Genomic DNA, 538,892 nt, shown 5'->3' with positions numbered 1-538,892 from the left:
TTTCTTACTCGATTTTTTCGGCAAAAAAACCCAGAAATACATTCTGGAAACGAATTAAGTTTTTTCGGTTATGAATCAAATATTCCAATATGTCACTATAAGTTGATTTTTGTCGTTTCTAACTCAATTTTATCGGCAAAAAACCCAGAATTACATTCTAGTAATCGAATTCAGTATTTTTCTGGTTATGCTTCAAAATCTTCCAACTTGTCACAAGAAAATTGAAATTTGTCGTTTCTAACTTGATTTTAGCAATCAAATTTGGTCTTTTTTCGTTTGTGCTTCAAAAATTTCCAATTCATCACTAGAAATTGAATTTTGTCGTTTCTTACTCGATTTTTTCGGCAAAAAACCCAGAAATACATTCTGGCAAACGAATTAATTTTTTTCGGTTATGAATCAAATATTTCCAATTTGTCACTAGAAGTTGATTTTTATCGTTTCTAACTCAATTTTACCGACAAAAAACCCAGAATTACATTCTAGCAATCGAATTCAGTATTTTTCTGGTTATGCTTCAAAATCTTCGAACTTATCACAAGAAATTAATTTTTGTCGTTTCTAACTCGATTTTTCGGCCAAAACCCAGAATCACATTCTGGCAATCGAATTTAGTTTATTTCGGTTATGAATCAAATATTTTCAATTTGTCACTAGAAGTTGATTTTTGTCGTTTCTAACTCAATTTTACCGACAAAAAACCCAGAATTACATTCTAGCAATCGAATTCAGTATTTTTTTCTGGTTATGCTTCAAAATCTTCGAACTTATCACAAGAAATTAATTTTTGTCGTTTCTAACTCGATTTTTCGGCCAAAAAACCCAGAATCACATTCTGGCAATCTAATTTAGTTTATTTCGGTTATGAATCTAATATTTTCAGTTTGTCACTAGAAGTTGATTTTTGTCGTTTCTAACTCGATTTTAGCAATCAAATTCGGTCTTTTTTCGGTTGTGCTTCAAAATTTCCAATCATCACTAGAAATTGAATTTTTGTCGTTTCTTACTCGATTTTTTCGGCAAAAAACCCAGAAATACATTCTGGCAAACGAAATAGTTTTTTTTTCGGTTGTGAATCAAATATTTTCAATTTGTCACTAGAAGTTGATTTTTGTCGTTTCTAACACGATTTTAGCAATCAAATTCGTCTTGTTTCGGTTGTGCTTCAAAAATTTCCAATTCATCACTAGAAATTGAATTTTGTCGTTTCTTACTCAATTTTTTCGGCCAAAAACCCAGAATCACATTCTGGCAATCGAATTTAGTTTTATTTCGTTTATGAATCAAATATTTTCAATTCGTCACTAGAAGTTGATTTTTGTCGTTTCTAACTCGATTTTAGCAATCAAATTCGGTCTTTTTTCGGTTGTGCTTCAAAAATTTCCAATTCATCACTAGAAATTGAATTTTGTCGTTTCTTACTCGATTTTTTCGGCAAAATACCCAGAAATACATTCTGGCAAACGAAATAAGTTTTTTTTCGTTATGAATCAAATATTTCCAATATGTCACTAGAAGTTGATTTTTGTCGTTTCTAACTCAATTTTACCGACAAAAAACCCAGAATTACATTCTAGCAATCGAATTCAGTATTTTTCTGGTTATGCTTCAAAATCTTCGAACTTATCACAAGAAATTAATTTTTGTCGTTTCTAACTCGATTTTTCGGCCAAAATCCCAGAATCACATTCTGGCAATCGAATTTAGTTTATTTCGGTTATGAATCAAATATTTTCAATTCGTCACTAGAAGTTGATTTTTGTCGTTTCTAACTCGATTTTAGCAATCAAATTCGGTCTTTTTTCCGGTTGTGCTTCAAAAATTTCCAATTCATCACTAGAAATTGAATTTCGTCGTTTCTTACTCGATTTTTTCGGCAAAAAACCCAGAAATACATTCTGGCAAACGAATTAAGTTTTTTTCGGTTATGAATCAAATATTTCCAATATGTCACTATAAGTTGATTTTTGTCGTTTCTAACTCAATTTTATCGGCAAAAAACCCAGAATTACATTCTAGCAATCGAATTCAGTATTTTTCTGGTTATGCTTCAAAATCTTCCAACTTGTCACAAGAAATTAAATTTTGTCGTTTCTAACTTGATTTTAGCAATCAAATTTGGGTCTTTTTTCGTTTGTGCTTCAAAAATTTCCAATTCATCACTAGAAATTGAATTTTGTCGTTTCTTACTCTCGATTTTTTTCGGCAAAAAACCCAGAAATACATTCTGGCAAACGAATTAAGTTTTTTCGGTTATGAATCAAATATTTCCAATTTGTCACTAGAAGTTGATTTTTATCGTTTCTAACTCAACTCAATTTAACGACAAAAAACCCAGAATTACATTCTAGCAATCGAATTCAGTATTTTTCTGGTTATGCTTCAAAATCTTCGAACTTATCACAAGAAATTAATTTTGTCGTTTCTCAACTCGATTTTTCGGCAAAAAACCCAGAATCACATTCTGGCAATCGAATTTAGTTTATTTCGGGTATGAATCAAATATTTTCAATTTGTCGCTAGAAGTTGATTTTTGTCGTTTCTAACTCAATTTTACCGACAGAAAACCCAGAATTACATTCTAGCAATCGAATTCAGTATTTTTCTGGTTATGCTTCAAAATCTTCGAACTTATCACAAGAAATTAATTTTTGTCGTTTCTAACTCGATTTTTCGGCCAAAAACCCAGAATCACATTCTGGCAATCTAATTTAGTTTATTTCGGTTATGAATCAAATATTTTCAGTTTGTCACTAGAAGTTGATTTTTGTCGTTTCTAACTCGATTTTAGTAATCAAATTCGGTCTTTTTTCGGTTGTGCTTCAAAAATTTCCAATTCATCACTAGAAATTGAATTTTGTCGTTTCTTACTCGATTTTTTCGGCAAAAAACCCAGAAATACATTCTGGCAAACGAAATAAGTTTTTTTCGGTTGTGAATCAAATATTTTCAATTTGTCACTAGAAGTTGATTTTTGTCGTTTCTAACACGATTTTAGCAATCAAATTCGGTCTTGTTTCGGTTGTGCTTCAAAAATTTCCAATTCATCACTAGAAATTGAATTTTGTCGTTTCTTACTCAATTTTTTTCGGCCAAAAACCCAGAATCACATTCTGGCAATCGAATTTAGTTTATTTCGGTTATGAATCAAATATTTTCAATTCGTCACTAGAAGTTGATTTTTGTCGTTTCTAACTCGATTTTAGCAATCAAATTCGGTCTTTTTTCGTTGTTGCTGCTTCAAAATTTCCAATTCATCACTAGAAATTGAATTTCGTCGTTTCTTACTCGATTTTTTCGGCAAAATACCCAGAAATACATTCTGGCAAACGAAATAAGTTTTTTTCGGTTATGAATCAAATATTTCCAATATGTCACTAGAAGTTGATTTTTGTCGTTTCTAACTCAATTTTTACCGACAAAAAACCCAGAATTACATTCTAGCAATCGAATTCAGTATTTTTCTGGTTATGCTTCAAAATCTTCGAACTTATCACAAGAAATTAATTTTTGTCGTTTCTAACTCGATTTTTCGGCCAAAATCCAGAATCACATTCTGGCAATCGAATTTAGTTTATTTCGTTATGAATCAAATATTTTCAATTCGTCACTAGAAGTTGATTTTTGTCGTTTCTAACTCGATTTTAGCAATCAAATTCGGTCTTTTTCCGGTTGTGCTTCAAAAATTTCCAATTCATCACTAGAAATTGAATTTCGTCGTTTCTTACTCTTACTGATTTTTTCGGCAAAAAACCCAGAATACATTCTGGCAAACGAATTAAGTTTTTTTTCGGTTATGAATCAAATATTTCCAATATGTCACTATAAGTTGATTTTTGTCGTTTCTAACTCAATTTTATCGGCAAAAAACCAAGATTACATTCTAGCAATCGAATTCAGTATTTTTCTGGTTATGCTTCAAAATCTTCCAACTTGTCACAAGAAATTGAATTTTGTCGTTTCTAACTTGATTTTAGCAATCAAATTTGGTCTTTTTTTCGTTTGTGCTTCAAAATTTCCAATTCATCACTAGAAATTGAATTTTGTCGTTTCTTACTCGATTTTTTCGGCAAAAAACCCAGAAATACATTCTGGCAAACGAATTAAGTTTTTTTCGGTTATGAATCAAATATTTCCAATTTGTCACTAGAAGTTGATTTTTATCGTTTCTAACTCAATTTTACCGACAAAAAACCCAGAATTACATTCTAGCAATCGAATTCAGTATTTTTCTGGTTATGCTTCAAAATCTTCGAACTTATCACAAGAAATTAATTTTGTCGTTTCTAACTCGATTTTTCGGCCAAAAACCCAGAATCACATTCTGGCAATCGAATTTAGTTTATTTCGGTTATGAATCAAATATTTTCAATTTGTCACTAGAAGTTGATTTTTGTCGTTTCTAACTCAATTTTATCGGCAAAAAACCCAGAATTACATTCTAGCAATCGAATTCAGTATTTTTCTGGTTATGCTTCAAAATCTCCAACTTGTCACAAGAAATTGAATTTTGTCGTTTCTAACTTGATTTTTCGGCAAAAAACCCAGAATTACATTCTGGCAATCGAATTTAGTTTATTTCGGTTATGAATCAAATATTTTCAATTTGTCACTAGAAGTTGATTTTTGTCGTTTCTAACTCGATTTTAGCAATCAAATTCGGTCTTTTTTTGGTTGTGCTTCAAAAATTCCCAATTCATCACTAGAAATTGAATTTTGTCGTTTCTTACTCGATTTTTTCGGCCAAAAACCCAGAATCACATTCTGGCAATCGAATTTAGTTTATTTCGGTTATGAATCAAATATTTTCAATTGTCACTAGAAGTTGATTTTTGTCGTTTCTAACTCGATTTTAGCAATCAAATTCGGTCTTTTTTCGGTTGTGCTTCAAAAATTTCCAATTCATCACTAGAAATTGGATTTTTTCGTTTCTTACTCGATTTTTCGGCCAAAAACCCAGAATCACATTCTGGCAATCGAATTTAGTTTATTTCGGTAATGAATCAAATATTTCAATTTGTCACTAGAAGTTGATTTTTGTCGTTTTCTAACTCGATTTTAGCAATCAAATTCGGTCTTTTTTCGGTTGTGCTTCAAAAATTTCCATTCATGACTAGAAATTGAATTTTGTCGTTTCTTACTCGATTTTTTCTCTGTCAAAAACCCAGAATCACTTTCTGGCAATCGAATTCAGTATTTTTCTGGTTATGCTTCAAAATCTTCCAACTTGTCACAAGAAATTGAATTCTTTCGTTTCTAACTTGATTTTAGCAATCAAATTTGGTCTTTTTTCGGTTGTGCTTCAAATTTTCCAACTCATCACTAGAAATTGAATTTAGTCGTTTCTTACTCGATTTTTTCGGCAAAAAACCCGAAATACATTCTGGCAAACGAATTTAGTATTTTTCTGGTTATGCTTCAAAATCATCGAACTTATCACAAGAAATTAATTTTTGTCGTTTCTAACTCGATTTTTCGGCCAAAAACCCAGAATCACATTCTGGCAATCGAATTTAGTTTATTTCGGTTATGAATCAAATATTTTCAATTTGTCACTAGAAGTTGATTTTTTGTCGTTTCTAACTCGATTTTAGCAATCAAATTCGGTCTTTTTTCGGTTGTGCTTCAAAAATTTCCAATTCATCACTAGAAATTGAATTTTGTCGTTTCTTACTCGATTTTTTCGGCCAAAAACCCAGAATCACATTTTGGCAATCGAATTTAGTTTATTTCGGTTATGAATCAAATATTTTCAATTTGTCACTAGAAGTTGATTTTTGTCGTTTCTAACTCAATTTTAGCATCAAACTCGGTGTTTTTTCGGTGTGCTTCGAAAATTTCCAATTCATCACTAGACATTGAATTTTGTCGTTTCTTATTCGATTTTTTCGGCCAAAACCCAGAAATACATTCTGGCAAACGAATTAAGTTTTTTTCGGTTGAATCAAATATTCCAATATGTCACTAGAAGTTGATTTTTGTCGTTTCTAACTCAATTTTATCGGCAAAAAACCCAGAATTACATTTTAGCAATCGAATTCAGTATTTTTCTGGTTATGCTTCAAAATCTTCCAACTTGTCACAAGAAATTGAATTTTGTCGTTTCTAACTTGATTTTTTTCGGCAAAAAACCCAGAATTACATTCTGGCAATCGAATTAAGTTTTTTTCGGTTATGAATCAAATATTCTAGTATTTTTTAGGTTGTGAATAAAAAATTTCCAACTTGCCACTGGAAGTTAATTTTTGTCGTTTTCGAATCAATTTTTCCGGCAGAAAAACCCAGAATTACATTCTAGCAATCGAATTCAGTATTTTTTCGGTAATGCTCCAAAATCTTCCAACTTGTCACTAGAAATTAATTTTTGTCGTTTCTCACTCGATTTTTCCGGCAAAAAACCCATAATTACATTCTAGGAATCGAATTCAGTATTTTTGATTATGCTTCGAAATCTTCCAACTCGTCACTAGAAATTGAATTTTGTCGTCTAACTCAATTTTTTCACCTAGAATATATTCTGGCAATCAAATTTAGTAGTTTTTCGGATGTGAATAAAAAATTTCCAATTTGTCACAAGAAATTGATTTAAGTCGTTTCTAAGCCGAATTTCCCAGCAAAAACCCAGAATTACATTAGCAATCGAATTCAGTGTTTTTTGGTTATGCTTCGAAAATCTTCCAACTTGTCACTAGAAATTAAATTTTGTCGTTTCTAACTCAATTTTTTCGGCAAAACACCCAGAATATATTCTGGCAATCGAATTTAGTAGTTTTTCGGATATGAATAAAAAAATTTCAATTTGTCACAAGAAATTGATTTAAAGTCGTTTCTAACTCGAATTTCCCGGCAAAAAACCCAGAATTACATTCTAGGAATCGAACTCAGAATTTTTTCGATTGGCTTCAAAAGTTTTCAATTTGTCACTAGAAGTTTGATTTTTGTCATTTCTAACTCGATTTAGCAATCTAATTCGGTATTTTTTCTGTTATGCTTCAAAAATTTTCAATTCGTCACTAGAATTGAATGTTGTTGTTTCTAACTCGATTTCTCCAGCAAAAAACCCAGAAATATTCCTAGCAATCGAATTCAGTGTTTTTTCAGTTATGCTTCAAAAATTCCCAACTTGTCACTAGAAATTGAATTTTGCCGTTTCTAACTCAATTTTTTCGGCAAAACACCAAAATGCATTCTGACAATCGAATTTAGAAGTTTTTCGGATATGAATGAAAGAATTCCAATTTGTCACAAGAAATTGTGACGTATCTAACTCTGATTTTCCGGCAAAAAACCCAGAATTACATACTAGCCATCGAATTCAGTATTTTTTTCGCTTATGCTTCAAAAATTTCCTAGTTGTCACTTTAAGTAGCAATCTAGTTCATTATTTCTTTGGTTATGAATTAAACATTTCTTTGTCACTAGAAATAGATTTTTTCGTTTCTAACTCGATATTTTCCGGCAAAAAAAACAGAATTACATTCTAAGAATCGAATATGGTATATTTTCGGTATGAATAAAAAATCTCCAACTTGTCACTCCAATACCAGACAGCGCAGTTTCGACCCGCCAGAGGTCTCATCAGTGGTACTAGACCGTTCAATAATGCAAAGCTCGAAGTCGTTTTGTCCTAAGGCGGACAAAATTTTGAAAAGTTAGTGGCGATGTGTGATGACATATCTCAGAATCGTGCTATTCTGTTTATTTCTGTTCCGAGTCATTCTGTATTCTGTGACATTTTGTGTGCCTAACTTTCACAACAAAGATGGAGTACTGACTATGGTTTTTCTTCTTCTAGCATATTACGAGTTCTAACGCCTGGTACCAATATGTGCTATATGATGCTATATGATGTTTTCCAATGCTTTTATAGTATAACTGAATGTTATAAGTTCGTAGCCAACATTTATATTCATAAAATTGCTAACCACAATTATATAAAACTGAAAAAGTCAACTCAACCTTTAGGAGGCACAGGGAGTTGGCAACAAGATCTAAGCCTTAACTCACACAACTATATTAATGAATGGTTGTGGGCCACTTTTCATGCAGTTTTGAATTTACACGAGCCTCCCCTCATTCTCCCCACTCTTTGAGAAAAAGGTCCGTTATTCATGCGATTTGAAAAACGCCCAGCTACCAATAAATCGGTCCCTATATACTGCCAAAAAGGAATATATATATATATATATTGTATATATATATATATATATATATATATATATATATATGTAACGTGAGGTAATGATCGTCATAAATGTAACTCCTAACTATTTTCAAGGTAATATTTATATATATATATATATATTATATATTATATATATATATATATATATATATATATATATATATGTAACGTGAGGTAATGATCGTCATAAATGTAACTCCTAACTATTTTCAAGGTAATATTGTATTGCACTAACTCACCTATAGTTTAGAAGAAATCGCCATTTTGAAACATTTGAGAGTGTTGCCAGGTACTAATTTCATAGGTTACGTATAAAAATATCTTCGATACGTTCAGAAATCGAACATTCGTTATATGGTGAGGGAATGATTTTATTTGGCGGGACATATTTAAAATCGAATTATCTTTTTTATAAATTCGTCGTTGTAGAATGAAACTTTTGACATAGAATAACACACATCTCTCAAATTTATTTGAAATACTTCATTAATAAGAAATTTTGATTCATTTCAGTTGAACAGGCATTTTAGTAATATTTTTGTACTAAGGGACAAGGTGAGGGAATGTAACAAAGTGGCCACATCTTTTTTTTTTCAAGTGGCAATATTCTCTTTTAAACAAAAGTAGTATTAGACAGCATGAATTAAATGAAAAAAAGACTTGCGTAGTTGAAGCATATGATTCGGCACCAATGACTCGGGAATCAAATTTCGCAATTTGATGAGAAATACCCAAATACTCATCATTCGCAGTTACTTTCAATATCTTACGTTGGTGTAGAGGCTAAGGACAATGTCTACCGCGCAGACGATCCAGGTTCGAATCTCATAACTATAAACTTTTTTTAATTAAAATTACGTGACTGGAATGAGACAAAGGGCCGAGGGGTGATGCGGAGTCCCAAGGAGACCGAGTTCCATGCTTGAATCGCTACGATACTCGTTCCATCCTGCGTTCCATGACGTCACACCTTTCTCTCTTCCACTCACTGAAGTTTCTCTCTGAAATACTTACCAGCGACGCATGGCCTTGAAGTATGCTCGTATCGGTGTTGTTCATCTACTGGTTTGAATTTCCCGCTGTATGGGCGGTAGCTTCTGATTGATTGACTGAATGACATTAAAAGTGGAGGTGGTCTGAAGGCTAAGGCTCAGTTTACACATAATGAACGTCTGGCAGAGACGAGACGCTGACTTTTGCCACTTCCGTGTGAAGTGGGCCTGAGGTCCAAAAAACGCCAGAATGAAACGCCATAAGAAAATAGATGGGATTTTGCGCTGGAATTCTCCTAGCCTAATTACTATCTAGTATAACATCTTGATTGTTGATTGCAATTCTAATTTCATCCGAATTCCTGAATAGCGGTGATCCATAGGACTCATATGTGTGCTCATGTAAACTTATGAGAGAATGATCGAGCACTGGTTCATCGAACATATTCAACTTTTCACTGTTTGTTTCGAGCACCATTGTTATTTTATCACTTTCAATCCAATCGATTTCAAAAATTTTAAGATCACTTACAGACAGAGCATTATGTGCTAACTGTTTAGCATACACTTTGGAATGAGCTTTTTTTATGCACAATTTTTCGTTTTATGCACACTTTTCTTTTTAATGGTGCAGCTCGTTTTGGTTTGGGATTTTGTCTATTATAAATGAAAACCATAACAATAGTTATTCGATTTTCTTCAATTCCAAAATAATGAAAATCTCTTCTTCACTTCCAAAATCGATAAGGTTATTTTTTCATCCAAAATACGCACTGTAATGTTGTGAATCAATTGACGACCTTCTGGACTGACAGGCATATATATAATACTGTGTGGTTCTTTAGTAAGATTGTATCCAGGTTCAACATTAATATTGAATGAGAAAAGAATGTGGGATTCTTCACCATTTATATATGAACCAGATATTATATTGCAATCTAAGCGGATAAGTCTCACAATTGTAATGTTTATTGGTTGAGGATTCATGTATCTGATTTGGTGGAAATATGCCATGAGCGAACACCATCATCTCTGCTATAGAATTTTGATGTGTCAGATCAATTTCATATTTGGATCGCATTTCACATTTGAATGTATTATTATTGACGTGTAGATAGAAAATATCATCTGCAACGATATCAATTGGTTTTTTATCATGAAACAACCTGAAAATTTGTTTCTGTATGACGGCATTGATCTCTTCTTCTATTTCGTAAGCACTACATGGAATTTCAATTGTATACTTTTGGAGTTTCGATGAGTTGTCATTACTGATTCTGAAACTCATTAAATTATTGACTTCAGTTATATTATTGATTGTATGCATCCATAGAATCCCAAAAGGCTTCCTCTTCGTTGTGGGTTTTTTCTCTCGCACAACACTTTCTGATTGTTTCTTTTCTTTGAAGTCAGTGACAATCAATGAAGATGCATTAGTAACCTTCCTCTTGATTGTTCTAGATTTCTTATCAACAGCAAGAGGAAGGGTAGATGAAGGGTGTTTGAGTGGTGATAATTGCGAAACGATTGGATTTTCAACAACAATTTGCTCATTTGGTTCCAGCACATCTGCAAAGTTAACGAAGTCGTTAATATCAAAATCATTTATCGAATCTTGACTCGATAAATGTAGTACTGGAATATTTTCAAAATCAGTGTGATCGATATCAACAAGTGGTGAACCATCTTCAGCAATCAACAGCTACTATAGAGCTCATGATAATGATCTGAGGAATGATTTGTGATAACAATAGAATGTGAATAGGAAAGGTGATGATATTACTGATACTTCACCTGGCGCATGCGCTCTTTCACTAAACTGTTCACGCATGTGACGATCTTTGTTATTTAAGAGGAACACTTTGTGTTGAATGCATTTTTTAAAATGAGAAAAAATAAAACAAATAAATTCAAAAAAAAATTATTAACAACAGAGGACAATAATGATAATAAAAATCAAAAGTGTTAATGTGTCTCTGTTGATGTGGAACGTTCTTTGATTCTCCTCCTCAATATTTGTTGTTCATGTGTCAGACACCAACATTGAAAGAAATGAATTCTTCTATTGGGGTAGAGTTGACCAACCTTCTCACATAAATCCCAAGTACTTCTACATGTAGTGCATACATGATTCCAACAATTCATAGGGTCATGAATGTAGTTATTTCTGCTACTTACTGTACCTAGATGCTTTGTCCATGGATTGTACTTGTATGTAAAAAGTGATAACGAAAATGTGTGAAAAGAAAATAAAAGCCAGTCTATCTCCAGCTGTTGTTTCTATTCAAGGAACCTTAACATGGCGCAATCGGTAATTGAAAGTAGTATTTCATAGTAATATTAGTGAATAATATAACAGTTCTGATATGAGTGACTTCAGAGGAATGGCTCCCATGGATTTTTCGGGAAATATCTCCGAAAACTGGAAATTATAGAGACAAAAATTTGAAAATTATTTAGTTGCCTCGAAAATGGGAAAAAAGGATGAAAAAATTCAAATAGCCCAACTTCTCCATTACATAGGTGAGGAAAGTTTTGTTATTTACAATACCTTCGCATTTGAAAATGACACCGAAAAAAACAAAATAAAACTGTACTGGCAATGTTCGAGAAACATTTTTTGCCGAAAAAAAATCTTTCCTACGAACGTTATAAATTTTTTACGCGCAAGCAAATGTCTAACGAAACAATGGAACAATTTGTGACGGATCTCAAGACTAAAGCACGTTCTTGCGAGTTTGGCGACTTGAAGGAAAGCCTAATTAAAGCCATTTTCACCTGTGGACTACAAGACCAGAGTCTTCGAGAAAAATTACTGCAAGACGACGAGATGGATTTAGAAAAAGCCGTGAAATTCTGTATATCAGTCGAGAATTCGAAACAACAGTCTAATATCATTGCACAGGACAACAAGGACAAACAAAGGACAACAAGAGTGCGGACACATCAACAGACAAAATGGACCATACCGAGGAAAGAGAGTTTGCTATCGGTGTGGAAGATTTCATGGAAGAAACCAGTGTGCGGCATACGGTAAAAAGTGTAGTGAGTGCGGCTACTTGAATCATTTCGCAAAAATGTGCTTACAAAAAAATGTGAATATGGTGGAAGGAGACAATGATGAAGGTAGTGAAAATGGAAATTGTCTATTCATAGGGTCTGTAGATTGTAAAAGGTACAAGCCTCATGAATCATGGTTTGCATCTCTGTCAATAAATAATGTATTAATCGAATTCAAACTAGACAAAGATAAATTAAATACTATTAATTTCAACCCTGAATTGATAATGATGAACGAAATTCATTTGAAATCATATACAAATAATACTTTACCAATTCTTGGAAAATGTGTTTTGGATTGTCAATACAAAAATAAATCTTATAAATTGCAATTTTTTGTAGTTGAAATGGGTTATCAATGCATTCTTGGTTTAGAAACGTGTGGAAATGAATTTGTTGAAACGCATTGATGTTGTAAATAGTCAGGATCACATATCTGCACAAAACCCATACACAGATTTTTTAACAAATTATAAAGATAGATTCACTGGTTTGGGTTGTCTTAAAGAAAAATATCACATTACCTTAAATGAAAATGCGATACCAGTTGTCCATCCTCCTAGAAAAATTCCAATTCCGATTCTCAAAAAATTTCAGGAAACTTAGTTGATTTAGAAAAACGAAAGATTATTAAAAAAGTTGAGGGTCCTACAGATTGGGTTAATTCAGTAGTTATTGTAAGAAAAAACAATGGTTCATTACGTATTTGCTTAGATCCAGCTGACTTAAACCGTGCAATAAAGCGTGAATATTTTCAACTACCTACTATCGATCAAATTGTTTTCAAAAATGTCTGGCTCTTGTATTTTCAGTACATTAGATGCCAATAATGGGTTTTGGCAAATTCAGTTGGATGAAGCAAGTTCAAAACTTTGTACCTTCAGTACACCCTTTGGAAGATTTTGTTTTTAAGGCTTCCTTATGGAATTCGATCAGCTCCAGAAGTGCATGTGCAGACGCGCATGTGCAGATCCGAACGATTGATGACAAAAAGTTATGTTGTTGATGACAAAAAGTTATGTTGGTGTTGTTTTCGTTTTTACTCCATTAGAAACAACAATGGAGGGTGGTATATCATATCAACACCCACAACACCGTTTCTATGATAAAATTAGAACAGAATTGGTGCGATGCTTGCGAGAGACCTCTAACAAACTTCACCCGAGTGTCGACATGCATAATATGCAATAATGTCAAACCTGTTACAGAATAACACCTATTGGTCAAAAAAAATAACAGCCCTTTTCAGGGCTACATTATTCACACAAACAGTAGTAGTAGTATTCACAAATTATAACTTTGACTAAAAAAAAAATCGAAATTGGGAATTTGTTATTCATTGAATATCTGTGCATTATATGACAAATTACTACTTTGACTGAAAAGTCGAAGTTGGGAATTTGCTAGTCATTGAATATTTGTGCATATGATGAGTACTACTTCAACTGGAAGTTGAAGTTGGCAATTTGTCAATCATTGAATGTATATGCATATAATGATGAGTACTACAGAGTGGGATGATGATACTTTTACATACATTTTGTTCGAGACTATAATAACCTAATGTTAACAATGGTATGAACCTGTTTCTATTTGAAAGTATAATGATAGTTCTGAAAAGAGCTGTTTTTGTTTCAGTCTTCAATTGTAGCCCTGAAAAAGGCTGTTTTTTTTATTAATCCATGCAATGGTATGGACTGACGCTCCTCATCATTAGAAACAATAATGATGGTGTCGTCATCTGAATCATCTGTATCTGATGATATACTAATCATCTGAATCAGATGATATACTAATGACATCGTCCGCATAATCATCTAGATCGTCTAAGTGGTCAACACCCATCTACTTCCTCTAGCATACCTTCTTCTATACGTTCTGGGAAATCATCAGGAAGATCATAGATGCGTTGCAGAAATTGAGGGAAGGTTGTACTGAAATGATTGGACGTTGAATCTATTTCAGGTACGTGGATGGGTCCTGTACTCGACATAGAATACTCTGGTACACTCATCGGTTCGGTTGTGGAAGAATGATGTAGAACTGGAATTGATGCTATATTGGAAAAATAAAATGGAGGGGGTGAAGTGTAAATGTAGAACAATTCAGGTGTGAAATTCGAAAGCACCAAAAATGACGATCTTCATGAAACTCTGAGTGATTATTATGAGAAACTCTGAGTGATTATTATGAAAAAAACTAATAAGAGGGGGAGGAAGACACTGCCCCAGCCTTGCAGTGCCTCGTCTACACCAACCAAAAAGTGTGTACTCCGTGGAAGGAAAGGAAAGGGTGGGAGAAACGAGGAAACGATAACATATCGTCATCTGAATTGAGGACTTCATCAATCAGGATGGGAGATGGTAGAGGACTATCCTTGATGAGGATTGGGGAGGTGGAGGTCTATCCTCGACTTCCTCGGACTCATCTTCATTGTCATCAGTGTCTCCGGGCAGTGGGTCATCCCAATCGGGATCCCGCCAATCGTTGGGATCCGGATAGGCGCCATCAGAAAGACCCGCTTCGTCGATTCCGGTAACATGGTGCACCTGCAGTCTATAATCATACGGTATGTCATCATCATACTCCATCCTATTAGGTGCCGTCGTGGAGTGAACGAAACGCTGTTGGATGGACATATAGTAAGGTGTTTGAGGCTCCGGGACACTATATGGCTCAATAGTTGAATCTGGTTCCATCATGATGGTAGCTGATCAACTGAATATTCCTGCACGTGGTCTTGATTTCAATCAGGTTGGAGCCTGGCTCCCTTACCCTTTGAACTGATGTTTGCCGGAAGGACAATTCCATCAGATAATTCCTACTTTATACTTTTTGAAAGGGAGTGTGGGAGGAGTGGAGAGGAGTGGGAATTAAGTGGGGATGAATTGCAAAATGACATAAGCAATATTCAATGAAAGAGATAATTGAATGAATAAAATACAATATGAATTATATGAAATATATTTGTTGATTTCATTATGAAACATGTCTTTTTTTTTATTTTTTTCTCAAGAGATCATTTACAAGAGATTAAAGAACACAAAAATTGTTGTGAAATATTTGTTTAGAAGAGCTTGGAATTGAAATTAAAATAATAATAATAATAATAAGACGAAGTGAAGAACAATGCTCCAACCATCGCATTGTTCAATGTGTACCAAACCAAAACGATGTACACCCTTTATTTCAATTCTTTTTTTTTCCTAAAATTACAAATATATATTTAAAACTACCAAAATTAAATATTCCTAAACTAACCTAAAACTAATCTTTTATTTACACTTAATCTACGGAAAAGTCACAATAAATGTCACTAACTTCTTATATGTCTCTATCGAAGAGGTCTTTGGTTTACACCTTTCCTCCAGAGATGCATACTTCCGATCTAGTTCGGCCATTCCTTTTTCTAATTCCCTCCGTCGGTTAACAATTTCAGCCTTTTGGCGGTTCATGTTAACCAACGCGGCCTCACTTGATCGGGAAGCATGTTCTGCTTTCTTACATCTCTGTAGGAAACCGCTCAACAGTTGACTGACCTCTCCGATAGGCTGTCGCACTTGTGGCATCAACACTTGGGGATTCGCCGGTGTTGCTGGCAGCGGTGATAGCGGCACCGCCAACGGGATCAATACGATGCACTCCTCCGGAGAAGGCGCCCTCGGTATTTCCACTGCTGCTGCGGGCGGCGTGGAGGGTCTCAAGCTCTTACGAGCGGTCGTCCAACTATCTGCATAAGGATTAGTCCTGTTGCAAGCAACTCGGTACTTTTTAATAGGACCGGCCCTAGCTGCAGGTTGTCGACAGACCTTCTTCACAACCCTGTCCTCCTACCTAAGTCAGGACTGAGAGATCGCCCCCTACTGCTCGAAGTTGCGGCCTTCTCCAGATTGACCCTCAGATAGGTGGGTGGTCACCGGGGGGGATGGGGCGTGGCCCTAACGGGCCTGGATATCCTGGATACCCCAGTCCATCTGACGACTTGAGTCGTCATCAATGAAACTTCTCATCTGATGAATGTTAAGTTTCGTAAGTAGATACTTTAACTTAGTTAAATCACCTTGTAGGTGTAGGGCAATTCATCCAGTTGAAACCAGAGTAGTGATTCAATAAAGTTCGGGGTTGTTAATTAAGGTTTCAGTGATAATACAGTCTACAACACTGGTTATACCTCCTGTATTGATAGTCTATAAACAATGAAATTCTGATCCTCACTATCCCTATTGAAATAAAGTAAATTAGACAAATTACATTTATGGTACCAGGAAATAAGGATTTTCGGAGTAAAGTTCAGAAGTAAACTTTCACCAACACAATTTGTATATGTTCATTATCAGTTGTATCGCCAACAGCATATGCAGGAATAACTTCTGTGAAGAATCCTGCACTGACACCAGTCTGATATAATCCAACGCCCTTCGTGGTATTAGCCAGGGGAGTAGTTGTTTTCTGATAGGTGTCAGTCCATAAACCTACTGTGTAGGGAGATGAGACTGACCTGAACGAATTGTTCTTAGATAATTTAAAATTCCATACATGTTGAGCTCTCCTAAGATATCTGATATATGTTCACAATTGAGTTTATCGTAAAATTGATTTTTGGTTGGAAGTCTTGGATGATTCAGTTTGTCGATGTCATCAACAAAACTATAGGGAAATACACCTTTCTCATTAACTTGAAATTTTCAATTTGTGGGAAATGTTGCGCATCTCGATACACTGATCAGATGTTAAATTTGCTCCTAAATTCTCCAAAGAACTAGGCATGAATCTGAAACTATCAATGAATCTCATTTTCAAATAATTCTTCACCCTACCATCTTTATCCGTATAGGAGTGTGTATAGAGATGTTTTGTGAAAGATATATATTCTCATTAGTTTGGGGGATGACATCCACTTTATCTTTGTTTTTATACAATTCCTTTATGAATACGTGACAATCATATCCACTCAGATTGTGAAAAATAATAGGAATGAAATTTGGTAATTTAAAATTAAAAATTACATGATGAATGAGCAGCAGGAGACCTTTTTTTCCTGTGAGATGACAATGATCCCTCACTTTAACTTCGCCATCATTGAATTGCCACAATTTGTGGCAGAAGCAAACTGTGTTTCTTCCTCAGGAGTTTGTGCATCCATAGGAATAGGAAACCTGAGATGATTTTCATAAATATTTTTCAAATCATCTTCAATTTTACTGACAAATTTCTGGGCTGCATCCACTCTCCTATACGATACAAATTTTGACAAATCATCATTGTATGAACGTTTAATCAAATAAGCAAATGAATACCTAACTCATGTTTGAATGTCTTGTCGAGTACGAGTATTCAGGATTTGGCTTAGTGGTTTGAATCGGCTTGAGTACTGATTCAAAATCGGCATACACTACAAATGGTACATTCATTTATTTCTCAAAGTTTTCAAACATTAGTATATTTTCGGGCACTATTTTCCCATATTTATTGACTTTGAAATTGTTTGATGGTGTTGTAGTACTCAAGTGATTACAATCGTTTATCTTATGATGTAATAGTAATTGCTCATTAGAAAAATATAATAAACATCCATCACAAAAATATTTCTTATGTTCATGAACCGATAATTGGCTTGAAACTAATCTTAAAAGATCTTTGATCCAACAATATTTATTTATTTATTTATTTATTCTAAATTCGGGACACATACAGGTAAAAGAACCCAAACAAGTATCCACTAAAATACAGATTGTGCTAACTAAACTGGCGTTCAACAGGTAAATGATCTAAATGCTTAATTTAAAACATAAATTATTAAAAATTGAATATTTTTCTTATGTTACTTTTATACATTTGTAAGGACATGGAGAAAACGTTCAAATTGGAACAGAATCTGTTGAATGAGTCTGTTATTCTATTTATTGGAGAGTTTTTCCCCACATTGGTGTTATATGTGGAAGTAGCTAATAAATATTTATTCCTTATAATGACTATTACCGAAATCATGATAAGTAACAAATTGACATGTCTCCTAAGTCTTCTCTGAGAGTAACGTAATGGTCCAATTATTTCATACATTATTTTACCCTTCTCGAATTTACTTTCTAAACCGTACACATTACCAGAAATATCATTCTTGTCCTCAAATTTCACAATATCCTTCAAATTTGCCGGAAAATTCATACCTGTTACATCTATGACAGTATTGAAATGTGGATATGATGAAACTTCTGACGTTCTATCGATTGCAGGATGTAGTTGAAGTGATAGCCCATGCAAAACAATGCTGATCTTCATTACGAACATTAAAACATACACAACTTGCAGTTAAGATTTTCACTTCGTTAGGGTTCATCATTAATAAAGAAAAAAATATTCTCATACCAGTACAAGAAATACAATTTCTTGGTTTATTTTCAGTAGTATCAGAATGACAATCGGGTTACCCGAAGAAAAAGTGGAAAGGTGTTCGAATATGATAAAACTATGCTTAAGTAAACATTTTTCTTCCATTTGTTTTTTTTATAGTTAATTTACCAATTAACTTAAAAAACCCCATTTCAATCTGTCGAGCAATAAAATATACCATACATAATATATACTAGAAAGAAACAAATTTCAAGCATTAAAAATAACAAATGGGAATTTCGACGAGGAAATGAACATATCAAGTTCAAGCAAGAAAGAATTGAAATGGTGCTTATCTATCCCCAGTAATTGTGAAAATGATCTAGGTCAGAAAAATTACGACATGACGATATTCACGGATGCCTCTAGTCAGGGGGTACTGTCTGTGATGACAGAACCGCTCGAGGGGCTTGGACCGATATCGAGAGAAATTATTGCATCAATTACTCAGAACTATTAGCCGCATACCATGGGCTCAAGTCGTTTACTGGAAGTGGACCGATTACCACGTGTTACTGAGAATAGATAACACAACGGCTTTGACATATATAAACCGCATGGGTGGAATACTGTTTCCGCACCTGAACGAAATAACACAAAAAATTTGGAATTGGTGTGAGAACAGAAATACGATGATATTTGTTTGTTGAGGTATGAAACCTCAACTCTAAAAAAAACAGGTTATCAGATAGAAAATCATAGATTGATCAAGGAATTATACAAACATTTTTTGAAAGATTCGGTACTCCCAACATTGACCTATTTGCTTCTCACCTGAATAAAAAATGTGAGAAATTTGTTTTCTCGCACCAAGACCCCGAATCGGAATATACAAGATCTTTCACTTCAAACTGGAAGAATTATCAATTTTATGCCTTTCCACCTTTCTCTATCCTAACTAGAAAAGCTTAAAATTTCAAATTTCATGGTAATCGAACCTGCCAAACTTTAACTCCTCTCTCCTTCCAGGACACCCCACCCACTATGAAAAAACAGCGTATTTATTAAAAAGAGTACCAGAAAAAGAGACAGGATCGATTCTTGCTTCTCTCAGTCCGACCACTCCGAAACAGTATAAACACCACGTATTTCAAATGATGGAAATTTTGTAGAGGGGTTGATGTTTTTGATACTTGTGAAAATAAAATTATTCAATTCTTACAAACTGAATTTGATACAGAAGCCTCGTACGCCGCCCGTAATACTCATAAGTCAGCTCTCTGTACGCTACTCAATTTTGAATCGAAAGTTATTTCTAGATATCTCAAAGGAATTTCAGGTCTCGACTCACATTTCCAAAGTACAACGTAACCTGGGATCCAAATCCAGTTTTGGCCTACTCAAATACATTATCACCTTTAGAATCGTTAACTTTAAAAAAACCAAACAATAAAGTTAGTTATACTGCTAGGCTCTTGCTACAGCACAACGCCTACAAACATTATAAAAAATAAAAATTTCAAATATTTTCAGATTCGATGTTCGAATAGAAATAAGAATAACCGATATCCTAAAAACATCGGCCCCGAACAAAGTTCAACCGATACTCATATTGCCATATTTTCTTTTAAAAGTCACATCTTTGCGTGGCTTCGGTAATGGATTATTATATGAAAACAACAAATAACCTTACAAGCAATTCGGATCAGCTATTGATAACAATTAAAACACTGCACCATCCAGCAAAAACTCAAACCATCAGTAGGTGGATTAAAAGTGGCCTCAATCAAAGTGGTGTGGATACATCAATGTTTACAGGCCACAGCACTCGACATGCTTATGCTTTCAAAAAAGGGGTGAACATAGAAACCATAAGAAAAGCCACTGGATGATCAATTCACTTTACTATTTATTATGTGTACTATATATGGCATACTTGATTGTCATTACTAATTATTACTTGTTCAAGTGTTTTTGAATAAACTGTTGAACTACACTTGTGCCTTATATCACTAAATTAAACCTTAGTTTAAACATCTACCTTTGTGATCTCGAGGACGTCGCTATCGAAGTATAATAATTAGAGATTAAACGACTTACCTCAGGAAGTTCAATTCTCAATTATACGAGATAGCCACGTCCGAAGAGATCACAACCCACCCTCCTCGAATACTTAATATTAACCCCTATATGTACCTATCTAAAATATCACCTATCAAAAAACTATAATGAATCAAAACAGGCCTCGGATAGCATTCAATGGGTGATACTGATAAGTTTTTGCACGACTTTAAACATTACGCACAGGATCGGGCTGACGCGAACAACTACCTTTGTTTGAAGGTGATTGACAATGTTTCGTGATGAATTTCACTAGTTCGGACTTCCATTGTCTACTATATAAAATGATTTGAAATCCCTGAAACAAGTAAAAAAGAATAATTAAAAAAGAGAATAGTTGAAAATAACAATTATATTAAGCAACAATAAACCTGAAATGAAATGATAGTGAAATAACCACAAGTAAAAATATAATAATTGAATAAATAAAAATTAAAGGAATGCAAAAAAGAAAATAATAAAAAATAAAGTGTCGAGATTCCAAGTCACGTTAGTTCACGACGTTTCGATTGTTGGTATCTACAATCGTCTACAGTCATCACCCGAAGACGATTGTAGATACCAACAATCGAAACGTCGTGAACTAACGTGACTTGGAATCTCGACACTTTTTTGCATTCCTTTAATTTTTATTTATTCAATTATTATATTTTTACTTGTAGGTTATTTCACTATCATTTCATTTCAGGTTTATTGTTGCTTAATATAATTGTTATTTTCAACTATTCTCTTTTTTAATTATTCTTTTTTACTTGTTTCAGGGATTTCAAATCATTTTATATAGTAGACAATGGAAGTCCGAACTAGTGAAATTTAACTACCTTTGTGATCTCTTCGGACGTGGCTATCTCGTATAATTGAGAATTAAACTTCCTTGGGTAAGTCGTTTAATCTCTAATTCCATGAGTATCTATTGAATCATCCACCAGTGAGAATCGGTAAAAAACCAAACGTGAATGAAATATTGCCAGAAACTGAGTTGAGCGTTCGTACCTGAAGAGAAAAACGAATTAAAATCGAGGGAAGTACACATTTTTTACTTACGACTTGAAAAAAAAAACAATAACAATGCTATTACTACAAATATAAATCCCGGTTCGATTGGATAAAAAAATAGGTGGTGTTTTTAGCAGACTGTAAATAATAAGGTTACTGAGACTTTATATATTAGAAATAATATCACTGCATTGTACTTTCATGACATACCTTAGTGAGTTGAGCTATACAGATGTGTCCGGCAGATTTTTAGACACTGGTCAGAGAAGCGGTAAGTTCCTCGTTTCGTGGTACCACGCACGCACGCCCGATACTCGAAGGTACTCGTGTCAATATAAATACATACAGTGTGATACAAAATAAATGATTTTAAATGAGAATGGAACACCTAGTTCTCGATATTTTAGTGAAAATTTCATGAACGCACATCGATTATTAACAGATATATCCAAAAAATTATTGGAAAATGACAGATTATTTTCATCAGACATTTTCCTAGGGCACTTCAAATTAATTTGGGTCGTGACACCTCGACTGAATGGACTGCCGTACAGCTTCAAATCTCTGCGGATGGCTTCATTCCGCACGAACCACGGAGCATTCACCAGCATCCTGATTAGTTTATTTTGCAACCTTTGACTCTATCGCCTGAGTTTTTCCTGGATTCACCCGAATCTTCCTCTCCAGGTACCAGCGTTCGAGGTCGTCCAATTCACGTTGCATGTAGACGACCGCCAACCCTCGACCCACGAATGAAACGAGGAGAACCGTATCATCGGCGTATAGGGAAACCTCCAAGTGATCGAACCTCGGAAGGTCGCTCACGTAAAGGGTGTACAGTAGTGGAGACAGCACAGCTCCTTGAACTCCAGCTTGGATTTCCCTGACAGGAGACAGGGTTCCTTCAACTCGGACCTGAAATGTTCTGCCTTTCAGAAAGGACCTAATACACCGGATCAGGCTCCGAGGCAGGTCGAAATCGAGCATTTGTGTAGTAAGCCTTCGTGCCATACTCGGTCGAAGGCTTTCGAAATGTCCAGGAGGACGAGAAGGACTGTCTTCCTATTGTTTAGCTCTGAGATGGAATTTTCGACCAGTCTCAGGGCCTGCAACTCGGTGGAGTGTGCCCTCCTAAAGCCGAATAGTCTTCAACTTCTTCGGTCAACCTTTGCAGCACAACACTTTCAGCCAGCTTAGCCGTTGAGCAAAGCAGACTAATCGGACGATGATTCTGGGAAACAGCGGGTTCTGGCCCTGTTTCGGATTCATGACAATCACTGCATGCTTCCATCTTCGGGGGAAGTATCCGAGGGCGATTGAGCTGTTTATTATTTTCAATAGATATCTGATAAAGTTCTCCGGGAGCTGCCTCAAAAACCTATTGTTGATTGAATCAATTCCCGGAGCCTTCTTGGGTTTGGAAGCCCTAATGTACCCCCTCAGTTCTTCCTCCGAAGCTGGACGGATCACGTCGTCATCATTTTCCCTGAGGATTTGCTGAACTCGCTGCTCCAGCCGGATAACAAATAACGTTAAGCTGCAAAGGCCAACGCCTTCTCGACGTGGGAGTAGCAGATATCGCGCTGTCCGTGAAGAGGAGAGGGAGCGGTTTTCCTTTTCCCCAGCCTGCGGGTGACTCGCCATAGCTCATCATCCCCAAGTTTGAGAGATTCCAAACACTCGCTCCACCTCTCGTTTCTGTAGTCAGTGATGGCCTGTTTAACTTGGTTGGCTCCTGCTAGCCGCAGCCTTGTCTCCAGGATAGAGAGTTCGCTGATAAACTCGTCTGAGACGATTTCTCTCCCGGATAAGGTTCTTTATCCTGGGAGGAAACTCATTATAGCTTCGCAGAGGACACTCCGTCCTGGTTGTGGCTGCGCGGAAAGCGTTGTTCACAGACAATTCGAAATTCTCCACTGCCGCATCGAGACCGTTGCGAGTTTGAAGCGCCTCACGGTCCGTACGTGTCTCCACTAGATGAGTCTTGAAGGCTTCCCAATCCATGGATGATCTCATGCGATAGTTCTGGGCAGGGGATTCATCACCTAGCATCAGGATGACTGGATTATGATCTGAGTCTAGTTCCGACAAAGTGTACAAAATCGAGTTTTTTGTTTGAAATGTTATTGGCATTCCAAAAAACGACCTTAAGAGAACTAGGCAATGTTGGTTGTCTAGCCATTAACAGGTTCCAGTTAGCATGCTGGTGTTCACCGTAAACATCTTTTCGAGTACGGGAAACTGGACGAACAGTTTCTTCATCTGGTCCAGAGTGGAACAGTTGTCACTAACCTTCGAAGAGCGAGGACTATTGGACGCTTCGGTCGGCTTGGCGGAGGTGTTGCCGCTCCTGCATAACCCATCCCCGGGCGCGTGCCAGATGCTCCGGCAGGACGTCTCCCAGGTGTTTGTGTATTACTGGGGGCATTTGCAGCCACCTCGGTCCTCCTGCGAACCTTAGGGAACTCAGGACAACTTCGGTAGTTCGCAGTATGCACCCCCTTGCAGTTGTTGCATTTAGGAAGTTCTGCTCTAGGTTTCTTGCATTCACCTGAAAGGTGTCTGCCGGTGCACTTGATGCAGATGGGAATGGGGCATAGCCAAAGAAACTGCTTGTTTCTTTGGCTATGCCCAACCGCTGACATCGATGACACTGCCCTACCAGTGTCTTCTGGTGTTGAGGCTCAATCTTAACTTTGACGTTAAGGAGTTCCCGTTCGTCATAAATGTGTTTCTGGTTTTGGCTCACTTGAACCAAAACCAGAGAAAGTGGACGATTTCCGCGCATCATCCTGGAGACGGATGATGGCTGGAAACCCTTCACCTCCAAGGCATCCTCGATGTCTGCGGTCTCCAGATGTTCTGGGACTCCTCTGAAGACAGCTCTGAGTTGCCTGTCTTCAGGTAAGGTGTACGTGTGGTAAAGGATTTTTTCCCTCAGCAGGAGTTTGGACATATTTCTATAGTCCTCGATCGTAGAAGGCTGAACCTTGATGTCGTCGGCCAGGTTCACCGCTTTTGAAAAATTGACCTTATGAAACGTGGCAAGTTTGGTGAATTGAACCCACTTGTCCTTCTGGCGAACGACAATCGGAGGAACGAACGCGTGTTCCGACTCAGAAGCACTGTTTCCAGCTTCATCTCGAAGCTTTGTCTTTTTAGCTACTCTTTTGGGCTTCGTGCCGGTGTTTTAATTAATCGGAGCAGCTGGCTTGGAAGGAAGAGGAGGAAACTCCTCTGAAAGGCGGCGTTTTTTGTTGGCCGGTTCTTGTGGCTTGATCATATCTACTTTTTTGTAATCTGATTGAGCAGAGGGGGTGGTGTTAACAGAAGTATCTTTGGGGGATACTTTCCGTGGCAGGCGCTCGAGAAGCTTCTTGACCCCTGGTGGAGGGCCAGAGGACTTCCGAACTACCGCCCTGGGGCTGCCCCTTAGCAGCTCTGATGGACTCAGGCCCAAGCGGTCAAGTAATGAACTCATAAGTAATTACTTCACCCCTGTCCCTGGCCATCAGGCTGTCGAGCAATTCCTTCATACTGCTATCAAATAACTCACACCCTTTGATATCCCAAGGGCCAGCGATGATATAATGAACAGTCTGGCGAATTGATAAATTAGAACGTACTCACCAGAAGCCTGGAAGGTCCTTACGCACAATAACCAACGCACTCACTAGCACAAGAGATTTACTAGTGGTTAACGGCTGATCATCAACCAGAAACAATCGTTTTTGTGGAAAATTTCTTCGAAATTTGCACAGCGAAAAATAATCGACTAGTCAACTTGACTAGTCGACGGAAGCTACTGAAGCGAAAAGGTGGAGGCGAGGCTTCGGGTGATTACCATCACCGCGCCGGAGGTCTTAGTGGGGGGTGAGTATCGTGAAATTAGGGGTTTCCAGGCAGATGGAAGTCTTCGACTGTCATCCATCACGGTTTGTTCAGGCAGAAAGGTCGCTTTTCGATTTCGATGGTTTCGCGGATTATTTGAGCTTGTAGTGTTTTCGCTGTGGCGATGGTCTTAGTGTTCACAAAGTCTATGTTGTGTCCTGACTCTTGATAATGTTTTGATAGGGCTGAGGATGACATTCGAACAGCAAGTTGATGTTCGTATACTCTACTTGTCACAGGTCTATTTGTCTGGCCTACATCACAATCGGAGCATGGAATTTCATATATACCCTGGGATTCATTGATAATTTTTTCCTTGGGAGAACGAAGGAATGTGGAAATTTGATTGTTGACGGTGAATATCGTTTTTATGTCCTGTATTTTGAGTATTCGGCCAATTTTATCAGTTACACCTTTAATGATAAGAAATCCAAGTATAATTCTCCGGTTAGAGATGTTTCAAAAAAGTGGGGCCAATAATTTTATTACCAAGAACACCAAGTCATACGTTAACACCATATTTCTCTTGAAAATTGGTAACTCTATGTAAATATTTATTTTCTTGTCGCCAATGATAATGTATATTCTTGTTGAATCATCCGTTATTGATGAAAGTCATCACACCACATTTTTTTTTTACAAATTTCATTATCTTGGCCAAATTTTCTAATGTTTCTCCTGTTGAAGTCCGTAAAACGTAAATGATGAACTTTCCTGACTCGATAAGGCTTGAATTTATTCTTCTTCAAAATTTTCCGTACAGACGTAGTGGATATGGCCAAATTATGAGCAATCTCCCTCAGATATGCTTCCTTGTTCTTATTTTTTTTTATTTTCCATGAATCCTAAACCAAATTAATGTCAGTTTATCATTATTGTGAATCTTCTTTGAACTCACCTAAAACGCCGATTTCATTATCGCCACCACATTCAGTAACCGTACATTTTCTTTCGAAGGGTTTTTCAAAAGATCCATATGTAAGAAAAGCAGATATAATAATCGTAAAAATATATTTTACCCAAAGATACATCAATTCATAATTGAACTTAACGAATAAACCATCACCCGTTTTCCAATCTGGATATAAACAATTAAATGAATAACATTGCTCTCGCCTGCCTCGCTCGAGTTGACTGACTAATTCCCATCTAATCTCTCGGTTCCCGCATTTTTTCGGGTACCGCGTTTTTTTTTTTTCGCCCATGTCGACAGTGGTTTCTTACACATAATTCCGTAAAGTATTTTCGATTCGTTGAACATATCTATGATTATGTTGTCGTTCAGGATACAATTCCTGATACATTGCCAGAGATTTGGTAGCATTCCTCAAACATCTCGAATATACAAAAAGCATATCCACTTTTTCTTCATTGGAAAAATTCATGTTTCTCCCTCAAAATCGCTCAACGATTTGAATAACTTTTTTGTGTGTGACAATTAACTTGACATTCACATTCATGTATTTCAAAGCTTACTTCAAAAAAAAATTAACGCTTATCATGTTTCTCGTGAAAATCTTCTATGACTTTTTCAATACAGTACCTACCTATTTTTATTAGTTAATTCTTGTTGATATCCTCATTTTCTGGGTAGCTACTAATTTTCAAAAAACATTTGGAAATTATGAATGGCTTGGTATTGATACAAAGATTATTGGTCCCTCATTTTCAAGACGACCCTAACAGAAATTTAGTTGGATTTCAGTGAATACAAATATTTTAATTGAAGGGGTTATTTTTTTTTATTTATTTATAATCTCAATGAACGACATTATCGACAGGAGAACTCTGGATTTCAGTAACATTCGGAAATTCGAGCTCTTGATAAAAAATGATAGTGATGATGTGGTTTCGAGAAGAAACGTCGGGAAATATAGATGTTGTGATATATCAACGAATTTGTAATTATAATGACTATGAAAATGTTTAAAACAATATACAGGTCCGTATTTAAAAAACATATATTGATGATGGAATTCAATGAACAAAAAGATGCATTGAAAAATGAGTTCACCCAGATTATAAAGCATATGAAATAAAGCAAAATGTTTTTTGTCATTTTTTGATATTATTGAATATGGAGGCGGTAGAGGAAAAAAATAAAATCTGTCATTTTCAGTTTTTTGCAAATATCTCACAAACGGTTTGCGGTTTGCCCACCTTCCTATGAGTGCTTTGTCCAATAACCTTTTTCCATTTATATATATATATATATATATATATATATATATATATATATATATATATATATATATATATATACATAGATATAGATTATTGTCGAGTGTGTATGATATACATCAAAAGGGGGAAATTCGTGGACAGAACACTCAAGAAATATGGAGGCAAACCGCGGACACGTGTTTCTGGCTATTGGCCTCATCAGCGCGGTGCAGCCAATTGCAAAGATGTACAACAACTGGTTACCAAAAATGTTGGTGACACCGTGCATATGTGATGGTTTTTCATTTTTGGTAACCAGTTGTTGTACATCTTTGCAATTGGCTGCACCGCGCTGATGAGGCCAATAGCCAGAAACACGTGTCCGCGGTTTGCCTCCATATTTCTTGAGTGTTCTGTCCACGAATTTCCCCCTTTTGATGTATATATATATATATATATATATATATATATATATATATATATATATATATATATATATATATATATATAATATATATATATATATATATATATATATATAATATATATATATATATATATATATATATATATATATACAGAGATATAGATATTATTGAGTGTGTATGATATAAATCAAAAGGAGGAAATTCGTGGACATGACACTCAAAAAATATGGAGGCAAACCGCGGACACGTGTTTCTGGCTATTGGCCTCATCAGCGCGGTGCAGCCAATTGCAAAGGTGGACAACAACTGGTTACCAAGAATGAAAAAAAAAAAACATCACATATGCACGGTGTCATCAACAGGAGCCAACCACACATTTGTGGTTTCAATTAGAAGACCCAGCATTCCCAGGCATCATCTAACATCACCACGTAGGCAGCTATAGCTACCTGCGTGACTTCCGGGTCCAGGATATAGATACAGAGATATAGATATTATTGAGTGTGTATGATATAAATCAAAAGGAGGAAATTCGTGGACATGACACTCAAAAAATATGGAGGCAAACCGCGGACACGTGTTTCTGGCTATTGGCCTGATGATGACACCGTGCATATGTGATGTTTTTTTTTTTCATTCTTGGTAACCAGTTGTTGTCCACCTTTGCAATTGGCTGCACCGCGCTGATGAGGCCAATAGCCAGAAACACGTGTCCGCGGTTTGCCTCCATATTTTTTGAGTGTCATGTCCACGAATTTCCTCCTTTTGATTTATATCATACACACTCAATAATATCTATATCTCTGTATCTATATCCTGGACCCGGAAGTCACGCAGGTAGCTATAGCTGCCTACGTGGTGATGTTAGATGATGCCTGGGAATGCTGGGTCTTCTAATTGAAACCACAAATGTGTGGTTGGCTCCTGTTGATGACACCGTGCATATGTGATGTTTTTTTTTTCATTCTTGGTAACCAGTTGTTGTCCACCTTTGCAATTGGCTGCACCGCGCTGATGAGGCCAATAGCCAGAAACACGTGTCCGCGGTTTGCCTCCATATTTTTTGAGTGTCATGTCCACGAATTTCCTCCTTTTGATTTATATCATACACACTCAATAATATCTATATCTCTGTATCTATATCCTGGACCCGGAAGTCACGCAGGTAGCTATAGCTGCCTACGTGGTGATGTTAGATGATGCCTGGGAATGCTGGGTCTTCTAATTGAAACCACAAATGTGTGGTTGGCTCCTGTTGATGACACCGTGCATATGTGATGTTTTTTTTTTCATTCTTGGTAACCAGTTGTTGTCCACCTTTGCAATTGGCTGCACCGCGCTGATGAGGCCAATAGCCAGAAACACGTGTCCGCGGTTTGCCTCCATATTTTTTGAGTGTCATGTCCACGAATTTCCTCCTTTTGATTTATATCATACACACTCAATAATATCTATATCTCTGTATCTATATCCTGGACCCGGAAGTCACGCAGGTAGCTATAGCTGCCTACGTGGTGATGTTAGATGATGCCTGGGAATGCTGGGTCTTCTAATTGAAACCACAAATGTGTGGTTGGCTCCTGTTGATGACACCGTGCATATGTGATGTTTTTTTTTTCATTCTTGGTAACCAGTTGTTGTCCACCTTTGCAATTGGCTGCACCGCGCTGATGAGGCCAATAGCCAGAAACACGTGTCCGCGGTTTGCCTCCATATTTTTTGAGTGTCATGTCCACGAATTTCCTCCTTTTGATTTATATCATACACACTCAATAATATCTATATCTCTGTATCTATATCCTGGACCCGGAAGTCACGCAGGTAGCTATAGCTGCCTACGTGGTGATGTTAGATGATGCCTGGGAATGCTGGGTCTTCTAATTGAAACCACAAATGTGTGGTTGGCTCCTGTTGATGACACCGTGCATATGTGATGTTTTTTTTTTTCATTCTTGGTAACCAGTTGTTGTCCACCTTTGCAATTGGCTGCACCGCGCTGATGAGGCCAATAGCCAGAAACACGTGTCCGCGGTTTGCCTCCATATTTTTTGAGTGTCATGTCCACGAATTTCCTCCTTTTGATATATATATATATATATATATATATATATATATATATATATATATATATATATATATAATAATATATATATATATATATATATATATATATATATATATATATATATATATATATATATATATATATATATATATATATCTTAAAAATGCAACTCAGAAATATTGAATTTTTCTACGAGAGACTAATAATATCGATCAATAATAAAACTGAATTGGAAAAGGACCAGATCATTCTGAATGATTCGTTTAATCAAGCTAAATATTGCCTAACCACTACAAAAACTAAATTGAGTAATATAATTTCAAGTAATCGCAAAAAACGCGGACTAATTAATGGTCTAGGCATAGCAAGTAAATGGCTTTTTGGAACGTTAGATCATGATGACGAAATTAAATACGATTCACAAATTGAAACACTATTTGAAAATCAAAATTCTCTCAATCATCAAATTAAACTACAGACTTCTCTTAATCAAAAACTGATCAAAAACTACAATGAAACCATAACCGAACTTCACGATAATCAAATCCTATTGAGAGATGAACTCAACCAACTAAGAGAAGAGCTCAGTAACCGAACTAATAATCTATATTCTTATTTTGCATCCTTGGGGCCTTTAGCCAAATAATAGAAAATTGCCAAAGTTTGATAACATTTCTTGACAATTTAGAAAATGCAATCATGTTTGCCAACTTAGGTTATCTCCATCCTTCAGTAATTCCACTTAACGATTTAGTAAGTGCTATCGAACACATGGCCAATATCTATGGTCATAAAAAGATCCTCAAAACTCAAAATGCATACCTTCATTACCAGCTGGCAGGAACTCAAGTAAAAATTGAGAAATACAAAATTATTTTTGCAATACATATACCAATTTGCCTAGAAGACGACTTCCGAACCTATAATCTTATTAGTTTACCATACCAAAATACAATCATCACCCCCTATAAACCTTTCCTCATACTCGGTACCGAATATCACCAGTTTGAAGATAAACCATGCCCTCAAATAGATGGTGTGTTCCTGTGCCAACATCATGACGAAACTATAATCGACACCTGTATTATTGCTCTGATGAAGGACAAAAAACCCAATTGCCTGACGAATGAAGCCATTCTGAATCACCCCATAATAGAAGAAATCAATGACCGATTTCTCCTAATCCTGCCATCCAGTGAATCCGTTATAGCCCAAGCGGATTGCGAGAAAAGAAGTGTACACAGAATCGAAACAAATACTCTTCTGAAAATTCCAGAAGGTTGCAGTGTCGTTGTGAAAAACTTCACCTATAGAAACGAAGAAGAAACTATTTTGGGAAACCCACTTATTCTTCCCAAACTGAGATGGAATATGGCTTCCAAATCTAATGGTGACCAACACGAAAATAAGCCATTGATACTGAAGTCAATCAATTTCCAATCCATACGAGAACTTCAAACAGAAGCCAAGCTACTCCAAACGCCATACCTTAACCAATCAATACACCCAGCAATTTGGAATATACCCGGTGTAACTATATGCGTTCTACTCCTTACCGGATTCGCCATACTTTGGTTTTGGATGAAAAAGAAAAATGGCCATCGCAATACCAACCGACAGAAGGACCCTAAAGAAAACAACCCTTTATCCGTATTGTTTTCTCCTGGGGAGGGAGGAGTTATGTGAAGAGATTTTGCAGACTATCCAAGGAAATGCAGTGCTTGCAGATTCCCACCCCGGATCCAGAAGCGATTATCATCGTAACTTTTTACTCATTCATTTTGCAGATCTCGATGTGAGAAGTTCTCTAGAAATTTATATTGTAATTTTGAATAAAATAAATTGTTTTTAAAAACGGTTTTCGACTTCAAAGTTACTTAACTCGCGTAAAGTTTGACCAGTAAAAAGTTTTCTTTCACATTTTTTCTCAACTTCGGTGGTGGTATGTAAGTCGATATAGTTACAAATAGTGTTTAAAACATGAATACAATTTGAATAAAACTGCTGCGGGGTTTCATTGCCTTGTCTCATATGCATTAAAGTTTGATTGAGAGAATTTAGGTCTCTCTGATCTCCAAAATTTGATAATAATGTTTCTCGAATTTCCAACCAAGTTTTAGCATTATAAATATTTACTGCTTCTAGAGCCGCACCCGTGAGTTTTGAAAATATAGTGTTCACAATCAATAAATTTTGAGGTGCATTAGCATTGGTATTATCAAAATATATTGCTGATAGTTCTTCAACTGTTTTTATAAATCTAACCAGACTAGTTGGATTCCCGTCATATTCAGGGATGGTCCTCAAAAGATCAGAACTAATCGTGGGAACAATCACAGCGTCAGGCATACTGAGAGCTGCAAGTCTATTTACTAATAAATCTATAGTAGAATCTATTTTGAAAAAATTCAAAATAAAATTTCAAAAATTTCAAAAAATTTTTTAATTTTCAATGCAAACTACTATAAATGTTAAATACTTGTATCGATATTAAGTATGATATCAAATTCAATTCATATATTTGACAATATTGGTATCGTATTGGAATTATTGATTTATTTTTATTGAATATTGGATAAGGAGGATGTTTATAGGAACTCTGAAGTTTCAGAGGAGTCTGACATACATAAATGAAGTGTACTTACAATAAAATCAAAAAACGCTTAGCCATCGTTTCCCGAGGCGATGCTCTCTGGCCGGCTATGCTGATAAGAAGTTTTCTTAGGAATTGTAGCTGAGTGTCAGCAGAATCCGGGGTCAGTGACAACGTAATTTGCTATAAGCTTGATAATTCCACTGCTACCTAAATCCAAATTCTAAAAAAAAAATAATGTTTCTAGAAGAAGCGACTTTATTGAGAAAACTTGACGATTTAAATATAGGGACATGATATATCATCTTGAAGCATTTTTCACCATCTTTCAATTTACCGAGTAATATACAGGGGGTTTCATTTGAAAAAATGAACTTTTGACTACTTTTATGCACAATGGAAATAATAGTAATTTTAGCACGCCCTGTATGATATGGAGTCGATTTCTTGATGTTATTTGAATATTTCGAGTTTTTCCAAACTATCATCAAAATATCAACTTTTCATGAATTGAGAGTACTGATGTACTTAATTTCAATTAAGGCTATGTTTTGGACCATATTTAGCACAATTTATTTTTTATCTCGAAAACAGATAGAGATAGGTATAGGACATCATCAACAAAAAAGTATTAAAATTTCAGAGTGATTCCAAAAATGTATCAATATACGGGGTGTTCTATTTAAAAAAATAAAGTTGCTACGACTTTTTGATGGAAGTGGCAACGCCGCAATGCTGAAAATATTTTAGATCGATAGAACAGGTAAGGAAATGTGAGAGGTGAAATTTTCAGAAAAATCATGCTTTGCGTTTTCCAGAAACGTCTAACCTACCATCGATCGTGATTCACGCTGTATATATGTGGTAAAATGGATTAACAGGGTCTCTCAGTCAAAAAATCAAAAATCAAACTCTGCTTTACTTTGCCAAGCTTTTGCTTCTAATGGGAAGCTTCTTTAGGGCCTATAATTTAATGATTTTTGGATATTTTCGCCTTTGAATAACATTACAAATCATACTTAAAGTAAAAATGAGTGAAAAACAATAAATTGAAGATATACATTAACGTAGAAGTTAACATGTATACGCTTTTTTTGTGGGTTTGACAAATGTCATACCTTCACATAAATGTCATTTTTCAATGGGTATGATGATTTGATGATGTTTTACTGTAAAGAAAGAGTTATTGATTGATACATCTTTTATTATTATTATGTTTTTGATGTAGTTCTAGTAAATTACTATATATACTGCTGAGATTATCAATGTCAGTTTTCTTATTCATACAATCAGAAGACTTACTAGTTTCCACCATTTCAAGAAGAAGGCGTTTGGAAATATTTTTTTCTGTATGTAAAAATTTGATATTAGAGTAATTTGGGTTATGACCTGTTTTTATAGTGTTGTGCTAATGCACATGATTTTTTATTGAGCTTTATATCACTTTTATGTGAAGTTACTCTATCATTAAGAATTCTAGATGTTGTTCCAATATAATTCAAGTTACAATTGTTACAAGGAATGTTATAAATCACATTTGACTTTTTTGTTGTATCAGTTTTATCTTTTAATATAGTATTCAAATTCTTTATAGTTTTAATATTTTTTTGGCATATTTTGATATTTTGTTCATTATGAAAAAGTTTTATGATATTTGAAGATACATTTCCAAGGTTTATAAGAAATATTGATAGGTGAACTATCATTACATTTCTGTTAATTACATCAGAATTTGTATTACTGCCATTATTGAAAATTATATTATTGAGAAGTTTTCTGGGATAAGAATTATCGATCAATATGTCTCTGAGAAGTCTGAGATTTTTTTGCTTGAGGGAAGGGTGTACTAATTTTTCTATTCTTTTTTTCAAACAGGGTATTGAATAAATTTCACTGATTTTGTAGTTATTTAGACAACCAAGTGTTGCCTATCCTTGGACTTGGCTGCACCATACTGATGATGGGCCAAAAGCCCGAAACACGTGTCTATGGTTTGCCACTTTTTAGAGTGCTATGACCTTCTGTATTCATATCAAGACACTCGAAAATCTTCATATCTGTATTATTTCCTGGACCCGGATGTCACGCAGGTAGCTATAGCTGCCTCCGTGGTGATGTTAGTAGTATTCTTGTAAACACAAGATCTATTAACTGAAATCACAAATGTGCGGCTGGCTTCTGCCGATGACTCCGTGCATTTGTAGTTATTCAGACAACCAAGTGTTGCCTATCCTTGCACTTGGCTGCACCATACTGATGATGGGCCAAAAGCCCGAAACACGTGTCTATGGTTTGCCACTTTTTAGAGTGCTATGTCCGATAAATCACCTTCTGTATTCATATCAAGACACTCGAAAATCTTCATGTCTATATATATATATATATATATATATATATATATATATAATATATTAAGTGGATAATCTTAGATGACGATGTCATCTGTGCAATACCTTAAATCTAATGAAATTCTTGATGTTGTCAATAGATGTGATAAAAAGTTTCACTTCACTATAGATATAGAAAATAATCAGACCCTTCCTTTTCTTGATACAAGAGTTATTCGTAAAACTGATAATTCCTTGATTACAGATTGGTATGTCCAACCTACTAATTCAGGAAGATATATCAATTACTATTCCTTTCACAAAAAATCAGTGAAATTTATTCAATACCCTGTTTGAAAAAAAGAATAGAAAAATTAGTACACCCTTCCCTCAAGCAAAAAAATCTCAGACTTCTCAGAGACATATTGATCGATAATTCTTATCCCAGAAAACTTCTTAATAATATAATTTTCAATAATGGCAGTAATACAAATTCTGATGTAATTAACAGAAATGTAATGATAGTTCACCTATCAATATTTCTTATAAACCTTGGAAATGTATCTTCAAATATCATAAAACTTTTTCATAATGAACAAAATATCAAAATATGCCAAAAAAATATTAAAACTATAAAGAATTGGAATACTATATTAAAAGATAAAACTGATACAACAAAAAAGTCAAATGTGATTTATAACATTCCTTGTAACAATTGTAACTTGAATTATATTGGAACAACATCTAGAATTCTTAATGATAGAGTAACTTCACATAAAAGTGATATAGAGCTCAATAAAAAATCATGTGCATTAGCACAACACTATAAAAACAGGTCATAACCCAAATTACTCTAATATCAAATTTTTACATACAGAAAAAAATATTTCCAAACGCCTTCTTCTTGAAATGGTGGAAACTAGTAAGTCTTCTGATTGTATGAATAAGAAAACTGACATTGATAATCTCAGCAGTATATATAGTAATTTACTAGAACTACATCAAAAACATAATAATAATAAAAGATGTATCAATCAATAACTCTTTCTTTACAGTAAAACATCATCAAATCATCATACCCATTGAAAAATGACATTTATGTGAAGGTATGACATTTGTCAAACCCACAAAAAAAGCGTATACATGTTAACTTCTACGTTAATGTATATCTTCAATTTATTGTTTTTCACTCATTTTTACTTTAAGTATGATTTGTAATGTTATTCAAAGGCGAAAATATCCAAAAATCATTAAATTATAGGCCCTAAAGAAGCTTCCCATTAGAAGCAAAAGCTTGGCAAAGTAAAGCAGAGTTTGATTTTTGATTTTTTGACTGAGAGACCCTGTTAATCCATTTTACCACATATATACAGCGTGAATCACGATCGATGGTAGGTTAGACGTTTCTGGAAAACGCAAAGCATGATTTTTCTGAAAATTTCACCTCTTACATTTCCTTACCTGTTCTATCGATCTAAAATATTTTCAGCATTGCGGCGTTGCCACTTCCATCAAAAAGTCGTAGCAACTTTATTTTTTTAAATAGAACACCCCGTATATTGATACATTTTTGGAATCACTCTGAAATTTTAATACTTTTTTGTTGATGATGTCCTATACCTATCTCTATCTGTTTTCGAGATAAAAAATAAATTGTGCTAAATATGGTCCAAAACATAGCCTTAATTGAAATTAAGTACATCAGTACTCTCAATTCATGAAAAGTTGATATTTTGATGATAGTTTGGAAAAACTCGAAATATTCAAATAACATCAAGAAATCGACTTCATATCATACAGGGCGTGCTAAAATTACTATTATTTCCATTGTGCATAAAAGTAGTCAAAAGTTCATTTTTTCAAATGAAACCCCCTGTATATTACTCGGTAAATTGAAAGATGGTGAAAAATGCTTCAAGATGATATATCATGTCCCTATATTTAAATCGTCAAGTTTTCTCAATAAAGTCGCTTCTTCTAGAAACATTATTTTTTTTTAGAATTTGGATTTAGGTAGCAGTGGAATTATCAAGCTTATAGCAAATTACGTTGTCACTGACCCCGGATTCTGCTGACACTCAGCTACAATTCCTAGGAAAGCTTCTTATCAGCGTAGCCGGCCAGAGAGCATCGCCTCGGGAAACGACCTTTCGTATTCAGTCTGATTTTATACATGTACTGTTAAACATCGTTTTTAATAATTTTTATGTATTGAATAAAAAATCATTTTTTAAAAGACTTTTCGGTTTTTGGAAAACATAAGTGGCGCAGTCGGTAGGATTTTGAAAGTGAAAAGGTTCATCGTGAAATTGTTCGCTTCAGTTTTTACTGTTTGTTCAAAGTCGCGAACGTACGCATCCATCGTGGAAACGACGTTCATAGACAATAAGTTGGAATCGAAAAGCCTTCAAATGAGTAGCAGTCCATAGCCGAGATGCAGATGGCTAAGCGTTTTTTGATTTTATTGTAAGTACACTTCATTTATGTATGTCAGACTCCTCTGAAACTTCAGAGTTCCTATAAACATCCTCCTTATCCAATATTCAATAAAAATAAATCAATAATTCCAATACGATACCAATATTGTCAAATATATGAATTGAATTTGATATCATACCTAATATCGATACAAGTATTTAACATTTATAGTAGTTTGCATTGAAAATTAAAAAATTTTTTGAAATTTTTGAAATTTTATTTTGAATTTTTTCAAAATAGATTCTACTATAGATTTATTAGTAAATAGACTTGCAGCTCTCAGTATGCCTGACGCTGTGATTGTTCCCACGATTAGTTCTGATCTTTTGAGGACCATCCCTGAATATGACGGGAATCCAACTGGTCTGGTTAGATTTATAAAAACAGTTGAAGAACTATCAGTAATATATTTTGATAATACCAATGCTAATGCACCTCAAAATTTATTGATTGTGAACACTATATTTTCAAAACTCACGGGTGCGGCTCTAGAAGCAGTAAATATTAATAATGCTAAAACTTGGTTGGAAATTCGAGAAACATTATTATCAAATTTTGGAGATCAGAGAGACCTAAATTCTCTCAATCAAACTTTAATGCATATGAGACAAGGCAATGAAACCCCGCAGCAGTTTTATTCAAATTGTATTCATGTTTTAAACACTATTTGTAACTATATCGACTTACATACCACCACCGAAGTTGAGAAAAAATGTGAAAGAAAACTTTTTACTGGTCAAACTTTACGCGAGTTAAGTAACTTTGAAGTCGAAAACCGTTTTTAAAAACAATTTATTTTATTCAAAATTACAATATAAATTTCTAGAGAACTTCTCACATCGAGATCTGCAAAATGAATGAGTAAAAAGTTACGATGATAATCGTTTCTGGATCCGGGGTGGGAATCTGCAAGCACTGCATTTCCTTGGATAGTCTGCAAAATCTCTTCACATAACTCCTCCCTCCTCAGGAGAAAACAATACGGATAAAGGGTTGTTTTCTTTAGGGTCCTTCTGTCGGTTGGTATTGCGATGGCCATTTTTCTTTTTCATCCAAAACCAAAGTATGGCGAATCCGGTAAGGAGTAGAACGCATATAGTTACACCGGGTATATTCCAAATTGCTGGGTGTATTAATTGGTTAAGGTATGGCGTTTGGAGTAGCTTGGCTTCTGTTTGAAGTTCTCGTATGGATTGGAAATTGATTGACTTCAGTATCAATGGCTTATTTTCGTGTTGGTCACCATTAGATCTGGAAGCCATATTCCATCTCAGTTTGGGAAGAATAAGTGGGTTTCCCAAAATAGTTTCTTCTTCGTTTCTATAGGTGAAGTTTTTCACAACGACACTGCAACCTTCTGGAATTTTCAGAAGAGTATTTGTTTCGATTCTGTGTACACTTCTTTTCTCGCAATCCGCTTGGGCTATAACGGATTCACTGGATGGCAGGATTAGGAGAAATCGGTCATTGATTTCTTCTATTATGGGGTGATTCAGAATGGCTTCATTCGTCAGGCAATTGGGTTTTTTGTCCTTCATCAGAGCAATAATACAGGTGTCGATTATAGTTTCGTCATGATGTTGGCACAGGAACACACCATCTATTTGAGGGCATGGTTTATCTTCAAACTGGTGATATTCGGTACCGAGTATGAGGAAAGGTTTATAGGGGGTGATGATTGTATTTTGGTATGGTAAACTAATAAGATTATAGGTTCGGAAGTCGTCTTCTAGGCAAATTGGTATATGTATTGCAAAAATAATTTTGTATTTCTCAATTTTTACTTGAGTTCCTGCCAGCTGGTAATAAAGGTATGCATTTTGAGTTTTGAGGATCTTTTTATGACCATAGATATTGGCCATGTGTTCGATAGCACTTACTAAATCGTTAAGTGGAATTACTGAAGGATGGAGATAACCTAAGTTGGCAAACATGATTGCATTTTCTAAATTGTCAAGAAATGTTATCAAACTTTGGCAATTTTCTATTATTTGGCTAAAGGCCCCCAAGGATGCAAAATAAGAATATAGATTATTAGTTCGGTTACTGAGCTCTTCTCTTAGTTGGTTGAGTTCATCTCTCAATAGGATTTGATTATCGTGAAGTTCGGTTATGGTTTCATTGTAGTTTTTGATCAGTTTTTGATTAAGAGAAGTCTGTAGTTTAATTTGATGATTGAGAGAATTTTGATTTTCAAATAGTGTTTCAATTTGTGAATCGTATTTAATTTCGTCATCATGATCTAACGTTCCAAAAAGCCATTTACTTGCTATGCCTAGACCATTAATTAGTCTGCGTTTTTTGCGATTACTTGAAATTATATTACTCAATTTAGTTTTTGTAGTGGTTAGGAAATATTTAGCTTGATTAAACGAATCATTCAGAATGATCTGGTCCTTTTCCAATTCAGTTTTATTATTGATCGATATTATTAGTCTCTCGTAGAAAAATTCAATATTTCTGAGTTGCATTTTTAAGAGAGGGGTTTCAATATAATGTAAAAATGTATATTTTGTTTGAATGATTCTTGATTTTCCGAGTTCTAATGGTAAGAGTGGAGTGTCGAGTTGTTGAATTTCAATTTCTTGGCTGGTTATTACCTGGGTCATCATGAGAAGTCGAAGGAATACTATTAGGATCGGTGTGGTCCGTTCTGTCATCCTGTAAAGAACGTCGAGAGTGAATAGGTGGTTTTCTTATTTTCGATTTATGAATTATTGCTCCTGTTGTTGTTTTAATTTTGAGTCCTAAGTCTTTAGAAACTCGTTTTTTAATGAGTCTAGGTTTGGCTTTGTTACGAGCAGCTTCGCGATTTTGCACAAATACATCTTGATTTTCTATGAACTCTACAGGGTCTTCGCGAGTCTCGTTTCTTTTATTGATGACACGTTCTTTATTATTTTGACAACGTTTCTGGATGTTCTCGTAAAGGGTAACCAACCTACTTTTCCTGTCATTTATGAAGTTATTGATTATGTGTTCGTCCGTTAAGTCAAAAGGGTCTAGTGATTTTGTATTACCCAAGACTACATCGTAAGGGGAGTATTTTGTCACGGAATGGATTGACGAATTGTACCCTATAATCGCTAGTTGGACTAGTTGTTTTATGGGTGTGTTGGGATGTTGTAGTTTCAGGACGCGAGTATTTTCAAGAAGAGATAGGTGAAATCTTTCAACGGGGCTATTACTGTTCGAATTGCGTGGGGTAGTAACATGAAGTTGAATTTTGTGAAGTTTGCAAAATTCCATAAAGAGTTCTGATTTGAATTCGGTTCCACTATCACAAGTAATGGAACATGGTACGCCAAAATGAGTGATGAAAAGGTATAGTTCTTCTATTACGTTCACGGTGTTGACGCTATTTAAGATGTATGCTTGTCCGTACTTAGAGAAGGAATCGAAGATTGTTAGAAATTTCGTCTGTAGAATCTGAAATACATCAATATGTATCATTTCGAAGGGTTTAGTGGGTGTGAGAGTGATGGAGTATTTTATTTTCGGAGGGTGTCTATCATATTTGGCTTGTTGGCAGATATCACAAGCATTTATATACCGGATGATATCCGTTTTCATATTCGGCCAATAATATTTATTTCTTAATGCTTGGAATGTTTCGTTTATGCCGCGGTGACAAGATTTACTCTCATGGTGGTATTTCAAATTTCTTTTTATCTCATCTGAGTTTGTTAGGTCTTTGACGAATTTCTTTGAAATAACCAAATGATAGGAATGATTTTTAAATGTATTTTGAAGTGTTCTTACAAGCGTTGTAATAAAATGTTCGATTGATTCTTTGACATAAATACAGAATAATTTTTTCGGGTCAATATAATTTTTGAAGGTGTCAATAATTTCTTTCTCGAGGTTTTTGGTGAAGTTTAATGTCAATCGAGATTTTGAAATGAAAGGTTTGCTTTTTATCATGTAGAAAGCTTTAGAATCGATCTTTCTTATTATTATTTGATTATTATATGAATTTGTGACACTTTCTGTATACGGTATTTCAAGAACAGGATTCTCTGCATTTGAACGGACCGTTTCGTCAGTGGTAATCTCCTGCTCAACGGGGTTTTTGGGGATCTCTTGTATTTCTTCGTTGTTTGGTCTCTCGTCTAAGGGTTGACTATTAGTATTGTTCTCGATTGGTGGTGGAATTTCATTCGGGTCTATTCCTAATAAAGCATCCCGTATATAATTTTCAATTTCTTCATCGATGTCACCTGGATTGCAAATAATGGATTCGTTCTCAATAGCATTTATTTCAACACGTGAAAGAGCATCAGCATTTGTGTTTTGTTTGCCACTTTTATAATGGATGTCATAATCGTACTCTTCCAACTTGAGCCTCCAGCGAATAAGTTTTGAATTAGGATCTTTAAGACTAAACAACCATTTGAGTGGTTTATGGTCGCTTATAATGTTGAATTTCCTTCCAAATAGGTATGGGCGGAAGTATTTCGCAGCCCAAACAATAGCTAAAAGTTCCTTTTCAATTGTGCTGTAATTTATCTCAGATGGGTTGAGTGTTCTTGAGGCGTAAGCTATTGGTAGGTCGTTTCCGATTTTTCCTTGGCTTAAGACTGCTCCAATTGCGAAGTTTGATGCGTCGGTCGTAAGATTAAATGGTTTGGAAAAATCTGGGTATTGAAGTATTGGGTTATTAGTCAAGATATTTTTGCAAAGTTCGAAAGTTTCCAAAAATTCAGGATTGTGTTCGATTTTTTCACCTTTTTTCAAACATTTTGTGAATGGTTTAGTGATTTTGGCAAAGTTTTTGATAAATCTCCTGTAGTAGCCTAAAAGTCCGAGAAAGGATTTAATTTCTTTTGCAGTTTTTGGCAAGGGGAATTTTTTTATGACTTGTATTTTCTTCGGATTCGGTTTTATTCCATTTGGAGTGATTACATGTCCAAGGAGTTCCACATCCTTGCGGAGAAATTCAGATTTATCGAGCTGAATCTTCAGTTTGGTTTCTTTGAGACGTTGGAATACTAGTTTGAGGTTTGCGATATGTTCTTCGAGGCTGGAACTGAAAATAATAATGTCGTCCATGTAAACTAAGCAGACTTTTCCTTGAAGATTTCTTAGGACGTCATCCATCACACGTTGAAATGTAGATGGGGCGTTCCTCAAACCAAAAGGCATGCGCAGATACTCGTAGTGACCTTGCTCAACGCTGAAAGCAGTTTTCGAAACTGAGTTGGGGTCCATTTCAATCTGGTGGAAGCCAGATGCCAAATCTAGTGTGGAAAAATATTGGCAACGTCCAAGTTTGTCCAGAATGTCATTAATGTTAGGTAAGGGATACCGGTCTTCAATAGTTTTTTCATTCACTTTCCTGTAGTCTACCACAATTCGCCACTTTTGTTTACCACTTGCGTCTGTCTTCTTCGGAACTACCCAAATTGGACTACTCCATGGGCTCTGACTGGGTCGTATTATTCCGTCTTCCAGCATTTTCGAAAGTTGCTTCTGCACCTCTTCTTTATGAATAAAGGGGTACCGATATGATTTCGAATGGACCGGGACTTCGTCCGTTGTTTTAATTTCATGTTTGACTTGATTTGTAAAGGAAAGTTTCTCATTGCTTTTATGAAAAATATCAGTGTATTCTTTACATAGCCTAATAATTGCTTGTTTCTCTTCTAAATTCAAGTGATCGACCCTAATTAGATGTTCTATATTTTGTTTTAAAGTGATTTTTGAATTTTCAGGCAAAAAATTTTCAACGTGAAAAAATTCAAATTTTTCTTTGAGACACCCTGTTGAAGGAATTACTTCAATAGGTGTTTTTATTACTACGGTAACTCGTGTATCAGTGTTGTTTATAATTTCTGTCTTTGCAAATCCGTGTTTCGCAGTAGATAAGGTTTCCGGTAAATAAAGAGTGTCAAGTTTCATCTCGGGTATAATGACATCGCCCTCATAGAAATTAACAGGAATTTTAATAGCCGCGATTTCATGTGAATCCACTGAGATTGTGAAATGTTGTCTATTCAACTTATAAAAAATTGGAATGCATAGATTTTCATTAACAAGTAGGTTTCTTTTAAAATCAATAGAAAATTTTAAATTTCGAATATCGTTAAGGCCAAGTAACCCATCAAATTGATTATGAAATTGAAATAATATGAAATTTATTTTATCGGAAGATTTAAATTCAGGAAAGGCCGGTATTTCGACTCTAAATAAGGATTCTTTCTCACCGATAGCTGTTTTGATTTTCGTTGGATTTTGGTATATAAATTCTGGAAAATATTTTTCTGCAATGGCTGGATTTAATATAGAGTTCATACTACCGGTGTCTATTAGTAATTTGATAGGCGGATTTTTAATTTCAATGAACGGTAGGTCGGTTGAGTGGGCATCCGAGAAAATCTCGTTTATACAGGAGATCGGTTTGAGATGTTGACCAAAAATTTTCATCCGGGTTCGGTTGAGAGGGTTCAGTATCTTTTTCTTCGATATTATCGTAGTGTGTTGGGTATTCGTAATCATAGCATTCGGTATTACCGAAGTATATATTTTCGTTTTGGGCAATTTGATTAGTTTCGTCAAAATAGTCATCATTTTCGGGTGAGGTTTCTTTACTGTCAATTTGGTAAAGTTCCTCAGATTGGAAATTTTGAGGACCCGTGGGTCTAAATTGATTAAATTTGGGAATGTTGGAAGTTTTATATGTATTCCTTGAAGTTGTTGACATTGGTTCTGGATTATAATTCGGAACGTGTCCGGTGGGCTTAAATACATTTCTGGGGGGACCGAATACTTGTCTATTTGTCGGATACTTTGTGACAGTGGGTCTAGGTTGGATCGGTATGGGTTTACTAGGAAATCTGTTTGGGTTATTTTGAAAATTCTGAAAACTAGGTGGAATTTGGTGGTTAGGGACTGTCTGCGTGTATCGCTGTATTGGGGGGTTTGATTGATTCGATTGGAATGTTCGAGAATATTGCTGTGTATTGAAAATGGGGTTTTGCAAATAGGTTGTTTGCTGTCTAGGACGATTTGGGGTATTTTTCGGTAAATTGTTTTGGTTACTGAGTTGTCTAAAATTATTTTGTGCATAGAAAAAGTTTTCTTCTTCTATCATATAACTAATAGCAGTTTCAATACTGTCCGGATTTTTAAATCTAACTGTTTGTTGTAAGGGAGCCGGGAGATTTCTTATAAGAGTTCTCAATGACATAACTTGATATTGTCGCCTATAAATAATTTTTGTTGCTTCATCCATTTCTTGAATGCTATAAGAATTTATTCTTTGAATCAAATGACTACGAAGAACTTGTAGTCTTTTTGCAAAATCTAATGGTTGTTCGTTTTTGAAAGGTCTGGCTACAAGAAGGTCTTGTTCTAAACACTCCAAACTTCTCTTATCTCCAAAACATTGAATGAGCGCCTCTTTAATTAAGGCCCAGTTATTTAACTCTATTCTACTTTCTACTAAGAGATTGGCTCTACAAATTAATTTTGATTGAATGACCTTCAGTAAATATTGCTTGAAAATAGGATCTGTTGAATTTGAATAAGTAGAATTTAGAAAATCACAATTTGAAATGAACTGACTTAATCCGTTTTGATTGCCATCGTATGGCATAATCATATCTACATATAATCTAAGCATACTAACGTTAATTTGTTCTGTGTTTCCGTTAGGCATTGTTTCTTCTAAAACCACAGTAGTATTGAAGTTATTTATTAAATTTTCAATTTCTGAATCAAGATTCATCAAAATTTTACGTTATTATTCAATGTAATATCCTATTCAGGATTGGATTTGAGAATCAAGAAAAAATACTTATATATTTTGCCTAAATCTAATGTTTTCCTATTCAGGGAAATGAGTAAAAAAGGAACTCGGTACTTACTTGTACTTCAGAGCTGCTTTTTTGATGTGATCCTTCTGCTTCCTCGTGTGAACTCCAGAGGTAGGTAGTAAACGCCAAAGAGTTGAAACTCACGTTCAATTTTCGGAATCGGACCCGATGCCGTGAACTTCGCGAAAACGAACTGCGAAATAATCCTACAGCGACTGCGCCAGTTAAGTAACTTTGAAGTCGAAAACCGTTTTTAAAAACAATTTATTTTATTCAAAATTACAATATAAATTTCTAGAGAACTTCTCACATCGAGATCTGCAAAATGAATGAGTAAAAAGTTACGATGATAATCGTTTCTGGATCCGGGGTGGGAATCTGCAAGCACTGCATTTCCTTGGATAGTCTGCAAAATCTCTTCACATAACTCGCGTTTTCCTGGTAGGTTTAAAAGAACCATATGGTGGAGTAAGGGCTCGTAATCCTCAGTCACTACCACATGCTTTGACAATTCTCAATGACGAAATGAACATTTTGAATTTACAAAGAAACTTCTTCCCAAAACCTCAAGTAAACAACTCTCGCCCTAATCACAATCAACAAAGTCGACCTCCAAATCTTACGTATCAACAACCCCACACTAGTTTCAATACACCGAGACCTACTTTTTCTTCACCAAATTTTCATCAGCCAAAAGGCAATGTACAACGCCCCACATTTCCAAGTCAACCTATACCTATAAGGCCGATCAACCGGCCCCCTCAAAGATTTTTCACGAACTCTCAAGTATTCGGGAGACCTCAAAATGTTTGGAAAAATCCTCCAAACAGACCAAATACAAATAATATTCGACCTACCTCTATGAGTGGCATATCACATGGCACAACTCTCAGACAACAAACTCGTCCAAACACCTTCCAGAATAATAATCAGAATAGAAATTTCATTTCGGAAGAACTCTTCCATACTGAACAAAGTTCTGTCCCTGTCGTCGACTACTCTGATTCAACCCCAGACGAAATTGATGAGAATAACGCTAGTTATCAACCAGACGAATACGTATATGATGAAGAAAATTTTGATCCAGAAAATTTTCTAGAGGCCCAGGGTCAAGAAGACCACACTTAATTATTGAAACAAATAACATCGAAGAAAGGCAGCTCACTTTCATTGAAATAAAACAACCTCCTCTAAAATTGTTAATCGATACAGGTTCGACACGTTCATTTTTAGATCCAGTAATTGCTAATCGATACTTCAAAGATTTTATTCTTGAGGAACCTTTTTCGGTATCGACTTGTTTCAATACTTCAAATTATAATTCGTATCTCATAATTCCGGCTTTTGAAGAACTAAAAACAAATGAGAAAATAAAATTTTTCCTATATAGATTTCACAATATATTCGATAGCCTATTGGGAATCGATAATTTGAAATTTTTAAAAAGCCGATTAGATCTTATTAATAGTAAAATAATAACCCCTGAATCGACCATAACTATAAAATATTTTACATCGAACCCAACTCTCTTGTTCCAAAAAATTATTCCAAAAAATTCCAAAATTTCCGCACAAATTCCTGTTGACTGTCCAGACGGTTATATTATGATACCCAAACAAGAAATCTTGTCATGCCTGATTCCGGAAACGTTAACTGTAGCATACAAAGGAAAAGCATCTGTTGAAATTTTAAATCCAACGGAAAACGACACCAAATTAACCATGCTATACCCGGTTAAAACCGTATCCCTTAAAAACGATAATACATATCAGCTTCCAGAGTTCCCCACCATAAGCGAACATGACTGGAAAAATAACTTTGAAATTCACTTCTCTGAAAACTTACAGGGTGTACCTAAATGTGACATTCAAAACATAATACGGACAGACCACCTTAATTCTGAAGAGAAACGTCAATTACTAACACTGTGTAGACAATTTTCAGACATCTTCTACAGAGAAGGTGAACCATTAACTGCGACAACTGAAATAAAACACGAAATAAAAACTAAGGATGAAATTCCGGTTTATACGAAGTCATACCGTTATCCTTTCATTCATAAACAGGAAGTTCAATCCCAAATTCGTAAAATGTTCGACCAGAATATAATACGACCCAGCAAGTCCCCTTGGTCGTCTCCTATTTGGATAGTGCCCAAAAAGGAAGATGCATCTGGGAAGAAAAAATGGCGAATAGTCATCGATTATCGTAAACTCAATGAGAAGACGATCGATGACAAGTATCCAATTCCTAACATCACAGATGTTTTGGATAAACTAGGCAAGTCTATGTACTTCACAACACTTGATTTGGCATCTGGCTTTCACCAGATTCAAATGAATCCCTCTGACATTGAGAAGACAGCCTTCAATATTGAAGGAGGTCACTACGAGCACCTGAGGATGCCAATGGGCCTCAAGAACAGTCCAGCAACGTTTCAGCGCTGTATGGATAACATCCTCAGAGATTACGTTAACAAAATTTGTCTAGTTTACCTAGATGATATTATCGTGTTCTCAACATCGCTCCAGGAGCACATAGACAACCTCTCTAAAATATTTAAATGCTTGAAGAAAGCAAACTTTAAAGTTCAGATGGATAAATCAGAATTTCTTAAAAAGGAAACCGCCTATCTGGGACACGTCATAACGACCGATGGGATAAAACCCAACCCCAGCAAAATATCGGCTATACAGAAATTTCCTATCCCAACTACAACAAAACAAATAAAAGCGTTCTTAGGACTTCTCGGGTATTACCGCAGATTTATAAAAGATTTCGCCAAATTGACGAAACCTCTCACAATGTGCCTGAAGAAAGGTGCAGAGCCACCAATCGAAACGGCCGAGCGCTCCATGCGCATGCTGACAGACATGAATATCTCGTGCTGAGACCAGATGAACCTACGTTCTATCGCGGGCAGTATAGGCCTGACGTACTGGACATCGCGCTTCTCAGAAACGTCTCTCTGACCAGCGAAATTTACGTTCAGTCGGAACTGGACTCCGATCATAATCCAGTAATCCTGGTATTGGGTGATGAACTTCCTTCCCCTAATTATTGCATGAAATATAAGACGGATTGGGATGTCTTCATAGCTCAGCTCGGAGAGATGCGCGCCCCTCCTGAGGGTCTCCGCTCTCCCAACGAACTCGACGCGGCAGTTCACCGCTTCGAGACCTCTGTGAATGATGCTTTTCGGACGGTCACCTCCAGTGAGGAGTGTCCGCAGAAGAGCTATAATGAGTTTCCCCCTCGTATCAAAGCCTTGATACGAGAGAGAAACCGCCTGAGAAGGCTCTATCAGCGAACACTCTTCCCAGGAGACAAAACAGCGGCAAACAGGATGGCCAATCAAGTAAAACAGGCCATCATTGATTACCGAAATGACAGGTGGGAGGAGCTGTTGGAATCCATTGATCCTGGGAGTGACGAGCTTTGGCGAATCACTCACAGACTCAAGGGAAAGAAGACTGCTCCCTCACCCATTCACGGAGAGCGCGGAGTATGCTACTCCCCCGCCGACAAAGCGTTGGCTTTTGCTGACACGATGGAACGTCAGTTTCAACTTAACGTTGACGACAATGACGACATCGACCGCGATATTCTGCTCGAAGATCGGGTTCACCGCATCCTCAGGGAGGATGACGATGATGTCATTCGTCCGGCTTCTGTGGAAGAATTAAAGGGCTACATCAAGGCTGCAAAAGACAAGAAAGCCCCGGGAGTTGACTCAATAACTAACAAGTTATTGAAGAAGCTCCCGGAAAACTGCGTCGAGAGCCTATTGAACATCATCAACAGCTCTCTGGCTCTAAGATACTTCCCCAGAAGGTGGAAACATGCGGTCGTCGTCATGCTCCCAAAACAGGGGCAGAACCGGCTCTTCCCGCAGAATTATCGCCCGATTAGTCTGCTCTCGTCGGTGGCTAAGCTGGCTGAAAGAGTCGTACTTCAAAGGCTCAACGAAGAAGTTGAGGACCGGAATGTTCTGCCTGATGAGCAATTCGGCTTCAGGAGAGAACATTCCACTGAGTTGCAGGCTCTGAGACTGGTCGAAAATACCATTGCGGAGCTAAATAGGAATAAAAAAGTTCATCTAGTCCTACTAGACATTTCGAAGGCCTTCGACCGCGTTTGGCATGAAGGCCTTCTTCACAAATTAATCGTGTTCGACCTGCCTCGGGGCCTGATCCGGTGGATTGGGTCTTTCCTGAAAGACAGAACATTTCAGGTTAGAGTAGAGGGCTCTCTGTCTGACAACAGAGAGATCCTCGCTGGAGTGCTACAGGGGGCCGTGCTCTCTCCCACGCTCTATTCCCTTTATACCAGCGATCTTCCGAGGTCCGAGCATGTAAAGGCATCTCTCTACGCCGATGACACGGCTCTCCTCTCATCTTCCATGGGTCGGGAGCTCGGGATCGTCTATATGCAACGTGCATTGGGCGACCTCGAGCGCTGGTACCTCGAGTGGAAGATCCGAGTGAATCCGGAAAAAACTCAGGCAATAACCATGGGAAGAACGATAGCTTCTCCGGCCATGAAAGTGAGAATCTCTGGAAGGGAGATTGATTGGCAAGCGCGGGTCAAGTACCTAGGTCTTCTTATAGACCGTAGGCTCACCTGGAACCCGCACCTGTTAAGCGTGAATGCAGAGATCCAGGGTCGGGTGGCAAGCCTGTACCCTTTGATAAATAGAAAATCCAAGTTAAGCCTAAAGAATAAAATCACGATCTATAACATGATGTTCAAGTCTGTCATCATGTATGCTTCAGGCGTTTGGGGACAAGCGGCTCCGACTAACATCTCCATCTTGGAGACTTTACAAAATAAAATTCTACGGATGATTGTGAATGCTCCGTGGTTCGTGCGGAATGAAGCCATCCGCAGAGATTTGAAGCTGCCTTCCATTCAGCAGTCCATCCAGTCGAGGAATCGGCGAGTTTTAGATTACGCTGAAACTTACGAAAATCCTTTAGTCAGGGAAGCTATAGATTACGCTGTAGACGACCCCTCCCGATATAGAAGGCCCCGACATTCTGTCGAATAAGGCCCCTATGTCTTCCGTTAACGGATGAATAATATCTTCATCCATCTCACCCCAGCCAGGTAGGGGTATACAACGAAGGGCGGTATGGATGTCTGAGGACTTTCATGCCACCATTAAACACCAGTCATGACCCGTGTGTCTTTCTGACAAACACCAGTTGAAAGGGGAAGGGAGCCAGGCTTCAACCCGAGAATGTCATATATGTGAGAAACCTTTTGCCGAAAAAGACATCAGAGATCACTGTCACTTTTCAGGTCTGTTTAGGGGATTTAGTCATCAAGCTTGCAATTTATCGTTCAAGAAGCTCTTTATCGTACCCATTACATTCCACAATTTGAGTGGATATGATAGTCATTTCATTATAAGAGAGGTAGCAAAAAAAGGAAGTGTGAGCATACTTCCCATCAACACCTTTCACCCAATACGATAATGAAACTAACATTAAATTCAGATTTATAGATTCTTATCGTTTTATGGGAGCCAATCTCGATGAATTAGTTTCCACACTGGATGTTAAGAATTTGAAAATATTGAAGAAGGAATTTGCAGAATTGGACGATGAGAAGTTTGAGCTTCTCACTAAGAAAGGCGTATTCCCATACGATTATGTGGACGGTGTGGAAAAACTTCTCGACACTGAGTTACCATCGAAAAAACATTTTTATAATTTAAACGATTGTGACATTGATGATGCAAAGTATGCTTGCTCATGCTCAACGCGTTTGGCATCTATTCGATATCAAAACTTTGGGGGAATACAGCGATGTATACATGCGAACTGATATGTTGCTGTTGGCAGACGTTTTTGAAAACTTTCGCGAAATTGACTTAAAAACATATGGGCTGGACCCTGCATGGTATTATACTATGCCAGGGTACACGTGGGATTGTATGTTGAAATATACAGGTTGTAAATTGCAAATTTTAAAAGACGTCGATATGGTTATGTTTGTGGAAAAGGGTATAAGGGGTGGAATTTCGGTTTGCTGTAATAGATATTCGGAAGCCAATAACAAGTATATGCCAACATATGATCCAACGAAACCATCCAAATACATAATGTATTTCGATGTAAATAACTTGTATGGGTGGGCAATGTCACAATTTTTGCCATATGGAGGCTTCGAATGGGTCGATACGAATATTGATGTATCTCAAATTCTCGATGACAATCCAGAAGGATATATTTTACAAGTCGATTTGGAGTACCCTGAGGGACTTCACGATTTACACAAAGATTTTCCATTTTGCCCCGAGCACCGCGCTCCACCAAATTCCAAATTGACAAAATTGATGCCAACTCTGTATAATAAAACAGAGTATACGTTACACTATAGAAATTTGAAACAGGCCCTCGAGCATGGATTGAAATTAACTAAAATTCATAAAGTTTTGAAATTTAAACAATCTGCATGGCTGCGTCCCTATATTGAGTTGAATACTCGATTGAGGACTGCAGCCAATACGTCTTTCGAAAATTCAAATTAGCCAACAACGCGATCTTCGGGAAAACGATGGAAAACATTCGGTTGCACCGAATAGTGAAATTAGTGTCCTCTCACGAGGGCAGATTTGGCGCCAAAAATCTCATTTCTAGCCCTCGATTTCATAATCGTACAATTTTCGATTCAAACTTGATGGCTATCGAATTGAAAAAGGCCGAACTTATATTTAATGAATCGATGTATGTGGGCATGTCAATTTTGGATTTGTCAAAAACATGTATGTTTCAATTTCATTACGAATTCATGTTACCTATTATGAGCATGGAAAAATGCAAGTTACTGTATACAGATACAGACAGTTTCATTCATGAGCTATCGTGTGACGATGGGTATGAAGATATTATCAAAAAACACATTTCAAAATTTGACACTTCTGATTATTCGAGAGATAACGAGTACAACATCCCCCTTGCAAATAAAAAAGTACCCGGACTCATGAAAGATGAAGCAAACGGCAAAATCATCACGCATTTCGCAGGAAAGCGTTCAAAAATGTACACCTACAAAGTGCAGGATGGTAAAGTTGTTAAAAAGGCAAAGGGAGTGAAATATGGCGTTGTTAAAAATAAATTGAGCTTTGAAGATTACGTACTTAGATTGCTTGAAGAATTTCAAGCAGAAGAATATCACACAATGCACAATAAGATCATTTGCTCATAACGTTTTCAGTATAGAGCAGACAAAAATAGCCCTTAGTCCGTATGACGACAAACGTCATCTAATCCCCAAATCATTCGATACATTACCTTGGAGGGCATTATAGTTTGAAATAAGTTTTTTAATTGCAGATCACAAACATCTTGCGCACGTCAACATGAATTTGGAACAACTCTGCATTTTCACCATTACCTCTACAATTGACAGAAAAGTAATTCAAAATTATGTCAAATATTAGGAGAAAATTTCTCAAGCTTTATCAATATGCGATAATCTACAATCAGAAAACACCATTTTTTACTGTATTTCAACAATCCATTATATGTAGTTTTTCATTGAATCATTTTTATAATTCAAATATATATAGTTTTTATTGTATCATTTTCATAATTCAAATATGTATAGTTTTTCAATGTTGTATTTTAAGGAGGGTATTTTGAATAAAGAATAAAAAAAAAACAAAATCATTTTTTGTGTTTTATTAAAATATTTTCGTACAATATAAAGTTTTTTTTTTTGGAAAATGTGATTATGTTTACAATTGAGGTGAGCCACCAGGGCAGGTGGGTGTTGAGCGAAAATGAGGTAAATATCATTTTCATCTATTACATAAATCATACACTAGTTTTTGTTTATAATAAAATGAATATTCACGTAAAGCATTAGCCAACATACTATCTAAAGATGAGGTTTGACAAAAACCTTCGATAATTTCTTCCAAAGTCAAATTAGTTTTATTTTCACGTAACCATGATTGAATATTTTTGAAAACACCTCGATAATAGTCACAAAAGTTTATGGCATCCAGCATAGCGATACGATCAGACAGCACCCCCATATGGATGTTTAGGACATCGTTTACATCTTGTTGAAATAGCTCCATGTTCGTCGTATCCTTGGAAATGAAAACTTGTTTGGTATTACTTTCGATGTACTGTGTGACGTAAATGTAATCCCCGCAACGTCTTGTGATTGGATCAAATTCGTATACGTAGGCATCGATTTGTGAATCAAAGAAATTTTCCTTCACTTGTTGCAGGATATCAATTAGGGTCGCCCATTCATAAGTTGTTAAATTGATGGAACGAACGGAGAATTGTTGCTTCAGTATGATGCATGGACTAAAGTCTCTGGATGGACTTAGACCGCATCGAATTTCATAAGATGACATGGGGAATGTCATCAATAGCAATTGGTGTTCGTTTCGAGCAGCTATTTCGTACTGCCCCAACGCTCTATCGATTTCACTTAGAGTTTCATTGTAATCTTCACAATCACTGTCACACATTACTTCAACTTCACTACCATAACCACTGTCGAGAGACATTTTGTTCAAACTGAATATCCATCGGTGTTTGCATGCACTCTTATAGCTTCAGATCACATGATCAATTTCGAATATTTTGTGTTTGCGTTGAACATTCAAATATTTTTTCACAAAAGGCCCCCCTTCCAAAACAATGTGAGTGTGCTTGTTTTCCATAAGATTCTATACAAAATCAACGTTTTCGATCCAACTGTTATGTTTGTTATCCAAACCCAACCATTTGACGTAAAGTTTTTTACCTTTCCTCTTTAGAACTTTTTCAACGACAGTTTTTTGTAATTCTTCCCCATAGAAAGCACCCCTAATAGGTACACCCTGCATATATTCTAGCATAAAGGTGGCGGAATTTGTAATATTGACTTTGATGATTTTGAATAATTCCGTAGTCCAATTGGGTGTGTAACCCTTGTCGAAAACGTGTTTTGCCTTACTGATGCGCACAACATCGCCGACTTTGAATTTTCTCGGTCCAGCTATTTTCAGATGGGTGTATATCGATTTGAGAATTTGTTTTTCGTTGGTTTTGTTGATTTTCGAGGGTTGTATGCCCGTCTTTGAGTGTCGCGTATCATTGTAAGATTTTGTGATTTCAGGCAAGACATTCAACCACTTGTAGGTGCCATTCAAACTGAAATATTTGAAAAGTGTTTCTTCCAACATCCTAATGGTATGTTCAGCCATAGAAGCCTTAGTGATGCTGTACGTATTGTAGTGATTTATTCCGTGTTTTTTCATCAAAGTTTGAAACTTATTATTGTAAAATTCTGTCCCCTGATCGGTTTGTAGATTTTTTGGACAACGTTTCGTATGTTCCAAAATATCCGAAAACGTTGGTAATTTCTTCGCCCGTTTTCGCTTTTAGCGGTCGAGTCCACACGAATTTCGAAAAACAATCGATGACGACTAGAATGAGTTTGAAATTTCGATTTTGGTGAGCGAACGATCTCATCTCGGCCAAGTCCATCTGCCATAAATCATCCAGTCCCTTGATAATGGTACGACATCGAGGAAATTTTTTTCTAATTGGTTTATGCAGTTCACGGACAAGTTGAATCTTGTCTTTGGAGGCCATAACTGTGCATAATGTTGGGAAACAATTCAATTTATTACATTGGAGTTAGGTTTCGTCGATTTTTTGTTTCTTCCTTTCTTTTTGTTGATGGCCAGCTCCAAAGTTTTGACATTCAGACCTAATGTAGATATTTGCAATTCGACGTTTGATCTGAATTCTTTCAATTCTCTATCCATTTTCTCGGTCAAAATGTCATTTTTCTGCATAGACTGCAAAATTTTGGCATTCTTTTCGTGAACCAAACTGGTGAGTTCTTTCAATCCCTTTGATAAATCATTGGCGATACGTTCGATATCTATTTCATATTGACGATTGAATTTTTCATGCAACCTTTGGAATTGTTCCGTAGCATGTTGAGTCGTTTGCAAAATGTCGGCGTTAACTGTTTAAATTTTTTTATCGAATTCAATATTCGACTTATTAACTTCATTCTTGATGAGTGTGTTGATGTCATTTTCCAAATGTTGCATATCACTGCGCATTATTTTCGTGAGCTCAATCATTTTCCAATCACAGTTGGTCATATTTCTTTTTATGGAAGTAGTGAGTTTTTTTTCAACTTCATCCACGTACTCTTTGTTGACTGCATCTGATGCGTTCGTAGGTCTTTTCACATTACACAATGTCACCGTCAGGTGTATGTAGCAAGCCACTGACTACTGTTGGTGTTGTAGGATGCTTTCGTTTCCTATTCGAGCTACGCTCAAACTTGTCGATAGTCATAATGAAAATGCGACACACACACATATGACTGTAGTAATATTTGTTTTTCGCAACTCAAATGACCGCATTGAAATTTTGTGAAATATTTCATTCGATAATCGCGGCGTAAATGTACGTTTTATCGCGCTAAATTTTTGACATTTTTTCGAAGCGATTTTCATGTCATTTGTGCATCATTTTCCGTGACGCATTACAATGCAAATCATATGGGTTTTTAGAAGAAATAAGGGTTTTAAAAATGCATTTTTTTCGATGCGATTCAAATGACAAAACTGTCTCATTTAACGCATCGAAATTTTGCAAAATTTTCAATGCGTTTTTCGAGACAAAAATGAATGTTTTATCACATTATGTTTTCATTTAAAAAAAAATACATCTCATATTGAATTGTTTATTATTGAATAATTTTGGCTTCTCTGAGTTCATTGAATATAGCTGTAATTTCGTTGTCGTGAGAAAAAGAATTTCCAGCTTTTTTCGAAGCTATAAGCAGCTTCAATCTATCGCATAACTCGTTCGGATCATCCCAATACACATACTCGAAGGGCTTCTCATTATACAGTGTGACCCATTCAAAATGGAACCACCCCTGTAGAATGTGCATTTTTCAATCAATCTCAATTTTTTTTATTGAAATATTAAGCATGAAAAACTGTATCTTGACACTAACTTTTACAATTTTAGTTTCATTTCCAAGGCACTCTATGGTTTTTTTTGTTTGTCAAAAACGGCAAAAGTTTATTAGGCAATTTTTGTTTTCAAATTTGACTACACCACTGGATTCGTAGTCGTTATAAATTAAAACTGTCAAATTTTCAATAAAAAATATTTGTTAACAACGAAGTTACAACAACTTCAATTTTGGAAACAAAGTATTTTTTTGTAATTTTTATTCAGATTATAGACATATTTGAGATCTGACAACACTGTCATCACCAAGTAGAACACCAGTGAATTTGTACAGTGAAAATCCGAAGTCAACAGCTCAATGCGTTTTATAGTTATAACTCCTGAAAATATGGTAATGTGAGAGATTTGTGGTGCAAGCGTTTTGTAATAAAAATCTGACTACGCCACTGGATTTGTGGATAATATTCCCTTAAAATCATTCATTTGAGTGTAGGTTACGAGAAGTGAAAATTAAAATAAAAATTGAATAATTGAATAACAGAAAATTAAAAGTTCATTTTCAAGTTACGCAGTAGTAGACCAAGTTCAGAATCTCATGTCATGGGATCTCCCAATTGCGCTTTTACCAAATCTTGATAGAATCTTGAAGTATTAATGGTCATACTTGTAAGCTTTTTGGAAGTTTCCCAATAATAAATAATAGTACTTTTGTAACAGCGCACCTGGAAAATCACATTTTATGAGATTCTGAACTTACTCTACCTTCTTCTATAGCTGATGAAAACAAAATGTATACAAACAAGTTTCAAAGTATTTATTCAACAATTAATTGCCATTAAGAAAAAACTGATACTAAAATAAACATTGATTTAAAACTAAACATTCAAATTTTTGTGGCTTCTACCAAACCTCCATTAAGTTCAATACATTTATCGTATCTCTTCCGAATATTGTTTACACTATTTCTTATTTGTTGAACTGTAATTTCGGCACAAGCTTGTCGTATCCTTTGCATGAGTTCAGCTCGATTCGTTGGTCTTGTTCTGTATACTTTTTGTGTCAGAATACCCCACAGAAAAAAGTCTAATATTGTTAGATCAGGCGATCTAGGTGGCCATTCAATTAAGTCACTACCTCGTCCTATCCAATGATTTGGAAACTGGTTATTTAGTCACTCTTTAACAATCCTCGAATTGTGCACGGAACAGCCGTCGAGCTGAAAATATAAATTTACTTGTTCCGCAAGAGGCATTTCATCTATTTCGTCCGATAATTGGTTATTTAGAAATTCCAAAAAATTTTGCCCGTTTATGTTTCCATCAAAAAAATATGGACCTATTATTCTATTTTGTACTATACCACACCAAACGTTAACTTTTTCGGAATATTGACTTTTACAATTTATGATCCAGTGCGGATTTTCCGTAGCCCAATACCGAGCATTTTGCGATGAAACTACCCCATTGGTGCTGAAAGAAGCTTCATCACTAAACATTATGCAGTTTAAAAAATTTCTTGTATTCAGGTACTCGTCTTGTGCCCTCAAACAAAATTCCATACGTTTCACTTCATCACCTGCCTTTAAAGAGTGAAGAAATTTAGGTTTAAATGCTCTCATTTTGTTTTGTTTAAGACATCGTCGAATAGTCTCTCTCGGTAAGTTTAAATCCAAACTGGCGACTCGTAAACTTCTGTTTGGGTGGTTTCTAAAATAATCTAAAACAGCACCTTCGTTTAAATTTCTTCTTCGGTGATTATTTTTTAAAATATGTTTGCTGACTGCACCGGTTTCTTTAAATGTTTTGTTAATTTTACTGACGGTGCTTCTGTCAATGGGAAGTCGATTTGGATGTCTGTGATTAAATATCCTAGCTGCTTCTCTTTCACTATGATTATTGTCCCCAGAAATTCTCACAATTTCAATTCTTTCTTCTAATGATAATTGCAAAGCCATTATTAAATGCACGTAACTAACAACAATTATTTTATTTATGATTAACTGTCAAAATCACAGCCTACTGTTGATTTATTATAAAACCTTTGCATAATGAGTTCAGCTTCCTCAAATTATTGATATCTCCTCTAAAAGATTGTTTTAGCTGAGTTATGAAGAATTTACAGGGAACAATTTTTGTCCTGCTCTCTGTTTTATTATTGAATAAATGATTTCCATGCTTTAAATCAATTTGATTTTAGCGGCTATGCGGAAGAATGTACTAAGTACTGCATAACTTGAAAATGAATTTTTAATTTTCTGTTATTCTAGAATACACTTCTCGTAACCTACACTCAAATGAATGATTTTAAGGGAATATTATCCACAAATCCAGTGGCGTAGTCAGATTTTTATTACAAAACGCTTGCACCACAAATCTCTCACATTACCATATTTTCAGGAGTTATAACTGTAGAACGCATTGAGCTGTTGACTTCGGATTTTCACTGTACAAATTCACTGGTGTTCTACTTGGTGATGACAGTGTTGTCAGATCTCAAATATGTCTATAATCTGAATAAAAATTACAAACAAATACTTTGTTTCCAAAATTGAAGTTGTTGTAACTTCGTTGTTAACAAATATTTTTTAATGAAAATTTGACAGTTTTGATTTATAACGACTACGAATCCAGTGGTGTAGTCAAATTTGAAAACAAAAATTGCCTAATAAACTTTTGCCGTTTTTGACAAACAAAAAAAACCATAGAGTGCCTTGGAAATGAAACTAAATTTATGAAAGTTAGTGTCAAGATACAGTTTTTCATGCTTAATATTTCAATAAAAAAAATTGAGATTGATTGAAAAATGCACATTCTACAGGGGTGGTTCCATTTTAAATGGGTCACACTGTATATCCAACGATGCGTGTCGAGTGCAATATTCGAACCAACTTCTTCATTGCTCGCTAGATTATCGTAACCCTTACCAAGTGTTTGAGTACGGAACATGGGTCTAATTATATCGGACCATTTCCATTTTTGAGTTCCCTTCATGGATCCTCTGGCATTCAGGTGGGCTTGCGTTATCTCTAAAAGACGTTTATAAGAGGCTCGATCCTCTTTATTATAGTCTCCAGGTTCATCGAGGAAAATTAAATTATAGTTATAATCCTGGAGTTCCTTTGAAAGAGAGTCCTTCAGTTGTGATATTTCCTCGTTTATCAAAGTCAATGTACTTTCTACCATGGATCCATTTTGAAGAGGACTCGTCATAAACTGGTCCATATATTTTATCAATCGAATCGTCTTTAGCCCAATGTTGCATAACATATTTGTGCGATTTGGGCGGATATTGCTCCAGATACTCAAACATACTCTCTTCTGAAATATTTTCCATTGATGGTGGTGGTGAAGGTGACTCGTGGAATACCTCATCATAATCCTTTCCCGTTTCAGCAACATCTTCAAGTGGTAAGAATTGTGTTTCTTCAAATGCTCGAGATTGATCGAACGGCTCCTTCTTCATTTCCTCTTTCTCTTTCTTCTTACTGATACCACTACGTTGTCTCAAATGGTTTACTACCGATTTTTTAGAGATTTCAGCTATATCTTTCAGTGGTTTCGATATAGGTTGAAAAAACTTTTGCAACGACTCATCCTCTTCAGACTTTCCCAATTTCAGAGCTAGATACTTTTTTCTTATACTTTTTGAATTTTCGTTAATTTTGTTCTTGCGTACAACATCAACTTCTTTACTGAGCGGTTTCATATTGACAAATAACGTTTCCATCTCTATTCACATACACTTATGTATTTGTCGAAGCCTTTTCGATATCGCCCCTTATTCAAATCACATTCCTTGACAATGATAAAAGTTCCATACTTGTCGCGCCAACATTCGGCACACATTCTCTTGAATTCATCGAAAGACATGTCTGGAGATACGTGTTCATCGAATACATGTTTCAAATTCATTTCGTCTTGCTTAAACAATACAAGCATGTTGCAATTGTCGCGTATCAATTGTTTGGGAATCCTGGAATACGTCTGACACAGATAGATGGCATCAATGTCCTTATGTCGGCACATGGAATAATATTCGCGAATTTTCTGCTGACCATCGCAGGCTACATCATCGAATATGAATATGGAATTTTGTTTAGCCGCCTCTGGACTGAGAATTTCTTCGTTGTCTCGAAATGGGAAATAACCGACTCCTTTGGTTTTTTCCAATATCTCTCGAAGCAACTGATACTTGGGTTGATACAATGACTTTGAGTACACGTAGACATTTTCAAATTTGGCTCCATTCGGATGAAATAATATCGATAATGCTGTGTTGGTTTTTCCACACCCTGACGGACCACATATGATGGCGCGAAACGAATTTGGCAACAACTTGCCATGTTTATTTCGATACTTGACGCCATCATCCAAATAGTCCAAATTGTCAATGGGTAATGTATTGTCTTGCGGAACGACTTCCATGTTCTGATCGATGATCGGTAGATTCACTTCAATATGTAGCGTGCACATTGACGTCATCCATCATTCCAAATGTTGACTTATCACGGAGAAGGTATCGTCAATACGCTAATCAATAAGTTACCATTTGAATTACACTTACCTGGCTATCAGTATTGCGGTCCTGGTACGAAACTACAAGAAAGTCTTGCACGAGGTGATCCTGGTATTAATCCACTAGACTGGGCTTGTAAACAACACGACTTGGCATATTCGCAAGATACGTCTCTTGAAGCTAGACATCGAGCTGATAAAGCTCTCGAAGGAAAGGCGTGGCAACGAGTGAAATCTAAAGACGCAACACTTGGCGAGAAGGCGAGCAATCTATTCGTCACCGGAGTAATGAAGTCCAAACGGAAATTAGGAATGGGTGTGAAATCATTTTGACGCAGCATTTTGCAAAATATAATCAAAAACTGGAAGCCTACGACGAACGACGTGAAAAAATCTGCGGCATCGGCTCTAAAGGCGGCAAAAATGGCCGTCCATAAAGCTGGAGGACGTAAGAAGATACGTATACCGCGAGTTATTCCATTCGAAGCAAAATCTGGAGGGATCCTACCACTAATACCCATATTTGCAGGCCTTTCAGCTTTGGGTTCGTTGGTAGGTGGAGCGAGCGCCATCGCAAAAACAGTGATAGATGCAAAAAATGCCAAAAAGAAACTCGAAGAAGATCAACGCCACAATAAAGCTATGGAACATTTGGGTTCCGGTTTGTACTTGCGCAAAACACCTCGGGGATTTGGTCTGTTTCTAAAAAAACAACATCAACGCAAAGGACGAGGCCTCTACTTGCGAAAGCAACAAAAAAACTCCTGTTGAAGCTACCCCATAGAGCATTATATGATTCGGAAATTCAAAAGTGTGTCCATCAATTGAAAATACCACATTTTCGTGGAGTCTTTATGCGTGATGCGTTGCCAACTTGTGGTCCTTGGCCGCGAGAATGTGCTGTATTGAACTTGGATTCTCGATTGAATAAAGGCACTCATTGGGTAGCTTACATTAAAAACGGCAATGCTGTACAATATTTTGATAGTTTCGGTAATCTCAAACCTCCGATGGAATTGGTGCGATATTTTGGAAGGGGTATAACGATTACATATAACAATGATTGGTATCAAAATTTTGACCAGAGTAATTGCAGACATCTGTGCCTTCACTTTCTACTTCATAATGTCTGCAAAAATGGTTAGAGGAATACGGGATTTAACCGATGCTGAATTGAAAACTCTATCGATTGACTATTTGATTGAGAATGCTGAACCTTGGGAATTATTGGATGTTTGGCATGCATTACCAAAGGACTACCAACATCGATTCGCTTTGCAGATTCGTTTACCATGTTTCATCCATTATCGACATGAGGTGGTGTCATCGCTACAAAATGCAATGTATTATGGTCCTGTTAGCTCACAAAGAGACTGTTATTATTGTAGGAATAAATGATTCAAAATATTGGTGTTGTTGTTGTTGTTTTCATTTCATTATTTAGGGTATGTACATGTGGGAAATGTATCAGTCATGTCTATGATATTAACTCTAACGAGTCGTTCTTCGATACTTTCCATCGATTTCAATCCACCCATTCGATTGGATTCCGATTCAGAATACAGTTTGGCTTTGCTCAGTTTCCATTCATACAACAGTATACCGAACATTGAAGAAGGCACGAAATTCTATTATTACGAAAACGGCGACAAAACTAAACAGAAAAATATCGATATCCCTTCTGGATCTTACGAAATTGGTGACATTGAAGCTTTAATAAGCAAATATATTGTGTCTAAAACGTACAAGGAAAATCCCCAGGAATTTTTTTATCTGAAACCGAACGATAATACGCTGAAAAGCGAAATATTTTGTTTGAAACACTCGATTGATTTCCGACCTGCAAATAGCTTGGCTCACATACTGGGCTTTTCATCTACTCTTCTCAAACCCAACTTGCATTACGTATCCGATCTACCTGTGGATATCGTTAAAGTACGCACCATACACATAGATAGCAACATTACGTTTGGAGCCTTCTACAACGACACACCATCTCATACGATATACGAATTTGCCGTCGACGTTGATCCTGGTTACGCAATTGACGAAACACCCAATCATCTCATTTATCTACCCATTTCTCATACGAACGAAATAAACAACATTACATTGCGAGTTCTCGACCAAAATTCTAGGCTCGTTGATTTCAGAAACGAAGAAATAATAGTTCGTTTGGAATTGAAGCGAAAATATGGTGTTAACTATCTATAAGAATAACTCATCACCCAATTCCACGTCAGTCTTCACCAAGACCTTCAAACAGCGTCAACAACTGTCAACGGTGAATAAATTATTTTTGGAATCTCTTGGCTATCATGTTGTCCAATCAAGTGTTCAACATTTTCCGAAAACCGCCAAACGATGAATCCATACAAAAAGTAGAATGGCGGACCTACTACCCGTAAGTCAAATCTTTTCGCAACAATGATGTTATTGAAATCAACATTAACCAATCCGATGCCTATGATGCTTTGTACGATAGCCTGCTATTCATCAGCGGAAAAGTTGAGAGAATTAAAGGAGATGGTCGGGTGACCTTCGTAAACAATGCTGGTGGTTTCATGTTTCAATCTGCTACCTATGAGCAAAATGGTAAAGAATTGGAAGCAGTTCGTGAAGTTGGAATTGTTAGTACTGTCAGAGGCTATCTCACCTACACCGATGAAGATATCAAACACTTGGCTATCTCAGGATGGAAATACCCCAACAGCTTCGGCATCATTCAAACTACATCTTTAACGTTCAACATACTTATACCTATCAGACATTTCTTGAATATTTTCAATGATTATCAATGTGTTTCCTATGGTAAACACACCATCCGATTAGTATGAGCTGGAGATGATAGCAACTGTTTCAAAATAGATGAGACTGCTGGTACAGTAGCATTAAAGACGGAAGTTAAGCTGAACATTGAAAATATCGAACTGAAAGTCAAACGAATCTTCCCTCATGATCAAATCAAATTGCAACTTTTGAAAGCTATCCAAGCCGACACTCCAATTCTTATACCGTTCAGAAAATGGAAACTCCATATGCTGCCTGCTCTCACACAAGGTGCAAAAAATGAAATATGGGCCGTCAAGACTTCTTCGTTTCTCGAAAGCCCTCGCTATGTGATTGTATGTTTCCAAAAAGATCGCGATTACACGCGATCAACAATGATCCAACGCAATTCAACCATATAAATATCACCAATATAACGTTGACTCTGAACGGTGAAAATTACCCCAAAGAAAAAATGCATCTGAATTTTGGGAAAATGAATTTCTTGCAAGCATATTTCAACTACGCACAATTCGGTCTTACCTATAAAATGGCTAATCAACATCAACACCGCTGACTTTGTACAAAAAACTCTCTTTGTCATCGATTGCTCTAGAAGGGATGAAAGCATCAAAAGTTCCAGTGTTGATGTAAAACTTGAAATCGAAGCATCCGAGGGATTTCCACAAAATACACGAGTATATTGTATCATTGTGCACGACACTGTCATTGAACACCTCCCACTCAGCGAAATTATCAAGAAATGGAACTGAACATGTGATTTTGCTGCAGTATCATCGAGCAAAAATTCCATCCTAAGGAGATAGCTATTATTGCCAAACATACCATTTTCCTGTTTGAGTAAAGAAGATCGTCGTACCGCCTGTTACTTGGAGCGAAACGTTCACGGATTGAGGTATTCCTCTGGTTTTGTGGAATACAATCAATTGGATGCCATCCTCTTGAAAAATCTACAAGGTATCGATAACGTTTATGTGCGAGGTCATCAAAAACGTGACTATCTAGCAGCAAAATTTCACGAGTTGGATATACCTACACACGTCGTGAATTTGGAGGACTATGATAATACGACATGGATGGTTCCCACATTCGACAATAACAACAACGAAGGTGTCTCACCTTGTATGCATCACATTCACAACCGAACCAAATATAATTGCAGTCTCCGAAACGCAGATATTCTATACAAATGGCTTTGTGATATGTTACCAAAATGAAAATGTATAATAAATGTCTATTCGAAATGTTTTATTTATTTTTTCTACCTAACCTCAACACCTGATTATGGTGACAACGTTTTAAAATCTCTCCAAACCCCCAATGCCTCGTTTGTTCGTTGCCCCTCACTCCCTCACTCCCTCACTCCCCCACTCCCCCATTTCCCAACTAACACGAAAAAACGCATCTGACGTATTTTGAAATGTCATTGCTGAACACCCCCATAGCCTCATTTTCCAACGTTTCACTCCATTGGGATCGCACGCTAAAACGTTAGGCCCCTTCCGCACCTGACATGTTTTTTCCTAAATGAGACACCCTGTACACATTGAAGAATCACATGTCAAAACCATAGAGCCTTGTTGAACTTTTTTTTTGAATGACGTATTTTGAGACACCCTGTACATAGTGACGTCATGGTTTTTCTTCAATCCGATTTTTCGTTCATTATTATTATTATACCATTATTTTTCGCGTCGACGTACACCCCGTACATGTTTTTTCTTAAACGAGACACCCTGTATGACAAACATGTTATTTTCTTTAATGTCTGTGGCCATGTTTTTTCTTTAATCCGATTTTTCGTTCATTATTATTATATCATTTCTTCACGCGCTGACGTATTTGAAACACCCCGTACATGTTTTTTTCTTAAACGATGAGACACCCTGTATGACAAACATGTTATTTTTGTAATTCCACCGCGTTCTTATCTATCAAATGGCTTTATTCGATGCTCATTCCATCCTTCGATGCGTCGATCACGTCGCACACGTCTCTTTTCCACTCACTACCGAAGTACGCTGTGTCCCAGAAGCTGTATACTATCTACTATAGTCTTCAAAAGCAGGAGGTAATCACTTAGGGTGGGATTGTTGTTCAGAGCTGTTGCCGCTGAATCAGCTAAAAATTCTTTCAATAATTTCAAGTCACTGGCCAGTGGAACGAGTGTTACTTTATTCCATTTATTCATATTGAGGTCACTGGCAGCCTGGCTGGAAACCTCATACTGCCACTGGGAATCAATAACTTGGATTAACGTTGTCAAATCTGCCTCTGCTTCAGCAGACAGAACTGTTTCGGAAACTTGCTTTCTTTTCAAAGCAAATACTATTGCTATTTCGGCGCACTGTTTTAAATATGTGCCTATATTCATTGCATATGTTGGTGACTCGAATTTGTCCTTTTCTACATTGTACTTTGCTACTACTTTTGTTGCATTTACTAAAGAATCAAAATATTTAGGTTTCAAGGCATCAAAAAGACATTTAATATTTGGCTCAATTTTTTTTATTTCGATGAGCAAGCGAGCGATCTCTCTCATTTTTCTAGATGCTACATTGATGAAATGTTTTTCTCTGTGAACTTTGATGTATCTGGCTCCATACGCACAAATAAGTCTATCTCTCTTGGCAATAAGAGAAATTTCATCAGCTCTCATTCTTGGAAAAACAATATTTTTGAGATGTGCGTCTATTCTCAAGTTAGCTAATAAAATATTTTGTGCAGCTCCTTGGTGATTTCTATTCTTTGAATTACTACATTTATTTCTGTGCCGCCATAATAATTTTGAAACCAAGGCAATTGTCACAAGGCAGAAGATCTTTGGCTGAATGCAAACTTTGAACTGGCTTACAGATAACGTTGTTATTTGCAAAGTTTCCCCTTTTTCTTAAAAGGTCTAGTAGTAATTTTCTCTCTTTACTACCAGTAGGTTTGGACATAATTTTTTGAACATCGAATTCAGACGAATGGTTGCGTGTTACATGTCTAGCAAAGTTGAGCACTGAAGTCTCACAACAAAAACAGAAATCAGTTTTCTTTTTTCCTTTCTGAACTTCACCATTCTGTCTATAAATACCAAAATCATCGGAAACTTTTTGAACTGTCTCAGCACCTGAAGTTAAGTGTCTGTGTTTCCAGGTTGAATATTAGTTAATTCCACCTACAAAAGAAAAAAAAAATATTTTATCAAAATAAAGATGCAGTGGGTTTCCGAGTACATATTATTTTTCAGCATGCTCTGTTCGCCAACTCACCAAGTTTTTTCATTAAAACTTGTTCCAAGATCTTCAACAACCTCGTCTGATTCGTTTTCAGAATCCGAGAGTTCTGAAGCAGTTTCTGGAATGTATTCACTGCCATCACTTGAGACTTCAACATTTTCAAAGTCATGTGTCTCTACAATGGTAGATGTTACTTCAGGAAGACTTGGCTTCTCTCGACTCTGCTGCTCATTTATAAACTTTTCTTTCACAAACAGTTTTTTTCTCGTATTTTGAAGTCTCGTCTTATAGACTTTTGTAGTGGAGGAAACAACATATATTTGGTCTTGAACTTTTATCTCAGGAGATGGAAAATGATCATTGATCGTTAAGTCTTCATTACTCAGTAATTCATTTTATCCTAAAAAATTTCATGCATGTAAAAGTATCCAACAGATGGGGATCAACAGTGTTTATGTGATTTTTGACCTCGCATTCAACTACTTACTTTGAATAAATAGATCTCGTTCATGTTCACTTGTGCCTTTTTTTTTCATAATCGGGAATGTTCAGGAAATCAATGCAATCAGTATCTTTTTTTGTTTAAAGCATTTAATGAAATTTTTGCTTTTCTGTCCATATCTGAAAAAAAAACCATCTTAATTGTCACATTATTGAAAAATTGTCGTGTTTTTACTGAAATTGTGTTAAAATGAATATACTGGGTGACAACGAAATCATTGTACATGGCGCCATTCATTCGTTTATGAAGGAAGACATTTGAAATTCGGAATAATAAAGGTATGGTTCATCGAAGCCGATATTTTTATAGGGTTAACTGGAAATGAAACCAAGTCAAGAATTTTTAATAAAACCCTGTATATATTTCCGTTCATTTAATCAGACATAAAATTCTCTTTTCAAATGGCAGTGATATGCCGTGATATATAGATATATTGTCAAACAGCTGGATGTAGAGCGACACTAACGACGAAGTTTGCTTAGTTTTCAAATCAAAATTTAAAAATTAAAATTTTTGACTCATTCAGGTAGGTACTTTCAATATTTTTTTTAAATGTCATTTTTCACATCTTTCTTGCCGAAAATCTAAATAGAAAGTGCTATTTTTTAATCTACGAAATAGTGTGTACTGGTACACTATAAAAAATTGACGAAGATACTATTCTGTTATTTTTTCAGTGCCAATGAAAAGCTTTGACACTTTCACTTTTTTACTGGGACATAAAAATGAACAGCTTACAATGTTTGACATTTTTTTGTAGTATCTATAAGAGGTAAACTTCGATGTCAATGCTCAAAAAATACCATTTCCTATTTCGATCTTCGAGATGAATGATTAATAGCATTAAACAAAATTAATAAAAATTACATGAGTTACTGAAAAGTATTATTTAAAAATTATTAGATATATTATATAGATCACGTTATAGCACTACCATATAAAATTTTGAGAATATGGCTCCTACGCCGCCATTCTGAATAGAAATTACCACTTGAAAAAAAATATACAGGTTTCTATTTAAAATTCTTGACTTGGTTTCATTTCCGGTTAACCCTGTATATATTTTCAAGAGTTTTATTATTGAAAATATCGGCTTCGAAGAACTATACTTCAATACCGGAATTCAAATTTTTTACTTCATAAACAATTGAACGGTACCTTGTCCAATGATTTCGTTGTCACCCGGTATATCATCCTTCAAAAAGTTGCCATATATGAAAAAAAAATTATTGATATTTCTGAACAACGGACGTTTAGTTGAATTCGTAAATTATATCACGAATTTAGAATAAAATTGACTGATACCCATCCAAAACGTACTCCAAAGCATTTTTTTAAATATTTTCTAACCAGTGGCGGCTCGTGGTATTTGAAAATGGTGAGGCACAGTTAAATTTTTTTTTTAGCAAAGTTAGAATTTAAAGTTAGTCTAGTGGTCACTCTACTTCGTCAGTTGTGTAATACCATTTGTAAAAAAAATTATAACATTAAATTGAAAAAAATTAAAATTGTTTATAAAGCTAGGGCTATGTTATCGAACAATTTGTTCCTATAGAAATATTTATTACGCAACTGTCCAGCAAGAACCAACGTGGAGGTGTAGAGCATTCTTGCCATGGAAGGGAAGGGAAGGGCGGAAGGGATGGGATTGAGAGAAATAGAGGAAAAGGGATTGGTGAAAAGATAAAGATATTAAGTAAATAAATATAGATTCTGAAATAAACTTAACAAAAATTTTAAACAAATTATAAAATAAACTAAAAAAATCAACTCTGCGTAAAATAAGGAGTTTATTCTAAAAATGTGAAAAAATATTAACTAGGTAAGTAGGTGTAGACCATTCTTGCCATGGAAGGGAAGGGCGGAAAGGATGGGATTGAAAGAAATAGAGGAAAAGGGATTGGTGAAAAGATAAAGAGATATTAAATAATAAATATAGATTCTTGAATAAACTTGAAACAAATTATAAATAAAATAAAAAATCAACCCTGCGTAAAATAAGGAGTTGTGAAAAAATGTGAAAAAATATTAACCATAAAAGAAAAACGTGCGTCCAAAAAATTAAAATTTTTTATAAATTAAAGGGATTCTGCGATTTTTCTGTTCAGCAAAATGATCTATCACTTCGTCTATAAAAACGTTTTCATCGAGTGATTTTATAAAACCTTTTTCAATTGATATCTTTGCCATATTACTAAGTCGCGCCTGGCCAGTAGTATTTCTAACATAATTCTTAATTCTTTTTAGCGCGGAGAAACTTCTTTCTGTTGACACTGTTGTCACTGGCAAAACAACAGCAATACATAATAATTATTAGGTCATTTCCGTATAAAACAATTAATTCGCTTTTTAGTTGGTCTATATCAAAAATATTATACTGCGCCGTCAAGCTTTTTAAAAGCCCATTGGGAAATTCTTTCGCAAACATAGAAAATTTCGAAACATCCAGTAAATCAAAAAAAATTAATTTTTCAATGTCGCAAAATCTAACCTCTATTTGATTGGCTATAATGTCGAAAATTTCAAAAAAAATGCCTTAACTGTTGTTTTTTATCTGCCATTTCAACTCCCTTACGACGTTTTGATTGTATAGCGCCGATGTCCAGTTTTTTATAAATTGAATCAAAATAGGTAAGTACTGTTAGTCCTAAATTCACGAATTTTAGTTAGAGTAGTTTGCAGTAAATTTCTTGCTTTAACAACATCTGTTTGCCTATTTTGTAAAATAGAAAACACGATATCAGTTTGGTGGAAAATTATTGTAAATGTTTCTAAAAAAAATATGTTTTGCGGATCCTCTAAAAAAGCTTTCAAACCTACGGCTTCTCTAATTGATGTTTGATCAAAATCACGACTATTAATAATAAAATTAAAAGTTTCAATTAATTTATCTTTATTGTTGTTAACTGTCAAAACTGCGCGTGAAGTAAAATTCCAACGAGTTGCTACATTAGTAGGTATACGATTTCCCCCAATTTGTTCCAACACTTGAGTACGCTTTGTCGATTTAGAAAAATATGATGAAAAACCAGACAGGGTTGAGAAAAATACTTTAACCTGATGAATTGAACTGCAAGCATTACTTAAAATTAAATTGAATACATGTGCATAGCAATGAGTAAATAATGCTTGAGGTGCTATAGATTTAATTTTCGTCTGTAAACCATTTACTTCTCCCGACATTACAGAAGCCCCGTCATATGTTTGAGCCACTAATTTCGAACGCAAGTCAAATTTCTCGAATTTGGTTGATAAAAATTCAAATAAATCTTGGGCAGAACGCCCAGAACTTACATCATAAAATCCCATGAACCGTTCAACAGGTTGATCATTTACAACGTAACGAAAAATTACGGATAACTGTGAATGACAGCTAATGTCGGTTGTTTCATCAACTTGCCAAGAAAAAAAAAAGAATTTAAAATTTCGTCTTCAATTTTCTTATTTACAACAAAAGCAATTGAATCAATTAATTCGTTTTGAATAGTTTTGGATGTCCCAGAAAAAACCGATCTATTATCATTATCATGTTTTAAAAATGTTTTTAAATTTGTGTCATATTTGCTAAGAAGAATAACTAGCTCTTTAAAATTAACGCGATTTAATGATTCATTAGATTCATCATGCCCCTTAAAAGGTAACTCTTGCCTACAGAGATGTAATGTAATATCTATCAGACTTTTCAAAATTTGTCGATTCTCTTTAACCCTGGCATTATAATTTTCAATTTCCGTTTTACGCGCATTATCTATAGCTGTGGCGATATTTTGCCTTTGTTATCTCATGAGAGTAAGCTTGCAATTCGAAGAAATATGTTGGGTACTTTTATTGTGTAGTAAAAGACCACGAGACAAGTTTTTTAAATCGCTATAACCACATTTTGACCAAACTTTGTAGCTATTATTTGTTGCAAACAGAATACACGGCCAGCAAAATAATTTGTTTAACGTTACACTACCAGTAAGCCACTCGTACTTTTCATACCAAGTATTTTGAAAGCTCCGATTTGTTGATTTCCCCACCCCACCGAACCGATAGTAACAAGACGTTTACTTAAATCTGGACAAGGTCGCTTCACTTCTTTAACTATGTATAATTTATAATTTATCGTCATAGCAATGACTTGAAAAATTCTGCTCATTTACTAAAATATTAACAAGATCACAAGTATTGCGAATGTTTACATTTATCTGGGGAAGTTGTGACGCTGTGCTAGGTCCCGCTAAATCCATTTTTCGGTAATAAGTAATGTTGTAATGTAATATTTTAGAAAAACCACCGAGATTCACTGCTCACCGAACCGAAAACTATCTATTATAATAAAAAAGTGTGCAATGTCACTGTGCACTTTTAACCCTCAACTCAAACTCAACCTGTTAATCTAAAAATAGCATTACTAGCATTAGACGCCCCCTCCCCGAAAGACAATCGTCAGTTTTCGTTAATTTTCGTGTCGCTTACGAGGCTTGCCTCTGAAAACGAAGTTTTTACGCACATTTTAAAGCTATTTATAGATTCGGCTGTGTCAGACAGAACAATTGTAATACGCTAGACAAAGAAACGCAGAGGCAATCCTCTATCTATATACCACCTAAAGGAGAAATGAGATGGATGATATTTATAGTGAAACGCGATAATTGAAGGCGGACGGCGGCAGGACCGTATTTTACTAATTTAATAATAATTCTAATTGATATAATAATGAATGCAAATAGTAAAATAATATAAATTTGTGATTTATTTAATTTGCAAATTATTGGTGAGGCACTGCCTCATAGGAGAAGCCGCCACTGTTTCCAACCTGTAACGCCTTGCAATACGTTTTCGATAAGCCACCCTGTATATGACATCCCTTTTCCGGAATGAAAAAGAAACGGTTGACGAACCTTTATTATAAGGTGTTATTTTCCGAAAGAAAGGTGTGAGGTTTCTAGGAATCGCATAGTTTGCATTAGTACCAACTCAGTGGAGATCCATACTTTACAGATACAACAAACGAATAGGAAGTAAACATTATTGTGTCTGAATTTCTTATTTGTTTTACAACTTACCGGAAATTGGAAGATGCATCAAATAACACTCACTTCACTCCACAATTGATTGTCAACGAATGATCACGATTTTCAAAAGACGGACGCTACCTACAATTCCTATCCAGTGTTGCCTTTTCTTCAGAAATTCAAAGACGCTTGGAAATCTCCGGACTGAAAGTAATATATTATACGTTTCAGTGAATATCCGACAAATGCTCCTTGCGCCGCTGGCGGTGAACCTGATGAACTAGTAATATACAATAGTATTCGAAAAGTTTGTAGAACCATCAAGAACGCGTCCAAAAAATTTTAATGTTTGTGAACTACTCTGATGCTCTTCGTTGAGGTGTAACTGTAACAGTTACACCTCTCGAAGCGAAGCAGTAACTCGTCTTGATAATGCCATCTGAGATGATGGCGAAACGTCGACTATCGAATAGTACACAACGGATGAACACCCGGAAAAACAACACATCATATTCTACCATCCGTGAAAACCTACATTGTAATATATATATATATATATATATATATATATATATATATATATATATATATATATATATATTGTTGTTTCCTGATTTCGGCAAACAAGTGTTTCCCATCTTTACACTTGGCTGCACCGCGCTGATGAGGCCAATAGCCAGAAACACGTGTCCGCGGTTTGCCCTCCTTTTTTGAGTGTTGTGTCCACAAATTGTTTAATTTTTTATTTATATCATGCACACTCGATAAAATCTCTATTTGTATTTATCCTGGACCCGGATGTCACGCAGGTAGCTGACCTTTGCCCCTTCCGTGTGAAGTAGGCCTGAGATCCAAAAAACGCCAGAATGAAGCGCTGGAATTCTCCTAGCCTAATTACTCTAGATATTGCCGAGAGCTTCATTTACATAGAAGGAAAATTCGCCCCCAAAGACGTAGCGAAAACATGCTATCCTCGAATTATGCAATTGCATTTCTCTTTGATGAAATTCCTTACGAAATGGGTGGTGAAAGTGGCTGTTGTTAGAAAACCCGGGATAACATCTATAATGAAAACCATGATATCATTTGGACAATTAGATGCTAACACATTATTGACATCTGGCTGGGAACATTCACAATTAAAACAAGATATCTTGGATACAAACAGTCATGCAATTCCATCTGAATTCAGCCATGGTACAGCTGAACGTAGAATTGTTTTATGAACGCCAATTGTTTTATGCTGGGCTTGTACAGTTCACAAAATGCAGGGTAGTACGGTTGATCACGCTGTTGTATACTTGGGTTCAAAGTTGTTCGCTGCCGGCCAAGCGTACGTGGCGTAAGGCATCAATAGACGGCCTGATAGAAGAATTAGACTGTTCGAAATTAACTGGGACTCGCCAGTGTAATAATGACGCCACCAATGTTGTTCGCTACCGGCCAAAGAGTATACGTGTCTTTAAGTAGAGTCACATCAATAGACCTTTTCATTACAATTTTTTTTATGCGCATGAGTCAGCATCAGCCATCTTTTTCGTACTGTTTTTTGTAAACAACCATGTTAAAGAGCCCGCAACTCATGTTTTAAAAATTGAAGTTTATCAATTGTAAAAAAAGTGAACAAAAATAAAGTAGTAAGTCAAAATAATCAGAAAAAAAATTTTTATACTCCATTATGATTATGTTATCTGTACTTAAAGGAACAACAAAACGGTTTTGTTATGGAGTGTGTAAAAGTGATACACAATACAAATCATTCAAAATAACACATACTATTTTATAAATTTTCCAAAACCTTGTCTTCAATATCGCAAAAAAAAATAATCAAATCATCAAGCGTATTACATATTAAAGTATGTGCAAACTGTGCGAAATGTGAATTATGGGTGAAAAAATGTGGAAGGAGTGACCGAGGCTTTAAATCTATTGATGATGTTACCAAGGATACTTATATTACATATTACATTTCATTGGAGAAAGTGGTTCAACTGAACAAAACCCTGATCCGTTAAGCTATCAGGAATTTCAACATACGTACATTATTCCTTATAGCATTTTTGACTGTAAATTTCATATATATTATGTTGTATTAAATATTTCCCTCTGATAAAAATTACTAAACAAATTCAATTCACTATTTACATATTTGTCTAATTAATAAATGTCATATGTACAGCCTCAAAATTAATGGCTTGATTTATTAATTGGTTCCAATACTTTTGTCTACTGAAATATATTTTCAATTACATCAAACGAATTGACATTATTAATGAGAATAAAACTGTAAATACAATTTTTTATATGTTTTTAGATAGCGTATGTTCAGTTAATCGCCCAGACTCACCGGACTGGTAACTACTTTTCACTTTATGGTTAGCACCAACGAACGTTTTTTACGGGACAACTTTATTCTATCAACTGTCACTTTGATTTGATTTGGCGTGTTGACTTGATTTGTACTTATACAAGATTCTTGGATTACCTCAATTTTTATTTTAATGGATATCAGAGCAATGTTTTTTTGGAACGAATTACTCACTGACAGTGATAGTTCAAGTAGCGAAGAGGATGGGTTGCGAGCTCGAGGTATCATGATAATGTTTTGAGTATCATTAAATTCATTTGAATTTGGAGAATATTACAATGGTAATGTTTTACAGTGTCCTGACCTAGAGTCCAAAATTTCATGGAGGAAGTAGTGGATTTTTTGTTGAAAAGTCAATGTTTACATTTTCTGAGTTTAAAAAACAAGGAAGATTTGCAATCATATCATTGGTAATGATTTCTGACAATTAGTGTCCTACCAAAAGTTCGGTTTCGGTCGAGTTTCGGCAAAATAAAGGGTTTTGGTTTCGGCGGCAAACCTGCCGAAACTACGACCGAAACCGAAACTGCATTCGGGAGTTCACGCGCTGTGATCGGTCATGTTCGGCTGGTTAAAATTCATACAAGTGATATTAGTTAACAACTCAAATAAATAATTTTGTTTAATATTTTTGAAAACCCATCATATTCAAAAGAAGGATCAAAATCTACTCAAATAAACACCTCACCTATTTTAAGTTTTTTTAAGGTACAATTAATATTTTTTCTTAAATAAGAGTTTTTTCATGTTGATTATCAATAAGTAAAAATGTCGAAGACTGCATAACGTAGTGATTTAAAGATAAAAAAATAGAGACTAACTGATTAAAATAACCTTTTCTTTATTTTTCCCTCAAAACATAATCCTTGTAAGGAAGTTTCGTTTCGGTTTCGGCCGAAACCGAGACCATTGCCGAAATTCGTTTTCGGTTTCGGTCGTAAAAACCAGTTTCGGTCGGACACTACTGACAATTTTCCAATTTCGACATTGCAGTGTCCACAAAACAGAATCTGATCTTCCTGAAAACAATAATGAAAATTGAAACCTATTTTATTACAACGCATATTCAGTGACACCCGAAAACAAAAAAAAAACAAATTAATTTCGGTTTCAAGAATCAAATATCTTCATCAAAGGTTCCAGTAATTATCTCGCTAATGTTCCCTCATTTGATGATACTGAATCGGGAAATTATGAAACAATATCGTCTGATGTTGACTACTTTAAAAAAAATATGAATACATAAACCCCTCTATTTGTTTTTGAATACTATAGATATCCGAAACACTCCCGTACAAATATAATGAAAAATAAAACACATTAATTTCCATTGTGCTTTCAGAAAAATAATTATAAAATAGGGTTAATTCAAACTTTCAAACAGCAAACAGCCACCAAAAAAATAAAAAAATGGCAAGTGACAAACAACTCACCGGACTTACCAATCTCTAAACATCGGTCGTTTCGGTGACAGATAATCAACCAAACTACCAGTTTTTCAGGAATATGACATTTACGGGACACGAAATAACCAACCAAAGTAACCAAGTTGATTTACGAAACATATTCAAATGCTGATACCTAACCTCTAAATCAGTTCACTTTTTTTCTTTTTGCGGGGCAATTGAAAGGGCAAGTGGAAGAAGGGGTCAAGTAACATTTTCCGAAAATATTTCATTTTGTTGTGGAAGAAGGGGTTATGACCATATATAACTTGCCCCGTAAGGAGCTATGTGCACATAACCCCTTCTTACATTAGGCAATAATACGTTTCAGTGCCATGTGCGGAGTATTAAGTGTATGTGTATCAAAAATATCATCTTTACCTGCTAGTGGCCAGTCTGTACGTTACGTACATGTCACTGAGTAACATTCGGCCGAAGTACTCGTACAATCGAATCGATATTGAAATGTCTCGGGCACAAAGAATGCTGCAAAAAGCGCTAGAATCGTATGATAAAGAGAATAATGTTGATAGGGAATCTGGTTTTACTCCATTCAGGGAATGCAATGATGAAAAACATGATACAAGAGATGGTAAGTTGTACCTATTTTCCTCGTGATATAAAAATAATATGGTACGATTGAAAATAATATTATAATTTTTGATAACGTTTACAGGAAAAGAAAAAGATATAGCTTCGTCTCAGACATTGTCTACGAAACAAGATTATAATATGCAGTTCTTAGCGGGACCAAGTGGTGGTAAGTGCATAAACTATTTCGTAGTCAACTTTATACATGTTTGGTTTTGCAGTCAGTTGAATCAATGAAAGAATTTTTTACGTTTGGTTTTATTATTTGCAAAAGCATCCTCAGAATTTCTATTTTCTGAAATAATATTTTTTGAATAAATTATTATAAAAGTTCGAAGTCACGATTGAAATAAACATTTACTCTTATCATTTTTCATCAACAGTCCATTCAACTGATGACAGGGTACATATTCTTTATTTCACTATCTATTTATACGAATGATATTTCATTATGAGTGAATAAATGGATAAATATTAAAAATTAGTGAATAAGTGTATGGAGTGTCTTAAGATAAGATGTAAAACTCTTTCTTTATTTAAATTGAGTAATTTGAAATCAAGTTGATATAAATAGGGCCGTAACTACGTCAGATTAGATCAGTTTTATTGTATTTTGATATCTCAAACCAAAAAATAAACCAGAATCGGTTCTATAGTATACTTATCGATGATTTTCAATTTTAGTTTTTTCCGAAGCTCACGATGACTACCAGTCTAGTAGTAGCGACTACCAACCAAACTCATCCGAATCAGGAAGTAATTCTGATGAAGATCTCGATCAACCAAGTCGGCTGAAACCAGAAAGTAAAAATACACGGACAGAATCAGAAGCGGAAGATGATATGAATATAACAATGGATCCTGCTTTTGTTATTGATGGTAAGGAAATACGGAACAGTGAACAGGGTATAACTACTAGAGGTACAAAAAGAGTCAAAACATTTCCTATAAAACCAAAAAATTCAAAGATACGAACCAAAAACCCAGATTCGTGGAAAAGACATGCGGCGAAACTCTGCAGAGACAAGGGACAGAGTTATATTTCAAGTAAAGGAAATATTATAGCTCCAAAAACCATTCGCTCAGGCTGTTTATGCACTGAAAAATGCAGACTGAAATGCAGTACCAAATTCAACGCCGACAAACGGAAATCAATACTAGATGATTTTTATAATCACTCAAAAAATGTCTTATTATTTAGATGTATTACTCCTAAGACAGTTGCTCGTGAACGTAAAAATGCTGTGAAGCATAAGTCTCATTCATATAGGTACTCACTGGTTTTGGATATTCAGAAAATTTATGTTTGTAAAGAGGCCTTCTGTGCATTATATCAAATCAGCCGTAAAAAAGTCGACATTATCAAGAGTAAACTAAAAACTGAACAATCATCTACATCCCCAGATAAACGGGGTCGACATATGAACAGACCACACAAAATAAGTGAGGCTGTAGAGCAAGCCATTATCTCGCATATTAATAAATTTCCCACAGAACAATCACATTATTCCCGTAACAGTAATCCACATAAAAGATATCTGGCCCCAAATATGAACATGTCACTCATGTATAGATTATACATTGAAGACTGTAAGGAACAGAACAGGCCATAAAATTTTTTGAAAAAAAATCAACATACTCACGAATTTTCTCCACTAAGTTTAATCTGTCGTTCAGCAGTCCGAAAAGTGATACATGCAGCAAATGCGACTCTGGAAAATCAACTGAAGAACATAAAGATAATGTGAAATTGGGTTTTGACTTAATGTCCAAGGACCGTGAAAGGACATTGAAATGAATGCTACATAACGGTCGACCTGCAGCAGACAATGCCTTTGCCCAAAATCACCACTTCAAAGGCTTTCTACTTACGACAAATCTGTTTTTATAATTTGGGCATCCACTGCATCACCACTGAAGGCCACCAATCGATAATGCAAACCTGGACCGAAGATGTAGCCAGTAGGGGTGGTGCGGAAGTTGTAAGCAGCTTATGGAATTTTGCGCAGACTTGCGAGAATGTGAAAACAAGGAGAAAACTGACAGTGTGGTCAGACTCCTGCTCTGGTCAAAACAAGAATTTCCACATGATTTGCTTACATCAGTTGCTATTATTGAAAGGTATTTTTGAAGTTATCGATCATAAATTTCCCGAAGGGAGCCACACTTATCTAGACTCCGACAGAGATTTTGGCCGGATTGAGAAAGTTCTCAGAAGACATAGTACTATAGTCACCCCTGACCAGTACAGACGAATAATCAAATCTGCATGCACAAAACAGTCGGTTGTTAATGATATGGAGCAATATTGTGGATAGTTTACCAAATAAAATGGGCTTGTTTAATAAAAAGAAAAACCTGTTGGATGAGAAAGTTCCATTTAGGGATGGTATGAAATGGATACGTATTGAGGAGTTCGGCAGCTACCTCTACAAAGAATCCTACGATGAGTATACGCCCTTTAAAAAAGTTTCCCTTTTTAAAAATAACCCTCCTAAAAACTATTCGCCTCCTACAGAATTTGAATTCACCAGAATTCATAACAAAACAGGAAATATTTCTGAGAAAAAAATTCAGAATATTCGGGAGCAGTTACCTTTTATCTCAGAAGAACATAGGGGGTTCTATGAAAATATTATTGATGAAGAAATCGACACCTCAAAGCAACAAAGACGGCGTGCCACGTAAATCTAATGATTCATTTCAACTTCATCATTTTTTATGTGTTCCTATATTTTTTAAGTTTCGGAGATTTTTTATTTACGAGAACTTCGTTGAGATTCTTAGAGATTGTATGATTATTTTAGATTATTGTTGTTATTAAACACTTTCTACATTTTTTTATTTCACCTAGTCCCTTCATGCCAGGAATGGAAAAAGGGGTTGTGTACGTATGAAATGAGATTTTTATCAAAAAATGGTATAATAGCAAGAAGCTTTAAATCCTGGAAAAAGAAGCACAGTGTAGTCTTTACTATTACACAAATCAAATTATAAAACTATCTCCAATTAAAAAATGCCAGAAAGTTTTACTAAAACCGAAATATCTCATAAAGTCATATTTGTAACATAACTCCTTCTTCCACTTGCCCCTTCAATAATGAGCCTCAACTGAATTATCAACAAGAGAAAGATGATTTTTTCCAATAATTTGTTTGTTTCTAGAGATAATATTCCTTGCCCAGCCATTGTTGATTAAAACAGTACGAATGTTTTGAATTACCGCCAGTTCAATATGACAGCTACGCTTGCGCTCGTCTTATGATGAAAAGGCCTATAGAAGACCTCCTGATAGAAGAATTAAACTGTTAACTGGGACTCGACCATGTAATAATGACGCCATCAATGAAATGTATAAATAGACTAAGAAATATAACAAGCTAATTCTTCTATAAGGTATAACCTACTTCTATAGAATATAGTTTATATACTAATAATAGTTTTCCCCGTTCCTTAAGTGTTTCTCTTGAAGGACTGCGTTTTATAGATGGGCTTTCGTATTGACCGATAACTATCAATTGAAACTAAAAAATATAAAATAAAATAATGATAAAAAAAACTCTTAAAACAAACTTTTATTTGAGTGCCATAAAAAGATCAAAACAAAATTTCAAATCACATTAACCACATTCATTTATGACTTTACAGAATTGAAATTATAATAAAAGCTTGTCGCGATGCCTAGAAGAAATCTACATATTCAGTCAGATAAAATTTAAATTAAGAAACATTCTGACAGATGATTTAATGTGATTTAAAATTTCATTTAAATTTCATCTGACTGAATATGCAGAGATTTCTTTTAGGCATCGCGACAAGTTTTTATTATAATTTCAATTCTGTAAAGTCATAAATTATAGTAAATGTGATTCAAAATTTTATTTTGATCTTTTTAGGGCACTTAAATGAAAGCTTGTTTTAAAAGTTTTTTCTTCATTAATTTTTTTCATTATAAACCCAACAGTACATAAAACAAATGTCAAAGTTGTCAACTTTACCACTCGCACAGGTTGCCAAGTGATTAGGCAAATTTTACAGATGATTTCAGATGAATTTCCTCTTTTTTTCAGCCATTTATTCACCAATTTATCGCTGTTTTTTTTCGTATTGGTACATTAGTTTCGAAATAACGTTGTTCTGCATATATTCATCAGTTTTTCAAATATTTTCATTTCCAACGTATTTTCCTTCTCTGCCAACCCGATAAATGATATGCAGGAAGGGTAAAGAGATTTCGAAACTGAGGAGTTGGCCATGTACGTGAATTGCAAATTTAAATGATCGTGTAAAACAATTGCTATTCAGTTTTGACAGTTCGTGGCAGTTCGTCAATATGAATTCGGTAAAAATTTATAAAATTTATGATAATTGTTATATAATCATTTAATTTAACTACTTTAATGCTGTGAATTGTAACATCATCTTGATGACACTACTACTACTAGTCTGTCGTCAACCTCGGTCTGTCCGTTGTTCGTCAACCTAGGTGTGTTCGTTGTCATAGTTCTTATAACATCCCTTTTTTTACAGAACTGCTAAAGCTGATTGGAATTCAATTTCTGAGACTTGATTATTTTTCTGCCTTCTTTAGATATTTTATCTTTCATTAAAAATTTCATCTCAGAATCTGAATCACTTGTAGAGGTGCTACTAGATTCGTTGCTTGTGTTTTTATTGTTTTTGTCATTATGAACACTTTCACTGTCTATCTCTTCACATTCACTTGGTTCTATTATTCTATTAGTATCGTTCACCTCGCCAAGTATTTTATCTAGTACATTTTCTACAGATCTGCTCTTGATTAACATTTTCGTTTACAATATTCATGTTTTCCCCTCCTAATTCATTATCTAATACATTATCTATAGTATCTCCTATCTCTTGATTAACATTTTTCAAGTTTTCCCTTACTAAGTCTTCCTCATTTTCTATATCTATATAATAATACTTCTATCCTTCAGGTTTTCCTTCAGGTAAGATAACATTTGGACTGGCAGGGGGGTAGTTAATTATAGAATTGTTTGTGTTTAACTCAATAAACCTTCTATTACGGACTAGGACTGAAACATTTTCCATTTTAACTCTGTATGTTCTTTTCATAACTTTTTCCAGCACCGTACAAGGTAACCAATCACTGTAAGCTTTTTTTGTATGTATACATTAGTGTTATTTTTCAATGGACTATGTATTTTAACACCTTTGATAATTATATTGTTGAGTCATTTTCTCTGCTTTATTTTTCAAGACTTTATTATATATATCTATTATGACGCTTGGCTTTAATTCATTGGTTTTTTGCAAGGAATTACACACCTCAACTTTTGTGACATTAAAATCTCCGCTGGAGAATAATTATTATCGATTTGCATATTTCTATACAAGAGTAACGCTAGGTATATATCTTTTTTGTCTTCTAATACTTTATTGAAAATGTTTTTTGACGAATCCATTGACCGGAAGTGAAAACATGAAGTGGTCGTTTTTCATAGATTCGAAACCTTCTCACCCCAAGGAATCCAAATATATCATATGTTTCAGTATACAATGATTTTTTCATTTTCATTGTCAATAAATTCTGCGTTTTGTTCATAACCCAACATCTTTTAATTCCAAGTTTGTTCAATGACTTTTTTTGAATTTGCAATTCTTTCTATTCTATTTCATATTAGGCGTTGGATATTATATTTTTTATGTCATCTTTGTTTTTTCTCTTTCACTCTGTATTCGTTTCCATTCCATTTGATGTATTGCACGTTTAGATTCAACTATCATTAACGAAGATGGCTGGCTTAGTCCCTTTCTGACATGTTGCGCCATCTTTGTTTTCTCTTTGTCGATGAATTCTGCATTTGTATCCTTCCATTTGACGTGCTGTACGCGACGATCCGATCATTATTAGTGAATATACAACTTAGTGCCCTTCTGACAGTTGCGCTATTATTTTTTGTAATATCTCATTAATTTCTACAAATCATCACACACGCCACCACCTCTCCCACGCTGACTACGTCACTTTCAAAATTCCAATATTTTATCGCTATTATTAAATATTATTATTCGATCCTCATTCTTCAATTCAATTTCATCTAACACAATCAATCGAGTGATATTTGATTCCTCCATTTTGATTGACTGACCGACACTACTCTGTAACATAAGTTAGGTTGAGTGTTCACAAGGTTCCGTTCAGGAGTCTGAAAATTCGAAAAATGAATCTTCATATGACAAAGCATGGACTTTATCATTTCCTGATGATGTTTACTTGGTGAGCGGAATGCGTTGAATGATAAATGACTGTCATATTGAAACACGAAAAACGGTTACGACAATAACGATGAAACAATAACGAATAAACGCACGCAAAACGGTCGAAAACTCACGCACAACGGTCGAAAACACACGCAAACGATCGAAAATGCACGGAAAACGGTCCAAAACGCACGCAAAACAAACTAAACGCTTTAAAAAAACTGCCGGACTCCGAAGGAGGAAGACAATATTCAAAAAAACGAAAAAAATGATCGAATGCGGATTTTTATTAAAAAAAACAGGTTTTTTCAGAATTATTTGGTTGATTTTCAATGCACGAATGATATTCGGTAGAAAATTTGAAGAATGTACAATGAATTTGCATTATTTAATGTCCCTTTTAATAATAATAATAATTCGTCTTTATTATTTCCAATATTACTTAATTGACAGTTTAATACAAATTTTTTTTCTTTGAAGGTGGTTGACAATGTTTCGTGGTGTTTTTCATCAGTTCGGACTTTCATTGTCAAATATAATATGAATTGATTTGAAAACCCTGAAAAAACAATAAAAAAAATTAATAAGATCAACAAAAAACTGAAATTACAAAGAACTAACATACAAGTAACAACCAATTCAATCAATTAATCAATTTATATTATAGTAGACAATGGAAGTCCGAACTGATGAGATACACATTTTTTTATTACAGAAAACTTTTAGTTTCCCTTTTAGGGAAAGTTCAGTTTATTTTCATCTAAGGGCGATGAAAATAACCTGTTCTTTCACTTAACCTTGACAGTGGTTAATGTGACAGTAATTATTAAATTATATGCAACATATAATTTTAGTCGTATTTAGGAGGAACAAATTTGCTTCAATAAAGATGGTGATGATTTTGAATAAGAGTGAAATTCTTGGCACGTTTTGGTTATGTTGATCTTCGTTATCAACATCGCCTTCAGAACTGAAACCTGCAAGTGATTTTTTCAGACGTCTACAATTTATTTATTGAAGAAAATATTTTCTCTACTAGAGCATTTTTACCAGGTAGACATAAAATATATTCAATAAAAATACAAAAATTTTCATGTTGCAGATTGTTGGTGCGAAAGCGTTTGAATACCACCCAACGAGTTTCTGTATGAACTTTTAAATTATTCCAGTCTGTAATTTTTTCTGGAGTGACGTAGTTTACAATTAATGAAAATTCGTTAAATACTTCTGTTTCTTCAGTACTGTCAATATATCCCTTTGCAATCAATACATCCAATGCTTCCGGTACATCTTCCCACGCAGGTACTTTTTTTAAATCTGCCCAATAAAATATCTCCATTTCTTCAATTCAATTTTATCTAACACAATCAATCGAGTGATATTTGATTCCTCCATTTTGATTGACTGACCGACACCACTCTGTAACATAAGTTAGGTTGAGTGTCCACAAGGTTCCATTCAGGAGTCTGAAAATTCGAAAAATGAATCTTCATATGACAAAGCATGGACTTTATCATTTCCTGATGATGTTTACTTGGTGAGCGGAATGCGTTGAATGATAAATGACTGTCATATTGAAACACGAAAAACGGTTACGACAATAACGATGAAACAATAACGAATAAACGCACGCTAAACGGTCGAAAACTCACGCACAACGGTCGAAAACACACGCAAACGATCGAAACCGCACGGAAAACGGTCCAAAACGCACGCAAAACACACTGAACGCTTTAAAAAAACTGCCGGACTCCGAAGGAGGAAGACAATATTCAAAAAAACGAAAAAAATGATCGAATGCGGATTTTTATTAAAAAAAACAGGTTTTTTTCAGAATTATTTGGTTGATTTTCAATGCACGAATGATATTCGGTAGAAAATTTGAAGAATGTACAATGAATTTGCATTATTTAATGTCACTTCTGACTTCTGAAAAAAAAAACAACCACAAAAAATATTCGGCGTTGGTGGTATTACTAAACTGACCATTTTTTTTTGAAACTCAAAACGGGACGTCCATATATAACATACCTATGTATGTATGTATGGTCCATACAATATGGACCATACTCCATGGACTCATTAAAGCACCTTTTAATAATAATAATAATTCGTCTTTATTATTTCCAATATTACTTAATTGACAGTTTAATACAAATTTTTTTTCTTTGAAGGTGGTTGACAATGTTTCGTGGTGTTTTTCATCAGTTCGGACTTTCATTGTCAAATATAATATAAATTGATTTGAAAACCCTGAAAAAACAATAAAAAAAATTAATAAGATCAACAAAAAACTGAAATTACAAAGAACTAACATACAAGTAACAACCAATTCAATCAATTAATCAATTTATATTATAGTAGACAATGGAAGTCCGAACTGATGAGATACACATTTTTTTATTACAGAAAACTTTTAGTTTCCCTTTTAGGGAAAGTTCAGTTTATTTTCATCTAAGGGCGATGAAAATAACCTGTTCTTTCACTTAACCTTGACAGTGGTTAATGTGACAGTAATTATTAAATTATATGCAACATATAATTTTAGTCGTATTTAGGAGGAACAAATTTGCTTCAATAAAGATGGTGATGATTTTGAATAAGAGTGAAATTCTTGGCACGTTTTGGTTATGTTGACCTTCGTTATCAACATCGCCTTCAGAACTGAAACCTGCAAGTGATTTTTTCAGACGTCTACAATTTATTTATTGAAGAAAATATTTTCTCTACTAGAGCATTTGTACCAGGTAGACATAAAATATATTCAATTAAAATACAAAAATTTTCATGTTGCAGATTGTTGGTGCGAAAGCGTTTGAATACCACCCAACGAGTTTCTGTATGAACTTTTAAATTATTCCAGTCAGTAATTTTTTCTGGAGTGACGTAGTTTACAATTAATGAAAATTCGTTAAATACTTCTGTTTCTTCAGTACTGTCAATATATCCCTTTGCAATCAATACATCCAATGCTTTCGGTACATCTTCCCACGCAGGTACTTTTTTTAAATCTGCCCAATAAAATATCTCCATTTCTCTAGTAAGAAAGTTAGTCCATTTTTCCAAATATTCACGACATGTTTTATAAAATTCTGTAGCTGTTCTTTTCACAAAATCTTCATAAATATAATCTTTCAGTTTTATGATTGAATTACGAACACTAAATGGAAGAAACTGATTGGTTTTCTGTCTGAATCAAATTCTGAATGAGTTGATTGATTTCTTCTACAGCGTCAATTGCCGATACAGTTTGACTTTCAACCTTCAAAACAGCTTGGCGAAAACTTGCTGACTGAGCGTGAAAAAAAAACAAACCCATAATTCAGATGACTTCATTTTTTTTTATTTGTAAAAATTATAAAAACAACCACGAGCATAAAAATACAAAAAAAAAAATGTTTTTCCATTATTATTAAAAGGTGAAACGGTTTCTCACATTGCATATAATAGTCAACAGCTACTCAAACAAATCTGATTTTGTAGGTAATTTTACTTTTCCGAACGACGTGCAGAAAAGACTGCGCACGCTCATTAAAATCAAATCAAGAGTTATTCCTCAATACGATAAAGAAATTTTCTTTCTGCCAAACACTACGATAAATCTATTGTAATATACAGGACGTTTCTTTTATCATGTGGTAACATTGTTATATTCTAAACCGTAACAGATACGAAGACTATTAAATGTGAAAAAGTGTAACTGTCATCGAAAATAATGCAATGGTCGTAGAAAATTTACGGGATTTCCCGAGTTATACGGGAAAAACCAAAAATGCTGTTTTTCGTTTTTTTCAAATGGAATTATTGTTACGGAGAATATCGAAAAATGGGAAAGAAAAATGCTATGACGATGTAGTAATTAATGCAAATACCAAAAATTTTATCCTTTATGTATCCCGAGACAAAAAATCTAAAGGAGTAAGATCTGGAGATCGAGCTGGTCAGTTAATTGGTCCATTCTTTCCAATCCATTTTCTTGGTAATATTTAATCTAAATGTTTCGTTACTATTGCTGCATTATCGAGGAGCGCCGTCCTGTTGAAAATATTGTATTTCATGGCGGATATTCAGTGGTAATTAATTCATCTGAGTAGCCATCGAATTCATTGAATAAAAAAGAAGATACACTTCACTATTCAAATGATTATCGTGAAAGAAGGGGCCAAGGATGTTTTTTGTTCCCACAATTCCCAACCAAATATTTATTCCGAACATTTCTTTGAAATTGGTTTCCCTAAGTAAATGTTCATTTGTATTATTCCACCTAAGATGGATATTTCTGTTAAGCCAACCATTGTTGGTGAATTTTGATTCCTCCGTACATATTATATTTTTACAAATATTTCCAACTTCCCTATTTCTACGTCTTAACCACTTCGCAAATCGTACTATCCTTCCGTAATCCCTTTCAATGAGGTGATGAACTTTACAATTACATTTGTTCTTTTTCAAAATAGTTCTGGTGGATTTTACAGAAATCCTCATTTCGTGGGCAATTTCTCGTAAAGAACAATCTTGATTAGCACAATTTTTGTAACTGTCCAATCCTAAATTACCCATAACAATTATTTTATTAATTCCACATTTTCTTATTTTCTTTCTGTCAAATGCACCATAGTCCCTCAAATTTCTTTCCAATCGGAATTTGGATGTTCGGAATAGGACGATTCGGGTATAGCTCAACATACATATTCCTTGTCAAAAGAGGATTTCTATTTGATTTTGCATAAATAAATACCTCATCAGTCCTTTCATAAGTTCAATACATCTTTGATGAGTTCATAAACGTATGAAAGTTCTCAACTGATATCAACAACGCAATCATTTTGTCTGCCATAGAAACCAAGCAAAGCCTACGCTTCCAAGATGTCAATGAATTGAGATGCTTTTGATCAAACTAAATTATATAACAATATAATTTTGACCAAAACTGATTTTTTCATTACCTCAGGATTGAGAATCATAAAAATATTACGAATTATAATTGATTAGGGAGAAATAAGCCTTGAAAGAAGGATTACGGCAATACAAAAATTTCCAAAACGCAAAAGTACGAATATTCATTGTGTCCTGTCGAATTTATTGGGTTGTCTGAATTATATTTGGGAGAAATAGAAACAATTTACAAAAGAAATAACGACAGGACCGTAATTTAAAATTTTTGTCACTGATGATGCTATAAAAATACCAAATGTTATATCGTCACAGTACATTTCGAATACAATAACATTTAAATTTTCTATTTTTTGATATTCTACGAAATAACAATTCCATTCGAAAAAAACGAAAAACAGAATTTTTGGTTTTCCCCGTATAACTCTCTAAATGTATTAAGGATAATTTATAAAAAAATAACTGAACAAGTTCACTTCAAGTGGCATCGATTTGTAAATCTCAGTTGATGTGACATCAAAGGGGTAATAATATTGATTTGAACTTGGGGTAAAATTATGTTCCGTTTCAAATTGAAAACTTTTCTGAAGGCAATCGTGAGAAAATGTGATAAATATCAATCTATTCTACATCAAAATGGCATGTGTGTGGACTCTATGCATTTGTTCAGATACCTCACTATGAATTTGTTTGGACACCTCACAAACCCCCTCACAAATTGTTGAAAATTCAGATCTTAAATTTTCATTGGATAGTTCCAACGTGCAAGAATTCATTTTCTGAACTCTCATTCCTTATCACTTGTATTTTATTAGTTTGATTCATGTTGAACCATGTGAATGAAATTTCATTCTATATCCTCAAAATGGAATTCACTTTGGGTAATTTCATAGCTTATTATTTTACAATCATCTTGGGAATGAGATTTCATTTTCATAAACAATTTGTTTTTACATTGCTAGAAATAATACAATGGTCCACATATATCGTCTTTTTTTTAGGGTGTGTATGAACTATGGCTTATTGGAATGTGATTTATTTTTGTTGAAAACTCTTCTTGTGAATTTTGAATGCATGAAAATCTATATACAAAACAACTCAATTTATTGAACGCAATGATTTGACAATAAGCAAAACTAAAATTGTTTCAAAAGCCTACTAAGGGAAAATTTCATTTCTATTTGATCAATAACAATTATTTTCTTCCCGACATACTGCTTTAGTCTTGTGATATTCAAAATCATTAAATTTTATATCATGTTCAATACAAATCGGTAGAACGAAAATTTTTTGAATAGTCATGAATATAGGTCAATGCATTAGTCTTGTGATATTCAAAATCATTAATTTTTATATCATGTTCAATACAAATCGGTAGAACGAAAATTTTTTGAATAGTCATGAATATAGGTCAATGTTTTAGTTTTCAAAAAAGTTATTTGTGTTAGTGTGTAACTTAATTATTGATAAAAAAAAATCAAACTGAATTATTGATCAAAATAAAATCAAACTGATGAAAAGTCTATTTAAAAAATGGAATATGAGTGTAATAAGAATAAAGAGAAACACGTTTATTCAATTATTTTCATATTAACATCCATACATTGATATTCCGAATCAATTTAATAATGAAATGAAAAAGCTAAATTAACTTTGCAACAATAAAGACGAATTCCTGGAGGTGTATTTATTTTTTTCTGATAATCAATGGGGGTATTTTTCGGGCAAGTCTCTATTCATCAAATTATGAAGTTTGAATAGTTTCCTTCGAATCGATATAGCGAAAAAAATTTGAAATATGATAATTTATCAGAATGGGCTGGAATTAGTGTCAAGTCACATATTCTCCGAACCTATTGGTCATCATTCGGAAAAAAAGACATTAGTAAGGATTGTGGATAATACCATAATTTCAAAAGGCTAGGATGAATAGAAACGTTACGTTCACTATATAAATAGTGGTATTTGGTTTCAATAATATAACCATGAAGAAATAGAAAATGATGTTCTTGAGAAAGTTAACAATAGAAGTATAAACTTTTTTCATTAACGGTTAAATTGTAAATTTACCCATCATAAATAAATAGTAATAACGTGATAGTTTACAATTTTACACATAGAGTTATGAACAAAATGAACATTTCGAGATTACAAATCGACCCATAGGTCATAAATGATAATTCAAAAAAATTGTAGAATCCTTAAAATCAAGTGAAAATACTGAGACGTTTGAACAGCATTATTTTCTGGGCAAGATGTGACATCAAAAATTATGAAATTTGAATCAATAGAGCGAAAGATTCGAATTAATTAAAAAAAAAACTGTAAAAAAAAGTTGAAATGACAGTAGAGTCCCAATTTCGGCATTAGTCTTGTAATGTTTGAAATCACGAAATTTTTATATTACGTTCAATACAAATCGATAGAACGGAAGTCTTTTGAATAGTTATGAAACTATATGTCAATGTTTACAGAAAAATATAATATTTCGGATTATTTTGTAAGTGAATTATTGATCAGAAAAAATGGTGTTTTCTAGACAGGATTATAACATTGAAGTCTTAAGTTTGTAAGTAATTGTTGATTAGAAAAAATCATGTTTCATGCGAATCGATAGAGCAAGAGATTCAAAAAAAAAATTACAAAAATCGAAATGACAGTAGTCCCAATTTCGGTATTAGTCTTACGATGTTTGAAATCACAAAATTTTATATTACATATATGATCCAGAAGATATCATTATTAGTTTCGCTGATGACACAGCCGTACTATATCGCGCTGATACTTGGAAAGAATTGAAAGACAAGGTTGAAGGAGATTTCATAAAAGTTGTCAGTCGGTTTAAGAGTAGGTTGCTGATAATTCAAAAAAAACTCACTTTGTAACTTTCACTCATTTCAACAATAACTTGCCAAAATTATACTTCGTTGGAATTTCATAATGGCAATGACACGATGACTGTAAATATGAAAGAACATATAAAATATCTTGTCATAATGATAGATAAAAATGTAAAGTGGAATGAGCACGTAGAATATGTTGCGAATAAAATAAGATCTCTACTGAACAAATTTAGGTTTTTCAAAAACATTCTTGATAAAGCACATCATGAACATTATATTTCAACCTAGTGCAGTCCCATATCAACTATGGAATAATTTTATGGGGGAGTATTACTGATAATCATCTCAGGGTTATCAGTGTCACTCAAAAATTGCTTATCAAAATTATTTTCAATAGAGATTATACCTATCCGTCTGAAACACTTTTAGCAGAATCGAAATTTCATACATGTAGACTACTTTCTGAGAAAATCATAGAATCATAGAAAATATCAGTATCATATCAGTATCATAGAAAATATGGAACAAATTTATTGACTGTGGATCATTCCGCACAATACCGGATTTACTTAAGAAAAAAAAACCTCAAAAATTTCTAAAGTATACACATCGCGAAGTCAAAGATATCTCACATACTTGTGCTCTATTACCTATGCAGAAGTTCCATTTAAAATAAAGTGACAACAAATTAAAAAAAGAATTGAAATTATGGCTATCTAATATAACAATGAATGAGATACATGAAATATTAGAAAGGCAAAAAATGAAGTAGTGATACAGAGAGAAAAAGCACGTGTTCTCACAAGTAAGTAAATATTTACAAGCGTAAATGAAAATTATTTCACAATTCATCATCTACACCTGCTCTATACGTTTGTTGTACTTTTATTCATAATAGAACCTTGGGTATATCAATATAGTGAAAACCGTTTTCTTGTCACCCGTACAGATTTCGATAAAAAAAATGTTGCAAAAATCAGACTTTTAACCCCTTGTAGAATTGGAACCAGATGATTTACGTGCAAACAATCGAACAAGTCTTATAGAATCATGGGTAGATTTTACCAAAATCGCTTGTGAGTGGAAATGCATATACATCCTCTTTTATGAAAAGGAGGAAACAAGTTCGCACCTAGGAGCGTTTGGAAATGTTATTTTTGTACTGTTGTTTTTAATGTTATAATGAATCAGTTATGTAAGATTTATGTTATAATATATGGGTAGATTGACGTAGTGATAACAATTTTCTTGTCACCCTAGCAGATTTCGAAAAAAAGAATGTTGATATCATTTTTTGAGATTCCTTGTAGAAATGGAATCAGAAGATGTGCGTTCATGAAAATCACACAACTCTTATAGACCGTTTTCTTGACACCCATACAGATTTCGATAAAAAAATGGTTGCAACAATTAGACTAACTTTTCAAAACCCCTTGTAGAATTGGAACCAGATGATTTGCGTGCATGAAAATCAGACAAGTTTCATGGAATCATGGGTAGATTGACGTAGTAATAACAATTTTCTTGTCACCCAAACAGATTAAAAAAAATTGTTGAAACAATTAGACTCATTTTTTGAAATTTCATGAAAATCACACAACTCTTATAGAATCTTGGGTGGATCAACATAGTGAAAACCGTGTTCTTGTCACCCATACAGATTTCCTTTGGAAAAGATGCTAAATATTAGTAGATTATTTTGTATTTCTTCAACCTCAATGTGAATTCGTACCTGTAATTCCTGTTCGTTATTTCATTCACATATATAGATACGCTTTTTGATGTAATCCTAAGTAAATTTAGATCCGGGGATATCGGAGGAGGATGACTAATTGTGCTGAAGCCCTTTCTGACTAAAACCAGATAATTCTGGTTTGAAGGTATTTCTTGCAAGACTGGCGGGACATTTTGCAAAAATCATAAAAACAGTTGTCCACCTAATCTTCAGATATACTCTTCATAAATAAATAATGAACTGTTGCTGGAAGCAATTATTCTTTACTATCCATGAGTTTTCTACTGTCAATAGTGAAAATTGTATGTGTTGAACGACAAGTGAACGATTGAGCTGATTACCGCCGATCTTCTTAATTTCATAACATTATCTGGGAATATATTTTGATATATGCTATTTAAAATCATATTGATAATTATTGAGTTTTTGAATTGCTTATTTATTCTATATTTTCTCACTAAAATATGGAGGTTATATGAAATGTTTAATTGAAATAATCTGTGAACATTTTATTCTGAGTATCACATTTATCTTGCTGAAACCAAAGAAAAGTACTGGTATTAAAAGTAAACCTTTTTATGAAAGTCGAGTCAATAAGATCAATTAGGCAATACTGAGGAAATATGATATATTGTAAAAGTTGTCTCCTCTGAATAGTGACTTTGAAAATATATCTTTGGCATCATTGTCATGAATTTTTGTTTGTCATAAATCAAAATTTTGATACTCCACACACCTTTGAATAAAAATGACAGAAAAATCCGCAAACAGACAGTTTGCGAATTTTTTCCTTATTCCTCTGTTTATTTTGAATTCATAGGGCCTGAGCTAGAAGACAGGTCTATGGAACCGGAAGACAGGTCTCAAAAAAAGTCTGCATATCGGTATGTAGTTAATAGTTCTGAGAGCAACAGCTGTGTGGTCTTTGTATATCATCTATGATATGAAATGGCTCTTTTCGGGACATTCTTTGCTTGAAAATGTTGAAATATATATACGATATATAAATATCAAATCAGTTATAAGGAGACCTTCATTGAATAAAGATATTTTTCCTTGTGGAATTTCAAGACGGTTTGAAATACATATATACCAATATTTGTTAAAATTGAATCGTGAACAAAAATTTGTTGAAGCAGTTATGTTCAATTTATATAGATTGAAATAGATATTTTCGTCATTTGAACCACATTAGATTCAGGTTCGTAATGGTTACGATTGAAGATATATCTAATTTCAGTTAAATCGGATAGTAAATAAAAAATGTGTCTGTCATTCTGTATTTTTTTAAACACTAAATTATATTACACCCCCAAATAATTGCACGTGTGATTCTGTTCAATCGATTGGACAACTTTTTTTCATTCAGTTTTGCGCTGTACTAACACCTTTTGGGATTAGTCTTTACACCTGACTCCAAATTTTATATTTGACTAGATACACACGTCGTACCTATATCTCCCGACTGAACCAAAATATAGATATATAGATATAGGTATATCCGGGTATATTAGTGAAAAATTATCTAACAATATCGCAACCAATATAATTAGATTATTATTTTCAACACAAAATAAGTATACAGATGAATTTTCAGATGCCCTAATTTACAAATGTCATGTACCCTAACGTTGCTTAACCGATTTTAGTGTCGAAAAAATATTGAGAATTGAAAAAATACAAACAAAATTCATGTAGTTGGGATTGATTGACTTAAAAAAATATGCTTTCGCTTTCTTTGCCTCTTTATGTGAAAAAATATTGCATTTACCCATTTCTGTTCTTAAATATTTTACTTAGAATTTCCAGTTTTCTTAATACTCAAAACTTTTTTTCACGATTTCTTTTGAGAAACCTATCCTGATTTACAATGAAATATTTGAATAACAATCTTACTTCTAGGATAATTCCAAAATAAATTTCACATTTGCCAATTTGCCACAACACTTTTTTATGCCATAGGTCTGTAATGGATGTAGCATAGATATAGTTTCATGAAATTCTCAAGTTGTATTTTGTTTTTTGGAAAATCTTAGAATTTCTCAGAACAATTTTTATAATTTCTTTTTCTTTGGCTTCTTTCAGCTTCAGCTTCCTTGTATATTCGACCTATCACGTGGTGTTAAGCTATACCTGGATAATCAATTTCACTTATAAAAACAGCATTTGACTCGAATGAATAGAATAGAATAGAATAGTTTATTGGCTACGTGATACATTTGAACAAATATTTGTAGCAAGTCAAAACACAAAAATTTATAAATATGACGTCATATATACAAATAAAACCATCAAACAGAACAGTGTACATAATAATGAAAACAATCAATCAACTAATGTTAAAAATGAGAACAATTGTTACTCACTCAAAGTCTATATTGTATAACATGTATTCATCTGTAGAATAAAAACAGTGATTCAAAAAAAAATGATTTCAGTTTTTGCTTGAAACAGTAGAAACTGAGTTGTTTTATGTGACATGGTAACTTATTATAGAATTTCAAATTCAATGAATTATTTTGTGAGGTGCTCAGTCTGAATCTCTCAGTTCTTATCAGATTTCCTGATCTTGTAGAATATTCATGTTGATGCGATTGTAAAATGTATTTTGATTTACTTTTATAAATTTCAATCAATGTTTCATATACAAAAGCTGTAGGAAGCGGCATTATTTTGAGATGAATAAAAAGTGGGCGACAATGATCTTTAAAGTTGGCATTAGATATTAGACGTATAACTCTTTTTTGCAATATAATTTTTTTTTGAAATGACAAGAATCCCCCCACAACACTATGCCATATACCATGTGACTATGGAAGAGTCCGAAGTACGAAGATTCGACCGCTCTGATACCGGCGAAATCCTTCAGTCTACGAATCATAAATATTGCACTTGATAATTTCTTGGCCAGTTTGTCAACATGACATGACCAATTCAATCTGTCGTCTATATGAACCCCCAGTAGCTTAACACTTTTACCCGAAGTTAAATACGTATTTGTGGAAATTATAAGATTTTGATTTTCAGCCTCATTAAGGAGAAGTCTATTTGAAACAAACCAGTTACTTGCAGATTTCATGGTGGCGTTGGCAAAAACACTCAAATCATTAACACTACCGTGACAGTCCACCAAAGTAGTATCATCCGCAAAAAGAAAACATTTTTTAGGAAGTATGTGGTAGTATAGGTCATTTATATATTTTCTTCGATTGACGACTTGTTAATTTTGTGGAAATTCATGTATACCATCAAATGGTATAATAGCCGAATGATTCGGGTGATGACTGGTCATCACCCGAAGACGATTGTAGATACCAACAATCGAAACGTCGTGAACTAACGTGACTTGAAATCTCTACACTTTATTTTTATTATTTTCTTTTTACATTCCTTTAATTTTTATTTATTCAATTATTATATTTTTACTTGTAGGTTATTTCACTATTATTTCATTTCAGGTTTATTGTTGCTTAATATAATTGTTATTTTCAACTATTCTTTTTTTAATTATTCTTTTTTACTTGTTTCAGGGATTTCAAATCATTTTATATAGTAGACAATGGAAGTCCGAACTAGTGAGATACACACTGTGATATATTGTGCAAATAGGATTCAAAGAACTTAAGAGACAGTCCGCGGATACCATAATAGGAAAGTTTCTTAGGCAGAGTATCATGCGAAACACAATTAAATGCCTTCGATAGAACGCACAACGTTATGAATGAATGTTTGCCCTCCTCAAAACCTATCACTATACTGGATATGATATTCAAAAGAGCATCGATTGTGGACTTACCCTTTCTATACGCAAATTGTCCAGGGCAGAAAAGAGAATAAGCTTCTAAGTATGATATTAATCTGCTTTTGACAATTACCTCGATAACTTTTCAAAGTATAGGTATTATTGAAATAGATCGAAAGTTGTCGATAATATGAGGGTCTCCTTTTTTAAAAAAGGTAGGACTACAGATTTTTTTAATATTGCAGGAAAAAACCCATGAGAAAAACACTCATTTATCAATAGGGATAATGGATACGCCATCATATTGGCAATACTTTTGATGATTCTGCTATTAAGCTCAAAATAGTCCGAACAATTGGAATTCTTGAGAGACTGGATACTTTCCATTTCTTCCCTCGGGGTCGTGGGGAACAATACGAAGGAGTTAACTGGTGTTTTAAGATTTTTCAAGAAATCTGTCGCTTCATAATTTACTTCAGGAAGAGATGAAATGAGATAATCTGCATGTCAACAAAATAATCATTGAAGTCGTTCTCCGAATGCGGTGTATCAACCTTCTTTGAAGGTCTCCTATTACATTCATAATTGATGATCCTCCAAGTATCTCTACTGATATTTGGAGAACATGACAAAAAACGTTCATACGATTCTCATTTTGCCAGTTGTATAGACTTTTTGTAATCTTTGCGTAATGTTTTGAAGATTTTTTTCGGTTACCAAATCTTTCCTAACGTTTTGGACAACCCTGATGTTTGAGAGGATTTTCCTCTTATAGCGCAATTCATCACCGAACCAACTGACTGGAGGTCTTTGATCGCGATGATGTCTCGCCCTCCTCAAAGGAAACATCTTGACCACATAGCCATTCAAAACCTCCACAAGAAGTTCACCCAAAGCATCCGGAGAACGATTCGTGTTTTCGAAAATACTCCAGTCGAAACATTCAAGGGCGCCCTTAAATGTGTCTATAGCTGAAAAAGAAATAAATCTTCTATAAATTGCGTCTTTTTTTATGTAACTGTAAATTCACTCAGCATGTATTGTCCCAAGTGATCCGATAGACAGGGTTCAAGAGCACCCGTTACAAAAAGGTCATCAGGAATATTAGTTATGATATTATCTATGCAGGTAGTAGTGTCTAGGGAAATTCTTGTGGGTTCTTTGATTGTGACAGTCAAATCAAAAGATTCGAATAAATTTGTTAGTTCAGAACAATAACGTGTTGTTGATAAAAAATTTATATTGAAATCACCGAGAAGTATCACTTTACTTTTTTTCTTCAGTATCTTTTGTAGACAAGCATCGAATGTATTCATAAAACTATCAAAATTTCCATTACAAGATCTATACAAACTAATGTATTTATATCTATGTTTTCTGCTACCATTTGTAGAAAGCATGCGAAATTTGAACTCCTTCTGATTTGAATATTGTGCTGCACAGCGAAATCTCTCGAAAACAAGTAGATGATCTGTATACAATAATTCACTCCAAGCTTTTAGTTTTTTCAGTTTTGAGAATTGAGTATCAGAAAAATTGCGTAAAAAGGTCAAAGATCATCAACAACCTAACCATCGCGTTAAAAGTTCAAGTATATTCTTTTCTTGAAGTATATTTCACTATCCTTTTAGAAACAATTTATTCAACTAAACAAACTTCTGAGATGGGATTTTTTTTTCAAATAAGGTGAATAATACTAATTGGGGTACGATGGACTCTTTTGTGTTAACAAATATTATCAATTAATTTTGGTTGTGGTTGTTTTGTTATTGATGTGGTTTAGGTATTAATAAACTAGTATCAACTAGTTTCATTTCAATAGTCTTACAATCCGCCCAGTTGCACTCACGGTCAGGCCCAAAGACCGAGAGAGGGGCCAAGATCACTTTTATGATAGCTCCCCTTCGCCGTGTCTTTGACTCGCTACAGGTACCACATCATGAATGATAGAACAGCGGTGTCGTTGGGGGCACTTTTTTACAGTATATAAGCTATACCCTTTATACCAAATATTGATCTCATAGAAGTGAGCCAAGAATACATTTTTGAGAAAATTTCAACATGAAATAACCCCGAAACTAAAAAATACTAATACTACGATACGATACTGAAAAATTGTATTATAAATTGAAAATCTCATGGTTCTTACAAAAATTTTGTAATTTTCTTAATCAATATAATATTACGGGAATTAATATTCATTATATATTATATATATTTATAAAATATTAAAGATATGGAGAGCAACATCTATTTATTTATTTTCATTGAACGGGTTCAACTCTATTTACAAATTTCATAATACATATTTTGAGAAACAATTTTTGAAAAAGCAATATACAGTACTTTTCTTTATTGTTCCCCCACCTTTTATTTTTTGAACGGGTCAACTAAAAAAATCGAAACTTGGGATAATGAAATTGTTGCATGAATACTATGTTTTGGAGTAAAATTGACAGATGAAAATTTCAAGATGGTGAATACATCGACGTTTAACTTTATAATTTGAGGAAGTAAGCTGATTTAAGTTCAGTTCAGTTCGAAATGGTTGCTTCGAACTTCTTGACATAAGAACAGCCTATCCGATATCTCACGCCGAACTTTTTCGAGCAGTAACGTTGATATTTTTACAAATATTTATTATTCTCTGTCGTATATCCAATACATTTTTCCATCAACTGCCAGCTTAGATATTAAAAATAACTTAACAAGAATGTATGACAGAAACGAATACTACAAAAAACTAAAACTTTTCTCACAAACTGGAACTGAGGGATGAATTCCGAAAATATTGAATTTTTTCCAAATATGTTCGAATATAAGGACCTTTTCTGTAGGTTATATGCATTTTCTCATTTAATCAATAGTTCAGGAATTTCTTGCAAAATACTGGAAAATAGTCCAATGGTTTCTCAACATAGTCATTGATTTTCATAATAAAAACCACTTTATGATGAATCTACTATCTGGTCTGAGTTCCGTCTTTATAATAACAAAACTGGTTTGGATTCAAGAAGTTTTAAACAAATTGAAAGTATAAAATTAAAAGCTATATATAATCTTTGACATTCGTTAATGACGAAGGGTAGTCTCCACAGCTAAAATAAGGGATAATGCATCTCCAAAAATTATTTTTCGGGAATATATGAGAGATTCTACCTTATGAGTGCATTCGTGAAAATGATTGGAAAATGATATATATATATATATATATATATATATATATATATATATATATATATATATATATATATATATATAAAATGTAACAAATAGTGGACATAACACTCCAAAAAGGGGGGCAAACCGCGGACACGTGCTTCTGGCTATTGGCCTCATCAGCGCGGTGCAGCTAAGTGTATATATATATATATATATATATATATATATATATATATATATATATATATATATATATATATATATATAAATCTAGAAAGGTTAATGCAGTCAAGCTACTGGAAAATAATTCCATGAAAATCAAAAAATAAATAGATAAGTACTCTTTGATCATTCCCATATTGATTTCAATTTAAGAGCCACCGGTATACAGCTGTTTCAGCCTATTGGGCATCGTCAGTACCGGGCAGGCGGTCCTCGATTGAAGACAAAATGAGAAAAAACCAAGAAAGTACTTGATAAAAATAGCTGCGTAAACGCAAGCGAAACATAAGTGGAACCACCTATTGGTGTGACACCCAAGTCAACTTGCCAAGTTTTTATGTCAGTGTTGGTGGTTTGACCAATCAACCGACAACTGCGGTAGCAGAAATTTGGGAAGCTTGCGTTTACGCAGCTATTTTTATCAAGTACTTTCTTGGTTTTTTCTCATTTGGTCTTCAATCGAGGACCGCCTGCCCGGTACTGACGATGCCCAATAGGCTGAAACAGCTGTATACCGGTGGCTCTTAAATTGAAATCAATATTGGAATGATCAAAGAGTACTTATCTATTTATTTTTTGATTTTCATGGAATTATTTTCCAGCAGCTTGACTGCATTAACCTTTCTAGATTTCATATCATTTCTAGAAACATGTGGATTCGTTTTCCGATGGCATTTCAGGTTAGCTTCCCAAATTTCTGCTACCGCAGTTGTCGGTTGATTGGTCAAACCACCAACACTGACATAAAAACTTGGCAAGTTGACTTGAACCAATAGGTGGTTCCACTTATGTTTCGCTTGCGTTTACGCAGCTATTTTTATCAAGTACTTTCTTGGTTTTTTCTCATTTTGTCTTCAATCGAGGACCGAGGGAATGATCAAAGAGTACTTTTCTATCTACTAGCACTCCTCAAACTGAACTGGTCATCCTGTTGTCTGTCTCTTTATACGGTCAGAGTGTCTTAACTCAGGTATTTCAGGTATTTTAGGTAAATTTGATGTTCTGCATCAGGTACTCTTCTTCGTGTTAGATCTTTTTTAGGAATGTGTATGGTTTTGTTTAATATATTGAATGTGAGATCTTGTTGTGTTTTGATTTGTACTTGTTCCTCGATAAGTGATTTATGACTGTTGAATTTATGGATGTTCAAGTTTTCCCAAATGTCCATGCGGTTTCCCTTGTTGATTTGTTTTATCAGTTTTATGTTCTCTGGTGGGGGGAAATTATGTTTGTTTTATATGGCGTGTGTTGCAAGGTTTGATTTATATACTGTTGGATTTATGTATGCCTTTTTGTGCTCATTGTCCTTTGGATCAGTTTTTTCTTGGTTTGGCCGATATAGAATTTGTTGCAGTCCGATCATTGTATACTGTATATTCCGTTTTGGTCTTTGTCTTCTTCTTTTCCATAGTTGTTTATTTTTTGTGTTATCTTCGTGTTCGGCTTGTATGTGATGTTGATGTTCAGTGGTTTGAAGATGTTTGTTAGTTTTTTGGTTTGGTGTCCTACGTACGTAAATGCTGTCCATCGTTGTGTTGTTTTGTCTGTTGCGGTGGCTTGATCCTTGTTCTGTATTTTTTGTTTGATTCTGTTTTCTAGTTTATCTATTGTCTTTTGGGTGTATCCGTTTTCGTTCGCTATTTGGTATATGTTTTTCCGTTCTTTGTTTCGGGCTTCATTGCTGAGTGGTATCCTTAACATTCTATATATGAATGCGTTATAGGCAGCCATTTTGTGTGATGGTGGATGGTTTGAACTTGCGGGTATGATGGAGCTTGTTTGTGTAGGAATACTCACCGCAGTTGACCGAGTGTTCGAACGAATATATGAGCAGAGAGGGTCGAAGAGAGGAGTCGCTGGATGTAAAGAGAACCTGATCATCGATAGATGTGTAACGCAGGACTCGATACAATATAAGCGTAACCTCTCTATGGCCTTACCGTAAGGCATTTGATACAATTTCGCATGAGCTCATCTTGCATTTGCTCAGATGCCTTGCGGTACCCGACAACATAGTGAGATGCATTGAACAACTGACACCACTTTGGCGAACTCGCTTCACCATAACATCTGGTCAAGCAAGAGTTGAAACAGGGTGGGTCACTTTCAGAAGGGGTGTATTTCAGGGTGATTTCCTCGGCCCCCTTCTATTCTGCATCTCACTATTGCCATTATCCGTTGCGCTCAGAAAGACTCGAGGGTATAACTGTGGCACCCCCGGAAACCGGAGGCACAAGGTCACCCATCTGTTTTATATGGATGATCTTAAACTTTATGCCTCTGGAGAGAAGGATCTCCATCAGTCCTTGAGGGTGGAGGAAGAGTACACGCATGCTATCGGTATGAAATTCGGGATAGACAAATGTGCAATGGTTCATCTCAAAAGAGGACGATGCGGGGACTACGGAGAGGATGTGCAGCTCGTAGATGGAAGCATCCTACACCATCTGGATGCCGGAGAGACGTATACTTACCGGATGCCGGAGAGACGTATACTTACCTCGGGGTGGAACAACGCCACTCACAAGAGGTAACTGCAGTGAAAAACTCTCTCCGCGGCAAGTATCATCACAAACTTCGACAGATCTGGTCATCGGAACTGTCGGGGAAGAAAAAAGTAGCTGCAACAAATATGCTTGCCGTTCCAATCTTACTCTACTCCTTTGGAGTAGTGAAGTGGACTCGGGAGGAGCTGTATCAACTCGACGTAAGGACCCGAAAAATGATGCATCTCTATAGGAGTTTGCATCCCAAATCGTCCGTTCCACGGTTGTACTTCCCCCGACAACAGGGAGGTCGTAGACTTTTGAGTTTGGAGTGTCTACATGACATAATGGTACTGGATACAGCCTGTAAAGTCGTCAGGAGTTCGGATCCCCTTCTCTGCATGGTCCGTGACCATGAGAGAGCAGGAATTGGAGCATTTCTCCTTAGGGCAGCTGCTCGAGCAGCTGATGAACTCGGTATAGTTTTCGACTCTGAACGAGGTGACTACAACTCTGTCACCGAGTTGGAACCCGTTCAGCAACAAGCTCAGATAAAAGCCGCAGAGATCACCTTACTTCTGCGGAGACACAGGGATAAGCCAATGCATGGGGTCTTCTTCAATAACATTGAAGACCTTGGCTTATCAAAGCGCCTGACGTTCGCTTTTCTCAGGTCGAGTGGGCTGAAGTCGGAAACTGAGGGGTTCATCATGACTTGCCAGGATGGTGTCTTTAACACCTTAGTCTACCGCAGTCGCGTGATGGGTATAGAGGTTCCTGACACAAGGTGCAGGGCCTGCTGCGAGGCGCCTGAGACCCTAATGCACTTGCTATCATTATGTCCAGCATATGCGGTCTTGGCCTATATCCATCGACATAACGCGGCCCTAAGAGTGCTATATTACCATCTACGGCACTCTTACGGTATTGACGAGACACCGGTGTTGCCCTACGCTCCGGGGGATATTGAATCCGTTGTGGGGAACGAGAAGTGCCGAATTTATTGGAACTACTCGTTCCCCACCCTCAGGCTCATACAAGCTAATAAGCCTGATGTAGTCCTGGCGAGACGAATATCGTCAGAAAAGAGGAGGAAAAACGGATAAAATATCGAGATTTTCTCTTCGAACTCCGCAGACTCTATCCAGATCACTCTGTCAAGATGGTCGTTTTGATTGTTGGAGTCCTTGGTGGAATGATGTCTTCTCTACTTTCGAATCTAAAAATCATACCGGCTTGCCGCACTAAGGCAGAAATATTAGCCGCACAGATGCAGATCACTTACCCCACGGTGTGGGGAGTGGTCATTGGTTGATTATGCTGGCGCGCCCTCCCGAATGTATCGGGGCTTCGGGGGATAGGGCCTGACCAGCGCACACTTCGGTAAAAAATATAATAATAATAATAATAACAATAATAAATTTTGAATTTTACATCATTCCTAAATAATAACAGGTAGTTTATCATGCCCTTTTCGTTTTTTCATCACAGATGTTAATTTAATTTTATCTGACATTTCTTTCTAACCTATATCGGTTATCAGTTTTTCGTATTTTGATGCGTTTCAATGTAAGAATGTTAATATTTGAATTTCCCACTCTTATTTGCTTGTTTTCGGTCAAAGCTGTGGGTTTCAATATATGTACAGGGTGTCCTTGCTGTATTTTTGTATCTGAATTCCTTCGTGGTTTTTTTAAAATTCCCATACACTGTTGTATTTCGAGTCTTTTCATAACAAATACCTCAAGTATTAGATATATTTTTTTTATAAACAAAAAATATAGCTCATACTTTCAATTATGATTATGATTATGACATGTTTCTATTTTTACGTTTGTTTATATAAATAAATATCATTTATGTTGAAAATTCCTCTTATTCTTTCTTCAATTAAATATTTTAATTTATAGCTATTCACATTATTTTCACTGACAATTTCATAAGGACCTTCAAATATTGGAAGTAGCTTTGCACATATTTTTTTTTAAATCAGTTACTCTATTTGCCCTTATCAAAACCAATTGACCTTTTTCAAAGATTACATTTTTATGTGTTTTCTTTTTATCCATACTTTTCTCACTCCAGGATGACCATTATGTTCATGTAAATACTTCAATATATTATAAGCTAATTCATTACTAATTACATATAGTTCCTGATCCTTTATAATCTTTATCCAAATACCATTGGCTTTTTTACATTCAATTATATCTTTTGCTTCTAATTTATTTTGATCTTCTATAATTTTATTCATTGAAAATATTCCCTGTTGGTCAATTAATATATTTACCCCAATTTGTAAATTTATTTCTCTTTTTACTTTGCCATCTGATCTTGTTAATGCATGTATTATTATATTATCTCTACTTTATATGTTTATTCTCAAGATCATACTCTTGTAAAAGTAATGCACCTCTATGTTTACTATTATTGTAATATTTTAAATGTATGTTTATATTAGATAAGTTATTTATTTATTTTACTAAGAATTTTGTTAATTTGTAATTCATACCTCATTATTATTACTCTGTACCTCATTCGTAACGTGTGTCCGTTGCATATTGTTTAGCTGTCTGATTTCTTCTACGCTTCTACTTCTCCTATGTCTGTACATATCATCATTTCTTTCGTCATCGTAATCCCTATTGTCTCTGTAATTTTGTCTGTCTGTACTATTAGCTCTGTGCCTGTATGTATTATTATTGTTGTTTCTATTATTATTGTTATTATATCTGTTATTATTATTGTTATAGTATTTGTTATCACCGTAGTGTGCGCTGGTCAGGCCCTATCCCCCGAAGCCCCGATACATTCGAGAGGGCGCGCCAGCATTATCAACCAATGACCACTCCCAACACCGTGGGGTAAGTGATCATTGGGTCCGAGAATCATGTGCCCTGAGCAAGCGCAGTGAGCCAAGAATGACAGCCTTCTGCATCTGTGCGTCTAAGATTTCTGCCTTAGTGCGGCAAGCCGGTATAATTTTAAGATTCGAGAGTAGAGAGGACATCATTCCACCGAGGACTCCAATAATCAGAACAACCATCTTGACAGAGTGATCTGGATAGAGTCTGCGGAGTTCGAAGAGAAAATCTCGATATTTTATCCGTTTTTCCTCCTCTTTTCTGATGATATTCGTCTCGCCAGGAGCTGAAAACTCCACGACAAATATCGTTTCGGTCTGGTGGTCGAGGAGGACTACATCAGGCTTATTAGCTTGTATGAGCCTGAGGGTGGGGAACGAATAGTTCCAATAAATTTGTTATTTTGTTCCAATAAATTTGTTATTATTATTATTGTACCTTTTTTGTCCATATCTGTTATAATTATTGTTATTTTCTCTGTTATAGTTATTTCTATTTGCATTATTATTATTGTTATTATTAAAATTCATATTATTGTGTCTATTATTATTTTGTGTTCTATTATTGTAATATCTGTCATTTATATAATTATTATTATCATTTCTGTTACTATTCTGTCTCCTATATGATTGGTTGTATTGATTCCGATTATTATAATTATTATTGCTTTCTCTATTAGCATATACCTGTCTATTATTATTTTGATTGACCCTATTTTGAAAATTATTGTAATTGATTCTCCTTCTTTCCTGTGTCATCAAAAATTGACATAGACTATCCATATTTTTAAAATTGTACAGCATCATAATCTCCTCTAAATTATTATCAAAATGTTGGATTATTAAATTGACTATATATTCTGTGAAATTGCAATTTAAATACTGTGATGCACTATATATTTTCATGACATATTTGTGGTAAGATGTTCCTCTATTGGAATTGAATTTTCCCCCTAACAATTCATCTTTTATTAACTTTTGTTGGGAAGGTCCCCAGAAATAGCTCAAAAATGTATTTGAAAATTTATTAAAATTGGTCAATTCTTTCTCTTTATTGGTGAACCACAATAATGCTTCTTCCTGCAATTGATTTCTAATTACTTCTTTCATTTCTTTAAATGACAAATTTTCATATTTACTTTTTATGAATTCTATGAAAGGTACTGGATGTTGTCTTTGAATGTTTCCATTAAATATTAATTTATTTTCATTACCTATAGCTATAATTGGTCTTATCGATTCTTCTCTATTACTTAGGTTTCTCTCCGTTTGTTTTATTTTATTGTTAATATCAATTACTTTTTCATTTATGTTATTTTCATTCTCTTCTCTCCTTGTATTTACTTCTTGTACCAATCCTTCTTCTACAATAGTTATTCTTCCATGTACCTGATCAATGTATTCTTCACTTTCTTTTCTGTGATCTTCCACCTCCTGTGAATTTTTTTCGACCTTTTCTTCAATAGTCATTTTATATTCTGCTAATTCTTGTTTCAAATTATTATGGTTTATTTTAATTTCTGTTTCTAACTTCTTTACATTATTTGTTTGTTCATCAATTTTTTCAAATAACTTCTTCATCTCTTCATTCGTTTTTCTTTCCAATTTTTCCATATCTTCTTTTCTCATTCTTGTTGATAGTTGATGAACTATAAAAAAGTTATAACAAAAGCATTAGCATTTACGACAACATTATAAATTTGATCATTACCGATTGATCACCAGTTTGTCAATTCTGCTCGAATTAAAATTCTTAATAAAGTACCTAATATTCCTGCTCATACTCCAAAAATAAAATATAAAGTTTCAATATTTTTATAAGTCGAGAATAACCATTTGTTCGGTGGAATGGCTGAGAATAAGCAATAAATTGTAAATTTATTTACATGGTGGAATGGCTGAGAATAAGCAATAAATTGTGAATTCATTCACGAAATAAAAATGTATGCCAGTCTTATAGTTAAAAATGATTTTAAATTGCAAATTTGAAGGTGAAATCAATTTTTAAAGATTAGATAAAAATCAACTTTGAAAGTTGAAAGTTTGTACTACCTCGAATAATCCAACTAAAGTAAATCTATTTAATAAAATAATTCAAAAATTGAATTTTGAGGAGCTAATCAAATTGATTCATTTCTGAAAAAAAATAACATTGAGGAAGTTATTCGAATATATAAGAACATAGGAATTAATGTAAAAGTAATTAGAATGAAAGTTACTAAAACAAAATTATTTTCAATTAAACTATCAGTGATCAGTCATTTAGGTAAAAATCCTAGAAAAGGGGGTAAACATCCCAAATAAAAAAAATTAGAATAAAAAATAACTTTCTTTATTTATACTGAATTATTGAATAAACTAATTGTTTTAAAAACAAAATTTGCGAAATTTGAAATATATAAAAATAATGTCTATTAAAATTAGAGAGTAAATACCGAAATACCGAAATCAAATTATTTTCATACATAAAATTCTTGCTAATATTCGAGCTATATGATTAATAGAGGAATAAACTAAAATTTTTCGTAATCTAATTTGATTTAATCCTAAAATTCCTCTATAGCAGAAATAAAAACAAAAAAATGAATTGTATTAAGATTATACGTTAAAATAACTATGGGACTTAATTTTTGCTAAGTTAATAGAGTAATAATGCTATTTTTGCTATTCCAATTTTCAATAGAAGGGCTGAATTCAATATTAAATTTATGAAAAAAATTGAAATTTCTGAAAATAAATTCATTTAAATTATTTAATATCAAAATTGAAAACAAAACAACTACAGATGCCAATCTTTGTGTGATACAATATTTTATTGCTAATTCAGGGGGGTATAATCTTTGCGAGGATTTCTATAAGGAAATAATTGAAAGAAAATTAATTTCCAAACCAATCCATATTTCAAATCAAGAATTTGAAGAAATAGCAGGGCACCAAAAATTAAAAAGGAAAAAAAATTATAATCTAAATATATTTATAATTATAAAGAAAAGGGGTAAAACCTTTATAAATGGGGTATGGACCCAGAAGCTTAATTAGCTTATCTTTATACATTTTAGTATTCAATGTTCACACATTTTTGATATTTGTTAAATGGGTAATGCCATTAAATGTAATTTACGAGAGTGTGGTGGTGGGCAATTTCACACATGATTGATTCTATAAAAATTATCCTTTTGTCAGGTATCGCGCATTTTTGGCTAATTTATTATATTAGAGAAACTCTATGAGGGGGATTTTCCCCTATGTTTTCTTATACTTTTTCTTATAACTCATACCAAGGCCTTTATTAGAAAAAGCTTTTGTAATTTTTTTATGAACTTTTGCTGCATAGTTTTTTCTGGTAGTTTATGTTTATTTTCATAGGAATTTTCCAGTAAAAATTTTTTATCAGAAAAAGTCCTAAGAAAAAAAATACAAAAAAATGCAAAAAATTACATTACACAAAGTTATCGGAACTATATTCAATATTAAAGTAGGTACTAAAAATTAAAAATAATATAATCATTAGTATATAAATAAAATTATGTATAATTAACAAAATATAATAAATTATTAATAAATATAATTTTTATATAATACCATAAAATTATTCAAAAAAAAAGTTTCTTTTATCCTTAATATACCAAAAAAATTTTATATAATTTAAGAATAAAAATCATATAAATTGAATTATTGCCAATGATAATTTATTGGTAAAATTATTAAAAATTCAATTTTGAAAGTTTTAGGTACTGAATTTGTTAAAAAACGAGTGATAAAAAAAATATATTGAAAAAAAAATTAATAAAAAAATTACAGGAAAAAGTATCAAAAATAAATTATATAAGTTATAAAAATAAAAAATTGAAAGCAAAAAGTACGCAAAAAAAAAAGAAAAGGGGATTGGAAATTATTCATAAATTCAAAAAATATACTACAAAATATTTATTGATATCTGATTATTACATCAGTATATTCACAATTACATTCTACACTCAAAATTTTGCTGCTATTAAAGTTTTTTAAATATTTATACCTCATACTGGTGAATATAAACGAGTAATTCAACCAAGTCTTCAGGTAACTCAGAGAACTGAACCTTAACATTAGGAAACTCTGTCAAGTATGATGCTAACATATCCAGAGATGAATTCATAAAGCGGAATGAATCGATGAATAGAAACTGCACTGGAGTATCATCCACATGTTTCGTGAAGGAAATGTACTTTTCTTTAGTGATGGGTAGCAGGTCAATCGTACCCCTCATTCTAGATGCAATATCTGTGACGATAAAATGTGCATCACAGCCAATCAAATTGTGAAAGACTACAGGAACTACATGACTAGATCGTGAACTTGGGTGTGAATATAAATAAATTCACACCGCAGCTGGGGTCATCATTCATAGACCTTCCACCTCAATTTTGCTGAAAAATTCTTGCATAAATGTGAAAAACAATGATGAGGCTTGCTTTGCATGGGCTGTTACCTCAGCACTCTATCCTATGCAGAAACTTGCTGATGCTACTTCATCATATCCTCATTATTCTGAAGCATTGAAACTTGGAGGAATTAATTTCCCAATGACTATTAGACAAATTCCGAGATTTGAAAAACTGAATATTTCTATCAATGTTTACATTCTTCAAAAGAAATGTGAAACGTTCATTACCTTACCTATACATACCTCACAAAGGAAAAGAAAGCTAGACATGTGAACTTACTGCTGATCCAAGATAATCATGATGAATCTGAAACTCCAGTTCGTTATCACTACGTATGGATAAAGAACCTATCGAGGCTCTTATCGAAACAGTTTAGTAAGAGACATGGTCAAAAGTACTTTTGTGATCGCTGCCTACATTATTTTCGATCCCAAGATAAACTAGAGAAACATACTGAGGATTGTCAGAGAATCAATGAAACAGCCATCAAGATGCCTGAGGAGGGTAAAAACATTCTCAAGTTCAAAAAACATAAAAATAAAGAAAGGGCCTCTTTCGTCTTATACGCCGAGTTAGAAAATCCGTTTTGAAGCCTACTCATCAGTAGGATCATCATCCAAAAAAACCTCAACATCATATTCCGGCAGCTGTGGGTTACTACTTGAAGTGCTCATACGATGACACTCTATTCTTCTATAGGGCATACCGTGGAGAATTGTTTGCAATGGTTTGCTGATGAGATGGGTCAACTAGCTGAAGATATGGCTACAGTGTTTTGGTGTCCATGCGACATCCATATGACATGTAGAGCAAGAAGTTGAGTTTCGAAGAGCTACACACAGATATTACATCTATAATGAGGGGTACGATCGACCTGCTACCCATCACTAAAGAAAAGTACATTTTCTTCACGAAACATGTGGATGATACTCCAGTGCAGTTTCGATTCATCGATTAACTCCGCTTTATGAATTCATCTCTGGATATGTTAGCATCATAATTGACAGAGTTTCCTAATGTTAAGGTTCAGTTCTCTGAGTTACCTGAAGACTTGGTTAAATTACTTACTGAGAAGGGGGTCATGCCTTATCATCATATTGATTCTTTCGATAGATTTGATGAAGCTTGCTTGCCCCCTATTGACTTGTCTACAACAAATTAGAATCTAAGCCCTGCCCCCGCAGACTATATCACGAGCCCAGAATGTGTGGAAGAGTTTCGGTTGTCAAACTTTGGGACAATATGTGAATTTATATATGAAAACCGATATCCTTCTCCTCGCTGACGTATTCGAACAATTTCGTGCAAGCTGCCCAGGACTCATAATCTGGACCCTGCCCATTACTATACGCTACCGGCCTTACGTGGGATGCAATGCTCAAATATACTAAAGCTGAATTGGAACTACTGACAGATCTTGACATGTTACTATTTGTTGAAGTTGAAGAGATTCGAGGTGAACTTAGCAAAGTTTGTTCGAAGAAAAGAGCTCATGCGAACAATAAATATCTATTTGTTGAAGTTGAAGGGATTCGAGGTGGACTTAGCAAAGTTTGTTGGAACAATAAATATTTGAGCAATTATGACTCTTCAAATCCTGACACATACCTCATGTATTTCGACGTAAACAACCAGTATGGGTGGGCGATGTCTCAGTATTTATTTATTGAGTGGTGCGATACCAATATTGACGTTTCATCAATATTCGATGAGAGCAACGTAGGATATAGGTTTGAAGTTGATCTGGAGTACCTATCCTAAACATCTACATGTTTCACATAAAGACTTGCCATATTGCCCTGAACATATAAATCCAAAAACAAAAAAGAACTCCATTTCGATAAAAGAGCTCACCAAATTGATGGCTACTTTCCAATACAAACAAAATATGTGATTCATTATCGCGTCATCACGAAAATTCATCGAGTACTTCAATTCAATCAATCACCATGGTTGAAGTCCTATATTGATTTGAATACTGAGTTGCGAAAAAGGGCTACGATTAGGGTTTGAAATAAAACCTCTTCAAGCTAATGAACAACGCAGTATTCGGGAAAAAGATATTCAACACTGACTTCATTAATTTCGAGTATGTCAATATTCATATCACCAATGATTAATTTAGAGTCAGCATATTGGTTGTCCATCCTAAGGTAAGTTTCCAGCGAACTATCGAAAGCAAGAGGGCATGAAGACGGTGACCTGTATACCGTTTAGATTTTAAATATTTTACCAGTTACTTCAAAGCTAATTTCAACTGCTTTTGTTTTGTTTGAATCTATTATACTGAGATTTGCAGAAAGACATTGTTGTATATACAACTGCTCCATCTGCCCTATTCAAGTCACCTTCGGAGTAAATCATGTCATATTCAGGAATGTTGTATAATTCTGTAATATGCAATTTCCACGATTCAGTTAGAACAATTACATCAAATTTAGTATTTAAATCCATTAACATGATTTGTAATTCATCAAAGTTTTTTTGTGAACTCCGTATGTTGTGAAATATATCTCTCTCCAGAAAGTAAGACAACGGTTTTACTGGGTTAATTGTCAAGCCGACGTCAAGGACTGGTGCAGAAAGTGTGCTGTATGCGCTGCCAGAACTTCAGTGATTTATTTGATCGACAAATTGGAGCAGTTCGTGAACACTTAGTTAAGATACACAAGAAAAAAAATGTTGTACCGAAAGCAGTTACACCAAGATCAGTTTTTATAGCCTTACAAGAACACGTGAGGCCAAACTGGATCGTTTAGTTGCAGGAGATATGCTGGAACCCGCCAATACAACTATTACACCTATTGAATGGTCAACACCTATAGTTTTGGCAATCAATTCGAATGGAAGCATTCGCATTCGTGGGGATTTTTGATTACAATAAATCCATATATGAAAAAAATGTTTACCCTCTTTTGGGTTTCGAAGATATAATGTCAAAACTCAGCGGAGGCCGATACTTTTCCAACATCGATCTGAAGGATGCATATTGTTGGAACTTCGGTTTAGGGGGTGACTCAGGGGTAACCTTTTGAGGGAAATACCATGAGGGAAACACCAGAATACTTAGATACTAGATTTATTGCCTACGAGTTGTACACAGGGGTCCTTCCCCAATCAGGTCTTACTAACAACTGTCTTATTATAATAATAATAATGTTTATTTGCATAATAAAATAAAATATTACAAAACCAATATAACACATGCAAAAAAAAATAAACAGAAAAATCACAGAAGCAGTTCAAACTGCTTGTTCGTGATATAATGACATCCGGGTAAAGTCATATTTGGGTTTTTTGATAAGTCACATGTTGGGTAAATTTCACACTTCAGTAAATAACATAATCAGGAGGTACTTTTTTCATTTTTGTAATGAATCGTTCAACGGACGGGCAACAACTGACTTTTATTCTATATAGTTTTTACATCTAGCAGATAACAGATGTCGCTACTTGTTATATTTTGTTATACATTTCAACATCCCCACTTAACAAAATAAAAGATGCATATGTTTAACAATATATCTACGACATATTATTTTTATCAAATAAACCAAACATTCCTAAAAAATTATAATGTTTCATTTTACATAAACCCTTAGTGAGTAGATCTGCGGGCATTTCTGCAGTCGATAAATATTTAATTTTTACAATTTCATTAGCGACTTTCTCTCTACAAAAATGGTACCGCACATCTATACGTTTGGACCTCTTATGGTGGACAGGATTTGCTAACAGCTTATGGGCAGACTGATTACCATTAAATATTGGTATAGGATAAGTTACATTAGTTAATTCGAATAATAAATTTCGCAAATACACAGCCTCTTTACAACATTCTGAAATGCCCATATATTCAGCCTCCGTACTAGACAGAGCAACAGTAACTTGTATCTTAGTTTCCCAAGAGATTGCACAATTTGACAGCCTGAAGAAATATCCTGTATATGATCTCCTATCAATTACATTACTGGCCCAATCTGCATCTACAAAAGCTTCTAACTGATTATTACCACTAGCTGAAAAATTCAAACACATAGATTTAGTTTTCTTTAAGTATTTTAGAATCCTCTTTGCATAGGCCCAATGTTCTTTAGTATAACAATTGTTGAATTGGCTTAGAAAATTTACAGAAAATACAATGTCAGGACGTGTGAGAACAGCTATATACATAAGCGAACCAATCAGTTTCTGATAAGGTAAATTTTTGTCACAATTCTCACTTTCTGTTAAATTCAGTTTAGTTTCAATTGGTGTATCTGCAAACTTACAATCAGAAATATTAAACTTTAACAATAATTCATCAATGTATTTTTTTTGATTTAAAGTTATAGTACCATTCTCTTTATCCATTGCTACATTCATACCTAAACAACTTTTAACACATCCCAAATCCTTAATTTTGAATTTGGATGACAAATTTTCTTTTAACAAATTTGTTTCTTTTTGATTATTTGAAAATACAAAAAAATCATCAACATACAATGCAATAATGATCTTTACATTTTTATCAATTTTTGTGAATAAACATGGTTCTAGTTCACATTTTTTATAACCTAAGGATTGCAAGAAATCATCAACTCTCTTATACCATGCCCTTGATGATTGTTTTAGGCCATAAATAGAACGTTTTAAAAGCAAAACCTTGTTCATATTATCATCACTAACCTGAAAACATGGTGGTTTTGTCATATACACATTTTCATTCAAGAAACCATTTTGAATTGCAGTATCTACATCTAAGTGACAAATATCTAAATGAAGCTGAACTGCTAAAGCGAATAACAATCTCAAACTAGAATGCCTAACTACAGGTGAAAAACATTCATCAAAATCAATGCCCGGCTTTTGGGTGAAGCCCTTAGCAACTAGCCTGGCTCTATACCTGACATCATTATCATTGTCAATTTTTCGCTTAAATACCCGTCTGCATGGTACAACAGTGCAACTGTGAGAAACGTCTACTAACTCCCAAGCATCATTATCTTCAAATGATTTAAATTCACTTTGTATAGCTAATTTCCACTGTTCACTTTCTGGTCCATTCAATGCTTCATCTAGAGATATTTCACATGCACTGGTTTCATTGCTTTGACCTTCACACACAACACCAAAACCGTAACGATCAGGCAGCTTGCGTAGACGCTGCAGGTTTCTCCACCGGCAACATGGGAGAGAGCCCTGGCTGAGTCGAAAGCTGTGGTCTGGTTGGCACAGGCTCCGCAGGTTCAGTCGCTAGCATGTCTTCGTTGTCCTCAAAACCCTGTTCCTCCTCCTGATCTTGCTCTGTTTTTGGTGTGCTTCATGTTCCCCACTTCTTGGGTACATTCTTCTCTCTCTTCTTTCATAGAAAAAATATCATCAGTGTCCTCACTAATATCAATGTGTATCACTTCCTGCTGCTGGTCAATCCCCTCCTCAATCACAACAATATCCCTTGCTATTGTTACTTTGTTATTTTTGGGATTGTATACTCGGTAACCTTTTACATTGTTTGAGTAACCAACAAGAATACACTCAGTTGCTTTTCTGTCCAAGTTTAATCGTTTTTCTTTTGGTATGTGTACCATAGCCTTACTTCCAAAGATGCGTAGATTACTGACATCTGGCTTAGCTCCGGTCCATATCTCTATAGGTGTCTTTTCAATCCTGATGCGATTGACCTGTTGCGCAGATAAACTGCAATGTTTACTGCTTCTGCCCAAAAAGGTTTAGCTAATCCTGCATCGAATAACAAACATCTCGCTTTTTCTACGACTGTACGATTGTACCTTTCGCAGAGACCATTCTGTTCCGGTGTGTATGGGCAAGTTTTTTGACCATACACACCAGCAGAACCGAAAATTAGACATTTTTAAAAATAAAAAGAGAATATTTGCTCAGTTATCGTTGCAAAATTTTGAACAAGACGTTATCAAACTGCTCAAGGATTTTCTTGATCCAAAATATACGTACGCAATATATTTGCCAGACGAAAATATGATACCCCGATTTTGTGAAATAATTAAAAATACATTCAAAACACCCTCGTATGAATTTGTTAGATGTACAAATGTGCTAAAAGACGTTATTCGGACTGACGATCAACAATTAACAATACAAAAATATCACGAAGGCAAAACAAACCATAGTCGAAACGGAAAAACGAATTAGAGAAACTCATTATTGGCCAAAATCAGGAATCGATACCCGCGCATACATTAACAACTGTATGTCAACCTAATAAATATGACCGTAATCCCCCCAAACAAGTTTTCCAAGTGAGTCCAACGCCAACTAAGCCATTCGAAACAGTTTTTATGGACACATCTCAAGTAAAAAATTAAGAATTCTTGACTATCGTTGACGCTTTCTCCAAATTTGGACAAGCGTACCCCCTTCTCAACCTTAGCGCTGTTGAAGTTGCTAATAATTTACTCATTTATATTAATCATCATGGTGTTCATGAATCATTCAGCTCAGATAACGGAACTGAACTAAAAAATGAACTTATCCAAGAATTCGCAAAAACCCACAACATAAAATTACATTATGTTACCCCCGATCATCCTGAATCTAAGGAAATCGTTGAACGATTCCATTCCACGATTATTGAGCATTTGAGAATTCTTCAAACTACCCACAAAGAGCTTGACATAATTAAACATATGCCTTATGCAATAATGGGGTATAACCATTCAATACATTCCGCAACAGGAATGAAACCTATGGATGTCATAACTGGACATCTATCTACCTCAGAACCTTTCAATATCAATATTGAAAATCGAGTACAAAGCGCCTACATGGTAGCTCATAAAAACAAGACCTCCGAGATCAATAGGCACCTCAATGAAAAACTCAACAAATCGAAACAAAAACTAATTGAAAAACGAACGCAAACCGCGAACCCCCTTTCACTTACAAAGAAAAAACACCGGTATACAAACGCACTGAGGCGTGCCTATTAGCCTCAAAATTCAAAAGAGTAACAGTTTTGAAAGACCAAAGGACAAAATTGAAATAACCCAAAAATACTTTACACAAATCAAGTTTCGAAAGACCATTGTTTCAGGTTCGTTCTATCGCTGACGATGAGCCAGGAAGTTCAAATACAGTCACTAAATAAAAATCCAGGTATCTTACCCTCTAAATTAGAAACTGCACGAGTCAAAAGTAGTTTCCACACCTTCATTCATTACTTTGACTTTACTCCTATCGCTGACGAGCTTATCCTTATACAAGGTCAATATTCAAAATTACTTGAAGCAGTCAATAGCGGGCTATCACACCCATATTTTCAAGAGTTGAAAGCGATCCTTATACAAGGTCAATATTCAAAATTACTTGAAGCAGTCAATAGCGGGCTATCACACCCATATTTTCAAGAGTTGAAAGCGATCAATCAGTCGATATTCTTTAATTAATGAATCGAAGAGGTTTTGTACAAAGCTGGTAGCTCATAAAAACAAGACCTCCGAGATCAATAGGCACCTCAATGAAAAACTCAACAAATCGAAACAAAAACTAATTGAAAAACGGAACGCAAACCGCGAACCCCCTCTCACTTACAAAGAAAAAACACCGGCATACAAACGCACTAAGGCGTGCCTATTAGCCTCAAAATTCAAAAGAGTAACAGTTTTGAAAGACCAAAGGACAAAATTGAAATAACCCAAAAATACTTTACACAAATCAAGTTTCAAAAGACCATTGTTTCAGGTTCGTCCTATCGCCGACGATGAGCCAGGAAGTTCAAATACAGTCACTAAATAAAAATCCAGGTATCTTACCCTCCAAATTAGAAACTGCACGAGTCAAAAGTAGTTTCCACACCTTCATTCATTACTTTGACTTTACTCCTATCGCTGACGAGCTTATCCTTATACAAGGTCAATATTCAAAATTACTTGAAGCAGTCAATAGCGGGCAATCACACCCATATTTTCAAGAGTTGAAAGCGATCAATCAGTCGATATTCTTTAATTAATGAATCGAAGAGGTTTTGTATTAAAGTGTATAATATTTTAAGTGTATAATATTTTAAAAGACAGAATGTGTCAAGTGTCATGTTAAAATAATGGTACCAACTTGAGGAGTGATCCATTATGGGTTTGATTGAATATGTAGAGGAAAAATATTGAATAAATTATATTAATAAACTGTGATTAATTAATAATTCATAATCCTCTTATGAAGGGGAAGGAAATCTCTGTTTAAGTTTACTTGAGTATTCAAACAATGATCATTGTTGGAAAGTTCTTTAGAAATCTCCAACTCTTCAAACAAGTCAAGTCTAAGGAAATTTTTATTATCTATTTTATGTAATATTTTGGAATTTCTATTGGGACTAAAGTTGTGATTGTGAAATTTTATGTGGTGGCCGAAAGCAGGTTTTTCAGGTTTTTTTATATGTTCATTAATAGGAGTGAAAAGAGGTCTACAGGTTCTACCAATGTAAGATGCCGAACAATCAGAACAGTTAAGCTTGTAGACTCCACTTCTGTTTAATTTGTTGATTTTGTCTTTAGAATTTACTAACAAGTTACTTAAGTTGTTTTGAGATTTAAAGGAAATTTTTGTATCAGGTATGGTATTTTTTATAAATTTGGAAATAACAGTACACATATTTTGATCAAAATAAGGTAAGGAAAAATATCTCACAGAAGGTGAATTAACTAAGGTGGTGGAGTTAAAGGCCAATCTGATCTGACTTTAAATTTACTAATTAATTTGTGAATAATGGATGGTTGATAACCATTGTTGATTGTAACAATCTGTTTTAAAGTATTTAATTCTAAATTGAAATTGGAGGGAGATAAGGGAATGTTCAAAAATCTGTTAACATAACAATTGAAGGAAGACATTTTATGTTGCATGGGATGAAATGAATTGAAAGGAATGACATGATCAGTCTGGGTTGGTTTTCTGTAAATGGAAAAATCTAGTTTGTTGTTAGTTTTTGTTATAGTCAGATCTAAAAAGTTTAATTTATTGTCTTGTTCTATTTCCAAATCCTTTCCTTTGATATTCTTTAAGCTCCAATTATCATTTGCTAAATTTGATACACTTACACCCATCAGGAGATCAAAACGAGGCCTTATAAAAGGATTAGGCAATATAATTGAGAGTATTAGTGGTAATCTAGATTCTCAAGACGCTGAAAAGTATGACCAAGCCATTATAGGATTGCAAAACAGCCAGGACAACATTATTTCTAGGGTAAATGATCAGATCTCATTCTCAAAACATATAATTGAAACTTTCAATGAAACAACTGCTACGGTGAAACATAATCAACAAGTAATTGCAAATAGAATAGATAAAATTGCTTCAGAACTCTCAACCTTTGTTTTTGATTTCAATCATTTTCTTGAAACAAAAGAAGCATTCGATCAATTAAGTGCCATTTTACACCTTCTAATCCAAATATTAACAGATCTAGAAAATGCAATAACTTTTGCAAAATTACATACTACGCACCCTAGCGTTTTGAAAATAAAAGATCTCGAAACATAACATTTTTATCAGAACATTATTCTTTTGAAAATTTGTTGTTTGGATTAGACCCAGTAAATACATCTCGATATTATGATATCATCGATATAGGTACATATCAAAGACATAATAAAATCGTCTTTATCATCAAACTCCCTTTGGTACTTCCACATATATTTACCCTTTACCATCTATACTCGATTTCTACCTTGAATGGAACCACCATTATACCACCTTCACCCTATCTGACAACGGATGAGGTGTATTTTCAATATTCCACAACGCCCTGCCTGGACCTGCACGATGTCCATTACTGCCCTTGGAACGACCTCCTGCCGGGATCCACCACGAGCGATTGTATCTTTCAAATCCTGAGCATCGACAGTAACCCACTTAACTGCGAGCTGATACCAATCCAACAGGAATCAAATATTATCGAACAAGTAGATGAAGCCCACTATATTGGCATCTTCAAGAATGCCACCCGTATCCAGACTATTTGTGGGACAACAGACATAACCACTCTCAAGGGAGCACACTTGATCGTGGATATCAGTTCAAAACTCCCACGGACAAATATGTCAATCAAGCAACAGAAATAGGAGAACAACCCCTACTTCTACCAGACAATGCTTCCTCAAATCCCAACAACCCAGGTGGTACCAGTTCTAAAACTCCAAGACGTTCCTCTAGACAAGCTAAACGAAATCCACAGAGAGGCCGACCGCTTATTACCCTTGACAACACATATTCGTCCATCATCAGGTTATATTTGGACAGTTCCAGCATATACTATAATCATAGTATGTTTTTTGATATTTGTTATATACAAATACAAGCACCTGTTAGTCGGACAACAACCACCTGAAGGACCTCAAGAGGGAAATACAGATCCACCCTTACCAAGGCAGCGGAAAACATTTTTCTCTTCGTGAAACCCTGTTTTCCATCTTCGGAAGAAGGAATTACGTTGTCACTGACCCCGGATTCTGCTGACACTCAGCTACAATACCTAGGAAAGCTTCTTATCAGCATAGCCGGCCAGAGAGCATCGACTCGGGAAACGACCTTTTGCATTCAGTCTGATTATATACATGTACTAATAAACATCGTTTTCAATAATTTTTATGTATTGAATAAAAAATCATTTTTTAAAAGACTTTTCGTTTTTTGGAAAACTTAAGTTATTTAACACCCACAACACCATTTCCATGATGGAAATGGGACAAAATTGGTGCGATACTTGCGAGAGACTCCTAACAAACTTCACCCCAGTGTCGACATGTTTAATATGCAATAGTCAAATCTGTGACACAATAACCGTGGACCTACTGGTAAAAAAACAGCTCTTTTCAGGACTACATTATTCATGCAAACAGTAGTAGTAATAGTATTAATACTTTAACTGAAAGTTGAAGTTGACAATTTGTCATCATTGAATATAAGTACATATACTGGCATCTGAAATTATCCTCAATAAACCAGAACGCTATATATCAACTGCGCATCATCCTGACGTCCTGAGACCTGAATTTTGTAGAATCAGAACAAACCTGATATTATCTGTGTTGAAGAATATAAAAATTAAATTGCTTTGATCTGTTATTTAGCAAAAATTATAAGAAATGCTAAAAAATATTTGAACTCATTTTTCAAAAGACTGATAGGTGGCGCCATCTTTTGTCACGTCTTTTATTTCTCATTGACTAATTAAGTCAATTTGTAAACGATTTCTCGTTTTTCCACAATTTGGCGTGAGGATAGCAACTAGGGATTAGAGAGAGAGCATAGCTCCCAGGGTAGGCCGCCAGCTTTCAAACAGTGAAGAAGGGCGTGGGTAAGATGGTAACCAATTGAATCAAATTCAGATCCAGTTAAAATATGTATAATTCCTTTCCCTAACATCTACACCTTTCTCAGTTGGTTCCAAACTTATTAACAAATCCCTTGATTTATCTGTCAGTTTATAAATTGTATCAACCGTTATTATGACTCCCCCTTCAATACTGGTAGGAAGCCTTGAGCTCCTGAGGCCACAAAGTGTCAAATGTGAGAAGATTTTACTTTTTTGATAGACTTCCTGACGTCACAAGTAGGCGGAGCTTAGCGAACTTTTCCAAACAAATTGATTTTACATGTTAAAACGCCATAAGAGATTTGGTGTCAGTTAGTTGTTACATATTTTGAAAAAAATCTCCATTGGTAGGTAACGTTTTTAATGAAAATTCAAGAATTGTTATATTTGTCGAGTTTATGTTATTTTTTCAATTGAAATATAGTTATTTAACATCTATTGTTTCAGATTTCAGATATAGAATGGCTTCAAAACATTGTTTTAAAGCTATCCTATATAAATGATTCATTCGACAATGATAATAAAATCATGAAAAAGGCTGAAAATGCCTTGGAATCGAATCATGTGGAAAGTATGCAGTTTGATGATGATAAGAGGAAGAAGAGAAGTTCATGCAAGCATGAAAAATAAATTCTATCATGTTGAAGTGAGTCGTATGTCATGTATAATTTTTCCATTTTTACCGAACTGTATCTTTGTTGCAGATCACACTGAATAAATCTGAAGATATCATATCTTCAAATTGTGCTCGTCCTAGAGGAATAAAATGTCATCATTTTGCCACATTAGCTCTTTTTGGACACTTCCATGTATCTGTGACTGACAAGGAATATGATCCACTGTGGGCAGAAAACTTATCGCTGCTAGAAGATTTTTATATAAAACAGTACCTGCCAAAACTTACACACAATCTTACATCAGCTGAAACTTGACTCAGTATATAAAATTATACCCAGATAATCATGTTAAGATAAAGTGTATTAGATATATGTGATAAATATTCAGAATGTACCTTCATCAATATTTCTGTAATAGTATTGAATATAGTAACTGTTGGGGACAAGCTCAAAATAATGGAAACCATATCGATCAGTTGTAATAGATAGTATTTATTTTTTTATGGCCACTACTGTAAATAGTGAATCAAATTCAAAAAATCCAATCAGTGAAAGGAATAAAAGTATCTATATGGATCATTTCCACATAAAATGGTATCATCCATTTACAGATTTAGAATCGCAAGGGTCTCAGTTTCAGATATTTCTGAAGGCCCTGCTGCTTCTGAACTTATATTGGTTGCTTCCACCTCAACCTCTCTTGCCTTGATGGTTCGTTTACTGAAAACAAAGTTATTGACTCCAATAATGGTAATATCTTTTCTCATTCATGTGAACATATCGTTTTTCTGGAGATTAAAAGTCGAACTTTCTCTTCACATTGAATTCAAATAAAGTTGTTCTATTTTTTTCAAACATGTTAACAAAGTGACAACTGCAAACTAATGAATGCTTTCATGGTTCCCGATCTTGTCTCCTGCAAATTAATTTAACAATAAAATGCTTCATCTATGTATTAAGTATGGTGATCAGGTAACTTATGAGATTAATCCACTTTTTTCTCTCAGCTGGGTCTTCAGGAAATCCAAAAAATTTACAAATCCTCTGTTCACTGTAGTGTTAACAATCAGGAACGAAACACATACTGCAGTTCAGAAACCTGAAACAAAAGGAAAATAACATATAAAATGCTGTTTCAACACAAATTACTTGAAGATCTTTTTTATAAATTCTTAAACGTGAAATGAAAACTTGATAATGATAAAAACATTCAATATACACCTAACAAATATTTCAGAAGCTAATATAACTGAGAAATAATTACTCACGGGTCGCTGTTTGATATAAGTAGGTAGAAAATGCTCCTGCAAATGTGAAATTATAACTGAAAAACTTGCGTGAAGTTAGCGTCGGACGCCAGTGTCCAAATCTAGCGCCCACCTCCCACTCCTGAGTCCGATTTACACCACACAACTAGTAGAATGTTGATTCATAAAGATCGCTTATTTGGCAATCAATATTTTCAACATGATTATTTCCTCTTAGAATCGACTTCAAACTTGAAAATATCATTATACTGCATGCAGCTTCATTATATTATAATGACGAGGAGACATTGACGTGAATGTGATAGATATAAAACACTTTTGGGTCACAACTGGTGGAATTTATGACCAAGTGAAAAATTCATCAGAAGAATTTTCAGAAAATTATCGGTGTCATAGAAAAATGAACTCCCATCACTTGAGTGGAATAGTTCGCTTCCCAAACTGTGAATTGTCATCAGTTATGTCCGAGTGAAAACTGTTATCAGAGAAATGATATACTGAACACTGAATTTTCAGTCTTTCAAAATAGTGGGGTCATTAAAAAATACCCCATCCACATTTGATGTTTAATTTTTTCCTTCTTAAACTGGCTTTTGTCCCCGAATACGACTCAATGAAAAATGTTAATGAAGAGATGACATACTGGATTTTGAATTTTCAGCCCTCCAAAATACCGGAAACCAACAAAAAAACCACCCCTTCCACATTAGACGTTTAATTTTTTCCTTCTCAAACTGGCTTGTGTCCCCGAATACGGCTAACTGAAAAATGTTGATGAAGATATGATATACTGAACTATGAATTTCTAGCAGTACAAAATACCGGGAACATAAAAAAAACCACCCCTTCCACATTAGATGTTTAATTTTTTACGTCTTAAACTGGCTCGTGTCCCCGAATACGACTGAATGAAAAATGTTAATGAAGAGATGACGTACTGAACTCAGAATTTTTAGCCGTCCAAAGTACCGGGAACATAGTAAAAATCACCCCTTCCACATTAGATATTTAGTTTTTTTCCTCTTAAACTGGCTCGTGTCCCCGAACACTTTTAACTGGAAAATATTAATGAAGAGATGACGTACTGAACTCAGAATTTTCAGCCGTCCAAAATATCGGAAACATACAAAAAAACCACCCCTTCCACATTAGACGTTTAATTTTTTCCTTCTCAAACTGGCTTGTGTCCCCGAATAAGACTAACTGGAAAAGATGAAGATATGATATACTGAACTATGAATTTCTAGCCGTACAAAATACTGGGAAAATACAAAAAAAGTATTTGTAGCTATCCATAATGCCACATCTGACTGTCTTTTATTTTTTCTAATAATTACCATACTCAAAATATTGAAAAATTGTTCAGTTATACTTTGAGACATGCTGTTGGCATTCAATATGTTGAAATCCTGAGAAGTTACAAATTTATCACCTGTAACAAAATCATTATGACCGATATAATATAACCAGTTTCGGAATTCTTTATAATACGTAACATCGTTCACCAGGCCGTTTTCCAAAATATTCAATATGATTTTTTGTTCTTTCGAAGAATTCAGCAAAACCGATTCTACAGATTTATACATAGGCAAATCTTTAAGATATTTTCCAGAGAAATATGTAAATTTTGATTTACGCTTTCTATTCCATTTTTCTTCACTTCCACTGAATTCTCATCACATAAATATAATTCCTTCGGAACTGTAGATAAGCTATGCTTTGATATGCCTAAATCAATTTCATTATAAATTTTCATTACGTGTCCTCTAACTTTTCTTATGAATGTTGTCGGTTTTAGATCCCTTGATCTATTCAGGATGTCGGTTTTGAGAAAACCAAACCATCTCTCAATCAGAGCATTACTCAATCTACTTTTTGTGATGACTACCGACCACAGTGGAAACAATCCCATATATCTTTCCAACACAGCTTCTCTTAAAGAAGGAAAGAAAAACTCGTTTCTCTCACTCCCTTTCTTTTCTAATCCTTGATTATGTTTATATATATCTGAAAAAAACTTATAAAACGGAGAATTGGTACGCAAACTTCTTCTCTTCAAAATATTATCGTGATCATCGCCTATTTCTGAAATCACTTGCTTCTCTGTAAAACTCGAAAGATTCAATTTCAACAGAGCTTTTTCAACACTATCATTTCGGAATTCCGAAGTAAGAATTATTGTTACATTTTTAAACCAATCTGTAGCCTCTTGTAAATTATTTAAATTGAAAGCTACTGCAAATATTGTTTTAATGCATCTTTTTATTTTTTTGTCTTCAACAGTTATAGTGTGGTCTTCAATTAACTGAACCAAATTTTTCATGAAATGACTACAACATGAAAATAAAACAATTTTTTTCTTTGGGAATATTTGACTTATTTTTTGCAAATGTTCAAAACAATATTGCAAATATTTTTCAAGATCTATATTATTAAATGCCTTAGATGCTGCGTTTAAACTTGCAAAACTAAAGTCACTCACGAAAATTTTAAATACAGGCCACGACTTCAGTTCTTCGCAAATTTTTTTAAATTTATAAAATTAATCAAATATAGCCAGAGGTCGTGTTCACACGAAATCATCATCATCATTATAGGGCAAAGTCTTCTTTCGGGTAAAGTAAGAACACCGGCGTAATAAAGAATTCTTTTTTCGTCTTTTCCTGTATTACAAACAACTGCGCCTGTAGCATCAAAATGCAAAATTGTAACCGAAGAAGTTTTCGCAACTTCTAACTGTTCGGTACTGAATATTTTCACATTTAGTGGCGAACAAACTTGTCGTATGAATGTAGGGTGATCTTTTTTGTACAAAAACATGTCGACCATGGCGTTTTCATGTCGTTTCAAAGCATTTTTTGCCTGGCTGCGGAGTTTTCTTAGCATCTCCTCCGATTTTATATCTTGTAAGTGGCCTCTCTTGATAGCAGATTTATCTGCTTTTAAAATGCTTTTTTTTCTATATTCCGAAGGTTTCATATTCTTTAACACATTTTTTTTATGTCTCTTTCCACACCTCTCACTTGGTCGGTTATTTTGTAAGGATGACAGTAATCGCGAGACGTGGAATAAACCCGCACCATTTTGCCATATCGTGAATCAATGGAAATATAGATTTTGAAGTTTTTACATTTTCTATAATTATTTCGGCAATAGGCTAGGAGTATTATGTTGTTTTTTAAATATTTTAGTCTGTAGAATGCAACTGAACAACTATTATTTACGAACTTTTTTATATTATTTCGAAAGAAAAATGGATAATATTTATTTGACAACTTCTCGTCAACAGTTATTGTATTCTACTCTTTTTCACTAATGTGAAATTTGCCTTCTAGAAATGTACATTTTGAATAATCCGTTCTTTTAATTTTCAGATGTTGGGAAGGATCAATATTTTTGCTTCCAATTGGAAGTACTTGGCGTTTAGATAATGCTTTATGGAATATTATAGCATTAGGAATTGAAATTGATGAATCTGTTATACTGTTATTTATAACCGACTTTGACGAGTCAGAGAAGATGACGTCTGAATCGATTAAAGAGCTTCCATATATGTATACATTCATCTTTTTTTTTCGTGAAACCATTCAACATCATCTCTTCATTTCCTTGACTCTGTCTGCACTCATGGCGGATGAACTGAATTCGTCAACCTTAATTTTAGCATCATCTTTTTTTTTTGAAACTTTCTGGCAATGTTTTGAATATTTCGCATATTCCCCTCTCAAATTACTTAATAGTTTTTCATCGGAAAGAGAAATTTCCGGAATAAATGGTGACAAGTTCATCATCAGATTTATTTAAGAATGTTTCTTGTTCGTCGTGGAGAAAAACTTTAACCAACTCAGATTCTTTCTGTAGGTTGAATTCCTATATCGAGTTGTCATATAAGTGACAAGAATTCAAACCTTCCTTAAACTGATTTTCACTTTCACTTTCTTTTAGCGATTTGCTTCTATTTGCTTTGATACCATCCACATCCAAAGAAGATTTTTTTATGTTTGTTTTTTTTGCAAACATTGTTTTTATATTACCAGAATTTCGTTGAATCGTCTGATAGATCCATCTCTTTATTTTTCTGTTGATGTTTATTGTGAACATGCGCAACTAAATGCTCATAAAATACATCATTGTAATCAATTACGACTAGTTCATCGTAAGTAATATTACTAGCAAAATATTTTATTCGATTAACAAGATTTTCGATTTTGTCTCCCATGTTCCTCTTAATCGTATATTCGTAATGTAATGAAATAATTTCCCCCAAGAAAATAAAACTAAATCTCGACGGTTTTACACCACAAAATAATTAAATAAAAGAAATAATAATTGGAAATAACTAATGAAATCAATCAACTCAACATTAATAATTTAAAACGACAAAGGGACTTTATATTTTCACAACCAATGCGTAAAACAGATAAAATCAATTCACTACTATTCCTAAATATTTCAACTTTGGTCGCCGCCAAATAGGTACTAGTCAAGAGCATAAAAACAAATCATGCAGCAGAACTGTCATTGCGCGTTAAAACAATATTTACTAAGGTGCGTTCGGTCGAAGTGAGATTACATTGAAATACATATAACTCAGTAATTACGCTACATAACAAAATGTTTTTTTTGTTGAAATGTAGAAAATTGTATTGCCTTTCAACTATGTCTCTTGAGTTTTTCTCACAAATTTACGGTTCTCATGAAAATGAGAAAATAAAAAAATATTCTTGATAATTTTACTGTTGAACGATTCCAAATAGTGACATTTTTTATAATGTAGGCAAAAAATATATGTGAAAAATATTTTCATTCTTTTCAAATCATGACTCCACCAAAATTTTTCAGAGTTTTTAGTTTACAGAGAAAAAAATATTCTTCTGACGTAAGATTTTTTTCTGACACCATCATTTTGGAGAACTGAAAATTCGGAGTTCAGTATATCATCTCTTCATTAACATTTTCCAGTTAGTCATGTTCGGAGACACGAGCCAATTTAAGAGGGAAAAATCAAACATCTAATGTGGAAGGGGTGGTTTTTTTGTATGTTCCCGGTATTTTGGATGGCAGAAAATTCAGAGTTCAGTATATCATTTCTTCATTAACATTTTCCAGTTAGTCATGTTCGGGGACACGAGCCAGTTTAAGAGGGAAAAATTAAACATCTAATGTGGAAGGGGTTTTTATTTTGTTGGTTCCCGGTATTTTGGAGGGCTGGAAATTCAGAGTCCAGTATGCCATCTCTTCATTAACATTTTTCATTGAGTCGTATTCGGGACACAAGCCAGTTTAAGAAGGAAAAAATTAAACATCTAATGTGGAAGGGGTATTTTTTATGACCCCACTATTTTGAAGGACTGAAAATTCAGTGTTCAGTATATCATTTCTCTGATAACAGTTTTCACTCGGACATAATTGATGACAATTCACAGTATGGGAACCGAACTATTCCACTCAAGTGACAGGAGTTTTTTCTATGACACTTTTTCTGAAAATTACCCATTCAATGAATCATTCTTCTCATGAATTTTTCACTTGGTATAAATTCCACCAGTTGAGACCCAAAAGTGTTTTATATCTATCACATTCACGTCAATGTTTCCTCGTCATTATAATACAGATTATAAAAGCTGCATGCAGTATAATGATATTTTCAAGTTTAAAGTCGATTCTAAAAGGAAATGATCATGTTAAAAATATTGGTGGCCGAATAAGCGATCTTTATGAATCAACATTCTACTAGTTGTGTGGGGTAAATCGGACTCAGGAGTGGGGGGCGGGCGCTAGATTTGGACGCTGGCGTCCGACGCTAACTTCACGCAAGTCATTTTTGAATTGTTTGAAAAAGTTCGCTAAGCTCCACCCACTCTTGACGTCACACTTAGGTTGTCCATTGTACCAAAATGTTCATATGATATAAATTATGTTACACCTATAGCACAAATGTTTTAATTCTAAGGGGACTGTAATGAACCCAGGCTCCCCAAGGAAGAAATTAGGATGTCTCTTCAATACTTGAGACGTTGCTGTTTTGAAGTTATACTTTACTTTAGATATAGCTATATCGCCAGCTTACAGTAGGTTGAGGGAATAAATTCATCTACATAGGCATAAAAGCATATACCCTACACTAATATTTTTCCCCTTTTGGGCAGGTTTGAAGAATATAAAACTTTGCTGAGATAATTAATCAAGCATCAAAAATCTAGTCACTGATAAGTTATTTGTCCCTATCTTAATAGCTAAGCTTATTTGTGTGTGTGTGTGTGGGTGCGTGCGTACGTGCGTGCGTGCGTGCGCGCGCGCGCGTGCGCGTGCGTGTGAGTGTCTCCCTCGAGGTGGCTTGAAGAACAAGAATGTTTTTAAAGTTCCAAACTTAGGTCTGTAGTGTCCTGTCGGTACAACAATTGTGATCGGCTCAACAGCGAGTAACTTCTAACTACTGCTACTACTGTATTAGGCATTCATGCAAGGATGTCTAGTCTTACAGCAATACTAACACGAGGAAATGGTATCCAGATCAAAGAAGGCATTTGATGTCTTGTGGCCTATAGGTTTACTTTTGTTCCAAGAAGCCAAGATTCCATAAGAAATTGAATCCAACAAGTGAGTTGAATGTTTTACCAGCATCAAAATAAAACAATTTCCTATTCTTATAAAAGATGATCCTACTTTATCAATCCGAAAAATCGAGAAGTTTGGACCTAAATTCCAAAATTAGCAAATGGCTACCAAAAGTACTACACAAAATTTTGAATCCCCGGCGGTAAGACATTCATGGAACCAAAGTCGTCAATTCACTGTTCCATCAGAGCACAGAATCCTTGAGAGATTCGAATATGCGTTCGAATATAATTAATGCGTTCGAATATATCCCTTGTATAGTTGTTTGTCAGTGAATGAAAACTAAACGAATGACGAGGTATTAAAATATCCCAAAATCTTCATGGAAGTATTCATTTCATATTTAAATAGTCGTCGACCTCAAAACAGAACAAATGACGAAATAAAATCATAACACTTTCTTCAAGTAGAAAACCTAATATCAAATAAATGATTTTTAAAAAACCCTCGAAATAGGCAACAAAAAATTATTTATTTATGCTGTGGGTTGACTACTCACGAGTTATATCGAATATTACTTAAAAATTAGCATGTTTCAAAAAATTAATTGAAATAAGGTAAGGAAAATTATAAAGGGAATGCACAGGTCACTTTGTGAATTTTCGAAATTGAATTGATACTAATTGTGTGTTGTTGTTCTGTTCTTAATTTGATACTTTAATGATTCACTTGTTATTAAAATGGCATACACAAATGAGGAAATGGCTGATATGCATTACGTTTATGGTCTGTCGTACGGGAATGGGTTAGAAGCTTCTAGAAGATATGCTGAAATGTATCCTCAACGGCAGCATCCTTCACATCGAATATTTGCTCGACTTCATCAACGATTACGAGAATATGGTTCATTCGACAAAAAAAACGCAGGATTTTGGTCACCATCGAGAAGTACGAACCCCACAGCTTGAGGAAGCAGTACTTAATTTGATTGAAGAACAACCTACTACCAGTACTAGAAAGATTGCTTTCCAACTAAATGTTGATCATATGACGGTATTTAGAATTTTAAAGGAACAACACTTATACCCTTACCATCTGCAACGAGTACAGACACTGTTACCGCGAGACTTTCCGAACCGTCTTGAATTTTGCAACTGGATGCTGGAAATGATTGGAAGAAATTGTGACTTTCTGAAGACGATAGAATTCACAGACGAATGTAGTTTTTCTCGGGTCATGATTACCACATATGGGCTGATGAAAATCCTCTCGCTATTGTCGAAACTAACCATCAAGAACAGTTTTCTCTTAACGTATGGCTCGGAGTTATTGGGGATGATTTAATTAGGCCTCATTTTCCACCTCCTCGATTAAATTGTGAGGCATACGTTCAATTTTTAAGAGAAGTGCATCCAGTACTGCTGGAGGAATTTCCTTTGGGCGTCAAGAGGGATATGTTTTTTATGCATGATGGGGCTCCCGCCCATTTTAGTCAAGTAGCATGTCAGCATTTACTGAAACATATGGATAGGTCGAGGAGGACTACAGAACTGGCCCGCTCGATCCCCGGATCTCAATCCTCTCGATTTCTCCATTTGGGGCCATTTACAGCATTTGATTTTTTGGTACTCCTGTTCGCGATGTAGAGAACTTAAGAAACCGCATCATCGATGCGTGCAGGGTAATCAGAGAGACTCCAGGAATATTTGAGCGAATACGTGACTCATTTACTATGATTTCTACGTGTTGTGTGTTTTGTTAATAATAAATTAGCTTTGTTTATTACCCTTCAATCGTTTAATGCAAGTACTAACTACAAAATAACAAAAAATCCAGTTCGCATTTATGACGATGTATCTATGTAGTTGTTCGTAAAATAATTTTTTTTGCTGCGAACTGGTTTATTTTGGGCAAAAAACCCAAGAGACACTTTTTGTTTAGAATGAAACAGGCTATCGGAAATACATTTTTGAAATAATAATACAAATAAATAAATAATAAGACAAAAAGTTACATTGGAAATAATTGATACTCATAACAGTGGAAAGAGATAACCAGACAGCCGACAGTGTTTTACAATTTATCTACATTTGCCAGACATGATATTGACAGTTGACAGTATCATTGTTTCATGTTATCGGGTATTGTTTTCGTCAGTTTTACAGTATTTTACAGTCAAATATATTACAAAAATAGTTTTTTTCGAAGCTAAACGTCTCGTGGCATCATTACTTTCAAAGTAAGTACAATACAATGCGTTTTATTCATAAATGTTCTTTCATCTTTCCAACCTCACAATTGACATTTGTGACTATAATCCGCATTGCCAGGATATTATACAAGAGTAATTGGAAGTGTGGAAACAATATTGAGAGAAATAACAATGATTAAATATATTGTACTTGCCGAAAACATGTACGATATATTTATACTCCTTTTTAGATTATGCCTGGAAGTATTCTTAATTCACAAACACAATTTGTGTTGAACTTGTGCGAATATTTTGAAAGGGAGAGAGAGCATGGAGGATCTTTGTTACCATTTTCATCTGTTCAAGATGTAACCATTCAAATGATAAAAGAAATGTCATAACTTTTCTTAACTGTATTTTAGAGAGTTGCAGATGCACTTGAAATATCTAAAAAACGGTGTTCAACATCAAACAAAGAAATAAACACAAACCCATTCCATCAACTCCAGGAAAAAGTAGACATCGTATCAAAAAGAAAACATCAGATTTACCTGAAGGGCAGAAAATGGAAGTACGATATACTCTGTACGATATGTATAAAGACAGTGAGTACACCTTCTTAGTACATGGTGAAGGAAAGACGGTACAAATTGACTCTTCAGATGTCTTTATGATAAAAATGTTATTTCACGTGTTTTCTGTTTGAGTGTGTTGCGTCGGGACTTCTAATTCTAGCTATACCATTGGTTAAATTTTGACAAATGTCATTTTTAACCAATGAAATTAAGTGTATTGGTGCAGCACACTCTCAAAAAGAAAGCAGATTTCATTCGATGCACGTGACTTAGACGCGACACTGACTAGTGAGAAAAATTTCTAAACAAATATAACCCCCCATTTTCATCAGTCACAACTGTATCAGGAAAGGCCTTGGATGTATGATAATTAGTTAACTAGTCAAACTTTATTGTCAAATATATTTTTGAAGGTTCACTTGTATCTCGTATTCGAGGTGCAGTTATAATATCAATTCTCCTATTCTATGAATTTTGAAATGTACCTATATTAATTTGAATATTTTCTTCCAGAAAAACATCTTACCCTTCGATCTTTGAACGATGACCTGAAAAATAAGGAAATTGTTTCTATGTGCAAATCGTCTTTAAATGTTTTACTGAAAGAGCTAGGATTGAAATTTAAAAAAGATGGTAATCGAAGAGCTTTGATTGAAAGATCTAATATCGTTTCACAACGAGCATTTTTTTACGCAAATACCAGGAAAACCGAAGAAGTTTAAAACCACGAGAAGTGGTTTTCTTAGATGAAACATGGATTTATTCTAGAGGAAACAAAAAGTCTTGGCAGGATAATAATGTAAAAAGTGTACGCAAACCCGAAGGATATGATGGCAAACGATTTATTGTTGTGCATGCTGGTTCTATGAAAGGGTTTATTCCAGAAGCCAGTTTATTGTTCTGTTCAAAATCTTTGACCTTAGATTACCATGGAGAAATGAATAGTACAATGGTAACCAAGTGGATTACTTTACAGTTACTTCCCAGTTTGGAAGAACCATCTTTAATTATAATGCACCATACCACAGTAAAATTTTGAATAAACAGCCTACCAGTTCTTCAAGAAAATCGGAAATTGTTAGTTGGTTACACGAGAACAATATTGATTTTGATGAAAAATTAACAAAATCAGATTTATTGCAATTGGCTAAGATGAACCGAAAGGTTCATATATATATATATATATATATATATATATATATATATATATATATATATATATATATATATATATATATATATATATATATATATTATAGATGAACTGGTACGAGAACATGGACATGAAGTATTAAGATTACCACCTCACCACCCAGATTTTAATGCTATTGAATTAATTTGGGCTGATTGCAAAACCTACTATAACAAATATATTGGTAGAGATGGATACAGTGATGAAAAGTATTAAGTATGTGGAATGAAGCGTTAGAGAAGTGCAACGCAAGTATGAACGAGAAAAGCTTCTTTGTGATATGGATATTACACCTATTATTATAAACATTGGTGAAAGTTCTGAATCTGAAAGTGATCAATATATATATTTTTTTTCATAAATTGGTAGGTGCATAATTGTACGTGCATACGTATATGTATAAATACATTTTCAGTTGATGATGTGTTGAGTATTTCCTGACCAAATATATTTCAACTGGTGTTTTTTTTTTACTTCTTAGACATTCATTTGTGTCTCTGCATCCATGCACGGATGAATTAATGGAAACTCGTTTGTTAAGCTACTTTTCAAGTAATATTCGATATAATTTGTGAGTAGTCAAACCACAGCATAAATAAGGAATTTTTTGTTGCCTACTTCAGGGGATTCTTAAAAATCATTTATTTGATATTAGGTTTCCTACTGACGAAAAGATGGCGCCACCTATCACTCTTTTGAAAAATGAAGCGATTCGATCGTTTTTTTTTTCATAAATTCTGTATCTCAGAGATAAACTATCGTAACTGACATTTTGCAAATTTTACAGGAGAGCAGTTGTAACCCAAGTTACTTGAGTTTACCTCTATCATATCATGACAGATACATTAAATTCACATTGGCTATGACGCCATTCATTAGCTGTGCAGATACGACAACTATCCACTCAAGAATATACACCTCGATAATGTAGTTACATCAATAACCCCAAAATCGAGAATTTTGTAGTTACGACAGTTTACCTCTTAGGTACAAAATTCAATACAATTTTTGTGTAGATATTATAGTTCAGGAATCGCAAAGTTGCGAAATACTAGAAAAATCGAGCAATTAAATTGAATAGTTCAAGTAACACTTGTCACCTCACAAACCACAAGAGGAGACTAAATCATCTGTCGGTAACAAATAAGACAGATGGGTATCCGCGGCTAAGCTAAACAGTGGAGATGGGAGTGGGTTGAACAAATTAGCAAATTTCAAATAGATCTTAATGGGCGCCAGGTAAATTTAATCCTCCAGATACCCTAAGTAACTCACAATATCAATAACTTACCAATTAATATTGGAAATAAAAGATAAAGATCCCCAATATGATTTATTCAGTAATCCTAACTTACATGGATTAACCGACAACGCTTCTAAGACAACAATACGATATTCACACTACTACGCGATGTTCAAATGTCAATACAAGAGCGCGGTGTATATAACCACAAATTCAATCAGCCATAAATTGAGGTAGTAACGACGCTTAAAAGAAACTACAATACGTAAAGTGAAACTACCACGAAAATTGAGTAGATGTGGGCGAAATCGTAAATACTATTATTGGAAGGTGAGACAATCTCGTTTGCGTCGCGTGAGCTCAGGCGTAGGCGCATCGGTGTCAACAAACAATTGTAAAAGGAAGTAAACACCTCAATTTGCGTTTTACAAAAGAAACCAAATACGTTATCAACTTGCGGTGAATCCAGCCAGAAAGGCAATCACTATATCAAACAGGTAACAATAAACAAAAGGCAAACAATTATTTAAATAACTCAATATTACACAACTATCTAAATAAATCGAATATAACTTGCGTGCTCCTTTTGGGCCACCCGGTATATGGGGTTAGGCTACCCCGTAGTTCAACAGAGGTGGATCACCCTGTAGTACGGCGGAGATGGATCACCCTGTAGCACTACCGAAATAGATCACCCTGTAGGGATCAACAAGATGGACCAGTAATGGATCACCGAAGAGGACCCCAAAGGTAGCTGAACACCTCCAAGTCCGGAGAGTTTGTCAACAAGGTGTTCTACACTCCAGAAAAAAATAAAACCCTACGAAAGAAAATTCTCAATCAGAATCAGATAAAACCAAAGTGAGATTCAACCCCATTCAATAGGGACTAGTTGACTAATCGATACCCCTGGTATATTTTGATTAAGAAAAGTAGCAAGATAACAACAATATATTTTTGGGTGCCCTGTATAACCAGATAACCCGTAAAAAATAAATCAAAACTAATATTCAGTTGAATTACAACGATGGAATCAAAAATTACTAAAATAATTAAAAACACATTTAATGGTAAAATTCTTACCCTGGCCAAACGGTTTTCTATACGTATCTTCGTGTGCGGTGCGGCAACGTGTGCGGTGCTCTGCACGGAAGTCCTACTGAGACTTGATGAGTGACTAAGGGCCTTCTGTTTCTTATGAATCTAGGGACGAGAAACGAAGGTTGTAGAATTGAAGAGATGATATCATAGCTAAGACCACATGAGAGATGCGATAGTAATTCAGACATACCTGATTTCGGAAATCCTTCTACCTGGCACAATGAGTTCGGTAACCACCACAAATCCTCGAAAGAGTTTAAGTTTCAGACTGCAAATATACACACCAAAATGACCAATCAGTCTTTCACTATACAATCCTGACTTGTAGAAATAATCCCCGTGAAGGATGGCATAAATACAACCATATATATATCCTACAAATCAGTCTGATAGTATACTTGAACTCTCAACCAAGCTCATCGAAGGTCAACCCTGAAATCCGGGAGACTGACAGCTAACCAGTTGTTGCCATAGTGTGTCCAATCTACACTACAAGCACCAAGGGGGCGCTGTGCACCACATCATAAATCTATCAATTCCTCCACAGCCACTCGAGACATCATCAACAAGTCCATGACCCATCAAAACTCCTTCTCAAAGCAATGCAACCCTAAACAATCCTTGACAATTTGAGTAACCGATCAATCCCTCACCCGTGAACAACTGTAGAACTAGTTCGGTGTAGGTCGTCGGAACGACACTACGAAACGAAAGTTCGGCAGATGTCAACCAACAGCTGTCTCTTAACCTTGTTATTGAATGTTCACAAAAATATTGACTCCAACCTATTTTCAACTATTTACCGATCCTTATTCATGCCATGGAATAGAAACATATAAGGTAAGTCGCCACATCTTTCCCATTCAGTACGAATATTTGAACATTCATATTATGCAGAATATTTACCGAAAATATCAAACAGTATTCAAAAACCCTGAGCTAACTAATATTGTTTTTCAGACGATATGTCTCTAATATGTAAGTAAACCTTCCGGAAGTGATGAATAACAATCTATGCAAGAAATATTCATGGAAAGGTATAGAGAATAAGGCAGACAACGGCTGAAAAATGATAGGTGAAGAAAACTGAGAAACATACAATAACAACTATTTCAACCTATCGAGGAATTTCGGATCTCCAACGTCGATTGGCAATAGGAGAATGCGAAGTGAGTGATAAGTACTGATCAAAGCAGTTAGTCAGGGAGCATACATATATTCTTGTACTTTTCAGGTATGGTTTTCTTTGGAACGGAGGATTCCCATTTCTAAGATGTTAAATGAATAAAATCAACTTGTAACTGAATTATATTGTTAACATTCTCTGAATAAAGATCTTGAAAGGTAAGGTAGTGTTTTGAAAGGTCACATAGGAGCAGTTTTGGTCTAGTGCTAAATTGAAACGTAACACACAAGTGGTCATAATCATTATTGGTTTCTAATTATGAAAAAAAACTACTTGCAGTCTCTACTATTCAAACTTACACTTAATCCATTGTAATATTATTTCCACATTTCAAGCTCTTCAACTTCTAAATAAATTGACTCATTTTTATTCAGTTATTGTGTTCAAATAAAGAAGCATATTACTTCCAAATTACTTCAATTCACATCCGTACGTGTGCTTTTACACACTCTGGCGATCACGGTCTCCAACCTCAGTTCATAGATGGCGCAACTATATTTCTAGCTAATGCTTGTCCTCTTATATTTTGAAAATGTATTGAAATACTCTTGGAAGACCATATACAGGGTGTCCCTGGACTTCCTCTTTTCCTCTCGTGAATGTATAGATGGGGTCAAAATATCACCAGTACTTCATATAACTTTTTTTCCTAAAATCCTTCGTTACCAAGTAACGGGCCCTCGAAGTTACAAAATGAAAAATGTTTTTCTTTGATAACTTTTCAAGTGAATATTCAAAATCATCCAAATTTTGGTAATTGACTAATCAAATGAATTCCTTCGATAAGCTTTCATGCAGGAGTCAGTTGTTTTGCTACAAAGTCAGGAACGGACTACCCCCGATGGTCCACACCCCAAAACTTTGAAATGACAGATATTTTTCATTATTTTTCAACAAATTAAGGTTACTTGGACAATTTTATGAATAAAAGTACTCGTGTGGAAAGTCGATCGGAGCAACGAGTCTTGATAAAAATGTAGTTTCACTCGACGACATCAAACCCGCTCGTCCACCATTATTTGAAATGAATAATTATCAAAGCAGAAATAATAATGATAACGTTAATTCAACAACATTTATCCTGAGATGTCTACCATTATTCGAAAATATTAGTTTTTAAGGAAAATGGAAATGATAGGTGAAATGTTCATAACGAATTTTTATAATGCAAACACGTTTAACTAACGAAACTCAAGAGCCTCAAGAGCAAACAGAAATGAAAAATCCGCTACAGAAACTGTTCGATATGACCACCTTCTCTCTCTATACATTTTCTTAGTCTGCAAAGACACCCTCTCTGTACTTGAAATAGCATTCCAGGGTCGTTTCGTATGGCTTCACAATGTAATGTTATTCTATTCAACAATGCATCTCTTGTGTGAATAGGTGTAGCGTAAACAAGGCTTTTTAGATGCCCCCACAGAAAGAAATCCAATGGATTTAAATCCGGAGACCGCGATGGCCATGAATATGGCCTACCTCTACCAATCCATCTATTGTGGAAAATATGGTTCAGATGGTCACGCACATTCAAACTAACCTGCTTCATCAGTGAATAAAACTCGATTAATAAAAGTCATATCCTCTCTTTGCCTATCCATGAACCAATTGGCATATTCCAGTCGTGCTGGAAAATCTTGAGGTGTCATGGCATGTACCTTGTGGATGTGAAATGGGTGGAGCAGTTGTTCCCTAATTATTCTATGAATAGTGGACTTGGATGTATGGAACTGTTCTGATAGATTTCTGATGCTCATTGAAGGATCATCAGCGACGGCTTCCAAAATATTTTCCTCCAATACAACGGTACGTACAGTCCTAGGAGCGCCCTCACCACCTCGTTTTGGCAAAACTGTACCTACAATAATATCGAAATAAAACAACGTGCTCAAATTAATTATCAATTATTACATACCTGTCTCCCTCAAGCTGCGATCGACACGCTCGAATGTTTCTCTTGACGGTACCGTTCGATTGGGAAAATGCTCGGAATACAGACGACGACCTTCTGCAGCATTACAAAATGCTCGTCCATAAAATACATGCATATCTGCATATTCATTGAATGTAAACTGTTCGGCCATATCAAAAAAATTCAAAATATCCTATAGAATATTGACAATACAATGATAGTCATATGACAACGCACCACTCAACAAAACAAAATCGCATTCCAGTTTCTCATTTTTTATCAAAACTTTCTAAAAGGTTTTTTTGTCAACATCTGTGAAAGAAATGGAACATAATTATTCCCTGGATATTTTTCACCTGATCATGTGCAGCCGTTTTTGTAGTTCATTCGTTTGCTTTTTATTAGTATAGTAAATATTTTTTCCGATGTGCGTTTTTTCAGCTAAATTTAGATTCGTGTTAAAGAATTTCTCCCATAAAATTATAATTATCTGTGAAACTCCTCAACAGTTTAGCTGTGAAGAAGAATTTGAAACATTCGAATGTTGAGTTTCATGAGATTCAGATAACTGATCAACACGAAACGTGATTATTCCACACGTATTATGTACATACAAAATATGGAATGAATTCGATATTTCATAGTAGAGTAGCTTGTTAGTTTAAAAACACCACGAATCTACAGAACTTGATATTTCTTTTGAACAAATATCTGCTATCACAATTGTGACTTAAACTTCCATATAGGTACTGTACTTTTTGTTTACGACTTCATTTTAGCATACTTTGTATTATTCCTGTTATAAATGTTGTTGAATTAACGTTATCATTATTATTTCTGCTTTGATAATTATTCATTTCAAATAATGGTGGACGAGCGGGTTTGATGTCGTCGAGTAGAACTACATTTTTATCAAGACTCGTTGCTCCGATCGACTTTCCACACGAGTACTTTTATTCATAAAATTGTCCAAGTAACCTTATTTTGTTGAAAAATATTGAAAAATATCTGTCATTTCAAAGTTTTGGGGTGTGGACCATCGGGGGTAGTCCGTTCCTGACTTTGTAGCAAAACAACTGACTCCTGCATGAAAGCTCATCGACGGAATTCATTTGTTTAGTCAATTACCAAAATTTGGATGATTTTGAATATTCACTTGAAAAGTTATCAAAGAAAAACATTTTTCATTTTGTAACTTCGAGGGCCCGTAACTTGGTTACGAAGACTTTTAGGAAAAAAAGTTATATGAAGTACTGGTGATATTTTGACCCCATCTATACATTCCCGAAAGGAAAAGAGGAAGTCCAGGGACACCCTGTATACATAATAAAACATAAACATACTTACCTGGCGTGCCTGACGTCACGGCCAAGCCTAGCTCTCAGCCGGATGCTTTAACAGAAGTCGTTGCGCTATCGTTTAGACTGTTAACACAGACTGCTAACACAGTCCTCGCCACCTGCGCATCATCATTGACAGCGAGGGAAGAGCGATGACGTCAAAGCCATCTCCCTATCGAGAGAATTAAGGACACTTCGATGAATACGCATTACCCACAGGCCGTGGGTTCTCCTACCGTTAAACGGTTGCTGCTGTGACGTCACACCACTAACTTGGCGGGCTTACACCGATGGAACATTCATTACTTGGTGGATCTTTGAAGTATGCAGACGTATATTTGTACATGGATAAGCACTTGATGAAACCCTGTACCGTGCACTCACACACACACAAACCAACCAAATGTAATTACGTCACTATGTCACACACACACACACACACACAATCTCATATGAAAAAAATTCTGAACGATCCATGCACCAGACCCTACAAGGTCACATCGCCTTGATGTTACTAAACAACAACAAAAAAAAGCAATTAATACGTCATAGTGGTGGGGGGAGGCCCAGAACAAGGCTGTAATCTCCTACTGATTAAATATTGCCAAAGAAAATTGGTATCCATCGCAAAATCTTCTGGCTGGTTATTGATCACATTACGAATTTCTTTAAAGGTTTCAGCTATTTCGTGAGCATGAGATTGTGTGGCATACGACTGAAGCTATGTCAAAACTGAAATTTCTTATTGAATTAACCATATTCAACAATTCCGCGTGATTTTCATTAACAGCTAAATTCAAATTATCTGTGATGTGCCTAATTTTTTGTTCGTCGGCGAAAAACGGTTCTATAGCTGCATAACACCAATTTAAAGCCTCGCCAAAAAATTCTATTGCTCTAGAAATGTGAATTCTATCCGATTCCGTAGTAGATTCTTGCACCATGATTCGTTGAATAATTTTTAGATGTTGTGAGAACTGTCCATTCAAGAAGCGGAGGAACTTTGAACGCTGGCAATTGGCGTCCATATTTTTTATACAACTTTCCATATCAGGTATTAAACTCATTCCCCAATTGTCTGTTGTTGGAAATTGTGCTTTATAAACCAGTAGGACGGACGACTGATAAACCAAGAGATTCGGCAACTTAGCCCAATGAACTTCAGATTCTATACCCATCAGCTCAACCATACTACATCCAGTATTTCATATTCTAAAAAATGCTATCATAATCTTCAATGTTTTTTAAAGTCATCAATTTTTTAGTTGAAGAAAATAATCTATTTTTATACAAATCTCTTTATTGAGATCTTCTCAAACATCCCCCTGTTTCCAAAACGTCTAAATTCCTATACCCTAGACATCAGCAAATTTTTTTTTTTTAATAATGAAATCCTTTCATCGCTTTACACTTTGGATCATGAAATATGTAATAAATAATGAATCGAATTATCTGAATCTATGATTGTTAGTGACCTTCAATACTATAATGGTGACTTTGCTTTATCCGTAAAATATCCTCTGAAAGGGTGTGATGAATTAAAAAGCGGGTTACGTTAGCAAGAATTCAAAGTATTTAAATCGAGCCTAAATGGACCGGACTATAAAAATCATTGACCTAATTAGGATAACGCGATGTACAAAAAGCGCCACCGACAAGATATCATAAATCTTAATGACTGCCGAAATTAATATGTTATTGGGTCGTAAAACTGTCTCCGCTAATTGCCGAAAAACACCTACTGTTTTATGATATTCTTATATTTTTGTAGTTTTATTCTTTTATTAAATAAAATATTTAAAACGTACACGAAGCGTATTTCAGTTGGGTTTAAAATGAACACCTGGTTAAACATAAAAAGTAATCTCGCCTGTTTGGAACTTACCACTTGGTTCTGAACAGGATTATTCCGGATTGTAACATACTCGACGACGTTTCGGAATACTCATTCATCATCTCCAGTACAATTGCTCCATTACTGTTGAGAGGGTATTCTAGAGCGTTCTGAAGGTATGCGGCGAGGTTTAGATTCAACAACGGTATTATTAAATAATAATAATAATAATAAGAACCTCGAAAAATTACAAGGGCAAACTCGATAAGAGACTATAGCAAACCTGGGTATTTGTCGCTAGTTACACCTATCGATTCTAAGCTCATTTGTGACTCGATTTCATCAAATAATGGAGCTACAGACATACCTACCTTGATTATTCTTTGTTGCCTACTTGAGTACTAGGTTGAGTCGTTCTCGAACATGAACATCTATCAAATACTCATCACTTGAGAATCTTTACTTTAATCGGCCTTTGAATAATTTTCTGTAGTAGAAAACTGTCTGATAAAAATTGACCAACAATATAAAATCCTTTCGGATTTTTGCGAACTGTTCTCAAAATGGCAACCCACTTCTTATATTACCATACAACTTACAATCAAATCAGGGTATAATGAATTCTTTTCTGTATATCTCTGCTATCATAAATTCTTCCCATATATAATTGTCATGTTTATCTTCAGTTTCTAGTATATAACATAGAATCGGGTCGCCCACAACAAATTTGCTTATGTTCAAGTTGTTACATGAGTAACAACGTTTTTCTCTTTCAGTACACCGCTTGACAACTTTTTGCTTTGTATCATCGTGATTCTTGTGAAAAACTTTAAAAGTCCGCGCACCTTCAATAACAATAATGCTAGTTTATTCACCGACACGGTTAGGTCATCATTCAATGTTATTTTACTTTGAGATAACTTGTTAAGGATTTGATTGGGTACCTACGAATGTTCCATACGGCATACGGCAATGCAAAACATCAGAAGAACCAATAGCAACTGATACAGTATAATCATTCAATATCAATAGATACAGTATCATCACTAGCTCAGAAGTTTACCTTTTGAGACTATTAAAGATTTCTTCATCGCAAGTTCACATTCTTTCTCAAAAACTATTTTCCTTCAATATTGAAATTACCACATGTATGAAGTTTGTTATGTTATATTATTTCCATTCGTAAATCTGTGAATATGTTTTGTTTCTGAGAATGAGACATTTATCTTAAATTCTGAAGAGTATAATTCTGAATAGGAACATGCTCATAAAATGAAATAATACACAAGATATGAAATATATTTCTATTCATATAGAAAGAGACATTGGAAATATAGAAACACTATATGAGTTCCGTAGTGATTGTGGAAATTCTATTACAGAGAAAACGTCCAGGTGATTTGTTTCAAATGTTTGAGTTTTTCTGCTTGAAATAAAGTTACAGTAGAATCTGAAAAATAAATGTTGGTCTTATGAATTAATGGTTCAGTTACTCATATTAGATTTTTTCAACCCACAAGTATAACCGAACTTTTTCAACTTGACATTATGGTTTTTATATCTAATGGATGTTAAATGATGTTAATGATGTTAAAACTAGTCATGTTCTGATGATGTCAACTCTGTTAGTGAAACGTTCATCGAGAGACAGTGCTGTATTAATGGAAAAAGTGTTTTCATCAGATTCATTTTTTCAACCAGATATTCAAATTGTACCCACCAAATTTCTTTCTTTGACGAAACATATTTTTTAATGACTCACGCGCGCACACCAATACACTCATACATATATACTTGTCTTGAATACGTTGTGGTATCTTGATACTGTTTCTAATATTGTGGTGTCTCTGAAGTGACATAGAAATACCTCTTCACAGTGATTATATAGGTACTAACAAAATTCTTCTACACAGGGCCGTCGCCATGGGGAGGAGCCTCCCCTCTGCTTTTTCGACTTGGAAAAAAGTTGGGAAGTGAAGATAGAAAAAAATAATAATAAAAAAATTAATAAAAAATTTAAAAAATAAAAATGAGAGAAAATAAAGGGAGAGACAATGAGGAAAGGGAATTTCCCAACATGCATGACTTAGAGATTCCATACTTGTAAATTCTGAGTTGTTTGAAAGTTTAGTTTCTCCCAAGTAAGAGAACAGTCCTGAACAGTCCACAAATTTTGAAGTGACAATTTTACAAAATTCCCAACTTTTCGCTGTTTATTCGACTTGAAGAAATAATAGTAGAAAACAATAAGCACAATATTATTTGAGTGTTGTTTCCTGTCATTTGTATTGAATATTCTTATACAAGGTGGATATGGTGGAAGAACAAGGACCTTGGTCCAAAGTAGAATAATATCCATTATTATTTTTATCATTACCAAAATTTATTTTTGTTTGTGCATACCCTAACGGGCATAAGCATTCAGCTAATCTTTGGATAGCTAAGTAAGAAAATTGATATATTATAGTAGTAACTAATCCCTCGGCTTTCATTTTTTCGAAAGTTGGGAAGTTTTGCTGGTGGAGTTGGGAAAATTTGGATTCCCTCCCCCCTGGTTTTTTTTTTCGCTACGGCCCTGCTTCTACACTCCGTGAGTTAGAAATAAATCGCTTTTAAATATACAGGGAGCATCCCCTCTAAGGTCTCTAATTGAAATCTGTTTTCTCAATCCCATGTATTTGTACCTTTTAGAGTTGGTTTACACACAGTGTGTTTTTGAAAATTTTCTTTGTCTCGTTAAAAGAACTGTTCACAAATTTCGAAAAGTGATGGTATGGTATGATCATTATTATAGAATGAAAATGTTTTGCTTTTCTATGATTCAAGTGATTCTTCATTCAATTTCTATAGGAAATCCCACCGCGTGTATCAAAATTGAAAATCGGGTAATAAAACCGAGGAATATAAAAAAAAATATATTTCACTAACTTCGAGTTCGTATCTCTTACTAAGGTCAGTATTATCGTAAAGAACAAATTGAGTCTCATAATGAAATGTTTTTGCAAAATATAATATGATTGAAATAAACAGTAACCTTCAGAAATATTTTTCAAACTGAAAAAAGAAGAGGGCATGTATTTTGATTCACGTAAGATTTTAAGCACACATATGTATAGACCGCAAGTTTATGCTTTCAAAAATGTATGATTTCTTATAGTCCTGACACGGAGCTGTCGGCGGAGCACGTGAAAATCTTGCAGAAGTAAATTGCCCAAATGGAGGAGATTAATTTGCCAAAAATTCCTGTGTGGTTTTTCAAATTTAGATAATAATCACCTCGATCTTTCCTAACTAAATGCCATATAAAAATGGAACAGGAAAATAGGAAATAGAAAACATTTTCATTTTCGTGAAAGTGCTTTCAGAAGAAACCTAAATCGGGTACGAAAACGGTCGCTTATGACGAAAAATTTGAATTTTTCAGTCTCGCATAATTTTAAACCCGAAGCCACATGAGTAGGAGTGGAGCAACTATGGGACACCCCCACTCCTCCACTTTTCGTCATTACACCAGCCAATGAGAGCGTAGCAATTTGTCACATGACCAGTTGTTGTTTGGTGTACGACAGAGAATCGAGCAGCGTTATCGCGGTTTGAAAGATAACGATTCGAACGCACTTGGCATAATATGAAAACAATAATATACAAGGTGTGTGTGCAGCGTTAAAGAAAAAAAACATGGCGTCCAGCGTTGAAGAAAAAACATTGCTACCATCGTAATATATAGGGTGTCCAGCGTTGAAGAAAAAAAAATGGCTGACATCAAAGTATACAAGGTGTGTAGCGTTAAAGAAAAAAACATGGCGGCGAACATTGAACAAGGGCTTGTAGCATGCATTTTATTCATTTTGGTAATATATCATAAAGCCATTTGTATAGAGTATCTGCATTTCGCTGCCTGCAATTATATTTGGTTCGCTTGTGACGTACAGCACGTCAAATGAAAGGGGAAGTAATGTAGAATTAATCGACAAAGAAGATACAAAGAAGGCCGCCAGAAGGGCACTAATCGACATCTTCATTAAGAATAGTGGCATCGTCACGTACAGTATATCAAATGAAAGGAAAAGAAATGCAAAATTCATCAGCAGAGAAAAACAAAGATTGAAGTCAGAAAGGCACTGAACCATAACTTCGTTTATAATAGCCAGAACATCACGTACAGCGCGCCAAATGAAAGGATAAGAAATGTACAATTTATCGACAGAGAAAAACAAAGATTGCGGTCAGAAGGGCACTAAGCGACATATTCGTTAATAATAGTAGCATCATCATGTACAACACGTCAAATGGAAGGAGAAGAAATGCAGAATACATCGACAAAGAAAAACAAAGATTAGGGTCAGAAGGGAAACTGTCTCGAACTGACGCTCGCTCTTCACTAGCACACCCCACTCCACGTTGTCGCGAAGGGCTCATAGGCGGGTTTGCTATTCCGTGGTGTGCCCAAACTTGCAAAAATAAATAAATGAATACCGTTAGGACAGAGACATACCGCCCCCTGTTGGAAGGTCCTCCTTTCAACCCATTTGACACACATGAAACAAATAATGAAAGTTCAGCTCATGAAACTAATAGCACAACTGAGGTTATTTCATGTCAATGGGTAAAAACAAAGTTTATTCACACTGCGTTTGAATTGTCCGTTATTTGTACGCACTGTGGCCACTCTCACTACATTGTCTCTGCCTGGATGAATTCCAATCACACGACCTATTTGCCACTTGAGAGGTGGAAGATTATCTTCCTTGATAATAACCATATCGCCGAGTTGCAATTGTCTGCTGCTTGAAATACGCCATTTACTTCACGTTTGAAGCTGACTGAGATGCTCTTTATACCATTTATCCCAGAAGTGCTGAATGATTTGGGTGACGTGATGGAATCTGGAAATACCACGTGCGCTACGCTGTCGTAAATCTTCTTGAGATAAGCATTTTAATGAGTGACCAATTAAAAAATGCCCAGGCGTAAGTACCTCTAGGTCCTCAGGATTTTCGGTTAGAGGTGTAAGAGGACGGGAATTGAGGCAAGACTCGATCTGTGTTATTACCATATTAAACTCATCATAACTTAACCGTTCATTTCCCATTACTTTACGTAAATGAAATTTAACACTTCAAACTCCTGCTTCGCAAATTCCACCAAAGTGTGGGGACCGTGGAGGGTTAAATGACCAACTTATATTAATATTCGAGAAAAAATCTGTAAATTTTGTCTGATTTCCAGGATTAGCAAGAAACGAATGAAGATCATCAAAATGATTCCTTGCCCCAACAAAATTAGTCCTATTATCTGAGAAAAGATTCTGACACAAACCCCTTCGTGCTATAAATCTTTCGAAACAATTAATGAATGCTTCCGTAGTTAAATCGATAGCTAACTCTAAATGAACGGCCTTAACCGATAAGCAAACAAATATACATATGTAAGCCTTTACAAATGACTCTCCCCTAAGTCTACTAACCTTGATATCAAATGGCCCACAATAGTCTACTCCGGTATTGATAAAGGATTTAGAAGGTGTTATGCTGTTACGTTGTTCAACGGGGGTGGAAGAGAAATTTGGTTTTGGAATGAAAGTTAAACCCCCCTTCGATATATTCCAAAACCGTATTGGTAACAAAAATATTTTTTCGGTCACTGAAAAGTTTACTCAAATGACCACTCGGCTAGCTCAGCAATTTGGGGGTGAGTATGGAGAATAAATCCACCAAAGGGTGCTGTTCTTGATATTTTACAAAAACTTTATTGAATCTTTAACAGGTTTCAAATAACATACAATGACAAATATCAAGAGAGAATATGCAGTGTTTGTATGAACCCAAAGTGGTTTTGAGGGGTATTTCTCAAAGCAGATTAATGTATATATACATATATATATAACAGAAATGCTTCCGTGCCTGTGTGATCACACCTGATTCGATCACGTTACTTAACAGGAAACAAGTTCAATAAATCTATCAATAATAATTCTAATCTAACACTGAATCATTTACAAAACTCAGTAATCACAAATTTGATACAAATCAAAGTTACACTGACTGATAAGGGCAAAATAACAGTTTGATGCAGCACTTCTTATGAAATAGAGGCAGCAAATCGTATTAAGGCAAGTCTCTAGTACTCGTAAAGCGTTGAGGATGCTAATGATTACGCAATGTATTGTTAAACAAACTGAATCGGTGCCAAGCACAGCTGCGGCAAGCTTTAGGCATTCATAAAGCTATAATAATTGATCAAGTGTGTTTATATGCCGCGGAATGCAGCAGGATACAGCGGAATGCAACAGGACTCAGCGTGCATGCAAGCTCACGATGGTATTTCCCAGGTTGTGACATGTATTGCATCAGTTAGGCCATAGCAAAAAGAAACGGACTCACCAGAATAAATCAAATGAATAATGCTACTGCTACTTATCATGCAGCTCCGTGATGTCCAACTTAAATGCAATATCTAACAATGGCGGCTGGTGGTCTGAAGCGGCCGTTTCGAGAGGCTAGGGCAAAACACCAAATCCGACCTCTTGTCGGGATCCCGTACCAGCAAACTCCTTGTACTCGTACTCGGGATTCTCGAGTCTTTCCCTTATGAAACCCAAAATACTTTGGAATGCAACAATTTCTCCAAATTGTTAACAAAATTAGGAAAAGACCTCTTGTTTCTTCCTCGTCTCCACGAACCAACTCCCCCCCTTTCTCCTCTCTTTTTTTTCTCCTCTCATAACCTATTTCCGCCTTTCAATTCCTACTTATTGAAATTCCTCATATAACACTCTTTCTTGCCTTTAGACTTCCTATAATTGATCAAGGTGATTGTTTGAATGTTCATAACGGTCACCTTTTACGTAACACCGCTGTAGCTATTTTATAATTCGCCTGAATCAAATTTTACCGCCAGGAAGTAAACCTGACTAGTTCGGTAGTCGATCTTTCTCGACCGGCTTGCGAACTACGACGGCAGCAAATGACACCTATGACAAAGGCAACATCTAGGTTTTGTTTACTTTTCCAAATGCGTCAATTGAATATCAAAACAGGAATGCCAAGTAAGTATTGACAATTGTAACATATTGGCCTTCCCTCTACACTCATTATTTTCATCTCTTTATATCAATGAATGAAGGTGTTTTTACTTTTCTTCCTTTTCTGGAGTACCAAGTTTGTTTATAATAATAAATTCCTTTGAAATGTTCCTAATCAAAGGTAGACAACCAACCCTACTTGGCAGTTGTAGTGTGGGCTGCCTATCTGAACTGATATTAGTGTATTTACATAGAATAAAATAGCCCAATGTTACTTGGCGGGAAACCGGCACGTAACATCCCCCCCTTACGCGAAGAAAATTTCGCAGAAATTTTTCAGCTGGAAAATAGTCTATTGTTCATCATCTTTAGAAAGGACGCTAAATGTATCTTGAGCTCCATCCGGTTTCAAATCTTTAACGTTCCAGATCCCATGAGATTTACCCTTAGCATCCTTCAGTTCATAGGCCCATGGCGATACCTTCTTGAGGATCGTGAACGGACCGATAAACCTGGGGGCTAGTTTCGCTGAGAAATATTGTGCAGCATTGGACTGGAAATGTCCCTTTCGCCACACCTTATCCCCCACGTCGTACTGAACGTTACGGTGACGCAAATTATAGTGATTTTCTCCCTTTTTGAAAGCCTTGTCCAGACGCGACCTCACCTCCTTAAATATCCTTTTGAAATGTTCTGACGAATTTTCCAAACTCAAACTAGGTTTGGCATCAGGAAGGTTGTCTATCAAAACATGATCATTGCCATGAAGGCACATTTCTCTCCCGAAATTTACGTAATATGGAGTTTTACCTGTACTTTGGTGAAGGGAAGTACGAATGGCACATGCTACTTTCGGTAGTACCTGGTCCCAGTGTCGATGATTATGTTGAATATATCCACGAAGCATCACCTCAACGGTACGGTGTTGACGCTCACATGGATTACCCTGAGAATGATAAAAGGGGGGTCCGAATAGACTTGACTCCATATGCTTCAAGCAGTTTTCCCATCTCGTGACTAATAAATGGCTTTCCGTTATCAGATACTATAGATCGCGGTACTCCAAATAAGAGAAACACATTTTCCTCCAAGAGTTTAACTATGGTTTTTGCATTTGCCAATCGCATCGGAAAGAATAAACAGAATTTTGAAAAATAGTCCGAAATACTCAAAATATAGCAATATCCCGATGTTGACTTCGGCAACGGTCCCACCACATCTACAGATATAGTTTCCCATGGTTTTCGAACAGATGTACGACCTGATAGAAAACCTGCCGGAGCCTTCTGTTCCGGTTTTTGGGCTAGACACACTACACAAGAGTTGATATATCGAACAATATCTGATTTCATTTTAGGCCAGTAATATTTGCAAAGGATTCGCCCATAAGTTTTATGAATGCCGCCGTGACCTGAAGTGGGGTTGTCATGATTTTCTTTCAAGATATTTTTGCGATGACTTTTGGGCACCACTATTTTCCACGAATCTTTGCACCGTTTGTAGACGTAATTATCATCGCATCGCCATAAAGGAAAATTGAGTGGATATTTCGATATTTTATCCCTCATTTTTGAAAGCCAGTTATCTTTTCCGCCTGGGAAAAGATGTGGGTTTTTAGTATCTATCGTATCCACGATAGGCACAGACCGGGACAGAGCATCTGGCACGACGTGGTCTTTGCCCTTTCGATGCTCGATATCAAAGCTGTATTGCTGAAGCTTCACGCTCCATCTGGCTAGTCGCCCTGTAGGATCCTTTAGATCATTAAGCCACTTAAGGGCAAAATGATCCGTGATAACTTTGAAATGTGTGGCTTCGATATAGGGACGGAATTTCTCTATCGCCCAGAGAACGCCAAGACACTCCTTTTCGGTCACACTGAATTTCCTTTCATTTGGAGATAACGAACGACTAATGTAACTTATGACTTTCTCATTTCCATCGGAGTCTTCCTGAGTTAAAACAGCTCCAAGTCCAAAGTCACTGGAATCTGTCTGCACACAAAACGGACGTTCAAAGTCGGGACAAGACATCACGGGGGCTGTAACTAACAGTTCCTTGATTCGGGTGAAAGCATTCTCACATACATCATTCCAGGCAAATTTAATACCTTTCCTCAGTAAATTAGTTAGAGGAGCCACAACCGCGGCAAAATTTGGTATGAAACGACGATACCAACTTGTCATTCCGAGGATTCTTCTGACCTCCTTCACATTCTTCGGTCTTGGAACATTGAGAATGGCTGACACCTTATCTGGATCAACATGGAGACCAAGTTTGTCCACCACATACCCCAGATATTTCAGTTCTGAACGACAGAAGTTACATTTCTCCCTTGATACTTTCAACCCCGCCTTCTTGAGTCTACTAAATACCTCCTCCAAAATTTGTAAATGTTTTTCGAATGTTTGAGTTACTATAACGATGTCGTCGAGGTAGACGAATACAAAGGGTTCCAAATCAGCACCTAAGACTCCATCTATCAACCTTTGCCATGTAGAACTTGAGTTATGCAGGCCCATTGGCATACGTCTGAACTGGAATAGACCTCGACCCGGAACGGTAAATGCAGTTATTGGTTTAGATTCCTCAGCGAGCGGTACCTGCCAGAAAGCACTCTTTATATCAAGCGAGGTGAGGTAAGCCGCATCTCTGAGCTTATCCAAAGTGCTTGAAATTAAAGGCAGTGGGTAAGCGTCCCGTTCAGTAACCTTATTTACTTTGCGGAAATCTATACAAAATCTATAAGAACCATCCTTCTTTTTGACCATCACGATAGGTGACGCCCATGGTGATGAAGAAGGCTCTACCACACCTTGCCGTAGCATTTCATCTAGCTCTTCATTTACGTGTTTTTGCAAAGCCGGTGATATTGGATAAAATCTCTGCTTGATTGGCTCTGCCTTGGTTCGTATGACGTGACTGACCAGGGAAGTGCAACCAAGTTCCAATAACACATCCTTGAAAATAGATTCTATCAACTTTTCCAGCCGCGTTTTCTGAATATCTGACAGATGCTCGTTACTGGTTATACTAGCAACTCGAACTTCCATTGGACATTCAGAGAAAGTCCAATTGTTATTCCTGAGATCTGGAACTAGACCAAGTTGACGCCAAAAATCCGCTCCCAATATCAATTGATGAGGAAAAGAAGGTACCACAAGTGTTTTCAGGATGATCACCCTATCCAATACTCGAAACGGAATATCATAAGAGCCACTCACCAAGCATTTACCACCGTTTGCCACCGTGCAAACTTGGACCGTAGATGTGTGCATGTTTAAATTCAAGCTTCGTATAACTTCCCAACCTCTCCGACCCAATATTGTACGGGATGATCCGGAATCGAGTAGTCCTACTAAATTGATTCCCAGAATGTTTACATTAAGGTAAGGTCTTTCATCTCCCTGAACATTAGCCAACACGTAATCTAAAATGCATTTAACGTGAGAGGGACTCTCTGAATTGACCGACTGATTGATTCGCGAGTATACGACGCGGTCTGTTCGCGACCCGATTCCTCGTTTCCCGATTCCCTTTTACATTTGTCACACGTTCTGACAGTTTTGTCTAACGTTCCGCAACGATAACACCTCAGAATTTTAGGTGAATCGCAATCTTTTGCCATGTGACCAAAATGGCCACAATTGAAACACTTTACATTCTGGAATCGCGTACTATGGATTGCTGCCAGTGCTGCTGAACCACTCGCTTCTTCTTGAAGCGAGGATTGTACATGAATTCGGTTTCAGTAACAAGGTTTCTGTTCGTTGGAGGAGGTCTCCAGCGTTGAGTTCGCACATACAACTCTTCTGCCCTTCTGCCTAACTCCAATAATTCAGAAAAATGTAAAATTGGATCCAATGGCAGCCTAGACTGAATGTGGGGCAGCATGCGTTCTCGCATTAACTTGACCCTCTCAGCCTCTCTCGGTTTGGCTGTGAGTTTCCCAAATAAACTTTCCATATTTATCAGGTAAGTTGAGACATCCTCACGTTGACCCTGGGTACGACTTCGTATGTCATTCCAGATATCCTCATCGTAACTGGAAGACCTATAAAGCCGATTCAAATAGTACGTAACATCATCCCAAGAATTCAGTACTTCAGATGTATTTCTGCACCAGTGTAACGGGGTACCCTTCAGAAGGATAGGTGTATATTTGAGTAACTGAGATTTTGGGATATTACAAGCCACTCTCAGTTCCTCTACACGCTCTATGAAATTGGAAATACTCATATTTTGACCATCAAAACTGAGGTTCCATTTGGAGATTGTGTTGAAATGTCGAGCTGACCCATCATCCCCATAAAAGCGGTCATGCTCCAGGTTTTCTTCCGAAAATCTGGGATGACGAAGATGACTCTCGTTTCCTATCCGAAAGTTGTTACCCCAGTCCCTATTGACTCTATTACCTAAATGAAGATTATCTGGCGTCGATCCAGATATATATGGGGGCTTGTTATTCTCGTTTCTGTTCAAAAACAGTTGAGGATTGATATCCCTTGTAGACGGATGATATGCTGAGAACGATACACGACGGTGTAGAGGAGATCCCGATAATGTATCAACCCTGTTGGCGATGTCATCATCACTACGCTTTGATATAATATCCAAAAATGACCGTTGCGACTTGTTAACAATGTTATTGCCTTCGCCCGCATCATTGTGTTTCTTGTGTTGCGGATTGGTTTCTATATTGATGATTTCCTGATCAATCGTATCTAACTTTTCACATAACTCCACGCATCGAGCTATAAGCTCATTTTTCCGCTCCTGAACACCCTCAGCGGCTATTCTACTAAGTCTACCCGAAACGTGTAACAGTCTTGATAGAATGCGCGAACGTTCATTTCTCGCGTTTTCATGATCAAAGTTATCAAGTTGTGTCTGTAGCTCATCTAATTTCTCAACACATTTCGCGATTTCCGTATCAGCATCTAAGTCATAGGAAAAAGAAGGCGTGTAACTGCCCCGTTTTTCTAGATAAATTCGTTGCCTTAACCGCATACGCAATTGATCGACCGTTCCCGATTCTGGTAACGCCCCTCTAACGCGAAGCTCATAGGCTAGTTCATCTGCTCGAAGTCTATTCACTTCCATGTCGATAAAAAAAAGACGACAAGAAAAAAAATTCTTAAAGTTATCCTCTTATTCGCTTTGCAAGAGCGACTCTCCCCCTTCCCGAATGAGAGAAGATGAACAAAAAGAAAAAGAAAAGACAACTCGACGCGAAACACAATCGGAGTTTATCGCTTTCCGATTGAAGTAATATATAGAATTCAAAAATGAGAAAAAAAAAATCTTTGCTTGGTATTTATATTACCTTCTAGATGACCTTGTATATAGTCTGAGTACTTACTTGTGGACCATCTGCAAGAGTCCGTACCCAAACAAAAAATAAATGCAATGTATAATGTAGAGGGATAGGTACACCAATATGAAATTCCACCCTGTATATTCACCTTATTACAAAGTAAACAAAATCTATCAATTTGCCAAAAAAAAAGTAAAAGACAATTTATGATTCACAATGACCGACAAACCTAGAAAAAACGTAGAATTAAAAAACATTTAAATTAAAAAAACAGACCACGATAAAAAAAACAATCTTCGCAAAATGTAACGTAGAATGCTTGCCTACACACTGATTTATATAAATAAACAATTGCCAGATACCATTACTTAACCGCACTAATAAGTAAGAAAAAAAAAAACACCCTTTCACTGCGGAGCTAGATGGGCGCCATTTGTTACGTTGTTCAACGGGGGTGGAAGAGAAATTTGGTTTTGGAATGAAAGTTAAACCCCCCTTCGATATATTCCAAAACCGTATTGGTAACAAAAATATTTTTTCGGTCACTGAAAAGTTTACTCAAATGACCACTCGGCTAGCTCAGCAATTTGGGGGTGAGTATGGAGAATAAATCCACCAAAGGGTGCTGTTCTTGATATTTTACAAAAACTTTATTGAATCTTTAACAGGTTTCAAATAACATACAATGACAAATATCAAGAGAGAATATGCAGTGTTTGTATGAACCCAAAGTGGTTTTGAGGGGTATTTCTCAAAGCAGATTAATGTATATATACATATATATAACAGAAATGCTTCCGTGCCTGTGTGATCACACCTGATTCGAGCACGTTACTTAACAGGAAACAAGTTCAATAAATCTATCAATAATAATTCTAATCTAACACTGAATCATTTACAAAACTCAGTAATCACAAATTTGATACAAATCAAAGTTACACTGACTGATAAGGGCAAAATAACAGTTTGATGCAGCACTTCTTATGAAATAGAGGCAGCAAATCGTATTAAGGCAAGTCTCTAGTACTCGTAAAGCGTTGAGGATGCTAATGATTACGCAATGTATTGTTAAACAAACTGAATCGGTGTCAAGCACAGCTGCGGCAAGCTTTAGGCATTCATAAAGCTATAATAATTGATCAAGTGTGTTTATATGCCGCGGAATGCAGCAGGATACAGCGGAATGCAACAGGACTCAGCGTGCATGCAAGCTCACGATGGTATTTCCCAGGTTGTGACATGTATTGCATCAGTTAGGCCATAGCAAAAAGAAACGGACTCACCAGAATAAATCAAATGAATAATGCTACTGCTACTTATCATGCAGCTCCGTGATGTCCAACTTAAATACAATATCTAACAATGGCGGCTGGTGGTCTGAAGCGGCCGTTTCGAGAGGCTAGGGCAAAACACCAAATCCGACCTCTTGTCGGGATCCCGTACCAGCAAACTCCTTGTACTCGTACTCGGGATTCTCGAGTCTTTCCCTTATGAAACCCAAAATACTTTGGAATGCAACAATTTCTCCAAATTGTTAACAAAATTAGGAAAAGACCTCTTGTTTCTTCCTCGTCTCCACGAACCAACTCCCCCCCTTTCTCCTCTCTTTTTTTTCTCCTCTCATAACCTATTTCCGCCTTTCAATTCCTACTTATTGAAATTCCTCATATAACACTCTTTCTTGCCTTTAGACTTCCTATAATTGATCAAGGTGATTGTTTGAATGTTCATAACGGTCACCTTTTACGTAACACCGCTGTAGCTATTTTATAATTCGCCTGAATCAAATTTTACCGCCAGGAAGTAAACCTGACTAGTTCGGTAGTCGATCTTTCTCGACCGGCTTGCGAACTACGACGGCAGCAAATGACACCTATGACAAAGGCAACATCTAGGTTTTGTTTACTTTTCCAAATGCGTCAATTGAATATCAAAACAGGAATGCCAAGTAAGTATTGACAATTGTAACATATTGGCCTTCCCTCTACACTCATTATTTTCATCTCTTTATATCAATGAATGAAGGTGTTTTTACTTTTCTTCCTTTTCTGGAGTACCAAGTTTGTTTATAATAATAAATTCCTTTGAAATGTTCCTAATCAAAGGTAGACAACCAACCCTACTTGGCAGTTGTAGTGTGGGCTGCCTATCTGAACTGATATTAGTGTATTTACATAGAATAAAATAGCCCAATGTTACTTGGCGGGAAACCGGCACGTAACAATGCGTTCAACTGGTAAATTTCCCATTATATGCTTTTGTGTCACCGGCTTTACTTTGAAACAAATTACACACTTTCTTGTAACCTTAGATACTGCCCGAAAACCTTGAATGGGCCAATATTTTAATCTTATTATTCCTAACAATAGTTGAGGACCTGCATGCATATTTTTTAAGTGTTCTCCTCGAACAATTAGGTTAGTTAAATGATTATTATTGGGTAAGATTATCGGATATCTTTGTTCATATGAAATATTCGCATTTTCCAGACGACCGCCTACCCTGATTAATCCCTGTTCGTCAATAAACGGGTTCAATAAAATTAATTTACTATTTCCCTTAACCATGCCTAATGATTTCAGTGTTTTTAATTCATTCTCAAAAGCTTCTGCTTGAACAAATTTAATTAAATGTATCGTTGCCTTATGAATTTCATCTACTTGCAATGTCCCACTCAATTCTGTATTTGAAAACTGACAGTTGTTAATGAATCTAAGACAGTAAGCCCTAACCCTTTGAATCCTAGTAAAGCTAGAAAACTTATCAATTCTTATCACAGAAACCGTTGAAGCGCATAATAATACCGATTTCTTCTTCCTTTCAGGTATTTCTTGAATATTATTGACTAATGATTCTGGCCATAGATTTGATTCGACCTTAAGCCACTCAGGCCCTTCCCACCATAATTTACATTTCAATAATTGATTTGGATCAATTCCCCGGGATATTACGTCAGCTGGGTTGTCCTCAGAAGAAATGTGTCTCCATGATGTCACTGAAGATAATTGCTGAATCTCTGCTACTCTGTGCGAGACGAATATTTGCCACTGACTGGGCTCTCCACGTATCCAAGACAACGAAATAGTTGAATCACAAAAAATTGAACCTTGTTTATTGACATTCCCATTGCTTCTTGAGCTTGTTTGACCAACCCTTGCACTCAGTAGGCATCCACACAATTCTAATCTAGGTAAAGATACCATCTTTAGTGGAGCTACCTTGCTCTTGGCGCAAAGCAAATTTACGTAATCATTTCCATTTGTATCTGTTGATTTTATAAACAAAACAGCCCCATAAGCCACTTTGGACGCATCCGTAAAACAATAAAGCTCTATTTCGACATTGTTTTTACAAATTGCTTGCCGACTAATACTGATCTTGCTAAGCTCATCTATTTGGTTCCTGAAACATACCCAAATTGTTTGTATGTCCATCGGAACAGATTCGTCCCAGGTCAGATTTAACTTCCAAAGTTGCTGCATAATCAACTTTGCTCGAATAACAACTGGCCGAAGCAATCCCATTGGATCAAAAATACGTGCAATTGCTGACAGAATGATCCTTTTTGTTACTCTTGTTTGTGATTTATCAATATTGATGCTATACCGTAATGTGTCCTCGTTTGAGTTCCATAAAACTCCTAATGTGTTTGTGACGTCCGTATCCGAAAAATAGTGTTCAATATCTACACTGGAATCCCTCTCGTCGTTTAAAATTTCCTTTCGATTAGATACCCATTTTCCGCCCCCCTTCATGATATATGTAATTTCAATCTCTAAATTTCGAACGTTTTCAATTGTATCACCACCTATCAATAAATCATCGATGTAAAAATCTTTTAATTTTGTTTTGCTTGCTTTCAACTAGTCTAGTTGAAAAAACCAGACATCACCAGAAGATGGCAAATGAGACTTTGCCGAAACGTTGTGAAAATAATCCTTATGGGGAGAAAATACACAGAACACGGAGCGAAACCCGAGAAAACAGCTCATCATATATATATATATATATATATATATATATATATATATATATATATATATATATATATATATATATATATATATATATATATATATATATATATATATATATAAAACAATAAAAATTGAACAATTTGTGGACACAACACTCCAAGAAGGAAGACAAACCGCGGACACGTGTTTCTGGCTATTGGCCCCATCAGCGCGGCCCCATCTTTACATTTGGCTGCATCGCGCCAAATGTAAAGATGGGGCCGCGCCGCGCCAATTTATATATATATATAAATTATATAAATACAATTAGTATAGAATGAAATTTTTATATATATATATATATATATATATATATATATATATATATATATATATATATATATATATATATATAAATTATATAAATACAATTAGTATAGAATGAAATTGAGAACAATGAAATAACGAAAAATTGAAAAAGTTATCTTATACAGAAAAAGTTTCGAAAATATGCAATAACGAAAAATTATATACGAGGGTTTATAGTTATGCATAAACATTGTGTTGAAAGATACGGTTAAACAATTACATACATAGGATATTTTATAAATGAAAGGAAATATGTTTTTGTTTGCCAATTCAAAATTGTTCCCAGTGTACGCCAACGAGGAGGTCAAAACATTTCGTACATCATAGAATGGTAGTATCTTTTTTCTTCAAATAGTATGGCTCTTTTTCAATAGACTACACGAACACTAACCTCTAAATTAAAAGAGATGATTCATCTCTATTAATTCAGAGGTTAGTGTTCGTGTAGTCTAATGAAAAAGAGCCATACTATTTGAAGAAAAAAGATACTACCATTCTATGATGTACGAAATGTTTTGACCTCCTCGTTGGCGTACACTGGAAACAATTTTGAATTGGCGAACAAAAACATATTTCCTTTCATTTTTAAAATATCCTATGTATGTGAATTGTTTTACCCACCCTTGTATCTTTCAACACAATGTTTATGCATAACTATAAACCCTCGTATCTAATTTTTCGTTATTTCATATTTTCGACAACTTTTTCTGTATAAGATGCCAAATGACATGCATATGACCGATCAAGTGATTTTTCTTCCCTGTCCAATTTGACATTTTTTCCAAAAAATGTTCAGAAAAGCAGTTGTCGCTCGAAATTTAGAAAATTGGTAAAGAGAAAAGATGATTATTTTTCATTTTTCACCCATATACCAATTTTTAGTTCTCTAGTACGAATTTAGTTTTTTCACAGTTTTTCGAAAATTTGACATTTGCCGATTTCTCAAATTTAGCCAAACCTCAACAAAGTAAGTGCTTTATGCCTAACTTATCTTTCCAATGCATTTTTATTACCAATTGCAATTCTAAATACAACTTATTTCGCAAAACCAGAAAAAATTATGCCAAAAATGATGCAAAGTTGATACAGTTTTTGAAAACACATAAATATTTCACTTAATTTCTACTTTTTGCGAAATAGCTTGATACATAAGCATAATTAAAAAACAATATCAATGAAAAGTCAATAATTTATTCTTTACTGCACTTTTCAAACAGTTAAATTTTGATTTACTAATTACGAAAAATTACAACGAAATTGTTCGCATTGCCGAGCACAAGAAACACACACAGCGAGGGGAAACCAGCAAATCAGGAATAGCAGACCATGTTTGGACCCATTAACACAACATCGAGTGGTCCCAAGCTGAGATCTTGCACAGAGAGAAACATTGGTTTAGGAGAAAATTCAAGGAAGCCGCATACATGTTGTCCAACAACGTATTCAGCCAAGCCAGCGTAGAAATACGCAACATATGGAAACCCATCATCAAGCGAAAAATGGACAATCGAAACGTCGTGAACTAACGTGACTTGGAATTTCTCCACTTTTTATTTTTATTTTCTTTTTTCATTTCTTTATTTTTAATTTATTCAATTGTTCTATTTTTATTTGTATTTTATTTCACTATTATTTCATTTCAGGTTTATTTTGGTTAATATAATTGTTATTTTCAGGTATTCATTTTCAATTCTTTTTTTTTTAGTTGTTACAGGGATTTCAAATCATTTAATATAGTAGACAATGGAAGTCCGAACTAGTGAAAAGTACTCTTTGATCATTTCGATATTGATTTCTATTTAAGAGCCACCGGTAGACAGCTGTTTCAGCCTATTGGGCATTGTCAGTACCGGGCAGGCGGTCCTCGATTGAAGACAAAATGAGACAAACCAAGAAAGTACTTGATAAAAATAGCTGCGTAAACGCAAGCGAAACAAAAGTGGAACCACCTATTGGTGTGACACCCAATGGCTCTTAAATTGAAATCAATATGGGAATGATCAAAAAGTACTTATCTATTCATTATATATATATATATATATATATATATATATATATATATATATATATATATATATATATATATATATATATATATATATATATATATATATATATATATATATATATAACTGACTATTTTAACGCATCGAAATTTTGTGATATTTGCATGCGTGTTTTCGCGACAAAACTGAACGTTTTCCCGCATTATATCCTCCTAGATCCCCGTTACCACATTTCTTTCTCAAACGACACCCTATATAAATTTTTCTATCATGTTTACCTACATCTGGTTAACTTTTCCTGATGATGCTAACTTGGTTAACGAAAATGTGGTTTAGTGCCCTTCCAACCGTAATCTTTGTTTTTCTTTGTCAATGTATTCTGCATTTCTTCTCCTTCCATTTGACGTGCTGTACATGATTATGCTACTATTATTAACGAAGATGTCGCTTAGTGCCCTTCTGACCGCAATCTTTTTTTTCTCTGTTGATAAATTCTACATTTCTTCTCTTTTAATTTGGCGCGCCGTGCGTGATGTTCTGGCTATTATTAACGAAGATATGGTTTAGTGCCTTTCTGACTGCAATCTTTGTTTTTCTCTGCCGATGAATTTTGCATTTCTTTCTTTTCATTTGATGTACTGTACGTGACGATGCCACTATTCTTAACGAAGATGTCGATTAGTGTCCTTCTGACCGCCTTCTTTGTCGATTAATTCTACAGTACTTCCCCTTTCATTTGACGTGCTGTACGTCACAACCGAACCAAATATAATTGCAGTCAGCGAAATGCAGATACTCTATACAAATGGCTATATAATGTATTACCAAAATGAATGAAATGCATGCTACAAACCTATGTTTTTTCATTTTCTTGTTCTCCAGTAAAAATTGTGACGTTAGAGTACCCGCAACCGCTGCCATCTTCAATAATAACAAAGTTAGCCTCATATGCTTTCAACACTTCTGCAAATGCTTGATTATGTTTCTTGACATCGAGACGAATCCATTGATGTCGAAATTATCGAAATCGGACGACCGGAAGTGAAAACCGGAAGTGACCATTCTATTGTACATTTGGACTCTACACGATATGGCAATTCCGAATCCACCATTACTTCGCTTTTATCTCACTTTTTATAAACCGGAAGTGTTTATTTTTCGATGAATCGTACAGATCCGAAACTTTGTTATTTCATATATTTGACACATTCATCAATGATAAATAATGCCTGGCATGTTGAATCCCACTAAAAATATCAGACCCTCCTAAACTTTCATGTTTTGCGCGCCATTTATGTTTTTTCTCCGTCATCTCCTGATGATGCCAACTTGGATGAATCGTACATATCCGAAACTTTGTTAATTCAAATATTTGGCACATTCATCAAAAAAAATAATGCTGTCCTTCTGGCATGTTGGATCCCACGAAAAATATAAGACCTTCCTAACCTTTCATGTTGCGCGCGTCATTTATGTTTTTTCTCCGTCATCTCCTGATGATGCCAACTTGGATGAATCGTACAGATCCGAAACATTGTTAATTCATATATCTGGCACATTCATCAAAGACAAATAATGCTGTCCTTCTGGCATGTTGGATACCACGAAAAATATTAGACCCTCCCAACCTTTCATGTTGCACGCGTCATTTATGTTTTTTCTCTGTCGATGAATTCTGCATTCATTATCCTTCCATTTGACCGACTATTATTAACGAAGAAATGGCTTAGTGCCCTCCTGGCCGCCTTCTTTGTTTTTTATTTGTCAATGAATTCTGCATTTCTTCCCTATTCATTTGACGTACTATGCATGATGATCCGACTATTATTAACGAAGATATGTCTTAGTGCCCTTCTGGCCGCAATCTTTGTTTTTTTCTTCGTCAATGAATTCTGCATTTCTTCCCCTTTCATTTGACATGCTGTACGTGACGATGCGACTATTATTAACGAAGATGTCACTTAGTGCCCTTCTGGCCGCAATCTTTGTTTTTTTTCTTTGTTGTATTTGACACATTCATCAATGACAAATAATGCTGCCCTTCTAGCATGTTGGATCCCACAAAAAAAATTAGACCCTCCTTATCTTTCATGTTGCGCTCGCGCCATCTATGTTTTTTCTCTGTCATCTCCTGATGATGCCAACTTGGATGTTTTTTCTTGCATGTTGGCAGTCTTTTTTTTTGGAATGATTTTTGGAATGATTTTGTTACTATTACTATAGTCTAACATTTCTTTCAAGTTAGGGAATATCTTAAATGTGTCTCTCTCAATTTGGAATAGAGGGCATTGCACTATAATATGTTTCACAGTTAGTTGAACTTCACAAATATCACAAGTTGGTTCATTTTGTCCAGACAGCAGGTATTCATGTGTGAGCTTGGTGTGTCCTAGGCGGAGTCTGGTCATTGTCACTTGTTCTCTTCTTTTCGTTAAGTGATTTTGCCACGGTCCTAAGTTTGGTTTGACTTCTTGTAGTTTCGATTGTGAGGCCTGCCAATCAGCATTCCAAACGTTCTTCATCTTGTTTTTGATGTAGGATTTTATGTCTATCGAAGGAGTGTATTGCAGCGCAGTCTGGTTTAGGTTATTGATTGCTTCTCGAGAACTTTCATCGGCCGATTCATTTCCAGTTATTCCTATATGTGAAAGAACCCAAAGTAATATTATTTCTTTGTCCAATGATTGGATGATAAAAAGTTATCTTTTAATCAGTCTTCCTATTGGATGGTTCATGTATATTCGACGAAGTATTTGTAGAGAGCTTAAGGAATCTGTTATAACCAGGAACCTTTTAGATAGGCTCGATTTAGCGAATCGTAGCGCTTGGAGGACTGCGAAGAGTTCCCCTGTGAGAATCGTATTGGTTTCCGGTAGTTTATAGGTTAGGGTAGTCTCAGGTGTAACAACTGCTGCTCCTACTCCAGAATCTGTTTTGGATGCATCTGTGTAAATTTCCATAAATTCTTCATGATGTTGTAGGATTTCACGGAAGTTGTGGATTATAATTTGTGTTGTTTTTATTGAATTGGGATAGGTGGGTGTTAATGATTGGTTGGTGTATCTGCCAAGGAGGGGGGTGTTTAGGTTCATGGGGTAGAGAGGTGGGAATATCCGCATTTGAAGTGGCCTCATGTACCTTCGAATTCTCTCATAGAAAGGTGGGTCGGTTCTTGGTTGTTCGTATGCTGATAGAAAGCGTGTTGTTATTGTGTTTCTATATGTTGGAACGTTGTCGAGTGAAGCTATTCTGACCGCGTAGGATATGCTTAATTGTTGTCTTTTGTGTTGTAGGGATGGTTCTCCAATTTCACATTCTAAGCTTGCAATAGGAGTGGTTCTGTAAGCTCCTAGGATAGTGCGTAAAGCTGAATTATGAAGGCTATCCAAAGGTTTCAGTACTGATGGTTTTGCGGAGGCATAGGCAATGCAACCATAATCATTCTTGGAACGTATGAGAGCTCTATATAGAGTGAGAAGGTCAATCTCTCTGCACCCCACTGTTTATGGGCTAAGTATTTCAAAAGGTTGAGCTTTTTGTGACACAAAAGAGTGAGATGTTTGATGTGTGCTTTCCAGTTGAGCTGTTGGTCGAATATCATCCCTAAAAATTGTATGTTGTACGTGAAAGTCAAGTTTATGTTGTATAATGTGACTGTTGGTGTTTCTACTGTCTTTTTTTTCGAGAATAATATGCATTTCGTTTTATCGGGGGAAAAGGTAAATCCTGTAGTCTTAGACCATGTTTCGAGCGAATGTATCTGATCCTGTAAAGTGGTTCCCAGGGCATCAATGTTTCTACCTTTAGCGAATATTATTAGATCGTCTGCATAGAGTCTTGCTTGGACTGGTTTTTTCATGGACACAATGACGTCGTTGAGTGCTATAAGAAAAAGTGTTGGGCTTAGTATTGAGCCTTGCGGTGTGCCGTTTTCCTGAGTTTTGTGTTGTGATAGTGTTCCGGCGAGACGGACTTGAAACGTCCTGTGGTTTAAGAAATGTTTGATGAAGGCTAATATATTTCCCTGATATCCCCATTCTTGAAGTCGGACTAGGATTTGATGACGCCATGCTGTTTCAAAGGCCTTATTGATATCAAAATAAATTGCCATACATTTCTGTTTGTTGGCAAACGCTTCATGTATTTGACTTTCCAAATCTATTATGTTGTCATGTGTCGATCTATGTGGTCTGAAACCGGACTGTTCTGGTATAATTTGTTTTTTGTTTTCAAGTGTCCAAATAAGTCTTTCATTAATAATTTTTTCTAGCAATTTGCACATTGAGCATGTCAGTGAGATCGGCCTGTAGGATTGTAGATGAATAGCCGACTTATTTGGTTTCAGGATGGGGATAACGACTGCATGTCTCCAGATTTGCGGAAATTTTTGTTCTATCCAAATTATGTTGAAAATTTGTAAAAGGAGAGTTTTCGCTACTTGCGGTAAGTTCTTTAAAAATGATGTTGGAATATCATCAGGGCCTGGAGCAGTGTTCTTAAGTGATGTGAGTGCTTCTGAGAATTCTGATTCCGTAATTGGTGTGTTGATCGGATCTTGGTTGTTCTCTATCACAATAGGTGTAGATTCTTGGGCAGTTTTGTGTGTAAGAAAGCTTTCTTCGTAATTTGCGTCGGTAGAGTTATGCTTGTAGTATTCGGCCAGTTCTTCCGCTATATCTTCTGTTCGGGTGATGATAGTGTCGTTTATCTGTATTGCATTTATTCCAGAATGTGTTTCGATTCCAGAAATATTTTTGACTTTTTTCCATACTGATGAAAGGGGGGTATTGCTACTGAGACTCTGAACATATTTTCTCCATGATTAATCGTACTTGCGCTCGGTGTCTTTTGAAATTTATCTTGTTTTCCTCATTTCTCGTTCTCTTATATGTTTTCAACGCAGCATTACATGCTTTTATGGCTGTGGAATAGTCTTCGTTCCACCATGGCACAGCTTTGTGCTTTTTTATAAATTTGGTCTTTCCTATTGATTCATTTGCTGCCTCTATGATGATTTTATTGAAGTTGTGATTATTGTGTCTATGTTGTCTTTTATTTCAACTCTGGAAATATTGTTTTCTATTACTTTTCCATAGCGTTCATATTTGATTTTAAGTATATAGCGGTACCGCCGCTGGCTCTTTCGCTGGTGGTGCGGTTTTGAAAGAAGCCTTTATAATGCTTCAAGTTGTGTGTTTTATTTTCACGAAAGTGGGTTTCTTGTAAACACAGTATGTCTGGAGAATATTCGGATAGTAATATTTGGATCATACTTAAATGGATATAATATCCATTTATATTCCATTGCAGGATGTTATTGAATTCGATTCAAAAGAAAGAAAATGAGGTGTTATGGGTATAAATCAATATAGTTGATCAGATGAGTCACTTTGAGATTCGTGTGACATATATTCCATTTGTCTTTGTAGTTTTTTTCTCAGTTTTGTGCATCTAACTTTCAGACTTCGATTTTCAGTATGAGAGTGCACTTTGAGCAATAATTCGAGAAGTGCGGGAGTGTCTTCTGTATAGTCCTTGGATAGGCTCAGAACGTCTCTTGATCCGTGGGCATTTTCTAGCAAATCTTTGAATGGTTCGGCGCTCAGCGCAGATGGTGTTTATTGTTGGTCCATGAAGTTTGTTATGGATTTCATCTGTTCAGGATCTATTTTATTGATGACATTGTCTTGTTTGTGTTTTTTGTTCTTTGGGTCTTGTGGGGTGACAAATTGTGGTACTTCTTCCTGTGTAGGTGTCAGTATTTCTGCTAAATGGCGTTTGTTCGTTGGTTGAATATTTTCACAGGGAATTTGCTGTACATCCTGTGTCGCAATTATCGTTGGATTGTTTTCGGGAATAATGAGTGTACTTGTTATGGGACAGTTGATTGGTGGATTTTGGGAAGATGAATTGTTTGGGCATTTGGATGAAATGTGACCTGTTAGTCTACATTTAAAACATATTTGACTATCACAGGAGAGAAAAATGCGGTAAGTTAAACCATCATGGGTTATTTCAATAGATTCAGGGATATCTATATCTTCTGCTGGTGTAATGTATACTTGACGCCTGAAGCTGAAGATATGATTGTATTCCGGGTTAGTTGCACCAATTCTCAGAAAAGTTACTGGAGAAATTAGTGTCAATCCTAGTTTTCGAAGTTCCGTAATTAGGAAGTCATGTGGGATAGTAGGACTTATATTGGATATAACCAACCAATCGGAAGGAGCGATTAGTTTTCGAGCTGCGATAGTTTCTCCATTGATAGTGATGGATCCATGGTCTTTTAAGAATTGGTCGACAATTTCCTTACTACTGAGATACACACAGATTCTATTGTTTGACATTCTCGATAAAAAGAGAATATTTTTTGGGTGAACGATGGGTCCTAGTTGAAGCAGATAGTCTTGGAGTTTCGTATTAGTGACAGTATTGAAAACAATAGCTGGATCTTTGGAGGAAATTTAACTGGAGTATGTTGGCTTAATGCAGCAGAATATGAACGTGTAGGTTGGTTTGGCTGGTTTTGTAGGGTATGAGGGTTGCTTGTGGTAGGATTTTGATTAGGCATATTATTATCGGGTTCGTCATCCATCATATTCTATCGAGATTTTCATACTCTCTCGACGCCTGAGTTCACTTCTGTTAGCGGTTAATGTAATGATGGAATAGTTCAGATAAAAACAAGCTGATTTCGTACTCACTGAGGGTGATCTAATTAGTAGAATTATTCCTCTTTGATATGATACACTGTTGAAGTTTTGAAGCGTAATAATAACTGTAATAAATCCAAAACTGACTGGAACTGATAGCATGAACTGTTAAGCGTATTGCAGTCAGATCCGGACTCTCTCAGTCATGTTTTTTTTCTTCAACGCTGTATATTCCGCTCAATGTCCGCCGCCATGTTTATTCTTTAACGCTACACACCTTGTATATTTTGATGTCAGCCGTTGTTTTTTATTCAACGCTGAACGCCATGTTTTTTTCTTCAACTCTGCAAACACCTTGTATATCACGATGGCAGCTATGTTTTTTTCTTCAACGCTGGACGCCATGTTTTTTTCTTTAACGCTACAAACACCTTGTACACTTTGACGTCGACCATGTTTTTTTTTCCTTAAACGCTGCACACTCTATATATCACGATGGTAGCCATGTTTTTTTCTTTCAACGCTGGACGCCATGTTTTTTTTTAACGCTGCACACACACACACACACACACACACCTTGTATATTAATGTTTTCATATTATTCCAAGCGCGCTCGAATCGTTATCTTTCAAACCGCGATAACGCTGCTCGATTCTCTGTCGTACACCGAACAACAACTGGTCATGAGACAAATTTCTAAGCTCTCATTGGCTGGTGTAATGACGAAAAGTGGAGGAGTGGAGGTGTCCCAAAGTGGCTCCACTCCTACTCACATGGCGGGTGTTGTCTGTCATTTGCCACCTATGAATTCAATTTTGAATCTGTCAACTGTCAGCGGCACCAATAATTGTTTTTAGAATCGATTAAATGAATATAGCCACGTGAAAGTAAATGCGAACTTGAGATAATGTTGGTACACCCAGGCAGAGGCGTTTGTATTGGATTTTTTATCAATTTGGTTCAGAACTGGAAATTGACGCGTTTGGTGTGACGTGAGCAGGGATTAGTTTTTCGTGATGTGAAATTTGAATATTGTTTTAATTGAGATGGGAAGTTTTTCTGGACTTTTTCATCAGATGTAGAGTTTGACGTTTTTCAGTTATGTGTAATATTTTTCGCATTGGATTTAAACCACAACTGAAACTTGAACTGAGATGTGGATTTAAAATATTTATTGTATCGGTCGCAGGAGAGGGATACTCGAGAGACAGGGCTCGGCATATGTACCTGAAATGACTTTTGAATTCATCTGAATAACGATGAAATACATTCTCATAATCAATAATACGTGGCCAAAGTTTTCGGTTTTCACGATTATAATTTTATAAAGTTGCATTCCACTCTCCATCTGAACTAGATGAACTAGTTTCTGGAGCACAATTACAACGTATAAACAAATCTCCAATTGCCGTAAAAGATATTTTGATTACATTCAAACTCAATTTGTTTGAATATTACTGGAGTTTTTTTTCCAACACCAAATCGTTATTTTTAACACCTCGACAGTGTTTCGATCACCAAGTGATCATATTCAAAGAGGAAGATTAAAACTCCAATGTGTCCTTATGTAGTAATCAGTAAACCCAACATTATTTTATTTTAACAAGCTATATAGTATGCTCTTTGGAATAGGTCCGTCATCGTTATTCATAATATTATTGTATTTACTTATTTCTACACTCTCATAGGCATCTAGTTGCCTGTTGTTGTTAACTGGTCTAACTAATCTTAATGAACTGAAGTCTATGGAATGGTTTTGTTGCAAAATATGATGGGCGACTGCTGATTTTTCAGGTCTTCCGTATTTTAAGTGTGCTATGTGTTCCTTATATCTTACTTCAATAGATCTTTTTGTCTGTCCATAATATTTTGCATCGCAGTCCTTACATTCGATTTCGTAAATTCCAGACTTTCCGAATTCTCGACTTTGTCTTTTGGACTTCCCAAAAGGCTCTGTAGTGTATGACTTGTTTTAAAAACCATCTTCATACCTAGTTCCTTCTTAACCTAAACTTCTTCTTCCTTATTATGTCATCTACAATACCCCTCGAGAAACCGTTAGTGGCTGCTATTTCCTGTATTGTACGTCTTTCTTTTGTGAACCTATCATGTGTTAAAGGGAAAGTCAAAAGACGATGCACTAAAAAATTCAACCCAGCACGTTTGTGCTGTCCACAGTGATGTGAACTGTCAGGAATATACCTGTACGTGCTTGTTTCTTTTCTAGATATATCGTATTCTAACCCTCCATATTGGCTCCTCATTACCAAAACGTCAAGAAATGGTAGTTGTCAATATTCGATTTTTTTGTATCGAATATCGCGAAAATATCATCCACATACCTTAGCCATTTCGAATTTGCTCATGAACAGGTCTGCCAGGTAGGGGGACAAGGGGTTTCCCATGGCCGTTCCTTCCTGTTGTTCATGAAAGCAACCTTCTACCTGGAACCGATTTTATTTCATAAACAAATTAGTAAGAGAAACGAATTCATCGATTTCGTTATTATTGAAATTATTTTTCTCTAGTAATTCCCTGAGGTATTGCAAGGACTGTGGAATTGGGACGCTAGGAAATAAGGAACTAACATCAAAAGAAACCAAAATCTCACCTTCTTGCAGAACCACGTTTTTTGTATGTTGTATTAACTCTAAAGAGTTTTTTATACTAAAACTTGGCTCCGCAATAGACAAGGTTTCAAATTCCTTAGTGAGCCACTTTGCTATTTAGTAGGTAGGAGCTCCAATAGCTGACACGATGGGGCGCATTGATTTTCCCGGTTTGTGGATTTTTGAGAAGCAATATAGTTTCGACACCGTTGTTTTGGAAACTTGTAACTTCCGTTTCAGTTGAGGGGTAAGTATGTTGTCGAATTCCTTGAGGACGTCTTTTACTTCGGCAATCATCTTTGGTAACGGGTTCCTGGACAATTTCGCATACGGTCCGTTAGTAATGCGAGTATTGACCGATTTATCCAGAATTACTACTTTGTTACCTTTGTCAGCTTTCAAATAAAAAACGTCCTTTTCTCTCAATCGATTGATACGTTTCTTTTGGTTTTTATTGTTGTTTATTGAATGCTTCCGTTTATCTGTTATCTTGTTCTTGGAGATTTGATTCCTGACCTTTTCTCGAACTAGTCCCTTCGAGGAATCGGGCATATATTGAATCGAACTTTCAACACTAGCAACGATATCCTCAAGCACTTTCTCGAAAGGCGGGATGCCAAATTTCAAACCGTTGTTCAAAAGGTTGATCTCTTCCTTATCAAACGATTGTGATGAATGATTTTCAACAATATTTATGAGTTTCGGAGTGGTTTCTTTCGGTTTATGCTTAGATATGAGGGTTTTGAGTTTCTTATTGAGCGTACACATTTTTCTGATATATTTTGATTCAATCATCCGAAACATTCCTCTCTGAAAGTCATTCCATTGTACGTAATCATTCCGTAATCATAGACTATAACTATCTAATTCTAAGCGACTACGGTTAGTGTACAGATGATCGATTTCTAAATCAAGCCATTTTTCTTTGGCGAATTTTTGGACTTTATCAGAAACTGAAGACTTAAAATTTGTTTGCTTCATTTTTTCAACCTCGCCATGAACGCCCAAAATGTTCCATATTCTATTCAACATGAATTTACGATAGTAACGCTCGCAAGCAAGAACGGGGAAAACTGTGGTCGTGAGCGTGATCGTTGTGAGTGCTTAGTGGAACGCACGGATAGAGATGAATAAAGGAGTTGCTCATGGAGAACACACATAATTTGTTTCATTGATATATAACATGGCGCAGTGAAACAGTCACATTTAGTCTGTGGAATTTTATCAATTATTTCCACTGAAAGGACATTTTGATTGATTGCTGGTGATATTTTGGGTGAATCATGGATTTTAGAAGACTTCCACCCATGATGCACTCAGGAAATCTCTAGTAAAATCGAAATTTCGGAAGCAACATTTTTCAACGTATTTAAAAGCCACTGAAATAAGTATAAAAGAAAACTCCACCAAATGTGCTTAGTTTCTAACACTAATTGGTTATCAAGGTATGAGAATTTATAATACTTTCTCACTCCCAGAAGAAGAAAAAGATAAATCAACATTCTAATAAAAAAAAAGAAGACACTCTTTTCATCCGGAAGAGAACGTGACATTTGTAAGCAAAAAAAAGGCCAATCTATATACCACTGAACTGAAGAGTGTATCACTCTCTTGTGCATTTTTAACATTATGAGACAGTCTGGTTGAAGACATTCTAATATGCGGTCTGCGTTGTGAAAAAATGCGCTCAAAACTACTAGAAAAAGGTGCTAAAACCTACGAACAAGCATAGAAAATACTCGTAAATATAACCTTCAAATTACGAATGATTTGTATAAAAGACAGTTCATTGCAAGTATTGTTCTCATGTATGGAGCTCTGCCCCGAAGCATACCCTGAAGCTGCTGGTCACCGTAGATAGCGTTTCGCTAACCATCATCAGGAGATGACTAAAAGTGATTCAGATATAAGTGAACATATCAGAAAAATTTTACAAAGTGCCTTGAAGTACATCGTTGTTACAGGGTGTCTAATTTAAGAAAAAAATTGTACGGTATCAGGAGACTAAAGCCTCAAACTGCTAAGCAGATAAAAACCTGTTCGAGATCTGTTCAAGACCTGATCAAGATCTGTTCGACACCTGACCAAGATCTGTTCGACACCTGATAGAGACGTATACAGGGTGTCTCAAATGTACATCGTTGGCCGTTCGTCAGTAAGAGAGGAAAAAACAATGACTGACATTTTTTTAAATTAGTGGTGACACACCAATAACGACGTGTGCTTCATGATGATGTATATCCCACGATGACTTTGTTATTTTTAAAAAAACAAGAAGCACGGCTCTCCCCCCTCTAAAAAAAATAAATTAATAAGACAATTTGTCTTCGGAATTATCATTTTTGAAATGTGTTCTGAAAAGTACAGACAGCTTCTCGAAGATTTCGGCAGACGAGTGCAAGAACTCTCCAAAGATATCAAATTTTATGAAGACAAAGAAAACGTTGTGAGAAAATTCAACAATTTGAGCAACAACAGCAACATCCATTGCGGCGAATTCATCCTCAACAAAATGGTTCTTCGGTATGGCTCTCACTGATTCTTAATAAAAATCTTTAAAAATAAAAAATAAAAGGTCAAACAGAAACGATTAATGCTCATCGAAAAAAATGTCTTATAAGAACGTGAACTGGAGATTATTTATTAAAAAATATCAACAGCAAGTCACAGTTTCATTACAGCAGTTTGTGCAGTCAATTGTGCCCTTAGTAATTTGTGTATCTCTATTTATAGTACCATCAAACATGTAAGTATTCTATATGCTTCTTCATGTCACAAGTTTTTGTTTCAATTTCTAAAATAAATTTCAACATTCCATACCGAGTACCTGCCTCAAATGTAATATTAGTTTGAACGCTTATGATTTCAACGTGTTTGTTCATGAAATATAATATAGTTGACTGTAGTATACACTAAACCCATGTTCTATCTTAGAAAAGAATGCCAACAAATTTATTGAGAAGCTGCAGGATCTGCTCGTGGAAGAGTCTCATAAAATATTGAAAGCCGAAATTGCGAGAACCAAAGAAACCGTCATATAGGAATTGGAGAATTGAATCGTGTTTCTACTGCAAAGAGTGATAAAAAAAAAACGTCCCAACATTCACTACTTCGATGAAGTAAAATAATTCGGTGATATTTAGAGGTTTCTTGGAAATTGGAAAAAAGAATCCAGCTGCTTCATTTGAGATCGTGAGGATGAGTTATTCATAAAAAAATATTCAAACATTAAAAATGAAAAGAGAAATGAAAATTTCTTATGTTTTTTACCACTTTTAATTGTAGCTAACGCTACTGCAGTTTCGTCCTATATGGACATTCTCAAACTAATATTGTATTATAATTGTATTAGTTTGAGAAACTGCAGTAACGTTAGTTACAATTAAAAATGGTAAAAAAATAGAAAATTTTCATTTCCCTTTTCATTATGATCTCCTACCACGTAGTAACGGCTACATCCATCAAATATTAAAAATGTTTCCTTCTCATACTTTCTCAAAACTATTAGTATTTTCTCTTGATTTTAGACGACTGTTTGTCTTCCCAACGCACCTAAAGATATATGTTAGCAAGTTGTACACCGTAGCAGCATTATCAGCCTAGACTACATTACAACAGCAGTTTAATAGCTTCACGATTCACACCTCGCCACACTCCATCACAAAAAATTGAGAATTTCAGAAATACGTTAAGTAAAATTGATGCGACTATTACAGAAATTTAAAAAAACTATTCCAAACAATTGGTCAGTTTCATATTGAAATTTATTAGAAATCATATTGAAAATGCACGCAAGCATTGAAAAAATTCAAATCCTTAATAGGAATGAAACGTAAAATCTAAACAAAAGTTTGGGAACTCAAACGAATGAGATTTTTCAACAAGAAAATGGATAAAGATCATGCTGGTTCTGGCTTGAAGCGTTCAGTGAAGTGGATATTAGTAAATTCTATTTTTGGATCTAGAATTCAAACAGGACTCGTTTTGAATTTGAGACATAAGGACATACACAATTTTTTGAGGCTCATTCAGGCTGCTACAAAAGAAAATTTCCATATTTTTTAAAGAAATGTCCTTGCTAAAAATTAATTGTACACTTTCTGGAGATTTTTTGAAAAAATCAAACGAATCTGAGATAGTTGATCGCAAGTATTTTAGTACACCTAATACAATCGTGGATGCAGGAACGAATTCAGGAAAAGGGTTCAAAACTAATGTTGTTGTTGAATCAACAACATCATGTATATAAACAGAAATACCCTTTTATAGTTTACACAGATTTTGAGTCTCAAATAGAAAAATGTAACGTTCCAATTTTCAATACTACATCAAAATACCAACAACATAAGGTCTGAATATTACTGGAGTTTGTTCCCAACACCAAATCGTTATTTTTACACCTCGACACGTGTTTTGATCACCAAGTGATCATCTTGGTGATTGAAAATTGTTCTATATATAGCTGTAACATTTAAACATACATAAGGACATATTGTAAATAATAAAAAGGCCAATTGTAAAATTAATTTAGGGTGGTACACTTGTATGGGTGGTATTACTGATTACGTACCTGTGTGATGTACCTGATTAGTATAAGTAGCTTTAGTTTTGAGTGGTTATTAGTTTTATCTTCCTCTTGAAGATGATCACTTGGTGATCGAAACACGTGTCGAGGTGTAAAAATAACGATTATTAACTCACGAAACCATCCAAATACCTTCTTTATCTAGACGTAAATAACTTGTATGGGAAAGCCATGTGCGAGCTCCTACCGACGACTTTACTTGGGTGAACGACATCAACATTGACATAAATACCTGACGACAATCCTGACGGGTATATTCTTCAAGTCGATTTAGATCCTAAGTCGATCACGATACACTTACACGACCTACATGAAGACTTTTCGTTTTGCCGAAAACACCGCGTTCCACTCAACTCAAAATTACCAAAATTGATGATGACATTACACAAAAAGGAAACTTATACGCTACATTACTGAAATTTGAAACAGGCTCTCGAACACGGACTCAGAATAGCAAAAATACATAAAGTGTTGAAATTCAAACAATCGGCTTGGCTGCAACCCTATATCGAAAAAGACTTGCGAAAACTAATGATCATAGTCATTTTTGGCAAAACGATGGACAACATCAGGAACCACCGCATCATCAAATTGGTGCGAAAATACGAAGGCCGTTATGACATGAAAAATTTGGTTGCATCCCCCCGATTTTACCAATGGGCATTTTTCGATGAGAACCTTGTAGCAGTCGTCGAGATGAAAAAGGCTGAATTGATGTTAAATAAACTTCTATATATTGGTATGACTGTTTTGGATTTATCCAAAATCGTTATGTATGATTTTCACTATAATTTTATGTTATCAAAGTTGGGAGTGACAAATTGCAAGTTAATGTACACCGACACTGACTCTTTTATGTACGAAATTTCCTGTGACGACGTTTACCGCAACTCACTTCTACCAAATTTGGAAAAATTCGACACATTCGACTATATTCCTGATAATATTTATAAAATACCGTAAGTGAACAAAAAAGTCATTTGTCTGATGAAAGATGAAGCCAACGGGAAAATTATAACTCATTTTGCCGGCTTACGGTCCAAAATGTACACATATGAATTGAATATAACTGATGATGAAAAATAAAATCACGTTCGATGATTATGTTGATTGTTTCAAAGAAAAAAAAAGAAAAAACCGTAACGCAGCAAACAATACGTTCCTAAGCCCATGATGTGTTCAGCATTGAACAAAGTAAGTCCGCACGATGATAAGCGAACAATTTTCCTAGATTCATTTGACACGCTTCCATTGGGACATTATAGCTTGATGGAATGATTTTTTGTTTGAGTTGTACATTTCCATTTTTTTTTAATTTCTACAAGACGACCTTTTCTTAATTTTTTATAAATGTAACCATGTTGCCTTTCATGTGTATTCATGTATATATTTCAATTTATTTATATTCATAAATTTTTTGTTATTGTATTCAATGTATATATGCATTTATTTTATTCCATTATATTTATATTCCAATATGTATGTATTTTATTTTTGAAAGATTCCAAGTAAAAAAGCAAAGTTCATTGTGTCATTTATTTAACAAAGCTAACAATATTTGATCACTATAATGAAATGAATAAATATTCCCGCAAGGCAATTGCATACATTGCAATACATTGCATACATTGCAATTGCCATTGCATTTGCCAATGCAATTGCATACGGGTGATGTTTGACAAAATCCACTCATTATTTCTGTATGGGACAAAATTGTCATATTTTCACTTAGCCATGTCTCCACCATATCGAATACATTATGATAATATTCACAAAAATTCAAAGAGCCTAACATGGTAATACGATCCGACACTATACTCATGTAAGTTCGAAGAATCAGGTTGACATTTTGCTCATATAGCTCCATGGCGACGTCACCTTTGGAGATTCCCACTCGTTTGACGTAACTTTCAATGAAATGAGTGACTTCCACCATATCGTCGCAACTTGCAGTGACAGGTTCGAACTCATCTGGATATCGATCGATGTCGCCTATGAAGAAATCAATCATCAAGCCATTGAGGAGATCGATGAGTGTGGCCCATTCGTAGGTGGTGAAAGAGATGTGTCGAGGTGAATATTTTTGTTTCAGGATCACACAGGCACTAAAATCTCTCGTTGGACTAAGACCATATCGAATTTCGTTGGTATCCATGGGCAACGTCATCAATAGTAACGGATTTTCACTTTGGGCTTTGATTTCGAACCTGTTCAATGCCGCATCTACACCATTATCAAATTGAAATTGAGCTGCATTCTCATACATATTCAAAGCTTGATTGATATTACCATTATCATCGCTGTCGGGCAACGCCACTTCTTCGGTGCTAGTTGGACTACTATCGTAGTCGAATACTACTGAGTCGCCAGAGATACCCCGCTTCTCAATACTCGAATTGATTCTAATGCTCGATCAATAGCATTGAGAGTTGACTCGAAATCACTACTAGCACAATCGGATACTTCATCATAACCACTGACATAATTACTATCGAACGACATTTTTTCAACTAAATATTCATCTGTATTTACATGCGCTCTTGTAGCTTCAGATCACGTTGTAGCATTCGGAAATGCTACCTTCTGTTTTCCCTGTGTATATATAATTTCGAAGAAATCAGTTCGTGAGGATGCTTGTAGGTATTTTTAAATCAATTCAAAGTGCGACGAAAAGTTCAACTTCTGGCGAGTAGGTAGCGCTAATAATTTCGATAAATCGCCAGCTGAACTGAAAGATTAGTCAACTGATAACCATCATATGAGTAATGCTGGTTGCCTGGCTGAAAAATATTGTTATCAGGAATTTTCCTATAATTAATTATCATATATTTTTCTTTCATTCAAGAAAAGTACTGAAAAGTGATAATGATTAAAAATATATTTCATTCAATCGTGATCAAATAAATGTGAAATGATTGAATTGAATATATAAATATATTAACGCAACCAGGTCAGTTGTGGTAGAATTCAAATCAAGTATTTAGCTACTGTTTCTTCATAATTGTTTCCTTAGGATATTTTGGATATTCACCTATTGTTATATATTCCATACAATCTTCATAGATTTATTCTACATTGTGTACCATCATGTAAGATTTTTTTAAATCCTGAAGGAGTACTTCTATCTATCAGAGATAGCACCATTATACTCAGTCATGCTATCTGCGTAAGGCTAATCGTGCAAAAATGGCCGATGGTCAGAGTTGGAGGTGAATTCATGAAGCGAGTTCGTTTGCTGATAAAATTGCATATCTGCGAATATTGGAGGAAACTCAAAGTGCCACTCTGACAAGGTGTCTACTCATTTCCTTCAGATAAGTTTCGTAAAGGAGTATCATTTGTGAAGATATAACACCTTCTGATAGTTTTTTTTGTCTGCTACCGGCTCTCCAAATTTTTTGTGAGTATTTCACAACTAAGTTTCTTTTGTATATAATTATCTTCCCTGTGTCTTATTTTAAGATTATTTGAATGAAGTCGAATACCAAAATATTTTCACTTCATTTATTGGCGAATTCAAGGAATTATCAAGGAGTTTTTTTGATATTTCAACCCTCCATTAGTAGGGTAAGTGGTATCTATTGTTTATTCTTTTCGTGCTAATCAGTTGTTTTAGGGTTGTAGGTGTGGTTATCGAACCCTGTAATTACCGGTAAAGCTGGAAATAAAAATAAATCCCAATATTATCATTCCACCCCGGAGTTAACTGGATGAAATCATAATTTCGTTGGTTGGAACTATGAAATCTTCTATCTTCCGAGAATACTAATAGATCGACCACTATACGTAAAGAAGGCGAATAACAGCCCGATCCTGATTCTCCTACCAGCACTATCTAGTCCAGAAATAACAGGCCAGATTTATTTTATTACCATTTTTTTTATTACTTATCATATTCGACAAGAAAATATCATCAAGTGTAAGCTAACACGCAGTACTGGGTGATTGCAAGAAATACTTATGCATTCAAATGTATACTTTTACATGAAAGGTAACACCTTATAATACAATAAAAACTGTTATGTATATTTCCCCAACAAGCGGAATTATAACTGCCCACTTGATCAAGTTTTCTTTTGTTTTGCCCAGATTTATTTTCAGGATGCGCACATAATGCATTTAGTTTGAATAACTTCATTATTCAGTTTTGTCGCCCTGGATTGGTAAAACTAACGTTCGTATATAATGCATTTAGCCAGGTGGCGCCCTCAATAAGTTTATATAACGTTCTCTTTAAGAAATACACTCAAATTCCTACGACCCTTTGTTCACCAAGACGAACAGCTGCCGGAGCTGCACTTTTCCCTGCCGCTGATAGGAGGAAAACGTCACAACGTGGTCAATTCCGGATATTGTGGGTGTTTGTTGAACACACAAATATTTCTTCACAAAAAGGCCCTTCCAATACAATGATAGTGTGCTTTTTTCCATAAGATTCTATACAAAATCGACGTTTTCGATCCAACTGTTTTTTATCTAAACCCAACCATTTATCGTACATTTTTTTCCCTTTTTTCCTCAACACTTTTTCCACGAGATATATATCAGGATTAGCAGTTTTTTGTAATTCTTCTCCGTAGAAAGTACCCCTGATAGGTTCACCCTGCATATCTTCCAGCATAAAGGTGGCGGGGTTAGTAATGTTGACTTTGATAATTTTGAAAACATATTTTGCCTTACTGATTCGCACAACATCGCCGACTTTGAATTTTCTCTGTCCAGCTATTTTCAGATGGGCGTAAGTTGATTTAAGAATTTGTTTTTCGTTGATTTTGTTGATTTCGAGGGTTGCATGCCCGACTTTGAGTGTCTCGTATCATTCTAGGATTTTGTGATTTCAGGTAAGTGCCATTCAAACTGAAATATTTCAAAAGTCCTTTTTTCAACGTCCTAATGGTACGTTCAGCCATAGAAGCCGTAGTGGTGCTGTACGTATTTTAGTGATTTATTCCATATTTTTTCATCAAAGTTTGAAATTTATTATTGTAAAATTCTGCCCCTTGATCAGTTTGAAGAATTTTTTAACAACGAAAATGTTTTGGTGATTTCTTCTCCCGTTTTCGATTTCAGAGGACGGTTCCACACGAATTTCGACTTGAATGAGTTTGAAATTTCGATTTTGGTGAGCAAACGATCTCATTTCAGTTAAATCCATCGGCCATAAATCATCCAGTGCCTTGATAATGGTACGGCGCCGGGGAAAATTTTTTCTAATCGGTTTATGCAGTTCACGGACAAGTTGAATCTTGTCTTTGAAAGCTCCCCGATTCGGGGAGTTCTTTCAATCCCTTCGATACATCGTTGCCGATACGTTGGATATCGATTTCATATTGACGGTTGAATTTTTCCTTTGAAAGGGGTTGGCGTGAACTGTTTAATTTTTTTTATCGAATTCATTATCCAACTTATTAACCTCATTCTTGATGAGTGTGTTGACATACTTTTGCAAATTTTTCATGTCATTGCATACTTTCATTGTGAATTCAATCATTTTCAAATCAACGTTAGTCATATTTCTTTTTATGGAAGTACTGAGGTCTTTTCCCATTATACAATTTCAAATTATAAAAATCAATGTTACCATCGGAACTGTGTAGCAAACCTCCACCAGTGCCTACTGATGATGTGGCAGAATGCTTTCGCTTCCTATTGGGGCTACGCCCAAACCTATCGATAGTCATGATGAAAATATGACATACACCAATATGATTGTAGTAATATTCATTTTTTTTTCAAGGCGACTTTCACAACTCGAATGACAGTTCAGTGCGTTGAAATTTTGCGAAATTTCTCATGCGTTTTTCATGACAAAAAGTGAACGGTTTATCGCATTATATTTTTGATATTTTTTGAAGCGATTCTCATGTCAATTCTGCATTATTTTCCATTACGCGTTATAATGCAAATCATATGGGTTTCTTCAAGACATGGGAGCTTAAAAATGCATTATTTTCAATGTGATCAAAGTGAACAAAATAATCGCATATATTTTTGATCATCAAATAAAAAAAATCATATTGAATTATTTATTACTGAATAATGTTGGCTTCTCTGATTTCATTTAATATAGTCGTGAGAAGAAGAAGAATTTCCAGCTTTTCTCGAAGCTATGACTAGTTTCAATCTATCGCATAACTCATTCGGATCGTCCCAATACACATATTCGAAGGGCTTCTCATTATATATCCAACGATGGGTGTCGATGGCGTTCTTGTGTAGAATGCTGGAACCAACAACATCATTGCTCACTAGAATACCAAGTGTTTGAGTAGAAAATGGTTTTAATTATATCGGACCATTTCCATTTCTGAGTTCCCTTCATAGATCCTCTGGCATTCAGGTGGGCTTGTGTCACCTCTAAAAGACGTTTATTATTGTCTTCAGGTTCATAAATTATATAGTCCTGGAGTTCCTTTGGAAGAGAGTCCTTCAGTTGTAATATTTCCATGTTTATCAAAGTCAATGTACTTTCCACCGAGGATCCATTTTAAACTGGTCCGTATGTTTTATCGATGGAATTGTCTTTATACCAGTGTTTCATTACATATTTATGTGATGGGTGACAAGGCCGATTCTGGCTCACCGGGAGTGGGGCTAACCTATCAGCGTCATCAAAATCGACGCAGGATGGAACGAGTATCGCGTGGAACTCCGCCCCTCGGCCCCCTTGGTACTCCACCTAACCTATTGGCTCCCTTGGTACTCCACCTAACCTATCAGCTCCCTCGGCCCCCTTCAGTCACGTGATTTTAATTAAAAAAAGTTTTATAGTTATGACATTCGAACCTGGATCGTCCGCGCGGTACACATTGTCCTTAGCCTCTACACCAACGTAAGATATTGAAGGCAACTGCGAATGTTGAGTATTTATAGCGTTAGTTTTATCGGGACCGAAATTTACTCATTCATAATACTTGACAGCATTTTTTTTAATTTCCGTTGAATGTAATCGTCATTATCATGTTGATCGTCATACTTAGATTTGGGAAATAATTAATATTTCATATAAAGATGTGTATGTGTGTGTAAGAGCGAGAGACGCGTGTGACGTAATCGATGCAAAGAGAGATGGAGATCGAGGTTTTACCGGTTGCTGGCGCAAGCAGGTGTTGACGGTTATACAATAAATCGTTGTTTATGGGGCAATGTAGCGTTGCCGGTTTTGGAATTAATCGTGAACGACTCGATGAAAATTGAGAGCGCGAAAGTGATATATTGATAATAATGAATCAGATTTAAGAAAAAACATTACAGATTAATGAGGCTGTATCGTTTCAAAGTGTGATCCCATGGCACCAAAGGTGTCGAGGAGTTACGTATTGTGGAGTTGACATTCGAAAATGGGGAAAGCAACCGTTTTACACACGTTTCGACTGTTTTGCGTGCCACCGTTTTGCGTGCGACCGTTTTCCGTGCGTTTTCAATCGTTTTTCGTGCGTTTTCGATCGTTTTTCGTGCGTTTGCAACCGTTTTCCGTGCGTTTATTCGTTACCGTTTCATCGTTATTGTCGTAACGGTTTTTCGTGTTTCAATTGACAATCATTTATCATTTGACGTTTTCCGTTAACCAAGTAAGCATCATCAGGAAATGTCAAAAGTCCATGCTTTGTCATATGAAGATTCATTTTGCGAATTTTCAGACTCTTGAACGGAACCTTGTGGAACACTCAACCTAACTTCTGTTACAGAGTAGTGTCGGCCAGCTAATCAGAATGGAGAAATCAAATATCGGTAGATTGATTGTGCTAGATGGAATTGAACAGGAGAATGTGGGTCGAATAATAATAATAATAGTGATGAAACATTAAAACCTTGAAAGTGACGTAGTCAGCGTGGGAGGTGGTGGCGTGTGTGATAATTTGTGGAAATTAATGAGTTATTATAAGAAATAATAGCACAACTGTCAGAAGGGCTCTAAGTTGTATATTCGCTAATAATGATCGAATCGTCGCGTACAGCAAGTCAAATGAAAGGATAAGAAATGCAGAATTCATCGTCGAAGAAAAATCGAAGATGGCGCAACATGTCATGAAGGCACTAAGCCATATCGTTGTTAATGATAGTTGAATCTCAACGTGCAGTACATCAAATGGAAGGGAAACGAATTCAGAGTGTACCGACAGAGAAAAAACAAAGATGGCGTAACGAATATAATATCCAACGCCTAATGTGAAATAGCATAGGAAGAATTGCAAATTCAACAAAAATCACAGAAAAAACTTGGAATTGAAATATGTTGGGTTATCAACAACTATAAGTTTATTCCAATTGCAGAAGCTTGATCCAAACGCGGAATTCATTGACAAAGAAAATGAAAAAATCATTGTATACTGAATTATATGATATATTTGGATTCCTTAGGGTGAGAAGGTTTCGAATCCGACAAAAACAGGTCACTTCCGGTTTTCACTTCCGGTCGTCCGATTCCGATGATTTTGACATCAATGGATTCGTTTAGATGTCAAAAAACATAGTTAATCATTTTACGAAGCCAAAAGGACCTCATAACCTATTTTCGCTATACTAGTCGCAACAAGTCGATGTGGGTTCTCATTTCAAATGATTTAATGTGTAGACTATGAAAAATATAATATCGAGCGCCTAATGTGAGACAGCATAGGAAGAATTGCAAAGAGAATCATTGAAAAAACTTCGGATCGTCACGTACATCATGTCAAATGAAAGAAGAAGAATTACAGAATTCATCTATGAAGAAAAAACAAATATGGTGCAACATGTCCGAAGGGCACTAACCCACATCTTCATTAATGATAGCTGAATCTCAACGTGTAGCACATCAAATGAAAGGGAAACGAATACAGAATTCATCGACAGAGAAAAAGCAAATCTGACGCAACATGTCAGAAGGGCACAAAGCCACATTTTCGTTAATAATTGTTGAATCGTCACGTACAGCACGTCAAATGAAAGGAAAAGAAATGAAAAATTCATCGACAGAGATAAAACAAAGATGGCGCAGTATGTCAGAGTGACACTAAGCAACATCTTTGTTAATGATAGTTGAACCTCAACGTGCAGCACATCAAATGAAAGGGAAAAGAATTCAGAATTCATCGACAGAAAAAAAAAACGGAGACGATGCCAAAAGATCACAAAGTTGTATCTTCATTAATAATAGTCGCATCATCACATGTAGTACTTCAAATAAAATGGAAAAAAAGCAGAATTCATGTGTTTGTTGTGCTATTCAAATCCAAAGTGACATGGATCAATGTCAACGCTGAATAGGCATCTAACAAAGACTCTTTGATTTTCTTTTGTTTCATTTCAGAATATGTCATCACTGATTTTTATATTCATACCCAAGGTGACATTGATCACTGCCAATGCCAAATCTGCATCCGGAGATACGCAGTTCTCAAAGCGACGAAACAAAGGCTCTTTGTTTCATTTTAAAATATGTCATCACTTATTTTACTATAAATACGTCATGCATGGCGAAATGAGTTAGTTGCATTCGTTGAAAGTGATACCAGTGACGAGTGCAACAATTCTACTTGAAAGTAAGTGTTTTAGGTTTGACTTTTTCCTCAGATGAATTTATTCAAATGTAATTTAATTGAAAATTGGTGAGAATTGTTGAATCATTTGATTTCCAAAATTTTTTTCGATATATATATGATTTTTTCAGTCAAATGTTTTACATGTCGTGGTTTGTTTGAGATAGAATTCGCATATAGTGTGAATCAAAACATAAAGCTTTCATTTTTTATTTTTCACAGATGGATTTACAAAAGTTGAATGCAAGTTCGGTCGTGAAGAGAAAGCCAAGTATCAAAGTAGCAGATTTGCCTGTGGAGATGCCGCAGAGGATATTCACTGCCAAAATCGTGAAAGGAAAATTTGGTTAGGCGGTCTTGTTAGATTTGGGAGATAAAGTATCATTTCTGCCCCACCGAGTGACGGAGGCGTATCGTCCTCACTTAGAAGAATTTTCATCAGGAAAATACGCTATTGTGTTCAAAGGGTTGATGGAAATTGGAAAACCGAATCGTGTCGTTTCATTTGAAATTGTACGAAATTAAGGTTAGTACTGTTTCCAATTTTTTCTCCATTTAATATGCAAAGAGTTTGTGGTTGTATACAGTATTTTTCTTTCGGCTTCAAAATTCTCATTCATAGATATGATCTGCATAAAGTAGTGTTTTCAATATTTTTTGTTCATTTAGTACGTGCAGAATATGTGTTTTGAATTCATTATTTTGAATGACACTTGATTTTTTTATTTTCATTATAAGTGTAGCAATTACTTCATGAAAGACATTACCCTCTCTGTTGGCAAAAAAATTTTTTTTGTGTATGTTTTTATTAAAAAATCGAATTTATTTCAGTGTATGTTTTTATTGAAAAATCGAATTTATTTTTCGGAATAATACATCAACGTGTGCATTATCAGTCAGAGTCATCTCAACAACAACATTCAGAACCGTCGCAGCAACCTTTCCAGAACGAGTTTAAATCTCAGCAGTTTCCATTTTCCAGTCTATAGTTGCACATTATGAGGCTATAATTCGTCGATATTAAGGGATTTGTTGGACAGACTGCGTCTATTCAATATATACACAACCGTAGTGAATTTGGAACACTTTGAAGATTCATGGTGGTGTGTTCCAAAATTCAAGAAAACACGCCGTTCTGTATGGGTCATTCCAAAGGAAATTTGTTCAGCTGCAGTCTCAATAACGTTGATATTTTATATAAATGGCTTTATAATATACTACCAAAATAATTGAAATACTTATCACACACATCTTTTTTTGAAAATGAAAACTTATTTTATACAGGGAAAGTTGTCAAAAATATGCAATAACAAAAAATTATATACCAGATTTTATAGAGATGAAGAAACATCATATTGAAAGATACAAGGTTGACAAAAACAGGACATTTTAGAAATAAAGAAAATAAGTTTGTCTGTCATTTTAAATTCTGATTCGTTGGGTCGATATAACAAAAAGTGGCATTTTATATCTTGAATTTTATTATTTTATTCAGGACATTATTATAGATGATTGATATTTGACATTAAATTTCAATTGTGATATTTGGAAATTCATTTCGTATTGTAGTTTTTTCGAAATTCCCATTCAAAATAGCATCCTTTGATATAGATACCGAACGAGTATATTATGTGTAGATTACCTGAGTTTCAATTGTTACATATAAAAATATAAACATAACAAAGTAACGATACAGACAAATATGAAAAATCGTCATGAAATAATTCAAATCCATTCAAGTGAATACATTAATTGAAAGATATTTCAACTACAACTTTGATATTCTGAAACAAAAACACATAGTATTCACAATTCCATCTTTCGTTATTCCAAGTTCATAGTCATCAAAATTGATAAAATAAATAGATCCTGCGGCCCCCTTGGTACTCCACCTAACCTATCAGCTCCCTTCAATCCCGATAATATTGAATGTTTGGTGGTCATACAATCGGGATAATAATGAAAATATGGATAACGGGTGTTAGTCCAAAATCACCCATAGAGCATCAAACACGTCTAAAAAGCGTTAAAACGTTGTTTTTTTCTATTTCCAGACCCCTTGTATTCAACGGATTCGAAATGATAAACAATAAATATTGCCATCTATGGTGTATCGCAACAAACATCCTCCAGAGGGCGCAATCAGTGAATTTAATAGAAACCTTCGTTACACACTACCGACACATACTTAACTTTACTAGATAAAAGCGTTCCGCAGCTGAGTTTTGTCTTTCTGTTACAGATATTTGGAAAATTTCAAGAAATTCAAACATTTTTCTGCAGAAAAATGCCGCTCTTCACTGACTTGGTGTACTATATCTCTTATTTTTTGGGGTTTCACCTTCTGCTTCAATAAGTTTGTTGAGGTTCAAATGGACACCAATATGTCTTGGAATAATCATGTCGCTGGAATTAACGAAATTGCACGCATCATTCGATACCTAACAAAGGGTACCAGAACTTATAGTCATTGTAAGATCTCCATTGGTATCTTCTAAACATTTCAGTCTTGAGTGAATGAATCATGTCAAATGCGACGATCCGACTATTATTAACGAAAATATGGCTCAGTGCCCTTTTGGTTGCCTCTTTTGTTTTTTATTTGATATGCTGCACGTGAAGATGCGACTTTTATTAACGAAGACGCGGGTTCGTGCATTTCTGAAATATTGCGCTATCTTTGTTTTTTCTTTGTTGACGAGTTTTGCATTCGTTTCCCTTTCATTTGACGTGTCATACATGACGATCCAAATATTATTAACGAAGAAGCAGGTTAGTGCCCTTCTGACATTTTACGTCGTCTTTGTTTTTTTCTCTGTCGATGAATTCTGCATTCTTTTCCCTTTCAGTCAATGTACTGCATGTTGAGATTCAATTGTCATTAACGGAGATGTGGCTTCGTTCCTTTCTAACATGTTGCGTCATCTTTGTTTTTTCTTTGTCGATACATTCTGCATTCGTTTCTCTTTCATTTAATGTGCTGCACGTTAAGATCCAAATATCATGAGTGAAATTGTGACTTAATGTCTTTCTGACATGTTGCGTCATCTTTGTATTCTCTCGTCAATGAATTCTGCATTTTTTATCCTTTCATTTGACGTGCTGTACGCGAAGATTCGATTATTATCAGTGAATATACAACTTAGTGCCCTTCTGACAGTTGCTCCATTTTTTTTAATAACTCATTCATTTCCACAAATCCTCACACATTTTCTACCACGCCACCACCTCCCACGCTGACTACGTCACTTTCAAAGTTTTATTGTTTTATCACTATTATTATTATTTTTCGATCCACATTCCCCAGTTCAATATCATCTAACACAATTATTCGGCCGATATTTGATTCCTCCATTCTGATTGGCTGACCGACACCACTCTGTAACACAAGTTGAGTTTTAATGTTTTATCACTATTATTATTATTATTCGACCCACATTTTTCAGTTCAATTTCATCTAACACCATCATTCTACTGCTATTTGATTTCTCAATTCTGATTGGCTGACGACACCACTCTGTAACACAAGTTAGGCTGATTGTTCCTCAAGGTTCGGTTCAGGAGTCTGAAAATTCGCAAAACGAACCTTCATACGACAGAGCGTGGACTTTAGTCATCTCCTGATGATGCTTACTTAGTTAGCGAAACGCGTTAAGTGATAAATGACTGTCATATTGAAATATGAAAAAAAACGACAATAACGACGAAACGATAACGAATAAAGGCACGTAAACTGGTCGAAATCGCACGCAAAACCATCGCACGCAAAACTGTTGAATACTTCACTTTCCCCAATTTCGAACGTTAACTCTACAATACGACTCAGCATTATTTCTGCCAAATTTCGAGAAAGAAGGGTTATGGGGGGTTCCAAACGACGTATTTCAAATATTGATTCACTCTGTATGTATGCGCTTATATTTCGTAGAATTTTCAATACGATTTTCAGCACACTATGGTAAACTGAAACTCACTTTTCAAATGTAACTGATAAATTAATCGCAAACGTGTTATGATTTCGATATATTTTGAGGTAATAATATTTAATATCGAACGAATAGTCATAAAGAAAATTATTTGCATTGTATTCCGAAAGCTTTGAACACCGAATGAATTCCTCAATACCTGTTGATGATCTTGACCTTCCCTAATATTTATAAACATTCATATTATATTATAATAATTATATTATTATAATCGTATCAATTTTGATGACTATGAACTTGGAATAACGAAAGATGGAATTGTGAATACTGTGTGTTTTTGTTTCAGAATATCAAAGTTGTAGTTAAATATCTTTCAATTCATGTATTCACTTGAATGGATTTGAATTATTTTATGACAATTTTTCATATTTGTCTGTATCGTTACTTTGTTATGTTTGTATGTCCAAGAACTCGGAACTCCGAACAATTGAAACTCAGGTTATCTACACATAATAGACTCGTCCGGTATCTATATCAAAGGATGCTATTTTGAATGGGAATTTCGAAAAAACTACAATACGAAATGAATTTCCAAATATCACAATTGAAATTTAATGTCAAATATCAATCATCTATAATAATGTCCTGAATAAAATAATAAAATTCAAGATATAAAATGCCACTTTTTGTTATATCGACCCAACGAATCAGAATTTAAAATGACAGACAAACTTATTTTCTTTATTTCTAAAATGTCCTGTTTTTGTCAACCTTGTATCTTTCAATATGATGTTTCTTCATCTCTATAAAATCTGGTATATAATTTTTTGTTATTGCATATTTTTGACAACTTTCCCTGTATAAAATAAGTTTTCATTTTCAAAAAAAGATGTGTGTGATAAGTATTTCATTTATTTTGGTAGTATATTATAAAGCCATTTATATAAAATATCAACGTTGTTGAGACTGCAGCTGAACAAATTTCCTTTGGAATGACCCATACAGAACGGCGTGTTTTCTTGAATTTTGGAACACACCACCATGAATCTTCAAAGTGTTCCAAATTCACTACGGTTGTGTATATATTGAATAGACGCAGTCTGTCCAACAAATCCCTGAATATCGACGAATTCTAGCCTCATAATGTGCAACTGTAGACTGAAAAAAAAATGGAAACTGCTGAGATTTTAAACTCGTTCTGGAAAGGTTGCTGCGACGGTTTTGAATGTTGTTGTTGAGATGACTCTGACTGATACTGCACACGTTGATGATGTATCATTCTGAAATAAATTCGATTTTCAGTACAAACATACACTAAAAAAATACTTTTGTCAACAGAGAGGGTAATGTCTTTCATGAAGTGATTGCTACACCTATGATGAAAATAAAAAAACAAGTTTCATTCAAAATAATGAATTTAAAACACATATTCTGCACGTACTAAATGAAGAGAAAATATTGTATGAAAACATTACTCTACGCAGATCATATCTATGAATGACAGTACTAACCTTAATTTCGTACAATTTCAAATGAAACGACACGATTCGGTTTTCCAATGTCCATCAACCCTTTGAACACAATAGCGTATTTTCCTGATGAAAATTCTCCTAAGACGATACGCCTCCGTCACTCGGTGGGACAGAAATGATACTTTATCTCCCAAATCTAACAAGACCGCCTCACCAAATTTTCCTTTCACGATTTTGGCAGTGAATATCCTCTGCGGCATCTCCACAGGCAAATCTGCTACTTTGATAATTGGCTTTCTCTTCACGACCGAACTTGCATTCAACTTTTGTAAATCCATCTGTGAAAAATAAAAAATGAAAGCTTTATGTTTTGCTTCACAATATATGCGAATACTATCTCAAACAAATCACGACATTTAAAACATTTGACTGAAAAAATCCAACATATATATATCGAGAAAGATTTTGAAAATCAAATGATTCAACAATTCTCACCAATTTTCAATTAAATTACATTTGAATAAATTCATCTGAGGAAAAAGTCAAACCTAAATAACTTAGTTTTGAATAGAATCGGTGCACTTGTCACTGGTATCACTTTCAACGGATGCAACTAACTCATTTCGCCATGCATGACGTAATGACGTATTTATAGTAAAATAAGTGATGATATATTTTAAAATGAAATAAAGAGCCTTTGTTTCGTCGCTTTCAGAACTGCGTATCTCCGGATGCAGATTTGGCATTGGCAGTGATCAATGTCACCTTGGGTATGAATATAAAAATTAGTGATAACATATTCTGAAATGAAACAAAAGAAAATCAAAGTCTTTGTTGGATGCCTATTCAGCGTTGACATTGATCCATGTCACCTTGGATTTGAATAGCGCAACAAACACATGAATTCTGTTTTTTTCCCATTTCATTTGAAGTACTAAATGTGATGATGCGACTATTATTAGTGAAGATACATTTTTGTGTCCTCTTGGCGTCGTCTCCGTTATTTTTCTCTGTCGATGAATTCTGCATTCTTTTCCCTTTCATATGATGTGCTACACGTTGAGATCCAACTATCATTAACAAAGATGTTGCTTAGTGTCTCTCTGACATACTGCGCCATCTTTGTTTTCTCTCTGTCGATGAATTTTGCATTTCTTTTCCTTTCATTTGACGTGCTGTACGTGACGATTCGACAATTATTAACGAAAATATGGCTTTGTGCTCTTCTGACATGTTGCGTCAGATTTGCTTGACGGATTCGAAACCTTCTCACCCTAAGGAATCCAAATATATCATATGTTTCAGTATACAATGATTTTTTCATTTTCTTTGTCGATGAATTCCGCGTTTGGATCAAGCTTCTGCAATTGGAATAAACTTAGTTGTTGATAACCCAACATATTTCAATTCCAAGTTTTTTCAGTGATTTTTGTTGAATTTGCAATTCTTCCTATGCTATTTCACATTAGGCGTTGGATATTATATTCGTTACGCCATCTTTGTTTTTTCTCTGTCGGTACACTCTGTATTCGTTTCCCTTTTATTTGATGTACTGCACGTTGAGATTCAACTATCATTAACAACGATATGGCTTAGTGCCTTTATGACATGTTGCGCCATCTTCGATTTTTCTTCGACGATGAATTCTGCATTTCTTATCCTTTCATTTGACTTGCTGTACGCGACGATCCGATCATTATTAGCGAATATACAACTTAGAGCCCTTCTGACAGTTGTGCCATTATTTCTTGTAATAACTCATTAATTTCCACAAATTATCACACACTCCACCACCTCCCACGCTGACTACGTCACTTTAAAGATTTTAATGTTTTTTCACTATTATTATTATTATTATTCGACCCACATTCTCCAGTTCAATTTCATCTAGCATAGTCAATCGAGCGATATTTGATTTCTCCATTCTGATTAGCTGGTCGACACTACTCTGTAACAGAAGTTAAGTTGAGTGTTCCACAAGGTTCCGTTCAAGAGTCTGAAAATTCGCAAAATGAATCTTCATATGACAAAGCATGGACTTTAGACATTTCCTGATGATGCTTACTTGGTTAACGGAAAACGTTAAATGATAAATGATTGTCATATTGAAACACGAAAAACCGTTACGACAATAACGATGAAACGATAACGAATAAACGCACGGAAAACGGTCGCAAACGCACGAAAAACAATCGAAAACGCACGAAAAATGATTGAAAACGCATGGAAAACGGTCGCACGCAGAACGGTGGCACGCAAAACAGTCGAAACGTTTGTAAAACGGTTGCTTTCCCCATTTTCGAATGTTAACTCCACAATACATAACTCCTCGACACCTTTGGTGCCATGGGATCACACTTTGAAACGATACAGCCTCATCAATCTGTAATGTTTTTTTTTAATCTGATTCATTATTATTAATATATCACTTTCGCGCTTCCAATTAATCGTTCACGATTAATTCCAAAACCGGCAACGCTACATTGCCCATTGAACAACGATTTATATTACAACCGGCAACACCTGCTTGCGCCAGCAACCGGTAAAACCTCGATCTCCATCTCTCTTTGCATCGATTACGTCACACGCGTCTCTCGCTCTTACACATACATACACATCTTTATATGAAATATTAATTATTTCCCAAATCTAAGTATATTTTTCTATCTTCAACATGATAATGACGATTGCATTCAACGGAAATTTAAAAAAATGCTGTCACGTATTATGAATAAGTCAATTTCCGTCCCGATAAAAGTAACGCTATGAATACCCAACATTCGCAGTTACCTTCAATATCTTACATTGGTGTAGAGGCTAAGGACAATGTCTACCGCGCGGACGATCCAGGTTCGAATCTCATAACTATAAACTTTTTTTGAATAAAATCACGTGACTGAAGGGGGCCGAGGGAGCTGATAGGTTAGGTGGAGTACCAAGGGGGCCGATAGGTTAGGTGGAGTACCAAGGGAGCCGAGGGGCGGAGTTCCACGCTTAAATCGCTACGATACTCGTTTCATCCTGCGTCGATTTCGATGACGCTGATAGGTTAGCCCCACTCCCGGTGAGCCAGAATCGGCCTTGTTCATCTACTTTTCTATTGATGGTGGTGGTGGTGATTCGAGAAATACCTCATCATAATCGTCATTCTTTTCCATTTTAGCAACATCTTCAAGTGGTAAAAATTGTGTTTCGTCAAATTATCGAAATTGATCGAATGGTTCCATCTTCATTTCCTTCTTCTCTTCCTTCTTGGTGAAACCACCACGTCTCAAATGGTCCACTGATGTTTTAGAGAGTTCAGCGATATCCTTCAGAGGTTTCGATATAGGTTGAAAAAACTTTTGCAACGACTTCTCCTCCTCAGACTTTTTTCTTAGAAATTTCGTTAATTTTGTTCTTGCGCACAACATCGACTTCTTTACTGAGCGGTTTCATATTGACAAATAATGTTTCCATCTCTATTAACATACACTTATGTATTTGCCTTTTCGATATCGCCCTACATTCAAATCAAATTTCTTGATAATGATGAAACTTCCATACTTGTCACGCCAACATTCGGCAAATATTCTCTTGAATTCATCGAAAGACATGTCGGGAGACACGTGTTCATCGAATACATGTTTCAAATTCATTTCATATTGCTTGAACAATACAATCATTTTGCAATTGTCGCGTATCAATTGTTTGGGTATCTTGGAATAAGTCTGACACAGATAGATAACATCAATGTCCTTATGTCGGCACATGGAATAATATTCACGAATTTTCTGCTGAACATCGCAGGCTACATCATTGAAGATGAATATGGAATTTCGTTTAGCTGCCTCTGACTCAGAATTTCTTCGTTGTCTTGAAATGGGAAATAACAGACTCCTTTGCTTTTTTTTCAATATCCCTCGAAGCAGCTGATACATGGATTGATAGAGCGATTTTGAGTACTCGTAGACATTTTCAAATTTGGCTCCATTCGGATGGAATACTATTGATAATGCTGTGTTGGTTTTCTTCACATAGTGACGGGCCACATCATTCCTAATGTTGACTTACCACGGAGAAGGTGTCATCAATACGCTAATCAATAAGCTATCATTCGAATTACACTTACCTGGCTATCAGTATTGCGGTTCTGGTACGAAATTACAAGAACGTCTTGTACGAGGTGATCCTGGACACTCGCAACACTTGGCGAGAAGGCGAGCGCTCTAGTCTTCACCGCAGTGATGAAGTCCAAACACAAACTATGAATGGGGATTGTGAAATAATTTCAACGCAGCATTCTGCAAAATATAATCAAAAACTGGAAGCCCACGACGATTGACGATAAAGAAATTCGTGGCATCGGCTTTAAAAGCGGCAAAATTGACCGTCCAAAAAGCTGGAGGACATAAGAAGATACGTACACCGAGAGTTATTCAATTCAAAACAAAATATGGAGGAAATCCTACCACTCATACCCATATTTGCAGGTCTTTCAGCTTTGGGTTCGTTGGCGGGGGAGCGAGCGCCATTGCAAAAACCGTGATAGATGCTTGCCGAAAAAAACCTTGAAGAAGATCAACGTTACAATAAATCTATGGAACATTTGGGTTCAAGTGTGTATCTACGCAAAATACCTCGAGGATTTAGCCTGTTTCTTAAAAAAACAACATCAACGCAAAGGACGAGGTCTTTATTTGAAAAAGCAAAAAAAGTTCCACTGAAGCTACCCCATAGAGCATTATATGATTCGGAAATTCAAAAATGTGCCAATCAGTTGAAAATACCACATTTTCGTGGAGTCTTTATGCGTGATGCGTTACCAACTTGTGGCCCATGGCAGCGAGAATGTGCTGTATTGAACTTGGATTCTCAATTTGATACAGGCACTTATTGGGTAGCTTACATTAAAAATGGCAATGCTGAACAATATTTCGATAGTTTCGGTAATCTGAAACCTCCAATGGAATTGGTATGATATTTTGGAAGGGGTATAACGATTACAAAATTTCAATCAGAGTAATTGCGGACATCTGTGCCCACAGTTTCTACTTCATAAATCCAGTAAAAATGCTTTGAATAAATCTTTGGAGGATTTAACTGATGCTGAATTGAAAACTCTATCGATTGAATATTTGGTTAAGAATTCTGAACCTTGGGAATTATTGGACTAGCAACATCGATTCGCTTTGCAGATTTGTTTACCATGTTTCATCCATTATCGACATGAAGTACCACCAACATCAGCTGCGGCATCATTACAAAAAGCAATGTATTATGGTCCTGTTAGCTCACAAAGAGAATGTTATTACTGTACAAATAAATTATTCAAAATATTGTTATAATCATTATTTAAGGTGTATACATGTGAGAAATGTATCAGTCATGTCCATGATGTTAATTAACTCTAACGAGTCGTTCTTCGATACTTTCCATCGAGTTCAATCCACCGATTCGATTGGAATCCGATTCCGAATACAGTTGAGCTTTGCTAAGTTTTCATTCGTACAACAGGATACCGAACAATGAAGAAGACACAAAATTCTATTATTACGAAAATGATGACAAAACTAAACAGAAAAGTATTGATAACCCTTCTGGATCTTACGAAATTGGTGGAATTGAAGTTGTTGAATAAGTAAATATATTTTGCCTAAAACGTACAAGGAAAACCCCCAAGAATGTTTTTATCTCAAACCGAACAATATGCGAAAAGCGAAATATTTTGTTTGAAACACTCGACTGATTTCCGACCTGCAAATAGTTTGGCTTACATTTTCGGATTTTCGTCTACTCTTCTCAAGCCCAACTTGCATTACGCATCCGATCTACCTGTGGATAACATTAAAGTACGTTCCATGTACATAGATAGCAACATTACGTTTGGAGCCTTGCACAACGACAAACCATATCATACGATATACGAATTTCCGTTTATGTTGATCCTGGTTATGCAATTGACGAAACACCCAATCATCTTATTTATCCACCCATTTCTTAACGAATGAAGTAAACAACATTACATTGCGAGTGCTCCACCAACATTCTAGGCTCATTGATTTTCGAAACGAAGAAATAATAATTCGTTTGGAATTGAAGCGAAAGTATGGTGTTAACTATCTATAAGAATAACTCATCACCAAATTGTGACCTTTGTAAACAATTCTGGTGGTTTCATGTTTCAATCTGCTACTTATGAGTAGAATGGTAAAGAATTGACACCTTGTGGTTTAAAAGGTGCTAAAATTGAAATATGGGCCGTCAAGCCTGTTTCTGGAAAGCCCTCGCTATGTGATTATATGTTTCCAAAAAGATCGTGATTACACTAAAGTCAATAATGATCCAACAATATTCGACCATTCAAATATCACCAGTATAACGTTGACTCTAAACGGCGAGAATTACCCCAAAGAAAATATGCATTTGAATTTTGGGAAAATGAATTTTTTGCAAGCCTATTTCAACTACGCACAATTCTGTCTTAGCTACAAAATGACTAATCAACATAATGCTCTTATCAATACTTCACACAAAAATCTTACTTTGTCATCGATTGTTCCAGAAGGGACGAAAGCATCGAAAGTTCCAGTGTTGATGTGAAGCTTGAAATTGAAGCATCTGAAGGATTCCCCAAAATACACGAGCCTATTGCATAATCGTGCACGACACTGTCATTGAACACTTTCCACTCAGCGAAATTGTTAAAAAGTGGAACTAATTCAAAGTTTTCCATCAGTTGAAACTTGCACGTCATGAGACTAGCATTCGTTGATATCTAAGGATTTGTTGTTGAGCAACAATTCCACCCCAAGGAGATTGCCATTGAGATCAGTAATCAATGTAACAATTTCCTGTTTTTGCCGCCGAAACCATTGTCCTCCTGGAGCAAAGACGATAGAAAAGGCGTTGTGCATATAATAATAATGATAATGATAGTCGTTTATTATGCATTAAAATACATTTATACATAAAAGAAAAGGGTTAGCCAAAGGCTATCTTCCACCCTTCCCAAAAATTATACAGTAAGTATAAGAAAATAATTATGAACATACTTAGTTATTATCATGACAATGATAGAGAATAGAAAAAATAATACATCATCTAGTTGCTAATAACTCTTAATTTTCTTAACATTATTTTGGTCAATTTAACAATTTCATTGCACTACCGTACATTGAATTTGAAATCTTTTAAATTAGCACTGAGCAGTAAGCATCTGTGATTTTATTTCTTTCTTAAATTGATGAATATTATGGTTTGAAAGGGGTAAAATTTCATTCAGATAGAAAGAGGCTATATAAGAAAAACATTCTTGAAATTTGGAAGTACGGTGTCTAGGTATGTTGAATGAGTTAATTCTCAAATTGACCATATCTATGTCAGAATGCCTGCTTAGTAAACTATATAAATAACTAGGTATTTTAGTTTGAGGCAACTTAAACGAAAACATTTTTATCAAATATTGGACTCTGTACCTCATATTCAGCTCCTTCATTTTTAACAACAATGGGCTGACATGTTCACCATATGGTATACAGCATACGAATCGCATGCAGGCATTTTGTATACATTGTAACTTCTGTTTGTTATATTGCGGCAAAAAATTGTAATACACCGAACAACAATACTCGATATAGGGGTAAATAAGAGTTTTAATTAACCTGAGTTTAATTTCTTCTGATAACTGATACTTGAATTTATATAGCGATTTGAGTTTGAAGAATGATACTTTGAAAATGTTTGTCACATGTTCGTGGAAAGACAAAGAGCTATCTATGGTTACACCAAGATTTTCAGCACTGTCTACCCAGTCAATGTCTACGTTATCGATAGTGAACCTAAAGTTACACTGAGTTTTTACTATTTGTCTTTGAGACCCTATGCATAAGGCCACAGTTTTATTTGGATTGGTTTTCAGTCCATGATTCTCCGAGTATAGGAATGTTTTGTGCAAATCTGTGTTTATATTGGCCACGCAACTTTCAATCAAAAACTCGCCGATTCGTCGACTGAATGGCTACGATTTGATGAAAAAAAAAACAAACTCCACCACCTCTACCATCACGGTCCATACGTATCAAGTTGAAGTTAGGTATAGTAACAAATTTATCTGGATAGTCTGGAGCGAGCCATGTTTCCGTGACACCAATTATTGAGATTTTGTTATTACTGATAGAGTCTTTGAAATCACCAAAACAATTATTCAAAGAACGAATATTCACGTGACCGACTCTTACATTGAGTTTTTTTATTTACCGATAGAAGGAACGCCATTAACATATTTAATATATATGTTATCCTCGCCATTTTGCTTTCGTTCATTAAATTGCAAGAGAACCTTTTTCAAATATTCACGTTGAAGAATTGTCTTATCGGTACTGATCTGAACGTTGAAGCTGAAATTTTTTATTTTATGTTTATTTTTCAATACCATATAGACGTCTTCTCGTCTATTCAGAATTACTTTCAGTGGTGATGGTTGAACACCACTTTTTCCAATCCTGAACGTTTTTATATCTTCAGTATTTACTGACGGGGCAATAGCTCCAATTATATCTTTGGCATTTTTCATATCGGAGTCTTGGCCATCATCCTTCAGTTTATATATGATTATATTTTTTTCTTTTCGTTGTCTTTCCGAAATTTCAATTATGATGGTTTCAGCATTATCAGAGTATTTGTTCCCCTTGATTTATTCCTGCAAACCTTTCACTAGTACAGTGAGATCCTTGATCGCCGGAGTTAATTCGCGGCAATTGGCACACTCTGTACCCAGTGCGATAACGGGTTCGCCGCCCATGAGTTGTCTACAATCCTCGCATTTATAAAATGTCCCTTCCATGCTAGTAAACACAGCACTTTGTTCTTTAGACATTACAAGGCATTTGTAGTGAAAAAGTTTTAAACAAAAATTACACTTTAGGCCTGGCGCTCTATCATTTGTAGTTTTTGTACATTTTTCACATTTCGCTGACATATTCATTGAATTTCTTATTTTCCACTCAAAATCGAAATACAACAATGAAAATAAGTGGTGCTATGTGTATAGATTGTAGCACAAAAGTTTTGGGTTATCGTTGGTATAGTATAGTTATATAGTTTCAAATGAGTACGGCACAATTTCTCACACGTCTACACTCACTTTGGTACGCCTCTGGTAGGATTCCCAGTTGTATTGCCAGATGTGGTAATTTATGTTAATTGCAGGCCCTTTTATGGTTCAGACACAGAATATCGGAAATGTTTAGTCCCAGTACACTGTATCAATTTTAGATATTATTCAATTTCATCAACTCAGGACCCGAAACTGACTTTATTTTTCACAAAAAATATTCGCGGAACTTTTACTGTCACTCTGATGTGAAATTTGAAATTTTCTATCGATAAAAACCACTAAAACTCCAATTTCTGACGGAACTCTATCGACGCACGTGCGTTCACGAAATACTTCAAACAACTATAAATATAATAAAGAATTCAAAAATATGGCACTAATACAATTAACCTTAACCTACCTACGCCTGCGAAAAATATCTTAAAATGTAAACACTGAATGGAATTTCACATAATAATTGCTGTTCCGTGGTATAAACTTGTTTAAAATAAACTGATACAACGTTCTCTGCCTTATGACAGATTACTAAAATGGCTGCTCAGTGAATGTTTATAAATTAATCATTAATATCAAGTTTACAACTGGTTATTGTTCTCAATGTATTTTTAAAATGGTGAATGAATGTTCAGTGAGTTTTCAATCACTGAGAAATTGAAATGTCTCTCCTGGATTCCTTCTACCAGAAAACAGGTTCAGTGAATGGTGGTTTGAGTTTTATAAAGGATTTCTAAATACCTTGAACTTTTCCTTGTTGGTACGGTGAATTGATCTGGATGTTTTTTTTAACTCCAATTTTCCCAATTGGTACTATGGGTAAGTTCAATTATCTGCTTTCCACTATATATTTATTTATAATTGAATCTATATGTATTTCAATAGGTTTGATTCATTAATTCTCAATTTTAACTAAATTTTCAAAACTTTCAAAAATTTCACATGCTTCTCGTTCCAGCGTTGATCATCGACTCCCGTTAGCGTCCCCTTTCAACCAACTCAAAATCTCCTTGGCAACCAATTTTGGAAAATTCTAGATGCTGTCAAAACCTTCTAATTTGTAAATTCTGGCACCTCAAACTACTCAAACTACACTTAGTTTATTAACCATTTGTACTCATAAACAAACTCTAATATCTAATATTTACAATATTGGTTGTCTTATAACAATTCATGTACTCTATTTTACAAAATTAATTTTTGAAATTTGCATTTGGCAAAATTAATGAGCTCCTCTCCAATTCTCTCACCTAGTAGGCTAGACAATATTTTTGCTGCATGGTTTTCTCATATACTGAGTGTTTTTCCTTTCACAACTTAAAACTACTTTCAAAATATTGATTTGGATAATTTTGAATAAAATTGTAATGTTATTTTGTTTTCTGATATTGATCTAAATGGTTTTATTAATTTGTTTTTGTGTTTCAGGAAAATATTTAGCTGGTGACTGATCTTGAGAATGAAAACATTTCAACTAAAGTATTATGATGGAATCGGCCGATACTTGATGAAAATCCATAACTAACGTATTCCAAAAACACTTTATTGTGAGATTTTCACTAAATTGTTTTACAAAAACGCAACACGTGTTTCGCCATACAATGGCTTCATCTGGCGTGTTTTTCCACGCCAGATGAAGCCATTGTATGGCGAAACACGTGTTGCGTTTTTGTAAAACAATTTAGTGAAAAACTAAAGTATTTGTGCAAAGTTATGAAATTTGATGAGTGTACATTGAACAAAATTTTTCGATGGAGTCATGACCATCTCCGATGAAGTTGTTTTTTTAATATCTGTGGTTTCATAGGAGCGAATCATAACAAATTATGCATCAATGAAATCAGAATGATAAAAACAATGTATATAAAACAATATGGCGCCCATTATAGAAAAAAAAAGTTGATGATTATTGCCAGAAGACAAAACATCGGATAGTAAATCTGAACATGAAAACTTGTAGCTAAAAAAAAAAATCAATGAAAATGTGTTTTGGTTTGAGCTATGTTTTCAAATAACGCTAGAAAAAAATAAAAACGAAAATTCCAATTTTCAGTGTTTTCCGGAAATACTCGGAGTTTTCCAAGTTACAAAACAGTATTTTGTTAAGCACAAAAAAACGCAACTTTGTCCCAATTCAAACTTCGACGTATATCCTGTAGATTAGGAGATCCTAATGGTGGGGGTTGAATTTGAATTTCCCTGTATATATAACTATTCAAACTCCACATCTCAGTGCAAATTTCCATTCTGGTTTGAATCTGATGCGAAAAATATTGAATGAATGAAATCCCCGTCGAAGTAACATCAAATGCGCCAGTCCCCAGTTCAAATCTCAACTTCATTTTTTTATTGCGTCTCCAAAACTAAAACAAAACTGGAATGCAACCGCCGGTCACAGTGTACCACCAATAGCTCTAGTTCTTTTTTGATTTCAAGATATCGTGTTCGTTTTGGGGCTAAGGTCAAAGCCGAGCTCACCGACGATATAGGTTCGATTCACATCCAAATCTTTCATCATTCACCCAAATAAAAATAAAATTTACAGGTGGCGCTGACATTCGATAGATTCAAAATTGAATCCATAGGTGGCGCACAACAAATGAACAGTTTAGAGTTCAATAACAGTTTAAATTCCGTGATTTCAAAAATGACCGACGACGGGCCACATCCGTCACGTGGTTTCTGTTCAGGACGCGCGTGAAGTTGGAAATTCGTACCCGCTTTATTTATTTTCTGTCCTCTATATGCAGAAGTGATAACTTCAGTTTTTGTGAAATTACTCTTTTATATAAATAATGCTCATGTACTGTCACGTTAATTCGTGGGGTCACGGGACGGTAAACATGAGATCAATTGCCTACCCTAGAATCTGAGTTGGAGGTTATTTATTCTTGTACGGATGATCGTACGTTAACCGCCCTATAAACCATCTGATTTGTACCGCATGTTTAGAAAAATTAAAAATGGTTCTATATAAATCTGAAATAGAAATGTTATAAAAAGATAGTATTATATTTTTTCTCAACAAACAAAAAACAAATTTTATATTTTTTTAACGATATTTTATGTGGAGGACTCAATACTTTATAATGTATTTTGGGTTTATACCCTTCCACAATCTGAAAAACAAAAGCTAAATCAAAAGAGATTCCGCTGAAGTGTAGTAAAAAAGTCACCCCGAAAAGTTACTGCGTAATATAAACTACTGGAAATTCCTATTAGTAAGTAACTTGTAATATTCATAAATGTTGCCTACAAATTAAAAAAAAAACAATTGAAAAAATTAAATATTACTGCTTAGTTTCCTTAAGTGGTTAACGTTTCGGAAAACAATCCTTTTCCGTTTTCAAAACCTGTATTCCCTATAAAAATCTCGCTTCAAACAATGATATTTCTAATTCCAATCTTTTGACACAAGTCAAAAGAATGGAATGTCCAGATGTTACACGCGACAGTCTACATGAACACATATACTGGATGTTTTTTGAGAGTTTAGTTCTAGTTGCTAGTTAATATTTCTGTTTTCAACCTCTCTTCTAAGTAATGGCAACCAAGTACGATCCATTTCCACAGAACTATTCGAAATACAATTGTTACCTGCTAAAAGAATATTCTATGGCGTGATCATCAGATGATTTTAGAACATGTTCCATCCTGCCATCTGTCTTCTCCTTATATATTCACGATGTTCATTGTCTTGAGGTTTCACCTATATCACTTTTTCCACAAAAACAAGGTATATTGTATCTTTCGTTCTTTCAATTGTATTTTCAGGTTTAGTTTGTGTCAAAAGAGACGTAATGGAGTGAAACAAAAATCATGGAAAAATTAGTAAACTCAAAGAATCCGCATATATTTATTCAGCTTGCCATCAGTGAGAAAAGAGATTTAAAAAGGAAATATAAACCTTAACTGAACTGAATTCTCAAAAAACATTCAGTATATGTGTTTAGTAGACTGTCGCGTGTGATATCTGGACATTCCATTCTTTTGACTTGTGACAGAAAAATATTATTTTCCAAAACGTTGACCATTTAAGAAAGCTAAGTATCAATATATAATTTTTTCAATTGATTTTTTTTCAATAAGTAGGCAAAATGTATGAATACAAGTATACAAGTTACTGACTAATTGGACTTCACTTCACTTCTTCAGATTCTCTATTGATGTAGCTTTCATTTTTTTCAGATTGTGTAAGGTTATAAACTAAGAACAAAGAGTATAAATCAGATTTTGTAAAAGATAAGTTAACGTCTGTAATGCAAACACAAGAGATTATATTCATGGTATGCACACATATAAAAAAAAAAACTGAATTGAGAAAATATGACCCTGCAAGGATTCGAACCCGTCTCTCCTGTTATCGAAACAGGGGCATTCACCAACTTCGCTGTTGGAGTCATCAAGCAGAATGACAGCCGAATCACATCTCCAATTTAGTCTTTTGGGGTGTTAGTAGTGTTCAAGTCAGGTTTCTTTATTAGGTTTCTATATTAAGGATTCTTTCGATTTTTCCAATTTTATAAATGAAAAATCATTACCTCCAGGTTATATTCTGATTAGCCTCGATGTGATTTTACTTTTTAGCAATATAACTATGAATCTAGTGGAGAAAAGTGTTATCAAAAGATGGAATGATATAAATAAAAAATGTTCAAAAAACCAAAAAAAATTTATTGAAATAATTGGTTTCATCTTCAACTCGAGTTATTTCTCTTTCGAAGGTAAAAACTATAAACAATTTCTTGGTACACCAATGGGAGCTACTGTTTCTCCTATTATAGCTCAATACGTAATGGACGATCTTTTTGAGAACATACTTCCCAAATTGAGTTTTGAAATTATTTTTTTATGTTGACGATGTCATCTGTGCAATACCTTGTGACAAATCTAATGAAATTCTTGATGTTGTCAATAGATATGATAGAAAGTTACAACTCACTATCGAAATAGAAAATAATCAGACCCTTTCTTTTCTTGATACAAGAGTTATCCGTAATACTGATAATTCATTGATTACTGATTGGTATGTCAAACCTACTAATTCAGGAAGATATATCAATTACTATTCGTTTCATGAAAAATCAGTTGAAATTGATTTAATACCCTGTTTGAAAAAAAAAATAGAAAAATTAGTACACCCTTTTTAGACTTCTTAGAGACATATAATTCAAAAATTCTTATCCCAGAAAACTTTTTAATGAAATAATTTTGAATACTGGCAGTAATACAAATTCCGATGTAATCAACAGAAATGTATGTAATGATAGTTCACCTATCAATATTTCTCATAAATCCATACCTAACCTTGGAAATTTATCTTCGAATATCATAAAACTTTTTCATAATGAACAAAATATCAAAATATGCCAAAAAAATATTGAAACTATGAAGAATTTGACAAATAAATTGAAAGATAAAACGGATACTAGAAAAAAAGTCAAATGTGATTTATAACATTCCTTGTAACAATTGTAACTTGGATTAAATTGGAATAACATCTAGAATTCTTGATGATAAAATAACTTCACATAAAACTGATATGAAGCTTAATAAGAAATGATGTGCATTAGCACAACATTCAATAGAAACAGGACATAAACCAAATTACTCTAATATCAAAGTTTCACAACAGAAAAAATATTTCCAAACGCCTTTTTCTTGAAATGGTTGAAATTAATAGGTCTTCTGATTGTATGAATGAGAAAACTGACATTGAAAATCTCAGCAGTATATACAATAACTTACTGGAACTATATCAGAAACATAATAATAATGAAAATTGTATCAATCAATAACAGTTTTTTTAGAGTCAAAAATTATAAAATCATCATACCCATTGAGAAATGACATTTATGTGAAGGTATGACATTTGTCAAACCCACAAAAAATCCTATACATGTTTAACTTTTTCCTCAATTTATATGTTCAATTCATTGTTTTTCACTCATTTTTACTGTAAGTATGATTTGTAATGTTATTCAATGGCGAAAAAATTCACAACTCATTAAATTATAGGCCCTGAAGAAGCTTCCCATCAGAAGCGGAAGTTCGGCAAAGTAGAGCAGAGTTTCAGTTTTTGACTGGGAGACCCCGTTGTTATTATGAAAGAAACCTGACTTGAACACTACTAAAACTACTAATATATATATATATATATATATATATATATATATATATATATATATATATATATATTGATTGATGCAACTAATTTGGTCATCCTGTTGTCTCAGCAACAACAGGATGACCTGCTCAGTTTGAGGAGTGCCAGAAGATGACAGTACTACCAACTGTCGAAAGCGCTCGCAGATAATAAATAGAAGATATAAAGCTTAAAATCCTTTTTGTAGAATTTCATATTGAAATATATATATATATATATATATATATATATATATATATATATATATATATATATATATATATATATTTTGAATGATGCAACTAATTTTCCTTTATTTTCAGTATTTTAAAATTGAATTTCACAAAAAGGATTTGAAGCTATATATCTTCTATTAATTATCTGCGAGCGCTTTCGACAGCTGGTCGTACTGTCATCTTCTAGGCACTCCTCAAACTGAACTTGTCATCCTGTCGTCTGCCTCTTTATACGGTCCGAACGTCTCAACTCAGGTATTTCAGGTACTTTACGTAAATTTGCCTGTATTTGTACTGCATCAGGTACTATTCTTTGTGTTAGATCTTCTCTAGGAATGTGTATGGTTTTGTTTAATATATTGAATGTGAAGTCTTGTTGTGTTTTGATTTGTACTTGTTCCTCGATAAGTGATTTATGACTGTTACATTTATGAATGGTCAAGTTTTCCCAAATGCCCCTGCGGTTTCCTTTGTTGACTTGTTTTATGAGTTTTATGTTCTCTGGTGGGGGGAAATTATGTTTGTTTTGTATGTCGTGTGTTGCGAGGTTTGATTTATATACTATTGGATTTATGTATGCCTTTTTGCTCATTGTACCTTTGGATCAGTTTTTTCTTGGTTTGGCCGATATAGATTTTGTCACAGTCCGAGCATTGTATACTGTATATCCCGTTTTGGTATTTGTCTTCTTATTTTTCTTAGTTGTTTATTTTTTTGTTATCTTCGTCGTTGGCTTGTATATGATGTTGATGTTCAGTGGTTTGAAGACGTTTGTTAGTTTTTTGGTTTGGTGTCCTACGTACGTAATGCTGTCCATCGTTGTGTTGTTTTGTCTGTTGGGGTGCCTAGATCCTTGCTCTGTATTTTTTGTTTGATTTTGTTTTCTAGTTCATCTATTGTCTTTTGGGTGTATCAGTTTTCGTTCGTTATTTGGTGTATGATTTTCCGTTCTTTCCATTCTATATATGAATGCGCAGCCAAACCAAAAAACTAACAAACGTCTTCAAACTACTGAACATCAACATCACAGACAAGCCAAACACGAAGATAACACAAAAAATAAACAACTATGAAAAAGAAGAAGACAAAGACAAAAACTGGATATACAGTATACAATGCTCAGAATGCAACAAATTCTATATCGGCCAAAACAAGAAGAAACTGATCCAAAGGTACAATGAGCACAAAAAGGCATACATAAATCCAATAGTATATAAATCAAACCTCGCAACACACGCCATACAAAACAAACATAATTTCCCCCCACCAGAGAACATAAAACAAGTCAACAAGGGAAACCGCATGGACATTTGGGAAAACTTGAACATCCATAAATTTAACAGCCATAAATCACTTATCGAGGAAGAACAAGTACAAATCAAAACACAACAAGACTTTACATTCAATATATTAAACAAAACCATACACATTCCTAGAGAAGATCTAACACAAAGAATAGTACCTGATGCAGTACAAATACAGGCAAATTTACCTAGAGACCTTCCTAGAGAAGATCTAACACAAAGAATAGTACCTGATGCAGTACAAATACAGGCAAATTTACCTAAAGTACCTGAAATACCTGAGTTGAGACGTTCGGACCGTATAAACAGGCAGACGACAGGATGACAAGTTCAGTTTGAGGAGTGCCTAGAAGATGACAGTACGACCAGCTGTCGAAAGCGCTCGCAGATAATTAATAGAAGATATAAAGCTTCAAATCTTTTTTGTGAAATTCAAAATTAAAATACTGAAAATGAAGGAAAATTAATTGCATCATTCAAAATATATATATATATATATATATATATATATATATATATATATATATATATATATATATATATATATATTTATATATATATAAAATAAATAGATAATTACTCTTTGATCATTCCCATATTGATTTCAATTTAAGTTGTGGTTTGACCAATCAACCGACAACTGCGGTAGCAGAAATTTGGAAAGCTAACCTGAAATGCCATCGGAAAACGAATCCACATGTTTAGAAAGGTTAATGCAGTCAAGCTGCTGAAAAATAATTCCATGAAAATAAAAAAATAAATAGATAAGTACTCTTTGATCATTCCCATATTGATTTCAATTTAAGAGCCACCGGTAGACAGCTGTTTCAGCCTATTGGGCATCGTCAGTACCGGGCAGGCGGTCCTCAATTGAAGACAAAATGAGAAAAACCAAAAAAGTACTTGATAAAAATAGCTGCGTAAACGCAAGCGAAACATAAGTGGAACCACCTATTGGTGTGACAGCCAAGTCAACTTGTCAAGTTTTTATGTCAGTGTTGGTGGTTTGACCAATCAACCGACAACTGCGGTAGCAGAAATTTGGGAAGCTAACCTGAAATGCCATCGGAAAACGAATCCACATGTTTCTAGAAATGATATGAAATCTAGAAAGGTTCATGCAGTCAAGCTGCTGGAAAATAATTCCATGAAAATCAAAAAATACATAGATAGTACTTTTTGATCATTCCCATATTGATTTCAATTTAGCTAATCTTTCATATGAGTAATTTCAGTTTCATACATATTTTTGATATATTGAGTAGCTACAGTCCTCTGACCTAAGGAGATGTATTGTACAGCAATTTTACTCAAAATCAGAAACGATGAACTGAATATTTTCATTGCAAAAAAATAAAGAACGCTTTTTTCGTGTAGTTAACTCACCAGTTAATGAACAATTATCAAACATCAAACCCTCAATATTACGGCAATTTTTAGCAATCGCGTCCAAGCCAACCTCTGTGACTTTTGAACAATTTTCAATTCTTAGTTCTTTAATATTTTCACCACTTGGTCCTTCAGCTAAACAAACAAGACCATCATCAGACACCTGCAATAAAATCAGAATTATACGCTTCATCAAGGTATTGTTTCGATCTAATAGAATTTGACAGATGCATTTGAGTTGAAGGCCATGATCATTATTTTTCTTTATTTTTTCAACATGTATAAGCGGAGAGGGAATGTATAGATAGATAGATGAATCTTTATTGTCTGAAATGTAATACATTTTGTCGACAAAGGGTGTCAATTCAAAAATTACTTGATATAAATCGTAATATACATCGTGGTATACCAAAAGACTAGAATCTGTATGTAAATATTCTTCCAAAATGTAGAAGCACTTTCCCAAAACAAGATTCTTTACTGATTTTCAAAATTAATTTTTTTTAAGTTCATTAATTGATGTAATATATTTTGGTAGATGACTATATATGTATCTACATCTGTAGACTTGAGATTACCTGATCAAAGATGATGTGGGCAATGGAAGGTCAAGTTTTTTATCGCTACGCGTGGACCTTTCTGTATGGCTTTAAAACTTTTTTATGTTTGTGAAATAAGCAGTTTCTAAAATGAATACTTCAAATATTGTCAATATTTTATTTCTACACGAGTCACGCACCCTCAATTTGAATATTATTCTCAAAGCTCTTTTCTGGATAACGAATATACTCTGAATATCTCGTGAACTTGAATTTTCAACAGCAATAACTGCATAATATTCACTAAGGGAGAGCCATCTTCGGTATGACTCTCCCTTAGTGAATAGTATGCAGTTATTGCTGTTGAAAATTCAAGTTCACGAGATATGACATTTATGGCAAAGCAACCGGAATATAATTTCTTTTTCAAAACAGTAATTTGCGTATCAAATTTTAAATTACCATCAATGAATATAGCGAGAAATTTAGTTACTTTCAATCATGTATTCACCTAGTTTTACTTGTTTTAAGTCCCACTTTATTGTTATAAGACTTGAATATTACTGGAGTTTTTTCTCCACACCAAACCGTTATTTTGAAACCTCGAACACCAAGTGATCATCTTCAAGAGAAAGATCAAACTGTCGAAACACGTGTCGGTTAGGTGTAAGGAAAAAACTCCAGCAATACTCATTACTATACCAAAGGTTCCAAACAGTGTATCACAAGTTATCAAATTTGTTTTAGAAACATTTAGAGATAGTATATTGCATTCACACCATTTTTTAAATTTTTTGTAAATCTGAGTGAATAGACCGAGTCAAAGTACCAGGATCTTTATTACCTACGCCAAAGTACCATGGTGTCATCCGCAATCAAGGTTAATGCTCCACATATATCAAGTTTCGCCATATCGTTAATATATAGCAAGAATAAAATTGGGCCTAGGACTGACGCCTGAGGAACTCCGCGAAGAATTTTTCCCTCATCTTAATATAATTTTTTGACTTCTATCAGTAAGATAAGATCTGAACCACAATGGAAGAGTTTTTGCAGCAAGATTTGATATTCCACGCAATTGAATGTGTGTGGGTGTGTGTGTTGTGTGTGTGCGTGGGCATTTGTAGCCATGCGAGGACTTTCGTCCGTACCGGATAGGTCTTGTGAGAACAGTTTATCATGCGAGGACACACACCCCGTCCTCGCAACCTTTTGACTTCATTTTAGTAATCTACGTATTATTCCGACCTCAGATGTACCTATAAATCAAAAATAGACGATGTCCTCATAAGACCATGTTACTACGGACACTCAGTTCACCTAACACACCGCTAGGCGTGCAACTATCGATTGATGAACACAGTCCTACCTAATTTCTGCATATCCTCCGAGGACACACAAATTCAAAAATTCACACAAATGCAAATGAGATATCTGCCTTTGAGAGGCAGTATCTACACACATCTTCTTAGATGTGTGTAGATACGAGGACTCTGAATATATCAAAAAGCAAGTGGAATATTTCAAATAACATCACATTTTGTATTGAAGACATAATTTGTGTGACGATGCGAGGACTTCATTTGCATTTGTGTGAGGATGCGAGTACCTCAAAGTGAAAGTTGGGATTCACGGCTTTTTCATTTTCATATTTCGCATATTTCTACACGAGTCACGCACCCTCAATTTGAATATTATTCTCAAAGCTCTTTTCTGGATAACGAATATACTCTGAATATCTCGTGAACTTGAATTTTCAACAGCAATAACTGCATAATATTCACTAAGGGAGAGCCATCTTCGGTATGACTCTCCCTTAGTGAATAGTATGCAGTTATTGCTGTTGAAAATTCAAGTTCACGAGATATGACATTTATGGCAAAGCAACCGGAATATAATTTCTTTTTCAAAACAGTAATTTGCGTATCAAATTTTAAATTACCATCAATGAATATAGCGAGAAATTTAGTTACTTTCAATCATGTATTCACCTAGTTTTACTTGTTTTAAGTCCCACTTTATTGTTATAAGACTTGAATATTACTGGAGTTTTTTCTCCACACCAAACCGTTATTTTGAAACCTCGAACACCAAGTGATCATCTTCAAGAGAAAGATCAAACTGTCGAAACACGTGTCGGTTAGGTGTAAGGAAAAAACTCCAGCAATACTCATTACTATACCAAAGGTTCCAAACAGTGTATCACAAGTTATCAAATTTGTTTTAGAAACATTTAGAGATAGTATATTGCATTCACACCATTTTTTAAATTTTTTGTAAATCTGAGTGAATAGACCGAGTCAAAGTACCAGGATCTTTATTACCTACGCCAAAGTACCATGGTGTCATCCGCAATCAAGGTTAATGCTCCACATATATCAAGTTTCGCCATATCGTTAATATATAGCAAGAATAAAATTGGGCCTAGGACTGACGCCTGAGGAACTCCGCGAAGAATTTTTCCCTCATCTTAATATAATTTTTTGACTTCTATCAGTAAGATAAGATCTGAACCACAATGGAAGAGTTTTTGCAGCAAGATTTGATATTCCACGCAATTGAATGTGTGTGGGTGTGTGTGTTGTGTGTGTGCGTGGGCATTTGTAGCCATGCGAGGACTTTCGTCCGTACCGGATAGGTCTTGTGAGAACAGTTTATCATGCGAGGACACACACCCCGTCCTCGCAACCTTTTGACTTCATTTTAGTAATCTACGTATTATTCCGACCTCAGATGTACCTATAAATCAAAAATAGACGATGTCCTCATAAGACCATGTTACTACGGACACTCAGTTCACCTAACACACCGCTAGGCGTGCAACTATCGATTGATGAACACAGTCCTACCTAATTTCTGCATATCCTCCGAGGACACACAAATTCAAAAATTCACACAAATGCAAATGAGATATCTGCCTTTGAGAGGCAGTATCTACACACATCTTCTTAGATGTGTGTAGATACGAGGACTCTGAATATATCAAAAAGCAAGTGGAATATTTCAAATAACATCACATTTTGTATTGAAGACATAATTTGTGTGACGATGCGAGGACTTCATTTGCATTTGTGTGAGGATGCGAGTACCTCAAAGTGAAAGTTGGGATTCACGGCTTTTTCATTTTCATATTTCGCAGTTCTGAATGTTTTTCATGTCTACTAAAAACTGCTAAAGACTGAATGGTTAATAGTTCAGAGGAGCATTTTGTTGTTCACATTGGGAAAATCTGAGTAGAAGAATTTTTAGTAGGGCCCAGCCTCAGGGATGACCAAATAAATAAATTGAAAAACTCTCGGAAGCGGCTAAGTTAGAAAATCGAAAACTTCACTTGGGTTCAATCTTAGGTTTTCACATTTTGCATGCAATATCTTCAGGTCCAACTTTTCACCGTTTTCTAACACTTTGAATTTTTTATCTATTCTCTCTGTTCATTTCTGGTAATGTGTTTCACTAAAACCAGGCCTGTCCCTGTAATATCGGGGACGAATGTTTTTAGAGTCGAACTTTTCGTCTGAAAACAACTGGTATGTTCTTGTTATACATTAATAAAAATAACAATTTTCTATGCTTGTCATAGCTTTCTTGAGCAATTCAAATAAACTGTACCTAAGCTACATCAACAAGAAAAAAAATTCACCTGAAATATTTACACTTTCAATAATCAATCAGAGATTGGAACCGAAAAAAGCAATATAATTGAGCAAATGTTGAAGAATGACAAACCAAAATCAGTTTGATTATTTTTTCACGTGTCAAAATGTGACGTTTTACATATTTTAATCAATAACACTGGTTTATTCTGGCCAGTTGAACAAAAATATGTATTTACATGCTACCATCCAAATTGGTGAAATAAATAATCTTTCCAAATACCACTCATTCTTCAAATTTCATCTGATAATTTCTAGTTTTCATCACTCAAACTCGTTTATTTGGCAAACACCTTCAAACAAACCTAATCAAGGTTACGTTGTAGAACATGTTCAAGAGGTAGCAAAAACGTATGTGACTTTCTGGAACTCCAACTAGCGTTTCCCGATATGACTAATAACCAGTCCCTGCAAAGCTTACTGTTGAATCATCTGAAAATAGAACTTTCAACTGGTGATGATCAACTGTATTACCGAATATGCGCCAGACTAATTGACAATTATGAAACAACAAGTATATCTGAGGCACCAGTCAATATAATAATAACATTGATGCTCTTCAAACATGACTAAATCTCTGGTGGAACACCAAACTCTTACCAAAATGCAAAATAGATGAACACTTCAATCTAGGAGACCACTATTATATCTTCATGTAGTCATTGTCCACTGTGGATCTGGTGTTGAATCTGGTTATTATTACGCATTGGCCAAAGACGAAACGGACGGGTTTAAGTTTGACGTTAGTTGTGTCACTAAATATTCTGGCGATATTTCGAATTTATTGAAGCCTACATTTTTATTTATGGAAGAGAGGATATTGGCAGATCAAGATCTTCAGATGATGTGGTACTGCAGGTTTTTCCGGATTTTCCTGCAATTGAAAAAGCAAATGCGCCACGGTAATCAATCAAGTCGCCCCGGAGTGCCCATTAATTTTTGTTGTTTCATAATTTGTATTACTTTCGTTTCATTGTTAATTAATAAATTAATTGATGGATGTAACCGTTACTAGTACGTGGTAGGAAATCATAATAAAGAAATGAGAATTGAAACTTTCTATGGTTTTTCCCATTTTTATTTGTAACTAACGTTACTGCAGTTTCGTCCTCAAAGGACATTTTCAAACTTATACAATAAACTAACAATGGTTCATTACCTTGAAAATGTCCTTATAGGACGAAACTGCAATAACGTTAGTTTCAAATAAAAGTGGTAAAAAACATAGAAAGTTTCAATTCTCATTTCTTCATTGAATAATAAATACTTTTGTACTCATAACATCGGTTTTCGTGGAAAATAAAAATTTATGAACAGTGATTACACAGGTGATGATAATTTTTTGATAATTTTACCTAGATACACTAATCTTTGTTGCTGTAAGAATCTCACGAGTGGACGAAGTACATGAGTGGGATTTTTAATAGCAACAAAGACGAGTACTAATTTAGTTGAAATTATCGAAAAAATTATTAACACGAATGTAATATGACGTGATTTTTTTAACTATTTCGTGAAATGTTGAACACATATTATGTGATACTTCACAGTGGCATCAGTGTCATCTTGACAACCAAGTCAATACAATAAAACAACGCGCAAAAATTGTCGCTGTAATTTGTTCGCTACTGACAAATTATCGTGAACAAGGGCATTGAAAACTACCGATAATTCTGAAAAAACGTGTTTTTTCAAAAAACTGCCGGAAAACAACGGAAAAATAACCGAATGCGGTTTTTTATAAAAAAAAAACAGGTTTTTTCAGAATTATTTAGTTGATTTTCAATGCACGAATGATATTTGGTAGAAATTTTGAAGAATGTACAATGAATTTGCATTATTTAATGTCATTTCTGACTTCTGAAAGTAAGTATTCGAAAACAACCACAAAAAATATTCGGCTGCATCTGAGCTTTTGTGGTATTACTAAACTGACCATTTTTTTTCAACTCAAAACGGGACGGGACATACCTATGTATAAACATACTATACTCCATACTGTATGGACTCATTAAAGCACCTTTCAATAATAATAATAATAATTCGTCTTTATAGTTTCCAATATTAGGTAACTAACAGTTGAATGCAAATTTTTTTGTTTGAAGGTGGTTGACAATGTTTCGTGGTGTATTTCATCAGTTCGGACTTCCATTGTCTAATATAATATAAATTAAACAATTAAAAAAAAATTGTTTTTTTCACGGTTTTCAAATCAATTTACATTATATTAGACAATGGAAGTCCGAATTGATGAAATACAAATTTTTTTATTACAGGAAACTAAAAGGGGAAGTTCAGTTTATTTTCATCTGAGGTGGATAAAAATAACTTGTTTTTCCACCTAACCTTGAAAGTGGTTAATGTGAAAGTAATTATTAAATTATATGCAACATATTATATTTTTAGTCGTATTTCCTGTTTCCGTCCGCGCAACCTAAAAATGGCGTGCGGACGGCTATTTTCAGCGTTAAATTAAAATTATAAATAATAGAGATACCGTTTCGGGAGTCAAACTTTTTTTAAGTAAATTTCCTTCTTTTCAAGGATGTTTTTTTCAAAATTCAAAAAAAATTATAGTTTATGAACTATGAACATCAAAACCGAACACTGCTTTTTAGGGTATTCAATTGTTTATAACTTTTAGAATTTTTTATAAACTAATTTACTTTTTTTCACAATGATCTAGACAATATTCCGGATCGAATGAGCCTAACTACTTGATTTCACTAAAAGTATGTATATTCAACACGAATCTAAACTTAAAGCCCAGACTAATTATAAACTATTGAAAATACGACAAAAATACTCAAACGCATGTCTATTCTTCTTTGAATACTGAATAAAATGATCTTCGAATATTCAATTATCCATACAAATTTTTACTGTTATTTCTGGAAATATAGACAAACAATCAAATACTGACTGATATTTAAATAACTCATAAATCATTGAAGACGACAAAAGTACTCAGAATCTTCCTGATACTCACTTCATACATACAGGAATTGAGCTTATTGTCAAAGATTTAAATCAGTTAAAGTTATTTGTTTCTTACATTTATTTATTTTTAAAGTTATTTTCCCAACAACTGCGCTAAGTGTTACTTTTCCGCTTGCAAATACAGTTATACGAACGACGCGAAGCGCAGTTCAGATAGTTCTTGCGTACGGAAAAAGCAATTTGCGCACGTGTTACGAACAAAATTTTTCCTACGAGCTGTAATATCAGATAACATCAAATTAGTCAATGATATTTAATTGAACTTGAAAGAAAGAACTGACTATCCAACAAAAAATTGCAAATCAATGTTTCGAAGTCGACAGACACACGCTTGACAATATTTTAATAATTTACCATTGAACCAGGTACTCAAAAAATATTACTTTTTTTGTTTTGAGCTAAAATACAACTATCGGAATTACTATTAAAAGGTGAAACGGTTTCTCACATTGCATATAATAGTCAACAGCTACTCAAACAAATATAAATAGTCCCTACCAATCTGATTTTGTAGATAATTTTACTTTTCCGAACGACGGACGTGTAGAAAAGTACTACTTTGCGCACGCTTATTAAAATTAAATCAAGAGTTATTCCTCAATACGATAATAGTATATTGTGTAACAAGTGCGTGAAATCGACTTTTTTACACAAGGGTGGAATTTGCGACACGAGCCCTCAGGCGAGTGTCGCAAACAACGCGAGTGTAAAAAAGTCTTCACGCACATGTTGCACACTATACTTTTTCTACGACCATACAGAGAAAATTAAGCACCATTAGTTTAAAGAGCTTTATTGAATTTCCGAATAATTAGTAAGTACCTATATTATAAAATTAACAATTAATTCTTATACTGAGCATTATTATTTTTGGTTTTCATTCTGATGTGGAATAATAATGATTATTAATAGTAATATTGGAACCTGTGACCATTCCAAAACTTACACCTGCAGCATTTGATTTTTCTATCAGTGTGTTTCTTGAATTGGAAGTTGAGATGATAGAAGTAGTGGCGATAGGGGCTGAGGAAATTTGATTTTGAGGCGATAAAATTTTATTTGCCACATCAATTTTCTGAGTAATTGAGTTTTCTATATAATGCTCTGCCACTGCAGAGGATTTCCAACCTCCATGTTTTTTTAAGGTAAGCAAATCGCCTCCAGCTTCTACTAATAACGTGGCGGATGACCGCCTAAAACAGTGGCCTGTATATTGTTCAGCATGAGATAAATTTAGGTATTTTGCGATTACCGAAGGAACTTTACCAATTTTATTTATACCAACGATTTGGCAGGTACATTTTCCACCTTGATAATTAATAAATAATTTTTTTTCTGCGTATTTTTGCGGACGGAGTGCCGTATATTTTCGGTATAATTCAAGATGTTCCGTGATGGTAAATTTTCTTGAGATTTTGGTTTTTGTATCATGGACGTTTACTATGAGTATTATACCTAAATCTTCAATATCATCTAATTTCAGTTTATACAGTTCATCTCTTCTAAGAGCTCCAGCAAGTCCAAATATTAGTATAACCTAAAAGAAAAAGAAATTACAATATAGAAACTAAAAAAAGATTATGGCTGTCAGAAATCGAACCCAGGTCCTTGGGCGCGCGAGGCCGACGCACTACCGCTGAACCATTCGTATTTACAAATATATGTGTGAAAACGCGATTCTCAACGCCCAATTTAAAATAATTTAGAAGATCATAGTTAGATATCACATTAACATAGTTTTAGATAATATATCTGATTTGGCCAACTATACTTATTAGGATCTACTTTATTTATAGATATTATTTTCTATTTATTTAATACTACCGTGAGACATTAAACTTACCTTGGTCAATAAAAATTTTTCGTCAGAAGCTTCTTGTATAAACTTCAGTATTTGTTCTTTCTCCAAAACTCTGGATTTTTTGGGAACGTATCCCTCACTCTTCCTTTTTAAAAAAGCACGTACCTTAGGATATTCAATATTTATGTTTTTTTTAATGCTGATGGTACTTTTTAGCATTGAGAAATTACTCCAAAGTGTTGCTGCCTTAAAGTTCTTGGATAATTCTGACAAATATGCCAATATTACGTTTTCAGCAAATGAATTGATATTCTTTGTTTTCCTCCATGCCATGAATTTTTCATACGTATTTTCATACACGCTCAATGATTTTTGGGGTAATAAAGTCTTACTAGTCTCATTGGCTGCATCCATAACATCCGGCGGGGTACTTCGTTTATCTGAATGATCAGAATCCATTATAATATAATGTTAAAATATTAATAATTAACTCTCAACAATGAGGTCACAACAATAATGATCAAGCTATTTTGACAGTTTATTTATGATTTATTGCTGCTCTTAAACAAAAGATGCACTAAGGCCGCCTATCAGCGAAATATTCATGTATTAGGTCTTATGGACAGACTACAATGTATTTCTTATGAGTATATTTCACGCACTGGTAATAAAAACACTTGAATGTACCATGTTATTCTTATGGGTTTATTTCACGCAATAGTGCGTAAAAATAATTTCACGCACAAGGGCGTGAAATTACATTTTACGATTCGTGAACGGTGTGTGAAAGTACTATTTCACGTACGGGAGTACGTGAAACTCAAAACGGGACGTCCATATATAACATACCTATGTATGTATGGTCCATGCAGTATGGACCATACTCTATAGTGTATCGACTCATTAAAGCAACCTTTTGATAATAATAATTCATCTTTATTATTTCCGATATTAGGTAATTAACAGTTTAATACAAAAATTTTTATTACAGGAAACTAAAAGGCGAAGTTCAGTTTATTTTCATCTGAGGTCGATAAAAATAACCTGTTCTTTCACTTAACCTCGACAGTGGTTAATGTGACAGTAATTACTGAATTATGTGCAACATATTATATTTTTAGTCGTATTTATATTTTTTGGAGAAACAAATTTCCTTCAATAAAGATGGTGATGATTTTAAATAAGAGTGAAATTCTTGGCACGTTTTGGTTATGTTGATCTTCGTTATCAACATCGCATTCAGAACTGAAACCTGCAAATGATTTTTTTCAGACAATTTATTTATTGAAGAAAATATTCTCTCTACTGGAGCATTTGTACCAGGTAGACATAAAATATATTCAATAATAATAATAATAATGATAAAACGTCTTTATTCACCTGAAGTAAGAATATACAGAATATACAAAAAAAATATATTGAGGTGAATGGGCGGAGTGTCAGTAGAGCTGTTTTTAAACTCAACCTTCGAGAAAAAAAATGAAATTTGAAATGAATAAATGAAAATTGCAGTACATACAAACAATTTAAAAAAAAATATTATTCAGTTACCAAATCTTTAGTGTAAACGCATGAGCCACGGTGAGCATGAGGAAAGTGAACTAATCAAATAAATGCTCTTTGAGTCTTTTTTTGAAGTTTCTTAACGTGTAGGATCTGAATTCACTGGGCAGGAGATTGTAGAATTTAGCTGCGTTGTATGGGAAGCTGCGAGTAAAAACAGAAGACCTGTGTTCACGAATGACCAACACCGACCTGTTTCTAGTGGAAAAGCTGTTAATATTAGAGAAAGAATTCAATTTTTCCATTAAATAATGTGGCATTCCGGTCTTCAGGACTTTGTGGGTGTTTATGAATAGGTGCAGTTTCCTGAGTTCCTCTATGACCGTTGATATGTGGTCGTATTTTCGAATGCCAAAAGAAAAACGAAGGCAACTGTTTTGGATTCATTGAAGACGGAGGGAATCAGATTGAAGTAATGCAGGGCCGTAAATGCAATCGCAATATGAAACTTTCGAAATGATTAGCGCCTCACATAATTTAAGTTTGAATTGTTTGGTGAGTAAGTCCCGATTTGGAAACAGTTGCCTTAAGATGTTGGAAGACGTTTGAATCAAATGACTAACGTGTTTTGTAAAGCGCAGTTTAGAATCGAGCCACAGGCCTAGGTTCTTTGCTTCAGTTACAAAAAGCAGAACGTCACCATTTATATGCATATGAAGACTATTTTTAGCAATATCTCGCAATCTATTCGGTCCAAAGATCATTACTGCTGACTTTTTGGAGTTTAACTTCAATTTATGAGCTGATGAAATATCAAAGATGGTCTGTAGATCACAATTAATGATGTTTTGAGCGGAACCAATGTCAGGGAACTGAAAGGAGAAGTACAGTTGAGTATCATCTGCGTAATGATGAATTTTGCATTTTTCTACCAACTGATGGAAGTCACAAATATACAGTCTGAATAGTAAAGTACCGAGAATTACTTCTGTCCACCATAACTCTTTGAGTTCGGTTCGATAAGTAATTTCTAACCAAAGACAGCGCATTCACAGAAAAACCGAAGAAGCTGAGTTTATCGCACAGAATGCTATAGTCAAGAGTGTCGAAGGCTTTACTGTAGTCCAGAAGTATTAAACAAGTTGATTTACTTTCATCGACCGCTTTGAAGAGATCGTCGGTTATGAAAAGTATAGCTGTGGTTGTGCTGTGTTGATGTCTGAAACCGGACTACACGGGTGTGATGATTTGGCGATCATTTATGAAGCTGCAAATTTGGTCCTTCATGATCATCTCAACAACTTTTGAAAGACAAGGTAGGATGGTGATAGGGCTCAGGTCAGAGAAATCCGAAGGGGAGTTGCACTTAGCTAAAGGAATAATCACACCGTTCTTCCAACAACTTGGGAAAACACCCTTAGTTAAAATGGCATTAGCGAGAAAAGTTAACGAATCCAATAGATGACTATCTAAGAGATGGATCATTAGGAGTGAGATATTGTCTGAGCCAACTGCGTTACTTTTGAGACGATTCAGGTATCTCTGTATAACTGCAGACGAGACCGCACTGAAATGAAAAGGTTTATTAATAACTGAAGGAGAACGGTATCGTTCTAATAATGAAATTTGGTAGTTTGAACGCTCAGGTTGGGGAATTGAACTGAAGTTTATGTTAATGAGGTTCGCGTCCTTCAAGTTATTCGGGATTTCTGTATTGTTACTTTTTCTCAAAATTTCTAGTAATCTCAATGTGTTCCAACATTGAGATCACTAGTTGAGTTGTTTTAGTTGCTTTAGAATTTTTCTTCGCAAGAATAAAATCGAGGTATGCTTTTTTCTCACGACGAATTGCTCCGGTTGTGTAATTCCTGAGATCTTTATAACTATTCCAAGCAGTAGGAGAAGGAGTTCGCTTGAATTTTTTGAAGGCACGGTCTCTAAGAGCAATCATTTCCTTGAATTAGTGTGAAGTTAGCCACGCTTTTCCATCCACAGTTTCTGACGTGCTGACTGTCGATGTTGGGATAGAGGAAATATTGTAAACAGTGTTGCCAAGTTTCTCATAAATCTAAGGCTGGTATTTAATTGGGCGATATCATACAAATTAGACGAACAAATCAAGAAACATTTTCTAAACGTATATACAAAGAGAACTTGAAATGAAATTTGTCACTGATAATTATTCATAACCGTATTGAGTAAGCATAGGAAGCGTATTGACAGTACTGATTTTGACACGCATTATTATTTTTTTTGAAGATGAATACCTACTTCCTATTCTCTGACAAAACTTCGTATTTTACAAATAACGGCAAGAACTTCGTGAAATTTTGTGGAATACCTTTTAGTGCACTAATAGAGTGAATCATTAAATCAGCGTGACGTGCCGTATCGCCTTGATTACAATATTTTATACTTAGGAAAATAAAAAAATCATATTTTCCTATTTACGATGAGTAACCCCATGGAATTTGGTAGAAAACCATTTGCTGATGTGTACTAACAAGGTGACTCCTCAAATTAGCGTCACCTGCTGTACCAACTTTGATACGAATTTTTATTGGTGGGAGAATAAAAAAGTCATATTTTCCAATCTACGATGAGTACCTCCATGAAATTTTGTGAAAGACAATTCGGAGGGGTGTGCTAACAAGGTGAATCATCAAGTTAGCGTGACATGCCGTACGGACTACCATACGAATTTTTATTGTTTGAAAAATTAAAAATTCGTATTTTCCAATCTACGATGAGTACCCCCATAAAATTTTGTGACAGACCATATAGAGGGGTGTGCTAACAGGGTGAATCATCAAATCAGCGTGACATACCGTACGGACTGCGATACGAATTTTTATTATTCGAAAAATAAAAAATTCGTATTTTCCAATCTACGATGAGTACCCCCATGAAATTTCGTGACAGACCAATAAGAGGTGTGTGCTAACAGGGTGGATCATCAAATCAGCGTGACATGCCGTACGGACTGCGATACGAATTTTTTTTGTTCGAAAAATAAAAAAATCGTATTGTCCAATCTACGATGAGTACCCCCATGAAATTTCGTGACAGACCAATAAGAGGGGTGTGCTAACAGGGTGGATCATCAAATCAGCGTGACATGCCGTACGGACTGCGATACGAATTTTTATTGTTAGGAAAATGAAAAATTCATATTTTCCAATCTACGATGAGTATGAATTTTTCATTTTCCTAACAATACGAAGTTTTGTCAGAGAATAGGAGTTTTGCAGCGTCAATTGCCTATCAACGGTTTTTTTTAGAGATGATTTTAGAAAACTGGACTATTTTACGTTTCAGATCATTATTTTGGGACAACGGGACAGATGGTCGAATAAAGGGACAGTCCCGTTCAAAACGGGACGTCACTTTAAATATACAGGACGTTTTTTTTATCATGTGGTAACATTGTTATATTCTAAACCAAACAGATACGAAGACGATTAAATGTGAAAAAGTGTAACTATCATCGAAAATAATACAATGGTCGTAGAAAATTTACGAAATTTCTCGAGTTATACGGGAAAAACCAAAAATGCTGTTTTTTGTTTTTTTTCGAATGGAATTGTTGTTTCGGAGAATATAAAAAAACGAAAAAAAATGTTATTCACATTCGAAGTGTACTATGACGATGTAATAATACATATTCCATAAAACGTTTCGTGTCATCGTGGCTACCATTAACTTTTTTTTAAATACAGACCTGTTTTTTCATTACAGATATTCATAAAGCGATAAATTCACATGCCAAGGGTATATCACATTTGATATTTTTATAGCGTTTCATTTGAAATAACCATCATCATCAGTGACAACAATCAAAGGAAAAAAAATGCACATAAGTTGTCGGTTCAGACAATTTCTGTGTCAATTTTCTAGCATAATAGGTGTAATACTGATACATGCATCTCTTATTTTTTGTTTGAGATGTTCGATATCTGTACTTGTGATGAAAAAATGTTATCCTAATCTAAAGGAGTAAGATCTGGGAATCGAGCTGGTCAGTTAATTGGTCCATTGTTTCCAATCCATTTTATTGGGAATATTGAATCTAAATGTTTCCTTACTATTGCTGCATTATGGAGGAGTGCCGTCCTGTTGAAAATATTGTATTTCATGGCGGATATTTAGTGGTAATTCATGAGAGTATTCATTGAATAAAAAAAAAGATACACTCCACTATTCAAATGATTATCGTGAAAGAAAGGGCCAAGGATGTTTGTTATTCCCACAATTCCCAACCAAACATTTATTCCGAACATTTCTTGGAAATTGGTTTCCCTAAGTAAATGTTTATTTGTATTATTCCACCTAAAATGGATATTTCTGTTAAACCAACCATTGTTGGTGAATTTTGATTCGTCCGTCCATATTATATTTTTACAAATATTTTCAACTTCCCTATTTCTACGTCTTAACCACTTCGCAAATCGTACTCTCCTTTCGTAATCCTTTTCATTGGGGTGATGAACTTTGCATATCCTGTAGCATTTACATTTGTTCTTTTTCAAAATAGTTCTGCTGGATTTTAAAGAAATCCCCATTTCGTGGTCAATTTCTCGTAAAGAAAAATCTTGATTAGCATAATTTTTGTAACTGGCCAATCCTAAATAAATAAAAAATGTTTTCACTGTTTGAATTTTTATGAGGTAATATGTGCTTACCCATAACATTTATTTTATTCCTCACACTTCCAGTAACCACACATTTTCTTGTTTTCTTTCTGTCAAATGCACCATAGTCCCTAGTCCTTCAAATTTCTTTCCAATCATCTGAACATTTGGATGTTCGGAATAGGATGATTCGGGTATAGCTCAACATACATATTCCTTGTCAAAAGAGGATTTCTATTTGATTTTGCATGACTAAATACCATATCAGTCCTTTCATAACGTTTGTTTGAAGGTGATTGACAATGTTTCATGATTAATTTCGCTAGTTTGGACTTCCATTGTCTACTATATAAAATGATTTGAAATCCCTGAAACAACTAAAAAAGAATGATTAAAAATGAATAGCTGAAAATAACAATTATATTAAGCAAAATGAACCTGAAATGAAATAATAGTGAAATAAATACAAGTAAAATAGAACAATTGAACAAAAACGAATAAAAATAAACAAAATGAAAATAAAAAGTTGAGAGATTCCAAGTCACGTTAGTTCACGACGTTTCGATTGTTAGTGTCTACAATCGTCTTTGAGTGATAACTGGACTTATTCTCCGAGATCTGACTATTTATAGGTCATTCGAGTGCTTTCACCTATCCCCGCTTTCCGTTTTCCGCTTCACTGGTTCCGTGGGAGATGACCGTTTGGCGGGAGTTGGCCATTTTTCGCTTGATGATGGGTTTCCATATGTTGCGTATTTCTACGCTGGCTTGACTGAATACGTTGTTGGACAACATGCAAGCGGCTTCCTTGAATTTTCTCCTAAACCAATGTTCCTCTCTGTGCAAGATCTCAGCTTGGGACCACTCGATGTTGTGTTGATGGGTCCAAACATGGTCTGCTATTCCTGATTTTCTGATTTCCCCTCGCTGTTTGTGTTTCTTGTGCTCGGCAATGCGAACATTCAATGGTCTCTTAGTTTCACCAATATAGGGTTTTCCGCACTCACAGGGTATCCGGTAAATGCAATTCTTGGAATCGCAGTCCGCATTTGGTGGCCTGGTTTTCGTGAGACTGCTACAGATAGTGTTACCGGATCTGAAGTAGGTTATGATGTTGTACTTGCACCCAATTCTTCTTATCCTCTCCGATAATTCTCTGATGTAGGAAAGTGCAGGCACTGGTTATGACGGCTTCTCTTCCTTGCGAGGCTCCTGCTGTCTTTTAGCCTTAGTTTTTAGCCACACTATCCGTAGCAGCCTCACGAAAACCAGGCCACCAAATGCGGACTGCGATTCCAAAAATTGCATTTACCGGATACACTGTGAGTGCGGAAAATCCTATATTGGTGAAACTAAGAGGCCATTGAATGTTCGCATTGCCGAGCACAAGAAACACACACAGCGAGGGGAAACCAGCAAATGAGGATAGCAGACCATGTTTGGACCCATCAACACAACATCGTGTGGTCCTAAGCTTAGATCTTGCACAGAGAGGAACATTGGTTTAGGAGAAAATTCAAGAAAGCCGCTTACATGTTGTCCAACAATGTATTCAGCCAAGTCAGCGTAAAAATACGCAACATATGGAAACCCATCATCAAGCGAAAAATGGCCAACTCCCGCCAAACGATCACCTCCCACGGAACCAGTGAAGCAGAAAATGGAAAGCGGGGATAAGTGAAAGTACTCGAACGACCTATAAATAGTCATCTCTCGGAGGAATCAGTCCAGTCATCACCTGAAGACGATTGTAGACACCAACAATCGAAACGTCGTGAACTAACGTGACTTGGAATCTCTCAACTTTTTATTTTTATTTTCTTTTTTCATTTCTTTATTTTTATTTATTTTTGTTCAATTGTTCTATTTTACTTGTATTTATTTCACTATTATTTCATTTCAGGTTTATTTTGCTTAATATAATTGTTATTTTCAGCTATTCATTTTTTATTCTTCTTTTTTAGTTGTTTCAGGGATTTCAAATCATTTTATATAGTAGACAATGGAAGTCCGAACTAGTGAAATTCAGTCCTTTCATAAGTTCAATACATCTTTCATAAGTTCATAAACGTCTGAAAGTTCTCAACAGATATAAACAACGCATTCAATAAATTGATGGATGTAGCCGTTACTATGTGGTAGGAAATCATGATGAAAAGAGAAATGAAAATTTCTATGTTTTTTTACCACTTTTATTTGTAACTGACGTTACTGCAGTTTCGTGTAAATAAAAGTGGTAAAAAAAACAGAAATTTTCATTTCTTTTTTCAACAACGCATTCATTTTTGCTGCCATAGAAACCAAGCAAAGCCTACGCTTTCAAGATGGTCAACGAATTGAGATGCTATTTGATCAAACCAAATTATATAACAATCTAATTTTGACCAAAACTGATATTTTCATTACCACAGGATTGAGAATTATAAAAATATTACGAATTATAATTGATTAGGGAGAAATAAGCCTTGAAAGAAGGATTACGGCAATACAAAAATTTCCAAAACGCAAAAGTACGAATAATCATTGTGTCAGGGTAATCACCTGTCGAATTTATTGGTTTGTCAGAATCATATTTTGAAGAAATAGAAACAATTTACAAAAGAAGTAACGACAGGACCGTAATTCAAAATTTTTGTCACTGATGATGGTAGTTATTTACAATGAAACGCTATAAAAATATCAAATGTGATATATCCTTGGATTGCGAATTTATTGCTTTATTACTATCTGTAATAAAAAAGGAAGGTCCGTATTAAAAAAAAAGTTTATGGTGGCTGACTTGACACGAAAAGTTTTATCGAATATTTATCATTATATCGTCACAGTACACTTCGAATACAATAACATTTTATCTTTCCATTTCTTGATATTCTCCGAAATAACAATTCCATTCGAAAAAAACGGGGTTTTCCCCGTATAACTCGAGAAGGGCGAGAGTCCCCCTAAATTTTCTTCGACCATTGTATTGTTCCCGATGATAGTTAACTTTTTTCATATTCAATCGTCTTGGTATCTGTTACGGTTTAGAATATAGCAATGTTACCACATGTTAAAAAAACGGCCTGTACAAACATAATACGACAAACTTTTGGAACTTCTCATGAATCATTTAATTTGAAGTACCCACATTCTAGCACAATCGCGGATGAGGTTCCCTCATCGACACTCAAATTAAATCTACTCACAATGCCATTGTTCTTCAAACAATCCTACAATATTTTTTTCATTTGAGGTCCTCGCATCTACAAATAAATGCAGATGAGGTCCTCGCATCTACAAACATTATGCAAATGAGGTCCCCGCATCGGCACACAAATGAAGTAATTCCATCACACACGTAGAAAAAGGCGCGAATTTGAAGAGTCCTAACAACCCATGGCAGTTACGGAGTCTTCGGAAGAAACACAATTCTTTCAATTCGCAATTTCAGAAAATCTGAGAGGCTTTCGGGAATGCTTATGAAATTTCATCGTCAGTAATATAAACGCCATTGGTCTAAGACGTCTCCTTCACTATGTCCTCGGAACCCTATAGATAATTCCACGGTCCTCGCTTCACCATCCAGTCACGTATTGGTGTGTGTGTGTGTGTAAGAGTGAGAGAGACACGTATGACGGAAGCGATGCAGAGAGATGGAGATGGTATCGAGGTAATACGTCGTCAACGCAAGCATGACAGGTTCGGTGTTGTCGGTTGTAAAATAAATCTTCAATTATGGGGCGATGTAGCGTTGACGGTTTCAAACGTAGGCATGATGGGTTAGAAATACGACTCGATGAAAAGTGTGTGGTAATGGGATGAATATTACTGAAGTTTTTCCCAACACCAAATCGTTATTTTTAATACCTCGACACGTGTTTCGATCACCGAATTATTATTCTTAGAGCCTAGCAGCGTAGTATTGTTTATTTCGTCTTTATATAACACATGGATCAATAAGTCCCGAGACTAACAATGAAAACAACATTTTTTTTACAAAATTTTTTTTTATTCATCAACATAATCTCCTTTTAGGGTGATACAATGGTTCCAACGCTTTTCCAATTTTTCAATACCATGTTTATAAAAAAATGTATCTTTCGCTTCAAAATAAGTTTCAGTTTCAGCGATGACCTCCTCATTTGAGCCAAATCTTTTTCCCTGGAGCATTTTTTTAAGATCAGCAAAGAGCCAGTAGTCACTGGGGTCTAAATCTGGTGAGTATGGGGGGTGGGGAAGCAGATCAAAGCCCAATTCGTTTAATTTTGCCATTGTTTTCATCGACCTGTGGCAAGGTGCATTGTCTTGGTGAAAAAGGATTTTTTTTCTCTGCATGTGCGGTCGTTTTTTTGCGATTTCCTCCTTCAAACGTACCAGTAAGTCAATATAATAATCACTGTTGATCGATTTACCTTTTTCGAGGTAGTCAATGAAAATCACGCCATGCGCATCCCAAAAAACTGACGCCATCACTTTGCCAGCTGACTGCTGCGTTTTCGGACGTTTCGGACGGCTTTCGCCAGCTGTGCGCCACTCAGATGACTGCCGCTTTGACTCTGGAGTGTAGTGATGTATCCATGTTTCGTCCATGGTCACGTAACGACGCAAGAAATCTTTTTTGTTGCGAGTAAATAGCGATAAACAGCTTTCTCAATCATCGACTCGTTGCTGTTTTTGCTCCATCGAAAGCAATCGCGGCACCCACTTAGAAAAAACCTTTTTCATGCTCAATTTTTCATGAAGGATAGTAAATACACTTCCATATGATATCTGTGTCATCTCAGCAATCTCACGGAGCTTCACTTTACGATCTTTCATTACAATTTTTGTCACTTCACTCACATTTTCCGGTGTAACAGCTTCCACAGGTCTACCCGAGCGTTCTGCGTCATTTGTGTCGGTACGACCACGTTTAAACTCGGCAAACCACCGACAAATCGTTGCTTTTGATGGACAAGAGTCCGGGTAACATTTTTCAATCCATTCTTTCGCTTGCACGGTGTTTTTACCCATTAAAAAACAATGTTTTATCAGAACACGAAACTCGGTTTTTTCCATTTTTTAAACAAACTACAAAACCACTTTACTCTAACCTCGATAACTCAGCTGTTTCTGGTCCGATCGACTTAAAATTTCGACACGTTTCAAGCAAAGGTTAGTACTCTAGAAAGACGTGGTTACTGGTTTACTAAGAGCGCCATCTCTGGGTTAGTCTCGGGACTTATTGATCCATGTAGTACAATAGATAGGTAAATGAGAAGATTGGGTATTTCGTCAATTGCGTACCCAGGATCAACACCAACAGCAAATTCGTATATCGTACGAGACGATGTGTCAGTGTAACGATCTTTGTTCGGGTTTGAAGGCCGTCGTGGTTTGGAACTGTATCCTGACGTTTCGCCAGCACGAGTGGATGGCTTCTTCAGAGGACTATGCATCCTGATGGCTCAGTGAGCCATGAATGAAACATGTGCACGGACCACATAACACCGAAGTACACCTTTAACACAAACTTCACGGCCAAAATCATAAGCCGTGAAGACTGGAAGACCATTAGTCATCCCAAAAACATGTTTGGAAAAAACACCTGGTATACAGATGGATCGAAGACCAAACATGTAACGGGAGCTGGAATATACCGAGCGGATAGAAATCTAAACTACAGCTATCCGCTCGGACTATACACATCTGTCTTTCAGGCGGAAGTGTATGCTATCTTGCAGTGTGCAAGGCTTATTTAATTGAGACCTCAAAGAAATGAGCGGATCAATATTTTTACAGACAGCAAGAGCGCACTAGGGGCTCTGACAAATTCGAAGGTGACATCAAAACTGATCTGGGAATGCTATAAAGAACTGAATGAGCTTGCAAACAGAAACAAATTAACTTTGTACTGGGTGCCAGGGCATTCAGGAATCACAGGTAATGATAAAGCTGATGAATGCGCTAGATGCGGATCATCAACTTCATATATAGGTCCTGAACCAGCTCTGGGGGGTACCAAAATCATTGATACGAAACCAGATTAGAACATGGACCAATAAGAACCACACAGACTACTGGACAAAAGTATCTGGCAACAAACACGGTAGAACCTTCATTAGGAAACCGTCCGAGAAAAGAACCGAAGAACTACTTCATTGTCATTGTCCGCTTATAGTCTGGTTCACATGTACTCGATTTAGCTCTTTTTGGTGACATTTTTCAGCCCTGTCCAAAAATTACGACCAAGGTGTCATTCGATTCGTATTTTTGCCTAGAAAGTTTAAGGAGAGGTCCGAAAACACGCCGATAAAAATTACAAAATTATAAACAATTGAGTGAAAAAAAAATGGGGCTTTAGTTTTTTCTTAATATCTCGGTAAATTTTCGAAATTTTGGATAAAAATTTTAACAGAATGACTGATTGCTTCATTTAATTTTCTTAAACTCCATACAAATATGACAATAAGTGAATGTTAATGATCCTACAACTACTAAAGTGCAAGTAATAAAATCCTTGATTTATTGTTACATGACACGAAGTTTATGTTGAAAAGACTTAAAAACTTTTCTTTTTTTAATAAATAACGATCAATAATTAAATAAATAATAGGACTACAACTTTAGTGAAAGGCTTAAATTGTTAATAAATTCATAATGAACAAAAAAGACTTGAAGCATATTTATCATAACTGCAATAGTTTGAAAGTTATTATAATTATAAAAGCGAAGAAGCGAATGAAAAAGGCAAGTATCAAGGTATCACAATATTAAAAGTTTTATAAAAAATAGAATAAATAAAAAAAACATAGTAACTTTTATTATAGAACAAAGTATTGAAAGAAAAAAATGATTTGTTTATAACATTTTTTTAAAATGAACAATTAAAAAAAGAATTAAAAAAAAAGTTTTTTCAAGACCTTGAAGAACAATAGAATTTATGATTTAAAAAAAAACGGTTCCTTAATTTTAATATATAGTTGCAAAAAACGATTGTTAATTAACAAACGCATTTTTTTAGCAACAAAGAATTTTTTTAAGAAACCATTTTTTTTCTAAAAATCATGATTTTTTTCAATTAACATAATGCAAAAAAAAATTTCGAATTGCTTATAAACAATGTATTTGTTTATAATAAATTCATTAACAATAGCTGTAACAAAATTTAAAAAAAATTGTAATGTATTTTTAATAAAATTACAATTTTCAATTATCAATAAAAAATAGAAAATAACAATTTTTTTTTATTTTGGCAACGGTAATCAATTTTTTTGCCTATCAAGGATAACTTCACCAAAGGAAAAAAATGCCAGGGTTTTAGTTTAATAATTATAGGGATTTTTATATTAACTTTCAATTCAGAAAAACTTATTAATTAACAAATTTATAATTAACGTTACAATTGGGATAAAAATTTTTTTGATTGCGGATTATCGTTTATTGTTGTATCCCAACTTCACATGAATTTTTTCATTCTTTAATATTTACATTTAATATGTTTAAATAATTTTTTTGTTTTTATGTCTGAGTGACGAAAGGCGCGCGGAAGCCAGACTACCCGCTATTGGCTCTATTTTTAGGGCTCTGTCAAAATTATAAATAATCGAGATACAGTTTCGGGAGTCGGGACTTTTTTACGCAAATTCATTGATCTTTTCAAACCTTTTTTCAAATTTCCAAAATTTTGAAAATTTTCCGAGATATTAAAAAAAACTGAAGCCCCATTTTTTTCACTTAATTGTTTATAACTTTTGTAATTTTTATCGGCGCGTTTTTGGACCTTTCCTTAAACTTTCTTGGCAAAAATACGAATCGAACGACACCTTGGTCGTAATTTTTGGACAGGGCTGAAAAATGTTACAAAAAAAAGTACATGTGAACTAGACTATTAAAGGACACCTGAATAAAATGGGGCTGTACAACGGAGACCTCGAAGGGACAGAAACAGCTCTACACATCTTATGCGATGCAGGAGGCAGGCAATATATGGACGTACAAAATTACGCCAAGAAGAATATGACGAACATCCAACACGGAACCTGTATAAACTAGTACAGGGAACGAGACTGATGGAATGGGTGTCACGAGAAGATGGGAGAATAGACGTAATAAGCCCAAGAGGCTGCACTGTTTTCTGGAAACTTGGACTAAATGGACAAGGCAGACAGCCCCCAAGGTACAGAAAAAATGCTCTATGAGGAAGCTTCAGTAAAAGTTTTTTTTGCTTCTTCAAGTAAAGACCTCGTCCTTTACGTTGGTGTTGTTTCTTTAGGAACAGACCGTTCCGCCATCGCCACCTGCCAACGAACTCAAAGCTGGAAGGGTAGCGAATATAGTTATGAGTGGTAGAATTCCTACAGATTTTGCTTCGAATGGGATTATCCTAGGTATCTGTATGTTTTTAAGTCCTCCAGCATGACTCAATGCCATTTTAGCAGGTCGCAAAGCCGAAACAGTAGACTTCTTTATATTGGTGGGATGTGGCTTGAAAGTTTTAGTAATTTTTTGAAGCATATTACGTCGAAAGGACAATCCCATGCCAAAGTTACGTTTCGTTATCACTGTTGTAGTTACGAGCCGAACTGCCGTTTTTTCACCAAATCTAGCTTCTTTCGATTCAACGCGTTCTCAAGCTCTATTTTCCAACACTTGATTTGCTTTATGATGATCTTCTAAGGAGTCGCTTTGATTGAATGCGATATCGTGATCTTTACAAATTCGTCCAATGGATTAACACCGGTATCACCGCGTTCCAATCTCTTTTTCAATTTGGTACCTAGTCTGCAAAACGAATAACAAAAGGTAGATGTAATTCGAACGGGATCTTATTTATGAGTGAATTGACGACACCTGTACCGGAATAAGTCAACATTGAGAATGATCGGGAGATGAACGTGATATTTTTATTTATAACCGTAGCGCACTTATTATTCAACATCATGAAAATCGTTCAACAAGAAAATACATTACTATTGAAAATTTAGACTTTTTTAATGAAGCCAACAATGGTAGTATGGTTGGGAAACATGGTATATTTTTGCCCAATTCGTTTCGTGCAATACTTTGTGGGCCGAACGGTTGTGGAAAGACAAATGCTGTCTTAACATTACTATTCCACTCGAATGGCGCCAAATTCGAAAATATCTACGTATATTCAAAATCATTATATCGACCTTAATATCAAGTGGTTCAAGACATTTTCAGTAAAGTCAAGGGGTTGGAATATTATCCGTTTAGGGAAATTGAGGATATCATAAGCCCTCACGAAGCCAAATTAAATTCCATATTTATTTTCGATGATGTCGCATGCGAAATTCCAACGAGCTATGCCAACGACTCAAATTATTGATAGCCTCTCGAGATGCAGGAAATACTTCACACAACGACGAATTCATTGCCATTTTGAATGAACTCAATGAAGCGAAAATAATTCTATTATTTTCTACGTTCCCCTATACATTGTCATTTTCAAAATGGTTATCGATAAGTTTGGACGTAGCGATAGCAATAGAGACCGAAAATTGCCAACGCCCTCTAGAGGATGATTGTTGCACCACACCACAGATGGCAATATTCATTGTGATGGAAAATTGTTTGTGTCATGTAAAGAGTCCCACCACTGATTACGATGTTGTTAATGAAAGGTACGTGGATGGAACCGATCAGGCCCGTGCTGGACCCTTTCTTAGGGCGGTGGACGGCCATAGCCAAAGGGCGCCAACACCCCCCCCCCTCCACCATTCCTAACCTCTGTTTTTTTAGCGTGTTGATCGCTCATGACGCTGGGTTCAATTTGCTATTCTGGCATCTGGTCACCGTACGAGCGAACGATCACACTTACACAATCGTACCAGTATTTGTCAAACAAAATGGCCATTTATTGTTTGCTCAAGAATAACGGTAATTTTAAATATTTGCAATGCGGAATGGGAAAATAACTGTCGTACTTATATCGTTTGAAGAAATGTTTAAGCTTAAGCTTTTAAGCTAAAATAAAATAATTAAAAGAGAAAGTAGGAGTTGAAACGTAATAAGTGTAATTTTCGGTAAACATTTCACATATAACATGCAATATATACATTTAAAAAAAAGTTACCACTTATTACATAATTTTTAAGGAAATAAAAAAATATATATAATTCACAAATGTAGGTCTTCTTTGAGTCAATTTGCAAACTGAATCTAAACCTGAAGAAGTCTTTTAAGTTCGGAGCTGGAGTTGCAAAGATAGTCAATAACGCTGTCTGGATCTATGGAGTTCAAAATATCAGCTTCTGATTGCATCAACAGTAATGATTCTAAATTGTCATTTGTCAAAGACGATCTTAATCTGGTTTTGATAAGTTTCAACTTTGAAAATGCTCGTTCGCAAGAGACTTGAGTCAATGGGATAGTTAGAAGAAACTTATACACTTTTGAAAGTTCTGGGTATTGTAAACAGTACATGTTATATTCTAATATAACTTTATATGCACACTTGATACAGCTATTGCATGATGCCGACTCTTTGCACTGGACCTCGTGGTCTTCATCATCTTCTTCTTCTTGCGCATCGATTTTCTCGTCTGAGACATCTTCATTCTCATAGTCGGCGTTCAAACTTGCATTTGAAATCTGGGGCCATACATTTACGAATGAGATAAGTTCTTCTTTCAGCTTTTCTTCATCAACGTTCAAAACTAATTCTCCTATTTTCTTCAATGCTTTAGGTGGAAGAGATTCTTGGGATTTGAATGTTTTTGGGTCAAAACATGCCAGATCCAAGTATAGCGATTTGTGCTGCACAAAACGGCTTTCCATAGTTTGGACAGCTCTCTCTACAATTACGAAGAAGATCTTTATTTTGAATTCTTCTTCCGGAGAAGTTCCAACACTGTCGTCTTCAGCAAGTTCTCCTGCCATTTTCTTTACTTTCTTCTTTCTTTTCTCAGTTATTGCTTTGCCAATAACAATCTCATTAAGAGTTTCATCGGCCTTTGCTCTTTCTTCGAGTTTCTGCGTCATTTTCAAAACAAAGCGTTGTGCTGCATTCAAAGTCTCATCAAACTTCTCCCTTAGGTGTTTTAGCCTACTAAGAGAAGACTCAATATTCCTCCACGCTTGGGCGTAGTCCAGATTCTTTGTTTGGAGGTAATCCGATAGTGGCGTAGTGATTTTGAACAATTGCAAGAATATCATGCCAACAAGTACTGTTTCAAAATCCAGATACTTCTTAAGTAAAGCAGTTGCTTCATGTCTCACTTTGGCGTTGAAATCAGCTGAATGTGAAATTTTGAACAGAGCCAATACCAACTCCAGATAAATGTGTTTGTTAGGTTTAGCTGTGTTTGAAGACTGTTCTTCAGAAGAGGTCCACATGTCTATTCTGCCGAATATTTTCGTTGCTGCATTGCTGCGGCTTCGCCATCTGGTAGCCCCAATGGCTTCCAACTTGTACTCAGGATTTTGCTTCCTAAACATATCCAGTCTTTTAATTGAATCCTTCAAAAAAACCTGGGTCTCTTGCATTATGCTGAAAAATGAGATTGTTACAGTGAGGCATTGAGCTGTATCAGATATTACGAGATTCAAAACGTGCGCGTAGCACCACGTGTGAATGTGATTTGGGATTTTGCTGGCCATTTGTGCAGTCAAACCATTATACTGACCGCTCATGTTAGACGCACCATCAAACGCATTTGCGACGCAATCACTCAAAGGTATTTCAAGTTCTGTCAATACACCAGAGAGAGTGTCAAATAATGCCTCTCCTGTAGTAGAAACCACACTTTTTAATGCCAGTAGTCTCTCGCACACTTCATGACCTTTAACATACCTGGCAACTATTGCACATTGATCATTGCTACTTATGTCTATCGTCGTGTCCATCAAAACTGAGTATTTGCCGGCCGATTTGATTTCATTTGCCACGACAGATTTGATTTCTTTTGTCATACAGATCATTATTTTTGCTACCGTGTTGTTACTTAGAAATGTCACGGCACTTCCTCTGCCCACCCTTTTGTTTTTGCCTTTTTTTTCGTGTTCCACGTCTGTTTTTTTTGTTGACCTCTTAGACATGCGCGTATCACTTTCTTCAATAGCCTTTTTCAAGTGTTTCTCTAACTGTGGATCATACTTGGACATTAACATAATAATTTCTAAGAAGTTGCCATGGTTGATTGTGTCATCTTTAAGAGAGTAAGCAGCTTCCTTTGATGCACGAAAAGCCAATCCTTGCTTTCCTATAAGCTTCAAGACATCTATTACAATTTTCACCACATGTCTCCTTTCTAAGACTTCTTGTTTCCTCTTATCTAGTTGATCACAAAAAAGAAGGTCACGAGTACTTTTCTTACGTTTGGCTACCATAAAAGCCTCGACGGATTGAAAATGAGCTTTGGACATTTCATGTTCATTAACTCTTTGGTGGACATGTTTCCAGTCTTCAAACCCTGTACAAAAGGTTGAATTGGAGTTGCTGCTGTAAACGATGCAAATAAAACAGAACAGTTTCTTTGAATTTTCGTCATATGAAATCCAATGTCTCTGAAAGGTTTCTCCATCGTTTCGTTTTACAGTGTATAAGGGTTTTTTGTCATTAAAAGGCAACTCTCTTTCATCAGGTTGTATTGGATGATAATCAAGATATGCCGATAAATGTCTTTCGCTTGGTTTTTCGAAGTAATTGATTATATGTACTTGAGATTCTTCTACTGAAGAATAACATCTTCGAGCCGAATTTCCTGTGTCAAGTGAAGGTGCTTCCAGTTTACGAGGACTAAGATAATTCGGGTCTTGCTCTTCAGTTTGTAAATTTTCAACTAATTTGAACCCCTGAAATCTATCAGAACTGAGATCGGAAAACTGATTATCATAAATCATTTTGGAACAATCAAGATTTGATGAGCTTGATGGTGAAGACAAGTTGAAGCTAACAAATTCTGCTTCCTCAAACGTTTTGTTTTGTGCATGTGATTCAAGATTTTCATCTTCAGATGGGCCGTCTGGTTTTTTAAACAAAGCTGTTATTTTTGAACATGATATTGCAGACTCGAGTAGAAGTTTGTTTTTCTTTTCTTGACGAAATTCATGTCCACTTTTTTTCCTTTTATTTTTCTTGTCCATGATTTGTAACCCGCTAAAAAAAATTTAACTGATCACTTTATGTATTTAAAAAAACAAGATTTAGTTTTAAATAAATGCAAGATTAAAAGAGCATACTTTGACAACATGTGGCTATTTGACAGTTCGAGTAAAAGATAAACAAACATAGTATGTTACCAATAATAATTTTAATGTGATCTGTATAAAATATTTTGATGAGATGATTAGTAAAAGTAAATGCTTTGGCCAACTTAGACGCCCCTTATATATACTCTGTTTTTTTCTCAAATTTACCAGCCACTGTTCCACTGTTGTGAGAAAAGGCTTAGGTCTATGCTATGCAGAAAAGGCTTAGGTCTATGCCTAGTATTTTGCTTTAGGTTATCTATATCTATGTGCTTTTTCCACCTCAAACCTCAACTCACTAATAAGAATAATAACAACACTTACCTTTAACATTAAGGGTTTGAAACTTGCACGGGAAGAACAGTAACAGCACCGAATAACTTGAAATAAAACACTAATACAATACTACACAAGTACAAGTTACAATCAGGCCGACTGCATGAGTTTACTGACTAGTGAGTAACATGTAACATACAAGCATGAACAGGTAGACGAAATTGGGACTCTCGTACCGCCCCCACTCCCCACACTTCCTGAGGGCGCTGTCGTAGTTCATTCTGTGTAGCCTACAGCCGCAACACTCAACCCGGCCGCTCGGCAATATCGACGATAAGCTTCGTCTTATAATGATCCAAATTTAATTATATTTATTATTTAAATTTTCTGTTTACTTAAACGGTGTTAATTATGCTGTTAAACATTTAATGTTGGCATTCTAAATGTAAAATTTGTAAGGTTCGGGGCCGGAGGGTGCCAGAAAGGTCCGGCCAAAGGGCGCATCCGGCCAAAGGGCGCACCGGGACACGTTCCGGTGTCCCGGCGGCCCAGCACGGGCCTGGAACCGATAAAGAACTTACTTCAATTACATATCAGCTAGCTAAAGCAACACGAAAAAGAAATAATCCAAGTAGATGAAAAACTCAAAAAATTTCAAGAAAATCAACCAGATACAAAATGTAGTTTGAGCAATATCATAATAAAAAAGCGGATTCACACATCTTTACCATCAGTCGTTATGACTTCCAAAGACAAGATTCAACTTGTCAACGAATTACATAAACCAATTAGAAAAAATTAATTCTCAATGCCGTACCGTTATCAAAGGAATAGATGACTTATGGCAGATGAGCTTGGCTGAGATGAGATCGTTCGCTCACCAAAATCGAAATTTCAAACTGATTCTAGTCGTCATAGACTGTTTTCCGAAATTTGAGAGGTGTGTCGATCGAAAACGTCCATTTTGTTTAGAATCTTATGAAAAACATGCACAATGATAATGTATTGGGAGTGCCTTTGTGCACTCTTTGCTTTGTGTATTCAACAAATACAAAATATACACAATATACATGATAAATACACATAATACACCGTGTTAGGAATCACACGTTAAAAGGTAAGACCTCGTTAGTCCTTAGCGAACACAGATGGATATTCAGTTTAAAAACGAAATGTCTCTCGATATTGGTTACGGTAGTGAAGTTGAAGTAATGTTCGACAGTGATTCTTTATTACAATGGAACTCTGAATGCAATATACAGAGCGTTGGAGCGACGAACACCAATTGCTGTTGAGGGCATTCCTCATGTCATCTTATAAAATTCGATGTGGCCAAAGTCACGTTGGATTATATTTACATAACACAGTACATCGAAAGTAATGTGAGCGTATCGCTATGCTGGATGATTTGAACTTCTGTGATTATTATCGAGGTGTTTTCAACATAATACAATCATTTTTACGTGAAAATAAAACAAATTTGACTTTGGAAAAAATTATAGGTTTCTTTCAAGCCTCAGCTTTAGAAAGTCTTATATCAATTTGTGCGTATACAATAATAAATAGTATACAACAACTGGAATACTCAAACATATTCTTGTTTGCAGTCAATTCTTGCAGAGCTGATGGACTTCTACCGCTGTTGGAAAGTTTCAGAGTAACACACACCTATCTACTATATTCAAACTAAGACTAAATTTTTCGATGATTCACATCAATAAAAAAAATCCAAAAGATAACCTCATTTCAAGCTATATTGCCCCCAAGGTAAAGTGTCAGATGATTTGGGGATTAATTTTCGTTTATCGTCATGTGGACTCGAGCTTATTTTCATCTGCATGACACTGAAAACGTTGTGAGCGTATGACCGAATAGTAAACCTTTCACGTATTTTTTCCTTAAAATTTCTGAGACAATCGATATAATCTTTGGAATTAACTTTATTTTTGACTACATTACATCGAATTTCCTTTGATTTTTTGATAACTTTTCTACCCTGCACTTTGTAGGTGTACATTTTGTAACGTGACCCTGCAAAGTGCTTGATGATTTTTATCATTAACTTCATCTTTCATAACCCAGGAACATTTTTATTTACAAATGGAATTTGAAACATATTATCGGACGAATAATCGGAGTATTCAAATTTTGATAGGTTCTTTTTAATGAGTTCTGAACAGACATCCTCACACGTTATTTCGTAAATGTATCGTATCTGTATGCAATTTTCTATACCTGAAGTGGACACCATAAAATCGTAATGGAAATCAAACATGCATGTTATTGAAATATCCAATATTGTCAATCCGATGTTCAAAGGTTCATTGCATACAAGTTCAGTCTTTCTTAATTCACTAGCCACCAAGTCTATATCGAAAACGGTTCGACTTCGGTCATTGCTTTACGAATGTTGATAAAACATATTTATTTTTGTTTGAAGTTACATTGAGAAAAACAATTATGACAGAGTCGGAAGTGGCTTATAAGTGTAGTGGCGTTGACGTTTGAGAGATGAGTCGGGTGCACTTGGAATGATATGAGAACAAAATTGGGTATACAGAGTGTTGTTTCAAAACACATCAATCAAAGCGAAAAAACATGATCGCCATGAGATTATTTGAAAGATACTGTGTTGTTAAATAAAAGAAATGTGGAAAATGTTGTGAAAAGTAAGTATGAAAGTTAGTGGAGCGAAATGGTGCAGGTGTTTGTAGTGGCAGACCCAGGACGGAGATATAAACTGCCTAGGAACCTATACGACTGTATTTCAAGAGGAAATTTATGCTATTGAATTGTGTGCGAAGAGATTGGAAGGATCCAACCTCATACACAAGTCAATGAAAATTTTCTCGGACAGTCAAGCGGCTTGGGAGCTCTTGGCTCCTACCGAGCAAAGTATAAATTGCCAAAAAAATGGCTCTCTCCGATTATTTATTAGCAATGACTTTAAAGAAAAAAACATGGTGTCTGCTTGTCAAAAAATCATAAGGTATACAGGGTGTTGTTTTACATGCGTTTCAACCGTTTTGCGTATGTTTATTCGTTATCGTTTCGTCGTCATTATCTCTGGTCATTTTCAGGCCTCCGATAGGAGTAGCGTATGTAAGAGTGAGAAGATGCAATTTGTGTATGAGAGAAAAGGTGATTACATCAGTGTAATTGTAGCATAAAACATATATTTATGCATATATCTGGGCCTGACGTTTTTAACACTTATCGGGAAGGAATTATTCATCATCATGATGTTGCGGCATCATGTATTGTTGAGGAATATTTTTAATTCGAGTGACCTCTGTGTCTGTATTACTGATATATGCAAGAAAATATTGGAGGTGTCATCCAACGAATGAAATATTCCTAAATAATAAAACCAGCCTACTGATTGAATATGGAAACTACAAAAGTTGTAAGAAGTAAAATTTTTAATATTTCAAGTGTAGATAGTAGTTGAAAAGTAACAACAAAAAAAACTGCAGAACCCAATACTATACACGAATGTCAATACAATATTCTAGCAGATAAATTTTTTAAAAAATTCCACAACCAAATGTCTGAAAATTGATGGAAAAAAATAGTAGTACATTCTTCAACAATTACAATATGAAAATTGTTAAAAAAAATCACAACTCCACTACAAAATGTTTTGAAAATGAATAGATTCAATTCGCGTCGTGGTGAAAACCAAATAAGTAGTTGTTTTCTGACGATTATTTACCGTTATAAGCCTATGTTGTAGGTGTATATGAGAGTAAAAGAGAGAAAAATATTATTATTATTATTACAAAACAAGTTTTGAAAAAATTTATGAAAATCAAGTATTATGAACGCTCATGAGGAAAAATATTTTTATTATAAAGTTCAGAAACAAACACCATCATTGACCGCAAGCATCATCCGGTTATTATTGATAAAATGCATGTATTGAATCATTTTTTAACTTGAAGATATCATAATCGCATTCAGATGCGATGTATAGAGAATATTTAGAATTGTAGCAAATCATTATATTTTGTCTGATTCTCCTCTCACTCGGGCTGGTTATTGTATACGAATTAAAGGCATATATTTGAAACATTGTTCGAAGTATTTTTCTTATCACGTTGAAGGTTATGGCAGTGCAGTGAATTTTAGTGTTCTAATACATCAGAGACTTTTATGGAATTTAAGGTATATATATATATATATATATATACCTTCGTTACCAAGTAACGGGCTCTCGAAGTTACAAAATGAAAAATGTTTTTCTTTGATAACTTTTCAAGTGAATATTCAAAATCATCCAAATTTTGGTAATTGACTAAACAAATGAATTCCTTCGATGAACTTTCATGCAGGAGTCAGTTGTTTTGCTACAAAGTCAGGAACGGAGTACCCTCGATGGTCCACACCCCAAAACTTTGAAATGACAGATATTTTTCAATATTTTTCAACAAATTAAGGTTACTTGGACAATTTTATGAATAAAAGTACTCGTGTGGAAAGTCGATCGGAGCAAAGAGTCTTGATAAAAATGTAGTTTCACTCGACGACATCAAACCCGCTCGTCCACCATTATTTGAAATGAATAATTATCAAAGCAGAAATAATAATGGTTAATTCAACAACATTTATCCTGAGATGTCTACCATTATTCGAAAATATTAGTTTTTAAGGAAAATGGAAATGATAGGTAAAATGTTCATAACGAATTTTTATAATGCAAACACGTTTAACTAACGAAACTCAAGAGCCTCAAGAGCAAACAGAAATGAAAAATCCGCTACAGAAACTGCTCGATATGACCACCTTCTCTCTCTATACATTTTCTTAGTCTGCGAAGACACCCTCTCTGTACTTGAAATAGCATCTCTTGTGTGAATAGGTGTAGCGTAAACAAGGTTTTTTAGATGCCCCCACAGAAAGAAATCCAATGGATTTAAATCCGGAGACCGCGATGGCCATGAATATGGCCCACCTCTACCAATCCATCTATTGTGGAAAATATGGTTCAGATGGTCACGCACAATCAAACTAAAATGAGGAGGAGCGCCATCATGCATAAACCACATATCTCTTCGGGTTTGCAATGGAACATGTTCCAAAAGTCCATTCAAATTGTTCTGAATGAACTCCAAATAACGTTCTCCATTCAATCGGTCCTGTAGAACGAATGGTCCTATAAGATGGTTTCCTATGATACCAGCCCAAACATTCACGTTGAATTTCCGTTGGTGTTTGGTTTGCAATATCCCATGGGGATTTTCTTCGGCCCATATATGGAGATTATGAGAGTTGATAACTCCATCTCTACTGAAACCTGCTTCATCAGTGAATAAAACTCGATTAATAAAAGTCATATCCTCTCTTTGCCTATCCATGAACCAATTGGCATTTTCCAGTCGTGCTGGAAAATCTTGAGGTGTCATGGCATGTACCTTATGGATGTGAAATGGGTGGAGCAGTTGTTCCCTAATTATTCTATGAATAGTGGACTTGGATGTATGGAACTGTTCTGATAGATTTCTGATGCTCATTGAAGGATCATCAGCGACGGCTTTCAAAATATTTTCCTCCAATACAACGGTACCTACAGTCCTAGGAGCGCTCTCACCACCTCGTTTTGGCAAAACTCTACCTACAATAATATCGAAATAAAACAACGTGCTCAAATTAATTATCAATTATTACATACCTGTCTCCCTCAAGCTGCGATCGACACGCTCGAATGTTTCTCTTGACGGTACCGTTCGATTGGGAAAATGCTCGGAATACAGACGACGAGCTTCTGCAGCATTACAAAATGCTCGTCCATAAAATACATGCATATCTGCATATTCATTGAATGTAAACTGTTCGGCCATATCAAAAAAATTCAAAATATCCTATAGAATATTGACAATACAATGATAGTCATATGACAACGCACCACTCAACAAAACAAAATCGCATTCCAGTTTCTCATTTTTCATCAAAACTTTCTAAAAGGTTTTTTTGTCAACATCTGTGAAAGAAATGGAACATAATTATTCCCTGGATATTTTTCACCTGATCATGTGCAGCCGTTTTTGTAGTTCATTCGTTTGCTTTTTATTAGTATAGTAAATATTTTTTCCGATGTGCGTTTTTTCAGCTAAATTTAGATTCGTGTTAAAGAATTTCTCCCATAAAATTATAATTATCAGTGAAACTCCTCAACAGTTTAGCTGTGAAGAAGAATTTGAAACATTCGAATGTTGAGTTTCATGAGATTCAGATAACTGATCAACACGAAACGTGATTATTCCACACGTATTATGTACATACAAAATATGGAATGAATTCGATATTTTATAGTAGAGTAGCTTGTCAGTTTAAAAACACCACGAATCTACAGAACTTGATATTTCTTTTGAAAAAATATCTGCTATCACAATTGTGACTTAAACTTCCATATAGGTACTGTACTTTTTGTTTACGACTTCATTTTAGCATACTTTGTATTATTCCTGTTATAAATGTTGTTGAATTAACGTTATCATTATTATTTCTGCTTTGATAATTATTCATTTCAAATAATGGTGGACGAGCGGGTTTGATGTCGTCGAGTAGAACTACATTTTTATCAAGACTCGTTGCTCCGATCGAATTTCCACACGAGTACTTTTATTCATAAAATTGTCCAAGTAACCTTATTTTGTTGAAAAATATTGAAAAATATCTGTCATTTCAAAGTTTTGGGGTGTGGACCATCGGGGGTAGTCCGTTCCTGACTTTGTAGCAAAACAACTGACTCCTGCATGAAAGCTCATCGACGGAATTCATTTGTTTAGTCAATTACCAAAATTTGGATGATTTTGAATATTCACTTGAAAAGTTATCAAAGAAAAAAATTTTTCATTTTGTAACTTCGAGGGCCCGTAACTTGGTTACGAAGACTTTTAGGAAAAAAAGTTGAAGTACTGGTACTGAAATATGAAGTACTGGTGATATTTTGACCCCATCTATACATTCCCGAGAGGAAAAGAGGAAGTCCAGGGACACCCTGTATATATATATATATATATATATATATATATATATATATAATATATATATATATATATATATATATATATATACAGGTAGCGATTTGAATGACTGTTCATCAAACTTCAGCCAGGTATTGTTGAAAACTGATAGGATAATTGAATGAACATTAGAAAAAATCGTGGCAAAAATGTCTATTGATATACTTACACAACTCAGCTACAGTCTCCAATATATGCTCAAACGTGGATGTTTTTGAGTGAACACATATTTTCCGATGCAGACAAATTTACGTGGAATTTCACGACACTTTGTTGAAGTAAACGAGAATACAATAATGATAAAAAACTTTTGAAACAAGCTTTCATGTAAGTGTCCTAAAAAGATCAAAATGAAATTTTAAATCATATTAACCACATTCATTTATGACTTTACAGAATTGAGAGAATAATGAGAGCTTATCGCGATGCCTAGAAGAAATGTCTATATATTCAGTCAGATGAAATTTAAATTAAGAAACATTCTCACAGATCAACTAGGTACTGCAATGAAAAAGTTATTCAAGGTTGAAGTTCCACATTTTAAGCATTCACGACACTTTTATTCATGAATTGCTTACAAGTTTAGTAGGTGCCTACCTAAGTACAAAATTTCAATTACAAATTGAAATTATCGCGACAAGCTTTTATTATAATTTCAATTCTGGCTCCCTAATCTGGTCACCTATATACAATGTGTATATACAGCAACTCGAATCTTGTCAAAGAATCTTTATGAAATACATGGCTTACAAACTGGATGGAGCTTACCCATCCCAAGGAATTGATAATAGAGTGTTGCTAAATAGATTTGCCCTCTTATCCTTAGAAAACAGAAGAACATATTGTGCCTGTATCTTCATATATAAATTGATTCATAATCTGGTTGACTGCCCTGATTTGTTATCTCAACTAGATTTTCACGTACCGAGACGAAGTAGTAGAAACGATTTTTTTTTTCTATTTGCTTTTGCCTAGGATCAACGTGTTAATAAAATCTCCAGTTCATAACATCTGTAAAATTTATAATAGTTTCTATTCAGAATGTAATATTTTTGTTGTTCCATTTGGACGCTTCAAGTATATAATTCGTAACGTAACAAGCTATTTTCTATGCAAGTCGAACTAGAATCTAATTTCAACTCATAAGTGGAATACTGTGTTTGAACTCTCTGCACACTTGTGATGTACTGTTTGGAACCTTTGGTGTAGTAATGAATATTACTGGAGTTTTTTCCCAACACTAAATCGTTATTTTTAGGCAATTGTGAAACTAATTTTATATAGCTGTAACATTTAAACATACATAAGGACATATTGTAAAATAATAGAAAGGCCAGTTGTAAAATTAATTTAGGGTGGTACACTTGTATGGGTGGTATTACTGATTACCTACCTGTATGATGTACCTGATTAGTATAAGTAGCTTTAGTTTTGAGTAGTCTTAGTTTTATCTTCCTCTTAAAGATGATCACCTGGTGATCGAAACACGTGTCGAGGTGTGAAAATAACGATTTGGTGTTGGGAAAAAACTCCAGTAATATTCTCTGCACACTGCCAATTCTATTAGAATTATACAGTATATATATATACATATATATATATATATATATATATATATATATATATATATATATATATATATATATATATATATACAAATCAAAAACAATTAGTGGACATAAAAAAAGGGGGGGCAAACCGCGGACACGTGTTTCTTGGCCTCATCAGCGCGGTTCAGCCAAGTGTAAAGGTGGGTAACACTTGTTTGCCGAAAGCAGGAAATAACACATATGCACGGAGTCAACAACAGGAGCCAACCGCACATTTGTGGTTCCAGTTAGAAGACCTAGAATTCCCAGGCTTGCCCCCCCTTTTTGGAGTGTTATGTCCACTAATTGTTTCTTTTTTGATTTTTATATCATACACACTCGATAAAATCTATATAAATCTATATATATATATATATATATATATATATATATATATATATATATATATATATATATATATATATATATATATATATATATATATATATATATATAATCGATAGTTATCGATCAATACGAAAGTCCATCTATTAAACGGAGAGTACTTCAACAGAAAAACTTAAGGAACGGGGAGACTATTATTAGGATAAACTATATTCTATAGAAGTAGGTAGGTACCCACTCCTCCGGCATACCTTATAGAAAAATTAGCTTATTATATGTCTTAGTCTATTCATTTCATTGATGGCGTCATTATTACATGGCCGAGTCCCAGTTAATTTGTAACAGTTTAATTTTTCTATTAGGAGGCCTTTGGCGTTTCAAGTTAACGCTTTCATTGGCAAGTTTTTCATTTAGTTTCAATTCCACTTTCTCTAACCTTCTTTTCCTTTGTGTTGATGTTTCTTTATTTCCCATAATGTTCCCACGAGTACCGAAGAGATACTTGTCAACCCTCTCAGAGCTTCGTTTTCATTTAGTTCCAATTCCTCTTTCTTTAACCTTCTTTTCCTTTGTGTTGATGTTTCTTTATTTCCCATAGTGTTCCCACGAGTACCGAAAAAATATTTGTCAACCCTCTCAGAGCTTCGTTTAGCAGGGTAAGAGCTAATATACAACAGGGTGCACTCCGGTGCCCTGAGGTAGTACGTTCACATCATTTTACACCCTGATGCAACTCAGTCCTCGGCACGGCCTCACCTTGACTTGTATGGTAATTTGGTGAAAGATACTCGTGCCTGACGAAACACCGTTCCGGGTTTGATTTTGGAGTTTTCCTTCTCTTAGACGGGTTGCAGACCAATGCTAATGACGCCCATCTCACCAAATTACACAAGTCATGGTATGCCTCTTGTGCCGGTTGCTCACATTGCGTGATGGACCCTCTTACTCTGGGAACTTAGAGGGTAATAGATGATATTTTTTTACAATGCAAATAAATATGGGTTCTCACAACCTACTACACCATCTACGGTCTTCTTTTTAGAGTCGGGAAGTAGGTATTTAAAGGTAAAAGCTCGATTTAATTTTTTTTCTACAAATATATTTTTTTATTGTAGCCAACCCTGGATGTGGCATCTATTTCATGGTGGGCCTACCAACTGCCTATCATAAACGATCAATGTACAAAAGTTCGTGTCCCTGCTATTTACCGCTGAGGAGATCTCACGTACGGAGCCGATCGTGGCAGCATCAGGTAACGTTTATGATTAACATGCATTGTCACTGGTTCTGGACCAGCATGCAAATTTCAGGTCAATCGGATACCGGGAAGTGGGTCAAATTAAACTTGCAAGATTTGGTAACATACATACAAGTAGAATTAAATAAAAGCTTTCAAAAAAATAGGAGGTTATGTTCATGGACTTCCACATATTGAAAGCATGAACATGGTATTTCGCAAGAATCGATTTTATTGATATTTTTATAGTATAAATTATTTCATTATGGTATGTCACAAGGATCAATTACATAGGGAATTGTGGCGTACCACTTCTTAAAATATTTTTACGAATGTTGTTTATAAATTAGTTTACAAACATTGTTATAGTATAAATTATTTCATCTTGATATACCGCCAGGTTCAATTATATAGGTGAATTGTAGTGTACCATAGTATTTTCGAAAATATTGGGTTATATCTTTTAATGGAGATGAAAATCGAAATGATGTACTCTGATGATGAATAAACGGAAATAATAGGGCTATAGCTGAGGAGTGGGGAGTGAAAAAGGTGAAATGCGGACGCATAAATATTTATGAAAAATTCAACTGAGGAAAGGAACACTGAATTATATTTTTCATTTTTATCCCTATATCATTTCGAAGAGTGTACGTAACAAATTTTCAAGAAGCTGTTTATCTTTTTCAAGCGATGCAAAGGCAATGAACGCAATAGATTCGACGGTTTCATAATCACAATTTGTGTTAAATTTGCTAATCGGCAAAGGCATCAATCATTACGAGTAATTTCTGTATTTTTTCAAACATTTTCGAAATCTTTTTTGTGTCTTTTGAATTTTGAAAAGTCAGAATTAGGACATTATACTCTTAGTAATCCATGAGACAATTGTTTAATTTTATCAGTTTTCACCATCAAGGAAATTTTATATTCACCAGTTTTACTCAGCGACGACAACATTTTTTCATAATTTCATTTTGTAAATTCGATAGCCTCAGGTTTTTTTGAATGTGTTAGAAAAAGCTGCCTTTCCCTAATAAAAGTTAGGTATAAACAATGGTTTTCATCTAGAGAAATTGTTACTTGAAGGTTATTAAAGAACTGTATTTTATGGTTGTTTATGTTTTTTACACATCCTTTTAGCTAACTATTATTCAAGGCAATTTTAAAAAACCAAAATTTGGACATGATACTAGCCACATGAATTTTTGTTTCAATCCAACATTTTTCATTGTTCAGTTCAAACATATTTATTGAATTATTGTCACTCCAACAAGTCTATAATGCGTAACTGCATCAAGTCGTGTTTCAACGCAACATTTTTTCTCTGCTTCGTTCGAAAATATCTATTGCTGGATTCCATTCATATAAAATCGTGTTCAATACTTTTTTGATTGTTTAGTACGCAAAAAACTGGTTTCTTCACCGCGCATATATTGAATGTCGTGTTATCGGACATATTGACTGCAACTAAATTATTTTCATTTTGAGTTGGTGTGGCATAACCGCCACATACTCAACCAACTGCGCTTAGCGTAAATGATACATAGTACGCCGAACCAAACCATGCTGAACAAAGCGTAACTGCGCAACACCAACCAAACTATACTGCGCTCGTTGAGGGTAGTGGTTGGCCGTTTTAATTTTGACACAAAGTCGAAATATCATCGTCTCCATTAATTTGAATCATATATAAAAATTATTGATCATCGTTATATGTTAACATAATTATTGAAAACTCATTAGTGAATGCTATTTCAAATCGCCAGGTAATATTCAGTACAATCACTCCTTATAAATGTAGGCTACTCATTCGAGGGAATGTGTTGCGTATGTTTTTTGTAGTTTTACGAATGAAATATATCAATAAAAATGTTCTGAACTGAAAAAAAAGGTATGTAAGAATGAACTCTTTGCGTACTAAACGATGAAATGATGTATTATAAGACACGTTGCACACATTGAGGGATCAGACGTTGCAAACTGAGGTCCTCATCATCCTTCAGTCGCCATGTTTTTTGCGGACGTCCTGTATACGTCGTTTTTCATTGGGATTGCACGTTGCCCTCTTTCTTGGAACATCCTGTATATGATTTTTTTCACAATGAAACATTCTGTATACGTTTTCAAATGAGTCGTTCTGTATATTATTTTTTCAAACACCTAGATGCAGTCATGTTTTTCTGGAATTATGTATTTTGATACATCATGTAGACATTGAGAAATCGCACGTTGAAAACTGAGTTCCTAGTCACCTTATATTATCATTTTATTTTTTTAACGTTGTATTTTGAAACACCTTGTATAATTTTTTTAATAAACGTCAATGAAAGATCCTGTATACATTTTTTCAATAGGTCATGCTTTATAATTTTCTCTCGAATACTTTAATGCGACATCCTACACAATTTTTAGTTGAACAAACAAAAATATTGTATGAAAGATTGAACTCTTTGCGTACTGAATGATAGAAAATGCATTGAACACGATTTTATATGGATGGAATTTAGCAATAGATATTTTCGAACGAAGCAGAGAAAAAAGTTGCATTGAAACACGATTTTGGTGCAGTTACGCATTATAGACTTATTGGAGTGAAAATAATTCAATAAAAATGTTTGAAATAAACAATGAAAAATGTGATATTGAAACACAACTTCATGTGGATAGTATCATGCCCAAATTTCGAGTTTTTCAAAATTGCATTGAATAATCGTTAGCTAAAAGGATGTGTAAAAAACATAAACAACTATAAAATACAGTTCTTTAATAACCTTCAAGTAACAATTTCTCTAGATGAAAACCATTGTTTATACCTAACTTTTATTAGGGAAAGGCAGCTTTTTCTAACACATTCAGTAAAAACCTCAAGCTATCGAATTTACAAAATGGATTTATGAACAAATTTTGTCGTCCCTGTGTAAAACTGGTGATTATAAAATTTCCTTGAATGTAAAAAATGATAAAATTAAACAATTGTCCCATGGATTACTAAGAGTTTAACAAATTCAAAAGTAACACGGAAAAGATATAACGTTTCGGTTACTTATTTGATCATCAGAGAACGAATCTTATGTTCCTCGTTTTAACCTTTTCAGCCCCCATTAAAAGTTGTAATCCAATATTTTCGAAAATACTATGGCACACTACAATTCACCTATGTAATGGATTCTTGCGGCATATCAAAATGACATAATTAATACTATAAAATACCCATGGAACTGATCTTTTGAATATACCGCCCTTGTAATTTATAAAAAAATATAATGAAAACTGATTAACCACAATTCACTTATGTAATTGAACCTTGTGACATACCATAATGAAATAATTTATACTATAGAAATATCAATAAAACCGATTCTTGCGAAATACCATGTTCATGCTTTCAATATGTGGTAGTTGATGAACATAGCCTCCTATTTTTTTCTCGTTTCGTGAAATTTCACGTACATTTATCTGCATCGAAAAATATGTGTTCACTCAAAAACTTCAACATTTGAGAGACTGTAGCTGGTTGTGTAAGCATATCAGTAGACATTTTTGCCACGATTTTTTCTAATATTTATTCAATTATCCAGTTTTCAACAATACCAGGTTGAAGTTTGATGAACAGTCATTCAAACTGCTACCTGTATATATACAGTTGTAAATTTACCTTAAATTCAATGAAAATTTCTTCTCTGATGTATTAGAACACTGCACTGCTATAACCTTCAACGTGATAAAAAAAACGTCGGGCCCAGATATATGCATAAATACATGTTGGCAAGTTTTTGAAAGTTACTCTTTTGATGAGTATTGAGTATTGTTTTATTCCACAAACAAGTTTTAGACTACTATTATATGTCGATTAGGCCGGAATTATATGCCGCTCGCACAAGTTTCTCAACTTCTGAGAGCTGTCGTTCGTATGGGGGCGACAGTTGATTAACGGAAAAACATTCGTATGGGGGCGACAGTTGATTAACGGAAAAACATATTTTGAACAGATTTTTAAACAGATTCAATATTCAGTTTTCCCCAAAAACTATAATAACTTGTAGTCAAAATTATTATTTATCATGCAAATCCAAAGGTCTTATTTATTTCAATGACAAATTACGAGTGACCATTGTTTTTTCCTCTTAATGGTATTCATCTTCTGATGATGCTTACTTGATTAGCGAAACACTCGTTGAGAGACCGTAAATGACAGATGACTGTCATATTGAAACATGAAAATGTGGCCCAATGCCTTCCGGCCATCATCTTTGTTTTTTCTTTGTATAGACATTCTGCATTCCTTTCATTTGACGTGCTGCACGTTGAGATCCAACTATTATTGACGAAGATGCAGATAGTGCCCTTCTGGGCGGTATCTTTGTTTCTTCTTTGTCGATACATTCTGCAATCTTTTCCCTTTCATTTGATGTACTGCACGAAACGATCCATTTATTATTAACCGAGATGTGACTTAGTGCCCTTCTGACATATTGCGCCATATTTGTATTTACTTTTTCGATACATTCTGCATTCCTTTCCCTATCATTTGATGTGCTGCACGTTGAGATACAACTATTGTTAACGAAGATGTGACTTAGTGCCCTTCTGACATGTTGCGCCATCTTTGTTTTCACTTCGTTGATACATTCTGCATTTCTTTTCTTTTTATTTGATGTGTTGTGCGTTGAGATCCAACTATTATTAACGAAGATGTGACTTAGTGCCCTCAGTGCCATGTTGCGTCATCTTTGTTTTTACTTTGTTGATACATTCAGCATTCCTTTCCCGTTCATTTGATGTGCTGCACGTTGCAATCTGGATAATATTAACGAAGATGTGACTCAGTGTCCTTCTAGCCGCCATCTTTGTTTTTTCTTTGTCAATTAATTCTGAATCCCTTTCCCTTCCATTCAACGTGCTGTACGCGACGGTCCGATTATTATTAATGAAAATGTGGCTTAATACCCTTTTAGTATATCACATCTTTAATTTTTTCCCTATTTTACACTGATGTAATAACCTCTCCTCTCATACACAAAGTGCATCTTCTCACCCTTAGATACGCCACACAAGGTTCCTATCGGAGGCCTGAAAATGACCAGACTAAAAATGACGACTAAACGATAAAGAATGAACGTACGCAAACGGTTGAAACGTATGTAAAACACCACCCTGTATACCTTATGATTTTTCGACAAGCAGTCGCCATGTTTTTTATTTAATGTCACTGCCAATAAATAATCGGGGAGAGCCGTTTTTTTGGCAAGAGCTTCCAATGCCGCTTGACTGTCCGAGAAAAGTATTATCGACTTGTGTATGAGTGTGGATTCTTCCAATCTCTCCGCACATAATTCAAAAGCGTATATTTCCGCCTAAAATACAGTCGCATATGTTCCTAGGCAGGTTGATATCTCCTTCCTGGGTCTGCCACTACAAACACTTGCACCATTTCGCTCCACTAACTTTCATACTTACTTTTCACAACACTCCCCACATTTCTTTCATTTTACAACACAATATCTTTCAAATAATCTCATGGCAATCATGTTTTTTCGCTTTGATTGATGTGTTTTGAAGCAACACCCTATATATCCAATTTTGTTCTCATAGACCGCGAGCTCGTGACAGAAATTTTGACCCAATTTTTTACCGTCTGCCTTTTTCAGAGGAAATATTTACAGCCACAAGCAACAGTATTATGTGTTGAACGAATTTTTTTCCCATGTTACACATGCTTTAACGTCAACTCTAGTTTGCATAAAAAAAAGCTTCTTTGACCAACATTTTACCGTCTGCCATTCATGCGACCGGAAAGCTAGGTTACACAACCCACAGATAAAATAATTGGCAGACGGTTATATGGTGTTCCGGCTAAAACATGAATTTTTTATTCAACCAAAAAAATGGTTAACTAAAATCAATTTTTTACCGTCTGCCAAGCACAAACTTAGACTAACAGTAGTATGAAATGAACGAATTTTCACAAGGGAGACGGTTTGCCGGTGTATCAATAACTTATAGGCATTAGTTAATTAACAATTTTTTTACAGTGTCTTTGAATCATTTTTTACCGTCAGCCTCTTGAATGTAATGAAGTTCCATAATTGAAATGTCCTGCGACAACTGTTGTCATACAAATTGGCAATGTTTTAAGTATAGGCAGACGCGAATGAACGTGCAAAAAAAATTAATAACTTTTGCCAACATTTCAAAGTCTGCCATTGTTTCCTTGCAATATATATGATTCTTAAGTAGACGAATTCTCAATTGGCAGACAAATTGACCGTGTTTATACAACTGAAAAAATATTTTTTCATTTGTTTAAAATAGTGATAACTTTGACCAAAGTTTTAACGTCTGTCATTGTTTCCTTGCAATATATATGATTATAAAGTAGACTAATTGTCAATTGGCAGACGAATTAACCGTGTTTATACAAGTGAAAAATATTTTTTAATTTGCAAAAAAAAACATAATAACTTTGACCAACGTTTTACCGTCTGCCATTGTTTCCGTGCAATATATGATTATTGAACAGACGAACTGTCAATTGACAGACGAATAGACCGTGTTTAGAAGAGAGTGGTAGACAATTTGTGATGACACAAGTGTCAACGGTAATTCACAATAAGCATCACTATCAACACTAACGGTAGTTAGATATTGAAAGTGAAGATGGGCTGACGTAAGTGCGCCACGTGACTGGGTGGTCCGTCTCGTTGAGGGATACGCCTGGTCGTCTTTCTGCCTGAATTATTTATGTCGACGATGTTCTGAGATGCAGAAGCGTGCGCTCTGATTAGATGGCGAGCTGCGTGACAGTTTGAAGACACTACATGACAATTTGGTACACTTTGGTTAACCGCTAGGTGACAGGACACCACGTGACAATTTGTTGCACTCTGGTTGCCTGGGCGAGCTGAGAGGCAACCTGACTGGTGTGATAACGTCAGACTATGCCGGAATTAGGGCAAAATCTACTACATATTTACACAAATATCATTAAGCTTTTCGAATTTGGAAATTTGATGTAAGTCCAGTGAAGTACTTAGCCCTCTAGTATTCAAAAGTGTAGAATAGTGTGGACATTTTCACACTCTTTGTGGATGTTTTGCTACAGAATACAAGACGCTAATAATACTCCAAGAAAAGCATATTTCGTCATCGTTTTGTACATTGATGTATGCTTTCTTCCTTGAAATTTCTTGCCGCAGTGAAATGAAAGAAGAACCGTTACCAATGACATGTTTATTTATTGCTACTTCCAACAAAAAAAAATTACTCAAAGCCCACCCCGACTGTTCTACGAATTCGCCTAACTTATTCATCCACATCCACAGCGTCTTCATTGTACCAAGCAGCCAAGTCCGTACCTGAATCGATAACTTCATTTGGCGTACTGAAACATTTCGATCAACAATTTCCCCATCATTTGATTGTTTAATAAAATCTCCTGAAAATAGTTAATTCACTTTGAGACATGGCATTTGCCTTGAAATTTTGTAAATTTCACGTTTGAATAATGAAAAAGCATCGCCTAGAAACTCTTTATGAGGTGAATTGATATCATCCCCGTTGTTACTCAACTATTGAAAACATTTGTGATGCACTGTTTGGAACCTTTGGTGTAGTAATGAATATTACTGGAATGTTTTTCCAACACCAAACCGTTATTTTAACACTTCGACACGTGTTTCTATCACCAAGTGATCATCTTTAAGAGGAAGATGAAACTTGATCTTCTTTATTCTATAAATGTCAAATTCCATTTGTCACTTTTTTTCTCTAGCCTTCTTGCGTGTCAGTTTTTGTATCTAATTGACGAAGATCTTGAAATATCAACTTCATTTTATACAATACAAACATATGTACAATAAGGTGAGAAACGAATACAACAGTTCATTAATTAACGCGAAGAAGGACACATACTCAAAGAGAATTACCCATTCTGATAATAAATCAAAATGCATGTAGAACATTTGCTCCGAAATAACGGGAAGAGTTCGAAATGAAGAGTGTCGCATAAAAGGTAACCCAAACGAAATAGTTAATGATTACAATAAATATTTGGTAGACATGGTAGCTCAATTACTAGCAAATTCCTCAAATATTCCTTTTCAATGTGATATCCCTGTAAATATGCAGTAGAAGTTCGTGAGACCCATAACCTCAAACGAAATCATAAAATAATCTAGAAAACTAAAAAATAAACATTCCAGTGGAGAAGATGAAATTCCTAGTAGTATTATGAAAGAAAGCTCTATTGCCATTAACGAAATCATAGCATATATCATCAATAATACACTGAAGTATGGCATATTCCCAACATGATTAAAATCCTAAATTGTTTAAAAATCTGTTAAAAAAATCTGTTTTTCCGTTAATCAGCTGTCGCCCCCATACGAACGACAACTCTCAGAAGTTGAGAAACTTGTGCGAGCTAAGACTAACGAGGTCTTACCTTTCAACGTGTGATTCCCAACACGGTAGCCAATCTTTAAAAAAGGTGATCCAGAGAGTCTAGAAAATTACCGACCAATATGCATCCCTCCCAGTTTTTCAAAATTATTCGAACTAGCAATATCAGTGAGAATTATAGAGTTTATGAATCAATGTAACTCATTTAGTAGGCTTCAACATGGATAATTACAGGATAGATCAACACAAACGGCCATATATCAATTCACACAAAATATAACGAACATAATAAAAATGAATACCTCTCAGTATGTTTTTGGATATGCAAAGCATATGACTGCTTGAATCATCAACTAATGTTAAAAAATTAGAAAGATATGGAATAAGAGGTTCAGCACTAAAGTGGGTTGAATCCTACTTATCAGATCACCTTCAATCCGTAGAAATAAAACGAAATGGAACAGTCTATGGAACCGGTCCCACAGCTGTGGGACCAGTTTCGGTTTCGAAATATCGAAAAAATCTTCAGTTCAAAAAAGAATAATAAGAGAAATCAATAACTTAAATTATAACCAAACTTGCAGAACAGTATTCAAATCCACCAATATAATAACAATCTACGCGATTTATATCTATGAATGCCTAATGTTCATTTATACAAATTCACACCTCTTCTCTGAGAATATACCTGGTCATAAGTATCCCACTAAAACAAATGAATAGTATCCCCTTCATAGACTAACAGCAACTGTAAAAAGCTCCCAATATATGTCAATCAAGCGTTTCAACCATCTTCCTAACAGAATAAAACGGACTAAGAAAATTGGAGTATTCAAAAGAGTTCTAGAAATTAGAGCCCTATGATTTGAACACATATCTCACTATAACATTCTTTTAAAAATATTCATAAAAAAAAATTTGAACCTCTTTGTTTGGCGCCATTTTATTCTATGTTACCGACCTTTTGCAATGAAAGTTTGTAATCTGCTCTGAAATAAAGCTGTTCATCATTATCATTATTATTATATTTGAATGGTGTATTCTCTGGAATTGCGCCTACAAATACTGTTCACGCATCAATCACAATCACTAGCCTTCACGCATATTGTCATGAATTTCACTAACATTCGGTACGTTCACATATGAAACATTATGTATTATTGCAGTCAGAAAAATTTAGAGAATCTTTCGAATAAACAAACAAAATTTGTAACAGAATCAATTCCTATCAATATTTGGCTAGAATTTGAAAAGAGACAAAACTATTAAATACAATAAAATTTTTTTGGGAAAGAAAGTTTTTGGCTTTCTACTACTCCATCTGATACAAAAAAAGGGATGAGAGAATCTTCCAAAGAAAGGAAGGAAGTAATCAATTTGAAACTCTATACATGAATGTGTAGATCATGCAAAGAAGTAACTTTCAGACACAAACTGAAAGAAAGTCCTCCTGAAACAGCTACTTTCATATAAACATTGAATTACACGAAAGAAAATAATTCTTTCGAAACAAATACTTTTATATGAACACTGAATTATACAGAAGATACTTTTCTCTACTCAGTTTGTATTTCAAACATTTGTTGTGGAATAAAAATCAGATATCATTCACATGAGTTCTACTTTGAATGAATGGTAATAAATTGTACTCACATAGAACACTGTCACCCTCACTGGTATACACCGATGTTTCGCCTTAAGACAGTTGCCCTAAGGCTCTTCAGTACCAAATTGGATAACATTATAGAAAATACACACACTTCATTCATGAATTACGATTTTGAATGTCACGGAATAAGCTTGATCTGCTTATGTCATCGATGACATCGTAATGACATTCATTCACCTATTTGATTTAATCCCAGCAAAGAGGAATCTTATTTGAATTGAAGGGGTTATATTTTTAGGAGTGATTAATTTTTTGGGAAAGAAAGTTTTTGGCTTTCTACTACTCCATCTGATACAAAAAATGATATCAGAAGATGAAGAAAAATGTATATGATTTATAATTCTATATCACCCAAATATTATGGACTCCCTAAAGCATATAAACCTGATTTGAAACTGAGACCCATTATTTCTTCCATTGATGCTCCAAATAGCAAAATTACTCAAATGATCACCAAATGTATCAGATGGAGTAGTAGAAAGCCAAAAACTTTCTTTCCCAAAAAAAATTAATCACTCCTAAAAATATAACCCCTTCAATTCAAATAAAATTTTCAATGACAAAAAATAAAAATATCAAGAAACTCAATATACTCAAATGTAATTCAAAATCAAATATTAAAACTAAAGAAAATTGGATACAAAATTTATCAGATATCATTATACCAGAAAATATAAAACATTTTCTCGCCTTAGGATTCAACTTCAGCTTACCACCAACTACCATATACCAAATTTACTCTCAGATATTGGAAACTTGATAATTGGATTTTGTGATAGCAAAAAGAATCTTTTCAGAGCGAAGATAACAAATATCGTAAATAACTTTTTCCCAAAACCCCATGATAATAAAAATTATCTTAATTCCTACTTGAAAAAACAAAAAAAATTTTTTGAAGAATCATCCAGAATTGATACTCACAAGATCTGAAAAAGGCAACGTGACATTTATTATGAAGAAATCTGATTATATTGAGAAATCTCTTGAGATTATTAATGATAGTGAGTCTTATGTTAAACTTAGAGATCCCGTTTCAACAATACAACAAAAGGCAAATAAAATCATTACGGATTTGAAAAAATCTAAAATGATATCAGATATCATAAACCTGATTTGAAACTGAGACCCATTATTTCTTCCATTGATGCTCCAAATAGCAAAATTACTCAAATGATCACCAAAATTCTCACTGATGCTTATAATTATGAAAATGAATTCTATGAAAGATTCTTTCGATTTTTCCAATTTTATAAATAAAAAATCATTACCTCCAGGTTATAATCTGAACAGCCTTGATGCGATTTCACTTTTCAGCAATATATTTATGAATCTAGTGGAGAAAAGTGTTATCAAAAGATGGAATGATATAAATAAAAAATGTTCAATAAATCAAAAAAAATTATTGAAATAATTAAGTTCATCTTCAACTCAAGTTATTTCTCTTTCGAAGGTAAATACTATAAACAAATTCTTGGTACACCAATGGGAGCTACTATTTCTCCTATTATAGCTCAATACGTAATGAATCTCCGACGTTTTTGAAATTATCTCGAGATAACTTCACGACAAATTGACCTCTATTATTACGCTCAGTTTTTTTACGAACAAGAGTAATAATGGAACAATTGATTGAGAAAAATCGCTATAAAAACACATAGAGGCAATCGTTCTCGATAAAAAGAAAATTGTATCAACTTGAAGACTCATCGCAAGGGATTTGAACTTATATATTTGCTATCCAAATTCGACCTTGAATATCACGCTAATAAAATGATGATTTCTCATTTTTAAGAGGTACCACAGTACCACACCGATATGAATCTTCCATAAAGAATTTGGATGGTCGACGCTCCAGGGACATATTGGTAGCGTACAGAAAAAGTGGTACCTCAGCGAAATATTTTGATAGTTTGGGTGATTTACCCCCTCCAAAAGAATTGATTCGTTATTTTTCGAAAAGTTTTAAACCTACCAACAATATCACAACTATTGGCGTCAGCAATAATCCAATACAGTATTGTGTGGTCATTTGTGCCTTACGTTTGCGTCACCCACTGTTTTGCTAGGACAACCCGAAGTCGGTTTCAAATCAACTTCCGATGTAAAATTTGATATGGAGAACAAACGCTTGAAAAATTTTGCAGAGTATACGAAATGTGTCACTCGTGGATATGTTAGTTTTTACATCTCAAAGATAAGAAAATAAGTAGATTCTGATTTTGTGCTTGTACTGAAATTAGTAGAATTTGTAAGAAAATGTGAGCATCTGGAAATCAAAACAAAAACGATGAGTTGACAAGTCAAATTGCTGAGGAGATCGATCAAGTCTGTCAATCACTTTACATATATTTGATGGTCATCTGATCAATTATAACAGTGGAAAAAATTATTATAAATGAATGTGCATTCAAAAACAGAGAATTTCAAAAAGCGAGTCATTCCACGTGTGTCCGCCAAACGGTCAAGATATAAGATAAGCACAGGTAGCGTAAACTTTCTCAAATCCATTGGCTTGAAGTTGCGACATAAAAAAATTGTAATATGGATACCATCACCGCAAGTGATGAACTGAAGTTGTTCAAGGAGTCCATGTTCGATTATTTTCTCATTAGCCTTTATGAGTATACATATAAGCCGTATGGTTCTACTTATCACAGGAATTCAGGTGAAATCAGAATTCGAATCAATTTTCAAGATCTTATACTCGACATTGCAGACAGTTACATTTATATCGAAGGAAAATTGCCAACATCTGATGCCACCAAACGGTGCTACCTATCCAATAAAGCCCTTGTTTTTCTATTCGATTAAATTTGGTTCCACATCCGAAAATCAGAGATAACCACCACGATGAATAGAAATGACCAATACTTTATGAAAATCTATCTAAATTGATTTGGAAGTAACTTATTATTAACGCTTGAGAAAGCTATTGTATAACGAAACACATGTCGACTCTCTCGAAATCCATCTTGAATTTAGTCAGGTTGGAGCCTGGCTCCTTTATCCTTTGAACTGATGTTTGCCAGAAGGACAAACGGGTCAAACACATGTCGAGGGTTTTGTAAAACCCTTTATAGTGAAAATCATACAATAAACTGTATTGATGAGTATCATTCGGACCAACGCATGCAAATTCATTACTAACAATAGAATGGGGTCTTGGTGGAAATGAACAAGATATATTAGATTTCATAAGTAGTAGTAAATTACCTTTGTAGTATCGCATGGGTTTTGCTGAAGATTACAATAAGAGAGTATTGAATGTGAATCAAGAGCTCATTCTGATTATAGCACCCTCATTAAAAATTCATTCATTAGGGAAGTCAATGCAGACCGCTAGAAACTGAAACTCCTGAACGCATCAATGAAAGTGATAATAACGCTAATGTGTCAGAGATCAGAGATCAGAGAGGAAAACAAGCAGCTATGGGCAATCAACAAAAAGTATGAGGAGGACATCGCCATGAAGGAGATAATCCTAAGCATGAGCGGTAGGATTAATGAACTCCTAAAAGAAAAGGAGGAACAGAAAAAGGTAAAAGAGAACAAAAATAAGGACCAAAAAAAACACACCCGACAAGGAAGAAGTGAAAAATAAGAAAGAAAAAAAGGAAACACAGAAGGACAAGGACAACGAGGACAAAAAAAAGGTAAACAAAACCGTTAAAACCGAAAAAGTCCCCGAAACAAAAGAGGATCCGCGAACAACCAAGCGTCCAAGAGACGCGGAGGTAAGTTCAGAGACGGACTCTGACGAGGACGGGTTCCAAAGAGTGGAATCCAAAAAAAGGTCTAAGGCAAAAAAGAGAACAGAAATCGAAATCCAGGAAGATACAGAAATGGACGCGGAAACGACGTCCATAGCAATGGATGCGGAAACAACGTCCATAGCAAAGCCAAGCACACCAACCAACCGAAAGAAAATCCCGGAGGTCCCAGTATAGCCAACCCCCAGGACAAACGAACAAGTCCAACCAACACAAACAAGTTCGGATACGAACCCGAACAAGAAACAGATAAGCCCCACGACACCACCACCGATAGCTGTCCACGACAGCAAACGGTGGAACGAGATATCCAAAGGCCTCGAAGCCCGAAAAATCGGGTACAACAAGGCAAGGCTTACAAGCCTTGCCTATACTTCGGGCACGCGCAGAGATGCTGCCACGCAACCGCACGTTGCGTAAAATGCGGAGAGCAGCACGAGACCAGGGACTGCCAGAAAAAAAGACAAGCGCCAGCCAAATGCGCAAACTGCCTGGGAGCGCACCCGGCAAGTTACAGGGGATGCAGGATGTTCCCCAAACCCAGACCCTCACAAACAGCAGGAAACAGGCCTCGACAAGCGAAGAGTCAGAGGCCCCTGCAGCAACCAGCTCAAAGGAAACCAGCAGCGAAGGCGCAACAAGCCGGAGGAAACGTGCTGGTCCAAAGAGTAGGGAACCTAACGACTGAGCAGCAAAAGATCGCGCAAGCGGTCTTAGCCGCCTTAATACAAGCAACCGGGCGACAGTAATGCCTGCACGAGTTCCAGACAGACTACTAGTAGGATCATGGAACATAAACGGGTCCATAGAAAAGCGGAACGAGCTACTGGAGACGTTATGGCACTGCAGGAGACAAGATTAAGGAGCGAAAAGAGCTAACGAATCCCAGGATACAACACATACAGGACGGACAGGCCAGGGGGCGCCGCGCCGCAGGAGGAACGGCGCTACTAGTAAAAACTGACCTAACGCAAAACGAAGACAGAAAACCAGAATTACAACACGGAGAACCGGTAGCAGTTCAGAGTCAAACTGAGAAGCTACGAACAGCTGAGAATATCGTCGGTATACCTGCCTCCGCAAGGTATAAGACTAGAAAGAACCGACATTGCAGAAATGTTCCCAGATAACCAACCAACAGTAGCCATTGGCGACTTCAACGCAAGGTCGCGCGACTGGAACTGCAGGAATGGAAACAGGAAAGGCAGAGACCTAGGCAGAATCCTAGAAGAATTCGAGGACATCGCGGTAGTAGCACCGAACACCCCAACATACTAGGCGCACGAAGATCAAGTCCCGGACATTCTCGACATCGCACTAGTGCAGAACGTCGAAACTACGGAGATGGAAGTACTAGACTAAGGTTCGTCAGACCACAACCCCATTCTATTTACAATAGGAAGAGGTGAAGTGGAAACAGACAACTCAACAAAGCGAGTCATCGACTGGATAAGATTCAAGCGCACCATACACGATGCGATGGGTGAGATACCACGCATCGAAACAACAACGGATCTGGAGAACGCCACAGAACAGCTGCAACAGGCGATCATCCAAACAATGGAAAGAAGCGCACGGGAAGTCCCAGCCCAACGCTTCAACTTTCAAGAACAGCTCCCGCCAGAAACCATGGAACTGGTCAGGATAAGGAGACGCCTGAAAAGACGGTACCAAAGGACTCGCGCACCTATGGACAAAAGGTGCATGCAAAGAGCAAATAGGTTGCTAAAAGAAGAACTAAAGGAAATTCGGGACAGATAATGGACTACCCGTCTGGAAGAACTGAGCACCGAAGACCAGTCTGCAATCGTTCACACTGACCAGGAGAAGGCGGAAGCATTGGCGGACAACTTCGAAAGGCAGTGCAAAGAGAACGACGTCCCGTTCACGGACGAAGTAGATGAAATAGAGAGACAGGTGGAAAGAACGGTACGAGGATTGAGACAACGAACGAACAACGAGCAACCCCTGGCCCCGACATCACCCGAGGAAGTGAAGACATACTAAGACTTCTATCCACTCGGAAAGCTCCAGGCCCGGACAACATAACGAACCGGGCGCTGAAAATACTACCGCGCAAAGGTATAGCAGCCATAACTAACATCATAAACGCTATACTCAGATTGCAGCACTTCCCGTACCAGTTCATAGAGGCAACGGTTATCCACATCCCGAAGCCCAAGAAGAACCCCTGTTCCCAGACAACCACAGGCCAATAAGCTTACTACCTTCCATAAGCAAAGTGGCGGAACGCGTCATCTTGAAGAGACTCGAAGATTAAACTAGAGAGCTAGGAATCCTCCCGGATGAGCAATTCGGTTTTAGATCAGAACACTCAACAGAGCTACAAGTCCTGAGGGTAGTAGACTTTGCGACTGAAAGCTTCAATCTCGGCAAAGGACACAACACCGGTGCAATCTTCCTAGACGTCTCCAAGGCGTTCGACAAAGTTTGGCATCAAGGACTACTGGCCAAAATGAGCGATTTCGGATACTCAAAACAAATGGTAAAATTAATTCAGTCTTTTCTAGCTGACAGGCGATGCCGATGCAGAGTAGGAGACGAACTATCTACAATTCGACTACTGGAAGCAGGGGTCCCGCAAGGAGTAGTCCTTTCGCCACACCTCCTCTCCGTATATACAGGGGACGTGCCCAAGCCGGAGAACAGCTTTAACAAGTTGGCGCTTTACGCAGACGACACGGCCCTGCTAGCAAGATCCACAAGCCAAGTGCATGTTACAAGATACCTGCAGCAACAGGCAGACAGATTAGAGGAGTGGGCCAGCCTGTGGAAGATCAGTATAAACCCTGACAAGAGTCAGGCAATACTGTCCACCCGCAGGTTGGTACAACCGGAAGGCAATGTCACCTTCAACGGACAAGAGATTCCGTGGACCAGCAAAGCGACATACTTGGGGGTCATCTTAGACAAGATATCAACATTTCAGTCTCACGTACGGCAGAGAATTGGAATGGCTAGACACGCCAGACAACGACTGGCACCTATCATAGGACGCAGAAGTAACATGGGGTTGAAAGTGAAGTTGCTGATGATCAAAACCGTCCTCATGCCCATTATACTGTATGCCTGCACTGCCTGAGGCCAGTGGGCATAGACATACAGAAAGCAGATACAGTCGTTTATGAACGCGAGCGGAAGGGCCGCCATAAACGCGCCGTACTACATCCCAAACAGATATATATATATATATATATATATATATATATATATATATATATATATATATATATATATATATATATATATATATATATATATATATATATATATACAGAGACTTAGACCTGGGCACGCAATATGTGGACGTGTATATGAGAGAACACACAGAAAGCGTGTTCGATAGAATCAGATCGCACAACAACCCAGCGCTACGCGATCTACACGATGCGTTGAACATGGATGACCAGGTTCCGAGAAAGGGACAAACATCCAAGGCCGACAAAGCAGAACCAAAGACCGCCCCCACGAGTCGCCGTAAGGCGACTCCGGTAAGCATAACTAATCAGATTTTCTTTCAGCAAGTTCACCGCAGAACAAATCGACCGCGATTCCAGAATCCTTAGACTCACTGAGGAACGCCCGACACTAATAACAATAGCCGCCGGGTAGTTTTTAGGGGCCCCCATGCAAAAATTCAGTTAGGAATAGTCATGACAAAACAATTTTTACCGATCGCGAAAGGATAGCACCTAAAGGCTGACTTTCGACCAAAAGAGGTCAGATGTCAATCTTGCTGAAGTGCCCATCAGTAAGTTGAGGACCGCTCGGAAAACGGGGGTGGATGGAGTGGGGTAGTAGGTTCTCCTCGCTAAATAAATGGGGGGGAAGCTCCTACTTCAGGGCACTCAACCCAGGAGGGGGCATGGGGGGGCAAAAGATAGTGTTCGACCGCTAACAGTAGAGTCAATTTCGTAAAACCGTTCTTTTAGCTGGCGATTACAAATCCAAGCAGAATTCAGAATCATTGTCTCAGAGGAGATTTATTGGAATTTCGAATTATTATCTCAGAGCTACCCAGGCTCGAATAAATCGGAGGGTACGCCGACCCAGCCATCTAAGGTACAATCTACGTGGGCTATTCCATTGCACTGGTATCTGGGGGCTTTAAAGCGACCGTGTGCCTCCGGAGGCTGTTCTCTCCCCTCGGGCTAGGGATATAGGTAGGTCAAATCGGGACAGTGTGTCGGCTAGGTGGTTAGGGAGCGTAGGGAACCTTCTGGTCCGGCCTAGTGCCATCGTGGTGGCCAGTTGTACCCCCGCGGCGCCTTTAGATAGCTAGAATCACAGGGTACTGCAAATAATAGATTCGAATATGTTTGTTTTAAAGAAAGGTCTTGCCCTTGGATTTCGCGATAATGCAGGAAACGCGCGATGTTCAGGATTCGGAATCGAACCCAGGAGGCGAGGACGTAAACCAACATAGATCCTCCGGTGGCCTAGCACCCATCGGCTCTGATCTTCATGCGACGAGCGGCCTAGGAGCAGAAGGTCTTTCGCAACTCCACGCCCAGCCGAGTACTTTTTCAGGACAGCTCCAGGTACCGTCTTGGCGAAAACATGATATTCTCACCTTATATAGAAATTATAAATAAAAGAGGCAGGGGTTAAAGGTAACGCTTCGTATACGCCCGGGGTCATAGGATGTGACATAAGTTTGAAGTCATGTATAAAGGACACAGGCGATTCTCAAAGTCAAACTCTATGTTCAAGGTCATGTAACATGCACACCACTAGGCAATAAGTATTTCTCGAAGTTTTTCTCTTATAGTTTTTCACCATCGACATTTCTTTCGGTTGTTCCAACGACTCCATATCTGTTACTAACTTGATCAATACAATTCAAAGTGTATCTCTTTCACGATTGTGCAATGTTGAAGATTGATAATATATTATGCAGAATAACTTTTAATGTCCATCAATCTGACATTCAACTGTAATGATAATAATGTCAATTACTTCTCCTTACATTAGATCAGTCGATACACAAAGTAAATTCTAATGAGTTATTAGCTTCCATTTCAAGGTATAAAATAATTGAAAGTTTACCTGAGTGTTCGAGAATGTCAACCAAACAAGATTTCTCAATTTTGATAAATATTTTACACCACAATCTGTTACATTTTTACATCCTCGGATATCCAATCCCATCAAGTTTGGACAACAGTTAGATAAACATTCCAATACGGTGTCATCTATTTTGTCACAATTGGCAGCTAAAAAAATGTATAAATCCTTCGTATGTCGCAGCAAATTCGTTAGTCCTGAAAAAATACTTCGTTAGTGTGAAATTATTCGTGTGACACCCTTGAGTTGTTTATAATATTTCTGAATTATAGACACTCAAATTCAACAATTATTTGAAATTTTGCAATGATATATGCTTGCTGAATATAACTAAAATTCCAATTCTACAAACAGTATAGCTATGATTTTTTTCAAAATATATGAATGCTACTAATGAAACGTTATTTCTTTCTCAACGTGTTTGAGATTAGTAATAATCTTTTTCTACGGATGATATACAATGTGCCACTTCTCTCGTCGCTTTCATACGTTCAAAACGAACGATTTCTCACGCAGTGAGAAATATCCGCCATTACAGTGAGAAATAATTTCTCACTGTTATCACGATAACCCAAGTCAGTAATGAATTGTTACATATCAGATTGATATGACACGTTCTCCATGCAATATCCAAGTAGCCCATTGCCGGCGTTTCCATAACAACAAAACCGAAGCACTGCATATTTATTGCTGTCAACTTGCCCAACGAAAATAGTTTTATTGTTGATTGTTATAGTATAAACAGATCAGATTTATTAAATATTGAATATAATGGAATACGAAGATTTAGAGTTGGAAAATACACCTCCAGAAATTGTTAAGAAAGCAATAGAGGTTTGCAATAATTTGCTACCAAGTACATCAAGAGAAAAATATGAAATCGCTTACAGAATCTTTATGGACTGGAACATGAAAGCCAAGGTAAATTCTTGTTCCGAAAATACCTTGTTAGTTTATTTTGAATAGTTGTCAAGAAGATTGAAATCATCAACATTATGGTCTCAGTACTCGATGGTAAGGAGTACCTTAATTATTAAAAACTATGTTGATATATCAAAATACGTAAAACTACGTGAATTTTTAAAACGAAAATCTGAAAAATATGCTCCAAAACAGTCAAAAAACATTAACTTCTGAAGAAATTCAACAATTTAAAAAAATCCACCCGATGAAAAGTATTTGCTGATAAAGGTATGAATTGAAAATTTTCAAATTATTATCGATAAATGGATGTTTGGTTTTGATTTCAGACTGCTTTAGCTATTGGCCTTACAGGGGCATGCCGTTGTGATGAACTTCGAAAATTAAAAATTGATGACATGGAAGATCTTAATTCAGCCCTTTTAATAAAATTACCCGATACTAAAACCAATTTCACAGTCACAGGAGAATTCTACCAAATTTACAAAAAATATGTGAAGCTTCGACCATGCACAAATGAAACACGTTTTTTTTTAATTACAAAAATAGCAGATGTACGAAACAGCCTGTGGGGATAAATGAATTTGGCACCTTGGCCACTGTTTCCGAAGTTCATCTGCGTCTATTTTAGTTAATGCAGAGGCAGATCTTTCAACTTTAAAACGCCATGGGGAGTGGAAATTCAGCAATGTTGCTGAATCTTATGTCGACCACTCCATAGCTAACGAAATGAAAATTTCAAAACGTATAGTAGAATCCATTCAGCCTCCAGCGCTATTAGAACCTAAACACAACAATGCTGTGTAAACTCAGTACGTTTCCCCCATCAACTTCAACTTCGACCGTAGCTAATATTTCAATTACCGAAAACATGTTGAAACAAAACGACCTACCAGGAATTACTTTACAAAATTGTTCAAATATAACTGTTGATTACTATTTTAAATAAAATATAAAAATGAGTTATTGACATACAAGTAATATTATATATGTATTTTAATTTTTAATACTTGAAAATAACGCAACCGTAGACAGTGTACAATGCATAAGAAAATGACATATTTCTCACTTGTACAATATACTATTGTTCTTCTAACTTAAATACGTTAAAGGAATGCAGAAATTGAAATAGTTTCGAACTGTGACCTACAAAAGACATTTTGAAATCTCACAATATTATGTTGGAATTGAAAGTAAACAAGGTATAACTGTATTCTACATATGAAAAAGATGTCATTTGATTTCCAAACTATCGGCTGTAAAATGATTCAGGCTCGCCTCCATAACTTGTTGTCTCGTAGTATCAATGTGGAATTTTGGTGGTTCGACTAGTATCATAATTTAGATTGATTTAATCAAAAATATTTTTTAGCATTTCCATTTTTACAGAAAACTATCAGCAGTTCATTTCATTTACGAATGTTCTGTTCGTTCAATATTGTCTGAGAATAAATTAATTTCAAGAATGCAAACATGTCGCTACATCAAAGAAAGCAACATAGTCGTCTCAAGCAAATAGCACTGCAATTCACCCACAAAATCATTGAGATATGTCTACCCTCTATATCCCTTGAGGACGCCGCTAACGAGCCAATAAAATAGGGATATGCGAACATACGCCGACAAAGAATGCGAAAATACCGCCAAAAGAACCGCTCGATGTTTTTTCTGATATTACGTTTAAAATAATATTAATAGGCATCGGACTGGGGGTATTAATATAAATTTCCCATTCATATATTGTGTGATGAAAAGATAATTGAAATATGGTGAAAACTAATTTTGTTTAAATATTTTATTTTGGAAAGGACAATTTATATTTGAAATAGTTTTTTATTATTTAGAATTGTTACATTCTACAGATCTATGAAATAATCAGAATATAAAATTTTCAAATAAATACAAATGTCGAAAGGGCAAAAAGTTACTGCATTTGATAAATCAGCTTTTTGGAGAAAAACAATCAAATTTGTCATTAACTTGGACTTAAAAAATTTTGCATATCAAAAGAAATATGTGTCATCTGGTGACGTTTTAAATACTTTATCCATTTTGTTTATCCAACCTATTTAAATCAAAACATTATAATTTGTAGTTATGATTCGTCTTTTGATGTAAATGAATTTGATATTATTATTATCATTGGCACTGATAATATCAAATTGATCGTCGGTATGATGATGAAGATGGATAGAGTATTCGAAACATCACCAGATAAAAAAAAATCTGTTTTAAAATATGTTTTTCCGTTAATCAGCTGTCGCCCCCAAATCTCAGAAGTTGAGAAACTTATGCGAGCTAAGGACTAACGAGGTCTTACCTTTTAACGTATGATTCCTAACACGGTTGCAGAATCATCCCAGCTTCAAACAGATAAATTCTATCGAGAAAAATATCTGGTCGAGGCAGGAATCGAACCCACGACCTTCCGATCGTGAGTCGAGCGCACTACCACCGCGGCCAATTCCAAGTATACAAATAGAATAGATTTCTGCGGTTAGAAATTTGAACATCTGATTTCGAGTTGAACGGCGTTTAAAATTTTGCTCTGTTCGACGTTTCGGCTTCGATTTTGACATTTTCAGGAAGTAGAAAAGTGTGGTTGCACTGAGAGATACACTTTATATATTCTTATTGGTTTGGAAATGAAGATTCATATTCCTTATTGGATTTTATAGTTCATTCAGAAACAATTTTATAGATTTAATGGGAATACTTACTTCGAATAAGACATTGCGATAATTTTAATCTGAAAAAAGTCTACAGGGATTCGTTGAGTGATTCTTCACTGGGTGAATCAGTTTCATTAGGATTGATGACAAATGGAATAATTTTTTCTGATAATGAGTCTATGCGATCATCCAGATCTCACATCTCTGCTTCGATTCTGATTGTTTTGTGGATACATTTTTCCCAAGCTTTTTGTTCGACTGTTTCCAGAGCACTGTATAGGTATTTCTTTACTTCACACAGCTTGAAGGTCTTATTATTCCTTGCGATGAATCCTTTAACTTGAGCCCAAACCAACTCTATTAGATTCAATTCACAGTGATAAGGCAGCAACCGAAGAACCGACATTCCTTTAGTCTTCGCCATCTCATCGGTGACATACCTGACGAATTTTGACTTATGACGTTTAGCCAAGTTGAGGAGCTCCGCTTTCAACACGGTCGATTCAAAAGGAATAACTCTCATTTGTAACCACTCAGTAATGTCTGCTTTCTTCAAACACGATGTCGGCAGCTTCTCGACTGGTCTACTGTGGTAACTTGCGTTATCCATTACTATTACGGATCCCTGCGGAAGTTTTACAAGTATGTTTTAAACAATTCTTCGAATACTGTGGCATCCATTTCTTGATGATAATCCCCATTTCTCTTCGATTCAAACACCATCAATCCAACTTTCACGAACCCTTCACTGCTGCCTATATGAGTGATGATAAGACGACAACCTTTTCCAACTGGAATTTTCAAACCAGTGGACCAACCTTCCATAAAGGCTTGTCTTCCACTTTTGATGTTCTGATCTTGCCAAACTTTCGAGATGGTATGACCCTCATTGACCCATATTTCATCCAAATAAAAAATATATTTACCTAGCGCTCTGGCTTTCTTTATTTCTCTCAAATACTTTCTTCTCCATTCTACAATCTCTGATTTTTCTATTAACATGCTCTTAACATATTTAACATATTCAGCCCATGTAATATCATCCATAATCGAGTTCTTCTTATATCAGGAAAAAACTGTCTTTACGAATAACTGACAAAACTTTATTTAATGTAGGTATTTCGTTTTTTATGTGAAAATAGTGTATTGTTCTCCTAATAGAATTCTTCACTTCTTCATCGGTAACCAAACACTTTCTACCAGTGGATACTTTCGGCTCGAAAAAGTTGTTGTTTTCTTTGAGTTCCTTGAGGATTCTAATAATTGTCGATCTATTAACACCGGTCATACTCGCGCATTTTTACACTACTTCCTCCTTACTTTTTATTTCGAGGGGAAATTGTATTTTTAAAGAATTATATACATTCATAACAATTTTTTTTTCATTTATATTTAATGGTGACAATTTCGGACGCTTCACGATTCCCGAACAACTAGCTTCCATGTTGTATAGCTGTTTATTCAACGCGCTCTCGAAGTAAACTGAAGAATATCACGAATAACCCCGTTAAAAAGCCAAGTCAGTCTTATTGATGGGTGCGATGTGTCTGTTGACAGTATAATTCAAAGGAATATCTATTTATACCGCCTTCAAAAAAACAATGTTTTCTTCAATCCCCTTCAACTAAATACCATTTGTTGGAGAATGTCTTGGTTACTATTAGACATATTTTAACATTTGTCATAGTAGATTTGTTATTTTGTTGGTTATGAATGATATTTTTCAAGAATAAATATTGTATTTTCGTCGTATGAGTTCATTTATTCAATTCGTTGCGAGTAAATAATTTTAATGCAGTACGCCTATGGCACTAATATAAATATATATATATATATATATATATATATATATATATATATATATATATATATATAGTAAAATGGATTAACAGGGTCTCTCAGTCAAAAAATCAAAAATCAAACTCTGCTTTACTTTGCCAAGCTTTCGCTTCTAATGGGAAGCTTCTTCAGGGCCTATAATTTAATGATTTTTGAATATTTTCGCCTTTGAATAATATTACAAATCATACTTACAGTAAAAATGAGTGAAAAACAATAAATTGAAGATAGAATTGACATAAAAGTTAACATGTATACGATTTTTTTTTGTGGGTTTGACAAATGTCATACCTTCACATAAATGTCATTTTTCAATGGGTATGATGATTTGATAATTTTTTACTGTAATGAAAGAGTTATTGATTGATACATCTTTCATTATTATTATGTTTTTGATGTAGTTCTAGTAAATTACTATATATACTGCTGAGATTATCAATGTCAGTTTTCTTATTCATACAATCAGAAGACTTATTAATTTCCACCATTTTAAGAAAAAGGCGTTTGGAAATATTTTTTTCTGTATGTAAAACTTTGATATTAGAGAAATTTGGTTTATGACCTGTTTCTATAGAGTGTTGTGCTAATGCACATGATTTTTTATTGAGCTTTATATCACTTTTATGTGAAGTTATTCTATCATTAAGCACAACACTCTATAGAAACAGGTCATAAACCAAATTTCTCTAATATCAAAGTTTTACATACAGAAAAAAATATTTCCAAACGCCTTTTTCTTGAAATGGTGGAAATTAATAAGTCTTCTGATTGTATGAATAAGAAAACTGACATTGATAATCTCAGCAGTATATATAGTAATTTACTAGAACTACATCAAAAACATAATAATAATGAAAGATGTATCAATCAATAACTCTTTCATTACAGTAAAAAATTATTAAATCATCATACCCATTGAAAAATGACATTTATGTGAAGGTATGACATTTGTCAAACCCACAAAAAAAATCGTATACATGTTAACTTTTATGTCAATTCTATCTTCAATTTATTGTTTTTCACTCATTTTTACTGTAAGTATGATTTGTAATATTATTCAAAGGCGAAAATATTCAAAAATCATTAAATTATAGGCCCTGAAGAAGCTTCCCATTAGAAGCGAAAGCTTGACAAAGTAAAGCAGAGTTTGATTTTTGATTTTTTGACTGAGAGACCCTGTTAATCCATTTTACCATACATTTCTCCAGTCGCTAACATTATCCAATTTATATATATATATATATATATATATATATATATATATATATATATATATATATATATATATAATATATATATATATATATATATATATATATATATATATATATATATATATATATATACATACAGGCTACGTACAATCAATTGGCGATTTTTTATTATTTATTTTTATTATTATTTTTATTATTTATTATGTTGCTATTTTGCATGTTAAGTTTGTTGGTGAGATGCATAAAAGTTTTAAAAGGTGTTTTGCGTGTTCGGCGATTTTCTGCTATCGAAAAAAATGGATCAAAGAATTTACATAAAATTATGTATAAAGAATAGAATTGAGTGTTCAAAAAACACTTGAAATGTTGACACTGACAAACGGTGATAGTAGATCAACTATAAGAAAGTTGGAACGATGTTTGTTCATGTGTATGGCTCGGTTAGCGGCGGCGTTATCGCTGCTTGATAGAAAATGACTTGAGCGCGCTTGAAATGATATGAGAACAATAATAATTGGGTATACAGGGTGTTGTTTCAAAACACACTAATCAAATGCTATACAGGGAGTGCAGAATTAAAGAAAAAAATTGTTGTTAACGTTAAAAAAAAGAACATGGCGTCAATGTGTACATGAAAAAAACAACTTCAATGTGTACGAGGTGTGACAAAAATACATTATTAGGAAAAAACCATGACAGTTTGATGGGACCCAAACGTTTCAACATGCGATTTCTCAATGTGTACAGGGTGTCTCAAAATACATAATTGAAGAAAAACACCATGACGTCAATGTGTATAAGGTGTGGCAAAAAACACTTTGGGAAAAAAACATGGAAGTTTACGGAGCTCTAACGTTGCAACGTGTGATCCCTCAATGTAGACAAAGTGTTTCAAAATATATCATTAAAAAAAAGGCGTCAATGTGTACACATTATTTGTGAAAAAACATGACAGTTTAATGGAGCCCTAACGTTTCGAAGTGCGATCCCTCAATGTGTACAGGGTGTGGCAAAAATACATTATTTGGGAAAAACATGACAGTTGGGAAAAACATGCCAGGACCCTAACGTTTTAACATGCGATCTCTCAATGTGTACAGGGTGTTTCAAAATACTTCATTCAAGAAAAAACATGATTGCGCGTGTGTTACATCATTTTTATAAGAAAATGTATGAAATTTTTCGGTTGTCAACATCATCTATCATCGATGATGGTCGCCAATATATTAATTAACGATCGCCCATCATTTCGAGGAGAGTCCAAATCTACAATAAAATGGTCATTTCCGGTTTTCACTTCCGGTCGTCCGATTTCGATAATTTCAGCAACATGAAAATAAAAATCATAGGTATGTAGCATGCACTTCCTTTATTTTGGAAGTATATCATAAAGTCATTTATATGAACATCATGTTGAGAGTTATGTTTTGAGAAAAAAATGGGGAAGTGTTGGTAATATTCCTGACGTATGATATACTTTTGATTGGCGATTTGAGGATAAAAGTAAGGTTACGAAAAAATTAGATAACCTTTGTCTCTCATGAATTACATCGTACCACCTTAAGGGTGGTAAGGGTTTTATGCTGATGTTGCTGAATCGACCTGAAGACTCAACTCCATTTATATATCAGTCAGTAGCTAGATTTCATACAGTCAACATCTCTCTGTAATTTAGAATTTTCAGTTTGTAATAAAAATATATTTTTTAAAAAGTGACTTTGTGTGTACGTTAATATATTTGGCGCAGTCGTGGTAGGATTATCAGAATTTTTTCGAATCGTTCGTGCAATTTTCGTTTCTACGATTACCTAATTTTCGAACTGATATCAACTTGGTGCATCGCTGTTTTGACTTTCTGTTCCGGAGTGGCTTTTCAACTACCAGAACACCCAGTCTATCGCAGACCCGCACACAGCCTGACAAGGAGCATATCATCAAAACTTGGGACCAACATAGCCCGAATTTGCAAGGAACAACGGCCTGGAAAAGACAAAATCGCTGAACCAGTCGTCGTCCTTATAGAAGGATAAGTACGAAACATGAACAGTCGCTTTCATACTTTTGTAAGCAGTTGTTCGTGTCTTTTGACGATTTAATCAACAATCTTGAAAATTTGAATTTAAATTCGCCTTCAACTGACTCACATATACTTTTTAACTCCTATCTCTAGCCAAACCACCCATATACATACAACCAATTCTATAAATTCACCTAATAATCAATCAATAATAATGAATCAATTCAGAGCAGAATACCTCAACTGCATCCCTGAATTTGATGGTAACCCTAATGACCTCACAAGACTCCTTGTGAGGTCATTAGGGTTACCATTTTAACTCAGTTTTACGAAAATGCAAACCCCAATAACTTCCAAAATATTTTTTTTGGAAATTCCATTATTTATAAATTGAAGGGCAATGCCAAAATGTTAGTTAACATTCTAGGTGTGAAAGAATTGAAAGATTTGAAAGATATTCTTAGTAGAAATTTTTCTGATCAACGAGATGAAGTCTGCCTCAATAGAGATCTTGTAATGATAAGACAATCTGATACTTAAAATGCTCAAAGTTTTTACGATAGATGCCTTGATATCTTGAATTTGCTTTGTAGTTTTGTTAACTTTCATGAAACTACAGATACCGCTAAAGAACTCAAAAGAAGTTTATACCAAAGTTTAGCTCTCAAAACGATTTTATCAGGGCTCAAAGGATCTTTAGGTAAATGGAAAATGGCGACAAGTGTGAAGTTACTAGCGGGTCTCCTCGAATATTTCATCCGTTCAAAATCAAATCATGTGAATTATAAAGTGAAAAGTGCATCAAATGCATCAGCATATCGGACTCTATCATATGCGTAATTATCTTTCAAATTGTTCAGCTGGTTCATCCACATTCCATTTTGCAAGATACATTATTAGAATATTCAACTTTATTTCAACGTACGATCTAAGAAGTCGTGAGGTTTTTTGCTGCAATCCAACAAATATCTGTGCGCAAAACGAATCACTCATTGGATCGCTCAGGAATTTGTCACTATCGAGCTGCCATCTATGCCTCATTAGTTAGTGAAGTTCATCAGTTCGCAGGGAAGATGTCGAGCTCCGACTCGATGTCGCAATCTCAGTTTCAAAGGGAGCTGCGATCCAAGAAAATGGAATCCATGACAGAGGCAAATGTTAATCTGATTATTCAACAAATAACTCTCAATCTCACTAGCACTATTGATACAAAGTTTTCACAATTACAAGACACACTCAATAGCAAACAAACGTATAACAATCAACTCAAATAAAATTCTAAAAATAGATCAAAGAGTTGATTTTCTCGAACAATACACCAGAATATGTAACCTTAGAATCTCAGGCCTGAACATAATATGGAAGAAACGCTTCATGAGTTTTTGACCAATAAACTTAAAATAAAAAACTCTACAACCTCTGATAATGAAAGCACATTTAAAATATCTGATGAATTTGTGTTGGTGAAGTTTGCCACATACCAAATGAAACAAGCAGTATTCAAAATGAAGAATACACTCAAAGGCTCCAAAATTACTATTAGAGAAGATTTGACTCCTTTCCGTCATAAAACCGCAATACTGGCTGGCCATTGATGGAAAGCTTTGTATCAAGATAAACAACAATATAGTGAAACCGAGTTTCAACGATTTATGTAAACTGATGGAAGAAGCTCTCCACTCGGATGAACAAGAAAACTTATAACTGTTTTTTTTAAGTAATTGTTGGTGCAGTATCTGAACTCTCTTTACCAGAAAAAAAATCTGTTTAAAATCTGTTTTTTCCGTTAATCAGCTGTCGCCCCATACGAACGATAACTCTCAGAAGTTGAGAAATTTGTACGAGCTGAGGACTAATAAGATCTTACCTTTTAACGTGTGATTGAATAATTTAATATTACTTCATCAACTTGGAATATAATTTAATGTCCTTCGATATGTTGATACATTCAACTCATATAATTTTTTTTCTTTTTATAATGGTTACAATGCTTTTTATATCTCAAGTTTCAATAAAGATTTTGTGTTTATTTTTACGCTATCATAAACATTCATATAAATTTAGTATTCTATGTAAGTAGCAGATTATAGCCGTTTCTGGGCCTCCCCCCACCACTATGACGTATTAATTGCTTTTTTTTTGTTTGGTAAAATCAAGGCGATGAGACCTTGAAGTGTCTGGTGCATGGATCATTCAGAATTTTTTTTCATGAGATTTTGTGTGTGTGGGACATACTGACGTAATTACATTTGGTTGGTGTGTGTGTCAGAATGCACGGTACGGGGTTTATTACGTGCGTGTCTGTGTACAAAAATACGTCTGCATACTTCGAAGATCCTCCAAGTAATCCATCGGTGTGAGCCCACCAAGTTAGTGGTGTGACATCACAGCAGCAACCGTTCAACGGTAAGAGAGCGAGATGTTCACTCCACGACGTGATGCTGAGTAATGTGTATTCATCGGTGTGTCCTCACCTCTCTCTCGATGAGGCGATGGCTGTGACGTAACGCATCGCTCTACCCTCGCTGTCGATGGTGATGCGAAGGCGGCGTGAACTGTGTTAACGTCTGTCTTCTACGAGAGCGCAACAACCACTGTCTGTTCGTATCGATATCTGTTAACACATCTAGCTGAGAGGTTGGATTGGCGCATGTAGCTGAGAGGTGAGGTTGGCTATGACGTCTTGACGGACCCAATCAGACTATATCTAAGAAGCGGACGAGTGTTGGTTGTGTCAATTTACATCAAGTGAGTTAGTGAGAACGTATCATAGAAAATGTATTCCTGTGACTGTGGTAAATCTTTCACTGGTAGTGATAATCTTAGTTGGCATCAGCTCCAGAGTTGCCAAGGAGGGCCTTCAGTGAAACGGATGAGAGTGGATAATGCAACACCTATGAATACATGCAATTGTTGTAACGTGACATTTCCTATGACCTAAGTTAATTCTCACCGAAGAACCATGAGTCATAAAAATAATGCATGTGATGAATTGTCTGAAGGTGTTCAAATTATAACGGATGCATTCAATTGCCGCATTGCTACATACAGGGTGGAGAGTTCGATTGTATCCACTGACTACATGTCTTTTTTTAATGAGATTAGGCAAGCGGTCATTGAATTACTGGAATCGGCCATCAGGATCCATAAAAGCATCAAAGTGAATATGGAAGTTTTTGGGAATTATATTCTTCAGACTCAAGATTTGCGGGACACGAAGTCATTAAATTCCCAAAATAAAATAGTGGACCAATCTTCTGATTTGAATGTCGTTTTTGATGGCTTCCGTGATGTTATTGTGGCTCAAAAGACTGAATTCTAGGAACGTGACTCAGGTATTTCTTTTTTGTAAATTCCAACGAGATTGAATAGTAATATTTATTTGTTTTGTAATTTAGGTTGGACTTGTGAAAAAATAATGTTTCTCGAGGTCAACATTAATAAATATAGTCCACTGGGAGGACGTTCATATGTGAAGCTGCCCGAATGCATTGAATGGAGGAAAGCTGTCGTGAATGTTCGCAACGAAGACCAACACTGTTTTTCTTGGGCTATAACATCAGCATTATATCCTGCAAATGGTAGAATGTCCGAAGTTACGTAATATCCATATTTTTCCAATGTTTTAGATGTCACAGGTATGAATTTTCCGGTTAAAGTTAATAATAAGAGTATTGAAAGATTCGAAGATAGGAATGATATTTCAATTAATGTTTAAGGTTTGGAGAGTAAATTTGACAAGAGTGAAATAAAGTATGAAGTGATTGGTCCATTGCGATACTCACAGAGAAGACTCCGGAGACATGTCAATTTGTTATTTATAACTGATGTCGCTGATGTCACTAATAGTCACTATTGTTGGATCAAAGATCTTTCAAGATTAGTTTCTAGTCAACTATCAGCTAATGAACACAAAAAATATTTTTGTGATGGATGTTTGATGTATTTTTCCAACGAGAGGTTGCTTTCACGTCATAAGATGAATGATTGTAATCTCGTTAGTACTACAACACCAACCACCTATTTTAAGATCAATAAATATGGTATGATGGTTGCGGAAAATAAATTATTGTTTGAAAACTTTGAGAGACAAATGAGGGTGCCATTTGTAGTATATGCTGATTTTGAATCAGTACTTGAACCGATTCACGTGAATGAGCTAAATCCCAAAAGTTCATACACGATTAAAACATTCAAACATGCCCCATATTCATTTACTTATTTGATAAAATGTTCAAAAAATGATGATTTGTCAAAATTTGTTACATATAGGGGCGTAGATGCTGCTCAGAAATTTGTGAGTAGCATTGAAGATGATTTGAAAAAGATATATGAAAATCATCTTAGATATCCTATACCAATAAATGCAAAAACCCTCGAAGAAGAGGAACAATTTGCTGCAGCCAGAATTTGTGGTATATGTAATAAAGTGATGAAGAAGTCAAAGTGAGAGTTCACTGTCATGTCACAGGGAAGAAAAGATCACATGCCGCTCATTCAAAATGTAATTTGAATTTCAAAATACCTAATTTTGTGCCTATTATTTTCCATAATTTAAGTGGTTATGATTGCCATTTATTCATAAAAGAATTGTATAGGAACAAAGAGAAAATTGATGTTACCCCGCAAACAAAAGAGAAATATATATCTTTCACGAAGCATCTCTTTACACACACCTATACCGATAAAGATGGTATGGTTAAGAAGAAATATCTCAAAATGAGATTTATCGATAGTTATAAATTTATGACTAATTCGTTGGAGAAGTTGGGTGCTAACTTGAACTCTGATCAATGTTTAGAGATGCACCACCATTTCCCACAAATTGAGAAATTCGATTCGATGAGACAGAAAGGTGTATTTCCATATAGTTTCCTTGATGACATTGACAAATTGAATTATCTATCACTTCCGACAAAAAATCAGTTTTATGACAAACTCACTTGTGAACATATATCAGAAATTAATTATGATAGGGCTAGAAATGTGTGGAATTTATTCGAGTGTCAGAATTTGGTTGGGTGAATACTCTGATTTGTATTTGAAGTCGGATGTATTGCTATTATGTGATATTTTTAAAAACTTTCGCACCACAAGTTAAGAAATATATAACTTAGACCCGGCACATTATTATACTGCACCTGGATTATCTTGGAATGCTATGTTGAAGTATACGAATATTGAATTGGAATTACTGACATTGATATGTTTCACTTTTTTCAAAAAGGTATACAAGGTGGAATTAGTCAGTGTAGTGAGAGGAAACATATAGCAAATAATAAATTTTTACCAAATTATAATCCCAATGAACCTTCCACATTCATTACATATTTAGATGCAACGAATCTATACGGTCATAGCATGTCACAACCTCTACCAGCAAGTGAATTTACATGGTTGACACCTAATGAAATTCTTAATCTTGATGTGATGAATGTGAGTGCTGATAGTCCGTATGGGTATGTGTTTGAAGTGGACAATCATTATCCACAAGAGTTGCATGATAAACATTCTGATCTTCCATTTTTAGTCGAAAAATTAATACCACCTCGTACACAATCGAAAATTGCCAAATCAATTCCAAATTTGAATGATAAATGAAAATATATTGTTCATTATAGAAATCTACAGCAAGCCATCAAAAATGGTTTGATTGTAATGAATACACATAGAGTATTGAAATTCAAACAATCACGTTAGATGAAACCCTATATAGATCTTAATACTGAAATGCGTAATAGGTCTAATAACAAATCTGTTAAATATTTCTATAAACTAATGAATAATGGAAAGACAATGGAGAATGTAGATAACAGAATTGATGTTATACTCGTTACACATTGGGAAAATATAAATAAAAATATATGTGCCAGCACTCTCATATTCAGACCAAATTTCAAAAATTGTTCAATTTTCACAGATAATTTCGTTGCCATTCCATTGGGTAAAGTTGAAGTCCCTTACGATAAACCATTATATTTGGGATTTTACATATTAGAATTATCTTAAACAGTCATGTATGAATTTTTCTATGGATGCATCAAACAACACTTTGGTGAAAATGTCTCTTTACTTTACACAGATACCGACTCGCTCATTCTTAAAGTAAATACAGAATTTTTTTATGAATTCATGAAAAGTAACATAAGTAGGTTTGATACATCCAATATACAATAGTTAATCAATTCAATGTTCCAGTAACAAGTTCAGTCTTAGGTAACTTCAAAGACGAATTTCCGAATGATCCAATCATGAACTTTTATGGAACAGGTGCAAAAGCGTATTATGTGAAATATGAAATATGAATTTAAGAAAGCTAAAGGAGTGAAACGATCGGTTATAAAGAATGAATTGACATGCGAAGATTACCAAAAAATCGTCGAACATGGTGGTATGATATTCAGAAAGATTAATTCATTTAGAAGCGCGTTGCATGATATGTATACTGAATTGAAGTATGAAGTTGCATTATCATACCACGACGATAAACGATTTATCATTCCGAATACTACCCACACTCTTCCTTGGGGTCATAATGATATTGAATTTTATCAAAACGATCCGAATGATAACATTCGTTGGATAACTAATATTATTCAACAATCACAAACTCAGGAGAGTCCACTGGATCAACTAATTAATTTATTGTCTGCCGAGATCAATGACTGAAATATCATTCAATGTCTTTAAAACCAGAAAATCCAATATTGATGTTCATGTAGGTATTTATAATGAATAATAATATGTAGCAAACTGTAATATGATATTAATGTATTGTGTATGTATTATTTTTACCAAATTACTTTGATGAATATAAAAATGATGAAAAATGTATTTATATGTGTATGTATGTGGGTGCACAATATCTAAAACAATCGATAAATCCACAAAAGAAAATGTTGCTAGCGATGCACGTCAAGCATTCGACGGTAAAATTGCGGAGGTTCGGATAACTTTGGCTCGTAAATACGATAATCTTAAAAGTGATGTAGAAATAAAAATTTCTGACATAACAGCATCTACAATGAAAAAATATTACGTTTTGGAGCAGAGAGTTGTAGTTTTGGAGAAAAAACATAAACTTAGTTCATCAGGTGGATTATTACTCCGGTATCCAGGACTGGACATTTATCCAAATGTTAGAATAATAGAACCAAAACCAACAGATGACGTATTATTTGAACGAACATGGTGAATGTATTTCGCGGCGAAGCTCGTGAAATTTTTCCGCGCGCGGATTAAATATATAGAATAAAAATAGGAAATGGGAATTTTTCCGCGCGCAAAGCGCGCGGGCAACCCATCACCCCCCCCCTCCCCACCTCCACTCCCAACACTCGCACATGCACGCCCTCACCCCCCATTCCAATCATTACGCATGCACGCCCCCGCCCCATTCCCACCACTCGCGCATGCACGCCTACACCCCAAGGAGAGCAATCCTCAACATTCAGTACGACGAGTCAATTCATCGAGAGCAGTCCAACTATCAATAGTACAGTACATCAAATCAACAAGCAGAATTTTGAGTAAGTTAACAATGTAATTTTTTATATCGACTAACTTCGTCGATCATGCCGGTGGTCATTGAGGGGAAGGCAACAGCTTCGAGTGGTGTGTGACGAGCTCACAGCCCTGACTTATTCGTCGAAGACAGGGTTGTGAAGAAAGTCAATCGACAACCTGCAGCAAGGCTTGGTCCTATTGAAAAGTACAGAAGTACTTGCAATAAGACTAATCTTTATGCAGGTAGTTGGCCGACCGCTTGTAAGAGCTCCCGCCAAGAGGCTGAAATTGTTAGCCGACGAAGCGAACTAGCAAAAGAAATGGCCGAACTAGATCGGCAGCAAACAACTCTGGAGGAAAGGCAAAAAGTAGTGACCTCTCCGATAGAGCGATTTAAAAAGTTAAAGACATTTATGGACAATTTCTCAGCTTAATTGGAATAGTTTTAGATTAATTAGGGATATTAAATTATGGTAGCTTTAAGTTTATATTTGTAATTTTAGGAAAAAATAAATAAAAAAGAAGTGAAATAAAGGGTGTACATTGTTGTGGTTTGGTACACAAACAATGCGATGGTTGGGGCATTGTTCTTCATTTCGTCTCATTATTATTTTTTTTTTCAATTCCAAGCTCTTCTAGATAAATCTTTCGCAACTATTTTTGTGTTCTCTAGTCTTTTGTCAATAATCTCTTGAGAAGAAAATAAAGACGTTTCATAATGAAATCAACAAGTATATTTCATATAATTCATATTGTATTTTATCCATTCAATTATCTCTTTCATTGAATATGGCTTATATCATTTTGCAATTCACCCCCACTTCATCCCCACTCCTCCCCCACTCCCCTTCAAAAGTATAAAAGTATAAATTACCTGATGGAATATTCAGTTGATCAGCTATCTTCAGCATGGAAGCAGATTCAACCACCGAGATAGCTGACAACATGCCCGTCCAAGAAGGTTGGGTTCACTCCACCACGATACCTCACTGGATTGAGTTTGAAGTCATTTCGCATGATTATAGAGTGCAGGTGCTTAACGTTACCGGCCCCGACGAAGCGGATCTCTCCGATGGCGATTACCCGGACGGATGGTAGGATCCCGATTATTTGGATGACGACCCACTACCCTGGGCAGACAAAATGATGATGATGAGTCCGAGGAAGATCCTTTTGACCAGCCAGTTCCTTTTCACCGACCACTTCCTCCTAACTCCCCAATCCTCATCGAGGATAGTCCTCCACCATCTCCTATCCTGTTTGAATTATTAGATGAGGGCCTCAATTCTGAGGACGACATGTAATCGTTTCCTTGTTTCTCCCACCCTCAATCCTTTTCTTCCTAGGAGTACAGACTTTTTGGTTGGTGTACAAGGGGCACTGCGAGGTTGGGGCAGTGTCTTCCTCCCTCTCCTTTATTAGTTTTTCAAAATAATCACTCAGAGTTTCATGAAGATCGTCATTCTTTTTGCCTCCGAATTTCAAAAACTAAATTGTTCTACATTTTTCTTTCATTTTTTTCAATATAAATATAGCATCAATCCCAGTTCTACATCATTCTTCCACAATGTCGAGTGCTGATTCCACCACCGAACCGATGAGTGTACCAGAGTACAGGACCCATCCAGGTACATGAAATAGATTCGTCGTTCGATCATTTCAGTACACCCTTCGCACAATTTCTGCAACGCGTCTATGATCTTCCTGTTGATTTCCCGGAACGCATGGAAGAACGTGTGCAAGAGTAAGTAGATGCAGAGTTAGAGATGGGTGTCGACGAGTTAGAATATCTAAAGGATACCGAGCTAGATGATTATGCGGACGATATCATTAGTATATCGTCTGATTCAGATGATTATGAGGACGAGATCATCAATATATCATCAGACACAGATGATTACGCCATCATCATTGTTTCTGATGATGAGGAGCGTTAGTCCATACCATTGCATAGATTAATAAAAAAACAGCTCTTTTCAAACTATCATTATACTTTCAAACAGAAACAGGTTCATACCATTGTTAACATTAGGTTAACATTATAGTCTCAAACAAAATGTATGTAAAAGTACCATCATCCCACTCTGTAGAACTCATCATTATATGCATATATATTCAATGATTAACAAATTGCCAACTTCAACTTTCAGTTAAAGTAGGACCCATCATATGCACAGATATTCAATGAATAGCAAATTCCCAACTTCGACTTTTCAGTCAAAGTAGTAATTTGTCATATAATGCACAGATATTCAATGACTAACAAATTTCCAACTTTGACTTTTTTAGTCAAAGTAGTCGTTTGTCACATAACCTGTGAATACTACTACTACTGTTTGTATGAATAATGTAGCCCTGAAAAAGGCTGTTGTTTTTTTTTGACCACAGTTATTGTATCACAGGTTTGATATTATTGCATATTATACATGGCGACACTCGGGTGAAGTTTGTTAGGGGCCTCTCGCAAGCATCGCACCAATTCTGTCCCATTTCCATCATAGAAATGGTGTTGTGGGTGTTGATATGATGATACCACCCTCCATTGTTGTTTCTAATGGGGTAAAAACGAAAACAACACCAACATAGCTTTTTGATGTTGTCATCAATTGTTCTGATCCGCACGTGTGCGTCCATCACGCAATATAAATCCATGGGATATTCTAATGTGTCGCTGACGTTGAGCAATCGGAGACCGATTCTCAAGCCACCATCACCTTCAGATGAATCAGCTACAACCCCTTCATCATCATCCTTCACCATCCACGACCCTCTCAAGCTCCATCATGTCATCATATTCGTCGTTAGCCACGTTTTCATCTTCGTCGACTCCAAGGTCAATCTCCTCTTCATCGACTCCAACATATTCTTCAACTATCATTTCCTCTAGCGGAATGTTGGCATCCTCATCATCTGACTCGTCTATCCAATTATTTGCATCAACAACAGATATTCTATTTAATGCAGCAACTATTTTTTCAGTATTCATCTTGATGCTTTCTCACAGTTGCAGAGTGAATGAATGAACTTCAGGATCGCAAGTCGACTTATATGATTGTATAGTTAGTGGTAGTGGTACGACTCCCACTTATCACTTGACTCGTTTTGAGTGGAGGAGAAGGATATAGCATCTCAAAACATAAGTTGGTATGATGAAGTGATGTTTGTGAGAAGGAAAAGTTCTCCCACTATACTTTCACATGCTGTTAATTTGTATAAATTGAGAATGTCGGTATAGGAGAGAGCAGTCAGAGTTTCTATAAGTTATCTCTTAATATTTCTAATCGAATAAGTAAAATGACGTTTCCAAAAGAGTGGAATGAAACACCAAAAGTGTGCGTCTACCCAATGATGATTGCGGGGGCTATTGTGTGCTACTTTTGCCAAATAGGTAGACCTAAGGAAACCAATAATCCATGCACAGGTATGTGCAATTATTGTGTGTCGCGGAATCAGCTATCGCCTCCATCTCATCCACCGAAGCGAACAAAATCAGAATATCGTCAACAACAGTCACAGTGCCTGAAGTGTTCCGAACCTATAATATTCAATAATATGGGTATTTGTAGAAATATTTGTAATACCTGTGCTGCTGTTCCAGCTCCGCTGCAACGTTTTTTGGGTTGCGATACATACTCAATGAATTGTTGGAATCATGTATGCACTACATGTAGAAGTACTTGGGATCTATGTGAGTAGGTTTGTCAAATCTACCCCAATGGGAGAATTCATTTCTTTCAATGTTGGTGTCTGACACATGAACAACAAATATTGAGGAGGAGAATCAAAGAACGTTCCACATCAACAGAGACACATCAACACTTTTGATTTTTATTACCGTTGTTGTCCTCTGTTATTAATAAATGTATTATTTTGTAATCTATTTGTATTATTTTCCCACATTTTAAAAATTCATGCAACACAAAGTGATCCTCTTGAATGACAAAGATCGTCACATGCGTGAACAGTTTAGTGAAAGAGCGCATGTACTAGTTGATGAAAGGGCGCATGCGCTAGTTTATTTTCTTCTATAAGAGGTAAAGTATCAGTAACATCATCACCTTTCCTATTCACATTCTATTGCTATCACATATCATTCCTCAGATCTAAATCATGAGCTCTATGCCGCTATTGATTGCTGAAGATGATTCACCACTTGTTGATATCGATCACACTGATTTTGAAAATATTCCAGTATTACATTTATCGAGTCAAGAGTCGATAAATGATTTTGATATTAACGAATTCGGTAACTTTGCAAATGTGCCGGAACCAATTGAGCAAATTGTTGCTGAAAATCCAATCGTTTCGCAATTATGACTACTCAAATACCCTTCATCTTGGTGGTAATAAGAAATCTAGAACAATCAAGAGGTTACTGATGCATCTTCATCATTGTCACTGACTTCAAAGAAAAGAAACAATCAAAAAGTGATGTGCGAGAGAAAAAACCCACAACAAAAAGTGACAGATCGAAGAGGAAGACAAAAGGTGTACCTAAAGAAATGAAGGGTGATTTGAAAGCTGAATCGCTATCTTCTTTCAGTCCACTACATCGGTTTGGAGATATGAAAAAGAAAGCAAAATGCCGCCTTGTAAAGGCACAGATGACTATTGCTGAACACGAAAAGAGTGAGCGAGCTATTAATGTTCATAAGGAAACTCTTCAAGCATTAGATGCCGAAATTGCATTAGCGAAGGTTGAATTGGTTAAAATGTGTAAAGATGCAGATGAACTCCGTTCAAAAATTGTGAAAGATAACCAATTCAATCAACGTTCGAGAATGCGAGCTCAGGCATTCTCGGAAAAGCAGTATACAATTAATTTGGTTTGGTATACACAGAACGTTGAGAATGGTTGGGGCAACGTTTACCGCTGCAATATTTTTCAATTCATATACATATAATTAAAATGAAAACAATAATGTACTTTAACATTATTTTGTTCATGAATACATTAGTAGATACATTAAAACCATATTTGATTCATCGATCCAAGAATTTTGTTCGCTGGGAAGGCCTAACCACTTTAGATATACTTTATTTTTTCTTCTCTTCAACACCTTCTCAATCAGATATACGTCTGGATTTGCGGTTCGTAATAACTCTTCTTCGTAAAAACATCTTCTAATAGGTTGTTCATTCATAACTTCAAGATTATAGGTCGTGGGGGTGGTTTTATTATTTTAACAATCTTGAAGAGCTCCGTGGTGAAGTTCGCAGTGTAAGACTTTTCAAAAATATTTTTGTAATTGCTTATATGTACAATATCATTCAATTGGAATTTGGGTTTACTTTGTTTTCCTCCAATTCCTTTGATACCTTTGGATTTCAATTTTGTTGTTGAATCAACATTGATGGGTGCCATACCTAGTGTACGATGAACTTTATTGTTATATCTACTAGTTATAGTTGGAGGAATATCAACCCATTTGTGGTGACCTCTCATCGAACATTCCTTGTAGAGCCATGCCTTTATTGTACGAATCACTCTTTCTGCTATAGCCGCCTTCTTTGTGCTAAATATTGAATAATGAATGATATTATATTCTCGCATGTGAGATGAGAAGCTTCTGTTAAACAATTCTTTCCCTTGATCGCTTTGTATATGTTTGGGGAAAAATGTGGCTTCCTTCAATACATGTTTCATGGCATTAGTTATTGTAGTACCTGTTTTATCTTTAACTGCTACAGTCCACAGATATTTTGAGTAACAATCAATCACTACAAGTATATATCGGTATCGTTTATTACTTTTTGCGTAAAGTTGTAGTTCAGCTAGATCTATTTGCCATAGATCTGCAAAACCTTTGATGATGGTTATTCTTCTGCGAAAATTACGTCTTGCAGGTCTATGTAATTCATTAACAACTTGTCGTTTGACATCACTTATTTCATTAGTCATCCTATTTCAATATGATTAACGAGAAAAGGTGATAATGTTACTGCATTGAATGATGATGTGACAGTGATCATTACATGTGAATATATTAAACCTTCTTCACGTAATTCTTCAATTATTGAAATTATTTCATTGTCATGTCCAGTATGTCCAGCTGACTTTGAAGCCACCAATAGTCGTAAGCGAGCAACTAACTCTTTCGGTGAATTCCAGTACACATAATTCACAGGTTCAGAATTAAATGTTTTCTCCATTTTCACTCGTTTGAGTGCTCCACCAATTTTACCTCTACTTCTTATTGGATATTGTGGTGAGTCTAATGGAGGTTTGATAACTTCACGAAATTTGTCTTTTTATAACCATTCTTCAAATGATATTGTTTATTTGGAACATTCGTTATTTTCAATATTTTGGAATATACTTGACGAATTTCTTCATTATCAACATCTTGCGGTTTCTTCAAAAAAAACATATCATACAAGTCTGGAATATCTGCGCATTCATATTTTTTCACTTCATTAGCATCCCAAAATGAAATGTTTCCATCTTTGAAATGTACCACTAGACCTCAAATTTTCAGCTTTTGTGTAATAGGATCCATACGTACACCACATGTTCCATCATATGCTGAATTTCTAGTTTTTACATTATTCAAATGTTTCGCCAAAACACCTTCACGACTTTCATTCATATTAGGTGAGGAGTCAAGATCCGAGGAATCGATGTGGGACGATGATGGTGTTTCGAATAAAGTTGTTGTCATATCGTCTTGAAGTGTGTTCGTGTCAGTATTCACAGATGAAACACTACGATTGTTGTTTTCCTATTGGGTTACTCATGGGATAATTTGAAGTAGATTGAACATTTCCATGGTTTGACGATAACACTGCTGATTTCGAAGTAGCGTTTGATGATGAAACATTCAATGATTTCGTTATGGGTTCATACAATTTTTTGAGTCTCGTACGATTTTCAATATTATCATTCTTGATAGAGTTGAATTTCTGCCTGACAGCTTCTGTTGTCTCAACTAGCTGACGTTTCAAATTCATTTCATTGTTTTTATTTTCAGAATCACTTTTTTTATTCATATTGCCTTTTTAAATTATAGCTTAATTCGCTGAAGTGACCTCTACAATATTCAGTGATCGAATAAACTTGTATAACAAGATCATGGATATATAAAACTATCGAATCCTTTGCGATATCTACCTTTATCTATTTTTCTGTCCTTATCAATGACTAGAAATCCATATTGGTCCTCCCAGCATTTAACACACATCAATTGGAATTGTTTGAATGTAACATCGGGTGATACATGATCTGAATAAATGTGGTGTAAATTGGTCTCATCTTGTTTGAACATTATGATGAAATTAGTATTGTCACGCACTAATTGTTTGGGTACCTGTGAATATGTATCTGCGAGATAAAAACAATCAACATCCTTATGACGTCTCATATAGGAATATAATCTAATAATATCCTGCTTTTCACATATCACATCATCGAAAATGAAAACAGAATCAGGCTCAGCATCGGAGGGTTCCACTATTTCTGCATTATTGCTAAATGTATCAGAACCTAATCCTTTTATAGGTTCCAAAACATTTCGCAAGTACTGATATTTAGGTTGATTGAGTGATTTCGAACAGAGATATACATTTCTAAATCTCAGTCCTTGTGGATGTGTTAATACCGATATCATTGCATTCGTCTTTCCACAATTTGAAGGTCCTATAATGAGTCCTCGAACTGATGATGGAAGTAGTGGACCATGTCTGAATACTCTCCACACCCAAATTTCTCATCTAGATTATCTACAGCAAACTTTTCTTTCTGTTTGACAAGGCGCATCGTACCGCTGCTAGTATTACCAAGGCCGTGAATGTAGCAAAAGCCAGCAGAGCGGCTTCAACGGAAGCCAATCGCCACAATAAAACCTTGGAGGCTGTAGCATTGGGCAAACGCGGAAGTGGAATATAACTTAAACAGTACCGTAAAGGTTTAGGACTATATTTAAAACCATACAAACCCACAAACAAAACAAAAAACTAATTGATCCCCTACCTCAGAGGCCTCCCACCGATATCGATCTCAGTTATTATGCACAAAAAAATGAAAATTCCACATTTTCGTGGTGTTTTTATGCGTGACAGATTACCCTCTTCAGGTCCAAGACAAAACGAGACAGCTATTGTCAGTTTAGATGGAATAAGTGGACCAGGAATACATTGGGTGGCATATAAAAAATGTGGGAAGGAAGTTGCATATTTCGATAATTCTGGAGATCTACCCCCACCATTGGAATTGACTCGATTCTTTCGAAAATGTTCGAATGTAAAAATCAAATATAACTATGATCGTCAGCAGAAATTTAATACAGTTTTCTGAGGTCACTTGTGCTTACAGTTTCTCTATGAATAATTTTCCAAATAAAAAGGGATACAACACCAAACCTGGATCGGGAGACTATCAAGGGAATGTCATCAATGTCATCTACAAGATGACATTGACATAATGAAATATAGATATTGTTACGAACACCACCCCGATGAAAATTCAGATTCAGATGTGAATGATGGTCCTATACCTCGAAAATCTGAATGTTGTATTTGTTATATAGAGGATATGAATATCGGCATCAATAAAAATGATATTTATTACAATACAACACCTTCGAAAAAGTGTAAATTGTTTCAGATGTGCTGTTGCTGTGCACAACAATAAATTGAAATGTGTTACAAAATGTTCATCAGTCATGTCACGAAAGTTCGAGCTACAAGCTGTCGGGACAAGTGTCTTGAGTGCGGATTTCTTTCCACCTATTGAATTGGATAGGAACAGCCGTTATGGATTAGGACTTTTGGGATTCTATGGATGTAATACAATCAATAATATAACTGAAGCTAATAATTTAATGAGTTTCAGAATTAGTAATGACAACTCATCGATACTCCAAAAGTACACAATTGAAATTACATGTGGTGCTAACGAAATAGAAGAGATCAATGCCGTCATACAGAAACAAATTATGTTCAGGTTGTTTCATGAAAAAAATCCAATTGATATCGTTGCAGATGACATTTTCTATCTACACGCCAATAATAATACATTCAAATGTGAAATGCGATCCAAATATGAAATTGATCTGACACATCCAAATTCTATAGCAGAAATGATGGGGTTCGCTCATGGCATATTTCCACCAAATCAGATACATGAAACCTCATTACCAATAAACATTACAACTGGGAGACTTATCCGCTTAGATTGCAATATAATGTAAGAATCGATCACCCGATGAGGAATATTTCGTCGAGCCGCTGCTGGTCATGGGAAGCTAAGACGATGAAGGATTATAATTACAATATCGAAAGGTTTTGTTTTTGTGATGATTCAACACAATATTGTTAGGAAGATTATGAATTCACTCGGTGTCTCTCCATGCTCGGATACAGACGCCGCTTTTGTTTAGTTAGTATATGTGAAAGAGAATAAAGGGTGCTATTCAAAGTGCGTCAAGTGTTTATTTCTATCAATAATATCTGGTTCATATATAAATGGTGAAGAATCCCACATTCTTTTCTCATTCGATATTGATGTTGAACCTGACTACAATCTTACTAAAGAACCACACAGTATTATATATATATATATATATATATATATATATATATATATATATATATATATATATATATATATATGCCTGTCAGTTCAGAAGGTAGTCAATTGATTTACAACATTACAGTGCGTATTTTGGATGAAAAAAATAACCTTTTTCGATTTTGGAAGTGAAGAAGAAATTTTCATTATTTTGCAATTGAAGAAAATTGAATAACTATTGTTATGGGTTTCATTTATAATAGACAAAATCGAACAATCCCAAACCAAATCGAGCTGCACCATTGAAAAGAAAAGTGGGGATAAAAAGAAGCTCATTCCACAAGTGTATGCTGAACAGTTAGCACATAACGCTCTGTCTGTGAGTGATCTTGAATTTTTGAAATCGATTGGATTGAAAGTGAGAAAATAACAATGGTGCTCGAAACAAACAGTAAAAAGTTGAATACCACATGCTAACACATTATTGACATCTGGCTGGAGACTTTCACAATTGAAACAAGATATCTTGGATACAGTCGTGTATTTAGTGGAAAACTACCACTGAAATATTTGATGGGTTTTGCTGAAGATTACAACAAAATTATTTCGAATGCTGAACAGGAGTTGATTTTGATTATCGCTCGATCATTCAAAAACTCATATATAGGTGAGGTTGATGCTGATTCGGAAATAAATAAAATCGAATGGAAAATAATGGAAATAAGATAAACACAAGCTCAAACTTTTGAGTAGAATAAACAAAAGCGGTCTGAATGCCAAAATCAAGTTGGCTTATCTTATGTGGGACCTCTATGAACTACCATCATTACGTGGGACTTCTTCAGACATATGGGCCATCAAAACAACTAACGCTCTGCAAACTCCTCGTTTTGTCATCATCGCTTTCCAAAGTTCTACCCTATCTGAAGGTAGAGCACAGGATATTGCAAAATTCACAACTGCCGATATCAATAGTATTCGAGTATACTTGAGTAATATAGCTGCAAGAGTTCTAAGCCATTCCTTATGGAAAAACACGTGCAAATTTGAGCAGGTCCATTCTGGCGTTTTTTGGACCTCAGGAAGGGGCAAAGGTCAGCGCCTTGTCTCTGCCAGACGTTCATTATGTGTAAACTTAACCTTAGCCTTCAAAGCCCACTTCAGACCACCTCCACTTTTACCGTCATTTAGTCAACCAATCAGCTATCGCGCATACAGCGGAAAATTCAAATCAGTAGATAAACAAACTTGTTCCTGGCGCACTTCAAGGTCGAGCGTCGCTGGTGAGTATTTCAGAGAGAAACTTTAGTGAGTGGAAGAGAGAAACGTATGATGTCATCGACGCAGGATGGAACGAGTATCGTAGCGATTCAAGCATGGAACTCGACCCCCATGCCCTCGGCCCCCTTGGGACTCCGCATCACCGCTCAGGCCCTCTTGCGACTCTTCCTCACCCCTCGGCCCCCTTGTCACGTTTCAGTCACGTGATTTTGATTAAAAAAAGTTTATAGTTATGAGATTCGAACCTGGATCGTCCGCGCGGTAGACACTGTCCTTAGCGCCTACACCGATGTAAGATATTGATGGGTATTTACAGCGTTAGTTTTGTCGGGACCGAAATTGACTCATTCATGATACTTGACAGCATTTATTTTTATTTCCATAGAATGTTATCGTCATTATCTTGTTGAGGATAGGAAAATATACTTAGATTTGGGAAATAATTAATATTTCATGTAAAGATGTGTATGTGTGTGTAAGAGCGAGAGACGCGTGTGATGTAATCGATGCAAAGAGAGAAGGAGATGGTATCGAGATTTACCGGTTGCTGGCGCAAGCAGGTGTTGCCGGTTGTACAATAAATCGTTGTTCATGGGGCAATGTAGCGTTGCCGGTTTTGAAATTAATCGTGAACGACTCAATGAAAATTGGAAGCGGGAAAGTGATAAATTAATAATAATGAATCAGATTTAAGAAAAAACATTACAGATTAATGAGGCTGTATCGTTTCAAAGTGCGATCTCTCAATGTTACAAGGTATCTCAAAATACATCATTGAAAACAAACATGGCGTCGAAGTGTACAGGGTGCGTCAAAATACCATTTAAGAAAAAACAACAGTTCCACGAAGCCGTAGGTTTTCAACGTGCGATCCCTCAATGTGTACAAGGTATCTCAAAATACATTATTGAAAACAAATATGGCGTCGAAGTGTACAGGGTGCGTCAAAATATATCATTTAAGGAAAAAAACATGTCGGTTTAAAATATGATATCAATGTGTATACAGGGCGTTTCAAAATACATCATTTAAGAAAAAAACATGGCGGTTTAAAAGAAGTCTAGCGTTCCAACATGTCAGAAGGACACTGAGTCTCGTATCTTTGTTAACCAAGTTAGCATCATCAGGAGAAGGAGGATATGACACCAAAGTTGTCGAGGAGTTATGTATTGTGGAGTTAACATTCGAAAATGGGAAAAGCGAAATATTCGACCGTTTTACAAGCGTTTCGACCGTTTCTCGTGCCTCCGTTTTGCGTGCGGTCGTTTTGCGTGCGTTTTCGACCGTTTCCGTTCGATTTCGATCGTTTGCGTGCGTTTTCGATCGTTTTCCGTGCGTTTTCGACTGTTTTCCGTGCGTTTATTCGTTATCGTTTCATCGTTATTGTCGTAACCGTTTTTCGTATTTCAATATGACAGTCATTTATCACTTAACGCGTTCCGCTAACCAAGTAAGCATCATCAGGAAATGACTAAAGTCCATGCTTTGTCATATGAAGATTCATTGCGAATTTTCAGACTCTGGAACGGAACCTTGTGGAACACTCAACCTAACTTCTGTTACAGAGTAGTGTCGGTCAGCCAATCAGAATGGAGAAATCAAATATCGCTCGATTGATTGTGCTAAATGAAATCGAACTGGAGAATGTGGGTCGAATAATAATGATAATAATAGTGATAAAACATTAAAACCTTGAAAGTGACGTAGTCAGCGTGGTAGATGGTGGCGTGTGTGAGGGTTTGTGGAAATTAATGAGTTATCTCAAAAAATAATAGCGCAACTGTCAGAAGGGCACTAAGTTGTATATTCACTAATAATGATCGGATTGTCGCGTACAGCACGTCAAATAGAAAGATAAGAAATGTAGAATTCATCGACAAAGAAAAATCAAAGATGACGCAACATTTCAGGAAAGAACTAAGCCACATCTTCAGTAATGATAGTTGAATCTCAACGTGCAGCACATCAAATGAAAGGGAAACGAATACAGAGTGTATCGACAGAGAAAAAAACAAAGATGGCGTAACGAATATAATATCCAACGCCTAATATGAAATAGCATAGAGAGAATTGCAAATTCAACAAAAATCATTGAACAAACTTGGAATTGAAAAATGTTGGGTTATGAACAGTTATAAGTGTATTCCAATTGCAGAAGCTTGCTTCAAAACGCAGAATTTATTGACAAAAGAAAATGAAAAAATCATTGTATACTGAAACATAAGGTATATTTGGATTCCTTAGGGTGAGAAGGTTTCGAATCCATCAAAAAACGACCACTTCCGGTTTTCACTACCAGTCGTTCGATTTCGATGATTTTGACATCAATGGATTCGTTTACATGCCATGAAACATAATTAATCATTTTTCGAAGTCAAAAGGACCGTCTAACCTATGTTCATTATACTAGCAGCAACAGACCGATGTGAGTACTCATTTCAAATGATTTCATTTGTAGATTATGAAAAGTATAATATACAGCGTCTAATGTGAAATAGCATAGAAAAAATTGCACATTCAAAGAAAATCATTGCACATACTTGGAATTTAAAGTTGTTGGGTTATGAACAACTACCGAGTGTAATCCAACTGCAGGAGTTTGATTCAAAACTCAGAATGTGTTGACAAAAATGAAAAAATCATCGTATACTGAAACATATGGCTTTTTTGGATTCCTTAGAGTGAGAAGGTTTCGAATCTGTCGAAAACAGGTCACTTCCGGTTTTCACTTCCGGTCGTCCGATTTCGATGATTTTGACATCAATGGATTCGTTTAGATGTCAAAAAACATAGTTAATTATTTTACGAAGCCAAAACGACCTCATAACCTATTTTCGCCATACTAGCCGCAATAGGTCGATGTGGGTACTCATTTCAAATGCTTTCATTTGCTGATTATGGAAATATAATATCGATCGTCTGATGTGGAATAACAAGGAGAGAATTGCAAATACAAAAAACATTGAAAAAACTTGAAATTCAATGTTGTTAGGTTACCAACAACTAAGTGAAATTCAATAGCAGCAGTTTGAATCATAATCAAACCAAAAGGGGCCTTAAAGTTTCACTATTACACTGTCAACACTAAACTGGCTAGGTTGGCGTGAAGTTGTCTGTAGTTGATGGTGGGGTGAAGACCAAAAGTAACTATTGAACTATTTCAAGCCTGAAGTGAATGAGCAAAATGTCCGATAAAATACACGACTGCGATCGATCTGTCATTGATTATATGACACGTTCAAAAATACCAGTTCCTTAAGTCATTGCATCTGTCAATTATTCGGTTCCTCAAGTCATTCACATCTAGTGCAGAAGTTTCATGAACAAGAGCCTTTAGATGACCCTATAAACAAAAAATCTAGAGGATTCATCTCAGGACTGCGAGCTGGATAATTTTGAAGTCCTACATGTCCAATTTAGTGATTAGGGTACGTAATATCAATATAATAAAGAAAGTGACGTATTATATTATGAAGCGGCCATTTCTCTCATGAAAATAGCATAAATAATTTCATAAAAATATAACTATTATTTTGGTCATTTCAACTGCAACAACCACATTTTCTCCAAAAAACCATATGATGTGTAATGTAACATTATGTTTCAGTTTGAAGAAATAGCCGACCACAGTGGAACAATTGAAATTGAATTAATCAAAAAATGAACTTTATCTGTAAAGAACCGAGATTTTTTCACTTAGGATGTTGGGAAAAACCAGTTTACTTTGGTTGAATCATAGTGATTCGTAACAGCGCCACCACGTGAAGGAGCGAAATTTTACTTTTTGAATAGATAAAAATTGCTTGTAGACTATAATTAGCATCATGTTAGTAATGAGTGAGGGGTGAGTAGAATCGGAAAGGAAGATGGGTTTGGAAGTTTCTAACGTAGGAAGGAATCATTCATAAATTCAAAAAACAATATACTAGAGAATATTTATTAATATCTAATCATTTCATTGAAATGTTCACAATAACATTTTTAGAGTATCGAGACATTCTGCTGCTATCAAAGTTTTTTGAACCTCTAAACTTAAAATCTATCAATAATATGAAGTAGTTAGTTGAACATAAAGTAATGAAATGATAAATACATATCTACTAATAATCATCAATATCCATAGCATTTGATGTTTGCGAGATCGAATAGTGACCTCAAGGTAGCGTATCGTGGGAATCTGGAATTATATAAAGTTTATTATCTTCAGGGCTAAGAGCAATCTTGTATTGGGCGATGGAATGTACTTGATGTTTATCGGATCGAATCAAATTTTGGGTGACACTCATATTTTTCCAATTCTCTAAACAATTCTCATAATCATCGAAAGTAATTTTATTCTTCACCACAGAAGATTTGACACCCTTTGCCTTCTTGGTAACCCCCAAGCATGAGATCATTTGATTAATTTCTACCTCACCATAGCCATCATTTACCAACTGCTGACGCTTCTTATTGATACTATCCTCCGTCACCAATACCCTAGTTGTATATAATTTCGATCTAAGGCCTACATAGTCAGTCATCGGAACTGCGTTATTCTCATCTTTCATCATCCCGAGAACCTTTTTATTTATCAAAGGAACATTAAACTGATTGTTGGAAGGGTAATCCGAAGTATCAAAGAATTTATGACAATCTTGACGTATCATTTCATAAGGATCCTGATTGCATATTTCATAAATCAGGCCATCTGTATCGGTGTAGAGAATTACACAATCATCTCCGAATCGATGGCGCATATAGCCATAATGAAAATCGTATATGGTAGTCTTTTCCAAATCTAAGATAGCTTGTCCTACTTGTATCGGTTTATTCAGATAAACTTGCAGTTTCCTCAGTTCGACTGCTACCAAATTCTCATTGAATATCATGCAATTTTTGAATTCAGGCTTGGAAATATAGGCATCAGCTCCGTAGCGACCAGCCCATTTGGTGATGAGTTTAATGTTGACTCTTTTTCTAATGTCTTCCATGTCTCATCAATACCCGATGAGAGCGACGTGGGATATATGCTTAAGTTGATCTGGAGTATTCTAAACATCTACATGATTCGCACAAAGACTTGCCTTACTGCCCTTAACATATGAATCCAAAAACGAAAAAAAAACCTAAATCGATAAAAGAGCTCACCAAATTGATGGCTACCCTCCAACACAACGAAAAATATGTGATTCATTATCGCGCACTCAAACAAGCCATTGCTAATGGTCTTATCATTACGAAAATTCATCGAGTACTTCAATTCAACCAATTACCATGGTTGAAGTCCTATATTGATTTGAATACTGAGTTGCGGAAAAGGGATATGAATGAGTTTGAGAAAAACCTTTTCAAACTAATGAATAACGCAGTATTCGAAAAAACGATAGAAGACATTAGAAAAAGAGTCAACATTAAACTCATCACCAAATGGGCTGGTCGCTACGGAGCTGAGGCCTATATTTCCAATCCTGAATTCAAAAATTGCATGATATTCAATGAGAATTTGGTAGCAGTCGAACTGAGGAAACTGCAAGTTTATCTAAATAAACCGACACAAGTAGGACAAGCTATCTTAGATTTGGCAAAGACTACCATATGCAATATTCATTATGGCTATATGCGCCATCGATTCGGAGATAATTGTGCAATTCTCTACACCGATACAGATAGCCTGATTTATGAAAAATGCAATCAGGATCCTCATGAAATGATACGTCAAGATTGTCATAAATTCTTTGATACTTCGGATTACCCTTCCTGCAATCAGTTTAATGTTCCTTTGGTAAATAAAAAGGTTCTCGGGATGATGAAAGATGAGAATAACGCAGTTCCGATGACTGACTATGTAAGCCTTAGATCGAAATTATATACAACTAGGGTATTGGTGACGGAGGATAGTATCAATAAGAAGCGTCAGCAGTTGGTAAATGATGGCTATGGTGAGGTAGAAATTAATCAAATGATCTCATGCTTGGGGGTTACCAAGAAGGCAAAGGGTGTCAAATCTTCTGTGGTGAAGAATAAAATTACTTTCGATGATTATGAGAATTGCTCAGAGAATTGGAAAAATATGAGTGTCACCCAAAATTTGATTCGATCCGATAAACATCAAGTACATTCCATCGCCCAATACAAGATTGCTCTCAGCCCTGAAGATAATAAACGTTATATAATTCCAGATTCCCACAATACGCTACCTTGGGGTCACTATTCGATCTCGCAAACATCAAATGCTATGGATATTGATGATTATTAGTAGATATGTATTTAGTATTTCATTACTGAATGTTCAACTAACTACTTCATATTATTGATAGATTTTAAGTTTGTAGATTCAAAAAACTTTGATAGCAGCAGAATGTCTCGATACTCTAAAAATGTTATTGTGAACATTTCAATGAAATGATTAGATATTAATAAATATTCTCAAGTACATTGTTTTTTGAATTTATGAATGATTCCTTCCTACGTTAGAAACTTCCAAACCCATCTCCTTTTCCGATTCTACTCACCCCTCACTCATAACTAACATGATGCTAATTATAGTCTACAAGCAATTTTTATCTATTCAGAAGGTAAAATTTCGCTCCTTCACGTGGTGGCGCTGTTACGAATCACTATGATTCAACCAAATTAAACTGATTTTTCCCAACATCCTAAATGAAAAAATCTGGGTTCTTTACAGAGAAGGTTCATTTTTTGATTAATTCAATTTCAATTGTTCCACTGTGGTCGGCTATTTCTTCAAACTGAAACATAATGTTACATTACACATCATATGGTTTTTTGGAGAAAATGGGGTTGCTGCGGTTGAAATGACCAAAATAATAGTTATATTTTTATGGAATTTTGTATGCTATTTTCATGAGAGAAATGGCCGCTTCATAGTATAATACGTCACTTTCTCAATTATTTTGATATTACGCACCCTAATCACTAAACTGGACATGTAGGACTTCAAAATTATCCAGCTCCTGAGATGAATCCTCTAGATTTTTTGTTTATAGGGTCATCTGAAGGCTCTTGTTCATGAAACTTCTGCACTAGATGTGAATGACTTGAGGAACCGAATAATTGACAGATGCAATGACATAAGGAACTGGTATTTTTGAACGTGTCATATAATCAATGACAGATCGATCGCAGTCGTGTATTTTATCGGACATTTTGCTCATTCACTTCAGGCTTGAAATAGTTCAATATTTACTTTTGGTCTTCACCCCACCATCAACTACAGACAACTTCACGCCAACCTAGCCAGTTTAGTGTTGACAGTCTGATAGTGAAACTCCAAACTTTAAGGCCCCTTTTGGTTTGATTATGATTCAAACTGCTGCTATTGAATTTCACTTAGTTGTTGGTAACCTAACAACATTGAATTTCATGTTTTTTCAATGTTTTTTTGTATTTGCAATTCTCTCCTTGTTATTCCACATCAGACGATCGATATTATATTTTCATAATCAGCAAATGAAAGCATTTGAAATGAGTACCCACATCGACCTATTGCGGCTAGTATAGCGAAAATAGGTTATGAGGTCGTTTTGGCTTCGTAAAATAATTAACTATGTTTTTTACATCTAAACGAATCCATTGATGTCACAATCATCAAAATCGGACGACCGGAAGTGAAAACCGGAAGTGACCTGTTTTTGACGGATTCGAAACCTTCTCACCCTAAGGAATTCAAAAAAGCCATATGTTTCAGTATACGATGATTTTTTCATTTTTTGTCAACACATTCTGAGTTTTGAATCAAACTCCTGCAATTGGATTACACTCGGTAGTTGTTCATAACCCAACAACTTTAAATTCCAAGTATGTTCAATGATTTTCTTTGAATGTGCAATTTTTTCTATGCTATTTCACATTAGACGCTGTATATTATACTTTTCATAATCTACAAATGAAATCATTTGAAATGAGTACCCACATATGTCTGTTGCTGCTAGTATAATGAAAATAGGTTATACGGTCCTCTTGACTTCAAAAAATGATTAATTATGTTTCATGGCATGTAAACGAATCCATTGATGTCAAAATCGGACGACCGGAAGTGAAAACCGGAAGTGGTCGTTTTTTGATGGATTCGAAACCTTCTCAACCTAAGGAATCCAAATATACCATATGTTTCAGTATACTGTAATGAATCTGAAGCCGGCCCTGACCGATGTCCCAGTCAGCAAACGCATGTCTGATCGCGAATCAGCGGGAAAGGTGTGGATGGGTCCCGAAATCCGCAGAGAAATCCGGAACGTTCGTTGACGATATAAAAAGGTCGCTATCCGTCCCGAGGAGCAGTCTGTATTTAGAAAGCGAATCGTGCGTTTAAGGAAAGGAATCTAATTGTGAAGATAAATTAAGCGTTAGTTACTAAGTGTTGTATACAGGGTGTCCCTGGACTTCCTCTTTTCCTCTCGGGAATGTATAGATGGGGTCAAAATATCACCAGTACTTCATATAACTTTTTTTCCTAAAAGTCTTCGTAACCAAGTTACGGGCCCTCGAAGTTACAAAATGAAAAATGTTTTTCTTTGATAACTTTTCAAGTGAATATTCAAAATCATCCAAATTTTGGTAATTGACTGAACAAATGAATTCCGTCGATGAGCTTTCATGCAGGAGTCAGTTGTTTTGCTACAAAGTCAGGAACGGACTACCCCCGATGGTCCACACCCCAAAACTTTGAAATGACAGATATTTTTCAATATTTTTCTACAAAATAAGGTTACTTGGACAATTTCATGAATAAAAGTACTCGTGTGGAAAGTCGATGGGAGCAACGAGTCTTGATAAAAATGTAGTTCTACTCGACATCAAACCCGCTCGTCCACCATTATTTGAAATGAATAATTATCAAAGCAGAAATAATAATGATAACGTTAATTCAAAAACATTTATAACAGGAATAATACAAAGTATGCTAAAATGAAGTCGTAAACAAAAAGTACAGTAACTATATGGAAGTTTAAGTCACAATTGTGATAGCAGATATTTTTTCAAAAGAAATATCAAGTTCTGTAGATCCGTGGTGTTTTTAAACTAACAAGCTACTCTACTATGAAATATCGAATTCATTCCATATTTTGTATGTACATAATACGTGTGGAATAATCACGTTTCGTGTTGATCAGTTATCTGAATCTCATGAAACTCAACATTCGAATGTTTCAAATTCTTCTTCACAGCTAAACTGTTGAGGAGTTTCACTGATAATTAATTATAAGTTTATGGGAGAAATTCTTTAACACGAATCTAAATTTAGCTGAAAAAACGCACATCGGAAAAAATATTTACTATACTAATAAAAAGCAAACGAATGAACTACAAAAACGGCTGCACATGATCAGGTGAAAAATATCCAGGGAATAATTATGTTCCATTTCTTTCACAGATGTTGACAAAAAAACCTTTTAGAAAGTTTTGATAAAAAATGAGAAACTGGAATGCGATTTTGTTTTGTTGAGTGGTGCATTGTCATATGACTATCATTGTATTGTCAATATTCTATAGGATATTTTGAATTTTTTTGATATGGCCGAACAGTTTACATTCAATGAATATGCAGATATGCATGTATTTTATGGACGAGCATTTTGTAATGCTGCAGAAGCTCGTCGTCTGTATTCCGAGCATTTTCCCAATCGAACGGTACCGTCAAGAGAAACATTCGAGCGTGTCGATCGCAGCTTGAGGGAGACAGGTATGTAATAATTGATAATTAATTTGAGCACGTTGTTTTATTTCGATATTATTGTAGGTACAGTTTTGCCAAAACGAGGTGGTGAGGGCGCTCCTAGGACTGTACGTACCGTTGTATTCGAGGAAAATATTTTGGAAGCCGTCGCTGATGATCCTTCAATGAGCATCAGAAATCTATTAGAACAGTTCCATACATCCAAGTCCACTATTCATAGAATAATTAGGGAACAACTGCTCCACCCATTTCACATCCAGAAGGTACATGCCATGACACCTCAAGATTTTCCAGTACGACTGGAATATGCCAATTGGTTCATGGATAGGCAAAGAGAGGATATGACTTTTATTAATCGAGTTTTATTCACTGATGAGGCAGGTTTCAGTAGAGATGGAGTTATCAACTCTCATAATCTCCATATATGGGCCGAAGAAAATCCCCATGGGATATTGCAAACCAAACACCAACGGAAATTCAACGTGAATGTTTGGGCTGGTATCATAGGAAACCATCTTATAGGACCATTCGTTCTACAGGACCGATTGAATGGAGAACGTTATTTGGAGTTCATTCAGAACGATTTGAATGGACTTTTGGAACATGTTCCATTGCAAACCCGAAGAGATATGTGCTTTATGCATGATGGCGCTCCTCCTCATTTTAATTTGATTGTGCGTGACCATCTGAACCATATTTTCTACAATAGATGGATTGGTAGAGGTGGGCCATATTCATGGCCATCGCGGTCTCCGGATTTAAATCCATTGGATTTCTTTCTGTGGGGGCATCTAAAAAGCCTTGTTTACGCTACACCTATTCACACAAGAGATGCATTGTTGAATAGAATAACATTACATTGTGAAGCCATACGAAACGACCCTGGAATGCTATTTCAAGTACAGAGAGGGTGTCTTCGCAGACTAAGAAAATGTATAGAGAGAGAAGGTGGTCATATCGAGCAGTTTCTGTAGCGGATTTTTCATTTCTGTTTACTCTTGAGGCTCTTGAGTTTCGTTAGTTAAACGTGTTTGCATTATAAAAATTCGTTATGAACATTTTACCTATCATTTCCATTTTCCTTAAAAACTAATATTTTCGAATAATGGTAGACATCTCAGGATAAATGTTGTTGAATTAACGTTATCATTATTATTTCTGCTTTGATAATTATTCATTTCAAATAATGGTGGACAAGCGGGTTTGATGTCGTCGAGTGAAACTACATTTTTATCAAGACTCGTTGCTCCGATCGACTTTCCACACGAGTACTTTTATTCATAAAATTGTCCAAGTAACCTTAATTTGTTGAAAAATATTGAAAAATATCTGTCATTTCAAAGTTTTGGGGTGTGGACCATCGGGGGTAGTCCGTTCCTGACTTTGTAGCAAAACAACTGACTCCTGCATGAAAGCTCATCGAAGGAATTCATTTGTTTAGTCAATTACCAAAATTTGGATGATTTTGAATATTCACTTGAAAAGTTATCAAAGAAAAACATTTTTCATTTTGTAACTTCGAGGGCCCGTAACTTGGTTACGAAGACTTTTAGGAAAAAAAGTTATATGAAGTACTGGTGATATTTTGACCCCATCTATACATTCCCGAGAGGAAAAGAGGAAGTCCAGGGACACCCTGTATAAATTAGTTGTGATACTGAAATATTGTTAAAAATAAATTTGATTAAGACAGTTAATTCTTTAATTAGTTACAATTGGTGATCAGAAGTGGATTTTCAAAATAAATTTGTGAGCGCTTGGTGGACAATTTTTGTATCTCAGTGAAATTGACTATGAAACTTTCGCACTTTGGCGCAGATGGACTGGTGATTCATTGTGTTTCGCGAAGCGGACAGTACCGGACGACGGAAATATAAACTGATAGACCTTTCTCGCGAAAAATAGACCTGTGAAAATAAATAAGTGTTTCGGACTCCATTAAATAAGTGGACATATTCAGTTTTGAGTAAAATAGACAGTAAGAGATAAAATGTGTTCAAGGAAAGAATTGGAGGAGAGAGAACTAGATTCTTCCGGAAAAAAATCAGTACTCCAGAAGAGACTATGGGACAACTTGATTGAATCAGGAGAAGATCCCGAAACATATTTATTCGAAGTTTCTGGGGGTGATTGGAGTTCAATAATGAGCAAACTCGATGGAGTTTGGGAGATAAATTTCTAGAGAATTCGAATAGCTTGAAGGCAGAACTTCTAGAAAATGCAGAAGGCTTGAAGAAAGAGCTTTGTAGTGTGGCAAGCCTACTCGAAGAAAGGATAGGAACCATCGAGACAGAGATAGACAAAATCAGAGAGGAAATCAACGGGGAGATCAAAGATGAAATCGGAGCAGAAATGAAGAAAATGGGAAAAAAAGTTAGGCAATGAAATCAAAGGCGAATTCGAGGCAGAAATCAGCAATATGAAAAAAACAATTAGCAAGTTGCAAAACCAAATTGTTAATTCTGCCCACCCCTCAGAAACGGTTACTGAAAACTCAATTCCGGAACTGAAAGATGTCAAACTCAGTTCTGAACCAGGAAAGCTCTCCATGAAGCCGCCCCAGTTCGACGGAAAAACTCCTTGGGCAAATTACCGCCGACAATTTGAAGCTGCGGCCAGAGTGAATGGATGGAATGCAGGAGAAAAGGCGGTAGCATTAACATTGGCGTTGCGTGGAGAAGCAACAAATATCCTGCAAACCCTCACGGCCCAGGAACAGGAAAATTATGACCAACTTGTAAGGCATCTTGAACTGCGGTATGGACAGGCCCACCTAGAGCACGTTTACCATTCACAGCTGAAGAACCGCTGCCAGAAATCAGGAGAATCCCTACAGGAGTTTGAAGCCGACATACCTCGATTGGTCCGTCTGGCATATCCTGCTACACCCGAAAAAGTAATGGAGCGGTTAGCAGTTCAGGCATTCTTGGATGGACTTTGCGACCAAAAAACGAGGCAGGCCTTGACGCTAGCTCATCCCAAACATCTCTTGGTTGCACTGGCAAGCGCTCTGGAGTTTGAGGCTGAAAAACAATCCTGCAAGAGCCAGAGCAAAGTTCGAGCTATCGAGGAAGATGGACAAGTGCCTGCAGATATTGAGGCCACCATCAGAAAAGTAATGAAAGAAGTTTTGCCTGAGAGGAAAAATATAAGATGCTGGAACTGTGGGAAAATTGGACATGTGCGTAGCAAATTTCCAGCTTTCAAAAAAATCGACACCAAATCAGGAAAACTAGAGGGGGTCGATGAGAAGGGGCAATCGTCGACCTGTACCCAGCAAGCCCCGTAAAAAAGGCATATGTTGCCGTTCTCTAAAGACAAAACAAAGGTGTTTTCGTAGACGGCCTCATCAACAACGAGCCTTGCACCATGCTGCTGGATACAGGTGCGACGAGAACCATTTTTGGGCCAACCTTTGCCAAAACACCGGCAAGAATTGAACCGTCAAGCTGGAAGTTACGCACTGCAACAGGGGAGCCAGCCAATGTACTTGGAGAACTGCCAATTGAATTGGTGTTGGGCAACACAAAATTGAAACGGCGTCCTACGTGTCGGCGGAGAAGAGCTGGTGCTTTATGGAAGAAACGAAGAGATGATTAGAGTCCTGTTGGCCGAAGACGTGTGCGTACCTGAGAGGGCTGAAACCATACTAGAGGCTCGCTTGGACGGTGGTGCGAGCAGCGGGAATGTGGTGTAATGTTTGAGCCCAAGATACATGACGAGAAAATTGGACGAGGAATCGCACTGGGGAAGACCCTCTTGCGTGTTGATGAAGTTGTGCCGGTCAGGGTCATGAATGTCAACTACTTTCCCGTGACCTTGAAGAAGGGAACAATGCTGGGGCACCGTTCGTCCATTTCCTCTGTCATACGGAGTGCACGCAGTTCAGTTATCCAAGCCAACAACTTGCCTAAAGAGTTGGAAAAGTAAATTGACATTTCCTCCAAAGACATACCATCAACTCACCGATCTAAATTGATGGAGTTAGTCAAGAGGCTCCACAATTTTCTCGACCTTGGATTTGAAGAGTGGATATTGGCAAGTTGAATTGGCCCCAGAAGATCGAGAAAAGACAGCTTTCACCATCGGCTCAGGATTGTGGCAGTTCACGGTTATGCCATTCGGGCTTTGTAATGCTTCAGCGACCTTCGAGAGATTGATGGAGACGGTTCTCAAAGGGCTATAATCGTGGTCGGAAAATCCCTCGACGATCACCTGAAAAATCTGGAGGAGGTGTTCATGCGTCTGAGGAGTTCTGGATTAAAACTGAGTCCCAAGAAATGCCATCTGTTCCAGAAAGAAGTCCGTTGTTTCTGGGGAAGGAGTGGCGGTAGACGAACAAAAGATCAAAGCAGTTAAGGATTGGCCCATTCCAAAAGACATACATCAGCTTCGGAGCTTCCTTGGTTTATGCACCTACTACCGCCGATATGTGCTGGGGTTTGCCAACATCGCCAAACCATTGACCCGCCTCACAGAAGGGCAGATCCAGTTCCGGTGGTCTGAGGAATGCCAAGACTCATTCAAGAAGTTGAAAAGAGCTTTGATCAACGCTCCTGTTTTGAGCTATCACCTACCTGATGGAAAGTTCTTTTTGGATACGGACGCCAGCAACGTGGGACTTAAAGCAGTCCTTTCTCAAATCCAGAATGGACAGGAGAAAGTTATTGGCTACTTCAGCAAAACGCTCAGTAAACCAGAGCGTAATTACTGTATCACCAGGCGAGAGCTGTTGGCCGTAGTCAAAGGTGTAGAGCTTTTCTACAAATGGAAGACGATTTCTGTTGAGAACGGATCATGCAGCTCTCAAATGGCTTCTGCAGTTCAAAAATCCCGAGGGCCAAGTAGCGCGCTGGATTGAGAGATTACAAGAATTTGACTTCGAAGTAGAACATCGAGCTGGGACTAGCCATAAAAACGCAGATGCCCTATCACGGAGACCTTACCCCGATGACTGCTCACATTGTCGGCGAGCAGAGGAGAAGGAAGCAGCTATTTGTAGAACTACAGCTCTAGACGACAACTGGGAGGATGATAAGATCAAGGAAGACCAAGAGAAAGACCCAGATCTTGGTTTAGTCATCGGATGGAAGAAAAGTAATCGAAGACCATCGTGGCAGGAGGTAGCAGGTTATTCGCCAGTGGTCAAGTCCTACTGGGCACAATGGAACTTCCTTACTTTGGAAAACGGGGTTCTGAAGCGGGTGTTGGAATATAAAGACGGTGCAGAAGAAAGGTGCCAGACAGTGGTACCCAGGAGCAGACGACGGGAGATGCTCAAAGAAATCCATGATGGAGTCACTGGAGGACATCTGGGAGTAACGAAGACCCTCCAGAAAGTAAGACAACGGTTTTATTGGGTTAATTGTCAAGCCGACGTCGAAGACTGGTGCAGAAAGTGTGCTGTATGCGCTGCTAGTAACGGACCTAGGATACGACCGAAAGCTCCTATGCGCCAGTATAACGTGGGTAGTCATTTCGAGAGAATTGCCATCGATATCGCCGGCCCATTCCCAGAGTCCCACCATGGGAACAAATACATACTGGTAGCCATGGACTACTTCAGCAAGTGGGCAGAAGCCTATGCCCTGCCCAACCAGGAAGCCTTTGCCGTCGCTGACGTCCTGGTGAAGCAATGGATATGTCGATTCGGTGTCCCATTGGAGCTGCATTCGGACCAGGGCAGAAATTTTGAGTCCAACCTGTTCCAAGAAATATGTAAACTGTTGGACATCCGAAAGACCAGCACCACTTACATCCACAGTCCGGTGGGCTCACACCGATGGAACATTCATTACTTGAAGGATCTTCGAAGTATGCAGATGTATGTTTGTACATAGACACGCACATGATAAACCCTGTACCGTGCAATCTCACACACACACCAACCAAATGTTATTACGTCATTATGTCTCACACACACAAAATCTCATATGAAAAAAATTTTGAACGATCCATGTACCAGACATTTCAAGGTCACATCGCCTTGATTTTACTAAACAACAAAAAAAGCAATTAATACGTCATAGTGATGGGGGGAGGCCCAGAAACGGCTGTAATCTGCTACTTATGTATCTGTAGTTCCACTGATTTGATTTTAATTCGGTAGCATTTTTTTCTCTCTCTTTTTTGTTCGAGGTACTCTTAGTTATGAATCTCAAAATCGCAACTCTGAATGTTAGATCGCTATTTGCTGGGTTCGACCATTTGAAAGAGATTATACGTAAATACAATTTTGATTTGATAGTTATAACAGAAATATGGCTTTCTCCAAATATTTCACAGCACATTGTTGATGTACAGGGTTACGGAATGATACGAGAGGATCGTTTGAGCAGAGGAGGAGGAATAGCTATATACCATAAATCCAACATTGAATTGAAAAAATTATGCATTGACGATTCTAACACATCTCTTGAACAATTGCAGGTAAGATTTCAACTGAATGGTAAAAATATAGAAGTTGTTGGGATGTATAGACCCCCTCACACTAATGTGAATGAATTCATTACTTCGCTTGAAAATACAATCCCTTCAATACTACCTACTGTAGACGAAATGATACTTGTACGAGATATAAATTTGAATATTTTAAGTAACTCTGATAATAACACTCGCAAATTTATAGATTTTCTGGAAGCTTACAGTTTCACAATAGTGAATGATGAACCCTCTAGAGTAATAAATTCAAATGCGTCCTTGATTGATATTATTGCTGTATCCAATACGGAAACTATTTTAAGCGTACAGACAATAAATGCAGATACAATTTCCGATCATAGATTAGAATTCTGTGAATTAATTTTTCAATCAGTGAAAATGAAACATATATACTTATCGTACTTCCAGAAATTATTAATACTTCAACTATGATAACTTTCTAAATGATCTCATGGAAATGCCATGGCATGATATATATCTTTTAGAAAAAGTAGATGAAATTGTAAAAACTTTCAACGATTATTTACTTTGCGTATTCCATGTTCATGCCCCCATAATAACGACGAGAATAAGCAAACCTAAAGTTCCCTGGTTGCGAAATATGAACGGTACAAAACGAGTGATAATTGGAACACCTATAAGGGTTTGAGAAACATGGTGACAGCTGCTATACGGAAAGAAAAAAAGCCTACTTAAATTTCATTAAAAAACAACAAAACGCTAAACATCTATGGGACACATTACACTTATTTGACATTGTCAATCGTAAAGACAGGAAAGATATTCCTGAACATCTTTCTAATCCAAATGAAATAAACAATCACTTTATTACTTCGGTCACTCAAATTGCGACTGAACCTCCGTATACTCTTCTTGATTTCTATAAAACAACGCAATTTCAAGAAAATTTAACTTTTAAATTCCATGAAATCAATATGATATTAATCATATATTAATCATGATATTAACATGATAGTCAACTCCATAAAAACGAATGCTACCGGATCAGATAAGATATCTATCAAAATGATCAAAATATGTATCCCTTACTTAACTCCAGTTCTAACATATTTAGTCAACAAATACCTTGAAACTAGTATCTTCCCGGAGCAACGTGTTGTGATAAAGGGTAGTCAGTCTGATAATATGAGTGTATGTCTATCATGGAGCCCCACGAAGTTCAATTCTCGCCTCGCTACTCTTTATCATCTACACATCTGACTTCTCCAAGGTCCTTAACTTATTCAACATTCATACATATGCAGACGACAACAACTTGTACTACTCCGATAAAGTAAATCAGCTTATTGATCACGAAACATCGCTCAATAATGATATAAAAAATCTTGTTCAGTTTTCGCAGAAACACTGTCTAAACCTTAAGCCTAGTAAATCATCTTTAATAATTTTTGGAAAAGCCAAAGATCGTGGAAGGGCCATAGATAATATCGATTTGTATATTGATGGACGTTCTGCGGAATTGACTGACAAAATAAAATGTTTAGGACTTCATATAGACTAAAACCACAAATTTGTTCATCAAGTCAACAGTCTCATTCAAAGATCGTACGGTACTCTGAAACATCTGTATTCAAACAGACATTACCTTAATATGGCTCTCAAAATTACCCAAAATTACCCAAACTTATAAAAACACAACAACCCACTTATTTGGTAAATAAACTCCTTCCCAGACATCAGATACAATCAAGAAACCCTAGATTTTATAATAATGTTGACATTCCGAATTATTACAGCACTATCTATGAACGATCCTTCACGTATCATGCTGTAACAATGTATAATTCATTCAGTGAATCTTTGGAAAAATTCATCACTACCACTATTCAAAAGTAGCAACTGAGTTGCTCAGCCAACAGTGATCCAAACATAAACATTTGTATTTCATTTTACTATTGTCCTGATATTGCCATTAATTTTTTGGATTGTTTCTTTTTTTTCAGACGTGGTTGAGTGGAAGAGTAGCGCTTTGCTAAACTCCGCCACGTAAAATAAAGAGCATTTATTATTATTATAATTAGATGCATGAAGCCTAATTCACTCAACGAAGCATTACAGTATGTCATACAAGAAAATGTACATTATTTTCAAAATTTTTCTGATAAAAACATCACAAAATCTAACCTAACTCGAAGATATAATAATAACTTCAACTCGAACACTCCCAATAATTTTTTTCGTAAACAAATGAACTTTCCATCACAACCAATTCAAATACAGCAAAGACCTATGAGTCAACCACATCAATAATTTACAAATGCACAAGTATTCAAACCAAAAAATTTTATTTCATTTGAACCAAAAAATGAATCTCAACCAAGACTTACTCCAATGACTACGTCTACTAGAAATACTCGAACTCAACCTATTCAGTGAATATATCATCAAGAAATCGTAATACTGCACTTTTTTTTTAAATCGCGGACCGAGAAATTTTGTAAGCGGAAAATTATTCAATACTGAAACAAATGAGCTTGACCGACATGTTGATACTGATCAACATTATCAATAGAGGGTGTAACTAAATAAGTGTAAAACATTTAAGGAGGTGATTCCTCATCGAAAACAAGATAGGATCTTTCATATAAAGAAATTTCATTGGAGCATCCCTTGTTATGATACAGCCCCTTAAAGGGGGTACATAAAATTTGTATAACAATTTTTTTCACAAGCACTGAAAAAGTAACAATATTGAAATTAACCTGACGTTTTATACCACCAAAAAGACACTTAGCCAGAAATTTATTTGGTTCACCCCATGGTTGTAAGGGGTGGAAAACGCAACCCCTAAAATTTATTTCCAATGTAACTTTTTGTCTTATTGTTTGTATACCATTTAAAAATTTATTTCCGATAGCCTGTTTCATTTTAAACAAAAAATATATCTTGGGTTTTTTGCCCAAAATAAACCAATAGGAACAACTACAGAGATACATCGTCATAAATGCGAAAATACGAAACTAATCTATCTAGTAGGTCGCTATTAGCGATAGTGACAATTAAATTGGTATGACGCTGTCAGTTTATGAATTTTCGAAATGGAATTGATACTTATTGTGTGGTTTTGTTCTGTTCTTAATTTGTTACTTTAATAATTCACTTGTTATTAAAATGGCATACACGAATGAGGAAATGGCTGATATGCAATACGTTTACGGTCTGTCGCAGGGAAATGGGTTAGAAGCTTCTAGAAGATATGCTGAAATTTATCCTCAACGGCAGCATCCTTACACAGAATATTTGCTCGACTTCATCAACGATTACGAGAATATGGTTCATTCGACAAAACAACGCAGGATTGTGATCGCCATCGAGAAGTACGAACACCACAGCTTGAGGAAGCAGTACTTAATTTGATTGAAGAACAACCTACTACCAGTACTAGAAAGTGAGTACTAATAAGTAATTCCAGCTAAATGTTGATCATATGACGGTATTTCGAATTTTAAAGGAACAACTCTTATACCCTTACCATCTGCAACGAGTACAGGCACTGTTACCGCGAGACTTTCCGAACCGTCTTGACTTTTGCAATTGGGTGCTGAAAATGATTAGAAGAAATTGTGACTTTCTGAAGACGATAGAATTCACAGACGAATGTAGTTTTTCTCGGGACAAGATTATTAATTTTCATAATTACCACACATGGGCTGATGAAAACCCTCACGCTATTGTTGATATTGTCGAAACTAACCATCAAGAACAGGTTTCTCTTAACATGTGGCTCGGAGTTATTGGGGATGATCTGATTGGGCTTCATTTTCTACCTTCTCGATTAAATGATGAGGCATACGTTCAATTTTTAAGAGAAGTGCATCCAGTTCTGCTGGAGGAAGTTCCTTTGGACGTCAGAAGGGATATGTTTTTTATGCATGATGCGGCTCCCGCCCATTTTAGTCGAGTAGCACGTCAGCATTTAACTGAAACATATGCAAATCAGTGGATAGGTCGAGGAGGACCACAGAACTGGCCCGCTCGATCCCCGGATCTCAATCCTCTCGATTTCTCTATTTGGGGCAATTTACAGGATTTGGTTTATCGGATTCCTGTTGGCGATGTAGAGAACTTAAGAAATCATCGATGCGTGCAGGGTAATCAGAGAGACTCCAGGAATATTTGAGCGAATACGTGGCTCAATGCGCCGACGTCTAGACGCATGCGTAATGCCTGAAGGTAAACATATTGAACATTTACTATGATTTCTACACGTTGTGTGTTTTGTTATTAATAAATTAGTTTTGTTTATTACCCTCCAATCGTTTAATGCAGGTACTAACTACAAAATAACAATAAATCCAGTTCGCATTTATGACGATGTATCTCAGTAGTTATTCGCAAAATAATTTTTTGCTGCGAACTGGTTTATTTTGGGCATGGGGTGAACCAAATAAATTACTGGCTAAGTGTCTTTTTGGTAGTACAAAACGTCAGGTTAATTTCAATATTGTAACTTTTTCAGTGCTTGTGGAAAATTGTTGTACAAATTTTATGTACTCCTTTTAAGGGGCTGTATCGTAATAAGGGATGCTCCAATGAAGTTTCTTTATATGAAAGATCATATCTTTTTTCGATGAGGAATCACCTCCTTAAATGATTTACACTTATTCAGTTACACCCTGTATATCGATACTGATCAATACATTGCTGGTAACTAATATTTATGATGTACTGTTTGGAATCTTTGGTGTAGTAATGAATATTACTGGAGTGTTTTCCCATATATAGCTTGTTAAAAATTGAAAAAAAAATTGTTAGGTTTACTGATTACTACATAAGGACACATTGTAAATATATTTAGATAGGCAATATTGTGAAATTAATCTTTATATAGCTGAAAATTGTTTTATATATAGCTGTAACATTTAAACATTACATAAGGACATATTGTAAAATAATAGATAAGGCTAATTGTAAAATTAATTTAGGATGGTATACCTGTATGGGTGGTATACCTGTATGGTTTACCTGCATGATATATCTGTATAGCATAAATAGCTTTAGTTTCGTGAAGTTTCCAGTTCTATCTTCCTCTTGAAGATGATCACTTGGTGATCGAAATACGTGTCGAGGTGTTAAAAATAACGATTTGGTGTTGAGAAAAAACTCCAGTGATATTCAGTGATCAATATAATGAATATGACGAATTTCAGGAAATTAACCCTAAATGTCGAATTCAAATGATCAATAATGCAGAAGAAACAGAAAATGAAAAAATAAATTTTCATTAGGCGCCTCGAAACAATTAAAAAACCCTCAAATAATTTCATTCAACTCGTCAAACTCTATAGTAGATGAACAAAGAGACTTCTAGCTCAAACGGGAGTAGGTTCAAAGAGCGTGGGCCCCGTGTTTCTCGAATACTATTTCTTACAATAATTATTGTATCGTACAATTTGTTTTGATGTTTTATTACATGGCAACCGCATAACCGGAAAATGTGAATATGAATTTTACTTGAGAATCATCAAAGCCGTATAAGAGTTTTTCTCGTATTTTATCTATTTGCCTTTGACAATGTCATAGATTTTCTATATACACATTTATAATGTTGTAAACAGAAGCTCATTTTGTGAGCAGCTTTCTAGTTGAATGAAACGCATAGTAAGGTACGAATAACTTTTATTCATGTTGTCGTTTGTTAAGAGAGTGTTCGTATAATTTGAAACATTAATTCTTTTTTTATTGGGTTTAAAAGCAGCAGGTTGGGTTTAAAACCAGCTCTCATAGCTGAACTCCGCCTATTCATCATTTCTTTGAAGTTTATTTAATTTTACTTCTTATTGTGATGAATAAAGACATTTTTTTTTCACCGTAGTGTGCGCTAGTCAGGCCCTATACCCCGAAGCCCCAATACATTCGGGAGGGCGCGCCAGCATTATCAATCAATGACCACTCCCCACACCTTGGGGTAAGTGATCATTGGGTCCGAGAATCATGTGCCCTGAGCAAGCGCAGTGAGCCAAGAATGACAGCATTCTGCATCTGTGCGGCTAAGATTATTATTATTATTGGTTTCTCGCAGGTGGATTTCCAAAAATTCAAATTCGGTCGTGGAGAGGAAACCAATTAACAACAACAACAATTTTTACCACACGGAGTGACGGAGGAGTATCACCCCCATTTGAAAGAATTATTCATAAGGAAAATACGCTGTCGTGTTGTTTCCATTTGAAATTGTACGAAATTAAGGTTAGTATTGCTTTCCCATTTTTTCTTTGTTCAATATATGTATAAAGTTTGTGGTTGTATACAATATTTTTTTAGAAAATTTTTCATTCATAGATATGATCCGCATAAAGTATTGTTTTCAATACTTTTTTTGTGTTTAGTACTTGCAGAATAACTTGTGTTTAGTACTTGTTTCGAATGACAGTTGATTCTCTCAATTATAACTGTAGCTCACTCATTTTTCTCTCCACTCCATGAAAGACATTACCCCCACTCTTGAATTTTATTTTTCTTTGGTGTATGTTTATATTGAAGATTGAATTTATTTCAGAACACTACATCAACGTGTGCAGTATCAGTTCAGAGTCATCTCAACAACTACATCCAATATCGTCTTAGCAACCTTTCCAGAACGAACTTTAAAACAGCTTCCAGAACCATCTCAACAGTTTCCACAGAACTCTCTGCAGCTTCCAGAACCTACTCATCACACCAAGAACTTCATTTGTTAACAAAATATCGGTGAGTCATGTCAATAAATGAAATCCAAATGATTGATTTTCCAAAAACCAAGTCGGTAATTATAATTACCTTTAAGTCGTTAGAGATGATTATTCAGAGTATATTGCCAAACAAGCTATACAATTTAATAATAAACATATAAGGAAATGCGGTTTAGCTATGAAAAAAAATAAATTTTCAGTTGGGGAAAAAAAGAAAATAATTACAGAAATTGGGGAATTGAAACGCTTTAAAGTGATTATCAAAATGATGAATAATGAGCATATAGGCTTAGGTTAGAAGCGACGAATTTCCAGGGTAAAGTGGCGAACTGTTAACAATGTTTTCAATCGTAGAGTAACAATGGGAGTAATCATCAATTTAACTCATGAAGATCCTAAAAAGTTTCATTATACAAAAGTGAGATTTCCAAAATTTTAAATCAAATGTCATGTCTCAAAGTTAATTTTACATTTTCAGGGGGTTTTATTAAGAAATCGAATAATGAAGAAATTGTTGATCGTAAATATTTCAGTACACCAAACAAAGTTATCGATTCAGGTACGGACTTGACTGCTTGGTACAACGACGAGACTGAAATTAAATTTCATTATTGTTGGATCAAAGACATGTCCAGACTATTTTCAAAACAAATGAGTAATCATAGAGAACAAAAGTTTTTTGTGATAGATGCCTCAATTATTTTTCAAGTCAGCAAAAATTGAATGATCACACTGTTTTGTGCGAAAAAGTGAATGACTGTAAAATTTCATGTCCTACATACGATTATGTGGAATTTCCAAATAATGTTTATAAACAAAAATGCCCGTTTATAATTTTTGCTGATTTCGAGTCACTGCTGGAAAAATGTAACGAAAGCATATCTAACAAAACTACAAAGTACCAAAAACATATACCTTTCAGTGTAGGCTACTACTTCAAGTGTTCCTATGACGACAGTCTTTCTCATTTCAAAAGCTATCGAGGTGAAGACTGTATGAAATGGTTTGCCGATGAGTTGTCTGATATTGCAAAATTTGTTGAATCTAAAATAAAGAATATTGAGCCGATGACAGTGCCTTTGAATAATATCGGTACTGCAACGACTTGTCATATTTGCGAAAACCCGTTCGCCCCCAAAGATGTTATTGTGTACGATCATGATCACTATACGGGTTCGTTCCGCGGATTTGCACACCAAGCCCCCTGTAATGTCAACTTTCGAAAATTATTCGTGGTACCCATTACTTTTCATAATCTTTCAGGATACGACAGTCACTTCATTATATCGCAAAAAAAGGCTGTGTGAGCATACTTCCCTCAAATAAAGAAAAATGCATTTCCTTTACACAGAAGGATGCTGAAACTAAAATTGAATTTCGATTCATAGATTATTTTCGATTCATGGAAACATCGTTGGATGAATTGGTATCCACATTGGATCAAAATGATTTGGAAATTTAAAAAAAAATAAATTATTCATTTAGATGATGAGAAATTCGCTCTTCTCACTAGGAAGGGGGTATTTCCATATGATTATGTAGATAGCATGGAAAAATTGTTCGACACCGAGTTACCATCACGAGAAGAATTCTATAATAAATTAAATGATGAATACATAACAGAAGAGAAATATGCTCACGCACAAAATGTTTAGGAATCATTCGAAATCACAAATTTCGGATCGTATGCGAACCTATATTTGAAAACGTATATTTTATTACTGGCAGACGTTTTTGAAAATTTTCGTCAAAAAAGCATGGCAACTTTTGGGTTGGACCCCGGGTGGTATTATACTATGCCTGGGTACTCGTGGGATGCCATGTTGAAGTATACGAAATGTAAATTACGAATTTTAAAAGACACTGACATGATTATGTTTGTAGAAATTGAGATAAGAGGCGGAATATCGGTTTGTTCAAATAGATATTCTGAAGCAAATAATAAATATATGGAAGCATACAATCCCGAAAAACCTTCAAAATATCTTTTATATTTAGACGTTAATAATTTATATGGGTGGGCAATGTCAGAATTTTTACCTTACGACGGTTTTCAGTGGGTTGAAAATATTGATAAATATGTAACTGAAATTCTTGACAATGCTTCAGAAGACTACATATTGGAAGTTGATTGGGAATACACTGAGAGATAACGATTCACATAAAGATTTTCCGTTTTGTTCAGAGCATCAAGCACCACCAAATTCCAAACAAAAAAAAATTAATGGGTACCCTGCATAATGAAGACAAATATATTTTGCATTATCGCAACTTGAAACAAGCATTAAAAAACAGTTTGATTCTAACCAAAATTCATCGGGTTGTGAAATTCAAAAGATCTGCATGGCTGCGTCCCTACAGTGAGTTGAATATTCGTCTACGGGCTGCAGCCACCAGTTCGTTTGGCAAAAATTTATATAAACTAATGGTGAATGCTACTTTTGGGAAAACAATGGAAAACATTCGATTACACAGGGTGGTCAAACTTGGAAATTCCTGGATGGAATCCAGTAACTTCAAGGTATGTTTGGGGGCAGAGCTCCATACATGAGAACAATACTCCAATAATAGTCTGATTTGAGCTCCATAAAGCATCAAAAGTGGCTGAGGTGTGTATAGTTTTCTGGTTCGGAACAGTGTTTCAAACTTTTGACAAGAAGCTTTTGCAATTCCAGTGACATGATTGTGCCGAGACATATTGGTGTCCATTTTGACCCCCAACAAACTTATCGAAGCAGAAAGTGAAACTGTCTGACCTGACATTATTATATCCAGTTCGGAGACATTTATATTCTTGAAGAAAACCAATGCCTGCGTTTTTGTGGCATTGAATTGAACCTGGTTACTTTCACCCCAATTACTGGAAATTCCTGGAAAGGTCGTTATGGCGCCAAAAATTTAATTGCGAGCCCTCGATTTCAGAGTCGAACCGTTTTCGATACAGACTTGGTGGCTATTGAATTGAGAAAGACTGAACTGAACAATATTAGATATTTCAAAAACATGCATATTTGATTTCCATTACAATTTCATGGTGCCCACTCCAGGTATAAATTGCAAGTTAATGTATACAGATACATCATCATCATCTACGAAATAACGTGTGAAGATGTCCATTCAGAACTCATTAAAAAAAACCTATCAAAATTTGATACTTCCGATTATTCCCCCTATAATAAGTTTCAAATTCCACTTGTGAATAAGAAATTCCTAGGTTAATGAAAAATGAAGCAAATGGTAAAATCATCACGCACTTTGCAGTGTTACGTTCCAAAATGTACACCTACAAAGTGCAGGGTGGAAAAGTTATCAAAAAAATCAAAGGGAATTCGATATAATGTAGTCAAAACCAAAATTGATTTCAAAGAGTATATCGATTGTCTCAGAAATTTTTAAGAAAAAATATGTGAGCAGTTTACTATTCGATCATACGCTCACAACATTCTCAGTATCAAGCAGGTGAAAATAGGCTTGAGTCCACACGACGATAAACGAAAATTAATCTCCAAATCATCCGACACTTTACCTTGAGGGCACTATAGCTTGAAATGAGGTTATGTTTTGGATTTTCTATCTATTGATGTGATTCATTGAAAAATTTTGTCCTTGTTTGAATATGACTGATAGGTGTGTGTTACTTTGAGAATTTTCAACAGCGGTAGGAGTCCACCAACTTTGCAAGAATTGACTGCAAACAGAAATATGTTTGAGTATTTCAGTTTTTGTATACTATTTATTATTGTACATGTACACGTTGATATAATTTGAATGAAATATATTGAAATTTTGTATGCTTATTTCGTACACAGGTTGATATAATTTGAATATATAGTGAAATTTTGGTATTTTATTACATGAAATGACTTTTTAAAGTCGTTTCACCTCATACATCAAATGAAACAAATGTTACAACATTTTCTCATTTATTATATAAATCATACACTATTTTTTGTTTATATTAAAATACATATTTACGTAAAGCATTAGTATACAGACTATCTAAAGCTGAGGCTTGACAAAAACCTTCCATGATTTCTTCCAAAGTTAAATTAGTTTTATTTTCACGTAACCATGATTGTATTATATTGAAAACATCTTGATAATGATCACAAAAGTTCAAAGCATCCAGCATAGCGATACGGTCAGAGAGCACACAATCACTCCTCCATCACTGGATGTTTCGTTTGAATTGGATGACTCACTTGAGGATCGACCTTATTTTTCTTCAGATATGTCTGATCAGAATTCTGAGTTAAGTTCTGATACCGTTAAATTATTCGAACGAACATTTGTTACTTCCATGCACCATGACAAAGGTAATGATTTGTTTAAATTATAATTTTTCTTGTTCATACTGGTTTCTGCATTTGGTAATCATCTATTCATCTATTTTTCTGTTCATAGTGTAGTTGGTAATTTTCAATATAATGCAAATGAAATGTTTTGTAGGAATCACAAATTTATACCGACTCTTCCAAAATAGACAAAATAGTTGATGTTGGTTTAGAAAAAGATTCTAATCCTTGGTTAGTATAATTGTTCAATGACAAAATCAATAAACTGTAGCTGGGGCACTTTGTAGTAACCACAAATTTATTCCGAACCTGAATCTCACAAGAGAGGTGATGTTGGTTTGGAAAAAGCTGGTGATACTTCAGTAAGTATAATTGCTCAATTACAAAATCAATTAATTCGAATTGATTTGGGGAACTCTTGAATTATATTAAGTATTCATAACTTCTAGTATCCATTCATTTTACATTCAATACAGGAGAATATTTTGTAGAAACCACAACTTTATACCGATTCTTATGAAATTGACAAAACAGGTGACTTTGGTTTGGAAAAATTTTCCGACACTTTAACGAATGTAATTAATTAGTCATAATGAATTAAATCAAGTTTAATTGTTGAGATTTCCAAATTGTAACATACATATATCAATCAATGGTGAATTTTTTTTTTTTTATTTCCTACAGATGCTGGAAAATTACCAAGTGCGAATATAATTAGCCATATAAAACTGCCCCTTATGCTTCAATCAGGCTCTTTGGTAAGTTTTATCATCACTTAGTTTTCCCTACATAAGGTTGGCTAATATGAAAAATATATCCAATCCAATTATTCATTCTGCGTGATTAAATACCTATATAAAAATCTTTTAATTTTTTAATGCCAATATTAAATGGTAAAAAAATGAACTCGACATTAATAATGTTTAAAAATATTATTTAGATTTTTCAAAACTATATTTTTATATTAATGCTATAAATATAATACTGATATAATGAAGAACATTTCACGAGAATCCTTAATGATATGGGAATACAGTTTAAAATAATATTAACAGATTTGCGAATTATGTTGCATGATGGAACGTACGTCACTTTTGAATATTTTGTTAGTAATTATAATCTATATTTTTTTATTCTAATATGATGTTGGAAAAATGATTTCTAAATTTCAATAACTTGCTTTGAAATAATTTACTTGAAGATTTTATACGTAATATAAAAATGTGTCTTTGTTACGAAACTAGTTTTATGCAAACAGGGTGGCCTAATGAAATAAAATAAAAATGTATGCCATATGGTCTATGACATATGGTCTATGAATTATTCTAAAATTCTCAAGTTGAGGCTTTTCTGATATAATTTCTCTATACAACATGGAATTTACAACATGGCGTACAGTGAATAGACGTGTTAGTTAGCTATCCCAAATTTACTTCGTAAATACCTAATTTGAATACATTTTTTTTGTGAAAGCTATGAAGAAAGTTCCCTAAGTAATAGTTTGTTGTAGTAAAGGCACACCAAAACCAAAAACAGTTTGAAATACATTACAAAGTGCATATAAGTGTAGTAACAATAGTGCATATCAGTACCACGGAACGACGTGAGCGACAGGGGTGCGTATTCGTTATTTATTTCAAATTTATGGTAATACGATACAGTCACACTCACAAACATTCCTACAATTTTTTCCTGTACGATTTGTTCAATTCAATACTACCACTACTTCGTTCGCTGGGAACTAGATATGTTCTGGAACTGGATACATTCAATAATACTGCGACTTTAAGTCTTGATAACGTCAATGATACAAGTGGAAAATATTCTACGAAATATGAAATCAAATGCGGTAGGAAGCGACGGCATATCCCTTAATATGTTACTCCCTATATCACACCCATTATAACTTTCATTGTAAACAAATGTATAGAAAATGGAATTCATTCCAATATTTGAAAAAAATCGCTAGTACTTCCTATCGACAAAATATCCACATCGGAAACATTCAGTGACTTGAGACCTATTAATATTTTACCGTCACTCTCAAAAGTAATCGAAAAAGCAGTTTATGAACAAACGTATACCTTCGTCAATAATAACCGTATTCACCCCATCACGCAGTCTGGCTTTAGACAAAATTATGGTATCACAAGTGATCTTTCTAATATTACCGATGGTTTTATACATTCATATGATAAGAATGAAGTAACTCTTTTAGTTTCGCTTGATTATAAGAAAGCATTTGATACTATGAACCATGCTTTACTATGGGCAAAACTTTGTTAGTACGGATTCGATGAGAAAAGTCAATCTTTTTTCAAATCTTTCCTCAGTAATAGAACACAGCGTGTTCTCATCAATAATAACTCATCATCAGAACTGAACGTGATACATGGGGCACCTCAGGGCTCTATACTGCACCTCTTCTATTAATTATTCACACTTCTGATTTTTCCAAAATACTGAAGAATGTTCAAATGCATACCTATGCTGATAACACCAATCTGATTTTTTCCGCGAAAATCGATGAATTTTTATCCGTTGAACACTTTTTGAATAATGATATAGATGACCTATTGATCAACCCAAATAAATCATAAGCCATAATTTTTGGTAATAAGAGGGATCGGAGTAGGGCCATTGATAATTCCTCATTTTTTATCAATAATCACAAATTGGAGTATAGCGATAAAATAAAATGCTTGGGGTTGACATTAGATTGCAATCTGAGATTCATTAGCGATATTAACTCTTTGATTCCGAGAGCATATGGTTTAGTAAAACATCTATACCCACACAGACACTACTTGACTAAACATCTGAAAATTCAACTGTATGATACACTTATTTTATCAATTTTCAACTACGGTTATATTGTCTATGGCCTGTGCCTTGATCAAGAAACTTCGTTCATAAGTTATTAAGAAACCAATGTCCACATTACCTCAACTCCAAAATTACTCCAAATTACAACTCGGCTACAGCGCTAATTGAAATCACTATCTTTTTCTGCGTTTAAAAATAAAACTAAAGCCATTCTTTTCGGTAAACAATGAATCTGATTGAATTAAATTAAACCTAAATTAATTATCTAATGCATTTTACATCATGTTTTTGTTCAAATTAATTTACTTTTATATATTTTTGTTATATGACAAGTTATGCTAGTTTTAAGTTATGCTACTGTATCATTAATACACCCATGTATAAAAATATTCTTGGTTGAATGTGTAGAATAGCGTAAGCTAAACTCCGCCAAGATAAAAATAAAGACCATTTATTATTATTATATCGAAAGAAAAATGTTGATACTTTTTCCGAGGAAATTCAAAAAGTCGTAAGAATTAGATACACCACTGAAGTAGTTTTTTGCTTGAAAACCATCTGGACTGTACTTTTTCAAATATCCGGAAAACACTGCGGCTTCATAAGCTTACCTACTCTCAGCTTAACTCTCTCAGTGTGTACGGATCTCTTGTTCTTAGTATTACCGTGTGGACAGGAATTGACAAAGATAGAATTTTGGCTCCCCAATTATTTGACGGAATTCTCAATGGAGAAACCTATCACCAGTTTTCAATATCGATTTTCGAAGACTATTTGGATGATCTACCTTTGGCTAACTATAACATCTGGTTTCAACATGATGGTGCTCCACAGCACAGTACCAGACGAGTATCTAATTACCTGACTAAAAGGTTTGGTGATAAATGGATAGGAAATAATGGGCCATTGAGTTGGCTAGCAAGGTCTCCAGACTTGAGTGTTATGGATACATTCTTATGGGGTACACTGAAAAATAGAGTTAATGGACAAATGGAATATCAAAATATTGAGGACCTTCAACACAGCATTGTTAAAGAGTTCGCAAGATTGAGGAGGAGAGAAATCAATCGTGCAGTGAATTATATTGGAAGAAGGGCACAGTTGTGTTATCATGAACAAGGCCAGCATTTTGAGCATTTGCTATGATTTACTTCTGTCTTTACATTTTAGTTAATTATTATTTGTTCAAAGTTCTATTCATCGTTGAAAAGGACACAATGTAGGTATAATTTACCTCATACACACCTCATTTATCAAATTTTGATTGTTTATTCGGTCTCCGTATTTTTTCATTGGCTTTTTAAACGAACCAAAGTCGGTGAGATTTTATTCAATAAGTTGAACATAACCGAAACAAGGAAGGAAAATTATATACCAAATACCAAACGAGAATGAATACCTACATCCAAAAGACAATAGATAAATTAGAAAATAGAATCAAACAAAAAACACAGAACAAGAATCAAACTACTCCAACAGATAAAACAACACAACGATGGACTGCATTCACATACATAGGTCACCAAACCAAAAATTAACAAACATCTTCAAACCCTTGAACATCAACATCACTTACAAGCCGAACACGAAAATAACACAAAAAATAAACAGCTATGGAAAAGAAGAAGACAAAAACCTAAACGGAGTGCTCGGACTGCAACAAATCATATATCGACAAAACCAAAAAAAAACTGATCCGAAGGTACGTCAAGGAAAAAAATGCATACATAAACCCAATCTACATCGCTCAGCCGATCGTGATGAAACTTGACATGTATAAGTAATTTTTCATAGAGAAGGTTTTCAGGCTATCAAATTTTCTATAACTCGCCACTAGATGGCGCTGTAGAACAATTTTTTGAAAGCACTGTTCTATAACGCTGCGCACGCCTAAGTTCGTTGATTCTGATTCTGTCAAAACTACTACAACTACCAAATTATACGCGGGCGAAGCCGCGGGCAACAACTAGTAACATATAAATTAAAACTCGCAACACACGCCATTAAAACATACAGGGTTTTTAGTTTGAAATTCCAAAGTTACGATAATTTCCTGTGAAACTGAAAATATTACATTTTTTAAATCCGTATTCTGATACAAATCTTATCTTTCTCGTATTTAAGTAAAAATTTATAAATTTGGCTCAAATTATTCGATCTGTTTTCTTGTTCATACAATGATCTCCGTTATTGATGAGGGTCCTTTCTAAATATTGTAACGAATCTGAAGCCGCCCTTGACCGATATGTCGGCCAGTGAACAAACACATGACATCGCCGTAAAAAGAATGCAGTCGGAAACCGCCGGTTAAACTCTAGTTGAGTACCGAAACGACTACAGAATTCAAGAAAGATCGTTACCGATATATGAGGCCGGCTTCTCGTCCCAAGAGGGTAGTTGAGTTCAGAAAGTGAATCGAGCGGTTAAAACAAGTAATTCAAATACTGGAGATAAATTAAGCGTTAGTTGCTAAGTGTTGAATATAAATTAGTTTGTGTTAAGGATTCGGACAGTACCGGGCGACGGAAATATAAACTGATAGACCTTTCTCGCGAAAAATAAACTTGTGAAAATAAATAAGTGTTTCGGACTCCATTAAATAAGTGGACATATACAGTTTTGTGAAAAATAGACAATAAGAGACAAAATGTGTTCGAGGAAAGTGCGCCTAACAGACTTGAAAGTCGCCGAATTGAAGCAAGAATTGGAGGAGAGGGAGCTAGATTGTTCTGGAAAGAAATAAGTACTCCAGAAGAGACTGTGGGATAAAAAAAATCTGTTTTAAAATCTGTTTTTCCGTTAATCAGCTGTCGCCCCCATACGAACAACTCTCAGAAGTTGAGAAACTTGTGCGAGCTAAGGACTAACGAGGTCTTGCCTCCTAACTTGACTGAATCAGGAGGAGATCCAGAAACATATTTATTCGAAGTTTCTGGGGGTGATTTGAGTTCAATAATGAGCACACTCGAGGAGAATATCAAATCGCTGAAAGATGAACTTCAACAAAATTCGCAGAGTTTAAAAGATGAACTTCAAGAAAATTCGAAGTGCCTGGAGGAGAAGCTTCGCGAAAATTTGGTAAGTTTAAAAAGTTGAACTTCAAAAAAATTCGAAGTGCTTGGAAAAGAAGCTTCTGGAAAATTCGAAGAGTTTGGAAGACAAACTTCTAGAAAATGCAGAAGGCTTAGCGAAAGAAATTTGTTGTGTGGCAAGTCTACTCGAAGAAAAAAAGATAGGAACCATCGAGACAGAAATAGACAAAATCAGGAATGAAATGAACAAGGAAGTAGAGAAAATCCAAGGCGGAGTTCAGGCAGAAATCAGCAATATGAAGGAAACAATTAGCAATTTGCAAAACCAAATCGTTAATTCTGCCCACACCACAGAAACTGTTAACGAAAACTCAATTCCGGAAAGTCAGTTCTGAACCAGGAAAGCTCTCCATGAAGCTAGCTGCCCCAGTTCGACGGCAAAAACTCCTTGGGCAAATTACCGCCAACAATTTGAAGCTGCGGCCAGAGGGAATGAATGGAATGCAGGAGAAAAGGCGGTAGCATTAACATTGGCGTTGCGTGGAGAAGCAACGAATATTTTGCAAACCATGACGGCCCAGGAACAGCAAGACTATGACCAACTTACAAAGCATCTTGAGCTGCGGTATGGACAGACCCACCTAGAGCACGTTTACCATTCACAGCTGAAGAACCGCTGCCAGAAATCAGGATAATATCTACAGGAATTTGAAGCCGACATTGCTCGATTGGTTCGTCTGGCATATCCTGCTACACCGGAAAATTTAATGGAGCGGTTAGCATTTCAGGCATTCTTGGACGGACTTCACGACCAAGAAACGAGACAGGCCTTGACATTAGCTCATCCCAAACATCTCGTGAATGCACTGGCAAGCGTTTTGGAGTTTGAGGCTATAAAACAATCCTGCAAGAGCCAGAGCAAAGTTCCAACCTCCGAGGAAGTTGGACAGATGCCACCATTAAAAAGGTGCCTAATGAAAGAAGTATTGCCCAAGAGAAAACAAATAAGATGCTAGAACTGTGGGAAAATTGGGCATGTGCCTAGCAAATGTCCAGCATTCAAAGAATCAACACCAAATCATGAAAACTAAAAAGGGTCGATAAGAAGGGGCAATCGTCGGCTAGTACCCAGCATGCCCCCGTGAAAAACGCATATATTGCCATTCTTCAACGAAAAGACAAAGGCGTTTTCGGGCTGAATTTTAAAGACGGCATCCTACGTGCCGGCGGAGAAGAGCTGGTGCTTCATGGAAGAAGCGAAGGGATGTTGGCTGAAGACGTGTGCGAACCTGAGAGGGCTGAAACCATCCTGAAGGCTTGCCTGGACGGAAGTGTGAGTAGTGGAAAGGTGGTAATATTCGAGCCCGAAATACACGATGATAAAATCGGTCGAGGAATCGGGAAAGACCGTGTTGCGTATTGATAAAGTTGTGCCGGTCAGGGTCATGAATATTAACTACTTTCCCGTGACCTTGAAGAAAGGAACAATGCTGGGGAACTGTTCGTCCATTTCCTCTGTGATACGGAGTGCATGCCGTTCGGTTAGCAAAGCCAACAACTTGCCTAAAGAGTTGGAGAAGTTGATTTGCATTTCCTCCAAGGACATACCACCAACTCACCGATCAAAATTGAGGGAGTTAGCCAAGAAGTACCAGGAAATCTTCGACATTGGAGAAGGAAAAGGCGGCAGAACGAATGTGGTTCAGCATAGAATCGACACTGGAAATGCCCGACGAATCCGGCAATCAGCTAGAAGACTCCCTCTTGCCAAGAAAGAAGAGGCAGACAAGATGGTCAGCGATATGGAAAAATAAGGAGTCATCGAACTTTCTGACAGCCCCTGGTCTTCCCCAGTCGTATTAGTGAAGAAGAAGGACGGCTCGACAAGGTTCTGCGTGGATTGTCGCTAACTAAATAACGTGACGAAGAAATACAACTACCCTCTTCCAAGAATTGACGACACCCTAGATACGCTAGCCGGCTCCACGATTTTCTCGACTTTGAATTTGAAGAGTGGATATTGGCAAGTTGAATTGGCCCCAGAAGATCGAGAAAAGACAGCTTTCACCATCGGTTCGGGATTGTGGCAGTTCACGGTTATACCATTCGGGCTCCATGGAAGACGTGTCTAGTGTATCTCGACGATATAATTGTGGTCGAAAAATCGTTCGACGATCACTTAAAAAATCTGGAGGAGGTATTTATGCGTCTGAAGAGTTCTGGATTGAAACTTAGTCCCAAGAAATTCTATCTGTTCCAGAAAGAAATCTGTTACTTGACCACGTTGTCTCTGGTGAAGGAGTGGCAGTGGACGAACAAAAGATCAAAGCAGTTAAGGATTGCCAACATCGCCAAACCACCGACTCGACTTACAGAAGGTCAGATCCAGTTCCAGTGGTCCGAGGAATGCCAAGACTCATTCAAGAAGTGGAAAAGAACTTTGATGAACGCTCCTGTTTTGAGCTATCCTCTACCGCACGGAAAATTCATTTTAGATACGGACGCCAGCAATATGGGACTTGAAGCAGTCCTTTCTCAGATCCAGGATGGACATCAGAAAGTTATTGGCTACTTCAGCAAAACAGTAAACCAGAGCGCAACTATTGTGTCACCAGGCGAGAGTTGTTGGCCGTTGTCAAAGGTGTAGATCATTTCTACAAATACGTGTATGGAAGAATATTTCTGTTGAGAAAGGACCATGCAGCTCACAAATGGCTTCTGCAGTTCAAAATCCCGAGGGTCAAGTAGCACGCTGGATTGAAATACTTCAAGAATTTGACTTCGAAATAGAACATCGAGCTGGGACTAGCTATAAAAACGCAGATGCCCTGTCACTGAGACCATGTCCTGATGACTGCTCACATTGCCGACGAGCAGAAGAGAAGGAAGCAGTTATTTGTAGAACTACAGTTGTAGACAACAATTGGGAGGACAATAAGATCAAGGAAGACCAAGAGAAAGACACAGATCTTGGTTTAGTCATCGGATGGAAGAAAAGTAATCAAAGACCATCATGGCAGGGGGTAACAAGTTATTCGCCAGCGGTTAAGTCTTACTGGGCCCAATGGAACTCCCTTGATTTGGAAAACGGGCTTCTGAAGAGGGTGTTGGGGTCTGAAGACGGTAGAGAAGAAAGGCGCCAAACAGTGGTGCCCAGGAACAGACGATGGAAGTTGCTCTAAGAAATCCATAATGGGGTCACTGGAGGACATCTGGGAGTAACGAAGACCCTCCAGAATGTAAAACAACGGTTTTACTGGGTCAATTGTCTCGCCGACGTCAAGGACTGGTGCAGAAAGTGTGCTGTCAGTAACGGGCCTCGGATACGACCGAAAGCTCCAATGCTCCAGTATAACGTGGGTAGCCCTTTTGAGAGAATTGCCATCGATATCGCCGGCCTGTTCCCAGAGTCCGACTATGGGAACGAATACATCCTGGTAGCCATAGACTACTTCAATAAGTGGGCAGAAGCCTATGCCCTGCCCAACCAGGAAGCCTGTACCGTCGCTGACGTTCTGGTAAAGGAATGGATACGTCGATTCAGTGTCTCATTGGTGCTGCATTCGGACCAGGGCAGAAATTTCGAGTCCAACCTGTTCCAAGAAATGTGTAAACTGTTGAACATTCGCAAGACCAGAACCACAGCCTAACATCCACAGTTCGATGGAATGGTGGAACGAATGAATAAGAACATAAATCGCCTCTTGTCCAAGGTAGTATCTGACCATCAAAGAGACTGGGTTCAGTACTTCCACCTGTTCCTGTTGGCCTATCGTTCGGCAGTGCACGAGTCAACCGGCCAAACCCCTGCCGGTATTATAATGAGCCGAGAGCTGCGGCTTCCTTGCGATCTGAAATTTGGGGCGCCGCCAGAACAAGACACTGCGAGGGAAGACTATGTCAGCAAGCTTCGACAGAGAATGGACGACATCCATGAACGAGTCCGTCCGAATATCCGAAGTGCCAGCGATAGGATGAAGAAGGCCTATGACATCAAGGCGGGTAAGCGACGCCGTGGTTTATCACCGAAGTTGCGGAACTCGTGGGAATGTCCGTACAAAATCATGAATAAGATAAATGACCTCGTCTACCGAATCGATAAGCCACCTCGAGGAAATCCTAGGGTCGTCCATTTTAATAGACTACCTTCTTATGCTGGAAATCACGACCAAGTTCGCGCCCTTAGACCACCAGAGGATGAAATGACGTTCCAGAAGTTCATGTCTTTATACTCGAACGAACAGAAGGTCATACATGGGGTAACTCATGAAGAGCCACGAGACCATTTCAATGTTCCAGTTGATTATGCACTAGCTCACTGCGTGGCAGAGGATCTCCAAATGTCCAGGGGTATCGCTGTGGTATTCGACAAGAAATTCGGTCAGCTCCAAACATTACGAGAACAGAATCCTGAAGTCGGAGGAGAGCTACAGTTGAAGAAGGGTCAGAGAGGGACACGATGCTCGAACATAATCTCTGAAGCCGCCCTGACCGATATGTTGGCCAGCGAACAAACACATGACATCACCGCAAAAAAATGCAATCGGCAACCGCCGATTAAACTCTAGTTGAGTACCGAAACGACTACAGAATTCTAGAACGATTGTTACCGATATATAAGGCCGGTTTCTCTTCCCAAGAGGGCAGTTGAGTTCAGAAAGTGAATCGAACGGTTAAACAAGGAATTCAAATAGTGGAGATAAATTAAGCGTTAGTTGCTAAGTGTTGAATATAAATTAGTTTTTGATAGTGAAATATTGTTGGAAGTAAATTTGTTTAAGACAGTTAATTCTTTTAATTGTTACAATATGTTCTTTTTGTGAAGTCGGTTTCTCTATCCAAAATTTCTGGGTCTCAAAATCCATTATGTTATTCTCCGTATAGACGTGTGCAAGAATTAACGTTTCATCTGCAGTCGAAGTGAAGTTATGCGACTGATAAGGGACATGGAAGTCTGTTCTATATATGTTTTGGAACAATACATACATGAAGGTTTGTATATTGTGTTCAATTTCTGTTTATTCAAAATTAAAGTTGTTACTTCACTATATAATTATATATATCATAAATGATATGTATTATATATATCATAAATGATGTATATAATACAATGTCATTTAAAGTTGACTTTCAGATGATTTTGACCCGTATCCGAATTTCTTTGGTTGGGATCTGTATTAAATTCACCTTTGGTGAAATCAACAACATGCAATACATTTCGATAATTTTGTTTGAAGGTGATTGACAATGTTTCATGATGAATTTCACTAGTTCGGACTTCCATTGTCTAATATATAAAAATGATTTGAAATTCCTGAAACAACTAAAAAAGAAGAATTAAAAATGAATAGCTGAAAATAACAAAAAATATACTAAGCAAAAATAACCTGAAATGAAATAATAGTGAAATAAAATACAAGTAAAAATAGGACGATTGAACAAAAATTAAAATTAAAGAAATAAAAATAAAAAAGTTTACAAGACACGTTAGTTCACGACCCGAAGACGAATGTAGATACTAACAATCGAAACGTCGTGAACTAACATGGCTTGGAATCTCTTAATTTTTTATTTTTATTTCTTTAATTTTAATTTTTGTTCAATCGCTCTATTTTTACTTGTATTTTATTTCACTATTATTTCATTTCAGGTTATTTTTGCTTAATATATTTTTTATTTTCAGCTATTCATTTTTAGTTCTTCTTTTTTACTTGTTTCAAGGATTTCAAATCATTTTTATATATTAGACAATGGAAGTCCGAACTAGTGAAATACATTTCGATAAGAAAATCAACTCACTAATCTTAAACTGAATGGAACTTATCAGAATCCAAAGCAAGAAAAAAATAATTATTATTTACATATTGCAAGTGGAGGAAAATCTAATTCATAATAATTTAACGAAACTATCATTCGTTTGAAAGGAAAATTAAATTTTTGGAACTCAAACTTGTTATACATTTGCTTATTTCGTCTCTTTGAATACCTACCAATGCATTCTCAATCTTCTCGTGAAGAATCTCTGTTGTCGGATTCATAGTATCATAAATTTTAATTTTGAGATCAAATAAAAATCCAGCGGACTCATATCCGGAGAATTGGCAGGCCATTTCACTGGACCTCTTGTTCCAATCCATGAATCAGAAAACGTGCGATTTGAATAATATATGACTATTCTTGTGTTGTGGGGACCATATCCATCTTGTTGGAATCAGGGAATATTACGCCGATATCGTAAAAAATAACATTCAACATTTCTTCTGATTTCTACATATTTTGCAGTTGTTAGGTTGCCGTCTATAAAATAGGTTGCTAGTAATTTATTATTTATTGAACCGCACCATATGTTCGAAAAGAAACGATATTGATATCTAACTTCATGACTCAAGATTTTCCTTGGCATAAAATTGTTTGTTCCTTCGATTGAAAATGCCATAACTTGTGAATGTCGTTGCATCTCCACAAATAATATTGTTTGCATAATTGTTGTTATTCCACATCTTCCGTTGAAACCAATTATATAATTACAATCTTCTTTCAGGATCATAACGATATAGTTTTTGCACGGCTTGTTATTTGTAGTCATAAGACAACAATATTTTTTGATAAAATGCATTCACTGGCCATACTTCTCAATCCTATTCCTGGATTCATTCGAATTTGAGTCAGAAATTTGATGTCATTGATAGGCTCGTTTCGTCTCACATAATGAAATCTGGGTTTGTTGAATGAATTATGTGCAAGTGACGTTAAAGATAAACGTTGAAACATTTTAGTATTTGATTTTGTTCTCTCAGGATATAATTCATCATGCCCAAATTCAATTGAATTCAGAAAAATGATCGAGAAATGTGACCAGTGATGGCAATTTATGAAAAACTGCCGTTGATAAAATAGTCAAGAGACGCGAATACAATGATTTTACATTTGAATACCAAGACTTGCAAAAATCATATCGTAATGATCTTGAAAAAACATTTCGATTATGTAATTTTTTCAACGGAACAAATGACAAATTAAACAATAGTGATTCCTCGCGAGAAGATTGGTAATGCATTGAAAGGTATTCAAAGAGACGAAATAAGCAAACGTATAAGAAGTTTTTCCAGAACCGCAAAGAGCAATTTACAAAATGGTGGGCATTTCGAACACTTACTTCGTTGATTTTCATTTACTTCCGAACAATTATTTAACTTTTCTTTCAAATAAATGCTGGTTTCGTTAAATTATTATGAATTAGGTTTATCTACTCTTGAAATATGTAAATAATTATTACTTGTTTCTTGTTTTGATTCTGATACATTCCATTCAGTTTAAGATGAGTGGGTTTATTTTCTTATGGAAATGTATTCCATGTTGGTAATTTTACCAAAGGTAAATTTAATACAGATCCGAACCAAAGAAATTTGAATGAGGGTCAAATCGTCAGAAAATCAAATTTGAATGCTATCGTATGATATATCGTTGACTTTAGCGAAAAAATTTATTTCGAGAAGTGCCATAAAATATGTCGTTCCGTATTGAAAAAATGAGATTGAGGGTGCCCCAGAGAGTAAGAAACGTTGGATACGAAATCTCATTACATCAAATTGAAGAGAATTTACTATGTGATGAAAAATGCCCTATAATATTTTTTTTTATTTTTGAAATAACGTCGGTAAAAAACAAAATGACAAAATTTACTTTTCTTATGATATCTCAATAACCGGCCCTGATATTTTCGATTTGTTTGAACCATTTGACAGTGTTTCTATGAATGCAACTTTCTCTCCATTTGACCGACCTTCTAATTATTATGGTTTGAAAGTTACCAATACAATCCCATCAAAACAGTGGCCACTCTGTATATTGTACTCATTTCTATCTTTTGAATTTCATGTAATTATTTTCCAGCAGCTTGGCTGCATTTCTAGAAACATGTGGATTCGTTTTCCGATGACATTTCAAAAAAGCTTGGGCATGTCATATATGCACCTATCCGCATTATGTTTATTCATTTTTCAACCCAACAGGCTAAAACAGCACTTAAATTAAATCAAATTTGGAATGATCAGAATAATACTTATCTTCATCTTCTGATCTTCATGAATTATTTTCTAGCAGCTTGACTGCACTCACCTTTTTTGTTTATATACCGGGTGTCCCACATTTTATGTGACAGGCAATATCTGGTTTGTTGAAGGAGATACACAAAAATGTTTCATACAAAAGTTTTAGGAGTTCATGAGAGCTATGTTTTGATATAATTTTTAAATATACAGGGTGTTTGGTGTAGGTGCTACAGACCAAAATTCCATTTTTTAAAATAGAACGCCCTGTATATCATCACATATTCAGATGCTACGTTAAATTCTGATATCATTTCATGTTTGGTTTTTGAAATTCGGTTACGGCGTTGTTGAGTTATTGCTTAAAATGTAAAGTCTTGAGAACGACTATTATTTTTTTAAAATATCTCATACAATTATTCTCTCTGCATCAGATCACATGAAAATTAGTCAAAATTTTGGGAGTGTGTTCGAAGTAATGGTTTCAATTTTGAGTTGTGGAATTCAGTCAGGAATCATTTTGAATATGAAGCAATTGCGAAATTGAAAGAGGTGTATTCGAAAACAAATCTTTAATTAATAACAATGTAAATAATATAACTTGATAAATCATTTCATAAGAATGGTAGGTACCTAGAAATAAGTCATAAAAATTGTTCAAAGTGATGCCCATTAGATATTATACAGGCTTCGAAACGTCGTATCACTTCTCTCGTACAAGTCGCTCTTATAATATCAGGCGTAATATCACTGCACGCTAGTCGAATTTTCATTTTCAGATCATCCACATTCAAAGGGGGAGTAGTGAAAACAATATCTTTTAAATAACCCCATCGGTAAAAATCAAGCGGTGATAAATCTGGGGAACGAGCCGGCCACCGAATTGGACCCTTATTACCAATCCATCTATTTGGGTACGTTCTATCCAGATATTCAGTAACAACCTGTGAATTGTGAGGAGGAGCACCATCTTGTTGCCACCAAATTCCTTGTCGTTCTGCTATGGGAATATCTTCCATCAACTGGATCAAATCATTTTCTAGAAAATGTAAATATCGCAATCCATTGAGATTTTCATTGAAAAAGTAAGGTCCTATGATGCGGCCATTGAACAATCCACACCATACATTAATACCCCAAGTAGTTTGAAAATTGCTTTCGCGGACCCAGTGGGGATTTTCTTGAAACCAATAGTGACTTATGTCGATTCACAACTCCATTATTGTGGAATCGCGATTCATCGCTCCACAAAATTTGACTGAATATGTTAGGACTTTCATGTAATATTACCTGAATACAAGCAATGAATTCAAGTCGTCGTTCAAAGTCCGTGGGTTTCAAACCTTGTACCAACTGAATTTTGAATGGGTGGTATTTATTTTCTTTCAGAATTCTCTGTACATTAGATTTACTCACACCGACTTCTTCTGCAAGAGTACGGATAGAAACATGTGGATGAATAATAATATAAGCCAACACATTGATCTCTAAATCTTCAGTTCTAACAGATCTCGTATGATGACGATGCTTTATAGTAGAAGGAAATGACCCAGTTCGCAATTTTTCTACAACTCTCGAAAAAGTCATTCGTGACGGAATGGGTCTGTCTGGAAAACGTTCTTGGTATAGACGTTGTGCTTGACGGCAGTTTTTCTGACATTCCCCAAAAATTAATAACATATCAATGCAATCACTTGGACTAAACGCGAAAGGCATACTGGAGTTTTCGCACAAAGAACACAGTTACTGTTTTGCAAAGAATCACTGAATCGAACTGACAAGTAGATACAATTCAACAACATTTGTTACTATGGCATCAACAAGCATAAGCTACTTGATGAAATTGTGCAATATAAAGCAATTCACCCTCAAGTTAGTCACATTCTCAAGAATTTCAATATTATATTCAACTGATATCGATATCGTATCGTAAAGGTGAGAATAATGGTTTGTATTCAGTAGTAGTCTAGTTCAATTTAATAAAAGATATAGACTGGATTCGTGTACGAGTAAATAAGTTTTTTTGAAACTTTATATTTAAGGAAAAGTGCAATAACTCAACAACGCCGTAACCGAATTTCAAAAACCAAACATGAAATGATATCAGAATTTAACGTAGCATCTGAATATGTAATGATATACAGGGCGTTCTATTTTAAAAAATGGAATTTTGGTCTGTAGCACCTACACCAAACACCCTGTATATTTAAAATTATATCAAAATATAGCTCTCATGAACTCCTAAAACTTTTGTATGAAACATTTTTGTGTATCTCCTTCAACAAACCAGATATTGCCTGTCACAAAAATGTGGGACACCGGTATACAGGCTGAATCTCCAGGAATTGCATCAATCAAATTGTGTGACAATATCTAAAGTCGATGAGAGCAACTCGGCTAAAATATTTTCGAAATGGCGGCACTTCCGGTTATACCTGAAGTAGATGTCAATTTCGTTATTTTAAATGGAACACCCTATATATTATTACATTTTTGGATTCTATATCAGAATTTGGTGATGATTTCTTTTTTTTTTCGGAAATCGGGTGGCAAATATCCTTGAAATAACTTCATCAAATTCTTCGTAAATGATACATAGTAAGACCGAACTAGAACAAGTGAGTTTGATGAATGAAATCATTTATCAAGGGGAAACTAATGATATCGCTGGCCAACTAAATAGATTGGCATCAGTGAAGATAAAACCGACTTTACAGGGGCATATCCGAAAGTATGGGTATATCAATACAGAGTAACCAGAAACGTAAACGACACCCAAATAAAAAAAATCATATCGAAAAAGCTTCACCTGGAGGAACCAGAAAGGGAAGAATATGGTGATGTCACAGTTCAAGAACTGCAAACAGATTCAAACCAACTGAAATGTTTCATGGTTGGGGCTGACTTCTCCCACAAAGAAAAATTATGTACATCAGAATTTTGGCCCAGAGGAGTAGGTTTCAGGAGATTTGACTTCAGGCGCTATAGGCAGTATATGGATGCTCAAAAGAATAGCATAATTTTTTTTTAGGTAGCAAAGGCAAAAATATTGACGATAGTAACAAAACGAATGTAAACTTCATTTTATATGCAAATATGCAAAGTATAAGAAGCAAGCAGAGTTTGCTCGAAGTAGAGCTTTCTGTTGAGCAACCAATGTTTTTGTCAGTAACAGAATCATGGTTAAAGGACTTTGAAGTAAGTAATTTTTCAATTGATGAATATATCCTTGCGAGTGCATACTGTCGCGGTATGTACAAGGGCGATGGTACTGCCATGTTGGCAAAACAAGAACTTGTGACCACTCCTTTAAATATTAACAACCTAAGTATTGAAAAAGTTTTTGAATGTTGTGGATGTGTATTTGAAACTCATAAAATAGTTACAATTTATAAATCACCAACAGGAAACTTCCACTTATTCTGCCAGAAACTTCAGAAAATGTTAGACCAAATATTTAGCATAAACTCACTTTTATGGGTCTTAGGTGATTTTGATATACAGTTCAACATCTTATCACATGAACGAGAGGAACTACTTGATATATTTGCACAATACGGCCTTCATACTATTGTTTATCAGGATACAAGAATATCATCAAGTTCTAGTACAAAAACTGACAATATTTTTACTAACGCTGAAGCATGTACATATGTTATGGATAACCACTTCCCTGATCATAAGTACAATAATTGGTAAAATCAACTCACATAAGTTATGCTGTAAACATATTGAAAAGGTCAAATGTTTCAGAGACTATTGCAATAAAAATAAAATACTCTTTGCCAAATTTTACAAAACGAATCTTGGCGCGATACATATGATGCACTATCATGCAATGGAAAATATGAAAAATTCTTGAATACATTACTAAGTCATTTCTTTAGAACATTTCCAATAAAGAAAAAAATCCTCAAAAACGTACCAAAATCGTGGATCACCGATGAAATCAAAAGCTGGGCTTGTACAGTTCACAAAATGCAGGGTTGTACGGTTGACCACGCTGTTGTATACTAGGGTTCAAAGTTGTTCGCTGCCGGCGAAGCGTACGTGGCTTTAAGTAAGGTCACGTCAATAGAACGCCTCTTGATAGAAGAAATAGACTGTTCGAAATCAACTGGGACTCGGCCATGTAATAATGACGCCATCAATGAAATGAATAGGCTAAGAAATATAACAAGCTAACTCTTCTATGAGGTATGACGAAGGAGTAGGTACCAACCTACTTCTATAGAATATAGTTTATCCTAATAATAGTTTTCCCTGTTCCTTAAGTTTTTCTGTTGAAGAACTCTCCGTTTTATAGATGTACTTTCGTATTGATCATATATTTTTTTTTATCGAAGCCAACCCTGGATGTGGCATCTATTTCATGGTGGGCATGATAGGCAGTTGTATCATAAACGAATGCGTATACAAAATATCCCTGCTATTTACCGCTGAGATCTCTCGTACGGAGCCGATCCTGGCAGCAGCATCAGGTCACGTTTATGATTAACATGCATTGTCATCGGTTCTGGACCAGCATGCAAAATTTCAGGTCAATTGGATACCGGGAAGTGGGTCAAATTAAACTTGCAAGATTTGTTAACATACATACAAGTCAAGTTAAATAAAAGCGTTTAAAAAATGCATACGTGCGATGATAAATAAAAATCAGAGTTTGAATTGAAGGGGTTATATTTTTAGGAGTGATTAATTTTTGGGAAAGAAAGTTTTTGGCTTTCTATTACCATTCATTCAAAGTAGAACTCATATGAATGATATCTGATTTTTATTCCACAACGAATAATTGGAATACAAACTGAGTAGAGAAAAGTATCTTCTGTATAATTATTCAGTGTTCATATAGAAGTATTAGTTTCGAAAGAATTATTATCTTTCGTGTAATTCAATGTTTATATGAAGGTAGCTGTTTCAGGAGGACTTTCTTTCAGTTTGTGTGTTACTTCTTTGCATGATCTACACATCCATGTATAGAGTTACTTTCTTCCTTTCTTTGGAAGATTCCCTCATACCTTTTTTGTATCAAGATGGAGTAGTAGAAAGCCAAAAACTTTCTTTCCCAAAAATCAGAGATAATCATGCAAACCTCTGAAAGCAGGAAACAACACATACTCCGTGCGTATGTGTTGTTTCCTGCTTTCGGCAAACAAATGTTGCCTATCTTTACACTTGGCTGCACCGCGCTGATGAAGCCAATAACCAGAAACACGTGTCCGCGGTTTGTCTCCTCTTTTTTGGAGTGTTGTGTCCACGAATTGTTTCATTTTTTATTGGTATCATACACACTCGATGAAATCTCTATTTGTATATATATATATATATATATATATATATATATATATATATATATATATATGTATATATATATATATATATATATATATATATATATATATATATATATATATACAGGGTGTCCCTGGACTTCCTCTTTTCCTCTCGGGAATGTATAGATGGGGTCAAAATATCACCAGTACTTCATATAACTTTTTTTCCTAAAAGTCTTCGTAACCAAGTTACGGGCCCTCGAAGTTACAAAATGAAAAATGTTTTTCTTTGATAACTTTTCAAGTGAATATTCAAAATCATCCAAATTTTGGTAATTGACTAAACAAATGAATTCCGTCGATGAGCTTTCATGCAGGAGTCAGTTGTTTTGCTACAAAGTCAGGAACGGACTACCCCCGATGGTCCACACCCCAAAACTTTGAAATGACAGATATTTTTCAATATTTTTCAACAAAATAAGGTTACTTGGACAATTTTATGAATAAAAGTACTCGTATGGAAAGTCGATCGGAGCAACGAGTCTTGATAAAAATGTAGTTCTACTCGACGACATCAAACCCGCTCGTCCACCATTATTTGAAATGAATAATTATCAAAGCAGAAATAATAATGATAACGTTAATTCAACAACATTTATAACAGGAATAATACAAAGTATGCTTAAATGAAGTCGTAAACAAAAAGTACAGTACCTATATGGAACTTTAAGTCACAATTGTGATAGCAGATATTTTTTCAAAAGAAATATCAAGTTCTGTAGATTCGTGGTGTTTTTAAACTAACAAGCTACTCTACTATGAAATATCGAATTCATTCCATATTTTGTATGTACATAATACGTGTGGAATAATCACGTTTCGTGTTGATCAGTTATCTGAATCTCATGAAACTCAACATTCGAATGTTTCAAATTCTTCTTCACAGCTAAACAGTTGAGGAGTTTCACTGATAATTATAATTTTATGGGAGAAATTTTTTAACACGAATCTAAATTTAGCTGAAAAAACGCACATCGGAAAAAATATTTACTATACTAATAAAAAGCAAACGAATGAACTACAAAAACGGCTGCACATGATCAGGTGAAAAATATCCAGGGAATAATTATGTTCCATTTCTTTCACAGATGGTGACAAAAAAACCTTTTAGAAAGTTTTGATAAAAAATGAGAAACTGGAATGCGATTTTGTTTTGTTGAGTGGTGCGTTGTCATATGACTATCATTGTATTGTCAATATTCTATAGGATATTTTGAATTTTTTTGATATGGCCGAACAGTTTACATTCAATGATTATGCAGATATGCATGTATTTTATGGACGAGCATTTTGTAATGCTGCAGAAGCTCGTCGTCTGTATTCCGAGCATTTTCCAATCGAACGGTACCGTCAAGAGAAACATTCGAGCGTGTCGATCGCAGCTTGAGGGAGACAGGTATGTAATAATTGATAATTAATTTGAGCACGTTGTTTTATTTCGATATTATTGTAGGTACAGTTTTGCCAAAACGAGGTGGTGAGGGCGCTCCTAGGGCTGTACGTACCGTTGTATTGGAGGAAAATATTTTGGAAGCCGTCGCTGATGATCCTTCAATGAGCATCAGAAATCTATCAGAACAGTTCCATACATCCAAGTCCACTATTCATAGAATAATTAGGGAACAACTGCTCCACCCATTTCACATCCAGAAGGTACATGCCATGACACCTCAAGATTTTCCAGCACGACTGGAATATGCCAATTGGTTCATGGATAGGCAAAGAAAGGATATGACTTTTATTAATCGAGTTTTATTCACTGATGAAGCAGGTTTCAGTAGAGATGGAGTTATCAACTCTCATAATCTCCATATATGGGCCGAAGAAAATCCCCATGGGATATTGCAAACCAAACACCAACGGAAATTCAACGTGAATGTTTGGGCTGGTATCATAGGAAACCATCTTATAGGACCATTCGTTCTACAGGACCGATTGAATGGAGAACGTTATTTGGAGTTCATTCAGAACGATTTGAATGGACTTTTGGAACATGTTCCATTGCAAACCCGAAGAGATATGTGGTTTATGCATGATGGCGCTCCTCCTCATTTTAGTTTGATTGTGCGTGACCATCTGAACCATATTTTCCACAATAGATGGATTGGTAGAGGTGGGCCATACATCACACAAGAGATGCATTGTTGAATAGAATAACATTACATTGTGAAGCCATACGAAACGACCCTGGAATGCTATTTCAAGTACAGAGAGGGTGTCTTCGCAGACTAAGAAAATGTATAGAGAGAGAAGGTGGTCATATCGAGCAGTTTCTGTAGCGGATTTTTCATTTCTGTTTGCTCTTGAGGCTCTTGAGTTTCGTTAGTTAAACGTGTTTGCATTATAAAAATTCGTTATGAACATTTTACCTATCATTTCCATTTTCCTTAAAAACTAATATTTTCGAATAATGGTAGACATCTCAGGATAAATGTTGTTGAATTAACGTTATCATTATTATTTCTGCTTTGATAATTATTCATTTCAAATAATGGTGGACGAGCGGGTTTGATGTCGTCGAGTAGAACTACATTTTTATCAAGACTCGTTGCTCCGATCGACTTTCCACACGAGTACTTTTATTCATAAAATTGTCCAAGTAACCTTATTTTGTTGAAAAATATTGAAAAATATCTGTCATTTCATTGGGGTGTGGACCATCGGGGGTAGTCCGTTCCTGACTTTGTAGCAAAACAACTGACTCCTGCATGAAAGCGCATCGACGGAATTCATTTGTTTAGTCAATTACCAAAATTTGGATGATTTTGAATATTCACTTGAAAAGTTATCAAAGAAAAACATTTTTCATTTTGTAACTTCGAGGGCCCGTTACTTGGTAACGAAGGATTTTAGGAAAAAAAGTTATATGAAGTACTGGTGATATTTTGACCCCATCTATACATTCCCGAGAGGAAAAGAGGAAGTCCAGGGACACCCTGTATATTATATATATATATATATATATATATATATATATATATATATATATATATATATATATATATATATATATATATATATAAATATATATATATATATATATATATATATATATATATATATATATATATATATTAGAAAGTGTAATATCTTGAGCCCTTGTATGTATTTTTGATTAATTTTCTTGGGTTATTGGGCACATGTTAAATAAAAATATACGAAAAGTAAGACTTCAATTAAACGTTTCGCCTCTGGCCAGAGGCATCTTCAGTAAAATTCTTTTTTAATCAGTGAAGGTGGGTAACATTTTTCAGTAATTAACAGCTGGAAGATGAATCAAAAAAACCATATTAAATTGAGTGTTAAGTATTCAATAAAAAAGGGTTACATACCTTGGCAAGTACCGCATAATTCATTATTATAATTGGCTTTTTCCACATTATCATTTTAAAAATTAATGTTATAGTTGATGGAAAAACGGTGTGTCAATATGTATATCAGTGCGTGTCTCAGTTCTGCAGGATATCGAATATAAAATTTTGTTTTGCGTTGGGTCTTTTTTTTTACATTTTGTTGGAATGTTTATTTGCTATGTATCGGGGTACTAGGGCTAGTTTTATTATGAAGTGTGGTTGAATTGTTAGGATATTTTTGAGTTAAAGAACTGTGTGGTACATTTGGCTGAGGTTGTTGATATCTGTTCTATTGTTTATAGTGTTTGGTGATTTTTTAATATATATCATTTCTTTTATAGTTCTTTTATCATGGTTGTGTTCATACGCTAAAACTTTGGTGCCATTAAAATTTGGGTTGTGTTCATTAGTAACAATATGCTTGTTTAGAGAAGTACTAGAATTTTTCATATGTTTGTGGCCATTTAGTCGGTTATTTAATAATTCTGACGTCATCCCAATGTAAACTGTATCGCAGTCAAAACATGGAATACTATAAATCAAGTTGGATTGTTTCATTACAGGAACTTTGCTTTTTAGTGACGTGAAAAATTTTTTTCGTTAGGTTATAAGATTTGTAACATGTTTGTATGTTTTATTTTTTAAGGATATTGACTATATTTTCTGATAATCCAGGAACGTATGGTATGGCGGTAAAGGAAACAGGATTTTTATTTATAATGAGGTTAGTAGAATTGTACATTTTATATGTGCGTTTTTTTGTGATATTATTTATGAAATTAACTGGGTAATTGTTATTGATAAGTGTATCACGTACTTTTTTAAGGCTTGTTGTCTGAATTGGGGACTACTTAAATAGAGGGCTCTGTCGGTCAACCTTATAACTACTGATTTTTTATGACTTATGGGGTGGTTAGAATGATAGTTTAAATATTTGCCTGACCATGTTGGCTTTGTGTACCATTCTGTTAAAATTCGATTATTATTTTATAATCAATGAAAGTCTAAAAAATTTATTTTATTACTGTTTTCTTTTTCCATGGTAAATTGTTGAATGCATTTATAAGTAAATTTATTTTATCATGAGGTATTGCTATTATGCAGTCGTCAACATAACGTTTAAAAAATAATGGGCTAAAATGTAAGTTTTTCATTACTGTTTCTTCTAAATGTTCCATTACTAGCTGTGCTATACTACTGGATATAGGCGCACCCATAGCATAGTATATTTTAATTCATCCACATGTTTCTAGAAATGATATGAAATCTAGAAAGGTTAATGCAGTCAAGTTGCTGGAAAATAATTCCATGAAAATCAAAAAATAAGTAGATACCGCCTGCCCGGTACTGACGATGCCCAATAGGCTGAAACAGCTGTTTACCGGTGGCTCTTGAATTGAAATCAATATGGAAATGATCAAAAAAGTACTTATCTACTTGTTTTTTGATTTTCATGGAATTATTTTCCAGCAACTTGACTGCATTAACTTTTCTAGATTTTATATATATATATATATATATATATATATATATATATATATATATATATATATATATATATATATATATATGAAATCATAAACGTACTTATCTATTTATTTTTTGATTTTCATGGAATTATTTTCCAGCAGCTTGACTGCATTAACCTTTCTAGAGTTTATATATATATATATATATATATATATATATATATATATACATATATATAGGATTTGAAGCTCTATGACTGCTATTTGATTATCTGCGAGCGCTTTCGACAGCTGGTCGTGCTGTCATCTTCTGGGCCAGTGGTCGCCAACCTCTCCAATGTGTTGAGCTACTTTGTTAATTTTGGAATAAACAGCGAGCTACCCACACGGAAGCCACGAAACGCAACGCAAATGAAATAATCCACAGTTCATTTATCATTATATATATTTATTTTACTATTTAACTGGTAATACATAATACATAGGTACTAATAATAAACTAATAACAAAATAACTAATATTACTAGTAAGTACTTGTTCATAGCTACATTCCTACCTATCAAACGAAGGTGTTTGAAAAATAAACACAAACTTTTATCCAGCCATAACGGCATGTCACGTATGATTTAAAAATAGTTAATAATAACAACAAAAAAGTAACGCACTATCATGAACATAAACATTGAAAAATAAAAAAGCACGTTAAATGAGAAGGCAGACTCATCGATAATTTTTTTAATGTTTGCAGTATAATTTGATGCAGCCATTCGAATACAATTATCCGAATGTTCATCTGTAAGTCGATTGCGATATTTGTTCTTAATAAACTTCATATTGGAAAAAGAAGATTCACACAAATAGGTTGAACTGAATAATGCTTTCACTTTCAAGGCAACACGGCATAGAACTGAATATTTGTCTTTACTTACAATAGGCCAGATACATTCAGTACTTGAGACTAACGATTTTAAGGCTAAATCATTTTGAAACTCAATGACTTCCATTTCTGTTGCAGCGATGTCTTCGCCAAAGTTCTGCATAACACAAGTTGCAAACTGTTGGATATCAATTTCCATAAAGGGTGAAACAACAAACTGCGCTACTAAAGCCATTTCATTGAAATCCTTAAAACGATTTTTGAAGTAATTCTTCAGGGTAGAAATTATTTCGACATGATATTTGTTGTCATGGGGTTCTAATGGAATTTGAGATATTTTTTCTGAAAGAATAGGAAAATGCTTGGCATCGCTGTTAATTAGGTTTTGTTCCCAAAACTCCAGCTTTTTGATAAATGCTTTTATATCAGAAATCATTTCCGCTAGTTCTTTGTCCCTCCCCTGAAGCTGCAAATTAAGTTCGTTTAATTTCTCTGTAATGTCCACAAGAAAACCAAAATCTCTAAGCCAGATTGAATTTTCTAGTTCCGGAGTCGGTTCATCGCGTTGTTCGAAAAATTGAACTATGCCAGATAGGACATCATTAAAACGTTTCAGCACCCGTCCTCTACTTAACCATCGGACTTCAGAGTGAAGGAGTAGGTCCCCGTATTGACAGTCAACTTCATCGGCCAAGGTTCTGAGTAATCTTCTTTGTAACGCTTGAGCTCTAATCTTGTTCACAATTTTTACCACCAGTTTCATAACGTTGTTTAGTTTCAGAAAATTTCCACATAATGCTTGCTGATGGATAATGCAGTGGTAACAGAGAAATTGCGGAAAAAGTTTCATCTTTACGACATAACGCCACCAGACCCTTATCACATCCCACCATAGCTGGAGCGCCATCAGTTGTCAAGCCTACCATTTTCGATATTGGAAATTTCTCGGAAGAAATAATATTTTTTAAATGTGAAAACAACTCATGTCCAGTAGTGTGTCCTTTCAGTGGAATGAACTTCAAAAGATCTTCTTTAATCGTAAAATCACTTAAAACCATCCTGACGAACACGGCCATCTGGGCAGTGTCAATGACATCTGTTGATTCATCCAGTTGAAGTGAAAAATAAACACAGTTACTAAGTCAGTTCTTAACTGTAAAAAAATATCATTGCTCATTACTTCTACACGTCTTATCACTGTATTAGCAGAAAGTTGCATAGACTTTATAGCTGAAACTATCTCGTCTTTATTTCTAAATTTGGCAAATAACGAATCAGCAGTTTCTAAAAACTCATGTTTTATCATTTCCCCGTCTTCATAAGGTTTCTTTTTTTGTGCAATTATCTGGGACACACGGTACGATGCTTCAGTTGCAGCCTTATTTTTGTCGACTGTTCTTAAAAATATTGGTTGTTGTCCAATTAACTGTTTTTTTAACTGTTTCAGTTTCTCCTTTCTGACGGCAAAATGTAGTGGGAATGATTTTTCAAAATTAGAATGTACAGTTTTATGATTTCTCTCAATATTTCCTTTTTTAGCAACAGAGACCGAAGTATTACATAACAAACACACATTTTTATCTTTAACTTCTGTAAAAAAGTATTGTTCTTCCCATTCTGAATGAAAGTGGTATGTCTTTACCTTCTTACAACTGCTTGCCATAATATTATTTTTGTTGTTCTCTAATAACCCAACCGCTGAACGTTGGTTACGCGTTCAGTTCAAAGCAATCCAGGTCGTTCTCGAACACTAACGCGCTAGTCCGGCTGGTCGGTTCTAGCCGATTCTAGCTTGATGGCGTCAGCGGCAGATCGCTCACCGCAACGTTGCCGCTATTTATGTTTAATATTATGGCAATTAGATTTTTTTGTGGAATTTTCGGAGAGCTACCAGAATTGCCTCCGCGAGCTACCGGTAGCTCGCGATCGACAGGTTGGCGACCACGGTTCTAGGCACTCTTCTATCTGAACGTGTTATCCTGTTGTGTGTCTTTTTATACGGTCCGAACGCCTCGATACAGGTACTTCTGTTGCTTTAGGTAAATTTGCCTGTATTTGGATTACACCAGGTACTATTCTTTGTGTTAAATCTTCTAGGAGTGTATATTGATTTGTTCAATATACTGAATGTTGGGTCCTTTGAAATTTTATATGAAGGTGCTTTGGTAAAATTGATAACCGGTGTTATAGGTTTATTTTCCTTATGTATCTTTATCTGTGCGTTGAGTTTTGGTGCTTTTGGGTTGTCGACTTTGTATCTGTTCAATGTTTTGTTGTCGAAGATCTGTTTGTTGGATTTTATAAGGCTATTAATTTGTCTTTCAAAATTTTTGGTTGGATCGTGATTCATCGTACTGAAATCGTTTTCCGTTATGTAATTGTTCACTTTCATACTTAATTCCTGTTTTTCAATAATAACTGTGGCGTCACTTTTGTCTTTAACTGTTGTAAGGTTGTTAGAGATCAATTTCCTTTTTATTGATTTGATGGCTTTCGTGATTGCTGGTTTCTCGGAGTCTTTTCTGGTTTCATGATTATTTGTTTCAGCGTGTTGATTGCTTCTGATCTGGTTTCGTCTACTTTTGATGCTTCTACTTGGTTTAAAGCCATTTCTGTGTCAACAATTAGGTTCTCGATGGTTTGTGGCATGATTTTCTGGTATGGACTGAATTTTGGACCTAGTTCAAGTGTTTGTATTTCTATATCGTTGAAGTGTACGTTTGTTAGGTTGATGACTCTCGGATGGAATGTGTGGTGTTTTCTCATCGTTGTTGTGTCCTTATCGTGTTTCTGTATTAATGTGTCCACTTTTTTGTTTAGTTTTTGGTATGTGTTCTCCTTGAGTTGGTGGTTTTTCCTAGATATATCTGCGTATTTTTCATTCCACTTTTCCGTCGTTAGTAATTTTGTATGTATGCTTCTTGTATTTCGTTTTGGATCCATGCAGTTTGGGCTTTTTTTATTGCTTTCTTTGCGCTGATACTATTGCTCTTTATCTGTATTTTGGTGTAGTTTGGTTTGACGTTGGCGTCGAGGCCACAGTTATTATTGAAAAACAGGAATTAAGTATGAAAGTGAACAATTACATAACAGAAAACGATTTCAGTACGATGAATCACGATCCAACCAAAAAATTTGAAAGACAAATTAATAGCACAATGAAATCCAACAAACAGATCTTCGACAACAAAACATTGACCACATACTAAGTCGACAACCCAAAAGCACCAAAAGTCAACGCACAGATAAAGATACATAAGGAAAATGAACCTATAACACCGGTTATCAATTTTACCAAAGCTCCTTCATACAAAATTTCAAAAATCATAGCCGATGAACTGAAAAACAAAATCAACAGGAACAACCACAGCGTCAAAAATTCAATGGAACTCACAGACAGAATCTCAACGACAAAAGTCAGCCCGAACACTAAACTATTCTCATTCGACATAAAAAACATGTACTCCAACATACCAGTCAACGAAAGTATAAACATCATATCTGATAAACTAAAACACCAAAACATAGACAAAACCTACATTAACCAAATGGAACACAGTCTAAATACAATACTCAATCAAAATTATTTCGAATCTGAAGAAAAATTTATAAACAAACAGATGGACTAGCGATGGGTCCCCACTATCTAGCATTATATCCGAAATATACCTGCAAACCATAGATGAGAAAATCTTAACAATAAATAAAACAGATGATGAAAGAGGAGAATGGTTCAGTACGTTGACGATGGACTGTACACATCACAAAACAATGGAATAAATAGATCAAATAACAAAAAAGATTAACGAAATAAATCAAAAACTATTTTTCAGCATTGAGAAAGAAAACATCGCGAAACTTAACTACCTGGACATAACCATCGGATATAACCACAACAAAACACAATTTCAAATGGCAATATACAGGAAACCGACACAAACAAGCTCCACCATACCCGCAAGCTCAAACCATCCACCACACAAAAAATGGCTGCATATACGCATTCATACATAGAAGGTTAAGGATACCACTCAGCAAGGAAGCCCGGAACAAAGAACGGAAAATCATATATATATGTATATATATATATATATATATATATATATATATATATATATATTATATATAATATATATAATATACAGGGTGTCCCTGGACTTCCTCTTTTCCTCTCGGGAATGTATAGATGGGGTCAAATATCACCAGTGCTTCATATAACTTTTTTTCCTAAAAGTCTTCGTAACCAAGTTACGGGCCCTCGAAGTTACAAAATGAAAAATGTTTTTCTTTGATAACTTTTCAAGTGGATATTCAAAATCATCCAAATTTTGGTAATTGACTAAACAAATGAATTCCGTCGATGAGCTTTCATGCAGGAGTCAGTTGTTTTGCTAAAAGTCAGGAACGGACTACCCCCGATGGTCCACACCCCAAAACTTTGAAATGACAGATATTTTTCAATATTTTTCAACAAAATAAGGTTACTTGGACAATTTTATGAATAAAAGTACTCGTGTGGAAAGTCGATCGGAGCAACGAGTCTTGATAAAAATGTAGTTCTACTCGACGACATCAAACCCGCTCGTCCACCATTATTTGAAATGAATAATTATCAAAGCAGAAATAATAATGATAACGTTAATTTAACAACATTTATAACAGGAATAATACAAAGTATGCTAAAATGAAGTCGTAAACAAAAAGTACAGTACCTATATGGAAGTTTAAGTCACAATTGTGATAGCAGATATTTTTTCAAAAGAAATATCAAGTTCTGTAGATTCGTGGTGTTTTTAAACTAACAAGCTACTCTACTATGAAATATCGAATTCATTCCATATTTTGTATGTACATAATACGTGTGGAATAATCACGTTTCGTGTTGATCAGTTATCTGAATCTCATGAAACTCAACATTCGAATGTTTCAAATTCTTCTTCACAGCTAAACTGTTGAGGAGTTTCACTGATAATTATAATTTTATGGGAGAAATTCTTTAACACGAATCTAAATTTAGCTGAAAAAACGCACATCGAAAAAAATATTTACTATACTAATAAAAAGCAAACGAATGAACTACAAAAACGGCTGCACATGATCAGGTGAAAAATATCCAGGGAATAATTATGTTCCATTTCTTTCACAGATGTTGACAAAAAAACCTTTTAGAAAGTTTTGATAAAAATGAGAAACTGGAATGCGATTTTGTTTTGTTGAGTGGTGCGTTGTCATATGACTATCATTGTATTGTCAATATTCTATAGGATATTTTGAATTTTTTTGATATGGCCGAACAGTTTACATTCAATGATTATGCAGATATGCATGTATTTTATGGACGAGCATTTTGTAATGCTGCAGAAGCTCGTCGTCTGTATTCCGAGCATTTTCCCAATCGAACGGTACCGTCAAGAGAAACATTCGAGCGTGTCGATCGCAGCTTGAGGGAGACAGGTATGTAATAATTGATAATTAATTTGAGCACGTTGTTTTATTTCGATATTATTGTAGGTACAGTTTTGCCAAAACGAGGTGGTGAGGGCGCTCCTAGGACTGTAGGTACCGTTGTATTGGAGGAAAATATTTTGGAAGCCGTCGCTGATGATCCTTCAATGAGCATCAGAAATCTATCAGAACAGTTCCATACATCCAAGTCCACTATTCATAGAATAATTAGGGAACAACTGCTCCACCCATTTCACATCCAGAAGGTACATGCCATGACACCTCAAGATTTTCCAGCACGACTGGAATATGCCAATTGGTTCATGGATAGGCAAAGAGAGGATATGACTTTTATTATCGAGTTTTATTCACTGATGAAGTTATCAACTCTCATAATCTCCATATATGGGCCGAAGAAAATCCCCATGGGATATTGCAAACCAAACACCAACGGAAATTCAACGTGAATGTTTGGGCTGGTATCATAGGAAACCATTCGTTCTACAGGACCGATTGAATGGAGAACGTTATTTGGAGTTCATTCAGAACGATTTGAATGGACTTTTGGAACATGTTCCATTGCAAACCCGAAGAGATATGTGGTTTATGCATGATGGCGCTCCTCCTCATTTTAGTTTGATTGTGCGTGACCATCTGAACCATATTTTCCACAATAGATGGATTGGTAGAGGTGGGCCATATTCATGGCCATCGCGGTCTCCGGATTTAAATCCATTGGATTTCTTTCTGTGGGGGCATCTAAAAAGCCTTGTTTACGCTACACCTATTCACACAAGAGATGCATTGTTGAATAGAATAACATTACATTGTGAAGCCATACGAAACGACCCTGGAATGCTATTTCAAGTACAGAGAGGGTGTCTTCGCAGACTAAGAAAATGTATAGAGAGAGAAGGTGGTCATATCGAGCAGTTTCTATAGCGGATTTTTCATTTCTGTTTGCTCTTGAGGCTCTTGAGTTTCGTTAGTTAAACGTGTTTGCATTATACAAATTCGTTATGAACATTTTACCTATCATTTCCATTTTCCTTAAAAACTAATATTTTCGAATAATGGTAGACATCTCAGGATAAATGTTATTGAATTAACGTTATCATTATTATTTCTGCTTTGATAATTATTCATTTCAAATAATGGTGGACGAGCGGGTTTGATGTCGTCGAGTGAAACTACATTTTTATCAAGACTCGTTGCTCTGATCGACTTTCCACACGAGTACTTTTATTCATAAAATTGTCCAAGTAACCTTAATTTGTTGAAAAATATTGAAAAATATCTGTAATTTCAAAGTTATGGGGTGTGGACCATCGGGGGTAGTCCGTTCCTGACTTTGTAGCAAAACAACTGACTCCTGCATGAAAGCTCATCGAAGGAATTCATTTGTTTAGTCAATTACCAAAATTTGGATGATTTTGAATATTCACTTGAAAAGTTATCAAAGAAAAACATTTTTCATTTTGTAACTTCGAGGGCCCGTTACTTGGTAACGAAGGATTTTAGGAAAAAAAGTTATATGAAGTACTGGTGATATTTTGACCCCATCTATACATTTCCGAGAGGAAAAGAGAAAGTCCAGGGACACCCTGTATATATATATATATATATATATATATATATATATATATATATATATATATATATATATATATATATATATATATATATATATATATATATATATGATGTATACAACTAATATTTCTTATATATTATATATATTATATATATATATATATATATATATATATATATATGATATATACAACTAATATTTCTTATATATATATATATATTTGGATGATGCAACTAATTTTTCTTTTATTTTCAGTATTATACTATTAATGTAAGTTACAAAAAGGATTTGAAGCTCTATGACTTCTATTTGATTATCTGCGAGCGCTTTCGACAGCTGGTCGTGCTGTCATCTTCTAGGCACTCTTCTATTTGAACGTGTTATCCTGTTGTGTGTCTTTTATACGGTCCGAACGCCTCAATACAGGCACTTCTGTTGCTTTAGGTAAATTTGCCTGTATTTGGATTACACCAGGTACTATTCTTTGTGTTAAATCTTCTCCAGGTTTATTGCTTCTAGGAGTATATATTGATTTGTTCAATATACTGAATGTTAGGTCTTGTGTGTTTTGATTTGTACTTGTTCCGTTGTTGACTGTTAAATTTATGGATGTTCACGTTTTCCCAAATGTCCATGCGGTTTCCCTTATTGACTTGTTTTATGAGTTTTATGTTCTCTGGTAGGGGAAAGTTATGTTTGTTTTGTATAGCGTGTGTTGCGAGGTTTGATTTATATACTATTGGGTTTATGTATGCCTTTTTGTGTTCATCGTACCTTTGGATCAGTTTTTTCTTGGTTTGGCCGATATAGAATTTGTTGTGTTGCAGTCTGAGCATTGTATACTGTATATCCCGTTTTGGTTTTTGTCTTCTTCTTTTTCATAGCTATTTATTTTTTGCGTTATTTTCGTGTTTGGCTTGTATGTGATTTTGATGTTCAATGGCTTGAAGATGTTTGTTAGTTTTTTGGTTTGGTGTCCTACGTACGTAAATGCTGTCCATCGTTGTGTTGTTTTGTCTGTTGGGTTGGCTTGATCCTGTTGACACACAACAGGATAACACGTTCAAATAGAAGAGTGCCTAGAAGATGACAGCAGGACCAGCTGTCGAAAGCGCTCGCAGATAATCAAATAGAAGTCATAGAGCTTCAAATCCTTTTTGTAACTTACATTAATAGTATAATACTGAAAATAAAAGAAAAATTAGTTGCATCATCCAAATATATATATATATATATATATATATATATATATATATATATATATATATATATATATATATATATATATATATGCTCACTATGATTGAATCATAAAAATGGGGGATTTTCTTTAGACGGGTTAATTTATATTCTTCTTTCTTGACCACCATGTATTAATAATTATCGAAATTTCATATAAAGTGTATTAAATTCGGTTTCCCTCTACAAGGAACCCGATCAAAACATAATGATGAAGGTTTCCTTACAAAAAAAATTATAATTATTGTAGGGTCTGCGAATATAATTTTTGACACAAAAACTGTAATATGTCAAAACGGTTGGACTTAGATATAGGACATTACACAGAAAAAGTATTTGAATTCTGATGTAGAATCCAAAAATGTAATGATATATAGGGTATTCCTTTCAATATAACAAAATTAACAGCTACTTCCTGTCTTCAATCAAAACCGTAACGAAAAATTAACTCTAATAAACTTCTGTAACTGTTCGAAATGGAGGTTTCGTAGCCCGTAGTTTTATGATGTACATTTTTTCAAGAAAAAGTGAAATATCTCATGAACGTAGTGTACCTACAAGATTTTTTGAATGTATTCCCTAGGGGACTTCGGTACGTTAATGAGTGGGAAAGAGACCTGTGCGACGTAATCGATGCATAGGATGGAATGAACATGGCTGCCAACGTAAAAGAAAAAACATGGGTGCTATTGAGGTATATAGGGCGTGTGCAGCGTTAAAGAAAAAACGTATAGGAAAAAACATGGTCACCATCAAGGTATAGAGGGTGTGACAAAATACATCATTCGAGAAAAAAACATGACATTTTAAAAAAGCTCTAACGTTTCAACGTGCAATCTACCAATATGTACAGGGTATTTCAAAAATACATGGCAAGAAAAATACATGGCAAGAAAAAAACATGGCAGTTCGACGTGGGTGTAGCGTTCCAACGTGCGATCCCAATGAGAAACGTTTTTATATTCAAAAGTGTTGTCGAGTTAAAGTTCGAAAATAGGGCAATGGGTGAGTAAAGTATTCAACAACGACATTTCAAAATACATTGTTTTACATACGTTTCGACCGTCTTTAGTTTTTGTGTTTGAGTGCATGTCATTTGTCAAATGTTTGGAGGAAAAGGAGGAAAAGGGGGAAGGGGGCAAAGAAAACACGCGGTATTGGTGAGTACGAAGGGATTTCAGAACGTTTCCGCCATCATCAGGTGATGAGGTGAGGTAAAAAAAGGAGAAATGAAATATTTCGAATAGAAACTTATTAGGCATTTTCATTTTGGTAACATATCACAAAAATGTCCGTTCGTATTATATGCTGATTTCGAATCAGTTTCGAAAAAATTGCGAGGAAGAGGATTCAAGCAAATGTAGGCTACTACTTGAAATGTTCTTATGACGACAGTTTGTCCAAGTTTAATATCCATAGGGGTGACGATTGCTTACAATGTTTCGCCGATGAAGTGGCTAGCATTGCAAAGTTCGTTGAATCAAAAATAAAGAAAACTGAGCCGATAATAGTGCTTTTAAATAGTATCAGTGCTGCAACGACTTGACATATCTGCGAAAAACCGTTAACGTGCATGATCATGAGCATCTCACGAAAGCATTTTGGGGCAAAAAGAGGGCGTGTGAGCATACTTCCCATCAACAAAGACAAATACATTTCATTCACCCAATACGATTGTGAAACTAGCATTAAATTCAGATCTATAGATTCTTATCGTGTTATGGGAGCCAAACACGATGAGTTGATTTCCACATTGAATGTAAAAAATTTGAAAATATTGAAAAAAGAATTTGCAGAATAAGACGATAAAAAAATTTAGCTTTTCACTAAGGCGTATTTCCATACGATTATGTGGACGATGTACAAAAACTCCTCGACACTTAGTTACCATCCAAAAAACATTTTTATAATAAACTCGACTATTGTATAATTGATGATGCAAAGTATGTTCATGCTTAATATGTTTGGCATCAATTCGATACCAAAACTTTGGGTGAATACAGCGATTTATACATGCGAACGAATTTATTGCTCTTGGTAGACGTTTTTGAAAACATTAGCAAAATTGACTTGAAAACTTATGGGCTGAACCCTGCATGGTATTATGCTATGCTATGCCATGGGATTGTATGTTGAAATATATGGAGTGTAAATTTTAAAAGACGTCGATATGGTTGTTTGTGGAAAAGGGTATAAGGGGAGCCAATAACAAGTATATGCCAGCATACGATCCAATGAAACCATCCAAGTTCATAATGTATTTCGATGTAAATAACTTTGCAAATGGCGGTTTCGAATTGGTCGATACGAATATTGATGTGTCTCAAATTCCCGATGACAATCCTGCAGGTTATATTTTACATGTTGATTTGGAGTACCCTGAAGGGCTTCACGACTTGACCCAAAATTTTACATTTTGCCTCAAGCACCGCGCCCCACCAAAATCTAAATTGTCAAATTTAATGCCAACTCTCCATAATAAAACAGAGTATACGTTACACTATAGGAATTTGAAACAGGCCCTTGAGCATGGATTGAAATTAAATTTGAAATTTTTAAATATACAGGGTGTTTGGTGTAGGTGCTACAGACCAAAATTCCATTTTTTAAAATAGAACGCCCTGTATATCATTACATATTCAGATGCTACGTTAAATTCTGATATCATTTCATGTTTGGTTTTTGAAATTCGGTTACGGCGTTGTTGAGTTATTGCTTAAAATGTAAAGTCTTGAGAACAACTATTATTTTTAAAAATATATCATACAATTATTCTCTCTGCATCAGTTCACATGAAAATTTGTCAAAATTTTGGGTGTTCGAAGTAATGGTTTCAATTTTGAGTTGTGGAATTCAGTCAGGAATCATTTTGAATATGAAACAATTGCGAAATTGAAAGAGGTGTATTCGAAAACAAATCTTTAATTAATAACAATGTAAATAATATAACTTGATAAATCATTTCATAAGAATGGTAGGTACCTAGAAATAAGTCATAAAAATTGTTCAAAGTGATGCCCATTAGATATTATACCGGCTTCGAAACGTGGAATCACTTCTCTCGTACAAGTCGCTCTTATAATATCAGGCGTAATATCACTGCACGTTAGTCGAATTTTCATTTTCAGATCATCCACATTCAAAGGGGGAGTAGTGAAACGAGCCGGCCACCGAATTGGACCGTTATTACCAATCCATCTATTTGGGTACGTTCTATCCAGTTATTCAGTAACAACCTGTGAATTGTGAGGAGGAGCACCATCTTGTTGCCACCAAATTCCTTGTCGTTCTGATATGGGAATATCTTCCATCAACTGGATCAAATCATTTTCTAGAAAATGTAAATATCGCAATCCATTGAGATTTTCATTGAAAAAGTAAGGTCCTATGATGCGGCCATTGAACAATCCACACCATACATTAATACCCCAAGTAGTTTGAAAATTACTTTCGCGGACCCAGTGGGGATTTTCTTGAGACCAGTAGTGACTTATGTCGATTCACAACTCCATTATTGTGGAATCGCGATTCATCGCTCCACAAAATTTGACTGAATATGTTAGGACTTTCATGTAATATTACCTGAATACAAGCAATGAATTCAAGTCGTCGTTCGAAGTCCGTGGGTTTCAAACCTTGTACCAACTGAATTTTGAATGGGTGGTATTTATTTTCTTTCAGAATTCTCTGTACATTAGATTTACTCACACCGACTTCTTCTGCAAGAGTACGGATAGAAACATGTGGATGAATAATAATATAAGCCAACACATTGATCTCTAAATCTTCAGTTCTAACAGATCTCGTATGATGACGATGCTTTATAGTAGAAGGAAATGACCCAGTTCGCAATTTTTCTACAACTCTCGAAAAAGTCATTCGTGACGGAATGGGTCTGTCTGGAAAACGTTCTTGGTATAGACGTTGTGCTTGACGGCAGTTTTTCTGACATTCCCCAAAAATTAATAACATATCAATGCAATCACTTGGACTAAACGCGAAAGGCATACTGGAGTTTTCGCACAAAGAACACAGTTACTGTTTTGCAAAGAATCACTGAATCGAACTGACAAGTAGATACAATTCAACAACATTTGTTACTATGGCATCAACAAGCATAAGCTACTTGATGAAATTGTGCAATATAAAGCAATTCACCCTCAAGTTAGTCACATTCTCAAGAATTTCAATATTATATTCAACTGATATCGATATCGTATCGTAGAGGTGAGAATAATGGTTTGTATTCAGTAGTAGTCTAGTTCAATTTAATAAAAGATATAGACTGGATTCGTGTACGAGTAAATAAGTTTTTTTGAAACATTATATTTAAGGAAAAGTGCAATAACTCAACAACGCCGTAACCGAATTTCAAAAACCAAACATGAAATGATATCAGAATTTAACGTAGCATCTGAATATGTAATGATATACAGGGCGTTCTATTTTAAAAAATGGAATTTTGGTCTGTAGCACCTACACCAAACACCCTGTATATTTAAAAATTATATCAAAATATAGCTCTCATGAACTCCTAAAACTTTTGTATGAAACATTTTTGTGTATCTCCTTCAACAAACCAGATATTGCCTGTCACATAAAATGTGGGACACCCGGTGTATATATATATATATATATATATATATATATATATATATATATATATATATATATATATATATATTACATTGTACTAAAACATAGCCAATTGAACGTACATCAGTACTTGCAATTCATGAAAAGTTGATATGTTGATAGTTTCAAATATTGATTATTCAAACAAAGTTCTCATGAAATTATTTATTAAACATGGACAGTGTGTAAGATTACAAAATAATTTCCTTGACTATGGCTCAAAGTTAAAAGCAACTTCAACATTATCAAAACCTGTTACTTTAAATGAGGACAATACTGTTAACGTTTTGGTATATTTTTATGCATATCCAGAAGCTTCCATTTGCAATGCAGAAAAACAGTACAACGAATTTTGAAAAATCACGAAATGCATCCGTATATATTTACGAAAGTTCAAGCTCTCCAAGCAGAAGACTTTGAACGTAGAATGCATTTTTGCAAATCTCTTTTAATACATCCACAGGTAGATCTTGAATTTTTGTTCAGAATTCAATGGATAACATTTCCAGCATTTATTGTAAAAATGTGATATTTTGTTTTCAATGTTATTATTTTTTATCATTCTAATTCTGTTATTTTCTATACTTTCACATGTTATAACTCAGAAAATCTGACTTTTCACCTACAAATGCCTGATTTTTGGTATAGTTGTTCCCTAGAAACTTTGAGCCACAGTTAAGGAAATTATTGTGTAACTTTACAAACTTCCTCTCGTTCATTGTTGTGAATTCAGGATATTTTCTGCAAGTTCTGACAATGATTTGATCACTTTGTTCATGTGTAATAAATAATTTCATAAAAACTTCGTTTGAGCAATCGATATTTGCATTCATTTTGTAAGATGTTTTGAAACACCATCGATAAATATGCGTAAATTACTTATAAAAGTAACCAAACTATTATAAGCTTGATAATTCCACTGCTACCTAAAACCAAATTCTTCAAAAGTAATGTTTCCAGAAGAAGTTACTTTATTAAGAAAACTTCATGATTTAGGTATAGGGACATGATATCTCTTGAAGCATTTTTCATCATCTTTCAATTTATCGAGTAATAGGTATATAGGGGATTTCATTTGAAAAAATGAACTTGACCAGTTTTATGCATAATGAAACTAATAGTAATTTCAGCACGCCCTGTATGATATGAAGTCGATTTCTTGGTGTTAATTAAATATTTCCAGTTTGTCAAAACTATCATCAAGATGTCAACTTTCCATCAATTGATAGTACTGCTGTACTTAAGTTCAATTGGGGCTATGTATTGGACCATATTTAGTGAAAATTATTTTTTATTTTGAAAACTGATAGAGATAGGTATGACATTATTAACAAATAAGTATTACAGTAAAAGAGCGATTTAAAAAATATGTTAATATATGGGTATTCTATTTAAAAAAATTAAGTTGCTACGGCTTTTTGATAGAAGTGGCAACGCTGAAATGTTGAAAATATTAATTTTACATAGATAGAACAGGTAAGGAAATGTAAGATGTGAAATTTTCAGAGAAATCCTGCTTTGCGTTTACCATAAACATGTAACCTACCATCGACCGTGAGTCACGATGTATATATACTAGTTGTTGCCTGTGGCTTCGCCGGCGTAGAATTTGATTTGTCACATTAAGTTTCGTGACGGACCATTTTAAACAAATAGTTACGATATTTTTTCATTAACCCAAAACGTCAGGTTTCCAACTTCAAAACTAACGAAACTCAATACAATCTGTAAACCCCTATTTTTCCTCTTGGGGGTGGAAATTCCTGATTCTCTCTCTTGATGCTTATTCACGCGAGTGAACGATAACGCGGGTAAAACAGCGAGGAACAGTATAAGTGGGTACCTATTGATTGACTGACAATCCTATATTAACGTACAGCCGAAGTTACTCACTCTAGAGTCTTGAAATATGCAGATAGGTTCTTTGTATAGCGTAAATAAGCATCAAGGGAATCAGGAATTTCCACCCCCAGGGGGAAAATAGAGGTTCAAAGATTGTATTTAATTTCTTCTTTCTTTCTAAAAAGATATGACAACTACACAAGTGGTAAATAGCTTCGAGAATCGAATTATGTTATCTATAAAGAAATTTCGCAAAATGAACACAATCGACAACGATGCTGAATCACACGTCTGCCCGTGTTTTTCATATGTACCTTATTACTGAATCTTATGGTTTGTCAGCCAAAATTTCAGATTCTACTAGAATCCCATCATCGAACTCTTCGGGTATAGATCACATAGCCACGGATCACATAGCCACGGAGCGAAATTTAAGATGTATATTCACTAATGATAAATTGTTCGATCCTGGCACACATATTGATCAATTCGTTTGCCTCAGGTGTTTTGTTTATACTAATGATATTACAAATTTTAAAATCCTTAGATAAATTTTTCACAATTCATTTCACTCTTTCATAGGTTACTTCACTTTTGGGAAACTCTTCCAATTTAAAACCGCTTTCAGGTAAAAAAAAAAGGTCATTTGAATTTAGGCAACTATAGAACCATTGTTGCCAGCAGTTTATTCATTTCAGTATTAAGTAATAGTAAAATAATAGTATTATAGAGGGTACAGAGCGATGACCATCCTTTTACCATATTCTGAGAAATGATAGGATTCATATCCTGAAAATTGGCAAATATAGGTTTTTTTTAATTCTTCATCAAATGGAATTGATGGTGTTTTTCCAACAGTTCTGAAAATAACAATTTGATGAAGTGAGTTAATAAATACTTACCTGGTAATTAACTGAAATATCTTCAAACATATTTTGGAATAGTTTTTATATTTTGTCTGCCAAGACAATGCAATATTTTCGAGTTTTGAGTTGTCACTCTTTTATAAACATTTAGAATAAACATTTTTTAATCCATTATGCGTTAATCTGAAATCTGTTTTCCTTTAAAACCATGACTACAAATTATTAACTGTAATAAACTGTTCTGTAACTGTTCGAAATGAAGGTTTCATAGCCGTAGTTTTATGGTGTACATGAGCATGTTTTATTTTTTTTAAGAAAAACTGAAATATCAAACTGAACAGTTGATTTTTGATATAGGAAATGTTTCATGAAAATGAGTCAAAATCATCTCCAAATTTCAAAACTATCCCAAAATACAGTGTATTCTTTTTGAAAAAACTGAGTTTTGGCCAATTTTTGTACATTCAGAATTAGTCATCAATTCCGAACTTCCGAACACCTTGTGTAACATTTTGGAAATGTTACTCCTGCAGGACGATGAAATGAAGTATTTTGATAAATCAGTAATAGCTTATTTATGTAGTCTATCAAACTTTCGAATTTTACAGGAAAATTACTCGAGAGCCGAATACCTAGTTTTCTTTGAGTAAACTAATGAATATCACAAGAACGGTTCATTTTTGGTATAGGGTGTATTACATAAACTCACATTAGAATTATCATGTATTCAAAAATGTGAAAATATACAGGATGCCACATTTGAATCAAGGAAGTTGTTACCAATTCTCAGAATAATCGAAAGTGTTGGAAAAACGCCATTATTTCAATTTGCTGAAGCATGTTAAAAAACCTATATCTGCCAATTTTCAGAATACGAATCCTATTATTTTTTTTATAAAGGGCTAACCAAAGGTCATTGGCACTAACGGAAGATCATCAACATATTCCAGAAACACTTTATTGTGAGATTTTCACTAAACAGTTCTACAAAATGCAACAAGTGTTTCGCTATGCAATAGCTTCTTCAGGCATTTCGTATACATACTAAATTGTTTAAAAAACTGAAGACATTCGGTACTACAACACAAGATCAGTTGATCTCTTGAACAAACCAAAATACAATTTACTCTACTGTAATACAGTGGGATTAAAATAAAGAATTAGGAATTACTAACAAATCCAACACAGTGCAATATTAATTGATAAGTGACTTAATGAATAACAAAAGTATGGAAAATAAGGAGAAAAATATTTACCAGTGGTAGTCATCAAATTTCCATTACTTCTAGATAAATAGATTTTTGTTAAATTTTTACTGTTTGTTAGTATTCCCAGCATTTCATCATCCACTACTACTGAAGTTAAATCAATTTGTGATGTGTAAACATTTACCACTGCTGATAAAACAGTTTTGAAATCTATATTTCGCCAAAAGTAGGATGAACTTGTGAATCTTTTAAGAATTATATTCTTTAGTTGAAACGGTAGGATCTCCAGCATTTTCACATCATCTTTAATGTACAAAGGCAAGTTATCAAGAATAATTTTGATAGATCTAAAAAAAAAATATTAATTTTGTATACACCAGGAAATAAAATCACACACATAGACACAAGCGTTTCAATATGATTCATTCTCCTTCCAAAAGATTCGATCATTATCAATTTCTAATTTCAAATCTAATTTAAAACAAGAAGACACTTATTAACCTACACAGCTTTGATTATAAACATAAACATTGAGAAAACCAGTGTTGCCATTGTTGCCAATGTAAATTTACAAAATAATACAAAAAAATGGAACAAAATACTTGAATTTTACTCGTAAATTAATGAAAATCCTCACGAAGTCCTCGCACGGGTTAATTTGATCGAGTTACTTGAAGAAACTGATATGTTGAGTGATAAATGTATACTTTATATTTAATCGAATATTAGACAATGTCGCAACTCATATCACTGTTTCACCCGACCCTCATTCATCCAAATAATGAAAAGATATCATTTGAAAACTCAATACAATATTCATTATGAAAAAAAAAAGAGAAAAATACGCCCAGGAATGAACAATGAATTATTAAGAGAAAAATACAAAAAATCACCAAAAAACTTACATTATACTACTACCCAGCAGGATCGATGAAAAGGAGATGTGCTGTATTCTGAAAAATGCTCTGGAACCGTTTTTGAAAAGTGATCAATGAATGGTCACCGTACTAAGGTAAAATGCTCAATATGCATCCTTGCAAAGTTTGCTTATTTGGATATGGTTTTATATTTCTGTATCCTGTGATAGTATTAATTTTGATGTCTATGAACTTGGGACATTAAAAGATGGGATTGTGAATACTGAGTGTTTCTGTTTAAAAATATTGAAGTAACGTCTTTATATCCATGTATTTGATTGAAATATTTTGAATTATTTCATGAAGATTTTCCATATTTGACATATCTCCTGGGAGGTAACGAAAAAAAAAACACACAAAATTGAAATCCAAATGAAACACAACTTAATGAAATATTTTGAAAAAAATAATTGGTTATAAAATATGATAATGATAATTAATCACAAATTACATATCCTATGAAAGTTACAAAAAGCTATATTTTGCAACTACGATTTCCCACACTAATATTGTTATAGTCCGGCACTGAACTTTATCTGTCATTGCTCTTGGTTCTAATATTCTCTCTATATATACATATACATATATATATAGAAACTTGTGGATTCGTTTTCCGATGGCATTTCAGGTTAGCTTCTCAAATTTCTGCTACAGCAGTTGTCGGTTGATTGGTCAAACCACTGATATAAAAAACTTGGCAAGTTGACTTGGGTGTCACACCAATAGGTGGTTCTACTTATGTTTCGCTTGCGTTTACGCAGCTATTTTTATCAAGTACTTTCTTGCTTTTTTCTCATTTTGTCTTCAATCGAGGACCGCCTGCCCGGTACTGACGATGCCCAATAGGCTGAAACAGCTGTCTACCGGTGGCTCTTAAATTGAAATCAATATGGGAATTATTATATATTATATATTATATATATATATATATATATATATATATATATATATATATATATATATATATATCACACTGGTGATGTTAGATGATGCCTGGGAATGCTGGGTCTTCTAATTGAAACCACAAATGTGCGGCTAGCTCCTGTTGACAACCAGTTGTTGTTGTACATCTTTGCAATTGGCTGCACCGCGCTGATGAGGCTAATAGCCAGAAACACGTGTCCGCGGTTTGCCTCCATATTTCTTGAGTATATATATATATATATATATATATATATATATATATATATATATATATATATATATATATATATATATATATATATATATATACATATATATATATATATATATATTCAGGTGAAATACTTATGTATTAACATACGTTTGAAATGTCTTTTGTTGACAGAATGAACTCGTCTTATATGGATATTGACTTTGATAATGATGAACCTAGAGATGGACAAGAAACAGGCATTTCAACACGGACTGATTTAATGATGGAAGAACTGGCTCTAAAATTTGAACAACTGACTGAAAAGACTATATCATAAATTGTATGTTGAGTGTTGTAATATTATTGTAATGTTGTAATGTATTACCAACTTTTATATATATTCTTTATAAATTTATTAATTAAAAGTCGATATTCATGGTACACAGCACATTTATTAAAAAAAAACATAGAAAATAATTATTTCAAGAAAACTCAAAATATAGCTTTTCATACAAAACAAGTTCAACAATTCAAAATATTTTCAATTGACTCTGCCATTACTTGAAGAAATTCCATAGTAATTGTAAACCCACAATCCATTTCATGTACTGGTACAATTGGGAACATCTGTGTCATTGATGGCATTGGCCATACAGCTTCTATATCTGTGCATGACATTGCTGCTTTCTTAATATTTGCATAATCAGCAGCAAATAATATGGCGCCAACGTGACTACAAACTTCACTGTTCTCCTGACCAACAAAGAAGACAATAAACATAAGTCACAGGCATAGCTGATCGTGGATACACACAGTTTCACGTGTATTGTTTCTTAGATGAATTAACTATACCATTAGGAAATCAGAAAGTTGGCATACTGCTAACTTAGAAAAACTTACCTGTCCAACTAAAATGTATAAATTGTTCTCAATCTTTGTTCCCACCTTCACAACGAAGCCAGATTCGAATTATTTATACGATTCCAAACTTTTATATGCCTTCATCTGCACATGCGAATAAAAGCTATGGATAAAATCCAAATACGAATCAATATCCATATATGTAACTGGAGGAACACCATCAATTGAATAATTCAAATCAGAAACATTCAATGAGAAAAGGTCTAAACCATTGACCAATCTCAACTTCGTTATATACCTGTAACACAATGATGGAAATGTAAACAGATGATGGTGTATTTTTTCGAACATACCGTTTAGCAACGTCTGTTCTGTTCAGCAATAGTGATTTCAAGTATTCACTTTCCATTTTGATTGAATTTAAACACCACAAAAGCTCCAAAAATGTGTAAAAACACCACAATAGCTAATGATAACAAAACCAATGATGCTCTTATGACAATAATCAGATTGTTTGCCCTACGCCGCCATATTGGGTCACGTGGTTTGGATTAAGATTCCTAGAAACCCTGGTGTTTCAACGATTAGATTTTGTTTAGAACTATTTGAAGGAACCACCTGTTGCTTTAAACTTTACTTACGAGAGTTTTCCCAAAATGGCGCTATTCTGAATTGTTCGAGTCCCCGCTGAGTCAGTCTAATTAATTATTATCTGTCATTGTCAAAAAGAATTTTCAACTTTTGGTGTTTTGAAATTGAAATTTTTTGTCATCCCAATCCTTACATTGTTCGTATTTTTTATTATAGTTTCCGTTCGTTAGTTCTCAGTTATTTCAGTTTGGTTACAGTTTTCAGTAGTAATAAGGAATAGTTTTATATAAGGATACTTTTTGTAAAATGGGACAATTCTGTATTTTGTGTGGATAAAAATTCGAGTAATCATCTGTATTCAGTGCCAAAGGTAAATGAAACATTTTATAATTATTGTCAATCCACCAATGATTAAAGTATGTTTCTATCAGCCTTCACCAAAAACAAACTTCATATTTTGAATAATCCTTCACCCTTTCAAATCCACCTTCTGCTACTAGAGCAGCGGTCGTCACACTTTTCTGGCCAAGGGCCACACAAGACAACGTGGGTGTCAGCGCCGGGCCGCTTCACTTTAGGTCGCACAACAACTGCGCGTCATTATGCAAGCCGCGCGACCTAATGTAAAGGCACTCTGAGGGCGTTTGCCCACTTGCTTAACCACCTTATGGCCGTATGTAAGATAACATCGTTATAATTATAGCCTAACTCTTCAAGAAGGTCTTTGAATTTTCGATGATTAACTTAGCGGACGCGCATAACATTTATAATACTTACATCTTTCAATTTGTTTTTTGAAATTTCAGATGCCAAAATGTCTTGACGCAGCAAGTAATGAATAGGCAACAAATTAGGTATATTCCATTCCTTCTTCATTTAAGCAATCAAACCATTAATTGCACCACCATTGACAGACAACTATCAGTACATACTGAAATCAACTTTTTACAGGTATTTTGTGTTTTTCCACAAATTCTTTTAGAACTTCCATAAAATAACAACCTCTCGTATGACCCTTCATGGTAATGCAAGACTGCTTGTGATTCCAGTACGTTCAAGTTCGTCAATTAATGCCTCAAGCAAATTTTTTCAAATATCTTCAACATGGCGGCGACAGGTGAATTCAGAAAGCGTAGGGGAGAACAGGGCAATGGGAGCCTACTAAGGGGAAGTTTGAATAAAAACTTTGTTAGTCAAAATTCTTGTTATTTTTTATTATAAAATCTTTTACCTTTGTTATGAGAGAACACTTCAATCATAGTTATAATCAACTGCAGACATTTAGATAAGGTACAACACAGTTTTACAAAAAAAGTCAGTCGCTCCTATTACCCGACAAATGCGGCTATTGAGAGCCCATTAATTTTTCCTATATGAAAAATTTTGAAACGACGTTTGAGAATCGGACTAGCGTCAGTCACCGTCGCCGGATTCGAACGCAAAATCTGTTTTGATTTTGTTTATGACATGTAGTTGACTATTGAAATAATTTACTTTGTCGCGGGCCGCAAAAATACTGGCCACGGGCCGCATGCGGCTCGCGGGCCGCAATTTGACGACCACGGTACTAGAGTGTGATTACTTTCTTAATCATAATATCAAGTTGAAAGTAAACGTTCACTTATGCTTTTTTTCAATTACAACTTTATACCTAAAGTCTATCCAAATCCAAGATAGAGTAAAAGAAAACAAAAACCGTGATGTTCACGTGATCGCCCAGTGTCAGATGGAAAGAGCAGCGTTCATTGGTGAATTCGCCTTCTTGGTACGAGTTTGGTACCAGCAGGGTTGTAATCAGTCGTTTGCGTGTTTGTGTGGCGTGCGTTATAGTATATTGTTTAAAATTGTTTTCCATTATGTCCAGTACAGACACTGCTGATGACACTATGAGCTATCCAACCAGGAAACGATCCAAAAAAAGACATTTGAGTGTTGAGATGAAAGAAGTGATTTAAAATGTGTTCAAGAAAGAGAGTACCTACTTTTTCAGAAATGAAATATCCACGATAGACAAAGTACTCACAGAAATAAATGAAGATTTTTTATTGCCAAGTTTTAAGCGGTCAACATTCCATAAAGTATTGAAACATTTGAATTTTGCATGAAAAAAACGAGGGCGCAATAGTTTATTATTGGATAGAGAGGAAATTGTATTATGAAGGAGAGAGTATTTGACCAAAATTAAATATTATAGGGAACAACAGAGAACAATTTATTATATGGATGAAACCTGGGTTAACGCTGGTCATACTACCCCTAAAGTATGGGTCGATGAAGCTGTGACCTCATCTAGGAGGGCCTTTCTAGATGGACTATCCACCGGATTAACAAATCCTACAGGTAAACTTATATTTATATTAAGACCTGCCTCAATCTCAATATATAAAAAGTAACCCTCGCATTTGTTTTATTTACGTACATACCTCTTCATAACTTCAGGTAAAGGAAAACGGCTTATTATTTGTCACATCGGCAATGAGAATGGGTTTGTTGCTGAAGAGCTGTGGTGTTTCGAATCGAAGAAAACTGGAGATTATCACGAAGAAATGAACGGTGAATCTTTCGAACAATGGTTTTCCAAAGTTCTACCCCATCTGGAAGATAATGCTGTGATTGTAATGGACAATGCACCTTATCATTCGCGACGGTTAGAGAAGATTTCGACAACGTCTTCAAAGAAGGTTGAAATCCAAAATTGGCTGCGATCAAAGAATATTAGCTTTGAAGACTCCATGCTAAGAGTACAGCTACTAAAAATTGTCAAGAAGCGCAAGCTTGAATACCAAAAATATATAGTCGATGAGATGGCAGCAGACCAAAACAAAATTGTCCTTCACCTGCCTCCATACCACTGCGAGCTCAATCCCATCGAGTTAATATGGGCGGATGTGAAGAATTTTGTAGCTCAGCATAACACCACGTTCAAATTTGCAGATCTCAAAGTACTTTTTGATGAGGCTTTGAAAAGAGTCACAGCGGAGAAATGGGAGAAGTGTGTTCGGCATGTGATATCGGAAGTCGAGACAAAGATGTGGAAGCTTGATAACATAATAGAGGCACAAATCGAGCCACTGATAATTCAGATTGGTGAGGATGACACTACTGATGAAGAGACAAATCCATCCAGTTGAATAATTTTGATTAATATTCCTTTTGATTTTTCATAAAATAAAAATTATCAATAAAGAAATAATTACGTCTCTTTTCATATAATGCTTGAGTGCGCTGTGAAAAATCCAATGAAAATCTTTTTATATTACACATATTATCTGCATTTTTCCTGTTAAACTGGAAAACTTGTGCATTTTACTAGTTATTATAAAAAAGTTTTCCTAAGTTTGATATAGCATTGGCGATCAACAAGATGTTGGTTCTGAATACGACCCTGGCCAATTCTTGGGATTTTCAATATCACGTGCGTAGGGCATGTCAATGTTTACATCCACTCTATCTTAGATTTGAATTTGCTTTAGTTGCAAGAAAAGTCTACTCATAGAGTTATAGATACCTACAGATGAATATTACAGTATGCAGATAGATTTATTGCATTTCTACAGAATTATTCTGAGAAGTAAGTAAGTTTACACTTACATAAAATTTAACATCCATTTAAAATATCATTAAATTAATATCAGCATAAAATTTAAAACGAATGAAAAATTAAATTAAAATATCTGATTTGGTCATGTTCAACTATATCAACAATTATTAAATCATAGATTAAGTTTGAAAATCACTGACTGAATAGGGCTCCATGTCAAACAAATAGTTCTAAAAGATCCTAACAGAATGTTGTTTTTGAAATCCTGTGGAAAATTATTGTAGAACTCTAGGGTGTTGTTGTACTGTGGAGTTGTATAAAAAAAATTATTGAGTGGTTAAAAGACTACTCATGTATGATGAGAAATCTAATGTTCGCTTAAATATATACTTGCAGTAATTATTAGCAAATACAATTCCAAGCAACCAAACAGTATGCTTGCTCTTTTAACTTTACTTGTTCTCAATTGGTGATTTGAATGGTTTTATTTGTGCGTTGTACCTGATCAAAATCTGTAATTTATAGGATGAAAACAAGAGGAAACAGTGGATGGATGCTGTCAGGAAATATCTGCCTGATGGTGCTTTCATTTGCTCAAAGCATTTTACCATCCATTTCATTGGTGAGAAAAAGCTATTGAAGGGTGCTAAACCATCATGCATGTGAGTATTCAGTTTCTACAGCACTGCCTATCAATCCTATCAAAGATTTGTATATTTTTTTCAAGGTGCACTTATAGAGAAGTACTTAATTGTACGAATTTCAAGAAAACGTGCACCATTTCCAGAATCAGTTTTCTAATAATTTCTGTAGTTGGAAAGTATCCGTTGAATAAGGTATCAGAAGCAAATGTGATCGCATACAAATCTAGAGAAAACACTTGGTGTTATCAAAATGATAAATATCAAATTATTCATATATGAAATGATAAATAACCCCTTCTAGCTTTACCTATCTACAAAAAAAAGTTCTTCTCAACCGGCTGTTCTCTAACGGTGACCCTCAGAAGTTCACAGTTGGAAACAAACACTCTATGCCATTCATTTCTCTTAAAGATAAAATATTGTTGTTTTCAGTTCAATTCAAGCATATCAATGTCCTACAAATTTCATATAAGGCTCATAACGGACTTTAAAGAAAGTTATTGATAACATAATATGAGAAGAGATATTTATGTATCCATTATTTAATTGATTCATATTGAAAAAGGGATATGTCAAAAATTGTCCGAATGTGTGGAGTTTAGTTATAAAATTTCATATTATTTTTCATTTCAATGATCGGAACTGCTGTTTTGTTTAATATTTTACATCATATTTGCCCTTGATACCAATCATAAAAATACATCATTATTCAATACGGGCTAATAGGTGCTAATGTCATTCTATAAATAAAAGGTGTTTAAAGTGGAAGAAAGGGGTAAAGTTGAAGAACATTTTCTACAAATGTCTGATTCACAGAAAATTAACTTCACCCTGTATTTCCTAATATTTCATATTTGTCAATATCTGTGTAAGCGTACTGCTTACACATGGAAATAATAAATACGGTATTATTATTATAAACAGCCTCTTCTGAGAACATAATCAGAAAGAGGTGTATCTTTTAGAATCTTCATTGTGAGAGGGTTATAATGAAATGCCAGTAGGAATTAAAAAAAAATATAGAAAAGTTGTTATCGAAGAAGGGTTATAAATATGTAAGTATACATGCTAAGAATCACACGTTAAAAGGTAAGATTTTGTTACTGTTCGCACAAGTTTCGACTTCTGAGGCTGCCGTTCGTAGGGGAACGACAGCTGGTTAACAGAAAAACCAATTTTAACCAATGCCATTTTAGTTTAATTGTCCATGTTTATTTACAGGGATCTCAATTTATTCATTTGTATAAAGGTGAACCCCAATTTTTGTTTACAGTACATTATATAAGAAAGAAAGCTTGTACTGTACCACTTATACTACTATTATAATTATTATAGACACATTTATGTGTGTTTAATGAAGGACAATTGAAGTAATGTCTAATGGACCTCAATGGAACATCGAAAGTTATAAGGGGGAGAATTTCTGGACAATCAATTATACGAGATATAATTTTGAATTGATAAACTAATGATTTAGTGTAACTTCGATTCTGAAATCTGCATATAATATTTCTAAAATCGAATTGAATGTATGAACCCATCCTGCATAATTTCGTAATAGTTAGTTTCCTGGCTTTGCCCTGGTCATTTTCAGTAAAAATATTCAACTGCAACTGAGACAGTCATATTCAGTTGCGTTGATGAAGTAATCTTACAGAATAAAGTCGATACTGAAATTAGATTCAATGAATACGTCGTGAAAAGTACTTTGTCAACGCCGCTGAAGGTGACTGTCATAGTTGCAGTCAAAACGTTTAGAGTTTACCAAAGAAGACAATAGCAAAACCTGGAAATCAACCAAAACATTGAAGTTAGTCATAAAATCATACTACATGAGCTATTAAAAATTATCTACGAAGATTGCTGAAATTTTCCCAGATTCAAAGATTGATTTTCATTTTTTTATAACTGGTTTTATTTTTCAGTTCGCAGTTGGACTATCCAGTGGAAAAACTCCCTTTGAAACATGAAAAACTGAAATACTTAAGTCCCTATATTTAGTTCTGTGGTCAGTTTTTTCAAAGAATATTTGATAAAGCATCTGCCAAATATCTACTAAGGATTGTGTGATTATATATATATATATATATATATATATATATATATATATATATATATATATATATATATATATATATATATATATATATAGTTTGAATAATTTAATTAAATAACATGTATTGATCTAAAAGGTAAAACATGTTTCAGACAAGTGAATTGATGGATATAGCCGTTACTAAGTGGTAGAAGATCATCATGAAAAATTTAGATTTTAGACAAGTTCTATTGTGATAGTCATTTTTATAATAAAAATACGTATTTTGATATTTTTTATTTTTCAGTGAAACCGCTCCTAAACTTTCGCTAAACGTTTTTCCTGGTCCATCCTGTAGTATTCTACCCGATTCACTAGACTCTGTCCCAAAACCTACATTGGTAAATTCTAGCAGTATTCAACTAGAGAATATTCCTAACCCTATCTTGGTTTCAAATACTTGACATCCAGATTGAACCAAGATCATTTGGAGGTGATAATGTTCACATATCCATAACAGTTGTTATCATTTTCAGCACTTTTTGGGATGATGAGAGCTGCAGGTGGATGCAATACTCATCCCGAGTCAATTCAAGTTGGACAAATATTCCGCCTGATGTCCCTCTATTTTCTGATAAAACCGCCCAGGGAAAGTAATGTTAGTGGAGGAGAAATGATGAAATCCCTTCTTCATATTGGAGATCTGAAAGAAAAAAAGCAAAAATTTATATTCTATATTGAAATAGAAGAAAATATCTCCGAAACTGAAGAGAACTTTTCAGTTATTGATGTAGCTTTTGCTTATTTCTGTGCATATGTTGCAAAAAAAATTGAAGGCAACACCAAATGTGGAGAATGTGTGGATTCGATATAGGGGAAGGGAACTGAAATATTCAATTCCCTCATGAGAAACAAGAGCAGGAGATTTTTAACATATCCATCACAAAAAATCAAAAGTTTTCTTCACGATGTTGAAGCCACAATATCAAATATTTTTGAGAGGGAACTTAAAAGAAATTGCCTTTCAGTAATTTTAAGCAAATTGTCAAACTTTTCTCCCAAAAATATTGTAGGTTGTGAACTCCACAAGGAAAAATTGTCAATAGAGGCAGTGAGGACATATTTGATCTCTAGATTGAATATCTGCTGTGCTAAAGAGCATGACGTAAGAACCCTCGAAAATAATTTTTTTTTGAAAATACAATTTTTCTGTGAGTCAAATTTCAAAAAATCTGAAAGTATCTGTTGAGATGTGATACTCTCATCAGCTGTATGTTTTTTTTTTAATTTAACTGAATATTTTCAAAAAACTACCTGTATATCATAATTGATGGGCACATCCTTTAAAAAAAGAACTCTTTTACACATGCAATGTAAAAGGTTGTAGTAAGCAACTAAAGTATATCAGATATTTTGTATTTGTATTCTAAAAAAAAACTATTTTCATCACATCTCTTTCCAAGGTCACGTTCTTACAATAAACGGCAAAGCTTTGAAATTCACTGCCTCAGAAGGTGTTCCTTTAGGCTTGCAGTCTGCAGAAATTCAACCATGGCGTTCTCTGACTATTAAGGTATTTTACTTTTCGTGGGAACCTGAATATAAAAGAAATTCCATCACAAGGAAACTGGAAATTAATTTACCACTGGTAAGGACATTAAATACCTACCATTTCACCTCAGATCGATAAAAAACTAACTTAACTTTTGAACGGTTTGACGTAGAAACATGAAAAAAACGTTTGGAGGCTATTACTGATACTATTTTCTGAAAAAAAACACATTGTGATTGCTCGATAATTGGCATGGAGGTCAAGTGTCAAATTAGTATATCAGTGATGAAATCATAGCAAAAAATATTACTCAATGAAATTAAATAAAATAATAATGGAAGATATTTGAATTACACTTTGTTCAATTTATGCTGGAATTCTAAATTTGAAAAACCATAATTACAGAAATCTTATAAAGTTCAATATACTTTTTTACAGACAATAAATAGTTCACATTCTTTCTGAACCAAAGAAGTTATTCAATACATCTCTGATGTTCAATGGAAGGTAATTGATCATCTTACATCCATTGTAAATTAATAAATTTTGCCTTGTAATTTCTCTCAAGTTATTTGCAGAACCCAAAGTTGCACGAGTAGTTCAAGGTGGGACTGTAGTGCTACTTCTCTTGAATAATAATAATTCTTTATTTCCAGTAGGACAATAAAATTGTGTAGGAAGTGTCAATACAATACAAATTAAAAAAAAAGAAGAGAAAAGAGGAAGACAAGCTCATGCTCTAAAACTAAGATGACTAGGTATGCACTATTCAAAGAATTCCTGCAAAGCATACAAACATTTTTCTAATAAATATTTTTTTAATAATTTTTTGAACAGAGAAAAACTATTCAAGGCTTTTAAATAATCTGGAAGGTGATTATATATCTTTGGACCTATGTATTCTGGTCCACATGATGTTACTTTGAATCTAGCTAATGGCAAGTGAAAATGGTTCTTGGTTCTAGTATCTGTTGGTGAAGTTTTAGATTTGTTGTAAATCTTGATTTATTTTGTGTATGTGATTTTGTATATGTAACAAGATATGTATGTATAAGAAAATCAATGTCCTGATTCATGAGTAGAACTGCTAGGTGTGATATACATACATCCATAGTCACTATGAGTAGATGTATTTTGGTTGAATATCTATTAGAAAACAGCTGTGTTTCTACTCATTATATTGTTCTTCTATCACAAGCAACTTTTTTTTGTGACATTCAGAGTAAAATAGATTTTAATTTGTTGCATACTTCTTGTGACACACTGCATTTATATATAACACAGTTACACATTCATTATCTCATGTTTCATTGCTGAAATTTTTTTCCTATCATACCTATATATTTGATAATTTTGTGAAGTTTGCAAATACATTTTGGGAAAATGAGGAAGTTATCATTTCCCAGCTTCATAATGATTTGACCTGTATTATATGTATGTAAATTGTGTGAAAATTAATGATTATAGACATATTCAGCTGATTTTTCAAATGATGAGTAGGTAATTATTGTTTGTATATTAGTAATAAAACTGATTTCCAGTATCAATAAGTGGAAAATAAAAAATTTTTACTGTTTCTTGCACGCTGTTGATTCACTTTTCTTGATGCAATATAAATATGATGGAAATAAAATTAAAAAATGTAAGAAACCTTCATCAGATTCTTGAAGGAAATATTGTATAATAGTTTTATGAGTTGTGATATAAATAAAATATTGCTATCACACGAATAAGAAATTTCATGTTAACAAAGATCATGATTAGCTTCTGTCCAAACTAAAACGAAATTTTTCTGAAAACATAGTTTGAGACTTCTGTGGCTGGATAAAAAAGTTACACGAAATTTCTTCAAAACTTTGCTTGGGTTGAGAAACTTCAACTAATAATTCACCAGAACTTAGACACTTATCTTTCGAATACTGACAATTCGTCAATAACACTTTAGAAACAAAAAATTCAATAACTCACTTCTTAAGTTATCCTAAAAGCACAGTATAAAAAATGAATGTGGAATTAAATATGAATTCAAATCACCCTGTGTGGTCAATGATTACAGTTTACTGTAATGACTGCTTGCGCCATCTGAAACGACGTTGATCTCTGCTAATCAAGTTAGCCATCCCTCATTTCACCCCAAACTCTTGCAGGTATGAGTAGATGCACCAGGGTTTTTAGACATCTTAGTTTGGATTGCTCTATAGACCATAGAAATACTGTGCCATTAGTTAAGTTGGTGCGAGGTCCAACTTCAAAAAATTTTACATGGGGACCTTATGAAGGTTTGAATTCAATATGAAACTACACAAGTACATAATGAATGTTAGCTCTTAAACATCTTGAGCTAGATACCTTCATGATTTCTAAATGTATCAATGTCAGAACATCATTGAAATTCTCTTTTATAATTTTTTTATATTGAAATGAAACTAGTGATGTTCAAGAAATTTTCTATTGTAGATCGATTCAGTTAAACGTAACGTCACAGATGTCATCTAATTCCGCTCCCACTCCACTACTAACCTAAAACGAGATAATGATTAAAATTATTAAAAATTAATATAAATTCATAGTAATCTTAAGTAAGCTTCATATTCCAAACTAAACTCAGACAAGCTTCTATTCTAATAGTAATAATCACTTTGTAATCTGAAGTAACAATGGCAAATATTATAAAATTATCTGCAATCAATGATTATTTTCCTGACGATTTGAAATTCATACAGAGAGGTGAACAGAGTCTTTCGTCCGGACATTTAAAAATGTGCAATTTTGATGCAGAATTGAAAATCATTAAGGGAAAAGTGAAAGCAAGCATGAGGGACAAGAGCTATGATATCGAAGTGAGTTTTTATTCATAACCAATAATTTATTCCAATCAAGGCAATTTAAGATTAATTTTATTTATTGAGTGGGTTCGGAAGCATAATTATGGGTATGACTATTTCTTCCTTTTTGTGAATGAATCAAGCGTCTCTGAATGATATACATGACATGTATGTCAACAGAGACTATTTGTAAAATTTATTATATTTTTTCCATAGAAGTATTGTAATTCTTATCTTCTACACATATTGTACATCAAATGATTCATTTCAATGAAAGTATTTTCGAAAAAAAAAATTGGCATTTTTTTCCATATATTGATCAACATGCTTACAGAATTTTATTTTTAGGAAGCTATGACTTGGAAAGGGTGAAACAAATTCAATGGGTACGCCAGAATGAAATTAATGGGATTCAATCTTTTGAATAACTAATAGGAACAAAGGTCATGTGAACAGGACTATGGCTACATACTTGTGGATTTTTGGGGGCCTCTCCAGGTGGACTCCTTTTTTCAGATGGAATAATTGAAGTCAAGTGTCCATATACCTTAAGGAACTCCCCCTTGGCAGATAATTTGAAGAAAAGTGACATTTTATTCAGTGAAAATGGTGAATATATTGTCAATAAAGATCATAATTATTATCATCAAATTCAGGGGCAGCTTCACATTACTGGAAGAGACTATTGTTACCTAGTTTTATGGACCACTGCTGATGTTGCCATTAAGAAAATTGAAAAGGATAAGAGTCGGGAAAAAATATTTGTTTACTGAAAGAGTTTTATTTGAATGAATATCTCACTTATATAAGCTCATGTTGTATTGTATTTATTATTTTTCAATATATGCAAATTAATTTTGACATTGTTTACTAATATTGGAAAATGTGATGTTTCTTTATACTAAAAGTAAATCATTCTTCACAGTCACAGATATTTATCAAAGTCGTAATAATTATAATAATACAAGTACTTTATTGGTGAATACCAAAAGGCCATCGACTAAATCTTCCAGCCAACACAGTCATATTATCACAGAAAAACATTAGCTAGGATAATTTGTAAATATCAATATACCTACAGCACATTTGCTATTCATTTACTTGATGCAGTTACTGCTTGTTTTGTATTCTGAGATGAATGAGAAAACATGTAATTAATTAATTTGCTGATTTTTTTAAAAAAATTCATATCAGATATATTGTGAAATAATCCTAAATTAATTCATATGCAGGAAGTATATAACAAGTTGATATAATGGCAGTGAAATTGTTCAGCTCAATTTATTTCAACGCCAAAGCATAGACAGTTTGTATTTTTTTCATTATTGACTTAGAGAAAAAAAGTTGAAAAATAGTTATATGAAAAACCCAAATTAAATCATCTTTCATTTCAGTACACGTAAATAAATCTATAAAAGAAAGTAATTCTATTAAAAACTAAAAACTCTGGAAAAGTAAAAACTTAACATTCAATGGTTTCTTAAAAATAGGTAAAATGAAAATTCATTCATTTTCCTCTACAATATTTTTGACTAAAGGGTTTTGTAAGTTAACGAGAGAACATATAACTTGAAATATTGCAGAAGAGAATTTCTTCATTGAATCAGGAATTGAATTCAAAATTCTAAAATTTTTGCATTTGTCCGCTCTATGTGAATTCTGGCTCTTGCTATCTCTAATGTCCTCATGGAATCACTTTCAGTTAACTGATTGCTCATTAGAAATGGAGGCACATTAATAGTCACTCCAGGCTTTAAAACATCCTGATTCTAAATGATTATTCAATTTACTCATCAAAACTATTTGCTTGTCTGACGTTGAACCAGGAAACATGTTACTTACAAATGCTGTAACGTCATACTTTATGAGTATACTTTATGAGTATTTGCATGCACCAATACTTTATGAGTATTTGCATGCTTATAATTGCTGTAAGTTTGTTTCTTCATATTCATATCCTTTGGGTTTGTAATTTTTACCTCTGCAGTTGGTAAATGATGAGAAAGAATTAGGGAGACATGTTATAATTTTACATCTTGATGGGAGTTTCGTCATGAACTCACTGTAAAGTGTTTCATGTATAAGGAGAACCCAGATGAAAAAAATATTTGTAATAGTTGTTGGGCTGCAATTAAATCGAGTGGCAAGATCTAAGTGGGGAAAATTAATTCTCAACTTTATGAGTTATTAGTATTTTTATATATTTTTGCTTATTTTTCGTTCCTAGGAATTGTAAACATGTTGTAATTGCTTGGAGTAATTGCTGTGAGTGGAGTGTAAGAGAGTCATAGTTACGACCGCACCGGGGGGCCTGGGGGGCCGGTTAGGCCCCCCAGACGTACCCTGGCGTTGGATGCGATCGGGCGTGGAGGGGTGGATTTTCGGGAAATCCTTGCGGGTACCGCCCCTCACCCCACACCAACAGGATTTCGCAGGGCTTCCTCCCGCTCACCGAACCCGGAATTGCTTCCTTACATCTACTTAGTGTGGCTAACCAAGAGACAGGGCCATCGGCAGCGTTCGACCGAACGTTCGTACAAGTTAACTAAGCTCTTCTTTCGCCAGAGAGTGCTCGCGTCGCACACCTGCCCCCGCCAGCCATGCCAAATCAATTGGGAATATGGTCCCGGAAGTGGCCGGTCGGGGTCCTAAGCTCGGATACTAGTAGCTCCGTCCATGCGGGTTCCGACACCTCAAGCGTCTGCCTTGGTGCCCTCCAAGGCTAGACTCGAATACTAGAGCCCGGAAGGACCGCAAGCCCCGACACCTCGAACGCTTGGATCCGTACAGAAGCAGGCGAGGATCACGGAACAGCATAAGCCGTCCAGTGCCTCATAATGGGGCTGCAATGCACTCATGAATGGATTACCGCAGCCCTGTATCCCTTTACCCGCTAGCGGAGCCGCTGCCCCTAAGAGGCCAACGCCAGTTGGAGATGAGGCTCACTAGCCTCCAGCCGCGAGTGGGCACTCACCTCCCCCCTAGAACTCATGTTAGGAAAGTTCCCTTTCCAACGTTTGATGAGTAACCGTCGAGGACTCTCACGAGCATCCTCTACCACACATCATATGTTGAAGATGTCGCGCCCATTACCCGTATAGGTGCGGGATAGGGCGGTTCATCAACAACTTTTGGGTGTACGCCGTGTGGTCTGCACCGCATACCCTTACGTTACCCCAAGGGGCACTCATGTTAGGAAAGCTACCTTTCCAGCGTTGGATGAGTAACCGCCGAGGGCTCTTGTGAGACACCTCTCCCACACATCTAGCTTGAAATCGGCCAACGCCTGTTGCCCGCAGATGCGGGATAGATGCGGGATAGGGTGGTTGACCGATAACTTTACTGGGTGAGTGCCGTGTGGTCTGCACCGGGGGACTGTCAAACACCCATAAGAGAGAGACAGTGATCCCCCGCCACTCACCCCAGGAGCAAAACAATGCACCATTTTCAGATTTTCGAAATAACATTTCTCCAGCTCAACTTTGTTGGTATTAACACGTGAATTTTAAATATCCCGCTAACTTTGTTGCCCCACCACTCTTCAATCTAAGACATGCGTTCCATGAATTTTGCAATGCATTTTTATATTGACAAATTTATAGAAAATTATCCATATTTTTTAATTATTTTGTATCAAACAGGTAAAGGAAACTCCATTTCATATTTTTTATGTAAAATCAGTTCTAATGAATGAAATTGAATACCTGAAAAAAGGCGACAAAGTCGAAGAATTTTTAGTCCCATAAGATTTACATGGGAAATTAAATGACAGGTTTCCGTGATGGACCTGAGTTCGAATTTCGCGCTCGAAAAATCCTAACCTAACTAAGCAACGACCATCCAAAATAGAGAGAGAGAGAACTCGGTGTAGTCTTTGATTGATTCAAAGGTCAAATGTAACTTTTCTTGGAATAATGTGTTATATGCACAAACCACTTACCCTAAAGTAGTTTGTGTTACATTTGTTTCTATTAGCAACAACAGTACTGGTCCATTGTCAGAATTTAAAAAATTGAGGTGTTTTAATAATTCAAAATAATATAATTTTGGATTGGGATGGCTTGGAGATCTCACGGCAAAAATAATTCAGATCTTGTTAGGAATTTAAAATGTTGTTTTTCTGTATTATTCTGAATTTGCTTACAGTGAAAACATTTCAGTGAATGGTATTATCAGAAGTGACTCTGTTCAGAATGCTATGTTATCTGTGGACAGGGGTAATTATTCCAAAAATAATCCCTACATGGATGCTCCTCAATGTATTGGATTTGGTGTTACCATAAGTGCACCGCATATGCATGCTCATGCCTTAGAACTTTTGAAAGATAGATTGGAAATGGGCACAAGAGCTTTGGATGTTGGATCAGGAAGTGGGTATTTGACAGCCTGTATGTCTGTTATATTAGGCAAAAAAGGGTAAGTTTTAGAGTACTCAAAATACTGTTGAAATTATTTTTTTATATTTCATCTCAACTGAATACTCCAAGATTTTTCTCTTTGTACCCAATGCCTTGTTTTTTCAAAAATGGAATAAGTTTTAGAAATCTGGATATATCAACGTTTTCCTTGATGGTTAATGTGGAATTCCGAATAGATTATATTGACCATAGCATCGATGACATAATTATTGCCAGCCTTACGAGAAAAATAGGCCGTAATAACATTTACTCAAAAATTCTCGATATTGTGTTTGTGACGCCAGTTGTTGAATAAGTTGTATTGATTTTCATATAGAATTTGTGATTTCTATGATAGTAAATCCAACTATAATTGTGAGTTCCTGCAGCTCTGTGGGAGTTTTTCTGATATCCATTTCACTATCACTATTCATTCTTGATCATTATGAACACTAATATCCACAGCATGGTCTTACTCACATGTAAATTATTGCAGATTTGCAGATGATACTTGTAATCACAGGTGCCTCTTTTTATTGAATTGTGGATTAACTAAATTGACCCAATCGCTACTCTCGCACTGTTATTTGCCTGTCAATATGAGATGTCATAGTACATAAAGAAAGAAAAAAAATCTCATTGGATATAAACATTAAGAAAAAAACATCACAAATATCCTTGTTACAAATTAAATAAAATAAAGTATTTAAATATAACACATGTTAAAATACATTGAAACATAACTGCCTAGTCGCGAAGTTGTTTATAGTCGTCTAATGAGTAAAAGGCATGGCGGATGAGACACTTTTTCAAAGATAGTTTGAAATGTTTCATATTGGTAATGAATTTCAAGTCTTCGGGCAAAAGATTGAACAAATGGAAGTCATTCTACTGTCTGGTATTATATTCATGGTAGTCACTGTTTCTGTTCATATTTTTAGCATTCTGTTAGGTATATATATATATATATATATATATATATATATATATATATATATATATATATATATATATATATATATATATATCAACAATTTGTAGAGTTAGATATATGTTAGTGTTAGGATATGTTTTCAATGAACGTGTTTCTGTACGTTTAGTCCAAATCATATATTAACCTTATGATTTTCTTTTGTGATATGAAAATTATGCATGTGTCTGTAGCTCTTCCCCACACAATGATGTTACTACTAATGATACTGTATATTAAAGAATAATATAGGTTTAGTAGGTGGTGCCTATGAAAGTTTGATTTCAGAGTAATAAATGCAAAGTAGAGCTTGTTGAGTTTTTTACAAACATTTATTGATAATTTATTACTGCGCTTTAAGGTACTAGTGAATTCAATGGAGACCATTTTCTTTGCATTATTGATAAGGTGATTTACTTCACACCAGTATGTAAATTCTGTTATTACGTTATCTATTTTAGCCTGTATCTCGGAGAACTGCTTCCCAACCTGCACCTTAAGAGATCTACCAGACATATATGACTCGATCCATTTTTGAATTGGACCTCGGATGCCTAGAGCTTCCAGTTTTATTTGTAGATACCTAAGGTTGATTGTATAAAATGCACGAGACAGATCAAAGAATAGTCCCACCACAAATTTATTCTTGTTGATGCTATACTGTATATATTGTACAAGATCTGCTGAGGCTGTTTCGACAGAATAGCCAGGTCGGAATCTGAACTGTCGTGGGGTTAATAAATTATGCTTAGTTAGGTATGATGTTATTTGATTATAGGCTGCCATTTTCATAATTTTGGAAAAACAGTTCAACAGACATATCACTCTGTAGTTTTTCACGCACTGGGTATCCCCAGTCATGAATACTGGAACTGCTTTTGATATTTTCAATTTATTTGGGAACACTCCACTAATGACAGAGTGATTTATAATGATGGCTAATGTACTTGAAATATTGTCAATGGACTGTTTCAGAAGAATTGTTGGTATTTCATCTATGCCAGTGAAAAATTTCTTTATCAAGCCTAACACAATAGATTTGACGTCATGTTCAGGCACAGGAGCAAAGAACATAGAATTAGGAATTGTGAGGGCTGACTTTGTGCACAGATCAACGGGGAGGTTAGTAGAGTCTAGCTTCTCCCTAACAGAATTTGCAAAGTGCTTCCTAAAAATATTTGTTACCTGTGTTTTATCTGCTAATATTTCATTATCTACATTTAAGGTGATTTCCTGTTTTTTTTTGTGGTTAGTCTTGATATTTACCAAATTCCACAGAGCTTTTGCCTTGTTATCAGAGGAGGCAACTGTATTGGAATAATAGTTCTTTTTTATACAAGAAATTTTGTTATCCATTTGCTTCTTAGTTATTTTATAATAATTATGAATGGTTCAGTCATTTGAATGTTTCCGTAGCCAGTTGAGTTGTTTGAGATTTTCTAGGTCTTTATGAAGATCTCTTGGGAATGGTAATTTCTCGGTTTTGGAATGTTTCTTTGGTTTAATTTTTTGTTTAGGAATTGTTACATCCAAACATCACTGAAAATGCACGATAAAATAATTGAACATGACATCCACAGTTTCATCCTCTTTATAATAGAAAGTGTCTGCTTGTATTAAGGATTTGAATTCTGAAAGAGACTGCTCATTTATCCTTCGAGTGATGATATAATTTGTTTCGATATTTGCCTTATTTATTTTATTTTTGTTCCATGTCAATATTTGAGCATAATGATCTGAGATGCCTACATCTACAACTTTACAAGAGATGGGCATTATATTAGTGACACTACTAGTTACTAGCTCACCATACTTTGCAACATGTGTTGGATCACAGTATGGTAACTCAAGCTGAAACATTCCAAATATATCAAAAAGTTGTTTTTTGTAATGACTTTCTCCCTTGAAGTCTATAAATAAAATATCCGCATATTAATATGTTTGTATATCTTGCTATCATATAGTCAAGGATGAGGACTAATGTATTGAGAAATGTAACTATTCCTGAATCATTATATGGACTACAATATAAAGTTCCTTTATAAAGTTTTTTGTTTACTTCAATGGCTAAAACTTGAAATGTACCTCCAGTGAGCAGCTTGATAAGTATGGAACTGACTTACAGATATTATCTTCGAGAAATTGTGAATTTGCAAAAATTGCAGTGCCACCATGTTCACTCCTGATCCTGGAGAAACTGGATACTAGCCTGTAATTTGTTAGATTTAAATTAGTCATTCTGTTTTCACACATCCAATGTTCAGATATGCACAGGAATGTTGAATTATTGGTTTGACAGTACATCTCAATTATATTCAGTTTATTCGCTAAACTTTGAGTATTTAAGTGCAATAACTGTAGACTAGAATTTTGGGAACTAGTTACGCATCCCTCTGCGTGGGGGCTGAGGCTATTGTTGCCCTAGTCTGAAGTTGAAGCAACAAAAACATATGTTTTTGGGCCAGATTGATTCTGGTACTCTGGCTTTACTTCAACCATGAAGGCTTCACTGTCTCTCCTGACAATCCGTGTGGCGAGTCTCTTCACATGGACGTCAGCACATTGAATACTTTTTTTGATAAAGTTACTAATATCATTTCCTTTTATTTTATCTGATACCTTGGAAACAAAAAGCCAAATTTTTTTCTCGTTTTTTTTCAAGTCCCTGTAAGTATTCATCTCTTTGGCCACTGCCTATTTTATGTCTGGTTACCATAGTGAAAATATTTTCCACTTCTTCGCCATTTTTCTCCTCTAGATCTGTAGCTTTTCCAATTACTTGACGTTCAGTATCATTTTTCGTCGTTTAAATTTTTTAAAGATTCTAATTTCAGGATCTCGGCTGCTACTTGTTGTTCTCCAATACTTGATACTCCCTGTAAATTAGATTTCACACTCATCTGACTTTGTTTTGTTGACGGAGCACTCCAGATAGGTTTTGTAGCTTCAGCTATTTTTATGTTTGTCTTTTTGTTGAGTTGTTATTTACACTTTTTGTTGATTCTATATGGTTTGGTACAGTTTTTGCTGGGTTTGTCTCTAACAATGTTATTTTATCCTGTAGCAACTAGATAAGTTTCTCCTTGTCACAAATTATTATATTTTTGTCAGCATTGTTCTGAGTAGTCTGTTTTCTTCTTCCAGAAATGATTTTCAATAAGTGTGTCGTTTTGTCCACCGGTCGTTTCATAATCGGGGTTTTTTGGTACCTGGATTATTTAAAACAAGCTGGGTGAAAGAGTTTTATGCACCGCACTTTCGCTACAACTTTTTTTGAGCAAAGTTTACAAGTTAAAACATCATTTTCACTAGAAGCAAGTGAAGGGCGACCATTACTATCCGCCGTCTTAAAATTATGAACTATATTTGTTTAGAAGTTGAGCACATTACCAAAAACGAAATATCAAAAACTCAAATTCAGTAGGTAAATAAATAAAATTTTCAAATAATGTCATCCAAATAAATTCGATAAAATAAAGTATATAAACTTCATCTCAAGTACGAGATATTTCCTTATAAAAGAATATAAAATAAATGAATTATAATAATAAATAGTTATATTCTACTTAATAAGTCGAATTAATCTAGATTTTGAATAACAAATGAAAAATCAAAATCAAAAACTCAACTTCAGTTGAGCACTACAAGAAAATCTTTAAAGCTCTTTCAGAGCGGTGCCTGGGCGAAAGTAGGGATTCACATTGGATTGGAATCGCTGAAGATCAAATCCATTTGGAAAAACGTTCTCTGAAAGTTTATTTCACATAAACGCAGTTCTCTAGATGAAGGAGTTTTTGAACAGTGAAGTTCGAGGTGTACTGAGTTGAACCTCAAAACGATGAGCAGCCACAGTCCGTCGCGTATTTCTGATATGTACCGCTCTTGGTGGAATCAAATGTGCCAAGTCACTTGAACACCCCCGTGAAAGTATTTATAGAAGAGAGATAAATCTCTTCGATGTTCCAGGCTATCAAAGTTGCACGTGATGTTAGCGTTTCCAATCAGGCGGATAGCTCTTTTCTGGATGGAATCCAGCAACTTCAAGGTTGTTTGGGGGCGGAGCTCCATACATGAGAACAATACTCCAAGGCCTGATCTGAGCTTTATAAAGCATCAAAAGTTGCTGTGGTGTATATAGTTTTCTGGTTCGGAACAATGTTCCAAAGCAGCCTTTGCAATTCCAGCGACATGATTGTGCCAAGACATATTGCCATCCATTTTAACCCCCCAAAAAACTTATTGAAGCGGAAAGTGAAAATGTCTGACCTGACATTATTATGTCCGGTTAGGAAACATTTATTTTTTGGAGAAAACCGATGCCTGTGTTTTCGTTGAATTATACCTGGTTATTTTCACCCCAATTCAAAATCATTTCTTGATACTCATCAAGAAATGCACAATCGTCGATTGTGGATACTAACAATCGAAACGTCGTTACGTAACTTGGTTTGGAATCTTTTAATTTTTATTTTTCATTTTTTGTTAATAATATTTTTTTATTTTCATCTTTTATTAACATTTCAATTTTTTTTCGTTTTTCTGCAATAACAGAAAATTAATTGAAAGAGCATATATCTACATTAAAAAATAACACTTCCCCTGGTATAGACGGAATAACTACTGAAGTAATTAAACAGAGCCACCAATATATTCTGCAACCCCTTAAATGTTTATTCAATTTGATCATCTACAAGGAACATATACCAACTCAGTTCAAATCTTCTATAATCACATCAATCCATAATCACACCAACATAAAACATAAAAATCCAAAATCAAAATTAGTATTACAGACCTATCAGCGTAATGAACAGTTTTGGTAAGATCTTTGAGAAATGTCTAAACACTCGATAAGTAGAATTTCTTGACAAAAATAAAATTATGGTTTTTGTGCTGGTATGACTACTACTTATGCTATGTACATAAATGTTATCAAGAGTATAACACAGGGACTTGATGAAAACAATAAATGTATTGGCAGTGTTTCTAGACTTGGCAAATGTATTTGACACTCTTGATCATGAAATACTTCTAAACGTACTGGAGCGCTTTGGTGTGAGTAGGACAGTGTTGGATGTCTCGCAATTATTTGACTGATCGGGAACAATGTGTTAAAATTAACGATACATTAAGTGAAACTATGACCATAAGAACAGGGGTCCACCAAGGAACCGTTCTTGGTCCAATACTTTTTCAAGCCTACATACATGCTTCACTCTGTTTTAAAGTAAAAGCAAGAATTATATCATATGGTTATGATACGGTTGTTATTTTCAACGAAAATACATGGTCTGAAACCAAAAATTCTGTCCAATACAGGTTGTTAATTAAGTATGTACCATAAATTTAACAGACGATTCTTTAGGTAATTTTAAGACGAAATGTTCATATAAACATGGATCCGCAAATCCTTCGTTCTCAAGATACAGGGTGTTAAAATAAAAAAAAAGTTATTCGTAAATATCTTATATATCCTTTACCTAATTTTGTTGTAATTTGGCAATGGTATTTATAACATTAGGGAGCTAATTTAGCCCGAACGTGATTCAGTTTATTAAGTCCAGTGGCGTCTCGAGCGGGATTTGAACGAATATTTTTGACTTTAAAATGTACGCCACTGAATTTTGTGCAATTTTTATTATTTCTTTGGATTGAGCAATTAGAAATACAACTTTTTTGTCTCTTGAATTTTTTTCGTATCTTGCAGTGAGGACACAGTTCAGTCCTAACCAAGTGAGGACCGGGTGAAGGAGTTGACTGGGAATGTTCTAACTTAGCCGCGGCCTCTGTTTTACAATTGAAAAATGGAAAATATACTCGTAAAAATCTGAATAGAAAAAATTCTTTTTTTCTTCAATATACATCTACAGAGTGAGGATTGTAGTATTCTCCTAGTGAAGTGAGGTCCATATATATTTTTCAAAGATCCTAACAATGTGAGGACATATATACACATATTAATTCATCATAAAGGCAAAGTGAGGTCCATTAAACGTTGCCGAGTTTTTCACATGTGAAACAGATTGATGCAAGGTGGATAAGAGATATGTATATTAGCGAAGATTCAAAGTTTGATTGTTGCGTCGTGAAAACCACTGCGTAATTCAAGTTAGTATTGTTAGTATTGATCAAAATAAACTAAAATATACCTGTTGTTCATGTTTTGAGTATTTCAGTTTCACAAATACAATTTTTTTTGATTGTTGTTGTTTATGAATAGAAAGTGGGCATGTCGATTTCCCTTGTGAAGTTGCTATACCAGGTGACAACGAAATCATTGTACACGGCGCCATTCAATTGTTTATGTAGTAAGAAATTTGAAATTCGGAGTTCTTCGAAGCTGATATTTTTTATAATAAACCTTGTGAAAATCTTCACAAGTCAAGAATTTCCAATAAGACTGTATATAATCTCAATTCGCGAAAGTCCTCGAAAGCAGTTACAATACACGGTTAAGCAATTTTATAGAACAAAATAATCTTATTCTAAATTGTCAGCATGGCTTCAGGCATAAAAAATCTACAGAAACTGCTATGAAAGAATAATGTAACCATATTTATTACTGCTTGAATGAAAAACAAAATCCAATAGCCGTTTATTATGACCTTAGTAGGGCTTTTGATACTATAGATCACAGATTATTGATAGAGAAACTTTATAGGATAGGTATTCGAGGAGTGGCCAACACTTGGATAGAATCCTATTTAAAGGATAGGTCACAGATAGTGGTTGTAGACAAAGTGAAATCTAACCGATTAAAAGTAACAACTGGTGTACCACAAGGCTCTATTTTAGGTCATTCACTATTTATTGCTTTCATTAATGATATTATATATTCATGTACATCTCATAACAAAATGATTATCTATGCAGATGATACAAACCAGCTGGTGGCTGAAAAATCTCTAGCAGGCACTGTTACAACTAACAATACATGTGCGCGCGAATTCCAACAATGGTGCGAGAATAATGGATTATCAGTCAACATCAATAAAACTTGTTTTATGGTATTTCAACAACAAAATATTAGTCTTGACCATAGTCCATTAATAAGAATGGATCATAGGTCCATAGAGCAAGTAAAATATTGTAAATTCCTTGGAGTATACATAGATCAGAAGCTCACATGGAATGTTCATACAGATCATATTGTATCCAAACTAAGCAGTGTTTGCTTTGTTATTCGACAACTACAAGGAACAGTATCTCTGGAAACTCTTAAGCTAGCTTATTATGGTCTTGTTCAGTCCACACTGAGTTATGGTCTTATTGTTTGGGGCAATTCTGCTCATATTCAAAAGGTGTTTATAATACAGAAAAGAATTTTAAGATGTATGGTGAGAGCCAACCCTCGAAAGAGCTGTAGTGAAATCTTTGTTCGTTTGAGAATTCTAACTCTTTCATGCTTATACCGGGTGTCAACGAATCTATTAGACAAGTCATAACTTTTAGACTATTAGGTGTATCAAAACGAGATTTGGTACAGATAAATGGTATGTGGAGAGGAGAGTTTTCACATATTTTTCACTTTCCGGTCACTTCCGGTTTCAGCGGAAATGGCTCCGGTTCTGAATTTTTAAATGGAACACCCTGTATATTGTAACATTTTTGGATTTCTGAGACAATTCTGGATCAGAAACTGACATTTCCGGAAGTTTTTCAGCCTACTTGATTTTTTCAGAGTCACTTTTAAAATTGCATCTAGGTGGCCATGATCGGACGTAAACTAATCTATGGACCTCAGGTGATATCAGAAAATTGCAATAGCGGAGTTTTAGTGACTAGTGTGTTGAATATGAATGAGACAAGTTTACAAAATAACATTTTCGTGTCTAACTATTATTTTTCAAATGGCGACCATTTTTTGACAAGCACTTTCCGAAAAAAGGATTTTTTGACAAATCTAACGATACTAATTTATTTGCGATTGGATTACAAATAAGAACATAAATTAAATATTACTGAGGAAAATACTCGATACAAATTCATTTACTTTTGTCAAGGGTGCCATGGATAGGAATGATGCATAATATTTTGCGGTTATTTCCATCAAGTCCACTTTGGAGAACAAAACGCTCACCTAGGTTATGACAGTGACATAAGCTTTATGAGCAGAAAGTAGAAGTTTCTCTTGATTTTCGTTAATTTTAGTTTAATTTTTCGTCAAAATAATGTATACTCAAAGTGAAAAAGTGGATATGTTGTTATTGTTTGGAGAATGCCACAGAGAGAGAGAGAGAGAGAGAGAGAGAGAGAGAGAGAGAGAGAGAAATATTCATAATATTTCTGAGCGCAGTGTTGCCACATTGCGAAACCATGGCGGGAAAACCGCGGCTGTTTTCACACCCGTAGAATCTGACCTATTTACTCATTTTATTTCATTTCAGTATTGCCGTTGGCGTAGACCACATAGTAGAATTAGTGGAGCTTTCTAGGGAAAATATAAAAAAGGGAAACAATGATTTATTAGAAACAGGTCGAGTTCAACTGTTTGTAGGAGATGGTAGGCAAGGCTATGCTGAATTAGGCCCTTATGATGCAATTCACGTTGGAGCTGCTGCTTCCTCTTTACCTCAACACCTGGTTGATCAATTAAAGGTAAATTTTCAACGACCAATTTCACTAAATTTCCTCCATATTTTTTACAACCATCTAACTTGTCCTTAAACAATCACAAAAACTATATTTAATCAGAAAATATATTTCTGAAACTGCATGTCACGAAGTTAATCAACAAGGAAAAGTTTAAGGTGAATCTCAACAACTATTCCGATTATTAAAAAGTCCATCGGCACTTTTTTGAATGCATGAAAGTGACAGGTTTTGGCTTTCTACTTCTCCTTCTTTGTACAAAAAAATGCTGGAATCTTCCAAAGAAAGTAAGTAATTTTAAAATGAAAGAAGTAACTTTCAGCCCTCTCGAAAGAACTACTTTCATATAAAAATTGAAGTAATATAGCTGCAAGAGTTCTAAGCCATTCCTTATGGAAAAACAGGTGCAAATTTGTGCAGGTCCATTCTGGCGTTTTTTGCACCACAGGCCCAGTTCACAGGCCCAGCACACTGTCTCTGCCAGACGTCCATTCTGTGTAAATGGGACTTTAGACTTTCAGAGCCCACTCCTTCACTTTTGCCGTCATTCAGTCAACCAATCAGCTACCGCGTATACAGCGGGAAATTCAAATCAGTAGATGAACAACACCGATTCTGGCACACTTCAAGGTCATGCGTCGCTGGTAAGTGTTTCAGAGAGAAACTTTAGTGAGTGGAAGAGAGAAACTTGTGACGTCATCGACGCAGGATGGAATGAGTATCGGAGAGATTCAAAGAGCGTGGGCCCCCTTAACCTCGGCCCCTTAGTACTCCACATCACCGTTCAGGGCCCCTTGAGACTTCGCCCCACCGCTCAGGCCTTCACCCTGAGCCCCCATGTCGCGTACCAGTCACGTGCTCCTAATGATCATCGGCAGCTAAGTGAAATTAAATGAAAAAAACTTATCGATATGAGATTTGGACCCGGGTCGTTCGCGTGGAAGACGTTGGAAGAATGATGAATCAGATTTAAGAAAAAAATATGACAGTTCAACACTTCAACATGCTTGTGCTTTCCTCAACGTGTACAGGGTGTCTCAAAATACATCATTTCAGGAAAAAAATAGTATCAATGTATATACAGGGCGTTTTAAAATACATCGTTGAAAAAAACAGAAGTCTAGCGTTCCAACATGTCGGAAGGAAACTAAGTCGTACTTTTGTTAACCAAGTTAGCAAGGAGAAGGAGGAGATGGCACCAAAGGTGTCGAGGAGTTACGTATTGTGGAGTTAACCTTTGAAAATGGGGAAAGTGAAGTATACGACCGTTTTACATGCGTTTCGACCGTTTTGAGTGCGTTTCGGCCGTTTTGCGTGCGTTTCGGCCGTTTTGCGTGCGTTTCGACCGTTTTGCGTGCGTTTATTCGTTATCGTTTCGTCAATATTGAAGCCGTTTTCGTGTTTCAATATAACAGTCATCTATCACTTAAATTGGTTGTTTGTGCGATTGATAATTGCTTAAATAAATAATTATTATTCAAATGCGATATGAACCATATATAAAAACTCACCCGTTTTTATCTGCGTTCTCTCTTTTCGTCTTTCTCTCTCGCTCTGGTGAGGGTGATAAAAGGTAAGGAAAAGGAAGGAAATCAAGATGGGATCTTCTTTCTACTATTTGTTGACCGATAATCAGATGAATAATCGGGCACGATTCAACGCGGTGGAACCAAGTAATTATTACTCTTCGTTGATTTGTTTTTGAAAACACTCTCAAACACTGATTTTGATATAATTGCGGGGAAAAAGCCTTCCACTCTTCTCTTTACAACGTGCGATTGCAATATATCTTCTTTTACTTTTTTCAAACAAACTTTTTATGCCAGTTGCCTTGTTTTTTATTCAAAGGGTAAAGCCTGGTCTACACAACAATAAAGCCTGCGCTTCTATAACCCTCCACTCTGAAACATTGTTTCTGAATTTACATTTAAGAGAAAGAATTGAAAATTAAAATTGGAGACATAAACAATAGTTACTATAATTACAATAATTACTATAACATAAACTCAATAGAAATACTATTATTGAGTTGGAAGCGGACAAACTTTGCCCACAGGGCGGCGGTATGTTCCAAAGTGAGTTCGAATGGTGACTACCCTAATTTCACCATCATTACCTGGGTAAACCTTTTCGAAGACTCCAAGGGGCCAACGTAAGGGAGGAACATTATCCTTCATGAGAACTACAACAGTTCCTTCTTTAATGGATTTCGTGTAGGGTATGAAGATATTCAGTACGCCACCGTTTCCAATAATTTTGAACGATGCGATCCATGATTTGGTAGCGTGTGAGACGATTTAGCGGCACATCCTAAACATTTTGTGCTGGATGTTTATCTAATGTTGCACTTACGGTGAGAAAATGTGAAGGCGTTAATGCAGTAGGAGCTAGAGGATCATCATTCAATAAACACAATGGTCTGCTCTTCAACACTGCCTCAATCTAAACAAGTACGGTGTTGAATTCTTCATACGTGAGCCAATGAAGCGTTGAAGATGTCCTTCAACACTTTTAATGTTGTTGTTGTTAATGTTAGCCTCCCAAATTCCTCCAAACCAGGGCCCATTTGGCGGGTTAATTTTCCACTCAACCCCTTTTCCAGCCAATTCTGAGCCAACATACGATTGGAATGAAGTAGAATTGATCAGCTTCTCTATTTCGTTCAATTTCCTACGTGCCCCAATAAAATTTGTACCTCCATCTGACAAATTTAATGAACACGAACCTCTGCGAGAAATGAAGTGTTAGTGCGGCAAGAAAACATTCTGTTGACAAATCAGAAGCAAGTTCTATGTGTATAGCTTTCACTGAAAGACACACAAAAAAACATATGTATGCTTTAGTCAAAAAGCGTTGTCCTCGCCGTCGGTACGGTGTGATGGAAAAAGGACCAGGATAATCAACCCCAACACGTTCAAAAACATAAGATTTTTCAACTCTAAATCCAGGAAGTGGAGCCATTTTTGGTATTGATGGTTTTGGGCGTGTACGAAAACAAGTATTGCAGCGATGAATTTGAGCACGAATACGTGTGATTGCATGTGGAATCCAATATTTTTGCCGAATTTGTGAAAGAACAATTTGCTATCCCGCATGAAGAGAATCAACATGGTATTGATCAATAACAAGATCTACAAACTTTCCTTTTGATGGAAGTAATATGGGATGCCGTTGTTGATGGGATAAATTTAGTGCGTTTTGAAGTCGACCTCCAACCCTAAGAATATCTTCACTCAAAAACGGGTCTAGATAGCGTATATGACTGTTAATTGTTAATTTATTGCGCAATTTTGATATTTCATTACTATAAAATTGCACCTGGATGTTTTGAATCCAAAATTGCATTGCCCTCTGCAATTCTTCCCGTTTTATGAAGGGAACCCTCAAATTTATGCGTGTACATGCTCTGAAAATATATGCTGTTATTCGTAACAATTTTCTCAACGTAGAAACACGATCCAACAGGTTCGATAGAATATTTTCAGGTAGCGTAGTGGCAACGAATACAGTGACTTTAGTTTCCATTTCTGGTATTTCTAAAGATTCATCTTTCGTGTCCAGAGGCCAATTCGATTCAATTTCTGCAAGCCATGATGGACCATTCCACCATAATTGAATCTGAAATAAGAACCTGGGGTGTTGTACCTCTTGACAAGATATCAGCAGGATTATTTTCTCACAACACATGACACCAATGCTGAGGAGCGTCATTTTCATGAATTTGTGCGATGCGATTTCCTACAAAGATTTTCCACCTTGACGGATCTGAACATGTCCAATATCAAGCGACTTTGGAATCCGTGAATGCAAATATTGATTGAAACTTATGTCTAGAGGCATAACTTTCAATGACGGATTTCATCAATTTTGAGAGCAACAAAGCGGCTCATAACTCGAGTCTTGGGATTGTGACCATTTGTTTTGGTGCAACTTTTGATTTGGCGCAAAGCAGTTTCACGACGGGTTTAGAATATCGAGTAAAGGAGTGTACATAAACGCAAGCACCGTAGGCACACGCAGAGCTATCAGCAAAGCCTTCCAATGTTGTCTGTGCGCCTTCAACTAACCCTATGTGACGATCAATGAACAAACCTCTCAACAAAGAGAGTGAGCTTCTATAATCCTTCTATATATCCATGTGGGTTACCCACTGGACACCAAGAACTTTGGAATAGTGTACTTGATCAAAATCAAATGTTGAATGTAGACGAAATTGTTCCGGCAAGTCATTTAGGGAGAATGATGTGCTTGTTGGTGCATAGGCATTGAATACAATGCGTAGAGGTGTGGTTGGATGATGAGGACGATGGACTATATGATGAAGTAAATAGTATGCACAATCATCTGGAACCTCATGTATGTGTCCAACTGGTGATGCAGTTCCATCCTGAAAATACTCCTCCATCGTCTTTGAATATAATGAGCGTAAAGATGGATTCTTATAAAGTCTGCGTTCGAGCGAAATACATTTAGCTACACAAGCATCCTTGGATGGACCCAAAAGTTCAGGCGATTTGCCAAAAGGAAGACGAACAGTGAATGTTCCATCAGCGTTGCGAATGTAAGTATCCACGAAAAATTTTTCACATTTTGCGTCATCTGTTCCCATTAGCCTGTTTGTGGGTACATTTTCTAGTTCCGAGAATCTACAAACAAGTTCTTCAAGTGGAACTTGCATTGCATAGTCTGAAAACGTGAGAAAAAACAGACCGAATCAGACCTTGTCGCTGTATCAATAGCTGCACGACCCATTATCACATAACCTAGTGTAGTTTCTAAAGCTACAGGACTATTCGCTGGACCTATTACTTTATTTGTGCCAATAATGAATGGCCTAAGTTCTGCTCCAAAGAGTAGATCTACTTCAAGTGGTTCATTGAAATGCATATGAGCAAGTGTTAGACCTCTCAGGTGCTTGAGATGTGCTAGTGATACAGGTGTAGTCGGGAGTTTTTCACTCAAACTCTCGACTACAAGTGCATGTGCTACATACCTATGTGTACTGTCAAGGCGTGAATAAAATTTGAGGATTGTGCTGTCAGAGACATTTAGTGGAGAAGAACCAATACCTTTCACAATACACGGTATAGATTCCGATACGAGCCCTAATTTGCGACAAGTCTTGTGTGTGATAAAGTGCGATTGCGAACCTGAATCAAGAATACCTCGAAGTTCGTGGGTTTTACCACGTGAATCTTTAGCTAAAACAGTAAGTGTGGCAAGTAAAATTCTCGAGGGCATACTAATATCACGAAAACTATCAGTAGAACAAAATTTTTGACAAGTATTTTCAATTGAAGTAATAGCTTGAGCGGGTGTAGAATGAGAAATTGAAAGAATTTTCATTCAAAGATGCGCTTGAATCGATATTGGATGTATTGGAGTTGTGTGAATAGTGAAGTGTACTGTGATGCCGCCTAGTACAACCTTCTATTTGACAGCTCTTACCAGACTGACAGACGTTACTCATATGCAAGTGGGACAGACAATTAAAACAAAGTTTTTTAGATTTAACGTAAGTCCACCTATCTTCAGTTTTCATTTTTTTGTATGTATGGCAGTAATACAAAACATGGGATTCGTGTGTGGTACACATCTGACAGCCAGTAACCCCAACCTTGGGTTTTTGTGAGATCATATTATGTATATCACTAGAACTTGATTTTGATTCTCGCGCTAATAATGTGTAGTTGATGTTGGGAATCGATTTTGTATGAGAAACATTTTTATTCGATGAATGCGGGTGAGATTTCCCCATAGAAACTGATTTGGAACTATTACTGCGACCAATCATTTTTGTTTGCTCCGTAACAAATTTTACAAGTGATATTTTGGTATTTTAGTGCTACAACGATTATTGTTTTCGAATAATCTCGAAGTTACTGTATCCAATTCTCCCAAACCTAAATGTAAAAAATAACGTCATCGAAGTTACCGTAGTTTTTCATAATTTGAGTGGGTATGATAGTCATTTTATGATTAGCGATTTATGTGAACGAGGTCAATTGACCCTACTACCCATTAATAAGGAAAAGTATATTTCTTCCACTCTACATTCAGATGAAAACGATATCAAACTCAGATTCATAGATTCATCAAGATTTTTAGGAGCTTCCCTCGATGAATTTTGCTGCAATTTTAGATGTATCTGAAAAAAAAACTACTTAAACGAGAATTCAGTTGCTTGGATGATGATGCATTTCATTTATTGAGTTGTAAAGGTGTATTTTGTTATGATTATATTGATAGTTTGGATAAATTGGAGGAAACTTCAATACCATCAATTGAACATTTTTATAATAAATTGTGTGATGAACACATTAGCAAAAAAAGTATGCCCATGCTCAGAAGGTTTGGAATACTTTCAGATGTAAAAATTTGGGGGAATACAGCGACTTGTATTTAAAAACAGACATTTTACTTCTTGGAGATATTTTTGAGCAGTTCAGGCAAAAATGTCGAGATACATACATACCACTTAGAGCTAGCGTGGTATTATATTATGCCTGGATATACGTGGGATTGCATGTTGAAGCATATAAAGTGTGAATTAGAATTATTGAAGGATGTTGATATGATTTTATTCATAGAAAGAAAAAAGCATAAGAGGTGGAATATCTGTTCGCAGCAACCGATTTTCAGAGACTAACAATAAATATATGCCGAATTATGATCCTTCAAAGTCATCTAAGTATATTCTTTATTTAGATGTGAACAATATTTATGGGTGGGCTATGAGTGAATTTTTACCCTCAGGGGGATTCAAATGGATTGAAAATGTTGATGAATTTGGCATTGTATCAAAAAGTGATGATGATGATTATATTAACATAATGACGATAGCAGACGATGCGCCAGAAGGTTATTTTTTTTCGAGTAGATTTAGAGTACCCAAAAAAGCTTCATGATTTACATAAAGACTTTTCATTTGCTGCTGAACATCGAATACCGCCCGGTTCTAAACTACCAAAATTAATTACTACACTTTATAATAAAAATAAATATATTATACATTATAGAAATCTCAAACAAGCTTTATCTAACGGATTAATATTAACAAAAATACATACAGTTTTGAAATTCAATCAATCTGCATGGCTGCGATCATACATTGAGTTAAACACCAATTTGAGAACTAAAGCTGATAGTAGTTTCGAAAAAAATTTTTTCAAATTAACGATAAACTCAATTTTTGGTAAGACCATGGAGAATATAAGGCAACATAGAATAGTAAAATTATGCAGGAAATGGAATGGAAGAAATGGTGCCAAAAACTTGATTGCAAGTTTTAGGTTCCATAGTTGCGAAATTTTTCATGAGAATTTGGTTGCTATCGAGCTCAAAAAAACAGACGTTTGTTTCAATAAACCGTTGTATATAGGTGCAGTAATTTTGGAAATATCTAAATTATTGATGTATGATTTTCATTATGGTTTTATGCTTCCCACGATGAAAGGGGAGAATTGTATGTTGTACATATATGTACGGATCATATATGAATTGCGGTGCGTAGATACATAAGTAGGATATAAAAAAATATTCATATTTGTAAATATAAATTAGATACATCAGATTATGCAGAAAATAACCCGTATGAAATAGAAAAATTTAATAAAAAAGTTCCTGGTTTGATGAAGGATGAAGCCAATGGAAAAATTATTACACATTTCGTAGGATTGAGATAAAAATGTATACATACAAAATGCAAGATAATGACGAGGAGAATAAAGAAAACGTTTGGATCGGAAACAATTGAATAAAACGAAAATCGATTGTGATATTCAAAATTTAGGTATAGTGAAAAAATCTAAAGGTGTAAAATATAATACTGTTAAAAATAAAATTTCCTATGAAGATTTCGAAGAATCCTTGAAACAATATAAAATTCAAAGTGCAAACCAAAGATGTATTCGGTCATATGGACACAAAGTATTCAGTATAGAACAAACGAAAATTTCTCTCAGTCCTTATGATGATAAACGCTACTTGATACCACATTCATTTTATACGCTTCCGTGGGTTCATTATAACATATCATAATCACGGTTTCAGATTACAACCGCCACCCCCACGAAGAAATATATCAAACGCAATATTATTGGTGTCAAAGTTGTTTTCAACAGGTTTTATTCGAAATTAAAGATAGAGAATCATGTATGAACTCATTACATATTTTATTCGGCAAATCATAGATTCATAGGGTCAGATGACAGCGAATCTAGTATCGATGATTTTGTTGGTTACTTCGGTAATTGTTGTATGGTTTTCAAAAAAATGAACAATCGCTCATTCTCTTTTTAAAAAATATTTTATTTGTTATATATATATATATATATATATATATATATATATATATATATATATATATATATATATATATATATATATATATATATATATATATCCAACTATCAATAGAGCTTCCGTACATTTACAATTTTCTATCAATCGGGCGTCCGGTTTCAATGAGGCTTCCATATATGGACGCCGAATTGTTTCACCATGCCAGGCAGTTCAGAGGTTCCCTATCTTCCATCTGACAAAATTTCAGATGGGCGCCTATTTATCAATTTCATTGTCAAAATTATATGTATTGGCGTATATTCTAGTTGAGTCTTTTTTATTTTGGTGGCGCTCGGGAGGTACGCGTATACTTGTGCCGTATATTTTTCATACATGTGAGCGATTATGAGGCGTCCATATAACTGACAACAATGCAATAGTTTTTGCGAGAGGGAAGTCTCAATGATTTGTTAGAAATATCGTTGATTTGGTATGTTTGTAGGTCGGCGCCGGTTTCATACACAGGGTGACAATTTGAAAACTTACAAGGTCTATCTCTGAGCAACCAAATAAAATATAAGAAATCGCTGAAAACAACTTTCATAATACAAAGGGAGAAACAAATGATGTGATGACTAACTTGTTTTTTCTCTCACACACCTTGCCCCCAGCCACCACAACTTCATATTTTTGAAAGGCAACCACCTACTTGTGATACATTATCTGAAAGCTCTTAAGATATGCTCTTCAATGGTACTCTTCAAAGCTACATTCGATGCAGTAAGTTTTGGTTCATCAAATAAAAGAATTCATTCAGAATAAATTTTATTTTCTATTATTAATTTAGTAAATTTTCAAAAACATGATTTTTACCATCGTAGCATTAATATTAAGACTTGAATATTTTACGCCTCTTCTATTTTTTTTATTCGTCTCGATAATAGATAGGGATAGATAGAGGTCTTTCGAATACCTTTACTACTCTGTCAACAGAAAATTTTTGTGACGATTAGTTTTCGAGATAATTTGAAGTTTTAAAGGTATTTGCATTGAGTTCAACTCTTTTTAAAATAAATCAAATTGTTTTTAAGGTGCAAGTTACGTTCAGAACTCTCATAAAAAAAATAAATTTTTGCTTTTTATGACAACCTGCTAATACGTGTCCATTTGATGTCGAATTATTTGTTTATTACGAGGAGATTTCTCCGGGGGATGGGGTTGGTTACCACCATTACATTTTAGGTAAATTGAGTGGCACCTGCTTATGAAGGTTGAATTGCCTCTTCAAGAAGTTGTTAATAAGAATCACCGGTTGAATTTCCATCAATGAAAAATGAACCTATAATATGATTGCCTAATATTCCGGCCCAGATATTCAACTTTTGGGGATGTTGGGTATGTATTTCTGCGTATTGTCTTGGGTTTTCATCCGACCAATAACGGCAATTGTAACGGTTCACGCAACCATTTGAATAAAATGAGCTTTCGTCCGAATAACAGATGTTATAAAGCAGTTCGGGATTTTGCATTAATATTTCACTCATGCCCTCACAAAACTCCTGTCTTCGGTCAAAATCATCCTCATTGAGTTCACGAACAAGTTTAATTTTGTAAGGATGGTATTTGTGGTTTTTAAGGATTCTCCATGCGATCATATGGCTTATTCCTGCCATTGCGGATAAACCTCTGGTACTTAACCTGGGATTGGCGATGACTTGACCAAACACTACAATCGCATTATCGTCATTCACTACCCTTCTCTGAACATCACTTTTTTCATTTAAAACCGAACCTGTCTCCCTGAATTTTGTGACCAAATCCAGAACGTGATTTCTGCTTAGGTGTTTACCAGGTTTTTGCTCGTTAAATAAAATTGATGTTTTATTAGCATTTTGGTCGTTGCCAAAAAATGAAGCAATAACTGAAACCCTTTCGGCAGTAGTGAAAGAAATGTTTAAACAAATAACAATACACGACCCGTTTCAACAAAACAATCGAACGTTGTTATTTAACAAAAAATTGATAAGAAGAACTGCTTAAAATTTTTTTTATTTAGGCATACAAGTTACCGAGTGGTCTGTCTAATGTATTATCAACATGGCAATTTTAACTTCAAATTATCTCGAAAACTAATCGTTACAAAAATTTTCTTTTAACAGAGTTGTGAAGGTATTCGAAAGACCTTTAAAACAAGGTGCCACTCGACCTACTTTCCCCATCTAAATAAAGGTCGTCGGACGCACCTCTCTGAGGGGGTGCGTACTACAAAAAATCTGATTAGTCTGAAAGGTGTCCCCCTTCAATTAGAAATCGACGTGTCCGAGCTTTTTTGAAAATCTTACTTTTTCTATTCAAAAACGGCTCTGTTAGGTTTTCGTTGTTACACACTGTATATAGAAGAAAATGTAAATGGCGAAATGTATGATCACATGCTAGAAAGATCTATCGAACCTCGGATAGTTCATGAATTAGAGAATCACAGAGACATACACGGCAATTTATCTTTGAAAGAAAATGTATTACATTTTCAACAGAATGGGGAACCTTATTATTTTGTAGTTCCAGTTATTCAATGGTTAGATAATAATTATGCTGATCAATGTATTGGAAGAAGAGATTCTACTGAATGGCCTCTCACATCCCTGGACCTATCTCCTCTAGATTTTTTCCTCTGGGCCACTTACTTAAAATAGGTTGTTTTAAAGACGACGCAATCTGATTCAATAAAGCCACTGAAGGAAAGAATAATCCAAGAATGCTGAGCTATTTTCAGAGAAACATTTGCCAATGTTTCGGAATGACTTTCGGAAATGAAAATTGCGAAAGTTATAAACAATTTAGTGAAAAATAAAAAATGGGTCCAGTTTTTTGGAAATATCTCAAAAACTAATTGGAATTTTCAAAATCGAAAAAAAAAAATTCGAAAAGAGGAAGAAATTTCCTATCGAAAAGTCCTGACTACCGGAACTGTAGGACCAATATTTATAATTTTCCCGGAGCTCTGAAATAGAGCTCTAAATCGGGTGTTAAGCCGCGTGTAGGCCGTGCGTGTTTAGGTTAATTTTACAAAAAAAAATTTATAGCATATAAAATATATAAATTGAGGAATGAAAAAATTCAGTCATATACTCAAAAGATAAATTAACAGTAATCTGTCGGTAAAAAATTTTTAATGCAATTATTAGATTTATTATGCTATTGTTAATTAACAATTTTTTATCACTCGATTATCATTATTGCAAGTGTGATATTTTTCAAACTAAAAGTGTGGAATTTTTTTCCTTCCATAGAGTTATGATTATAACGGTTAGGAATTGATTTACTTCCAAAATATTGAAAAATTATTATTTTTCAGTTATTTATTAACCATTTACTGCATTTTTGAATTAAAAAGTTTATTAAATAATCGAAGAACAATTTTTTTTTGATTATTATTATTAGTATATTTTTTTTTCAAATCAGAAGCTACATAAAAATATTTTTTTCATCACCTATTGTTTAAAAATTTGTTATAAACAAATGCGTTTATAACATATTTGAATTTATTTTGGATCCTAATCTTTAATAAAAATTATGATTAAAAAAAAATAGCGTTTCTTGAAAAATTGTGTGCAATGCAAAAAACCGCATTTGTTAATTTACAATTTTTTTACCACTAATTGTCAATATTTCAAAAAAAAAATTTGTAAAAAATTAGAATAATTCGAATGAATAATTTTATAAAAAAAATCAAACTTCAGCTGAATATATTCTTTTATTAATGGAGAAAAAATGAGTCTAGCGATTTTTCATTGTATCTCCATTAGTTTAATGAATATAATAATTTAAATGATGAAAAAATAGATTGATTATAGAGCGCCAAAATTTATAAAATTCGATAAAAAATTAAAAAAATTAAAAAAAAATACAGGGTTGTTTTTCATTCATTAATTGCAACAAGAACAAAAATGAAATGAAAAAATTCATTTGTTTATTACAAATTGTTTATTTATAAAACAATGAAAAATTTTAATTTTTTTTTGTTCCAAATAATTGAAAACATTTAAAAACATTTAAAAAAAAATTGTCAACTAGTGGTGAAAATAAAAATATTAACAATAGCGTAATAAATCGAATAATTGCAATAAACATTTTCACCGACAGATTATTGTTAATTTAGCATTTGAGTATCTGCCTGAATTCTTTCATTCCTTGATTTATAAATTTTATATGCCAAATTTTTTTTTTGTAAAAACGGCCCAAACAGGCACGGTTCACGGCGGCCAAACATCCGATTACGATCTCATTTTCAGGGCTTCGGGAAAATTATAAATATTGGTCATACAGTTCCGGGAGTTAAGACTTTATTATAGAAAATTTCTTCCTATTTTCGAATTTGAAAATCTCAATTAGTTTTGAAATAACTAAACCCGTTTTTTATTTTTCACTAAATTGTTTATAACTTTTGCTATTTTCATTTCCGAAAGTTGTCCAAAAACTTTCTAGACGCTATTCCGAATCGAATGACACCTCAACCATAATTTTCGGAGACTGCTGAAGAAGAAAAAAGCACTTCTTGATCAGACTAGTCAAGTTCGAACATAGCTGAACAATCTTACAACAGCTACAGATTGGGGATGAGAAAAAATTGAGACTCTCTTTTTGTCCATGAAAACACCAGAATCATTGGCAGGTTTAGAATTACTGAAACTAGTTCATTGTAGTTGCATAGTAGGTATCTAACTGCAGTAAAACTTAAAGCAGTAGAAAAACAGTGATGAGTGCATCCGATGTTGTTGGGATGATGACAATTTCAACTTCGAGTACGGCATGATTGTTGATCAACAAAATACTAACCATCCAGTATATCGAAAACTGATTCAGGCATTCTACGTATCAAACTCAGATACTAACTCTGACGGTTAAGAATGCGTTAATAATAAATTGTTTTGGTAATAAATGATAAAATTAATTATGAAAAATGTTTCTGTCAATTTGTAGAGAAATGTCAATTATGATTTTCAAAATAGAAAACATTCTCCGAATAATCATTTGAACATTCGAGATATATAAAAAAACGTTCATAAACAATTAAAAATCGTATTTTTTTCTGAATATCATATTATGAAGATAAAAATTTTTTGAATTCCCATACGGTCATACACAATTTATAAACAAATTGCGCTAAAACAGTTTGTTCAACTTACCGAATGTCTTTATTTGATACAGAAACAGGATATAATGATAAATATATAGAAAAATTAAAACAATATGTTATGTTACTAAAAAAAATCATAATGAACAAAATATAATGTTTTTGAACTTTTATAATGTGATCTTGTGGAGCACATTGATAAAAAGAGATTCACGTTCATTACAAGACCAAACACGACTATGATACGATATTTCATCATGGAATCCTAGTGCCTATCTTCCGGCTCCATCATCAGATCAGCTCCAGAGTACCTACCATATTGTCATCAAAATCACATAAAACTGCCAATTTTCATAACGCTACGATCTTTAAAAGATGGTTAAATTAGTTTTCTTAGATTTGACTACATAGTTACATACATACATACAGGTCGACCTAATAAAAGCGTATTAAAAACGAAAAACTCTAGAAAAAATTAAAAAATATTTAGGTCAGTCCTTAAAGAAATATTGAAAAATGCATGACTCGAAAAATCGTATACCATACACGGAAATGAATCTTGACAGGTCTTGATGCCTTCTAGATGGCTATCCTGTGTAGTGTGTATCAGCCAAATGGAATAAATATGACACTGAGTAAATATGACTGTGCTCAACAAAACACTCAGGCACGTCCAATTTTCAACAACCAAATTTTTCAATGCTCAATAACTCAGTTAACGGGAACAACAACTCGACCACGAACTCGGGCTTTGCAACCGTTACCACATCGCCTCTGATAATGTATACCGCAGTAGTAGACGAAACGTCAGGCATAAAAACCTGCAAACCACGCAAACGCTGAAAACAGATTTTACACTGTCATCTACGGCCGTGAATATTTACATTCTTTGGTAATTCATATTATTTATCCTATCGTCTGTCATTTTGGCGTCTTCAACTAGTTTGAATACTTTGAATTCTTGCTGTTTTCTAATGGAAATATACAATGAACTTTTTGTAATTAAAGTTGAACTTTCAATAATCACACCATGCATGTGTCGGTTTCACTTCTATCATTATATTCGGCTCGCTTAAATATCATACAGTGTTAAAATGGAAATATGCCAACCAAGACAAAAATTATCGAATGATATTGAAAATTTCGTTATGGAATAAACTTTTCATGATCAGTCAATATCACTTGGTACCTATGTAAAAATGAAATACATACCGGCTACCTGAAATCCATACGCAATTTGTCGTTGGCACAACGCTTGTTGAAAAACAGATGTGAAGAAATTAAAACCCACTTGCTGCCTACATTTAATGCGGTAAATATTGGCAACGTTGTAAGGATTCCCAATAATCTATTTCATGTATGAAAATATACTTATTGGACTCCCTATTATCAATCAGATTTCTGATGATGGTGTATACTGAGGAGTTCTTATGAATGTTTGACGGACGGACGCTCTACTATCGAATCAATAGTGAACTCAATTTTTTTATGGTGGTAAAAATGTCATGCCAGCCTACAGAAATCAGTTTTCTAGTACTTACCATGAAATATCTTCGGTAAATTCTTCAAATTATGATGGACGCCCTATCAGCGCATTCAATGTATGGATGCCATATTGATATCGGGATGTATATATATATATATATATATATATATATATATATATATATATATATATATATATATATATATATATATATATATATATATATATATATATATATATAAATAGATAAGTACTTTTTGATCATCCCCATAGTGATTTCAATTTAAGAGCCACCGGTAGACAGCTGTTTCAGCCTATTGGGCATCGTCAGTACCGGGTAGGCGGTCCTCGATTGAAGACAAAATGAAAAAAACCAAGAAAGTACTTAATAAAAATAGCTGCATAAACGCAAGCGAAACATAAGTGGAACCACCTTTTTTCTCATTTTGTCTTCAATCGAGGACCGCCTACCCGGTACTGACGATGCCCAATAGGCTGAAACAGCTGTCTACCGGTGGCTCTTAAATTGAAATCAATATGGGGATGATCAAAAAGTACTTATCTATTCATTTTTTGATTTTCATGGAATTATTTTCCAGCAGCTTGACTGCATTAACCTTTCTAGATTTTTTATATATATATATATATATATATATATATATATATATATATATATATATATATATATATATATATATATGAATATATATATATATGTATATATTGATTGATGCAACTAATTTTCCTTTATTTTGAGTATTTCAATATTAAATTCTACAAAAAGGACCCTTTTTGCACACCTTGATAATGACAAATGAGATTTTGTCGAAACGTCGGTGAAATTAGAAATAATATCACATACACGGATCAAATACCCGGAAAAACCAGTTCAGCATATTCCTATCCGTGAAAACTTCAGATTTCATATATATATATATATATATATATATATACACAGGGTGTCCCTGGACTTCCTCTTTTCCTCTCGGGAATGTATAGATGGGGTCAAAATATCACCAGTACTTCATATAACTTTTTTTCCTAAAAGTCTTCGTAACCAAGTTACGGGCCCTCGAAGTTACAAAATGAAAAATGTTTTTCTTTGATAACTTTTCAAGTGAATATTCAAAATCATTCAAATTTTGGTAATTGACTAAACAAATGAATTCCGTCGATGAGCTTTCATGCAGGAGTCAGTTGTTTTGCTACAAAGTCAGGAACGGACTACCCTCGATGGTCCACACCCCAAAACTTTGAAATGACAGATATTTTTCAATATTTTTCAACAAAATAAGGTTACTTGGACAATTTTATGAATAAAAGTACTCGTGTGGAAAGTCGATCGGAGCAACGAGTCTTGATAAAAATGTAGTTCTACTCGACGACATCAAACCCGCTCGTCCACCATTATTTGAAATGAATAATTATCAAAGCAGAAATAATAATGATAACGTTAATTCAACAACATTTATAACAGGAATGATACAAAGTATGTTAAAATGAAGTCGTAAACAAAAAGTACAGTACCTATATGGAAGTTTAAGTCACAATTGTGATAGCAGATATTTTTTCATAAGAAATATCAAGTTCTGTAGATTCGTGGTTTTTTTAAACTAACAAGCTACTCTACTATGAAATATCGAATTCATTCCATATTTTGTATGTACATAATACGTGTGGAATAATCACGTTTCGTGTTGATCAGTTATCTGAATCTCATGAAACTCAACATTCGAATGTTTCAAATTCTTCTTCACAGCTAAACTGTTGAGGAGTTTCACTGATAATTATAATTTTATGGGAGAAATTCTTTAACACGAATCTAAATTTAGCTGAAAAAACGCACATCGGAAAAAATATTTACTATACTAATAAAAAGCAAACGAATGAACTACAAAAACGGCTGCACATGATCAGGTGAAAAATATCCAGGGAATAATTATGTTCCATTTCTTTCACAGATGTTGACAAAAAAACCTTTTAGAAAGTTTTGATAAAAAATGAGAAACTGGAATGCGATTTTGTTTTGTTGAGTGGTGCGTTGTCATATGACTATCATTGTATTGTCAATATTCTATAGGATATTTTGAATTTTTTTGATATGGCCGAACAGTTTACATTTGATGAATATGCAGATATGCATGTATTTTATGGACGAGCATTTTGTAATGCTGCAGAAGCTCGTCGTCTGTATTCCGAGCATTTTCCCAATCGAACGGTACCGTCAAGAGAAAAATTCGAGCGTGTCAATCGCAGCTTGAGGGAGACAGGTATGTAATAATTGATAATTAATTTGAGCACGTTGTTTTATTTCGATATTATTGTAGGTACAGTTTTGCCAAAACGAGGTGGTGAGGGCGCTCCTAGGACTGTACGTACCGTTGTATTGGAGGAAAATATTTTGGAAGCCGTCGCTGATGATCCTTCAATGAGCATCAGAAATTTATCAGAACAGTTCCATACATCCAAGTCCACTATTCATAGAATAATTAGGGAACAACTACTCCACCCATTTCACATCCAGAAGGTACATGCCATGACACCTCAAGATTTTCCAGCACGACTGGAATATGCCAATTGGTTCATGGATAGGCAAAGAGAGGATATGACTTTTATTAATCGAGTTTTATTCACTGATGAAGCAGGTTTCAGTAGAGATGGAGTTATCAACTCTCATAATCTCCATATATGGGCCGAAGAAAATCCCCATGGGATATTGCAAACCAAACACCAACGGAAATTCAACGTGAATGTTTGGGCTGGTATCATAGGAAACCATCTTATAAGACCATTCGTTCTACAGGACCGATTGAATGGAGAACGTTATTTGGAGTTCATTCAGAACGATTTGAATGGACTTTTGGAACATGTTCCATTGCAAACCCGAAGAGATATGTGGTTTATGCATGATGGCGCTCCTCCTCATTTTAGTTTGATTGTGCGTGACCATCTGAACCATATTTTCCACAATAGATGGATTGGTAGAGGTGGGCCATATTCATGGCCATCGCGGTCTCCGGATTTAAATCCATTGGATTTCTTTCTGTGGGGGCATCTAAAAAGCCTTGTTTACGCTACACCTATTCACACAAGAGATGCATTGTTGAATAGAACAACATTACATTGTGAAGCCATACGAAACGACCCTGGAATGCTATTTCAAGTACAGAGAGGGTGTCTTCGCAGACTAAGAAAATGTATAGAGAGAGAAGGTGGTCATATCGAGCAGTTTCTGTAGCGGATTTTTCATTTCTGTTTGCTCTTGAGGCTCTTGAGTTTCGTTAGTTAAACTTGTTTGCATTATAAAAATTCGTTATGAACATTTTACCTATCATTTCCATTTTCCTTAAAAACTAATATTTTCGAATAATGGTAGACATCTCAGGATAAATGTTGTTGAATTAACGTTATCATTATTATTTCTGCTTTGATAATTATTCATTTCAAATAATGGTGGACGAGCGTGTTTGATGTCGTCGAGTGAAACTACATTTTTATCAAGACTCGTTGTTCCGATCGACTTTCCACACGAGTACTTTTATTCATAAAATTGTCCAAGTAACCTTAATTTGTTGAAAAATATTGAAAAATATCTGTCATTTCAAAGTTTTGGGATGTGGACCATCGGGGGTAGTCCGTTCCCGACTTTGTAGCAAAACAACTGACTCCTGCATGAAAGCTCATCGAAGGAATTCATTTGTTTAGTCAATTACCAAAATTTGGATGATTTTGAATATTCACTTGAAAAGTTATCAAAGAAAAACATTTTTCATTTTGTAACTTCGAGGGCCCGTAACCTTGGTTACGAAGACTTTTAGGAAAAAAAGTTATATGAAGTACTGGTGATATTTTTTGACCCCATCTATACATTCCCGAGAGGAAAAGAGGAAGTCCAGGGACACCCTATATATATATATATATATATATATATATATATATATATATATATATATATATATATATATATATATATGTTTATAATGTTATTATGTTATTGAAAAATATTAATTATATTATAAACATTTTTTCTTCTGTATAATGAAATAGAAAAACAAATATTCCTTTAATTAGAATGTTTTTCAATCACTACAATAGTAGTGCAGTGTACCACAGAAACTTTGATTACAAAAAAAATTATAAAATAAAAATTACGTTGAAAAAAGTTTTGTTTGTTTTTTATTTTTCAGGAACATTTTATTTTTTCGCTTCATAGATGTAGCGTTTGTGATGATGTTTCGCGTCAAGTTGTAGACATAACATCAACTAAACGCACATCTATGGAGTGTCAACGTAACGCATATCAAATAAAACGATGACGTTTCATCGATATACGTTGCGCTCGATGGTTCGTTGCCATCGAATCGTTAACGCAACGCACATCAATGAAAACGTTGACGCTCTGTCGATGCTTCATGTGCGTTCCGTTGTCAACGGAACATCAACGCAACGTGCATCAATAAAACGGTAACGTTTCATTGATGTGCGTTACGTTGACGTTTTGTTGACAACGGAACGTTAATGCAACGTCAACGCAACGCACATCCATGAAACGTTGACGCTCCGTCTACGCTTCAGGTGTGTTCCGTTTTCAACGGAATATCAACGCAACGTACATCAATAAAATTGTGCGTTGCGTTGACGTTCCGTCGACAATTAAATGCATATGAAAAAAGTAGTTAAAAAACAATTTTTACATTTTCAATTTTTTTTTATTCGCATAAATATAAATCATTCATAACTTTCACTTTATAATAAAAAATATATTCTTTGAGAGCATTACAAAATAAAGTATTTGGTATTTCACAAGATCTTTCTAGAAATTTTAACTTTCCAGAATTAAAGTCTGGTTTTTCTTTGAAAAATCTTTTAATACTATCTTTTATACTATTATAATCAACACAAATATTAATGTTTTCCAATTAGGCAATTCGATTTGATAGCAAATTCTTATCAGCTTGGATTACTTGGTATATTTCTTCTTCGGAAAACAGGAATTCAATACCGTGTTTCGCAATCGCTAAGCACTTCGTATCATCATATACTAATTGTGTGACTTTACAATAATCACCACAAGGGAAAATCGTAGAATCATACTCATCTGGAAATGTTGAAAGGTCTTCTTCGAAAAAGTCAGTCCTCTTCTGTATGAGTAGCTCGATTAAAGTAGCCCATTCGAATATGCTGAATGATCTTTTCTTCGGTTTGAAAGGTTGCTTCACCACAATTGTCGCACTGAAAGTTCTAGCTGGTGATAATCCTACCATTATTTCATAACCTCCAAGTGAAAACACAGTTTGTAGCAGTAAATGACATTCATTTTTGGCAGACACTTCATATTTCATTAAAATTCTATCTAATTCTTTGTTGTTATCAGACATATTGGTATCGTCAATAAAATAACCACTATCTTCAGAACTCATGTTGATGTATGTGTGTGTGTGTGTGTGTGTGTGTGTGTGTGTGTGTGTGTGTGTGACGATAATGACAATGACGGACTTCACACTGCTCACTGATGTTGAAAAAGTACAAACTTGTTTCAATATACATTCAATTCATACATAACCCTCCACCACTCTTCGACATCAAAATGTATCTGCTTTTCCGAATTGAATTTATACGCGCACATCGAAAAAGTAGTTACAAAATATCTGTTTTTTCTATCCAACTGTTATGCTTGCTATCTTAACTGAGCCATTTTACATACATTCTTTTGCCTTTTTTCTCAGCACTTTTTCCATGAGATATATATCAGAATTAGCAGTTTTTTGCAATTCTTCCTCATCTAATAGGTACACCATGCATATCTTCAAGCATAAAAGTGGCGGGGTTAGTGATGTTGACTTTGATAATTTTGAATAATTCCGTAGTCCAATTGGGTGTGTAGCCTTTTTCGAAAACGTGTTTCGCCTTACTGATTCGCACAATATCACTGACTTCGAACTTTCTTGGCCCAGCTATTTTCAGGTGGGAGTATGTTGAATTGAGAATTTGTTTTTCGTTGTTTTTGTTGACTTCCAAAGGTTTTGCGTCCGTCTTTGAGTGCCGCGTATCATTTTGTGATTTCAGGCAAAACATTCAGCCATTTGTAGGTGCCATTCAAACTGAAATATTTGAAAAGTCTTTCTTTTAACGTTCTTATGACACGTTCAGCCATGAAAGCCTTCATGATGCTATATGTATTGTAGTGATTTATTCTATGTTTCTTCATTAAAGTTTGAAATTCATTATTGTAAAACTCCGTCCCCTGATCGGTTTGTAGATTTTTTGGACAACGTTTCGTATGTTTCAGAATATCTGAAAATATTTGACGATCTCTTCTCCTGTTTTCGATTTTAGCGGTCGAGTCCACACGAATTTCGAAAAACAATCGATGACAACTAAAATGAGATTGAAATTTCGATTTTGATGCGAATGAACCAAATCGGTAATTTCTGTTATTTTCTTTAACAAATCTGCTTGAATATTTTCAATATTACTTATATATTGCTGATTAAATTTTTTGTAACGCGCCACCGCCTCGTTATTGCGTACCATATTCGTTTGTACCATTTGAATAAAATTGGTATCAAGTTTTTGAAATTTAGCGTCGAATCGTTTGTTCACATTCTCCTGTTTTTGAATGTCATCACTCATGTTTGTTACTTTATCATTAACTTGAGTAATTTGACATTGATCGACTTGCTCTCGCATTTTTGTTAGATTTTCATTTACTGGGGCCATTTGTTTTTGATGTCGACTGCTATGATTCTGTATAGTTACATAAATTTTTTTCTCAACTTCATCCATGTACTCTTTGTTGACTGCATCTGATGCGTTCGTAGGTCTTTTCACATTACATAATTTCAAATTATCGGAATCAATGTTGCCATCGGGTGTGTATAGCAAACCTCCACCAGTGCCTACTGCTGATGTTGCAGATTGCTTTCGCTTTCTATTGGAGCTGCGTCCAAACTTGTCGATAGTCATGATGGAAATGTGACATACACCGATAAGATTCTAATAATATGCGTTTTTTCTAAGCGACCGAGATATGGTTGTTTCGACGCATTGAATTTTTGTTGAATTTTTGATACATTTTTTGTGACGAAAATGAACGTCACAAAAATTTGATGCGATAAGCATCAAATTTTTGATATTTTTTTTGTTACGATTTTCATGTCAATTTTGCATTATCGCTTCTAATTTTTGGAATAAAATACATGTGATTTATTACTGAATAATGTTTACTTCTCTGAGTTCATTGAATATAGCTGTAATTTCATTGTCATGTGACGTATTCCCAGCATCTCTACAAGCAGCTTTAATCTATCGCATAACTCGTTGGGATTATCCCAATACACATACTCGAAGGGCTTGTGTGCCTCAGTGTGTGCAGTGTGTCTCACTTCTCATGGAAACACCCCCGTATCTTCCGTAATATTCGAGGTAGAACGATGAAACTCAGGACTGATGGAAATGCTCAAAATGCACCTACCATCTGAATGGGGTTGGCCAAAGTGATATACACTGTCCGCATTTCGCGATGGAACACCCCATTTTTACGGTAAAACATATTAAGGGGTAAAATAGGCTCAAAATTTCTTCAGATTCGTGATCAGGACTACCAACTTACTGTGAATACACCTTTTTTCCTAAAAAAATTTCAGTCCTGAAAAATCCGAATTTGTCTCACTTCTCATGAAAACACCCCCCGTATCTTCCGTAATATTCGAGGTGGAACGATAAAAATCTCAGGACTGATGGGAATGCTCAAAATGCACCTACCACCTGAATGGGGTTGGCCAAAGTGATATACACTGTCCGCCACTCGCGATGGAACACCCCATTTTTACATATTAGGGGGCAAAATAGGCTCAAAATTCCTTCAGATTCCTTCAGATTCTTGATCAGGACTAACCACTAACTACGATTACACTTTTTTCCTGAAAAAATTTCAGTCCTGAAAAATCAGAATTTGTTTCACTTCTCATGGAAACACCCCCGTATCTTCCGTAATAATTGAAGATATTTTTTTTTGTTTCGACATCAAAACATGAACGAAATTGTTTAAGAGAAACTCGACTTTTGTTTTCACATAAATAATTTATTTTTCATTTTGTTGTCAGGAAAGTTATTCCTTCTCAATAAGAGAAAAAATGGTAATTTTGTAAGAGGAACGGAAACATGTAATCAGTGAGGTTTTAGGATGGTTAATGTTAGTTCATATTCTCATTTTCCCGTTATTTAAAAAAAGGGATATTTTGTGGCGAAAAATGTTATGTAGTTCAAAATTCTTTCGAAGTACTTCTTTCAGAATCACATTTTCAATTAAAAAACAAAACGATCGATTTCGTGCCTTTTATGAAATTTCCCTCCAATCGAGCACATTTTTCTATGCGCCTTCTATCATTTCCTCCAACTCTTCTCAGTTCTCTAGGTGTGATTTCTCTACACGCTTGTATAATTCTTGCACGGAGATCTTCCTTATTTGTTGGCCTATTCTTATAAACTTTATTTTTCAAGTTCCCCCATAAATAAAAATCCAGTGGAGTTAAATCTGGGGATCGTGGTGGCCATACTACGAGAGGGCTATTGGGTCCTATCCATTTCATAGGTACATTCCTATTCAACCAAACCCTTGTTATGCCACTATTGTGAACTGGTGAACCATCTAACTGAAAAATCATGCTGTGTCTCACATCCAAAGGTAGTTCTTCCAACACATCGGAAAATGCATTTTCCAGAAAATCAACGAATAGTCGTCCGTTTAAATTTTGATCGAAAAAAAATGGCCCGATAATATTTTCGTTCAGGATACCACACCACACATTAACTTCCTGAGATATTTGGTCTCTACAATTCACCACCCATTTTGGATTTTGTTCAGCCTAAAACCTCGTGTTCTGGGAAGATAAAACACAATTCGTTGTAAAGGTAGCCTCATCACTGTATAAGATATACTTTAAAAAATTCCTGTCATTGAGATAATTTCCCTGCATCCATAAACAATACTCCATACGGCGGATTTCATCTCCTTCGTGCAAAGTATTTAAAAATGTGGGTTTGAACGCATGCATTTTATGCCTCTTTAAACACCTTCATATTTCACTACTGCTCATGTTGAGTTGAAACGATAAGTTTCTCAAACTAATTTTAGGATCAGCTTGATGAGCCGCCAATATCGTATCATCATCAATATGATGTTTTACAATTTTTCTGTCATTTGTTACTTGGCCGGTGCTCACTAATAGATTATATATTTTATGTACAGTTCCAGGGTGTACATCTACCTCTAGTGGGTGTCTTCTATTAAATTCAGCGGCCGCTTCACGATAAGATCTGTCCCCTTCACCAACTATTAAAACAATTTCAATTTTTGCTTGAAGTGACAAACGTGCCATGTTGAACTTTGTCAATCAAAATGAGCTGATATCAGTTGAAATGGGAACTTCAGAAATATTCAAATATGAACAGGAACTCACGAACAGAAAACAACTGGAACACAGGAACAATATCCAACACAAATACGGGAACAATAAACACAATGGGAACAAAAACACGGCAGAAACAACAGGAATAACGGTGATTCATAGAACAACAATACTAGAAACAACAAATGCAATGAAAACTGGTCTGGGGGTTAATACAACAATATTGTCGGGTTGACAGTAAATATCAATGAGCAACTGTTTTCCATGGCGATTTCAGGGCACCGCATGATTCAATGAAACTGATGTAATTCAATCTCTTCAAATGATTTTAGACAACAATTCAGCAAGTAGGTAAAATAATCCAAATTCCACCTGTTCACCCAGGGCGATTTTTTCTTTAAAAATTAACAGTTGTTTCGGTGTTGCAATGAGTATGAAGATTAATTTTGTTTCGGATGGTAAAATGTTTCCTCAATATTTTGATAAAGGACCCCGCACATTTCTTGTGAGAAATGGCTTGCCTTGAATTTTGCCGAATTTTTGATATGCTGTAGTTCTTGATGTGCTGATTGAAAGTGTCCACAGCCAAAGCTCAGAATTGTACAGTTTTCGAGATGTGAACCTTTGAATATAGATTTTTTCCATTTTTTGCACTTCTGGTTGGGATAGAATTTGGATGTTCAGCAACCAGAATTAGTTTTACGAATAATCTTCTTCAGTTATAATAGATGCCGCCATCGATAATTTTCCATACACTGCTTCACACTATCTCGATAATCTGAGAATGTGGTGCTGTGACATTTTCCTCAGATAGGCTCAAAATGGATGATAGCATCTCACAGCATCTGTATCTTTTATACCTGAGAGTACTCTCTAGATAGAATGAAGGGGTTCAGGTATTGGAAGCGAACTATTTTGCGCCGTAGTATGTTTTACCTAAAAATGGGGTGTTCCATCGCGAGTGGCGGACAGTGTATATCACTTTGGCCAACCCCATTCAGGTGGTAGGTGCATTTTGAACATTTCCATCAGTCCTGAGAGTTTCATCGTTCCACCTCGAATATTACGGAAGATACGGGGGTGTTTCCATAAGAAGTGAGACAAATTCGGACTTTTCAGGACTGAAATTTTTTCAGGAAAAAAGTGTATTCGTAGTAAGTTGGTAGTCCTGATCACGAATCTGAAGGAATTTTGTGCCTATTTTGCCCCCTAATATGTTTTACCGTAAAAATGGTGTGTTCCATCGCGAGTGGCGGACATTGTATATCACTTTGGCCAACCCCATTAAGGTGGTAGGTGCATTTTGAGCATTTTCATCAGTCCTGAGAGTTTCATCGTTCTACCTCTAATATTACGGAAGATACGGGGTGTTTCCATGAGAAGTGAGACACTGTATATCCAACGATGAGTGGTGATGGCATTCGTTTGTAAAATTCTGGAACCAACTACATCATTGCTCACTACATTATCGTAACCCTCACCTGGTGTTTGATTACGAAACATGGGCCTTATTACATCTGACCATTTCCATTTTTGTGTTCCCTTCATGAATCCTCTGGCATTCAGTTGGACTTGTGTTAGTTCCAACAAACGTTTATAAGAGGCTCGATCCTCTTTATTATAGTCTTCAGGTTCATCGAGAAAGATCAAATTATATAGTCCTGGAGTTCCTTTGAAGGAGAGTCCTTCGGTATTACCACGTTTATCAAAGCCAATTTAGTTTTTATCGAGAATCCATTTTGAAGAGGACTCGTCATAAACTGGTCCGTATATTTTATCAATTGAATTGTCTTTAGCCCAATGTTTCATGATATGTTTGTGTGATATGGGCGGATATTGCTCCAGATATTCCATCATACTCTCCTCTGAAATATTTTCCATTGATGGTGGTGGTGGTGGTGATTCGTGGAATACCTCATCATCATCCTTTCCCGTCGTTTCAGCAACATTTTCGAGTGGTAAAAATTGTGTCTCTACAAATGCTTGAGATTGATCGAATGGTTCCGTTTTTATTTCATCTTTCTTCTCCTCCTTCTTGGTGACAGCACTACGTCGTCTCAAATGACCTACCGATTTTTCAGAGATTTCAGCAATATCCTTCAGCGGCTTCGATATAGGTTGAAAAAACGTTTGCAACGACTCATCCTCTTCAGACTTTTCCAATTTCAAAGCTAGATACTTTTTCTTAGGCTTTTTGAAATTTCGTTAATTTTGTTCTTGCGCACATCAACTTCTTTTCTGAAAGGTTTCATATTAACAAATAACGTTTCCATTTTTATTCACGCATATTTATGTATTTGTCGAAGCCTTTTCGATATCGCCCCTAATTTAAATCGCATTCCTTAACAATGATAAAAGTTCCATACTTGTCGTGCCAACATTCGGCACTCGTTCTCTTGAATCCATCGAAACACATATCGGGAGAGACGTGTTTGTCGAATACATGTTTCAAATTCATTTCGTCTTGCTTGAACAATACAATCATGTTGCAATTGTCACGTATCAGTTGCTTAAGTATATTGGAATACGTCTGACACAAATACATGGCATCAATGCCCTTATGACGACCCATCGAATAATATTCACGAATTTTCTGCTGACCATCGCAGGCTACATCATCGAATATGAATATGGAATTTCGTTTAGCCGCCTCTGGACTCGGAATTTCTTCGTTGTCTTGAAATGGAAAATAACCGACTCCTTTGGTTTTTTCCAATAACTCTCGAAGCAGCTGATACTTGGGTTGATAGGGCGACTTTGAGTACACGCAGACAGTTTCAAATTTGGCTCCATTCGGATGGAAAAATATCGATAATGCTGCGTTGGTTTTTCCACACCCCGATGGACCACATATGATGCTGCGAAACGAATTGGGTAATAACTTGCCATGTTTTTTCCGATACTTAACACCATCATTCAAATAGTCCAAGTTGTGTATAGGTAACGTATTGTCTTGTGTTCTGACTGGTGGTTGAGGGATTCTCTTTAATATGTAGCATGCGCATTGACGTCATCCATCATTCCTCATGTTGACTTATCGCGGAGAAGGTGTCGTCAATACGCCATTCGAATTACACTTACCAGGCTATCAATATTGCGGTCCTGGTATGAAACTACAAGAACGTCTTGCACGAGGTGAAACCGGTGTAAATCCATTAGACGAGGCCTGTAGAGAACACGATATTGCCTACTCTCAAAACAGCTCTTTACAACATCGTCACGTTGCTGATAAAGTGTTGGAAAGTAAAGCTTGGGAACGCGTTAAATCGAAAGACGCTAAATTTGGGGAAAAAGCTGCAGCTTGGCTCGTCACTACAACAATGAAGGCGAAACGTAAGCTTGGTATGGGGGCGACCTTTCGACGTAATATACTCTAAAAAATTACTAAAAATTGGAAGCCACATTCTACTGATATTAAAGTGCTTCGGCTTTGCGAGCTGCGAAAATGGCATTGAGTGAAGCTGGAGGACGAAAAAACATACGGATACCTAGGATAATTCCAATCGAAGCAAAATCTGGAGGAGTCCTGCCACTCATACCTATATTCGCTGCCCTTTCAGCTTTGGGTTCGTTGGCAGGTGGAACAGGCGCTATCGCAAAAACCGTAATAGATGCAAAAAATGCCAAAAAGAAACTCGAAGAAGATCAGCGTCACAATAAAGCTATGGAATATTTGGGTTCTGGTTTGTACCTACGCAAAACCAGCATCAACGCAAAGGACGAGGTCTTTACTTGAAAAAGCAAAAAAACTCCTGTTGAAGCTACCCCATAGAGCATTATATGATTCGAAAATTCAAAAATGTGCCCTTCAATTGAAAATTCCGCATTTTCGTGGAGTCTTTATGCGTGATACGTTGCCAACTTGTGGTCTCAGGCACTCATTGGGTAGCTTACATTGAAAACGTTAATGCTGTACAATATTTCGATAGCTTTGGTAATCTCAAACCTCCAATGGAATTGATACGATATTTTGGAAAAGGTGCAACGATTACATATAACAATGATCGATATCAAAATTTTTATCAAAGTAATCGTGGACATCTGTGCCTACGGTTCCTACTGCATAATACCTAAAAAAATTATGAGGCTTTTTGTTGATGAAACTTGCACAAAAAATGTTTATTAGTTGTTATTATTGTGAAAATAAATGATATTTTCATTCAAAATTTTGTTGTTTCAATCATTATTAAAGGAAATGTCGTATTGACATTATATCAGTCATGTCTATGATACTAACGCTAACGAGTCTCTTCTTCGACGCTTTCCATCGATTTCAATCCGTCCATTCAATTGGATTCTGATTCCGAATACAGTTTAGCTTTGCTCAGTTTCTATTAGTACAACACTATACCAAACATTGAAGAAGGTGCAAAATTTTATTATTACGAAAACGGTGGCACGACTAAACGAAAAAGTATCGATATTCCTGCTGGATCTTACGAATTGATGATATTGAAAATTTGATAAGAAAACATATTGTACCTAAAAAGTATAAGGAAAACCCTGAGGAATTTTTTTATCTTAAACCGAATTATAATACGCTAAAAAGTGAAATATTCTGTCTGAAACATTCGATTGATTTCCGACCTGCAAATAGTTTTTTGGGGTTTTCATCTACCCTTCTCAAACCTAACTTATATTACGCATCCAATCTACCTGTAGATATCATTAAAGTACGTACCATACACATAGATAGCAACATTAAGTTTGGAGCATTATACAACGACACACCGTCTCATACGATATACGAATTTGCTGTTGATGTAGATCCAGGATACGCAATTGACGAAACGTCTAATCACCTCATATACCTACCTATTGCACATAGAGAGGAAATAAACAATATTAGGCTGCGAATGCTCGACCAACATTCCAGGCTCATTGATTTTCGTAACGAAGAAATAATAATTCCTTTGGAATTGATACGAAAGTATGGTACTGACTATCTATAAGAATAACTCATCACCATACGCTTCGCCAGTCTTTACGAAAACTTTTAATAGTGGACAACTATTAACAACAGAAAATAAATTATTTCTGAAATCTCTGGGTTATCATGTTATCCAATCAAGTGTTAAACATTTTCCGAAAACCGCAAAACGATGAGTCCATACAAAAGGTAGAGTGGCGGACCTACTACCCTTAAGTCAAATCTTTTCGCAAGAATGACGTTATTGAAATCAACAATAATCAATCCGATGCCTATGATGCTTTGTACGATAGCTTGCCATTCATCAGCGGAAAAGTTGAGAGGACCAAGGGAGATGGTCATGTGACCTTCGTGAACAATGCTGGTGGTTTCATGTTTCAATCTGCTACCTATGAGCAGAATGGTAAAGAATTGGAAGCAGTTCGTGAAGTTGGAATTGTTAGTATTGTCAGAGGCTTCCTCACCTACACCGATAAAGATATCAAACACTTGACAATCTCAGGATGGACATACCCCAAGAGCTTCGGCATCATTCAAACTACATATTTAACGTTCAACATACTCATACCTATCAAGCATTTCTTGAATATTTTCAATGATTATCAATTTGTTTCCTATCCGATTAGTACGAGCTGAAGATGATAGCAACTGTTTCAAAATAGACTACTGGTACAGTAGCATCAAAGACTGAAGATAAGCAGAAAATTGTAAATATCGAACTAAAAGTTAAACGAATCTTTCCTCATGATCAAATCAAATTGAAATTTTTAAAAGCTATCCAAGCCGACACTCCTATTCTCATACCGTTCAGAAGGTGCAAAAAATGAAATATGGGCCGTCTAGACTTCCTCGTTTCTCGAAAGCCCTCGCTATATGATTGTATGTTTCCAAAAAGATCGTGATCACACCAAAGTCAACGATGATCCAACACAATTCAATCATATAAATATCACCAATATAACGTTGACTCTGAACGGTGAAAATTACCCTAAAGAAAATATGCATCTGAATTTTGGGAATTACTCACAATTCGGTCTCAGCTACAAAATGACCAATCAACATAATCCTCTCATCAACACCGCCGACTTTATACAAAAAACTCTCTTTGTCATCGATTGTTCCAGAAGGGACGAAAGCATCAAAAGTTCCAGTGTTGATGTAAAACTTGAAATCGAAGCATCTGAGGGATTTCCACAAAATACACGAGCCTATTGCATCATTGTGCACGACACTGTCATCGAGCACCTTCCACTCAGCGAAATTATCAAAAAGTGGAATTGAAATTCAAATAACACTCCCTCTCCCACACCTCAATCAAGAATATTAAAACTTCAAAATTAGTTGTGAGGAGTGTTAGTACTGTACAAGTTGTCATCATGAGAGTTGCATTCGTAGATATTCAGGGATTTATTGTAAATGGACTGTTCATCCCTATAGAACTCACCATCGAAATTGGGTTTAAACGGAGCCATTACATGTTCATGCCTCCACAACCGTTTGCCGCATTAAATAATCGAAACAAGAAAACCGCATCTTATCTGGAAAGAAATGTCGATGGTATTCGGTACTCTGATAGAGATATCGACTATTTCAAACTGAACAAAATACTTCAATCCAAGTTGCCGAATGCTGCCGACTACATTTACGTTTGTGGTGAGCAAAAATCAGAATTTTTGCGACAGGAATGTATAACTTCCGAGTTTATCTTTTAATCATTGTGTTTGCAAATTTGATGGAACACCTTATGCAACTGGAAACTTTGAAAAAGATATGAATCCATGTCATGCTACTGGACAATTTTCCTGTACTGAAAGGAACGTGGAACGTCTACGCCAATGGTTTTTGAATACGATATTACCTTTGTGATTTGACATGGAGAGACTATGCTTCCGACAGCTTCAGATATATCATCCGTTTGTAAAAAAATCGATGATTTCATCGATAAACACATCGATCGCTGTGATATATATATATATATATATATATATATATATATATATATATATAAAATCTAGAAAGGTTAATGCAGTCAAGCTGCTGGAAAATAATTCCATGAAAATCAAAAAAAAAATGGATAAGTACTCTTTGATCATTCCCATATTGATTTCAATTTAAGAGCCACCGGTATACAGATGTTTCAGCCTATTGGGCATCCTCAGTACCGGGCAGGCGGTCCTCGATTGAAGACAAAATGAGAAAAAACCAAGAAAGTACTTGATAAAAATAGCTGCGTAAACGCAAGCGAAACATAAGTGGAACCACCTATTGGTGTGACACCCAAGTCAACTTGCCAAGTTTTTATGTCAGTGTTGGTGGTTTGACCAATCAACCAATATATATATATATATATATATATATATATATATATATATATATATATATATATATATATATATATATATATATATATATATATACAGGGTCCTGCAACAGTGGCGCGGTGTTCCATATCTCTATATAGGAAGCAGATAGGAATCTAATTTTCTATAATATTACCTTATTGCTCGAGCTCGACAAAATAAAAATATTGGCGGTCACACAGGGTGTTCGATTTTTTTTCTGGGCGGATCCCAACTGTGTCTTTTTAAATGGCAACCTATATTTTTTATCGCTTTTTCGGTTTCTTCATAGAAAATAAAATAAACTTTATGTATATCTGCACTTCGAAAATATTGACGGTTTTCGAGATATCTAGCATGACAGGTTTTTTTTTCCAATATTCGTCACTCAGAATATTTGAAATTATAAAGTGGTGCCAAGTCCAGTTGAAATTTTTTTTTGGTCGAATATTCTACATTGGTAACTCTCTCAAACGATATATCTGAAATCGACCTGTGATATACAGGGTATGAAAAACCGCTTGCCAAATATTGTAAATGAAAATTTGCAAAATCTTCCTTAGATTAAATGGAACACCCTGTATATTATTGATTCATAAGAAGCGCCAACGAAACCTCTACAAATTTCATTAAGTATTCCCTATGGCTAAGTTCAATAGTTTTTCTTAAATGAGCATTTCTTTCGAAAAATGGTCATTTTTTCAAAGCGAAATCCATTTGACGACTGATAAGAATATACAAAAAATACCCTTTCCTTAAAATATCGCCCATTCCTAAAATTACCTGTTGCTAGATAAACAAGTTGGGAATTACACCACAAAATGGACGTTCTTGAATAGTTACAATAATTTCAAAAATCTCGGAATTTGTGGACCAATCGGAAAAGAATTTCATAACTACTGCTGAAATGTCTACAACTAAATATGGTGAACACTACAAAAGTTGCCCCTGGTCGAATCCCAATACCCAATGCGGTCCTGATACATGTGAATGCGCATTCATATTTCGATATATATTTGAAGCTAAAATGTTATGATCAACACATTATTATGAATAATATAAAAAACTGTATGACTATTTGTATTTTTAATAAAAAAAAATTCTATCGAAACACACCCTGTATATACTTTTTCTCCATCTACACAATAACTTTACTCTTCTTGATGCACGTCACGCCATCTGTTTATATGTAAGCAAAATTAAAATCTTCTTGGTCCACTTCTCCTGATGATGTGAACTTGGTTAAAGAAGATGCTGCTCAGTGTTTTTCTGACATATTGGATCACACGTTGAAACGTTAGACCCTCGTTACCGTTCTTTTTTTTCTCAAACGATATGTTTTGAGGCACCCTGTATAATTTTTCCGTTATATTCATCTTGATTAACTTCTCCTGATGGCATGTAGGATCGCACGCTAAAACGATAGAGTCTTAAATGATACACCCTGTATACCTCGATGGCAGCCTTTTTTACGTTGGTAGCCATGTTTTTTTCTTTAACGCTGTACGGAATGCCTGCCGTCATGTTTTTTCTTTAAGTCCATTTTTCCTTCATTATTATTATTATACCATTATTTTTATAATTCAACCGTGTCGCTATCACGCTTAATTTTTTACGCCCCAACTTGAACAGCTCTCACTGCCCTTCTAACATGTTGGATCGCACGTTGAAACATTAGACCCTGCTAATCATCGCCGTTGACATCATTTTTCCCACGCTTAATTTAAAAAAATCGGCAACGCCTCATAAGCCACGTCGCCCCCATAAACAACGCTTTATTTTACATCCGACAACACCGAACTGTTTGCGCTGATATCTTTGATACGTATCAGCTCGATACCATATCCATCTCTCTCACACTCATATGACAAACCGATCCCTCTCACTTCTACACACATGCTCTTATGAAAACCTATCCTCTCGCTCTGACACACACACTCTTATGCAAAAACAAATTTGAGGTTATGTGCAAACATTGAGGCACCTTCCGCCTTGTATTTCTTCTCATGTGATAACTATCGTGGCCCCGCGCACGAAGGGTGTAATATAAACTAGAAAGATAGCCATGTAGTTCCCCGTAGGCATTTTTACATTTCCTACACCGTGAATGCTACTGATTGCGTTGATGAGCTAGGAAATATACTGCGTGCCAAGCTCTCCGTTCCCTAGAAAATGCATGATTGATTCTCAAAATGCCTGACAGTAGTTCAAAGTGATAATAGTAGGTAGTAGATTTTTTCTAAAATTAATAAAAACATTTGTAATATATAATAATATCATATCAATATCATATCATTAAATTGATATTATATAATATCAATTTAATGTTTCATATACATTCATTCTGATAGTAGATAACATTGTGTAATAGGTACTTAATAAACACCTATTTAATGAATATGAATAAATGCAGAAATATATATACAGGTAGCACATTTTAATGTTTACTACTTCCATAACTGATAGCATTTGGTTGATTAAGCATTAAATTTTTACTTAATGATCCCATCTTTTTTGATCTCTTTTTTTTGTTTGTTAAAAGTTCCAACTTTGAAGGCCTATCTGCCTGTATTGCTCTAGCGCCAGCATGTAAAGTTCTATTTGCCCGGCGTGCAATAGAAGTAGGTTGGACTTTTATCTTTCTCGTTTTTTTTAAATTACAAATGCTTGTGCAGATATTGGCAAACGACTCAATGTTTTCAATTGTTTCGATTTTCTCAGCATTAAGGGCGTTACCACTACATAGCAAAACGGCTCTTCGCTTATAAACGTCTTGTTCCATTCTCTTCAAAATGTGCCTTCTTCTCCATCGTCTTTTCAAAAACGCTTTTGCTTGTTCTTTCTCCATAATTTTTTTCCTGCAGAGAAGAGTTGAATATTCATAAAAGTTGTAATTGGAAACAAATTTTAACAGAAATACACTGAGATAACTCTGTGTACGTACCTCCATTGTTCATACAAATGATAAATTGATCGTTCCATATGATTTACTTGGCATTGGTAAGAGTTTTACATATTTTATCACTTGAAGTGGTAGCAATCAGTGTCGGCTTATGAACATTTTTGGCTTCGCTAGGAGTCAATCCTTCACTGAAGTACTTTAAAAATTGATCTTTCGTAGACGAGCTCACTCTTAGATAGCTATAGGCATTTGCCACCGCAACTCTGTGGCGATTCGTAAGAGGCAACTAAAAGTTAGTAAATTAATATTGTCGTTATAATATTACAACTTCAAACAAACAAACTTACTTCTACAATGTTGTTTAAGCCTTCCTTAAGCAAGGGATCCCTGTATCTTGAAAATTTGCTTGTTTTTGTTTCCTTATTTTTAGCATTGTGCTGACAAACCCAATCTTTTCGATACTGTAGTTGTTTATTTCAGGATATGTTTTGTTTACAATCCACTCTGTGCAAGTAGCTTTAGAAAAGTTTTTAATTCAATTTTTTGCAGTAATATCTACATCTCTTTCAATGTTGGTTCTCAGAATGAATTTTTTTAAATCGATGTCAATTATTCTGATATTATTATCAAACGTTTTTATAGCTTAAATTACAGTCTCTTCTCCGTCCAGATTCATATTGACAAGCCTTCATTCACAAAACAAACAAAATATGTGAAATAACTTTTCTAACTTGTACGTGGACGACTTACTGGCACCATAGCAAATGAATAAATATGGTATGTGAATTGCAGAACGGCGTGTTTGGCAAGTAGGGTCACATCAATAGAAGGGCTCCTGATAGAAGAATTAGACTGTTCGAAATTAACTGGGACTCGGCCATGTAATAATGACGTCATCAATGAAATGAATAGGCTAAGAAATATAACAAGCTAATTCTTCTATAAGGTATGCCGGAGGAGTAGGTACCTACCTACTTGTATATAATATAGTTTATCCTAATAACAGTTTTTCCCGTTCCTTTTTCTGTTGAAGGACTCTCCGTTTTATAGATGTACTTTCGTATTGATCGTATATTTTTTTTATTGAAGCCAACCCTGAATGTGGCATCTATTTCATGGTGGGCCTACCAACTGCCTATCATAAACGAATGCGTATACAAAATGTTCCTGCTATTTACCGATGAGGAGATCTCTCGTACGGAGCCTAACCTGGCAGCAGCATCAGGTCACGTTTATGATTAACATGCATTGTCATCGGTTCTGGACCAGCATGCAAAATTTCAGGTCAATCGGATACCGGAAAGTGGGTCATATTAAACTTGCAAGATCTGTTAACATACATACAAGTCAAGTTAAATGAAAGCTTTTAATAAAAATTCACCTAGGGTTAAAATACTCCAGTAAAATAACTCCCCAATCGGATATCCGGGTGGGGGCTGATTCTAGGGCATTATCCTGCAGAAGTTATTCGAAAACCACTGTTTCTGACAGTTAACAGAGTCCTTCTAACATCAGTCCATAGGAAAATAGCATGTTAACTGCAGTTACTAAGAGGCCCACTAGCAACTTCAAAATCGATTTCTGCAACATCAGAGGATTCAACTCAAATATAAATTCAGTTTATCAACATCTGCAATCAAATAGTCCTCGTATTCTTGCACTCACAGAAACCAAAGTCAGTGCTTCAACACACACCGTCATTTTTCTATATCCCAGCTATAATTTCCACTCCTGATTCAGACGTAACTTTTGAATATCTATTTTTATCCTAAGCGATCTCTTCTGTCACCAAGAGGAAGTGCTGGAACCCCAAAACTTTGATGTTATGTGGTTTAAAATAATATCACAGAAGATCACTAAATGCATCCGCTGCGTTTATCGACCACCAAGCGATACACAATATAGGGCACTATTCTCTTGCAAAAACCATTGACTTTCTGCAAATCAATCATCCCAGTGCCGAAATTTCCATATTCGGTGACTTTGATGTCCACAGTATCGAATGGCTCAAATTTTGAAATATCAACGACGAACAAAGTCGCTAAGCTGAGGCTTTTGCAATAAGCAGCGGACCTACTAAGATTATAATAGAGCCAAACAAGATTCCTGACCGTGATGAAGAATATGCTAGTCTTTTGGATCTATACCTAACAGTCAATCTAGAATTTTACACAGTCACCGTAAGGACTCCATTTGGATCTTCTGAACACAAACTCATTTCAGTGTTGAGTGAATTACCGATAAATGTGGGGGAACAATCTAAGCCGCATTTCAAATCTGCTGAGTGGGAGGATCTTTGATACCATTTCACAAATTTCTCCTGGCTAGATGTTTGTTTCAGCTCTAATGATTCATTAACGTGTGCTTTTAAGTCGCGGAAGTCGTTCTTTTATCCATGGATGCATATATAGTTATTAAATAAAACACCTTGATTTAACAAACTTTGCGAGCAAGCTGTTGCCTCCAAAAATCTCGTCTAACGGTAAAAATCCCAGTGCCGAAAACCGAACTAGGTTTGTTAATGCTCGCAACAGCTCAAAACTTAAAATAAATGAAAGGAAAGAGCTTCACAATAAGAGTATTAGCAATAAACTGTTTGTCTAGATCTAATAGGTCTAGGTCTAATACAAGCGGATGGTTCAATTGCAACAACAGCCATAGAAAAGGCAAACTTACTAGCTGAACGATTTGTGTCCCACTCCACAATGCCGAAAATAACTTTTCGATGACTAGTCAGCCGTATTTTGAAACAGTTCAATATCAACAAGCATCTGGTCCTGATGAAGTGCCCGTCATCGTACATAAAAAGTGCGCCAATGAATTCGCACCAGTATTTTGCAAACTTTTCAACCCGTTATACAAAGAAGGGGTTTTTTCTTCTTGTTAGAGGATTGTCGCGTTAAGCCTATTCCCAAAAACGACAAGAAAAATCTTCCAAATAACTACAGACCCGTCGCTTTGCTATCAGTGATATTAAAAATCATGGAAGAAGCCGTAAACCAACATTTTGAAATATTTGGAAGTCTTTAACATCTTGATGGACCATGAATATGGCTGTCGGAAATAAAGATCAACAAGCGACTTTCTATCGTGTCACCCATATTTGGAATCGCAATCAAGAAACATGAAGAGTCAAGAACTGGTGCGCTTGATAATTCTAAGCCGTTTGTCCGTATGTGGCATGAGGGTATGCTGGCCAAACTTGCTATGGCTTCTATGCTACCACATTTATCTCGTGTAATCGGTCATCAAATTATTATTAATTATTCGCGACCCCTCACGGCTATGAGCGCCGACGTGGTCATTTTTTGACTTTGGAATCTGCATCTACTTTATCGTTGCCAGATTAACTTACTATCGAGATGGCAGCTATTTCAACGTTCACATACAGATTTCAGGCGCAGATGGCATAAGATACTGTAACAAAAATTTTATCGTACATCAATTTTGACTTTTTCTACTTCAAAATCCAAATTTGAAAGAACTTGAGATTTCGAATTCAAAAATAGACAATATGCCTATCGAATGCTCAGATTGATTCAGTAGGGCGTGGATAAGTTTTCTCTAATAAGTAGAATACAAAGTTGAATTTGGGATGATTCTGCAACGTAACACGGCTAACAGACTGTAAATAGCCTTAACGTTTCTAGGTGGTTCGGGTAGTTACTGAAACAGTGCTTACCCATAACACGAGGCTAACGACCAATGTAGTCGATGCCGTTGACACCAAAAAAAAAAAAACAATCCAAACTTTTATCCCTGGCAATTAATTCATTTTGGTAGCAAATGGAAAGTGGAGGTAAAAAAGCATTACCTCAAAAAATTATAGGAAATTTATATTCCTAACTTATGAAGATTTCCAAACATAGATGGTGTAAATCAAAGATGTATTAAAATTCATATTTTCTCTGAACCTAATGATTTAACATTCCTTACCAATGAAAACAAATAAAAGTACGAATATCAGCGAAAAATTCTTTAGGGAAATGTGTAGATGTAGATTTTCCCAAATTTCTGCGAGAAATTTGAGTGTTGCAATTACTACCTATATATAACAAAATTTTCAAGTGAGAATGAGATCAATTGAATGTAACCTTTTTCAAATGTGTTTTTCAGTGAGCATTTTGTAATTTTGAAAGTTATTATATTATTATTATCATTATTATTATTATTTTCACCGTAGTGTGCGCTGGTCAGGCCCTATTCCCCGAAGCCCCGATATATTCGGGAAGGTGCGCCAGCATTATTAACCAATGACCACTCCCCACACCGATCATTGGGTCCGAGAATGATGTTCCCTGAGCAAGCGCAGTGAGCCAAGAATGACAGCCTTCTGCATCTGTGCGGCTAAGATTTCTGCCTTAGTGCGGCAAGCCGGTATGATTTTAAGATTCGAGAGTAGAGAGGACATCATTCCACCAAGAACTCCAATAATCAGAGTGACAGAGTGATCTGGATAGAGTCTGCGGAGTTCGAAGAGAAAAATCTCGATATTTTATCCGTTTTTCCTCCTCTTTTCTGACGTATTATGGAATAACTAGTATGGTGTTGCTATGGTTCAGAAGTTATTTACTCAACAGAGCTCAATGTACTAAAATGAACAACGTCCTATCAAACCAAAAAGCAATTGATACCGGGGTCCCTCAGGGGAGTGTACTTGGCCCTGTTTTATTCATACTTTATTTGAATGACATAAATTTTATTAGACAACGGGGAATCCTACCAGAGGCGTACCAAAGTGAGTGTAGACGTGTGAGAAATTGTGCCGTACTTATTTGAAACTATATAACTATACTATACCAATGATAACCCAAAAGTTTGTGTTACAATCTATACACATAGCACCACTTATTTTCATTGTTGTATTTCGATTTTGAGTGAAAAATAAGAAATTCAATGAATATGTCAGCGAAATGTGACAAATGCACAAAAACTACAAATGATAGAGCGCCAGGCCTAAAGTGTAGTTTTTGTTCAAAACTTTCTCACTACAAATGCCTTGGAATGTCTAAAGAACAAAGTGCTGTGTTTACTAGCATGGAAGGGACATTTTATAAATGCGAGGATTGTAGACAACTCATGGGCGGGGAACCCGTTATCGCACCGGGTACAGAGTGTGGCAATTGCCGCGAATTAACTCGGGCGATCAAGGATCTCACTGTACTAGTGAAAGGTTTGCAGGAAGAAATCAAGGGGAACAAATACTCTGATAATGCTGAAACCATTATAACTGAAATTTCGGAAAGACAACGAAAAGAAAAAAATATAATCATATATAAACTGAAGGATGATGGCCAAGACTCCGATATGAAAAATGCCAAAGATGTAATTGGAGCTAATGCCCCGTCAGTAAATACTGAAGATATAAAAACGTTCAGGATTGGAAGAAGAGGTGTTCAACCATCACCACTGAAAGTAATTCTGAATAGACGAGAAGACGTCTATATGGTATTGAAAAATAAACATAAAATAAAAAATTTCAATTTCAACGTTCAGATCAGTACCGATAAGACAATTCTTCAACGTGAATATTTGAAAAAGGGTCTCTTGCAATTTAATGAACGAAATCAAAATGGCGAGGATAACATATACATTAAATATGTTGATGGCGTTCCTTCTATCAGTAAATCAAAAAACTCAATATAAGATTCGGTCACGTGAATATTCGTACTTTGAATAATTGTTTTGGTGATTTCGAAGACTCTATCAATAATAACAAAATATCAATAATTGGTGTCTCGGAAACATGGCTCGCTCCAGAATATCCAGATAAATTTGTTACTATACCTAACTTCAACTTGATACGTATGGACCGTGATGGTAGAGGTGGTGGAGTATGTTTTTTCATCAAATCGCTGTATAAATACAAATTATATTACTCTTCTATTTCGGCAAATGGTCTCGAGCAGCTATGGATTATAGTCAATATAAACAAACAAAAAGTAGCCTGTGGAGTTGTTTATCGCCCACCAGGAACAAATGTAGAGGACTGTATGCAGGAGTTAGCTGATGTACTGGAACGAGTGTATTTGGAAACATCTACTGTGATGTTAGTTGGTGATATTAATATTAATTTGTTAAACTGTGACTCTCGCGACACTCAACGATTCACTGCCCTAGTTTCTTGTTTCGATATGAATCAAATTGTAGAAAATTCTACTCGGATAACAACAACTTCTGAATCTCTGATTGATGTTATTTGCATAAGTAGGGAAGTAATGGTAAGAAATTGTAATACACTTGATATGAATGGTATAACTGATCACCTGATGGTATTTTGCGATATTGATTTCGAAGGCGAAGATACTTATGATAACTTAATTTTTTTAGAAATTTCAAGAATTTCAATAATGAATTTTTGTCTCAAGATGCTGCTAACTTACCATGGGGTGATATTGTGACTATGCAAGATATTAATTCCAAAGTAAATTTTCTCAACGAATGCATCATTATGCTTTTTGACAAACATGCTCCAATTTGCACTGTAAACAGAAATCATAAAGCATCCCCGTATGTAACTTATAATATCAAATTGATGATGAAAACCCGTGATAGAGCTCATGCCAAATATCTTAAAGAAAAGACAGCAGCCGCTAGACAGTACTATGTAACTTTACGCAACTATGTTAATGACGCAATAAAACGTGAAAAAACAGCATATATACAATTTGTTTTGAACAAAAATAAAAACAATTGAAAAATGACATGGAGAAATCTTGCAGATTGGGGTGTTACTATAATCAATGACTATTTTTTAAACGTGGCTGGACATTCAATAGTAAATGATGACACTCTTTCATTCTACAATAATAATAAACTGAACGCTCCTATGAACTTTTCCCTCGCCGATATATGATGATGATATTTTGACTGCTATCAAAGAAATAAAATCTAATGCTTTAGATATTGACAATATAAATATCAAGATGATTTCTTTAGTGATATTGATAAAGTTAAACATATTTTCAACAAATCCTTCAGACAGGGTATCTTTCCAGATGTTCGAAAGGTTGCTAATATAATTCCAATTCCGAAAAAGAATGCACCTACCACGTTCAGTGATCTACGCCCTTCCAGCATTCTGCCCTCATTCTCTAAAATATTCGAGAAAAATGTTTCCCGTCAAATAAGAGCTTTTCTTGAAGAAAATCGAATACTCCCGTACGAGCAGTCTGGGTTTCGCAAAAAAACATGGAGCACAGACTGCCCTCTTGTGATCTTGCGAGATTCAGAGATCAATCAAAAGTCACCATTTTAGTACTGCTTGATCAAAGTGAAGCTTTTGATTTAGTTAATTTCGATTTACTCATCAGCAAGCTCAAGTTCATAGGATTCGATGACATTTCTCTCAAATGGATGACCAGCTATCTCACAGGCCTATCACAGAGGGTCAAACTGGATGATTACTCGTGGTTATCCCTAAAAGAAACAGTCTCAGGTGTACCGCAGGGAAGTATTTTAGGACCCTTGATGTTTTCAGTGTTTATTTTTGATTACCCCATTTTCTTGTCACATTGTCAAGTACATCTATACGCAGATGATATACAGCTATATTTGTCTTCTCATAACACCGATACAAAAAGTTACGTGGCCAATATAAACACAGATTTGCACAAAACATTCCTATACTCGAAGAATAATGGACTGAAAATTAATTCAAATAAAACTTCGGCCTTATGCATAGGGTCTCAAAGACAAATAGTAGAAACTCAGTGCAACTTCAGGCTCACTCTCGATAACGCAGACATTGACTGGGTAGACAGTACTAAAAATCTTGGCGTAACCATAGATAGCTCTTTGTCTTTCCACGAACATGTGACAAACATTTTCAAAGTATCATTCTTCAAACTCAAATCGCTATATAAATTCAAGTATCAGTTATTAGAAGAAATGAAACTAAGGTTAGTTAAAACTCTTATTTACCCCCATATCGAGTATTGTTGTTCAGTGTATTACAATTTTTTGCCGCAAAATAACACAGAAGTTACAACGTATACAAAATGCCTGCATGCGATTCGTATGCTGTATACCATATGGTGAACATGTCATCCTATTTTTGTTAAAAATGAAGGAGCTGAATATGAGGTACAGAGTCCAATATTTGATAAAACTGTTTTTGTTTAAGTTGCTTCAAACTAAAACACCTAGTTATATATAGTTTACTAAGCAGGCATTCTGACATAGATATGGTCAATTTGAGAATTAACTCATTCAACATACCTAGACACCGTACTTCCAAATTTCAAGGATGTTTTTCTTATATAGCCCCTTCCTATCTAAATGAAATTTTACCCCTTTTAAATCATAATATTCATCAATTTAAGAAAGAAATGAAATCACAGATGCTTACTGCTCATTGCTAATTTAAAAGATTTAAAATTCAATGTACGGTAGTGCAATGTAGTTGTTAAATTGACCAAAATAATGTTAAGAAAATTTAGAGTTATTAGCAACTAGATGATGTATTATTTTTCTCTTCTCTATCATTTTTATGATACTAAATAAGTATGTTTATAATTATTTTCTTATACTTACTATACAATTTTTGGGAAGGGTGGAAGAAAGCCTTTGGCTAACCCTTTTCCTTTTATGTATGAATGTATTTTTATGTATAATAAACGATATTATTATTATTATTATTTGTGATTTCAGGTAGGAGGTCGCCTTATAGTTCCAGTGGGCCCAGCAGGTGGAGATCAACAGTTAGAACAAATTGATAAATTACCTGATGGCAGTATTACTAGGAAAACACTTATGGGAGTAGTTTATGTTCCCCTCACTGACAAAGAGCGTCAGTGGCCTCGAATGCGTTGATTGTTAAAATTTAATTTTTGTGACCATTAATGTTAATAAAAATAATTTTCATTTTCGAGATTTCCTGACAATCGACGAAACACAAACTTAAAATTGGACTCATTGACAGCACCACTTGTAAATGAAAGCACACATGCAGAATCAGTTTACAAGGAAATACTCCAATACAAAAAAATAGAAAAAATATATCAACTATCTTTTAAATTATATTGAAACGACTGAATTATTTACTTTTTTGGAAGATACATACACTGAATGTACAAATAGCCTTCATAAAACTATTGACATCTTAGTAGCAATTCGGTTAGCAGAAAAAATAGTTTTCTAGTAATTTTTTAGTTATGATAACAGTTTTTTTTGCTATATAACAAAGATACTTATTTTTTTTGAACTTAACAAAAAATAAATAATTACACAAAGAAACTTTCCCTCAGTTATCTCAGTGGTGCGATTTTGTTCCATCCTTTTCAGGACGTATGCTTCTCCACTCACAAGCGATTTTGGTGAAATTGGTGACACGTGTGAATCGTTGTATTTATGCCACGCGCGAGTATACGGGTATCTGCAGTATGTTGTATAATGCCCTCTGTAATTCCACTGTGATTTAAAAGTGCATATAGATTATAACAACAAGTAGCCACATTTTCTGCTGCAAAATTGTCCATATCCAATCCTTCTAGAGAAAATTCGATGACATCATTTAATTTGCTTCTAAATCTTTCGGCTGGAGATTGGGAAACTTTCTTCTCTTATAAACGAATACAAGCATTGCCACAAACTCAATTGGTCGGTTCTTTGTGGTATGGAGAGAGATAAATCTCAGAAACCGATGAGTGTCTACAGTGTGTGCATTTGATCGTGGATTTCAATTGACCAACGAAATTATCCACAATCTTAGAGTTATGCATCCTCAAATATGTGAGCCATGACTCTTGTGCATTTCCGCTGTCGCTCAATTTTTCTTCAATCTTTGTTAAGATTGGTTTAGATTTCTCAATAATTATATTGGCGTATTTATGTAAACCTTCTAAAAGATAACGAAGAAACTCCTGGGCGTCTTGATGGGAATTACCCATGAATCGAGGAGCAAAACTTTAAATCTGATTTTTTAAGGAGGCTGTATTTACTACTCTATCAAATGAATCTTCTGATCACAACTCCTTGATGACTTCTGCAAACGCTTTGATTAAAGCACCCTCCATACTAGAAATACTAGTAATAATATCTCTCATGAATTCATCCTTTTTCAAATATTCCGATAACCATTTTGTGTTTGATAAACATTGGATTATGCTGTTCATGAAACAAGTGTTACCAATATTTTTCAACACAAGGGTTTTGACTGAAGAATTAGTATTGGACAATTTGAAATATCTTTGAAACCCATTTCAGAATTTTGCTGAGAGAAAGTATTTTTCCATTTGCTTTTGTTTTAATTCCATAAAGTGATTTGTTATTACCTCTCTTTTCTTTTTGAAGTTGGTTTTCAGAAAAATGTAAATTTCATCAAGTTTTTTAAAATCAGGAAGACTACCGAAAAAGAAGCCGAATTTCCTTTTTGGATGGCTATACTAATTGTTTGAATGAGAAAAGATGTGGCTCTTGATTCGTGGGTTTCATCGCTTACCTTTTTTTCCAATTTCATTAATGAAAGATAAGGCTTTAGATCCAATAACACCAAAAGTTCCAACAGCTATTGGGCGAAAGATATAATCATTTCCCAAATTCTGATATTTCCGTAGTTTGAAACTTTCTCCTAAAGAGGCAGCAGCACTGGCTTTCGCAGAAGTAGCAGAAAGATGACAAGTGATGCTACAGGAACAGCATTTAAGCAAGCACCAGATTCTTTCACAGTAACTGCGAGAAGACGAGCCTTATTTTTTAAAGTGTCAGAAGCTGTCTTCAGTAAAATAGTAGTTGCTTGATCTAGTAATGGTTTATCCCATGCCCTCTGGTTCTTCATGTCTTCAGTTTTCATTGTTTGGCCAGTTCTAGATTCCCAAAGAGATTTGTCCTGATCAAAAACACAATCAGATATTGGCTTTAGGAATATTAAGATGATTTCTATCAGATTGGCAACACTGCAAAATGAGGACAAACATGATGGCAAAGCGAGTGAAGTGGCTGAACGAATCCCTAATCCTCCTCTAGAAACTGAAAGTGATGCCTGTAATCAAGTTCCGTCTTCGATAAGGTTATTTGTGATGAATTCCAGCATCCTTAATTCGTCATCGATATTTTGTAATCCCTGTTCGGCATGCCAAGTAGTGCTGCACCTCAAAATATACGATAATTTTGGAATGGCTAATGATTTCTGCAATAAATGGTATGAGACATGTGTTGGTAAAATAGATATACGTTCTGACATGACACGGAGTGATTGTAATTTTTCTTCCAAACAATATTAAGACATCATCAGATAATGGGGAACCAAGAAGAAACCAACTGGGTTTTTCAATCACTCGTATTCCAGGAGCTATAAGGTTAAATTGATCGATGATGTTAGGGTATTGTTTATCCAGAAAAATTTGTTCACATTTCTCGAAATTTACCCAAGTCCCAGGTCTTGCGAATGACTTATTGTGTTACGAAAATTTTCTAATATCACATTTGCTTTGTCACCAACTGAACCATCATCCAGATACCAGCCGTTGAATTCAGTGGATATTTTACTTATAATATGATGGATAGAAAGACAGAACAATAGTGGTCCAAGTGGATCTCCCTGCTGTACTCCTTGTTCGGACATTATAATTTCGTTACCAAATATTAAAAAAAAAGGTTCACTGAAACATTGTTCAACAAAAGGGTATATGTCTGGTATGCCGTTAGCAACCGAATGTAACATGAAATTCCTGTCTATAGAATTGAATGCATTCTTAAAATCAAGTTTCAGAAAAACTTTTTCAACTGGGTTACGGTTTTAATTATTATAACAACGTGCAGCATGTGCTACCGACTCGCAACCACTATTTGTTCCAAATCCAAATTGTTGGGGACGAAATAGATTTTCAAGACTTTCTCGTAGATTGAAATAAACAAGTTTCGCAACTAAACGTCGATAAAAATTTCCAACAGCTATAGTACGTAGACCTCCAGTCTTTTTCTTTAACGCACATAAAGAAGCACCGTGTAAAATAGAACGTATGTCTTGATTGACCTTTCCAAAGAGAAGCGTATTGTAAAGGTTTGTTAAAGAATTCAAAAGATGTTTGCCACAACTACCGGAACTATAGCTCAGCATATGTTGAATATGGGACGGTCGCAATGAATCAGGACCTCCACCAGAACCGGTGCGAAAAGATCTCATCTCTCTGAGAACATCTTCGCTCGTAACTTCTAGAGGACTATGAGAAGTTGTATACTCTCCAGAAGAAGGATGTTCACTTCGTAATTCTTTTAATGTTGCAGCATCAAATTCAGCAGGTCTATCAGTAGAACAGAAAAATCTGACAGCTGCTGTTGTATAACCGTCAGTGACTTTCGAGATTCTTGTTTTTTGAGGATTTCCTTGTAATTTTTATGTTTATCAGAAATTTTGGGATAACAATTAGTCGATTTTGTAATATTATTGAAACTATTAAAATTTTTCTTCACTATTGTTGTGATTAAAAATTTTTCGATTATCTTTAGTTCTCTCAATACTCAAACAAAAAAACATGAGCAAATTTTTCCAAGTACTGAAAGAATTCCTGGATACACATTCGTTAATTAATTTTGTGAGGGTGATTACAGAGAGTAACCTTGCAGCCTTTGAAATAGAGTAGGGAGGGGGAATGGCGGTCACTTAAGGAAAACATGGTGTGTTTTTTAAATTATTTATTATAAATAACAATTAAGAAAAGTAACAAAGTCTTCAGTTATCGAGTATGTAATCAACAATTCAACAACGAAAGCATATATCTTTGACCTACTAGTAGTGAAAAAACATTTAAAAAAATACATGTTTGAGCGGCGTTGCCCCTGACTTTGGGTTATTCCGCTCAGGGTAATGAGCGGAATAACCCGTCATTTTTGGACACATAAATCACAGATGTATCCATCTGGCGAATCATATCCTGAACATATAGCATGAGCCCACAGTCTCCAGATGGTGCAGCGATACCACAACTATTTTTTACAAATTCTCCGCAAATAATACATTTGTTATAAATTTCATCATACACATTCATTTCGTCATCACTGTCAACGTCGCAAAGGTGCTCTTCATCTTTACTCTCTGAAGAACTTTCTTGTAAAACTTTTCTCTTGCAAGATTTTTCTTTCAAATGTTTGTTCTTTTCTTTGCCAACTTTTTTTTATCTTGATTTATCATGTTTTCCAATCTTATTGGGTTTGGGAATTTTCTTTATCCTCTAAAATAAGTTTCATAGGAGTCGCAGTTAATATGGTAGCATGTTGTTTTCGCTTTCTTTGACCTGGCTAAGAAGATTGTGCAATAGTTAGTGTCGTTGTTATAGCAGCAAAAGATAACGGAGTTCTTTGCACACCAATAAGTTCTTGGTTACAAACAACTGTCACAACAGATCCAGAGCATTGATCCTTATTTGATGGACCTGCCAAAGGAGATGTATGTCCTGGAATTATAGCCAGACCATCAGATTGCGCATCTTCAAATTTCTGAACATTTGGGTCTAGGTTTTCAGCGATTTGTTCCGATTCTTGTGCCATTAGCGACGCTGCCAAAAAATCTTGATCAGTGTTAAAATTCGAGTTCAATGGGTATGTTCCAATGGCACGAAATCCTGATTCTGTTTTACTTATATTCGAATAACTTGTACGTATGCTTTATTAAAAACACCTGCCACATCATATGGAGTTATTTTAGACATCAAATGTGACTTTATATGCCTGTGGTATTCATGCCTATAGGCAGCTTTCAGCGGCCCATAAAATGACACATCCAGCGGTTGTGTTCTGCGAGAACTGTGTGGTAGAATGGTAAGCATTGTGATGTGGTTTTGACTGATATGATTGTGCAGAATTAACAACACAGGTGATTCTTGGGTAGGCTTAGCAAATGCTGCGAAATATTTGAGCCAAGTGACAAATAAGTCTTCGTTTATCCAGCCGTTTTTCGAGAAGGTGTATTAATGCACCAGCTGGTCCATTTTTATCTAATAAAGGCGTCATTCTCTGTCAGGTAAAAATAAACATAGGCGGTATGAAGTTTCCGGCTGCACTCATTGCACACATAACTGTTATGTTGCTTCCTTGAGTCCGTAGCATAACGAACCCAGCAACTTGTTCAGCAATTTCAGTTTCTTGCTCTTAGGTGAAAACGGGCTTGTCACCTAGTCTTGGGTTGCTCGTGTTTTCATTTTTTAGTCGATCCCTCAAATTGTTTTGCGGCTTTTCTTTTCGACAAACCTCCTTCAATCGCAGTTTTAGCAGGTTTTCTTCGGTCGATGCCGCTTTAGCGGTGGTCCTGTGACGATTTCTTGGCATATCTACAACAATAAAAATATAAATCACTAAGGGGTAATGGCGCTCAGATGAGCGATATTACGGAAGCGCAGAAGGGCCACATATTTTTATTATTTGTTTCATAACGAATCTGAAGCCGCCCCTGACCCATACGCCAGCCAATTCATCGAATGAATACATGACTCACTGCGAAAGAATGCAGTCTGAAACTATCGCGAAATCTCTAGACCAGTCCCGAAACGACTACAGAATTCTACGATGGACCTTTACTGATATAAAAGGTCGGCTTTTCGTTCAGAGAGGGCAGTCTGAATTCAGAAAGCGAATCGAGCGGTTAAACAAGGAATTCAAATCGTGAAGATAAGTTAAGCGTAAGTTGCTAAGTGTTGAATATAAATTCGTTTGTGATAGTGAAATATTGTTAGAAATAAGTCAGAAGTGGGATTTGTAAAATAAATTTGTGAACGCGTGGTAGACAATCTTTGTATTACGGTGAAATTTACTATAAGACTTATTTGTTCGCGCAGATAGACTGGTGATTCGTTATGTTTCGCGACGTGGACAGTACCGGACTACGGAAACATAAACTGATAGAGCTTTCTCGCGAAAAATAGACTTGTGAAAGTAAATAAGTGTTTTTCGGACTCGATTAAAATAAGTGGACAAATACAGTTTTGTGGAAAATAGACAATAAAAGACAAAATGTGTTCGAGGAAAGCCTAGTGGACTTGAAAGTTGCCAAATTGAAGCAAGAATTGGAGGGAGCTAGATTGTTCCGGAAAGAAATCAGTACTCCAGAAGAGACTATGGGATAACTTGACTGAATCAGGAGAAGACCCTGAAACATATTTATTCGAAGTTTCTGGGGGTGATTTGAGTTTAATAATGAGCAAACTCGATAAGAATACCAAATCGCTGAAAGATGAACTTCAACAAAATTCGGTAAGTCTGTAGGAGAAGCTTCTGGAAAATTTGGAAGTGCCTGGAGGAGAAGTGTCTGGAAAATTCAAAAAGTTTGGAAAATAAATTTATAGAGAATTCGAATAGCTTGAAGAAAGAACTTCTAGAAAATGCAATAGGCTTGAAGAAAGAGTTTTGTAGTATGGCGAGCCTAATCGAAAAAAGGATAGGAACCATCGAGATAGATAGATAAAAGCAGGAAGGAAATGAACACAGTAGTGGAAATCAAAGGCGGAGTTCAGGCAGAAATCAGCAAGATAAAGGAAACAATTAGCAAGTTGCACTGAAGAGGAAGAAATAAAGGAGTTGAAGAATAACCAAGCTGCAAAAAGGAAGAAAGAAAACAATTTATTTGGGGAAGCAAAAAAGAAACTGAAAACAGCATTAAAAACATAAGACCTAACTGAGGTTACTATAGCCGCCACCTTACTGGAAGGGGCGACAAAGGCAAGGTCAGAGACAATGAATACAGCCAAAAAGCTTGATACCGTCGAGAACCAAGTTAGAACCAAACAGTTTCAAATAAGTAGATCTATAATGATTGAACCAAATCGGAAGTGCTCAAATCTATAATGAGACATCCAGCTCGGAAGTGCTGAAATGTACAATGATTGAACCAAATCGGAAGTGCTCAAGTTCACTCGGCGGCTTCGTCGCGATGTTGTTGACTTCGAGTTTATCAGTAGGAGCGCTCGGCAAAAACAAAAATATTCGATCGGTAAAGTGGTATAATAATAATGATGATTAGATTTAATAATTGAAATATGTCATCGACGTTTGAGAAAAAAATCCGTGGGGATATACAGGGTGTGCAACATTAAAGAAAAAAACATTCCTATTGTGAAATAATAATGATGATTAAATTTAATAATCGAAATATGCCATCGACGTTTTGAAAAAAAAATCCGTGGGGATATACAGGGTGTGCGACATTAAAGAAAAAAAACATTCCTACATACAGGGTGTGCAACATTGAAGAAAAAAACATTCCTACCGTGAAATAATAATAATAATGATGATGAAGTGAAATAGTTGAAATATGCCATCGACGTTTGAGAAAAAAAAATCCATGGGGGACAGGGTTATGTTCCATTATAGTATACAGTGTGTGTAACATTGAAGAAAAAAAAAACATGCCTACCATGCGCTCGGTGAAAATATTCGTGCGTCGAATGAGGCAAAAGGCAGCGTGACGAGGCCCCCATATTTTAGCATGCGATGCTACGTCGTTTAAACCGTCGAACGCAAATTCGTTCGTTTTCTAGTCAATTCGCGTTCGATTTTTTTCAAATGTTAATTCGTTTATCGTTCGTTTTTTTTTCAAACGTCAATTCGCTTAGAAGGGGGAAGGTAATTGAATTTTATGATAATAGACAAGCACTTGTTACTTTGGAATAGTATTAAAATGGCAACCGAAGACTATAGTCAAAAATTGGAGGAATTTGTTAGACGTGTTCGAGAATTGAGTAAAGATATTCAATTTTATGAAGAAAAAGAGAATGTTGTGAAGCAGTTGAATAATTTGAATATTAACGATAGAGTATTCAATCGAAATTTGCCGCAAACCAGATACCCTTTACGAAGAATTCAACCCATTAGTAAATCATAGCTGCGTCAGTGAATATCCCATAATAAGTGTTGGGATGAGATTCATGGCAACATTCATCAATATGTATGCATCTGGTAGCAAAAGAACGAGATTGCCGCTATTTGTCAGCACTACCCCCAAGAAAACGACATCCAAGTGTAAATTCCAGAATCTTTCAAGCAAAGATAGTGCAGTTATCATCGTTGCCGTACCATTAGTTGTGAGGAAAGAGAAAAAGTGCAGAAAAATAGACTTTACTCTATGTATAATTTCAATCATTGTATTCATGGTAATAGTATGTGTAATACTTTCAAAGATAATAATTGTAGAATATAGTTATGAATTAAATGATTCAATATGAAATGATTTTTATTTATCATACAAAATTGTTTTTCAATAGTCACTTGTTTTTGTCAATATTTGTTTGAGAATGGCACATAAAGCCGCAAACATGCGTGAAAATAAACATGTTTATGCTTCCATTCTTTTCTCGAACATTAGGCTCTGACTATAAAAAAACAATCGTATCAGTCAAAAACATCAGTATTACGATCGACAGCAGTGTTGTTTCACTAGTGCTTTAGTTCCTTGCGTACTCTACAATATCAATAAAAAATCGTAAGTTGCATTTTATATTGTACAAGTGTCTTTTATGTTTCACGGCTGAATTTTTGAATGAGAATTGTTTCCATTCTACAAGTGCTTTTTATATGTTTCACAATAAAATAACGTTCATGTTGAATATTTTCAAGTTAAATGTACAAGAAAGTGTTAGTGATTTTCTTCAAGTTTTTAACGCAAATAGTATTTTTTTTATTTTACAAGTGCATTTTTTGTTTTAAGACTGAATTTTTCTTTTTTTGAATTCAATTACTATTGAAAAATAAATAACCACCAAGCGATTGATTGGAAATAATTTTCATTTTTTGTGAAAAAACATAAATTAATTGCAAAAAAAAATTATCCCATAGATGGACTTACACAAAATGAATGCACGCTCCTCCCTTGCAGCCAAACCAACAATCAAACTGCATGATTTGCCGATAAAGGAGCCGCAACAAATTCAGACAGCAAAAATCGTTAGAGGAAAATTTGGAGAGGTCGTACTGTTGGAATTAAAAAACAATATTGTTTTACTGCCGGCGAGGGTCACCGAAGACTATAGGCCGAATATTCACCATGGGAAATTTCCCATAGTCTTTAAGGGTCTCGTCGAGGTGGGCAAAGCAAATCCCACCGCATCCTTCATCGTAGTAGAATTTTAAGGTGAGCTATGCATAATTCTACTTTTTTTGGAAAAATGTTTCGTTCATCCTCTTCTTTCATTTATCTTCTTCTTTTATTCTGAAGAAATGCTTATATTCTATTATCTGTTTAAATTCTGTGTTCCAGTTTTGGAAAAAGGTTTCTATTTCTATTCTCTGTTTTGATTGACTCTAAAAATCGTTTTCATTTCAGACGCAAATCAAATCATAGCCATTACATCACCAGCTTCCCAAAAGAGCAGTCACCCCAGCAGCTCACACCACCACTGCCCATCCATAGTATCAGTAGCAAATCATAGCAAGTCATAATATCAGCTTCCCAGCAGAGCAGTCACTGCAGCAACCCACACTACCACTGTCCATCCATAGTATTTGAGTAAGTTGAAATATAGCCATGGCAGTTTCCGAAACTCTTTCTCAAATTGATAAATTACTTGAAGTGATCAAAGAAAATTATTCGAGTTCCATTGTGAGAAAGTCTTTAAACCTAATAAACAGACATATAAGAAAGTGTAATTTGGCAATGGAAAAAATCAATTTTTCAGTGGGGGGAAAAAAGAAAATCATAAGTAAAATTGGGGAATTGAAACGGATTAAATATTTGATTATCAATATGAAGAATGATAAACAAGGTTCGGGTTTGAAACGTAGCAGCAGAGTGAAATGGGAAAATGTTAATGCAATTTTCAAGGGTTAGGACGGGAATTATCATCAATTTGACGCATAAGGAGGTGCGGAAATTTTTAGCTGACGCATATTTCCTTTTCAAATCGAAAGTTTCAAAAATTTTAAATGAGATGCAATGTCTTAAAGTTAATTTCACTTTGTTGGGGGATTTCATAAAGAATTCGAATGAAGGAGAAATATGCGATCGCAAATATTTCAACACCCCTAATGCGGTCATTGATTTGGGGACGGATTTGCCTGCGTGGTTTCAGGAACACGTTGTCGATATTATTCTAAATAAACTTGAAGAATTTCAGGAACGTGATTCGGGTTGGGCGTTGAGTAAAATTCTTCTGCTTGAAATTGCCATTAATAAATATGAACTGAGTGGGCATGGTAGAGCATTCATACGACTACCTGAAAAAATTCAAAACAAAGGTGCCTGCATAAATATTGCTAATCAGGATGATGCTTGTTTTTTCAGAGCAATTGTGAGTGCTTTGTACTCTGCCAAACATAATGTTACACGCTCATCTTCATAGCTCCATTATGACACGGTTTTGAATACAAACGGCTTGGAAATTCCCATGAAAATTCCCCAAATAACAAAATTTGAGAAACTAAACAACATTTCAGTCAATGTATATAGTTTGGAATTGAATGTCATCAAGGAAAAATCATTTTACGAAGTAGTACCTGCACGATTAACTAACCATAAATTGGATCGTCACGTTAATTTACTTTTAATTCAAAACAAATACTTTCCCAAATTGAATGAATATGATGCTTTACCTTTAGATACAGATAGTTCTGAAATCAAGTATCATTATTGTTGGATAAAAAACATGTCCAGACTTCTTGCAGCACAGGTTAGCAAACATTGCGGAAAAAAATATTTTTGTGATAGATGTCTGAATTATTTTTATAGCGAACAGAAATTGAATGAACATGTCATCTTGTGTGAAAATGCAAACGACTGCAAAATTTCCTTCCCGAAATTCGATCACATAGAATTTCGGAATTACGTTTACAAACAAAAGTGTCCTTTTGTATTATACGCGGATTTCGAATCAGTTCTACAGAATTGTGAGGAGAAAATTTCAGACAAATGTAAAAAATATCAATCACATAAAGCTTTCAGTGCAGGTTACTACTTGAAATGTTCATATGATGACACGCTATCCAGATTCAATAGCCATCGAGGTGAGGATTGCATTCAATGGTTTGCTGATGAAATGGCCCATATCGCCAAATTTGTTGAGTCCAAAATCAAAAATATTGAACCGATGATATGTCCTCTTAATATGGTCACTACTAGGATATGTCATATTTGCGAGAAACCCTTCACGAAAAAAGATATCATTGTAAGGGATCACAGTCATTTTACAGGGTTGTTAAGGGGGTGGAGTCATCAAGGGTGCAATCTGTCATTTAAGAAGCTATTTGTCGTCCCCATCACATTTCACAATCTGTCAGGCTATGATTCTCATTTCATAATTAGAGATGTCGCTAAAAGAGGGCGTGTAAGCATACTTCCCATCAACAAGGAAAAATACATTTCATTTACCCAATTTGATAGTGAAACTAACATCAAATTCCGGTTTATAGATTCTTTTCGATTCATGGGAGCCAGTCTCGACGAGTTGGTTTCAACATTAAATCCAAATAATTTGAAAATACTCAAAAAAGAATTTGCTTTACTAGATGACGAGAAATTTGCTCTTTTAACCAAAAAGGGTGTATTTCCGTATGATTATATCAATAATATTGAAAAACTCCTCGACACTAAGCTTCCATCAAAGAAAAAATTCTACAATAAACTCAATGACACAGAAATTGATGATGAAAAGTATGCTCATGCGCAAAACGTTTGGCGTCAATTCAGTATCGAAAATTTAGGTCAATACAGCGATTTGTATATGAAAACAGACATTCTTCTTTTGGCTGATGTTTTTAAACATTTCCGTGAGATTGATTTGAAGACGTATGGGCTGGATCCTGCTTGGTACTACACAATGCCGGGGTACACGTGGGATTGCATGTTGAAATATACCGGTTGCAAATTACAAATTTTAAAGGACGTCGATATGGTTATGTTTGTGGAAAAGGGTATTAGGGGAGGAATTTCAGTTTGTTGCAATAGATATTCGGAAGCAAATAACCAGTATATGCCATCATACGATCCCACGAAACAGTCCAAGTATCTGATGTATTTTGACGTCAATAATCTATATGGATGGGCAATGTCAGAGTTCCTACCATATGGAGGTTTCGAATGGACGGATACGAACATTGATGTAACTCAAATTCCTGACGACAACCCCGAAGGCTATATTTTACAAGTTGATTTAGAGTACCCTGCACACCTTCATGATTCACATAAAGATTTCCCTTTTTGCCCCGAACATCGGACACCACCAAACTCGAAATTAAAAAAAATGATGCCAACTCTCCACAATAAATATGAATATACTCTTCATTACAGAAATTTAAAGCAGGCTCTAGAACATGGTTTGATACTTAAAAAAATTCATAAAGTTTTGAAATTCAAACAGTCTGCATGGCTGCGTCCTTATATCGAGTTGAATACTCGATTGAGGACTGCAGCTAGTAGTTCTTTTGAAAAGAATCAGTTCAAATTATCAAATAACGCGATTTTCGGTAAAACAATGGAGAACATCCGGTTACACAGAATAGTAAAATTAGTCACCTCCTACGAGGGTCGATATGGTGCCAAAAATCTCATCGGTAGTCTCGAGGACTACCATAACCGTACAGTTTTCGATGCCGATTTGATGGCTATTGAATTAAAAAAATCCGAACTTGTATTCAATAAACCGATGTATGTGGGAATGGCAGTTTTAGATATATCAAAAACTTGCATGTTCAAATTTCATTACAATTTCATGCTACCCACCTTGGGTGTGGAGAAATGTAGAGTCCTCTATAGTGATACTGATTCATATATATATGAATTGGTATGTGACGATGCATACAAGGAAATCATCAAAAAACACATTGAGAAATTTGACACATCGGATTATGGCACAGATAACATTTATGGAATCCCTCGTGTGAATAAAAAAGTGCCCGGCCTCATGAAAGATGAAGCAAACGGCAAAATCATCACGCACTTTGCGGAGTTGCGTTCAAAAATGTACGCCTACAAAGTGCAGGGTGGTAAAGTCATCAAAAAGGCAAAAGGGGTGAAATATGGTGTGGTAAAGAATAAAATCACATTCGATGACTTTGTCGACTGTTTGAAAAATTCCAAGCAGGAAAAAAACATTTCTCAATGTACAATAAGATCTTTTGCTCACAACGTGTTCGGTATCGAGCAGACGAAAGTGGCCCTAAGTCCAGATGATGACAAACGTTATCTCATCCCTGAGTCCTATGAAATCCTGCCGTGGGGGCATTATAGCTTAACCTGAATATTTTTTTGTTCACTTCAAGTATCGGCTATCTTTCAACTACGTGCAATAAAATATTCATGTATTTTTGTATTCCTCTTTATGTATTTCTTTATATATTTGCTCATATAATCATATAATCATAAAATCTCTCCATGTTTTTCTTTATATATTTATATTATTGTATATCTTTATGTATAAATAGAAAACAAACAAATCATTTCATGTGTTTTATTCATGTCTTACATAAGTCATGTACAAATTTTTGCTTATAATAAAATAAATATTCTCGCAAGCCATTAGCATACAAGCCATCCAATGATGAGGCTTGACAGAAACCTGTTATAATTTCTTCTAAAGTTAAATTGGTTTTATTCTCACGCAACCAAGATTGAATAATATGGAAAACGCCTCGATAATAATCACAAAAATTCAATGCATCCAGCATGGCTATACGGTCTGACAGCACCCCCAAGTGAGTTTTGAGAACGTCGTTGACATCCTGTTGAGACAGCTCCGTATTTGTTGTATCCTTGGAAATGGAAATTTGTTTGGTATCACTTTCGATGTACTGTGTGACGTATATGTAGTCCCCGCAACGTGTTGTAATTGGATCATACTCGTCCAAATAATCATCGATTTCTGAATCGAAGAAATTTTCCTTTATCTTCTGCAGAATACCAATCAGAGTTTCCCATTCGAATGAGGTGAAATTGATGGAACGCACAGAGAATTGTTGCTTGAGTATTAGGCATGAGCTAAAGTCTCTGGACGGACTTAAGCCACATCGAATTTCATATGCTTGCATAGGGAAGATCGTCAATTGGTGTTCGTTTCGTGCCAACATTTCGTAACGCTCCAATGCTTTGTCTATTGCACCCAGAGTTTCGTTATAATCTTCATCACCACTATCACACATTACTTCGACTTCACTACCATAACCACTATCGAGAGACATTTTTTTTTCAAACTGAATATCCATGTGTATTTGCATGTGTTCTTATACCTTCAGATCACGTGGTCGAATTCAGATATTGTGTTTGTTGAACATCATTTCTTCACAAAAGGCCCTCCCAATACAATGTCAGTGTGCTTGTTTTCCATAAGATTCTATACAAAATCAACATTTTCAATCCAACTGTTGTGTTTGTTATCCAATCCCAGCCATTTAACATAAATTCTTTTGCCTTTTTTTCCTCAAAACTCTCTCCACGAGATATATATCGGGATTTACAGTTTTTTGCAATTCTTCCCCATAGAAAGCACCCCTGATAGGTGCACCCTGCATATCTTCTAGCATAAAGGTGGCGGGGTTGGTAATGTTGACTTTGATAATTTTGAATAATTCCGTAGTCCAATTGGGTGTGTAACCTTTTTCGAAAAGATGTTTTGCCTTACTGATTCGCACAACATCACCGACCTTGAATTTTCTCGGTCCAGCTATTTTCAGGTGGGCGTATATTGATTTGAGAATTTGTTTTTCGTTGGCTTTGTTGATTTTCGATGGTTCTATGCCCGTCTTCGAGTGTCGCGTATCATTGTAGGATTTCGTTATTTCAGGCAAGACATTCAACCATTTGTAGGTGCCATTCAAACTGAAATATTTGAAAAGTCTTTCTTTTAACGTTCTTATGACACGTTCAGCCATTGAAGCCTTCATGATGCTGTATGTATTGTAGTGATTTATTCCATGTTTTTTCATTAAAGTTTGAAACTTATTGTTGTAAAACTCGGTCCCTTGATCGGTTTGTAAAATTTTTGGGCATCGCTTCGTATGTTCCAAAATATCCGAAAATGTTTTTGTGATTTCTTCTCCCGTTTTCGATTTCAACGGTCGTGTCCACACGAATTTCGAAAAACAATCGATGACGATGACAATGAGTTTGAAATTTCGATTTTGATGAGCGTAGGATCTCATCTCAGCCAAGTCCATCTGCCACAGATCATCCAGGCCTTTGATAATGGTACGACGTCGAGGAAATTTTCTTCTAATTGGTTTATGCAGTTCACGGACAAGTTGAATCTTGTCTTTGGAAGCCATGTGGCGCGACTGATGGTCGAGATTATCAAACTTGTTATTTTATTATGTTGATGCAAAAACTACATTTTTTATCGTGTTGATTTCCTTGATATCAGATTGTACTTTCGCTATATCCGAATTTATTTTGGAAATTTGTTTGGAAATCTCACCTTGAAAGTGCTCCATCATGTCGTTTTGTTTGATTTCCAAAGTTTTGTTGTGCGAATGAACCAAATCGGTAATTTCTATTGTTTTCTTCAGCAAATTTGCTTGAATATTTTCAATATTACTTACATATTGCTGATTGAATTTTTTGAAACGCGCCACCGCCTCGTAATTGCGTACCATATTTGTTTGTACCATTTGATCAAAATTGGTATTAAGTGATTGAAATTTACTATCGAATCCTTTGTTCACATTCTCCTGTTTTTTAATGTCATTACTCATGTTTGCTACTTTATCATTAACTCGCGTTATTTGTAGTTGGCATCGATCGACTTGCTCTCGCATTTTTGTCAGATTTTCATTCACTTGAACCATTTGTTTTTGATATCGACCACTTTGATTCCGTATAGTCACATCAATTTTTTTCTCAACTTCATCCATGTACTCTTTGTTGACTGCATCAGATGCGTTCGTAGGTCTCTTCACATTACACAATTTCAAATTATCAAAATCGATGTTGCCATCGGGCGTATGTAACAAACCTACACTACTGCCTACAGCTGATGTTGTAGAATGCTTTCGCTTCCTATTGGAGCTACGCTCGAACTTGTCGATAGTCATGATGGAAATGTGACACACATCGATATGATTCTAGTAATATGTGTTTTTCAACGTGATCAAAGTGTTCAAAAAAAAAAATGCTTGTTTCCACGCATTGAATTTTTGTCATTTTTTCGATACGATAAAGGTGACAAAATGAATGCTTTTTTCGAATCAAATTTTTGACATTTTTTTGGTGCGATTTCCATGTTGTTTTTGCATTATTTTTCATAGCGTGTTACAATGCAAATCATATGGGATTTTGCACGAAATGATGGTTTGAAAAATACGTTTTTTTCGATACGATAAAGTTGATAAAATGAACCTTTTTTTTGTATCGAATTTTTGACATTTTTTTGGTGCGATTTTCATGTCGTTTTTGCATTATTCATCACATTATATTTTTGGAATAAAATACATGTCATTTTCAGATGATTTATTATTGAATAATGTTGGCTTCTTTGAGTTCATTGAATATAGCTGTAATTTCATTGTCATGTGACGTATTTCCAGCATCTTTCGAAGCTATAATAGCTTTAATCTATCGCATAACTCGTTCGGATCATCCCAATACACATACTCGAAGGGTTTGTCATTATACAGGGTGTCCCTGGACTTCCTCTTTTCCTCTCGGGAATGTATAGATGGGGTCAAAATATCACCAGTACTTCATATAACTTTTTTTCCTAAAAGTCTTCGTAACCAAGTTACGGGCTCTCGAAGTTACAAAATGAAAAATGTTTTTCTTTGATAACTTTTCAAGTAAATATTCAAAATCATCCAAATTTTGGTAATTGACTAAACAAATGAATTCCTTCGATGAGCTTTCATGCAGGAGTCAGTTGTTTTGCTACAAAGTCAGGAACGGACTACCCCCGATGGTCCACACCCCAAAACTTTGAAATGACAGATATTTTTCAATATTTTTCAACAAATTAAGGTTACTTGGACAATTTTATGAATAAAAGTACTCGTGTGGAAAGTCGATCGGAGCAACGAGTCTTGATAAAAATGTAGTTTCACTCGATGACATCAAACCCGCTCGTCCACCATTATTTGAAATGAATAATTATCAAAGCAGAAATAATAATGATAACGTTAATTCAACAACATTTATCCTGAGATGTCTACCATTATTCGAAAATATTAGTTTTTAAGGAAAATGGAAATGATAGGTAAAATGTTCATAACGAATTTTTATAATGCAAACACGTTTAACTAAGGAAACTCAAGAGCCTCAAGAGCAAACAGAAATGAAAAATCCGCTACAAAAACTGCTCGATATGACCACCTTCTCTCTCTATACATTTTCTTAGTCTGCGAAGACACCCTCTCTGTACTTGAAATAGCATTCCATGGTCGTTTCGTATGGCTTCACAATGTAATGTTATTCTATTCAACAATGCATCTCTTGTGTGAATAGGTGTAGCGTAAACAAAGCTTTTTAGATGCCCCCACAGAAAGAAATCCAATGGATTTAAATCCGGAGACCGCGATGGCCATGAATATGGCCCACCTCTACCAATCCATCTATTGTGGAAAATATGGTTCAGATGGTCACGCACAATCAAACTAAAATGAGGAGGAGCGCCATCATGCATAAACCACATATCTCTTCGGGTTTGCAATACGTTGCAATACGTTGCATATTTGCAACATGTTCCAAAAGTCCATTCAAATCGTTCTGAATGAACTCCAAATAACGTTCTCCATTCAATCGGTCCTGTAGAACGAATGGTCCTATAAGATGGTTTCTTATGATACCAGCCCAAACATTCACGTTGAATTTCCGTTGGTGTTTGGTTTGCAATATCCCATGGGGATTTTTTTCGGCCCATATATGGAGATTATGATAACTCTATCTCTACTGAAACCTGCTTCATCAGTGAATAAAACTCGATTAATAAAAGTCATATCCTCTCTTTGCCTATCCATGAACCAATTGGCATATTCCAGTCGTGCTGGAAAATCTTGAGTTGTCATGGCATGTACCTTCTGGATGTGAAATGGGTGGAGCAGACGGGTGGAATACAGACGACGAGCTTCTGCAGCATTACAAAATGCTCGTCCATAAAATACATGCATATCTGCATATTCATTGAATGTAAACTGTTCGGCCATATCAAAAAAAAATCAAAATATCCTATAGAATATTGACAATACAATGATAGTCATATGACAACGCACCACTCAACAAAACAAAATCGCATTCCAGTTTCTCATTTTTTATCAAAACTTTCTAAAAGGTTTTTTTGTCAACATCTGTGAAAGAAATGGAACATAATTATTCCCTGGATATTTTTCACCTGATCATGTGCAGCCGTTTTTGTAGTTCATTCGTTTGCTTTTTATTAGTATAGTAAATATTTTTTCCGATGTGCGTTTTTTCAGCTAAATTTAGATTCGTGTTAAAGAATTTCTCCCATAAAGTTATAATTATCAGTGAAACTCCTCAACAGTTTAGCTGTGAAGAAGAATTTGAAACATTCGAATGTTGAGTTTCATGAGATTCAGATAACTGATCAACACGAAACGTGATTATTCCACACGTATTATGTACATACAAAATATGGAATGAATTCGATATTTCATAGTAGAGTAGCTTGTTAGTTTAAAAACACCACGAATCTACAGAACTTGATATTTCTTTTGAAAAAATATCTGCTATCACAATTGTGACTTAAACTTCCATATAGACACTGTACTTTTTGTTTACGACTTCATTTTAGCATACTTTGTATTATTCCTGTTATAAATGTTGTTGAATTAACGTTATCATTATTATTTCTGCTTTGATAATTATTCATTTCAAATAATGGTGGACGAGCGGGTTTGATGTCGTCGAGTAGAACTACATTTTTATCAAGACTCGTTGCTCCGATCGACTTTCCACACGAGTACTTTTATTCATAAAATTCTCCAAGTAACCTTATTTTGTTGAAAAATATTGAAAAATATCTGTCATTTCAAAGTTTTGGAGTGTGGACCATCGGGGGTAGTCCGTTCCTGACTTTGTAGCAAAACAACTGACTCCTGCATGAAAGCTCATCGACGGAATTCATTTGTTTAGTCAATTACCAAAATTTGGATGATTTTGAATATTCACTTGAAAAGTTATCAAAGAAAAACATTTTTCATTTTGTAACTTCGAGGGCCCGTGATGTACTGGTGATATTTTGACCCCATCTATACATTCCCGAGAGGAAAAGAGGAAGTCCAGGGACACCCTGTATATCCAACGATGAGTATCGATGGCGTTCGTTTGTAGAATGCTGGAACCAACAACATCATTGCTATCGTAACTTTTACCAAGTGTCTGAGTTCGAAACATAGGTCTTATTATGCCGGACCATTTCCATTTTTGAGTTCCCTTCATGAATCCTCTGGCATTCAGGTTGGCTTGTGTTACGTCCAACAAACGTTTATAAGAGGCTTGATCCTCCTTATTGAAGTCTTCAGGTTCATCGAGAAAGATCAAATTATATAGCCCTGGAGTTCCTTTGAATGCGAATCCTTCAGTTGTAATATTACCACGTTTATCAAAGTCAATGTAGTTTCTACCGAGAATCCATTTCGAAGAGGACTCGTCATAAACTGATCCATATATTTTATCGATTGAGTCGTCTTTAGCCCAGTGTTTCATGACATATTTGTGTGATATGGGTGAATATTGCTCCAGATATTCCATCACACTCTCCTCTGAAATATTTTCTATTGATGGTGGTGGTGGTGGCGACTCGTGGAATACCTCATCATCCTTTCCCGACGTCTCTGCAACATCTTCAAGTGGTAAAAATTGTGTTTCTTCAAATGCTCGAGATTGATCGAATGATGGTTCCGTCTTTATTTCCTCTTTCTCCTCCTTTTTGACATGTCTCAAATGGCCCGCCGATTTTTTGGAGATTTCTGCAATATCCTTCAGCGGCTTCGATATTGGTTGAAAAAACTTTTGTAAAGATTCATCTTCTTCAGACTTTCCCAATTTCAGAGCTAGATACTTTTTTCTTATACTTTTTGAAATTTCATTGATTTTGTTCTTGCGCACAACATCGACTTCTTTACTGAGTGGTTTCATATTGACGAATAACGTTTTCATCTCTATTCACACACACTTATGTACTTTTCGAAACCTTTTCGATATCGCCCCTTATTCAAATCGCATTTCTTGACAATGATAAAAGTTCCATACTTGTCACGCCAACATTCGGCACACATTTTCTTGAATCCATCGAAAGACATGTCGGGAGAAACGTGTTCATCGAATACATGTTTCAAATTCATTTCGTCTTGCTTGAACAATACAATCATATTGCAATTGTCACGTATAAGTTGTTTGGGTATCTTGGAATACGTCTGACACAAATAGATGGCATCAATGTCCTTATGTCGACCCATGGAATAATATTCACGATTTTTCTGCTGACCATCGCAGGCTACATCATCGAATATGAATATGGAATTTTGCTTGGCCGCCTCTGGACTCATAATTTCTTCGTTGTTTTGAAATGGGAAATAACCAAATCCTTTGACTTATTCCAATATCTCTCTAAGCAGCTGATACTTGGGTTGATAAAGCGACTTTGAGTACACATAGACATTTTCGAATTTGAAATAATATTGATAATGCTGTGTTGGTTTTTCCACATCCTGATGGACCACATATGATGGCGCGAAACGAATTGGGCAACAACTTGCCATGTTTATTTCGATATTTGGCACCATCATTCAAATAGTCCAAGTTGTCTATGGGTAACGTATTGTCTTGTGGAACGACTTCCATGTTCTGATTGGTGTTTGGGAGTTTCACTTCAATATGTAGCGTGCACATTGATGTCATATATCATTCCTAATGTTAACTTATCAAGGAGAAGGTGTTGTCAATACGCTAATCAATAAGCTGCCATTCGAATTACACTTACCTGGTTATCAGTATTGCGGTCCTGGTACGAAACTACAAGAACGTCTTACACAAGGAGATCCTGGTATTAATCCACTAGACTCGGCTTGTAAACAACACGACTTGGCATATTCACAATACAAGTCTCTTGAAGCCCGACATAGAGCTGATAAAGATCTGGAAGAAAAGGCGTGGCAACGAGTGAAATCTAAAGACGCAACATTTGGCGAGAAAGCGAGCGCTCTCTTCGTCACCGGAGTAATGAAGTCCAAACGCAAATTAGGAATGTGAAGTGTGAAATCATTTCGACGCAGCATTTTGCAAAATATAATCAAAAATTGGAAGCCCACAACGAACAACGTAAAGAAATCCGCATCATCAGCTCTTAAGGCAGCAAAAATGGCTGTCCACAAAGCTGGAGGACGTAAGAAGATACGTATACCGAGAGTTATTCCATTCGAAGCAAAATCCGGATGAATTTTACCACTCATACCCATATTTGCAGGTCTTTCAGCTTTGGGTTCATTGGTAGGGGGAGCGAGCGCTATCGCAAAAACTGTGATTGATGCAAAAAATGCCAAAAAGAAACTCGAAGAAGATCAACGTCACAATAAAGCTATGGAACATTTGGGCTCCGGTTTGTACCTACGCAAAACACCTCGAGGATATGGTCTGTTCCTAAAAAAACAACATCATCGCAAAGGACGAGGTCTTTATTTGAAAAAGCAGAAAAAAAACTGCTTGTGAAGCTACCCCATAGAGTATTATATGATTCGGAAATCAAAAAATGTGCCCTTCAATTGAAAATACCACATTTTCGTGGAGTCTTTATGAGTGATACGTTGCCAACTTGTCCACGGCTGCGAGAATGCGCTGTTTTGAACTTGGATTCTCAATTGAATGCAGGCACTCATTGGGTAGCTTACATTAAAAACGGCAATGCCGTACAATATTTTGATAGTTTTGGTAATCTCAAACCCCCAATGGAATTGGTTCGATATTTGGGAAGGGGTACAACGATTACATATAACAATGATCGACATCAAAACTTTGATCAGAGTAATTGTGGACATTTGTGCCTACAATTTCTACTTCACAATACATGCAAAAATGTCTAGAGATAAATCTTTGCGGGATCTAACCGATTCTGAATTGAAAACTCTATCGATTGACTATTTGATTGAGAATGCTGAACCTTGGGAATTATTGGATGTATGGCATAAATTACCAAAGGACTACCAACATCGATTTGCTTTGCAGATTCGTTTACCATGTTTCATCCATTATCGAAATGAAGCTGCGTCATCATCGCTACAAAATGCAATGTATTATGGTCCTGTTAGCTCACAAAGAGAATGCTATTATTGTAGAAATAAATGATTTGAAATATTGTTATTGTTGTTTATTTAAGGTGTGTGCATGTCAAAAATGTATCAGTCATGTCTATGATATTAACTCTAACGAGTCGTTCTTCGACACTTTCCATCGATTTCAATCCACCCATTCGATTGGATTCCGATTCAGAATACAGTTTAGCTTTGCTCAGTTTCCATTCGTACAACAGTATACCGAACATTGAAGAAGACACGAAATTCTATTATTACGAAAATGGTGACAAAACTAAACAAAAAACTATCGGTATCCCCTCTGGATCTTATGAAATTGGTGATATTGAAGCTTTAGTCAGCAAATAAATTGTACCTAAAACATACAAGGAAAATCCTCAAGAATTTTTCTATTTCAAGCCGAACAATAATACGCTAAAGAGTGAAATATTTTGTTTGAAACATTCAATTGATTTCCAACCTGCAAATAGCTTGGTTCCCATTTTGGGGTTTTCGTCTACCGTTCTCAAACCCAACTTGCATTACGCATCCGATCTACCTGTTGATATCATTAAAGTACGTACCATACACATAGATAGCAACATTACGTTTGGAGCCTTCTACAACGACACACCGTCTCATACGATATTCGAATTTGCTGTTGATGTTGATCCAGGATACCCAATTGACGAAACGCCTAATCTACCTACCTACCTATTGCACATAGAGACGAAATAAACAATATTACGTTGCGAGTGCTCGACCAACATTCTAGGCTCATTGATTTTCGCAACGAAGAAATAATAATTCGCTTGGAATTGAAGCGAAAGTATGGTGCTGGCTATCTATGAGAATAACTCATCACCAACCACCACGTCAGTCTTCACCAAGACCTTCAAACATCATCAACAACAACTGTCAACCATCCGATTAGTACGAGCTGGAGATGATAGCAACTGTTTCAAAATAGAAGAGACTCCTGGTACGCCAAAGACTGAAGTTAAGCTGGAAATTGAAAATATTGAACTGAAAGTTAAACGAATCTTCCCTCATGATCAAATCAAATTGCAACTTTTGAAAGCTATCCAAGCCGACACTCCTATTCTCATACCGTTCAGAAAATGGGAACTTCATATGCTGCCTGCTCTCACACAAGGTGCAAAAAATGAAATATGGGCCGTCAAGACTTCTTCGTTTCTCGAAAGCCCTCGCTATGTGATTGTATGTTTCCAAAAAGATCGTGATTACACCAAAGTCAACAATGATCCAACACAATTCAATCATATAAATCATATAAATATTACCAATATAACGTTGACTTTGAACGGTGAAAATTACCCCAAAGAAAATATGCATCTGAATTTTGGGAAAATGAATTTTTTGCAAGCCTATTTCAACTACGCACAATTCGGTCTTAGCTACAAATTGACTAATCAACATAATCCTCTCATCAATACCACCGACTTTATACAAAAAACTCTCTTCATCATCGATTGTTCTAGAAGGGACGAAAGCATCAAGAGTTCCAGTGTTAATGTGAAGCTCGAAATCGAAGCATCTGAAGGATTTCCCAAAAATACTAGAGCCTATTGCATCATTGTGCACGACACTGTCATCGAGCACCTCCCACTCAGTGAAATCATCAAAAAATGGAACTGAGCATGTGATTTTTCTTCAGTATCGATCGCAACGCCAACATGAGAATAGCCGCAGTAGATATTCAAGGCTTCACCATCGAACAACAATTCCATCCTAAGGAGATAGCCATTAGAATTGGAATTCAATGTAGTAACTTTTTATTGTTGCCGAACATACCATTTTCGTACCGCCTGGTTCTTGGAGCGAAACGTTCACGGATTGAGGTATTCCTCCGGCTTTGTAGAGTACCACCGATTAGATGCCATCCTCAAGGAGAATTTGCAAGATGTAGACATCATTTATGTGCGAGGACACCAGAAGCGAGATTATCTTATCGACAAATTCAATCAATTGGCTATACCTACACGCGTTGTGAATTTGGAAGATTATGACAATACAACGTGGCTGGTTCCCACATTCGGGAGCAACGATGGCGTTTCACCTTGTATGCATCATGACCGAAGAAAAAACTACAATTGCAGCCTCCGAAACGTTGATATTCTTTACAAATGGTTATGTGATATATTACCCAAATAAAAATGATTTATGAAAATGTTTCTTTATTTCTAATGAATAAAAGGCGAATTGGCGTTAGAAAAATCAAACGACTAACCGACGTGGCATCGCATGCTAAAATATGGGGGCCGCCTCGTCACGCTGCCTTTTGCCTCATTCGACGCACAAATATTTTCACCAAGCGCATGGTAGGCATGTTTTTTTTTCTTCAATGTTACACACCCTGTATACTATAATGGAACATAACCCTGTCCCCATGGATTTTTTTTTCTCAAACGTCGATGGCATATTTCAACTATTTCACTTCATCATCATTATTATTATTATTTCACGGTAGGAATGTTTTTTTCTTTAATGTTGCACACCCTGTATGTAGGAATGTTTTTTTCTTTAATGTCGCACACCCTGTATATCCCCACGGATTTTTTTTTTCAAAACGACGATGGCATATTTCGATTATTAAATTCAATCATCATTATTATTTCACAATAGGAATGTTTTTTTCTTTAATGTTGCACACCCTGTATATCCCCACGGATTTTTTTCTCAAACGTCGATGACATATTTCAATTATTAAATCTAATCATCATTATTATTATACCACTTTAACGATCGAATATTTTTGTTTTTGCCGAGCGCTCCTACTGATAAACTCGAAGTCAACAACACGCGACGAAGCCGCCGAGTGAACTTGAGCATTGTACATTTCAGCACTTCCGAGCTGGATGTCTCATTATAGATTTGAGCACTTCTGATTTGGTTCAATCATTATAGATCTACTCAAATAATAACAAAATTCTTCAAGAAAGTGTAATCTCCGTCACAGTACTTTACCTCATTACAAATATTGTAAGTCTTCAAATAATGCCGTTGCAATTTTTTCAATGTCCATTTATGCAATAGAAGCCGACTGCGACTTTGCCTGAAACCCACAAACCCTTACCCTAGAATGTAGGAGATCCGGATTGTTGAAATCCAAAATAAAGTATTATTACTAAAACATTATTTGTGACCAATACAACTGTTACACTAGAAAGTATTCGGGAAATTGATTATTGAAATCTCCCAAAGTTCTTGGGGAAATTCCACAAAGTCTTATGGGGATTTAACTAATTAATTTTTCAAATACTAGTGAATTCAAAACATTTATAATGATGTTTCTCATAGAAATCTATTATTTAAGAATTCTCGATCTCCGACACTGAGAGCTACACACGACACACTCTACTCGTACGTAGATAGTGAGGAATTACAGTTATTTCCCCCATTTTGCTTTTTCCATAAGTTGAACACTGAAAATGGAAATTTTTAATTTTTTTAGACGAATCACAGCTGAAACTCTGTGTTTAGCTTATGGAAAAATGCCCTATGAGGACTGCACTTCCTCACTATCTGCGTACACGTACTATTACACGGCTTGAGCCGCTGTCCGAAAATTCCGCAAATTCAGGTTCGCGTTACGAAATTTCCGAAATTTTAAGACCTTCGATTGCTTCGACCCCTGAATGCAAGAGAAAAGGCGGTAGCATTAACATTAACAGGAAGATCATGACCAACATATGAAACATCTTGAGCTACGGTATGGGCAGGCCCACTTAGAGCACGTTTACCATTCACAGCTGCCAGAAATCAGGAGAATCTACAGGAATTTGAAGCCGACATTGCTCGATTGGTTCGTCTGGCATATCCTGCTACACCGGAAAATGTAATGGAGCGGTTCAGGCATTCTTGGACGGACTCCTCGACCAAGAAACGAGGCAGCACTAGCACTAGCTCAACCCAAACATCTCGTGGATACACTAGCAAGCGCTCTGGAGTTTGAGGCTGATGAAAGAAGTGTTACCTGAGAGAAAACAAATAAGATGCTGGAACTGTGGGAGAATTGGGCATGTGCGTAGCAAATGTCCAGCATTCAAAAATCGACACCAAATCAGGAAAACTAGAGGGGGTCGATAAGAAGGGGCAGTCGTCGGCCTGTACCCAGCAAGCTCCCGTGAAAAACGCATATGTTGCCATTCTCCAACGACAAGACAAAGGTGTTTTCGTAGACGGCCTCATCAACAACGAGCCTTGCACCATGCTGCTAGATACAGGTGCGACGAGAACTATTCTTGGGCCAATAATTGTCAAAACACCGGCAAGAATTGAACCGTCGAGTTGGAAGCTACGCACCGCAACAGGGTAGCCAGCCACTGTACTTGGAGAACTACCAATTGAATTGAACCATCGTGCATTGGTGGCGGACATCGAGGACGATGCGATTATTGGAATGAACATAATGAATTCCATAGGGTTTTAGCTGAATTTTCAAGACGGCATTCCACGTGTTGGCGAAGAAGGGCTGGTGCTTCATGGAAGAATCGAAGAGATGATCAGGGTCCTGCTGGCTGAAGATGTGTGCGTACCTGAGAGTGCTGAAACCATCCTGGAGGCTCGCTTGGACGGAAGTGCGAGCAGCAGAAAGGTGGTAATGTTCGAACTCAAGATTCATGATGAGAAAATTAGACGAGGAATCGCACTGGGGAAAACCCTGTTGCGTATTGATAAAGTTGTGCCGGTCAGGGTCATGAATGTCAACTACTTTCCCGTGACCTTGAAGAAAGGAACAATGCTGGGGCACTGTTCGTCCATTTCTTCTGTGATACAGAGTGTACGCAGTTCTCTTAGCCAAGCCAACAACTTGCCTAAAGAGTTGGACAAGTTGATTGACATTTCCTCCAAAGACATACCACCAACTCACCGATCAATACTGAGGGAGTTAGTCAAGAAGTACCAGGAAATCTTTCGATATTGGAGAAGGAAAAGGCGGCAGAACAAATGTGGTTATGTATAGAATCGACACTGGGAATGCCCGACCAATCCGGTCATCAGCTAGAAGACTCCCTCTTGCCAAGAAAGAAGAGGCAGACAAGATAGTCAGCGATATGGAAAAAGAAGGAGTCATCGAACCTTCAGACATCCCTGGTCTTCTCCAGTCGTATCAGTGAGGAATAAGGACGGCTCGACAAGATTCTGCGTGGACTGTCGTCCAGCTAAATAACGTGACGAAGACAGACATCTAACCTCTTCCAAGGATTGATGACACCCTTGACACGCTAGCCGGCTCCACGATTTTCTCAAATTTAGATTTGAAGAGTGGATGTTGGCAAGTTGAACTGACCCCAGAAGATTGAGAAAAAATAGCTTTCACCATCGGTTCAGGATTGTGACAGTTCACGGTTATGCCATTCGGGCTTTGTAATGCTCCAGCGACCTTCGAGAGATTGATAGAGACGGTTATCAAGGGGCTCTCATGGAAGACGTGTCTAGTGTATCTTGACGATATAATCGTTGTCGGAAAATCGTTCGACGATCACTTGAAAAATCTGGAGGTGATATTCATACTTCTGAGGAGTTCTGGATTGAAACTTGGTGCCAAGAAATGTCATCTGTTCCAGAAAGAAGTTCGTTACCTTGGCCACGTTGTCTCTGGGGAAGGAGTGGCGGTAGACTAACAAAAGATCAAAGCAGTTAAGGATTTGTCCATTCCAAAAGACATACATCAGCTTCAGAGTTTCCTTGGTTTATGAACCACCGCCGACATGTGCTGGGGTTTGCCAACATCGCCAAATCATGGATCCGACTCATAGAAGGGCAGATCCGATTCCAGTGGTCTGAGGAATACCAAGACTCATTCAAGAAGTTGAAAAGAACTTCGATCAACGCTCCTGTTTTGAGCTATGCCCTACCGGACGAAAAGTTCATTTTAGATACGGACGCCAGCAACGTGGGACTTGGAGCAGTCCTTCCTCAAATCCAGAATGGACACGAGAAAGTTATTGGCTACTTCAGCAAAACGCTCAGTAAACCAGAGCGCAATTATTGTGTCACCAGGCGATAGCTGTTGACCGTTGTCAAAGGCGTAGAGCATTTCTACAAATACGTGTATGGAAGAAGATTTCTGTTGTGAACGTACCATGCAGCTCCCAAATGGCTTCTGCAGTTCAAAAGTCCCGAGGGCCAAGTAGCGCGCTGGATTGAGAGACTCCAAGAATTTGACTTCGAAATAGAACATCGAGCTGGGACTAGCCATAAAAACGCAGATGCCCTGTCACGGAGACCATACTCCGATGACTGCTCACATTGCCAACGAGCAGAAGAGAAGGAAGCAGCTATTTATAGAACTACAGCTGTAGACGACAACTGGGAGGACAATAAGATCAAGGAAGACCAAGAGAAAGACCAAGATCTTGGTTTAGTCATCGGAAGAAAAGTAATCAAAGACCATCGTGGCAGGAGGTAGCAGGTTACTCGCCGTTGGTTAAGTCCTACTGGGCTTAATGGAACTCACTCACCTTGGAAAACGGGGTTCTGAAGCGGGTGTTGGAGTCTGAAGACGGTAGTTGAGACAGGCGCCAGACAATGGTACCCAGGAACAGACGACGAGGGGTGCTCAAAGAAATCCATAATGGAGTCACTGGAAGACATCTGGGAGTAACGAAGACCCTCCAGAAAGTAAAACAACGGTTTTACTGGGTTAATTGTCAAGCCGATGTCAAAGACTGGTGCAGAAAGTGTGCTGTATGTGCTGCCAGTAACGGACATCGGATACGACCGAAAGCTGCAATGCGCCAGTATAACGTGGGTAGTTCCTTTGAGAGAATCGCCATCGACATCGCCGGCCCGTTCCCAGAGTCCGACCATGGGAACATATATATCCTGGGAACCATGGACTACTTCAGAAAGTGGCCAGAAGCCTATGCCCTGCCCAACCAGGAAGCCTTTACCATCGCTGACGTCCTGGTTAAGGAATGGATATGTCGAATCGGTGTCCCATTGGAGCTGCATTCGGACCAGGGCAGAAATTTCTAGTCCCACTTGTTCCAAGAAATATGTTAACTGTTGGACATTCGAAAGACCAGAACTACAGCCTTACATCCACAGTTCGATGGAATGGTGGAACGAATGAATAAGATCATAAACCGCCACTTGTCCAAGGTAGTCTCTGACCATTAAAGAGACTAGGACCAGTACCTCCACCTGTTCCTGTTGGCCTATCGTTCGGCAGTGCACGAGTCAACCGGCCAAACCCCTGCCGGTATTATAATGAGCCGAGAGCTGCGGCTTCCTTGTGATCTGAAATTTGGGACGCCGCCAGAACAAGACACTGCGGGGGAAGACTATGTCAGCAAGCTTCGGCAGAGAATGGACGACATCCATGATCGAGTCCGTCTGAACATCCGGAGTGCCAGCGATAGGATGAAGAAGGCCTATGACATCAAAGCGAATGCTGGAGGATTCGAAACCAGTGACCTAGTTTCGTTGTACAACCGACGCCGTGGTTTATCAACCAAGTTGCGGAACTCGTGGTAAGGTCCGTACAAAATCATGAAAATGATTAATGACCTCGTCTACCGAATCCATAAGCCACTTCGAGCAAAGCCTAGGGTCGTAAATTCCAATAGATTTGCTCTTTATGCTGGAAATAACGACCAAGTTCGCACCCTCAGACCACCAGAGGATGAAATGACGTTCCAGAAGTTCATGTCTTTATACTCGAACGGACAGAAGGTCGTACATGGGGTAACTCAGGAAGAGCTACGAGACCTTTTCAAGGTTCCAGTAGGTTACGCCCTAGCTCACTGCGTGGCAGAGGATTTCCAAATGTCCAGGGGTATTCAACAAGAAATTTGCTCAGCTACAAACATTATGAGAACAGAATCCTGAAGTCGGAGGAGTGAAGAAGGGTCAGAGAAACGTTTTCTACTTGGTGACCAAAAAGCATTCTCGAGACAAACCGCACTATGAAGATATCAGGAGGAGTCTTACCAGACTGAGGGACACGATGCTCGACCAGAATCTCGTGGACTTGGCAATCTTGAAATTAGCCTCTGGGCTCGACAGACTATATTGGAGAATTGTGAGGAGCATGTTGGAAACGATCTTCAGATTCAGCGGCATCAATATTTTTGACCGAACATGAAGACTGTGGAGTGTTACTTATGAATGTTACAAGGTATCTCAAAATACATCATTAAAACAAATATGGCGTCGAAGTGTACAGGGTGCGTCAAAATATATCATTTGAGGAAAAAAAACAGGTCGGTTTAAAATATGATATTAATATGTATACAGTGCGTTTCAAAATACATCATTTAAAAAAAAACATGTCGGTTTAACAGAAGTCTAGCGTTCCAACATGTCAGAAGGACACTAAGTGTCGTATCTTTGTTAACCAAGTTAGCATCATCAGGAGAAGGAGGAGATCCAAAAGTGTCGAGAGGTTAAGCGTTGTGGAGTTACCATTCGAAAATGGGGAAAGCGAAGTATTCGACCGTTTTACAAGCGTTTCGACCGTTTTTCGTGCCACCTTTTTTGGGTGCGGTCGTTTTGCGTGCGTTTTCGACCGTTTCCGTTCGTTTTCGATCGTTTGTGTGCGTTTGCGATCGTTTTCCGTGCGTTTTCGACTGTTTTCCGTGCGTTTATTCGTTATCGTTTCATCGTTATTGTCGTAACCGTTTTTCGTATTTCAATATGACAGTTATTTATCACTTAACGCGTTTCGCTAACCAAGTAAGCATCATCAGGAGATGACTAAAGTCCACGCTTTGTCATATGAAGATTCATTTTCCAAATTTTCAGACTCCTGAACGGAACCTTGTGGAACACTCAACCTAACATCTGTTACAGAGTGGTGTCGCTCAGCCAATCAAAATAGAGGAATCAAATATCGGTCGATCAATTGTGTTAGATGAAATTGAACTGGGGAATGAGGGTCGGATAATAATAATAATAATAGTGATGAAACATTAAAACTTTGAAAGTGACGTAGTCTGCGTGGGAGGTGGTGGCGTATGTGATGATTTGTGGAAATTAATGAGTTATTACAAAAAATAATAGCGCAACTGTCAGAAGGGCACTAAGTTGTATATTCGCTAATAATGATCAGATCGTCGCGTACAGCACATCAAATGAAAGGATAAGAAATGCAGAATTCATCGACAAAGAAAAATCAAAGATTACGAAACATATCAGGAAAGAACTGAGCCAAATCTCCGTTAATGATAGTTGAATCTCAACGTGCAGCACATCAAATGGAGGGGAAACGAATACAGAGTGTACCGACAGAGAAAAAACAAAGATGGCGTAACGAATATAATATCCAAACGCCTAATGTGAAATAATATAGGAAGAATTGTAAATTCAACAAAAATCATTGAACAAATTCGGAATTGAAAAATGTTGGGTTATGAACAACTATAAGTTTATTCCAATTGCAGAAGCTTGATTCAAAACGCAGAATTTATTGACATGATATATTTGGATTCCTTAGGGAGAGAAGGTTCCGAATCCATTAAAAAACGACCACTTCCGGTTTCCACTTCCGGTCACCCGATTTCGATGATTTCGACATCAATGAATTCGTTTACATATCATGAAACATAATTATTCATTTTTCGAAGCCAAAAGGGCCTCATTACCTATTTTCATTATACTAGCCTCAACAGACCGATGTGGGTACTCATTTCAAATGATTTCATTTGTAGATTATGAAAAGTATAATATACATCGTGTAATGAGAAATAGCATAGGAAGAATTGCACATTCAAAGAAAATCATCGAACATACTTGAAGTTAAAAGTTGTTGGATTATGAACAACTACGAGTGTAATCTAAATGCAGAAGTTCGATTCAAAACGCAGAATTTGTTGACAAAAAAAAATGAAAAAGTCATTGTATACTGAAACATATGGTATTTTTGGATTCCTTAGGGTGAGAAGGTTTCGAATCCGTCAAAAACAGGTCACTTCCGGTGATACGATTTTGATGATTTTGACATCAATGGATTCGTTTAGATGTCAAAAAACATAGTTGATCATTTTACGAAACCAAAAAGACCTCATAACCTATTTTCGCTATACTAGTCGCAACAGGCCGATGTAGGTACTCATTTCAAATGATTTCATTTGCTGATTATGAAAAATATAATATCGAACGTCTAATGTAGAATAACAAGGAGAGAATTACAAATACAAAGAAAAAAACATTGAGAAAACTTGAAATTTACTGTTGTTAAGTTATATATGTGAAATTCAATAGCAGCAATTTGAATCATGATCAAGGAGAGAATTACAAATACAAAGAAAAAAACATTGAGAAAACTTGAAATTTACTGTTGTTAAGTTATATATGTGAAATTCAATAGCAGCAATTTGAATCATGATCAAACCAGAAGGGGCCTTAGAGTTTGGAGTTTCACTATCACACTGTCAACACAAAACTGGCTAGGTTGGCGTGAAGTTGTATGTAGTTGATGGTGGGGTGAAGACCAAAAGTAAATAATAAACTATTTCGAGCCTGAAGTGAATGAGTGAAATGTCCGATGAAATACACGACTACGATCGATCTGTCATTGATAATCTGACACGTTCAAAAATACCTATTCCTTATGTAATAATAATAATAACGTCTTTATTATCTTCAAATACATTTAAAGCAAATTATTCAGGAACGGTTCATTTATTATATGGAGATAAAGGGCGAAGTTCATTTTACATGATAGCAAGTCATCATTCAATCGCTCTTCCACTTCCACAGATTGCATCTGTCAATTATTCGGTTCCTGAAGTCATTCACATCTAGTACAGGAGTTTTGATAAACAAAAGATGACCCTATAAATAAAAAATCTAGAGGATTCATATCAGGACTGCGAACTGGCTAATTTTGAAGTCCTACATGTCCAATTCACTCATTAGGGTAGGTAATGTCAATATAATAAAAAAAGTGACGCATTATACTGTGAAGCGGTCATTTCTCTCATGGATAGCGCATGAAAAATGTCATAAAAATATAACGCGCTGAAACAATTATGTTGGTCATTTCAACCACAGCAAAAAAAAACACGTATTTTGAAACCCCATTTTCTCCAAAAACCCATATGATGTGTAATGTAATATTACGTGTCAGTTTAAAGAATTAACCATCCACAGATGTTGGAAATTTTTATTTAGTCAAACAGTCGAAATTGAATCAACCAAAAAACCTTTTCTTTATAGAGAGTTGCCACTCAAGATACTAGTAAAAATAAAAAATCAGTCTACTTTGGTTGAATCATATAGATTCGTAACAGGAGCAAACATTTTACCTTTCGAATGGATAAAAATTGCTCGTAGACTGTAATTAGCATCATGTTAGTTATGAGTGAATGTTAGTTGAACCGGAAAAGGGGATGGGTTTGGAAATTATTCATAAATTCAAAAAAATATACTACAAAATATTCATTGATATCTAATTATTCAATTAGTATATTCACAATTACATTCTACATTTTGCTGCTATTAAAGTTTTTCAAATATTTATACCTCAAATTTACTGATAATATAAAGTAGTTAGTTGAACATTTATTAATAATATATAAATCTTTTCTCAGCTGAACTGCAGCCAATAACATATATACTAGTAATCATGGGCTAATCGTCTATATCCATAGCATTTGATGTTTGAGGGATAGAATAGTGACCCCAAGGAAGCGTATTGTGTGAATCTGGAATTATATAACGTTTATCATCTTCAGGGCTGAGGGTAATCTTGTATTGGGCGATGGAATGTACTTGATGTTTATCAGATCGAATTAAATTTTGGATGACACTCATATTCTTCCAATTATCTAAGCAATTCACATAATCATCGAAAGTAAGTTTATTCTTCACCACAGAAGATTTGACTCCCTTTGCCTTCTTGGTAACTCCCAAGCATGAGATGATTTGATTAATTTCATCCTCATCATAGCCATCATTTACCAACTGCTGACGCTTCTTTTGATACTATCCTCCGTCACCAACACCCTAGTTGTATACAATTTCGATCTAAGGCCTACGTAATCAGTCATCGGAATTGCGTTATTCTCATCTTTCATCATCCCGAGAACCTTTTTATTTACCAAAGGAAAGTTAAACTGATTATTGGACGGGTAATCCGAAGTATCGAAGAATTTGTGACAATCTTGACGTATGATTTCATAAGGATCCTGATTGCATATTTCATAAATCAGGCTATCTGTATCGGTGTAGAGAATTACACAATTATCTCCGAATCGATAACGCATATAGCCATAATGAAAATCGTATATGGTAGTCTTTGCCAAGTCTAACACAGCTTGTCCTACTTGTATCGGTTTATTTAGATAAACTTGCAGTTTTCTCAGTTCGACTGCCACCAAATTCTCATTGAATATCATGCAATTTTTGAACTCTGGCTTAGAAATATAGGCCTCGGCTCCGTAGCGACCAGCCCATTTGGTGAGGAGTTTAATGTTGACTCTTTTTCTAATGTCTTCCATCGTTTTCCCGAATACTGCGTTGTTCATTAGTTTGAAGAAGTTTTTTTCAAACTCATTCGTAGCCTTTTTCCGTAACTCAGTATTCAAATCAATATAGGACTTGAACCATGGTGATTGATTGAATTGAAGTACTCGATTAATTTTCATGATGACAAGACCATTAGCAATGGCCTGTTTGAGGCCGCAATAATGAATCACATATTTTGCCCTGTGTTGGAGAGTAGCCATCAATTTGGTGAGCTCTTTTATCGATTTGGAGGTTTTTTTTGTTTTTGGATTGATATGTTCAGGGCAGTATGGCAAGTCTTTATGTGAATCATGTAGATGTTTAGGATACTCCAGGTCAACTTCAAGCATATATCCCACGTTGCTCTCATCGGATATTGATGAAACGTCAATATTGGTATCGCACCACTCAAACCCATTATATGGTAAATACTGAGACATCGCCCACCCATACTGGTTGTTTACGTCAAAATACATGAGGTATGTGTCAGGATTTGAAGGGTCATAATTGTTAAAATATTTATTGTTCGCATGAGCTCTTCTCTTCGAACAAACTTGGCTAAGTCCACCTCGAATCCCTCCTTCAACAAATAGAAACATGTCAGGATCTGTCAGTAGTTCCAATTCAGCTTTAGTATATTTGAGCATCGCATCCCACGTGAGTCCTGGTAGCGTATAGTAATGGCAGGGTCCAGATCATGAGTCCTGAGGCAGCTAGCACGAAATTGTCCGAATACGTCAGCGAGGAGAAGGATATCGGTTTCCATATATAAATCCACATATCGTCCCAAAGTCTGTGAGGTGTATCGCAACAAACATCCTCCAGAGGGTGTAAGTAAACTTCGTTACACCCTACCGACATATACTCAACGTTAGTTGATAAAAGCGCTCACGCAGCTGAGTTTTGTCATTCTATTACAGATATTTGAAGTGTAAACATGTTATCACATATAAATGCCGCTCTTCGCTGACTTGGTGCAGTATATCTCCTCTCTTTAGGGGTTGATAACCACAAAGTCTAATGAAAAAACTGCTCTGGATGGGATCAAAGGTTCACGAAGAATAAGGAAGGCAATAAAGACCGCATCATCACTGGGTGAGAAGCAGCATTTGGAAGCCTGTTATCGCAATATCAAAAGTCTAAGAAGACAGTTCAAAGTGATACTAAAGAAGGGGGCGGGACAGGTATTACGACCTGAGGGTGCTAGAGAGCGGGTTCATTGGGATGATTCCGAGTCAGCATTCAACTCTAGAATTAGATCTGGTGTTATTTCCAATTCTAAACATAAGGACCCCTCAGCTTTTATGGATGACTGCAAGGCTCTCTTCAAGAGGATAATTCAGAATGCTCTGAAGAAGGATGAATCTAGTAGGACAAGCTATCTTAGACTTGGCAAAGACTACCATATACGATTTTCAATATGGCTATATGCGTCATCGATTCGGAGATAATTGTGTAATTCTCTACACCGATACAGATAGTCTGATTTATGAAATATGCAATCAGGATCCTTATGAAATCATACGTCAAGATTGTCACAAATTCTTCGATACTTCGGATTACCCGTCCAATAATCAGTTTAACGTTCCTTTAGTAAATAAAAATGTTCTCGCAATTCCGATGACTGATTACATAGGCCCTAGATCGAAATTGTATACAACTAGGGTGTTGGTGACGGAGGATAGTATCAATAAGAAGCGTCAGCAGTTGGTAAATGATGGCTATGATGAGGATGAAATTAATCAAATCATCTCATGCTTGGGGGTTAACAAGAAGGCAAAGGGAGTCAAATCTTCTGTGGTGAAGAATAAAATTACTTTCGATGATTATGTGAATTGCTTAGATAATTGGAAGAATATGAGTGTCATCCAAAATTTGATTCGATTTGATAAACATCAAGTACATTCTATCGCCCAATACAGGATTGCCCTCAGCCCTGAAGATGATAAGAGTTATATAATTCCAGATTCACACAATGCGCTTCCTTGGGGTTACTATTCTATCCCTCAAACATCAAATGCTATGGATATAGACGATTAGCCCATGATTACTAGTATATATGTTATTGGCTGCAGTTCAGCTGAGAAAAGATTTATATATTATTAATAAATGTTCAACTAACTACTTTATATTATCAATAAATTTGAGGTATAAGTATTTAAAAAACTTTAATAGCAGCAAAATGTAGAATGTAATTGTGAATATACTAATGGAATAATTAGATATCAATAAATATTTTGTAGTATATTTTTTTGAATTCATGAATAATTTCCATCCACATCCCCTTTTCCGGTTCAACTAACATTCACTCATAACTAACATGATGCTAATTACAGTCTACGAGCAATTTTTATCCATTCGAAAGGTAAAATGTTTGCTCCTGTTACGAATCTACATGATTCAACCAAAGTAGACTGATTTTTTATTTTTATTTTTACTAATATCTTGAGGGGCAACTCTCTATAGAGAAAAGGTTTTTTAATTGATTCAATTTCAACTGTTTGACTAAATAAAAATTTTCAACATCTGCGGATGGTTAATTCTTTAAACTGACACGTAATGTTACATTACACATCATATGGGTTTTTGGAGAAAATGGGGTTTCAAAATACATGTTTTTTTTTGCTGTGGTTGAAATGACCAACATAATCGTTTCAGCGCGTTATATTTTTATGACATTTTTCATGCGATTTCCATGAGAGAAATGACCGCTTCATCCCACATAGCAATAGATATTCCAGGTATATTTCATGAATATACATTTAAGGATATTGTATTATGCTATGAATATGCCATGGATATATATATCTTCTGGAGAATATTCCCTGGAAGTGCTCCTGGCGAACCTTTGATATATTTTAAGAATATTCCTTGGGAATATTCTTGGAATATCTTATAATATTCTTAGAATATCTAAGGTATATTCTATTAAGAATATTCCAGGAATAGAACCCGAGGAATATTCATAAAATATTCAGGATATTCTTAGTTTATTGTAGGAATATACAATAGAGAAACACCATAGAATATTCTTTAAATATATTTTATGAATATTCTAGGAATATTTGGAATATTCCAAGAATGTGACGAGTAACCGCTATTAGGCATGTATATATTGCATTTTGATACAAGATTCATACAAGTAATAAAACACATAATATTCATAAACAAATATATTTTAAAAACAATATACACTGAAATATTTGGCGTTTCAACCAATATTAAAAATAAAAAATCTAATTCAAAATATTTATTCACTGAATAAAATATTCCTGAATACTATCATATTACAAATATTAGAAATGTATTCAAATTAGAATGTTCCTACTCTCAAACAAGTGTATACTAAAAAATATACTAAAATTAACAACTCTGTGAATTCATCAGCACTAATTAAAAAATAATAAATATATCATTTCATTGAAAAAGAAAAAGTGTATTACATCAAGAAATAGGTTAGGTTAGGTTTCTCACTTAGAAAAATAAACCCACAAATGAAGTATTTAAAATGAGTGGTATGATGGGTTCTTCAATGAATTTCACTTACTTAAAGTTATTCAAACTTTGCTCACCAGAATAGTTTTCCTTATATTTGTCCAACAATGCATCAGCCAGTGTTTCAATAGTAATACCTGGAACAAAATGTACATTAACGTTCATTATCACTATTTGAAAGTGGCACAATAAAACTGGAATAAAAATCAAATAGATATTTTTCGCATAGGTTACTCATGAACATTTACAACATTTTATGACTTGGAGAGCAACTTGCATTGTCCTATTGAAAAGTAATCATTACGTTTTCAGTTTACTATCGATACTATTGCATTTTACTTACTTTTCTTGAAGACTGAATAGATGCAACTCTCATGTTTGAAGATCCAAAATCAAACTATTCGCTGTACTGCAAACTGGACAACCCCAAATTATAAATGGTACACTGAACGTGACAGAATTATACTTTGATAATAACACCAACACATCATGCATTACACACGCGAACCTGCCACGTCAACCGCCATGTTGAATCAAATGTCGAATTTAACGCAAACGCAAATGTACCATGCATTAAGGGACAGCCGCTTTCACAGAGCTTATTCGACTGTCGCGCGCTACACTTCAATTGACCAATGAGAAACGTTTACTCCAATTATTCACTTCCCCATTTCTCTGTTTCCAGGATTTTTCGCTTTGTAATTAAATAATTTCAAATACAAAAAGACAAATAGGATGAGAATTAACCAATTTATTGATGCAATTGGTTCATTTATTGGCCCATTCAAATTTTTTTGTCGTTTCCAACAACTGCTGTTGGAGCAATTCATCCAGAATCTTTGCGTTGAGTTCAAAAACTGGTTAACACTATCAGGGTTATATACATTAGGTTATGCATTCGATTAAGATCTTCAAATATTTTTGTTTTTAATAATATTGAATTATTTGAATACGTTATTATAAGATAATTCAAAATTCCATTGTATAGAATATTCCAAAATATACCGTGGGGACATATTCTAAGAATATACCATATGGTATATTCGATCGACAATATTCTTAGAATATTCAAGGGAGAATAATCCATTTATAGACATTCTATGCACATTCTTTCGGGAATAATCCTGCCATATTCATTCAAGCATATTCTATGAATATTCTAAAGGTATGAATATATTCCAAGAATATTCTATGAATATTTGGAATATATACGTTCGTTTTATGATATACAGGGAATATTCCAAGAATATCTAGTGCTGTGTGGGATATAATAAATGAACCGTTTCTGAATAATTCACTTTAAATGTATTAGAAGATAATAAAGACGATATTATTATTATTACATAAGGAATAGGTATTTTTGAACGTGTCAGATTATCAATGACAGATCGATCGTAGTCGTGTATTTTATCGGACATTCCACTCATTCACTTCAGGCTCAAAATTGTTTATTATTTACTTTTGGTCTTCACCCCACCATCAACTAGATACAACTTCACGCCAACCTAGCCAGTTTTGTGTTGACAGTGTGATAGTGAAACTCCAAACTTTAAGGCTTCTTCTGGTTTGATTATGATTCAAATTGCTGCTATTGAATTTCACATATATAACTTAACAACAGTAAATTTCAAGTTTTCTCAATGTTTTTTTTTTGTATTTGTAATTCTCTCCTTGTTATTCCATATTAGACTGTAACGCTCGATCACGCTACGGTGTTGGGTAGTCACTGTGTCAGCCCAAGAATTCGGCTCCGGCTAACTGAGTGAAGACGGGAGTGGGGGGAAATATGCAAGTTAAATTTTAATTGTGGGCGCCAGGTAATTTACCCCTTCCGAGTGCTTGTCTGAACCCTGTTCCTAAATTACCAAATGAACTTAAACACATATGTCACAAAAAAATTGGCATAATCGACTGAATTATCATCAATAAGGAAAAAAAATTACATAATGATCTAGTTTATTATGAATACTTCACGAAAACATCATATTATTTTTGAGTATATAAATTCATATCAATAAATAATATTTATGTACATACAATTTGTATTTGGAGTTGAAATATTATTAGTCACAATTAATTGTGGTAGAAATTAATGTAGGTTTCAAGATAACCAAAAGAAACCATAAATAACCCCAAAATTAAACAGCCGCTAGCTTTGGATCCAGAGCGAAAGGCCCTGACTCTACTGAATTCAGGGTAAAAAAAACAAAGTCCTTCTTCTATAATTTTTCCACTATTGAGTGAACAGCTCTCATTTAGATTCGGCTAACGGATGTTCCAAATGAAAGAAAAATGCAGCTTCCGCACTACCCCATAAAACCCTTCAAGTTTCGGAAGGGTTTTCCAAAAATCCCAATCGGAATTTTATTTCACACTCTTTTGGGCAATGTCTTCAATTTTTCCAGTAAATTATCAACTGATTGTATGGTGAATACCAACTGAAGAAAGTTATGAAACGACAACAGGTCGTGAAGTTCTTTTATCCTCCAAAGAGAGTGAAAGGCCAATTTACATCAAATGCTATACCCAAGCAAGCAAAACCAGGCACTGTTTTCACTAAGTGAAGACCTTCGGAAATAATCCTCAAAGAGATGTTTCTATAAACAAATTTTCCAGGCGGGTCTTCTTCGAACATTCACAAAGCAACCTCGAAAATGGAATCCCTCGGATCATCATATTGAAACAGAATAATATGAATTTCAGCGCATGACCATACGTCATGGACATGTGTGATGAACCAATGGGCAATCGAATAGAGCTGTTTCAGAATATCCAAATCATTTAAATGCATTTTCCAAACTGGAACAATCTACTGAACGATTGGAAAAGCAGGGATGAATACTATGGGGAATATTTCCTCTCAGAGACAATTCCGCTAAGATATTCAAAATATAATATGAAATGAAATATCAACATTCCTTCAGGGATACGGTAGTTGATCTTTAATTATGACCTTGACTACTGGGTGTGCTGCAAGTATGAAAATATATTTTCATGGGGATCGGTTCTACAAAAAAACTTAAAATGTGTAAGATTTCGCCAATAGGATGCCGAAATATACTTAAAAGAGTTTGAAAGGGATATTTAAAGATTGGAGCAGGGTGGTACATCGCACTCCATCTACATTGAAAGTACTTCAATAACAATTGGAAAGGTACTGTCTATTAATTTAATGAAAGTAAACAATAGTTCAAATCTGTAATCTCACGGCCCACCAGTTTACAAACGAAAAAGGAGAGAGGAACCTACGGGTGCTTGAAAATTGTTTTTCAGACGTTTACGAATGATTATACCATGTGGAACAAATTGGTACCGTTACAAGACGTTCGATATTATATTTTTCATAATCAGCAAATGAAATAACTTGAAATGAGTACCTTCATTGACCTATTGCGACTAGTATAGCGAAAATAGGTTATGAGGTCTTTTTGACTTCGTAAAATGATCAACTATGTTTTTTGACATCTAAACGAATCAATTGATGTCAAAATCATCGAAATCGTATGACCGGAAGTGACCTGTTTTTGACGGATTCGAAACCTTCTTACCCTAAGGAATCCAAAAATACCATATGTTTCAGTATACAATGATTTTTTAATTTTTTTTGTCAACTAATTCTGCGTTTTGAATCGAACTTCTGCAATTAGATTACACTCGTAGTTGTTCATAATCCAACAACTTTTAATTTCAAGTATGTTCGATGATTTTCTTTGAATGAGCAATTCTTCCTATGCTATTTCTCATTACACGATGTATATTATACTTTTCATAATCTACAAATGAAATCATTTGAAATGGCCCTTTTGGCTTCGAAAAATGAATAATTATGTTTCATGATATGTAAACGAATCCATTGATGTCGAAATCATCAAAATCGGATGACCGGAAGTGAAAACCGGAAGTGGTCGTTTCTTAATAGATTCGAAACCTTCTCACCCTAAGGAATCCAAATATATCATATGTTTCAGTAAACGACGCACGTTGAGATTCAACTATCATTAACGGAGATTTGGCTCAGTTCTTTCCTGATATGCTTCGTAATCTTTGATTTTTCTTTGTCGATGAATTCTGCATTTCTCATCCTTTCATTTGACGTGCTGTACGCGACGATCCGATCATTATTAGCGAATATACAACTTAGTGCCCTTCTGACAGTTGCGCTATTATTTTTTGTAATAACTCATTAATTTCCACAAATCATCACATACGCCACCACCTGCCACGCTGACTACGTCACTTTCAGTTTTAATGTTCCATCACTATTATTATTATTATTATTATTATCCGACCCTCATTCCCCAGTTCAATTTCATCTAACACAATTAATCGACCAATATTTGATTCCTCTATTTTGATTGGCTGACCGACACCACTCTGTAACAGATGTTAGGTTGAGTGTTCCACAAGGTTCCGTTCAGGAGTCTGAAAATTTGGAAAATGAATCTTCATATGACAAAGCGTGGACTTTAGTCATCTCCTGATGATGCTTACTTGGTTAGCGAAACGCGTTAAGTGATAAATAACTGTCATATTGAAATACGAAAAACGGTTACGACAATAACGATGAAACGATAACGAATAAACGCACGGAAAACAGTCGAAAACGCACGGAAAACGATCGCAAACGCACGCAAACGATCGAAAACGAACGGAAACGGTCGAAAACGCACGCAAAACGACCGCACGCAAAAAGGTGGCACGAAAAACGGTCGAAACGCTTGTAAAACGGTCGAATACTTCGCTTTCCCCATTTTCGAATGGTAACTCCACAACGCTTAACCTCTCGACACTTTTGGATCTCCTCCTTCTCCTGATGATGCTAACTTGGTTAACAAAGATACGACACTTAGTGTCCTTCTGACATGTTGGAACGCTAGACTTCTGTTAAACCGACATGTTTTTTTTTTAAATGATGTATTTTGAAACGCCCTGTATACACATTAATATCATATTTTAAACCGACATGTTTTTTTCCTCAAATGATATATTTTGACGCACCCTGTACACTTCGACGCCATATTTGTTTTCAATGATGTATTTTGAGATACCTTGTACACATTGAGGGATCGCACGTTGAAAACTTACAGCCTCGTGGAACTGTTATGTTTTTTCTTAAATGATGTATTTTGACGCACCCTGTACGCTTCGACGCCATGTTTGTTTTCAATGATGTATTTTGAGATACCTTGTAACATTGAGGGATCGCACTTTGAAACGATACAGCCTCATTAATCTGTAATGTTTCTTCTTAAATCTGATTCATTATTATTAATATATCACTTCCGCGCTTCCAATTTTCATCGAGTCGTTTACGAATTATTTCAAAACCGGCAACCCTACAACCCATGAACAACGATTTATTGTACAACCGGCAACACCTGCTTGCGCCAGCAACCGGTAAATCTCGATACCATCTCCATCTCTCTTTGCATCGATTACATCACACGCATCCCTCGCTCTTACACACACATACACATCTTTACATGAAATATTAATTATTTCCCAAATCTAAGTATATTTACCTATCCTCAACAAGATAATAACGATTACATTCTACGGAAATTAAAAAAAAATGCTGTCAAGTATAATGAATGAGTCGATTTCGGTCTCGACAAAACTAACGCTATAAATACCCAACATTCGCAGTAACTTTCAATATCTTACGTTGGTGCAGAGGCTAAGGACAATGTCTACCGCGCGGACGATCCAGATTCGAATCTCATAATTATAAACTTTTTTCAATTAAAATCACGTGACTGGAACGTAACAAGGGGGTCGAGAGGTGATACGGAGTCGCAAGAGGGCCTGAGCGGTGATGTGGAGTACTAAGGGGGTCGAGTTCCATGCTTGAATCGCTACGATACTCGTTCCATCCTGCGTCGATGACGTCACACGTTTCTCTCTTCCACTCACTAAAGTTTCTCTCTGAAATACTTAGCAGCGACGCTCGACCGTGAAGTGGTCTCATATATACGTTGTTCATCTACTGATTTGAATTTCCCGCTGTATGCGCGGTATCTGATTGGTCGACTAAATGACGGTAAAAGTGGAGAAGAGGAGGTGGTCTGAAGTGGGCTACGAAGGCTAAGGCTTAGTTTACACATAATGGACGAGGCAGAGACGAGGCGCTGACCTTTGCCCCTTCCGTGTGAAGTGGGCCTGAGGTCCAAAAAACGCCAGAAATAAGTTCCATAAGAAAATTCATGGGATTTTGAGCTGGAATTCCTGTTGCTTAATTACTCGCCAAGGATGACATTTCAGGGCGAAACGTCTTTAAGAAGGGGGCAATGCAACAAATCTGAAGCCGCCCCCGACCCGTATGTCAGCCAATTCATTGAATAAATACATGACTCACCGCGAAAAGTCTAGGCCAGTCCCGAAACGACTACCGAATTCTACGATGGACCTTTACCGATATAAAAGGCCGGCTTCTCGTTCAGAGAGGGCAGTCTAAATTCAGAAAGCGAATCGAGCCGTTAAACAAGGAATTCAAATAGTGAAGATAAATTAAGCGTTAGTTGCTAAGTGTTGAATATAAATTAGTTTGTGATAGTGAAATATTGTTAGAAATAAATTTTAAGACAGTAAATTTTCTAAATTGTTACAGTTTCTTGGAAATTACGACTTTGAATCTTGAAAATTCGACTTTTATCTCGAAATTTCGACTTAATCTCAAAATTTCGACTTTTATCTCGTGATTCCGAAATTACGACTTTAATCTCGAAATTTCGACTTTACTCTCGAAATTTTGACTTTGAACTCAAAATTTCGTCTTATATCTCGAAAATTTTACTTTAATCTTTTTTTAACTAGCAATATTTTCTATATTGAATAAAACAACGATAAAAATAAAAACACCAAATAAATTAATTGGCGCTCCAAGGCAACTTCATTGATTCCAAAATTTCGACTTTAATCTCGAAATTTCGACTTTAAACTCGTAATTTCGACTTTAATCTTGTAATTTTGAAAGTATTACTTCGAACTCGAAATTGAACAGTGATGAGTATTTGTAAATTATATTTCACTTTATTTTGATTCCTTAGTGATCAATAATGTTAGCAAAGGTATATGTGAGTAGTTGAAAGCAACGCGATGAGTTCCAATGAAACGGTAAGTGATAATTTTCATGTGCGAATGTTACTGGACAATTTAGTATAGAAGGATCTACTAGAAAGGCTGAAGCTAAAAATGTTCATTCATAGGCGACTGTTTATGTGACAATGTTCATAGCATTTCAGTTGTTTTAGAAGGCAAACTGGAAATTATCGATTACAAAGTATAGGTGAGAGACTAGGTTGTTTATTTAACCGGTCAGAAAGAGTCTTAAGTCTTATTTCGTGTAATGAGCGCGATTTCTGTAGGATGAGAGTAGAAACAGCTCTCCGGAATGGTTTTTTGCCAGTTAGGTTAGGTTAGGTCCAAAGTGAGTGGGTCTATTCGATCCTCCACCGCAACCTGCAAGGGTTTATTGTGGCTCACACCCATGCACACTCGGCCAAATGAACCCAGCTTCTTAACGAAGCCGATTTGTTTGTATGGAGAGTGGTCTTTCAGGTGATATGGTAAGAGTATGCCTGTTACAGTCGAAAGCATGAAGCGTTACATTTTGGAAGTCTTCGCCCCGATGACGATTGTAATAAGAACGGTTCTGATATCAATGTATAAAACTTCACAAGCCCTCGACAGCACAATAACTAAACCAAAATTTTAAACACAGTAATAATTATTTATTTTAACAAAAATAATATTTAATTAAAACATAACCTTTGGGGATTTTTTGCAAAAGTTTCAACCACTTTATCATTGAAATTATTTAGGTTTTTATTCATTATAGCTCTTTGTACACTCATCATAGCCAGACCATTAAGGCGATCTTCTGCTATGGTGCTTCTTAGCCATGTTTTCAGTCTTCTGAGGCTGCTAAAGGATCGCTCTACTGTACAGGTCGTGCATTGTAAAGCGATCAAAATTTTCAATGCTTTTTCAGTTTCGAGAAAGAAGGAATTTGTTTCTTTCAGCACATCATCAACTGTAAGATTTGTTAGATTAAGCCTATCGTGCCACAATTGCGGCCAAAGTTCGATTTAATTCTTTATGTTCAGTAAATCATTAAACTGGGCAATAGATTCACAAGTCTGTTTCAGATTTTCAGTTGTCATCTTTTGTATCTTCGCCGGGTGTAACTTAGATAATGCGAATGATGGCGTGTTTTCTTCAGCAAAACATACTCCAAAGGAGGTAATAATTGAATCCAAGTATGGTATTACTAAAAACTTCTTCCAGTATTCTGAAGGGCTTTCTGCTGGATGATCGTTTCTATGATGTTGTTTTCCCGTAATACGCGACATTGATGCAATGTCCTCCTCTAGTCCGACTTTCTCCGCAAGAGCAGTAGCTTCCTTTATAATTTCGTCTGTCACTTTTTCCGAATTTTCACGTTAGTTTTTAATTGAAAGTAAACTTGAACTCTTTTTAACGTGTTCCGAGGCTTTGACCATGTCCAAAGCTACAGATTGGAGTACGTTGACAAAGAGTTTCATCAAAGCCGAGTATTTGGCTACCAACATAATCCCGATAATGAAAGAAATTCTGGACGTATCCGCATGCAGTTAGAAGGCACTTTTTCGAGTTGCACTATTTCCTTCCTGAGATAATGTTTGTAAGGCTTCCAGAATTATTGAAAGATTTTCTTTAAAAACTCTGATGGTTTTGTGTTTCACACTCCATCTTGTCTCGCAAACTCTGGAAATATTAGGTATCAACTTCCCCCTCGAAACTGATTTCCGAAAAAAGTTTATAGTATCTTTGGTCGTTCCCATGGCATTTCTAATTTCAGGAAGTGAATTTGAATCATTGATAACTAGATTCAGTTTGTGGGACGAGCAATGAAACTAAAGGGCTTTGGTGGACTTTTTGCGTAAGATCGCTTGTACCCCTCCGTCTTTTCCTGACATCGTTGAACAACCAACCAACGCATTTATTTATATTCAGATCTTCTTTTGTCAAAAACTCATCTATGCTATGTGTAATCGATTTCGCATCCAAATCTTTCAGCTCAATGAATCCGACAAACATTTTTTGGACTTCCTGTGTTTGTTCATCAAAATATCGCATCCCAATCGATAGTTGTTCAGTGCCAGAAATATTAGCTGTTTCGTCTGCTAGCACACTATATACTGCTGATTTTTTCACTATTTTCATAATATCAGCCACAATAACGTTTCCACAAAAACCAATAATTTCATTTTGAATATCCACTGAACGGTAGCTTGCATTCTTTTTCCCTTGCTCAATGTGTTTCTTTAAAATCAAATCTCCCGCGTCAATTCGCAGCCTGTATAAATCCTCGAGAATACCTTCATCATAATGTTTACCTCTTAGTGCTAAGTCGTGTGACCCTCAAAACGTAATGCAGGAAATAATAGATTTTATAATTTTGAGATTTTCTTCAATAATTCAATATTTGTTCAGTTGCAAATCGACAGGCACACCTTCGAGAAAATATTAAGCAGCTCTCAATGCCTCCTTATGGGCTTTAATGTGCTTTTTGCACTGCTCGTGAATATCTTTGAACTTACAAAAGGGCCTTACAGTAAATGATCCCAATATGCCTATAAATGAATTTGGATTTGGTAGGTACAACGTACAAAATGCTCCTTTTTGACGCCTGGAATATTCCAACTATGGAGAGTATGTTTTTAATCAAGAATAACTAAATTTTCTCTTTAAATATTTTGCATCTTCCGCAAAGTTGTAGGTCGCGGAAGGGGACCAACAGTTTTAAATTAAATACTTCTTCTTTTCGGTTGATAAGATGTGTGCCCGTCCAACATATCGCCCGATATCATTTTCATTGCAGTCATCCTCATCCATCAATGAATCAGGATTTGGCGTCAGAGCCAGGTATCTAGAGGAACTTGGTCTAGGTAGTTCCTGCGGCTGAATATAACAGGTTGTGGTCACCACTGAAGACACATGCGATATTGTCGTTACTTTGTTCTGTTCATCGCTGTTGCTACAGTTTTTTTCATTCCAAACTTCCTGCAAAACAAAACGCTTCGATAAAACTTTATGTAATTAATTAAATTTTTACGGGAGTGCAGTTTTGTTCAAATACTCATAAACACTATCTCAGGAAGCTTTTTTGGCCTAATTCATATCAAGGATCAGTTTTAATTTGTATTTAATTAAACTATAAATATAATTTATGTTTTGTTTTCATAATTAAGTCCTGAAACGAAATCACTGTTGAGTTAACGTTGAATTCATAGAGATTGGATCAATAAACTCGTTTTTAATTAAATAATAGTTTTTCTTAACATTTCCCTTCCACATAATCGATCCTTTCTTTCCACATCAAAAATATGCCGGATAAAATTAAAAATGATATTCTTAAAGATTATTATACGCTAGTATATCCTTTACCAAAGCTATTAGCTAACAGAAATAAAATAAAAATACTAGCTCTGAGTCCAAGATTGAAGCAGTACATAACTTACCATCAAACTTTCTGATGTCCATTTTGATAAGATGATGAATGGAGACACACTCACAAACTTCACAACTCAACACTGAGATGAGATCTTATATTATTTAATGAATATAAATCAATATTGACTAACACAGGCAAGCCGGTAGTCTTATAATCGCTTTTCAATTCGCTTGTTTAGCTTGTTTCGTTGATCGCTTTCAATTAAAAAGTGACTCCCTAACAACGGCTCACGTCTTTATATACCCAAACGAACATCATACTATAATGTACGGTAACATTCTACCTGGTCTTAAAACTGTTATGAAATTCCAGAGTTCATTAAACAAGCGCCATCTAGCGTCGAGTAGCAATACTAAGTTTTACAAGGATTGTAGTCGATTTATTCAATTGTAGGCTCTAGGTGTTTCTTATGAACACTTACACTTAGAGATGGCATTTTCCACAAAACCAAATAAAATTGTATGTTCGTAACAATAACTTCTACTTTAGGTATGCTGCATACAAATTATACAAAACTAACGTGAATGCTGGTGAACGGCTGTCGTAGAATGCAATGCACACAACACACACACACCATACCTACCTCCTACCTACATATTTTTACACTGTTTAATGGTCGTGATGATAATGGCGGCGAATTTAAAAACGAATGTCAAAATCTTGATGTTATTCTGAATATTTTAATACTTTCTACAATATACATTAAACCTTGTGAATTTATTTACGTTTTATCATGCGATGCGGAATTTATTAATAGGTAAGGAAGTCAATCAAACTAAATTATCGCGAAAATATACGATAATAATAATACCACAAACCACTTACTTTTGTGAATATAACCTTACTTTATCCATTTTGTAAATAAATGAAGTGAGATTATATTATTATTTAACTGTGTTGAACCACAAGTATAATGCTAACTTAGCAAAAAGGAGACAGAAAATATTTTTCTATTGTGCCCTAAAAATCTAAAAAAAAATATAATAACGCCTCTGAGTACTTATTGTTAATTGACTTTGATGAATATTAGAGACAAAACCAGTGCACGCTTCCACTGGAAAAACTTGTAGTTGCATTTTTCTTAACCGGTAAGGAAGTGAATGAATATCAAAATAAAAAATATAAATGATTTACACAATCCATTTGAATAAATCATCTAAAGGAACAATTCGTTCAGGCCAGTCTACACTGTAGGTTAATGGACTGACACCTATCAGAAAACCTACTCCCCTGGCTAATACCACGAAGGGCGCTGGATTATATTCGACAGGTGTCAGTGCAGGATTCTTCACTGAAATTATTCCATTTGGTTAAATTTAATTGAATTTTTCTCCGTGAACAAAACTATATCCAATCATATGCTTTTTTTTTAGATATATACGTTTGATTTATTAAGAATTATCACTATTTTATTTCAGATTCAAAGTACCGAGGATTTAATTGAGCAATATTTTTCTTTGGTATTTCATCAAAAAGATATAATATCATTTCTGAGAATTTTACACGGAAAAGAAATATCGGCTCGAACTCTGAAGAAAAAACTTTCGCATTTGAAACTATTCAGGCGCGTCAACTATTTTAAAATAGAAGTTATTGTACATTTCATCGAGAACAAAATAAATAAATCTGGTCAACTTCATGGATACAAGTGGATGTATTTGCGTTGTTTACAGAATAATTTCGTTGTTACACAGCATGTTGTTGGATATGTTTTGAAGTTACCTACTCAATACAGAAGGAGTTGAACTTCGTCGAAGAAGACGATTACGTCGCAGACTGTTCCATAATAATGGCCCTAATTATTTCTGGCACGTTGATTCGTATAATAAATTGAAGCCTTACGGTATTTGCATAAATGATTCCATTGATGGATTTTCTCGGCACATAATCTGGCTTGAAGCAGGACCAACTATGCTATTTGTGGAAATTTTATGCCCAAAATACTTGTTTTCTGTAAAAAGTACGCTTAGTTGCATCAATCATTTTGGAGAACCAACAGTTCTTTTGGATTTCGTCCTGTACTACACGTTAAAAGGTAAAACCTCGTTAGTTTTTAGTTCGCACAAGTTTCGATTTCTGAGGGTTATCGTTCGTAGGGGTGCGATAGCTGGTTAACGAAAAAAACATATTTTTTTAAATGGTGGTTGGGTCCAGAAATTAAAGTTTGATTTTGCGAAATATCATTTGCACATTTGCTGGAGGCATCAAATACTACACGAATTTTCATAGTTTTATTATCAGGCCTGAGAACACAAGTAGTTGGTTTAGCCGATTTCAGAACCTCACCCCACCACGTTTAACCTTGAAATGACTTCCACATACGTCACACGAAGTAGCCAAGGTGACTTTGAGGTGCTTTGAGTTTTACCTTGAACGACCTTGACCTACGAAACACGGCGATGCAGGCAAGGTGACTTTGAGGTGGTGTTTTTGGTTCAGCCTTGAATGACTCTTTCACTCTCCATATTTTCGACAAGATGACTTTGACATCGAATGAACTCAAGGTGACTTTGTTTGTTTTAGGTTTGACCTTGAACGACTTTCATTGATCCACGCGGCTACTTCAAAGATTCGACTATGAACGACATTCAGCCGCATGGACGAAGAGACTTTTGAAGTGCGTTTGACTTTGAGTGACCTTCTACAATATCATGTGCCTTTGCTGAAATAAATTTGAAGGCGCTCATGTATTCTCCTTCCCTCCCTCCTTGAATGAACATATAAAAGACGGGCCACTCACTCACAGGAGTCAGTTTGATATCGCGCGTATTGAATATACCTACCTACAAATATGTTTCACTGTGATAAGTGTAGTAAAAGTTTCAGCCGTAAACATAACATGCGTCTGCAACGACTTAATTTTCACAGTTTTTCCAGGACGAAATGCATCAGCGCGCTGCAAAACAAAGTGCACGGCGCGCAGTCGGAGAGTAGGCTGGGTTTAAAATATATATAAATAAAAAAAATTAAATATGAGGGCGCCATATATATATATATATATATATATATATATATATATATATATATATATATATATATATATATATATATAACTCGAGAAGATTCTCACGGATAAAGTATGATGAGCTGTTTTCTCGAGTTTCGCTCCGTGTTCTGTGTATTTTATCCCCATGAGGATTATTTTCACAACGTTTCGGCAAAGTCTCATTTGTCATCTTCTGGTGATGTCTGAAGTTGTTTCAACTAGACTGATTAGTTCGAACTCTGTGTCTCAATTTATAGGGATGGATGTTCCCATTTTGTCACGGATTCAACTGACTGAGACTGGCCCTTGAAATAAATCAGTCCAATACTAAGCCTAAGAGTAATACTTAGAGTACAACCCTAAAGTAAGACACTTGAGTAAGACCCTAGAATGCACAAAAATAATTACTAATTATATTAAAACTACCTCTTTTGATGAGGGTCTTCAATCGTATATGAAATTCGACAGCTTCTGAATTTTGTTGGAAAGTGCTGCGATTTTGTAGGAACAAGCAGCGAACGTAAATCTCTCTCAAGGTACTAGTTTTTCTTCAAATGTCACAAATACGTTTATACCGTATCTACACAAGAAAACATGAAAACCAGCGTCACATAAGATTCAACAAAGAAAAATCCCAAAACTTGGATGAAACAATCGTTCGCTACTTTATTCAAATAATTATCTCGTCCAAACTTCGAGAACCCGTTTTTTTTAATCTCCTGGCATTGAACACTTTTTGTGGAATGCGTAGAATGTTTTGAAATAGATTTGAATAGATTGAAATTTGAAAATTTTGAAAGGCAGTTGCAAGTCCCCTTCATAGTATATGCTGATTTTGAATCAATTCTGAAGCCTATACATACAAATGCTCCGAATCCAACACGTTCCTTCACAAATAAATTATTTATTCACGATCCATAATCATTCTCATACCGAATTCGTTGTTTTATCGATTATTCAGCCTACAAATTTGTTCTAGATCGTGGGGCGGATGCTGCCAAAGTATTCGTAGCTAGACTGAAGTTTGACCTGGGCGCCATTTACTATACATATATATCGTATATGTTGGTTGGTCGATCCGACCAACCAATAGACCGGTTTCGGGGTGATTGCCCCATCATCAGTACCGGGCATGGTCTCTTCAGAACGCTGTGAACCGTCTGAGTATCACGACTTGCGAGTCTTCCGAGTCGAAGACGTTGCACAGGTGCATGATGGTTTTACTTCAATTTTCTGCGCAGCATTAGCTGGGTGGGTTGTTGTTTATTATATATTATATATATATATATATATATATATATATATATATATATATATATATATATAATATGATGATGATATTCTTAAATGATTTTGAATTTGATTTGTGTTTTGAAAAATCTAAAAATTTTAATTTTTACTATTATTATTATTTTTGATGAAAATTTTAATCGGCTAGACTCTTATGTTGAGTTTAAATCCTATACCTCAGTGTATAGAGATTTTTCTCAACCTCTCAGGTGGACATGATATATCATCTTGAAGCATTTTTCACCATCTTTCAATTTACCGAGTAATATACAGGGGTTTTCATTTGAAAAAATGAACTTTTGACTATTTTTATGCACAATGGAAATATTAGTAATTTTAGCACGTCCTGTATGATATGGAGTCGATTTCTTGGTGTTATTTGAATATTTCGAGTTTGTCCAAACTATCATCAAAATATCAACTTTTCAAGAATTGAGAGTACTGATGTACTTAATTTCAATTAAGGCTATGTTTTGGACTATATTTACCACAATTTATTTTTTATCTCGAAAACAGATAGAGATATGGGAACATTATTAACAAAAAAGTATTAAAATACCAGAGTGATTCCAAAAATGTATTAATATACGGAGTGTTCCATTTAAAAAAATAAAGTTGCTAGGACTTTTTGATGGAAGTGGCAACGCCGCAATGCTGAAAATATTTTAGATCGATAGAACAGGTATCGAAATGTGAGAGGTGAAATTTTCAAAAAAATCATGCTTTGCGTTGTCCAGAAACGTCTAACCAACCATCGACCGTGAGTCACGCTGTATATATGTATAAATCTATATATATATATATATATATATATATATATATATATATATATATATATATATATATATATATATATGACATTTGTCAAACCTAAAATAATCTGATACATGTTCAACTTTCTCCGTCAGTTTATATGTTCGAATTATTGTTTTTAACTCATTTTTACTGCCCTGAAGAAGCTTCTCATTAGAAGCGAAAGCTTGGCAAAGTAGAACAGATATTTTATTTTTGATTTTTTTGACTGAAAGACCCCGTTAATCCATTTTGCTGTACATTTCTCCAGTCGCTAAGATTATTCCATTTTTAATGGAAACACCTCCCTAAAATTTGAAGTTGTAAACCGATTTCAATATTTTTTTTTTGAAAGGTCAAGTACTAAAAGGTCTACCTTGGGACAAGATTTGAAATGTTTATTAAAGTACGATACTTTTTTCTTAGTCGAAAATCGGGATTTTTTATTAGCGATTTTTTTATTGAAAAAATCACTACGCTACTGGATTCAGAGTGCCTCTAAACAGGTGTGACCAGAATTTCATGAAAAAATATTCATTATTAACAAAGTTATGACAACTCAAAAATTCGAAAACTCACACAGCTAACAGTAACAAAAACACCCTATATCAACAGATATAGCCATGAGAATATTTTTTTATGATTTTAACAATAAAGTGCCGCCAGATGAAAAAAAACAAATAGTGTAAATATTTTTAATGAAAATAACTGAATTACATAAAAGTTTTCACGCAAATTAACTAAAACTAAGACGTAATATTTCAATTCAAATCTTAGTTGCCATGGAAATGATATTACAGTTTGACACTTGTGAAAGATTCAAGTGTACCATTATCAACAATATTCACCTTACAGTTCTTCGAATTATTTTGTGTCATGGCTGTTGGATTGAGCGTAAGAGAGAAAATTGAAATTGTACGCCTTTCGGGAGAAGACGTTAGAAGTGCTAGAGAGGTTTGTAGAGTATTTAATGAGAGACATCCAGATCGTCCTCGTATCAGCTGCGGTACGGTAAATAAAATATATAAAATATTCAATGAAACTGGTGCAGTATCAAAAATGATGTTAAAAAGTAATCCTGTACAAAGACGAAACAGGAATGATCAAATCATTTTAGATTATTTCGGAAATAATCCTAATGCCAGTATAAGGAATGCCACTTTACATGTGAATATTCCACGAGAAACTATTCGGAGATGTCTCAGAATATTAAACATTTCAAGCCAAAATTTTTACACACACTTCAAGAAGGCGACGAAGCAAGACGCCTGGAATATTGTTTATGGGCCCAAGGGAAATATTTAAACAATAGAAATTTCCTAAAAAATATTTTATATACCGACGAAGCCACTTTCACTACAAATGGAGTAGTGTCATCACAGAATTGTCGCTATTGGGCAGCGGATAATCCTAACCGGATAATAAGCTGTAAAAGCCAGTATTCCCAAAAAATCAACGTCTGGTGTGGGATATTGAACGAACGAATTATTGGTCTTTCTTTTTGAGGAAAACATTAATGCGCAGAGCTTTCTATAATTTTTAAACACAGAGTTTTGGGATGCTATTTACGAGCTGCCAATCAATGAACGATCAAATTTAATTGTCCAGTTAGATGGGTGTTCAGTTCATTATGCCTGAGCTGTGAGGCAATGGCTTAACGAACATTTTCCAAACCGATGGATAGTCCGTGGTAGTCCGTTTATAGAGTGGCCACCCAGATCTCTAGACCTCACAGTTTTGGACTTTTTTCACTGGGGACTTCTCACACAAAAGGTTTACAAAAACCGCTCAAGAGATAGAAATGAACTTTGTGCAAGAATTCGACAGGTATGTGCAGATATTAGCCCTCAAGAACTGAGGACTAGTAGAGGCTACTAGAATATGAGTTAGAATTAATTGTTGCACTGAATCGAAACATTTCAATAATTAGTTACGCTTATTAAAATTTTTTTGCTTCATTGTTAGTTGAATTGTGTGAATGTAATTCCGTTATTTTCATTAAGGAAGCCCGGAACAAAGAACAGAAAATCATATACCAAATAGCGAACGAAAACGGATACACCCAAAAGACAATAGATAAATTAGAAAACAGAATCAAATAAAAAATACAGAACAATGATCAAGCCAACCCAACAGACAAAACAACACAACGATGGACAGCGTTTACGTACGTAGGACACCGAACCAAACATCTTCAAGCCATTGAACATCGACGTCACATACAAGCCAAACACGAAAATAACACAAAAAATAAACAGCTATGAAAAAGAAGAAGACAAAAACCAAAACGGGATATACAGTATACAATGCTCGGACTACAACAAATTCTATATCGGCCAAACCAAGAAAAAACTGATCCGAAGGTACGATGAACACAAAAAGGCATACATAAACCCAATAGTATATCAATCAAACCTCACAACACACGCCATACAAAACAAATATAACTTTCCCTCACCAGAGAACATAAAACTCATAAAACAAGTCAATAAGGGAAACCCCATGGACATTTGGGAAAACTTAAACATCCATAAATTTAACAGTCAAAAATCACTTATCGAGGAACAAATACAAATCAAAACACAACAAGACCTAACATTCAATATATTAAAGAAATCAACATACACGCCTAGAAACAATAAACCTAGAGAAGATTTAACACAAGGAATAGTACCTGATGTAATCCAAATACAGGCAAATTTACCTAAAGCAACAGAAGTACCTGTATTGAGGCGTTCGAACCGTATATAAAGACACACAACAGGATAACACGTTCAGATAGAATAGTGCCTAGAAGATGACAGCACGACCAGCTGTCGAAAGCGCTCGCAGATAATCAAATAGAAGTCATAGAGCTTCAAATCCTTTTCGTAACTTACATTAATAGTAAAATACTGAAAATAAAGGAAAAATTAGTTGCATCATCCAATATATATATATATATATATATATATATATATATATATATATATATATATATATATATATATTAATTTATTTCACATTCCCACATTCTCAGCCTTCGTTGAGGATGGATGTATGTTGAGAACAGCAAGAATTATTTAGTTTTGAGTTGAGTGATATTGTTAGTATAGTGTGCTGGAGTGAAGCAGAAAAAAGGCATTAAAATTGGATGTACAAATACAGTGATATAGACACTTTAAAGGACCTAATTTGAAGAAGTAAAAGATACTTTTCATCATAAACTGTGAATAATAATCGAATAAACATTCGTTTCGACTTTCGAATCAGTTTATCTTATCGTGAAAACAAAATACAATAAGATTTTAAAACGAAAGTTTTTTTTTTTCATTTTATCGGACAAATGCCGATAAGATGATACTACCTTCGCTAGAATACAAAGTCTAAGAGCCAGTTCACACGGACTCACATTTGATGAATTTGGTTCTAGTTTGAACATTTTTTCGCATGAAAAGTGATGAATATGGACCAGTAGAAGCGTAGATAATGGAGATAATGTAGATTCAAACCAAGAGGGTCGCTAAGAAGGACAACCCCTGGCAAGAAGCAGAAAATGGTAGATGGTGTAATCTTGGAAGCCAAGATTGCGATGGAGAAGACTGTAAAGGACATCTTCAATAAGTCGGGTGAAAAAATTTAACAGTTGAGAGACGACCTGGATAAAACCATTTTTTCGAGGGAATTAGTGAAGAGGACATAAAAGGAGATATAATAAAAGTAACAAGCAATATCGAAGATGGACACTTTATGGTGGTTAGGATTGGGGATATGGTTGAAACCATACAGAGGGCAACAACCATGTACTCTGGAGGAAAAATTCAATTCGATAGAGATGAACATCAATAAGCAACAGCCTGCAGCAGATAATGGAAATGAAAGGCAGAATGGGAAGCAAAATGGCGCAACTAGAACTGAGGACATGATGAATGAGAGAGTGAACGAATTGGAGAGAAAGGTAAGAAGACATGAGAACCAAAGGGAGACACTAAGAGCAGTGGGAGTTAGATTGGTGGGTATGGTAGATTGGATGAACGGTTTCGGAAAAGAATGGCACTCGATCTTAAGTCGCCGGAGGAGAACCAATTATGTTCAAAGTTCTTCAACACTACCACACTACTGCGGAGAACCGCTGAAGAGCGAGGAGCCGCAGTCGTGTGTATTCAGGAACCATGGGCAAAAGAACCACCCTGGGAAGGATGGCTCAAATACGACGGAGGAGAAGAATCGAAGGTTCGAACCTGGGTTCGCATTTGAAAATTCATCTCTAAAGGATGAAAGGAGCATGAATGGGATCGGTATATTTGTGGAGCAAGAAAGAAAGAAGATAGGTATTATGAATGTGTATGAAAAGCCTGGAGGAAGAGAGAATGCAAGGATGGATGGGATTAGGACAATTTTTGATGAATGGGAAGGAAAAAAGATTTTGGTTGGAGACGTGAATGCCAAAAAACGAAAGGAAAGAGGATATTCTAGAATGGGTGGCGGAAAAACGATACATGATAGAGAATGATAGCGAAAGTCCTACCACTTTTTCTAGCAACAGAGTGAGAGTTGGGTCTACTTGACCATAAGTGGGAATATGCAGGTGTATGACTGGAAATTATGCATGGAGGAAACTTTGAGTAACCACAGAATGATTGAGTTCAGTCTGATGGGGTTTCCCAAGATTAGGAGAGCCAAGGTGATGGGGGGCACCGACTGGGCAGGGATTGAAAACATGATATCCGATTACTGCCCGAGAAGGCTAGATACGAATGAAGAAATTGAACGGGAAGCAAATTAGCTTCAAAGAGAAATGAAAGAAGCCTGTATGAGATTTATAACTAGGTGTGAAAAGGTGTTCAACGTGGAAAGAGAATGGTGGAACATGGAACTTGAGAGCATGAGAAAACACGTAAGAAGGAAAATAAGGAAAGCTCAGCAGAATATGCCAAGGGAGGAAGGCAAAGCTGGTGACAATCCGGGGCAGCGACGAAAAATTGGCGAAAATTGCAGTACGTAAGCAACGATTTGAAGTGCGACAGGCACAGCTAGTCGAACAGAAACGGCGTTGGTTGGCTGAACTGGCTGAGGTGGAAATCAGCATCAAGTGAGTCGTGTGTTGAGGTGATTCAACGAATCGGTACCGCTTGGAGGTCGACGAAATGAGCGACCGTGTGAAGGCTCTCAAGGAACGGATCAGGAAGGGAGTTGACGTTGGAACATAACCTCCATTTGTTTCCTTTCCTAAGATCCTTTTTTTTTTCATGGAGTACACGTGAGTTGGTTGGTGTACACAGGGCAATGCGTGGTTGAGGCAGTGTCCACTTCCCATTTCGGAAAGAATATCAAGTGGGACACATCATGTAAACACTTCACTCCACTTCATCCTCACTCCTCCCCAGTTCCTCTCAAGAGTGTAAAAGTAGGGAGTATCCGATGAAACATTCAGTTATTCAGCTATCTTCAACATGGCAGTAAATAACCAGCAAGCAAATTCCACCACCGAGCCCCACGCATTTTTGGAGCCCAGAAGGTCACCTGACAACTGGACCGTCGGAAAAGATGAGGTACACTTATTAGGTATTCACCTCTCTGAAGAATCGCTGCCAGAAATCAGGAGAATCCCTACATGAGTTTGAATCCGACATAGCTCGATTGGTTTGTCTGACATATCCTGCTACACCGGTAAATGTAATGGAGCGGTTATCAGTTCAGGCATTCTTGGACGGACTTCGCGACCAAGAAACGAGACAGGTCTTGACACTAGCTCATCCCAAACATCTCGTGGATGCATTGGCAAGCGCTCTGGAATTTGAGGCTGCAAAACAATCCTGCAAGAGCCAGCGATCAGGGTCCTGTTGGCTGAAGGCGTGTGCGTACCTGAAAGGTTGAAACCATCCTAGAGGCTCGCTTGGACAGAAGTGCGAGCAGCGGCAAGGTGGTAATGTTCGAGCCCAAGATACACGATGAGAAAATTGGAAGAGGAATCGCACTGGGGAAGACCCTGTTGCGTGTTGATGAAGTTGTGCCGGTCAGGGTCATAAATGTCAACTACTTTCCCGTGATCTTGAAGAAAGGAACAATGCTGGGGCACTGTTCGTCCATTTCCTCTGTGATACGGAGTGTACGCAGTTCTGTTAGCCAAGCCGACAACTTGCCTAAAGAGTTGAAGAAGTTGATTGACATTTCCTCCAAGGACATACCACCAACTCACCGATCAAAACTGAGGGAGTTAGTCAAGAAGTACCAAGAGATCTTCGTTATTGGAGAAAAAAATGCGGCAGAACGAATGTGGTTTAGCATAGAATCGACACTGGGAATGCCCGACCAATCCGGCAATCAGCTAGAAGAGTCCCCCTTGCGAAGAAAGAAGAGGCAGACAAGATAGTCAGCGATATGGAAAAAGGAGGAGTCATCGAACTTTCTGACAGCGCCTGGTCTTCCCCAGTCATATTAGTGAAGAAGAAGGACGGCTCGACAAGGTTCTGCATGAATTTTCGCCAACTAAATCACGTGACGAAGAAAAACAGCTACCCTCTTCCAAGAATCGACGACACCCTGAACTCGCTAGCCGTCTCCACAATTTTCTCGACTTTGGATTTGAAGAGGGAATATTGGCAAGTTGAATTGGGCCCAGAAGATCGAGAAAATACTGCTTTCACCATCGGCTTAGGATTGTGGCAGTTCACGGTTATGCCATTCGGGCTTTGTAATGCTCCAGCCTGCTTCGAGAGATTGCTGGAGACAGTTCTCAGGGGGCTCTCATGGAAGACGTGTCTAGTAGATACAAAAGATATAATCGTGGTCGGAAAATCGTTCGACGATCACTCAAAAAATTTGGAGGTATTCATGCGTCTGAGGAGTTCTGGATTGGAAATTAGTCCCAAGAAATGCCATCTATTCCAGAAAGAAGTCCATTACCTTGGCCATGTTGTCTCTGGGGAGGAATGGCAGTGGACCAATAAAAGATCAAAGCAGTTAAGGATTGGCCCATTCCAAAAGACATACATCAGCTTCGGAGCTTCCTTGGTTTATGCACCTACTACCGCAGGTACGTGCTAGGGTTTGCCAACATCGACAAACCATTGACCCGACTCACAGAAGGGCAGATCCAGTTCCAGTAGTCTGAGGAATGCCACGACTCATTCAAGAAGTTGAAAAGAGCTTTGATCAACTATCCTGTTTTGACCTATCCCCTACCTGACGAAAGTTCATTTTAGATACGGACGCCAGCAACGTGGGACTTGAAGCAGTCCTTTTTCAGATCCAAAATGAATAGGAGAAAGTTAATGGCTACTTCAGCAAAACGCTCAGTGAACCAGAGCGCAATTATTGTGTCACCAGGCGAGAGCTGTTGGCCGTTGTCAAAGGTGTAGAACATTTCTACAAATACGTATATGGAAGAAGATTTCTGTGGAAAACGGACCATGCGGCTCTCAAATGGCTTCTGCAGTTAAAAATCCCGAGGGCCAAGTAGCGCCCTAGATTGAAAGACTACAAGAATTTGACTTCGAAGTAGAACATCGAGCTGGGACTAGCCATAAAAACGCAGATGCCCTGTCACGGAGACCATGCCCCAATTACTGCTCACATTGCGGACAAGAGAAGGAAGCAGCTATTTGTAGAACTAGTGCTGTGGACGACAACTGGGAGGACAATAAAATCAAGGAAGACTAAGAGAAAGACCCAGATCTTGGTTTAATCATCACATGGAAGAAAAGTAAGCAAAGACCATTGTACGGGAGAGTTCATTTAATTCATATTTTCTTCACTCTTTTCTTTTCTTATGTCTCATACCACCCTGTACAGGCAAGTGGTTGCATTCCAGAACACTTGAACCTCTCACGGTTCATCCCTCTCGAGAGAGCGTTGATCGGTTCAATGTAGATTAGTAAGTTTGAATTCTGTCGTAAACAGCAAAAGTTAAAAATCTGTTTGTTCTCTTTCATATTCACGCACTGTAATAATCTTCCAATACCTGCTATCGAAGTAAATAGTTCAATGTTGAAGTAGTGTTTTATCAACAAGGTTAACGCTACAAAATTCAGTTTGATCATATAAACAAAACATGGTCCTTCGATCTGGATATTTAACAGAACGAATGCAAATTTCAACGAACTTTGAAAGCAAATTTATTAGTGAAGATGTTCGTGAAAGGCCACTAGGAAGCGGTGAAAGTGTCTATCGCGTACCTATCGGCGAATCGGAACCAAGAGAGCATCTACGGCGTGGGAGTTAAACAGGTGGAAGGAATTGGCGCGTAGTTTGGAGAACGTGGCCACAGAATCAAGGACAGCAGAACTCCTCTTGCATCGGCAAATGCATGGGCGGCTTACTCGTAAGGGGAATGAACAACCACAAATATAACAAGTAGAAATATATCTACACAAACGGCAGAAAGGGAGATTCAGTGAGTACATTTATCCTTTATCTTTCCAAAACATTTTCTATTTTGAACTGGTTCTACCTGTTATATCATTATTGGTTTTTATTTGTCATTTTTCGGAAACTAACACAATTAATTTGGATTCATAGTTAAAATGGAGAACGAATTGAATGATTTAATTCGTAAAAGGGGTGTAGTAAAGGGGAGAGTAACGAGGTTTGAAACTTTTTTGTCTTCAATTACGGACACCACGTTGGGGCAGTTGCCGGCTCGAATAGAAAAATGCAAAGATTGTTGGGGTGAGTTTCAATCATTACAAGATGGTATAGAAAAACTTGATGGATCTAATGAACAGCAGGAAGAAAGGGTAATTTTTGAAGAAACATATTTTAGAATTATTTCTCAAGCTGAAAGCATTAATTCAAATTCGGTACGAGATAACACCAATACAGGGGGTGTTCAAAACATTGTACAGGGAGGTCAACCGGTAGACAAAAATGTAAAATTACCAACGATGGAAATTCCTTCATTTCACAGTTCGTATAAGGAATAGATGGAATTTCACGACACATTCAATGTCTTAATTCATACTAACACAAGGCTAACTGGCATACAAAAATTTTATTATTTAAAAAATGCTTTAAAGGGTGAGGCAGCAAAAGTGGTTCGGGCTCTAGAAGTTTCGGAACAAAATTATTTAGAAGCAAGGAAATTGTAGAAAGGTCGTTTCGAGAATAAATAAATAAATGGCAACTCTTAGAGTCTATTGATTCTGGGAAATCCATTAATAAGTCGGGCGACTGGAAGGGGAGACTAGATCGACAAAATGCATCTAGGTCCTTTGTCACGGTAGCCAAACCATGTTCGGTTTGCAATGATAACCATTTTTTGTTCGCATGCAAAACATTCAAGAGGTTATCTTTATCAGCTAAAAGGGATGAGGTCAAAAGGGCAAGTGCCTGTTGAAATTGTTTGAAGTATGGTCATAAGGTAGAGAACTGTTCAATGGGCGGTTGTAAACTGTGTGGTAAAAAACTTAGTACAATGTTGCATTTAGGGGAGCAAGACAAACGAGTTCGGGAAAGTTCGTTACCTACATACTTCGGAAGGATCACAGGCAAGTTCATCTCAATCGGACGGATCCCAGTCATCTGAGACACAAAACACATTGCAGATTTATCAATGCACGGTTATCAAAACACCAAGGGAAGTTTTATTGTCAACAGCATTGGTATATATTGTTGACAATTCAGGCAATTTTCAGGAGTGCAGAACTCTCCTGGATTCGGGATCTCAATCCAACTTTATGTCACTAGATCTCTGGGAAAAGTTGCGGCTTCTAACACAAAAAATTAATTTTCCAGTAGTATGCATCGGTCAGGGAATAACAAATATCACACGTTCAGTAAACGCGGTTATTCACTCCAAATCAAACAACTTCAAGTTCAGTTCTAGCTTTCTTATTGTTGATAAAATTTCTGAGAATTTCCTTTCCATAAATATCGAGTCTAGTTTTAAAATTCCAGATAACATCACTTTGGCAGACTTGACGTTTGGTAAAAGCAATAAGGTTGATCTTTTGTGAGGAGCAGCTGTTTTTTGGGATTTATTATGCGTAGACAGGTCAAATTAGGAAGGAATCAACCTGTAATTCTGAAAACTAAATTGGGTTGGGTCATAGCCGGTCCCGTTATGGGTTCACCTGAAATGAAACACGGTACCGTGGTATGCAATCTTACGTCAAACATGCATATACAGGAGCAGCTTGAAAAATTCTGGGAGGTGGAAGAATGTCCTCGGATCAAACCTTTTTCAAAGGAAGAGATGGAGTGTGGAATAATATTTCACGAAACAACAACACGGAATGAAAATGGAAGGATAATATTTCCGATTTAGGCGACTCGTTAGTCATTGCAGTAAAAAGGTTTCAACAGCTTGAAAGAAGGTTAAATAAGGACTTACGAATGAAGGAGCAGAATCATGGATTCCTCAAGGAGTACAGTGATCTAGAGCACATGACTAAAATTGGAACATTGGAGGAGAAAAACAATACTGATATTTCGGATCATCCAATTTATTATCTTTTCCATCACGCAGTGTTTAAGGAAAATTCTTCAACAACCAAGTGTAGGGTGGTATTTGACGGATCCGCAGCTACAGACACTGGGTTGTCATTGAATGGTGTTCTGATGGTCGGACCCAATATGCAAGACAATCTCTTCAATATATTACTCCGTTTCCGTAGGTATGAAGTAGTCCTAGGGGTAGATGTGGAAAAAATGTATCGCCAAGTGAATATTAAACCCAAACATAGGGATTTGCAAAGGATTCTGTGGAGGTATTCTTCTGATCAGCCAATAGAAATTTATCGACTCAACACCGTAACATATGGAACTGCATCAGCATAATTTTTGGCAGTAAAATGTTTGCAGCAACTAGGATTGGACAACAAAGAACATTTTCCTATGGCCAGTCAAGCCATAATTAATGATTTCTATGTGGACGATTTATTGGTTAGTACAGGTTCCGTTCAGGAAGCAAAAATTCTTAAGGAGCAAATAAGTCAAATCCTCAAGGCAGCTGGATTCAATCTAAGAAAGTGGGTTTCAAATCGCGAAGAGATTCTTGAAAAAAAAGTTGATAATGATTCCAAGATTAAGCATTATTTCTCAGATGACAAAACAACGAAGGCATTGGGTTTGTTATGGAATTCTGAGAAAGATATTCTAAGGTACAGAATACAAATTGACCAAAGTCGAACAAGAATAACAAAACGAACTATCTTGTCAGTTACGGCTCAAATATTTGATCCATTGGGTCTTGTAGGTCCGGCAATCCTAAGAGCAAAACTGCTCATGCAGGAATTGTGGAAATTGAAGGTAGACTGGGATGAATCTCTCCCACTCGATATTCATACATACGTCTTGGCTTCGATTCAAGCAACAAATCCAACAATTGGAAGAAATAAAAATACGAAGACAGGCTATTTGCATGAATTCACAGGAAATTCAATTGCACTGTTTCGCAGACGCCTCGGAAGCTGCGTACGGAGCAGCGATCTATATTCGGTCTACCGAGCAGAATAATATGCATCATGTAAGTTCAATTTGCGCAAAATCAAGGGTAGCTCAGTGAGAGATTTGAGCCGGTTCTAAGCCTCCCCCCACCACTATGAGGTATTAATTGCTTTTTTTGTTGTTGTTTAGTGAAGTCAAGGCGATGTGACCTTGAAGTGTCTGGTTCATGGATCGTTCAGATTTTTTTTTTCATATGAGATTTTGTGTGTGTGTGTGTGTGTGTGTGTGTGTGTGTGTGTGTGTGAATGCACGGTACAGGGTTTCATGATGTGCTTGTCTATGTACAAACATACGTCTGCATACTTCGAAGATCCTCCAAGTAATGAATGCTCCATCCGTGAGAGGCCACCAAGTTAGTAGTGGTGTGACGTCACAGCAGCAGCAACCGTTCAACGGTAAGAGAGCAAGATGTTCACTCCACGACGTGTGGCTGAGTAATGCGTATTCATCGGTGTGCCCTCACCTCTGAGTTTATATTTGGTTGCGACATTCGATTTCAATTTGAAATGACAAATAACCCATCTTCAATAGTAGTAGATTACAGCCGGTTCTGGGCCTCCCCCCGCCACTATGACGTATTAATTGCTTTTTTTGTTGTTGTTTATTAACATCAAAGCGATATGACCTTGAAGGGTCTGGTGCATGGATCCTTCAGAATTTTTTTCATATGAGATTTTGTGTGTGTGTGTGTGTGTGTGTGTGTGTGTGTGTGTGTGTGTGTGTGTGATATAGTGACGTAATTACATTTGATTGGTGTGTGTGTGTGAGAATACACGGTACAGAGTTTTCATCATGTGCTTGTCTATGTACAAACATACGTCTGCATACTTCGAAGATCCTTCAAGTAATGAATGTTCCATCGGTGTGAGTGGTGTGACGTCACAGCAACAACCGTTCAACGGTAAGAGAGCAAGATGTTCACTCCACGACGTGTGGCTGAGTAATGCGTATTCATCGGTGTGCCCTCACCTCTCTCGATACAGTGAAGGCTGTGACGTAACGCATCGCTCTAGCCTCGCTATCGATGGTGACACGCAGTTGGCCGAGGACTGTGCTAACGTCTGCCCTCTCCGAGAGCACAACGACCACTGCCTGTTCGTATCGGCATCTGTTATCGCATCCAGTTGGGAGGTGGGTTTGGCTGTGACGTCAGGCATCTCTAGTGGGTAGCAACAAGCAATGTGAACCTTTCACGGTTTCATGGTGGAGGTGACTCGCGCTGTTCAACATAAAAGAAATGCCTGGCACACTATGAAATCAGTAGACGAATATATCTGCAGCAGTAAGCAATTGGTAGAGTGTTATTCAGTTCGTAATAGAAGGAAGACGGTGAGTGTATTTTGCTGTTGGAAATTGTTTATATTTTCATACATATTTTCATCATGTCCGTTTCAGAAGTAGACTTAAATAAAATCAATAATTTCATTGTACAGGAGGTTGAAATACTAGAGCAAAAGGCTTTATCATCATTACCAATTGATGAAGTATATATAATTAAGAATATGTCAACTCATTCTACAAGGTTTGGAAAATCAATTTTATTAACTTTGGAAGATGTGAGCAATGATAAATTATTCAAAACATGGCTACCAAAACGTATTTCGTTGCAATTCAGTGATGACGATATAACTTGTATCAACTCATCGGGTGGTAAATATACTATGGTGTATTTAGGTATGATAACGCGATCTCTAGTCAAATTCAGTATGATTGAATAATAATAGTAATTATGTATAGTGAATTTCTTTTTGTTTTAATAATATTCATATATTAGATAATTTAGATGATAATTATATGGAAATATAAACATTACTAACTTAGTTGAATACACTCACTTTATAAGTACAAATAGAATGGGAATGTGAGTATTATATCATGGAAACAAGTTGAAGGTTGCTAATTGTGTTTTTTATTTGATTTCAGTTCCACCATTCAAAGATGTGGATGCAGTATGCAAGTCAAGATTGGGTCGATGTTGTAGATCTCAAATCATCGGTTCAACATTTGTCGTCTAAATTGAAGGTGATGGGTGATGGAGCTGAACATGCAAGCAAATATGATATGAGTGTATGCTATGATGAAAAACAAATAGAATTATTTCTTCGTGATGCTGAGAACTATCGAAGTGGCGCTGAAGTTTGTAACAAATTTTTGGATAATGAATTGGAATTGTTGCAACTTTGTGAGGTTATGATTGAACTGAACCTGAGAAGATTCCTGTATAGCCTCCAACCATACTTGCCAGAATGGATTATTCATCACTTTGAATTGAATGATGAAAATCGAGAGGAAATTGAAGATGGTCGCGAAAATGATGACTATGAGGAAGAAGTTATTTTAGATAGTCTGTATGTTCCTGTAAATCATAAATAATGTCAAATAAAAAACTTTGTATTATTTTCATGTTTTATTTATTTAAATCCCATTATATATAATAGAAAATGATTACAAAATGAAAAATATGATATATATGAATTAGGAAAAATTACAATACATGATATAAGTCAGTTACAAATGAAAGAAACAAAATCGTAAAACAGTACATGATAGAGTGGAAAAATGAAATAGTATCATTAATTTAAAGAGTGTCAATATCTGCTGTGAACTGAACCATCCAATGCATTGTATGTTAAAACTGTATCATGCAAAATTAATGAATATACTTTAGTGTTGTCTGGAAACTTGGTCTTCCTTGTCTCAAACTCAATCTTTATATCAATAGTTGATTATTTTGTTGCATTCGGTTGATGGGAGCAATCGATGACGAATAGTGGATTCTCTCTAAATTGTCCAATGTCTATCAGAGGTTCACTCATATCTTTATCATAATAACTCCGCTGAAAACTCTCAAAAGCATAATAAGCAGGAGCATCAAGTTTTTTATCGAAATTCAAATTCTAACGCTCATATGGATAAACTTCAGAATTCAAGTATACTCGAATACTATTGATATCAGCAGTTGTGAATTTTGTAATATCCTGTGTTCTATCCTTCTATCCTCCTTGAACCACTTACAGTACTCTTCAACGCTGGTATTGAAAAGGGTGTATTTCCAAGTGAATTCAAAGTGACAAGAGTTGTCCCAATTTTTAAGGAAGGCGGTGATGATGAAATTGAAAACCACTGACCAATATCTATCGTTCCAATTTTTGGAAAATTGTTTGAAATCATCCTTAAAAATAGGCTTTATGAGTATTTTCTGAAGTACAAGTTATTCAACCCAAATCAATTCGGATTTAGGAAATCATCCTCCACCATCAACGCAGTCAAAAAAGTAGTCGAAAATATAATAACTTGTTTTGAAAAAGGAGAACACACTATTGCTGCCTTATGTGATCTCACAAAAGCATTTGATTGTGTCTCCCATTCCATTTTATCAAAAAAACTAGAAGACTATGGCATAAGAGGAACCCCTTCATCTCTTTTTTCATCATATCTGACTAACAGATATCAATATGTATCACTTGACTCAAATAATCTATCTGATTTAGAACCAGTTACATGTGGAGTGCCTCAAGGTTCGGTTATGGGCCCTCTCTTGTTCATAATATATGTAAATGATCTCTTCTCCTACATGTCACCTCACAATTGTTTTGCTTTCGCCGATGATACTACTCTCACGACATCTGGGAAAATTGAGTCTAATTTGGTGCGCGATATAAATCAAATTCAAATGAAAGCTGACATATGGTTCAGAAAAAATAATTTCATGTTGAACGAAAACAAAACTCAACATATCATTTTTACATCTAACACCGCTTTGTTGGAAGGGCACAGTGTTAAACTTCTAGGTATACATCTCGATGATACGTTGAACTGGTTGGAGCACACTGAACAACTTAGCACTAAACTGTCCAAATACACCTTTCTTCTTCGGAAATTAAAAAATTTGATTTCTCAACAGGCGATACTGTCGGCGTACTACGCTTTTTTCATTCTCATATATCTTACGGGACAATTCTGTGGGGGAATAGCAGTAACGCAAATAGAATATTTATCTTGCAAAAAAAATCGGTGAGGATCATATCTGGGGCTGGTTACTCAGACTCCTGTAAACCTCTTCTTTTATCGCTGCGAATAATGACGGTACCTTCTATTTATTTATATCAACTTTTGATAGATATTCATAAAAATAAATTAACACAAAATAGAAATTGTGATTTCCATGATTATAACACGAGAGGATGTGAATTATTAAGGCCAAGTAGATTCAGACTACAAAAATCGAAGAGGAATTCAATTGATATTAACCTCTACAACATTTTACCTCCCTATGTCAAAGAACTAAATCAGTTCATGTTCAAAATATATATAACAGATCTCTTGATAACAAATTGTGTATACTCTACTGATGAGTATGTAGCTGTCCTATCCAATGCAACACGAACCATTGGCTAGTAATTTAAGCTGACATGTTCTTAAAAATTTTATTACTTGTGTGATGCAATGTTTGCTAACTCCTGAACTGTAACTAGGCGTTTTATATTGATAACTTTATATTTTTTATATTGATAACTTTATATTTTTTATTCCACTTTGTGCATTTGACTTATCTTTTTTGTATTACTATTGTACCTCTAAAAGATTAATAAATTTATCTATCTATCTATCTATCAGATGTGGTAGTACTTTGAAATGCGATGATGACAAAACGAGGAGTTTCTAGAGTGTTAGTTGTTTTGATGGTCCATATGTCTGAAGAAGTCCCACGTAATGATGGTAGTTCATAGAGGTCCCACATACGATAAGCCAACTTGATTTTTGCATTCAGACCGCTTTTGTTTATTCTACTCAAAAATTTGAGCTTGTGTTTATCATCTGGTACAATGTGTCTTATTTTCCATTCGATTTTATTTATTTCCAAATCAGCATCAACCTCACCTATATATGAGTTTTTGAATGATCGGGCGATAATCAAAATCAATTCCTGTTCGGCATTCAAGATACTTTTGTTGTAATCTTCAGCAAAACCCATCAAATATTTCAGTGGTAGTTTTCCACTAAAACATGACTGTTTGTATCCAAGATATCTTGTTTCAATTGTGAAAGTCCCCGGCCAGATGTCAATAATGTGTTAGCTTGTGATTGTCCAAATGATATCATGGTTTTCATTGTAGATGTTATCCCAGGTTTTCTAACAACAACTACTTGTTCACCACCCATTTCGTAACGAATTTCATCAAAGAGAAATGCAATTGCATTATTCGAGAGATAGCATGTTTTCGCTACATCTTTCGGGGTGAATTTAACTTCTATGTAAATGAAGCTCTCGGCAATATCTAGTTTAACATCTTGATTATTGATTGCAATTCTAATTTCATCCGAATTCCTGAATAGCGGTGATCCGTAGGGCTTATATGTGTGCTCATGTAAACTTATGAGAGAATGATCGAGCACTGGTTCATCGAATATATTCAACTTTTCACTGTTTGTTTCGAGCACCATTGTTATTTTCTCACTTTCAATCCAATCGATTTCAAAAATTTAAGATCACTCACAGTCAGAGCGTTATGTGCTAACTGTTTAGCATACACTTGTGAAATGAGCTTTTTTTATGCACACTTTTCTTTTTATGCACACTTTTCTTTTTGATAGTGCAGCTCGTTTTGGTTTGGGATTGTTCAATACGATATAATCAATTGTAAATGAAACCCATAACAATAGTTATTCGATTTTCTTCAATTCCAAAATAATGAAAATCTCTTCTTCACTTCCAAAATCGATAAGGTTATTTTTTTCATCCAAAATACGCACTGTAATGTTGTGAATCAATTAACGACTTTCTGGACTGACAGGCATATATATAATACTGTGTGGTTCTTTACTAAGATTGTATCCAGGTCCGACATCAATATCGAATGAGAAAGGAATGTGGGATTCTTCACCATTTATATATGAACCAGATATTATATTGCAATCTAAGCGGATAAGTCTCACAGTTGTAATGTTTATTGGTAATGAGGATTCATGTATCTGATTTGGTGGAAATATGTCATGAGCGAATCCCATCATTTCTGCTATAGAATTTGGATGTGTCAGATCAATTTTATATTTGGATCGCATTTCACATTTGAATGTATTATTACTGGCGTGTAGATAGAAAATATCATCTGCAACGATATCAATTGGTTTTTTATCATGAAACAATCTGAACATGATATGTTACTGTATGACGGCATTGATCTCTTCTATTTCGTAAGCACCACATGGAATTTTAATTGTAAACTTTTGGAGTATCGATGACTTGTCATTACTGATTCTGAAACTCACTAAATTATTAGCTTCAGTTATATTATTGATTGTATTGCATCCATAAAATCCCAAAAGTCCTAATCCATAACGGCTGTTCCTATCCAATTCAACTGGTGGAAAAAAATCCGTACTCAAGACACTTGTCCCGACAGCTTGTAGCTCGAACTTTCGTGACATGACTGATGAATATTTTGAAACAAATTTCAATTCATTGTTGTACACAGCAACAGCACATTTGAGACAATTCACACTTTTTGGAAGGTGTTATATTGTAATAAGTATCATTTTTATTGATACCAATATTCACATCCTCTATATTACAAATACAACACATAGATTTTTGAGGTATAGGACCATCATTAACATCTGAATATAAATTTTCATCGGGGTGGTGTTCATAACAATATCTATGTTTCATTATATCGATGTCATCTTGTAGATGTTTGGGTAACTTTTCCCAAACATATGCAATCTCATGTGCAACACATGCAAGTATCACTTCCTTGGGCATATTTGCAAGCATCACTTTATCCATTTTTTTCAAGGTACCATATTTTGAAAACATTCTAAGTGAAAACCCCATTCCCTTGATAGCCTCCCGATCCAGTTTTGGTGTTGTATCCATTTTTTATTTGGAAAATTATTCAGAGAGAAACTGTAAGCACAAGTGACCACAGAGAACTGTATTAAATTTCTGTTGACGATCATAGTTATATTTGATTTTTACATTCGAACATTTTCGAAAGAATCGAGTCAATTCCAATGGTGGGGGTAGATCTCCAAAACTATCGAAATATGTGACTTCTTTCCCGCATTTTTTATATGCCACCCAATGTGTTCCTGGTCCACTTATTCCATCTAAATTAACAATAGCTGTCTCGTTTTGTCTTGGACCTGAAAAGGGTAATCTGTCACGCATAAAAACACCACGAAAATGTGGAATTTTCATTTTTTGTGCATAATAACTGAGATCGAGATCAGTAAGAGGCCTCTGAGGTGGGGGTTCAATTAGTTTTTTGTTTTGTTTGTGGCTTTGTATGGTTTTAAATATAGTCCCAAACCTTTACGGTATGGTTTGAGGTATATTCCACTTCCGCGTTTACCCAATGCTACCAGCAGCGGCTCCCGCCAAACTCCCTAGTGCGGATAGTCCAGCAAAAATTGGTATCAATGGCAAAAGTCCACCGATCTTGGGAACAGGAATTATGCGTGGTGTGCGGATTTTCTTCTTTCCACCGGCAGCTTCGAGGTATTTACGTGCCGGCTGCAATGCCACAGTGATAGCTTTTTTGCTATTATTCGTCACAAATTGATTCCCACCAGCTTTCTTCAATACATTTCGCACTTTATGGACTATCCCAGCACCAAATGCAACTTTTCTAATTTTATTTTTCTTCGTTTGTTTCCTCTTACATTTTTTCTTATTGGTACTACAACCCATGCCCATATGTCTTTTTGTTTTCATAATGTTGGTGACAAGTAATGCAGCTGCTCTTTCCCCAATACTCGCGTCCTTCGATTTAACCCTATCCCACGCGCTGTATTCAAGTTCTTTGTCGGCTAAATGTCTTGCTGAAAGATCGGATGGATGCTTAGAATATTGAATATCGTGTTTTTTGCATTCAATATCTAATTTATTGATTCCAGGATCGTTGCGAGCTAAACGTTGTTTCTATTTTGTACAGTATTGATAACCTCCGGGTAGATGTAATTCGAAAGGAAGTTTGTTTATTAAATCATTAACAAAACCACAACCTCTTTTAATTTTACGATCACTTTCAATACGTCCGTATCGTTTGATGGTACACATTGAAATGAATAAGCTAATAACATTTATATAGTCTCCAACCACGGCACGATGCGCATTGTAAAACAGAAAGAAAAGTTTGCTATAGATAATCTAGATGAGAAATTTGGGTGTGGATTGAATGGACAAAGGGTATTCAGACATGGTCCACTACTTCCATCATCAGTTCGAGGACTCATTATAGGACCTTCAAATTGTGGAAAGACGAATGCAATGATATCACTATTAACACATCCACAAGGACTGAGATTTAGAAATGTGTATCTCTATTCGAAATCACTCAATCAACCTAAATATCAGTACTTGCGAAATGTTTTGGAACCTATAAAAGGATTAGGTTTTTATACATTCAGCAATAATGCAGAAATAGTGGAACCCTCCGGTGCTAAGCCTAATTCTGTTTTCATTTTTGATGATGTGATATGTGAAAAGCAGGATATTATTAGATCATATTTCTGTATGGGACGTCATAAGGATGTTGATTGTTTTTATCTAGCACAGACATATTCACGGGTACCCAAACAATTAGTGCGTGACAATACCAATTTCATTATAATGTTCAAACAAGATGAGTCGAATTTACACCACATTTATTCAGATCATGTTTCACCCGATGTAACATTCAAACAATTCCAATTGATGTGTGTTAAATGCTGGGAGGACCAATATGGATTTCTAGTCATTGATAAGGACAGAAAAATAGATGAAGGTAGATATCGCAAAGGATTTGATAGTTTTATATATCCATGATCTTATTATTCAAACTTATTCGATCACTGAATATTGTAGAGGTCACTTCATCAGTGAATTGAGCTATAATTTAAAAAGAGCACTATGAATACGAAAAATGATTCTGAAAATGAAAATAGTGAAATGAATTTGAAACGTCAACTAGTAGAGACAACAGAAGCTGTCTGGCAAAAATTCAACTCTATCAAGAATGATGATATTGAAAATCGTACAACACTTGAGAAATTGTATGAGCCCATAACGAAACCATTGAATGTTTTATCATCAAACGCTACTTCGAAATCATCAATGTTATCGTCAACCCATGGAAATGTTCAATCTACTTCAAATTATACCATGAGTACTCCAGTAGGAAGAAAACAATCTTTTGGTAGTGTATCATCTGTGAATAGTGACACGAGCACACTTCAAGACAATATGAGAACAACTCTATTCGAAACACCATCATCGTCCCACATCGATTCATCGGAATATGACTCCTCACCTAATATGAATGAAAGTCGTGAAGATGTTTTGGCAAAACATCTGAATAATGTAAAATCTAGAAATCCAGCATATGATGGAACATTTGGTGTACGTATGGATCCTATTACACAAAAGCTGAAAATGGGAAGTATAGTGGTACATTTCAAAGATGGAAACATTTCATTTTTAAATAGAATGACTAATGAAATAAGTGATGTCAAACGACAAGTTGTTAATGAATTACATAGACCTGCAAGACGTAATTTTCATAGAAGAATAACCACCATCAAAGGTTTTGCAGATCTATGGCAAATAGATCTAGCTGAACTACAACCTTATGCAAAAAGTAATAAAGGATACCGATATATACTTGTAGTGATTGATTGTTACTCAAAATATTTGTGGACTGTAGCAGTTAAAGATAAAACAGGTAGTACAATAACTAATGCAATGAAATATGTACCGAAGGAAGCCAAGTTTTCCCCCAAACATATACAAAGCGATCAAGGGAAAGAATTTTTTAATAGAAGCTTCTCATCTCTCATGCGAGAATATAATATCAATAATTATTCAACATTTAGCACAACGAAGGCGGCTATAGCAGAAAGAGTGATTCGTACAATAAAGGCATGGCTCTACAAGGAATTTTCGATGAGAGGTCACCACAAATGGCTTGATATTCTTCCAATTATAACTTGTAGGTATAACAATAAAGTTCATCGTACCATAGGTATGGCAGCCATCAATGTTGATTCAACAAAATTGAAATTCAAAGGTATCAATGGAATTGGAGGAAAACAAAGTAAACCCAAATTCCAATTGAATGATATTGTACGTATGAGCAAGTACAAAAATATTTTTGAAAAGTCTTACACTGCGAACTTTACCACGGAGCTCTTCAAGATTGTTAAAATTAATAAAACCACCCCAACGACCTATAATCTTGAAGATATGAATGAACAACCGATTAGAGGATGTGTTTACGAAGAAGAGTTATTACGAACCGAGAATCCTGACGTATATCTGATTGAGAAGGTGTTGAAGAGAAAAAAAAATAAAGTATTTGTAAAGTGGTTAGGCATTCCTAGCGAACAAAATTCTTGGATTGATGAATCAAATATGGTTTAAATGTATCTAATATTGTATTTACGAATAAAGTAATGTTGAAGTTCATTTTTGTTTTCATTTCATTTATAAGTATGTGAATTGAAAAATATTGCAGCGGTAAACGTTGCCCCAGCCATTCGCAACGTTCTGTGTATACCAAACCAAATTAATTGTATACTCTATTCCCGCTTATATTTTTTAACTCACGATATTGAAAACACATTATCATTCCTAAAACTAATCGCCGTCACTTTGAAATGCACTCTCCAACTCTTTTCGCCAATTATCTCTCACTGATAATGCCGTCTCATAAAGTTGAGTCGACTCCTCAAGCTCAGCCTGAGCTTGCATTCTCAAATGTTGATTGAATTGATCATCTTTAACAATTTTTGAACGGAGTTCATCTGCATCCGTACACATTTTAGCCAATTCAACCTTCGCTAATGCAATCATAGCATCTAATGCTAATTATATTTCTCGTTCACACAAAAGGGTTTTTAAAAACTTTTTATTTGAACAGAGTAACAACTAATAACTATGAAATATAAGTACTGGCTATTACAAATCAATTGAACCTATTTATACATAAATTATTGCCGACTTTGCAGATATCAGCAAAATAATTGATGTCGTCTTCGGGTCATCGAACAATATCCTGCTGATGTAAGAGGTTATCGAACTGTAACTTCTCCATCCCCTGGGGAAGTCTTGTAAGGGACGAACAAGACTGAAGATGATGCTTCGTGTTCGGGAACTGGTGGATCATCATTGGATGGTTCTTCCCTCGTTTGCCTTTTCAATCTGTAAATTACGTATAGAATGAAGATGGTGATTGAAATGTAAATGGGAGTCATCCAGAAATGGCTATTATCAGATTGTCTGGTTTCTTCTGGGATGAGTTGTAACCTCTTTTCTTCTAGGGTCAGATGCTGTAGTTTATCCAGGGAAATCTTATCTAATTTCAATGGTTTGAATTTCAGCGAGGAATTGATGTGAGCTGTCTTGACATTTGGTAAAGTGAGGGGTTCGTCTAATATGACACTTTTGGAGTTTATGAAGGCTTCGTTGTTGGTTTTGAATTCACAACCTGGTGGAAGTTTTATCAGATGCACTCCTTCCAGAACCATAACTTTCGTACTGGAACAATGTGTAGATATCTTCGTGGATGGTTGAAGATCGTAGTAGTGGATGAAGTCGTGGGTACTAGTCTTGATCTTTGCTTGTCCCATCTTGAGGGGAGGTAGTCCCGGATTTGTCTTGAGGTTCTGTATTTCGATCTCCTGTCCTCTCGTCAGATGAAGACTGTAAAGGGACGAAGAATTTAGTTATCTTATTAGGCAAATGTCTTATATTTTTCTTATGGACGTTTGCATTTTCTGTCTCGACAGTTACTGTTTGGTCTTTTTGGATGGATTTTGGGAGGAAGGGTGGTAGCAGTTTGTTTCTTTTCACTGTTTTTCTTGTGTACACCTTGGTGCAGGGTTTGTAGGTAATAGGAGTTTCTCTTTTCTTGTTTCTCTTCTCTATGATATTTGTTTTCTGTTTCTGTAAATCTTCGTTGATTTTCCTATATATTTCCTTCGTTTTTTCCCTGTGTTGTTGGACGTAGTTGTTAATCAAGGCTCGTCTTATGTCGATATCGAATGGGTCTTGACTATTGAGATGTCCGTTCAGAATATCCATAGGTTTCTGTCTTGTTGCTGAATGGATAGAGTTGTTATATCCTAGGATGGCATAGAGCATCTGTTCTTTGATATCTCTTTTCTTATGCGTATCTCTCAATATTCTCAAGTGCTCGATCAATGTGGAATGGAATCTTTCCACTATCCCGTTTGACTGAGGGTTTTCTGGAGTGGTATAGTGAATGTTGACTTTATGTGTATCAACAAATTCTTGGATCAGTCCATTTTTGAATTCCGTTCCATTATCAGTGACGATCATATGTGGTATTCCATGATGGTTGATGAATACTAAGAGAGCATTGAGAGTGTTGATAGCATTACATCCCTCTATTGGATACGCCTGGCCATATTTTGAAAATGCATCCACAATCGTCAGGAATTTTTGTCCAGCAGCCTGAAAGGTATCCATGTGAATTATTTCAAGAGGCTTCGTTGGGGTAGGTGTCAGCATGAACTTTGGCTTCTCTGGTCTTCGATCATACTTGTTGATTTGACAAGTTTCGCATAAGTTGATAGCTTCTTCGATATCCTTTTTTATATTGGGCCAATAATACAATCTTTTGATCCGAGTTTCCGTTTCGGTGATTCCTCTATGGTTTGTTTTTCCTTCATGATGCTGCTTGATTATTTCTTTTTGTCTAGCTGAGCAACTGACATCTTCTAAAAGGCGGTTGCATTTTATGAGATCGAAAGAGGAATTCTTGAATGTCTCTCTCAAGATTCTGCACATGCTGGGGTAAAGTTCTTCATCTTCGAACATCAAAGCGTATTTCTTTCCCGGGCTGATATATTCTTTGAAAAAGTTAAAAACATTTTCGTCCATATTGTCGTTTCCCAACTGAGCATGGTATCTTCTTTTATTCGGGAATATTTCTTCTATCACCGTTCTTGCTGGGTTATAGCTTACTCGTTTGAAGATGACTTGGTTATTGAAGACATTGAGAGGTTTCTCTGATATTGGTATTTCTAATATTGGACTTTCTCTGGCTGTATGGTTGGTGATGCCACTAGTATCTTCGTCTGGGGTAATTTTCGGGTTCAAGTTCACGCATTCCTTGTCTCCTTCGGTTGGGGGTTCATTCTGAATTTCTTGTTCTTGCAGTATGGGGTCCTTATCTTCAGGAAAATGGTGATGAAAGCAATCTTTAAACAGATCGTTGATGATGTCATCTGCAGACTCAGGAACTTCTGATGGAGGATGGTTGAATAGAGATGCCTTGTCGTCGTCGTAGTTTGCTTCATGGAGCTCCTTTGTATGTATCTCTATTCTGGAGAGCGCATCGGCGTTGGTATTGCTTGTGCCTTTTTTGTAGACCACTTCGTAGTCATACTCTTCTAGCTTCAGGCGCCATCGGACCAGTTTTGAGTTTGGATCCTTCAAGGAGAAGAGCCACTGGAGAGGACGGTGATCTGACAGAATTTTGAATTTTCTGCCGAAAAGATACGGTCGAAAATATTTGGTGGCCCAAACTATTGCTAGCATTTCCTTTTCGATGGTAGAGTACTTCATTTCAGTTTCGTTCAGGGTCCTGGATGCATAAGCTATTGGCTTGTCTTTTCCTATGGGTCCTTGGGACAGAACGGCTCCTATGGCGAAATTGCTGGCATCTGTGGTCAGATTAAAGGGCTTTGTGAAGTCCGGATACTGTAGTAGTGGTTCATTGGTAAGCAGGTTTTTACAAGTTTGAACACATTTTAGGAATTCTGGCGTATGCTCTATATGGGCATCTTTCTTGAGACAGGAGGTTAACGGTTTGGTAGTCTTGGCGAAGTCCTTGATGAACTTCCTGTAGTACCCTAGAAGTCCTAGGAATCCTCTGATTTCTTTGACAGTTCGAGGTACAGGATAATCCATGATTGCTTTGACTTTTGCTGGGTTTGGTTTTATCCCATTTGGAGTGACGATGTGTCCTAGAAAGCTGACTTCTTTTTTCAGGAATTCGCACTTGTCTACTTGTATTTTGAAACCAGTTTCTCGTAGACGTTGGAAAACTTTTGTGAGGTTGACCATATGCTCCTGCAGAGATGTAGAGAAGATGATTATGTCATCCATATAAACCAAGCAGATAGTCCCTTGTAGACCCTTTAGGACATTGTCCATAACCCTTTGAAAGGTCGCTGGAGCATTTTTCAGTCCAAACGGCATACGCAGGTACTCATAGTGTCCGTTTTCGACGTTGAATGCGGTCTTAGGGATGTCCTCCTCTGCCATCTCTATTTGGTGAAATCCGCTTGCCAAATCCAGGGTAGTGAAATATTGACACCTTCCCAGTTTGTCGAGGATGTCAGAAATGTTCGGAATAGGGTAGCGGTCGTCGATTGTCTTCTCGTTGACTTTGCGGAAATCCACAACGATACGCCATTTTGCTTTTCCAGAGGCGTCCAGTTTTTTTGGAACGACCCAAATTGGTGAGGACCAGGGAGATTGGCTAGGTCTGATGATTCCTTGGTCCAATAACGAAGTTATTTGCTTCTCGACTTCTTCCTTGTGTACATACGGATATCGGTATGATTTTGTGTAGACTGGGATTTCGTCTCTGGTTTTTATATGGTGTTTGACCTGATTGGTGAATGTGAGTGAGGAATCTGGATGGTGAAAAATATCAGCATATCTTCTGCATAATTTTCTGATATGCATCTCCTCTTCTGGATTCAGGTGGTCTGTTCTGATTAGATCATCCATGTTGTTGATTGGGTCTCTGTTTCCTGATGGGATTATGTCAGCAGAATAGATATGATGCTCTTGAAGATTTATTGGGCTGCTGCATACTGGTTCGGCTAGAACGATTTGGAGTTTATCTGGACTGAAGTTGACAATTTCCGTCCAGGCTAGATGATCACGGGCATCAGTGAGAGCTTCACGGATGTAAGCGCCTTGCAGTTTCTGTCTTGGTATCATGATAGTTCCATTCTTCTCCTTCACCGGTAGTCGTACTTGGGTCACGCTGTCTGGCTCCAATTGAATAGAGTAGAACTGGGTCTTATTGGTTTCGTAGTACTGGATTGGGAGAGAGGAGTATTCGGTTAAAAGGGAGGATTCAGGAAAATTCAGTTCAGCTTTGAGAAATTTCAGGTTGTCGAGTCCAATGAGGCCATCAAAAGTTTTGTGGAATTTGAAGAGGTAGAATTTCAGAATGCCGTTTGAGTTAAACTCAGGAAATATGGGGATTTCTGCACTGTAATCTTGAGAATAGTTTTGGAAAATGGAAGTGACGACGAAGGGATCTTTTTTGATGCAATCCTTGTAATATTGGAAAGCTAATTCAGGATTGAGAAAGGATTTTGTTGATCCGGTGTCAATGAGGAGTTTGAGGGGAGGATTTGCAATGGTTATATAAGGAAGTTCTCTCTTATCGTCGAATGTATGCAGTTCCACTATGTTTCTTGGTTTTGTCCTGGATCCAATGGAAAATTTACATCTGGTTCCTGTTGGTCTTCTTGAACCTGGAATTCTTCAGTCGGTTCTTGATTGGGATAAGAGCAGGTTTCTTCAATGTAATAGGGGTTTGCTTCGTATCCAAAGTCTTCGTCATGTTGCTCAATGTTGAACATGGGAGCTGGATTGAAATTTGGTCTTGCCTGAGGTTGGGTTCTCATGCTCGTCGTTGGTGCTCCATAAGTATTTCTGGTACTGATGCTCATTGGTGTTGGTTCTTGTCCGTTCTGCCTGTTTGGTTGATTCTGTCCAAAACGTTGTGGTTGGACTGAAGGCCACATCTGTTTCTGTTGAGTATTTGGTTGCCAATATGGTCTGAAGGTCGGTTGTTGAAATTGTGGTTGGAGTCCCATTGCCTGATGAGGTTGTTGTTGTCCGGGTCGTTGAAAGTGTTGCATGGGTTGGTACATCCGCTGTGGTATTGATTGTTGGGCATATTGGTGATTTGCAGTTTTTTGCTGGGTCTGGAGTGGTTTCTTGGGGACTTGTGGGGGTCCAAACGTCCTTTGTAGATAACGGATATTGTTTTCTTCTTGGATGTACTGCATTGCTGTTGCCAAGTCTATTGGTTTCATTGCTCTTATGGTGGATCCCATGGGCTCTCGTAGTCCGGCTAGGAATGTTGTTAGAGCTTGTTGTTGGAAAAAGCTTTTCTTGCTGATCTTTATCGTTTCATCGGCGGTGTGTAATTCGATATAGTTTGATATTGTGTTTAAAAGCCCCATGACTTTTTCGTAGAAACGTTGTGGTGTTTCGTTCTGGTCTTGTCGCAGGTTTACCAAATCTCTTGTTAAGGAATTTTCATTCCGTTGGTCGGCGAAGTTTTGGATTAGAGTTCCTTTGATGCTGTTCCAGTCACTACATCCATAAACTGAGATGACGTCTTTGGCTCTGCCTCGTAGCTTGTTGAGTAGTCCTTGTATCAATATATGGTTCTGAAAACAACCGGGGTCTTCAGTATTCCAATATTCGTTCAGAATCATTGTTGATACGTTGATGAACTGGTATAATTCATTTGGGCTTCCATCGTATTCGGGTACAATCCAAAAATTCTTCAGGTCGAATTGTTTTGCCATGTTGATGGGATTTAAAGGTTGGTCAATTGTTTGAGGAATAATGGATGGGCGAGAATTGATACTTGAAGGTGAATTTGGTAAAACTAAGGTAGGGGGACGTAAAATAGTATTTGCAATTGATGAAGTTGAGTTCATTTATGCTTACAGGATGACGATGATGGCTCGTTGCATATTCTGTCACCAAAAACTTATTTCTATGTAGATATTCCTTGACGGACGATAGTGAAGAGGTATTCTTGTCTACGGCCGGAATTCTTCCTGGAGTATTTGCTTCTCGGTGGAACTTGGTTCGGGAGAATAGTGGATAAACGTTTGAGAACGACGAGGATCTTCTAAGGACTCTTCCACTATCCTAGCGACTGCGCCAATTATATTTCTCGTTCACACAAAAGGGTTTTTAAAAACTTTTTATTTGAACAGAGTAACAACTAATAACTATGAAATATAAGTACTGGCTATTACAAATCAATTGAACCTATTTATACATAAATTATTGCCGACTTTGCAGATATCAGCAAAATAATTGATGTCGTCTTCGGGTCATCGAACAATATCCTGCTGATGTAAGAGGTTATCGAACTGTAACTTGCTTCAAGAGTTTCCTCATTAGCATTTATAGCCCGCTCACTCTTTTCAAGTTCAGCAATAGCCATCTGCGCCAAACCGATGTAGAGGACTGAAAGAAGATAGCGATTCAGCTTTCAAATCACCATTCATTTCTTTAGGTGAACCTTTTGGCTTGCTCTTCGATCTGTCACTTTTCGTTGTGGGTTTTGTCTCTCGCACAACACTTTTCGATTGTTTTTTTTTTCTCTGAACTCAGTGACAATCGATGAAGATGCATTGATTGTTCTAGATTTCTTATCAACACCAAGAGGAAGGGTAGATGAAGGGTATTTGAGTGGTGATGATTGCGAAACGATTGGATTTTCAACAACAATTTGCTCATTTGGTTCCGGCACATTTGCAAAGTTAACAAAGTCGTTAATATCAAAATCATTTATCGAATCTTGACTCGATAAATGTAATACTGGAATATTTTCAAAATCAGTGTGATCGATGTCAACAAGTGGTGAACCATCTTCAGCAATCAACAACGGCATAGAGCTCATGGTAATGATTATTTAGGTCTGAGGAATGATATGTGATAGCAATAGAATGTGAATAGGAAAGGTGATGATGTTACTGATACTTCACCTTTTATAGAAGAAAATAAACTAACGCATGCGCTCTTCTATCAACTAGTCCACTCTTTCATTGACTAGCACATGCGCTTTTGCATGCACTCTTCCATCAACTAGCCCACTCTTTCATTGACTAGCACATGCGCTCTTTCACTAAACTGTTCACGCATGTGACGATCTTTGTCATTCAATAGGAACACTTTGTTGCATGCATTTCAAAATGTGAGAAAATAACACAAATAGATTCAAAATAATATATTTATTGATAACAGAAGACAATGACATTAATAAAACAAAAAAAAATTAAAAGTGTTGATGTGTCTCTGTCGTTGCAGAATGTTCTTTGGTTCTTCTCCTCAATATTTGTTGATCATGTGTCAGACAGCAGCATTGAAGGAAATGAATTCTCCTATTGGGGTAGAGTTGACCAACCTTCTCACACAGATCCCAAGTACTTCTACATGAAGTGCATACATGATTCCAACAATTCGTTGTGTATGTGTCACAACGCAAACAACGTAGCAGCGGAGCTGGAATAGCAGCACAAGTAGCACAAATATTTCCACAAATACCCATATTATTGGATATTATAGGTTCGGAACACTTCAGGCACTGTAACTGTTGCTAATGATATTCTATTTTTGGCCGCTTCGGTGGATGAGATGGAGGCGACAGCTGAATCCGCGACAGACAATCATTGCACATACCAGTGCAAGGATTAATTGTTTCCTTAGGTCTACTTATTTGGCAAAAGTAGCACAAATAGCCCCCACTATCATCATTGGGTAGACACACACTTTTGGTTTTTCATCCCACTCTTTTGGAAACGGCATTTTTACTAATTCGTTTAGAAATAATAAGAGATTACTTATAGAAACTCTGACTGCTCTCTCTTACAACGACATTCTCTATTTATACAAATTAACATCATGTGAAAGTATAGTGGGGAAACTTATCCTTCTCTCCTACTCAAAACGAGTCAAGTGGTAGGTGGGAGTCGTACCGATTCCACTTCCTATTCAATCATATAAGTCGACTTACCATCCTGAAGTTCATTTATTCACTCTACAACTGTGAGCAAACATGTGAGCAAACAACAAGATGAATTCTGGAAAAATAGCTGCTGCATTAAATAACATATCTGCTATTCATGAAAATAATTGGATAGACGAGTCAGATGATGAGGACAACATTCCACTAGAGGAAGTGATAGTTGAAGAAGAGGATATTGGAGTCGATGAAGATGTGATAGATGAAGTTGAAAATGAGGCCAATGAAGATGATGACGTGGTGGAGTTTGAGGGGGTTGTGGATGGAGACGAAGACGATGAAGGGATTGTAGCTGATTCTACTGAAGGTGATGGTGCTTTGAGGATCGGTATGCGAATGCTCAATGTCAGTGAGACATTAGAAGATCCATTGGACTTATATTGTGCAATGGATGCATACGTGTTGATCAGCACAATTGATGGTGGTAACAAGAAACTATGTTGGTGCTGCTCTCGTTTTTATTCACACAGAAATAACAATGGAGGGTGGTATCATCATGTCAACACCCACAACACCGTCTCTATTATGGAAATGGGGCAGAATTGGTGTGATGCTTGCGAGAGGCCCCTAACAAACTTCACCCGAGTGTCGACATGCATTATATGTAACAATGTCAAACCTGTGGCATAATAACCGTGGACCTACTGGTCAAAAAAAAAAAAACAACAGCCCTTTTCAGGGCTACATAATTCTCACAAACAGTAGTAGTAGAATTCACAGATTATGTGATAAATGAGTCGAAGTCGAAGTTAGGATTTTGTTAATCATTGAATATCTCTGCATATGATGAGTACTTCTTTGACTGAAAAGTCGAAGTTGGGAATTGGATAGTCATTGAATATCTATGAATATGATGAGTACTACTTCGAATGAAAGTTGAAGTTGGCATTTTGTCAATCATTGAATGCATATAATGATGAGTACTACAGAGTGGGATGATGGTACTTTTACATGCATTTTGTTTGTTTGAGACTATAATGTTAACATAATGTTAACAATGGTATAAACCTGTTTCTATTTGAAAGTATAATGATAGCTCTGAAAAGAGCTGTTTTTTTTGTTTCAGTCTTCAATTGTAGCCCTGAAAACGGCTGGTTTTTTTTCATTAATCCATGCAATGATATGGACTAACGCTCCTCATCATCAGAAACAATAATGATGGTGTCGTCATCTGACTCATCTGAATCAGATGATATACTAATGATATAGTCCTCATAATCATCTGAATCAGATGATATACTCATGATGTTATCGTCATAATCATCTGAATCAGATGATATACTAATCACATCGTCCGCATACTCATCTAGATTGTTGTCGTCAACAGCCATCTCAAACTCTACATCTACTTCCTCTTGCATACCTTGTTCTACTCGTTCTGGGAAATCATCAGGAAGATCATAGATTCGCTGCAGAAATTGAGCGAAGGTTGTACTGAAATGATCGAACGTTGAATCTATTTCATGTACCTAGACGGGTCCTGTACTAGACATTGTGGAAGAATGATGTAGAACTGGGATTGATACTATATTCATGTTGGAAAAAAAACGGAGGGGGGTGAAGTGTAAATGTAGAACAATTCAGTGTTTGATATTCGGAAACATCAAGAATGACGATCTTCATGAAACTCTGAGCAAATTATTATGACAAATTCTGAGTGATTATTATGAAAAAAAAAGTAATAAGGGTGAGGGAGGAAGACACTGCCCCAGCCTCGCAGTGCCTCGTGTACACCAACCAAAAAGTTTGTACTCCGTGGAAGGAAAGGAAAGGAAAGGAAAGGATGGAAATGATAAGAAATCATCATCTGGATTGAGGACTTCATCATCAATCAGGATGGGGGATGGTGGAGGACTGTCTTCGATGAGGATTGGGGATGGTGGAGGACATCTATCCTCAGACTCATCGTCAGCGTCATCGCCAGCATCATCGTCGTCATCATCATTATCGCTGTCCTCAGGCACTATGTCATCCCAATCGGGATCCCGCCAATCGTTTGGGTCCGGATATTCATTGTCCGAAAGGTGTGCCTCATCACTGCCGGTAACAAATTGCACCAGAAGTCTATAATCGTATATCATATACAATGAGGTGCCGTCGTCGAGTGGACTAAGGGTTGATGAATCGGCATCCAAAATGGTGTCTGAGGCTCCTGAACGCTATATGGTTCACTAGTTGAGTCAGGTTCCATATTGGAGGTGAGTGATCAACTGAATATTCCAACAGATAATTCCTACTTTTATACTTTTGAAAGGGAGTGGGGGAGGAGTGGGGATTAAGTGGTAATGAATTGCAAAATGACATAGGCTATATTCAATGAAAGAGATAATTGAATGGATAAAATACAATATGAATTATATGAAATTATACTTGTTGATTTCATTATGGAACATATCTTTTTTTCATTTTCTTCTCAATAGATCATTTACAAGTAATTTGAGAACACAAAAATTGATGTGAGGTATCTGTCTAGAACAGCTTGGAATTGAAATAAAAAAGGAAATAATAATAAGACGAAGTGAAGAAAAATGCTCCAACCATCGCATTGTTCAATGTGTACCAAACCAAAACAATGTACACCCTTTATTTCACTTCTTTTTTTATTTTTCTAAAATTACAAATATAAACTCAAAACTACCATAATTAAATATTCCTAACTAACCTAAAACTAATCTTTCATTTACACTTAATCTACGGAAAAGTCTTGATAAATGCCACTAACTTTTTATACGTCTCTATCGAAGAGGTCTCTGCTCTACACCTTTCCTCCAGAGATGCATACTTCCGATCTAGTTCGGCCATTTTTTTCGCTAATTGTTTCCGTTGGTCAACAATTTCAGACTTTTCGCAGTTCATGTTAACCAACGCGACCTCACTTGATCGGGAAGCATGTTCTGCTTCCTTAGATCTCTGTAGGAAACCGCTCAACATCTCACTGACCTCTCCGATAGGTTGTCGCACTTGTGGCACCAACACTTGGGGAATCACCGGTGTTGCTGGCAGTGGTGATAGCGGCACCGCCAACGGGGTCAATACAACGCACTCCGGAGAAGGCGCCCTAGGTGTTTCCACTGCTGGTGCTGCTGCGGGCGGCGTGGAGTGCCTTAAACTCTTACGAGTGGTCGACCAACTACCTGCATAAGGATTAGTCTTATTGCAAGTAGCTCGGTACTTCTCAATAGAACCAAGCCTCGCTGCAGGTCGTTGACAAACCTTCTTCACAACCCTAACTTCCTCCTCCTCCTCGAATAAGTCAGGGCTGAGAGATCTCGAAGTGGTTGCCTTCTCCTGCTCTGTCACAGGCATGATGGATGCCACCGCATTATTCAACTCCTGGGTGTTGGATGCCATTCTGAAAATGTAAAATAATACAAAGTTAGTTGATATAAAAAAAAAGAAATGACATTGTCAACTAACTCAAAATTCTGCTTGTTGACTGGACTGGAGTGGAGTAGACTGGAGTGTTGACTCGATCACTTGAGCTGACGAACTGAATGTTGAAGAGTGCTCTCCTTGGGGTATAGGCATGTATGCGCTAGTGGTGGGAATGTGGCGGGGGCGCGCACGCGCAATGGGGGTGGGGGCGTGCATGCGCGACTATTGGGAGTTGAGGGTGGGGCGATGGGTGGGGGTGGGGGCGGGGCTCAGAAGGTGGGTTGGTTTCCCCTTGCCCCCCCGGGTGGGTGGGTGGTGGGAGGGGAGCGCGCGCGCGAAGCGCGCGCCGTGTTCTGAAGTCCCTGCATACATACATTCACCATGTTCGTTCAATTAATACATCATCTGTTGGTTTTGGTTCTATTATTCCTAACCTAACCTAACCTAACGTTTCTCCAGGCCTAATCTAACCTACCCTAATATACCCTAACCTAACCTAACCTAATTCGCGCGGGGCATGCATTCACCATGCCCGTTCAATTAATACGTCATCTTTTGGTTTTTGGTTCTATTATTCTAACATTTGGATTAATGTCCAGTCCTGGATATCTCAGTCCATCTGATGGCCTGACTTTATGTTTTTCCTCCAAAACTTCAACTCTCTGTTCCAGTACATCATATTTTTTCATTGTAGTCGCTGTTATGTTAGACATAGCATCATATTTTTTCATTGTAGACGCTGTTATGTCAGATATTTTTATTTCTACATCACTTGTAAGTTTGTCAAATTTACGAGTGAAAGTTATCCGAGCCTCTGCAATTTTATCATCGAATGCTTGACGGGCATCGCGAGGAACATTGTCCTATTGTGGATTGTATTGCAGCTTGTAGGGCTAGAAGTATGACCTCTTTTGTTCTATTAATTTCCCCCTCAAGATATGATACAGTTACACAATCACTCTTGTCAATTGGTTCGCTTGTATTTTTCAATATTTTTGTTTGCATGTCATAATGACCATCTTTTTTTAATTTAAATCCATTCCCGGGAGGACCTCCAATGATATTATCACCCCATTTTCTTTTTCTACCAAACTTATCTATCGTTTTAGACATTGTGCACCCTACAATGATTCTTTTCAAACTGATATTTCTTTCATTTACATTATGCTATGTACTTTGCAGTAATTGGTTAGGAGAAATATAAGTGAAACAAATAACTTTTTTTTTTAATCATTTTTTATATTCATCAAAGTAACTTGACAAAAGTAATACTTCAATGTAAAAAAATCACAATGAAATAATCACAAATAATGAATGTTCCGGTTTGAAGGAAAAAGCAACAACACTTCGAATGATAATTCAGTTATTAATCTCAACAGTCAACAAATCAATTAGTTGGTCTAAGGCGCTCTCTTGAGAAAAAGAATGAACGATTTCAGACACCCAACGAATGTTGTCATTAGGATCATTTCGATAAAACTCTATATCGCTATGACCCCCATGGAAGAGTTCGAGTGGTATTCGGAATGATGAATCTTTTGTCGACATGATATGATAATGCGACTTTATTTTTCAATTCAGTGTAAATATCATGTAATACGCTTCTGAATGAGTTCATCTTCCTGAATATCATACCTCCTTCTTCGATGATTTTTTCATAGTCTTCACATGTCAATTCATTCTTTATAACAGATCATTTGACGCCTTTGGCCTTTTTCAGTTCACCATCAACATATTTCACATAATACGCTTTAGCACCTGTACCGTAAAAGCTGATTATTGGATCATTTGGGAATTCATCCTTGAAATTGCCCAGAACTGACTTTGTCACTGGGATATTGAATTGGTTTCCCATTTTATAATTAGATATATCGAACTTATTTATATTATTTTTGATAAATTCATAGAAATTGTCTGTATTCACTTTGAGAATAAGGGAGTCGGTATCAGTGTAGAGTAAGGACGCATCTTCTCCAAACTGTTGTTTGATACATATATAGAAAAAATCATACATAACTGTTTTGGATAATTCCAGAATGGAAAATCCCAAATACAATGGTTTATCATAAAGAACTTTTACTCTAGCCAATTGAATAGCAACAAAATTTTCAGTAAAAATGGAGCATTTTTTAAAATTTGGTCGCGATATGTGACAACTAGCACCTATAGTTTTTTTAATATTTTCCCAATGTGTAATGAGTCTAACATCAATTCTATTGTCTACGTTTTCCATTGTTTTCCCATAGACTGCATTATTCATTGGTTTGTAGAATTTTTTTTCAGATTTGTTATTAGACCGATTACGCATTTCAGTATTCAAATCTATATAGGGCTTCATCCAACATGATTGCTTGAACCTCAATACTCTGTGTGTGTTCATCACTATCAAGCCATGATAGACAGCTTGCTGTAATTTTCTATAGTAAACAATATATTTTCTTTTATCGTTTAAATTTGGAATTAATTTCGGAACTTTCGATTTTGCATATGGAGGTATCAAACGTTCAACTAAGAATGGAAAATCGGAATGTTTATCGTGAAGTTCTTGGAGATAATGTATATCCACTTCCAATACATATCCATAAGGACTATCACCATCCACATTCATTATATCAAGATTGAGAATTTCATGAGGTGTTAACCATGAAAATTTACCTGTTGGTAAAGATTGTGACATGCTGTGACCATATAGATTTGTTGCATCCAAATATGAAATGAATGAAGATGGTTCATTTGGATTATAATTCGGTAAAAATTTATTGTTTGCTTTATGTTTCCTTTCACTACATTGACTGATTCCACCACGAATACCTTTTTGAAAGAAGTGAACCATATCAATGTCAGTTAGTAATTCCAATTCAATATTAGTATATTTCAACATGGCATCCCATGATAATCCGGGTGCAGTGAAGTATTGTGCCGGATCCAATTTATATTTATCAACAGATATATTTCTAAAGTTTTCAAAAATGTCACATAATAGTAACACATCTGACTTTAAATATAAATCGGAGTATTCACCCAAATCCTGACATTCGAACAAATTCCAAACAAGTTGAGCTCTCCCATAATCATTATCTGATATATGTTCACAATTGAGTTTATCATAAAATTGATTTTTGGTTGGAAGTCTTGGATGATACAGTTTGTCAATGTCATCAACAAAACTATAGGGAAATACACCTTTCTTTCTCATCAAATTTAAATTTTCAATTTGTGGGAAATGTTTGCGCATCTCGATACACTGATCAGATGTTAAATTGGCTCCTAAATTCTCCAAAGAACTAGGCATGAATCTGAAACTATCAATGAATCTCATTTTCAAATAATTATTCTTCACCCTACCATCTTTATCCGTATAGGAGTGTGTAAAGAGATGTTTTGTGAAAGATATATATTTCTCATTAGTTTGTGGGATGACATCTACTTTATCGTTGTTTTTATACAATTCCTTTATGAATAAGAGACAATCATATCCACTCAGATTGTGAAAAATTATAGGAATGAAATTTGGTAATTTAAAATGCAAATTACATGATAAATGAGCAGCAGGGGACCTTTTTTTTCCTGTGAGATGACAATGATCTCTCACTTTAACTTCACCATCATTGAATTGTTTAGAACAAATGCCACAATTTGTGGCAGAAGCAAACTGTTCCTCTTCCTCAGGAGTTTGTGCATCCATAGGAATAAGAAACCTGAGATGATTTTCATAAATATTTTTCAAATCATCTTCGATTTTGCTAACAAATTCCTGGGCTGCATCCACACCCCTATACGAAACAAATTTTGACAAATCATCATTGTATGAATATTTAATCAAATAAGCAAATGAATAAGGCTCATGTTTGAATGTCTTGATCGAGTACGAGTATTCAGGATTTGGTTTAGTGGTTTGAATCGGCTTGAGTACTGATTCAAAATCGGCATACACTACAAATGGTACCTTCATTTGTTTCTCAAAGTTTTCAAAAGTTGGTATATTTTCAGGCACCATTTTCCCATATTTATTGACTTTGAAATTGGTTGATGGTGTTATAGTAATCAAGTGATTACAATCATTTATCTTATGACGTAATAGTAATTGTTCATTAGAAAAATATAATAAACAGCCATCACAAAAATATTTCGTATGTTCATGAGCCGATAATTGACTTGAAACTAATCTTGAAAGATCTTTGATCCAACAATAATGACTATTACCGAAATCATCTGTGATAAGTAACAAAGTCTTCTCTGAGAGTAACGTAATGGTCCAATTATTTCATACATCATTTTACCCTTCTCGAATTTACTTTCTAAACCGTACACATTAACTGAAATATCATTCTTGTCTTCAAATTTCACAACATCCTTCAAATTTACCGGAAAATTCATACCTGTTACATCTATGTGGATATGATGAAACTTCTGACGTTCTATCGATTGCAGGATGTAGTGCTGAAGTGATAGCCCATGCAAAACAATGCTGATCTTCATTACGGACATTAACCACGGCCTTCCTACGATCGATACATTCAGGCAGCTTCACATATGAACATCCACTGAGCGGGCTGTATTTATTGATGTTCACCTCCAGAAACATGATTTTTTCACAAGTCCAACCTTAAATATAAATCAAAATTACTGATCCATCCAACTAAAACTTGGTAGAAATGCTTACCTGAATCACGTTCCTGGACCTCTGTAGTTTGAGCGATAATCCCATTTCGAAATCCATCAAATAAGGAATTCAAATCAGTAGATTGGTCAACTGTTCTATTCTGAGAGTTAAATGATTTGGTTTCCTTCAGGTCTTGTGTTTGCAGAATATAACTCCCAAATACTTCCATATTCACTTTGATGATTTTGTGAACCCTGATGGCTGATTCCAATAATTCTATAACTTTCTGCCTGATTTTATTAAAGAATAACATGTAGTCGGTGGAAACAATGGAACTCTGCACCCTGTATGTAGCAATCCGACGCTTGAAGGCACTTTTTATAATTTGAACACCATCACTCAATTGTACACATGCATTATTCTTATGTTGCAGACTTCTATTGTGAGAATTCACTTGAGTCAATGGAATCATCACATTACAACAATTACATGTGTACATAGGTGTTGCAGCGTCATCTAATCTCATTCATTTCACTGATGGACCTCCTTGACAACTCTGGAGCTGATGACGACGAAGGTTGTCACTACGAGTAAAAGATTTACCACATTCACAAAAATACATTTTCTATCATATGATCTCACTAACTCACTCGATGGAAACTGACATAACCAACATTCGCTCGCTTCTTAAATACCATAATCCACGTCGCCTGCGCGTCACCGTCGGGAGTGAGAGTAGAGCCATGCGTTACGTCATAGCCATCGCCACATCGAAGGAGGTAAGGGCACATCGATGAATACGCATTACTCAGCCAAACGCCGTGGAGTGCACATCTAGCTCTCCTACCGTTGAACGGTTGCTGCTGGGGATAGAGCGATGCATTACGTCACAGCCGTCACTGCATCGAGAGATAGGTGAGGGCAGACCGATGAATACACATTACTCAGCCAGACGTCGTGGAGTGAACATCTTGCTCTCTTACCGTTGAACGGTTGCTGCTACTGTGACGTCACACCACTACTAACTTGGTGGCCTCTCACGGATGGAGCATTCATTACTTGGAGGATCTTCGAAGTATGCAGACGTATGTTTTTACATAGACAAGCACATCATGAAACCCTGTACCGTGCATTCACACACACACACACACACACACACACAAAATCTCATATGAAAAAAAAATCTGAACGATCCATGAACCAGACACTTCAAGGTCACATCGCCTTGACTTCACTAAACAACAAAAAAAGCAATTAATACGTCATAGTGGTGGGGGGAGGCTTAGAACCGGCTCAAATCTCCTACTTAGCTCCAGTGAAAACCATCAATCTTCCAAGGCTTAAGTTATGTGCGGCTTTATTAACGTCCAAGCTTGCAAGTGAAGTATTAGACGCTTTACACATTACTTTTGATAAAGTTTATTTTTGGAGTGATTCAAGCGTGGTTTTAGCATGGTTAAGGGATGAGTCATGCCGGTGGAACACTTTTGTCGCAAATACAATTGCTGAAATACAACATTTAACGAAGGGTCATCAGTGGCATCACATAGTATCCCAGGACAATCCTGCAGATATAATATCAAGTCTAATATGAAGTCTTGTGAGTTATGGTGGAATGGTCCCAAATGGCTTGTTAAGGATGACAAATCATGGCCAAAATCTAAGTTTATAGTGCCATAACATATTCCAGAAGTTAGGATCCCTCGGCAAACTTTTAGTGTCTGTAAATTAGAAACAGATGTATTCCAAAGATTTTCAAGTCTAATTAGACTTCGAAAGGTGGTAGCATACTGTTTGATTATACACAATTGTAAATCCGTTGCATATACAAGAGTTTCAGGAAATTTAACAGTTGAGGAAATGCGAGGATCTTTCAAAACATTAATGAGATTAGCTCAAAATCAACATTTCAGTAGTGAAATTCATGCATTGCATAAGTCTAAAGCAATTTCTAATTCCTGCAAAATTATAGGCTTGAATCCATTTTTTGATAATAAGGGATTTATTAGGGTAGGTGGTAGGTTAAGAAAAGCAAGCATTCCCTTTGACCAAAAACATCCTATTTTATTGCTCCGCAATCATATTTTAACTAAGCTTCTCGTCTTGCACGAGCATTATAAAAATCTGCATGCAGGACCACAGGCCCTGTTAGCTATAATCAGGTTAAATTATTGGCCAGTATCAGGGCGTAGTACTATCAGAAATATTTTGCATGGGTGTGTTACTTGTTTCAAGGTTAGATCTTTTGGTTTCAAACACATTATGGGAGATTTACCTAAGGAGCGTATAAATCCGAGTCGACCTTTCACCAATTGCGGAGTTAATTATGCGGGTCCTTTCTGCATCATAGATAGATAGATAGATAGATAGATATATTTATTCGTGTATACAATAAAAACATGTCTACATTTGTCATTAAGCACAAAACAAAACAAATGCTATAAAAAAAACAAAATATATATAAAAAAAATAAATAAAAAATCAATACTCACACACACATGCACTTCCATGAAGCAAAAATTCTTCCACAGAATAAAAACAATGATAAACTAAATATTTGCGCATTTGATTTTTAAATGTTTTTAAAGTAATGAAATTTTTATGTTTTTGTGGAAGGGCGTTAAACATTTTGAAACCTAAATACAAATAAGAATTATGAGATTTGGTTAGTCTGAAGAGTGGAAGACGCAGATCACTACCACCTCTGGTACTGTACCTATGTACATGGCAGTTGCTCCCAACATAAAGGAGGCACTCCAATATATAACAACAAGGCAGCGGCATGATGTTAAATTTTTTAAAAAGGGGCTTACAATGAGCGTCATACTCACTAGCCAGCCAAGAAAGTTCCGGAACCGAAATGGGAATAACGACCTACTAAAATTGATATGCCAGAAACAAATGGATATGCAGATCGACTCGAAATAATGAAGAATGATCTTGAAAATTTCAGTCCTGTACAAATATTCGAAAAAAATTTTGACGATGACATTTTTCAACATATTAGAGATCAAACAAACCTGTATTCTACTCAGAAAAATAATCACAGTTTTTCTGTATCAACTGCAGATCTAAAGATATTTTTTGGCATTTTATTGGTTAGTGGATATCATAGGATACCACATGAAAAACTTTATTGGAGCTTGGACGAAGATCTTGGTGTAGCTTTTGTGTCAAACGCTATGTCACGGAACAAATTCCAGGAAATTAAAAAATATATCCACTTGGCAAATAACGATGAGTTGGACAACAATGATAAAATGGCAAAAATTCGACCACTCATGAAGTCATTGAATCAAAAGTTTCAACAATATGGGGTATTTCATCAAGAACTTTCCATTGACGAAGCCATGGTCAAATATTTTGGCCATCATTCAGCAAAGCAGTTTATAAGAGGAAAGCCGGTCCGGTTTGGGTACAAAGATTGGATGTTATGCGGATCCACGGGATATTGTTACGCATTTGACACTTATTGTGGAGCAAAAATATCAAAAAATCAGACAAGCGATGAAAACCTCCCTTCAGGTTCCAAAGTGGTTTTGGATTTGTTGGAAATTGTGGCAGTTCCATCTGATCATATTGTTTACTTCGACAACTATTTTACCAGCCACGCTTTATTGAAAACCTTGAAAGACAGCGTTCAAAAAGCCACAGGCACAGTCAGAGGAAACAGAACAAAGAAATGTCCGCTTTCAGCAGTAAAATTATTTCAAAAAAGGGACCGAGGCGAATTTGAATACGTCTACGATAGCGACTCTCTATTACTTTTCGTACGTTGGAAAGATAATAATGTAGTAACCATGGCCACAAATCATGATTCTGTGGAGCCGCTCGGACAAGTCAGACGGTGGTCAACAGCAGCAAAATCAAAAGTTCAAGTTCCACAGCCCAAAATCTTTCAAAATTACAACCATGGTATGGGTGGTGTTGTTCACACACATGATCAATGAGTCAGTTGTTAACGCTTGGAGGCTTCATCAACTAGCTTCACAAGAAAAATTGGATCTGTTGGCTTTTCAAAGAGATATAGCACGGCACTACCTGGTTATGTTTCTAAAAGGAGAGTTCTCAAGAACTAGGCCCTCACGATCAGTACCCGATAGCAAAAGACTCCAAGAAGGTGGCCATTTTCCAAATAAATTGGATAAACAACTGAGATGTAAGCAGTGCCACAGGGGAGCTAGATGGTTTTGCGCAAAATGTGGAGTTACCTTATGTATTGAGCGTGATTGCTTCCTAATTTATCATTCTGAATAATTTATCGTTTATGTTGCCATAGTTCCCAGTGTACTCATTTAAGTACATATATATAGCTCACTTTCTGTTAACATTATAACATTACTGTCTTATATCATTTTGTTTATAATAAAGTTTTCAAACTCATCCACAGTTCAGAAATTTGATTTAAAATTAAAAAGGCCGTGGGACTTAATGGGCTAAGAAGATTTTTGTTTTATTAATAAGTATTCTATATTCCTTCTTTAGTTTATTGAGAAGTGCAAAATTATCCGAGGTCCTTGTTACTTCTGCAATGATTTGTATTGCATGTAGCTTGGTTTTAAGATATTTAATTTCAGGAGCTGTTTCAACATGTTTACTAAAATCTGTAGTTTTAGGATTAATTTGCTTTACAGGAAAATAATAATTGAACATGTCAGACAAAGTATCAACAATATAAGTTGCCAATTCATTAGGAATATTATTGGATCTCTGCCAATTCATAACACTAACTGCAGTAGTGAAATTAGAAATTGACTTTTTCGTCATAGGACGGCATACGAAACTATTATTACATTTTTGCAAGGAACCTCTCACTGTGAACACAATTCCATGATGATCAGATAGAAATGGATCAATAACATTAACTCTTAGTTTATGGTCATCAAAATTAGAAAACAACTCGGGTTCCAGTTGTTTTTGTCACTCGAGTATCAACGAAAATCCTCTCAAGCATGTTATGTCTCCTATAACTATTGTATTATCAATCAAGCATGTTTTCTCTGTTAGCATCTTTTCCAGATTATTCAAGTAAATAGCACTGTTACCACTAGGAGAACGATATGTGCAACATATTTTTAATTTAAGACTTTTTACTTCAAATAGACAAAACTCGGAATCTATTTCCAGACAAAAATCAGTTACATTTATGTCACACAGCGTTAAATTTGTTTTTGCATATACACATATACCGCCATGAATATGACTACGGCGAATAAAACTAGAAACTAACGTATAACCGGGGAAAATAATAGTATCTACGTCATCCACTCCCAACCAAACCTCTGTAAGAAGCAACACATGAATATTATATTTCTTCAAAAGTAGTTCCAGTAAGTTTACCTTATTTCTAACACATTGTATGTTAATATAAAAAAAATTAATTTCTTTTTCGTCACCTGGAAGTGCATGCACATCCGAGTTTACAACTGGGTGTTGTCCCATGTTTAGTTCATCTGAACTCGTCTTGTCTCTTGAGCCCTCCAACGAGTTTTTGGGTATCCCCTGTGCTGATATTGGTTTTTCTGTGTGAGGTGTCGATATAAAAAATGGTTTATTTCAGCCCCCTCTAGCCATAGAGTAGGATTCATTGCACTTGACTCATTTGAATAATTTATTATCACCTTAAAAGATGAATTATAGTGTGGGTATTTTCCTACTATTTTTTCAGCAACAACTTCAGGAAAAATTGGCTTTAAAAAGGCGGTAACATCGTCAACAGTCATGTTTGGATCTAGCTTACATACATGCAAGTGAGTTTTTTTGGAAGCCACTTTAAAGGTACAGTCAGCATTACTCTTGGTACCAACTATGGCTGTATCTCTCTTCTTTCAAGCTCCCACAACTTTCCATTCTTCTTTATTGGGCACACTGCTGCTTCGACGTGCATCTTCATTGGAAACATGTTTGTAGCTGACAGTGGAAGTAGCATCTTTTAGAGCCACTTTTACATTGGCTTCATGTGTACCTACCATTAGAACAGTTCATATTTCTAGTTTTTAACAGATTGATAATTGTCTCTTGATTGCTAATGGTTGTTTTGAATTCCTTATTTAAACGTTTTGCACATGTTAATTCCGTATTCAGACATTTGATTTTACACTGCAATGCACTTAACCTTACTTTTTCATTACAGTTTGTTGTCCCCATTTTCTATGAAGGTTTTCACGTTATCACTAACCTTGACACCATCTGGGACATTTCTGGTCACTATAATTTCTATTTTATCACTTTTCTTTAGTTGGTACATGTGTTCATTCACGGCCATGGTGGCCAAGTTCAAGGTCAGAAGGTTAAGGGGACAAAGGGTTTCAAACGGTTACTTATGCGTGTTCGTGTGCTTTGCCACAAAGGCAGTGCATTTAGAACTGGTAAGTGATTTAACCACCGAAGCTTTATGAATTGTTTCAAAAGATTTACCGCTCGTCGCGGAGTGTGTAAAAACATTTTATCAGATAATGGTACAAACTTCACGGGTGCTAGTAATGAATTGAAGGGACTGTAGACCTTTCTTCAAAACCCTTTAAATCAGTCTAAATTTTCAGAGCATTTCTTACAAACGGCTATAAAGTGGCATTTTATACCAGCTCACTCTCCTCATTTTGGAGGTTTATGGGAGTCGCAGTTGAGTCTGCCAAATATTATCTTAAAAAGGTAATAGGAAACAACACTTTAACTTATGATGAATTGAATACATTCACAACACAGGTAGAATCATGTTTAAATTCCCGACCCCTCATTCCTCTCTCAGAAGACCCCGATAATTTTGATGTACTCACACCGGCACACCGGGTCACTTTCTGATTGGTTCGTCAATGGCCGCCTTACCTCAAGAAGATTTGTCTCAACACAAGACCAGCAAACTCAAAATTTATCATCAGTTAACGCAAATGGTACAGCACTTTTGGGCTAAGTGGTCCAACGAATACTTGTCTCAGCTCCAACAGAGAGGAAAACGACATTCTTCTTCCGCAAGCACGTTACTGCAGCCAGGGACAATGGTGCTCGTCAAGGAAGACAACCTACCCCCCTCAAATGGTCATTGGGCTGATTTATCGAAGTTCATCCCGGTGAAGACAGTGTGGTGCACGTAGTATTATAATGGGCCGAGAGCTGCGTCTTCCTTGCGACCTGAAATTTGGGACGCCGCCATAACAAGACACTGCGGGGAAAGATTATGTCAGCAAGCTTCGGCAGAGAATGGACGACATCCATGAACGAGTCCGTCTGAACATCCGGAGTGCCAGCGATAGGATGAAGAAGGCCTATGACATCAAGGCGAATGCTGGAGGATTCGAAACCGGTGACCTAGTTTGGCTGTACAATCCTAAGCGACGCCGTGGCTTATCACCGAAGTTGCGGAACTCGTGGGAGGGTCCGTACAAAATCATGAAAAATATTAATGACCTCGTCTACCAAATCCATAGGCCACCTCGAGGAAAGCCTAGGGTCGTCCATTTTAATAGATTGGCTCCTTATGCCGGAAATCATGACCAAGTTCGCGCCCTCAGACCACCAGAGGATGAAATGACGTTCCAGAAATGTATGTCTTTATACTCGAACGGACAGAAGGTCGAACATGGGGTAACTCAAGAAGAGCCACGAGACTTTTTCAAGGTTCCAGTTGATTATACACTAGCTCACTGCGTGGCAGAGGATCTCCAAATGTCCAAGGGTATCGCTGTGGTATTCAAAAAGAAATTTGGTCAGCTCCAAACATTACGAGAACAGAATCCTGAAGTCGGAGGAGTGTTACAGTTGAAGAAGGGTCCGAGAAACATTTTCTATTTGGTGACCAGAAATCATTCTCCAGAAAAACCGTCTCATGAAGATGTCTGGAGGAGTCTTACTAGAATGAAGGACACGATGCTCGACCAGAATATCGTGGACTTGGTAATCCCGAAATTAGCCTCTGTGCTCGACAGGCTGGACTGGAGAACTGTGAGAAGCATGTTGGAAACGATCTTCAGATCCAGCGGCATTAAGATTTTGGTGTGCGGTAACCATCTTCCACGACCGAGCATGAAGACTGTGGAGTGTTACTTCCATCGAACTTCACAGTGCAGATATGGGGAGTCCTGCAGGTATCGACATACGCCAAGGATGACATTTCGGGGCGAAAGGTCTTTAAGAATCTGAAGCCGACCCTGATCGATCTCAGCCAGCAAACACATGACTCATCGCGAACCGCCGCGAAAAGAATAGATGAGTACCGAAACCACTAGAGGTATCTAGAACGATCGTTACCAATATAAAAGGTCGGGTCATCGCTCAGAGAGGGAGTCTGTATTCAGAAAGTGAATCGAACGGTTAACAGAGAATTCGAACAGTGAAGATAAAATAAGTCGCTAAGTGTTGCATATAAATTAGTTGTGATAGTGAAATATTGTTAAAAATAAATTTGTTTAAGACAGTTAATTCTTCAATTAGTTGAATTGAACAAAAAAAAACAACTCCCGCCAAACGGTCATCTCCCACTAAACCGGTGAAGCGGAAAAAGGGAGTATAACTATTTTGCAGGTCTGCAGGTTAGGAAATTGTTCTCAGTAGACATTGCTCTCGTAATCTTGTAGGAGGACAGAAATTCTTGCGTATCGGGTCTTCCAGTCATGAATCTCGACCAGGTTAATCATTTTCGACAGAAAATAATTCCAACCCCCACTTAATAATATCACAATAATTCTCAAAAAATTGAAGATACATTTCGCAGGTCGGTGAAAATTCTTGCAGGTCGAGTCTCCTAGACATGAATCTCATCCAGGTTAATCATTTTCGACAAAAAAAATCCAACCCCCACCCTTTGAGTATGGAAAAAATCCACATTCCTCATTAAATTGAAAATAAACCTTGCAGATCGGCAGAAATTCTTACAGGTCGCGTCTCCCGGACATAAATCTCGACCAGGTTGATCATTTTCGACAGAAAAAATTTCCAACCCCCACCCAAAAGTTTCACAATTCTTAAAAAAATGAAAATATATTTTTCAGGTCGGCGAAATTAAATGTATTTTCTGTATGCATTATAAATAAATAAATCATAAACTGTTTGAAACAAGCACTTTTCCCAAACTCTGCAACACTCTACTTGGCGCGCGTTTCACCAAACAAGTCGATATCGTCAGAAGCGTTTACTACATCTAATAATACGCTCATTATGGTAGATTTATAAATTTATGTTTTATAAATACAAGTATAAATTTTCTACTGAATAATGAAAACACAATCTAAACTTTTTGTCAGTAGAAATCATTTGAAGCACTAAGTCAGTAACCAAAATGAAAAATATTTCAATTTTCATGTACCTTCACGATTCAAGACACTGCTCAAGATACTGAAAATTCAGTTTTCAGTGTCTTGAGCAGTTAATTTTTATTTCACTGTGGGTAGTAGAAGAAAATTATCTTACCCGACATTTTTCCATGCCCGTGATTCGTCTTCATTTTAGTCACTGTATTATTGTACCATATATGCTTTTTTTAATGTACACCTACCTATACGATGTCACTAGGGTCAACCCCTAGTAACATCAACATCTATATCACTCCATTAAGATCTAATTCTTATTCGAGGTTAAATCACACCCTTGCAACCTCAAGAAATGTGAGATATCTTTCAAAAATTCGACCTCCGACTTGTAGGTGGGGGTGTCTGCTAGAATTGATATTTTAATATGGAAAGTAAAATTTTTGAACGACCAGAGCAGATTGCAAGGTTTATTTTACAATTTATTAGAAAGGTGAGACTTTTGTATAGGTAGTCAGAGGATAAGACATGGAGTTCATTTTTCGAAAATGGTTGATCTATTCGAGTTAATTTCCAATTTTATGAAAACCTTAATTTTATTGTACCCAATACGTTACGGTTGGAATTTGTTTATCGAAGTGATGGATCTGACCGACATTTTCATCTAAGGAGCCGAACCTACGAAAATTTCTGCCGACCTGCAAGGTTTATTTTCATCTTAATGAGGAATGTAGAATTTTTCCATACTCAGATGGTGGGGTTGTAATTTTTTTTTGTTTAAAATGATCAACCTAGTAGAGATTCATGTATGGGAGACCCGACCTGCAAGAATTTTCGCCGACCTGTAAAATGTATTTTGAATTTTTTGAGAATTGTGAAATTAAGTGGGGGTCATCATTTTTTTTATGTCGAAAATGAATAATCCAGTCAAAATCCATAACTGGCAGACAGGTTTATTTTCAATTAAATGAGGAATATGGAATTTTTCCATATTCAAAGGGTGGAGGTTGAAATTTTTTTGTCGAAAATGATTAACCTGGTCAAGATTCATGTCTGGGAGACCCGACCTGCAAGAATTTTCGCCGACCTGCAAAATGTATCTTCAACTTTTTGAGAATTGTGAAATTATTAAGTGGGGGTTGAAATTTTTTTCTGTTGAAAATGAATAATCCAGTCGAGATCCATAATAATAATTATTATTATATTTATTTTTCCGCAAGAGTACAGTCATTTAAGAATAAAGATATATAATAGTCAACATACAAATACATATACACACATACACTTAGGTATATATGATATTACTAGCCATTAAAATATTCTTTCAACGACTAGAAACATTTTTCAGTCAGGAATTGTTTGAGGCAGCTACTGAATTTTTTTAAATATTTGGATTTTTATATTTTTGGGTAGATGATTGTAAATAGACAGACCCATAATTGTAGGGAGCATTGTCAGAGACTTTATATTTTGTGAATGGAATGCGGTCATTTTTTCTTTGGCGTGTATTTACGGAGTGAAAATCTCCTGTAAAACTGGCAGACCGGACCTGCAAGAATGTCTGCCGACCTGCAAGGTTTATTTTCAATTTGAAGAGCATTGTGGAATTTTTCCATACTCAAAGGGTGGGGGATTGAAATTTTTTTTGTGGAAAATGATTAACCTGGTCGAGATTCATGTCTGGAAGACTCGACCTGCAAGAATTTCTGCCGACCTGCAAGGTTTATTTTCAATTTAATGAGGAATGTGGAATTTTTCCATACTCAAAGGGTGGGGGTCGGAATTTTTTTGGTTCAAAATGATTGACCTGGTCGAGATATATATTTGGCAGATCAGACCTGCAAGAATTTCTGCCGACCTGCGAGGTTATTTTCAATTCAATGAGGAATGTGTAATTTTTCCATACTTAAAGGGTGGGGGTTGGAATTTTTTTTGTCGAAAATGATTAACCTGGTCGAGATTCATGTCTGGAAGACACAACCTGCAAGAATTTCTGCCGACCTGCAAGGTTTATTTTCAATTCAATGAGGAATGTGGAATTTTTCCATACTCAAAGGGTGGGTGTCGGAATTATTTTGTCGAAAATGAATAACCTAGTCGAGATTCATATCTGGCAGACCCTACCTGCAAGAATTTCTGCCGACCTGCAAGCTTTATTTATAATTTAATGAGGAATGTTGACATTTTCCATACTTAAAGGGTGGGGGTTGGATTTTTTTGTCGAAAATGATTGACCTGGTCGAGATTTATATCTGGTAGACCCGACCTGCAAGAATTTATGCCGACCTGCGAGGTTTATTTTCAATTTCATGAGGAATGTGGAATTTTTCCATACTCAAAGGGTGGGGGTTGAAATTTTTTGTGTCGAGAATGATTAACCTGGTCGAGATTCATGTCTGGGAGACCCGACCTGCAAGAATTTTCGCAGACCTGCAGAATGTATCTTCAATTTTCTGAGAATTGTGAAGTTATTAAGTGGGGGTTGGAATTTTTTTCTGTCGAAAATGAATAATCCAGTCGAGATCCATAACTGGCAGACTCGACCTGCAGGGTTTATTTTTAATTTAATGAGGAATGTGGAGTTTTTCCATACTCAAAGGGTAGGGTTTGAATTTTTTTTTGTCGAAAATGATTAACCTGGTCGAGATCATATCTGGCAGACCCGACCTGCAAGGTTTATTTTCAATTCAATGAGGAATGTGAATTTTTTCCATACTCAAAGGGTTGGGGTTGGACTTTTTTTTGTCGAAAATGATTAACCTGGTCGAGATTCATGTCTGGAAGACCCGAACTGCAAGAATTTCTGCCGACCTGCAAGGTTTATTTTAAATTAAATGAGGAATGTGGAATTTTTCCATACTCAAAGGGTGGGGGTTGCAATTTTTTTGTTGAAAATGATTAACCTGGTCGAGATTCATGTCTGGGAGACCCGACCTGCAAGAACTTTTGCAGACCTGCAAAATGTATCTTCAATTTTTTGAGAATTGTGAAATTATTAAGTGGGGGTTGAATTTTTTTTTCTGTCGAAAATGAATAATCCAGTCGAGATTCATGACTGGAAGACCCGACCCGCAAGAATTTCTGTCCTACAAGATTACGAGAGCAATGTCTACTGGGAACAATTTGCTGACCTGCAGATCTGCAAAATAGTTATACCCGAAAAAGGAACGCGAAGATGAGTAAAAGTACTCGAATGACCCATAAATAGTCATCTCTCGAAGGAATCAGTCCAGTCATCACCTGAAGAAGATTGTGGATACTAACAATTGAAACGTCGTGAAGTAACTTGGCTTGGAATCTCTACACTTTTTATTTTTTGATTTTTATTTTTTGTTCAATGGTTCTATTTTTACTTGTATTTTATTTCATTATCATTTCATTTCAAGTTTTTTTGCTTGATTCAATTGTTATTTTCAGCTATTCATTTTTAATACTTCTTTTTATAACTTCTTTCAGGGATTTCAAATCAGTTTATATATCAGACAATGGAAGTCCGAACTGATGAAAGTCATCATGAAACATTGTCAATCACCTTCAAACAAACTAATAGTGCGTTATTCCATTTATCTTGTCGAAGCATCTTTAATTTTTGCGCTATCTTAGATGCAAAAATGTTATGAGTTGAAAGTATCAACATAACTTTGCTGTTTGTCACTATTTATATTTTCAAATGGTAGATTTTCAAATTGAAATTATTTGGCATGAACGACTTATCAGAAATCGCGCAAATTTGAAAAAGTGCCGGCACAAAAATAATCGAAGTGTGACTGAGTAGAAATTAATAAATGAGAAATGACATTTTCATCACAAACGAAAAACCTAAAATATAACGAATGATCAGGTTGAATCAACATTTATTTGAATGAATTATTCTTCAATTTGAGAACTGCTGACAATAATTGTTCAATAAACCGTCTAGAGAATTACTGATGCACACATAATATGAAAAAATAACATAATTTTCAATGGAATGGAACTACAACGTGAGTTGAAAAATATCAAATGAAAAATATTAATATTATTTCGTCTTTCTATAGCAATTGTAAACGTATTCTTTGATAACAGCCCAGTTTCTATTTTCAAATAGTGATGAATATTTCTTTTCCTTATATTTTAGATACAAACAAGGACTCAATTCAATTCTACCATTTTTTTTTCGGAGCTTTTTTTCTTTGATGTGTTTTGCGAAAACTTTTGACTATTTAGTTCTGTTCCATAGACCAAATTTGTCTTTGAGAAGGTTTAAATGTTTTTGAAACTGTGCGTGCCTGATGATCTGAAATGAGATCAGTGTGTTGAAAAACTTTATCGGGATATCAAACGGGTTAAAAATGGAACTAACTTCAGCTTTTTTTAGCATTCATTATTCTCAAATGAATTGAAATGAAACTTGTGTTATGAAATATCGGTTTTTGGTTCCCTTCAATTATATTGTTGCATATTCAACACATATTGGGGACTTAAATATAAATAATTAATTGCAAAATTTTGTATATAGGAAAATTCTTTCAAAAGAAGTCACGCTTAATATCTCCAAAAATAAGACAGTAATGTAAATTTCCCGAAACACGTAAATATTTATGAAATATTATGAGGATCGCGAAGATGCCTACACACCCCCTCTAAACACCCTCCTTCAAAATATCAAACAAAATAACCCCATATGTGACACCTATTGGATAGGTGATTTTATCAGGAATTCAACGATGACTTTTCAGGGTTGGTTTCTGATTTACTGTGAAGAAGGACCTTGAAGCATAAGTGAACGACCTTTTAGATTAATTGATACAATCTCTCACAAAAACGTATACAACAGTTATTTCCATTGTCAAGTTTCTAACAGAAAACAACTTTTGTCCCGTATTACCGTTGAATTATATTTGTTGGATTTTTGGCAAAGTTTCTCACACGAAATACTTCAAAATACTTCCTGAAACTCACAGCCAAAAATATTTCACTAAAACAATTTTACAAAAACGCAACACGTGTTTCGCCATATAATATCTTCTTCGGGCGAATCTTTACTAACTATATTCTACATATTCAATGCTTAATATACCTAATTTTGAAATTTAAAGTACCTACATTTCAAGTACCTGAGTTTATAATGAATTAAATTATCTGTACTTAGGACCCAGTTTCCACATTTGAAAAAATATTTAGTAACGGGAAGTTATTCAATTCTAATTGATCATTTAGTAAATTACCCGAATTCTTGAATCTATTGATTTCTAAACATTCTAGATGTAACATGTCATATTCATGACTGAACTCATGTCCTTC

General features: G+C 35.5%; 6 protein-coding genes and 6 long non-coding RNA genes across 17 annotated transcripts; 5 read left to right on the top strand and 7 right to left on the bottom strand.

Annotated features, from left to right (window-relative positions):
* The first annotated feature begins 68,366 nt into the window (after positions 1-68,366).
* LOC141482090 (uncharacterized) lies at positions 68,367-69,326 on the top strand. Its single transcript, XR_012465330.1, has 2 exons — positions 68,367-69,037; positions 69,271-69,326. It is a non-coding gene; the product is annotated as an uncharacterized lncRNA (long non-coding RNA).
* A 51,703-nt stretch (positions 69,327-121,029) lies between these two features.
* LOC111516174 (uncharacterized) lies at positions 121,030-121,932 on the top strand. Its single transcript, XR_002723637.2, has 3 exons — positions 121,030-121,145; positions 121,246-121,444; positions 121,503-121,932. It is a non-coding gene; the product is annotated as an uncharacterized lncRNA (long non-coding RNA).
* A 122-nt stretch (positions 121,933-122,054) lies between these two features.
* Positions 122,055-361,507, bottom strand: LOC111515381 (uncharacterized). 3 transcript variants are annotated; one of them, XM_074174676.1, is made up of 5 exons: positions 361,350-361,507; positions 361,001-361,299; positions 265,103-265,317; positions 207,416-207,581; positions 122,055-122,514 (listed from the first exon to the last, which is right to left on the bottom strand). In XM_074174676.1, exons 1-5 carry the CDS (start codon positions 361,400-361,402, stop codon positions 122,507-122,509), a joined length of 741 nt encoding a protein of 246 aa, XP_074030777.1. In that variant the 5' UTR covers positions 361,403-361,507; the 3' UTR covers positions 122,055-122,506. The 3 variants fall into 3 exon arrangements, with proteins under 3 accessions (XP_074030777.1, XP_074030775.1, XP_074030776.1); XM_074174674.1 differs by lacking the exon at positions 122,055-122,514 and adding an exon at positions 143,106-143,265; XM_074174675.1 differs by lacking the exon at positions 122,055-122,514 and adding an exon at positions 200,042-200,707.
* Positions 133,262-136,269, bottom strand: LOC141482084 (uncharacterized). The gene is made up of 3 exons (XR_012465326.1): positions 135,734-136,269; positions 135,526-135,645; positions 133,262-135,262 (listed from the first exon to the last, which is right to left on the bottom strand). It is a non-coding gene; the product is annotated as an uncharacterized lncRNA (long non-coding RNA).
* On the bottom strand, positions 214,807-222,973 carry LOC141482087 (uncharacterized). The gene is made up of 2 exons (XM_074174673.1): positions 216,454-222,973; positions 214,807-216,147 (listed from the first exon to the last, which is right to left on the bottom strand). The coding sequence occupies exons 1-2, from the start codon at positions 216,868-216,870 to the stop codon at positions 215,488-215,490; spliced, it is 1,077 nt and encodes a 358-aa protein (XP_074030774.1). The 5' UTR covers positions 216,871-222,973; the 3' UTR covers positions 214,807-215,487.
* LOC141482085 (zinc finger MYM-type protein 1-like) lies at positions 232,521-236,575 on the bottom strand. The gene is made up of 2 exons (XM_074174670.1): positions 236,043-236,575; positions 232,521-235,626 (listed from the first exon to the last, which is right to left on the bottom strand). The coding sequence occupies exon 2, from the start codon at positions 235,611-235,613 to the stop codon at positions 232,689-232,691; it is 2,925 nt and encodes a 974-aa protein (XP_074030771.1). The 5' UTR covers positions 235,614-235,626; positions 236,043-236,575; the 3' UTR covers positions 232,521-232,688.
* A 53-nt stretch (positions 361,508-361,560) lies between the features above and the next one.
* LOC141482088 (uncharacterized) lies at positions 361,561-370,731 on the top strand. Of its 3 annotated transcripts, none has more exons than XR_012465328.1 (5): positions 361,561-361,964; positions 365,245-365,292; positions 365,390-366,778; positions 368,505-368,641; positions 370,549-370,724. XR_012465328.1 is itself a non-coding variant. In XM_074174678.1 (4 exons), exons 1-4 carry the CDS (start codon positions 361,948-361,950, stop codon positions 370,622-370,624), a joined length of 375 nt encoding a protein of 124 aa, XP_074030779.1. In that variant the 5' UTR covers positions 361,593-361,947; the 3' UTR covers positions 370,625-370,731. The 3 variants fall into 3 exon arrangements, 1 of the variants encoding a protein (XP_074030779.1); XR_012465327.1 differs by having other exon boundaries at positions 361,578-361,964; positions 365,245-365,389; positions 366,633-366,778; positions 370,549-370,713; XM_074174678.1 differs by lacking the exon at positions 365,390-366,778 and having other exon boundaries at positions 361,593-361,964; positions 365,245-365,389; positions 370,549-370,731.
* LOC111515380 (uncharacterized) lies at positions 363,131-365,034 on the bottom strand. Its single transcript, XR_002723529.2, has 3 exons — positions 364,201-365,034; positions 363,887-364,145; positions 363,131-363,739 (listed from the first exon to the last, which is right to left on the bottom strand). It is a non-coding gene; the product is annotated as an uncharacterized lncRNA (long non-coding RNA).
* Positions 370,732-370,942: 211 nt separating the features above from the next.
* LOC141482089 (uncharacterized) lies at positions 370,943-372,509 on the bottom strand. The gene is made up of 2 exons (XR_012465329.1): positions 372,328-372,509; positions 370,943-371,361 (listed from the first exon to the last, which is right to left on the bottom strand). It is a non-coding gene; the product is annotated as an uncharacterized lncRNA (long non-coding RNA).
* Positions 372,510-378,905: 6,396 nt separating this feature from the next.
* Positions 378,906-432,347, top strand: Pcmt (Protein-L-isoaspartate (D-aspartate) O-methyltransferase). The gene is made up of 4 exons (XM_074174677.1): positions 378,906-379,146; positions 379,196-379,451; positions 388,790-389,000; positions 432,131-432,347. Exons 1-4 carry the CDS (start codon positions 379,092-379,094, stop codon positions 432,290-432,292), a joined length of 684 nt encoding a protein of 227 aa, XP_074030778.1. The 5' UTR covers positions 378,906-379,091; the 3' UTR covers positions 432,293-432,347.
* Positions 432,348-432,496: 149 nt separating this feature from the next.
* Positions 432,497-448,343, top strand: LOC141482086 (uncharacterized). 2 transcript variants are annotated; one of them, XM_074174672.1, is made up of 3 exons: positions 432,497-440,885; positions 441,279-441,533; positions 441,726-448,343. In XM_074174672.1, exon 3 carries the CDS (start codon positions 442,786-442,788, stop codon positions 445,630-445,632), a length of 2,847 nt encoding a protein of 948 aa, XP_074030773.1. In that variant the 5' UTR covers positions 432,497-440,885; positions 441,279-441,533; positions 441,726-442,785; the 3' UTR covers positions 445,633-448,343. The 2 variants fall into 2 exon arrangements, with proteins under 2 accessions (XP_074030773.1, XP_074030772.1); XM_074174671.1 differs by having other exon boundaries at positions 441,239-441,533.
* Positions 448,344-470,256: 21,913 nt separating this feature from the next.
* Positions 470,257-471,851, bottom strand: LOC141482083 (uncharacterized). Its single transcript, XR_012465325.1, has 2 exons — positions 470,937-471,851; positions 470,257-470,730 (listed from the first exon to the last, which is right to left on the bottom strand). It is a non-coding gene; the product is annotated as an uncharacterized lncRNA (long non-coding RNA).
* Positions 471,852-538,892: the final 67,041 nt, after the last annotated feature.

Source organism: Leptinotarsa decemlineata, unplaced genomic scaffold, assembly GCF_025532065.1.
Source record: "Leptinotarsa decemlineata unplaced genomic scaffold, Ldec_3_MD MMD2_tig00000690_RagTag_RagTag, whole genome shotgun sequence".
NCBI lineage: Eukaryota > Metazoa > Arthropoda > Insecta > Coleoptera > Chrysomelidae > Leptinotarsa > Leptinotarsa decemlineata.
The sequence above is the reverse complement of the archived record's forward strand: the minus strand, read 5'-3'. Positions and strand labels throughout refer to the sequence as shown.

Excerpts from the sequence above, each read along its gene's own strand:
- LOC141482086 (XM_074174672.1), top strand. The coding sequence starts at position 442,786 with ATGAAAATTCCCCAAATAACAAAATTTGAGAAACTAAACAACATTTCA.
- LOC141482088 (XM_074174678.1), top strand. Across the intron at positions 365,390-368,504 it reads CTGAAATCAACTTTTTACAG|GATGAAAACAAGAGGAAACA; the intron begins GTATTTTGTGTT and ends TGTAATTTATAG. Across the intron at positions 368,642-370,548 it reads GGTGCTAAACCATCATGCAT|TTCGCAGTTGGACTATCCAG; the intron begins GTGAGTATTCAG and ends TTTATTTTTCAG.
- LOC141482087 (XM_074174673.1), bottom strand. The coding sequence starts at position 216,870 with ATGGATTCTGATCATTCAGATAAACGAAGTACCCCGCCGGATGTTATG. Across the intron at positions 216,148-216,453 it reads AAAAATTTTTATTGACCAAG|GTTATACTAATATTTGGACT; the intron begins GTAAGTTTAATG and ends TTTTTCTTTTAG.
- LOC141482085 (XM_074174670.1), bottom strand. The coding sequence starts at position 235,613 with ATGGACAAGAAAAATAAAAGGAAAAAAAGTGGACATGAATTTCGTCAA.
- Pcmt (XM_074174677.1), top strand. The coding sequence starts at position 379,092 with ATGGCTTGGAGATCTCACGGCAAAAATAATTCAGATCTTGTTAGGAAT. Across the intron at positions 379,147-379,195 it reads TCTTGTTAGGAATTTAAAAT|TGAATGGTATTATCAGAAGT; the intron begins GTTGTTTTTCTG and ends AAAACATTTCAG. Across the intron at positions 379,452-388,789 it reads GTTATATTAGGCAAAAAAGG|TATTGCCGTTGGCGTAGACC; the intron begins GTAAGTTTTAGA and ends ATTTCATTTCAG.
- LOC111515381 (XM_074174674.1), bottom strand. The coding sequence starts at position 361,402 with ATGATCGAATCTTTTGGAAGGAGAATGAATCATATTGAAACGCTTGTG. Across the intron at positions 361,300-361,349 it reads ATTGAAACGCTTGTGTCTAT|ATCTATCAAAATTATTCTTG; the intron begins GTGTGTGATTTT and ends TTTTTTTTTTAG. Across the intron at positions 143,266-207,415 it reads TGATAATTGTTCATTAACTG|ATTCTACTGTAACTTTATTT; the intron begins GTGAGTTAACTA and ends TTTATTTTTCAG.